The sequence below is a fragment of the Balaenoptera physalus genome, assembly GCF_965194825.1.
Source record: "Balaenoptera physalus genome assembly, chromosome: 12".
Lineage (NCBI taxonomy): Eukaryota > Metazoa > Chordata > Mammalia > Artiodactyla > Balaenopteridae > Balaenoptera > Balaenoptera physalus.
In genome coordinates this window covers 92,374,333-92,951,048 of record NC_138897.1, presented here as the reverse complement: position 1 = coordinate 92,951,048, position 576,716 = coordinate 92,374,333, and the positions used below count along the sequence as shown (strand labels likewise).

The following is a 576,716-nucleotide window of genomic DNA, read 5'->3' as shown; positions in this document are numbered from 1 at the left end:
CCCTTCTCCTTCTCCTGGGATAAAGAGGGGAGTGGGGAAGGAAGTCAGGGGCTGTGTTCAGGTTCTCAAAGAAAAAAAAAAAATAAGGCAGAGCTGGGAAAGGTAAACGATTAAGGAGGATAATAAGCGTTTGATGAGAATGTTGATTTAGTTCTTGACGAAATCTCTTAGCCTGGTAGAAAGCAGTGCAAACAAAGGCATTCTTGTACTCTACCAGAACTAGCCAGGAAACTCTGCTCAATATTATATAACAATCTAAATGGAAAAAGAATCTGAAAAAGAATAGATATGTGTATATGTATAACTGAATCACTTTGCTGTAAACCTGAAACTAACATGACATTGTTCATCAACTATACTCCACTATAAAATAAAAAGTTAAAAAAACAAACAAACAAACAAAAACTAGCAACAGGGAATTCCCTGGCAGTCCAGTGGTTAGGGCTCAGCGCTCTACTGCTGAGGGCCCGGGTTTGATCCCTGGTCAGGGAACTAAGATCCCACAAGCCGTGCAGTGCCGCCAAAAACAAAAACAAAAACCAAAACCAGCCACAAATAGCACACACAGTGACATCTATATGAATGAAAATGCCCCATAAAAGTAAGGAATGAGTCACCCCAAACCAACATCAGGTTACCTCTGAGTTAGGTGCTGAAATTGTTGAGGGGAGAAGGGATAAGATTAAGCCTAGACTCTTAAAGAGATTTAGTCACATAGTAAAAGTTTAACTTTACATTAAATCATGCAAGCAGTTCCAGCGTAATTAAGCATTAATTTAAACAGATTTTAACGTAATAGCAAAAGGGCTCTTTATGGCCAGGAGCAGTAAAATATTTAAGAAATATTTACAAAGTCCTTTGCACGTGTTCCAAATCATCTATATGTCTACAAGCCACACTGCAAGCCAACAACCATCATTTGTTATTTTTCAAAGTCCATAAAGCTCCATTAATTAGGATTCCATTATTGATGCAGAAACTGGGAACAATTAATTTAATTGGGGATCAACAAAACCTTTGTCTTGTCTAAGATGGAAAGGTTTGGTGAGCCAGGAAATAAAGAGGATTGTGGCTATTTAAATCAAGATGGAAGCACTGTTTTAAATGGCATCATATCTGCATATAAATGATAGTAACAATAATAATAACTACAAAAGCAAGTGGTTCTGCTCATCTGTCTCCCGAAAAGCATCATAAAGTCTTCACCTTGGACATCATCGTTAAATCGTCACGCAAGTTCAGAGCAGACATCTAAGATGCACCAGTCCCTGTACTTCTTTTAATTCATTCGAACAGGCCTTTTGATTCTAAGAGTCTGAATTTTATATTCAAAACCCAGTCTCCTAGAAGAGGCAGCTCAGGGCAGTGGCAAAGATCATGGGATCCGGACCCACACAAACTGAGTGAGGTGGGCCTTTCTTTTTTGCTGCTGTGTGACCTGAAGCCACGTGCTTGGAGTCTCTGGGCTTCACTTTGTTTATCTGTCAAGTGGGGGTGATGGTAATGCCTATTTCACATCTATTGTTGGGACTCTATGAGCCACTATAAACAAAGCACTGCGATGGTGCCTTGCTTCCTGGGAAGCACCGCGTGAAGACGAGCTTTATTGTCATTTATTACCTTGTTACATAAAAATGCTGTTCGTGGCTGTCCTTCTGGTCCTTCTGCCAATGCAATGCGTTAACACTGAATTCTGCTCTCTGGCGTTCAGGGGGCAAGGTGCTTAGGCTCTGCGTTGGTTTCCCCTTGCTTCTGTAACCAGTCCCCGTAAACTCAGCAGCTTAAGAAAACCCACACATTTATTATCTTATAGTTCTAGAGATCTGTAGCCCTAAAATCATGGCGCCGGCAGGGCTGTGTTCCTTGTGGACGCTCTAGGGTAGGACCCCTTTCCCTGCCTTTTCCAGCTTCTAGGGACCAGCATCCCTTGGCTTTTATTCTATCATCATCGTGACCTCTGCTTCCATTGTCACATCTTTGATTCTGACCTCCCACCTCCCTCTTATAAGGACCTTTGTGATTCTATTGGTTCTACCTGGATAAACCATGAATTATCCCAAGATAACTGTATATCATGATTCTTAGTTTAATCAACTTGCCAAGTCCCATTTCCCACATAAGGTAGCATGTTCACAGGTTCCGAGGATTAGGACTGGACCATCTTTAGGGGAAATCATTCTGCTTCTCACAGAGACACAGCTTTCTAAGCCCTTAATTTCATCCTTTTTCTCCTAAACATGTTCCTCTCTCCCACAATCTTTTTCCTCCTGGTAAACAGTGGCAGCTTTACTAAATGTATTTTTAATGACCAAAAAATGTCCATGACTCTGATAAATGTCTTAAAGTTATGGCACCCTTGCTTGACATTAAAAAAAAAAAGTGCCTATTAAGCAAATGAACATTTACAAAAAAAGAAAGAGAGAAAGAAAAAAAGAGAGAAAAAGAGAGAAAGAAAGAAAAAGAGAAAGAAAGAAAGGAAGAAAGAAGGAAGGAAAGAGGGAGGGAGAAAGAAAGAAAGAGAGAAAGAGAGAAAGAAAGAAGAAAGAAAGGAAGGAAGGAAGAAACAAAGAGGGAAAGAAAATAAACAAATGTCTCTCATTAGCCAAAAAGGGCTTTCAATCTTACCCAACTTAAATTTTCTTCTTTCACGCTCATCAATAAATATGATGAAATAAAAGTTTCAGTCAAATTATCAAATTTTGCAAGGAACTATGTAGAGATGAGACAAAGGCCACATCAGTTAGGCCAGACTTTGGGAAAAGAGATGGCTGCCATTTTTAAGTTGTTCTGGGATCATATGACCACCCAACATTTTATTTAAATAAAATGATTTTATTTAAATAAAATAAAGGAGACTTCATTGATTCATTTAGAGTTCGAAGGCAAGTCATAGCATTGACCTTGACCTGACCTGTGTCCTCCACCATATGTGGAGGTCACTGTGCTCAGGGAATTTGGAATGACAGCTACTGTCTTTACAAAAGAAAATGGGGAAATGTGTATTTTTACGTGATGTGGTCTTCCAATTATTTTTCCCCCAGAGGGCTGAGAGCATTTCTTTATTATAACTTTAAAAAAGAACCACAACTGTAACTGACTTTTGTGAACAATTTCTTTGAACATCTAAATTCTGTAGGATATTAAAGTATTTTCTCGACAAGGGACAGAAGAACCTGTAGTCGTCTGCATGGATATGAGAGCTTAGTGGTGCCAGCTGACCTTTCTAGTCAAGAAGACCAAGGTCAATGAAAAACTAAGACACAAGCAAAGTGACTTCCCTGGTGGCGCAGTGGTTAAGAATCCGCCTGCCAATGTAGGGGACATGGGTTCGAGCCCTGGTCCGGGAAGATCCCACATGCTGCGAAGCAACTAAGCCCATGTGCCACAACTACTGACTCCCGCGTGCCACAACTACTGAGCCCGCATGCCACAACTACTGAAGCCTGCATGCATAGAGCCCGTGCTCTGCAGCAAGAGAAGCCACCACAATGAGAAGTCCGTGCGCCGCAACAAACAGTAGCTCCCACTCGCCGCAACTGGAGAAAGCCTGCGCGCAACAAAGAAGACCTAACACAGCAAAAAAAAAAAAAAGACACAAGGAAAGTAGGCTTGGTGTTTGAGTCACAATTCAGGGTCCTCTATAGATGCATCCAATACACTTGCCGCTGCTGCATCATCTACATGACGGAAGACGGAGTTCGGAACCTTCAAAGTTTGGTGGATGCCTTCTACGAGGCTGCAGGACTGCCTGAAATATCACCGGCTGTCCATACCTGGGCACGGACCCACAGACACTCTCAAGGTTTTTATGTGCCTCCAGGCAGTCAAAGCTTCCCAGAAGTTGATCTGGAGTCTGTGCAGTTGGGGACCTTCCATCTGTGGCCCTGGAAGGTGCATGATCCTTTTTTTTAAGGGCAACACAGGAAGTTTGATACTGCTGCTTCTTATCACACAGCAGTCTGGGCACCTCTTCCCTTTCTTTCTTAATGTCTTTTTCATCATAGGAAAATTCACAGACGAGTTGTCTTCTTTGACTTTGGTTTTGGAATCATCGATCACTTTTCACAACAGGGTCACCGTGTAGACGCAGCCCTCATCCTGGACCATCAGTTTGGTTGATGGAGGGACCATCATATCCAAGAGGGACTCGTGGGCTTTTAGCCATCGTGTGTCACTTGGTTTGGGAACAGGGGCCAGAAGCACGATGAGATATTCAGAATCCAACACAAAGTCTTCTTTGCTCGCAATACTGATCAGTACCCAAGTGAAGACGTGGACTTCTAATCCAGGCTCTCCAGGTGCGTCCTCAGAGAGCTGTAGGCAGCACCTGGGGATGCCAGGTCACTCTCGATCCATGCTGGCTGCTCTGTTTCTGTGCCCATCATGCTCCCCGCTCCCCAGCGGCTGTCTTGCAGGATACTTGGCTTGTCCAATTCAAAGTGAGCACAAAGGATGTTGGGTCAACTCCGAAGGTGGGAAAGGTCTCCTGTACCTTCCCTTTTGCAACATCCCTAACTCCTACCATACTCTGGGCCATTATCATTTTTTAAAAAAATAAATAAATTTATTTATTTATTTATTTATTGGCTGTATTGGGTCTTCGTTGCTGTGCACAGGCTTTCTCTAGTTGTGGTGAGTGGGAGCTACTCTTCTTTGCGGTGCGCAGGCTTCTCATTGCGGTGGCTTCTCTTGTTGCGGAGCACGGGCTCTAGGCATGCAGGTTCAGTAGTCGTGGCACGCAGGCTCAGTAGTTGTGGCTCACGGGCTCAGTAGTTGTGGCACGCGGGCTCAGAAGTCGTGGCTCATGGGCTTTAGAGCGCAGGCTCAGTAGTTGTGGCGCACGGGCTTAGCTGCTCCACAGCATGTGGGATCTTCCCAGAGCAGGGCTCGAACCCATGTCCTCTGCATTGGCAGGCGGATTCTTAACCACTGCGCCACCAGGGAAGTCCTCTTTTTAAAAACAATTTATTTATTTTTTAATCTTCTGGCTGCGCTGTGCATGGCATGTGGGACCTCAGCTCCCCGAACAGGCATCGAATCCGTGCGCCCTGCAGTGGAAGCATGGAGTCTTAACCACTGAACTGCCAGGGAAGTCTCTGGGCCATTCTCTTTATGAGGCTTTCAGCAAAGGTACTGAGTTTCCCCAGCTCATCAGAGAGGCCAACACAGGAATCCAAGGCCCCCACTTTGAAGTCAAGAATAGTGAATTTGGTATCATCAGACAGGTTGGACTTCGCGGTTACTATCTTCTTGTAAATTTTCCTTATTGCCAAGGGCAGAAATTAAGCAAAACTCCCACATGCTTCCTGTCTTATTTTATGCAGTTCCCAGAGCTAGCAGGACACTGGCTACGCTTTGGGGGCTGCAGGTAGCGGTGGGCACGTGTGCACTGCCAAGCACACCGAGGGCTGCCAGGAGGCTGCGGCTTCTTGTCTTCAATTTTTATGTGTTGTCAAATATTTCAATTTTTCAAAACTTCCTGAATAGTTTGGAATCTCCCATGTATCCACGGGAAAGACCATTTTGTTAGTTTTAGTCTCTGGGAAGCAGATGCTGGGAGAATTAGGAGCACACACAGTTTGGGAGGCAATGCCCACATGCAAGATTAAAGAGGAATAAGCAGAATTGAGCAGAGAGGACTTGGGAAATGGATCTGATAAAGTTTCAGCCAACACAGTGGGGAGGTCCAGAGGCAGAGTTTCCCCACTGGAGGAGTCCTGAACTGGACAGAAGTAACGCAGACCCTGCATCCCTGCTGTGATTTGCTCAGTAATTGGCTGGCTGACTGGGAAAAGGGGAAACCAAGGCAGATCCAGAGAGCAACAGGTGGACCCTGTCCACTAAGGGGACCACTTGCAGCGAAGTGGCACCCCGTGGAGATCCAGGTGGCACACCTCCACGGCAGCTACAAAATATCTCTGTAAAGGGTCTACTTCCACTCCTTAGCAGGGCTTGCTTACTTGATGAGTCTTTTTCGGAGAAGCGGATTTCAGTCAGAGTCCCTCACTCATTTAACAGATATTTGCAGGGCTACGGTCTTCACCATCCCTGTGCCAAGGAGAGCATCACTGCCTTCCACGAGCTGGAACACTAGTGGGCAGTCAGGCCACCACCCAGGGTTCCACGGCGGGGAATCAGGCTGCTAATGCAGGCGTCACAGGGCGCTGTGGTGTGTCAAGGCCAGCTCTACGCCCAGTCTCCTGGACCAGGACTGACCTCCCAGTGGACGCACAAAACCAACCTGTCTATCTGATCTTCCTGGTGGTTAAAAGTCTGGATGGCTGGGGACTTCCCTGGTGGCGCAGTGGTTAAGAATCCGCCTGCCAATGCAGGGGACACGGGTTCGAGCCCTGGTCCAAGAAGATCCCACATGCTGCGGAGCAGCTAAGCCCGTGCACCACAACTACTGAGCCTGCGCTCTAGAGCCTGTGAGCCACAACTACTGAGCCCGCGAGCCACAACTACTGAAGCCTGGGCGCCTAGAGCCCATGCTCCACAACAAGAGAAGCCACCACAAAGAGAAGCCCACGCACTGTAACGAAGAGTGGCCCCGCTCACCGCAACTAGAGAAAGCCCGCGTGCAGCAACAAAGACCCAATGCAGCCAAAAATTAATTAATTAATTTTTTAAAAAAGTCTGGATGACTGTAAATAAATGGTGTTACAACTGCCATGCCTACATTTTCTCTAAAACATACATGGCTGATTACTAAGATGAATCCCATTTCAGTTTCAGCTGGGATGTAAGAGCGGATGAGCAGATTTCTTCTCCTTAGGAATCCCCACATCGGTCAGCTGTAGGGAGCTGAGGTCCAAAATCAGGTAGACGTGGGGTCCGAGATGATGCGTGAGACCTCAAAGCCACGGCAAGGAGAGATACCAGAGGAGATGAAGGAAAAGGCCAACAGAGAGGGAAGCTAGAAATAAATCATAAAGATAACAGCCTAGACTTAAGATACTTAACTCTAAGCCACACCCTAATCTAAGTGCGAGGCATTAAGACATTTAATAGGGATGCTGATAATAACAGATGCTGTTATCCTTGTTTTGCAAATGAGGAAACTGAGACTCTTTGGAAATGGAGCAGAAATGCAGAGAGAGACAGGACAAGTTGCATTCAGCTCCGGGGACAGGGTCTGAGAGACTAGCTACTGATAACCCCAAGGTGCAGTGAGATAAACTCCTGTGCAGGATAAGGTACATCTGGGCGCCCCAGGTGGTTCCCATGGGATTCCCCATTAGGAAGAGGAGTCAGGGTCCCTTTCCTCCACCCCCTGCCGCCCAGGCTTGTGACAGCATTGGCTGATTGGTGCACAGACGTCCCCAGTCCCCACCTGGGCATCAGGCACAACTTACATGTATCAGCCATGGCTGGGCTGTCACTCTCATCATATTTGTGGAGGCCCCTCACTTGAGTTTTTAGTGGGCACACAGTTTATTACTCTAGGATATTCGAATCACCCACTGGCTGTCCAGAAATTGCAGAAATGTCACTCCAGGCACACATTTCACAAGTTACCATTTGCATTGGCCATGATCTTGGAGTACCTAATGCAGAGAAATCCTGCTGCGGATGGGAATGTGGGTGAAATTTAAGACGAGCCGCCTCCAAATGCAGACACCATGATGAATAGGGGGTGATAAAATGGTCGTTTGGCAGATGGCTGGATGTAATAAAGGATGTACAATGCTTGGCCAGGGAGCCTTTTCGAGGAGGGAGGATGGATTTCTTAGGAGGAATAAGGCTCCATCAAAACCCACCTCCCCTCTCGGTGCTGCAGGATTGTCTGGCCTGAAGTTGAGAGCTACATTAATTAAGAAGACGATAACTCTTCGCTGAGCAGCTGCTGTGTGTCGAGGACTGCCTGGGGCTTGGGTATAAAACAGGAAAAAAAGGCAGATGGAAATCCCCTCTCTCATGGGACTCTCATTCCAGTGGGGAAGATAGAAAATAAACAGGCATATTTGTGAAATATACAGTACCTCTGAGGCTGCTGATAATAGTACAGTGGGGAAGAGGAAGAAAGAGTGTGATTGGTGGGCGGGGGTAAAATTTTAGGAAAGTAGTTAGGAATATCGCACTGAAAAAGGGATCCCGTTGGAACAATTCAGTGTAGCAACTGAAAGGCAGAATAATGAAATGATAACGATAATTTTAATGATTTTAAGTAGTGGAGCCAAGTCTGTTTGTCTGTGGGTTGACCTTTGATGTTTGAGTGGGTTACGGCTACCTCTACAAAATTACATATTCATAGCACGTTGTGTTAAATGAAGGTTACTCTCTGCTTTGTTACTTAAGCTGAAAATTATCCCCTTTAAATTCCTCATCCTATGATCAAATCTCAATATAACACGTAAAAGGGCACTCCCAAGAGGAGATTCCCCAACCCTACCTCGAACTGGGGTTTAAATAGGAGGGAGAAGTTGTGGAAATTGCTGTAGTTTGATCAAAGAAGAGTTTAAAAAGCTTCATTTTTAGAAATGCCGTCCAACTGAACTTTTTAAATTTTCCCAAGCTTATTCTAGGGTCCAGACGTGGGGAAAGCAGTCCAAGAAAGGAAAAAGATAATCTGAGGAATGAAAGAGAAAGGGTTAGAGTCTGATTAATAGTATTAATTTTCCATTTTACAAGAAGTATGAGGAAACAAGTCAGAGCAGCTATAAGAAAGGAAAAAAGTTGCAAATACAACAAGCTAGTGAGAAACAGACTCAAAAGAGAAGCAGACTCACAGATGTAGAGCACAAACTAGTGGTTACCAGTGGGGAGAGGGAAGGGGGAGGGGCCAGATGGGGGAGGGGAGCAAGAGGTATAAAGCAAGCTATAAGGATGTAGTGTACAACACAGGGAACGTAGCCAATATTTTATAATATCTATAAATGGAGTATAACCTTTAAAAATTTGAATCACTATATTGTACACCTGTAACTTACACAATATGATACATCAACTATACTTCAATAACAAAAATTAAAGAAGAAAAAAAACTGCTCAAGAGAAAAAAAAGGACAAAAGTTGCAAACGTGACTACACCTTCATCCCTCACCAGACACCTGGGGCCCTTGACAATGTCTTATAAGCCTCTGCAGCTCCCAGACATCGGGTTCCATATTTGATCAAGAGTTCTCATTTTAGGACAAAGTTTATGGGAAAATTAAATGTCAGAAAGAAACTTCGGGTAGCATCAAATGTGACCTTCATACCCTTACATTATTCAAAGGCAAGACTTTACGGCTTTGAAAAGGCCTTGTTAATTTCTGTTTTTCAGAAATAATGGTTTATGGTGGTGTTATGTGATGGTAGAAAATCCTTCTTGAACACATGAAATCGCCGCATTGGCCTTTTGTCGGAATATCCATCCTTAGATGAGAGAGGACCTCGGTTCCATCACTTTTTTTCCCCAGAAGTTAAGGGAACCCAAGTGCTATGCTCCTTAGAATGGGGCTCACACCACTGGCGGAAGGGAGAGGGTTTCAGCTGCTGTCACAGCCCAAGGCTTAAAAAAGAACCACATTGGGCTTCCCTGGTGGCGCAGTGGTTAAGAATCCGCCTGCCAATGCAGGGGACATGGATTCGAGCCCTGGTCCGGGAAGATCCCACATGCCGCGGGGCAACTAAGCCCGTGCACCACAGCTACTGAGCCTGTGCTCTACAGCCCGCGAGCCACAACTACTGAGCCCACGAGCCACAACTACTGAGCCCATGCGCCACAACTACTGAGCCCATGCGCCACAACTACTGAAGCCTGTGCGCCTAGAGCCCGCACTCTTCAACGAGAAGCTACCGCTATGAGAAGCCTGCGCACCGCAACAAAGAGCAGCCCCCACTCAACCACAACTAGAGAAAGCTTGTGCACAGCAACAAAGACCAAATGCAGCCAAAAATAAGTAAACAAATAAATAAATAAAAGTAAAGTTCCCTTTAAAAAAGAACCACATTGTTCATTTGCTTTCCAGTTATCTTTCCATTCCCTTCATTACATTAAAAGAAATTCTCAGTTTGGCAAGAGTTTATATTATGAATGGATGCTGATGTTTGTCAAATGCTTTTCCTGTATCCGTTGAGATGATCATGTGGTTTTTGTTAATGTGGTGTATCACGCTGATGGATTTGTGAATGTTGAACCTTCCTTGTGAACTTGGGATGAATCCCACTTGGTCGTGCTGTATGATCTTTTTTACGTGTTGTTGGATTCGGTTTGCTAATACTGTGTTGAGAAATTTTGCATCTATATTCATCAAAGATATTGGCCTGTGATTTTCTTTTTTGGTGGTGTCTTTGTCTGGTTTTGGTATCAGGGTGATGGTGGCTTCATAGAATGTCTTTGGGAGTGTTCCCTCCTCTTCAATCTTTTTGAAGAATCGGTATAAGTTCCTCTTTGTATGTTTGGTAGAATTCACCTGTGAAACCAACTGGTCCTGGACTTTTGTTTGTAGGGAGTTTTTTTATTACAGATTCTATTTGTTTGATGCTAATACATGCCAAACACCTCTCTAATACCAGCAGATCATCTTTTTTAATGAAGAGAAAGCTAACCTCAGATCAGAGCCTTTGTCAGTCAACTGAATCTAACTGGAATTTAGTAACATTATTTTGCATCCATTTCATATTTGGAGAAAGTGTTTTTTTTTTTTTTTTTGGTGATGAGTGATACATATTTCCATTTCTGGTAGAGACATAAAATTTCCTTTATAAATATATTCATTTAAATACAATCAAGGGAGTCAAAGGTAAAAATTTTTTTTAATTTTTAAAATTAATAGCAGAATTAAAAATTATAACTAAAAATTCTTAAAAAGCTTTTTTTTCTTAAAACATATCACTTGCAAAATGGGTTTGCCTATTCTCAGTCTTCCACAGCATGACATTTTGAAAAGTCATTGCCTTAGTCATTCCCATAAAATATTTTTAAACTTGATGAACAGCAAGGGGTCAGTCCTGACTTTATCAGTGTGTGTATTTCATGACACCCAGGTGTTTGGGAATAAAGACGTTTCTTCAGTGCAGACCTGTTTTTCACTTAACAGCTGCACATTAGTGCCTGGGAAAGGGAAAAGATAGATAAAGAGAGAGAGAGGGAGAGAGAGGGAGGGAGAGAGAGAGAGAAATAATAGATAGATAGATGATAGATAGGTAGATAGACATAATACATTGATAGGTAATAGATGACAGATAAATAGATAAATGATAGATAGATGATTGATAGAAAGATAGATAGATAGATAGATGATAGATACAAATAAATCTACATACAGTTGACCCTTGAACAACATGGGTTTGAATTTCATGGGTCTACTTATATGGGGATTTTTTTTAATAGTAAATAGTACACAGAATGTACAATACCAAGAGTGAACCCTAAAAGTATGGAATTTCATGTTTCTAATATGTCCATATAGGTTCATCCTTGGTAGAAAATACGCCGTTCTGGTGAGTGCTGTTGATAATGGGGGAGACTATGCACGTGTGAGGACAGGGGGTAGAAGGGAAATCTCAGTTTTGTTATAAACCTAAACCTGCTTAAAGATAAAGCTTAAAAAATAGTAAACAGTACAGTGCTACACCATGTGTAGTTGGTTGAAGCCATACGTGTGGAACTACAGATGCAGAAGAACTGTGTATAGGGAGGACTTCACTATAAATTATACAAGAATTTTCAACGGCACAGAGGGTGGGTGCCCCTAATGGCTGCACTGTTTGAGGTTCAACCGTAAATACATGCATTCATTCGCACATACATACACACATACAATCCTATATCATGTTTTCTTTGGAGCCCAACTCTCTTCATTCCATAAGATCATGTGATCCATCTATTATTGCATACGAAAGTCTCATCATTCTCAGTGCTGAGTAGTACTCCAGTGAGTGAATAGACCATGATTCAGCCATCCATTCTACTGTGGGTGTGCTTTTGGATACTTCTATACTTGGGGCTGTGACAAGCAGAGCTGCCACGGACATTCCAGGTGTGTCTCTTGGGGGATTGCACGTGCACTTCCAGGGTGTGTGCACACACAGGAGTCAGAAGGAATGCACGTGCACAGCTTTGGGATATAGCGCCTGAGAATTCATCAAAGGGCTGGTACCAATTCACTCTCCATCAGCAGAGAATATCAGGGTTCTGGTCACCCCCCATTCTTGCCAAGACTTTGCAAATTTCTTTTTCATCTGAGCCATCTTGGTGAGTGTATAGGGGTACTGCATTAGATTTCCCTTGGGAACCCTTCCTAGGTTTCTTGGCCACTTAGCCTCTTCAGTGAGGTGCCTGTTCAAGACATGGACTCATTTTTTTCTACTGAGTTTAGAGTGTTAGAAGTGAGGGTAGTTGTTACTCTTGGGGAACAGTAGGGACGGGAAGGGGACGTGAGTGGGTTTTCTGGAGACCTGGTGATGTTCTGGATTTTTATCTGGGTGTTTGGAGTTTGTAAAGTTCAAGCTCTGCACATATTCTGTATAAACTTACAAAAAGTTTAAAAGAAAAGTGAAAATTACAAAAAAAAATAGTAACAAGAAGATGTTCATATGTTCAAACCCTGGTGGGTTGTACACAAAGGATTGGAGAGTGGGAAGCATGGGCTGGTACAGTTGACGGGGGTCAGGACATAGATGAGATCCTGACCCCATGGTCACAGGGTCTACAGTTCTATGACCATGTGTCTTTGCTGCCCAGCCTGGGCTGGAGGGATGGCGGCACTGCTCTGTGTTCCCAGATGCTCCCTCATCCTCACTCCACAAGCCATAATGGATGTCTTTCCAATCATTAATGTATTTATCACTCATCTGCTTGAAAACCCTCTATAGCTCCCAGGATCCACTGAATAAAGAACAACAGTTTAGCAATAACTCAGAAGTCCCTTCACAGTCTGGCTCCCATCAACCAACCACATCACACGTGCTTGTTCCCTGTGCCTCTTCAGCTCCTGTCTTATAGGTGGGGTCATAAGTTACCTGGTTCTAAAGTGTAGGAGAATCTCCACTCTCTCCATTTTACATAGGGGATAATTTGGTACATGTGAGAAGGAAGTAGCCAGTCTAAAAGGAGGGAGAAAGCTAGAAACCTGTTACCTTTCTTTTTATCAATAAAAGATCATGAGAGCATTTATTACGTGACTCAAGAAAATATTCTTTCACTTTTCTATGTACTCTGAATATACTCGTATACTCTTCTCTTAGAAGCAACTGCTAGATAAACAAACAAACAATAAACGCCAAACCCATATAAGCACATGAGAGAAGATTAGATACAGGGAGGGGAGGGAGTGGGGTTGCCCTGCCGGTGGGGAGGAAGGGAACCCCCTGTGTCGTATGAATGCAGTCAGTATGGCCTGTTTTCCATTTTCCTTCAGTTTACAGGTCTCAAGCTCTACTCTTTGGGATACAGAATGCATTACTCGAGTCAATTACCTGTGTGCAGTTTCTTCTTCATCTCTCTCTTAGGCAAAATACTGATTGAAATTCGACCCGGAGTTACGCAGTCATGTCTGAAGGCCGTGGGCCCATAGCATTTGTGTGAATATTGTTTGACAGATGTGAGATGGTTCAATCCCAGATGCCTCCTCATGGTGCTATTCTAGATGCAGAGAGAAATATTATTGGAAGTATTTGTAATTCACAGCAAATGTCGTCAAAATGCCCCCCAGAAACACATATGGGCTCATGAGCTGGCTTTCCATCCATACAAAGGAAGTGACTGAAATTCTATCTTCAGTTATAAATTAACTTGGGGAATTTGGAAATATCCCACAATAGCTCTGTGCTGGAGATACTTGTGAATTTCAATCTGTCAATACCCACAAGTAATTCTGGGACATTTACAACACACAGACGCGGGAGCTTGGGACATCTGGTTTACCAGCCTCTCTCCCGCTAGTTGAGCTGGTCCATGTGCTCCTATTGGCTGTCAGGAGCCATGATGATTTCACGCAGGTGGATGCCTGAGTCAAACACATTTAACTCAATCGATGGGGTTATTGTTCTGAGGCCAAAATGTCTCCAACTCGTATCTTACTTTTGTTCCTCATATTATATGATGTGGTGTTAATTTCTGAGTGACAGCTTCCTCCCAGCTCTATGAAAACGATGGAGGAAATAAGAGAACGTCTGCTGAGAACTCCCCTGCCATACCTTCTCATTTCACGAGTCACACCACAGCAGCGAAACAAATATTACAGTCTTGTGTCAAGTTTTATAACTAATCCAATAAATGATAGGAGCCTCCTAGCCTCAGCAATTCTCACTTGGGATGTGCTTCTCCTCCAATATGTTTAATCCTCAATGATTGGTGTCGTGGTGCCACTAAGGTAAAAATCCTTAAAGAACCTGAAATTCATTAGGATATGGCCTTCATTACAGCACAGGAATGGTGGGCTGTAGTCATCTCCCTTCTATGGATTTAATCTGAACCCACATACAGGTATTTGCTGCAGGGGTCACTAATGTGAAAATGGAAAACCGTCAAAGGAAACTTGGAAACCCTGCTTGAAAATTGTGTTTGATTTCCTTCTCCTGTAGCACTGGAAGGAATGCCTGAGTCTCATTACTACCTTTCTTCTTGAAAAGACTGTGCACTTCGTCTTGGCTAATAACCAGTCAAGCCTGCATCCTGAGTTATCTCAACACGGCAAGCTCACTGTCAATGGAAATCCACCTGTAAAGAAGGAGAAAAATTCAGATTAGGTGATATCGCCGAAGTCCATCACTTAATCCATAAAGATTAAAGTTGTCACTCACTAACATGCACCTCTTACCATCCTGTTGAGGATTTCTTGAATTCAGGGAGAAACTGATGCCACAAAAATCTGATTTCTAGGAAAAAATAAGGAAGAAAAAATAAAAAGGGATATCTGCTGTTTTGTTTCTTTTATGTTATTTTCTTTTTAAAAAACTTATCTCACCCCTTCCAAGCCCCCACCTAACTAGGGATCAGAGTTCTACATTTAGATGGTCCAAAATCAGCTTTCTGAACAGGGGACACCTACAAAAGGATCATGCAGTTTATTCCCCAGGGAAATAAAAAAAAGTAGCTATAAACCTTTACCAGGTGCAATGACAGCAATGAGACACCATCATCATCACCATCATCATCATCATCATCATCATCTAACTGTAAAAACAATCATGAACAAGGATTGTGTCTCCTTTATTCACTGTTGTCTTACTTGGCTAGGACTGCCATCAAAAATGCCATAGAATGGGTGGCTTAAGGAACAGAGATGTATTTCTCACAGTTCTGTAGGCTAGCTGTCCAAGACCAAGGTTGTAGCCAATTCAGTTTTTGGTGGGACTTTTCTCGACTTGAAGACAGCTGACTTCTTTTTGTGTGCTCACATCGCAGGGAGAGAGAGACAGAGACAGAGACAAAGAGATGGCAGGACAGGTGGAGAGCGAGAGAGAGACAGCGAGAGAGAGAGAGAGGGAGCGCTCTGGCATCTCTTCTTATAGGGGCACTAAACCTATGACCTCATTTAAACCTAATTACCTCCCAAAGGTACCAACTCTAAATACCATCACATTTGGGGACCAGGGCTTCAGCATATGAATTTTGAGGGGACAAAACATTCAGTCCCTAGCACTGTCACCCCAAGTATAGGACAGTACTGGTGTGTAGTAGATGATTATCCAATATTCTGTGAAAGAAAAGAAAGAAAGAAAGAAAGAAAGAAAGAAAGAAAGAAAGAAAGAAAGAAAGAAAGAAAGAAAGAAAGAAAGAAAGAAAGAAAGAAAGAGAAAGAAAGAAAGGAGGAAAGAGGGTTCCAAATTTGTTTTTTCTCTTCCCTTGGTACATACAAATCTGTATAAGATTATTTTTTGCCAATTGAACCCCACCACTACTCCCTTCTAAGCCTGGGGACTACTTTCCAGAAATCTCTTCCACTGAGAGGAAATCAAATGAGATTGGGAAGGCAAAAATGAAGCAAAAGCCATTATCACCCCGAGCCCATGGTAGATAGATGTGACGGCTTCACAGCACTCAGGACAAGCTCAGAGCAGCTTATCAGACTTCCTCTGAGCGCCACTGCTTCAGGCTGAAATCACTGTGACTTCCCCTCTGATCCCCAGCTGCAGCCTCCAGACCTTCCCTCTCCCAGGTCTGCCCACAGTCTAATTCCAATAGTAAACCTATTAAACCCCCCATACTTGATACAGACAGATATACTATCCAGACTGAAACAAAACCCTAAAGGACTTTTTTGCTTTTGTTGTGTAATATTTTTATCTTCTTGGCATCTCCTCCCAAAATATTTTATCTCACAGAAGTCTTCCTAGCACCTGCTTTTTGAAGATAAAAAGATGATTGGGATTTGTATAGGTTAATGAGAGGAAGATTATACTAGCAGAGAGCACAGGACAAACAAGGTCAGACCCTGGGAATAACCATGGCATAAACAGGTATGAACAAAGGACATGTGTATACATTGTAAATGCGTTCAGGTGTGAGGCATACAAAACTCAGCCAACAAGAACAGGGGCCAATAGGAGCTTTCTCCTGTTATAATTGCTATCAAAGAGGAAAATGTTTCCCAGAAGGAACCAGAAGACATCTCCTAATGTCTGATTGGCCATAACATGGTCACATGCCCCATCTCTGGCCCAATCACTGACAGGGGAATGGGATTACCTGATTGGATTAGACCAATCATGAAACATCCCCTGGGATGGGGGTGGGGCTAATGTTGCCCATCACTGTGGGTTCCCAACCTGGTCAGTCACAAAGCAGAGGATCTCTACACCAGGGGGTCAGGCATGATTCTGTGTGATAGACGGGTGGAGCTGAAATTACCTTACAACTTAAGGTGACTAAGTGATTCCCTTTCTATAACCCTTTGGAACCTTCTGCCTGCGTCGTGAGGAATTTGTTCGTTTGATGCCTATATATCTCTGAATCCTTTCTGATACTCTGGAAGCTTCCTTTCTGACATAAAGGAAGCAGAACTCAGGCTCAAAGCCTAAGGCAAGTAGCAGCATCTAGGTCATGATGTTCTGTATTTGTTTTATTTCCATAATTACCTACTAGTTTTGACACATGATAATGGTTTTCCATTCATAGTATTTATGCAGTTTCCTGTTTTTAAAATTTCCTTTAAAAATACATGTATTTAAGTAAAATAAGAATTTTAAAGTAAATATTATGTAGATAATAGTACAAATATTATTGTAATGGTGGGAAAAGTTGTAAGAACAGTTCAACAAAAATCTGAAATTGGAAAATGCTGATTAAACAATAGTAGAAGAGAAGGTTTGGGAGAGAAATAGGCGTGAAAGGCAACAAGACCCCTAAGGAAAAAATGAAATCTGCCTCTAGATTAAGTTCTAAGGCAAAATATATATTTCTTCCTTCTGACAGCATCTCACCCCACCACAATAAATCTCCAAACACACAAATTGTCGTAGATTTAAACATCAAAATACGATGGCATTTTGCCACTAACAACAATAAAAAGTCTTATTATTTCTGAAAACAGCCTGATATGTTCCAGGTCATTACTAACCATCTACTGATTTCTTGTTATGAAATTTGGAACTAAAATGACAGAAGAATACATGAACTGATATATGTGCATGTATAACACACACATCTACACACACATACACAGTGTTTTAAATAGTGTTTCTTCATTCTGGTGCATGCAAACAAAAGCTATTTTAAAAATCATGGTGGGTAATATCAATATTTCTCACCCAGAAGAATCTGCTTCTTGCTATATATTTAAAATAGGCTCAGAGGCATAAATATATTGATTCTGGTTATTACATATTTTAACAATGTTTTCCAGCCAGTAGACAGTCCCATTGGTGATGTAAAAAATGACTTTAGGTGACGCTCAGAGAGCATTTCATTTAACAACATAGGGTCACATCATGAGACATTTTATTTCATTTTCGATTTTTATTTCAATTCTCTTTCAACCTTCCACATGATATTGAGGAGAAAGTCTCATTTTGAGGGTGGGATGTCTTTGACATCTCCAGCCCTTACTGGTTTTCCTTTTCATCAGAGACAGCAGTGACCATCACAGCCAGTAGCTTTGGCGAGAATCAGGTGGCATTTCTTTAGACCAGTTAGAATGTTTAGCTACGATTAACATCTGAAGGGGGCAGAGCAGATGATGAATTGGCTTGCACAACCAGCAGTCTGGAGGAATGCAGTTCCCAGAGATCTCAGTCTGTGCTTGTACACGTGTTTGTTTGTTTTTCTTACCTGGACACATATAGTTACCTGGGCTTCAAACATGAAATGCTTACACATTAGCTTCCCAAGCAGGAAAGAGACGAACAGCAGAGCAACAAAAGTCTTTGAAAGGCTCTATCTTTTTCTTCTTGGAAAGTTTTTTTTTCCCCCATATTTTGGTTTGTCTCTTTATTTTGTTTTCCCACAAGCTCTACTTTTGACTGCCCTTTCTGACTTTCTGGCCACTACTGGGTCACATGGTCACCCTTAGACCAATCGCAGGCAAGGGGGCTTGGTCTCCTTAGAATGAATCAGGCTTCATTCCTGGGACTGGGGGTGGCATATGGGACCACTCAATTGGGATCAGTTGGCAGGGAAAGAGGAGAAAGGGCTTTGGTTGGGCAATGAGGAGAGTGGGTCACATTTTTATCTGCATAATATTTTTCTATTTAATTTCTGTTAATAACAGTGATCTAAAACAGAAAAATGGTGAGATAATTAGAAGAAACACAACATTGACTCTATCTTATAAGGTAGCTAAAAATGTGGGCTTGTTTAGCCCTTAGAAGAGGTTGTGGTATTTCCATACTTTTGTCATTTTGAACTATTATTTTAGACACCTTTTCTTTGCTTACCAGATATTTTCTTAGTTTATAACTTTTCCTTGACCAAGTTGCCATGAATCTCAAATGAGGAGCATTTGAATTATAAGGTATATGGGTCATAAAGTGTTTTTTTCAGAGCAAAGGATGCCTTAATTATGTCTAGAGATACATGGAAAGCTCTCTGTTGCCTATCCCCAGCTATTCTACTTCTCCTCACTTTTGTTGATACAATTCACTCTCTTAGGGTCTTTCTGATCTCCTTTGTCAACAGCATGTGACCAAATCCTTGCCAAAGTTACCTGTGGGAAAATCTGATTGAGGGGTTCTATAAAGGTATTTTTTATTAATTAAAGAGACCCCGACTTTGTCCTGCTTTTAACTATGATCGGATGAGGGTGTGATGCTTGGAGCGCTGGCAGCTATTTTGGTGTCATGAGATGGTGAACATAAGGACCAAGCTAATAGACTGAAGAAACTGGAGCAGAAAGATGGAAAAATCCTGGGTGTTTAAAGATATCTACAAGCTTCTGAACCAACTATGTGGTCACTCAGCTTGTATGAAATAATAAAACCCTATTTTATAAATCCATCTACTTGAGTATTTGTTAGTGGGCACTGATACAAAGGTGCATTGGAGGATTCCCAATGAAACTGAGTTTCTAATGGTCAAATCCCCAAAACTATAATGCACAGGTGAAGAATATATTCTGGGCTCCCAGGCAGTTTTCCCAGAGGTTCTAAAAAATGCAGAATGTTTCCTATTGCTTTAGCATGAAACTGACCTTAGCACAACTACCCTTTCTTTGACAGCGCAAATTTCACTTTTTCATGTGAATGTTACTATTGGCTTAGTTCATGGCATGCATTCAGCAAAGCATCCTCTGTTCAACATTTCAGAGATCTGACCTGGATATGTGAGTTTCAATAAAGAAAGATTGCTAAATGCAGTCAAAACCATAGGGATGTGGAATTGAGTTATGGGGGTCAGGGAGTCTGGCTTATTTCTTTTTATTTCAGCAAAAAGCACTACTTTCTGATACCACAGTCTTTGGAAATATCTCATAAGATAAATATAAAAGTACATTTCTTTTTGTCAGCTTGATGAGTGACCCAGTAAAAATCACCAAACTCTCTTAGCAGACTGAACATATGAAAATTATTTTCCAGTTCAGATATATTTATTCTTCCTAAAAAAAAAAAAAGAAAAAAATTCCAGCTGAAGCTGAGCTCCCTCCAATAGTTTCCAGGATTTTACTGGGTTTATAAAAAGTAATGATTTTATTAAACTGTAAAACCATGACAGATGGAGAAACTATAATTTAGAGAGATTAAATGAGCTGAATTTTATATGCCTCTAGCATTTAAGGCATTGAAAAATATCAAAATAATTGGAAAACGATGCATTGTAGACACCAGGCTATTTCTCAGCTGAACAGCTAATAATCACTCCTTATAAGGCTCCAGATGTGTGTTTCCTCTAATAATGGGGAGTTAAAAATAACACTCCTAATTCTTCCTCCAAATGATGATCAGCTGTCCTGCTGCTGCCAGGCATTCCACAGGAGGGAAGGGTGTTGAGTGCCTCGGAGCCGCTCAACAATAAAGAAATAAGCATGTTCATTCCATTATTCAAATGCACTCTTAATTACTTCAGAACTTGCTCCAAACTTTTCCAAGTCGACTCATGATAATGAGCTCTTGGGCTTTTGTCTTCCAGCTCACAACTTCATGCTAAACGGACCACAACCAGACATGCTGCCAGATGAATATTTATTCGTACTGGTTTGTTGCTGGATTGCGAGTCTCGGGGCCTGCTAGCATAATTCAATTCCCTACTCACCTTCCCAACTCATCCATCTTTGAGGGGGTAAAAAGCATGATGCTGGCATAAGCTTCCGGTGCTGCACTGAACATTTCTCAGCTCAAGGGACTGACTGTACAATCTGCCTGACTTTACAGCCCTTCTTCCAGCCAGATCACAGCGTGGATGGTGCAGAGAGAGAGGCTGATGGTCTCTTGTGCTCAGTTTCAGAGTCGTAGCAGCCTCCCTCTGCGTGTCCTAAGGGCAGTGTTGGACTTTCAACTCAGGACCGTTAGAATGAGCCACAGATCGGGAGGAAGGCTTGGATCTTAGTTCCAATTCCTACACCAGCTCACTGCGCTGGTGGGCAAGGTCTAACTGCTGGGGCCAGTTCATCCATAAAACGAAATACTACTATTCTGACCTCCCTGCCTCCAAAGTTCTTGACCAGATAAAATAAAGAGACTGTGGGAAAGCTTTTCGCAAGGTAGGCAGCACCTGGAAGTTGACCACCTCTGCCTCTGACCATGTCCTCCTCTTTAGGGCTGTAGCCCCCAGGACCAGGATGTCACCCCGTGAAGACAGACGTCAAACCCCACCTGGTGATTGACCTCCCTGGGGTCACAAGGGAGGAGAGAAGAAAACACAGATCACGTGGTCATAGCTGTGACACAGTCTGCAACACAATCTCGACTCTAATCCCCCCAAGTCCATGTCTGCCTGACGAGAATGCACTGCAGGCGACGTGGGACGGGAACACAAGTTTTTCTGTCCCGCTGCCCCTTTCAGATTTGCTCAAGGGAGACAACATTTTCCTGCTCCAACGTGGTTTTCTGCTCATGTTTAAACAGTAGACCCTTGGCTACTAAAGACTCAACTTTATTCAAAGGGAGGTTTGTAATTTCCCAAGTGATTACCGTGTCTTTGTTATGGCTGCTCAGACCACTTCTGGGAGTTTATGCCACTGAAGTGACTCAGTGCCAGGGTTGACCAGGCCACAGTGACCAATTAGGTGCTTCAAGGTTTGGGGATCGGAGCCAGGTGATGCCAACCCAACCCCCAGTGAGGGGAGGGGGCTGGAAATTGAGGTCAACTATGTCAGCATGCGCAAAGGAACCTATCTACGAAACAGAAACAGACTCACGGACATAGAGAACAGACGTGGGGATGCCAAGGGGGGTTGGGGGAGACACGGATTGGGAATTTGGGATGAGCAGATGCAAACTGTTATTTATAGGATGGATAAACAACAAGGTCCTGCTGTAGAGCACAGGGAACTAGACCCAATATCCTGTGATAAACCATCATGGAAAAGAATATGAAAAAGAATATGTATATATGTATAACTGAGTCACTTTGCTGCACAGCAGAAATTAACACAACATTGTAAATCAACTATACTTCAATAAAATTAATTTTAAAAAAGCTATATTGGGGCTTCCCTGGTGGCGCAGTGTTTGAGAGTCTGCCTGCCAATGCAGGGGACACAGGTTCGAGCCCTGGTCTGGGAAGATCCCACATGCCGCGGAGCAACTAGGCCCGTGAGCCACAACTACTGAGCCTGCGCGTCTGGAGCCTGTGCTCCGCAACAAGAGAGGCCGCGATAGTGAGATGTCTGCGCACCGCGATGAAGAGTGGCCCCCGCTCGCTGCAACTAGAGAAAGCCCTCGCACAGAAACGAAGACCCAACACAGTCATAAATAAATAAATAAATAAATGGCGGTGATATGAACAACATATGTACATATCAAACTTTATCAAAAAAATTAAAAAAAAGAAAAGCTATATTGGCATGGTTCGATCACTCATACCTATGTGATGAAGCTCCAATAAAGAAGCTCAGATGAGCTTCCTAGAAGGCAATGCTTTGCGCATGTCACACATCACAGCTGGGAGGAGGCAATGCCGTCCAGGATTCCGCAGGGAAAGGTCAGTTGGATCCCTCCCCAGGCATCCCTTCTTCTGACTGGTCCCAAGTGTACCCTTTAGCTATGATAAAATTACAACCCTAAGTATCACACTTTCCTGAGTTCTGTGAACTTATTCTAGTGCATTATTAAAGCTGGGAGTGGTTTCCAGAGATCCCCAAACACAGCTGGTATCAGAAATGTCTCGTGGGGACTTTTCCCTCTTTGCTTCCTTCTGTACGACCATCCGTAGCCAGTTGAGGTAATGAACACAAACTCACTTCCTTCATTAAAATATCCCATCCACGGTACAGATCAAAACTATGTTCTTGATTTATCTGCCAACCTTCTCCCTTCCCGTAGCTTGGGTCTCCTTCTGCAGGAAGCTTATGGTGACATGTTTTTGCTTCCTGTCTTCTCCTTTGGCCAATTCTCAGCCTCTGAGTGATTTTGTGACCTCCCCAAGGGTCTGAGCAGGGGATCCCGAGAAGAGCTTAAGGGTCAGGAAGAGTCTTACTTGAACTGTTAATTGAGTGAAAGAGCTTCATGCTCTCTGGACCCAGTACACGTTGATGCCACATCTTTGGCCCCTTCGGAAATTCTCTGCAAGGCTCAACTTTCCTGCAGCTTCCATGACCAAGAAAAGCATGTCACCCGTCCATCAGGCCACTGGCTCTCCTTCGGTAGCTGTAGGAAGCTCTGCCTAACTCTCCTCCTGATGGTCGCTGCGTTCACACAGATCCCTCATCAGTCCCCTGGAGGACTTCACCCTGATTCTCCCTCAAACTCACCAGAGGAAGACAAATATCATACGATAGCACTTATATGTGGACTCTAAGAAAATGATACAAATGAATTTATTTACTAAACAGAAATAGACTCACAGACATAGAAAACAAACTTACGGTTACCAAAGGGGAAGGGGGGGGGGAGGGATAAATAAACAACAAGGACCTACTGTATAGCACAGGCAGCTACATTCCGTATTTTGTAATAACCTATATGGGAAAAGAATCTGAAAAAGAATATATATATATACACATACATACATATATATATGTCTCTATATATTATAACTGAATCACTTTGCTGTAACCTGAAACTAACACGACATTGTAAATCAACTGTACTTCAGTAAGATTAAATACATACATACATACATACCTACATACGTACGTACATAAGCCCATGTCTGGCCCCAGGAGCCCAGAATTAATCCATTGCTCTGAGACAGCAGTCTGGGGCTGGGGGCTAATGGCTGGCATACACATTTGTACGTGATGAGATAGCGTGTTGTTCAAACACATGTCATAGATAAGCAACGCTGCTGACATTAATTTGCCACTGGCTGCATAAACAACCTTTTCCTCCAAGAGCATGGATCACTGGTAAAATATTAAGTAACAGGTGGATGTGTGTCTTTCACGTTGATTTATAAGCCTTTCTTTTCCCCTGGGTTTGACCATTTCTTTGTGATTTGATTCTCCACTCCCAACGCCTGCCCTTCCTGGGTCTCGGAGTTTACCTAAACCTCGGATGGTGTGTGGAGGCTCGCTTAGAACAGCACCCAGCATGAGTGTTGATCTTTTCATCTGTTTTTATCATTCGAGATGCACTTTACAGTGATGACACTTCTAGAAGCTGTTGACTGAAATTAAAAATGCACAAGAGAGCTGTGAGTTTCAGTTTTATTTGACGACCTTACAGAGGACGATAGGCTGGGAGACAACCTCTCAAAGAGCTCTGAGGAACTGCTCCTAAGAGGTGGGATGGGGGAGGCCAGTGTCTACACCTGTCATTGTTTGTCATTTCAGTCATTGGGTCAGATTTTATCATAAACTTAACAGGTTGTTTAATTCTAAACCTGCAATAAGGGACTTCCCTGGTGGTCCAGTGGGTAAGACTCCACGCTCCCAATGCAGGGGTCCTGGGTTCGATCCCTGGTCGGGGAACAGGATCCCGCATGCATGCCGCAACTAAGAAGTCCGCATGCCGCAATTAAAAGGTCCCACATGTTGCAACTAAGACCTAGCACAGCCAAAATAAATAAATAAATGTTTAAAAAATAAATAAATAAACTTGTGATAAAATACCAAAGCTGTGAGCAACTCCGTTTGGTTTTTTTTTTTTTTTTTTTTTTTTACATAATCTCAGGCCAAAGAAATAAAGGGAACAGTGACAGGTCAAGAATAACCTTGGCCATTTAACCTGGTAAAATGTTTTTTAATGGGTAGAAAAGTCAGCCACACACAGACCCCAGATTTCAAAACAACCCCCATCTCACTGTAAAGTGCTTTTTCCCAGTGAGTAAAAAGGTGGCCTCTACTCTCTCAGCCTCTGCAGTATTTTGAGACCATCCTCAACCTAAAATAAAATAACCACAGTTCATCTAAGCAAGTGACCCAGACGAACAATTAAAGCCAGACTCATTTTCATAATTCTCCTAAAACACAAAGATTGGCTGGTTTTATCTATTGATAATATTCCAGCCTTCTTAGAGGAAGAGGAAAATTTCTCTAGTGGATTTTAATGCCCTTGGATGGTTACTTTCCATCTACAAAGTAATGGTGTTCCACGGGTCTCCAGCGAGGGAAGAGTTTATATTCACCTCTTCTCTGCACTTGCCGATATATTTTAAGTTTTCTAAAAACAAACAGCAACCCCACCATAACGCATATAAATTGTATAAATGCAGGAAGACATCTTCAGTAGGTGCTAAAGAACTTTGAGACAAAACCAAAACCAAAACCAAAAAAAAACAAGGGCAGTATTTGCACTTTGCACATAAACTTCTAAATACAAACTGTTTTTTCTTTTATGAACCTCATTTTAAACTTTCTCTGTTCCTTCTATTTTTGAATCCAATTAGACTAACAGTTATATAGACAAGCTGAGATCTTGGGAGGAAGGCCTGGTGGCCAGTGGCTCCGTCCTCCTGTCTTCCGTTAGAAAAAGAACTAGATGAAGCTATTAGTGAAAAATATATTTTTTCATATTTCTGAAATAATGCTGATGGGGAAGAATGGACTTGGAAACCAGAGAGAGCATTTCGATTCATATTCTGCCAACTCTTTTGAAGCAGGAAATCACACTGCTGCTTCACACACGCAGCTTCACAAAGACCTCTACCTCTCTGTCCATTTATTCACAGGCTCCTGTGGGGCTTGGAGAAAGACACGGCTCGGTTTAGGGGGGATTATTAAGACATAGCAAGCTATTCAAATCCTGGATTTCCAAGGAGAGTTTGCTTTTCATCCTGAAAGCAAAATGTGGTATTTGCCGAAACGGCCAAGGGGATGCTGGCAGTTTTGAAAGTGGGTGCACAGCAAAAAGAGTCTGGAGGGCACTTGGTAAAGGCACTCACCGGTCTGCAGAAACACCTACAGAAATCTTCAGATCCAGCTAGAATTTCCAGTGGTTTTAGGTTTTCTCATATCTCTAAAGGTCTGCCTGGCCTGCAGTATCAACACCCTGGCAATCTTGGACCTATATAAGCCCCTGCCCCTCCCACAAATGCGTATACATAGGAGCACACAGGTACATGCAGGCACGCATGCACACAGGTACATGCAAATTAAAAAAGCTTCTGCACAGCAGAGGGAACCATCAACCAAGCAAAAAGGGAATGGGAGAAAATATCTGCAAATAAGGTACCGATAAGGGGTTAATATCCAAATTATTAGAAGAATAATCCAAATGATTAAAGAAATCACACAACTCAGTATCAAAAAAACGGAGAATTCACTTAAGAAATGGGCAGAGGAACCGAGAGACGTTTCTCCAAAGAAGGTATCCAGATGGCCCACAGGTGCATGAAAAGATGCTCAACATTGCTAATCATCAGGGAAATGCAAATCAAACCCGCAATGTGACTGCATAGGGGTGATGGTATCTTGCTGATCTACTCTGTCCTCCCTCCTTACTACGCCTTCTTTAGGGAGATGCGGTACGTCTCACCGCCGATGGGAAGCTCTGCCATGTTTTCATTCCTAGTGTGCTTCTTGCACCAAGCCAAGCACGCATCCCGTGGGAACTGCTGTCATTTGCAAGCTGCTTTCAACAGGCTTCTCATCACTAACGGGGTATCCCTTGCTTCCCACCCCCAAGGCAAGCCCCCTTGACCCCCCCAAACTCTACAAAGTCTCCCTTTCCAGAGGGAGATGCCTGGCTGACTATGACTGATCCTGTAATTGAATTTAGATGCTTCTATTCAGAAATGAATTCCCATTATGCCTGGGCCAAATGTCAAGCATCCAAATGGAGAGAACATTGAAAGTACCTCTGAGAAGGGGCAGGCTTCATTTGAATAATGATGTTGCATTAGCACGTACTTCTCTCTACGTGACGCACGCAGGGCCACCTCCCCACTGGTCACTGTGGAGAGCCATGGAATTTTCCCCTGGCTAACACAAGAGCTCTTCCTACAAGCACTAGCCATCTTTTTAAATAACCTTTGCTGTTGTTGTTGTTAGTGGTGATTTCTGGCCATTTTCACTTATTTTTTATATGTGCATGCATTTTCTAGATATTTCACGAGAAATACCCATTTCCTTTATAATCATGAACACGATTGGTTAAGACAGATGGATATTGCAAAGGATCCAGGACTTTGGGATGAACCACAATTTGGGTCCAGGTCTGGATGGCCGAAGCAGCCTGTGAAATACCCACATTTGGACTTGCTCACGACGCATGTATATTACAGCTGTCATTTCCAGAGTGGCTTTGCACAATCACTGGTGATTTCTCCAGTAACACAAGACACTCCTTCCTATCTCATGGGGACCCATTAGGCCAAGTGCAGCATAGATGAGAGGTAGTGGCTTTTATTTATTTATTTTCTTAGCTTATTTTTTCATTAGTTATCTATTTTATACATATTAGTCTATATACGTGAGAGGTAGTGGCTTTTAAAAGATAACACAAATTTCCTTCTCCTTCTTAGCAGAAAAAATCAAGGGTAAACAAGGTTTTTTTCCCTCTAGGTCACCATGCTCACATTTTCAGGGTAATGTCTTAGAGGCTCTTATAGGAAGACTCGATTCTATATACCCACTGCGATGTCTTTTATTTTTACATCAAATGATTTGGGTCTGGTGGCTTCATTTTCCAGTTAATTTTTTTACAAATCAAGCTTTACCAGCCTCACTTTTCCACCCCAATTATAACACTCACAAGAGGTCACTTGTACCCTGTCCTCTCTCTCTCTCTCTCACACACACACACACACACACACACACACACACACACACACACACACGGACAAGAGATACAGGAAGAGTGTACTGGAAGCTGGCTTCAACATTCCCACGCATGAACAATGATTAGAAGAGGCTGATGGTGCCCTGTTGTGAATCCCTGGGTCATCAGCCATTGAGCCTTGGATGACTATTGTAGGACCTTCCTTCCAACCCCTGCTCCTTAAAATTCCATTTCTTAGATTGGGTCGTCAGATATGCAAGCTCTACCCTTGAGGTTATGTGAGCTAGCTGTGAGCACAGGCTGAACAAAAGGTTCCATAAACTGACTCACGTAGAATAAGACATCCCCCTAATAAGAGAGCCAAGGCAGGAGGGAGGACCATTGTTAAGATAAGAGGGTTGTCTCTTGTACTGTTGGTGGGAATGTACATTTGTGCAGCCACTGTGGAGAACAGTATGGAGATTCCTTAAAAACTAAAAATAGAACTACCATACGACATGCCACTCCTGGGCATATATCCGGAGAAAAGTCTAATTCAAAAAGTTACATGCACCCCAATGGTTATAGCAGTACTAGTCACAAGAGCCAAGACATGGAAGCAACCCAAGTGTCTATCAACAGATGAATGGATAAAGAAGCTGTGGTACATATATACAGTGGAATATTACTCAGCCATAAAAAGAATGAAATAGTGCCATTTGCAGCAACATGGATGGACCTAGAGATTATCATACTAAGTGAAGTAAGTCAGACAGAGAAAGACAAATACCATATGATATCACTCGTACGTGGAATCCAAAAAAAGTGATACGGATGAACTTATTTACAAAACAGAAATAGACCCACAGACATAGAAATCAAACTTACGGTTACCAAAGGGGTAAGGGTGTGGGAGGATAAATTAGGAGTTTGGGATTAACAGATACACACTACTATGTATAAAATAGATAACCAACAGGGACCTACTGTATAGCACAGGGAGCTATATTCAGTATCTGTAATAACCTATAAGGGAAAAGAATCTGAAAAATAATATATATATAACTGAATGACTTTGTTGTACACCTGAAACTAATACAACTTACTGAAAATCAACTATACTTCAATTTAAAAAAGAGGGTTGCATCTGAAAGGCAGTGTCAGAATAATAATAGCCACCATTTTTGGAGTAGTCATGGTATACTTGGCGCTCTCCTAAACTCTACCTTTCATATTAAAATTTGTATTATAAAATGATTTGATATTACAGAATAATAATAAGAGACCAATGTACAGAACACATAAATTTAAGATGTTAGTTTTGCGTTTTTGCTTAAGTTCTCTTTTCAATAAATAAAGCATTACTGATTCAGCTTAAAAATTAAAAAGCTTAAAAATCTTAATTCCTCTCTCCTGTCCCTTGATCACTGGTGTCATTCATATTACTTATATTTAAGCATACATAATCGAATACATTGTTGCTACTATTATTTTGAACAGACTGTTATCTGTTAGATCAATTAAGAATAAGAAAAATAAAAATTTTTATTATGCCTTCAAAAAGGTTTATTTCTTAGAGATGAAATGGCTCGACAGAGACCATGATGGGCCATTCTAGCCCAATATCCATCTCAGTAGATTCCATCTTTTTTTTTTTTAAGATTTATTTTTTAAAGTTTATTTACTTATTTTGGCTGTGCCGGGTCTTATGCAGCACGCGGGATCTTTGTCGCAGCATGCAGGATTTTTTAGTTGCGGCATGCAGACTCTTAGTTGCGGCATGTGGGATCTAGTTCCCTGACCAGGGATCGAACACGGGCCCCCTGCATTGGGAGTGCAGAGTAAGTGCATTGGGACCACCAGGGAAGTGCCCAGATGCCATCTTAATAAATAAAAATGGTTTCAAATCTGCCTACTCTCAAATTCTTGCTTTGCTTCACACCATTCCTGTAGTTCATCTAGTAGCATTTTATATTTTATAAGTTATCCAAGAATCCTGCAATATGCAATTTCTTTCTTCTTTGCCACTGATTTCCAGTCCCCGTGTTTTTCCTAAAAACGACTTCTTGGTCTTAGAGCAGCTGTTTCCTCTTATGATGTGTGTGTCTGTGCATGTGTACCTCTCTCTGTGCTCATCCTGTGAATCTTTTGTCTCTGCCAGAAAAACTGCTGTGAATATTTTACTGGTCATCATATAGATGAAACTGTACATACTGTTAGATGGAAATATTATTCTATTTCTTTCTTTTTACTTTTATTCAGGCATATGGCAAGCCTCCACTGAGGCTGTTTCCTAGGCAATTTCCTTTCTGTGCACACCAATACTTTTTTTAGATTTCGGATTGGATGTAAAAGAATGATGCCCACACAACGCTTGTATAAATAGAGCTAAAAGTAGTTTAACTGAGAGATTCGACCCTCAGAAATGAACCCCATTTGTTCCCCAGGAAGTTAGCGCTACCAGTGGGAAAAAATAAACATGTTTATGATTCTCTACATTTCCCCAAAATTCATGTTAAAAAAAGCTGCATGTAAAACTTATTTGTTGGGCTCCCCTGGTGGCGCAGTGGTTGAGAATCTGCCTGCCAATGCAGGGGACACGGGTTCGAGCCCTGGTCTGGGAAGATCCCACATGCCGCGGAGCAACTGGGCCCGTGCGCCACAACTACTGAGCCTGCGCGTCTGGAGCCTGTGCTCCGCAACAAGAGAGGCCGCGATAGTGAGAGGCCCGCGCACCGCGATGAAGAGTGGCCCCCGCTTGCCGCAACTAGAGAAAGCCCTCGCACAGAAACGAAGACCCAACACAGCCATAAATAAATAAATAAACAAATATTTTAAAAAAAAACTTATTTGTTAAATAGCCCTCTTTTATTGACACTCATTTATTAAATAAAACCTCTTGTCCATTTCAGATATGAGATATTTCAATAAGGGAAAGTAGGAAAGATAAAGTAGGGATAAGAGTAAAGGTACCACCCCTGAACAATGAAGTGAGGAAAATGGGGAAAACCAACATCCAGCATGGATTCCCAGTAAAAGACACAACATGCCAAATCCCAGAGAATTAAACTTACACGCCAATCAAACAGACCTTGAAGAAAAGACTGATCCCCCCACCCCCGCTCATGTTTCTAAAACAATCCAGAAGCCAAAGAAACTAGCTTTTGATGCACACACAGCACAGAGACTGGTGGGGTGGAATGAGGAGCCGAGGGCACAAAATTTAATGAGGGCCCCACTCTCAGTGTTGTGCAGTGCACGCCCCTGGCATCCAGCCGGACCTCAGTCCCAGCCCTTTGCATAAGTGCATCAAAGCAAGAGCAGAGTCACTACAGTGAGATCCCACCTCACACTGGTCAGAATGGCCATCATCAAAAAGTCTACAAATAATAAATGCTGGAGAGGGTGTGGAGAAAAGGGAACCATCCTACACTGTTGGTGGGAATGTAAATTGGTGCAGCCACTATGGAGAACAGTATGGAGGTTCCTTAAAAAACTAAAAATAGAACTACTATAGGACCCAGCAATCCCACTCCTGAGCCTATATCTGGAGAAAACCTTAATTCGAAAAGATACATGCACCCCTATGTTCACAGCAGCGCTATTTACAATAGCCAAGACATGGAAACAACCTAAATGTCCATCGACAGAGGAATGGGTAAGGAAGATGTGGTACATATACACAATGGAATATTACTCAGCCATAAAAAAGAATGAAATAATGCCATTTGCAGCAACATGGATGGACCTAGTGAAGTCAGACAGAGAAAGACAAATATCACATGATATCACTTATATGTGGAATCTAAAAAAAATGATACAAATGGATTTATTTACAAAACAGAAACAGACTCACAGACATAGAGAACAGACTTATGGTTACCAAAGGGGAAAGGGTGGGGAGGAATAAATTAGGAGTTTAGGATTAACAGATACACACTACTATATATAAAATAGATAACCAACAAAGACCTACTCTATAGCACAGGGAACTATATTCAATATCTTGTAATAAACTATAATGGAAAAGAATCTGACAAAGAATATATACAGATGTATAACTGAATCACTTTGCTGTACACCTGAAACTAACACAAGATTGTAAATCAACTATTCTCCAATAAAAATAAATATTTTTTTAAAAAAGAGCAGAGCTCCCTGTTAACAAAGGTGGCTACCTTCTGTTACCTTTTACACCTATCTGCTCTCAGGCCACAAACAAGGGCCGATCACTGAACTTTACAAAGGACTCAGAATTCAAAAATCAACTCGCAAATCCAAGGCTGTTCACCCAGAGATAATGAGTAACATCCATGAATTCTTGGTTCATTGGATTAGCCCTGAGCTGGTCCCAGGAAGTGTGCAAAAACATTGTCCTATGAGGTTCCCAGGACCCCCTTGTAGCTTATCTGGGGGCACATCCTGGCTTCAGACCCAGCTGCCTTTGCTCTCCCTGATGCCTGCTTCGAAAGGGATCCCGCCAGACCTCCACAAACGAAGCTTTGTTAACTCATCCCCTATTGCTGATCAGACACACGGCTCCACCACTCAAAAAGCAGAAGGCATAAAGGTGAATACAAACATGAGAAAGGAGTTTACATCTGGTCCTGCAGCCTCTCCACGTAGTCCCTAAAGCCCTGGGACGCCCCCAGCCCCATATCTGGGCAGACCCACTGGATGCTGTCATCACTGTCAAACAGGATGGAGTTGGTGTACGGGCCGCCGTCCTCCGGGAGGATGGTGGTGTAGGACGTAAACTTGACCCTCCTCCTCTTGGGGCCGGACGAACCCAGAGGTTCGTTTTTCACGTCTTTCTCATAGACATAGTCAGAAGGTCTGAGCAGCTGACTAGGGAAAGTCTTCTGGGAACCGCCGTTCAGAAGGAAGTTCCTCTCCTCGGGCTGCAGCCCCCTGTCGATCATGGTCGTGCACTCCTCCGACGGGAGGGTCACGTCCACCGGGTTCTCCAAAAGCTCCACGTCGTTCCCCAGCCAGACATTGTCGTGGCAATGGGGGATGTCGCCTTGCTCACTCACGGCGAATCTTCTGTGTCTGTATTTCCATTTCATAAATGTCATCCATTATCCTGGCATAAATAATGTGATATAACCCCTCGGGTATGAGGAACAAATTTGTATACTTTCCTGAATGCAGTCCTGTGTATATGAACTAACTGAATGTCATAAAGCAGAATTTCACTTTGAATCTTCCAGAAAGAGTTTAAAAGATCATGTGATGCCTCTGAATCACTTTTGGGCACAGGTCATCAGGCTCCTGCTCGAGATACTACCACTTCAGGCACCCTTTATTAGGAAGACAGGCTCGTTTGAAGCATCTGAGAAAAGATGTATCGTATTATGGGGACAGGTGTGCTTGAAAGACGCAAGGACCTTGGTATAATTGAAATGAATTTGCTACAGGCTTAACCGTGGAGCAGAGGTTTCAAGTTGTCTATAATTAATATCAGCCAACAGATATTTGGTGCCTGTTAGCCATACTTGTTTAAATAACAGAAATAGAGTTTTCAAGTATCAATGATTACTTATTTTAGAAAAAGGAAGACGTGTGAGCCTTTGGTTGTGGTCTGAGGCAGTTCCCCTCTCACAGATAACCTGCCATAACGTGGTATTTGGACACGTCGTCAGTTTGTAAAACCATATAAGGAGGAAATTTGTCCAACCCACTGAGTACTTTTCTCAGAGACAGGACAGACTAGATAAGAAGCAGGAAGAAGCTTCAAGAATCACCAGTCCCAGCTACAAGTGCTCTCTCTACGGATCTCCTTTGCAGGATGTGACAGAGAGAAAAGTGGTCTCAGTTGGCCGGGGACGAAAGGACTCTGGACTCTTACCTGCTGTGGGGCTTGAAGAACGCCCTGGGCAGCCGCTGTTGAGATGACGGCTCTTTTGTCCGACCTGTGAGGCTGCAGGGAAAGAGACAAGCAGGCCACCAACTGCACGCCCAGGTCCACGATGGTGACACGGTCATCCAGGACGGTCACCGTCTTCTCAGCCAGGATGGAGTCAGAGAGAGGCGACAGCACCAGCAGGGTCAGCGAGAAAGCTCAGGTCTCTGTCCCTCACAAGACTAATGAGGAAAAAAGGAACGAAAAAGGTAAAATGCCTACAGAAGTAAATGGAGGTTTAAAATCAGGGGCTACGTGCTCATGGTCATCAAGTAGTTAACTTCTTCCATTTGGTGGGGGTTTTAACATCTGTGAAACAACTCAGGAAATGTGCATCTGTTATCTAGGTACTTCAGGGAGGAACTAAAGATTCTGTGACTGCCAGATGGCCAATTTACTGCTTAAATTCTTCCCAGTTCTCCTGTCCCCAATGCGATTTTTGTCACTACATGTTCATATCCTTTCAATCATTAATTCCTGAGCCAGGCTTTTGTAACTCAAGGGAGGCCCGGGAGACTGCTGCTTTCCTGCAACAAGAGGCAGGCAAAGGATATGGGGGAGCGGTCTGTCCTGGGAAGGCCCCATAGCGTCCCGCTCGGTTACAGACACACGCCACGGCTCGCTGGTACTGCAGCGAGCACCGCCTCCCCTCCTCCTTCTCGTCCTCCTCCTCATCACTCTCCTGGTGGTCTTGGGAATCAAACAAAACCAGAGCGAGAGTAATCATCATTAAAGATGTCTTAAATATCTTCAATTTTCCAGTGACTGGGGGATGGTACAGAGTAAAATGACAGGACTGGGATCCTCTCCTGGTCAGACAGGCCCATCACTGATTCATTTACCAATCTCGTCAGCCATCAGGTACTAGGGTGGTGTTTATTTTGTGCCAGAATTGCTGCTTCCTGCCCGGAACCCTGAAGACAAAGACATTGTCTCTTCCCTTCAATTTGGTTTCGCTGAAGTGGAAGATACAGCCCCAGACAGCCCGTTATGGGATGAAGAGGATGAGTCCGTGGTCCCCAAACTTTGCCGAGGGAGCCTGCTAGCATCCCACTGCCCGGTTTCAGCCATCGGCACTTCACTCAGGACGTCTTGGGGTGAGAGCCAGGAATCCATTGATTTTTAAAGAGCACCTGGGGCGCTTCCCTGGTGGCACAGTGGTTAAGAATCTGCCTGCTAATGCAGGGGCCCTGGGTTTGAGCCCTGGTCCAGGAAGATCCCACATGCCGTGGAGCAACGAAGCCCGTGCGCCACAATTACTGAGCCTGCGCTCTAGAGCCCACGAGCCACAACTACTGAGCCCGCGCACCTAAAGCCCGTGCTCCACAACAAGAGAAGCCACCGCGATGAGAAGCCCGTGCACTGCCACAAAGAGTAGCTCCCGCTCGCTGCCACTAGAGAAAGCCCGCGTGCAGCAACGAAGACCCAACGCAGCCAAAAATAAATAAATAAAATAAATAAATTTAAAGAGCCCCTGGTGTTGCCAGTGTGTAATAAACCTTGGGAGCCACTGGTTTGAGCTCCAGAATGAAACAAACCCAGCTCCATGGTCGGATCCACCCTGACTCAGATAAAGGGCATGAGTACCCCATCTTCATGTGAAATCGGGAGGTGCCCACCTCTCACGTGGCTTTTGTAGCACTGAGGAAAATACAAACTAACATGTGCAGTGTGTCTGGCCTGAGGCCAGCACAGAGCCCTCAACAGTATTTCAGAGTGACGGTTATTAAGGACGCAAGGAGGGATTTCACGGGGTTCAGCACAGACTCTGCAGGACACAGAGAAAGGATGATTCACAGGACCTTAGGGAAACAGTTGAGGGGGAAGGGCTTGTTAGCAATGACAAAACCCCCGTGTCACCTCTATGGCTCTGAACTGAGGACAAAAGACCAAAGATTACAACAAAAGATACTCCCATGGCTCTTATGGCTTAAATTCTAAGTCTGGGGAGATGGGAGCCAGAACAATGGATGACAACTAAATTATCTATTTATTATAAATCACGATGTCACACGCAGCCTGTAACATGTCATCAGCTCTTGGGGGGAATAGTCCCTGCTACATCATTGTTATTATGTCCTACATAGACCCAATTTCTAATCTTGGGGCTATTTCCGGTTGCCCTCTGTCTCACAGAGGGCATCGGGACCCCCACTAGCGCCCACAGCCTTGACAACCCTCCGTCACCAAGCAGAACTCTGTTCTCTTCTATCTTTTTATTTATTTTTTTTAATTAATGTTTATTGGAGTATAATTGATTTACAATGTTGTGTTAGTTTCTGCTGTACAGCAAAGTGAATCAGTTATGCATACACATATATCCACTCTTTTTTAGATTCTATTCCCATATACGTCATTACAGAGTATTGGGTAGAAGAAGCCTATGAAAAGATGCTCAACATCACTAATTATTAGAGAAATGCAAATCAAAACCACAATGAAGTCCCTCCTTACACCAGTCAGAATGGCCATCATTAAAAAGTCTATAAATAATAATGCTGGAGAAGGTGTGGAGAAAAAGGAACCCTCTTGCACTGTTGGTGGGAATGTAAATTGATAACAGCCACTATGAAGAACAGTATGGAGGTTCCTTAAAAAACTAAAAATAGAATTACCATACGACCCAGCAATCCCACTCCTGGGCTTATATCTGCAGAAGACCATAACCCGAAAAGAGACATGCACCCCAGTGTTCACTGCAGCGCTATTCACACTAGCCAGGACGTGGAAGCATCCTTCCATCTTTCTAAATCTGTGCCTCTGCCCAGCAGCGAGGTGAGCACGGCGGCCCTTCCCCCGAAGCCTGTCTTCTCCAGTAACAGCGTCCACTTAAGAGGCTGTTAGACTCCATGAACATAAACGTCCTTCTCTTTAATTCACTTCCTGTTTATGCAACAGGATGGGCGCTTTATCTTCTCGTTTCAGCCTCTCTTCTGCCTCAAAATCAGATACTCAGCCACAGGCAGTTATCAGCACTCATGATGTTCCCATGCTGGGGAATTCATCGCCTCCAAACTGCTTGATTCTCGGAGCTGATAACTATTTTGAAAGTCAAAGCAAAACAATAACAACAAAAATCACTTATTTATGATGGTACTGGGGAAAGTTTCCTTCTTCTTTTTCTCCCCCTCAGGGTGTTTATACTATATGTCTCTTTATAGACTCTGCAACACCCATTGTAGAAAAGAAATATTATAAAAGCAAATTTATGTCGCTGTAATTTGTTTTGTGACAATGTTACGGAAAGGGCTCAGGGCAGGCTGTTCCAAAATGTGCCAAAGTGGCATATTGATTATTTTGAAATAAAGTTACTTGAGGAACAGCTGGTGCAAGAAGGATGCTCTGACCCTTTCTTCTGTCTCTCCCTGAAAGCAGGAACTAAATCTCCCACGTGAAAGGTACCTTCCCTTTACCAGGAGATAGAAAGACATCCTTATCACCAAAGAGGAGGAAATCAGGGCTGTATAAACAAACCTTGTTACTTCTTCACTAATTACTACCCCAAGCCCAAATTTCTTTGTCTTGTCAATTCTTCACAAATGTGTTTCTCTGTCTAAAAAGTGTGAAAGCTACCTGCTCTGGACACTTCTTTGAGCCTCATATTTCTATGAACTCCCATCCGCACAAAATTAAAATTTTATTTTCTCTGTCTCATGCCCATTTAATTTTTAGGGCAGCCAGAAGAACCCAAAAGGGTAGGGGGAAATTTTACCCCTGCCGACACAATCAAGCATTTGTAAGCACGCTGCTCTAACCTGGGCCACCTTGTTTCTTTATAATATGTCTTTCTTTCTTTTCTTTTCTTTTCTTTTCTTTCCTTTCCTTCCTTTCTTTCTTTCTTTCTTCCTTCCTTCCTTCCTTCCTTCCTTCCTTCCTTCCTTCCTTCCTTCCTTCCTTCCTTCCTTCCTTTCTCTCTCTCTCTCTCTCTCTCTTTCCTTCCTTCTTTCCTTCCTTCCTTCCTTCCTTCCTTCCTTCCTTCCTTCCTTTCTTTCTTTCTTTCTGGCTGTGTTGGGTCTTCGTTTCTGTGCGAGGGCTTTTCTCTAGTTGCGGCAAGCGGGGGCCACTCTTCATTGCGGTGCGCGGGCCTTTCACTGTCGTGACCTCTCTCGTTGCGGAGCACAGGCTCCAGACGCGCAGGCTCAGTAGTTGTGGCTCACGGGCCCAGTTGCTCCGCGGCATGTGGGATCTTCCCAGACCAGGGCTCGAACCCGTGTCCCCTGCATTGGCAGGCAGATTCTCAACCACTGCGTCACCAGGGAAGCCCCCACCTTGTTTCTTGATGAAGTTTTTGAATGAAGTAAACCCAGGAGAACATTTTCTAAAGAAAAAGCAGCCCGGTTATGAATAGTATTGACCACTCACTCCTATTTTACGGCAGTGATGACACATTATTCTAGAATTTGTGTTGTACCTTATTTTTCCCCAAAACTGGGAAATTCTTTACCACTGGTCCACACTGATACTTGGCTGCAAGGGACACTGCTGTGTTTCCTTGTGTCTGTGCCGGTGTGATTCGGTGTTTCTGGTTCTCTTTGTGGCATAAAGAATGATTGATTACGAAGACCATAGGGACTTCCCTGGTGGCACAGTGGTTTACAATCCTCCTGCCAATGCACGGGACACAGGTTCGAGCCCTGGTCCAGGAAGATGCCACATGCCGCGGAGCAACTAAGCCCGTGAGCCACAACTACTGAACCTGCATGCCACAACTACTGAATCTAGAGTAGTTAGAGCCCGTGCTCTGCAACAAGAGAATCCACCGCAATGAGAAGCCCGTGCACCGCAACGAAGAGTAGCCCCCGCCCGCCGCAACTAGAGAAAGCCCGCGTGCAGCAACGAAGACCCAACGCAGCCAAAAATAAATTAATTAATTAAAAAAAAAAAAAAAAGAAGACCATAGTCTGGACAGAAACAAAGGGCAGTGCTCAGAGGTGCTTGGGGAGTTCATAGCCCACATGTCCTTGGACATGACCTCAGGGAACTTTTTATCCCCTACTGATTCAATGCAAGCCAGCAAACTGGGGAAACAGAGCCCACAGAACTTTACAGTTTGCAATACTATTAGAAAAAATGCAGCAGAGACTGTAGGTTTCCCCACCATCCATAGACCCTGGTAACTGTGGACAAGCTCTCTAGTTGGGGGTCGCCTTTCGTAGACACCGTTCCATCCAGGCATGGCCAAGTGACTATTCTCACCAATAGAATTCGAGAAAAAAGAGAAGCCATTTCTAGGGCGAGGTTTAAAAAAAGTGTACATGCCTCTCCTACTCACTTTTCCCATCCAGCAGCCAACAGAGAGATTCTGGGTCCCTGAACTACTAAATGAACAAGAGTCAACTGTCAAACACAAGTACCCACCAGGGAGAGCCGTGTGAGTGAGAAATATACCTACTCTGTTGGAGCTGTTATGCATTCATTTCATCAGATTGTACTGAGCATTGTGTTATGTACTATATACACATATGCAGTTGAACCTTGACCAACGAGGGGGCTGGAGCACCTACCCCCGTGCAGCCCAAAATCCGCGTCGAACTTTTGACTTCTCCAAAACTTAACTACTAAAGAGCCTACTGTTGACTGGAAGCTTTACTGATAACAAACAGTTGATGAACACATATTTTGTATGTTATATGTATATATACAGTATTCTTCCAATAAAGTAAGCTAGAGAAACAAAATGTTATCAAGAAAATCATAAGGAAGAGAAAATACACTTGCAGTACTGTACTGTATTTAGCAGCATTGTAAGTTCATGTCCTCTGTTTAGAAGATGAAATATTTGTCAGTACCTACATAAATATTTTCTTATATGATACAAAACGCTATAGATGTTACACGTATTACTAACACTAGACATCAAAAATGAAAAGATAATGTGAAAAAGAAATCCATACTTATTTACATGTATAAGGATTCATACACCGATAGCAAAGAAGCAGTAATATGATTGCTTTATGGTCGGCTAGCCTCTACCCCAATAGATAAATCATTACAAAATTTTTACGGCATACATATTACAGTCATATTCATAATACAGTATTGGAAACTTTGTTACATTTTTTTAATAAACCACTTAACCTGTGATAATAGGCTGATTGGTAGTTTCTCCAATTATAAGAGAGAGAGGCATACTGTACGGTAATGTAATCCTTTGAAAGCAAAGTTACACAACAGTAAGAAAACCAACACATTATTAGTTCTATGTTAAATATCACTCCCTTTATGCCTACATAAGAACAGACTAGTATCTACATATGTTTTATCCATTCATGACATACCTTTTTCTTAATTTTCTCGATATTACTGGACTACATGTTTTGTCTGCAAGCTTTTCCAAATTGTCACAAATCTCCGAAAAATTTTCCAACATATTTATTGAAAAAAAATCCACGAATGAGTGGACCCTCGCAGTCCAAACCCATGTTGTTCAAGGGTCAGAAGTATATGTAGTATGTATGTGTAGTGTATATATATATATAGTAATGATATATAATATATAATAATATATATTGTAGATAGATAATATACTACATAGTAACATGTATAATTCTTATGTATGTTTAATGGATTATAGTGCAGTTCATGTATATTTTCTATGCATGTAATATATAAGTATTTCATATTTATAGGCATTATATAAGCATTTTATGTAAATATTTATGTTATATATATAATTTGTATGTACGTTTAATGGATTATTGTGTATTTCATGTATATTTCATTTATATACAATATAAATATTTTATATTTATATGCATATATGTGTCACATAAATGCACTCTATACGTAGCATATATATGTGTATATATATATACATTTAGTGCCTGGATTATTAGAACAACAACATGGAGCAGTATTATCATTCCCAGCTGCATACGGGGAAACTGAGGAATAGGAGGGTTAAGTACCTGTCTAGGGTCACTGAGCTCTAAGGGGCAGAACCAGGATAAGCACTCAGCAGGCCAACTCCAGCACCACCCTCTTCACAGTTACACCACCGTCAGTAAACGTGTGCTGACTTTTACAAGTAGTAAAAGGAAAACGATAGAAGAAAGGGCCAGTGGGGCCACGGGGAATGAATGTATGGAACTATGAAGCTGCCCCCAATGCCACACCTGCACTAATGCTTTACATGCGTTGCTTATTTAATGGTAGTAACCACCCTATGAGGCCAGTGCTATGGCAGCTCCTATCTTCAGATATTAAAACTTAACCCAGAGGAGTTAAATAACATTCTCAAGTCAAGTTGCTAGTGGTCGGCAGAGCCTGGCTCCTGGTCCAGGCCGTCACGACCGCATTCCGGCCTTCTCTCGCCACGAGTGGGTGGCACATCAGAGCCATCGGACCCCAAGCCCAGGCTGCTGTCACGCCCTGTGGATGCTGCTTCCCTGGGGCCTGGGTCCCACCTTCACAAAGCGTCCTGGGCCCACAGAGGACGGGTCCCACCATCCTCTCTCTGGTTCCTCACCTTCTGTCCGAGGCCCCCTGGGATCCTCCATCCTTTGATCTGACCCAGCTCCATGTCTGAGATCTCAACCTGCAGGGGGAGTCTAGGCGCCCACACGGTGACCTCTAACTGGCGGGTGAAGTTCACAGTCATGTCCACTCTGCTTTTCATCTCCTTCCCATGACAAGAATGGAATCACAGCCTTAGGAAAGGAGGGCATCTTGAGATGTCTCCGCAGAAACAAAACAAACAAAAAACACAAGCGAAAATCCACAACAATGATGGTTCGTGAAACTACGATGGCTCTGATTTACTGGACATCAAGACAGCTGGAGAAGCGGACTTGTGTCTAACATGTTCTCATGGACTAGTTAGTGACAAATGACGATAAATACATTCCAGAAAGAGCATGTTGTCCTAATCAATCATGACTCACAAAACTGTAGGCCTCACTTAATGGAAGTACTTAATCTCTTTAGCCTCTATGTGTGTGCATGTGTGTATGTGTGTATATATGTGTGTGTATGTGTGTGTATGCATGTGTGTGTATGTTTGTGTGTATGCCTGTGTGTATGTCTGTGTGTATGTGTTCCTTACCAGATGTACTCAGTCCTCCATAAATTAAATCTCAGGTGCATTCAGATTTTATGCTTGGGCCATTTCTGACAATTCCTAAGTGTTGACCACATGGAACTAAGAAATAGTTTTATGCCAACCACAAACAGGATCTTTTAACAAATTTAAACAGTAGAGTTTTGTGACAGATTGAAATTCTACTGGGTGAAGTGCTCAACAAAGGCTTTGAAAAAAAGAGTGTAGGTACTTTTAACTCCTTGAAACTGTAATTTTGCAGCATGAAAGTGATGGATAACATTTTCATTATGGCCTTGGTCTTCAGCCTTCTGACAGCCATCTAATTAGCAAGTTAAGAATGAAAGAAGTAAGGCCCTGTTTTACGTCACATCTTCTTGTTGAACAAACACCACTCTTTATGACTTTCTTTCCTAGGCCCTCAAGGATGGAGGAGAAGCATAAACAATTATAACTTCCTGTGAAAAAGATGCCAGATCCAAGAAAAGTTCTCCCCAGAATCACAAGCAAAAATGGGTCCCCCAACCTCATTTTTCAAAAACAGAAATGGAGGCCCAGCACATGACAAGGCTGGATCCAGATGCCCAACTACTTTTGGGGACAATGTCAGATTTGGGCTGTTCACAGGACTCCCCGTTGCCATGAACCTGCCATTATTCCAAATCTCTTTAAAGCTCGCAAAACCTTTAACGGACACGTAAGGTCCAGTATATTCCCTAGACTAGGCAGTTTGTCTGTTTTGGTCACTGGTGTATCCCAGGCACGTCAAAAAATGCCTAGCACCTAGTAGGCGCTTCACAAACGTTTACTGAATGATGAGTTTTAAGGAAAGATACAGAAGAAAATGATTGTCAGAAGATGGAATACAGCAGACACAAGAACACTGGTGAGAAAACAGAGTAGGTGGTCCATTCAAATGCTCTCTTTGTGTATCTTCCTCTCCTATTTCAGCGCTAATCCCAGGTATTCCAATGTTCCTACTTAACCAAGACCTGGAGATGGTCTGATGAAGGCATCTACCCACAGCACCCATCTGTGAGTCCTATACCTTTGTTTGCTCTGCCAGGATCAGAGACTGAGCTGCCCCAATCCCTTTACTTTCTGCTTCTTTACTCTGGTATCTCCTTTGAGACTCAGATTCACTAAAATAATATGAAGATTAAAGTTTTTAAGACAAAAACAGTCAAGGAACGTTTAGTAAAGAGAAAATACAAAACGTTTTCAATTGTACCGAAAGATACCTAATTTTATTTCTATTCAAAAACATGCCAATCAAACATGATGGAGAGACCATTTCCGAGATTTATAAACTGTGTGTTAATAATCCAGGTTAGTATAAGCGGTGGTGTGCTAATCCTGGCTCTTCTTGGTTCCTAAGAGGCAATAGTTAAATTCTCAGAAATAATATAACTTGCAGGATTCCCCTAAAGCAAAGGAATTCATGTCAGCTTCTGAAGTGTTAACTTGTTTATTTTGCAATGGAATATTCCACAAGCCATAACTAAATCCTTTAAAGTATTTGGTACTTAAATAGTAATCTCCAGACATTTAAAATAAAAAATATATATACTAGTTTGTTTTAATTTTATATATATTATATAAAATTATATATATATATAATTATATAAAGTATAGATATAAGTATAGATATATAGATCATATATATATTATATATTATATCTATCTAATATTATATATCTATATCTATATCTGATATAGATATATATATATATATATTATAGATATATATTATATCTATAATTATATAAATAAATAATTATATTCTTGAGAGCATTCAGCAGCTACTGAATATATTTATTTGTGATTTGTTTTAATTATGTATATTATAATTATATATAATTATAGGTATACTATATATTATATGTATACTAAAATTATATAAATAATTATAGGTTCTTAAGAACATTAACAAAGGCCACTGAGGAGACAATTTAGCCTCCTTCTTAGTAAAAGGACATCAATAAGGACAAAATGTTTGGGGAAGCACAGGCTGTATGCCATCCTGCTTTTGCGGTTGTCATTGTACTACAGCATCCCACAGCCAATGCATCCTGGTCCAGCCATTTAGCATCACAAGACTGTTAAGAGGGAGCAGAGAGAGGCCTTTTGATAGCTGTTCATACCTCCCGTGAGCTAGCCCTGCTCATCCGTGCCCGAGGCTATTTTCAAAATAACCAGCCACGTAAATTACACCACATTAAAAAGGTCACACTGACAGAGCCGTTAACTGGTTTTTACAGCAGTTTTGGGGGATTTAAAACCTCATTATCATGTCCAGGTTTGTACAAAGAATAATCATCCTAGCAGGACTTTCAATCAGCGCTAAAAATGGAATGAATGACCATCTTTTGTTTTCTTAAAAACCCGTGAGGGAGGCGCAAGAGGGAGGGGGTATATAGGGATATATGTATACATATAGCTGATTCACTTTGTTATGCAGCAGAAACTAACACAACATTGTAAAGCAATTATACTCCAATAAAGATGTTAAAAAAAATAAAAATAAATAAATTTTAAAAATAAACTAAAATAAAATAAAATCACATACCATTGAAATTTAAAACAAAAAAAAACAAAAAAAACCCTATGATGCTGACAAAGCTGAGCCTAACAGCCATTCCTCTAAGTTCTTTAAGGAGCCAGAGAAGCCCCATGTAGATGCCTCTCTGCAGAATATGTCTCTCCAGAACACAGGCTGGGAGAAACGGAGGGTGAGTACACCTGCACCAGCCCCTGGGACCCAGTGATTGCAGGCAAGCTCACCTACAAGAAAATAAAGCTCACCTATAATGAACAATTCCAAAAGAGATGCATAACAGGAGGACTGCCTCTCACCTTCTCCTGTGTTCAAAGTATTCATCATGCATTTCGAGAACTCTCCCCTTCTTACAACCCACAGTTGTATATTCAGTTTTACTTCATTTGGAGAAAAGTCTGATCATTGTTCAACCCCATGTGTTCTTTGTTCCTCTTCTTCCCATAATCCTGCTTCAAACTTACAAATAGCATCCTACCATCAGAAAAAGAATCAGCATTGGAAACCATGAGGAACTTTCTATTCATAAGAAATGAAATGCTGAAATTATACAAAAACCATTCAGAACAATTGTCCACCTTTCAGGACTGGCTGTGAGACGATCCATGTTAGGTGGGAAAGACTAGACTCTCTAACCATCACCTTGCTGGTCATTGGCTGACGCCATTCTAAGAGGGCTGTGGCCTTGGCTACCAACATCTTTCTCACCCATCGGCTACAAGCTGCCTCAAGAAGTGTGGGACCTTAGCATCACCTTGTTTCATCACTGAATGAAGACTGACCAAAAAGAGTGAAATCTTGGGGCAAAAGCTGAGGTTGATCTTGCAGGAGCTCAGAGTTGGAGAATTTTATCTAACCACACCTCTTGCAGATGTGTAGCAAGTCCTGTGTGGAAGGAAGATCACAGTGTCACCACTCTGTATCGGACCCAGTTCACCCTCAAGCCACACAGACACAATTCTCCATCCAACTGAGAGTAGATGGTTGAGAAGCTTTTCCAGACTTCTGGTCTACCTCCATTCCCGATGACAAACTTAGAAGAGAGATGCTTGTGGGATCAACAGTCCTAGTCACTACAGCAACTGTCCATCAAAACCTATCCTCATTGTGTCTTGTCTATTATCTTTTCTGGATTTCCATCACCCTAACCTACCTCCTGTTCAGTCAGTATGATATTATCAAAGTAACGAATCAATATGCTGTTTTGTCACCTACCCAGATGGCCCAAATCCCTTTGGAAGATATTCTGGAAAAGGACAGAAAATTGAATAGAGCCCTGGGTGAAAACTGTATGTGTATATTGTTGTCTGTCCTGCATGAATGCAAACTATCTCCAATCCTGTTTCCTGATTGGGACAGAAAATACATGAAACAAATTAATTTGCCATGATAGGCAATATACGTGAGGCCAAGTTTATATACTCTAGCAAATATATCACATCTGGCACTGTAGTTGTGATTGGAGCTACAACTTGGTTGAGACTGTGACCAAGCTCAAATGACCAGATGCCCACTGGTCATTTCCAAGGTCTATCTGGTTTCCTCTGGGAGCTGTCTGTGTTGGTGAATAAAATGCAGATACGAAAGGACTTTTGCAACTGTTTTTCTCTTTGCTTGGAATACTATTTTTTCCAGAACTTCCCCTGACTGGGACCTCCCTATCATTCATATCAGCCACAGATATTATTGGTGGCTTATGGCATGACTATGTTTATATGCTCCAACACACAGAAATACTTTATTATTTTCTAGAAGAACCACTTATCATAGGCTTCCAGTCATTTTACTCTCATTCTTCTTGCCATTGATGGGTTTAGGAATGGGGATACATGAGTCAGTACAATGACAATGAGAGAGGGTGCTTCTGGAAAAGGGTTATTTGATTTAAAAAGAGACACAATCATAGGCACCTCCTTCTCCTGTTGGATGGATTATATCATGCATGATTCCTGGAAGTGCCGCAACCCAACCACCAAGTTTGACTTGAGGAGGATGGAGTGAAGGAAGAAAAGAATCTGGAACTTTGATGATCTCATGCAATTGCAGAGTTAACCAATCCTGGAAGAGTCCAAAAAGTGCTCAAGAACTATAAACTGATGTATTAATACATCCTTGCTATTTTCTCTGGCCCTATTTCATTCTGTGCACTGGGAATAAATAGTGTAGAGGAAAGAAGAGAAAGTTCTCGTCTTCATCACTAAAGTAAATGAAGATCCTTTCCAATAGTGGGGAAGGGACAGAAAACCCAAACTTTACAAGGTTGACCAGGAAGCAGATAAAGATTGGACTTTGCATCCAAAGAGGCAAATATGGCCTTTTGACATGGAATTGAGTCTCATTTGTATCACATCAAACATTGGGTTTGGGGGGGATGGAGGCGGACAGAAGGGGGAGGAAGAGACACATAGAACAAATGTCATAGTCAGCAGCCTGTCATTGAGCTAAATGACACCCGCAGGGCTCTCTGAGTCCCAAGAAGGACAAGGAGAAACAAACGCAAGGCATCTAACGCTGAGAGAACTGAAGGCCACGAGGACTTGGATAGAGAAAGTGGATGGTTTATGCCGTTTTACTTTGTGAACACATGTGAGACGATCTGCAAATATTATCTAGAAAATATTGTCTTTGGATATTGCTTTCCTCCTAAATCTTGCCACTATATTACTCTAGAGCCATAGCAGCAGCAAGAGACTCTGGAGGAAAGTATCTTTCATCTGCGGATCTCATAAGAAATATCCATTGCTTTCTTCTTGTTTTAGAAGCAAAAATTTGATCTGTGTGATTCCCTCCATGGAGTTTGCCACTGTATTGATCTGTCTCAACTGAGGGACACCTGGTCTTGCATTATAATCCCTCTTCATGACCCTGCTCTCAATGTGAGAAATGTGAAACTATGTTTAAAAGAAGAAAAACTACAGAGTCAGATGATGTTTCTCACATATACACAAAAATGCAAACCACATAAAATCTATATGATCTATATGAAGACATGCAGACTACATAAAAACCCTTTAATAATCAATTTTCCTAAGACTCAAATATTGAACATTCTTTACAGAGTTTTGTAAAGTGATTGCTTAGTGTTTGACACTTAGGGAGAACCTACATCATTTTTTTTTTTTTTGGTCTCATAGTCAAGTAACCCCTGAAATAAGAGTAGGGGTAATAATCGCTACCTTATATGGAGTGCTTATTATGTACTGGGCATTATTCCTAGGGCTTAATATATACTGTGAATGAAAAATGTTGCCTGCCATATCAGTAAACAAAGGTTTTTGCAGCCATCAAGCCACTACAGCCGCCCCAGAGGGTGAGCCCCTAGGGAATTCAGAATGGAGACGAAGGGGCTGCCAGCTCCCAAGCCCTCAGCCACTGCAGCCACTCCCAAAAGTGACCCTGAGGGGGATTCAGGATGGAGAAAAGCAGGATACTGGCCCTGGATAGCTAAGGTGCACATCAGAGGAATGCTTTCAATGAGCCCAGACTCTTGCATCTTCCCGTTCATAGAAAAGCGTTAAATTCATTAACTTGAGATGTCTGGTTTTCTTTAATCAACAGTAATCCTTTGAGCGGTCCCTCAGAGCGATCTGAGAAGGCTGCGTCCCGGGCTTAAGATCTCAGTTTTGTCCACTGAATAAAACATAATTCTCAACTTTTAGGTTGTGCGTTGTTTTTTCAATTGACAATACAATAGCCACATAATCCTCACAATAATTTTGCAAGGCAAAGTATTCTTATTCTTATACCATAATGCAACAAACGAGGTTCAGAGAGACTAACTGGTCAAGGGTACAGAGCTAGTAAGAGACAGAGCCAGGATATGAACCCATGGCGGCTGAGTGCAAAACCAGTGTTCTTAACAAATTTGGGTTAATACCTTAGCACAAATGCCCAGGGAGGAGAGGCAGGATTGTCAGCTCTGGCAGTGACTAAACCAAGGAAACTTGAACCCTCTGGGCTCTTCCGCTGCCTGGCTGTGTCCCAGGTCTGACACTCCTAAAACCTACACGTGTACAAAATAAATAATTAATAAACTAACTGGGGTTCTATATGAGCAAATACATTTTTTAAAAAGAAAAATTAGCTTTGATTTTTCCTGGTGCAAAAAGAGTCTCTTTGTCTTGGAGAATTTACTTTAGACAACTTGTGAATTCTTCCTCTGCCTCCTTTCAATGTATATGAATCTTTTTGAAAGCTAAATAAGCACTTGCCACCTTTACATGTCAGGAGTGTTTTGTTGTTTTTTTCCTGCAATGTTAAGGAACAGGATAACACCTGAATCTCCCAGTTTCTGTGGGAGGGGGGAGCCTAACTTCTGCCGAGAGCTGCCCCCACGTTACAAACCCACCCCTCCTCTTAAAAATCTGAGAAGTTTATTTTTCTTTGCATAAGGACGACTAGCAAACACAAGTGACGACCCTAATTAACAGGAGAGTTTAGGATGGACCCCCCTGTGACAAACAGTGCTGTTGAATCCTTTTACTTACAGGACTGGATATTGTTTATCTTGAGAACATGTATGGAATGGGTTGTATCTGCTTGGTTCTGTATAATGGTGAGATGGCTTTCTGTCTCTGTGATCTCTTAGCAACTCGCCTGCGATGCGCACACACTTGGGGTTAATACTTACTCAATAATAATTTTTTTCCCTTCTACCTTTTTTTTGAGAGGTTTTCTGAGTTGGCAGAGATGGCATTTTTCATTATATTTCCCCAAAGTTCCCAAGGGGCCTGGGAGATGTACACACAGACTGGCTTTCATCTCAGAGCCGAAAGAGTCAGCTGCTCAACTTAAATTGGGGCACACAGAACATTCTCACAGCAGGGTCCCTGACACCCCTCTCCTACCTCTAAAACCTCCATTAGACGGTGGGGAATATTTTTTGATTCTGTTGGATGGGTCACCCTGATGGGAAAACAAAGACTTTTCCGTTATTTTCCCCTAAAGAAAAAAGTCTACCCAAAACAGTTTCAATAAGGTTTTACCCTTTTAAGACAGGTATCTTCCAAAAAGTATTCCTTATCCAAATTTCAGAGCATCCTGGGCCCCAGACAATGACTCTGTGCAAAGTTTAGCATGTGGATTATTTGGGGAATGTTTGCATTTTAGCATTTCATCCCTTGCACCAATGGAACCAAGCAGATCCCTGCCCTACCTCCCTCAGTACAAAGGTCCCTCCATGTCCCCTGCGTCTTGTTTATAGAAAAGTACTGAATCTACGGTTAGCACAATTCCAAGAACTGGCCTTAAGGGAATGTCCAGTCTCCTTAAGCAACACTGTTGCTCATAAAAATCTATTATCTTTGCGGGCATCGAAATAATTGTAGCTCATTCTGCCCATATATGTAAACGGGCAACTACAACTGTCAGCAAAGAGATGCTACAGACTCAGGTCGATGTCTTCCACTCTGAGAATAAGGCGCCTTATGTCAGCAGGAGAAGTTACAGAAGAGGGACCTTCACCCAGGATCCCATAGAAATGCCATGATGTTCTGACTAGTGGGGATCTGTCAGCGGCTTTTGGCAGGAAAGAGCTCTCTGCAGGAGGCCCCTTTGTCTTGACACTAACCTTCAACCAGGCTCCCCCAGGCTCTACTCATCTCCGGCCCTAGCACACCTTTCCAACCTTTTGATCACACGATACCTTGCCTAATGTATTGGTTCTTTCCATCGATCAAAGAAGTAGAAATGAAGAACAGGTAATTAACACATGCCCAGATCTCTTTCCTCACTTCCCCTTCAGTAATCTCATGAACAAACTGGGTGAACAAGAGCTCATCTAAAGAAAGATCACAGGAAGTCGACAAGCCTGCCCACTGTGGGGGATGGAGATGACTCTGACCCCCTCTCGATGATTAATGGAGATGACTTCCCTGTTTCCCTTTACAGACTTTCACGGCTGAGCAGAATCTTCAGAGATGGTTTCTGGGGACAGTGAGTCCACCATCTCCCCAGATGGCCGGCATTCTGATTAAAAGCATCTTTCCTTTCTGCCAACATTTGTCTCTCTCTCTCGAGGATTGATTTTTCAGTGGAGAGCTGCTGGACCTGAGTTTGGTAACACCAACACTTGTTAGTTAGTTTAGGAAAAGATCCAAGCACTTCCTAGTCATCAAACGGCGGCCCGGGAGGGATTAAGAGCTGTTTATCTGGTGAGAGCCCAGCATATCGCGCCGCCCAGCCTCCTGCACCAGCTCTGACTGCAGACACTGAACCTGGCGGAGAGAAGCGCTGGGAACGAGGCTCCATCGGCACAGGTGCTGGAGTCACAAGCTTAGGTGTTCGGGGGTTTGCGCATCAATTAGTCACATTAAAAAAAGGCATTATGGCAGGATCCATAGATTTTCAAGGGGGAAAGTAAGAGGGAAGTCTACAGAATTTTTCCAACTCCTACAAAAGCTACTTAGTAAAGTTTCTATTAGGAAAAAAGAAAACACTTGAGAAAAGAAAATTGTGTACTGTGCATTGTGAACCTAAGGTATGCGGACAAAGAATGTCACCTGCCATATCAGTAAACAAAGGATGTTATGACCATCAAGCCACTAGAGCCACGCCCAACGGTGCACCCTGAGGGGATTCAGGATGGAGAAAAGCAGGATACTGGCCCTAGATAGCTAAGGTGTATATCAAAGGAATTGAACCCGAAAGGTGTGGTTTTGGGGGGCTCCGAGGAGCCCAGTTCTTTATGTCTCAGCGCAGAGAGAATTCAGTGAGACGCAAAGTGATAGACAAGAAGTGAGTTATTAGAACAGGATGCTTGTGAAGCTTCCAAGTGGGCGAGTGAGAGGGTGCCATGCCCAGAGAACTTAGTGGGCTACAGTTTTATAATCAAAGGAGAAGTGGGGAGGGGGAAAAGACCACTTTCTTCCTCATTTTTGAGTAGACGTCATGCGTCCATCATCAGCTCCTCCTCCAGGCTGGGAGGGGAGTTTTTTCTCTCCCTACATAGTCAAGCTAGGTCCGTAAGTTACTGTTTTTAATGTGTGCAGAGAGCATGTCCTAGGGATCATTAACTTACTGAGCTCACTGGGTAGGATGTGGGTCTCACGCCCCCATTGTTTTATTGTTTCGGGGCCTGTCTCGTGCTTCTGTTCATGGTCTTGTTGCTAAGCAAGCCTGCTTGGTTTTGTGGTTAAGCAAACCTGCTTTCTTGAGTCATCATTAACTTATAGGGGTCTCCCATATTTTTTCTACTTACAATCCTCTAGTGGGATTAACTATTTAATCACCTACTTTGTCCCTTTACTCTGTCCCTATCAAAATCATTTCAATGAGCCCAGACTTTTGCATCTTCCCATACATAAAAAGCACTAAATTCATGGACTTGTTTGTTTTTTCCTTTAATGAACAGTAATCTTTTGATGTTCTGGTTTTGTTGCAAAAACCCCTGTATATCCTGGCTCCGCCCTTACCTCTTCGGAGCGGTCCCTCAGAGCTCTCGGAGAGGCTGCCTCCTGAACTTGAGTCCTCTGACAGCCCACCAAATAAAACATAATTCTCAACTTATAGGTTGTGCATTTTTTCCTCAGTAACTGACAGTTTACTTCTGTGATTCCAGGGAAAGGGAAATAAGGAAATACAAACGTTGCCTCTCAATCACCTATTCCACAAACAGAAAGTAAAAAAAGAGGGGCTCCGAACGACCCAAGCTGGCGGGACCTGGCCGACACAGACGTGGTCCTTTGCCGCCAACAGAAGGCTGGACTTTCAAACTCAAAGCCTCAGGGTAAGTGTTTCTCAGGAGACCCAGGAATTCAGAATCCAGCCAAACCCTAGTATCTTCATGAGGAAATTCTTGGTGCACAAGCAATGGGCTCCACATTATAAAACGTGTTACAGTGGGTGGAGTTTTTGTTCTTCCTACCATGAATAGAGGTAAATGAAATCCTTGCCTTTAAGAGACCTTTTCTGAGCTGCCTAGAAAATTCTGTCTGCAAGCGCTGAACTCACCAATAGAAAGAACTTTTTATTTTATTTTTATGGAAGTGGAGTTGATTTACGATGTGTTAATTTCTGCTGTACAGCAAAGTGATTCAAGATTCAATTAAACATTATATATATATATATATATATATATATATATATATATATATATATATACACATTCTTTTTTAATATCATTTTCCATTATGGTTTATCACAGGATATTCAATAGAGTTCCCTGTGCTCTATAGTAGGACCTTGTTGTTTATCCATCCTATATATAAAAGTTTACATCTGCTAACTCCAACCTTCCTCTCCATCCCTCCCCCAACCCCTTCCCCCTTGGCAACCACAAGTCTGTTCTCTATGTCTGTGAGTCTGTGTCTGTTTCATAGATACATTCATTTGTGTCATATTTTAGAACCGGTGGAAATGACTCAATCAGGCAGTGTGAGTCATAGCCTGTATCTACAATGCCTGCCCCTTGCCCCGCACCCGTACTGCCATGGTGAAATGATCCCAGTTTATTACTTCATGGAAAACCTAGATTGACACTAGTACAAACTTATCATCGTCTCATCTTGTACAACCATAATATAATTCAATTTACAGAAAGGTAATTTACCCATAAATTTTCAGTGCTCCTGGACACGAATGGTAGTTCAAGAGGTGCTATTCAGATGACGAAAGCAATGACAAAAACAAACAACCAAAAACACCCCACACGGCTCAGAGAGACAATACGGCATCAGGTCTGGTGTAATGTAATTGGGAACACTGAGGACCAAACTTGAATGAACATCTTTCACTCAAGAGGGGCAGCCACTGCAGCGAGAACTAGTTGTTTCATCGTGCAGAGGCTGGTGGTGTCTTTCTAGAGCATCTGATTTTTCAAGAGAAAAAGAAAAACTAGGTTTGGGGTGAAATCGATCACATTTCAACGTTGATCAACACCGGGGAACCAATAAAGCATGATGTTGGCCAAACAGAACAAGTCTTGGGACTGTATCTGCCTCAAGAGCTGCCGTTTTAGGCCCTTTGGGTATAATGCTTTCCTTGACAGTGTGATTTTGAGGGCTGGAGAGAAAAACTGAGGTGGGTTAATTAATGTATTTATTTTCCATGTATAAAACCATCTGGCACAAAAGTGCACCTCTTTGACATCATGCTCCAATCCTTATTAAATATTTTTCCTGCTCCCACAGACTTTAACATAAATATTAAAGGATTCATCACATTTGTGAATGTAAATTAACTCACACAGGCTCCTGGGGAGCCCTGTCCTGAGAAGGAATTGATTCTAGGAAGACACATTCGGGGGATCAATTAGTGATGTCTTCCTTGCACAGGTGCTAGGGAGCTGTGGCCTGCTTGTTTTGTCTCAGCCATTTTTACTACAAATTCAAGTTTAAATTCCTTGACAGGTTCTGAAGGTCTTCAAATCCAACTAACAACAAAGTAGTCAAGATGTTTTCTCAGTAGCCATGATTGGTGTCTTCATCTCTATTGCACGAGAGCCAAACATCACATAAGCAGTGTTGTTTAACAAATGATTTAGTATCCTTATTTCTCCCTAAATTCCACTATCTTTCTTTTTTTTTTTTTGACAATTTTAAGTTTTTTTTTTAATTAATTTTTTATTGGAGTATAGTTGATTTACAATGTTGTATTACTTTCTGCTCTACAGCCAAGTGAATCAGTATATATATATATATATATATATATATATATATATATATATATATACTCTTTCTTAGGATCTATCCCCATATAGGTGATTGCAGAGTATTGAGTAGAGTTCCCTGTGCTATACAGTAGGTTCTCCACTATCTTTCTTTTAAGGTAATAACCCTTTGTACTCTTGCCCCACATGGTTCTTTGCACAAACTGTCTTCCCCTGTGGACTCACGGGGTTCCTAGGGTTGAGAGTCCCTCTGAGTCCTTCTCCCATATAACCTGGTTACATGTCCCTGAGGACTGAGTTGTGATTTTTTAAGATTAAGATAAAAGTCACATATCATAAAATTCACCTTGTAAAGTGTACAGATTAGTGGCTTTTTAGGTTCACAGTTGTGTAATAGTCGCTACTAATTTTAGGATATTTTCATCACCCCCAGAGGAAACGTCCTACTCGTTAGCAGTCACTGCTCATTTCTTCTTCCCCGCCTACAGCCCCTGGCAACCACAAATCTACCTTCTGTTTCCACGGACTCTTCTATTCTGGACATTTCATATAAAAGGAATTATACAATATATGGCTTTTCACGACTGGCTTCTTGCACTGAGCACGTTTTCAAAGCTCATCCATGTGGTAGCATCTAACAGTGTGTAATTCCTCTAAGTGGCTGAATAATAGTCCATTGTATGGATAGACCATATGTGTTTATCCAATTATGCAGAAAATGGACATTTGGGGGTTTTTTTTTGACATTACGAATAACGTTGCTATGAAGATTCATGTACAAGTTTTTGGGTTGACATATATTTTTATTTCTCTTGGATGTATACCTAGGAGTGAGAATTCTGGGTGATATGAGAAATCTATGTTTAATATTTTGAGAAACTGCCAGACTGTCTCCCAAAGCAGCTGCTTCATTTTATGTTCCCACCAGTATGGGTATTCCAATTTCTAAATCCTTGACCGCCATGATTTTGAGAATAAACTCTCCACAGAAGCTATGAACTGTTACATTCCAGACTTCTCCACCCATCCATCAACAAACATTTTGGAAAGGTCTTTCCTTGGGTTGTCCATCAAGAGGAAAAATTATCCACTGGGGAGGATGCCCTATTTTACATAAGGAACCACTTGCAGAATCTAAACTGAGACACAGGGACTTCCCTGGAGGTCCAGTGGTTAAGAGTTCATCTTCCTATGCAAGGGGTGCGGGTTCGATCCCTGGTCAGGGAGCTAAGTTCCCACATGCCTTGGGGCCAAAAAACCAAAACATAAAACAGAAGCAATACTGTAACAAATTCACTAAAGACTTTAAAAATGGTCCACATAAAAAAAAAAATCTTTAAAAAATAAATAAATAAATAAATAAATAAATAAATAAATAAATAAATAAACGGAGACACAGAAGCACCAGTGGAAACATCTTTCAGTTTCTGTTTATCAAGCTGGATATTATTTTCTTCCAAATACCCCCATATTCACCAAGAATGCTCTTTTTTAATGAACCAACTGGAGTAGGTATTCATTAAGTGCTGCATTGAACAGATGACTGGATATATGCATGACTGAATAATGACTGCATAAATGAAAAATAGATGGATGAATGAACAAGCTCAGGGAATATTTACCGAACACCCTGTATATACCAGATGCTGTGCTGGATGGAGATACAAGTGAACCCCAGAGACTTGTGAGAACCCATAGCGATTATGTTCTACTGTGGGCAAAAGACAGAACAAAGCAAATAAACAAGTTAAAGAAAAATTCCAGCCAGGGGTAAATGCTATAAAGGAAACAAGGATTCCAGTAGAATGTTTGGATCTTTGGAACAGAACTTTAGAAATAACCTTTCCTCTATCCTATCCACATGCTACATTGTTGTCAATTTCATTATTTTCAAAGCTAATTTTCAAAAATTCTCACCCATTGACCATTGTCTAAAATGACCCTTCTCTGATCACAGAGTAAACCCCAAACTCCCTGGGTCAGCTGGCATGCTCTTCATGCTTCTATTACCAAATTGGTCGACCAGACATATACCGGGGTCCTAGCCTGGGTGGAGACCTCCTGTCTCGGCCAGAAAGGTTCTTTTTCCGATGTGATTCAAAACAACAAAACCGATGTTGAGACTGGAACAGCGCAGGCTTTATTCAATGGCCAAAGAATGGAGAAGCAGGAACCTAGCTCACAAATTAACTCCTCAACCCAATTCAGGCAGACACCACATATATAAGAGGGTCAAGGTAAAAGGGAGGGATTTGGAAAAGAGTGGGAAGAATATTCTTGAGTTATCCAAGAACAAGGGCATGGTTTGGACCTGGAATTGATGCAACTCTCCTTTTCAGTCCTTGTTTGAGCTTTCTGGCTGTTGTCATGGCAATTGTCAACTGTCATGGCACCTGTGGGTGTGTCATTTAGCTAATGTACTACAATAAGCCTATAATGAGGCTCAAGGTCCACTGGAAGTCAACTCTTCTGCCATCTTGGACATCATTGGTTCTAGCTGGTTCTTGTTTTTTCTCTTTGCAGCTTCCTCCTGACACTTAGATAAGAGAATTGGTTTCTATTCGAGGGAGGGGCAGGGGTATGATCCTGGGGGGACAGCCTTGGTAACACTTTCCTTCGACATCATCTCCAACACTTCCCCTACAATCGGAGCTTTGCGACAACTGATACCTCCCCTATTTTCCCAAGCATGCTGGGTATTTATAAAAAAAGAGCCAAGGCTTTGTCAACGATGAGAACGCCTTACTTCTCATTGTCTTCCTAATCAAATTCTGTCTGCTCCCTCACACCTCCTATATGTACTTCCAGACCCTTTTCAATCATTTCCCCAATCATGAAATAGAGTTTCTTATCACCACCTGCTGATATAACATAGCACTTTGTCCCAATTTAGCTGCATATCTAATAAACCACACTGAAAGCCTTTCAGAGGCAGGACACAGGTGAGCTTTCATCTTCATATCCTCAGTGCTCAAGACAGTGAGTAGTACAAAGTATATGACTGATTGACGGAGGGATGGATGAATGAATGAATGAGAAAAGCTTCTTCCTTTCTCCTTAGCAGGAAACACGCGCCCAACAGGAGATTGTATGAGCCATCTGGGGTCCTTCAGTTCCCTCCCAACACAGACAGGTCCAGAACTGACTTGCAGTAAGTTACGTTACCTAAGCTGGACTAGAGCCCTTCTTCAGAGCTTTTGGACCGAACTTGGTTGGAAAAGATTCTTTTCCATCCTGATTACAGAGTTGCATAGAGATGAGCTTCAATCTACTGGCGGTCATGGTCCCTATTTTGTGAAGAAGCTTATCTGGAGAAATAAAACGGATGCATAGAAACAAGAAACAAAAGCAAGTGTCCAGTCACAGTTTCATCTCTGGTTCCAATCATCCCGAAGCCCCCAACCTTCTAAAGATTAGTTGATGAGATTTTATGAGATCCAAGATAGTATCCTCCTTTCCACCTTTTTTTCTGCAAGTAGAATTCAGTTCTCACCCAGGGACAATTTTACCCTGAGGGTAAAAGATTTTCCACGGGACATTTAGCAAGGTCTGGAGACATTTTTGGTTGTTACAACTCAGGCAAGTGGTTGTCCCTGGCATCTAGTGGGTAGAGGCTAGGGATGCTGATATAAACACAGTGCAATGCACATGATGGACCCTCACAACAGAGGATTATCAGACCGCAAATGGCAGGGCTGAGAAACCCTGAATTAGTAAGAACTCAAGGCTTATAACAAGGATTCTAGTTGGTGCATTTACGCCTGGGACTTGGGAAGGCCACACCCTGAGGCAGCAGGCTACACCCCACCCTGTGAAGCCAACCTACCAGGTAACATCTGCAGGTCAACCTCCGAAACATGCATCCTACAAAGGGGGCATCTCCATGTTAAAGTCATTGATTTCTATTTGTTCGTGGCCTTCCCTGGCATGCAGGTGAAAAACACTTTTCTTCCCTTCTTAATTTTGCTCTCTTCAGGCAAGGTTACCCCATGATCTTGACCTTTGAAGTTAAACAAATAAAAACAGGGCTTATTAGCCTTGGTTTTTTAAACAACTCCATCAACGTTCCACGGTTTATGTAGGCTGGAGATGTGGGCCTATTGATTTGACTTGAAAGAACTCCTTCTTCCTGGAGAGTAGACGTCTACTTTTCTGCAATTTGCAGCCTCTGTGCTGTCAGACAGGCCTGTGTCTCCCCAGAGCTTTATCGATTGGTGAGGCCACTGATTTTTTAATGAACCCATGTACAATGCAGAATATGAGTAGCCTTGTATTGATTCGACCTCAAGGGATGCCTTCTTTATAGAGAAAGCCCCCCTCTAAACGTCTCCCATTTCATTTTGTCTTTGTGTTCCTTCATTTTGCTATTCATTTCATCCTCTGCACACAGTGAAATGACATGCTTAACATCCATCTGGCTCCCTGCGGAAGTGATTGCTTCCAAACGCTTCCCCAGAGGGTCAAAGCCTCTGATTGATCTTAGTACGCTCACTTTAACCTTTCCGCATTCATGAAGAAATGGGTGTTCAGTCATGATTCAGGGCGTCGTCCCACTAACGCAGCAGCCAATTAAAACATCCATGAAGTTCGTTACGTGTTTCTTTAATGCTTATCATCATGCTTTGTCATAGCTGACAAAGCACAGACCCTGGAGTTGGATGAATGGGACTCAAACCTCATTTTACTTGTTTAGTTCATGAATGATCTTGGCATGGAAACTTCCAGAGGCCTTGGTCTCTTACTGTGAAATGGAGAAAAAATCAGTTGTATCCTAGAGGATTGCTGTATCCATCACTTTAAAAACCGGTGCCTGAGAATCATTCAGCAAATTCAGTTCTCCACTCTCTACCTTCCTGGTTGTTGTAAAGAAAAGATGATCTGAAAAAACTTGGGAACTTTAGAAAAATCGCATATTGGCCCTAAAACAAACCAAAGGACCCTTCCATTGCATAGAATGAGTATTTTGAAAAGACTAAGAAACCAAGGCAAGGAGCTACTGCATAGCACAGGGCGATATATATATATACACACACACACACACATATGCACTCAATATTCTGTAATAATCTATATGGGAAAAGAATCTGAAAAAGAATTGATATATATGTATAACTGAATCACTTTGCTGTACACCTGAAACTAACACAACATTGTAAATCAACTATACTGCAATATAAAATAAAAATTAAAAAAAAGGAGAGAGGGCTTCCCTGGTGGCGCAGTGGTTAAGAATCCGCCTGCCAATGCAGGGGACACAGGTTCGAGCCCTGGTCTGGGAAGATCCCACATGCCAGGGACCAACTAAGCCCCTGGCGCCACAACTACTGAGCCTGCGTTCTAGAGCCCGCGAGCCACAACGACTGAACCCGTGTGCCACAACTACTGAAGCCCACGCACCTAGAGCCCATGCTCCACAACAAGAGAAGCCACTGCAATGAGAAGCCCACACACTGCAATAAAGAGTAGCCCCTGCTCGCCGCAACTAGAGAAAGCCCGTGCGCAGCAACAAAGACCCAGCACAGCCAAAAATTAAAAAAATAAATTAAAAATAAATAAATAAATAAATAAAAGAAAAAGAAACCAAGGCTTGGACAGATGAAACAACTAGCCCAAGGTCACGGAAAGTGTAGTAGAACCAGGATTTGAATCTATGTCATGTGGCTCCAGACTCTGCACTCTGCTGCATAGACATCTAGGCAGGGTATCTACCCACATATGACCACAGTTCTAAAGACTGTTGGAAATGCATTACCACCAATATAAAATAGAAAGGAATGGAGTATTTGATGGCGAGATTAAAATAGGGGCACAGAACTAAGGAAGAAACAGAAAGGCCGGGGTAGAGGTAGCGGATGGTCTATGGGGAATAGACTGAATGTTTACACAACCTGATTTAAGAATCAAAAAGAGGTTCCAAGGGCAGTAGGGAGTAAATATAAAAGTCTCCTGGACTCCCGGTAGCAAGCAGAGCGAGGGAGGGATCAGGTCCCTCCTGGAACGTAGCATGAGTACAAATGTGCCCCGTGGTCCTCAGGCCACCTGCCCGGGAGCTGCCCACTCATCTAGGCTACACCTGGCTACACCAGGCAAAGGGCCAGGCCACTGCTTTGTTCGATGCCCACTAGCGGGGATTCCTCAGGCAGGAAAACTTGAGTTGCCTGCACACATCCTTAGATGCACCCCACTCTCTCCTTTGCAAGCACTCCACTGCTGAAGTGTGTTACGGAAAGATCAGCTTTCTGAGATGGAGCCAAGTGGTAGAGCCAAGCTCCACGCGGAAGGTGCGGTCAAGGGCCGGCCAGCTTTACGTGCCACGGCTAAGGGGAGTCTGAGAGGTTGGAACCAAGTGACTGCAGGACAGTCTGCGGCCCTTTGTGTTAGAACAAGGGTTACAGAGGGAGCATTTGACAGCCTTAATGCTGTGACTATTAGCATCTTTTAAAGTTTAGTAAAACGAGTCCAATAAGGGCTGAATGTAGCTAAGATATGGCCCCTTCTGTCCTCAACACACCTGGACAATGGTCTCTAGTTTAGGTTTTTAACACCCCAGAGACATAACCAGGGAGCCCCCTGAGTTATTTTCAGGATCAGAAATGCTGCTGCTGCTGCTGTTGATAATAATAATAATAATAACGATGACGATAACGACACATCTGCTTCAGGATTTGCATTTTACAAATTGTCGATTACATGAAATGTCTCACTCGCTGCTTTGCCCATTATGCCTCAAGAAGCACCTGGAAGCATGGACGCTTGTTGATTGGCCGACTGATAAATAATGATATTATATCATATTCATAGAACAACGGGGCTTGGGAGATAGACCGAGCTGACCTTTTCTGTTCAAAGGAAAAGCTGAGATTCCTAGAGTTGAATTGACTTGCTGAGGGGTCATGGAGTCACTGGCCAAGAGAGGAGCCTCACTTTTCTGTATTAAAGGCAGAATAGAGTGCGGCTACGAGCATGAAGGGTAGGACACCCACGTGCCTGGGTTCAGACTCCAGCCCCACCACTCGCCTCTTGTGTAGACACTGCACGTGAACCCAGAATTGCAGCTGCCTTTTGGAAGCTGCCGACATTCCCCAGAGGTGACGTCAGGTTCTACTTAGTGATCAATTTCCTTTCCATTTCTGAGCAAGCAGCTGGTCACATTAGATTTCCTCTGAAGACACTCTGCCTCACCTTTACCCATCAGAGACCGCCTTTGAAACTAAGATGCTTCCCTGGGGCAGGGAAAGCTTTAAAATGTTAATGTAACTTCTTTGAGCACTTTAGCATCTCATTAGTATCTGGTCCAGCTGATACTGAAGCCTGAAAACTTAATTATTGCAGAGGAAGTTGGCAGGCGCTCTCTTCCAGGGCAGCAATAGTGTTTTATTTATTTCTCTCTGAGAAGGAAAAAAATCCGGTCCCAGGCTGATGATGCTTGACTGGTTTCTGGTGTTCCGGAAACCAAGGTTCCTTGGCAAGCAGTACAGTCCCTAACAACACAAAGACATGAGCCCATTCTTTAGGTCTGAAAGACAGACTCTCAAAGGTTACGATATAATCACACCCCGGAAATCGCAGTTTTCTTCCTTCCCCAAAAGACCTTCAAAGAACCTCAGTAAAAAGAAGAAAATGGGCCTTAGAGGGGATGTGGTTGGAAACACAGGCGTTTTGAAAATTCAGAAAAGCTAATTCCAACAAACTGATCCCTCTGATGGAAAAGCAGTAGCCGGGGGTACTTTTTCTAATAGCTTTAAGAATGCTCGGGGGCTTCCCTGGTGGCGCAGTGGTTGAGAATCTGCCTGCCAATGCAGGGGACACGGGTTCGAGCCCTGGTCTGGGAGGATCCCACGTGCCGCGGAGCAACTAAGCCCGTGAGCCACAATTACTGAGCCTGCGCGTCTGGAGCCTGTGCTCCGCAATAAGAGAGGCCGCAACAGTGAGAGGCCCGCGCACCGCGATGAAGAGTGGCCCCCGCTTGCCGCAACTGGAGAAAGCCCTCGCACAGAAACGAAGACCCAACACAGCCCAAAATAAAAATAAATAAATTAATTAATTAAAAAAAAAAAAAGAATGCTCTATATCTACACAGCACACTGAAATTCAGTCATGCACAGAGCTGATCAGGGGCAGCTCTGGAGCCAGCAAGCACCTATGGGTACCTAGGGGTCCACCACCTATTAGCTGGGTGATTTGAGGTGAGTTACGTAATGTCTCCACATCTGTAAAGTCACACAATAAATACTATTTTTTGTGTAATACCTACCTCAAAAAGATCTGTGATTTGAAGGAGTCAATATATCAAACATGCTTATAATAGTGCCTAGTGCCAGCTTAGAAATTATTAACCATTTCTTTTTTTTTTAATGTATTTTTGGCTGCGTTGGGTCTTTGTTGCTGTGCGTGGGCTTTTCTCTAGTTGCGGTGAGCGGGGGCTACTCTGTTGCTGTGTGCAGGCTTCTCATTGCGGTGGCTTCTCTTTGCGGTGGCTTCTCTTGTTGCCGAGCACGGGCTCTAGGCGCATGAGCTTCAGTAGTTGTGGCACGCGGGCTCAGTAGTTATGGCTCACAGGGTCTAGAGCACATGCTCAGTAGTTGTGGTGCACAGGTTTAGTTGCTCCGCAGCAGGTGGGATCTTCCCGGACCAGGGCTCGAACCTGTGTTCCCTGCACTGGCAGGTGGATTCCTATACACTGCGCCACCAGGGAAGCCCAATTATTAACCGTTTCTTTTCATTAGCCTGATTATAACCCTCTACGGGCAGGAGGCAAAGATAGCCCATCCTGGGGGCTCACAAAGCTCTCTGTACATCATTCTGCTCAAAGAAGGTCATCAATATCTATTCACTATAGTGGAATGAAAGCATTTTACTAAATCATAATCCTTCAGGTCTCAAGCCCAAGTCAAAGCATGAATGAAGAGTTTCCAAATACCAATCCACGCCTCTATGATGATTCTCAATGTCCGGACATTCACTGGAAATGTTCTAGCAAAGACTATGTGACCACTCAGGCGCTCACTGCATCTTTGGATAGTGTTATGGGCTGAATTGTGTCTCCCCAAAATTCTATTTTTTTTTCTGATATAATTTCTCCTGTTTATTTTATTTTTTTCATTTTTTTCTTGAGGTATAGTTGATTTACAATGTTGCTTTAATTTCTGTTGTACAGCAAAGTGAGTCAGTTATACATAGATATACATTCTTTTTTTAATATTCTTTTTCATTATGGTTTATCATAGGATATTGAATATAGTTCCCTGTGCTATACAGTAGGACCTTGTTGTTTATCCATTCTATATAGAATAGCTAACATCTGCTGACCCCAACTCCCCACTCCATCCCTCCCCCAGTCCCCCTCCCCCTTGGCAACCACAAGTCTGTTCTCTATGTCTGTGAGTCTGTTTCTGTTTCATAGATAAGTTCATTTGTGTCATATTTTAGATTCCACAAATAAGTGATATCGGCTGGTATTTATCTTTCTCTGTCTGACTTCCTTCACTTAGTGTGATAATCTCTAGTTGCATCCACATTGCTGCAAATCTCCCTGAAATTCTTATGGACTGAATTATTGAAGTCCTAAGACCTTTAGGGAAGTAATGAAGATGAAATGAGGTCATAAGGGTGGGCCCTAATCTAATAGGACTGGTGCCCTTATAAGAAGAGGCAGAGACACCAAAGACCTCTCTTCCTTCCTTGGATTAGGGCCCAAATTGGTTGCCTTTTAACTTCTACTTGAACTTTTAAGTAGAATTCATTAAAAAAAAAAAAAAAAAAAAAAAAGAGACTCCATTGACATGATGGCCCTTCCAATCCTTAAGAAGAGTTTCTATCCCTTCTTCATCCCAGCCATGAGCCTTTTTCTTTTCTCACCAGGTAAACACTGATGTTTTCTTTCATTGTTTCTCCTGTGGTTTCATGTCTGGGGCCCTCGGCACCACCATGAACACCTCTTAAAGAACACACTGCAATGCATCAGAGCTCATCACATTACCTGCAATGACAGAGGAGGCACATGGGACATGAAGTCTGATTCCTGCATTGGCCAAAGCAAGAGTATTCAGGGCTCACACACCCTAATCCAATGGGTCTTAGAGTGTACACTTTTGATAGAGCAAATGCTTATCTTGCAAATGAGTTATTTAGGGATACTCTTTATTTCCTCAACGACTCAGATCTTTCTTGAAATCCTGGTCCTGCCCATTCGATCTTTTCATGGCTCACTCTTGACAGAGACCGGGTTACAGAGTTCACATTCCTCTGAGCTATAGTTTTAGAAAACAAGCAGAATAAGTGTGAAGAGAAATGGCACGTGTAATTATAGTGCTAACTTAACCTTCTCAACAATGTACGTGGTAAGTACTCTTTTTCTTCTCTTTTATATAGATGATTTGCTTTACATTGATATTAAATTGGGAACTGATAGCGACTTGTCAACAGAACAGAAAATGTGTAGTGAAAATCTGAAAACATGATAATTGAGCTAGAGAAGGTGAAGCATTGCCATGTTTTACATGTATTTTTTGTTCCCTCTAAATAAAATTGTGTTATTTTTTGTTTTATTTTGTTTACTTTTATTTATTTATTTATTTTTTATACAGCAGGGTCTTATTAGTTATCTATTTTATACATATTAGTGTATATATGTCAATCCCAATCTCCCAATTTATCCCACCACCATCCCCCAATCCCGCTTTCCCCCCTTAGTGTCCATACATTTGTTCTCTATATCTGTGTCTCTATTTCTACCTTGCAAACTGGTTCTTCTGTACCATCTTTCTAGATTCTACATATATGCGGTAATATATGATATTTGTTTTTCTATTTCTGACTCACTTCACTCCGTATGACAGTCTCTAGGTCCATCCACATCTCTACAAATGACCCAATTTCATTCCTTTTTATGGCTGAGTAATATTCCATTGTATATATGTACCATATCTTCTTTATCCATTCATCTGTGGATGGGCATTTAGTTGCTTCCATGACCTGGTTATTGTAAATAGCACTGCAGTGAACATTGGGGTGCATTGTCTTTTTGAATTATGGTTTTCTCTGGGTGTATGCCCAGTAGTGGGATTGCTGGGTCATATGGTAGTTCAATTTCTAGTTTTTTAAGGAACCTCCATACTGTTCTCCATAGTGGCTGTATCAATTTACATTCCCACCAACAGTGCAAGAGGGTTCCGTTTTCTCCACACCCTCTCCAGCATTTGTTGTTTGTAGATTTTCTGATAAGGCCCATTCTAACCAGTGTGAGGTGATACCTCATTGTAGTTTTGATTTGCATTTCTCTAATAATTAGTAATGTTGAGCAGCTTTTCACGTGCCTCTTAGCCATCTGTATGTCTTCTTTGGAGAAAAGTCTATTTAGGCCTTCTGCCCCTTTTTTGACTGGGTTGTTTGGTTTTGTAATATTGAGCTGCATGAGCTGTTTATATATTTTGGAGATTAATCCTTTGTCCGTTGATTCATTTGCAAATATTTTCTCCCATTCTGAGAGTTGTCTTTTCGTTGCTTATAGTTTCCTTTGCTGTGCAAAAGCTTTTAAGTTTCATTAGGTCCCATTTGTTTATTTTTGTTTTTATTTCCATTACTCTAGGAAGTGGGTTAAAAAAGATCTTGCTGTGATTTATGTCAAAGAGTGCTCTTCCTATGTTTTTCTCTAAGAGTTTTAGAGTGTCTGGTCTTACATTTAGGTCTTTAATCTATTTTGAGTTTATTTTTGTGTATAGTGTTAGGGTGTGTTCTAATTTCATTCTTTTACATGTAACTGTCCAGTTTTCCCAGCATAACTTATTGAAGAGACTGTCTTTTCTCCATTGCATATTCTTGCCTCCTTTATCAAAGATAAGTTGACCATATGTGCGTGGGTTATCACTGGGCTTTCTATCCTGTTCCACTGATCTGTATTTCTGTTTTTGTGCCAGTACCATACTGTCTTGATTACCGTAGCTTTGTAGTATAATCTGAAGTCAGAGAGTCTGATTCTTCCAGCTCCATTTTTTTCCCTCAAGACTGCTTTGGCTATTTGGGGTCTTTTGTGTCTCCATACAAATTTTAAGATTTTTTGTTCTAGTTCTGTAAAAAATGCCATTGGTAATTTGATAGGGATTGCATTGAATCTGTAGATTGCTTTGGGTAGTGTACTTATGTTCACAATATTGATTCTTCCAATCCAAAACATGGTATATCTCCCCATCTGTTTGTGTCACCTTTGATTTCTTTCATCAGTGTCTTATAATTTTCTGAGTACAGGTATTTTACCTCCTCAGGTAGGTTTATTCCTAGATATTTTATTCTTTTTGTTGCAATTTTGAAAGGGATTGTTTCCTTAATTTCTCCTTCTGATCTTTAGTGTTAGTGTATAGGAATGCAAGAGATTTCTGTGCATTAAAATTGTAGTCATTCATTCATGCACCAAGTATTTTCTGAACATATACTCTTGTCAAATTTCTGTTCTGGGCATGAAGATGATAAATAAAGAAACAATCAAAAGGTACAGAGATCAAGCTTGGAAGAGTCCATTCTCACCAGGGAGATTAAACAATCACAAATAGATATTTCAGATATCCATTAAGGAAAGGAAGCCTTGAGGAACTGGGGGTGAAAAGAACTCATTAAAGTTGACACAGAAGTATAGGTGTGGGGCGCAGTGGTTAAGAATCCACTTGCCAATGCAGGGGATACAGGTTCGAGCCCTCGTCCAGGGAGATCCCACATACCGTAGAGCAGCTAAGCCCGTGTACCACAACTACTGAGCCCACATGCCACAACTACTGAAGCCTGCGCACCTAGAGCCCGTGCTCTGCAACAAGAGAAGCCAGCACAATGAGAAGCCCGTGCACCACAACAAAGAGTAGTCCCCGCTCACTGCATCTAGAGAGAGCCTGCGCGCAGCAATGAAGACCCAACGCAGCCAAAAATAAATAAATAAATAGTTTAGATGTGGAGAGAAGTTCTTAGGAGCAGAACTAAGGTTTCCATGAAAAAAGGAAGAACTTCAGCCCATGTTTTGCAAGGTCAGCTCCTGTCCGAGTTTCCAGGTGCCCTGTGGATTTCCGACTTGCCTCGCTACCACCTACGACTGCACAGACAAATTCCTTGAAATTTTTTTCTTAAGACATGCATGTACTACTGTTTCTGTTCTTACCACTGGGCGGGCAGAGTTAAAGCACTGGCTGCCCAGGGGCACAGCCAAGATTGGACCAAAAACACTTAGAAGTAAATGCTTACTGTTGTAGCTGCCATGGTATTGCGGCAGCCAACCATGTCTTGTGATAAATGAAGTTAAAATTTTATCTTAACTAACCCAAAAAACTAACCCTTTGCATGTAAAAAATCAAATTCCTAAAACTTTGATTCAAACAAACAAACAAGCAAAAATGCCCAACAAAACTGATTAAATGTGTTTTGCACAATGTGAAAATGTGTTTTGCACAATGTGTGTTGGTAGGAGAAATATACAAGGAGATCCAAAGCTCATAAAAACTGACCACAAGGCTTGTGGTTGATTATACACTGGATTCTCCTGTGTTCAGAAAGCCCCAGGAGTAATAACCAGCTCTGAAATCTGTTTGCTCATATTCTGTCTGCTGGCTTCCCCATGCCAGCCTTTGAAGGGGACTCTCATGACAACTTTATTTCATTTTTCTCTCTTTGCCCTCAGATGTTATGATTGAGTTACGACGGATAAAACTTCAAGAGAGCTGTAAACTTCAGCCCGAGAGAAACTAGGGTTTTGGCTACAACTTAAATCATGATTTTTAATTGTAGTGTTGAGCCTCAGATATCTCTGAAGTCTGCCTAGCCCACCATTTAAACTCTATTTTTGTGGTCTTTGATAACATGTTATCCTGTTATCCTGGCAATAGACGCTTTCGAAATCCAGCTACCTGCTGGTCCCTGAAGAAAATGAAGAGAGATGTTTCTAAAAAGACAGTACTTAAAGGAAAATTCAACAAAAATTCAGCTGCGCTCAAAGCACAGTTCTTGTGTCAAGGGGGTAATAGCTAATATGGGGAAAAGGGAAAAACAGGAAGAAACTCCCATTATCACTCTACGTGCGGACAGAGAACATCCATCAGTAGTGAAGATTAACTAGATAGTAACACCCACCTATCCGACCCCTCTAAAGGGTCACTGCAAAGAAGATGGTGGGCTGGTGGGCTTTATGTATTATTGTTCAGCAAGTTTTCTTGATCGAGTCTTTCTTCATAATTTGTACAACAGAATATAAAACAGATGAGTCTGCAACCCCTCCATGGAAAGCTTGAAGCTGGAGAAGTGACACTAAACACAAATGTTCCTCTTGGAAAGAGGGGGGAACTGAACCAAGAAAAATCCAAGAAATTGGAAAGCCCACGAAGGTAGAGACCAACTTTCATGACTGGCACATGGTATGTGGTCATCCCATGAGTGTTAAATGGATGTGAAGCCATCAAACAATGCTGTTCTAAATACTCGTTAGGAATTTCTCTTTTCCTGATAGCCATCCCCATGGTAACAGCAAGAGGGACCTTGGCCGCCATGTTGGGAAGAATGACCCTGCCCACCTTGGCCACCTTTGATTGGTCCATTGGTGAACACGTTGACCCAAACTGGGCCAATGAGACAACAGGCGTGCAATTAAGGGATGAAGTCTGTCTTAGCTCTATTTTTGAGAGGTAGAGACATAAACTTAGGAGCAGTTGGTGGCTCCACAAACTGAAAAGCAGGGAAAGTTGTTCTGTAGGAAGAGCAATAATGAGAGACAAATGCAGAGAGAAGCAGAAATAAGAGCTCCAAGGCTGGTTCCAGGTCATTCTTGAGTAAGGGATGGTTCATTTCCTGCCCTTGATGTCCAGGAGACACTCTGCCATCATAATAACAAAAATCAGTGCTCTTTCATCTTGAGTCCACAGGGAGGGTTGCTGACATGGAGTCTCTACATTTTTTATATAATCCTGAAGTATTTAAGACATTTTTCACTTATCAGTGAGAGACAAACACCAGAGCCTACACGACCAGCTCACATCCTTGGCCTCACTGCTAGGAAGGTCAGATGAGTCATTATAAGAGGCACTGAAGGGGGGAGGGGTAAATTGGGAGATTGGGATTGACATATACACACTACTATATTTAAAATAGATCAACAACAAGGACCTACTGCACAGCACAGGGAACTCTACTCAATACTCTGTAATGACCTATATGGGAAAAGAATCTAAAAAAAGTGGATGTATGTATATGTATAACTGATTCACTTTGCTGTACAGCAGAAACTAACACAACATTGTAAATCAACTAGACCTAATAAAAATTAATTTAAAATAAAAGAGGCTCTGAAATAAGAATCACAGGATGTGGGTTCATCTCTCAGCTATGCTGCAAGTTTCCTGGGTGATCCCAAGCCAGCAAGAATCTCGCTGGTCTCCAGTCCCTCATCTGTAAAATTGGGGATCATAATGGAGCCTGTTGGACTCCCAAAGGATGGAGAGTGATTTGACCATGATGAGAGGTGGAGGGAAGGTACAAGAGGGAGAGAGGGAGGGGAGTGGAGAGGATGGGAGAGAGAAGAAAGAATCATTATATTGACAAGTAGAGAAAAAAGACAGTTTTGAGCTCTGAAAGGAGCAAGAGTCAACAACAAAAATGTCCCCAAAGACCAAGCAGGTGATGGATAGAGGTGAAGACGGAAGAAACAAGAGCGCCCCCAGAGGGAGGTACTATTATTACACCCATTTTACAAAAGAGGAAGCTGAGGCTCAGTGAAAGAAGTGACTTAGCTAAGGTCACACCTGGTCAGATGCTGAGCTGGGACTTGCCAAACTCCAAAGCACACGCTCTTAACCGATGCCCCAGAGCCACAGTAATTGAGATTGGAGGTCAAGTGTGATTGTCTGTGCTGTGTTGGTACCTCAGTAGGACTGTACCACGTCCCAGTGAATAAAAAATATGAGAGGCTTCAGTCGATTCCATTCATGGCTGAGTCTCTCTCTCTATTGGATAGATAATAAAGAATAGGCAAAGTGAAGTCGAGATGTCTTCTGTCACTCAGTGCCAACCTCCATCAGCAGACTCTGAATTGGGAGACAGGCGTCTGTCAGGCTTCTGTGGGTGGGTAAAGGATGAGGAATCTCCCGGTTCTGTACCGAGGAGGACCAGCAGGGCACTCTGTGAACAGAACCCTCATCAGAGTGAGTGAGAGAGAAAGAAAACGGGAGATGGGCAGACACAGAGAGACAAAGAAACTGAGACAGAAAGAGAATCCGCCAGCTCAAATAAAGCCAAGGAACAAAGCAACAGCAGGCAGACGAAACACACGTTTACACACAACTAGAGAGACAGCTAGAGAGAGTGAAACACAGGCTGCAATGCAGAGAACATGGAAGCTGAGACACAAAGAAAGAGATAAAGACAGAGTCACAGAAACAACGGAGAGGGAGAAAGGGAGAGGGAAATACAGAGAAACTGTAAATGCACAGCAGCCCTCAAAGGAGGTGCCATTATCATGCCCATTTTACAGGACAGAAAACTGAGGCTCAGAGGTGGTTACCGGTGTGTCCAAGGCCAACATCTAATAAGCAGCGGGATGGGGATGGTCGAGTGCCCAGCTTCAAAGAACCAGCTCTCGGCTAATGCCCCACACAGCTTGATGAAGATCGTTTTGTGAGAGGAAGTGGTTTCTACAGTCCCAGAAGTGGGAGGTCAAATGTGATCATTTTGTTCCTGTTGGTAAAAGCCTCTTTCAGTCAAGGTCAAGGGAAGTCAGGGGTTCTCTTATGTTCACCTGCTCTGGTCTCCATCCACATGGCTCTGAGTAGGAGATGCAGCTCAAGACGGATGTTCCTGTCTGTCTCCTCTGTTAGAAAAGTCAGTTAATTTCTGGTTCTGGACCAGAGAGCAGCAGCTGAAGATTCCTCAGAAAGGCCCCTTCTCTGAGTGGTGAGAGGGAGAAGAAACGGGAGACAGAGCAGCGTTCGGAGTGATGGACTGAATACCGGCTCCACACCCTAATCCCTGGAATCTGCAAATGTCACCTTGATGGCTAAGAAGGGACTTTTACAGATGTAATTAAGTTCAGAGTCTTGAGATGGGGATAAGACTGTCCTGGAATATCCAGGCAAATCCTGAATACAGCTGCATGGATCCTTACAGGAGGAGGGCAGAGGACGATGTGGCACAGATAGAAGAAACCCGCTAGTTTCCTGGGGCCGCTGCGACAAATCACCATACAATGCGTGACTTAACAGAAACATATCTGCTCACAGTTCTGGGGCTCAAAAGTCCAAAATCTGTGTGACTTGGCGGAAAGCAAGGTCAGCAGGGGGGCGTTTTCTCCAGAAGCTCCAGGGGAGAATCTGGTCCTCTGGTCCCCTTGGTTTGTGGCCAAAGCACCCCAATCTCCACTTCCGTGTTCACCTGAGCTGTTCTGCTTGTATCCGTCACCTGCTTGGTCTTTGGGGACATTTTTAGTGGTGACTCTTGCTCCTTTCAGAGCTTGAAACTGTCATTTTCTCTACTTGTCTATATAATGATCCTCTCTTCTCTCCTCCCCCCTCCCTCCCAAATCCCCTCCCTCTCCTTCCTTTTCCATCCTCTCTCTCTCCCTCTTGCACTCTCCCCCCACCTCTCATCATGGTCAAATCACTCTCCATCCTTCGGAAGTCCAACAGGCTCCATTATGAATCAGCAGGACCCACCTGCATTAGGGAGGTACCTCCATCCATGTTCAACATCCATCCATGTTCAACATCCATCCATGTTCAACATCCATCTGTGCTGAAACTTTGGTGACCTGGGGAGTGGAGATTGGGGTGAGGCAGCCACAAGCTGAGGCAACCAGAGGACCAGATTCTCCCCTGGAGCCTCTGGAGGGAGCGCCATGCTGCTGACCTTGATTTTGGCCCAGTCAAGCTGAGTCTGGACCTTCTACCTCCATAACTGTGAAAGGATATGTGTCTGTGCCTTTGAATCATCCATTGTGTGGTGATTTGTTACAGCGGCCCCAGGAAACTAATACGCCGTCAGACCGAGAGAGAGAAGACAGCAAATACACAAGCTGAAAGACTGGTAAGAGGGAAGGACAGACAAATAGAGAAACAAGAATAAAAGAGAGACTGGGAGAAAATGTCAAGAACACCTAAGTTTAAACGTGGGTGGATTCTGCATTTTATGCTCAGGCTTCCATAATTCAGGTGGGTCCTGCTGATTCACATACCCCAGCATCAACACTGAATAATAAGTGTCTGAGTGTTTATCTCTAATTCCTTCCCGGTACCTGAATCTATTAGTGGTTCAGTCAAGCTCTGCCTAATTATATCTGTAACCTGCTAATACAAGCATCTTTGTTGACTGAAGGAATCTTCTTATCCAGCTTAGACCAAATTAAAATTTAATATGACACCAAGTTACCACCAAACTAGCATGCAAATATCAGTCATATAATTAACACCCAAACCTGATTAGACAGAGCTACTGAGAGAAATACTCCAGAAGACAGGCATACAACTCAAGTTCACAACAATGACCTCATTGAAGGGTGAGTGAGCCCTGTTTTAAGACTCCTGCAACTGGTTACTGGAAGGTCCAGTCACAGGGGAGAACGCAGCTGGGTCTTTGGCTGGTTCCCATCCCTTGGACAAGTCCAGTTTCTGGGTGTCTGGACCAAGAGATTGGAAAGGAGAGGGAGCCAGAGAGAGAGACAGTGACAGAAACAGACATAGAGGGAGAAGGAGCGAGAGAGAAATAGACTGAGAACCTAATGCCTAAATAGAGTCCAAGAAGCAGAAAGACAGACAGGAAGACATCAAGCAGGAAGAGAGAACATACAGAGGAAGATAGAGTCAACAGAGAGAGACAGAGAAAGAATGAGGAAGCCAGACTGATTTTAAAAAGAGAGAGAGTTAATCCAGGGGAGAAGATGACAGCTAAGGACACAGAAATAAATAAAAATCAACAGAACAGGGAGACGGCAAGACAGATCAAGAGATACAGAGAGATAGAGAGTCAAAGAGAAATACAGAAGGAGAGGTATCCCTCTGACCCAGGGATGCCTGCTGTCAACATCCTGCGGTGCCCCGGGCTCCCTGGAGGACCACTGGCCCATCCACACCTGGAACTAAGTGCTCTCTGACTGGCCAGCCAAGGCTGAGTCACCTGAGCCACAGCACTGGGGCCCATCCTTACCCAGCCCTGTTTAAGCTGCATTCCCAGGGCTTTTCCAGGTATCTGGCATGTAATAGATACTCAACAGACACGTGTTAGGAAGAAAGGGGGAGAGGGAGGGATAGAGAAAGAGAGGAACACAAAGAAAAGGGATTCTCACAAACTCCTGGGCGGGAGGCCACTTGCCCATCCCACTTTGTGAAGGAGCTGAGGTTCAGAGGGGCTTGATTTTCTGTCCCCAAGTCATGTGATGGGTGAGTCACACACATTCCAATCCTTGGGCAGATGAGATGCACACACTTTCTTCAACCATTCATGTTTCATTAGATTTCTCTCCTTTCCAGACACTTCTTCTCAGAACATCCAGCAGTGGGGTGTGATAGCTCAGAGCCCAGGTTTTAGGACAGTCTGCCTGCTCCAAAAGCTACCTATACTTGGGAGAGTCAATTTCCCCAGTTTTCTCATCTGTAAAATGGATATAAGAGTTTCTATAACTCCTACCATTGAATGATTAATAGTAATAAGGCATTTCAAATATGTAAAAGCACATGTGGCACATAATTGGTGCTCAGTTAAGAGTAGCTGATGGTTTTATTACTCACAGATCATTGTTCTTCCTGACAAACTCCTACCCATCCTTCAAAACCCCATTTCAATGTTGTCTTTACTTTAAAGCCTTCCCTGATGAAACACTTTCCTCTTGGGAGAATTAGTTCTTTGTCTAAATATGTAACCATATCACTTGTAAAATACCTCCTCTTACAGATAGGAACATGGCCAGCAGATATCTCTCAGCTTCATTGTAAAAATCTTGAAGGTAAGTGATGGGTATCATTTAATTTTGTATGCCTAGAATCAGAGTGGGTCTGAAGCACAGAGGGTACTTGAATAACTTAATAAATACAACGATAAAAAAGAACTCTACAACAAGGACCTACTGTAGAGCACGGGGAACTCTACTCAGTATTCTATAATAACCTATATAGGAAAAGAATCTGAAAAAGAATGGATATATGTATATGAATAACTGAGCCACTTTGCTGTACACCTGAAACTAACACAACATTGTAAATCAAGAATACCCCAGGATAAAATAAAAATTAAATTAAAAAAGAAAGAGAACTCGAGGAGGGTGAGCTGTGTGGGGTTGGTCGAATGCAGGTGAGCTGGGGAACTGCAGGAAAGTGGTGGCAGTTTCTTGGCCAGAGAAGGTCTGAAAGTACACCCCCCTCCCCTTTGATCCTGAGCCTCCCCCGCCCTCCCCCATGTCCCACCAAGAAGCAAACTCCTCTCAGGAGAGTTAGTCTGGCTAAGACATTTTTAAAAATCTCTCTGCATAATGAAAAGATGGTTGTGTGTCACTATGGGCAAATCTGATGGAAAGCTGCTTCTTTCCCCCAAATTCTTTCTGAATTATCTTTCAGAAAAGGCTAAACGAATGTGGCAATAAACCAAATTCTATAAAAATTCTATCCCTTGCTCTACTGATTGCCACCCACTGGAAGCAGATGCTTTCGGGTGGAGTGTGGGTTCTGGTACAGCCATCTCTCTATTTAGGCATTGGACACTTAAACAATGGACCCTGTGACTTTGTGCCTATGTTATCATTATTCACCACCTTTTTTTTTTTTTTTTTTTCTTTAGAGGAAGGCACAAGGGGATATGTCTATTGAGCCAGCTTAATATATAAATTAGATGATTTGCTAAATTATAATAATCCAAAGCAATCCTGGCATGCTACCCCAGCACCTTTGAGTCATACGTCAGGGCACAAACACATATGGATGGACCTGCTGGCGGCAGCAGTATTTCTGATTTCTAATGTTACAGCAAAGCCAACTCCATCATTTCTCTGCCAAAGTCTCAGAGTGTGCAAGTGGGCTCATTTCTCAAGGCTGTGTGAAATGGGACAAAAACTAATCAGTCCCTGGCATTTATCTTGGTAGAAAAACACAGTACCTATTGGCCTTCACCTTCATGGAGAGAAAATCTTTCTCATCCTCTGACAAATACTTCAGAAGTTTAGGGAAACTATTTGGCATCCCATTTTGTCCAATGTCTCTTAAATTGAAAAACAACCGCAAACTCCTAATTTAAATTAGGAGTTTGGGATTAACAGATATGCACTAGTATATACAAAATAGATAACCAGCAATGACCTACTGTATAGCACAGGGAACTCCAAAATTTTATAATAGCCTATAAGGGAAAAGAATCTGAAAAAGAATACATATATATATATATATATATATATATATATACATACATATATATATATATATATATAAATAATTGAATCACCGTGCTGTACACCTGAAACTAACACAACATTGTAAATCAACTATACTTCAATAAAAAAATAGCAACACACAGGGCTTCCCTGGTGGCGCAGTGGTTGAGAATCTGCCTGCCAATGCAGGGGACACGGGTTCGAGCCCTGGTCTGGGAAGATCCCACATGCCACGGAGCAGCTGGGCCCGTGAGCCACAACTACTGAGCCTGCGCGTCTGGAGCCTGTGCTCCGCAACAAGAGAGGCCGCAATAGTAAGAGGCCCGCGCACCGCGATGAAGAGTGGCCCCCACTTGCCACAACTAGAGAAAGCCCTCGCACAGAAACGAAGACCCAACACAGCCATAAAAAAAAAAAAAATAGCAACACACAAAAAAACCAACAATTTTCTGGGTCCCCCTTATTAATGGGAAGCATAATCATTAGCATATTATCATAAACATCATCATAAGGGTCTCATTTTTGCCTCCAAAAGTTCCACGCCAGAAAATGATCCTTGTTTATGTTCCTAAGAGAAAAGAAATGTAAACTTTACTCTCCCCTCTCCGATGTTGTCAACACACTGTTCTCTAAAATGTGCCCCTGGGTCTAAAGGGATCTCAGATCTGAGACTGGGCTTTTATGACCCCCTGCCCAGGCCACACAGGGGTCAGCGATTATCAGTGTTGATGATGGGGGAACGGTGCCACTGACCACCTCCTTCAGAGATGGAAAGGGAGACTATTTATGGCTGCATTGGAGCAGGAAACCGAAAGCAGCTTAGCCATTTCCTTCAGTTTGCTGATCCTGGAAGTAAACTCCTCTAAATCCAGTTTGGAAGAGGGATCCCTGGGGTAACGGTTTTGGATGTTTGATTTCAGCTGATCCTATTATGAGACAGGGAAAAAAAAAAAATCCATGCTTCTGACCTAAACGGGAAGGAAATCCAAAAAAGAGGGGATAGATGTATAGGTATAGCTGATTCACTTTGCTGTACAGTAGAATCTAACACAACATTGTAAAGCAACTATACTCCAATAAAATTTTAAAAAAAATAAATACTTAATAGATCAATTTAAGGAGCGGTTTTCTTTATCAGGAAAGAGGATGGAGCCTGACGGGGGATGGAGACAGTTCCTGAACCGGGGAATTTATACCGTTTAATGTTCAAGGGGCTCGCTGATACCCAGAGTTAATCTAATTTCTCTTTTTTTTTTTTTGGCCATGCTACGTGGCTTGCAGGATCTTAGTTCCCCAACCAGGGATTGAACCCAGGCCCCTTACAGTGGAAGCGCAAGTCCTAACCACTGGACTACCAGGGAATTCCTCTAATTTCCACACTCACATGCAGTGATGGAATTTGGAAATGACTTTCATCAGTGATGGTGAAACTCTCCTGTCAACCCCAGACAGCAGAAGAAGTCTTGTGGTCTCAGGAGGAGGGATGCTGGCTGCATCTAGAAACCGTCGAAGCGGATGACTGTCTTCACTTGACAGGGCAGAAGCTCTGAGAAGCTGGGTGTGTTCCTCAAGGATCCCAAGCTAGCAGGTGGGAGAACTTGGATTCACCTCCCAGCCCCCGGTTTCCTTCAATGGCTCCTCAGGAATCCAGCCACCAAATATCTCAGTCTTTTGTGCAATTTGCCAAGAGATCTGGGAAACGATATTCATAATCCCTGAGTCCTGTTCAGTTGCTGCTTCATTATTAAATGGAATCTCCGTTTGGAGAAATAACCTGATATCATGTGCGGGATGGTGGAGCCAGTCCGCCACATGCAACAGCTATGATTAATTGTTTGACCTAAGGAAGCCTGGCATGTGCCTATGACAGTAATTTGTACCTTCCTTTCCACACCATGTCCTGCCCCTGGGACCCCCTTCGCACCTGTAAGTCTCACAACCACCCTGGGAGGTGAGCAGGGGAGAGATAATTATTCCACATAAAGAGACAGGGAAACTGGGACACAGAGGTCAGCTGGCTTGGCCAAGGTCATGCCTGAAGTTTAACATAGTTCTGCCAGAAGGAGAATCTAAGTCCTATGACTTCTAGTGTAATATTTTTTTCCTCTGGGAGTTTCTCTCTGTCTCTCTCTCCCTCCTATAAACAGGGTATGTATATAAACTTCACCCGCACACCCCTCACCTGCAGTTCAATACTTAGCAGGGAGCAGATTTTGAGATCCACACCCTTGGCCTGGATCTTTCGCTAAGTGATTTCCTTAAAGTTTTCATTAATTTTACTATGGGGACTAACTCCAGTTCTTTTGTTATGTTACTGTGACTATTAAATATAAAATCTATAGAAATCATTTAAACACACAAAACATGGCCCTCCTCTGAGCAGTCGTGTTTGCTGTTCCCTTGCCTGGAACTGTCACCCCCTGACCTTTGCCAGCTTGGCCCCTTCTCCCATCGGAGTCACACACCCCTCCTGGCAGGGTCTCCCTGAGCAGCCATCCTCTCTAAAGTAGACTCACACCCCCTGGCCTCTGATCCCATTACTTGGTATTGTTTTCTTTCTGACACGTTTCACTGACTGTGGGTTGAAAACCTCAGGAGCTTTCCAAGTGGAATCTGAAACCGGCTTGGTACCCAGAGGGCAGGGAGAAACCAAAGGAAAAGGCAGCCACTCCAGATGGGTAGGTGGCAGTTTAACAAGCAGGGAACTTCTCACCTTCAACCAAAATGCTGCTGCATTGGCTTTTTAAAGTCACACATGCAGATGTCTGCGGTGGTTGATGATCAACGATGTTGATAGCAAAGAAAGGATGTGTGTTCTAAGCGGTGACACAGAGGAGTCCGGCTCCCTGATCAAGTCTGGAAATCCTAGGGGAGAAAGAACAGTGGCTGTAACTCCTCCTGTCCCCTCCCCTTACGAAAGGTGTGCACTTCTCAGGGGCCATGGGTGTCCCTGTGCAGTGTCACCCAGGGATTCGTCTCTGAGCCTCTGAGGATGGTTAATGCATACTCACTCACGCTGGAGGGATGCAGTGGGAGCAGGTGAGCCTGACCTCAGATCTGAAGAAGACACAAAGTCCTTGCTCACCATTGCCCAGATGCTGTCACCCGCGGACACACATTTTACTATATCCACGTCGTCTTCAAAATATGACTTGCTTGATACTTTTCTTTAACTCAGGCCTAACTTCCCAAACGAACTGAACTTGTTGTAAGTAATGGCATTGCAGGATCCTAAGTCTGGTGTGTTAGCTTCACTTTGCCTTCGTCTAATGCACTTTATTTACAGGAATATATACATATAAGGTACATACGCATGTATGTGTCTCTCTCTCTCTCTATATATATATAGACACACACATATAGATACATATTCACACACAAACACATATACACCCTCCCTGTGCACCACCTACATTATTTTATTATTTTGTTTGTTTGTGTGGGGTTTTTTTTGGCTGTGTAGCACGGCCTGTGGGATCTTAGTTCCCTGACCAGGGATGGAACCCGGGCCCACAGCACTGAAAGTGCAGAGTCCTAACCACTGGGCTGCCAGGGAACACCTACATTATTTTAAAACCTAGAATGGGGTGGGGAGGGATGGAAATGGGAGTTTGGGGTTAGCAGATGCAAACTATTATATAAAGAACAGGTAAATAACAAGATCCTACTGTAGAGCACAGGGAACTATATTCAATATCCTCTAATAAACCAAAATGGAAAAGAATATGAAAAAGAACATATATGCATAACTGAATCACTGTGCGGTACAGCAGAAATTAACACAACATTGTAAATCAACTATACTTCAATAAAACACATTTTTAAAAAACCCTAGAATGATTAAGGATGCCACACTTTGACAAACACGAATCTTATTGAAAAATGACTCATTTTACTCAAGAGAAGATGTGGGCCAGACAGGAGAAAGGACTTATCCAGGGTCATTTAACTAAAATAATGACAGAGCCAGAACGAGAAGCCAGAACTGCTGACTCCCAATCCAGACCTCTTTTCCCAAGGTCATAAATGCCTGGCCTGACACCCAAAGCCGCACCATCTAAGGTATGAACAGCATCCCCTTGGGATGCATTTGGGTAGAGCGCCACCTGCAGGGCCATACTGGCACACCTGTGGGTGTGTGCAGGTGTGCCCTAGCTGGGTGGCCACTTAGTGGGAGGGGATGCTCAAGCTGCAGCAGGTGGGTTGAAATCCAAGGCCTTAAGTTTCCTTCCCACTTAAGAACTGCCTACCCAAGACGACCCCAAGCTCCAGTCAACCCCCCATGTGTCCTTTCCTGACCCTTCTTGGAATGGAAACCCCGTCTTGACCTTTGCAACATCCAGATGTCAAAATGTCAGACTCTAGGACTCCAGAGAATTAAAAAAAAAAGTAGCAAAGAAAAAAATAAAGCTACTGAACTCTAAGGCCACCCACATCCTGTGAGTGTGTACAACACAGAACTTGCAAAGAAAAGGATCAGTGACTTTGTGGGCAAAGGGAGAGAGCCCTTCTGCAGGGCCTTCAGCACAGGTGAAGGAAACTCAGAAGATGATAGGGTGGTCACTGGTTAGGAGAATTTTAGTTTATTCCCCTCTAATTGGGTTACAACAGATCATAACTCTGCGGGACTCAGGGACACAGATTATTCCAGATCGGAGTTCTCAACCACAGGTAATTGTGTCACCCAGGGCATACTGGCAATGTCTGGAGATTTTCGGTCACAACCTGGGGGGGAGGGGACCGGCATTTGGTGGGTGGGATCCAAGGATGCTGCTACACATCCTACAATTCTCAGAATGGCCCCTCTCGGCAAAGAATTATCCAAAGAAAAACGTCGGGACTTCCCTGGAGGTCCAGTGGTTAGGACTCTGCGCTTCCACTGCAGGGGGCACAGGTTCCATCACTGGTTGGGGAACTAAGATCCCGCAAGCCGTGGGATGCGACCAAAAAAATAAAATTAAAAAAAAAAAAGAAAACGAAAAATGTCGATCGTGCTGGGGTTGAGCAACCCTGAGGTCAAGGGGACAGCTCTGAATTTTACTTGAAGTGACTGTGAGTGCAGCAAAGAAGGGTCCCCATCCCACATCCATCCACCAAAACGTCAGAGACAGGCTCCTGCTTTTTTCCCACTAACTCAAGGGGAAACCCACACCGTCCTTCCCACCAGCTGTATTCAACCTGCTCCAGGGGCTGATGGCCGCTACAAGACAGTGATAGGACCACTACTGTAACATTCATTTTCCTCATCTCTAGCTGCAGAGAAGATTACATTATTTTATCAGATGCTGTTTTAAGCGGGTTTGGGTGTTCATCTTTAAGGTAATGTGACAAGAACTATTACTGGGAGGAAACTGGGAGGAAAAAATGAGAGGTGATTTCTTCATGGAGAATAAAGGAGAACCAACAGGGACCTACTGTATAGCATAGGGAACTGTACTCAATATTTTGTCATAACCTATAAGGGAAAGAATCTAAAAAAGAATCTACATATGTATATATATACATATATATAAAACGGAATCACTGTGCTGTACACCTGAAACTAACACAACATTGTAAATCAACTATACTTCAATTAAAAAATGTAAAAATAAAATAAAATGAAAATAAATAAAGAGAATGGAGGGGACTGGGGAAAAGACTCCTCTTGGGAGGAATAGCCTTTCTCTCAGGGCAATATATAGATCCTGGCGTCCTGGGACCCACTGACCTAGGGCTGCCAAATAATGAAGCCATCTGCGCACAGGCTGGGTTTAAAAAGACCCCAGGAACTTCCCCGGTGGCGCAGTGGTTAAGAATCCGCTTGCCAATGCAGGGGACCCGCGTTCGAGCCCTGGTCCGGGAAGATCCCACATGCCGCGGAGCAGCTGAGCCCGTGCACCACAACTACTGAGCCCGCGAGCCACAACTACTGAGCCAGCGTGCCACAACTACTGAGCCCACAAGCCTAGAGCCCGTGCTCCACAACAAGAGAAGCCACCACAGTGAGAAGCCTGCACACCGCAACGAAGAGTAGCCCCCGCTCGCTGCAACTACAGAAAGCCCGCGCGCAGCAACGAAGACCCAACGCAGCCAAGAGAAAAAAAGGATCACCAGTCACAATAAATATAACTGACACGGAGCCTTTGGTCCAGTCCAGAATGCCCCCGATGCTTTGCTCAGATCAACTCAGCTCCCAGGGGGAAACTAACTCAGGGCTGCCCTTCAAGACAGACCTCAGCCTCTTCCTTGCCACCATCACCTCCCACCCGGATGACGACAGCAGCTTCCAAAGCAGAATCCCACCTTCTACTCTCTCAGTCCTCCAGTTGCCTCCCCACACCGCAGCCGCTTTTCCAGACTGAACTGTTTTAAGTAAACAGAAGTAAGATAAAGTCACTCTCCTGCTTAAAATCCCCCAGTCACTTCCTACTGTTCTCAGGGAAAAACAAACAAACCAACCGAAACCTTGTTCTAGGGTCCTGGGGGGCCCCGCATGATAGGGTATCTGCGTGCATCCCCAATCTCACACTGTTCCTCTCCAGCATTCACCGCGTACAAGCCGCAGGGTCTCGTCCTAATTCCTGAGATAACGGGCTTCCTCCTGTCTCCAAGCCTTGGCCCACACAGTGCCCACAGCAATGAGCTTTTCTCCCACATGCCCTTGTATTCAGCTTGTAGGACACTGCGTAAAGCCATATTCCCATAGACTGTTTCAAACTGTGGATTGCAATCTGCACGCAAGTATTTCCTCTCCATTCGCACGGGGGTCTCGTAAAAGAAGAGGTCTGCAGGGCAGAGCTGCAGTGAACGGCCCCAGAACCTCACTCCCCTCTTAGGAGCAAGACACCCAGAGCCCACAGCCATCCCCGACCGACGTCCCAGGGGGCCACATCCTCCCCAGTATTCAGTTCCTTGAGAACAGAAGAGGAGCAACAAAGGAAGGGGAATAAAATCGTTCTCCTTGCCACAAACGCGGTGCGATGCCCTCACTAGATGTACTTATTAAATATCTACCGTGTGTCAAATGCTTTTTTAAAGAATTTTACTGAGGTATACATGATGTAAGATAGAATGCATGTATTTTTAAAAATTATTTACTTTTTATTTATTTTGGCCGTGCCGGGTCTTAGTCGCGGCATGCGTGCAGGATCTAGTTCCCCCACCAGGGATCGAACCTGGGCCCCCTGCGTTGGGAGCTCAGAGTCTTACCCACTGGACCCCCAGGGAAGTCCCTGCATGTATTTTAAATATATAATATTTTTTCAGTTTTGATCTATGTATAAACCTGCGAAATAAGGACTAAAATTGAGATAAGGATAAAGAAGTTTACTGGTACCACTTTGTCATCCCTCCCTGGGACACTCACCCCCATCTGCACACAACTGCTGATCTGATTTCTGAAGTTACAGATTTGTTTTCACAGTCTATGATTTCATAAAAATTGAATCATACATCTTCTGCATGACTTCTTTCATTTAGCATAATTATTTTCAGATCCAGCCATGTCGTAGCATGTATCAGTATTTTTCACTGTTTAGTTGTATTTCCCTGTATGAATACACCACTGTCTGTTTATCCATTCACCTGTTGATGGGCATTTGTGTTATTTCCAGGTTTTGGCAAGTGCAAGTAAGGCTGCTATCGATATTCATGAACAACTCTTCGTATGGATAGCCCATTTCACTTCTCTTAGGTAAATATCTGTAAGTAGAATGGCAAGATTACAGGGAAGGTGTATATTCAACTCTTAAAAAAAAACCTGCCAAACTGTTTTCCGAAGTGGTTGTACCACTATTCACAATAGCCAAGACATGGAAACAACCTAAATGTCCATCAACAGATGAATGGATAAAGAAGATGTGGTACATATATACAATGGAATATTACTCAGCCATAAAAAAGAATGAAATATTACCATTTGCAGCAACATGGATGGACCTAGAGATGATCATACTAAGTGAAGTAAGTCAGACAAAGAATGACAAATATCATTATATCACTTATATGTGGAATCTAAACTATGACACAGATCGACATATCTGTGAAACACAGACTTAGAGAACAGACTTGTGGTTGCCAAGGCAAGGGGTGGAGAAGGGAATAACTGGGAGCTTGGGATTAGCAGATGCAAACTAGTATGTATAGGATGGATAAACAACAAGGTCCTACTGTATAGCACAGGGAACTATATTCAGTATCCTGTGATAGACCATAATGGAAAAGAATATATATATATAAAACGGAATCACTTTGCTGTACAGCAGAAACTAAACACAACATTGTAAATCAACTACAGTTCAATAAAATTTAAAAAAAAAACACACACACAAAGTGGCTGTACGTTTTGCCTTTCCCCAGCAGAAAGTTCCCACCCCTCCCCATCCTCTCCAAGACCTGGAATCGTCAATCTTTCCTTAAATTGTAGCCATTCTGATGGCTGTGCAGTGGTATCTCACTGTGCTTTTGTGTTTTCCTAATGGCTAATGATGTCCCGCATCTTTTACGTTCACACATCCACTGGCCATCCACCCATTGTGCTACATGAGATGTTTGCTATCCGCATCACAAACACTGCCCTGTGAACCGGGTCTCACGTGGCAACGACGGAGGGATCAGATCAGCCACAGCCTGGGAGAGGATGTTCAGCAGGTTGGGGGAGGGAGATGAGAGTGAGCCTTCTGGAGAGAAAGGCAATGGCTTCTGCCGAATGACTCCTAGTCGTGGGGCAGGTGAGCTGAATGGGCTGCCCTGACGACAGGGTGCATGTCCTACCCGTGATGAGGACAAGGGACAGCCCATGAGAGAAACGACAGCAAAGCCCTCCTCCTAGAGGTCATCCTCCGCCCCACTGGAAGGCAAATGGTACCCAGGAAAGAGCCAGGTGTCTGGAGATGCAAATTAGCCGGTTGTTCAGTTCTTGACTGTCTGAGTGAGGATCAGTAAGTTCTCTCTGAGCCTTGGGAACGGCAGGGTGAAGACCTGGAACTCGGAGGTTAAAACTGATTAGAGGATCTCCAAGGTCTCCATCCAAATCAGATACCGTCTGTGAACTCTCTGCCTTTGGATTCCACCTGTTAGAGGCAGGCATCAACGCTCTGCCTTCAAGGAGAGGCAGGTGGGTGAGCGGGTGAAGCAGGTCTGGATACGGTGTGGCGATGTGGTGTGATGATGGAAATGGGTATGCTGGTGCAGACTTCTGCTTACTGGATGTCTGACTTTGGCAAGTTCTTTAAACTGGGCTTCAGTGGCCGCCTCTATAAAATGGGTAAGGAACAGAGCCTGCTCCTGAGGTGTGATTGTCACCATGACCACTGGAGGGCACTGTCGTGTCTGCGGGGGGCTGCAGCTCCTGGGTTTCAGCTGCTTGCTCCCATAGGGGAAGGCAAATCCATTTCGGCAAGACCTTCATTTTTTTTTTTTCCCCAAGATAAGCCAGAAACCTTGACTTCAACTAACATTCCTAAATTCAAATCTTCAATGTACAAAAGCTGTAAAAAAATATTGTGTGGGCCCAAATGCTTTGTTTGTCCAGCCTACAGATTGCAATTATACGTTATATGAAATGAGACAAGCATCCAATTGTAATGCTCTTATGATAACTACAATTCCGGCCACTATTGCTCTGCGACTTCTCATGCATTTACTAAAAGGCAGGGCACTCTGCTCACCACACCCTCTTTATTCTCTCAACAGTATCACCTCACCTTGGCAGATGGGGAGAAAAAAGAGGCTCAGAGACGTTGGAGGTCACACATCCAGGAAGTGACAAAGCGGGGATTTGAACCTAGGTCTGAGCATCCCAGGAACAGTGGCTGGACGCACTCCGCTCTGGCAACTCTCCCCCCGCTCTTTCTCTGGTAAATCTACCTCTTCGACGTCCCCTGTCTGGGGACAGATGATAGCCAAACTAACTAACATGGGACCAGAGATCTCCACTGAGGACTGAACAATCTCGGGCAGGGTTTATGGACATCACCCCGGACAGAAGCATCTGCTTTGCACCCTCAAGTGTGTGGAAACAGCCAATGATGAAGTGGGTCTGAGTCTGAGGCATCTCATTCTGGCAGTGCTCCTGCTTTAGCATCATTAAATAGGGGCTGCTGTTTATCCCACAGATGGGGCTGCTTTGGTGTGGGTACAGCTATGTGCTGTATTTAGAAATCCCATTCAATTGAAATGTTGCAGTCTGGTTCACAATATTCCCAATGGCTGTAAGGATGCAATCTTCCATCTTTGTCAGCATCCTTGTTGCAAATTTCCAGGTAGACACTGACCACATCAGTTTGCTCATCAACTTTGTACATCTCTCTCTGTCTCTCTCCTAAATGGACGCAGGGTCATAGACAGGACCAGATGGGATGGAAATAGTGGTTGGTCTACAAACACCTTGGTCAACCACAGAGATGAGTCTCTTTGTCAATGATGATGCCCGATCCTGGGGGCCATTTCAATGGCAGGATGTGTGCCCTAGGATGTTTGGAGTACCACTGGCCAACAATAAAGCACTGGGGCTCATCTGAGATGCAAGAAGAGGCAATGGAGGCAAAGCTGACCTTGCTTTTGGAGTTGAAATCATGGTTCCATCATGGCATCCTCTTGGAAAAGTAATTTTTTGTGTTGTTGGGTTTGTTGATTTATTTTTGCTTCAAAGGATTTATCCTATTATAATGTGTCCCTTCTTGGGAAATTTTTTTTCAACTTCAAACCATTTAATAGATAATAGATGCAGATAACAAGCAATCGGAGTACTAAAGAGTACGGGTATCCTGAAACAAATCAGTCTCAACACTGGTAGTGCTTCATTTCTTGAGCTGTGTGAATGACTCACTTTATTGCTGTCCTTTTCACAACACGGGTTTGTTTATGAGAACGTATATATTTGGTGTATACATCTCACTCCTCTCTGCAGCCATCTGGCATCTCCATGCAGCAGAGATGTGCACAGATTTGCGGGACTCTGCTCTGGGCCCCCTGTGCCTTCATTCCGTGGCAGGTCGGGGGGTGGGGGGAAGCAGAGTCAGGCAAACCGACACCTAACAAGCAGATCGCAGGGGCGGTCTCACGCACCCAGAAGCAGCCCCCTCCCTCAATGCGGAAGTGAGCTTGGCTTTACAAAGCTGCCTCTTCAATGGGAATTTTGAACAGCCCACCAGGAAGCCCCAAACGGGAACTCTGATTGGCTGTCAAATCACAGGGTGGCTGGCTGGCTTTCCCAGAAAATTAGACGGTGTCCTGTCCCATTAGGTTCCCTATGGCCTGGGCAGCTCATGGCACTGAGTAACTGTCTCCATCTGCAAACCGCCCTCCCCTGGGGAGAGACTGGGGCCTCGCAGTCAACATCCGTGAATCAGCGGCCTCATCAGCCAAAGGTACATATTTTCCAGAAGCAAGATGATTCTGGAGAGATCAGGAAAGGCGCCCAAGTCTGCCTGGAGGTCCTCTGCAGCCCTTTTCTGGATCTTTCCCAAGCTTTCCTGTCCCTTTTCTCTGCTCTCAATTAAAAGCCTATAGCTTCGTCCATCTCATCTTGAATAGGGCACTTCTCTTAAGGGTATCAGAGTTTTATGCATGATTTTTAACTGTGGGGTAAAACCTACAACAGATTGACTGACCAAAAATGTCTGCAAGGATACAGTCACATTATCTCTTTATGTTTTTAAAACATTTTATTGAAGTGTAGTTGATTTACAATGTTGTGTTAATTTCTATTGTACAGCCAAGTGACGCAGGGATACATATATATATATATATATATATATATATATATATATATATATATATATATATATATATACACACACGTATATTCTTTTCCATGATGGTTTATCACAGGATATTGAATATAGTTCTTTGGGCTGTACAGTAGGACCTTGCTGTTTATCCATTCTGTACATAATAGTTTACATCTGCTGACCCCAAACTCCCAGGCCATCCCTTCCCCACCTCCCCTCCCCCTTGGCAACCACAAGTCTGTTCTCCATGTCTCATTCACATTATCTTAATGTGACACTGACACTCTTACTATCCCGAGGTGAGGTCCACAGACCCTCCCCTTGACCTTGGACAGACTTGTGGCCCCAGTAGAGGTCACACTAAGTGACCTTTGAGGCTTCATCACAAAAGACCCACTTCATCTTTCAAAGGAGCAAAGTTTTGAAGCTCAGCAATGTTATTTGGTTTCTTGTTCTCCTGCTAAATATGAATTAAAATAAATTTCCTGAACAGACTCACAGACATAGATGACACAGCCACGATATGACACCCCCAGAATCCACTCCACTCCTGCGCTCAAGGCAGACATTGCTCAGCACAGAGCTCCCGAGTGCAACCAATTAGCCTATGAGACAAAACCTGTCTTCCATCCTCAAACTGGACCAGACTTTAAAGACTGCAGTGGGGAGGAAAACTTGGAAATGTGGGTAAATATCCACAGTACGGAGTACTATTCAGCAGTTTTAAACATATGAGGAAGAACTATTCCATTGACTTGGAAAGTTATCCAAGACATGTTGGAGCATGCAAACCAACACACACAGTACACACAACACCCACAAGGAGCCTCATCCAAGTCTAAAGACAAACAAGTAGGCGCCAACCTCTCCCGTTTTATTTCAAGCCCTGGCCTGTGTCACAAGGTAGGAGGTAGGTTTGGGAAGAAGGATTCGTGCACGTGCAGCCAGACATCACATGCGTCTAATTAGCTGCCTAGGAGCCAGAAAGCAATATTTGGAGGATGCCGTGGGGAGCACGCTAATACACATTTAAACAGAAGCCTTTGGATGGGATGCTGGGAGACAGATGAAAGACTGAGCTGTCATCACTGGTCTTCTTTGGCAGATCAGAGCTCTGACAAATGTGCTGAAGATAACCGTTCAGTGCGCTGGTTCCGTCGGGGTGTGGGGAGGGTGATTTCATGAACTATGGATCCCAAGATTCTCTCGAAGATGGGCCACTTTCGACCGGAAGGATGATTGCTCGGTTACTGGCCTCCTTTTCTTGTAACTTTCTGCCACTCCATTTTTTTTTTTTTTTTTTTAACTTGGATGGATTTCCATCTTGACAGCTGTCTTTAGAGTTCTCTCTTTAGTCCGACCCTGTTTCGCAGAAAAAGATGTTTCTCTTTTCATTTCTACCCCTTTCATGTGATCTTCTTGAAGTATTGTGTTGTTTCATCCAAGGTGGGCTCAGAGAAAAAACCAACCCTCCACTTTGGGGCAATTGTGGAGCATTTTCAATTCTTCAACGATTCAGCCCCCATCTACACCAGAATAATAAAGTGTTACTTAGCCAAATTCCCCATAAATCCCTGAGAGCAAATTACTGTTATATTCACTTTCAACGCAAGCAAATTAAAAATCCAGAATGCCCAGATGATTACGTTTGAACTTCCACCCAATGCTCAGTAGTTGATCAATATTAACTCAAACTAATAAGAAAATTTAAGACACCTCCCCATCAAATAAATCTTGCCTCAAAAAGGAAAATATAAATTCAGGTGCTGTTAGAAAAAATACATGGATTTTACTGAGAAAGATAAAGCAAGTGGAGTAAAGAGTTACTTATCTTAGCTAAATACTTTTCCAGAATTCTCCCTCTCAGAAGGCAAGACAGCGGATTAAGAAAGACAGAATATGCACCATAAATCAGAATAATTGCATTATTTCACTACCTTGTTGGCTCAGTTTTCTCCTGACAAAATGTTTAAATTAGGAGGGGGATCCGCTTTTGCATTTAAACCTTTTTGAATACACTCAGCCAGTTCTGAATCATTGTAAAATATGTATCATTCTAAAAAGAAGGATAAGAATTCAGTCTTGATTCAAAGCTCAAGGGGCAGTCAGAAGTTCAGACCATTAGGACATAAATTATCATTTGCATGTGGTTGAAGAGGGACCAGTTCTGGCAGAGCTGGTAGTAAATCTGAATGAGAATAATGGCTTCTTGAGTCTGATTGTAAGCAGGTAGCCCCTTCTGAAATACACTCAGCTTTCCATACATGGTAAGTTCCCATCCACCAACGAGTATAAATTTGGGTGAAGAGGAAGATTAAACTTTATGACATTCCAGACAAATCATTTCCAAGTCCTAAAACGGTGCATGTAATTAGATTGAATTCTTAGATACTTTCTAATCAACTGGGGCTGTTTATGAGAAAATCAAGCTTTAAACAGCAGGGGTGCCTAGGAAGTAGGCTTCAACTGGCCTGTACATTAAGCTATCGAGTTTTATAACTATTTTCAAACATTATTCCTTTTTCTCTTTTACATTTTAAAAAGCTAAATAGGCTCATATTATCATATTTTTAAATTCCGTTTTTATTACCACTCTCTCCAAATCTTAACTCAAATGCATTGCGCTTGAAATATACGATAGGCAGATAGATGGCATTTTTAAGTTATCAGTCTAAAAAGAGTCTAAAAACTAGAGCTATGCCCATTTGCAGCTATTTTACTCAAGATTTATGAAAGCAATATTGGATAAAGTTTAATTAATGATGCAAATGACATCATAATACTTTGGAGATCTTTAATTCCAACCATCTGCTTGGCACTAAAAGAAAATTAATTTTCATCATCACAAAGGAAAGTATGGGCAGCATTAAGATATTTCTTCAGTCTTTCTTCTTGGTCCAACATCTCTTTTAAAAACATGGACTGTTGGCGATTGGAACTAATTAAGATAAAAAGAACTAACATTTAACAGACATAGAAAACAAACTTATGGTTACCAAAGGGGAAAGGGGGGGAGGGATAAATTAGGAGTTTCAGATTAACAGAGACACACTACTATATATAAAATAGATAAGCAACAAGGACCTACTGTATAGCACAGGGAACTATACTCAATATCTTGTAATAACCTATGATGGAAAAGAATCTGAAAAACGGGATATACATATGTATAACTGAATTACTTTGCCCTACGCCTGAAACTAACACAACATTGTAAATCAACTATACTTATATTAAAAATAAAGAACTAACATTTATTAATTGCTAGCTATGGATGTTCTACATACTTATTTAATGAACCTTTCCTCCATATATATTAGACACGTATGGAGGACATTTCTCAGCATCCCCATGCCCCCCCCATCCTTTTGCTTACAACAGGGGGACGGATTGCATCATTAACCTCAATCTTCATACCTGTTGCCATGGGATGACGTCAGTTCATCCCCCCGAAAGGTCCTTTTGACTTGGAGTTCAACCACGAGCCTTGCTTTGGCCAACAGAAGGAGACAGAAGTGTTAGTGTTCCACTTCTGAGCCTCGGATTTAAAAGCTAGTGGGTTTCAACTGCTCCCGGGGCCTCTGCTGTCTCCATGAAAAGAGCATGACGGGGCTAGCCTGCTGGTGCCAGAGGAACATGTGGGTCACAGCTGGAGGAGACACCTTTAGCAAGAGCACAGCCCGCACCAACGGGACCCAGCCAACGCACAGACGTTTGAGGGATAGTACATTAATAATTTAAATATTTTTTTTAGTTTGAAATATTCACAAAGTTATATAACAGCTTTTTTTAAGTTAAAATAAATAAATTTATTTATTTATTTATTTTTGGCTGTGTTGGGTCTTCATTGCTGCATGCAGCCTCTCTAGTTGTGGCGAGCAGGGGCTACTCTTCGTTGTGGTGTCCGGGCTTCTCATTGCGGTGGCTTCTCTTGTTGTGGAGCACGGGCTCTAGGTGCACGGGCTTCAGTAGTTGTGGCTCACAGGCTCAGCAGTTGTGGCTCACGGGCTCTAGAGCGCAGGCTCAGTAGTTGTGGCGCACGGGCTGCGTTGCTCCACGGCATGTGGGATCTTCTCGGACCAGGGCTCGAACCCGTGTCCCCTGCATTGGCAAGCGGATTCTTAACCACTGCGCCACCAGGGAAGCCCCCTATAACACTTTTAAGTATAGTAGAAGAAACTCTTTTCCCCCCTGAACCACCTGAGAGGAAATTGCCAATCTAATGCCTGATCACTTTGAATTACTGAAGTGCGTACATCCTACAACAAGAATAAAACCTACAAACCCTCAGAACAGACATAAAGTCAAGAAATTCACATTGATATATTACTAATATTTAACTATGAAACCTCACTCAACTTTCACCCCATGTCCCAAGACTGCTTTATTCAGCAAAGGGCCCAAGTCTGCATTATGTCTGTTGACAGGAGCCTTCGAAATGTCTCTTTCTATCAGAGTTGCTAAGCTGGAAGGGAAACCTATAGATGCTGATGGTCGTCTCTGTCAACACATGGGGAAAACCTGGAGAGGAAGAATCTGGCACAGACAGTAGCAGAGCTCAAAGATGGAAAGAAGGAGAATGGAGTCCTACTGCCCATTCCCTGAACATCCAGATCCAAAGACACCCACAGGCGCTGGAGCCAGTGGCCACCAGGTACCCTGCTCAAGACCAGCTTCTCACCATATGGTCCAGCAATCCCACTCCTGGGCAAATATCTGGAGAAAACCATAATTTAAAAAGACACATGCACCCCAGTGTTCACAGCAGCACTATTTACAATAGCCAAGACATGGAAGCAACCTAAGTGTCCATTAACAGGAATGGATAAAGAAGATGTGGTACATATATACAATGGAATATTACTCAGCCATAAAATAGAACAAAATAATGCCATTTGCAGCAACATGGATGGACCTAGAGATTGTCATGCTGAGTGAAGTACATCAGACAGAGAAAGACAAGTGTCTTATGATATCGCTTATATGTGGAACCTAAAAAAAGGGTACAGATGAACTTATCTATAAAACAGAAATAGAGTTACAGATGTAGAAAACAAACTTATGTTTATCAGGGGGTAAGGGGTGGGGAGGGAGGGATAAACTGGGAGATTGGGATTGACATATACACTCTACTATATAGAAGATAGATAACTAATAAGGACCTACTGTATAGCACAGGGAACTCTACTCAATACTTTGTAATGGCCTATATGGGAAACGAATCTAAAAAAGAGTGGATATATGTATATGTATAACTGATTCACTTTGCTGTACACCTGAAACTAACACAATGTGGTAAATCAGCCATATTCCAATAAAAATTTTTAAAATTAAAAAAAGAAAAAGACCAGCTTCTCCCTGGAATCCCAGAGCTGTTCCCTGGAGGATGGACCTGGGTAGAACAATGATCTTTTCTATTCTATTCAGGGAGTCTGAGTTTGCTGCTTGGGGTTTTATCCATTCTCTATCCTTACCAGGCCTATCTACTTATTTACCTATCAGGAAATGTTTACAAACTTAAAGTTACAGATTTAAACCCTAGCTCAGCCTATGAGGTGGTCACTTCACTTTTCAGTGCCTCTGTTTAGTCAACCATAAGATGGGTGCTGGAAGGACTGAATAGCCATATGAAGCCCTCAGCAGAGTTACAACCCACCATAAATGTTCTCTGATGTTGCATGTTATATGGACCATGATGTGTCCCATGTAATTACTGGTATTATTATCCCTACCCCTCGTCAGGTCATCCAAGAAAACCACAGGCCCATGCAGCCTTGCTGCGCAGCACAGGATAGAAAACAAACAAAAAGAGTAAAATTAGCTTCCAAATATGCGGATATTTACTGTAAACTAAAAATGATCAGGGAATTCCCTGGCGGTCCAGTGGTTAGGAATCCGAGCTGTCACTGCCAAGGACCTGGGTTTGAGGAACTAAGATCCCAAAAGCTGAGCGGCGCAGCAAAAAGAAGATCAAATCAGACATTTCTGAAAGAGAAGGGAAGGCTAAATCTGAACTTTAATCATCAAGAAGGGCAGTCTCCCATGACTTATTCATTCCATGTTGCTAGAGGGAATTGTTTTATGATTAACTCCGTTTTCCGTTGGTCTGCGGAAGGATATTGGTCGGCGGAAGGATATTGGTCGGCGGAAGGATCATTAAGCCAGTCATACTTTTGATGCACATAACAGAAATAAATAAGTGTGTTAGGTCCTATTCCCTTCAGTTACTCCATGAAAATATTACATTCGCTTAAGTTAATTAAGCTTATTTAATCTTTGTTGCATTTTAATAAGTTCATTTATAGGAAAATAAACAAGAGGACAGTATATTTCATGTATCAAAACAAGGAAAACAAAAGACTTCCAGGTTAGAATCCACAGTCAGGCAACATTCAGCAAATTCTTATTAAATTCGTCATCTTATTATTTTTAAATTGCTTGGTATTTCGACTAATTTCAAGGATTAGGATCCAGATTAGTGATTCACATGCCTGTCTTCCAAGGCCATGAAATGATGCTTCAATTCACCATTGCCTGATCTTCCTTTTCCACTTTCAATAATGATTTATCAGCCCTGGAGTGGGATAAGCTCTTCTAGCTGTTTCCTCACACCCTCCTTCTCATGGAAGACAGGAGGTTCATAATCCCACAAAACCTAGATCTCTCCTGCTGGTGTCTACTAGGTTTCTGTTTAAATCTGAGCTCAGCAGAGAAAAAGAAGGTGGTAGAATTCCCTGATGTCACATGATGGCATGTAATAATGTAATACGGTCTATCTGTAATGCTTAGCATATCAGAAGGGCTTGATTTTTACAAAGCTCAAGCTGGTCTTGGTCCATGAGATGGCAGCCTAAAATAGTGATCCAAATTCTTTTCCAGCTCATTCTCCAACTGTGAATAGGCCGAGAAGAGATAAAAATTGTCTCTGCCTCATCCGTCTAACTCAGCCACTGGTCAGTCCCTATAGCTCAACCTCAGCCTCGTGGCATAACAGACTGTGATAATGTTGATTTGTTTGACCCACAAGTATTTATTAAGCACCAGCTATATGCCACACACTTATCTAGACACAGATGATCCTGCAGGGAGGAAAGCTAGACTTTGATGATAAGGAAGTTGTTTTTTGTTTTTTTTCCCCCAGAGTGAAACAGACCACAATCAAATAAATATACAAAATGTCAAATGGTAATAAATGCAAAGAAGCCAAATAAAGCAGGATGAGGGAATGGAGAGTGAAGAGTTGTTTTTTTTCTTAAATTTGTTTTTCTGAAGTATAGTTGATTTACAATGTTGTATTAATTTCCACTGTACAACAAAGTGATTCAGTTATACATAGATAGATTTTCATATTCTTTTCCATTATGGTTTATCACAGGATACTGAATAGAGTTCCGTGTGCTATACAATAGGACCTTGTTGTTTATTCATTCTGTATATAATAGTTTGCATCTGCTAACCCCAAACTCCCAGTCTATCCCTCCCCCACCCCCCTCCCCCTTGGCAACCACAAGTCTGTTCTCTATGTCTGTGAGTCTGTTTCTGTTTCGTAGATATGTTCATTTGTGTCATACTTTAGATTCCACAGATAGGTGATATCATATGGTATTTGTCTCTCTCTTTCTGACTGACTTCGCTTAGTATGATAATCTCCAGGTCCATCCATGTTGCTGCAAATGGCTTTACTTCATTCTTTTTCATGGCTGAGAGTTGTTATTTTAAATTGGGTGTTCAAGGAAAGCTTTAACTGAAAAGGTGACAACCAAGGATGAGGATGATGAAGAAAACTGATAATAACCATAGGGGTCCTTCACTGGGATTATATTCACCTAAGCCTTAGGATTCCGCAAAGTAGATTGTTATTACCTCTTATTTTAAGGGGAATGCAAAAGTTGAGTTGTCTTTTTCACAAGGTCACCTCCACTAGTAACTAGCTATCATGCTGCTGAAGCATCTTCTTTCTGAATCATGGATTGAAAGGAAGAGCACATTTCCTGGCTCCAAGGTGTGGGGTGATAGCAACCAGACTCTGACTCTTTCTTGTTGACTGTTTTGGAGTGGGCTGAGTTGAACCAGCCATTGTTACTGATTGATGTATTTCTAGGTAACAGGTGGACCCATCATAGCATTATGCATCCCTTCGTAGAGTCAGTGACTTACCTGATCAACGTGTGAAATATGTATTAGCTGCCTTATTCTAATCATCTCTAGTCAGTGCCTTACCTGATCAACGTGTGAAATATGTATTAGCTGCCTTATTCTAATCATCTCTATCAATGTCGATTTTATCAGTGCTATCTAGAAGTGCTGGGACATCTCTTCATCATACCTTGCTGTATATACTAGATGAATGACAAATTTAAATTTGATATACTTTCTGGGCAATTGCTGGTAACCGGGAAGGAGTCGGGACACCAGGATCTACAAGGTTTGAGAAGCAGGATTTTCTTGTTCTTCTATGCTTTTGTATCAGCTGGCTAGTCACGCTAGGAAACTGGCAAGGAAGGCGGTATGTGCTAGATTGGGAATGGTGGAAACAAATTCCAGGAACCTGGGGAGGAGTCATAGGCACATTTAATTAATTAGATGCAGTCAATTCATAAGGAGATCATTTGAATGAAAGCTCAGTCAAGATAAGGCCAATTAAGTCGAACCCATGACAATGGAGAACCCAGGATGCTACAGGTGGGACACTGTTTTGAAATTTCTGCAAGAGGAGATATCACTGAAATTTATAATTGAAGATACTTTAAGAAATCAATAAATTCCCATCTCAAGGATCTTTGTACCATTCTGTCTGCCTGGAATGTTCTCACTCCAAATTTTCTCTTTTTTTAAATTAATTAATTAATTAATTTTTGGCTGCGTTGGGTCTTTGTTGCTGTGTGGGCATTTTTTAGTTGCAGAGAGTGGAGCCACCCTTCACCATGGTGCGTGGATTTCAGTAGATGTGGCTCGCAGGCTCAGGAGATGTGGCTCGCGGGCTCTAGAGCGCAGGCTCAGCAGCTGTGGTGCACAGGCTCAGTTGCTCCGTGGCAAGTGGGATCTTCCCAGACCAGGGCTCGAACCCGCGTCCACTGCCTTGGCAGGCAGATTCCCAACCACTGTGCCATCAGGGAAGCCCTCACTCCAAATTTTCTAGAGCTGACTCATTATTCAAATTGCCACTCCAATGTTACCATTCTCAGAGGCGCTTTCCTCCCAAAGCCACAAGCCCCACCTCAACTATATCATCTGATTGTATTTGCATCAAATTAACCTTTGCTTAATTATTCATTTATTCATTCATTTATGTGTGTTTTGTCTTTGCTACTAAAATATAGCTCCGAAAAATTAAGAATCTAGTCTACTCCCATGGGCTGCTCTTGTCCTAATGCCTAGAAAAGTGCTTGCACATAGGAGTTACCCAATAAATGAATGGCTCACTTATTTTATAAGTGAGCAAGTGGGAGAAAAGGAATGTTAAATAATTTCTCTAAGGTCATGTTGTAATAGGGAAGAACAAATCTGACTCCATATTAGATCAGTTTCCTTTACTTTAACCTTTGTATTCCATCATTTTGCTACAAGTTAAGAATGTTGCCTATAGCCCGAAATATACAGGATAGCCCATCCTCAAGGCTCTGACCTTAAAGGTATAACACGTTTCCATTCACACAGAGATAAATAGTTGCAGAACAGAGAATAACATCTGTCTTGTTGGAGGTTTACAGGAACGTCCTGCACAGCTGAGCTGACCTGACCTGCGTGCACAGCTGTGAGAACAAAGGATTCCTGCACCAAGAAGTCAGCAACGACCAACCACACCTCCCCCTCACCTGGCCTTTAAAAATGCTTTGCTAAAACCCTCTGGGGAGTTCAGGGGTTTTTTGGGCCCAAGTCACGTGTCTCCTTGCATGGCCCTGCAATAAGCCTTTCTCTGCTCCAAACTCCAATGTTTTGGTAGTGTTGGGCATTTGGTGACAATGCCTGATAGCCAGAGGCAGAGGTAGGACTCAAATGTAAGACCCTTGACTGTTGGTGGATTCAGCTTTCCAGACTCCTAATGAAAAAATTCCTCATACTTGAATGTTTAATGGCGGATATTAAACTGAATGCTCATGCTTTGGAGATGCACAAACATTGGAAAGACCATACTTGTTTTTTGTTTTCTTTTTTTGGGCAGTCAAGCCTTGTCACCCATGAAAGTTTAGTGTGGAGACTTTTCTGAAGCACATACATTTCACCTCCAGAAGGAAATTTGGAAATGCTTTTTTTTTTCCACAGACAACATGAGCAATTTAGAAAATAATTTGCTACATAAAGGCATTTCACAGTAATGCCAATAAGACTGAGCAAATCTCATTAATGTAAAATATACTCACTTGGAAATTACCCCAATGCTATTTCACAGTGAAACTATTGTAATTAAGTCACAGTGTGTCTCTGTTATTTAGGGAAATAAGCAATTACACTACGCGTCCTTGAGACCTATTGCTAATTGAGTGCATTGAGTTTATCCTCTTGCAGTCTTGTCTGGAACTAAATCTGATAATCCGATGCTGAGGGCCCTGCCCAGGGCAACGGACTGCCTCATACAAAAGCATTATTAGTGTCTCAGCAACACTGCCTGATCAACTGCAGGTCACGCAGCAAACTGACCGCTGACATAGACTCAAGTTGTCTTTGATTATGAAACACACAAGTGTACTCATTCAACAGAGAGGGACTGAGGAACTCCTACATGCTAGGCCTGTGAGGAACATGGGCCACACTGTGGAGCTTGCCACATAAGGGATTATAAAGAACCCCAAAAAATCAACTCAAAGGTGTAATAGTATCACAAAATAGGGTATCTGAGGGCTGAAAAAAGAATTTCACTCCGTTATTCAAGGCAGACATGGCACACAAAGGGCAAGCATGTTAAAGGTCTACAGAGCTAATGCCCAGCACGATGACTATACTTGATAATACTGGATTGAATAATGGAAATTTGCTAATAGAGAAGATTTCAGATGCTCTCATCACACACACATCAAAAAATGTTAGCTATGTGGGGAGATGATACATGAATTACCTTGATTATAGTAATCATTTTACTATATATCTGTATCTATCAATAGATAGATAATTATCAGGTTGTACACCTTACATATGTAAGCAGCTTTTGGCAGGGAAGAGCTCTCTGCAGGAGGCCCCTTTTGTCTTGACACTAACATTAAATCAGCCACCCCATGCTCCACTCATCTCCCGCCCAAGCACACTTTTCCAATATTTTGATCACACAATACCTTGCCTAACCTGTTGGTTCTTTCCGTAGATCAAAGTAGAAGTGAAGAATAAGTAAGTAACAGTTGACCAGATTTCTTCCCTCGCTTCCCTTTCAGTAATCTCGCGAATAAACTGTGTGAACAAGAGAGCATCTAAAGAAAGATCACAAGAAGTCAACAAGCCTGCCCACAGTGGGGGATGGAGATGACTCTGACCCCCCATCTCAATGATTAACTGAGATTACTTCCCTGTTTCCCTTTAAAAACTTTCATGGCCGAGCAGAATCTTCGGACATGGTTTTTGGGGGACACTGAGTCCACCGTCTCCCCAGATGGCCGGCATTCTGATTAAAAGCATCTTTCCTTTCTACCAACATTTGTCTCTCTCTCTTGAGTATTGATTTTTGAGCAGCAAGCAGCCGGACCTGAGTTCGGTAACACATATATAAAATTTTTATTTCTTAAAAAAAGAGGAAGGTGACCCGGCCAAGGATCTAAAAGACAGTCAACCTGTTGAACCAGTCAAAGAAAAGTTCAGACTCAAACCTAACACCACCAGCTCTGGTCTCACTTCTGTCCAAGGCTTTCTAAGGTCTTGTGTCCCAGAGGAGATGATCCCTGGGGGTAGAAGAAGTTCAGCTTGTTTCTGGTTGATATGATTCACCACTAACATTGGGACAACCTTTCAAGGAATGGGTATTAAGAGCTTTTGTCTGTGACCAAAGGGGAAAGAAGTAAACAGACTTGTATTCACCAGCCCTTCTAATTATACTCCTCCAGACGTTTTGGGCAGGTCATGGCTAGAAATCTTCTTTTTCAGCAAGGAAAAGATGAGATTTCAGTGTCTTTGCCTACATGGAGCCAGATCTTTCTCATATTAGTTTTCCTGTGAATTCACAGCCATGGAATGACTAGGCATCTCAATTACATACAGAGAAAATTGATTTCATAAATACGAAGAAAAATATCCTATGATATGAGGACAAATATCATATGAAAGACAAATATCATATGCTATCACTTATATGTGGAATCTAAAAGAACGGTTCAAAGGAACCTCTTTACAAAGCAGAAACAGAGTCACAGATGTACAAAACAAACTTACAGGGGATTGGGATTAACATATACACGCTACTATGTATAAAATAAGTAACTAATAAGGACCTACTGTATAGCACAGGGAACTCTACTCAATACTTTGTAATGACCTATATGGGAAAAGAGTATAAAAAAGAGTGGATATATGTAAAACTGATTCACTTTGCTGTACACCTGAAACTAATACAACATTGTAAATCAACTATACTCCAATAAGAATTAATTTAAAAAAAAGAAATATGAAAAGGGCTCAAATGGAAGAAACAGATATCTATATCTATAAACAATCAAGAGTCCTTATCTTAAAGAAATAAGAGGAAATGGCATTCTGAAATGCCCATAATAGTGTAAACATTATCATCTATCCCTACTATGATAATATTGATGAGGGGGTGTAGACTATAATGTGAGTTCTCTTGCTAACATCATGAATACTGGCAGATTACGAATATGCATTTAAAAAATATTCTTCCATCAACGAAAACCCACTTGTTACCCAAGTAAGATGTGAGTTAACTACTGTGGATCAGGATAGGATTGGAAGAGTTATCAAATGGAAGCTTTATTGAACTCATCATAATAACGCTCTTCCTTTTTGCCATTACTCAATATATAAGAGCTAAATTCTTACCTTGCTGTCTTTAAGGCAGGTGGAGAATGACACTCCTGAGACCAAGGTTTAAAATTTCAATCACCAGGATGAGCGGTGAGCTTTATAGAGGAAAACTTCAATCCTGAACCACAAATTCCACTCCTAACCTTGGCTAGTTAGTTCACTAACAAGGGACATTGGACCTTAGGCAAGAAGATGTAGACAGGCCCACAGAAGAATCACCACCATCCATGAGAGGCCCAGTTTGAAGTACACAAGCTGGTGATGGTGAGTTATTTAAGCTTTTCATGCAGAGAAAGAAAGCACAATTGTACTGGTGGTAACCATATTCAGGAGTTCTCTAGAGTCATGTAACTCCTTTATTTATATACTACATATATTAATGTGTTATGTTATTATAATATACATGTTAAATATATATGTAGATATATGTAACATTTGATACATAAAATGATCTTTTTGGATAGTTTCTTTTGCTATGCATTCAAGTTCAACATTCTGCCATTAACCCCATCCAGTGTATTTTTCATTTGTAGTTTTCATCTTTAGAAATTTGATTAGAGATCTTTTTTTATATCTTTCATGTCTTTAATTAACTTTTGAACATACGGAATACAGTTATAACTACTTCAATCTCCTTGTTTGCTAATTCTCACATCCATGCCAATTCTAGCTTGGAATTGATTGCTTTTTCTCATATTTGGTTGTATTGTCTTGCTTCATGGCATATCCGGTAATTTTTTTTTTTTTTAATCTGGTAATTTTTCACTGGATGCCAGACATCGTGCATTTTATCTTATTGGGTGCTGGGTATTTTTGTAATCCTATAAATATTCTTGAGGTTTGTTTTGGGACACGATTAAGTTACTTGGAAATAGTTTGGTCCTTTGAGGTCTCACTCTTGATAGTTTGCCAGGAGTGGAGCAGTGCTCAATCTAATTATTCACCGCTACTGGGACATGACTCTTCTGTGTGCATTATTCAATCTCCATGAGTCAGGAGGATTTCCAGACTGGCTGGTAGAAACAAGAACTATTCCCAGCCCTGTGTGTCACCACTGTTCTCATTAATCCATTGTGCTGGTTCTTTCTCCAGACTTAGGTAGCTTTCTCACACCTTGGTGCTGATACCTACTCTTAAGAATATGCAAAGGAACCTTCTGCAGATCTCTGGAATTTTATCTTAGTGCTTCTTTCTTCTCCCCCATACTCTGAAAAATGTAGTTGCCTTGTCTCCCTTGACTTCAAACTCTATTTCTTCAACTCAGGCAGTCCACCAGGCTGTGTGTGGCTTCTCCTCTCCCATGCTGTGGTCTTGGAATGCTCTCAAGTCAGCATCCCGGGGCAACTGAGGGTTTACCTCCTTTGTCTTTTCTCAGGGATGAACTTGCAAAAATGACTGGTACCCAGCGTCCTGAAAACTATTATTTCATATATATTTTGTTTTTGAGTGTTTCAGGTAGAGGGTAAATTCTTCTATTTATTCCACCCTAGCTTGAAGGAGAAGTCTCCTTATCATAATTGTAGTTAATTATTTATGTCTTTAAGAACTTCTTTTTCTACTAGAATTATCCTGAATACAGGAACCATACCTGGATTGTTCAGCAACCTACATCATAATTCAGTGGAGGGGCTGGCACACAGTAGGTACTCAAGTTTTAAAAAATGGAATAAATAATGAATAAGAGACTAAATGATTACATATCTGTTTGGGAATTTAAATGATTAGATTAAACATACCAGTTTATAGACTCTAACCTAGCATTACTAATTTAGGTGATGATTCAAGTGGACAAAGGTCTACAGTTTTAGCCCACCTGGCATCCCCTTTACTTTCTTCTGACAACAGCATATTAAACTTCCCGTGGCAAATGGCCCCTTCCCCATTCTCAGTCCAGGAAACTAAAATGGGAGTGATACCACTGCCAGCTTTGGGGTTAGGCTGGAAACCCCAGATAAGCCAATCAGTGGGTCCCATTCTATCATCACAGTTCAAAGAGAGACAAAGGGCTCACCTTGATCCATAAAATTAAACCTGATCCTTTAAGTAATTATTGAAAAAGAAAAGCTTTGCTTCATTCTGAGTATACTAACCCGGATGAATGAAAGCTTGGAGCTTCTGGGAGCTCACCTTCCCACAATAAGGAAAAATAATAAACCCCCAGAAAGCTGAGCAAAAGAAGATCCTAATAATATTATCTCAACACCTTGATCCACGTGAATTTCTTATCATGTGAGTTAATGAACTGCCCCTGTGCATTAAGCCAGTTTTAACTGGGTTTCTATCTTTTGCAGTCTTAAATAATATATTAGTGAAGCTAGAAAATAACATGAGTTAACATATAAACTGTTTCTAAAACATGCTGTATACATAGTGAAGGGTAAAATATTGAAGAGATAGTAGAGATCAATGTGGGTGTATCAGTTAGCTGTGGCTGAATAACAAATCACCCCCGACAAGTTGGCATAAATAATAAGCATCTATTATCATGATCACTGGTCTTCATAATAGCTAGAGCAGCTCTTCAGACTACAGATCTATGCATCTGTGGGTCAACTGAAGATGCACATATATTGATACTTTGTTACCCAGTAATTTCATTCCTGGGAATACTCAGGCGTATCCAAGGCAACAGGGACAACAATGTTCATGTAAGGAACAACCCCATTGCCAAGCTCTCTGGAGGTATCTAGTCCCCAGGCAAGAAGTCTGTTAGCTCGACTCCCATTTCCTTTGGCTTGGCATTAGCTGTTAGAACACTTTCAAATGTGCTCATTCTTCTAATCTCTTCTGTCTTCGTTTGTAATCAGGTGGTTTTCAAATTCATTTACTCACATGGTCTCACAATGAGTGTTCATTACAATACTATTTAAAAATCAAGATTTTTCTGCCTTTCTAACCCAATGCACTGGGTTTTTGCATTGAACAGCTTTTAGAATTCTTATCACAGTATTTCAGGCAGTTTCTATGTTATATTCTATTAAAATGATTCCACCCAAGGTTGTCACAATTCAGAGATTACAGCTTTTGCAGGATGTTTTGTTAGGAATATATTCATATACTCACTCTGTCAGACACATCCCATGAGCCTGCATTTAACATCTCATCTGATAGCATAATTCAACAAAAAGGATAAAATAAGCAATATTTATTAATATTACAGAATAGATTTTACAGGAATATTAGATAGGCACACACTGTCTTCCCAAAGCAAACGTTTCTGCATTTCTAGCAGCGCAAGCAAGGACAAAGAGGAAAAGAGAAGGAATAGAGGTAGGGAGGAAGAGGCATGAAATGTGAGGACTTCTCCTAATTATATAACTCTGGTTATATATTTACTTTTTCTCGTGCGATCTTTCTTATCTCTTTTAAAAAGAATGCAAAATTTATTCTCACAGAAGTAATAAACACCATCTGGGTTGTTCTCTGAGTTTGACAACATCACTACTTGATCAAATAGTGTAAGAAAATATATGCCCTACACAAAATCCACAGATATCACGATTTTGTACCCAGACAGTATTTTCTGAGGGTGTAGAGTTGGAAAATCACATTTAGACTTCTCAGCCCCAATACCTGGATCGGTAAGACCACAGTGACATCCTGGCCCCCTCTTGTTTCTGACCTCCCAGTATCTTCCCAACTAGAACCCCTCTGCTGATTTCTAAGCCCAGGCAGGGTCCATCTACTGACCGCCCACCTCCCTCCACTTCCAAGGCTGGCTACGGAGATTGGTTCTGGGTGCGCCCATAACCCAAGGTACTCCAAGCAGAGCAACTAACAAGCAGCCCCAGGACTTGCGCTGCATCTGATGGAGTAGAGCAGTGTTCTCCCTGAAGTGACCAGGCTGGTGGGATGGACGCTGCGAGCTGCTGGTGATCAACTTGCCACCAGGAGGGAAGAGCCTGCAGGAGATGATGCCAACCCAGAGAAAAGACAAGGAGACAGGTCGCTAAGGATACTGCATCCAGACACCCCTGGTACCAATCCAGCCCTGAACTTCTCCATAAGCACGAGGAGCCTAGGAGCCCTTTCTGCTTGGGTTTCATTCGTGCAGTACCTAAGGCGTCAGTCGGACAAAGCCCACAGGATAAACACCGCAGCAACCAAGAGGAAGTGGGGAAAACAAACACCCAGGGCCTTTGTGAAAAACAGAGAATCAAACAGATACAACCTTTGGAGAGAGAGGAGGATTATTGGCTACCTATCTAGCAGTCGATTCTTTCTTTGACAACAGGGCCTGCTCCCATCTACAAATCCTGCAAAGGTCCAATATTCACCTTACTAAACTCCTTTTAATCCATGACAGTGGGATCTGAAGACTAGTGGCAGGCTTTGTGGAGAGGTTTTCTTTCCTGATAAAGAGATATACATGAGGAGAAACATCCCTCTTCCTGCCTTTGGATACAGCTGGGTGAGTGTGTGATGTCCAGAAGAGCTGCAGCTATCTTGTGATCATAAGGAAACACACTGGAGAATGACAGCCAGTGCACTGGGTATCATGGAGTGGAAAAACAAAAACATTTGGATGATGCTGGTGGGCTACTGGATTAACAAACCACAGAACCAACCACCTCTGAACTTCTGGTTATGAAATATAATAAACTCCTATCATTTCAGACACTTTGGGGTGGTATTATACTAACTCCAGCTGACATCATGGTAAGTAATACACAGATCTCATGCCCTCTCCATGTATTTGCAACCGAGACTCGGGGAATGCTCATCAGATACATGCAGGTTTCCAAAAACCCCGTGGCATAACAAAGATGCGCAATGATCTTACTAGTTGAAAGAGATCTTCTAAAGCAGACAGAAAACTGTCCCAGACAAGATTCGGTGGAGTCAGCAAGGACATAGCCCTACTGTATAATTCCACCAGGAAAGGAAGCTCCAGCCAATCTCGCATGCTCTCATTCACTTACCATTCACAAATTCTTTCATAAGACAAGTACTTGCCAGTACTTCTTTGTGCTTTACCTCGTACACCTCAAATATTTTAAGGATGGAAGACGAAAAAGAGAATTTTAAGGCTCTGTCACAACTACACAGCTCTTGTTGGAGCAGGAAATCAGCCAGAGAGAATGAATAAATAGAAATGTGCAGCTGTATTCTAAAAGTTGATCTATAAAACAGATGATGGGCTGGATTTGGCCCCTAACTGTAGTCTTCTGACTCCTGATCTCAGAAAAAGGAGGTTTCTGCACTTCTTACATGAAGATTCCTGGACAGGTAAGGTTGTGATGAGGGAAGTCTGTATGTGGATGGTGACCCCTGGGTCCTCTGTCCCCAAAGTGGAAAGGAGGAAATAAAATTCTATTCAGAATTATGAATAGGAATCTTGGAAACTGAGTTAGGTCCACAAGTAGTTTACAAATGAGCACTATAAATTCTTAACTCCATTTGGTTTGAAATGCCATATTCCTTGTGGGAACTGCCAACAAGTGACTCTACAAGATCCAAGGGGCTATCAGAGGCTGGATGGGGCCATTCTTGCCCATCTTCCTGATCCCACCTCCCTGGACTCTTCTCCTTCCTCTGCTCCAGCCATTTGTTCTTGCAATTTCTCCAACGGAGCAAGCTTATTGCATCTCCACTTGCCCTGCTGTCCTGCCTGGACAGCTCCTGCCCAGTATTCACAGCTCTCTTCCCTCACCTCATTCATGCTTCCCTTCCAAAGTCTGCTTTCTCAAGGAAGCCTTCCAAACCACCAAATCTAAAATAGCCAGATCCGGGAATTCCCTGGCGGTCCAGTGTTTAGGACTCTGAGCGTTCACTGCCGGGGACCTGGGTTCAATCCCTGGTCGGGGAACTAAGATTCCACAAGCCTCGCAGTGCGGCCAAAAAAACCAAAACAAACAAAAATAAAATAAAATAGGGATTTCCCTGGTGGTCCATTGGTTAAGACTCTGCACGCCCAATGCAGGGGTCCCGGGTTCAATCCCTGGTCAGGGAACTAGATCCTGCACGCCGCAGTGAAGAGCCCAAGCCCACGTGCCACAACTAAGACCCAGTGCAGCCAAATAAATAAATGTTTTTAAAAATTAAAAATAAAATAAAACAAAACAAAATAAAATAGCCAGGTCCCTCGCTATTCATTCACCTTCCTTCCTCTGCACCCTGATCCTGGAGATCTGTTTGCCTTTCAAGTTAACCAAAAAAAATTGCCTTCTCCTCACCTCCCCGGCCCCCTACCCACTCCTGCATACCTGGAGTTCCAGGTATTTAAATTTTCAACTTAAAAACGGTAGTGAGGACATTTCCAAAAAGTGGGTCTAGTCACGATGTCTGGGAACCTGCAGCTTCAAAGAAGCTGGATTTCCAGGTTATTCCCGGCTGTGCCTAGTGACCTTGGGAAAGCAAAAGCAACTTTTTCATTTCACTTGGCAATGACCCTTCCAATGCGTTTATAGGCCAGCTTTAGGCAGAAAGGCTCCCGGGAGAGAGGCCGTGATTCTCACGATGTGCTCTTGGCTTGCAGCAATCAGCCCATCCTGGGACGGGGGCGGAACCTGCAGCTGCAGCGAAGAGGACGCAGGGCGCAGGTGGTAACCAGGTGGGTTGAGCCTCCAGGGCCCCCCGCGCACTCAGAGTCCGGACCTGCAGGCCCTTCACCTCGGCGTGGCCATTAGTCTCCCTTTTTCTGCACTTGGCCGGAACCCTGAGGCCCCTAACAGGCGCCTGCATCCTAGGGGAAGGGCGCCCTAGGCTGACTGCTCCCGGGGCTCAGAGGGTGAACCCCTCCCCGCATCGTCTTGCCGCCGGCCCTGGTGCCACCGAATCTACGCGGCCACCCCCGCCGCACGTGCCCATGATACAAACAGCAACAGTCACGCCACCGGCTGGCCTGCTCGTGGACGCTCCAGGCGCTGTGCTGCGTGCCCGACGTGCGCATCAAAATCTCTCTACTACACTTGGTCCATTTGCTCCGTGGAGTCCGGTTTCGGAGACTCACACCCACCTCCTCCCAGCACCAACCACCTGGGAGCCCCCCAGTCTCCACCCGTACCCCCAAACTGCTTTGATCTCAATCTCAGATGCCTCCGGGCGGTCCCAGATTTCTGGCAAGAGACTAGCGCTGTGAGCGTGCCTTCCTCCGTGGGCCAACATCGGCTCTTGGGACCCCAGAGTTGGGGAGAAGGGGGCGCAAAACATTGGATTTCCTGGGGGCGATGGAGTGAGACCCCACGGCTGTAGGAATGGAGGCGCCGAGATTCGCTCCATCTCCCGCGCTGGCAGGCTGACTGAGCTGGGAGCGGGGCAGGGACCCCTCGTCTGGGGTGAAGGTGAGCAAGAAGCCAGGACACTGCTACCCCAGGACCGCAGTTTGACTGAGCCAGCGGCAGGCAGCTGGGAGACGATCCACAAAACCTTCCCCTTGGCCGCACCCCCTCATCGACCCTGGGGCACCACTTAGAGATGCGGGAGCAGCCAAAGTGGCCCCCAAAAGCCGCAAGACTCCGGACGGGACCCGTCCATCCAGGGAGGAGGAACTGCCCCTGGGGACGATCAGCCGGCTTCGCCAGATTCCCGCGCACAGACTCCCGGTTCAGGTGCCCTCCGCCTGGAAGCACCCGGAGATGGAGGGAGCTTCCCGAGCCGAGAGCGCCACCGCGACGGCCGCCCGCGCTCGCCTTACCTCTGCCCGGGGGCGACCTCGGAGAGCGTCCTGCGTCCCCCGCCGCTTCCTCGGACTCCGGGGCGCCACCCGCAGCCGAGTCACCGGCCCGGCCGCGTCTCAGATGTGCGCGTCCGACCCCTCTCCCCTCGGAAGACCCCCTCCCCACAGGGCAGCTGCCCGCGCCCCTCCCGGCCCACTGCTTCTGGGCGGCTAGGCTTCGCGCGCTTTGGACCGGACCGCCCCCGGCCACGCCCCGGCCACGCGCCGGCCACGCGCCGGCCACGCCCCACCCGGGCTCCGCCCCCGCCGCCCCCGCCGCCCCCGCCTCTCCGGTCAGGCTTGTCTCAGTTCCACCCCACCTACGACTCCCCGTCCTCACCGCCTCGGACCCCACCCCCTCCCCACCTCCCGCCCCGCTCCGTCTCCGGAACCGTCCCTCCCCCCACCGCCCTCTGCCCAGTCCGTTACTTCCGGTCCAGCCCACCCGCCGGCCGCCTCGTCAGGAGGTGAGCGCCAGGGCGCCTGGGGTGAAGCACGCAGAAAGGAGCATCCTTCCAGAGTCCGAGGTAACGATGCCTACAGGGGAGGACGCGGTGCTCCAGAAGGGTGCGCTCCTCCGACAGAGGGACTTCATGCGGCCCCTGCCTTCCTTCCCGCTCTGGGTCGCGGCCCTAGAGAGTTCTACCCAGACACCCAGGGACTCAGACCTGGAGATGGCCCTTCCACCTTCCCGCGGCCCTGCAGGGCGAGTGAGCAGCACCCCCTAACCCCCAAATTTTGGGTGACACCCTGGGAGCGGGAAAAGTGTGGGATTAAAAGTCCCATGCAGGGACTTTCCTGGCGGTCCAGTGGTTAGGGCTCTGCCCTTCCAACGCAGGGGGCACAGGTTCCGTCCCTGGTCGGGAAACTGAGATCCCACAAGCTGGGCAGCATGGCCAAAAAAAAAGGTCCCATGGGGCTTAAAATGGAAAGAGTTATAATTGCATTTTTTCAGATTCTGCTTTTTTAAAAATTATCATTATTGGGCATAATTGCATACAACATTATGTTAGTTACAAGTGTACAACACAAAGATTTGGTATTTGTATACATTGTGAAATGATCACTGCAATGTCTGGTTGACATCTGTCACCATACACAGTTAGAATTATGTGTGTGTGTGTGTGTGTGTGATAAGAACTTTTAAGATTTACTCTCTTACAGTTGCATTTTTTAAATAAATTTATTATTTTATTTAATTAATTAATTTATTTATTTATTGGCTGCGTTGGGTCTTCGTTGCTGCTCGCGGGCTTTCTCTAGTTGCAGCGAGCGGGGGCTACTCTTCCTCGCAGTGTGCGGTCTTATTGCGGAGGCTTCTCTTGTGGAGCAGGGGCTCTCGGCACGTGGGCTTCAGTAGTTGTGGCACGTGGGCTCAGTAGTTATGGCTCACGGGCTTAGTTGCTCCACGGCATGTGGGATCTTCCCGGACCAGGGCTCGAACCCATGTCCTCTGCATTGGCAGGCGGATTCTTAACCACTGCGCCACCAGGGAAGCCCCTACAGTTGCATTTTTAAACAGGAAAAACAAGGTGCAAAAATAGGGACTCTACACATACGTATGTCACACCAGGAACTGTGAACAGTGGTATCCTCGAGAAGGGGACTGGGATGTAGGGACAGGAGAAAAAGTAGTTCGTTAATTCATGCTCTTTCTGTACTGTTTGATTTATGTTCTTAATATGCTTGTTTTGTCTATTCAGAAAAAAAATAAACAAACAGTGAAAAACATGAGCCACTGCCCCCTTGACCCTGCAGTAGTGGTTTCTGTGCAGTTAGACAACCCCCCCCCCCAGTGTCTTTTCTTTCTGGTTTTCCCTGAGCTGCCCCCTCTCAGGAGGTGATCCCAGCTGCCACCCAAGCGGGGTTCCCATGCTCACCCCCACAGACCCTGAGAGAAGCTGAGCCTTCTGGGACCAGGAGTCTGACCGCCTCCTGGATTGTTAGCGAATGCAGGTTCATGTGCTAGACCCACAGTGAGGCCAGACAACACTGAAATGTTGGCGTTTGGAGCAGAGAAAGTTTTATTGCAGGGCCCTGCAAGTGGATGGGCGGCTCACGCCTTAAAAAACCCGGAACTCCTCGAAGGGTTTCAGCAAAGCCCTTTTCTAGGAAAGACGAGGGAGGGGCGTGGTTGGTGGTTGCAGACTTCTTGGTGTCAGAATACTTTGCAGCTGTCCTGGTAGGTCAGGTCACGATGTTCCTGTAAACCTGCAACAAACAAATGTTATTCTTTGTTCTGCAGTGTTTTATCTCTATATGAATGGAAAAGTGTTACACCCTTGAAGGTCAGAGCCTTGAGAATGGGCTGTCCTGTACATTTCACACTACAGGCAACATTCTTTTTTTTTTTTTAATTTTATTTATTTATTTATTTATTTATTTATTTATTTATTTATTTATTTATTGGCTGTGTTGGGTCTTCGTTTCTGTGCGAGGGCTTTCTCTAGTTGCGGCGAGCGGGGGCCACTCTTCATCGCGGTGCGCGGGCGTCTCACTGTCGCGGCCTCTCTTGTTGCGGAGCACAGGCTCCAGACGTGCAGGCTCAGTAATTGTGGCTCACGGGCCTAGTTGCTCCGCGGCATGTGGGATCTTCCCAGACCAGGGCTCGAACCCCTGTCCTCTGCATTGGCAGGCAGATTCTCAACCACTGCGACACCAGGGAAGCCCCCTACAGGCAACATTCTTAACTGGGAGCAAAAGCAATAGAATACAAAGGTTAAAGTAAGCAACTCAGCCCGCGCGCCACAGCTACCGAGCCTGCGCTCTAGAGCCCGTGAGCCACAGCTACTGAGCCCACGTGCCACAACTACTGAAGCCTGTGCGCCTAGAGCCCATGGTCCACAACAAGAGAAGCCACCGCAATGAGAAGCCCGCGCACCGCATCAAGGACCCAATGCAGCCAAAAATAAATAAATAAATAAATTTATTTTAAAAAAAGATTTAAGTAAAAGCAACAAATCCAATATGGTGTCAGATTTGTTCTTCCCTATTACATTGTTATAGGTAGAAGGAGCAGATGGGAAGGCAGAAACCTGCCAAGAGAGGCTTAGACCCAAGTTGCTGCCACCTCCCCAAACCAGCAACACCTGGCCGTCCCCCCCAGGGTCCCTGCTTCTCACCCACAGGGCTTGGGCGGCCCGGCTCCCACTGAGCTGGCTCAGTGGAATATCAGAAAGGCAGAAAGGAAGCCGGATTTCTGCATGTGTCATCCGTCCTGGTTACTAGAGAACCCCCAGGCATCCTGATTTCAATTGCTTTAAAATCAAAACAAAACACAAAAAAAACAAAAAAACCCAAGAAGAAACAGTAACGAGATCCAGAACGCCTGCAGATCCATTTCTTTTCCCCCAGACAGGTCCTCCTAGAGCACCAGGGGCCAAGCCTGGGAGGAGGGATGGGTTTGAAGAGCTCTCTGCAGCATCAGTGGCCTCTCTCAGCTCCGTGGGGCTGGGATTCTAGACCCAGGCTGGGCGAGGAAGACTCAGGGCTGCTACTGTGCCCTTATCTCTTTAAACCTTGGCAGTTCAGACAGAATCCAGCCACTGGGGATTTCCAGACCCAGGGCCCCTGTTTCCTTGTGGCCAAGTGTTCAATCTCTAGGAGGGCCCAGTGAGAACTGCTTCTTTTTATTATTATTTTTTTAAATGTTATTGGAGTGTAGTTGATTTACAATATTGTGTTAGTTTCAGGTGTACCAAAGTGATTTAGTTATACGTATACATACATTCATTCTTTTTCAGATTCTTTACCCATATAAGGTTATTACAGAATACTGAGTAGAGTTCCCTGTGCTCTACAGAGAGCTGCTTCTTAAAATGTATACAGTATGCTGCTCTGGGTGGCGTGGTCTTGCTTTAGAATCCCAGAGCCTGTGTTGTGATTCTCCCACCGGGACTTCCATAAGCTTCATGCTGCATCTTACTCCCCCTGGTTACCTCTGGGACCATGGAGTCTGCCTGATGGTTCGTCCCAAACATCAGAACTGATTGCACCAAAGCCTGGACTGACCGCGGTGCCCTTTCCTGTTGTTGACTCCGCTCAGAGCTGGCAGCCTTGCATGTCACTTGGTCGATGAGCCAGAGCAGAACCCGTGAATGTGAAAGGTGTTTCCTCTAGAACCCAAGCAGAGACCAGCTAGACCCTGTGCTTTCCTCCTTGTGACGTTAGGTGCAGCCCTTTGCCTTTCACTTCAGAGAGGATGTCTGCCTGCCTGTGACCACTAAATGCGGTACAGCTTCCCTGAAATGCGGGTCCCCAAATCTTCTTGCCCTCTGCAGCACATGTGTCTTTCCAGGGCCTCCAGTAAAAGGTACTGGCCACCTTTTTTACTCATTCTGTCCAATCAGCACGATGTCATTGATGTACTAGACCAACATGATCTTCAGTGGTGATAAAAGAAATTTTCACATATTGAGGGATAGGGAAGTCATTCTGGCTTATAGATGAGTTAACTTGAATTTTATGCTAACTAAAATAGCCCGTTTGGGGCCTATGAAACAGACATTGTACATCTGTTTCAGTTATTAGACCAAAGGTAAAGAATGTTCATGTTAAAAATAAAGATTAAATGGGACTTCCCTGGCGGTTCAGTGGTTAAGATTCTGAGCTTCCATTGCAGGGGGCATGGGTTCGATCCTTGGTCGGGGAATTAAGGTCTCGCATGCTGCACAGTGAGGCCAAAAAAGAAAAAAAAAGATTAAACGCCTCCCTTCCTAGGACACCGATCTGGTCCTCCTTTGATGATGACTGCCTTCCAGGTGCCAAGGCCATGCTGACTCGTTGTGTATGTGCTGGTCTGTGTGTGTGTGTGTGTGTGTGTGTTTCCATTGAAATGTAACCCTGACTTCTTTAGTGTTCTTTGTTCTGACAAGATATAAAACTGTGCTGAAAAGCCTGCTTCTCTGGAGCAGCTTCTCAGAGTAATCTGGGAGGCAGGCTTCTGAGCTAGTCCTCAGTTTGTCTCAAATAAAACTCTTTTCTATTCTTATTATAGATTGTTTATTGATTATTTTCATTGACATTGCAGTGTCCAGGGAGTCCAGAGCTCTGTAGGCTGTATTTTGACAGCAAGAAGGAGTGTTAATCTAGTCCTGAGACGACACTCTCATTTCACATTTTTGTCCATCCACATGAATATAAAGATTTGCACGCGTGTGCGCGGGTGCATATGTGTGCATTCTGAGTTGCCATGCAAAATCTACTTAACACTGTGAGTTACAGTAAAAAAGGTGATGCCAAGACTTTAGGGTCCGTACATAGCAGTAGAACCCCTGCATCCTTAGGTATACATACATTTAACTTTCTGTGTTGCCAGATTGCTCCCCCAAATGGTTGTACCAGTAGGCAAGTTGTATCTGAAGTTAGAAGGTTCCTTTACTCTCTGAAATGAGAGAGTTTTCCAGAAGCAAGGGCTTGTGTATCTTATTTTGGGGTGATGCACATCTGGCTGGGTTTTCTAGTTCTGCGGTTGGTGTTTTATTTTCCAGAGTAACACTCATCTTTATGACTCACCACTTAATTTCCCTACTGTCAAGAGGCAGAATGCAGTTATTCCTCCTTTTAAAAGAATGATATAAGTAGGGAATAATGAACGCAAAATGCTGTAGTTAGACATCAGCAGATAAGCTGATGGATCGGCTATCACTTAGATGATGCTATAAACAGAAAGAAAGTAATATTTACTCGTTTGCAAAAAAACAAGAACGGGTGATGGATTTGGTGTTCTTTGACTCTGAGTGACTCATTACAGCAAGTTGTTATTTTCCAGTTAATAGAGGGAATAAAAAGTACAAAGCAGAGAAAAGACATTGCTTTCAAGAGCACGCCGGGTCTCTTGCACTGTTGAATCACGTGAACTATTGCAAAGTTAACTGTTATGGGCGGACCTGTGTTCTCTCCACATTCACCTGCTGAAGTCTTAACTCCCAGGACCCTCAGAATATGTCTGTTTTTGGAGATAGGGTCTTTAAAGAGGGAATTAAGGTAAAATGAGGCCATGTGAGTGGGCCCTGAGCCAATCTGACTGATGCTTTAAAAAGAGGAGGACATTAGGACACAGATACACACAGAGCGAAGACCATGTGAGGACACAGGGGAAAGCCAAGAGGGGAAAGTCCTGCCCACAGGAATCTTTCCTTACCTTTTCCAGTTTCTGGTGGCTCCTGGCATTCGGTGCTGTGGCAGCATCACTTCAGTCTCTGCCTCTATCTCTACGTGGTCCTGCCCTCTTCTCTGTTTTTTTTCTCCTCTTCTTATAAGGACACTTGCTATTGGATTGAGGGCCCACCTGGCTAATCCAGGGTGAGTGCATCTCAAGATCTGTCACTTAGTTACATCTGCAAAGACTCTTTTTCCAAATACGGTCACATTCATGGGTTCCAAGCGGTCATATCTTTTAAAAAGACCATCCAACCCACTACAGGACCCACCTGAATAATCCAGGGCCGTCTCCTCATGTCAAGATCCTTAACTTGATTGCATCTGCAAAGACCCTATTTCCAGAGAACGTCACATTCACAGGTTCTTGGGATCAGGAAATGCATGTGCCATTGGGAGCCATGCCCATCACATCACCCAGTAGATGCGCTGTGTGGATTAAACTATTTTATCCATGTAAAGTGCTTGCACCAGTGCCTGGCACTGAGTGAGGGACCTATATGTATTGACTAAATTCACATTTTTATTATCCACACTGTATCAAAAGTGGGGGAAGGCTAGACAGGAGAGCAATGCATTTCAAGATAAACGAGAAAGCACATTTCTTAGTCACAAAGAAGCATATCCCTATATGAGTAATATGCAAATGACGAATAAAATGTTGAAAGAATCCATTTACAAACCCGTTAGAAATAAACCTTCGCACCACTGTGATAAATACACAGAAAAGATAGTTGATGAAAAACGTAATGAACCAATAAAAAGGCTGGGATTTCAACGGGGCTGTTTTCTAAGTGCAAATAAGCTGAGTGCTGTTTTCGAGACCCACACTTGTGTGTTGTATCTTCAGGGGTCTGACCCTCTGAGGGTGTCTGCTGGCCCTTCCGGCCTTGAGACCCCCGCACACCACCCAGTATCGGGCTGTGACAGAAGCAACCCCCAGTGGGATCTGGAAAGAATCTCTCAGATCCAGGGAAACGGGGGCTTTTTAGAGGCAGGTGTAGCCTGGGGTTCGAAGGTAGAGAGCTGGGTTCGTTGGTGACACCTCTGTCTCTGGACAGCTGTGTGAATTTAAATGACAAACTCTCTGAACCCCTTCTGTGAAGTGGGAATTTCCTTGCAGGCTCACTGTGGGGATTAAATGAATTAAAATAAAAAGAGCAGCCCAGACTTCTAAACATTGTTCTTAAAGCTTTCTTCTTTCAGCAGAAATGCACCCTAAAGAATTGACTCCAAATGCAGTGTGTTTTTTGTTTGTTTGTCTGTTTGTTTAATTTCTTTTTCAACCATGAAGAAAGAAATTACCAAAAAGCTGATTTTGTAATGAAAACACATAATTAGGTAAATGAAAATAGAGCCTCAAAGATAATTGCATGCTGTATTTTGTTTTTCTTCCCAGAAACCCCTTTGGGTTCTTATTTTACCTGCTTCAAAGGCAACAAATAAAACAATTGCTTTGTCAGAGCCCAGACCACAATAGAGTCAGCCCTTTTTAAAAAATTTCATTGAAAAGGTAAAAGTAGTTTTGGTTAAGAGCAGAGACAGTGTCTGATGAGGGGCTTCACACCCCTGAGCTGAGACCCTTGGAGGGTGTTTCTCTGTGGCAGCTTTTGATCATCATGTGTAGATCATAGTCTGTCCTGTAATAGAGTGAAGTTTCTGACTAATAGAAATGCATAGCTTCATATGACATCTATAATTTTGACTTTGACAAATGGTAAGTAGGCTGAATGAAGAAGATCTGGGGGTCAGAGTTGGCCTCTGGTCTTCATTTGGCAATTCTTAGACACTGGCCAATTCCTATGTGTCCTTGTCAGGGAGGAACAGATTTTCCTCTACCCTTCTGGGTTCTTCTGGTTGGTCTAAGAATTAAACCGACATAAGACAGACTAACAGGAGAACATCAAAGTTTAAAAACGTGTATACATGGGAGAGACCCAGGAAAACTGAGCAACTTGCCAAAATGGCTGAAACCCTCACCTTAAATACCATCCGCAGCTAAAGGCAAAAGAGGATATTGAGGTAGGGGTTTGGGACCTCAAAGGGGAGGAAGGCAATTCACGTGGAGATGGGAAAGCAAATGTTTGGTAAACAAAGGTTTGCTGGGCCAGGCAGCAGTGACAAGGGGGCACAGAGTGGACTCTGAACTCTAGCCCCTGCTGAGTTTGTCACCCATGCTAAGCAGCCCGGGCCCCAGGCAAAGAAACTGCTTTTACATATACCAGCTAGTGGTGTTTTATCAACAGGATGCCCAGAAGGCCTGCGGCAAAACCAGACTGAAGCAGCTAGATCCCAGAGAGAGAGGGCAAAGTAAGCTAGAGATCACCGCTTTCCTTGCCTTGATTTACCTCTGCGTTTGTTTCAAAAGTACATGGTGTTTGGCAAAGACGCTTTGCAGCTGTCCTTAGAGAGATACAGTGGCTCGGGCTTGACCTCAGGAACACACCTGCGCAGATGCAACCTGGAGGTGTCCTAAAGTCACCTTTGCTTCATCACCATGCTGAGGTCTCTGCCCAAAGGGGGGTTTGAAGTCTGCACAATTTGTGCCATGTGGAAAGGAGTATGGAAGACTGCACATGTCCCAACTGCCTGCTGGAAATCTCCACCCCTTTCCTAGAGCCCTGATGACCTGACTGCCTTCTACCCCTTAAATTCCCTCACTCCCCTTCTGATACCGACCAGGGCTCTTGGCCTCCTTAATCAATAGAAATTGACCAGAGGCCAGACAAGAAGTTCAGGCCAGGCTTTACTGGGGCCCCTGCTGCAGCAGGGGGGAGTGAGCACAAACAACAGTTTCCCTTGCTCACCTCAGGGGGGTGAGCTTATTCCTTATACGGGGTGAGGGTAGGGGTATGTCCAGGGGTCAGGCCAGAGGGGTGGCTAAGGTGTTTCGCCCACCCCCTTGGTTGAGCTGAGTGCAGGGGGCATGTGCAGTGCCCTGCTTTGGTTCCCGACCCCCAGCTTTTGCTCCCCGGTTTTTCAGAAGTGGCAGCTGAGTTTTTTGGTCTTTCGTATCTTTTTGTCCATAATTTGCCCCAACTGCAAAGACACACAGTTATTTTTAGTCCCATATACTTTCTTTGTATTTTGTTGCTCAAGGAGAGGTTTGTCCATGTGCAAGCATTGCAGCAAAGGGTCCCAAGTCCCAGGTCCCAGCCTGCCTCATTCCCTTCCGGGAGATGGTGCCTTTAGAACATCAGTTCCCCTTCTTCATCCTCTGGCCATTGAGTAAAAACCTGTCTTGCTTGCGGCAAACTCAGTTTCCTTCTTGGCAGCATAAATCTGAGCAGGAAAGAATCCCTGACTGACCAGGGGGGATTCAGTTCAGCTGGGGCCCCGAGAGGTAAGCAGTTTCCCTCACCACACCAAGCCCATGTTCTTTGCAGGTATCTGTGGGGATAGCTCTATTCCAGAAATAGGTTCTTTATCTAAGTTCTTTAGCCAGCTAAGGGGGAGGTAAAAAGGAAGACTTCCTGAGTCTTCTCTTTCTTAAAAATAATCAGCCTAAAATAATCTTTATTCCAAATGTTGCAGGAAAAAAAAAAACGATGCGAGAGGATGGTCACGGCCCAGGTCTCAGGCGAGTCCCTGGGAAGGTCACCAAGTGTGGGTTCTTGGCTTTGTGCAGGAAAGAATTCAAGAGCCAACTATAGTAAGGTGAAGGCAGGTATATTCAGGGAGACACATACTCCATAGACAGAGTGCGGGCCACCTCGGAAAGCAAGAGGAGTGGTTAATTTTTCTAGGCTGGGTTATCAGTGGGAGGATTATTCCAGCTATTTTGGGGGAAGGGGCAGGGCTTTCCAGGAATTGGGCCACCACCCACTTTTTGCCCTTTTATGGTTGGCCTCAGAACTGTCATGGCGCCTGTGGGTGTGTCATTTATCTTTCTGATGTGTTACAATGAGTGTATAATGAGGCTCAAGGTCTAGTGGAAGTCAGTCGTCTGCCATCTTGAACCTAGTTTGTTCTAACCAGTTTATGTCGTGTCCTCAATGGCTATGTTATTCTTTTAAAGGTTGTGCCCTGCCCACTTCCTGTCTCACAAAGAGACAAAATTTGGTGGCAAATTTTGCTGCCTCTACAGGGCTGAGCTAGTACTTACACCCAGATTTCATCATTATCCAGACTTCATTCTCATTCCTTTGTGATGCACTAATGAACCTGTTTCCTCAAAATGAGGTTTTCCAGTTCTGCTAATGTGAGCTGAGCATCGGGGCTGGTGCACAAGCACTGGTGCCTGAACCCTTCTCTGGACCCTGCTTCCCTTTCCTGGAGCCTAGAGAAGTAACTGCTCTAATGATGAACATCGGGGTCTTCTCCTATCCTGAGCCATCTCATTTTGGCTTTCTCTCACTGGACTTGAGGAGGTTTTGCAAGACAAAAGAGAAACACACTTTTCTTTAATATGGTTTACCATTTCCTCCTGCATGATTCTAGCTGATACTTGATGAGCCAGACAAAACAATATCATAATCAACACGTTGTAGATAAGAGCACGTTTCCATCAAAAGAATGTCGGGAGCATTCGCATAGCTATAATTAGCAAAGAAGAAGTTAGAGAAATCAAATGCACGCAATCCTTTTAAGTATGGTTGACTTAAGACCTAATTACTTTGGAGTAATTGGCCTATAAGAAAGCTTTGGAGGCTGTTGCAGTGAATACAGTGGGCCAAGTAGGGGATGTGATGGAATCATTGAGCTTTAATTAATTGGATACCAGGGAATGCACACTTCCTGACGGAGAGCTCTTCACTTACTCAGATTTATACATTTGGGATTTCAGGAGCCTATAAAAGTTTCTTCCATTGAATTCCTGCCCAACTGAGAAGTATTGAAAACCAGCAGATGGGTTGAAAGTTACAAGAATAACTTCTGATTTCTTACTGATGACATTCAGCATGTAAATGTGCTCCTGAAGCTTCTGTTTCTCTCTCCCTTTGTGTCTCTCTCTCAATTTTTTTTTATTGTGGTAAAGTAAAAATGTGATAAACTTTTAACCATTTTAAGTGTCCATTTCACTGATATTAAATACATTTATAATTTTGTGCAACCGTCATCATGCTCCATCTTGATAACGCTTATCATTTTGTAAAACTGAAACTCTATACATATTAAATAATGTCACCTTCTCCACCCCATCACTCCAACCTTTGGCAATCACCATTCTAAGTATCTCATATGAGTGGAATCATATAGTATTTGTCTTTTTGTGACTGGCTTATTTCATTCTGCATTATGGCCTCGAGGTTCATACATGTTGTAGCAGATGCCAGAATTCCCTTCCTTTTTTTTTTAATTTAACATCTTTAATGGAGTATAATTGCTTTACAATGTTGTGTTAGTTGCTGCTATATAACAAAGCAAATCAGCTATACGTATACATATATCCCTATACCCCCTCCCTCTTGTGTCTCCCTTCCACCCTCCCTATCCCACCCCTCTAGGTGGTTACAAAGCACCGAGCTGATCTCCCTGTGCTATGCAGCTGCTTCCCACTAGCTATCTATTTTATATTTCTTAGTGTATATATGTCAATGCCACTCTCTCACTTCGTCCCAGCTTACCCTTCCCCGCTCCCCGTGTCCTCAAGTCCATTCTGTACATCTGCGTCTTTGTTCCTGCCCTGCCCCTAGGTTCTTCAGAACCTTTTTTTTTTTTTTTTTTGGATTCCATATATATGTGTTAGCATACGGTATTTGTTTTTCTCTTTTGGACTTATTTCACTCTGTATGACAGGCTCTAGGTCCATCCACCTCACTACAAATAACTCAATTTCGTTCCTTTTTATGGCTGAGTAATATTCCATTGTATATATGTGCCACATCCTCTTTATCCATTCATCTGTCGATGGACACTTAGGTTGCTTCCATGTCCTGACTATTGTAAATAGAGCTGCAATGAACATTGTGGTACATGACTCTTTTTGAATTATGGTTTTCTCAGGGTATATGCCCAGTAGTGGGATTGCTGGGTTGTATGATGGTTCTAGTTTTAGTTTTTTAAGGAATTTCCATACTGCTCTCCATAGTGGCTGTATCAATTTACATTCCCACCAGCAGTGCAAGAGGGTTCCCTTTCCTCCACACCCTCTCCAGCATTTATTGTTCATAGATTTTTTGATGATGGCCATTCTGAATGGTGTGAGGTGATACCTCATTGTAGTTTTGATTTGAATTTCTGTAATGATTAGTGATGTTGAGCATCCTTTCATGTGTTTGTTGGCCATCTGTATGTCTTCTTTGGAGAAATGTCTATTTAGGTCTTCTTTGGATTGGGTTGTTTGTTTTTTGGATATTGAGCTGCATGAGCTGCTTGTATATTTTAGAGATTAATCCTTTGTGAGTTGCTTCATTTGCAAGTATTTTCTCCCATTCTGAGGGTTGTCTTTTCGTCATGTTTATGGTTTCCTTTGCTGTGCAAAAGCTGTTAAGTTTCATTAGGTCCCATTTGTTTATTTTTGTTTTTATTTCCATTTCTCTAGGAGGTGGGTCAAAAAGGATCTTGCTGTGATTTATGTCATAGAGTGTTCTGCCTATGTTTTCCTCTAAGAGTTTTATAGTGTCTGGCCTTACATTGAGGTCTTTAATCCATTTTGAGTTTATTTTTGTGTATGATGTTAGGGAGTGTTCTAATTTCATTCTTTTACATGTAGCTGTCCAGTTTTCCCAGCACCACTTATTGAAGAGGCTGTCTTTTCTCCATTGTATATTCTTGCCTCCTTTATCAAAAATAAGGGGACCATATGTGTATGGGTTTATCTCTGGGTTTTCTATCCTGTTCCATTGATCTATATTTCTGTTTATGTGCCAGTACCATACTGTCTTGATTACTGTAGCTTTGTAGTATAGTCTGAAGTCAGGGAGCCTGATTCCTCCAGCTCCTTTTTTCTTTCTCAAGATTGCTTTGGCTATTCGGGGTCTTTTGTGTTTCCATGCAAACTGTGAAATTTTTTGTTCTAGTTCTGTGGAAAATGCCATTGGTAGTTTGATAGGGATTACATTGAATCTGTAGATTGCTTTGGGCAGTATAGTCATTTTCACAATGTTGATTCTTCCAATTCAAGAACATGGTTTATCTCTCCATCTGTTTGTATCATCTTTAATTTCTTTCATCAGTGTCTTATAGTTTTCTGCATGCAGGTCTTTTGTCTCCTTAGGTAGGTTTATTTCTAGGTATTTTATTCTTTTTGTTGCAATGGTAAATGGGAGTGTTTCCTTAATTTCTCTTTCAGATTTTTCATCATTAGTGTATAGGAATTCAAGAGATTTCTGTGCATTATTTTTGTATCCTGCTACTTTACCAAATTCATTGATTAGCTCTGGTAGTTTTCTGGTAGCATCTTTAGAATTCTCTATGTATAGGATCATGTCATCTGCAAACAATGACAGTTTTACTTCTTCTTTTCCAGTTTGGATTCCTTTTATTTCTTTTTCATCTCTGATTGCTGTGGCTAAAATTTCCAATACTATGTTGAATAATAGTGGTGAGAGTGGACAACCTTGTCTTGTTCCTGATCTTAGTGAAATGGTTTCAGTTTTTCACCATTGAGAACGATCTTGGCTGTGGGTTTGTCATATATGGCCTTTATTATGTTGAGGTAGGTTCCCTCTATGCCTACTTTCTGGAGAGTTTTTATCATAATGGGTGTTGAATTTTGTCAAGAGCTTTTCTTGCATCCATTGAGATGATCATATGGTTTTTCTCCTTCAATTTGTTAATATGGTATATCACATTGATTGATTGGCGTATACTGAAGAATCCTTGTATTCCTGGGATAAACCCCACTTGATCATGGTGTATGATCCTTTTAGTCTGCTGCTGGATTCTGTTTGCTAGCATTTTGTTGAGGATTTTTGCACCTATGTTCATCAGTGATATTGGCCTGTAGTTTTCTTTTTTTGTGACATCTTTGTCTGGTTTTGATACCAGGGTGATGGTGGCCTTGTAGAATGAGTTTGGCTTGTTCCTCCCTCTGCTATATTTTGGAAGATTTTGAGAAGGATAGGTGTTAAGTCTTCTCTAAATGTTTGATAGAATTTGCCCGGGAAGCCATCTGGTCCTGGGCTTTTGTTTGTTGGAAGATTTTTAATCACAGTTTCAATTTCAGCGCTTGTGATTGATCTGTTTATATTTTCTATTTCTTCCTGGTTTAGTCTTGGAAGGTTGTGCTTTTCTAAAAATTTGTCCATTTCTTCAAGCTTGTCCATTTTATTGGCATATAGTTGCTTGTAGTAATCTCTCATGATCCTTTGTATTTCTGCAGTGTCAGTTGTTACTTCTCCTTTTTCATTTCTAATTCTGTTGATTTGAGTCTTCTCCCTTTTTTTTTTGATGAGTCTGGCTAACGGTTTATCAATTTTGTTTATCTTCTCAAAGAACCAGCTTTTAATTTTATTGATCTTTGCTATTGTTTCCTTCTTATTTATTTCTGATCTGATCTTTATGATTTCTTTCCTTCTGCTAACTTCGGGCTTTTTTTATTCTTCGTTCTCTAATTGCTTTAGGTGTAAGGTTAGGTTGTTTATTTGAGACGTTTCTTGTCTCTTGAGGTAGGATTGTATTGCTCTAAACTTCCCTCTTAGAACTGCTTTTGCTGCATCCCATAGATTTTGGGTTGTCGTGTTTTCATTGTCATTTGTTTCTAGGTATTTTTTTATTTTCTCTTTGATCTCTTCAGTGAGCTCTTGGTTATTTAGTAGTGTATTGTTTAGCCTCCATGTATCTGTATTTTTTACAGATTTTTCCCTGTAATTGATATCTAGTCTCATAGCGTTGTTGATGGAAAAGAGTCTTGATACGATTTCAGTTTTCTTAAATTTACCAAGGCTTGATTTGTGACCCAGGATACGCTCTATCCTGGAGAATGTTCCTTGAGCACTTGAGAAGAAAGTGTATTCTGTTGTTTTTGGATGGAATGTCCTATAAATATCAGTTAAATCTATGTGGTCTATTGTGTCATTTAAAGCTTGTGTTTCCTTATTAATTTTCTGTTTGGATGATCTGTCTATTGGTGAAAGTGGGGTGTTAAAGTCCCCTACTATTATTGTGTTACTGTCAATTTCCCCTTTTACGGCTGTTAGCATTTGCCTTATGTATTGAGGTGCTCCTATGTTGGGTGCATAAATATTTACAATTGTTATATCTTCTTCTTGGATTGATCCTTTGATCATTGTGCATTGTCCTTCTTTGTCTCTTTTAATAGTCTTTATTTTAAAGTCTATTTTTTCTGATATGAGAATTGCTACTCCAGCTTTCTTTTGATTTCCATTTGCATGGAATATCTTTTTCCATCCTCCCACTTTCATCTGTATGTGTCCCTAGGTCTTAAGTGGGTCTCTTGTAGACAGCATATATATGGGTCTTGTTTTTGTTTCCATTCAGCCAGTGTATGTCTTTTGGTGGGAGCATTTAATCCATTTACATTTAAGGTAATTATCTATATGTATGTTCCTATTACCAGTTTCTTAATTTTTTGGGGTTTGTTTTTGTAGGTCTTTTCCTTCTCTTGTGTTTCCTGCCTAGAGAAGTTCCTTTAGCATTTGTTGTAAAGCTGGTTTGGTGATGCTGAATTCTCTTAGCTTTTGCTTGTCTGTAAAGATTTTAATTTCTCTGTCGAATCTGACGAGATCCTTGCTGGGTAGAGTAATCTTGGTTGTAGGTTCTTCCCTTTCATCACTTTAAATATGTCCTGCCAGTCCCTTCTGGCTTGCAGAGTTTCTGCTGAAAGATCAGCTGTTAACCTTATGGGGATTCCCTTGTATGTTATTTGTTGCTTTTCCCTTGCTGCTTTTAATATTTTTTCTTTGTATTTAATTTTTGATAGTTTGATTAATATGTGTCTTGTCATGTTGCTCCTTGGATTTATCCTGTATGCGACTCTCTGCGCTTCCTGGACTTGATTATTTCCTGTCCCATATTAGGGAAATTTTCAACTATAATCTCTTCAAATATTTTCTCAGTCCCTTTCTTTTTCTCTTCTTCTTCTGGGACCCCTATAATTCAAATACTGGTGCATTTAATGTTGTCCCAGAGGTCTCTGAGAGTGTCCTCAATTCTTTTCATTCTTTTTTCTTTATTCTGCTCTGAGGTAGTTATTTCCACTATTTTATCTTCCAGGTCTCTTATCCGTTCTTCTGCCTCAATTATTCTGCTATTGATTCCTTCTAGAGAATTTTAAATTTCAGTTATTGTGTTGTTCATCATTGTTTGTTTGCTCTTTAGTTCTTCTAGGTCCTTGTTAAATGTTTCTTGTATTTTCTCCATTCTATTTCCAAGATTTTGGATCATCTTTACTATCATTACTCTGAATTCTTTTTCAGGTAGACTGCCTATTTCCTCTTCATTTGTTTGGTCTGGTGGGTTTTTACCTTGCTTCTTCTTCTGCTTTGTATTTCTCTGTCTTGTCATTTTGCTTAACTTACTGTGTTTGGGCTCTCCTTTTCGTAGGCTGCAGGTTCGTAGTTCCTGTTGTTTTTGGTGTCTGCCCCCAGTAAGTAAAGTTGGTTCAGTGCATTGTGTAGGCTTCCTGGTGGAGGGGACTGGTGCCTGTGTTCTGGTGGATGAGGCTGGATCTTGTCTTTCTGGTGGGCAAGACTGCGTCTGGTGGTGTGTTTTGGGGTGTCTGTGGCCTTATTATGATTTTAGGCAGCTTCTCTGCTAATGGGTTGTGTTGTGTTCCTGTCTTGCTAGTTGTTTGGCATAGGGTGTCCAGCACTGTAGTTTGCTGGTTGTTGAGTGGAGCTGTGTCTTAGCATTGAGATGGAGATCTCTGGGAGAGCCTTCACCGTTTGATATTATGTGGGCCGGGAGGTCTCTTGTGGACCAATGTCCTGAACTTGGCTCTCTCACCTCAGAGGCTCAGGCCTGACACCCGGCCGGAGCACCAAGACCCTGTCAGCCACACGGTTGGTCAACAGAGGTCTGTTACTTCAGTACCCACCATTCCTCTCCCTGCTAGTGTTGCAGGGTCTCCTGCAGAGGTGAGGGGTGGATGTGACTCACCGCAGGGACAAGGACACTGGCAGCAGAAGTTCTGGGAAGTGCCCCTTGGCGTGAGCCCTCCCAGAGCCCGCCATTAACCCCACCAAAGAGCCCTCCCTCCTTTTTAAGGCTAATAATATTCCATTGTATTGACAGACCACATTTTGCTAATCCATTCATCGGTCTCCAGGACACTTGGGTTGCATCCATGTTTTATCTCTTGTGAATAATGCTGCTATTGTTCCTGGTGAATTTAAGTTTCTCACTTCATCGTGAAAGAATTGGGAGACTAAGTGATAGGTAAGAAATGGATTTACTTAGAGAGAAACACACTCCACAGACAGAGTGTGGGCCATTTCAGAAAGTGAGAGAGCCCAGAAATATGGTGTGGTTAGTTTTTATGGGCTGGGTAATTTCATCGGCTGAGTGGGAGGATTATTCCAATTATTTGGGGGAAGGGGTGGAGATTTCCAGGAATTGGGCCACCGCCCACTTTTTGGCCTTTCATGGTTGGCCTCAGAACTGTCATGGCACTGGTGGGCGTGTCATATAGTTGCTAATGTATTACAATGAGCATATAATGAGGCTCAAGGTCCACCGGAAGTAGGATCATCTGCCATCTTGGACCTAGTAGGTTCTCACCAGTTTTTGTCTTGTCCTATGGCTATATCATTCTTTTCAAGGTTGTGCCCCGCCCCCTTCCCTCCTGTTTCACTATGGATATGAGTGCACATGTATTTCTTTGAGACCTTGCTCTCAGTTCTTTTGGGTATCGAACCAGAAGTGGAATTTTGCTGGATCCGACGGTAATTCTAATTTTTTGAGGAATCACTATAATGTTTTCTATAGCGGCTGTACCATTTTACATTCTCACCAATAGTGCACAACAGTTCTAGAAGGGAACAGAATTTGCCACTCCAAAATATTTCTTTGGCATGCAAATTATTTTGAGCTGAAAACAATCAAGACCCATAAGACTCACACAAAGAAACTTTTATCTTCCCTGTAACTGCCTAAAAAATTTATAGACAGAGGGTCTAGTCCCAGAATAGAGCTATCACCGGAGATGTCTGCAAGGAATATGGACTAGGTGTGGTGGGGGGGAAACAGGACCTAGAGATCAGAGTCGACTCTGTGTCCCATTGTCTCTGTCTGGCCCAGCAAACATTTAGTTACTAAACATTTGCTCTTCCATCTCCATGTGAATTGCCTTCCTCCCCTTTAAAGTCCTAAACCTCTACCTGCAACTTTTGTCTTTAGCTGAAGACGGTATTTAAGGTGAGGGTTTTAGCCATTTTGGCAAGTTGCTCAGTTTTCCTGGATCCCCCTCATATATATAGGTTATTAAAGTTTGATTTTCTCCTGTTCATCTGTCTCATGTCAATTTAATTCTTAGACCAGCCAGAGAACCTATAGTGTAGAGGAAAATTTTTCCTCCCGGACAGTTCCTGCCTCAGCCAGGGCTGCCTTGTTCCCAAGTCCCAAGCGTGGCTCACCCCTTCCCCTCCGGACTCGCAAAAGGATGGTCCTTGCTGGAGCCCATGGTCAGATGGGGCCATGTGACTTGTTCTGGCCTCACTTCCAGACCAGAGCACTTCATTGCCAGGGAGAGAATGACCAGAGCTCTCCTTTCCCTTTGGGTGAGAGATCAAATATTCTAGAGGCAGAACAGAGTGTGCAATGTACACCATTTTTGTAAAAACAAGGCAAAAAGAATTACTCATGTTCAGGCTTGTAGGTGCCCAGACTATCTGTGGAGGACCAATGAGAAAACAAAAAAAAATTCTGTTTGGCTGATGGTTTGGAGTGTAGCAATGAAAGGGAGAATTTTCAGTTATCTTCTTTTAGGCTTTTGGATTTTGAATCCTGAGAGTGTATTATTTTTATTCAAAAAGTGATACTACAGTATACAATTAAAAATACAAATCCCCAGCTCTGCTCTAAGACAAACCCACAGACCCATGAATATTCACCCCCAGATTTTTACCCCAGAATCCTTAAGGAGAGTTAACAAGATCTGAAAGCCCTTCCCCTGTGCATGTTGCCAGCTTATGCTACATCATTGCTTAAGTCACCCAGGCTAGGATGTTTTTCTAACTTAGGGAGATTCATTCAGAAATGGATTCCATAAGTCTTTCTACATAATAAGTATTTTTTATCAAGAGCAATAACAGGAGGAAACAAAAAGAAAGACAACTTCCAAAAATTGTATTTAGGGAGTTCATTTTAAATAATTTTGAACCATCACTTTCTGGGAAGGTTTGGGATATTGTCAGAAAGATAGAGGCAAAGAAAAAAATAATTACAGCAGTTGTCTTAGCTGTGTCAGGACTTGGTCATGATGCTGCTGATAAAATCAGCTAAGCTGGAAGTGAGTGTGAGTTGTTATCATGAAAAATAGCTGTGGATCTGGCAGCCGAGAAAGCAGAGTCTTTGTTCATTGTCAAGATTTATTGTTTTCAGCTCTGGGAAGTGTTGGAAAAGCAAAAATAAAGTCACAAGGTAAATTTTACTTAAAAAAAAAAAAAAAAGAGCATGAGAGAGAAAGGAAAAAGATTAGTTTCCTGTGGTTGGAAAGTAGGGCAAGGGGATGGATTACTTGTTAGGAGATCATTAAAGAGTCAGATGGGAAATTTCGTAGAGTACACATGCTGGAAAACTGTATTTGAGATTAAAATAATAACAGCAGAATCCACCAAACAAGAGAGATTTGGTGATGCAAGCTTTCCCTGTAACTTCACATGGCGGAGGGGGCTCGGGAGCTCTCTGGGGTCTTTGTAAGGGCACTAATGCTACTCATGGGGGCTGCATCCTCATGACCTGATCACCTCCCAAAGACCCCACCTCCTAACACCATCACCTTGGGGGTTAGGATTCAACACTGGAATCTGTGAGAGACTCAAACATTCAGGCCATAGCACCTGGCAGCCATGAGTCTGTTCTTTACCTCTACAATGGTGTCATTTCCAGGGTGTTATATAAAGAGAACCACCCAGTATGTAACCTTTTAAGATTGGCTTTTAAATTTTCTTTTAGTCATCCTAATTCCCTTGAGATCCATCCAAGCTGTTGCTTGTATCAATGCTGCTCTTTTTTGTTTCTTGGTGTTCCCTGGTAATGAATGTACATACTACAGTTTTTATAACCATTGTATTTGAGCAACGTTCTAGTTTGGGGCTGTTTCAAATAAAGCTGCTATGAACCTTCATATGTAGGTTTATAAGTGATTCATTTTCTTTGAGTCCTTGACAGCATTTGGTTCTGTCTGTCTATCTATCTATCTGTCTATCTATCCATCCATCATATCTATCTATCTATCTATCTATCTATCTATCTATCTATCTTTAATTTTAACCATTCTGATAGGTGTGTTGTGGTATCTCCTTGTGGTTTTAATTTGCTATTTAACTTTTTAATACAAATTAAACTCCTCTGTTTGATTTTAGTGATAACAGTTACTGCTGTTTCTGATTAATTTACATGATGCTAAGGCAGGGGCTGCATCTCTTTTGCAGTTGCATCTGTATTTCCATTTTCTGGCACTTAGCAGGTGCTCAGTAAATATTACTGACCAGGGAATTCCCCGGAGGTCCAGTGGTTAGGACTCCACGCTTTCACTGCCGAGGACTTGGGTTCAATCCCTAGTCGGGGGACTAAGATCACACAAGCCGCGGTGCGGCCAAAAAAAAAAGAAAAATTACTGACCAAATAAATATACCAGTTACTAAGCTAAACCCTGGAGTGACGAAGGTGTTAATAACAGGCTCTGACCTTTGAAAAACTTACAGTTCAGTGTAGGGTTTCTCAGCCCTGGCACCATTAACATTTTGAGCCAGAAAATGATCACGGAGGGTGTGAGGCAGCTATCTTGTCCTTCATAAGATATTTAGCAGTGTCTCCGGTCTCTACCCACCAGTAGTGTTACTCAAACGGTGACTCCCAAACTCATCTCCACGCATGGCCAAATATTCCAAAAACTGCCTGCAGTTGACAACTAATGTTCTTTTTTTTTCCCCTTTATTGTAATTTCCGTAGTGCTTTTATTTTTTTTTAAACTTTTTATTTTATGTTGGAGTATAGTTGATTAACAATGTGTTAGTTTCAGGTGCACAGCAAAGTGATTCAGTTATACATATACATGTATCCATTCTTTTTCAAATTCTTCTCCATTTAGGTTGTTACATAATATTGAGCAGAGTTCCCTGTGCTATATAGTAAGTCCTTATTAGTTATCCATTTTAAATATAGCAGGGTGTACATGTCAGTCCTAAACTCCCTACTATCCCTTCCCCCACCAGAGAACTAATGTTCTAATAGGAGAGACAGAAGTCTCTCCTGAGAAGGAAAGTTTATCTAAATATACTTACCAACCAAGCACAAGAATATGGTTCAAGACTCAGTTGACTGGTAGTTCCTTGCCTCCCAGAATGTAAATGACATCCCCAGAATTTTACAGGATGTTCTGCCAGAACTTTGAGGATATTTAATTAATTAAACAAATACTGAGTGAATTCCTGCAATTGCCAGGCACCATGCCAGCCCTTGAAGATGGAACCGGGAACTATACAGACACACTTTCGTTCTCATAAAGTTACTCTCTACAGACAAAGTCAGAGGTTGAACAAGTTACCTTGAGAATGAAGATCATTTGGGACATGAAGTCAAGGATGCTTTGGGTTCTTTCGATATAAGTCATCATTCAGTATTTACCTTGCTTTTTGGTCAGCTCTTAAGTTTAATGCTCAGGGAAAAACACTAAAAAAAAAAGAAAAAAGAAAAAAAATAGTCCTAAATACCAGAAGCAACCTCTCTTGTCCCATTTCCAGGACTATGCAAAGTAGGAGAACCTTTGTCATCTGAGCCTCAGCACGTGCTGAAATCCATCAGAGTAAAATAATCTATTAGAAGACATAATCATTAGATCATTAGAGAGCAAGGAGAGTTTTTCTCTCTCTGTATCTCTCTCCCTTTTCTTTTACAAAGCAACCTTTATTGTCACTGTGAGTGATAAGCTGAGTAATGATGGCTGGAAGGGGTCCCTGAAGACAAGCTGGTGGGTTCGGCTGTGGTACCCACATCTTTTATTTTCTGTGTCTTGATGCTTTGACATCTGGGCCCTTGCTGACATGGAAGGGACTGCCCTTCCCAAGATCAGCCAATTTCTAAGATAGTAGGAAGCCCTCAAGGGTGCTTTGCAAATAAAACCCAGTCCCTCCGGAGCCTCTACCCCAACCGCTTCCCTTATTGAGCTCTCACACTCAGGGCCACTCGCCACCCGCCTTCATCACCCCAGGGCCAGGTGCCAGGCAACCTGGACAGTCTTTTTGTCCCAGGTCCGCTGAAATCGTTCGAATTAGTGGAACCTAAGGCTGCTTCCTCTGCCTCACCCACTCCTTCCCATGGAAACCAGAATAAAGATCCTCGCTGTCATATTCCTTGCATCTGGGTAAAGCTAGAAACACGGTGATGGACACAGACTTATGCTACAGAAGTCATTCACAAATCCTGTGCTGGGTGGCTTTTTGTTTGAACTCTCTGTTCAGTGCAAGAGTCAGCCTACAATTTACAAGTCCATGTCCATGATGAGAGGCTCTCCCTACGTAGAAAGGTGCTGAGAAGGACACTGGCCCTTTTCACGTACACGTGCCCCATCTGCCTTCTTCCCCCTCCTCCAAACACATGTACAGTGTTGTCACTCCATGAATGAAGGCAGGCGGGGGTTTCTTTTTATTTATTTATTATTAATTTATTTATTTTTATGAAGTATAGTTGATTTACAATGTTGTGTTAATTTCTGCTGTACAGCAAAGTCATTCAGATATACATATATATATATTTTAAAAAAATATTCTTTTCCATGATGGTTTATCACAGGATATTGAATATAATTCCCTGTGCTCTACAGTAGGACCTTGTTGTTTAATCCATCCTATATAGAACAGCTTACATCTGCTGACCCCAACTCCCCACTCCATCCCTCCCCCAACCCGCCCCCCCTTGGCAACCACCAGTCTGTTCTCTATGTCCGTGATTCTGTTTCTGTTTCATAGATAGGTTCGTTTGTGTCATTTTTTTAGATTCTACATTTAAGTGATATCATATTGTATTTGTCTTTCTCTTTCTGACTTACTTCATTTAATATGATAATCTCTAGGTCCATCCATGTTGCTGCAAATGGCATTATTTCATTCTTTTTTATGGCTGAGTAATATTCCATTGTATATATGTACCATATCTTCTTTATCCATTCATCTGTCGATGGACATTTAGGTTGTTTCCATGTCTTGGCTATTGTGAATAATGCTGCTATGAACATAGGGGTACATGTATCATTTTGAATTATTAGTTTTGTCCAGATATATGCCCAGGAGTGGGATTGCTGGATCATGTGGTAGCTCTATTTTTAGTTTTCTGAGGAACCTCCATACTGTTTTCCTCAGTGGCTGCACCAACTTACATTCCGGGTGGGGTTTTCTTACATTACATCCCCTCCCATTGCAGGCTGATGACGTGGAGAATGCAGCATAGCTCCTTATTAATGTAGCTCAGAGTTGATGTCACGGACTGTGCACCTTATGGGGTCCTTTCCCATCCTTGGTCTCACGATGCTTTCACAAGCCCACGTAGTCACCAGTATTCTTCCCAAATTCTAAAGCTCAGAGTTTGCGCCACGGGTCCCCAGCCACACAGGTGAGTAGAAGTAGAAACAGCCAGAATCCAGGCTGTGCCTCACGATTGGAGTAACGGTGGCCCTAGATGAAGGTGTAGGGCCACGTCCCGTGTGTGGTGCTTGGATCGTGGCGTCCACAGGCGTGGGGTTGGGGAGGACCGAGCTGTGACAGTGCCCAGAGATGCAGTGCTTTCTGAGCTGCTCATTCAGGGAAGGGCAGGGCCCTGAAGACGGATGGTCTGTCCACGCGGAGGTGTGGGCCGTCTGCGGGCAGCCTGTGAATCAGGCTCTATCGACACCGCCTGTGACCTGTTGAACTTGGCCAGCCTTCTTTGGGTTGACAAAGAGGAATGTGGCAATTTATCACGTTCTTGACATTCTGCTGAGTCTCAGGTTTTAAACTGCACTTTACCGTGTGTTTGTTTTGCAGAACAAATGGCTCCTTCTATGAGATCTTGCAAGTGGACTTTGGAATTGACAACAGCAGTGGCCTGGCCGGCGCCCAGCAGCTCACCTGGCAGGTGGAGTTCCCGGTGGAGGACGTACAGAACGCATCTCTGACAACAGCCCAAAGATGCACTAAGCTGTGAGCTGGTGCAGGTAACGGACTTGGGAGGTGACAGGAGAGCAGGCGCTGGGGGGAAGGGCGTGTAGCTCTGAGCAGCCTGAAGAAGGTCAAGTGGGAGAGGTGGGGTCCTGCTCGAGGCAAGTGAGTCTCATCCAGCTGGCCGGCGAGGGTTCTGCTTGTAGACAGACCATTCACTGAGCACCAGCTGTGTACGAGGCACCACACTAGGTGCTGGAGAAACACCTGCTGAGCAAACACGCCAAGTGCTTGTGAACCAATAGGGAAGCAGACAGGTAAGCATGAATTACAGACTGTGATGTGATCCATGAGAGGGGATTACAAGTGAGCGAGAAAAGGAGGAAATAATTTAGCCAGGTGGTCAGGACAGGCGTCTCTAAAAGCTGGCCTTTAAGGTGAAAAGAGACAAAAAATTCAGCCAAGCACAAAAAATTCTGGGCCAAGGGGCCCTTATATATTGGATTGGCCAAAAAGTTCGTTCGGGTTTTTCCTGTAACTTTTCTGAACTTTTTGTCCAACTCAATATAAAGAACTCACAAAACTCAGCAGAAAAACAACAACGACAACAAATCCTATTAGAGAATGGGTGAAAGATGTAGATATTTTCCCAAGGAGGAGATATGGATGAGAAATAAACACATGAAAAGATGTTCAACATCATTTGCCATTAGGGAAAAGCAAATTAAAACCACAATGAGATACCCCTACACACCTATTAGAACGGGCTAAACTAGAGAACACTGATACCACCAAATGCTGGCGAGGGTGCAGAGAAACTGCTTCTCTCTTACATCACCGGAGGGAATGTAAAATGGTATAGCTACTCTGGAAGACAATTTGAGAGTTTCTCACAAAACTAAACAGTCACTCACCAGACAACCCAGTAATCATCACACTCTTTGGCATTTAACACATAGAAATGAAAACCTATGTTCACATGAAAACCTGAACATAAATGTTTATATGTAGATTTATTTGTACTGGAAAAATACAGGAAAATAACCCAAGTGTCCTTTAGTGGTTGAATGGAACATAGGCTGGTACATCCATACAGTGGGGTACCAATTTGTGAGGCAAAGGCATAACTAGGGACACAGAAATGCTTCGATGGACATGCAGGAATCCTGCTTAGTGAAAAACAAATACCAATCTAAAGGGGTTACACACCCTAAGTTTCCTTTTATGTACCATTTTTTTAAGGGGGATTTAATATTATATTATATTGTATTTTATTTTAAATTATTTTTGTTTTATTTTATATTATTTTATTGACCATGCCACGCAGCATGTGGGATCATAGTTCCCCAACCAGGGATCAAACCCTTGCCCCCTGTGTTGGAAGCATGGAGTCTTACCCACTGGACCACCAGGGAAGTCTCTATGTACCATTCTTGAAATGAAAAAACAGCAGACATGGAGGAGGGATGAGTCGTAGCCAGGGGAAATGGGCAGAAGGTTGGGTGGTTGGTGGGTGTGCCTACAAATGGGCAACGTCACAGAGATCCTTTGTAATGATGACAGAGTTCTGCACCTAATTTACTGTTGGGTCCACAGATCTGTGTATGGGATCGAATTGCATAGAAATGCACACGTATACACACAAATGAATGCAGGTTAAAAAATGTTGGAAGTTGAATAAGGTCTGTAGTCAAGTTAACAGTCATGTTACCAATGTCAATTACCAAAAGGAAAGGGGTGAAAGAATAAATTAGGAGGGTGGGCTTAACATATACCATATACCACTGTCCAGCAGAGGGAACTATACTCAATATTTTGTAATAACCTATAAATGAAAAATTCTGAAAAAGAGTGGGTATATATCTATATCTATTTCTATATCTATCCATCTATCTATAAACTGAATCACTGTGCTGTACACCTGAAACTAACACAACTTTGTAAATCAACTATACTCCAAAACAAACAAACAAACAAACAGTAATGTTACTGAAGTCAGTTTTCTGGCTTTATGTATTGTACTTCGGCTACGTAAGATGTCACCGTTGGGGGCAGTGTACACAAGATTCTTTTTCCCATCTTTCAACTTTCCATGCGTCTATAGTTACTTCAACATAAGAAGATTAATTGTAAAAAGTAAAACAAGTGTACGGAAGTCACTTCACTCTAGCTACAGTAGGCAGAATCTTCCAGAAGGCTACCACTCAGCAGTTTATGGAATTTGGAGACAGCCAAAAGAGCTGATTAAAAATTAACCAAGTGAAGAAGCAACACTACCTACTTTGGTCTCACTTTATTGAATAGCTCCATTAACTTGCAGCCATGTCACAGCCAGTTTTCACAGTGAACCCAGCAATGCACCGTAACACACATCGCCACCCCAGCACTGGGTAATTCAAACTACATGCAAGCCCGTGCTCGCTCTAGAGAGCCTTCCTAAGTAAAACTCAGCCCTGAAATGCGACAGAAATGCAGTGTGCACAACACACATAAAACTGGCCTCCCCAGAGAAGCAAGAAACCCAGACAGCACTGAAGGAGGAGAAATCATGCTTGAAGGACAGAGGCAACCTGTGGCTAGGGCAGTGTGTAAATGATTCACTGTCAGGTCCTTTTTTAAAATTCTATTCTATTCTTTTTTTTTTTTTTGCCCCACTGGGCAGCATTCAGGATCTTAGTTCCCCAACCACCAGGGATCAAACCTGTGCCCCCTGCATTGGGAGCTCGGGGAGTCTTAAGCACTGGACCGCCAGGGAAGTCCCCACTATCATGTGGTTTTTAATCTACAAACTTATGTTAGGCATTCAGGCTGCTGGACCAGCAACTTGAGCCATCCCATTCGACATACTGAAAATTGTCTTCTATCAGCAGGTTTGTTTCTTCCCTCCCTGAGCCCAAGTCATCCAGTGAATACTCTGTGCAAATACCAGCATTAACCATCATTCCTGGATGATCTTGAAACCCTGCACTTTGTAAATGCTGCCGTAGAACCTCTGCACTTGGAAGTGTCCAGGGCGATTCAGCTACCCACAGCTAATAACCCAGCACGTGGACACCAGTGAACACTTTCAGCAAACCTGTTACTACAGTGTTCACTTAACGGGGGGTGGGGAGAGGGTGAGGTTATGCCATATACTAGCCCACAATCAAAAACTGAGCAATACAAGGGGCTGCAGAGCAGAATGCAGGCGAAAGTCAGCTAAATCAAAAAGAAAAAGGAAAAACCCATCGAGATGTTGAATTCAGGTGACCTGTGTCCACTCCGGAAAACCTTTGCGGATGGAGAGTTTGTGAAGGTGATGGGAAAAAAACAGACCCAGCTAAACAAGTTCAGGAAAGAAAGTGTTGGCTGTCAATCGGAGGAACAAAGTGACGGAATTCTGGGTGTTTCTGTTGCAGGAATGTGACACGACAAATTTCTAAGGCTCCGTCAATACCATTAATATTTATGACGTCTCTCACAAAAAAAGTCCGTCAGGCGGCACATACATCAAAGACTCCTACTCGGGAATTGTTCCGTTTTGTTGGGTGATGAGCCCTGAATGACAGAATTGAGAGCGATTATGTGAAGGGTTTTATGTGTCTGTTTGACTCGCCCTCAAAGGTGGTAAAATCATCAGGAGGCTGTATTCTGAGAAAATAATTTTCCTTTTGAAAAAAAAACCAATCACCTTGACTGTTGAGGGAGAAACTGTTATTTATCACAAGGTGGAGTCATAAATATGCAAATGTTTATGAGCGCTGAGAGACATCGACTCTCTCCCGAATCCACCTCGTTCTCCTTTAATTTAGGGATTCTGCTTAGAAATGCCAAACCTGGGCCCTGCCTACAAAGTTTCTCTGCCCGTCTGTGCTCATCGGTAGAGGAACAGTCCCTCCTTCTCCGCAGCTGGGAAAATGAGGCTGCCCGTGTGGCCACGTGAGGACATTTACCGACGCCATGGGATCTAGGACAGCTCCTTATCCTTCTGCTTTCCTTCTCTGTCAAGGGGGTAATAGGACAACCTCAACAGGTTACTTTGAGGATGAAATAAGGCAACGTTATATGTACAGTTCTTGTTACAATGTAACAATATCATAGATGTCATCAACTTTGTTTTTTATTAGTATGCCAGCACGATTAAACGGGAGACACTTACGAATAGTGGTGAAATTAAAAATATAACGGGGTGGCGTGGTCACGTGACCCATGGGACTAGATGCAGCTTGTAATTGTCGAAGCCCCTCCCCTCCCCCCAGGGCACACCAGCTGTACATCGGCGTCGCCTGAGAGAAACGACAAATAAATGTTGCAATGCTTTTTTTTTTTTTGCATAGCTTATCGCAGAGTCCAGCACATCTTTTTCTAAATAACTTTAATTTTGCAAACCGCCAAGATGGCGTTTTTGATTGGCTTGAACTCTTTTTCCGAGGAGAGGGGACCACAGGCGGCAGTCCCCGGGGTGCCCACTAGATGGCGCTCACAGACCGGCCAGCTCGTGGCCGCGCTGGGCCTGCGCTCCCCTCCCCCAGAAGGCTCCCGAACACACCTGCCCCCCCGGCCCAGTCTTCTCCCCAGTCAGCTGACTGCTTCCTCCAGCCCTGTGCTCACTTGGGAGTCCCGGTCGCCTCAAGTGTGAGAAATGAAGGCCCCTCCCGCAGCCCCACCCAGCGCTCAGCACAGCACCTGAGACACACCCGGAGGCCCGCGGCCTCCGGCCCCTTAGACAGGTGCTGCCTCTGCTCCGGCATCACTGCCCGCCCTGCGGCTGGATGGAGCCTGCGAGTGGCTGCTTTTCTCGAAAGGCTTTATCATTTTAATTTGAAATAATACATATTCATTATAAAAATGTTAAACATAATAAAAAAGCCCAAATCCCAACACCCCCCATGTGACATTAGTTATATTGGAGAATCATCATTCGGGGAGGTCTACATCCATGAATCCACAGCGAGAGGAGTGGCTGACTGGATAGGTAGACGGTGGTTGGACACCATATCTTATAGCAACGAAATCCTACTCTAAAGCTGTATTTTATTCGTGAAGGTGTTAAATTCCTTTTTATTTATAGATCAAAGAGGACAAAGAGTCCAAAGTAGAGTTGTATTTCATAAAAGAAATGAGCAAAAGAAGAAAAATTAGCTGACAAGAAGAGATTTTGATTTTTAAAATACCTTGGTAAATTTAAGAAAGAAAAGTTTGTAGAAAAAAACAAAACAAGGTTTGGAACGATTATTATTATTATTGTTACTATAGCTGCTATTGTCACCTCCACGTCCATCACCACACCAGCTCTACTTCTTCCATGACACAATTTTAGCCGGTGAGGTCAACTCCTTGATTTGAAAGTAGAAGAAATGGCACAGCTGAGATTTCTTGCTGTTTCCCCCATCCGGATATTTATTGGTTTTGCAAGTTTTACATTGTTAAAGCCTGGAACGCTGATACCCTCCGTGGAGCCTCGCTGCGACATGCCTTCACTGTTAACTCTCTGACTATGGGAAGCCGGTCTTGCTGCATCTGCTGCATCGGTCACCCCCCAGCCATCTGCTGCTTTCCATCCTCAGAGACGGTGCGTGTCTTTTATCTGCCGATGGCCCTTTTTTGTTGTTGTTGGGGGATTACATTTTAATTCCTTGATTCCCATTGTAATGTGATCTAGAGGATAAATGAGGTTAGTCCAGCGGTTCATCCACCATAATCCCAACCTTCTTTAGAAACCGTAGCGCGCGGTTCCGATTTAAGGGGTAGGTTGTTGGTCATTCTTTCACACACCTGCCTGTGTGCCAGACACGGGGGTGGGAACCAGGACGGATGGAGGAGACAGTTCTTGGCATCAGTGATGTCAACAAGGACTTTCCGCCCAGGAACAGAATTGTGTGTGTGTGTGAAATTGCTTTAAAGAAGGATGAAATATTCTATCCCACGAGTAAAGACCAAGCTAAAACACTGACATCCTTGGCTGGAGTAATTGTGCCTTTATTGATTTAGAGTCAGCTGGAGAAGCTGCTGGTTCTTTTCTGAGAAAAAGAGCAGGGCACTGAGAAAGGACCAAGGGAAGGGGCGCCGTAGGCCTCGGGCGCACCCGCTCCCTCTTCCATTTTCCCAGAACCGCCGTTGACCCTGGGAGACGCCCACCCTCGGCCGGTGAAGGTGACGAGGTCCTGCCTTCTCTGCAGGAGGGCAGCTCGCAGGGGAGGAATAAATCAGCAGGCGGAGCCGTCCTGCTGGAGGGACCGGGCGGACGGGAGGGCTGCGCTCCACCCGGGAGGCGCGTCCACCTCCGAGCTCCCTGTGGTCCCCAGGGCCGCCCAGAGTCCCCATCGGAGAGGCAGCTGCACCAGGCCAGGCTCCCACGCAGGGAGCTGGGGGGCGTCCGCGCAGGACGAGCTGCCCTGCTCTGTCCGCACGTGGCAGGCGGGCCCCGACCTGCTGCTCCTCTGACCCCCGAGGAGGGAGGTCACGGGCCCTCGAGGCGGGGCTGACCCTGCCACGTCCTCCTTGGGGGTGGGGGGGTGATGCGCTGCCGCTCGGGGGGGCCGCACGTCAGAGCCGAAGCGAAGCTGCTGGTGATGAGGAGGCGTCGTACCCAGGGAGGAGGCCCTCAGTCGGCATCTCCCAGGTGAAGAGGGGAAAGGGCCAGGGAAACAGCAGGGGGCGCAGCACGTGGCCGGGTCCCCCCGCCCGGCGGCTCCACAGCGTTCTTGTCTGTGGGATCCTAAGCCTCCCGAGGACAGGCACACAGTCACGCGTTTATAAAACGCCACGGTGCCTGCAGATACCACAGGTCACCGGGCTTAACATCAGCTTCTCCAGCACCCGGTTCCCACGTGGTTGGCTGGGCGGTGGGCGTGAGAGCGCAGAGCGCGGATGGGGACAGAAGAACAGGGCTCAGTCCCGCCGAAAGGGGGCGCCACCACTCAGCTCCACTCTTTTCACGTGAGAGTCGGAGCTCAGGTTGGCCCGACCTTCCTCATGTCCATGACCAGCCAGAAACTTGAAGATGAAAAACGTTTCCGATTTTTAATTGTTATCTAAAATTTTTAAAAGGAAGTAAAGTCCAGTGTGGCCGACTGGCAGCATTTCCAGGCAGTAGGTTGACAATGGATGGTGCCCTCACTGAGGGCAGGGACTGTCCAGTTTTTCATTCTGTATCCTTCCTTTTCCTTCATTGGGAGAGGAAGGAGGGAGCTAGACAGGGACTGATTGATTTCATCCCTGGCTGTTTCCATGAGATACAGGCAGAGAGAGGAACAGAGGTGGGAGGTCTGGTCCAGCTGCTGTCTTGGCCAGTTTGAGCAGAGGAGGTGAAAGACGGGATCTCTCAGAGAGACAGTAGATGGCAAAGCACTAAATTACAGCGATTAAGAGCATCGGGACCTGGGGTCAGACCAAAACACAGGTTCAAATCTTGCCTTGACACTTCCTGGCTGTCTGACCTGGGGCAAGACCCTGGACATCCCTGAGCCTCAATGTCCCCATCTGCCAAATGGAGATGATAAATCAATAAGGCACAATTACTCCAGCCAAGGATGTCCCCAGAGGCTGCTGGGAGAGTCCAAGGCAGCTTGGCTCCAGAATCCTTGCTCAACCCCTGCCCTCCCCCCAATTTTCTGGTTCTCTGCCCGGCCAACCCCACCCCATCCCAACCGGGCCTGCTTCACTCACTTGCACACTCAGCTCTTGTTGACAATGGAATTTATATCCGTGTCTCAATCAGATGTATTTCAATAGCTAAAGGTTGACAGATGGTATTTGATTTGGATGGCATCATTAGAGACCATCTAATAAGCTCAACCTCCCACAGAAACTGAGGCATGGGGGGTGACTTTTCCTGGTCATTTATTTGTTCTGCTCCAGATTCAGAGAGTATTTGTTTATGATACTCAGCTAGGCAGAAGTTGAATTGACCCCAAAATTCCTGTCTCCCAAGTCCCAGATCTTTCCTGTGATGAGGAATAACCACATGGAGTCATGTGTGAAGAGGACCATGGCTCTGTGGGGTGGTTGTTACTCCTCTTAGTGGTGCAGCTTCTGGATGTCACTGTCCCAGGCAAGGCACACAGACCTTCATCACATCAGACCAGCCAGTGCCTCCCAGGTCATTCACTGTTAGACAGTCATTTGGACAGAGGCGATTTGTGTTTCCGCCAAAGTGCATTCTCTTTCCATTGCCAATTGATTATGTGTTTTATTCTCGGTCCGTGAGTGATTACTCCATGACGCTGGTGTGAGTTCCAGTTCAAAGGGCTTCATTTGTAACTCAGAGAACAAGCCTCTAATAGAGTGAAATTCCTGTTAATCAACTCTTTCAGTAGCGCTGAGTTTTGGAAATCTAATTTGTAAAGAGTTTACTAAGCTTTTGGTCATTCCAATGTTCACAACGTTCTTCAAGCCCCATTCTTTGTGTTGACAGACAGAATTTTCCCACCAGATTTCCCTGTCTCAGCAAATGGCGCCTCCCATGTGCTTGGAATAAAATTGAGTCACAGATGTAGAAAACAAGCTTATGGTTACCAAGGGGGGCAGGGGGGATAAATTGGGAGATTGGAATTGACATATACACACGACTGTATATAAAAGATAACTAATAGGAACCTACTGTATAGCACAGGGAACTCTATTTTTTGTTCTGTAATGACCTATATGGGAATGGAGTCTAGAAGAGATTGGATATATGTATATGTGTAACTGATTCACTTTGCTGTACAGCAGAAACTAACACAGCATTGTAAATCAACTACACTCCAATTTTAAAAATAATAAAAAAAGAGAGGACTCAAAAATCAAGGAGACGTCCGTGACGGTTCTCCATTTTTAACCATCATGTGGAACCTCAAAGATCTATCCAGAATCCAGCCATTTCACTCCATCTCACCTGGCAACACCTGAGCCCAACGGCATCATCTCTTGCCAGGGTGACCACAGTGACCCCCTGGCCAGTCTCCTTGCCAGATCTATGGCGCCCATCCTTTTTATTTCCTTCATAGAACTTAGCACTCCAAAATCATCTCGTGACATTGTTGGCGAACTTCTCTCTCTCCTCATGGGAATTTTTAGTCCCTAAGGGAAGGTCACGTTTGTCTTTATATACTTCTGTCTCCTCACTACCTAGAAGACAACTTGACATCTGGTCGGTGTTCCGTAAATATTTGTTGAAAAAGAAGCACCAGAGAGAGGGACAGAAATAACTATTTGAGCCACTTTGGCTTCCTAAATGGATATGGTCTTCTGAGGAGTGTCCCCCTCCATCTGTCTCCTTTTCTCCATCTTCCCACTCCTTTTCTTCCCTTCTTTCTTTTGCTTTCCCCCCTTTCCCTCCTCTTTATGTTCTCTTCTCTCCCATCTTTTTTTTTTTTTTTTTTTTTTTTTTTTTATGACGGTGCATTTTGGGTTGTTCCGTGGGTGGTAAAAGGAGCAAAAAGAATGTTCTCCTACAAAGACGCACACGGGACTCGGACGCAGAGAGTGCGTGAAGGGGCATCATTATATCATCATCTCAGTAAACATACGATCATAAACAGACTTGATGCCCTGCAGATGGCTGTTGAATTAATAAATGGAAACAGGACAACTAGACAAAGGGGATGTGGGGCGAGCATTCAAGGCCAGTGAGGATAAAGGGGAAGGTAGGGAGAGAGACGGGGAAAGACTATGTCGGGGCTGGTAGGTCCTATGATGGGCTCTTGACTTTTTTACTTTTTTTTATCAGTATTTTAAAAAATTGAAGTATAGTTGATTTACAATGTTGTGTTAGTTTCTGCTGTACAACAAAGTGATTCAGATATATATACAGATTATATACATCTATATATACATACATTCTTTTCTTGGTTTTTGGTTTTTTGTATTTTTTTTTTTTTTGGCCGCACAGCGCCACATGTGGGATCTTAGTTCCCTGAACAGGGATTGAACCCGTGTCCCCTGCAGTGGAAGCACAGAGTCGTAACTGCTGGACCACCAGGGAAGTCCCTACATTCTTTTTAAAATATTCTTTTCCATGATGGTTTATCACAGGATATTGAATATAGTTCCCTGTGCGCTACAGTAGGACCTTGTTGTTTATCCATCCTATTTATACTAGTTTGCATCTGTTAATCCCAAACTCCGAATCCATCCCCCCAACGCCCCCTCCCCCTTGGCAACCACAAGTCTGTTCTCTATGTCCATGATTCTGTTTCTGTTCATAGATACATTCATTTATGTCATATTATAGATTCTACATATAAGGGGTATCATATGGTATTTGTCTTTCTCTTGACTTTTTATAAAGACCTTATCTTTGTGTGAGATGGGGTTTGAGGAGAGAAAGGTCTGACAGGTATTTTAATGGTCTTACTCTGACTGCCGTGTTGAGCAAAGACTGAAGGGGAATAAGGGCAAAAGCCAGATTCCCTAGGAGTGTGCTGCAGTAAATGGTAGCGTCGGCCAAGAATGTAGTTCTGGAGGTGGAGTTGGTGAGGATGGTCATATTCTGGATGTGCAAAGGGAGATCTGAGAAGATTCACTGAAGAATTTCATGTGGGGTGTGAAAGAATGATGGCAGCAAGATTTATAACTCAGAAAACAGAAAGGGTAGTCCATTGGTGGATGAATGGATAAAGAAGATGTGGTGTATATATATACAATGGAATATTACTCAGTCATAAAAAGAATGAAATAATGCCATTTGCAGCAACATGGATGAACTTAGAGATGATCACACTAAGTGAAGTAAGCCAGACAAAGAAAGATAAATATCATAAGATATCACTTATATGTGGAATCTAAAAAAAAAAAAAAGAAGAAAGAAGAAAAAAGATACAAATGAACTTATTTCCAAAACAGAAAGAGACTCACAGACATAGAAAACAAACTTATGGTTACCAAAGAGGGGGGTGGATAAATTAGGAGTTGGGATTAACATATACATACTACCATATATAAAATAGATAACAAATAAGGACCTATATATAGCACAGGGAACTCTACTCAATATTTTATAACAACCTATAAGGCAAGAGAATCTGAAAAAAAAAAAAAATATATATATATATATACATATACATATATATATAACTGAATCGCTGTGCTGTACACTTGAAATTAACATGATATAGTAAATCAACTGTACTTCAGTTTAAAAAAAACCAAAAAACCAAAAAAAAACCAGAAAAGGTAGAGTTACAGCTATTTGAGACTGAAAAGCTTTAAGGAGTAGCTTTGGTGAGCACAGAAGGATGATCATTGAGAACAGAGGTCAGAAAATTTTGACATTGGGCCAAATCTGGCCTGTTGCCTGGTTTTGTAAATAAAGTTTTATTGGAACACATCTATGCCTATTCAAGTATTATCAATGGTTCCTTTTGAGATACAACGCCAGAATGGAATAGTTGCCACAGTTGTGTGGCCTTAACTATTTACCATACATCGCAATAAGACCTGTGGTCTATAGCACTGAATTATAATTATTTACAAACTAAGTTGTTTTTTTTGTTTTTTTTTTTAAATTGAAACACCTGATCCTTGGGTCATTTGCATTCTTAATTTATTTATTTATTTATTTTTGGCTGTGTTGGGTCTTCATTTCTGTGCAAGGGCTTTCTCTAGTTGCGGCAAGCGGGGGCCACTCTTCATCGCGGTGCGCGGGCCTCTCACTATCGCGGCCTCTCTTGTTGCGGAGCACAGGCTCCAGACGCGCAGGCTCAGTAGTTGTGGCTCACGGGCCCAGTTGCTCCGCGGCATGTGGGATCTTCCCAGACCAGGGCTTGAACCCGTGTCCCCTGCATTGGCAGGCAGATTCTCAACCACTGCGCCACCAGGGAAGCCCGAACTAAGTGTTTTAAAATAAAAATTAATGTCTTTATAAAATTTTAAAAGTACGCTACATGAGAAAACTTAGAATAAATTTGGGAGTGGCATTTTGAAAACAAGACATTTTCTAGGCAAAATTCACATTCAAATCTTAAGTGTCTATATGTGACTTTTTAAATAGGTGACCAGAGTCTGGTTTTAACTGTAGGATCTACATTTTGAGATGAGAGAATGGCTTCAACAGAAGGACAAATGGATCCTTTTTGTCTTATTCACCCCCCCAAGTTTCCTCTGTGAGAAAAAGAAGGAAACTTTCAATTCTCCCTTCATTTCCTTGTAGTAACATTTCCTGACACTTTGTATTCTACATCAATATCCAAGCTCATTGAAAACTCTGTCTAATAAAATAACCTGTATAATTTTCTTCTCAGGTGAAATGAGAAAAAAAATAATGATTGCAATATTATTATAGATACTGGCACAATTATATTTGTAGCAGCTCTGACCTCCTGGTGAAAATGCAGATTAAAATAATAGCTCAGCTTGTGTTTGTCTCCTGAACAAATGCAGTTTACTGGGTCCCTGAAGGTTCACTGTTCACCCGGGGGTGATTGGATTTTTTTCTCAGCAGAGATGGAGAGAAGGGACCGCTGGTCTGAGATTTTGGCAAGGGTGCAGGTGAAGGAGCTGTTAGCCTGGATCCACTTTTTAATCACTTCCCAGTGGCAGCATGATTTGGAGCTATAGTCTAGACAAAACAGAGTTCTCGTAGGATGAAATCTCCTTAGATGTTAATGAATATTATTATTCAGGTAAGGAATTAAGAAAACAGGTTATCCATTATTTTGCAATTTGAGTTTGCTTGTATGAATGGAAAAAGATAATAATTTGTTCAACATAGTGAATTGATAGACAATAAAAAAAAAGATGGAACTTTTCTCTAAATTGAGGGGAGGTTCAAAGAGGTTTCTTTGTCTAGCAAGATAAAGGTCTGTCCTGAGAAATAAGCCCACTTAGATACTTAAGGATTCAGGCAAAGAAATTATAAAGTTGGATGTAATATCATACAGCTGTGGAGACAAAAATAAATTTATATCTAGCAGTTTCTTTCGTATGCATTTGATTCTCGAAATGCTATTCATAAATGCTGGAGCAGCACATTAGAATTATTTTAGATTATAATAGTTTAACAGAGCACTCACTTTATACATTAATCTCAATAGACTTATGCCCATTAAGGAAAAAGGTGGTAAATAATTTATCAGATGGAAAAAACTACACATGTTAAAATACATCCTGTTACTTATATTTTTTTAATCATGGAAGGTTGGATTTGATCTTAACATCACAATGTTCCTCTGGGCAAGTTAATATGGGAGACATGGAGTTTGGGGCGAATTTTTTTTTTTTTTTTTTTAGAAATTCATGTTCTGATTGATTGATTGATTGATTGATTGCTGTGTTGGGTCTTCGTTTCTGTGCAAGGGCTTTCTCTAGTTGCGGCAAGCGGGGGCCACTCTTCATCGCGGTGCGCGGGCCTCTCATTATCGTGGCCTCTCTGGTTGCGGAGCACAGGCTCCAGACGCGCAGGGTCAGTAGTTGTGGCTCACGGGCCTAGTTGCTCCGCGGCATGTGGGATCCTCCCAGACCAGGGCTCGAACCCGTGTCCCCTGCATTGGCAGGCAGATTCTCAACCACTGCACCACCAGGGAAACCCAGCAGTTTGATTTTCATGTATCTTATATGATTATTTTAAATGTTTAGACTACTTTGGGACTTTTGACCTTCCTGGAACTGTAGGGTTTCAGTTTTTGTTAAATTTGGATAATTTTTGACAATTATTTCTTGGAAATTGCTTGATTTGGACACACACACACACACACACACACACATATTTTATCTTTTCCTTCTTAGGCTCCAATTATATGTATGTTAAACAGTGTGATGTTGACTCCCAGGCCTCTGACTTTTTAATTGATTTGTTTCAGTCTCTTTTCTCTTTCTTCTTCATTTTGAATAGTTTTCAATATATTGTTATGTCTTCAACTTATTTTCTCTTGAAATGTGTGATCTGCTGCTAATCCCATCTTTGCGTTTTTGTTTTTTTTTTTAATTTTTATTTGTTTATTTATTTATGGCTGTGTTGGGTCTTCGTTTCTGTGCGAGGGCTTTCTCTAGTTGCGGCAAGCGGGGGCCACTCTTCATCGCGGTGCGCGGGCCTCTCACTATCGCGGCCTCTCTTGTTGCGGAGCACAGGCTCCAGACCCGCAGGCTCAGTAATTGTGGCTCACGGGCCTAGTTGCTCCGCGGCATGTGGGATCTTCCCAGACCAGGACTCGAACCTGTGTCCCCTGCATTGGCAGGCAGATTCTCAACCACTGCACCACCAGGGAAGCCCCATCTTTGCGTTTTTTAACTCAAGCACCGTATTTTTCATCTCCTGAATTTCCATTTGGGTCTTTTATTATACCTTTTCTTTGGCTGCCCTCCGGTAGCTGTCTCACCAGCTCTAGGACTTTCTGTTTACTTCTCATCATGCTTATCCTCATGCCTTTCCTCAGTTTGTCACACAGTCATTCTCTCTGCCTGTCTCTGACTCTTTCTGACTTCATTTAAGCGTACATGTTCTCTTGCTTGTTCTCTCTCTCTCTTCTCACTGTCTTTTTCCCTTTCTCTCCCAATCTCTTTGCCTCTCCCTGTATTTTTCTCTCCTTATCTTCCTCGCATTCCTGCTCTGCCCTCCCCTCATCTCTCCATCCATCCATGGATAAGCCCTGACTGAAAGATTGGGAATCAGCCCAAGGCTCCAGCCAAGGTCCTCACTGCTCAGTGAAGTCACAAAGGCACTGGCCAGCTCACAGTAAAAAATGCACAGAAGGGTTTATTCACATTCAAATAAAATTCTGACCGTGGACTTGAGTTTCCATAGTCCTTTGCTTTTCCTCTGGAGTATTTCTCTCAGTGGGGCCATCTAATCAGGTTTGGGTTTTAATTGACCAGCTGTCATTGGCTTGCTGGTTCTGTGGCAACAGAATTGAAGCTTCATTCAATTTTAACTTAGCCCAAGATGTATAAGGAGCTGTATTTCAGACAACAGAGGAACCATTGCAATGAAGCAGGTCTTTGGTGAAGGGATAATAGTAAGGTTCAAGATAGGAATTAAAGAAAATACTTATGTAATTATTATTTGCTGTCACAGCTGAGTTGTGTAAAGGAACAGAGCCCACTGCATGAACAGAAACAGAGGACACAAGAATGCAGAGAATACAGACCAAGATTCAACTCACAAATACTCTCTCTCTGACTTTTTTTGTCTTCACGACTGTCTTTAACTTCCTATGTCTCTATGCTTCATTGTTCTGTCTCTCTAACTCTGTCACTCTTTAGCTGTCTAACTTGTTTAAAAACACGTATAACAATTATACCTCCATAAAGCTGTTTTTAAGAAAAATTTTTTAACTGCAAAAAAAGTGTGTTTTCAAACTAATAATAGAACTACCATATGACCCAGCAATCCCACTACTGGGCATACACCCTGAGAAAACCATAATTCAAAAAGAGTCATGTACCACAATGTTCACTGTAGCTCTATTTACAATAGCCAGGACATGGAAGCAACTTAAGTGTCCATCGACAGATGAATGCATAAAGAAGATGTGGCACATATATACAATGGAATATTACTCAGCCATAAAAGGAAACGAAATTGAGTTATTTGTAGTGAGGTGGATGGACCTAGAGTCTGTCATACAGAGTGAAGTAAGTCAGAAAGAGAAAAATAAATACTGTATGCTAGCACATATATATGGAATCTAAAAAAAAAAAAACAATGGTTCTGAAGAACCTCGGGGCAGGACAGGAATAAAGACGCAGACGTAAAGAATGGACTTGAGGACATGGGGAGGGGGAAGGGTAAGCTGGGACAAAGTGAGAGAGTGACATGGACATATATACACTACCAAATGCAAAATAGATAGCTAGTGGGAAGCAACTGCATAGCACAGGGAGATCAGCTCGGTGCTTTGTGACCACCTAGAGGGGTGGGATAGGGAGGGTGGGAGGGAGACGCAAGAGGGAGGGGATATGGGGATATATGTATATGTATAGCTGATTCACTTTGTTATACAGCAGAAACTAACACACCATTGTAAAGCAATTATACTCCAATAAAGATGTTAAAAAATAAAAGTGTGCTTTCTCTACCTTCTCTCGGGCTCTCTCTCCCTGTTTGTCTTCTCCTGCCCTAATTAACCCAGGGTGTTCTGTCTTCCTCTGTCCAATCCCAATGCAATAGCACCAGGTCCATTCTAACTGCTTCCCTGGCCATCCTGTAACTCCTTCCTCCCTCAGTGAACAAAAGCCAGGTTCTCATGAGTCACCATATGTGTACTGATTTGCCCAATCCTACAACACACTAAATAATTTTGGAATTGCCAACTCACATTTCTGTGCAAAAAAAAAAACAAAACAAGCCTACTAAGTGGGTGTAAGACTTGTTCCCAGGTTTTGGTTTTGGTTTTTGTTTGGTTGTCTTTAAACTGAGATGACAGAGTCAAAAGTGATGTGTTCAGTGGTTACTCCTGATCCCTAAGTTTTAATCATGAAAAGAGCAGAGGTTGCTTCTTCCTCTCACTGCATGTGCAGGTCAGCTGGGCCCTCACTCTGCGTTGTCCTTATGCCGGGACCCGGGCTGACACCGTGGTCACCATCGCTGTGGCAGAGAAAGAGCCAGCGAGGGGTCTTGTGCTCTTGGAGCTTCTGTTTGGAATTGAGCACGTGGCTCCACTCCATTTATTGCCCAAGCACCAAAACTCAAAGGGGGCAGGAAATGCAATCAGACCACGTGCTCAGAAGAACAGGTGGACACACCTGCCTCATTTCTCAAAATCAATTTGAAATGTATTATTTTACAGGTGAAAAGACTGAGGCACAAGAGATGAAGTGACCATCCACCCACCTTCGTTCTACCCTCTGCCTCGTGTTCTCACACACACACACACACACACACACACACACACCAGTTCACTAGGCAGCTCCCTCACTGAAGGATATTTAGAGGCTGTTTCTGACATCTTCCTGTTAAAACTGATGCTCCAATGAACATCCTTGAACGGACTTCCCTCTGACTGCTTTTCTCTCGAGTTCCCAGAAGCTGAAGCCCTGGGTAGTTCATATTCTTTCCTATTTAGAGCCTCCACGTACCTTGAGTCCTGTGTAAAATGAAGATGAAAACAGAACCACTGATGTACCTTTGTTCATGGAGATTATATGGGATGATATCTCCCTGTAATAATCCTGGCACATACCAGCTGCTCACTGGTATCAGAGCTATTATTTTTTCTCTCTTGAGTGGTGGTGCTGGTGACAGCATCGCGGCGCTGAAGTCTAGGATCTAGTTTTCTCCGTTGCCTTTGTATTGGCTGTGGGTCGTTCAACGAACCCACTGGGGCTTCTGTTTCTACACATGGAAGAAGGAGTCATTGCTACCTTCCCTTCTTGAAGGCAGCTTTCTGAAGCCAACATAATCTTGCAGTTCTTTTCAGCCCAAAGATCTCTCTGAGAGTCAATGGTCTCTTAAGATGGAAACTCAACAGAAGTAGAGACATTTACACAGACATAGAGAACAGACTTGTGGTTTTCAAGGGGGAGGAGGGTGGAGAAGGGAAGGATTGGAAGTCTGGGGTTAGCAGATGCAAACTAGTATATAGAGAATGGATAGAAAACAAGGTCTGACTGTATAGCACAGGGAACTATATCCTGTGATAAACCGTCATGGAAAAGAATATGAAAAAGAATATATATATATATGTATAACTGAAATTTTGCTGTACATCAGAAATTAATACAACATTGTAAATCAACTGTACTTCAACTAAAAAACAAGTAGAGTTATTTAAAACACTGTGACCGTTGACCATCTAAGCAACGTAAAGAGAGATGGAGGGATTGTCATACTCCTGGGCTACAGGAGCCCTAAGGATGGAAGCATTCTTCTGACCTCATTGTACGAGGCTGTTCCTCCCTCTGGCAACATGTCAGCTGGACAGAGAAGCTGCTGAAGGTGTCCTGTGCTAGCTTCTGGTTCTGCCAGGTCCCTTCTCCTCGGCACAGAACTCCTGCAGCCCACTTTCTAACCCTGACACACCCGAACTCATAACTGACAGGGAGATCTCAGCCTTCCTACTACTCCCTGCATTCACGTCCCCAGTGCACGAAGGGGCAGGAAGTACATTGTCCCTCTACTCAGAATAACATGCAATCTTAATGGAAATCAGTCCCCATAAAAGGACATAAACATGCTTTCAAGGTGTAAAACCAGAGCTTGCGCACACACACAAAATATACTTGTCTTTTGATAGATGGTGAAATTGTGGAAGTCTCTGACACTATGGGATGATTTAAGTAAAATATTTAACATGGGGAAATTGTTTACTTAGTGTGCCAAAGACAGGTAGGCATTCTCTTTGGGATTCTTGAGAGGCTGCTGGTGGACATGGGGAAAAACAGTGTAAACATCTCAGCCACTTGTGAACAGGCTGAATTAGGTGAACGTGGATGCAGAGGAAATTGTAAGAAAAGCATAAGCTTATGATTTTTTGTGGGGGGGTTTGCAAGCTAGTCACTTTTCTTTGAAACTCAGTTTGGGATAATCATTGCAGGATCCCCTTTGAAGGCAGTGAGCTTCTAGTGAGAATAGATTGATGTTTAATCTTTTGTGTTTCCCTAGCGCTAGTGTAAGCCTGGATTCATACTGTATTAGTAAGAACTCTTTCAGGTTCGAATATCAAAACAGAACAAAACAAAACATGTAAAAAAACAAATAAAAAACCATGTATACTAAGTCAACTGTTTATGTAGCTAAGTTTCTAGGGATGATAGGCTTCAGGTAGAGCTGGAACTAGGAACTCAGTCATTATTGTCTGTCTCTGTGGTTCTTTGTTTGAGCATCAGTTGAAATAGTCACTCAGGTCAAGGGGTTGCAATGAACTGGCCAGCTTTGTGTCATGTGCCCGCTGGAGTAGAAGACATCACCGCCACCAAGGTACACGTGCAGATGGTCCCCGACTTATGATGGCTTGACTTACAGGGGTGAGAAAATGACACGCACTCAGTAGCAACCTTTGAATTTTGAATTTCAGTCTTTTCACAGGCTATCAACACATGGTACCTCCTCTCCTGTGTTGCTGGGTAGCGAGCCCCAGCCGTGCAATCTTGAGGGTCAATTACTGATCCATGGGACTTCCCTGGTGGTCCAGTGGTTAAGACTCTGCACTTCCACTGGAGGGGGTGTGGGTTCGACCTCTGGTCGGGGAACTTAAATCCCACATGCTGCGTGGTGCAGCCAAAAAATAAAAAAAATTTTTTTAATAAAAAATACATTTACAACCATTCTGGTTTTCATTTACATTACAGTATTTGATATATTACATGAGCTATTCAACAGTCTATTATAAAATAGGTGTTTGTTAGATGATTTTGCACAACTGCAGGCTCACATAAGTGTTCTGAGCATATATAAGCTCAGATAAGTTAAGCTCTGATGTTTAGCAGGTTAGGTGTATTAAGTGCGTTTCAACGTAATGCTAGTTTCAACTTACGATGGGCTTATTGGGACTTGAGCCTGATAAAAGAAAATTTCACTTAGTGAGATATGGGGAAGTCATTCTGGCTTATACATGAGTTCACCTGGATTTGATGCTAAAAATAGCCTGTTTGTGGCCTATCAAACAGACATTGTAGATAACTAATGAGAACCTGCTGTAGAGCACAGGGAACTCTACTCATTGCTCTGTGGTGACCTAAATGGGAAGGAAATCCAAAAAAGAGGGGATATATGTATATGCATAGCTGATTCACTTTGCTGTACAGCAGAAACTAACACAACATTGTAAAGCAACTATACGCCAATAAAAATTTTTGAAAAAAAGGACATTGTACACCTGCTTTAATTATTAAAGAAAAGGGCGTATTGACCAGAAGTAAAGAATGTCCATGTTAAAAATAAATATTAAATGCCTCCCTTCCTAGGACGCCAATGCTGGTCCTCCTTTGATGATAAGCCTCCCTTCCCAGGTGCCAAGGCCTTGCTGTATGTGCTGTGCCTGTACGTGCTGGTCTGTTTTTATTTTTATTTTTTTTGAAACCTTGAAGAAATGTATCCCTGACTTGTTTAACGTCCTTTGTTCTGACATGATATAAAACTGTGCTGAAAACGCTGCTTCTCTGGAGCAGCTTCTCAGAATCATCTGGGAAGCAGGCTTCCAGGCTAGTGCTCAGTTTGGCTCAGATAAAACTCTTTTCTATTCTTCTTGATTGTTTATTGATTATTTTCCTCCACAAACCCCATCGTAAGCCAAAGAAGATCTGTACTTCTGCCAGGAATGTGTGGTACCCAAATGAAAAATGTAAGGTTGTTATTAAAAGAAAGAGGTGGAGGGAATTCCCTGGCGGTCCAGTGGTTAGGACTCTTGCTGCTTTCACTCCAGGCGGCAGGGGTTTGACCCCTGGTCGGGGAACTAAGATCCCGAAAGCCGTGCAGCTTGGCCAAAAAAAAAAAAAAAAAGGACGAGAGATAGTGACTGGGCATGACGTAGCAGGGAGATAGATACATGCTGGGCGGGAAAAATGAATAGCTTTCCGATATACACACGAAACATACATTCAATTGAATGAGTTGTGTTGGAAGAGGTCACGGAAAGGACGTGAACTCCAGCTGACCAGCCGGCTTGAAGTAGCCAGCTGGTCACCCCTCCCGGGGCTCACGGGCGTGCCTGTGGCTGACACGCACCCTCTTTTCTCCCGCGCAGGACATGGAGATTCTGAACACGGTCATTCTCACCGGAAAGGTTGTTTCGGTTCCCGTCAAGGTCGTGGCCGTTCAAGAGGATGGTTCGGTGGTGGACGTGTCGGAGGCTGTGGAATGCAGGTCTGCAGACGAAGACGTCGTCAAGGTACCGCGGGCTTTACCTCCAGATTCCCAGGCGTTCGGTCCTTTCCCTCCCCTTCTGACCCGGGGCCGCTCTGAGCATCCCAGGCCCCGAAGGGCTTGACCGGGGTGAGGATGCCGAGGAGGGCGGGAGTGATGGCAGGGACCCGCCTGGGGTCAGAGGAGGCTGCACGCGCCCTGCTGCTTCCTTCCCCGGGTCTTAATCGTGAGCAGAAACAATTCTCTTCCCCTTCTTGTGCTCATAGGACAGTATTTCCTGAATTTTAGCCATCTACCTGCCATCTTCACAATTTTTGCCAACTTGCTGTGCCAAATAATATAATTTACTCATTATATTTTCTTTAAATGCCTCACTTTTCAACCTTAAATATCTTAAATGTCTCATTAGAAGACAATAAAATCCATGAGCTTGATGTACTAATTTTTTCTTAATATACATGAAAATAAACGACTATTAACTTTTTAAAAAGTCCATCCATGTGCCCCCTAACTTCCCTTGGGTACCAGTGGGACACAGCTCACAGTCTGGGGAAATCTGGCCATGGCACATTTCTGCTGCGTCCGCCATCCTAATTAGCTGGATTTAGGACTCCATATTCAGCCAGGAACCAGCCCATGATTTTTTTTTTCTTATCTTTGCTGGGGTCCGTTTGAATCACTGAATTTAGAGTTACTGCCCATTTTTTCTTGGCGCCCTGATTGGCAGTTTCCTCTTGCAGCAGAGACCCCAAGAGAAAGGACTTACATCTTTAGAATGATCCTTTCTCTTTAAGCTGCTAAGAGAGCTCCCAGGTCCTATGTCTTCATTCATTTTAGAAAAACACAGCACCTCTGAGTTCTGCCTTCTTTCTGTTCTGCTGGCTCCTGTTCAGAGGTGAAATGAAACTTGGTCCCTGTCTGAAGAACTTTGTGGTGGACAGAAAATCCTGCAGGGTTTTCCCTGTGGCAGAAAAGATCTGGGAGGGATTCCTTCCTTCTTACAGTGACCTGCAGGAGGCTGTGACTTAAGCCGGAGATGGTTTTGATGAGGAAGAATTGATGTGTCTGTGAGGCCTAATTAAAAAAAAAATTAATCCTTAGGAAACCCCAATTTGGCATCACCTGCTTCCTGGGTGGAATGCTAATTCTCCCCTCGAGACAGAAGGTGGACCGGCTTCAAAGTACACACAGCCTTGCCCTGGGGCTCCTGGCAGGCCTCGGGCTCTGTGGGCAGGTTTGATTAAACAAATCTAAAGCCTTCGATATTGTGAGTCGAGAAAGATCTGAGCCAAGTCATACAAACTCATCTGCACAGAATGAAAAATATTGATTCATTGCCCTTGGTTGCCTTTGAAAATGCATGTTATTTACCATCCCCCTGTCATTCCAGGAGGGAGACATTGGTGATGGCACACGGAGGTGGCATCTGTGTGATTATGCCACCCTGGGCTCAAACAGATGGCTCAGCTCTGTAGACCCCTCAGCCTTGTTCCCTCCCAAGAGCCTGGTGTGAAGCCCCCCAGGGTGGGGTCTCCGCTCTCCTGCCCTGGAGAGCTCTACCCTACAGAGGCAAGCCCAAGTTCATGGATCCCATCGTTGCCGTATACTTGGTTGTCTCCCCTTCGCAGAAATACACTAAAAATATCCTCCTCTGAGCCCGAGAGAGAAATTGCTTTGGAAGACAGTAGTTTCTGGCTCAGCGGTCGCTTTCGTGGCCTCATGAAGATGGGGCTCTCTTCTAGCGAACTGTGGCCTGATCTTAGCAAACGAGAGCGTGCAGATCCCCAAGCGCAGAGCTGCTGTAACACGTTTCTAGGGGAGCCCAGGCTCTGTTGCAAATCCCGGCGCCTGGGTCAATCGAGGGGGATTCACTAATGGCTGTGATGCATTTGTCACAGCCTTCGTGTCAATATTTGTCGTAAATTTTGTCACAACGCTAAGACGTACAGCGTCGTCCTCAGAGCCGTCCGCTGGCCTGGGCATCACCCAGGGGCACCTAAACACCTGGATGCTCATTAGCACCCCAGGGAGACACCCCCTTGGTCTGTGGATTTGTCACCCGGTCACTTCCTCACGGTGCAGGAAACGCTGTGTGATTCCCCAGGGAGAGTCTTGCAGGTTTCACCAAAGATCGTCATGCGATGGAAATTCTGAGCGTTGGGATTGTGACTTAGGTAACGGACAAAGTATCAATTCAGGACGGTGTAAATTGTAGTGATACACAAATTGGCTTCTTTGACTTGGGACCGTATGACATCAGGGGGAATAAATCTGAGGACATAAAGGATTTTGAAGGCCTGGAACCTTGGCAAGATTGGAAGCAATCTGTGTCGCATTTTAAGTGAACAACTACTTCTATGTTAAAAAAAAAACATACATAGAAGATGCATATTAATTGCATGTGTGTGTGTGCGAGAAACCTTGGCAGTTTTGTTCACAGTGAGATCTGATGAACCAGCTGTGTTTTTTAATTGAAGTATAGTGGATCTACAATATTGTATTAGTTTCAGGTGTACAGCATGGTGATTCCATACTTTTACAGCTTATACTCCATTAAAAGTTATTACAAGATCATGGCTCTAATTCCCTGTGGAACCACCTGTCTGAAGTGGCTGCCACAGGCTGATATGATTTTTGTTGGCAATAATGGGTGCGTGACGCCAGAACAGAGGTCACAGGTGGGCAGACTGCAGGCTGCATCTGGTTCAGAGGAGTGTGTGTGTGTATTTAATTTGCTGCCATCCTGTAAAACTTGGCACATCACATAGAAATCTGGATTTCCAGCCTCTTATGAAATTCACAAGGTCGAGTAGTAGCCCTGGGCCCACACTGCTTTCTGTGACCCTCAACCCGGAAGTGACCAGAGGACGCCCCTGTGCGTAAGGCCGGTGCATCCAGATCACCGCAGTCTCCACCCCTCCCTCTTGCCTCCCGCTTGGAGGTGGAGGGACATTTGTGATTTCTCGTCACACTTGTGCTGCTGGTTTTTTGATAGTAGGTTTCAGAGGAAAGGGAGCTATTTCTTGTCCCCTGGTCTCTATAAGTCACAGATGATAGATGTCACTGGTCCCTCTGATGGAGAATTCTGTGTCTTTCTAGGCATAAGAGGAAGGCTCTAAATTGGATCGTATTCTGTCAAAGAGTGTCTGAGGGGCTGAGGGCCCTTGAAATCAAATCACAGGAGAAATGATTGAAGGAAGTGTGAGTGTTGAGCCTGGTGATGAGAAGAAAAGGCCCAGGGACAGGTGAAGAGGGAAACAGGACAGCTCTTTTGAAGTCTTTCAAGGGCCATCCTTTGGAATGCGGAGTAGATTTGTGCTTTTTAGGTTCCAGCAGTGAACGTTAAAAAGGAACCACTTTTGGCTCCCTATAAAGAAAAAGAATGCAGGGGGAGTGAATTCCTTGGTTAAGCTTTCAGGCAAATGATGTTGGTTCCAATCCTGGTTCCATCTTCTTTTCTATTTGACCTGGGGAAAATGACTGAATCTCCTTGAGCCCAGTTTTCTTATCTATAAAATGGAATGATAATAGGACAGTGGAAAGATCTGCAGAGATTTGTTAGCGCACGTAAGGTAGAACTACCCATAATCAAAGTAATCCTTGAAAATTCTTTAAAGAACACCTGAGCTTTTAAAAGTTCAAAAGACATTTGGGGTTTGTTTGTTTGCTTGCTTTTGTTTTCAATTTCTTGCATTTGAGCCTTGCAAACTTCCTGTGGCAATGTATGGCAAGGTCTACTTTTACAGGTGGTGTTGAGGGGAATCTTAGATAAGATTTGGGAGAAGTTGAAGATAACTCAAATTTTTCCCTCTTTATTTTAGTCTTCTCTTCTTCATATCTTCTGATGGATGTGTTGTCAGGTGGAAATCTACACTTATTCTGAACACAAATAATTGAATTTTCATTAAATTGTTAAAATGGTGTGTGATACAATCTCAATGTGGAATTTTGGAGGAGGGTAAAATATGATACTGTTTTTTATAATTTTTAAAAAATTTTATTGAAGTATAGTTGACTTAAAATGTTATGTTAATTTCTGCTGTACAGCAAAGTGACTCAGGTATACACATATTCGTTTTCATATTCTTTTCCATTATGGTTTATCACAGGATATTAAACATAGTTCCCTGTGCTATACATTAGGACTTTGTTGTTTATCCATCCTATATATGCTAGTTTGCATCTGCTAATCCCAAACTCCCAATCCTTCCCTCCCTCACCCCCCTCCCCCTTGGCAACCACAAGTCTGTTTTCTATGTCTGTGAGTCAGTTTCTGTTTGATATGATAGATATGTTCATTTGTAGTATTTTAGATTAAACATATAAGTGATATCATAGGGGAAAATACCATTTTAGAGTGTGACTATATTGTAATTTTTTTAATATTTTATTTATTGATATTTATTTATTTATATTGAAGTATAGCTGATTTACAATGTTGTGTTAGTTTTAGGTATACAGCAAAGTGATTCAGTTATACAAATATATATATATATTTTTCTTTTTCAGATTCTTTACCCTTATAGGTTATTACAAAATATTGGGTATAGTTCCCTGGGCTATAGAGTAGGTCCTTGTTGGTTATCTATTTTATATTATATTGTAATTTTTGAGTGTCTTTCTTGTTAGCTCATGCTGGTGGGCTCTTGTTTTTCTGTGATTAATAACTGTATTGTTTGTCAATGAACTGTAGTTCCCAGAACCCCAGAAGCCAGTCATGCATCACTGATAGGGGATGAGCTCTTTACTCTTGGAGAGAAATAAAAATACAATCATGTGTACTGGTGGGGTGGGTGTGCCGTCTCAAGGATGCTGCCCTCCATCTTATCCCTGCAACAAATCAGTTTCTCAGCTTCCACTATCAACTGGGCTACCAGCAAAGAGACGCAAAAGGACTAACAAAAGGGCATTCACACACTAAAGCCTTCCCATCCCCTGGGAGGCATCGTATGTTCAAACTTGGCCAGCCAACGTTGAAGGCAGAATCTTCTGATGGATGGGCTGTCAGAGGGAAATCAAAATTTCCCTGCTGCTTCCACACACTGTGTGGTTACTAGAGTCCCGTGTCACCTCTGGAAGAAACATCAGCTTTGATAAATCAGCAGAATTTCCTGGGCTAATTTTCAGCAGCTGACAAAGGGCTGTGGGACTAAGTCTTCCTCAGATTTGAATCTTGAGAGTTATAATATTATAGGGAATATATTTCTTGGAATCGGTGCTCTAGAGAGACATGATTGAACTACACTCATTGCGCGAAACGTAACATTATCCAGTGGGTGGGATTGGACAGCTGTGATAGCCCATGGGGTCTGGCAGTTATAACTTGAATTCCCTCCCTAGTTATATCTGGGCATTTTGTTTGTTGATAAGGAACAGAAACCCAAATCTCACTTGCTTCAACCAGTAAAGAAAGTATATTGGCTCACGTAACTAAAAGTGGCCATAACGACCTCAAGCAAAATTGGATCTGAAGCTCATTAGGTTTTGGTTTCTCTCCATCCCTTAGTTCTGTTATCTTCTAGCTTGTATTTATTCTCAGAGGGACTCTTTCTATACATTTATTTTTTCTTGAAATATAGTTGATTTACAATGTTGTGTTCATTTCTGCTGTACAGCAAAGTGAGTCAGTTATATATATATATATATATATATATATATATATATATATATATATATACACACATATTCTTCTCATATTCTTTTCCACTCTAGTTTATCATAGGGTATTGAGTAGAGTTCCCTGTGCTGTACAGTACGACCTTGTTTTTTATCCATCCTTTATATACTAGTTTGCATCTGCTAATCCCAAACTCCCAATCCATCCCTCCCCCAATCCCCTCCCCCTTGGCAACCACAAGTCTGTTCTCCATATGTGTGAGTCTGTTTCTGTTTTGCAGACAGGTTCATTTGTGTTGTACTTTAGATTCCATACATAAGTGATATCATATGGTATTTGTCTTTCTCTTTCTGACTGACTTCACTTAGATGATCATCTCTAGTTGCATTCCCATTGCTGGAACTCTTTCTATTTATGGCCTCCAACACCCAGAGGTTTCTGTCATTTCATATTCAAATCCAGAAAAATGAAGCTTCTCTTCCCTAATGCTTCCAAGATCCCAGATGTGAATGGAACTGGCTCTTGTGTCCATTCTTGATCCTGTAGTTCTGTGGCCATAGAAGAGGATATACGCCTTGGTCTTGCTTGGGTCAAACGCCCACCTGTGGGGGCTAGAGGTGACACCGCTTTAGCTGGAAGCACCCGGTCTAGGCATGAGAGAGTGAGGGAGGGTTTATTCACCAAGGATATTTTCATCTCCCTGTATCCCAAGCACACTGGACCCTACCTAGGTCCCCAAACAGGTGGAGGCTTTGTGCATCTTTTTCCTGGGCCCGTGCTACTTCCTGGGCCCAGCATCCCTCCCCGGCTCCCTGCATCTGGACACGCCCCAGCTGTCCTCTGGACTCTGGCTCAGAGTCCTGTGCAGCCGCCTCCTTCCTGCCCTTCTGCATCCCGCCCCCGACACCGGGGTCCTCACCTCTGTGCTTCTGTGCCCTGCGTAGACGCATGTATTAGGGACTCAGCATGTCGTGGACCCCTGTACAGGTGGCAGGTTTGCCCCTTGAGGGCAGGTCCGTGTCTCACTTCTCTTCCTGCCCCGAAGGGTCTGTTAGAAGGAGCAGTGAGAACAGCCACAGCCCCCAGTGACACCGTGCCAGACTCTGGTCCACTGGTTCTTTACACATCGCAGCCTCCGACCCGCCCAGCACCTCCACAGAGTAGGTACCACTCTTGTGCCCATTTTACAGCCCAGGAAACTGAGGCCGGAGAGGTTTATGTGTCTGGGCTCAGTGGGTGGTGAGTAAGCATTAGTCCACTGCATGCCCAAATTCATGGTACCGAAAAGTGGACAAACAGTCCCTTCCTATTTCCTCTCTCCTGTAAAGACAGAATTAAAGACAGGTGTTTCTGAAAATCCACATTTTATGTAAAACTTTTGATTGTTGGCAAGTCATCCAGTTGAAAGAGATGTGCAGACGCGTTTTGCCCGGGGACTGTGGTTCTCACCTTCCACGTGTCCTGCCCTGTAGGAGGAGATAAACCTAATGGAAGGTGAGGCCCAGGCACCTGGGGGGTGGGATTGAGGACCTTGTGGGGACCCCGCAGTGTTGATGAAATAGGTTCAGAACAGTCTCTCTGCGCTGACTTATCTCCAAAGGGTCCTTGTCTGCTGTGGGCTCCAACGGGCTTCCAGAGAAACCCTCAGACGGATCCTAATGCTATTAGAAGGAGATGGAGAAAAATCCAAAAGTGGTTTAAGCCCATTTCTTTCTCTTTTGGCAAGGCTTGGCAAACATTCCTACAGAAAACACTGTTCTTCTGTCTCTCGGCATGAATTTCCTCCCCTTCACTCATCACCAGGAGCCAGGCAGCTAAGAATGAGTTGTCAGGCAGTTGGATATTATTATTGCCTAATTTTGTCCTTCTTGATGCTGGTAATTTGGACTTCCATTGTTCCATTCTAACGGGAGACGTGTCACATGTTTCCTGTTGGCGAGAGGATACATATTGCTCCATCCCCAACCTTTTGTTCCTGTCGACGTCATTCAGATTTCAATATTAATGAGATCTTTTGTTCCTTTCTGTCTTTAGCATCTCTAATGAAGAACTCACATTCTGGAATTGTTTGGGCATCATGTGGGGAGACCTTGGGACTAGCCAGTGTAGATCTGCAGCCGCCGGCTTCGCGCCCTCAGTTATCAGAGCTGCAAGTTCCCTCCTCCTCTCCTGGCTGCCTCTTCCCTGCTCTTCTCCATCAGGCCTGCTCAGGGCAAGGTCGGGGGCGGGCGGTTACTGGGGTCCTGGTCTGTGACTATATCTCAAATATCAGTCAGGGTCAACTACAGACAATACGCCTGTGTCCCCTGGAGACACATTTATCCTTTTTTAAAAAAATTGAAGTATAATTGATTAAAAATGTTGTGTTAGTTTCAGGTGTACAGCAAAGTGATTCAGTTATTATATAATATAGTATAATATAATATAATATAATATGAATCTATCGTTTTTCAGATTCTTTTCCATTATAGGTTATTACAAGATATTGAATATAGCTCCCTGTGCTATACAGTAGGACCTTGTTGTTTATCTATAGTAGTGTGTATCTGTTAATTCCAAATTCCTACTTTATCCCTGCCCCTCCTTTCCCCTTTGGTAACTATATGTTTGTTTTCTGTCTGTGAGTCTATTTCTATTTTGTAAATAAGTTCATCTGTATCCTTTTTTTTAGATTCCACATATAAGCAATATCATATGGTATTTGTCTTTCTCTGTCTGACTTACTTCAGTTAGTGTGATAATCTCTAGGTCCATGCAAGTCGCTGCAAATGGCATTGTTTCGTTCCTTTTTATGGCTGAGTAATATTCCACTGTATATATATATATATATATATGCCACATCTCCTTTATCCATTCTTCTATTGATGGACACTTAGATTGCTTCTCTGTCTTGGCTATTGTAAATAGTGCTGCTGTGAACATTGGGGTGCAGAGATACATTTATCCTTGATGCTTTGGAGCTTGGTTCACAATTTCAACTCGTGACCTTCAGCTTTGATGGTGGGTATCCGTTCTCCTGATTAGGGAGTAGAAGAAAGCAACCCCAGGACTGAAGCACCCGAACCCGGGCCCAGGGAGAGGGCGGGGCGTCGGAGCGCTCCATGGGTGATGTCTGTGCCATCAGTTTGGAGAATCAACACCTTCATTTTCCGGCGGAGGAAACTGAGGCTCAGAGGTTAGGCCATCACATCAACGTTGCACAGCTAGAGAGGGATGGACTTGGACATGAACCTAGTCTTAGGTTATCCAGAGTCCTTGCAGAGGGAGCTGTGACCTTGCTCAGCTGGAGAAGGGCTCCATAAAGGAAGGTGGACTTGCCTTTGACCAGAGCCTGAGATCAATCAGTGCCGGGCACTTTTCCCTTCATAACATGGTCCCTGGGGACCTTGGGCTCCAGCTGACGGACACCTCTGGCCACGTCCCTCTCTGCAGGGCTTCCGGCTGGGACTCCAGCTGAGAGTGAAGGTTGAAGGTCATGTGTCCTACCCTGAATGTCACCACATGCTGACCCTTGGGGGAGGAATAAGGAGTAACTTGCCAAGGTCATGTGTGGGCAGTGGCTGAACTTAAGTCCAACAGAGGACTTTGTGAATCCACGTCCCCCCGTTGAGGTTGGCAATGGCCGGTCTCTCCTTCCTCGGACCCATGCATCCGTGCAAACACCAGACTCTTCTAATAGGTAAGGGAGAACCAGGAGGCAGGTCATCACAGCTGCAGGAGCCAAAAGGATGCGAATCCACTGCCCTCCTCGTGTGCAGCTGAGCACACATTCAGAGACGTAGCACCCCGCTGAAGTCGCACAGGCAGGACCAGAATCGGAACCCAGGCCGCCTGCCTCCCAGCCTGGGGCCTTTGGGCCACATGGCCTTTGGGGTTATCCTTGAAGAGGCTGGCTTTTCTTTCTCTTTCCTGCAAGAAGCCAGCAGGAGTCTTTCAAGCCAGCAATCCTGAGTCTTCATCTGACCGCTCTGCCCACAGAGGTGTTCTAGCCAGATCGATTTAACTGCGGTGAAGTTCAATGGCATGGGAGTACATTGCACAAAAACAGAAACACTTTAGGCCCTTGGATAACTTTTAAGAATGGAAAAGATTAAAAAGTTTTAGAACTACGTGTTCTAACCAAAGGAACAGGTCTTTTGAGACAGATATCTAGAATGGCCAAACTGCAGCCCAATGTATAAATACAAAAATATAGTAATACAGTAATAGTAATCATATAGTAGTAATACTGTAGTAACAATGATAGGTAATAAGAGTAACACTAATAATAGTAAAATAGTAGTTTGAGGATTTACCATGTACCAGATGCCCTGCTACGTGGGCGCCTGCAGCCACAGGGTCTCATTTCATTCTCGCCCCGGCTGTACCATCTGGGCATGTCATTATCCCCATTTTAGGGGTGGAGAGGACTGAGGTTCAGAGAGGTGGATTCCTTGTCCAAGGTCACACAGCGAAAGGAGGAGTTGAGATTCTAATCCGGGGACACCTGCCTCCGAGACACCCCGAGACAATTTTGCAAAGGTCACTGGACTCAGTGCAAAGCTCCCACCAGCGACCCCAAAGCAAAAGGCGACCTCGGGATTTGGAAGAGGTGGGGTCTCTTCCCCTGGTGCGCGGGGAAAACCTCCCTCCGGCCCTGCCCACCAGCCCCAGGGCCGCGGAGCCTCCCTCCACCGGGAAGGTGGCCGGGCTCAGAGTCTCCGGGTTGGGCTCCGTCCGTCCTTATACAGCGCCCCCTGTCGCCCCCTTGGAGCATCTCCGGGGTCCGCGCGGGGCGGGCTTGCGCGGGCGCGCCCTCTAGCGTCGGCGGGCGGGAATGCACCGCGCGGCGTCAGGACCTGCAGGTGGGCGCGTACCTGGGGCCGCAGCATCCGGATGCAAATTGCCGCCTGACCTCACAGCGCTGCCTTCTCCCACCATGTATGCGCCTCTTTCCCTCCCCTCTTTCTTTCCTGTTCTGCCCTTTGCCGCCACTTCCCATAAACCAATTAAAGCAATGGAAGTTTCCCCAGGAAAAGGCACAAAAGCATATAGAATTCAGCCTGTAATTTCAGGATTTCATAGGCCCCTCTTTATCTCAGCCGTAAATGTCCTCACTCAGTATCTTAGCAGAGCTTCTTGGATGTAACAAAAGAACGAGGGCATTTTAAATACTGCTATTTCCCCCCCAAAGTCCAGTTTCAGTAAATTAATGGAGAACAGACAAAATCAGGTTTCAGAATATTGGTATAGCTTAACTGCTCACCATGAACAAGTGAATGCTCTTAAATGCAAACGTTACAATGAAAAGATGTGTTGGAGATACAGTTGACCCTTGAACAACACAGGTTTAACTGCGCGAGTCTACTTATACATGGATTTTTTTTCAATAGTAAATACTATAATACTACACCGTCTTCCCTTGGTTGAATCCAGGGGTGTAGATACAGATCAACCATTTATACCAGGGCCGACTATAAATTCTATGCAGATTTTCGACTTCGGGGAGGATCAGTGCCTCTAATCCCCCAATTGTTCAAGAGTCAACTGTCCCAGTTTCAAGGGGAAATTGGGTCTTGTGATGGGTGCGAGTTTTAAGTAGCACGATGAAAGGATTTTGCAGCAATCCACCCTGTGTGATCTGTCACTGGGCTTGCAGCCTCCTTTGGAGACAGATTCAAAAGTGTAATTCTGCCGTCTTTCATGAAGGTGAGGCACAAACCCACACTTCTTGATGTCTGCAGGCAATGTGATCAGTGGATGAAGGGAGTCTGGCTCTTGACTCCTGTTGCTGGCGGGGACCCAGCGCGGGCTTATGGGAAGCTCCCTAGAAACTATGAGTGACCTCAGCTGAACTTGGGGAGCCTTTGCTATGGGTCAGGTGAGCCCTCGAGTGTTTCACCTGTGTGACACCCTGTAACCGTCACAACAGGAGGTGTCATTGATGAGGAAGCCGAGGGGCTGAGAGACATAGAAAGGTGCATCACCCCCCGTCGCAGGGGCCACAGTGGGGTGAGAACTCGGACCCGCCTCTCTCTTACCCAAGGGTCACCCCGTGAGTCTTCAGGAGGAGGGGAGAGGGAAACACAGCACCCCACTGAGCTGCAATCTGAGCCACAGGAGGTGGGTAGGGGGCAGCTCCCCATCCTAGAGCCCAGGGGCAGACAGGTAATTAACAGAAGGACCCTGCTGGCTACTATATTGGCCTGAAGAATATGCCTCCACTTTCTCCCTGGGATGCAGGGTCGTGGGAGTAAACTACCAATTGCCCTGGGATGCAGGGTCGTGGGAATAAACTACCAATTGCCCTGGGATGCAGGGTCGTGGGAGTAAACTACCAATTGCCCTGGGATGCAGGGTCGTGGGAATAAACTACCAATTGCCCTGGGATGCAGGGTCCTGGGAATAAACTACCATTTGCCCTGGGATGCAGGGTCCTGGGAGTAAACTACCAATTGCCCTGGGATGCAGGGTCCTGGGAGTAAACTACCAATTGCCCTGGGATGCAGGGTCCTGGGAGTAAACTACCATTTGCCCTGGGATGCAGGGTCCTGGGAGTAAACTACCAATTGCCCTGGGATGCAGGGTCCTGGGAGTAAACTACCAATTGCCCTGGGATGCAGGGTCCTGGGAGTAAACTACCAATTGCCCTGGGATGCAGGGTCCTGGGAGTAAACTACCAATTGCCCTGGGATGCAGGACCTAAAACTGAGGCATAGGGAGTGGGGCTGGCTGATCTCACGGCAGACAGAGAATCGGCACCACCAGCAGCCATAGGCCCCTCGCTCGTGTGTGATTGGCGAGACGTCAGTCTTGTTAGCGCTCCCAATACAGTACTGATGACCAGGCGTTTTTTCCGTGTTGTTATTATTCTAACATAATCGCTATTGGAAACATCTGTTGTTGAACACGGCACTGTGTGCGTAGCCTTGCTTGATTGGTCTATTAATTTCATCCATAAATTATGCATTATAGTAGTTGCAGAAGCAAAGAGGAATGGGGCAGGAGCTGGGGGAAGGTAAGTCAGCCACGGCCCCGGTGAGGCGCGGGAACCATGCTTCTGTTGGCTGATGGCTTTCCCTTAATTTGCATTTTCCTCCCAGCTCAAGACTGATGAAAATCACAGACAGCTAACGATCCATTAGGAGTGCGGGAAAGACCAGGTCCCGGGAGGCTACTTCCCCAGCCTGCACCGTGCTCTGTGCAGATCCACACAAACGCTGCGTCCTGAACCCCATGGGGAGGGCCCCTCCCTGTTCTGAGCTCTGAGCCCCCTCCCAGCTGAGCTCTGAGCTGCGGACATCACACTCAGTATCTCAGTTCATCCTCATGATGGTGCTGGGAGGGACCACGCAACTCCATAGAATCGGCCACAGACACTTCCTTCCTATTGGTCAAGGCCAAGGGTTGGGCTCCCTGCCTGGGTGATGCCACCCTCTGCTGCATCCTGCAGCCTGCAGATCCAGCCTTGACTCAGGACGCAGACCCCCTCATTCAGGGAGTCTCCTTACTTGCACTTTCCAAGGCCTTACCCCGCTCACTCCTCCTCCACTGCCTGCTCTGACCCCTCCAGCCTCTGCAGTCTTGAGTTATCAGGCCCCCTCGGGGTTTTGCAGTTCATTTCTGGAAGAAATTCCGCACAGAGCAGAGCTGGGGGCCACGTGCAAAACCACAGCACCCATTAGACAGCACGTTATGGAAAACTAGGTTTATGGTATCGTCCTCAACTCTATATGGAGCTGCTTTATTTATTTATTCATTTATTTATGGTACCTTTGTACAGTTGATGAACATACATTGACACACCCTAATCTCCCAAAGTCTATAGGAGCTTCTTTAGACTGTGATGGCGTAGCAGCCGTGGGACATGAACCCCGCAGTGCCTTGGGTCTGACCGAGTGATGAACAGGGTCCCAGGATCTGCACATTTCATCTTAGTGCTGCCCTTGGCATGGGGCATTACTCTTGTTGATGTATCTTCATTTTTCGAATTGTGGGGTGACAGCCCAGGAGAGAATGAGGAGACAGGTGTCCAGCCTGAGAGTCCCATCATGGGAAAGGTTTTGTTGTCGGGAATGAAACCGTTAGCTGTGTTTCACTCATTATTAATGGAAACGTTAACTAGCACTAAACAGGGAAACTGGTGCTGTCTGGGAAGCAAACTGTCTTTACTGTTGTCAGAGCAGCAATTCTTTTTAGTTTACTGCAAAGGTATATATCTATATGCATATACATACACATACACTTATCTCTAGAGGAATAGACAAATAATCAGATAGATATAGTGTACAGGAATACGTATATATATATATGAATGTATATATAGGAGTATATATACATTTATGTAGACAGATAATAGGAATATATATTAGGTACATATTAGGAATATATATATGCATACATATGTACACATGTATGATACACACATATGTGTATGATACAGGTCTCCCAGACACTGTACATATGACATTATCCTGGAGAAGTTGTGACACGGCAGACAGGCACTCATGGAGATGAGTGATGGCTGGGTAGAGGGAACCTTGACCATCAGGCACCCTGGCCAAGGGACCACAATCTAAGGTCCCTAGGGAAGCCTTAATGAGGCTTAATGGAAATCCATCCTAATGATGATGGTGATTCCCTCTCTGTGAATGAGTGTGGGAGTTTCCCACCACATGTCAGTAGGCAGATAGCATTTAGGCAGCTGATATGTGATCAGCATTTACTGATCATCTAACACTTGGACCATCTTGCCCCCAGGACCCCCATCCCTGCTGCTCTTAAAAATGAATGATAGTGGGTGACCTGAGGTTTGACGTGGGCAGACGTGGGTGAGTGGCATGGCCTGCAATCTATCTGGTAAACAGTATGAGATCCTTTCACCATCCTGTGTAGAAAAGAACATTGTTTTCATTTAGAAAAAAAACGGCTTAAATGGATTTTTCCTTATTACAAGGAATGCCTCCACACAAATGGATACAAACATTAAAATTGAACATTTTCATTGAAAAAGAGTTTCAGTAGGAAAGTTCTAAAAACAATATAAAATATTAAAATTAAACCGGAATCTAATATAAATAATTCAACTTGATGTGTCTCTACCTTATCCTAGCGCCCAACTCAGAGATAACCATCGTTGGCATTTCTGTGTGGATCATTCCAAATCTTTATCTGGGCACTTCTGCACAGATATGGGCCTGTAGAAAATGCAGATCATCGCTGTGCACCTATGCTGGCCTTGTTTTTACATAACACACAGAGAACATCCGTCTGTGTTTCTCTCCACCTGGCTCTTCCACGTGGTGTCAGGAACAGAACTGGCGCCCTCATTCATGGCTGATTATTACTCTAGGTTCATTACTTTCCCCAGCTCTGCTGTTTCTATGAGCGCCTGACATCGGGAGGTGTGTCTTTCCTCCCTGAGTCTTATCCCAGGGCAGGGAACGACAGAGGGGTTTCTCTCTGGAGCAGGACGGTGGAATCACTGGGGAGGACGCAAAGTGCCCTCCAGGCCTGGCCTGACCCAGCCAATCATCGTCACTCCATCATCCATCTACTCCCTCCAGGGGAAGAGGCTGCCCCTGAACCAAATGCACTAAGGAAGGCTTGGGCTCAACATTCAAGATCAAAGCACCCTTCTCAGTCACCAAGCAGGTTGCAGAGGAAAGAAGAAAGTCCCAAAAAAATGCGCGCGCGCGCACACACACACACACACACACACATTATAGTTATATTTGCCTCTGGGGAGGATATAGGGGTCCAGGATTGAGAGTTCTAGTAAGAAGGACGTGTGGACCATCTGTCATGTTTCCTTTTCTGTGGTGTGGTTGTATAAATTGTCCTTGTGACGTCATTATCTTATTGCAATGAAAAATTAAAATGTGCTTTCGCAGTTGAATCCTGCCCAGTAAAGAACAGCATGACATCTCGGTTCCGTGTACCTGCAGACACCTCACCAGTAAAGCAAGAATGGTTTTACTGAAGACTCAGGCGAATCAGTTTTGAACTTTTTATTTTATATTACTTTATTTTAATTTTTTTGGCCTCGCCACACGGCATGTGGGATCTTAGTTCCCCGACCAGGGATGGAACCCATTCCCCCTGTGGTGGAAGGGCAGAGTCTTTTAACTACTGGACCCCAGGGAAGTCCCAATTTTGGACTTTGTAAAGTGAAAGGCAAACTATTTGGGGTAATGTATGGATTGAAAAATCACAAGGAACGTTTTGAGATTCTTGATCTTTTCTCCTGCCTGGGGAAGATTTCTGTGATGCCACAGGCCCCCTGACCTCAAGGTCCTATTCATCGTGTGATGTCACTGCCTGGTTCTGAAAGCCACTTGGGTTCCTGGCCTGGCCCTAGATGTGAGGGGACATGAGGGTGGCTTCCCTCAAAGTAAGGGGCTAAAAGTAACGGGGCTGTTCAGGTGCATTAGGGCCACAGAATCAGACCCGGGACAGGTCAGATTTCACGACCTTAGCCTTGAGGTCTCTCCGATTTCATTTCATTAATGTCTATATGAATTCATTCAATGGAGTGCGATTCATAATTGAAACAAACTTTGAGTGAGTGCTTGCTCTGTGCCAGGCCCCGTGTCCCCAGCACAGAGACGAATAAGGCTCCGTCTCTGCCGCTAAAGTGCGTCCGGTCCAGGGAAAGCAGTGGCCACACAGATGGAGAGCCTCTGAATTTGCAGATTCCACACCGTTTGCAGATCACCACTGGCTTTGCTAGTCTCTGGAATAAATGCATAACCTCCTCCTGAGCAGGGTGACCCACTGTCCTGGCTTTCCCTTGACGGCAGGGTTCCGCAGGTCTCAGGAATTTCAGCGCAAAAAAAAAAGAGGAAAGTCCCAGGCAAACAGGAATAAGTTTTGCTCTATTCCCGAGGCCGTATTATAGTTCTAGTAATTTTTCCAGTAGGGGCTGGTTTGTAAGACTTATGGCCTGATCAGTCAGCCTCATGAAATCATCCTTACTGTGAAACAGTTTCCTTGGTCACAGCAAACTGTCAACCATGGGGCCAGTGCCATTGGCTTTTCCTTGGTCATTTGTCCTTCTTCATGATTAATTTCTCTTTCCACCAAGGAATCTATTATAGAAACGAATAATAAGAGAGACCTATTATGTTGCTCTCTCTGTCCATTTGAGTGGGAATTTTCTTCCCCTCTGCTACCCCAATTCACATCCTCAGAGAGCCCACATCGTGGGCACTTTTGAGCAAAATCCTAATTATTGTTCCCAGGTTTGCAAGCCACTTTTTCCTCCTACGTTGTGCCACAAGGCTAATTTTCTGATTATTATGTATTATTCCAGCACACAAAGGAGACAATTAGGTGAACACGGGACGTGGCATGAGCAGCATTTAATTATTACTGGGATAAATTCCAGAGCCTCTTCGAAAACCATCACAGAAATGGTGCAAAAGCGGATACATATTGAAGAGAAGAAAGAGAAGCCCCCATTTGTGAATCTTAGCTCGAGAATATGGCTTTCTTACCCACACTGTTCTCTTTAGGTTGGGGTAAAAGCATGGGTGTACTCTTTCTACAAACACCGTGGTATGGAATCATAATAATTTAAATAATTGTCATAATAGGTGAGACCTGTGCAGCATCTTCCTTTGTGCTGGGAGTTTTTAAAATATTTTAAGGTGTAATAATCATACCTAATAAAAGTCATGGCCCATATGTGCCACCTGTTGTCCAGCCAAGAGGACTCAGGTGAGAAATGACCATGGCAGAAGAATCCTGGGACCCTGGATGGCCTCAGGGGGCAGTCACTGACCATATCAGACCCTGATATGAACGAGAAATGAACCTTTCTGGTGTTCAGCCGTTAGCTTGAAGGGTTGTTACAGCAATTCATCTAGGTTGTTTGACATCATTATTATAGTCAATTTCCAGATGAGAAAATTGAATATTGAATAGGGTGAAATTTATTGAACCAAGGATATTTATATAGTAAGTGGACGCGTTAGAATTTAAATTCAGGCTCACTTCAATCCAGAGTCCACACTCTACCAAAATTTGAATCTGGTTTCTGTGCCAATGAGTGGCCTGTTTCATTTAATCTTTCACCTTTGGGTTATGCTACGGTTGCAGATTTGGCCAGTAAAACTACTAGATGCTAAAGTAAATTTGAATTTTAGATAAACAATGCTTTTTAGTATAAGTATGTCCCATGTGATGTTTGGGACATATTTATACTGAAAATGCATTTGCCATTTATCTGAAATTGAAATTTTACTGTGTTATCCTATATTGTATCCAACGATCCTGGTACCATGTCCCATTAATTCTGGTTTCTATATCCCAGAAACTTGCTGAATCCAATATTTGCCAACATTCCTTCTCTGTGGGTGGACGTGTTGCCAGAAGCTGTGGAATGGAAACACGGGGCTTCAACAGTTGTGTACTTCTGTTTCCATCTCGAAACCTACTGCTGAGACCACACTGCCATGTGGCCTGTTTTGTTTTGTTTTGTTTCCTGCATTGCAAATCCTCCACATCTGCCTAGGGCAGGAAAGAGGGAAACTCCTTTGACTTACTGTATCCATATCCTAAGTACCGCCAAAAAATTCCTTTTTGAAAACTATGCCCGCTCTAAACACTCGGATGTTGTTCTTATTATTTTAGATAAACAGCATTCTTAGGCTGCCCATGAGTTCTGTGCCGTGAATAGGCTAGTGAAGGCACTTTATTTGATGTTCATTATAGAGGACGTCTGATGCAGATGGTGGCTCTTTGGTACTTAAGTCTTGATGCCCCTAATCGAGACGGAACTTGGGAACAATGTGGACTTTTCATGCAGTGTGGTCCAGGCTAAGATCGCAGCTGCTCTGGTTATTAATAGACAACAGTCACATGGGACAGACCCGGGGCACCTATTTGATCAGAAGAGAGTATGATCATCAAGTTGTCATTGGTCTTGTCTGTATAACATCTACACAAGCTCCACTAATGACAAGCATTTGAACTTGGATTTCAAGAAGTAAAAGATGAGCAGCAGATGGTGTTTAGTAGGATCCTGAAGGGGTCGGAGAGGCTGTTTCCTCTCTACCTAGTATCTTTTTCCCCAGCCTCAAACCACCCCCCCCACCAACTGCTGCTGAGTGGGTTTCCCATCCAAAGACAGTTTAGGAGGGTTTGAGTGTGGGAAGGGGCATCTCTGGGCAGAAGTGCAGTGGGAAGTTAGGGAAGCTGCCCACAGCTGAGACAGTATTTCCTTGTCATGCTGCTGTGACGCACCACCCAGACCCTCTCTCAGAGATGGAAGGAATTATCGTCCCAGATGCTGGGTGTGCATCTCTTCCTGGGAAGGCCTGCCTCAGAGCTCCCCGTGGGATTGACTGAGGCCAGCATTGATGCTACAAGGTAGCACATCTTCTGCCTCTTCCAAATAATGCCACCATCCTTCTGCAGGTGTTCATCCTGGGGGCACTTGCAGGTAGACTTCCTCTGTGCTAATCTCCACCTGAGAGTTAACTTCCCATGAAACACAACCTTAACAACTCGTTACTATTTTCTTCAAGCAAAGCTTTTATCCTGTTCTTATCTTTCACTTTTAGGTATTTTATTCTTCTTGATGCGACTGTAAATGGGATTGTTTTCTTAATTTTTCTTTCAGAAAGTTTGTGATTTGTGTATAGACATGCAACAAATATCTGCATATTAATTTTGTGTCCTGCAACTTAAAGAATTTGTTGATGAGTTCTAATAGTTTTTGATGCATCTTTAGGATTTCCTATATATTGTACCATGTCATCCTAAGCAGTGACAGTTTTACCTCTTCCATGCCAATTTGGATGCCTTTTATTTCTTTTTCTTGTCTTATTGCTGTGGCCAGGACTTCTAATACTATGTGGAATAAAAGTGATGAGAGTGGGCATCCTTGTCTTGTTCCTGATTTTAGAGAAAATGTTTTCAGTTTTTTACCATTGAGTATGATGTTGGCTATGGGTTTGTCATATGTGGTTTTTATTATGTTGAGGTCTAGTCCCTCTATACCCACTTTGTTGAGAGCTTTTACCATAAATGGATGTTGAATTTTGTCAAAAGTGTTTTCTGCATCTATTGAGATGATCATATGATTTCTATTTTTCATTTTGGAGAAATTTTGCTTCTAAGGATGAACATATTAGATGAAAAAAAATTAAGATTTGCAAATGTGTTGGGGTCATTCAGCTTGACACTTAGCACAGACACTTAAGAGGGGGAGTAATTAAATCACAGTGTTGTATATTTATATTGAACATCTCACACTTTCAAAATCATTTCATATCAATTATCTCATTCACTGGCACATCAAGGGCAGCCTCTTTATGTCTAATGGTGACTCCCTTTCAGTGCTCTCATAGCTGCTTTTATGCTGCCCTCCTGATTTCATTACCTGATTTTTACCTGGTTGAAGTAAACAGCAAAGGTATCATTACCTTCGTTTTAAGATGAGGAAAGTGAGACCCAGAGGCTGACTTACTTAGATCAGAGTCCAGCAAGGCTTGAACCTGTTTCCTGTTCCCTAGTCAACTGCTTGCCTTCCATCCTTTGCCATCTTCATGCAGATTCCTGACCCTCACACTACAAGGACTTGGCCAAGGATTGTCTTATTTTTTGTTCCCACCTCAGTCTTACGAGCTGAACAAGCATCTATTTGTGGTGGATGTTTCAGAGGAGAAGAGGCAGGAGGAAATCATATACTCTTCTGAAAAAGACTATGGGAGTCAGGGTTTTGGATTCACATCCTCACCTCTCCACACACAATGTTGGGTGAGACATTTAACCTCTCTGAGCATCTGTGTCTTCTCTTGTAGCTATAGGCTGTGATGACCACATCCAGTTCAAAGTGCTGTTGGTGAGGATCTGAATGCAATCAGAAAATGAACCCCACCGTTTAAAATACATCCCACAGTTTTTGAAGCAATGGAGTACAAATCACAAAGTATATTGTATAGGAAATCTCTGAAGCATGAACTACAAATGGTCAAAGGATGCATTATTTAAAGTTCACATTCAATAATCATTAATTAAATATAAATGAAAGCAATTACTAGATCTCAGTTTATGCTAACCAGATTGCCAATAACTTTACAAAAAGGTTAAAGTGCATTTCAAACCTTTTTGTTGGAAGTGCAAATTTCAGGAAAGAATTGTGACAGTCTTTGTACCTATAAGTGAGCATGCCTTTTAACCAAGTAATTTTGTTTCTTTGGAATTATGCTAAGAAAATAGAGATGTGTAAAGACATGGACGGAAAGCTTATTTGCAGTGCTTTCTTATAACCACGACAGTACAGAATTTTAAGCAACATAAATGTCTCAAAATAGAGGTTTAGTTAAATATTATATTATTGACATACATACATATCAATCAAGAAAAATAAAGATCTATCTAAATATATCTAGATAAATAGATAGGTGGATAAACTGATAAGTAGATAGATAGATGATAGATAATAGATTGATAGGTAGGTAAATAGATAATAAGTAGGTAGATAGATAATAGATAAGAACATAGATAGATGATAGATGGATGATAGGTAATAGACAGATGGATGATAGATAGATAATAGATAGATATGATGGATGGGTAGATAGATAGATAGATAGATAGATAGATAGATAGATAGATAGATAGATAGATAGATGATAGATAGATATGGAAAATGATACCACCACCACAAACAACAGCATGGACCATCAGGTTGTCTTCTAACCTGTGCCCCCATGGCATGACTGTCCCCCAGTGCATCCTCTGGCTGAGTCACCCAGTCTAAGACCCTTTCCAGAAGCTGCACCAAGTAAGTCCACTTATATTCCTGTGGCCAGCTCTCAGCCCCAAACCTAGCTGTAATGGAGACTGGGAAATGAAGTCTATTAGCTCAGCACATCTCCCTTCTCACCAGATAACTTTAATCTCAGTTACAAAGGTGGAAGAGGAGAAGGGAAATTGTGGGAGCAGCCAGCAGGCTATGGCCACTCCTCTTTTCTCTGTTCTCCTGGACAATCCACGTTTTCTCCACTACAGAGACCACCCTTTGTTGTGATGTTCTAGGCTTCTGAGGAGTTGCATTTAAATCAATCATTTTGTTAATCAAATTAGGCTTTACAGATACCCAAAAGGCCTTAAGGAATAAGGATATTTGGCCAAATATCTTTTAATTCAAATTCTCAAATTGAAATCCGCAAGTACATTCCCCATAGCCCATTGTTTCTATGATGATTTTTAGTCACACTGACGTTATTACTTTTTTCCAGTGATAAAAGCACATTTTGGATCACTTTGTTAACCTTTGTGGAAGATTCTTCTGGTGCCCTCTTCTGAGTACATAGCAGATTGATTTCTCCGTTTTCCCTACACTCACCAGAGCCCTATCATTAGTTCTCCCAGTGGGATGTGAGCAGAGGTCATGTGTGACACCTTTGGGCTCAAGCAATTAAGAGCAGGTCTGACCTTTCCATAGTCTCTCTCTCCCATCCATTGGCTGATTGTAAAAGAGGGTGAGTCCTAAGGACACAGCAGATGTACAAGATAAAAGGTGCCTGGGTCTGTGAAGGTTGCTATAGAGCAGGAAACCGCCCTGCCCTGCTCTGCACAGTGACGTGCTGAGAAACAGACCTGTACTGTGCTACGCCCCCCAAGGCAATACAACCCCATATAACTGAGTACCGATGTGTGATCTCAGCACCCAAACTGGTATTTTATTCTACTAAGCATCTGGCTAGACCCAAGCGGTGGACTCTTGGGCTAACAAAATGTTAAAAAAAACTTTTGCATAGCTGTCAATAATTAAAAATTCAGAATTTCACATAAAATGTAGATGCCCTTGGGTTTGGCAGAATTTTGGTTCCTATGACTTTCTCCCCCGATGCCTCACCTGGGAATATGTTACCTTACACGCAAGAAAGACTTTGCAGCTATAATTCAGGTTACTAATCAGTCGCTCTGAAAATAAGGCAAGCAGCCTGGAGGTGCCCGGTGGGCCCCGTGTAATCACTGAGCCCTTAAAAGCAGAGCTTGCTTGGGACTTCCCTGGCGGTCCGGTGGTTAGAACTCGGTGCTTTCACTGCCGAGGGCCCAGGTTCGATCCCTGGTTGGGGGACTAAGATCCCACAAGCCGTGTGGCTTGGCTGAATTAAAAAACAAAAAGCAGAGCTTTCTCTAGCCTGAAAGAGAAAGAAGTCGTAGGGCTCGGAAACACGAGAAGGATTTGATGTGTGTGTGGTTGCTGGCTTGGAGACACAGAGGTCACGTGGAAAAGCCCAAGAGGGAAATTAACTCAGCCAGCAGTCCAGATGAGCTGGTGAGCGGATTCTCCAGTGAGGAGAACCCCTCGGCCGACATCTTGACTTTTGCCTTGTAAGATGCGCAGCAGAAAACCCAGGTGACCTGCCGAGCTTCTGACCCAGGGAAGCCAGGAGATGATAAAGTGGGCATTTTAACCCAGGTTTGCAGTAGAAAACTAATACATTTGTGAAAACACCCGGCACATCTGGAAAATACTCACGGGTGCTAAGTAGTGGTCTGACTTACGGTGAGTCCTGAGATCCCCGGATTATCACTTTCCCTGGCCAACCTCATCACTCGTGCTACCTGCCTGCTCTTCTGACTTGCTGGTACCCACCCCAAAATAGCACAGAGCTACGATGCATTCAGTGTTTCCAAACTGTGCCTCTGAAAAGCGATCTTGGGTTCCATTTTTTCTCAGCTCATAGAAGAGGGTAAAAAATAGTTCCCAAATTTGTAAAACTGGTCTTCATTCTCCTCTTTTCCACGTCTGCCTTTCCCCACCTTGCCTCTTTCAAAAGCCAGGGTTACCCAGACATTTCTAATTTTCTAAAAGAAGTTTTGCTTGAATACAGACCCAGAATCCTTCATTTCATTTTGCTCTGTGTGGTCATACAGAACTGAAATTTTGGGATCAGTGAGTTACCAGTGAGTCGCCTGTGCTGCGGTTATAAATATCTCCCAGCTGGGTCCCCTATGAGACCTCCACCGAGGGTTCTCTTGATGCATGAAAAAAGCAATTCATTTTTAATTGTTCTTAGAAATGGTTTTTCTGGTGTATCAGTTTAGAACAAGCTTGTTTATCAAAACCCACTGATCCAAATAATTCACAATCCAACTAAAATTACTTTTTGAAATAATGAGATTTTAAAAGAAGAGGTTTAGTTGTAAAACACCCATGGGACTGTGATATAAAGCTTATAAACAGTGCCTTTTATTTCATGGGCAGCATCTCTTGGGGTAGAACAAGTGTTTTTGGAGATTCTCAGGCTGCCAGCTTATATCCTTTCTATTTCTTAGTTTGCCTGTTCAATTAAAATCTAAATATCAGTTTTGCTACGCCTTCCTTCCTTTTTTTCTCTTTTCTTCATCATTCCCTTCTTTCTTCAGTATTTTCTCATGTTTTAAAAGCCAGAGAGACCAAGATAAATATGTGGTCCTGACTTTATGGAATCATGTAACTATTTTGCAAGTGACACACAAAAATGGATATGGCTTTAACAAAGGAGGATTTTTAGCTCAGGTACTGCAACATCTGTTGGCAATGTGGATTGCAGGCACAGCTGTATCCAGGGGCTAATGAGACATGGTTTCTCTTGTTCCACCTCCCAGCTCTTCCTTCTTCTGTGTTGGCTCCATTGTCAGACAGACTCTTCCAACATGTGGTAATCTGGGCTGTATGCAGATCCAGAATGACCTCTCTCCAGGCTTATGTCCAGTGGAAAAGAAGCTATTTTTCTTCCCTTTCACTCGCACCCATCAAATTCTGGGTTTCTCTCTGATTGCAGTATGGGTCCGGTCTTCCCAGGCTTAGCCCTTCTTAGGTCTTGAGGTGGTGGTGTCTGTCCATAGACTGGGTATTGGAACGAGTTGCAAATCATCTGGGAAGATGTGCTATCAATTAATCAGTGTTTATTACATGTGGGCCATTTAGAAAGATGGTACAGGAAGGGTAGTAAGAAATGGAAACTGACCTTGAGTGTTAGGTTCTGACAAGCTGGATGACCAAGGTCAACTTTTGCAGATCTGCAACTCATCAGGTCAGAGTTTTAGGGCGATGGGGTTAGGGAAACGAAAAGCTTAGGGAGCCTCACTCAGGACTTCCGAAAAGCTATGAAGACCTCAGCTTGAACGGTCAGAACGTCCGCACTTGCAGTTCTAAATGGAACGGAAGAATCAAGAAGCCATTCATCAAATGACCCCCGGTCTGCTGTCTCCTGAGACACGTATGCTGTGTTCACCGCAGTAAATTGTAAATGCTTTCAGATTTATGCGTCGGAGGGCTCATTGCCCCCACGTCGCCCAAGCTGTCCTCTCTGGGGTTTCTAGGTCATGTGTTTATCTCTGACCCAATTATGGCGGTCACTAGGAACCTTCAAGGAGATTCTGGGCACTCGTTGTCTTCCCAAGGTTCACCCTAAAGCCTGAGTGGTGCCATGTTGGAGCATGAACGGGGAGGAGGGCTGGTCTCTCTAAACCTACTCACAAGCCACAATCTGCAAAAGAGGCAATGGATTCTGGGTGTCCAAAACAAGAAGGTATCAAATGATTGTAATAAAAACATTTTAGATGTTATGAGGCAGGCAGGTGTGGCCTTTAGGATCAGGATAAGAGGGAACCAAGTCACTTCGCCATAAAGTGTTAGAGGGGCCTCCCAGATGGGGTGGGTTGAGGTGGGCCTGGATGGATGACTCAGGATGATCAAGTAGAGAGAAGTGAAGACCATTTGCGAGAAAGGGACTTCTCTCTCTCTCTCTCTCTCTTTTCTTTTTTTTTTGGTCGCGCCGTGTGGCATGCGGTATCTTAGTTCCCTGACCAGGGATCGAACCCGTGCCCCCTCCAGTGGAAGCACAGAGTCTTAACCACTGGACCGCCAGGGAAGTTCCTCTCTCTTTTTTTAATGCTTATTTTCCCCCTCCATTCCTGCCGTCCTTGGAGTTCCGTGTTCAGTTTTTTTTTCCCCATTTTTTCCATTCACTTATAGGAAGTTTAACAATTTATTTCTGGACTTCCCTAGTGCCACAGTGGTTAAGAATCCGCCTGTCAATGCAGGGGACAAGGGTTCGAGCCCTGGTCTGGGAAGATCCCACATGCAGCGGAGCAACTAGCCCCTTGCGCCACAACTACTGTGCTCTAGAGCCTGTGAGCCACAACTACTGAGCCTGTGTGCTGCAACTACTGAAGCCCGCGCACCTAGAGCCCGTGCTCTGCAACGAGAGAAGCCACCGCAATGAGAAGCCTGCACACCGCAACGAAGACCCAACGCAGCCAAAAATAGATAAATAAATAGATTTATTAAAAGAAAAAAACCCAGTTTATTTCTATCCTTCAAATGGCAGTGATCTTACTTTGTTGTGTCTCGTTTTTTATACAGCTTATGAACGTAACTTAGCGTCCTTCCAATAAGAGTCATTTCCTTCTCACTGAGGATCTTTTTGCTGTTGTTGTCTTCCGTTTTGTTCAATGCTGGAGCCTTGTAGTTTGAAGAAATTTTCTGCTTGTTAATTCATTCGTGCCCGTTCTGCTTCTTGATCCCCACAGCTGTGCCCAGGCCAGGCTTTGCCGCAGGGCAGCACCGTCATTCAAGAAAGATTTCCGTGACACTACCACAAACTACTGGCTTCAGAAATACTTTCGAAAAGTCCTCTGTGTAGAAACTTCCTTTGAAACAAACAATTTCAGTTTATGACTTTAAATCAACTGTGGAAAACATCAAAACAAGCCGTAGAAATATTCCTTTTAACAGCTACATTTTCTTGCAGTGCAACAGAGAATAATTTCACTACTTTGCCTGTCTTTACATCTCATCATTCCTAGTAAAGAGATTTCTTTGAAGTTTTTGCTGCATTCATATGCAGAATCAAGAACAGTTTTCTCATTCCTAATATGGAATGATTCTTCATGACTGTATCATCAACTTTTTTGAGATCCGCATGACTGTTGGTCTTTGTGCAATTAATTGTATATCTTGATATGAAACCATATTTTTTTAAGATAGTTTTGAAGTTGATTTTGTTGAAAAGAGTCCAGGTTATGAGCTCACACCCATGGATTGATGACTCAGTTTTCTGATTCACTTTTTCATCTTTGAGTCAACTGTGTTCTGACAGACCTTTAATTACCCTAGTGGAGATTCCACCTGAGAAGGGAAAGAGATTAAGAGAGACAGATAAGTTCATCTGACCCATACAGGGCTTTTCTGGGAGACTGTTCACATTAAACCCTAATCAACACTAGGAAACATCTTTTATATGATCATGTACGTGAATAGAGCCTTCTTAGTTGCGCAGTGCACAACCTGTACAACTGTTTATGTACAGTTACAACACCTCAATTTCAGACCCTTCCTCATCATGCTCTTATTGTTTCCTCAATGATAAGGTGCTTGGGCATCAAATTCATAAGCGGTTACTGAGAGCCTGCCTTGCGGTCATCTCTGTGTTGGAACCTAGTGACACAGCCATGAATACAATATCGCCTCTGACTTTAAAGATTCCCAATCTGTTGGGAGAGGTGGACTAGTCAACAGAAATTTTCTGTGCATTATGGTAACAGAATGGTTTATTGGGAGCTTGGACTAAGGTACCCAGAAGGGGTAGATAACAGATCCCCCGGTGAATTTTGAGACAGGCCACCATGTGGACGTCTCAAAGTCACTTACTGATGACCAGTGAGATGACTGTCCCTTGTTGGAAGTGGTAATGGGCCAGGATGGGGTGATGGAGGAGAGATGGGGAGGGTTCATTTGGACAAAGCTGTACTGTAACCCTAACCCTAACCCCAACCCTAACCTGGCCTGGTGAGAGCGTCTTGACTAGGCCACTGGCAGAGCTGGAGGTGTATTCCCTGTGGGGAGGTGGGCATAGTGGACAGGGGTCCTACACACTGAGAAAGCTAAAGCAGCCTTTGGTGGCAGCACAGAGAGCTGTCCCTGGGGAAGCAGAGGAGAGAGGGTGCCTGTCTCTGATGGGGGCTAAAGTTGTGCAAGTCCTGGGACCCATAATAGATCCCACATAGGGGTAGGGATACCAGCCTGGGAATATTTCATACGAGACCCTGCCCAAGGGGGCAGCATGCCCAGGTGAGAGGAGCCCATTATTCTTCTTGGGACAGAGCTGAGCGGGGTTAGGTTGGAAGCGATCAGCAGAGAAAAGGCCTTATCTGGTCCAGGGGGTACACAGCCATCTCCCACTGGACCGATGGAGTAAGGGGCTGACTTACCTGCCTCACCTCTCTGAGTCATTCTGGTTAGCAAGCTGGGCTAGGAGGGGTTTGCTTAGTGGGTCTGTGTTTTGTAGAGCCCCGGAGGGACCTGGTTTGTTGTTTATTTCTTTTTAGGGTCTCCATGAAATAAACTGGGTTTCTTCTTGGATTGCCTCACATTTGGCATTTGCTTTAGTTTCCAAACTGTGTCCCTCTTAATCCCCTTCTGTCCCTTCTGTCCTTATATATTATATTTGGCCCTAAAAGAAAAATAAGATTAACGTATTTTCCCCTTAATCTTCATTTGGGGAGAAAGTGAAAATCCTGATTCCCTAAAGTCTTCACATTTTTGTTTGAATGATTTCAATTATGTACGTGATCTGAAAACAGCACCAAAAATGTGAATGTCTAAATGACAGTTTGATTCACTGGTAGTTTCAAGCCTCTTCTTTTAGCATGTCAAATTTCTTAGATTTTAATGCCTACTCATCAGTAAAAAGCAGAAACAAAAGAAAAATAAAAGAGGAACAGAAATAACAAAAATTCAAGCCATGGATAAAAAGGAAAAGAAGGAGGAAAAACAGAGCTAGCAAGGAAATAAACTCAGGTGCACTTATTAATTTTCTGCCTAGGCTTGCTAGAGGGTGGTCTCTATACACTCCAATCTGCTAAATGGACAGGCAAATCCGTGTCCAGCATGCTACTCACGTGACTTTGCTCCCTGGAGGCTGCAGAACAGAGGCAAGGGGTCACTGCCTATACAGACTGCATTTCCACCTAAAGCTCAGTTGGCTGGATGAACTTCTGTGTCAAATAACAATTAATCCCAAAGTCTTCAATTGCTAACACCGCACAATGATGAATGACCCCATGTTAAATAGCAAATATTTGCATGGTCTGTAGAGATTCATCTTAACAGGGAAATAAGATCACATTTGAATATGGTAACTGTCCAGGGAATAAACTGTTCATTTTACTTGAACAATTCAAATGATTAATTCTCTTGGCATCTTTTAAAGATTTTATTTCACTGTTATTACCATATTAGTATACTCAATCCATACAAATTTATACATCCCATATAAGATGGTGGATTGGGGTATATTTTACAAGTTTAATACTACATTATTTCAATTATTTACAGGATTATTGGCTTTTTATTGACAAGATTAAAAGCGAAACGTTAAAGGCGTTGTATATATTTCTCCCTTATTTCCTCCCACACTCCCCCACCGCCACCTTCTTACCAAACACTTAGGTATTCGGTCTTTTTCCATGAGAAAAGTAGAAGTAGATGAGAGAGGGTCTAAGGAACCCTGATTACCGTTTTTTCTGACTAGTTGACCTTGTGTACTATAAACCAGCTCTCACCTTTAATTTCTATTTGGGTATTTGAATTTTGGAAAGTCACACACTTTCTCACTCCATCTACTTTACCCTTTGAATACAGCCATGATCTGAAATTTATTTTCATAAGAGTCACCTTTTTTCCTCTACTTGACTTATTTTTGCAGTGATTGCTTTCTGCTTCCCTGGATAACAGAGAAGCTAATGCAACCTCACACAGTTATGACTAATTGGTACCAATCTGGAGGATGCGGGTGAATGTGAGATGAACCATCCCCCAGAATGCAGTTAGCCACGTGTCTGTGATGGCAAGCATCTGGGGTTTTAAACATCCTTATCCTGGGATTGGTAATACGTCAGCCAATCATCTGAATACTGTGCTGACATCTGTACATTTCATACGGATGTCTGGAGTATTACAGAGACAGATTTTAGTCCTGTTCACATTTCTGGATCAGGGTAGTAGCAATGAATGTTTCAGAAAATTCAACGATATTTTACACATTGCAACAGTGAGCTTCTGCCTACCTTATAGCTATGTGTAGTTTATCATTTTAGAACTCTTTTCTGGATAGCAATGTTGGCACTCAGCTTACCCCAGCCTGAACGTCTGTCCCCAAGTTGCCGTGCAGGAATGGTTCTGCTTTTAAAAATAAGTTTAGTGATTTTGATTCCTAAAGGGAATATGCCTGACTGCCACCTGTTTAATTAAGTTTCCAATTCTTCTTCAGTTATAAACCTATTCCTGGAAACAAGTCCTCAGTTCCTAGGATTTGTTTTCTATTTATACACTTTCTCTGAAATGCCATTATATCCTTTCAGTCATCTGCAGCATTGGGGCGGGGTGTGTGCGGGGTGCCTTCACATGCATGTTCCTCTGGTCTCAGCATGCAGGTTTGTGCTTACAGAACAAACATGGGGCTGTGGAAGGGTCTTCCAACCCTCATCTCAATCCTCCCGTCCTTGATGTGGTGAATCAGTGGATGCGATGGTATATCAGAGCCAGTGGCCAAGTTGGATGGGCAATAAAAAGTGTTCTAGGTAAAATAGCCATCGACCTGGCATGCCGTGATGACAAAAGGAACTAGACTGTTGTCAGATAATGACGAGAAATCTCCTGTTCCCAGCAATGTTAAAGCTGAGTGATTCTACCAATGAACTTATTTACGAAACAGAAACACTCACAGACATAGAGGACAAACTTATGGTTACCAAAGGGGAAAGGGGTGAGGGAGATAAATTAGGAGTCTGGGATTAGCAGATACACACTACAATATATAAAACAGATAAACAACAAGGTCCTACTGTATAGCACAGGGAACTATATTCCATATCCTGTAATAAACCATCATGGAAAAGAATATGAAAAAGAATCTGTATATATATGGATAACTGAATCACTTTGCTGTACACCAGAAACTAACACAACATTATAAATCAACTATACTTTAATAAAAAACTGAGTGATTCTATACATATTATAACAAAAGTGAATGCCTTTAAATATTAATCATGTTTCATGGAGAGTCAACCGACTTAAAAGCATTCCACTTCCTTGCCGTCTTAATGGAGGGAGGATTTAAGCTAAATTCAGGTGCAGGACTGAGGGTCACCCCGTGGGCACTGGTTACTGCTGTGACCCACGCAGAAAACACTGACTGTCACTGGAGCCATTGGTCTAAGCCAGCTTGTTGCCTTATAAATGACCCAAAGGACGAGCTCTTTGGAATTTCACCTTTGATGTTTATGGTGTTGCTGCCGTCCACTGTCTGCTGTCACTTCTCCCTACTCCTGTTTGTTTTTTCCCCGTATCAGGTCCTATACTGACCGTCTAATTTATAAACCACTTTTGCCTAGGAAACCACACGACCTCTATCTAGACTGTAAGCTCCCCAAGGAAGAATCTGTGTCCAACTTGTTCATCCAGCATTCAGTTAGTACAGCACCAGGGCATTTTTAATTAATCAATAAATGTTTGTTGAATGAATAGCCCAATGTGTCCCAACTGTGTGTGAAGTAAGAATACATGAGTCTCAAGAATTCAAAGGAATGCCCTTTGTTCAAAGTTCAAGGGTTTAAGACACAAATTTCTTTTAAGAGGTTTTAAAAATGCTTCTTGATTTTTAGCTCTTTCCGGGGAGCGGGGGATGTGATATTGCACATCATGGGTACCACAACTTTGCTGCACCCTTCTCCTTTCCACATCTCTTGGGAAATTATTTTTCCCTCTCCATCTATGCAATTCAATACACATCTTCGGCGTCAATATCCCCAGACAACAATTACACTTTCCTATGTGTGTTGTTTTGTATTCAGACTAGGGAGAAACCCTTACAGAAAAATAATCACCCAAGCTTCATGAGTTTTTTTCCTCCACAAAACATGACCTTCGTAACCATTCTCATATTTTAAAGTTTCAAGTATTTTAGTGTTTTGTTTGCTGCTAGTTACATCAATTCAAATTTCTCCAAATCAACGGAACCCTCTTGCTTTCTTGCCAGTAATTGTCTGAAAAATTTGAAACTGATAACAACATCAGAACCTGAGTTAAGACTTTCTTGTGTTCTCTTTCAGAATGTCCATTTTCAGCACAAACGTTTTCTGCTAAAAACAAGGCCCTAGAGATAATGGGAAAGTCGCAGACTTGAAAATTGGCATGACATCCGGCCAGTGTTGCTTTGACACATTGGGCTGAGAGTCTGCTGGGAAAAAAAGTGGACATTATTTTGCTGAATAGGTTCAGGTTCTGTAATAAAAGATATAAACCTGGAAAACGTTTATTTTTTCCAGAGCTGTTCTTTTAACCACAAATGGAGACGCTTTTCAGCAAGTCCTTTCTTGGGGGTGGGGCTGAGTAGCAAAATCCTGGAAGGGATAACGTTCAAAATTCAAGAAAGCCATAAATTAAGCCACTTAACATTACTGCCAGTGGTTTATGCCAAGCAAACGAAATCACACAAAAGGGTGGAAGAAAAATGGCCAGTCAAGATATTCAATTATCTTAAAATCATGTGCCATCATCAAACTAAAATATCTACCATATGTCCCTAATTCACATTTTCAAATGTCATGGTTATCTTGTGAAGAGCATATTTACAAAAAAAAATATCTCTATGTGTTGAAGATTCCTTCAATAGATTCCTATTTTGGGAAATGTATATATTTAAAATGTACCACGGTTTCTTAAACCATCGATTGCCATTTCTTCATTGAAACATTACAATATTTTCTGTCTTTAAATTATTGAAAATATTACTGCATCTTCAAAATGGGATTGTCCAGACCTCTCTAGACCCTGATATAGAACACAGCTGCTCACTGTGATATAATCTATGTGTGTAGATGATGTGGGTGTCATGCTAGGAGAAGGTCACCATGAGGATGGGTGAATCCAGTTGCCAGCAACAACTTGACCAATCAACAAGCAGGGTGGGCCCGTGTTCACAGCAGCACTATTTACAAAAGCCAAGATATGGAAACAACCTAAATGTCCACTGACAGATGAATGGATAAAGAAGATGTGGTACATATGTACAATGGAATATTACTCAGCCATATAAAAGAAGGAAATAATGCCATTTGCAGCCACATGGATGGACCTAGAGAGGATCATACTAAGTGAAGTAAGTCAGACAGAGAAAGACAAATACCATATGATATCACTTAAATGTGGAATCTAAAAAAAATGATATAAATGAACTTATCTACTAAACAGACTCACAGACATAGACAACAGACTTGTGGTTGCCAAGGGGGAGAGGGGTGGGGGAGGGGTGGATTGGAATTTTGGATTAGCAGATGCAAACTGTCATGTATAGCATGGATAAACAAGGTCCTACTGTAGAGCACAGGGAAGTATACTCAATATCCTGTGATAAACCACAATGGAAAAGAATATGAAAAAGACTATATATGTATAACTGAGTCACTTTGCTGTACAGAAGAAATTAACACAACATTGTAAATCAACTATATTTCAATAAAATTTTTAAAAAAAGAAGCAGCACAGTGGTCAGCGTTCTATTCTTCCCGCTCAGCAGTGAACTAAGGACACCTTCCCTGCAAGCACACCATGAAGCACAGCTGGGCAGTCCCTGTGGCCATCAGGCTCAGAGATGCCTGCTGGACCTCAATCCATGGACACAGGCAACCCTGGTCAGAGTCCGCTGGTCCCGGTACCACATTTACTTATTGATTCCTGAAATATCTCTCACGCAGAAATCAACATACGTTGTGAATTCCATTTGCATTAGGAAGAAGACTTTGCCTATCTTGGAAATGTGGACCATTTCCAATGAATAGAATATTGACCACAGAAGCTTTTCAGTGTAAACTTTTAGCCTGGTTGAGGCTGAACAGGTTGGAGAGTGACCAGTGAGTATTGGTAACACTCTTATTGTTTTTTAAAGAATATTATTTCCAAGGTCTGAAGAATTAATTGGGAGTTGATCCAATGGCTTCTGAACATGAAATGTCTAAAAGTGTAGAGTTGTTTGATCTAGATTTTGCCACTTTAAAGCATTTTCGGGCTGTTTCTATACAGCTCTCAAGTACTGAATAACAATGTCTCTAGAGAGAAACTATCCTAGCCATCACATCCCATCCTCCAAAGAGGAATATATTGGTTTTATGATCACATTTTTAATAAGGAAGAACTTGTTATGGTCTCTGAGGCTTAAATGAGTTGTTTCCTTTGAGTTCACAAAATAGTCAAATATTTTTAAAGGTATTTTTCACATATTTTCAAGGAGGTTAAGTGCTCCAAGGGGGATAACATACATATGTGGTCTCTCTCAACATTGAACAGGTCCCTGGATTGCTACTTCCCATGCCTAGGCTCAATAAATAATTTCTTGGGTTAGAAAGAAAGAATGAAGTCAATACAGCCCTATTTATTCCAAAGCCACAGCAGTAATTCATGGTGCTGAAAATTCCCAGAGCCTTCAATTTACCTATCTGAACACCTGAAATAAATTGCAATTTTTGACCAAAAAAGTTACTCTGGGTCACATACCACCAACAGTCATAAAGCTGACAGTCATAAAGCTGAAACTAACATCTTTTTGCTGAAATAAGCAATGGGAATTCTCCTTGTAGCTTCCTGTTACTCAGACATGTTTTAATTTTTTTCCTCTAAAAGTTGTTTTTATTTCCCCTGGAGTATTTTTATCTATTTATTTTTATAAATTTATTTATTTATTCATTTATTTAATTTTTGGCTGCGTTGGGTCTTCGTTGCTGCGCGCAGGCTTTCTCTAGTTGCGGCGAGCGGGGGCTACTTTTCGTTGCAGTGCGTGGGCTTCTCATTGCAGTGGCTACTCTTGTCGCGGAGCACGGGCTCTAGGCGTGCGGGCTTCAGTAGTTGTGGCTCGCAGGCTCAGTAGTTGTGGCTCACAGGCTTAGTTGCTCCGCGGCATGTGGGATCTTTCTGGAACAGGGATCGAACCCGTGTCCCCTGCATTGGCAGGCGGATCCTTAACCACTGCGCCACCAGGGAAGCCCCCTCCCCTACAGTATTTTTAAAAGAGTGGCCGGCAATGGCCTGTCCTTGGAGAATACCTACCCTCCCCCCTTTATTTTTGAAGGAAGTGTGTGTGTGTTTGCGTGTGTGAGTGGTCAGCAAACGTTGCCATTTCACAGAATCAAATACCTGTCACGTTTGAAGGAAACAGTAATTATGAATTATGGGTCATTTACAAGAAGCGATACAAAATTAGCTTCTGGGCCTGTTTCCAAAGTTGGAGTGAATTTATGACAAACTGGATATTGATGAACGGTTTCTAAAATCTGTTGAATTTGTCAGCCTAGCCTGTGAATGAGTATTTGTTAGGTCAAATAAATGAAATGGTAATGAAATAGATTGTTTCTTTATGAAAAATGAAATTGCATGAGAGCTGGCCATTGTTAATTCTAGATTTGAAATCTCAACTTTATGGGTACTTTTTTTTTTTCAAATTGTGAGAAATGTGTTTAAGCTCTCATGCCAAGAAGCCCACCAAACCCTGAAGTTAAAAGAGCTACGAAAAATGACAAACATCAAATTCAGGATGATGATGGACAAAGCATATTCAAGTGGCTGTATTTGTATTGTTTCATTTCTGAGTCACTATGGAAAGTCTCTACGTTACTCTGACACTTCTAATAGAACATTATAAAGGGATGCTTCAGGGTTCAACAAAGCAATGAGGACGTGAGAACCCGCACTTTCCAAAGCGAGATGCTAGAGCATCTTTGTAAAGATGGCGCCTACAAATCTTGAGGGTGTACAAAGTGTGACAGTCCAGGAAGCCAAACATGAGACGGGATTCCTCTGGAGAACATCGTCTGTTGTAATCCCTTCTCCTCCCTGCGCTACCAGCAGGGGGCACCTGCCTTTCACCTTAAACTGGGAGTCAGATGGAGTTTTGCCTCAATTTGCCCTCCCTCAAAATCAAACCTTGAAACAAGTATTCGAATACAAGTAATTTACGTGGGAGGTGTTCCCAGGAAACATCGGTGGAGAGAGGAGTGACTCAGGGAAGTTAAAGAAGACAAGCAGGGATGCTATAATAATTTCTTTTTTAAAAACTGAGATAAAATCACCATTTCATAGGATTCACCTTTTGAAGGGAACCATTCCATGTGTTTAGTATATACCTAAGGTTGCAACCATCACCACTATGTAATTCCAGAACATTTTCATCACCCCCCCCAAAAGGAACCTCACACCCATTAGCAGTCGTTCCCCTCTTCCTCACCCCGCTCTGGAATCCACTCATCGGTTTTCTGTGTCTCTGGATTTGCCAATTGTGGTCATTTCATATGCGTGGAATCACATAACATGTGGCCTTTTCTGACTGGCATCTTTCACGTAGCATCATGTTTGTAAGGTCCATTCATGTTATAATATGTATCACTAATTCATTCCTTTTTATGACTGTCTACAATTCCATTGCGGGGATACAAACCTTTGGTTTATTTTTCAGTTAATGGACATTTGGGTTGTTTCCACATTTTGACAATTATGAATAATTCTGCCATGAACATTTATGCACAAGTTTTAGTGGACATCCATTTTAAAATATCTTGGGTAATTACTTAGGGGTGGAATTTCTGGATAATAGAGTAACTATGTTTAACTTTTTAAAAATTTAAATATAGTTTAAAAAGCAAAAAATAAATATAGTTGATGTACAATATTGTGTGAGTCTCAGGTATACAGCAGTGATTCAGTTACATATATTTTTTTTCAGATTCCTTTCCATTATAATTTATTGCAAGATATTGAATATAGTGTCCTGTGCTACACAGTAGGTCCTTGTTGCTTATCTATTTTATATACAGTAGTTTGTATGTAAACCAAAATCTGTGCTGCATCTACCACCGAACACTCCTACTGATCTCTGCACCCCACGAGGCTTTAATCATGATGGGCTTATGACAAAAACCCTAATGAAAGCGACAGCTTGAAACATGTCTCAAATGTCAACAAAAATGACTCCTTCCTCTATAGGTTCAAGTAGATGACACATCACCTGGGAGCAAAGGTCTACTTTTCCCTTCCATATGGTACAGTTGAGGCACAAATCCCCAAACAGCTCACTGTTTTGGTGTCACTGTAAACACAAGGTTTCTGGAAGATTCAGCTTAGAGAAAAACCAACCTTCACTGAAAATAGAGAGACATCGATAAAATCGCAAGTGGCTGTTTTAATATTCTATATAGTCTAACATTTCTCTCTAATCCTTTATAAAAATGTGTTGGAGGAGGGGACACCCAAAAGATACAGGAAAAGCCTGGTGTCTATAGGCTATCTTTTTTTTTTTTTTTTTAATAAATTTATTTATTTTTGGCTGTGTTGGATCTTCGTTTCTGTGCGAGGGCTTTCTCTAGTTGTGGCAAGCGGGGGCCACCCTTCATCGCAGTGCGCGGGCCTCTCACTATCGCGGCCTCTCTTGTTGCGGAGCACAGGCTCCAGACGCGCAGGCTCAGTAGTTGTGGCTCACGGGCCCAGTTGCTCTGCGGCATGTGGGATCTTCCCAGACCAGGGCTCGAACCTGTGTTCCCTGCATTGGCAGGCAGGTTCTCAACCGCTGCGCCACCAGGGAAGCCCCTATAGGCTATCTTAAAACACACATTAACATCTGAAAATTCAACACTGGAGAATTTTTCCAGTGTCCTCAACCTGATACCTGCCTTTCCACAGAGAGTGTATTTTATGATGGAACTACCTACAACACACAGTAACAGAGTTATGGACCAAAGTGGACTCAATTTATTAAAAATGTATTTAGAATACTGTTCAAAATTGACTTGCTGTAATCTAATGAAGTCCCTTAGAATAAAATTTTATTTACTCCTTTGTATTCTAATTAAAGAACACCTGAATTCCCAGGGTCTTAGTCTTGGTCTTCACAAAGCTATTGATTTGAGAATGGATTCCATCAAAGTACTAAAGGTAGAATTCAGTACCATTATTGGAAATTTTACTGAAAAAGAGTATCATCAATCATGTATCTAATATTTTCTCAACTATTATAATATATATATGTATATATATACACATACATATCCAAATTAGGATATGTATGGTCAAATATATGTTATTACCAATTTGGATATGTATGGTCAATATTTTATATATATATACATATATCTGTATATATATAATATGTAATATATATTATAATAGTTAGTTGAGAAAACACTCTTTTTCACTTTAAGGTTAAGTGTTAAGGGCCAAATGTCAAGTCCAGACCTCTTTTCAGGAAAATTAGTGGTATTCTGGGTATTCCCTCTTGGTATTTAATTTAGCTGTTTACTTGACCCTATAGGCAGACATTCATTCCTGGGCTAGAATTGTTTGCTGACTTCATTCCATAAAAGGCCATCAGAAGCATCCTTTAAAATAAAAAGGACCAGGAAACTTTCAATGTGAGTAATCAAATCTTATCAGAAATCTCTGTATCAGTGTCTCACGCATGCCCCAGAAGGCCCAGTTGAACGTTCATGAACAGCTGTCCAAAAAGGTTTAGAGATTTATTTGCAGGCAACATGAGGGATTTTCTCCCACTAGGCTCTGTGTGTCTCCATACAAGACCAAACACCTGGGCAACTGCCAATCCCAGCCATTCTAGAAATCTTCCTCTTTTTCGCTTAAAAAAAATAGTAATGATCCAACCTATAGCAGACATACCGTCTAATTCAGAACCTGGGCTGCCAGGATGACACAGGGTATATATTAGTACAAAGAGGCAGTAGGTGTGTTTTTCAGCTTTATGTTTGCAGAAAGGAAACCCACTTTTATTCTCATTTATGAGAGTAAAGAAAGGGTGTGCCACACCCCAACTTGATTGGAACCAAATGTGTATGGAAAGTATAGTGCCTATTCATGAGCAAAACAAGGGCGTCACGGTAGGGAAAGTCGTCCGTGGACAGAGCAAAAATAAGTAACCTTGGTTCTCTCTACTTTTATTTTATCACATATGGCCCTTGGCCAAATTCTTCTGACATCTAAGTATCAATTCTCTAATTGCAAGGGGTGAGCAGTGATTCTGTCTGTCTGTGCAGGAGTCATTGTGGGGAGGAATGAGAGGAAAACGTTGTTTATTACCTGTAATACTGTTGGCTTCTGAGATCTTTACTTGCTACTCAGGAATTTAAAGCTCTTTTCAGCCCTGATGGATTATCTCACTACCCTCTACATTAAATCATTTGCTTGTTAGAATGATATAAGGGCTCTCACAGGAAATTTGCCTTTGTTAGCTTTTAAAACTCTTCTCTCTCCCTGTCACCACCTTATCAAAGGCCCTAGTTGGAAAATCTGACTTCCAGGTCTGATGTTTAACTCAACGGGTACCTTTTTTAAAAAAAAAAAAAAACATTAAAAAAAATCGAAGTATAGTTAATTTACAATGTTGTGTTAGTTTCAGATATACAGCAAAGTGATTCATTTATATATATCACTTTCATATTCTTTTCCATTATAGGTATTACTGTATAAGATATTGAACATAATTATCTGTGTTCTACAGTAGGTCCTTTTATCTCTCTTTTTTTTTCTTTTATCTCTTTTATATATAGTTGTGTGTATCTGTTAATCCCAAACTCCTAATTTATCTCCCCCTCCCCACTATTCCCTTTGGTAACCCTAAGTTTGATTTCTATGTCTGTGAGTGACTTTCTGTTTTGTAAATAAGTTCATTGGTATCATTTTTTTAGATTCCACATATAAGTGATATCGTATGATTATTTGTCTTTCTCTGTCTGACGTACTTCACTTAGTATGATAATCTCTAGGTCCATCCCTGTTGGTGCAAATGGCATTATCAACGTGTATCTTTCTGATTGCCAGATTCTACAGCTTTCAAACAGTGGTGATGATACTTTACCTCGTGTGTAGACTGGTGATCATTTCATACTTATCTGAGTCTCTGGAAACATTAAGCATTCTTTAAGAAATGTTCATGTGAGAGCACGTTCTCTTTTGCTTAATCCTTATCTCTTAAGGATTGTCATTAACTAAATGCTTCAGTAAGATGAACCTTCACATCCTATTACAGCTCGTGGAGGGAGAGGACATGATGGAAGTGGAAGATATGTCCTCTCCTTCTAAAGCTATGACCCAGAAGATGTGTGCATTGCTTTCCATATCCAGAGGACCAGAATTTCATCACATGACTACATATAGCTGCAAGGGAGGTGGGTGAATGCAGTGTTTGTTCTGCACAGCCAGCTAAACTTGGGGATGTTGTTAGTGAAAAAGAGAAGACCAAGGATGTGTGTATGATCGGGTGGCAACAAGCAGGCTACCACAACGATACATCCGCGCTGAGAGCCTAGGCGATTGCTGGGTAAATACACGCTGAACGAGATAAATTATTATTGTTGACATTATTTTATTACTATTATTATCTGATCCTGGCAGACAGTCTCTGGTGTTAAACAAACCAGGAACGTTTTTCAAGCCACCCATTAAGACTGCTTACATCTACTATAAATCTGTGGATTTCACTGCCCAAGAAGTTATTTTCTGCAAACTGAGAAAGCTACTATTTTCTGTTTTCCGATGGTTGGCAGAAATGAAAGATAGTTTTCCAGCTCATGATTAATAGAAAGTAGGAAAATTAAATGTGAGTTAATAAGATACAAATGTCAAAATAAGCCGTAGCCTCATTATTTTTTATACACTTTCAACGCCACTGCTCTGCCACGGAGGAAGTGATAGGATTTCGGGAATGAGCTGAGTTCTACTGACTCTCATGATTAGAAATGCTTTCCTCAAACTGCAAAACTGCAAGAACGCATAAAGCTAAGCATGGAACATGACGCAGAACAGAACAAATGGACCAGATGTGCGCTTCCTGGACTTGTGTTTAGAAATAAGACACTTGTATCAGTTCTCCCATCTTAAAAAGAGGCCCCTCTCCCCACCAAATACAAAATCCCGTGTTCTGTCATTGTTCGTATGCTCGTACACGCTAGTCCTTTTCTCCTTTGAGCGTAAGTGCAAAATTTAATCTGTGTGCCAAATTTAAATCTATTTCTATAAATTTAAGTAATATCACTGGAGTGAAAAAAAAGATATTTTAAAAGAGGACTTAACATCATTTAAATGCAGAAATAAATTATTATTTAGGAATTTTAGAATTTATTATCTTTTTAGTATATTACTTTATTATATTATTATAGATGTAATATACATTATATATAATTATTATATAATTAATTATATTAATTTAGGCATTATAGGAATTTTCTGACAAACATGTGACCCTATTTAAAATAAGAAAACAGAGTAACTGATGTGCTTAATCTAACTTACTTTGTAGTTTATCAGATTAATAGTTTCCATAGGCTACTTGTTTCCTTTCTTTAAAAAGTATTTATTTATTTATTTTTATTTTGGCTGCACTGGGTCTTAGTTGCTGCATGCAGGATCTTTTGTTGCAGGCTCTTAGCTGTGGCATGTGGGATCTAGTTCCCTGACCAGGGATCGAACGCTGGCCCCCTGCACTGGGAGCGCCCGGTCTTACCCACTGGGCCACCAGGGAAGTCACTACTTGTTTCTTAAAAGAAAGACAATCAAATAATTTTCAGCTTAGGGTTGGGTTGACAGGTTTACCTTTCCGATGAGTTATCTAGGAACATGATTTTCATCTATGAACAGCTATGCAATTACATTGATAATATTACAGCCAGGGTTATTAACTGGTGTAGAAACACATCATTAACTTCTCACAACATGCAGCCTTTGGCAAATATCAGTTAGAAGAGCAGTCTCTCAGCTCTATGAATGCCATCATAGTATTCCTTTTTTTTTTTTAGTATTTTATTTATTTTTTAAAAAATTTACTTTATTGAAGTATCGTTGATTTACAATGTTGTATTAATTTCTACTGTACCACCAAGTGATTCAGTTGTACATATATATACACATTCTTTTTTCATATTCTTTTTTCATTGTGGCTTATCACAGGATATTGAATATAGTTCCCTGTGCTATACAGTAGGACCTTGTTGTTTATCCATTTTATATAATATATAATAGTTTGCATCTGCTAATCCTAAACTCCCAATCCTTCCCTCCCTCATCCGCCTCCCCTTGGCAAGTACAGGTCTGTTCTCTACGTCTGTGAGTTTGTTTCTGTTTCATAGATAAGTTCCTTTGTGTCATATTTTAGATTCATAAAAGTGATATCACATGATAGTTGTCTTTCTCTGTCTGACTTCACTTAGTGTGATCATCTCTAGGTCCATCCACGTTGCTGCAAATGTGAATGCCATCATAGTATTCTAAACTGGAGTTGAGAAGTCGTAGGATGAAGGCTCTTGTTCAGCCCTCCCTTGGGCCCGAGAGTCACCACCAGTCAATCACAGCACTCTTTGAGATCAAACCTGCTCTCAGAACCCCTCTCATCGCCTAGCCTTAGGACGAGTCGACCAGAATGTGCCCAGCAACTTGTCCTGACTGCCCGTCCTAGATGATTCTGCTCAGGTTGCCTGCTCTGCCTGTATGCTTCTTGGTGTGAAAGATGTAACGTCTCCTAGATCGTTAGGACACTTAGTGAGAAAAGCATTGATGACAGAGTTCCTTTAACAGAAGTCCTTTCTTGAATACCACAGTCACATACATCATCTTTAGAGAAGAAAATATTCATTGCATTTAATCCCACCGCTAACCTGCTGTTGCCATCTTGGTGTCCTGGCTTCCAGTGGGACGCGGTGGTGAGGGATGATTGCCGTGCCTGTTTCGGTGAGGCTGGGCTGTGTTATGAATCTCACGTTTCCTTGAGAGAGGTCAACTGTGAGGAAGTGAGTAAAGAAATAAACCAGATGGTTTCAGAGAATAATACACATGGGAAAACAGTAACATAGGGTCATGTGATGGAAAGCGATGGGGCTGCTCTCATGTGGGGTTCCCAGTGAAGGCCTCTCTGAGGAGGGCATTGGAGCAGAGACCTGAAGGATGTGAAAGTCAGATATGCTAATAAATTCAGGGGAAGAGCATTTAGGCACCGGGAATAGCAAATGCAACAGCCCTGAGTCAGCCACAGCCTGATATGTTTTAGAAAGACGAAGTAGCCTGTTTTCCTGGCCCCGGAAGATGGTCAGGGTAGACAGGAGAGGTTGGCTAGAGTTGATACTTTAAAAGCGTATTGCAAAGCTGTTGATGGTTTCCCAGCAAGAGAGTGAAGTGAAGACACTTTGCCATTTACAAAGATCCCTGTGACCCCCGTGTGGAGAAGGGTTTGATGGGACCAGAGGGGACTGTGATAGAACGGTTGGGAGGCTACTGCACTAGTCCAGGCAGAAGAAGATGAGAGCAAAGAGGAGATGGAGAGAGGAGGACCTTTCACTGCTTCAAATGATAAAACTTGCTGCTGCATTGGATGTGAGGGATGCAGGACTCAAGAATGACCCACAGACAGACAGGAAAGTGGCACAACAAAACTAGAGGGACCTTAGGACATGCTGTGGGTGTATAGAGGAAGGAGCATGGAAGATTCCACGCCAGGGAATTCCAGCAGGGTTTCCCAAAACTTCATGCTGTGAATCAGACTGAAAAGATGACCAACAGAGACACTGATACACCGATATTCACATTTTAGCCACAGATGGTACTGGTCAGTGTAGGAAGCAAAACTGGGATTTGAAGTAGAATCCCTGAGTGAGAGAAAGGAAGAGCTCTGACCTCTTGGCCACAATGTCTTATCAGCTCCTTGTTGTAGGCTGCCCTGTCCATCTCTCTTCTCTTTGGGCTCCACAGTCTTTTTATCCTGCTAGGGCCTGGAGGAAAGCCTGTTGGCATGTACCAGCTGAGAGCCTGCTCTAGGGTCCTGGGAAAGATGGTGGGATGGCACTTTAGGATGTCATTCATCTCAGAGGAGGGACCCCAGAGCAGAAGAGTAGGGCAGGTTCCAAGTAAACACCTACAGCCCCCAAGGAGGAGACGAGCCAGGTGTGACAATAGGGAGGAGTGGGGACTGTGGCATCAGAAAAGCAAATCCCCATCTGACTGTGGCCGCTGCTCGCAGCTCAGGATTATCCTCGGAACTTGAGCCCAGAGTACCAGATTTTCCTTCTTTTTAAGAGAGGCCTGAAATGTAGATTTTTATGTTAAATAGTGTGGTTTTCCAAAGTTGGCTAATGTCTAAGTTAATACTCATAACGGAATGGAAAACACATGTCACTGGATGACTGAGGACCCCTGAACGGTCTTTTTTTTTCAGGTAATGTCATGATCACTCGGGGACCGTATGGCCTGGGGGGTGGAGGGCAGCCCCAGTGTACAGCCACCAAACTGCCGTGGTTACTCAGCGTGGCCCTTTCATTCTCACAAGTGTCCCAGTTTGGGTGATGAAGCATTTGGTCATCCTAATTATAAAGTTCTTTCCAAGTCTACCTTCCTCAGTGGGTTTAACATCATTTGACGTAAGAGGCTTTTCAGAAATGGGGTCTTAGTCTGTTTGGGCTGCTATAACAGAACACCATCGAGTGGGTGGCTTCTAGACAACACACATTTATTTCTCATAATTCTGGAGGCTGGAAGTCCGAGATCAAGATGCCCACAGGTTCCGTGTCTGGTGAGAGCCCGTTTACTGGTCCATAGATGCCATCTTCTCGCTGTGTCCTCAGTGGGGAAGGGGGCAAGGGAGCTCTCCGGGGTCTCTTCTATAAAGTCACTGAGTCCCATAAGGCATGGGCTGTGCTGTCGCTTGCTGGAGGTGGGATTGGAATCAAGGAAGTCTTGCAGGTGGGGTTGGAGACTCTAACAGTTGGGGAGAGCAGCGTTAGCGCTGGGGGCTGGTGTATTTGTGCTGGGGTTGGTGTTATCCCTAAAGATGCAATGGCTTGGCCAGGCCACTGGGCGCATGTGCTGAGAAAGCGGTGATGGTGGTGGTAGTAGTGTGGGTAGTAGCGTGGAGTCATGCTTCTGCCTTGAAAATAGAAGCTACGCCAATCCGTCACACTCGCATTGGGGAGGGGAAGATGCTCGTTCCTGCTGTCTACAGAAGTGTAGACGAAGCGGCTCCTTCTGTTCAACTTATGCCATGACTTTTACCAACAGCAATGCAGGCCCTTCAATATCTCTGCAAGACGATGAATAATAAAGTTGCCAGACAATGGAAGATCTCCTTACCTTTTGTAACCTTTTAGTCAGTGTCATCTACCCATCTAAAATTTCCAGGGAATTCCCTGGTGATCCAGTGGTTAGGACTCGGCACTTTCACTGCCCGGGGGCCCGGGTTCAATCCCTGGTGAGGAAACTGAAATCCCACAAGCTGCGCGGGGCGGCCAAAAAAAAATTTTTTTTTTCCATGAAATTTTGCGTTTCTTACTATCTGCCTCCATCCTGCACTCTTAAGAAATTTCGTCTTGGTTTTTGAAGAAGAAGAATTTCGATTATAAGAAAACTCAGGGCCTGGCAGAAGAAAGAATCACACAATTCCACAATGAAGAATCATAATCTGTCCTTGTTCATAATTTTCCACAAGTGATCTATTTATATATATGTATTTTTTTCTTTCAAAAAAGGACATACTTTTGTTATTTTGCTTGTTGAGGTTTCCAGTAGACTGTGCTTACATTTCTGATGAAAACTTTCCAGGATGGAGGCAAAGAAACACACGGACATGGAAAAAAACAAACAGCATAACTACTTGTGTATTAGCAGTTTGTTAAAAAGCTGTCAGCCAGGGAGAAAAAGGGATAAAACCAGGGAAAACTGAATGGATATAAATTGCAGCCACCTGCTTACTCATTTCCAAAGCATTTGTGAAATACAGATCAATTTCTTAGAAGCAATGTTGTTGAAGCTTTGCTGTTTAAGCCCCCATCGCTCACCTCTAACCTGACCCAGCCACGTCACTCTGTGAACGGCAAGTGGCCGCCTGTAAGTGGTCAGCTTTTAGGACCAAAAGGCGTCTGGCTGAGACCATTTAAAATAGCATCACATTGCCCAGATGCAGAGAAGGCAGACAATGCATTGTGTTAATGGGTTACTGATTTCAGTCCTGGGGACACATTTATAAGATGTTGATTTGGCCTGTGACTAATTACAGAATGGCTTATAAAGCTGAGTTAAAGATGGGTAAAGCTGCAGAGAGTCATGCCTTTTAAAGCTGCTTCCAGAGATGTAGTTGAGCTCACACAGAAAAGGCAGAGTCGGTCTGTAAAATATGCATTTGTCGCATCGACTCCAGCCCAGGACCCATCAGTAGGAAAAGTGAGAAACCACATCTGATTATTTTGTATTTGTGATATTATCCTTGAAATGCTATTTGTACACACCCTTATTTTAGTCACTGAAGGCACCCTGTGGTTAAAACACACATTTTATATATTTTATATCCATCCACATATCAGTGAAAAGATTACTGGCATATGAACATCTTTTTTCCCCTGGATGGTCGGAATTTAATGATTTTCATTATCTTTTCTAATCTGTGTTTAATGTTATTTTAAAAATAAATGTGTATTTATGTATTAAATATTTTTTAAGTAGAATAAAAATATTTTTCAAAGGAAGGATAGAGGTCACTAATTTGCAGAAGGGAAGTTGGAGGCCTGTCTCTGTGGATGTTCACATCTAATGTCTCCCTTGGAACTGAGGCTCGTGGGCAAACGATGCTTGCCATGACCGTGATTCATTCAAGTCAATTTCCACCACCCTCACCTGGGCTCATGCTTCCTGTGACCTCACTTTAAAAAAAAACTCCCTTATGGGCTTCCCTGGTGGCACAGTGGTTAAGAATCCACCTGCCAATGCAGGGGACACGGGTTCGAGTCCTGGTCCGGGAAGATCCCACATGCCACGGAGCAACCAAGCCCGTGCGCCACAACTACTGAGCCTGTGCTCTAGAGCTGGCGAGCCACAACTACTGAGTCTGCGTACCACAACTACAGAACCCCGCGTGCCTAGAGCCCATGCTCTGCAACAAGCGAAGCCACTGCAATGAGATGCCTGCGCACCACAACAAAGAGTAGCCCACACTCGCCGCAACTAGAGAAAGCCTGCGTGCAGCAACAAAGACCCAACACAGCCAAAAATGAATAAAAATAAAATAAATAAATTTATTTTTTAAAAAAACTCCCTTAAAAGTTGCGGATACATGAATCACTGACTTCACAACTGTCGCAGAAAGGTCTGAATGAGTGTGATGATTATTTCCTGATGTCTCTCATCAGTGATTTAGCTATCCCCGTAACCACAATAAACTCATCAAGGCTCGATTCCATGTGGGTGAATTCCACATCCCATCTGAGTCATCTAGGAAAAATGAATGTGGTCCTCCAAAATTAGGACCACCACAGTGCATGAATTTTGCATATTATTTGTCAGGATATATTTGACTTAATTGCCAAGTTTATCATCATGGTTGTGTTTCCACTTCACAATGAACCACCCCGAACTCCTTACATGACTATGCTATATGATTTGTCATGGAATGATCAGAATTAATCTGGAAAACTGAACCGATAATGTAATTACAAATCATATCTGTTTGTTTGAATATAAAATAAAATTTCCCCCTCTGCCTAAAAGTGCTTCATAGTTTCTTGGTTTGCTCAGAAAATTATGAAAGAATTCTATTTGTCCACACTTCAAAATCAAACTTTATTTTAAAAAAAATTTTATCATTTCACTCCCCAAAATCTCTCTGACTGCTGCTATAGACTGAATGTCCAAATTCACATGTTGAATTCCTCAAAATGATGGTTTTGGGAGGTGGGACCTTTGGAAGGTGATTAGGTCATGAGGGTGGAGCCCTCAGAAATGGGATTAATGCCCTTTTAAAAGAGACCCCAGAGAGCTCCCTCACGCCTTCCACCAAGTAAGGACACAGAGGGAAGGCAGCTTTCTATGAACCAGGAAGCAGGTTGTCACCAGACACCAAATCTGTGGGCATCTTCATCTCAGACTTAAGGCCCCCAGTAGTGTGAAAAATAAGGCACCCAGTCCGTGGTATTCTATTATAACAGCACAAGGGGACGAAGACAGATGCTAATGGATTGATGTAGCTTTGGGGATCACATTTAATTTGGACAGAGCTCAGTTTTTGTAGATGAGACAGGGCCAGAAAGGGAACTTCTAGGAAAATGCAGGCTTAAATTAAGAAAGCAGTTCATTACCACCTGTATTGTTTTTCTCCTTGAGGGTAAAGAATGACTACAGGCAATGTTTTATCTTAATTGGTGATCATGAAGAGCCCTTTTGATAGTTAACACTCCTAAACATCTTCATCACCTCCGCATCCATCTGCAAACTAAATTGTGTTTAAAATTATTCAAAGCTACTATCCACCTGTGGCCAACACCCAGAAGGCATTCTTACCTCCTCCCAGTTTACCAAACCCGATCAAATAAATTTTGATATGCTGCATTTCATTGTCATTCAGTTCAAAACACTAATGTCTGGTTTGAGTTCGTCTTTAAAATTGTGTTATTTAATTCCCAAATATCTGGGAATTTTTCATAGATCTGGTATTGATTTCTAATTTAGTTCCATTTTGGTCAGGGAATAGAAATCATATTATTTTAAAGCTTTAAAATTACTTGAATCTTTTATTAGGACCCAGAATATGATCTATATCCATAAATCCATGAATACTTGAGAATACGTTTTCTACTTGTGTCAATCATCGAAAGAGTTACTGAAGCATCTCTCTCTCTCTTTTTTAATCTCTCTCTCTCCTGAACCCAGTCGACAGATAGATCTAAATGAGGCCAAAGAGAGCACCGAGTTTAATAGTCTTCTTGTGCAACAGAGGTGACTCTTGGGACGAAGCCCAGACTCGCCAGACGCCAGGCCTCTAGATTCTCAGCTCCTTCTTAAACCCATTCTGATCTTCTGAGTCTCCGTCCCCCCTTTTATCTCATTTTCTTCCTAATTTACCATAATGGAGAGTCAAAATAAAAGATTAAATTATTTATCATTATATTATTGAGCAGATTTATGTTTCTTGCTCTTCATTATGAAGACTAATGAGTAGGACATTTTCTAATTCCCTAAGCGTATCAAACTAATTCGATTTTTACTTTTATGAGGTCTATAATTATTCTCTTCATGGTTAATTGTCCACGGTAGGAAAAAATAATGGTTTCTCACACCATTACTAAGTTGCAAAAGTCTCATTTATCAATAATCATTTACATTAATATTAATTCCTAGCTTAAATATGCCAGCTCTTACCAGTCTTATGCTAGACTTCAGTAAGCCCATTGCTTCCCAGGACCGGCGACAGGGTAGGGATTCATCAAATGAACTGAATCTAATTTCCTTTATGGATTCTGGTTCTTAGGAGACTTCTTTTCTACTCTGATGGGCACTGAAGCACATCTGTAAATATTAAGCGAAGATAAGAAGATGGCTATTCTTGGATCAGCTCTTTCCTTTACTTAGAAATGTCTCATCTATTGTCTTGGTGCACAGCTGAAACTTCCAGTTTTGGAATCCTGTATCATTTACACCATTATTTAGAAAGGTTCACTTTCCTGCTGCCAAAAGACCCATACATGTAGTTTCCTTGACTTACTGTGGCCACCTCTGCCCCTGATGGAAGGTGGAATTGAGTTCCCTATATGTCAATGTGTCAATGTCAAGGCTGTTACATCTCCCACCAGAGGTCAGCTTCTGAGTCAGGATTTCCGGGACAGTAAATTCTATGCAAGGCACGTAGTGTCTTCTCTGAATTCTCAGAGAAGGAGCCTTCCCAACAGCTCTACGAGGAGTGCAGGGATTGATGCCTTTGCTTTTATCTGTCTGTTCTTTCTGGAAGGATTTTCACGCACAACCCTCAGACCGGGGGGGAAAAAAGCCATTCTAGTAATCAGATATCAGCACACACGGATACATAGAGACAGAAAAAACGTACAATTTTCATAAAAGTTCCAGGGGATGGAGTGAAATTCCTTAATCAGGTAAATTTGCAGTGGCAAAGGTTGACAGAAGCTGAAAGGCGTTGTCAGTTTCACATGGTCTGTGGGTGTCTGCTCGTGGCCTGGGACTCCGTGTCCTATACGATCACCTCCCCAACAGCAGTGAACTTTCGCCTCATAAAAGGCATCACTTATCCTGGACAGGATATCAAGGCGACTTTCTTTTCTTTGCTTCCTTTCTTTCTTTCTCTCTCTCTTTCTTTTTTGCCGTGAGGTGCGGGATGTGGGATCCTAGTTCCCCAACCAGGGATGGAACCCGTGCCCCCTGCATCAGGAGGGTGGAGTCTCAACCACTGGACCACCAGGAAGTCCCCAGGGTGAATTTCTTAAGTGACCAAGTGAAGAGGGAAGTAACCTTTGTGAGCCTACTGACTATCATTACATTCGATTAAATTTAATAACACAGTTGCTTCCTTGAACGATTTAACACAAAGAGACACAAAACACATGGGTACTTAGAGATGAGGTTATTCACCCGCAAGCTGATCATGGCTTCATTGTCTCGGCCGTGCTATGATTTCCATGTTACTGCCCTGAAAGGTGATGATCACTCCTGACAGATAGCCAGTGCGTTCCCTGAAGATCGTGCACCTTGAATGTCTTGTCACTGAGAAAAAATGATCGCTGTGCCGATTTCACCGTGACAGGGTTAACACAGGCTTGCTGTAAAACCAGAGGCATGCCCACCTTTAGGTAATTAGCTAAACGCTGCTTCCAATGCTCTGTCCATTCATTCATCAGAATCAGCCCCTGTCCAGTGCCAGGTACCATGTGATTCCCAATTGATACCATATGTACGGGATAGGCATGGGACATGCTTAGACTAAAAACATATTCTCTGTTTATCTGAGATTCAAATTGAGCTGGATGTACGAAAGCCTGCAACCCTAGCCTTCCGTCAGTAGGCAGTCTATCGGGGACGGTCAAATACACAATGGAAGTGCCGTGTAATCACCAGTATGATGGCAGCTGCAGGTACAAACTGAAGCAGAAATGACAATGAGAACTGGTCCAGACAGAGGAAGTGAAGGTGGATCTTTAGGCAGAGGGAGAAGGTATAACAGACCCTGTAGGTCATCGATCCCTCTGCCCTTCACGTCACTCCTGGATCTTTCAGCCTGTACCATCCACTCTTGCCCTTGACTTTGCATATTCTGGTATGTGCCCCTCTGTGCCCAAGGGCTCTCCCTCCTACCCACAGCTGTGAAAAAGTTTGCCGTGTGACTGTGGGCTGGGCTGGGAGAGCTGGGCAGTAACTGCAGCCCCTCCCAGGAGCATCCCTTCGCCGGTGACTCTTAGGAGTGGAGTATAAATACCCCGGCTCCCTAACACCGCAGATTGGACCATTGTGAGGGGAGTGTGTGTGTGTGTGTGTGTGTGTGTGTGTGTGTGTGTGTGAGTGTGTCGCGGTTTTCCCCAAAATGTCACCACCCGATTAAGATCCAGTAATGCCCCGGGGCAGCTGGCTCGAGGGGGCACCCTTAGTGCCTGCCTTTCCTTCAAGCCATCGATTTCCCGCTTCTCATCTGCTGCCCCCTCAACTTCCCGGAGACGCCGTCTTCCCTTGAATCCACAGTGTTGGATTTTATAGCCTAGGTGGGGAGGGTGAGGGAGAGAGCGGCCCCATCAGTGAGTTCCTTCCGTCTGTTTACCATCCGTCTCTGGGCCAGGGAGCAGCACCGTGTCACCTGCGGAAGCAGACGCCCCGCTGCCCTGGTGTCTGGAGAAAAGACGACGCCAAGATGAAAGTCCTGGAGCGTCTTTCATCTCCCCGCGCTCGCTGCTTCATCAGCATCGCGGCCTCGCTGCCGAGACTGATGAAACGCTTAGAAGCGTCCCGGCTCCTGCGCTCTCAGTGCCGTGTGCGCTGGCAGCTGCCACCTCGTCCTACCTGTGACCCACGCGCATCTTCCCAGAACAGCCAAAAACAAACTTTCTCCACCCATTTGGCTTTTTACACAGAGTTGCTCAAGACAATCAGTCATGAATCTCTGGAGGCCTAGTGAGGTGTTTAGGCTTTCTCATATAAAAGCATCCGAAACCAAGATTCTCTTTCTGAGAAGGTCAATGTTGCTTTGCATCCAGGAATTAACACCAGGTAACTGTGGTCAGTGAGGAAGAGGGAGGCGACAGGAGATGGAGTGAGTGGGGTCGGGTCACTCAGAGCTTCAGTGACCACTTGGGATTTTTAAAAAGTCTAAGTGGAATGGTATGTCCTTGAAGGCTGGGAAGAGGGATCGTGGCATGCTGCCGTTTCACATTTAAAGTGATGTCTCCAATGAACCTATCTACAAAACAGAACTACGGACATTTAGAGCGGAAGGGTGGTTGCCAAGGTTGGGGGGAGGTGTTCGGGGGAGGGATGCATTGGGAGTTTGAGATCAGCAGATGCAAACTATTATCTACAGGATGGATAAACAACAAGGTCCTACTGTAGAGCACAGGGAACTCTATTCAACATCCTGTGATAAACCAGAATGGAGAAGAATGTGAAAAAGAATGTATATATATGTATAACTGAGTCACTTTGCTGTACAGCAGAAATTAACTCAACATTGTAAATGAACTATACTTCAATAAAAGGAGAACTTTTCAAAATTAAAGTGATGTCTCTGTCAAAGGGCAAAAAAGGAATCATGGAAACAGATTGGGGTTCTTGTAAATGTCCCAGAAGGGATGATAGCGGCGTGGGTCTGGATGGTGGCAATGCCCATGGTGACACGCAGTCTGATTTGCCAACTATTTTTGAGATGGAACTGATAGGATTTGGTATTTCATTATATATAAGGAAGGATTTAAAGTCTACTTAATGTTTATACATTTAAATAAAATCAACATATCGTCGCTGTTGTACGACGTGATATTATCAGGCTTCAGAATCTCAGCAGATGCTGACCGGTGACCTGAGGGGACTGTTAGTTGGGCGACCAGTGACACCTGCACACGGTTATTCCCTAACAACCACGATTTATGATTTTGTCTCATTAAGTCTGCTACTCAGAGGTCACCAGGAGGAGCCCCAGCTTTGTCCCTCCTGAAGATGGCTGCCATGCATCCAAGGTCCGTGGCAACAGTGCTCTTCTCTGCTGTTACCAAGACAGGGATCGCCAGGGTACATCACAGAGGCAGAGTCCTAAGCCCTTGCCCTTCTGGGCTCCGTCCCACACTTGGATATCTGAGGCCTGGGCAGTCAATCCCATGTCAGCTGCGTCATCTCTGTCCTTGCAGTTTTTCATTGAAAAACCTCAAACTCACGTTTCCTTGTTTGTATGGTTTAGTCTAAAATACATTATATAATGTTATTTTCAATATAAAAGTGTATTGAGGGGCTGGGGGAGGGAAGGATTGGGAGTTTGGGATTAGCAGATGCAAGCTATTATACATAGAATGGGTAAACAATGAAGTCCTATTGTACAGCATAAGGAACTCTATTCAATATCCTGTGATAAACCATCATGGAAAAGAATATGAAAATGAATATATATGTGTACAACTGAGTCACTTTGCTGTACAGCAGGAATTAACACAACATTGTAAATCAACAAAACTTCAATAAAATTTTAAAAAGTGTATTAAATTAACCATTTAAATGTTTTCAGTAATAACAAACAAACAATGTGGGAGATTGAAGAAGCAAAGCTTTCATTTTTCTGGGGGGGTAGTAGCCCCATTCTTCCTGCACCACATAAACACATCCGTAGGCCGAATTCTTTTCAAAATTCCTTTAAGGAATATTATATCTTGATTATCTTTGTTTCTCCATTGTTTTATTGTGGTAAATACACATAACATAAATTTTACCATCTTAACCATTTTAGGTGGACAGTTCAGTGGTATGAAATCCATTCATAATGTGTCTAGAACTCTTTTCATCTTATAAAACTGAAAGTCTGTTCCCATTAAACACTAACTCCCATTCCACCCTCCCCCAAGTTCCTGGCAACCACCATTCTACATTCTGCCTCTATGGTTTTGACAACTGTGGGGACCTCATGTAACTGGAATCATACAGTATTTGTCTTTTTGTGACGAGTTAATTTCACATAATGTCCTCAAGGTTCATCTGTGTTGTAGCCTGTGTCAGAATTTCCTCCCATTTTAAGGCTGAATATCATTCCACTGTATGGATAGACCACACTTTGCTTATCCACTCATCATCCATCGATGGACACTTGAGTCCTCCCAAACACCATCTAGACGATCATACTTCTCATTACCATTTTTGTGACTGTCGCTAAAATTCTCACCAGCACAGCCCCCCTTACATTCCCCAAATTTCCCATTAAAATGGAACTCTGTCTCCTGAATTCAATCAATCTGCTAACAATTACTGAATAGCCTTTTCCAAATAAATTGCCCTGTTACCAACCTGCCATCTTGGGAGTGGAAAAGGGATATTGAGATGATACAATGAATGGATGAGTTTTGATGTGGGAAGTCATTGGATAGAAAGTTGCAAATATCTCAACTCATTTCTTTTGAAGCTGTCAATATTTTGACTTCCCAGTAAAGTTTTGCTCTGGTTAACATGAAAGTGTGCATGTTCATAAGTGATATTTTGCAAATGAAGGGAATGTCAAAGTACTGGAGGAGCCCCATCCTGTGAGTTCTACTGCATGATGTGGTGAGTTCTAACCTACGACTGACCCTCAGAGTGTCTGTGTTTGATGGTGGGAGAATTTGCACTTGGGTTTCCTCATAAGACCAGATCTTGCACAGAATATGATAGCAAATAAGAGCCCTAGCTTGCAACTGTAAAGCTAAAATTGGACAGGAGGATTGATATTTTAGCTTTGCATATGGAGGGTCTCAGTGTGTGACTATGTCTTTAACTTTGAACATGAGATAAGAAATTCCTTACACTTGGTGTTGACTTTAGTTTCTTACATGGGCCTTGGGCAAAATTTTACTAACACATAATGCTCTTCATGAAGCAACAGCTGGAATATACTTGGCAACAGCTGTTCATATAAATAATTCACCACTAATTTGTTCGAGGGGCCCTCCTGAAATGAGATGCCAAATTGGATAATAGGTTGATGGTGCAATGGAAAGTGATAATATTATGATTATTCCCATCTGCCCTCATCGGTTACAACAAAGAGAAGGGTAACACTCCATTTCATAAGTCTGTGAACCTGGCATATTCACAGGTTCTGGGGTTTAGGAAGTGAAAATATTTGGGGGCCTTTGTTCAACTCAACTAAATGTCGCCATGTGGAAATGCAGGGTGGGTATTGATGAGACTTCTGATTTTTCAAGAGAAGCCAGGGATCTGGATTTTTGCAGAGAATATTCTGATGTTTCAAATGTTATCAAGTTTTCTTTTTTGGAAGTAAGACATGGCCCAACAACATGACACAAAACCAGACCTCATAGCACCATGTTGCTACCTCTAATTTATAATCTCAAATTATTCTCTGTTTTGTTCTGGGGAATGAATCTTATCTTCTTCAGCAGAAATTGGGTTCCCTGAAGGCTGGAACTGGCTGGGATGCCCTCTGTGTGTTTTCCTCTTATCCTGACTCTTAATGGGCTTTGCTTGGGGATTGGGGAGTGGTTATGGGGGGTCTAAAACATTGCTGAACTCCCTCCTGGAGGGGTCCCATGGTAGCCTTAGAGGGAAGAGAAGTCCATCCTGATTGACAGGCACCCCTGGAAAAATTGATAAGACAGATGATCTTGTTTTCAAAACTGAAATCAAACCACCCAGCAATATCCCGCACGACTCCTGTTTGCTTTGAAATATCATGAGGAAGAGGGAACTTTCGAAGATGCTCTCCCAAATTATTGTTTATTTTTATGACAATAGGTGAAAATGTGACTTTTGCAAATACCAGTTGTGGGATTTATAAATATCAGTGAGTCTCAATGTATGCATATACTGTGAAATGATGCTTACACAAAAAGCAGTCTTTTTTATAATTGCACAAATTCAAAGTGTGCAGGTAAAACTAGTTGTAGAATGTGGTTAAGCCATCACTGCAGGGCGGCACCCCTTGGGCTGAAAAACAGAAACATCAGCTATTCCTGCACAGAATTGAGAGGTTAGTCGTTCTCCCAGGTGATTTCAATGTGTACCCAAAGGTAAGAACCAGTGTCCTGGGATATTTCTAATCATCCCACCCCCTCGTAATTCATTCTTATACCTAATAATCACATTATATTTATATAGGGAGATTTTTTAAGAGCAGATCCTGTTTAAGATGGTCAATATAAAAGTAGTGGTTAAGAACAGGGACTCTGGAACAAGACTGCTTGGGTTCAAAGCCAGCATTTGCTCCTAACATATTAGCTAATAATAATATATGTGTTAGGAACAATATATTATGTAGCATATTATATAATATATTATTATTTATTCATTAGGATATATAATATAATTATATGCATAAGGATATATATTATATAAATATTAGGATATATGTGTCCTATATATATTAATATGTATCTGTTCTATATATTATATATAATCATATAATTTGTCGAGTGTAATCTTGACAAATTTACCTCTCAGGGTTTCTGATTCCTTCCTGTAAGACAATGATTCTACTAGTGCCTATTTGTTGAACTATTAAAAGAATTGTTTAAAGTAATGCTTTTAGGGCAGTGCTTGGCACCCTGATCTCTGACTTCCAGCCCCCAGAACTGTGGGAGATAAATGTCTCGAATCCCTCAAAACAGCAGACTGAATGGACACGGAGTGGCTGGCTGTGCTCCCCTCGTAATGGAGAGCTGAAAGAGAAAGAGAAAGGCACTCGGAAATCCTGGGAAACGTAGGAGAGGTTTCTCAGACAGCCGGGCACCTGGCAGAGATCAAACCATAAAGAACGTTACATGGTAGCTCCTCTCGCTCTCAGCATGTTATTTATTTTTTTTATTGGAGTAGAGTTGGTTTACAATGTTGTGTCAATCTCTGCTGTACAGCCAAGTGATTCCATTATACATATATATACATTCTTTTTCATATTCTTTCCATTATGGTTTATCACAAGATTTTGAATATAGTTTCCTGTGCTCTACAGTAGGACGTTGTTGTTTATCCACTTTATGTACAATAGTTTGCATCTGCTAACCCCAAACTCCCAGTCCTTCCCTCCCCTACCTCCCCTCCCCCTTGGCAACTGCAAGTCTGTTCTCTATGTCCCTGAGTCCGTTTCTGTTTTCATAGATAAGTTCATTTGTGTCATATTTTAGATTCCACATGTAAGTGATATCATATGGTATTTGTCTTTCTCTGTCTGACTTACTTTACTTAGTATGAAAATCTCTAGGTCCATCCATGTCGATGCAAATGGCATTATTTCATTCTTTTTGATGGCTGAGTAGTATTCCATTGTGTGTGTGTGTGTGTGTGTGTGTGTGTGTGTGTGTGTGTGTGTGTATTTATATATCACATCATCTCTATTCATTCATCTGTCGATGGACATTTAGGTTGTTTCCATGTCTTGGCTATTGTGAAGAGTCAGCATGTTACTGAGTTATTTCGTGGCCAGCCCTGTGCTGGAGGCTGCAGAAATTAAGGGGACACAGACACCCTCTCTATCTTCTGTCACTCATGGTCCACTGGGATAGATCAAAGGCTTACGAGCCATCAAGAGGGCCTGTCAGCCCATCATGTCAGCCCATCATAGATCAAAGGCTTACGAGCCATCAAGAGGGCCTGTCAGCCCATCATGGGAGAATAGGAGAAGAGGTGGCATTTACTTGAACCCCTGCTGCAACGTTTCCAGACTGAAAAAAGGAAAAAGCATCTTGGGGATCTTGGAAGTAGGAAGCAGTGCTTTCAAGCTACAGAAGCAGGAGAGAGCTTATTGAGGGCAATCAAGGCACAGGGTCTGCCCTGCGTGTATTTGTCAGGACTCTTCTATGCAAGTGACCAAGACCTAACTCAACCATGAGTAAGCAAAAATCAAAATTAAATAAATAAAAATGAAAATGCATTGCTTGCTGTTGCTGAAAAGTGCAGGAGAGAACCAAGCTCTCAAAAATTGTTTTCAGGTAATGGGACTCCCATCTTTTTGGCTCTGTTTTATGCTGGAATTCTCAGGTAGACCCTTCCCAAGTGAAAACAAGATAGGCCCATGCAATTCCAAACTATTTCACCTATCGGATGAGAAACTTGAGTGAATTAAGAACAACTTCCTCTCAATAGACCCATTTATATAGTCTCTATGGGGTGTGATGCACTGATTGGCCAGGTTTGGGTCAGGTGACCTCCTGCATCCTGAGGTTGAGGTCAGCCCCCCCACTCTGAACCAGATCCAGGGAGATGCAGTGGATGGGGAAGGTACATCCCCAAAAGAAATCAGGTGCTAATGCGAAAAGGAGGCTTGGCTATGGGAAGAGAGGAAAACAAGGAACACAAAACCAAACCAAATAAACAAAGCACAGATATCTTCTACAAGCAGGCAGACATTAAGTAATTTGATGCTCTCTTGTGTTTATGTGCAATGGAATTTTTCCAAATGTAAGGTATTGAGCCATACTGAAATCTGCAGAAGTGAAAGTCTTACAGGGAGAAAATAGGATAAGCAAGGAGCAGGTAAATAGTTCTACATTGTGTGTGTGTGTGTGTGTGTGTGTCTTTATTTTGGTTTTGTTTGGGGAGGTGTTGTTTTGGGTTTTTTTCTCTGTAATTAATGAAAATAAAATGTTGAAGCATTTACAGAAACAGCTATGCTTCCTTGGAGAACTTGTAGCTTGGCTGGGTAAACTTTCTTTTATTGCCCACCCATTGTTTACAACACTGCAAGTATAGAAGGGGTTCAGAGAAATATAAGGATGTTATTTAAATAGCATTTGAAATACTTTTTTAAGAAATCTACAAATTGGATGTAAAAATTTAAATGCAGGGGACTCAAACTCACAGTTTTAAAGGAAAAGAAAGAAAAAATGATATATGGTGTGTATTTGTGCCTGTTATTCTTTACTTTTTTTTAAAAAAAAAAAAAGCTGGTCTTTAGAGCAGTAATGACTAAAACTGTCCCCAGTCAGGGAATCCATCCTAGATGAGTCAGCTCTGGACTTAGTGATTTTTGTCAAACTCCAGGAACAGATGTTCAGGTTTATTTATTTAAGCACAGACCCAAAACAAAAGCTGGTGAGTCATTATGTTAAAATATATTAGCGGGTCCTTTGGACACGTCTCAGCTGTCTTACTCTGTCTAGGAAGGGGATGGGGATCCCCTGCTCTGATTAAGCTGTATCTTTCATGAGAGGGACCTGGAAAGAAGCCGGTTGCCCTCTGATGGGGACTGTGTGATGCTGTGTCTCATTCAAGCCTGGTCACTCCTTTTAGGGGATGCTGAAAGATCACTCCTTTTAGGGGAGGCTGAAAGATCACTCCTTTTAGGGGAGGCTGAAAGATCACTCCTTTTAGGGGATGCTGAAAGATCACTCCTTTTAGGGGATGCTGAAAGATCGCTCCTTTTAGGGGATGCTGAAAGATCGCTCCTTTTAGGGGATGCTGAAAGATCGCTCCTTTTAGGGGATGCTGAAAGATCGCTCCTTTTGGGGGATGCTGAAAGATCACTCCTTTTAGGGGATGCTGAAAGATCACTCCCTCATCAGACAACACCGCTCACTTAATTCTGGTCATTATCGTTAAAAGGGGGGACATACTTCATTTTTATTTGATCAGAAATTCAACTCCTTCATCCCTGCAAATCTTCGATATCCTGCCTAGTTCTTCCACGAGGCCAGATGGATGAGGAGTTTCTTCCATCTGATCGTTCCCCTGAGCTAACAAAACCACCTCCCGTGGTCCACAGCTCAGCTGCATGAGATCAGCTTCTGAAGAGGCTTATCCATCACTACATGCTCACTCTTACTGGGAGATTTTTCTTTCATTGGGGAAAATGGCTTGATGCACTATATCATTTATTGTTGGCATTGAAGACTATTATATCTAAAGGACACACCCACTTTAATTCACTGTAAGAGTGGTCTCAACTGGAAGTGACTTAGATGAAAGTATATATTTGTATTCAATCTGATGACATAACCTATTAGGGCAAAACAATCCTTTGGTATTGGGGAGATAGATAGATACATACATACATACACACATACATACATACAGACAGACAGACATAAGTATGGATATAGATATATAGATAGATGGATGTATGGATAGAGTAGATGGATAGATAGATACATAAATATGGATGGATATAGATATAGATATATATATACATGGATGATGGATAGATAGAGTAGATGATAGGTAGATAGATAGGTAGATATATAGATAATGCTTAGATAGATACATGCATACATACATAGATAAAGATGGATGGATATAGATATATAGAAAGATGGCTGGATAGATAGAGTAGATGGATAAATAGATAACTAGCTAGCTAGCTATAGGTATCATATAGATATGACATTTATATGTAAACATTCATCAGACTGTACACTTTAAATTTAATCTTTAAATATACACAGTCTTCTGTACTTCACCAAAGCTGTCCATGATTAAAATAAATAAAATGTGAAAGAACCAGGGAGCATTGTGCAGAACACACGGGCAATCTCCTGCTTGATCGGGCCTCTCCTCTCCCTTGACCTTCTCCCGGATCGACTCCCCAGATTGCCAGGGGCAGGTCTGGCTCCTAGGGGAGTGCTGGGAACATTCTGTGCGGTTTGCCATAGTCCTCAGGGAAGCGGCCACGGAGCACCTCAGTGGGGACTGTCAGAACCATGAAGGGCCTTGGGACGGCCTTGGCCTTGTGTGCCAGGCTTTTTGTAGAGAAGTTATATGGGATCGTGGTAGCTGAAACCATAGGACGAGGTCCTTGTAGCTGCAGATTTCCTTGAGGGATGAGGACATCGGCGCTCATCCTTGGATTTCAATCGTTCTCTTTTTTGGAACGAAAGTTTTCACTCATTTCAAAGAAAGTACAATATTGGTAGAAGGTACAGTAAAGCAACACATGGGACACAACTGCAAAGAACTGCACACACATGCACATACACAGATCAGTGAAAGTAAAACTGGTGACGTCTGACTAAAGTAGCTGGATGGTATCAATCATAATTGTTGGTTGTGATATTGACCAATGTGATGCAAAATATTACGCTGGGGAAAACTGGGTGAAAGTGCATATGGGGTCTTTGTGTATTATTTCTTACAATTCCGTGTGAATCTACAAATTATCTTTACAATTTTTTTTACAATGTCCTTGAGTCATCCATGAAAGAGGCCAGCCTTGATCGGAAGCCAGCAGGCCCAACAAGAGGGGAGACTTACCTGAGAACAAAGGGACCAACTCTGCACATTAGGGAAAAGAGATTTTAGAATAAAAGAGCTAAAGGAAGAGAAACCTAAACATGCAGAGCTAGGTAAATCGGTGTCTTTATTACCGGGGGGGACAATGTCACTGGGGTGAATAGCAGAGTCCATTAAGCCATCAGTGGCTTTTCCAGTTGGAGCCCAGGGCAGGAAGCACAGCTTGTATGTAGCCCCTCCCCAAAGGGCCAGCGAGCATCACATGGCCCTTCCCTCCCTCCCTCCTTCCCTCCCTCTCTCCTTCCCTCCCTCCCTCCTTCCCTCCCTCTTCCCCTCCCCCTCCCCCTCCCTCCCTGTCTCCCTCCCTCTTAGATTCTTAATGGCATCCAGACTGTGTCCCTTCACTTCTAACTCCAGTTCAAGTTCCTGGGTTGCCAGTGTATCCAAAGAGATGGTTCATGACCCCAGGGCCTTCCTTGACTTCCAGAAAAGCATGTAGGAGCCACCCTGAGCATTCTTTCTGTCGGGGAAGTTTCTGGCTTCCAACATCTCTCAGTCAAATTAAGCCATGTCTATCCACCAAATGGGCGTCTTTTGGAGCATTTCCTGTATTCCAGGCATTATACCAAGCACTTTACACTTGCCTTCCAATGTAACTGTCACACCAATCTTGGGAGTTAGGTACTAACCCTACCCAAGTTACAGATGAGGACACTGGGACACAAAGCAGTGAAGAAGATTGCTCCGTGACATGGAGTAGCTCAGAGAGGGCAGCACCGGTGCTCCACTCAGGCCTGTCTGACTTGTGCTCATCTCCGCTGCACTGAATTGCCTTCTTCAGACAGAGCCTTTCGTTCTGACACCAGTCAACGCCAAGCCCCGATCCTGTCTTCCTGGGTTCTAAGCAGGGACCGTCGACAGAGTTTATCATGGCTCCATCCCAGGGGCAGTTTGAATCCATTGGTAAAGAAAGCTGCAGTGGCTGGCGTTTGTCTTTGGAAGCAAGGTGAACAGCCACCTGGAGAGATGCTCTCCCAGGCAAGCTGACCCACCCTCACCTGCAGGCTGCGGAATTCCTATTTCCCCAGGTCAGTCCCTTTCCAGAAGAGGTGCTGCCCTCCACGCTGCCTTGAGAGACTTCTCCTGTTCCTGCCTCTGATCTCATCTCTGGCCTTGCTCTCTTGCTCCCTGTACAGCCGAGGCACTTGATGCCTGTCTAAGGAGCTCCTTCTGTGGCCTTGCAATCCCTCAGGGTCACCACCAGTGGAAGGACAAGACACAGAAGCTTCCTCTAGAAAAATACCATCAGCCTCTGCCTTTCTTCTTCCAGTAGCTCACATTTGACTCAATCTCCTTTAAAACTGAGGATTCTGTGGGTGTTTTATTGCATTTTCAGGGTTGTCTCATGATTTAATATATATTGCCTCATATTTAAGAAAAGCAAAAGACAAAACTACCCCAAGTCCCTGTGTCCTCCTCTTTCTTCCCCTTCTTCTTCTTCTCCTCCTCCCTTCCCCCACCTCTCCCCCTCCCCCTTCCCCTCCCCCTCCTCCTCCCCCTCCTCCTCCTTCTTCTTCTTCTTTCATTATCTTTCTCTATGGTACAGTGCCCAGAAAACCAATGGCCAATGATCACCACAGTTCCCATCACCATCTTCAGAAACCCTCTGCGTCATTTCCATTTTCTGAGAAACACCATGAACCTGTGTCTGTAATTCAGCTGCAGTCTGCCTGGGGCTGGTGATGTAATGTGCAGACACTTGGCTCAGTACAAGATTCAGTGTCCTAGGCAGATGTAAAGAACAAATGTATGGATACCAAGAGGGAAAGGGGTGGGAGTGGTGGTGGGATGAATTGGGAGATTGGGATTGACATGTATACACTGATGTGTATAAAATGGATAACTATTAAGAACGTGCTGTATAAAAAAATTAATAAAATAAAATTGAAAAAAAAAAAAAGAACCAACTGAGGGCCGTGGTTCAGCCACTGGCACAAAGCTGCAGAAGTTCGCTTTGCTCTGTCCCAGAGGATGGGCTAGCAGTGCAGGTGGGTGTGGGGGCTGCCATGCATGTGATTGCACTTTCTGCAACTGTGACCTTCCCAGGGGGGTTCAAGAGCAATAGAAACAGTGGACCTGGAGAAATGGAATGATGTGGTTGATTGAGATTTCCTGAGCTGGGACTAAAGCCCAGCACGGGAGTTCACAGGTTTTCTTTTCCTTTCTTATTTTTCTTTTCCTTCAAGGGATTTCCTTCTCTGTAGCAAAGTAATTGAAGTACAGTGGATGTTTGGGGATGCCAAAATATGAGAAGAGTTCAAAGTAGAGCAGTGGGGAGAACCTCAGTTAATCAAACATTCTAAACAGGATTTCTGATAAAAGAAAGCAGTGAAGGATGTGGTTTTTCTTTGCCTTGACCTTCCCAGGGCAGGCAGTACCCAAGGGAGTTTCTGAAGCTGATAAGTAAAGAATAATAGACAAGTATACAAGATCGGATCAAGTAGTAGAATGGTTTCTTCAGTTTGACGTTGGGAAGATGCTTTTGGTGAATACACACTTAGGTGGAGGATAGTACATGTTAAATTGAAATAAAATGACTCTGAGTGTCTAACAACGTGTAGTAATGCCATCTACTAAATCTAAACCAACACCTGTCTGATGACCCAGAGGTCCCCCTCCTAGGTACATCCCCGAGAGAAATGAGGGCCTGAGTTACTGAAATCCCACTCTGATGGTAACCACCCAAAGTTAACCTAGACTCTATGGATTAAGGGCAAAGTCTCCAAAAGGCCACCCTCACTTAAGACACCAATCACAAGTTCAGGGGTCCCCAGACCACTTGTACTTCGACCAACCGGCTACAAATTAGCTGTTTTCTCATGACTTCCTCTCTAGGACAACTCAGAAGACTCAGGAAAGCACGATATTACAATTACAGTTTTATTTAATGGATACAAGCCAAGACCAGCCAAATTAAGAGACACATAGGGAGACGGTCTAGGAGGGTCCCAAACACAGACCTTCTATGTCCTTTCCCCTTGGATTCAGGACACTCCACCATCCTGGTACATCTATATGTTCACCAACCAGGAGGCTACTCAAGCTGTCCAGAGGTTCTATTGGGGTTTCATTGCATCACTGCGATTGATTGAATCACTTGCCCCATGTTTGAACTCAATCTGCTGCCCCCCTCACCTCCTTAGAGGTCCAGCTGATAGCACGTGGCTCAAAGTTCCAACCCCCGATCATGTTTTATCTTTCTCTCAAGGCCAGCTCTCTTCCTGAGACTATCTAGGGTCCTACCATGGAGTCACCTCATTAGCATAAACTCAGGAGGGGCCACAAAGGATAATAATACTCCTATCACTGGGGAAATTCCAAGGATTTAGAAGGTCCATCCCAGGAAGCTGAACAAAGACAAGACACGTTTATTTTCTATACAACATCAGAGTTATCAGCTGTTTAATTCACTGTCTCTGAAACACAAATTGCATGATGATGGCATGAACAGTATCTCACCATATTTACTCATTTATTTTACCTTCTCCCATTCAAGAGAGCATATGGGCAGGCAAAGCATTGCTGCTGGAATAGGTTATAATAGGGTACTGCAGAGACCATAAGTTTTCTCCACAGCCATTCTCCCATTGCAATAACTCCAAGTAGAGTTGGGCATTTGACCATCCACAATAAAGATCGAATGTCCCAGGCTCCTTTGGAGTCAAGTGTGACCATGTGGTTCAGTTTTAGTCACAGAATGGAAATGGAAATGTCTGCAGCACCTTCCCTAAGAGGGTGCAGTGCTTGCTCATTTGGTGCTTCCTTTTCTTATTGGCCTGGACCGTCCCTGTGATTGCAGAAGCTCTAGTCACTATACTGAATCTTGATAAGGAAAGATGACTCAGGAATGGTGCGGTGATAAACCTTCAGTCACATAAGTGACCAAACCCCTGGGCTGCTTTCCCCTGGACTTTTATGTGTGAGAGAAATTAACATCTGTCTTCATACGATTATTTTATGACACCAATCATCATCAGTATCTTTACTGATGCTCTATTTTAAGAAATCACTGTGCTCTTCTATTATTTACGTACAGTCAGTCATGAATTACCTTCTACACACACTATTATCTGAAGATAACACACCTGCTCATTGCCAGTAGCTCTGCACTCAGATGCTCTAATGGACATTTCTTGGGTCTTAGTTACCAGGCACTCACCCACACCTCACTTCTTTGTGGTCCAAGCACCCAATTCCATTTGGGGAACACTTCTTTCCTATTCTTTGTCCACGTGTTTCAAAAGGTTTATACACCCGGATTCAGGTATTGGATCATGGAACCCAGATAGAGTTAAACAGATGGTTGCCCCAGGCATGGAAATTCTCCCTAAGTGAGCCCAGATTGGTCTAAGCAGAGTGAGTTCAGGTATTTGTTCTGGAGCCATTAGAGAGAGATGATTTATTTTCTGCTTATAATACTAAAATGGAGAGGGTAGCCTGAATCAATGGGGCCACATCATACAGCCCCACGGATGAGCCCAACCCAGCAAAAGGTGGAATGTGGAGATGGTGGAAAACCAAGCGGGATACTGTCATTTAAGCCCCAGGTTCTAGGCAAGCCTGGAGCCAGCTAGCTCACTCCCCATTATTTTAGTCACGAGTCAGCAAAATCCTTCAGATGTTTTTTTTTCAGTTAAACTGGGTCGACTTGGGATTTATGTCACTTGCATCTGTAGAAAGTTCAAACTGATGGGAAAGAGGCCACCAACTAACCCAGGACTATGCTGCTTTCCACCCCATCACTTCCTTACTAGAGGGACCACACCTACTTCTGTTCATTCAATCCTGCGCTTTCTGGCAATGGGCGCTCACGTCTACTTTTTTGTTTCTTCTTAAATGGACTATCGGCTTGCCTGACATCACTAAGATGGAAGCAACTCTGAGGGCAAGTTATTGCTGTAGCATTGCAGGAAAAGAGCAGCATCTGGAGTTCCTGAACCTCCAGAGACGCTGATTCCAGCCGCCTGTAAAGATTTGTGAAACGCACCGATACACAAGGCAACAACCATGGCCTGTGAAATGCAGCCAGGGCTTTCAGACAATAGTTTCAATCGGAGATGAGTTGCGAGAAATAAAGACTCCAGGGCCATGTCTTTATTTTAATGGAAGGGTGATTTAATACGGTCTTCAAAGATAGTATTAACACTTCAGGAAAGGACAGTGTGAATACAGTGAAACGTAATAGGCTACAAAATCCAGGACATTGGAGACGAAAATGGATACATAGGATTACTCATTGGAGGAGTCTTTCTCCTCCTTTCAACAGGGACTATCAAGTAAAAGAGGTTCTTATTGAGAAAAAAAAATGCATATTTATTGATCATAAAATATTTCATGAGCCTGGTCTGATCAGAAGGTTTAGGGGTAAGGAAAAAATAATAAAAAAGAAAGAAAAGCTTTAGTGATTAAAGTTCAAGGACTTTTCCTGATCACAGCAAAGAGGAGAATTTACACCTGTTACCTGTCCTGTTACCTGCTCCATCCTCAAATTCTCTCTCTCTGACTCAGGCAGGGCTGGGCTGTGCAGAGACCAAGGTGGTCACTAGCTTGATGTACCACCCTAGCTATGCACATGGGGACTGGCTCTCCCTGGTTGGCTTTGTAAATGTAGACTCAATGGACCTGGAGACTGGGGTTTTACCCCAGAAGAAAAAGGAAAAAAAAAAACCCTATGTTTTTCTCTTTCGATATTTTATTTGCTCTTGTATTCTGATTGGTTTCTGGGCTGAGAAAAGGGAAGTTGCTTTTAATTGCCTCTGTTCTTAAATGACTAAAATCATACTGTTACGCTTTAGATTGGGGGAATAAAAGCTTTTAAAAATGGTTAATAACAGAAAGGAAGCAGACTCACAGACACAGAGGACAAACTAGTGGTTACCAGTGGGGAGAGAGAGGGAGGGGGAAGATAGGGGTAGGGGGTGGGAGCTACAATCTACTGGGTGTAAGGTGAGCTCAAGGATATATGTACATCATGGGGAATAGAACCAATATTTTGTAATAACTGTCAATGGAAAGTAACCTTTAAAGTTGTACAAAAAATTTTAAAAATAAAGGGACCACGAAAATAGCCTTCAGTAATGTAAAAAAGAATGAATAATAAGTTTACTTATTTTAAGGGAAACATTATTTTAGTCCTATTACTCTACTTCCTTCTAAAAAATCATAAATATAGATTCAATTTTAATCAGAAAAATGGATCCAGAAACTATTTAGGCCAGCAGCAAATAGCTCTTTTTTGCTCTGGTGCTCTGGGTTAACACACGGTGGGTGACTAATTCACCATTCCAGACAGATCCATTCCCTACCTTAGTTTCAGGAGCAGAAATAGCCTTTATTTGTCTGTGTCGGGGGGCTTTTACATAAAGCTGCTGTTTATGCTAATTCTTGCTTACCTGCAAATATGCCTGTGGATGTTTTGTGCTTCACAAGGCTTTGGAAGAATAATTCCCATCCTTGTAAGTGAGCTTCTGTTTTAGCCCTATTGTGAGCCTTCAGGGCCTTGGGTGCACAGTGGGTTTATATGGGGAATCATTATGGGGGGGGCTGGTCTTACATTTTCTTTCCTTTCTCTATTTTCTCTCTTCCTTCCTTCCTTCCTTGCTTTCCTTCCCCTCCTTCCTCCCTTCCTTCCTTCCTCCCTCCCTCCCTTCCTTCCTCCCTCCTTCCCTCCTTCTTTCTTTCTTTCTTCCTTCCTTCCTCCCTCCTTCCCTCCTTTCTTCCTTCCTTCCTTCCTTCCTTCCTTCCTTCCTTCCTTCCTTCCTTCCTTTCTTTCTTTCTCTCTTTCTCTCTTTCTTTCTTTCTTCATTCATTCACATTTAGTTCTGACTCATTTGGAAGTTTTTCTCATGCTGTGTGAGGAATGGATTATATGGTCTCTGACTGAATACCTCTTCCCTTATTCTGACACCATTTATTTTTAAAGACTAGTTTTTGCCCCCATGTTTTGAAAGACAATGTTAACCATGGACTAGCTAATTACATGCAGTTAAGTCTATTCTGCACTTCCTTTTCCATTCCACTCACCTGGCTATCATGTGCCGATGCCAGCCCCTCACTGCTCTTATTTATTTATTTATTTTGATACCTGGTATGTCTAATTCTCCCTCAGACTTACTTTTCAGTAGTATTTTCCTGGCTATTCTTATGTGTTTACTTTCTATATAAAATTTAATGTCAGTTTGTGTCACTCCAAAAAATGTATTAAAATTCTGATGAATTAAAATAGTGATGATCTTGAGATGTCCTACTGAGAACGAGAGAGACCATATCTATTCAAGTCTACTTTTGTCTTGAGTGTTTTTTTTTTTCTTTTTTCATATTGGCTTTGCACATTTCTGCTGACGTTTATCCAGAAATATTTACCTACTTTGTTGCTATTACAAATGAGATTCACGGATTCATTTTATCTTCTAACTAGTTATTACAGATGCATATCAATGCTATTGATTTTTGTAAGTTAATTTTGTGTGTTGCTGTTTCGCTGGATTCTTATAGCCTTTGACTTAGTTTTGGCATTGACTCTCTCGGTATATGGTTAGGTCCTCTACAAATAAAGATGGCTTTGCTTTTTCTTCCCAATTTGTATACTCTTAACTGTTTCATTTGGTCTAATTGCCTTGACTAGTATCTCAAGGGTGTCATTAAATAATAGGGGAAATGGTGGACCCTCTTGCCTTGTTCATGATCTCAGTGGGAATCCTTCTAAGGTTCCCCCATTTTATAAATTATTGGCTATAATATCGAGGTCTACATCCACCATTTTTATTTTCTTGACATTTTATATTAGGAATGTGTGTTGAATTGGGTCAATGTTTTGTGAAGCATCTGTGAAGATAACCGCTCTCTATTTTTTCTCCTCTCCTTCTCCCCACTGCCCAGAAGGGATGAAGGGCAAGGGAATTCCCGGGAAAAGGAGCCTGTGTGTCTAGGTGGGATGGGAGTCTCTGGGTCTGAGAGCTCCAAAGGGCAGAAGTGACCTCTGGACTGTCTATGCTGAGGCACTTCCCAGAATGCAACTTGTCAAAGTGCCATCGAAATAAAGGTGTACTACTGCTACCTTGGGATCTCTGTTCCTTGATCAGCCCAGAAATCCTTCCAACTCACCACCTCCTCCCTCCTCCTGCATCTTTTGTGTTCCTGAAATGGTTGAAAGGCTTTAAGAACTATTGAACAAGTTCACAGTTGCACCTTTGAAAATCTGCATTCTGGTGTGTGGCCTTATTTTGGAAATGTTGATGTTTTGGTCGACACTTCCTGCTTCACAGACGTTGAGCATCTTCTATATAGACAGTGGTATAACATCATAAGGACACTTGTTTTACGGGATTAGTACCTGATACACAGGTGAGGTGTGACCCTAAATAATCTCACTGAATTTTCCCAACAAGGAAATCTACTAACATGTGCTGAGATTATAGAGGCTAAGTATTAAGATGGAAAGGAAGAAACCTCAAGGCAGGTTGGAATGCTTGGAAATTCTTCACCATCTCTCATTGACAGCTAAGGATTTGATAGTTATCCTAAAAGAACAATTATCTGGACCTTTAAATGTCTGCTTACAGTCTTTGGTTTTATTTCTTTCTTTGTTGTGTCTCAGTGATTTCCACCTTTTATGAGCTTCATTAGTACAAAGAACAATGTTATGTATACAACAAAACCTATGTACTGCATACTATAAGGATATTTAAAGAGATTTTCGAGAGCCGTTTTCTACAGGAGGTTTCCACTTGTGTTCTGAACTTACAAACCACGCACCAGTGTAAGATATGACCCGGTTGCACAAGTGTGTAGGAAACATCATGGAAGAAACAGAACTATGTCAAGTGCTGTTTCTGCACCCAAAGGACTTTTATGTTAACAGGGGAGCTGAGTTGTCATCTTAGAGGGTTTTATGCTGGTAACTTGTCTGAAGTGACCCAGTGGGGTTGATGCATATGAAGAAGTCGCTGTGGCTAAAGACGGTGAACAGAGGGTGAAGATGGAGATGCAGGTACAGGACGGGAGGCAAGAGTGAGGTCACCCCAGGCAGCCTGGTGGGTGGTGGCCAGGTCTTTGCATTTTACTGTAAGTGAAAATGAGAAATCCGTGGAGTTTTAATCATGGAAAGACAATACCTGACTTATGTTTCAAATAGATCACTTCAGCTGCTCCATGGAGAATGGATTGTGTGATATATATTAAGGAACAGGTTGGTATGTTGAAAGCCTTGGAAGACAGGTTACAGATCTGGCCTGAATTCAAGTCAAATGTGTGCTTCTTTCTAATCTCTGCCTTCCACTCCCCTTCTTGGGCTGTTGACAGTAGAAAACAGCTGCGAAGGATGTGACCTTTTTTTTGGCCACGTGGCACAGCTTGCAGATCTTAGTTCTCCAAGCAGGGACTGAACCCGTGCCCCCTGCAGTGGAAGCTTGGAGTCCTAACCACTGGACCACCAGGGAAGTCCCAGGATGTGACTTTTTAAAAAAAATTTTTATTGAGGTATAGTTGATTTACAATTTGTGTTAATTTCTGCTGTACAGCAAAGTGATTGTTATACATATATATATATATATTTCATATTCTTTTCCATTATGGTTTATCACAGGATATTGAATAGAGTTCCCTGTGCTTTACAGTAAGACCTTGTTGTTTATCCATTCTATATATACCAGTTTGCATCTGCTCATCCCAAACTCCTAATCCTTCACTCTCCCACACCCCTCCTCCTTGGCAACCACAAATCTATTCTCTATATCTGACTTTGTTTCTGTTTCATAGATATGTTCATTTGTGTCATATTTTAGATTCCACCTATAAGTGATATCATATGGTATTTGTCTTTGTCTGACTGACTTCACTTAGTATGATAATCTCTAGGTCCATCCATGTTGCTGCAAATGGCATTATTTTGTTCTTTTTTATGGCTGAGTAATATCAATTGTGTATACATACCCCATTTTCTTTTCTTTTTTTTTAAATAAATTTATTTATTTTTGGTTGCATTGGGTCTTCATGGCTGTGTGCAGGCTTTCTCTAGTTGCGGCGAGTGGGAGCTACTCTTCCTTGTGGTGCACGGGCTTCTCATTGCGGTGGCTTCCCATGGAAGTCTCTCTTGCATTATTCTTGAAGTACATTTGTACTTACTCATGCCATGTGCATCTGTGGATGGCTGGCAAATTTGCACATGGAAATGGATACTTAGAACAAAACATCTCGTAGCTAAGCAGTCTCCTAAATTCGTCCTTTGGAAATATCCACCAGGGACCTTGAGAATTTCTAAACTGAGAAAATGTGGCAACCTAATTGCACAGGAGCTTTGAATTAGGGGAACTTTAAGAAGATTCCAAAGGCAAAGGAAGTGTTGCCACAGTGATATGCAGGAGGATGAAACGGGTGATTTCTCCCTGAGCAAAAATCAAGTTATTGGTACCTCTGAAAAAAAAGAATTTGGAATCTAATATAGAAAAATGTCCATTTAGACATATAGCATTGATTTTAGTTCTGTCGGCTTAGTCTTGTGCCTGTATAGATATATAGAATTTTCTTTGCATGGGCTTTTCAACATCACTTAGTGATAAAGAGTTATCTGACGTTACACAATTTAAACTGTTTTCATATGTTTTCTCAGATTCTGCTCTAATTCAGTAGCACTTCAGTTTTCAAAGGTCTGAAATGCCAAGTTTTCCCAAGTCGGATTAAGAGTTTCCTGTTTTTTTGTTTTATTTTATTTTATTTATTTTTAAAATAAATTTATTTATTTTATTCATTCATTTTTGGCTGCACTGGACCTTCGTTGCTGCGCGTGGGCTTTCTCTAGTTGCAACGAGCGGGGGCCACCCTCCGCTGCGGTGCACAGGCCTCTCATTGCGGTGGCCTCTCTTGTTGCGGAGCACGGGCTCCAGGCACGTGGGCCTCCGTAGTTGTGGCACGTGGGCTCAGTAGTTGTGGCTCACGGGCTCTAGAGCGCAGGCTCGGTAGTTGTGGTGCATGGGCTTAGTTGCTCCGTGGCATGTGGGATCTTCCCGGACCAGGGCTCGAACCCACATCCCCTGCACTGGCAGGCGGATTCTCAACCACTGCACCACCAGGGAAGTCCTGTTTTATTCTTTTAATTCCTATTTCATTATAGATTTTACGTAGAGCCTGAAAAAAGTAAAATTGTTTTCTGACTCACACCCATTCCCTGCCTGCTCCCCGACACTTTCCCCACCACTACATTCTTCCTCCTTAGAGACCTGAACAAGAAAAAGACTTTCTAATATCATCCAACTCCTTCCACTACAAAGGACCACCCTTTCAGAATGATGCATTTTATATCTTGATCTCCTTTAGTTCTTGGAATAACCCAGTGATTGTTGCTGATTTCATTGTTTCTGTTTTACTGATGTGGAAGCTGAGGCTTAGAGAATCAGGTCTTGCTGATGGTTGTTTTTACGGGTTGAATTGTGTTCCCCCAAATATACGTTGAAGTCCTACCCCTTAGTACCTATGAACGTAACCTTCTTTGGAAACCTTGTCTTTGCAGATGTAATGGAGTTCAGAGGAGGTGATTAGGGTGGGCCTGGATCTAATCTGACTGCAGCCCTTAGAAGAAGGGGAGATTTGGACACTGGGACATAGATGCATGAATGGAAGAGAATCTGGAGCCTTTCGGAATCTTGAGCATTTGGTCCCTTCCAACCTTTAAATCCCATCACGCAGCCTTTTCTCCTATTCTCACCACGTTCTTGTCTTCATTTCTGTGCCTCAGAGAGCCTGGGTTTGTTTCCGACTCAGGGCCTTTGTCTAATTAACCTCTTCTTATGGAACGATCTGCCACTCCAACTTATGTTCCTGACCCCTGGTCTTTATCTGGATCTCAGCCCAAATACCGCCTATTTGGAGATCTCTGCAGTGACCACCCTAGAGAGTATTTCCTACTCATCACCTTGCATTATTGTCCGTGGAATACTTATCTTTCTCCAAACTTATTAGTCATGTATGTCTCCGATAATATGTGAGCTTTCTCTGCCCTTGGTCACCTTAATATTCTTAGAATATAGAATATGGCTGGCCCATAGCAGATTCTCAAAGCAGCACTTGTGAGAATGGTACAAAGAAAACTAGAATGACCTTCATACTCAGGAATACTCTACATCCACAAGAAGAAATTATCCATAACTCCATGTACCATAATTGTTACCGAATTAAGGTGTACGGACCCTGCTTGGGCTCTACCCTGGCGGAGGCTTTTTTTTCCATTCAGTTTCGAGCAGACAAATAATGAATCAGAAGCATAAGCTTTATTCAGTGGCCAAAGAATGGAGAAGGGGAACTAAGTGCACAGATCAACTTCTTGCCCACCTGGGAAGAGGGATTTAATTTTAAATAGTAAAGACAAAGGGAAGAGGAGTAAGACTTGATGGGGAGGCATATGCATTAGACTACCGGGGCAGGGACAGGGCTTTTCAAGGGAGAGGGGTGCCACCCCCCTTCTATGCTTTTTTGGTTCTTCATGTCTGGTCCTGGCTGCTGGTAAGATGTGTCACTTAGTATATTAATGTAGTCAAATCAGCGTATAATGACACAGGGTCTGTTGGAGGTCAGGTTCTTCACCATCTTGGTCCCAGCTGGTTCCATTTGGGTTTTTTGCTTGTTTGTTTGTTTGTAGCTTCCTTTCTTATCTTTGGAGCCTTGAACTTAAAGATTTATGTTAACTCCTGCTAAAGGTGGGGTGGACGGGTTTTGAGCAAAGATCTGGAGGAGCTTTGGCAACATAATGTTTTGCAAAAAAAGCCAGATACACCTATCTGGCTAACGGGCAGAATCAACCCCTGTTGCTGTTAGAAGTGAGGGTAGTGGGTGTCTTTAAATGGGTGGTAACAGGAAGGGAGCATGGGCCACCCGGGCTGACCACATGCGATTTCTTGAGCTGGAAGCTGGTCTCACAGGTGTAGTCATCTTGTGAGTTATTCATCATGCTCTAAGTACCTGTGATATAGTTTCATTGAACTGACCTTCGTTCAGTATTGAATTTGTTTCTTAAATGTTGTTCTGGTTTGTATGTTTTTTGCCTTTGATATCTGTGATGTCCAAATTTTATACAATGCGCACAGATACAGACACACAGCACTCTGAGCATTCTCCTGGCTGGGGAGAGACTGGGAAACTTTCTCCCTCCTAACCGTGTCCTGGGGGATGAGGTGTCCCGAGGTTCTCCCTGGATCTCGCAGGAGCCCTCAGTTCCTTGTCTGCAAACTCAAGAGACACGGCATTGAGCCAGTCTTGGGAAGAGAGTGGGTGGCCCCTTCATACAGAGGCTCTAGGCTTTATCTAGTTTGCTGCCACAAGCCTGTAGTTTTCCAGGGGATGTAATCCACAAACCCAGGGGACAATTACAGGAGGACAATTTCTGCCCAGGGTAAAATGAATAGATGTTGAGAAACACTCTTAACAGTACTTTTGGATGGGCAAATGTATCCAAATGTGGGAAAATCCCAGAAATTCCACTTCTAGAAATTATCCCAGGGTATAATTGGACACATGTTCAAAGATATTGTGAATAATGTAATTATCAAAGACATGCATATGGTTGTGAGAATAGGAGCTAGTCTAAAGTTTCAACATTATGAAACTATATACATAAAATATAATCTAGTTTCAGGTGAATTCAATGAAGGCATTAAAACAGATGCTGTAGAAAAAATAGTTAATACATTGTACAGATTCATGATTTATTGTTTTTTTATTTTTTATCATCTTTATTGGAGTATAATTGCTTTACAATCTTGTGTTAGTTTCTGCTGTATAACAAAGTGAATCAGCTATACATATACATATATCCCCATATCCCTCCCTCTTGCGTCTCCCTCCCACCCTCCCTACCTCACCCCTCTAGGTGGTCACAAAGCACCGAGCTGATCTCCTTGTGCTATGCGGCTGCTTCCCACTAGATATCAATTTTACATTTGGTAGTGTATATATGTCAGTGCTACTCTCTCACTTCCTCCCAGCTTACATTTCCCCCTCCCTATGTACTCAAGTCCATTCTCTAAGTCTGGGTCTTTATTCCTGTCCTGCCTTAGGTTCCTCAGAAGCATTGTTTTTTTTTTCTTAGATTCCATATATATGTGTTAGCATACGATATTTGTTTTTCTCTTTCTGACTTACTTCACTCTGTATGACAGACTCTAGGTCCATCCACCTCACTACAAATAACTCAATTTCATTTCTTTTTATGGCTGAGTAATATTCCATTGTATATATGTGCCACATCTTCTTTATCCATTCATCTGTCGATGGACACTTAGGTTGCTACCATGTCCTGGCTATTGTAAACAGAGCTGCAATGAACATTGTGGTACATGACTCTTTTGAGTTATGGTTTTCTCAGGGTATATGCCCAGTGGTGGGATTGGTGGGTTGTATGGTAGTTCTATTTTTAGTTTTTTAAGGAACCTCCATACTGCTCTCCCTGGTGGCTGTATCAATTTACATTCCCACCAACAGTGAAAGAGGGTTCCCTTTTCTCCACACCCTCTCCAGCATTTATTGTTTGTAGATTTTTTGATGATGGCCATTCTGACCAGTGTGAGGTGATACCTCGTTGCAGTTTTGATTTGTATTTCTCTAATGATTAGTGATGTTGAGCATCCTTTCATGTGTTTGTTGACAATCTGTATATCTTCTAGGGAGAAATGTCTATTTAGGTCTTCTGCCCAGTTTTGGATTGGGTTGTTTCTATCTTTGATATTGAGCTCCATGAGCTGCTTGTATATTTTGGAGATTAATCCTTTGTCCGTTGCTTCATTTGCAAATATTTTCTCCCATTCTGAGGGTTGTCTTTTCATCTTGTTTATGGCTTCCTTTGCTTTGCAAAAGCTTTTAAGTTTCATTAGGTCCCATTTGTTTATTTTTGTTTTTATTTCCATTTCTCTGGGAGGTGGGTCAAAAAGGATCTTGCTGTGATTTATGTCATAGAGTGTTCTGCCCATGTTTTCCTCTAAGAGTTTTATAGTGTCTGCCCTCACATTTAGGTCTCTAATCCATTTTGAGTTTATTTTTGTGTATGGTATTAGGGAGTGTTCTAATTTCATTCTTTTACATGTAGCTGTCCAATTTTCCCAGCACCACTTATTGAAGAGGCTGTCTTTTCTCCATTGTATGTTGTTGCCTCCTTTATCAAAGATAAGATGACCATATGTGCGTGGGTTTATCTCTGGGCTTTCTATCCTGTTCCATTGATCTATATTTCTGTTTTGTGCCAGTACAATACTGTCTTGATTACTGTAGCTTTGTAGTGTAGTCTGAAGTCAGGGAGCCTGATTCCTCCGGCTCCGTTTTTCTTTCTCAAGATTGCTTTGGCTATTCGGGGTCTTTTGTTTTTCCATAAAAATTGTGAAGTTTTTTGTTCTAGTTCTGTGAAAAATGCCATTGGTACTTTGATAGGGATTGCATTCAATATGTAGATTGCTTTGGGTAGTGCAGTCATTTTCACAACGTTGATTCTTCCAATCCAAGAACAGGATATATCTCTCCATCTGTTTGTATCATCTTTATTTTCTTTCATCAGTGTCTTATAGTTTTCTGCATACAGGTCTTTTGTTTCCTTAGGTAGGTTTATCCCTAGGTATTTTATTCTTTTTGTTGCAATGGTAAATGGGAGTGTTTCCTTAATTTCTCCTTAAGATTTTTTGTCGTTAGTGTATAGGAATGCAAGAGATTTCTATACATTAATTTTGTATCCTGCTACTTTACCAAATTCATTGATTAGCTCTAGTAGTTTTCTGGTTGCATCTTTAGAATTCTCTATGTATAGTATCATGTCATTTGCAAACAGTGACAGTTTTACTCCTTCTTTTCCAATTTAGATTCCTTTTATTCCTTTTTCTTCTCTGATTGCTGTGGCTAAAACTTCCAAAACTATGTTGAATAATAGTGGCGAGAGTGGACAACCTTGTCTTGTTCCTGATCTTAGAGGAAATGTTTTCAGTTTTTCACCATTGAGAACGATGTTGGCTGTGGGTTTGTCATATATGGCCTTTATTATGTTGAGGTAGGTTCCCTCTATGCCTACTTTCTGGAGAGTTTTTGTCATAAATTGGTGTTGAATTTTGTTGAAAGATTTTTCTGCATCTATTGAGGTTATCATATGGTTTTTCTTCTTCAATTTGTTAATATGGTGAATCATATTGATTGATTTGCATATATTGAAGAATCCTTGCATTCCTGGGATAAACCCCACTTGATCATGGTGTATGATCCTTTTAATGTGCTGTTGGATTCTGTTTGCAGGTATTTTGTTGAGGATTTTTGCATCTATGTTCATCAGTGATACTGGCCTGTAGTTTTCTTTTATTATGACATATTTGTCTGGTTTTGGTATCAGGGTGATGGTGGCCTCGTAGAATGAGTTTGGGAGTGTTCCTCCCTCTGCTATATTTTGGAAGATTTTGAGAAGGATAGGTATTAGCTCTTCTCTAAATGTTTGATAGAATTTGCCTGGGAAGCCATCTGGTCCTGGGCTTTTGTTTGTTGGAAGATTTTTAATCCCAGTTTCAATTTCAGTGCTTGTGATTGATCTGTTTATATTTTCTATTTCTTCCTGGTTCAGTCTCGGAAGGTCATGCCTTTCTAAGAATTTGTCCATTTCTTCCAGGTTGTTCATTTTATTGGCATATAGTTGTTTGTAGTAATCTCTCATGATCCTTTGTATTTCTGCAGTGGCAGTTGTTACTTCTCCTTTTTCATTTCTAATTCTGTTGATTTGAGTCTTCCCTCTTTTGTTCTTGATGTGTCTGGCTAATGGTTTATCAATTTTGTTTATCTTCTCAAAGAACCAGCTTTTAGTTTTATTGATCTTTGCTATTGTTTCCTTCATTTATTTCTGATCTGATCTTTATGATTTCTTTCCTTCTGCTAACTTTGGGGTTTTTTTGTTCTTCTTTCTCTAATTGCTTAGGTGTAAGGTTAGGTTGTTTATTTGAGATTTTTCTTGTTTCTTGAGGTGGATTTTATTGCTCTAAACTTCCCTCTTAGAACTGCTTTTGCTGCATCTCATAGGTTTTGGGTCATCGTGTTTTCATTGTCATTTGTTTCTAGGTATTGTTTGATTTCCTCTTTGATTTCTTCAGTGATCTCTTGGTTATTTAGTAGCATATTATTTAGCCTCCATGTGTTTGTATTTTTTACAGTTTTTTTCCTGTAATTGATATCTAGTCTCATAGCGTTGTGTTCGCAAAAGATACTTGATATGATTTCAACTTTCTTAAACTTACCAAGGCTTGATTTGTGACCCAAGATATGATCTATCCTGGAGAATGTTCCATGAGCGCTTGAGAAGAAAGTGTATTCTGTTGTTTTTGGATGGAATGTCCTATAAAGATCACTTAAGTCCATCTTGTCTAATGTGTCATTTAAAGCTTGTGTTTCCTTATTTATTTTCATTTTGGATGACCTGTCCATTGGTGAAAGTGGGGTGTTAAAAGTCCCCTACTATTATTGTGTTACTGTCAGTTTCCCCTTTTACAGCTGTTAGCGTTTGCCTTATGTATTGCGGTGCTCCTATGTTGGGTGCATAAATATTTACAATTGTATATCTTCTTCTTGGATTGATCCCTTTATCATTATGTAGTGTCCTTCTTTGTCTCTTGTAATAATCTTTATTTTAAAGTCTATTTTGTCTGATATGAGAATTGCCACTGCAGCTTTCTTTTGATTTCCATTTGCATGGAATATCTTTTTCGATCCCCTCACTTTCAGTCTGTATGTGTCCCTAGGTCTGAAGTCGGTCTCTTGTAGACAGCATATATATGGGTCTTGTTTTTGTATCCGTTTAGTCAGTCTATGTCTTTTGGTTGGAAAATTTAATCCATTTATATTTAAGGTAATTTTCGATATGTATGTTCCTATTACCATTCTCTTAATTGTTTTGGGTTTGTTTTTGTAGGTCTTTTTCTTCTCTTGTGTTTCCTGCCTACAGAAGTTCCTTTAGCATTTGTTGTAGAGCTGGTTTGGTGGTGCTGAATTCTCTTAGCTTTTGCTTGTCTGTAAAGGTTTTAATTTCTCTGTCGAATCTGATGAGATCCTTGCTGGGTAGAGTAATCTTGGTTGTAGGTTTTTCACTTTCATCACTTTAAATATGTCCTGCCACTCCCTTCTGGCTTGCAGAGTTTCTGCTGAAAGATCAGCTGTTAAACTTACGGGGATTCCCTTGTATGTTATTTGTTGCTTTTCCCTTGCTGCTTTTAATATTTTTTCTCTGTATTTAATTTTTGATAGTTTGATTAATATGTGTCTTGACATGTTCCACCTTGGATTTATCCTGTATGGGACTCTCTGCACTTCCTGGACTTGATTGACTATTTCCTTTCCCATATTAGGGAAGTTTTCAACTATAATCTCTTCATATATTTTCTCAGAGCCTTTCTTCTTCTCTTCTCTTCTTCTTCTGGGACCCCTATAATTTGAATGTTGGTGTGTTTAATGTTGTCCCAGAAGTCTCTGAGACTGTCCTGAATTCTTTTCATTCTTTTATCTTTTTTCTGCTCTGCAGTAGTTGTTTCCACTATTTTATCTTCCAGGTCACTTATCCGTTCTTCTCCCTCAGTTATTCTGTTATTGATTCCTTCTAGAGTATTTTTAATTTCATCTATTGTATTGTTCATCATTGTTTGTTTGGTCTTTAGTTCTTCTGTGTCCTTGTTAAACGTTTCTTGTATTTTCTCCATTCTATTTCCAAGATTTTGTATCATCTTTACTATCATTACTCTGAATTCTTTTTCAGGTAGACTGCCTATTTCCTCTTCATTTGTTTGGCCTGGTGGGTTTTTACCTTGCTCTTTCACCTGCTGCATATTTCTCCACCTTCTCATTTTGTTTAACTTACTATGTTTGGGGCCTCCTTTTTGCAGGCTGCAGATTCATAGTTCCTGTTGTTTTTGGTGTCTGCCTGCAGTGAGTGAGGTTGGTTCAGTGGCTTGTGTAGGCTTCCTGGTGAGGGGACTGGTGCCTGTGTTCCGGTGGGTGGGGCTGGATCTTGTCTTTCTGGTGGGCAGGGCCACGTCCAGTGGTGTGTATTGGGGTGTCTGTGACCTTAGTATGATTTTAGGCAGCCTCTCTGCTAATGGGTGGGGTTGTGTTCCTGTCTTGCTAGTTGTTTGTCATGGGGTGTCCAGCACTAGCTTGCTGGCTGTTTGGTGGAGCTGGGTCTTAGCATTGAGATGGAGGTCTCTGAGCAAGCTCTCACCGATTGATGTTACGTGGGGCAGGGAGGTCTCTGGTGGTCCAGTGTCCTGAACTTTCCCACCTCAGAGGCTCAGGCCTGACACCAGGCTGGAGCATCAAGACCCTGTCAGCCACAAAGCTTTTGGGAAGTCTGAGGTCTTCTGCCAGTGTTCAGTAGGTGTGCTCTAGGAGTTGTTCCACTTGTAGATGTATTTTTGATGTATTTGTGGGGAGAAAGGTGATCTCCACGTCTGCCTTCTTGAATGTCCTCCTCAAAGGTGAGTCACTGAATCACTGCAGAAACATTGTGGAAATGAAGCATGCTAATATCCTAAGCCCATTTAGAAATACCTTGGAGAAGAATCATGGAGTCCCCCCAGTCTGGTTTTCCTTTCTCCTTCTGTCTTACGGTGCTCTGGCCAGTTTGCCCATCTACCTCTCACTTGATTTATTGTTACGTGAAAAGAGTGGGCTATAATTTTACATATACAGCATGATAAAGAAATGTATGGATTTATACAAATACTATAAGCATACAAGAACATACAATCAATACAGTTATTCTTGGTGGGTGTATGATTGATATCACAAGTTATTTACATTTCCCAAATTTTCTGCAATGAATATATTTTTCTTTTGTAGCCATTAAAAAAGTGTATGAAGGTTATTATTTCTGTAACAAAGTTTTTGAGACTATTAATCTGAGGTTACAATTAAATTGTATCAGTGGTAGCAATTATAAAACCCCTTCTTAGCTTAAAATGTCCATGTTTGTTTATTTGCTGTTTGGCTTGTTTTGCTTTTAGGTGAGTGCCCTTTCCTATATGATCGATTTGAAAGAAACAGTATAGATTTCACGCCATATTAGTTATATCTCTATTTTATTTTTGCTGTGCATAAATCATTTTACACAGTTGGACTAAGATATACAGGTGGTTAGATTATTTTACCATGGTAGTGATAAATCACTTAAAAAATAAGAAGAACCATTCTTTTCTGGTTGCCATGTGCTGGTGGAACGCTGGATAAGAGTCTCTGAATGAATTTATGAAGCTGTTTTCCAAAATTCAGAAATCCTTCTGGGGCCATTGCCTCGTTCAGAACCCAGTTTGGTCCCGATGAGTCATATAGAAAGAGGGAGTCTTAATCTGACTCTTGCCGCCAAACCTCAACATTGTAATTTAGTTCTTCCATGAACAGAGAATACAAATCACATTTTCATCATGGTGCAAACATGATGTCATTTGAAACTAAAATACATTCTTTCCATTGCTAGAGTGAGGGTAAGGAATACAATGGCCAGATCGCGTTGATCAATGTCACTTTTCTGGAATCCCGGGGCCGCCTCTTGTGGCTGGTTCAAGTTTTATAAAATTCCGACTCAGACTATTCAATTGACTCACACTGTCTGGCCAGTGGGAAGGTCAAGCCTCATCTCTAGATTTTGGCTTTCCTTCCTGTTAATCTCCATCCCGGAGATCACTCTTTTTTTTTTTTTTCCTGAAAATTGAGACCTCTGCAAAAAGTCACCTGAATAAAGTTCTCCCAGGCTGGAGCCTCGCAGGAGAGCAGCCCTGCTAGCGAGCGTGGAGCACAGTGGATTGACATGTCACACCCAAAACTCTTGCCTTTTGCTGTCAGATGGCAAGTAAAGAGCTCTGAACACAATAACTGCTTTTTTTTCTGCCCAGAATTTCAATAGTGTTGTTTTTTTTTTTCTATTATAGAAAGTTAGTGGAAATTGACATGCTACTTTGAGATTTTTCTCTAAAGGGTCACCTGTCCAGAGCCAAGTGAACAGGGAAGGAGGAGTCCATAATTACCTTCAAACCCTGCAGCCTCCTGTGGTTGTATGAGGCCAACACATGCTTCACGCCCTTGAAATTCAAGGCACAGAGATAACATGGGGCTTCTGAATTCCTTAGCTTAATTTCTTGACCTACTTTTAAACCTGGGTAGGGGAAAGCGGGTACTTAGTCTTGTTAAATGTGGAATCTTTATCCTGGACACGGTGTCAGAAAAATGTTATTATTTTCCTCCAGCTGTGGTGCTCATTTGTTGAGTCAGCAAAGTGTTTTGGAGGGAATAATAGACACAAATCCCCAGGCATCTGCAGACAAAGAATTCAGGTGGCTCTTCTAAAGCAAAGTAGGTTAAATCTGAACATGGACAAGGTTTCCTGAAAAGTGACCTTGACTTCCTCTTGGCTCCTGATTCCAATCAAAATGATTTCTCATGCACGCTGCCTTCTACAAATTAGCAACTAATTTATAGAAGGCAGGACTTGAGGAATCTCCAATATTCTTTTTTTATTGAAGTATAGTTGATTTACAATGTTGTGTTAATTTCTGCTGTACAGCAGAGTGATTCAGTTATACATATACATATTCTTTTTCATGTTCTTTTCCTTGATGATGTATCACAGGATACTGAATATAGTTTCCTGTGCTCTACAGTAGGACCTGGTTTTTTATCCATTCTCTGTATCATATTTTGCTTCTGCTCATCCCAAACTCCCAAACCTTTCCTCTCCCCCCTCTCCCTCCCCCTTGGCAACCACAAGTCTGTTCTCTATGTCTGTGTGTCTGTTTCTGTTTCATAGATAGGTTCATTTGTGTCACATTTTAGATTCCACATATACGTGACATCATATGGTATTTGTCTTTGTCTGACTGACATCACAGTATGATCATCTCTAGTTGCATCCACGTTGCAGCAAATGGCATTATTTTGTTCCTTTTTTATGGCTGAGGAGTATGAGGAATCTTCAGTGTTGATGAGATACTGTGCAGGGAAGCTTGAGACCTGAGTGCTGCCTGGGTAAACTTAACATCTCTGGGCTTCATGTCTATCATCTGCACATACGGCATCACAGCTTTTGATAATCGTGTCATTAAAAAATAAGCTGGAGGGAAACACAGATCTATCTGGCTCACCTGCTTGATGTGTTAAGGACAGAATGAGGTGCACAAGGAGGTTATTGAAAGTAGACATCCCAAATTTATGACATTGCCCTACAGGCAAACTGCCCTCAGACACACTGGGCTGCTTCCTCTTCCTGCAACATGACAGGCTTTTCTGTGCCTTTGCTTATATTCTTAGCTCAGCCGGATTTCCCTGGGCCCTCCTTACCTGCTTGTAGAATTTCTGCTCCGTTTCTAAACTGAATTTTCAGATTCATTTCAGTAATGAATCTTCCTTGTCGGTCTTCATTCTGTCCTTCAGATTTAACTTATCTTTCCTTCCGCTAGCGCTTTGCCTTACGGTATTAAGAATTGTCTTTATATCCCCACCTCTGACTTAGTTGTGGGTGGTGTGATAGCAAAGAGTAGCTTAAATACTTCCATGAATCACCACCGCCCAGCACAAGACCTGGCACCCAGTAGGTGCTCAATAAGCGCATGCCGATGTAACAGGAAACCTTTCTCAGCAGGGATGAAAACATGTGCACAGCTTCTTGGCTCTACCCCAAACGACCTTTCAATAGAACTCTTCCTGCATAGGTTCTGGTACTTTCTAACCTTCACTGAATCTTTCTCTCTCAATCGATAGCCATTTTACACAAAGAAACCAGAGTTTACTTTAGAGCACTTAAAGTAAAATCATTTCTGGAGAATCCTTATCTGCTCAGCAGTCAGCAGAGAGAAGGGACGCAGTGAAAGGCAGTGGAAGAGAGTGGGGTCACGCTGGACCACTGCCAAGGGATTTATTCCTGTATTCAACGCCCGCAGCAGGAAACCCAAAAGTATGTCCTAGCAAAATCCCAAATTACTCTTTCTCACAGTTCTGTGGGGTGACTCAAGAGCAGTCTAACTGCAAATAAGTATATTTTATCTGTGAGTACGGAAGGACTAACACCCTGTTTAACTGCAGCTCACATTACTGAGAGCAGAGCTGAATTCACGGAAAGGTCTTAGAAATGCGTGATTGCTGTTTCATCTTGACAACAGCATTGTACTCCACAGAAACAAGCTGTCCATGTGATGCTGGTGGATTCACTTTTTATACTCATAGGTGTAAAGAAAAAATGCTTTTTCTCTTTCATTTATTTTTAAACAGCTTTATGGAGGTCTAATTGACATATCAACATTGCATATGTTTACAAATGCATAAATTCTTTGAACAGCCAAGAGCAATGAAAACAGTGCCCTAGGTGGTAGGCTAATTCCTACAGAGTGGAAGGCAATGACTGCTGTAGTTCCCATAAAATAGTGGGCTGCACACTGCAGGGAGGGGTGACAGAGAGATGCAGGCCAGAGCCTGTAAAACTGGGGTCTGCATCCTTAAAATGAACTCTGCATTCTCCTTATCAGCTTAAATAAAAAGTTGTCTTGTGACTTTCCAGAAACCTGGAAAGTTTTCTTATAAACTTATATTTAAGTTTCTTAAGTTTTCTTATAAACTTATATTGGTATATAATAAATATATAATCATGTATTTATTACATATAATAGAATCAAAACAAGATGATTAGCAATTTAAGGCATTTCTTTATTTTCACATTGAGAGGATAAGAAAAACCTTGAAGGCATCAACTTTAACCATATAGAAAAAAAGTCAAGTATCTATTTTTAACAATTACTTTAGCGAGCGAATCACATAGACGTATTGTAAATTAGTACATGTGGAAATATTGTCTTTTCTGCTGCCATCTTCCGTCCATGTTTTTGACATCATGTCAGTCTAGAGCACTTTAATGCAGTTTTGAGGAACACAATCATTTTCACGTTTCGCTAGATTGTTTGCAAGAGAGAACATTGGAAATCGGTATCTGAGTTGTCAAGGTGTCTCAAGCTATGCACGTCTGTTTGTGTATGTAGACACATTTTTCATGCCCAGGAGGCATGCACGTACGATTGTACTGCCATCACTTGCCTATTTCTTTCTCTCAATAATCTTTTTATTTTTAATTTTTGGCCTTACCGCGTGGCTTGTGGGATCTTATTTCCCCAACCAGGGATTGAACCCGTGCCCTCGGCAGTGAAAGCGTGGAGTCCTAACCACTGGACCACCAGGGAAGTCCCAATAATCTTTTTAAAGCTTGCGGATAGCAGTAGCGTTGAATACTTCACAATTGTGAAGTCATATCCCCAGAAAGTGCAAACTCTGTAAAATCGCAATCTCTCTCTCTCCTCCATCCTTCATCCCTTCCCCCTTCCTTTCTTTCCATCTTTCCTCGCTTTCCTCTCCTCCCTCTTCTCTCTCATCCCTCTCCTCTTCTTCTTTGGCCAATTATATTATACGATCTCTAAGCATCTAAACCCTGAATTTAGGTCATTTCAGGTTGAATGCTCTCTCTCCACACAGTATTTTTTATTGCTGTCAACCAAGATAAAGTGTCAGAGAACTCAGCCATGTAAGTAGCTTTACAAAGAACTCTAACGGTAGATGCCTCCCTCTTTCTGGAGAGAAATATGGTTTTAGGAAGTAAAATCCCTCAGCATGTATTTTGGCTTATGCTGTGGTTATCACATGTCAACAAGTTTTGAATCAATAAGGTGAGAAAGGCAGATGGAAGGCTGATGTGTCCATCCAGTGGGTCCCAAACCTGACTGATTTCAGTTACTTGGGAAGAGTGTGCAACCTACAGATTTATATGAACTAAATCAGAATCCCCTAGAAACTGATATTTCAGAAAATCCTCCGTAGATGATTTCAGTGTTTAGCCAGAGTGAGGGACCACTGGTCTGTGCTATAAAGGACTCAGTTTTCCCAGCAGAGGCTGCTATTTTCCCTGATTGATGCCCCTGGCTGTCTCTCACCTTGAAACTCTCCAAAAGGGTTTCCTACTGGTGTTCAAGTAAGTCAGTCCCTCCTTCAGATGAATTATACTTCCCTGGAAATAGATCCTAGAACAATTACTTCAAGCTGGTTGCTCACCATGTGAAAAAAAGATGGGGCTCCAAAGAATGAACCAAAGACAGCAAGGTATTTATGTCGAAAATACGCAATCAACAGCTCAAGGTAATTACAGCAATCAAAACTCAAATAAGCTTGAGAAAACTGAGGGTGCCTGTGAGAAACATTTTCTCTCATCCCTTTTATCTCAAGTTATTTCCCGATATATCTTTTTTTTTTTTTAATAAATTTATTTATTTATTCATTTTTGGCTGTGTTGGGTCTTCGTTTCTGTGCCAGAGCTTTCTCTAGTTGCAGCGAGCGGGGGCCACTCTTCATCGCGGTGCGCGGGCCTCTCACTATCGCGGCCTCTCCTGTTGCGGAGCACAGGCTCCAGACGCGCAGGCTCAGTAGTTGTGGCTCACGGGCCCAGTTGCTCGGCGGCACGTGGGATCTTCCCAGACCAGGGCTCGAACCCGTGTCCCCTGCATTGGCAGGCGGATTCTCAACCACTGTGCCACCAGGGAATTCCTAAAATGAAGTCTTGAATGACCGAACTGAGCATTGCTCTGTAAACATGATCATAAGATTTCACCATTTATAATTTTCTGGTTTTGGAAATGTTTTTGAGTGTCCATTGTCATCGTTAGCGCCCCCTGGTGGACATAGTTGCAAAGTGACTGGCGGGGGTTTAGGGGGTCCCGTTGTCTTCTTCACGTGGGGCTAAACCAAGGAGCTGGAGCCTGTGATCCACTCTCAGCCCAGCATCGAACAGACCACAGAGAGGAAAGGTCATGGCCAAACATCTGTGCTCACTTGCGCTGGGCCAGTGAAGTGTCCTTCCGTGGCGATTCTTTACTGAAGTTTGATTTCTGTTGATAATTAAAAGCATACAGAGAGAGCAAAAAACAAACGCCACACTTAGGATAGATTTTACCTCTGGAGGAGAAGCAGCAGAATGAAATTTGGGAAGAGTACACAGAAGGTTTAATCGCACATGTACTTTTTATTTTTATATTCTTTGAGGTCAGTGAAGAATAACTTTTCTGTTATATTATTCTCTTTAAAAATTTCATTGAGGTATAATTTATTTACAATGTTGTGTTAATTTCTGCTGTACAGCAAAGTGACTCAGTTATACATATATATACATTCTTTTTCATATTCTTTTCCATGATGGTTTGTCACAGGATACTGAATATAGTTCCCTGTGCTCTACAGTAGGACCTTGTTGTTTATCCATTCTATATATAATAGTTTGCATCTGCTAATCCCAAACTCCCAATTCATCCCCCCCCCCCATCTTCTGTTATTCTTTATGTCTTTTTGTGCACTGGACATTTTTCACAGTAACTTCTTAAAAAGGAATTTGGGGAACAAAGAGAGAAATTTGTTTGGCTAAGTAGTCAGTAAAACAATATTTTTAGATGGATGATCTTTGCAGTTTCCATTAAATGAATAAGGTGTTTCTGATGAACATAATTTTATTAGAGCAAAATCCTTCAGTCTCTGGAAACACATCCTTTACTCTACTCCCCACGTATTCAGGAGTTTTGAGTAGGGTTGGAACTTAATGGATGCTTCTGATTCTTCTCAGCGGTTTTCACTTGATCGGAAGCACAGCGCTGTCAGAGGAAATGTGTTCCCCTCACATCTCTTGAAAACATGAATAGGCAGGAAGTCAGAGACATCAATATACTTGATTGCTCTTCCCAACCACCTATGAGAGTGCCAGGGAGAGACATGACTCATCCCTGCCTGTGGAAATTGGATTCTAAGTGTTGCTGAAGCCAAAAGATAATTTTAAAAGCCAAGTCCATTCCTCCCTTTACAGCTGGATGACCTACAGAGGATTTGTAACCACATGTGCCACAGTTTTTAGAGATGGGGTTGTAATTCTAAGCTGGGCTACTGTGTTCTTACATTGCTGAGTTTTCAGTTGTTTCCATAATTACCTAAACTTTCATTTAAAAATACCTTAAGTCAACTATACTTCAACTAAAAAAATAAATTAAATTAAATACACCCCCAAAATACTTAACATCATCTTTCTCACAGGTACATCTCTTCAGCCTGAATGGAAACCCCTTGAAGAAGAAATTTGCATTAAATGAATGGAAAGATATATATTTGTCATCCGTTTGCAAAATGCAGAGTCCCCCTGGTTATATTTGGGTTTGCCTGGCCCCCAAAGGTCTTGGGGATCCCACCGCACTCTTGCTAAGGAATTAAGAGTAATGAGCTGGTAACAGTGAATAAAATGTGGAACAATATCTACATTCGCTTTGGAATAAAGTGATCAATAACAGTGGTCCAGGTGGCTGGGACATCCATCAGTGACACAGTCAGATCAATCCGAATTCAGTATCTAGTACCTTCACCCACTGGGAAGCAAAATCTATTCTACGCTGGGTGCCTTAGATATAGTAATCAACCTCCTGGTTGCCACTTGGAGACCTTGCACTTTGGTTGGGAAGACAAGACACAGCATATAGACAGTGTAGACAGAACTCAGAAACAAGACCAGTGTAGACGGTGTGTGCCGTTTGGAGTCACAAGGTTAATGGGGTCCTTTAAAAGTGGACAGTCCATAGATTCCTAGAGCGAACATTTCAGGCGGAAGAAGTGACAAGAGGGGAGGGATGGCGATGCATTGGTGCGGAGGGCAGCATGAGGAAGCAGCTCACCCAGGTGGGTCGTGTGTGCTGGGCACAGAGAGAGGGGCAGAGAGGCAGGGCGGCCCAGGTGGAGTCAGGCACACAGGGCCGCCCAGCCTGGCATGAGTAAGAGGGCTTACCCTCTAGTGCCCAGGCTATTACAACTTGACAACCTATATACTATCTCAATGGTATTCACAAGTTAAACAGCGTTATCTCATGATACATAAGGGTACTTTTAAGATTCAAGGTCACTTGGGAATTCCCTGGTGGTCCAGTGGTTAGGACTCTGCACTTTCACTGCCTGGGACACAGGTTTGATCCCTGGTTGAGGTACTAAGATCCCACAGGCTGCACGGCAAGGCCAAAAAAAACCAGATTGAAGGTCACCTGGGTGCTGGATAGCCCAGCAGGCCCCCAAGTCAGAGTGTGCACAGACTCCAGAGCCAGACTGCTGGGGTCTGATCCCAGGTCTTGCTCCTCCCGGCCCCGTGGACCCCCCTCAGCCTCTCTGCACCTCAGTGTTCTTGTCTGTAAAATGGGGGTGATAATAGCTCCACGTCGTCCCGTGACATCTGGGGTTGTGGGACTTTGCCCTGGAAATTCCATAGACCAAGACAAAATTATTGTCCATTTTCCCCCCTGTGGTTGTAATTCTTACCTTTGCTGGAGTAGCTGGAAACTTCGTGTTCAGTTCTATCATGATGACAGTTGATTTTACTTCTTCCAGTCGATACTTGAATTTTCCCTAAGGATGATGACAAAAAGCTTTTAGACAAAACCAAGCGTTGTTTTCTCTGTTGAGCGATTTAGATTAACTCCAGCTACAAAGTCAGCTCTGTCAGAACAAGCAGCCATGGGCAGTTTAGAGAAACATAATCTAATCCCAAGATTTGTTGAGTTTAAAGAAAACAAGCCTGACGTTAATTTGGGTGGGGGGCAAACCCATATTATCAACTTACGATATAACTAAATTTGGGGTATTTTTTATATTTACACGAAATTTGTAATACTAGGAAGTATTCATTTTCTTTTACTATTGAAGTACGATTGATTTACAATATTGTGTTAATAATTTCTGCTGTACAGCAAAGTGATTCAGTTATATATATATATATATTCTTTTTAAATATTCTTTTCCATGATGGTTTATCACAGGATATTGAATATAGTTCCCTTTGCTATACAGTAGGACCTTGTTGTTTATCCATTCTGTATAGAATAGTTTGCATCTGCTAATCCCAAGCTCCCAATCCATCCCTCTCCCAACCCCTTGGCAACCACAAGTCTGTTCTCTATGTCCGTGAGTCTGTTTCTGTTTCGTAGATAGGTTCATTTGTGTCACATTTTAGATTCCACATATCAGTGATATCACATGGTATCTGTCTTTCACTTTGAGAAGAATTCATTTTAAGCGAGATAGATAGTTATATTGTGGTTATTTTCAGGTGTCCTTAACTTGTAAGTCCTTGAAAGTATGCTTATGCGTATCCTTAGTCATAACCTGAGCCATATACTTATGATATATCAAATAACTATTCAGAAGATTTTCAAAGCTCGTAAGAACCCATGGTCTCAGCTTATCACAAGGTTTTACTTTCTCTGGGAAGACTTATGCTGACCTGACAACTATACTGGGAGTTTAACGCAATATTTCAATTCTGCTACCACCCAGACCACAACCTTTCAGTGTTGGGTCTAAAACTTTGAGCTTCTCTTCTCCAGAAACTGGTTCCTCCTTAAAGCCTCGAGCCACCATTTGGTTTCCGAATACACAGCAGCCTAACATTTACAGCAGGCTCAGACTCCCATGTCCAGCTTCCAAATGGGTTTTCGACCATCGTGAGACCCCTTACAGAAAAGTCCTCTGAATGAAATAACTGAATCGACACAATTCCAGGGCTCTGTGCCATGTGAAACTGTAAGTAGCACTGACAATGTAATTTGCGCTCATTTATGACACAGTAGCTCATAATGGTTTCACTTTTCATGCCCTTTATGAGGAAGCTCATCTGTTTCTGTGATAGAAGCCCGTTTTGTATGAGATGTGGCTCTTCGCTCATAGAGATCCTGGGGAATGTAGATTGATGAGAAGTGGGCACGTGTGGTGTGACGGTGGGATGCATGGCAGAAGGGTACCCCAAAAGTGTGTTTTCACCCCATCCAGGTAGAAGCAGATATTACAGGACATGGTGTGAATCTTGTACACTGATTCATATTCACTATGCTTGTTTCAGTTGCGGGGAACTCGTATAATAGATAAATGATTAAATTAGCCACTTCCCCCATCTGCGTGCGTCCTCTTGCAGAGGTAAAAGGGAGAGATTAGCCACTGTCCGGGCTTCTCACCAGACAGCAGGTGGGGAATGGCCAAGAAAGTCCATTACTGTGAAGAGATCCTCTTGGTCACTTTTACCTGGAGAAGGCAGGGAGATACACTGAGTCTCCTGCAATCACGTGGTGGGTGGAATTATACCAGCTTTACCCTCTGCCACACCGCATTCCAAACTATCTACAACTGATAAGCTGGATCAGATGGTCATGAGGGTGAAAATGGGCAAGGCGATGTGGGAAGTGCCAGCTCTCTGAGTAGCTCCACAGCACGGCACTCCAAGCCCCCAGAACCACATCTCTGCCCTGTTGCTTCCCACTTGCAAGCACATTTACTGGAATGGGGGAGGGGGGGAGATCAGGGACGGGATTTTTAAGACAGATTAGAGCTCACATTCCCTCCGCCTGGCAGTTCTAACCCATGCCTTGCAGCTCCAGGTATTTCATTAGAGTTCCGGAAACTTGGGCGGGATCTAGAGAAACAGAGGTATCTCAGGCATGCCTGCCGTCCTCTTTAGCAAACCCAAGGATGCACGGAGTATAAGCAAACGAGGTTTTATTCTGGCACTGGTTAATAATAAAATGCAAAGGGGATGCAGCAGACTCAGCTGACGCAGTTTGTTCCATGTTTTATTGGCACAGAAATCTCCCTTGTTTACTGCTGAGGAGCCGTATCTCAGCTGTTGAGGATCTGCTCCCTGGTGAAGGTATTTTGGATGAACCTGGAGATTCAGGATCCCCCGATTCCTGTTATTCTTCTTAGATTTTCTGGGCCAATGTCCCTACATGAAAATACATGGTTAGGTAAGGGATGTGTGTGTGTGTGTGTGTGTGTGTGTGTGTGTGTGTGTGTGTTATAGAGAGAGATTAAGGGGTAGGAAGACCAAGGCAGAGAGACAGACATAGAGAAATATTTAGGAAAATGAATTTCCCAAAATCTTTTCTATGATTTTGTTTTTCTCTTATTTACTTCTGTTTTTAAAAGTCCGGGGTTTAAATGCAGCACCAGGGGCTTAGAGCTTGAGTGGGTGGAGGTCGCTGCCGACCCCTCCTTATAGGATTTTCATATAAAGAAATGAGTAATTTAAAGTTCAACCAGTGCATTTTCGTGGTTATAATTACTCATCCCCTTGCAGTACCTGCATCCTAGGAGAGCGCACATAACCACTACAATTTCTGTCATTTTGTTTTTTTGTTTTTTCCCCACCGTGATCTTGATGTCAGTTTTGGCTTTGACTGTTCCAGGCCTGAGATTTTCATTCTGGAAAGAATGATTTCCGTACTATTTTATGAACAGAATTTGGGGCCAAAGCTCTCTTCACTGGGTCACGGGTATTGCATGTTTGTGGCACGCCAGCCTTACAAAGTAGTGTAGCATGTATTAGGTAGTATCCATAACCTGGTGCAGACTTCTCATACAAAGAAATAAGGTATTTGATGTCACTGTTAAACTGGATCAAAATCTCACTCCCCAATTTAGGAAAATATGTTTATTTCCAATGTGATTTAATCTTTACAGATTCTTAGATCACGCATCCTGTACTGGCTTTCTGGTGCTGTAGCAAACGGCCACAATCTTAGTGGCTTAAAATAACACAAGTTTATGATCTTATGGCTCTGTGGGTAACAGGTCCTACACAGGCCTCTCTGGGTTAAAAGCAAGGTGCCAGAAGCCTGCATCACTTCTGGAGGCTCTAGGGGAGAATCTGTTTTCTTGCCTCTTCCAGGTGTTAGAAGTTTCCCGCATTCCTGGGCTCATGGTTCCTTCTTCCATCTTTGAAGCCACGGCCAGTTGAAACTTTATCATATTGCCTCTCTTGTCCACATTACTTAAATTCCTTTATCCTTATGATTACACGGGACCCATCCAAATAATTCTGGACAAGCTCCCTATTTTAAGGTCAGCTAATTGACAACCTTAATTCCATCTACTCCCTTAATCCCCCCTCGTCGTGTAACATAACACGTTTATGCAGGTTCTGGGGATTTACACATGGACCTCTTTGGGGAGGGGTCATTATTTTGTCAACCACACTCTCCTTTTGCATCTCTAAAACAATACAATTTGTATTTCTCAGCCCAATTTCTCAGCTCCTCTGTTGAATATTAGCTCTTGCTACAAATAGTAAGAAGTTTCCCCAGACCCTATAATTGAAGTAGAGCAGAAATCATTGCCATAGTTAAAAGCAGTGGAGGATGGGACTTCCCTGGTGGCGCAGTGATTAAGAATCTGCCTGCCAATGCAGGGGACATGGGTTCGAGCCCTGATCCAGGAAGATCCCACATGCCGCGGAGCAACTAAGCCCGTGCACCACAACTACTGAGCCTGTGCTCTAGAGCTCGCAAGCCACAACTACTGAGCCTGTGCTCTAGAGCCCGCAAGCCACAACTACTGAGCCTGCATGCCACAACTACTGAAGCCTGCACACCACAGTGAGAAGCCCGCATACCGCAACTAGAGAAAGCCGGCGCGCAGCAATGAAGACCCAACGCAGCCAAAAAAAAAAAAAAAAAAGCAGTGGAGGTTTTTCTATGACTATTAAAAAATATGTTTTTGTGTTTGCACACTTTGTATTTGCAAAACAGCCCCTGACCTTTCCGACTAATCATGGAATCTTCACCATTGGAAATTAATGGTCAGAGTTTTACTGCTATAAAAATAATTCCTTTTAAAGCGCTCTAAACACAACGTCTTTTGTGAAGGTCTCATGAAGATGGTATAATCTCTGCTTTTTAGTTTTTCCTTTTTACATTTACATATAAGGATCCCTTTGGCTTTTGCAATACAAATTAATGAGTTATAGTAAGTTTGGTTGTAAAGTGAAATTCCTTATGTTGAATTCTGTTTCCCCATTGGGTGCCCCTTTATAAGGACAGAAGGGTTACAAAGGGCTCTTTTCTTCAGCCCCTACAACAATACAGGGATATAAACAAAGCCCCGGTGAAAGTTTATTCCTGGAACCCAGATTATGGTGCATATAACGAGTCCCTTTCAAGGCAATATGAAGAGTCTGTCTCTTTATTCATAAAGCCTTGCCCGCATCCTAAACTGTTGCTGATGCGGAGTAACTTCATTGACTAATATACTTCTAAAACAACTTAGTTATTTTGTGTTATAAAATAATGATAATAATTTGTGGAAAACGTCAGATAAAAGTGAGGTCTTATATAAAATAATTGAATCAATTTTATCAGACAAAAAATTTCGGAAAGCAGACGTTTTGTTTAACAACTCATTTTGTAAGCTACACAAAACAGTTCAAAACTTTTTGAGGTCCTCGATAAACAATTTTTGTGGTAACGAGTTATTTGGAAACCTCCAGTTTAAAAAAAATAATTGAACGATCCATACTTTTTTATTTTAAAAAATGGATTTATTGAGGTATAATTGACATAGACAGAACTGCACATATTTAATGTGTGCAATTTGATGAATGTAAACATATGCAAACACCTGTGATACCATCACCACAATCAAGGTAACAGACATAATCAACACCTTGATGAGTTTCCTTTGTCCCTTTGTGTTTGTTTGTTTGGAGCCGTAACTATTTTATTTGAATATCTTCTTTGTCTGAAGTACACTATGTTTCTCTACAACATAGGGGAGGAAATTCTATTAATCTCCGTAACAATATTACTTGGTAGCAGTGAGCACCTCTATTTTACACATAATGCATCTGACATATCAAAAAATTAAAAGAAGTGTCCAAAATCATTTGGCCAGTATCTGCTGAACAGGGACTCAAACAGAATCCTTTTAATTTGGTGGATTAGTTTGCACGTTCGTCTTGCTAATTTTTCATGCCTTCTGATACATTTCCCAAATCAGAAACAATATCCACAGCTGTGACTTTTGTCTAATTAAACCTGAGGATATTTGAGGCAAATTGTGCCTGAGTCAGTGTCTGATACATCTCCCTGGTGGGGAGTTCTAATTACCATTTGTTCTAGTTTTGAAGAAAATATATTATCCATGCCCAAGAATTGAAAATTTTCTGTAAACGTGTAAAAAAGACAATTTGAATATTAGAATATATCAGGAGGAATATGCACAGACCCAAGAACACAAGTTTTTTAAAAAGGAATATGCATTTTGCTATTAAAACTGCCTAGGTGAAACCTAAATTGTGTTTAAAATTTTAAGATTAACCACTAAGCTAATATAAATAAAACATAACTTGAAACCAGTGGGAAAAATAAAATTGAATACGGAAGATGTGATGAAGCCATTAGAAATCAGAGAATAAGGAAAAGTAAATATACAATAAGCTTTGTAGCTCTAAGAGCCCAGATCTTCTTCTAGGGTAGTGTCTTTCAAACCACAGTGCACAACACACTAGTGGTGTAAAATAAGTTAATGTATTGGGACCAACATTTATTTTTCAAATCAGAATATCCTAGGTTAGAATAGAATAGAACTGAATAGAATAGGATGTACTTGACAGCACTGCAACTCGTAAGGATAAAAATTGTTTTGCGAGATTTTGTTTTAGTATGTGTGTGTATACATTTTTGTGCACACATGTATTGCTCAAAGTATAAAATGTATTTCTTTAGAACCACCTCTTTAGAACTTATAATCAGGAATATTCATACTAAAAGCAAAGAAAAACTATGTGTTGAGTGATGGTGATAACACAGGTTCTTACTGAATGTTAAAATAATAATAATAACAACCTATAATGATAATAGCAAATACATAAAATTCTCATGTACCAGATTTCTAAGTGCTCTACATATATTAGCATTAAATTCTACAACTCAACTCTGAGGGGTAAGTCTATTACTATCCCAATTTTAGGGTCAAAAAAAATCAGTAAAAAGAAGGTAGCAAGTTGGGAAAAGAGAATTCAAAAACAGGTAGAGGGTCTGTTTTTCTTGTAAATGTGGCTGTTTGTGCTGTCTCCTTGGCAGTGTTTCCTTCTGACCCAATGGAGACTGAAGGTTCACTCACTTTTTTTAGGTCTCGTTTGTTTATTTTTTGAACTTTTATTGGAGTGTAGTTGATTTACAATGTTGTGTTAGTTTCAGGTATACAGCAAAGTGAATCAGTTATACATTAATCCACTCTTTTTCAGATTCTTTTCCCATATAGGTCATTACAGAGTATTGAGTAGAGTTTCCTGTGCTATACTGTAGGTCCTTATTAGTTATCTATTTTATATATAATAGTGTGTATATGTCATACCATAAAAAAGAATGAAATAATGCCATTTGCAGCAACATGGATGGACCTAGAGATTGTCATACTGAGTGAAGTAAGTCAGACAGAGAAAGACAAATATCATATGATATCGCTTATATGTGGAATGTAAAAAAAAAAGGGTACAAATGAACTTCTCTACAAAACAGAAATAGAGTTACAGATGCAGAAAACAAACTTATGGTTACCAGGGGGTAAGGGGAGGGAGGGGTAAATTGGGAGATTGAGATTGACATATACACATCATTTTTCACATTTGAAAGTAGTGACGAAGAAGAACTAGGAATGACTTTAACAATCATACTAGCATCTGATCCATTGGTGTTCTGCAGTTCTCAAAGCCACAGATATTAGACCTGAGACCAGCAAGGACAGTGTTTTCTAGTCATTAGCACTTCCAGTGCCTTCTTGGTGGCTTCTAGGAGCACTGGGTGGGGAAGAGTTTTCAAATGATAAGCAGACCTAATGGAAAAATGGAATCATGCAAGTGATTAGACATGTCTGCTCTGAGCACAGGTAGGAGAGAAGAGATACACATAGCATTCTTCCATTTTTCATTGGTTTAACAAACGTGTGTATCAAGGTCCCAGCCTGTGTCTGGAGTAGTGATGCTGTGATACACGGTGACCCAGAGGGACAAAGTCTCTGTCCTCATAAGGCTTATGTTCAAGTAGGAGAAGATGGTCAATAAAACAAATACACAGACAAATATGTAATAACCCCCAGAGGGTGATCGTGCTGTAAAGAAACATAAAGCAGAGGAAAGGTAGAGATGCCTGGAGAGGGAGTGGTCGCTATTCCAGTTAGGGTGGTCAGCAAAGTCTTTGTGAATGCGATATTGTTGTCGAGTCCAAGTATGTACTGCTCTCCACACGACAGGCCAATAAATCGAGAGATGATGTGTTGAGGCAAGGAATAGCGACTTTATTCAGAAAACCAGCAGACCGAGAAGATGGTGGACGCGTGACCCAATGGCCCATCTTCCCCGAGTTAGAATTCAGGCTTCTTTTATACTAAAAGCGGAGAGGGTGCGGCTGGTTGTTGAAGACTTATGGTGTCAGAATCCTTTGTTCTTGCAGCTCTCCAGGTAGGTCTGGTCACCATGTTCCTATAAACCTCCAACAAGACAAATGTTATTCTCTGTTCTGCAACTTTTTATCTCTATGTGAATGGGAAAGTGTTATACCTTTAAAGGTCAGAGCCTTGAGAATGGGCTCTCCTGTGTATTTCAGGCTATAGGCAACATTCTTAACTTATAGCAAAAGCATTAGAATACAAAGGTCAAAGTAAAAGAAATAGATCCAATATGGAGTCAGATTTGTTCTTTACTATTACAATATTTTAGCAAAGACTTGAATGAAAGCAGGCGTGGGAGAATAATATATTTCAGGCAGAGGGAAGATCGATCACAAATATCTTTAGAGTATCTGGCATAACACCATATAAATGAAACTTACCTAGCTCTGTTAATCATCTGCTTTTGTCTGAGTTAATTTGGGCTGCAAGGCTGGACACTGGAATGCCAGCAGTAGTTATTCTGGGGGGATCAGATGGTGCGGGAAAGAGGAACATCTTTTATTTTCTTTACTTACTGTGCATTTCAAAATTGTTAGAATCTTTTCCAAAAATCACATCAGACTCTATAATAAAAACATTAAATTACTTACTTTATTTATGCATCACATACACTCTACCTCAGACTTAATGCAATTGGTCTTGAGATTGGACGGACAGATATTTGCCTGACTAGTTTTCCTATGACCAATAGGAAAGCTTCCAGGCAATTTTTTTTTTTTTTTTTTTAAGGAAAGGAAGCTATTGATTGCTTGCCAACTCAAATACTTGTGTTCCCACATTTCAGTGACCTGTGTAAAATTATTACACCCTGAATTCCTTGCTCCCTGGCCCTGATCTTCTGATGCAGTTGCCATGGAAACACATGCAGATTCAGTAGACGTGCAAAAGCTCTAAGGGCTGAGATAAGAGAATAAGACAGATAGCAAATGGACTGGCACAAATGATGCTTGCAGACTGGGTCGTCAGGTGTAAGGATTTTGTCCATCACTTTGGAGGAGGTGCCAGGTGAAGCCTCATTTAAGCATCAGAAATTCTGAGTTAGCAGCTGCAAATCAGAGGATGAGAATCCATCCAGAAGAACCCATATTTTCTCCTTTGGACTCAAGTTCAAAGAAGACACAGTGCATGAGGGAGCTTAGTCCAGAGTCGACGTTAAGCGACCACAGTCCTCATAAACAGGGCTGTTAAAAAGCACAGATGACTCTGGGTGGAACTGTGTTTCCTGGGAAATCCATACAGACTGGAGACTTTGGTATTCTGATAACAAGACCTTTGAATCACATATCATTTTGGTAAATCTGCCATAGAGCCAATCTCTGTTGATTGTTCTGTCTGCTTCTAGGATCATTTTTCTATTTAAGTCTATGATTGCTTTTAAAAATTGATATTGATCTTTCCACCCGTAAAAGAGAGGAGTGTCATCATTTTCAGGGATAGTTAATAATGCTTCAGAACGCTAGAATGAGAGAGTGGAGCAGTCTGATTACGTAGCATCAAAGTGTTAAATCTACTCCAAAAAAGAGGAGCTAATGCACAGGTATAATTTTAGTGATGATTGAAATCTGAACTCATAGGCACTTGTAGGTTAATTCACATAATAAAAGGTCTTTAAGTATTAGGGACTCAAATCGATATTCATTATCTATTTTATATTTAAATTCCTTTTAAAATTATTTTTAGATCTTTTATCTTCTCCATTTTAAAAGAAATGATACAGGGGTAGAGGTAAAATAAATTTGCATTATTAAACCATTAAAATCTAGAATAAAGGAAGCTTAGTGTAGGGTATATATAGAATCGCTTACTCTCCTCTCAGTGTTCTTTAAATCTAAATTTAAACTGAACGCAAATCGAAACTAAAATTTTAAATTTGTTTTAATTGATAAGGTCCTTTTTTTTTTTTTTTTTTTTTTAATTTATGGCTGTGTTGGGCCTTCGTTTCTGTGCGAGGGCTTTCTCCAGTTGCGGCAAGCGGGGGCCACTCTTCATCGCGGTGCGCGGGCCTCTCACTGTCGCGGCCTCTCTTGTTGCAGAGCACAGGCTCCAGACGCGCAGGCTCAGTAGTTGTGGCTCACGGGCCCAGTTGCTCCGCGGCATGTGGGATCTTCCCAGACCGGGGCTCGAACCCGTGTCCCCTGCATTGGCAGGCAGATTCTCAACCACTGCGCCATCAGGGAAGCCAGATAAGGTCCATTTTTAAATATAAGGTAATTATCAACACGTATCAAAAGGTTTTCAAATTCCGTTTTCCAAAAATTTGCCGTACTGATATTTCCAGTTTCCCATTCTCTCCAGAACCTCATGACTCCTGCATCCAGAGGTGGACTCTCTTTTCCCTTCCCCTGAAACTGGGCTGAATTTGTGATTATCTCAAGGAAGAGAAAGCAGGGCACATGACTCTGTGTGACTTCCAAGGCTGGGTTGGGAAAGGAGACATGGCTTCCCCTCGGCTCTTGCTTAGCTTGCTTGCTCACCCTTGGGACACAGACCTCATGGTGCAAGGAAGCCAAGTAGCCTCCTGTCTGTGGTCCAGCCCCATCCCTGGTGATCCCCAACATCAACCACCAGCGTGTGAGGGAGCTGCCCTCAGCCTCAGCTGATCTGAGCCCCAGCTGGCACCAAGTGAGCAGATACAAAGCTTCTCTTCTGAGCCCTGCCCATATTGCAGGGGACTGCAGGAAATGGTTAGGTAGATATATATACCACATCTTTTTTTGAACATTGTTTTTTATTGTGGTAAAAGTCATATCATATAAAACATACTATTTTAACTATATTTAACTGTACAGTTCAGTGACACTAAGTACATTCACATTGTTGTGCAGCTCTCACCATCATCCATCTCCTGAATTTTTCACCTTCCTAAACTGAAACTCTGTCCCCATTAAACACTAACTCCCCATTACCCTTCCAACTAAAAATAGAACTACCATACAACCCAGCAATCCCACTCCTGGGCATATACCCGGAGAAAACCATAATTCCAAAAGATACATGCATCCCAATATTCATTGCAGCACTATTTACAATAGCCAGGACATGGAAGCAACCTAAATGCCCATCAACCGAGGAATGGATAAAGAAGATGTGGTACATATATACAATGGAATATTACTCAGCCATAAAAAGGAAAGAAATTGTGCCATATGCAGAGATGTGGATGGACCTAGAGACTGTCATACAGAGTGAAGTAAGCCAGAAAGAGAAAAACAAATATACCACATCTTGTTTATCCATTCATCTGTTGATAGACACTTAGATTGTTTCCATATCTTGGCAATTGTAAATAGTGCTGCTATGAATATTAGGGTGCATGTATCTTTTCGAATTAGTATTTTTGTTTTTGTTTTGTTTTGTTTGGATATATACCCAGGAGTGGAATTGCTGGGTCCTGTGGTGGTTCTATTTTTAGCATAAATTTTGGAATGTCAAGTCAACTAATATGGCAGGCCTGGGAACAACTACCTTACAACAGCTAAATAATCAAATACTGTAATGGCTTAGCATCTTAAAGTTGAAATATCAGGATTTACATCATTCTCAGCCACAGGCACATTGTTTCAACAGCTTTAAAACCCTTCAGAATAACTAGAACGGCCCTATCAGCCCTGGTGCACACAACTTCTGATGCATATCAGCTCATGGAAATAAATGTATTTAGACAGAATAATATGTACATCACCAAGCAAAGATGAATCCCAATTTAATGGGGCTTGAAATTCCTTCACTGTGTCAAACACAGTGGGAAGTTTCACCTGCCAGCTGTGTCCATTGTTTATGCCTTCAACCTGACTTTGTGGAATTACCAGGGGTTGAAACTGAGACCAGGTAAAGTCCATCTGTTATATAACATGCTGTGCAAACTCCCTGTTGTTTTTTGTTTTTGTTTTTGTTTCTCCCTTTGTAGCACGGATCATGGGTGCAAATAATACACTATTTGTGGAATTTTCTAAGGGTCCCCATCAGCCAAGAAGTGACTTCAGTGAATGAATGAAGCAGGTACACTGCAGTCAACTGGAAGATTGTGCAAACAATACAAGATGGCTTATAAACATCACTTGAAGATGTGACATGTGCCTGTTTTATAGATAAATAGAAGCTCCAGAAAGAATAACTCCTACTCTCAGAATATTAATACCATATTTCACATGTATGCTCTGTCAAGCAAATCTCTATCTTAAATCGTAGTTGGTAATTTCCTAAGGTAGAAAACATATTTTAAGGTATAAATACTCATGGCATGCCATACCTATACCCCATTAGACAGCTAAAGGAGCTTCAACATTCTCTACCTACTTAGCCACCTAATAAGCAAGGCTATCTATGAAATTCTGATACCATATATTCATACCCATTAAAATACATATTTGTTACTTATTTGTAATTATTCCTATATTTAAATAAGGTACCAGTAACTCAATATATCCTACCTTAGTAAACAATGGTACAAAGAAATGCCTATATTTTTCAGGAATTTACTACCTAGGAGAGGGGAAGTAGGTAATTCTACTACAAGGGAAAGAAGTTGCTATAAAAAGTCTTAATAAAATTATCCAGGAGCATAAATAATGGAAGACTCCCTGTTAAGTTGGAACCTTCAATGAAAGTGCCACGAAGTAGGAAAAAAAATGTACAGGGCTCTGAAAATCAAAGATAGGGAATGGCATCCCAGAGGTAAGGAACAGTCTATGCAAAGGTGCAGAGGTAAGAAAATCATGAGTATACTAATAGCCATGAAAAAAAAGAATATTTTTGAAAACATCTCTAATCCACTAAATACCAAGCCACAATAAACTCACATAAAATAATCATCTTTATTAAATATACTAAGCAAGACAATCAGTTCTTTCTAAAAATTGAATTATATTAATATTAACTACCATTTTGAGTATCCATCCTAGACCACAATCTCCTTCTGGCCAAAATTTACTTCCGATATTTAGAACACCTCAGCAAGATTTGTATTGTAATATCCTGTTCACAAATGGAAAACAAAACACAAACAATCAAAAAACAAAAATGAGATTCAGGTTAAGAAACTTGTTCAAAGCCACTCTTATTCTGGTACCTTTGAAATTCAAACCCAAGTCTCCTTAGTACCAAAGCATTTAACCATTTTTAATGCTTCATGTTATTTCATGGTATAAGGGGAAGGAGAAATGAATGACCTACTTAAGAAAAGAAACTTTCTGATGATGCTTTGAAGATATACTTGACATCAGATTGAAAGAACATTCTATTTGTATTGTTAATCTATGGATTTTAATTACCCTCCCTATGTCAATGGTCCAACCGTAGCAACAACTGAGAAATACCTGTTCTGCTGGGAATTAGCCAGTCCACTCTGGAAATAGGTAGCATCTGTAGGGACCCAGGAACAATATGTTTAAGACAGAGGGCTGGAAGATCTGATCATTATTCATAGAATTTCTAAAATGAGCTTGGCTTTAGATTTAACAATCATCACTTAACTGTCATGGCCAAAAGACAGCATCTTTATCTGTCCCAGTGGTGAGAATAGAGGTCGTTAGAAATACTTCTGGATTGATTAATTCCCATTGGTAGGATATTCAAAAATATAATTATCAGGAAATAGATAAAATGGCTACTAAGCCTATGGATAATTATCAATTTTATAAGAAATCAAGATACGCTAAATAAAAAAGCAGCATGTACTCTGTCTTTATGATTCTGGGAAGGCCAGTGATCTCAGTGAAGACAGTTAGAAATGGATGAACAAAAGTAAACAAAGGAATAATTGAAAAATTTCCGTGAATACAGTAGGGCACTAAGACATTAATAATGAACCCCAGGCCTGGCTCCAGGGAAATGCAGAGACCCTAGGAGGTAAGCACAGCTTCTCAGCTGTGGCTGGTGACTTTGCCTATCAAAGTGTCAGCCCCAGTATTTATTATACTCTTTCGTTTCATTAGTCACCATTAATTGTTTAGAGTGCTTTTCCAAAGTCGTTAGCTGAGATCCTCCAGCTCACTCAGTGATGCTTTCAATTAATGCACTAAAAGAGCTCTTTGTACCACAACAAATATGTGCTTGCTGATGGGCGATGATTAGTGGGTAGCGTCCAATTTTCTCTTTTCCAAACAGTACAACTAAGTAGGAACAGGGATGATTTATCCACAACCAGAGAGGATTTTGTGAACTCCTTTTCAAAGTAGTGGAAAGAATAAAAGATTTAACAGCTAGTTTTACATCTAAACCTTCCCGTGGTTTTTAGGGGGAAGAGAAGTCGGTATTGATACGGTACAGATATTAATTTTCAAAGCTCTCTGCAGTCTTCATGCATGAAGTTGAGGAGGACCATAGTAAAACATTGAACAGAAAAGCAGAAAGAGCCCTGTTTACCACCTTGCAATTTCCTTGCATAAATGTGAGGTGCATCTTCTAATGAATTCTGTGCCTGCCACTGATTCATTCTCAGTAGCAGGCCCTTGGCTATCCAAAGTTATTCTGGTAGAGATCAGAACTGGTAAATTTCCTTAGAGTGGCCAGACATAGAGCAAGACCGTCTGAAGTAGACAAGGGAAGGGCTGAGCTGACCATGTGCCAGTCAGATGGGGACACCAGCCTGGCAGCAAATCAGCAGGTAGCTAAATGGGAAGCAGATCTGTGTAGCTGAGTCACTAAGCTCCCGGATTCTGGAAGGAAAACTCACAAATCTACATTGAATTCCTGCTTCCTTTACTTGTTAACCTCCCTAAACTTCAATTTCTTTCTTTCTTTTTTTGTTTTTTTCAGTTAAGATTTTGTTTTAGAGTACTTTTAGGTTCACAGCAAAATTGAGGGGAAAGTGCAAAGATTCCCATATAGAAGAACCAGAGAAGAACATTTGTAACAAACGATAAACCTACATTGACACTTCATAATCACCAAGAGTCCACAGTCTGCATTAGGGTCAACTTGGTATTGTCCATTCTATAAATTTGGACAAATGTATAATGACTTTTTTTTTCATCATTATGGTATCATACAGAACATTTTCACCGCCCTAAGAAACCTCTGTGTTCTGCTTATCCAACCCTCTTACCTCCAAACCCTGACAAATCGCAGACCATGATTAGTTTTGCCTTTTCCAGGATATCATATAATTGGAATTGCACAGTATGTAGCCTGAAAAGTAGTCTTTTCGGATTGGCTTCTTTCACTTAGTAATCTGCATGTCAGTTTCCTCCGTGTATTTTCGTGCCTTGATAGCTCACTTCTTTTTAGCACCGAATAATATTCCATCATCGGGGTGTACCACAGTTTATTTATCCATTCATGTTGCTTCTGGGTCTGGAGCTTTCTGTTTTGGAAGGTTATGAATTTTGATTCAATTTCTTTAATAGCTATAAGCTTAGTCGGAGTGCCTATTTCTTCTTGTTGAGTTTTGGCAAATTGTGTCTTTCCAGGAATTGGCCCATTTCATCTAGGTTATAAAATTTGTCAGTATAGAATTGTTCATAGTAATTCTTTAATATCTTTTAATGTCCATGGAATCTGTAATGATGTCCCCTCATTCATTTCTGATATCAGTAATTTGTGTCCTTTCTCTTTCTTTCTTAGCCTGCCTAGAGGCGTATCAATTTTATGGACCTTTTCAAAGAACCAGATTTGCGTTTCAATGATTTTCTCTACCGATTTCCTGTTTTCAATTTCACTGACTTCTGCTCTAATTCTTAAGTATTTATTTTCTTCTTCTTACTTCAGATTTAGTTTGCTCTTCTCTTTCTAGTTTCCTAAGGTGAGAACTTAGAATCCTGATTTTCAGTATATTTTCTTTCTTACTATATGCATTCAGTGCTATAAATCTCCCTTTAGGCACTGCTTTTGCTGTATCCCACGAATTTTGATAAACTGTGTTTTCATTTTCATTTGGCTCCAAATCTTCAATAAGCCCAATTAAAGTCATGATATGTTTTGTACCAGTTAGCTGTTGCCATAATAATGCTGTGTACTAAGTAATCCCCAAATTCAGTAACTTTAAACAATAACCACTTATTATTATTCATAAGACTCTGGGTAAACTGAGCAGTTGTGCTGATCTTGACTGGTATTACCTTAGCGTTTTGTTTGTTTGTTTGTTTGTTTCCCCAGTTTTGCCTGACATTCATTTACATGCCTGGCTGTCAGCTGACTGTGGGCAAATTTAGGATAAAGTGGCTATGCTTTACCTGGTCTCTCACCCTGAGCAGGTGAGCCCAGGCTTATTCTCATGCTAGAGGCAGAGGTACAAGAAAAAAGCAGAAGCATGCAAGCCCTCTTGCAGCTAGACTCAGAAATGGCACATCGCCACACCTGACTGAAATAAGTCACGTGGCTACACAAGATTCAAGTTTGGAAAGGGTTGGAAAATATTTATAGATTGAGGGCTTCTAGGAAGGAGGAGTGTTCTTTCCTTTGTCCTGCTGTGCAGCTTTCAGCAGCTAGAGAGATGGGGGAGAGCCTTCAAGCACAGGAGATGCATAAAGGACCAGTTGGAAGGTGGCAGGAACGATGAGGCAGGTCTGTGGGTGTGGCCCTGGCGGCATCTGCTACACCTACAGTTTTGTCTGCCCAAAGACCTCCCTTTCTTCCTTAGCTGAGCCTACTTCCAATCAGCCTTGTTCTTCAACATGGACATACTTCTCTAAGAAAGCCTTTCCTCAGCCTTGACGTCCTGATTTGTGCCCCTCTGCAATGTCCCAGGATTGCTTGCACCTCCCATCATAGAATTCATCACCTCGTCATTTAATGGCTCATTGACTCTATTCCCTACTCAGGCACAAGCTGTTCGAAGGCTGGGATTTTGTCGACCATTGAGTTCCACAGTGCCTGCGACATAATACACATTCGATAAACACTTGGTGTATTTTAAAGAGCCTTTAACCATGTCTTTAAATTCAAATTTAAACCTCATTGTATAAACCTGAGTTTGATTTCCCATTGGATCCTGAACAAATAATCTACGTCTTCTCAGTGACATGGCATTCAACACACGTGAACTTGGGAAGAGCATCCCCTCTCTGTCAAGGGCAAAAATCACCTTTCAGGACCTCCAAATGGAAACTGTAGCACAGCCAAGACAATGAAGCTGTAATAGGGGTTTTCAGCTGAATAATTGGGTTTCCAAATATATGCATATTTTATGTCTCCTTGTATTAATCACTAGTGGAAAATAAGTTGCTGTTAAATAAAATAGTGTATGACAACAATCATTAGACACATAATGACTTTTCTCTTTCACACTTGGTTAGGTAAAAAGTTTTTGCCATAATGTGCTGTCAAACAGAGGTGACTGCTATTATTGGGAACAGCAACACAGGACTGTTTCATGAACGCTGCTGTTTGATGCAGGACCAGGGGTAGAGTAAACTGTTGGAGAGCAGCCTCAGACACTGAATCTAAACAAGGTGGTGACGGTTACCATTAGCTATTGTCCCAACTTAGTCAAAAGCTCTACTGAGGAATTCAGGAAGCTCTGGAGAAGGAAATGTCTCTCCTTCAGCAAGTTGGCCCAGCCTTCGGTCTGGTTTTCCCTGCACTGTGATACTTACACACACCTTCCCCATGCCCGAAAGAACTCCCCAGTGCGAAGTCATGCATGATGCTGGGCAGGCCATTAACCTCAAGGCTTTTGCTTCCTATGAGGAAAGGGTGCAGAGAGGGGCAGGTGTAGGGCTTCAGGCTTTTCCTGCAGCAGCAGGAAAGGTGTGCTCCATTTTCTGTTCTTTATTTCTTCCATTTTTACTAAGATATAATTGACATACAGCACTATATAAGTTTAAGGTGTACAGCATAATGATTTGACTTACATCATGAAATGATTATCGCAATATGTTTAACAAACGTCCATCATCTCCCATAGACCCAAAATTAAAGAAATAAAAAAAATTTTTCTGGCTTCCCTGGTGGCACAGTGGTTAAGAGTCCGCCTGCCAATGCAGGGGGCACCGGTTCGAGCCCTGGTCTGGGAAGATCCCACATGCCGCGAAGCAGCTAAGCCCGTGTGCCACAACTACTGAGCCTGCGCTCTAGAGCCCGCGAGCCACAACTACTGAGCCCACCTGCCACAAATACTGAAGCCCACGCGCCACAACTACTGAAGCCCGCACGCCTAGAGCCCGTGCTCCACAACAAGAGAAGCAACCGCAATGAGAAGCCAGCGCACCCCAACGTACAATAGCCCCCGCTCGCCGCAACTAGAGAAAGCCTGTGCGCAGCAACGAAGACCCAACACAGCCAAAAAAAAATTTGTTTTTAAATTTCCTTGTGATGAGATCTCTTAGGATTTACTCTCTTAACTTTCGTATCTAACTTACAGCAGCGCTAATTAGATCTCTCACATTGTACATCACATCCTCAGTACTTATTTATCTCAGAACTGGGAGGTGCAATCTCTGAGTTATAAGATAAATAAGTATTGGGGATGTACTTGACCACCTTCACCCAATTCCCCCTCCCCCATCCCTCCTTCTGGTAACCACAATTCCGATCTCTTTTTCTATGAGTGAGTTTGTTTGTTTTTGAAGTATAATTGACTTACGATACTATGTTAGTTCCTATTACACGTCCTAGTGATTCTATATTTCTGTACATTTCAAATGATCTCCATGATTAAGTCTAGTTACATTAAATATGTCACCCTACGAAGATATTACACAGTTATTGACTATATTCCCCACACAGTACATTTCATCACCGTAACTCATTTATTTTGCAACTGGAAGTTTGTATCTCCTACTCTCCCTCACCTATGTCCCTCCCCCCACCACACCTCTCCCCTCTTGAGCAACCACCTGCTTGTTCTCTGTATCTATTAACTCTGTTTCTGTTTGGTTATGTTTATTCATTTGCTTTGTTTTTTAGATTCCGCATGTAAGTGATATCATACAGTATTTGTCTTTCTCTCTCTGACTTATTTCACTTAGCATAATACCCTTTAGATCCATCCATGTTGCCACAAATGGCAAGATGTCATTCTTTTTTTATGGCTGAGTAATATTCCATTGTATGTATATATATATATATATATATATATATATATATATATATATATATACACCACATCTTCTTTATCCACTCATCTATTGATGGGCACTTAGGTTGTTCATCTTGGCAATTGTAAATAATGCTGCAATTAACATAGTGGTGTATATATCTTTTCTAATTAGTGTTTTTTTTAATCTTCAGATAAATACCCAGGAGTGGGTTTCCTAGATCATATGATAGTTCTATTTTTAATTTTTTGAGGAACCTCCATACTGTTTTCCACAGTGGCTGCGCCAATTTACATTCCCATCAACAGTGCACAAGGGTTGCCTTTTCTCCATACCCTCACCAACAGTTTTGTCATTTTTTAAAAAATATTTATTTATTTATTTATTTATTTATTTTTGGCTGTGTTGGGTCTTCATTTCTGTGCGAGGGCTTTCTCTAGTTGTGGCAAGCGGGGGCCACTCTTCATCACGGTGTGCGGGCCTCTCACTGTTGCAGCCTCTCTTGTTTCGGAGCACAAGCTCCAGACACGCAGGCTCAGTAGTTGTGGCTCACGGGCTTAGTTGCTCCGCGGCATGTGGGATCTTCCCAGACCAGGGCTCGAACCCGTGTCCCCTGCATTGGCAGGCAGATTCTCAACCACTGTGCCACCAGGGAAGCCCTGTCATCTTTTGATGATGACTATTCTGACAGGTGTGAGGTGATATCTCATTTTACTCTGGATTTGCATTTCTCTGATGATTAGTGACGTTGAGCATCTTTTCATTCACGCGTTGGCCATCTGTATGTCTTCTTTGGAAAAATGTCTGTTCTGATCCTCTGTCCATCTCTAAAATTCTTTTTTTTTTTTTGTGCTGTTGAGTTGTGTGAATTCTTTGTATGGGTTTGCTCTATTTTCACTCCTGCCTTCAACCTTTCTCATGAGCATGAAGACGAGGGTCTGTACAAAAGATTCTGCAGGTGTGTGCAAATTCCCCCGTATCCAGGGCAGTTAGAGGTTCCATAACTTCACAGTAGCCCACTCCCAGCTTTGAGCAGATTGTTAAAATTGCTGTTACCCAGTTCAGGTAGCCATCCCTCCCCCTCGTGCTCTGCTACAATAGAAACAGATCATGCCATCCAATTGTCCTTAGCTGAAGGGCTGACCCTGAGCGGACTTTAGGATGTATCTACCCAACAATATCAGTTCTCTGATAGGTTAGATAAAAGTCATGATTTTTGGTGTAGTTGACCTTTTTCATTGCTAAGTTGAAAGCAGTGCTCTTTCCCGTGAAGCAAAACCTCTTTCATGCTTTGAAAGGAATTAAACAGATGAGTGAAGTAAGAGCCCCAGCAAGGGTGAATATAAATTGTTGGAAACTAATTGTAGCCATGTAAACAGTCATTTTCGATTAGACTAAAATGCAACAGCAAGGAAGATACATAGTAAATATGTCATTGCTGTTTGACAAGCCTGCAGTTTTCTCCTTTCCAAATTAATGAAAAGCCTCTCTCCTTTAGAAAAAAAAATGCTTTGAAATATTTTTGAAATTTAAAGCATTTCAATTAGATAACAAATTTTAGAAAGAAATTGAAAATGAAAATTAGAAAATAAAAACAAAATTAAAATGATTAAAATCCTACCTCCCAAAGGGGAAAATCTATTAGTAATTGGCAAATCTTCCCGTTCAGTAGTAAATGGTTATCTAGGGTTTTATGAACATGAATGTTGGCTTCAGTTTCTAAATAATTTGGTTTCAAATAGCATTTCCAAAATAATGGCATGCATACAAAAAGGTACACTTTCAGGGAAAATAAGAAAGTCAGACATTTCTCGGACTTATTACTGATGAGTACTGGACCTGAGTTTACAGGATAGATGTCTATATATACATATATGTGTATGTGTATAACATGACTACAGCATGGTTTGCTATTCCTTATGTACCTGCATGAAATCACACCCAGATTTAAAACTTGTAGCTCTCTGAACCTGTATCCCTCTTAACCCAGCTCTATTATAAGTCATACTGTAGTTTTCACAAGCCAGTCTAAGACCTTTTGGGTTTGTTTTTTTTTATCATTCTTTATTTTTTATTGAAGTATAGTTGATTTACAATGTTTCAGATGGAGAGCAAAGTGAATACATATATATATTCACTTTGCTTTTTCAGATTCTTTTCCATTATAGGTTATTACAAGACACTGAATATACTTCCCTGTGCTATACAGTTGGTCCTTGTTGTTTATCTTGTTTATATATAGTAGTGTGTATCTGTTAAACCTACATTCCCAATTTATCTCTCCTCCCCCCCCCCCCCACTTTTTCCCTTTGGTAACTGTACGTTTGTTTTCAATCCAAGACCCTTTGAATCTGTCCTCCTATTTAAAGTCAATAACTAATTACCCAGTGGCTTCCCTAGCTCCTCATGTTCTGGGGAGTGGATTGCCATTTGAAATGGGATTGCTGTTTTGACTTCTAAGTCAGTCACAGATGCTCACGTGCTGGTCAGATGGGGCAGGAGCCAAGTGGGCTGGATTCAGGCGATTTAAATAAATGCCTAAGCGACAAAGATGGCCAAGCGACTTTTCTTCCTTACAAAGAAATTACTTCATTGCACACACAAAATCCTTTCCCTCGGAAATAAGATAAGCAGGTGGCTGCAATTTATATCAATTAAATAGTGACCTTGTTTCTGTAATTTGCATTTTTTCTTTCTTAATGATAGCTTTTTATCAAAACTGCTGATGGATAAGCACTTATGAGGTTTGATTTTTCTATGTCTGTCTTCTTTTTTGCACTACTTAGAAAAGTTTTAATAAGAAATATAACCACGCTCCAATTGAAACTTAATGAATGAAAGACTAATGCATTTTCTTTTGATTAAAAAAATTGCAAAGCCAAGTAGAGCACTTTTGGAAATGATGAATATGGAAATTATGACTCTGCATGTTGGTCTTGAAAAAGTTTTGTCTGAGTGATCATTACAAATCAATTTATTTTTCTTGAAAAAAATTTCAAAACTTGAAATAGAGCATAAGGCAAGTTAGAGAGCAGCTAATGCAAGGAGTTAACGCAAAATTGGGTGAGTTGATGAGGGACTAGTTACAAATAATGATGCAAGTTGTTTTTGTTAGGAACTAATTTTCCATGATTTTATTTTATTCTATTTTTCCTGCAGTAGTTATACTGATGTGTCCCAGTACCCTGGGCAACAACTTGGTTTGTGGAAGTCATTAAGGCCACAGGAGGGTGGAATGAAAAGCTTGACTTGCAGTTTTGTAGGCATCTGGGATTCATATCGCCCTCCCCTCAGCCATGCAACGCTCCATTTTGCATCTAACAGTTTCGCAGTTTTCATTTTCAGTCAACTCCACCATTAGCATCTTCGCCATCAACACGACTTCTTTTTCCTCAAGTCCTGCCTAAATCTTCAAAAACCACCAGACAAACAAAGGTAGCCTGACTCTATCGCTAATACAATTCCCGAAAGCATTTTAACAACTGTATATACATGTACACACGTATGTACTTACACACATATAACATGCACGTATATATACAAACATATACCTGTATGCACATGTAATATTCATATTTTAAGTATATAATACATGTTATAAATAGACATGCAATAATATGCATACACAACGTATCTTTGTACTTTCTTTGAAAGTTCTAAGACTTATGTTCATCCACTCAGACAACAAATATTTCCTGGGGACTCTCTATCTGCTGGACTCATTGTCACATGCTGTGAGGTGTTATAAAAAAGGCAAAAGCCCATCCCTTATGTCACTTGCAGTCACTGACGATTTAGTGCAATGGGATTTTGAGGGGCAAGTGAGGAGCGTGAAGCAGATAATGAGGGTGTTCAGATGGGAAGGAGGGATACTATTACTAATGAGAGCAGAAAATAATAGTGACAGACAGTGATAGAGATTGTGATAATAATGATGATGTCATTCATAAGGAAGACTGTCCAGCAGAGAGCTCTCCGTGCCTCCCCCAAACACATGGGATAGGTATGCTTTCTGCCCTAGTGATGTCCGGCTTGACCATAGATTTACTTTGGCCAGTGCAACGTGGACAGGAGTGGGAGGGTGCCAGTTAAAAGGTATGCCGAGTTTCCGACAGCCCTGCTTTTAAAAAACGTCATTGACAACAGAGCTTTTCATCATATTTTGATGGGCAGAAAACTGCTGACTTTAAGGCACGTCGAATGTATTTGCTTATTGTCAATGATGAACAGGAAAGACCCACAGTAGTGTATCGTTAAAAAAATGTTTGCACGTAAAGAAAATCGCTGGTCCACGTATTGATTCCACATTTTCAAAATAAAGCCATCCCCTGGTACTGAAATTTGCAAGGTTCAATGTAAAACAGTGAATAAATAGAGTTCATGTATAAGCAGATAGACTAAGAAGAGTTTCCCTCTATTTCAGTGTTTCACAGTTTTGTTCAGTGTTCATTCCCTGGTGCCCTGTGTACTATCTGGTACAGAGTAAATTGTTGATAAGTATTTCTCCGTAAGAGAATCAAGTTCAGAAACAGCACTCAGTATCTGATCCATTTATTCATTCAGCAAGTATATATTTGTTGAGTATATAAGCAAACCTTAGAACTATTCACAAGTACCATTTCCCGTGTCCTTCTAAGAACACAGCTGGTCATCTGATTGCCCTTTTTGCAGGGAGGTGGGACCATGTGAATTGTTTGAGCTGATGGAAAATGGAAAAGGAAAAATGGAAGCACTTACTTGCTTGGTCTTGACTTTCCACCTCACTTCTTTGCCTCCATGATTATGAAATCTTGGGGTTTTTTAAAATTTATTGAAGTATAGTTGATTTACAATGTTGTGTTAATTTCTACCGTGCAGCAAAGTGTCTCAGTTATACATATGTATACATTCTTTTTCATGTTCTTTTCCATTATGGTTCATCACAGGATACTGAATATAGTTCCCTGTGCTATACGGTAGGACCTTGTTTATCTGCTCTATACATAATAGTTTGCATCTGCTAATCCCAAACTCCTAATCAATCCCTCCCCCACCCCCTTCTCCCTTGGCAACTACCAGTCTGTTCTCTATGTCCCTGAGTCTGTTTCTGTTTCACAGATAAGTTCATTTGTGTCATATTTTAGATTTCACATATAGTGATATCATTTCCTCTTTCTTTTTTTAAAAACTTTTATTGGAGTGTAGTTGATTTACAATGTTGTGTTAGTTTCAGGTGTACAGCAAAGTGAATCAATTAAACATATGCATATAAGCACTCTTTTTTAGATTCTTTTCCCATATAGGTCATTACAGAGTATTGAGTAGAGTTCCCTGTGCTATACAGTAGGTCATTATTTGTTATCTGTTTTATATATAGTAGTGTGTAGATGTCAGTCCTAATCTCCCAATTTATCCCTGGCCCCCTTTCCACCCTGGTAAACATAAGTTTGTGTTCTGCATCTGTGACTCTATTTCTGTTTTGTAAATAAATTCATTTGTACCTTTTTTTTTTTTAGGTTCCACATATAAGCGATATCATATGGCATTTGTCTTTCTCTTTCGGACTTACTTCGCTCAGTATGACAATTTCTAGGTCCATCCATGTTGCTGCAAATGGCATTGTTTCATTCTTTTTTATGGCTGAGTAGTATTCCATTGTATATATGTACCACATCTTCTTTATCCATTCATCTGTCGATGGACACTTAGGTTGCTTCCATGTCTTGGCTATAAATAGTGCTGCTACGAACATAGGGGTGCATGTATCTTTTCAAATTATAGTTTTGTCCAGATATATGCCCAGGAGTGGGATTGCTGGATGATATGGCAACTCTATTTTTGTGAAATCTTGTTTTTTAATTGAGCCTTCACCATCCTGGGTCCATGAGCAACTACAGTGACAGAACCTCTCACCCCATTGATCCATGTTAGTCATTCAACACATTGGATAAGTATTCTTTGGTTGTTATAAGCTGGTGAGATTTTGATTTGGGGGGCACAATCTGGTTCACCCTGACTGATAGGAGCTCTGCTGTCTGCTAAACGTTATATTAGATGCCATAAACAAGACAGGCTCCACCTTAAAGGTGTTAACACCCAATTAAAATGCCTAGTAGAGACTAAGCAAGAGATACGGTACAGTTGGCAGATGGATGTAGTTGATATCAATCTACCTGTGTATGTATGTGTGTGTGTATATATATATATGTATATATATATACACACACACACATATATACATCTACTTTATATATGTATATAAAGTAAAGCTTTTATATATATGTATATATATATATATTTTATATTTATATACAGAGTTGAAGTTTACCGTTTTCTCTCCCCCAGCTGTGATCTTTGGCTGTAAGATGACCACTACCCTGAATTTGACGTTTGTCATTGTCAGAAGCTCTTTATTTAGCAGTTTAGGTGCTCCTGGTCATAAGAGCTTAAAGCACCATCTGCAGCTTGACCTAAGAGCATCCACGAAGGAGAGATGACAAATGTAGACTTACAATGGCCAGAGTTAATGAATATTAATATTTCATAAGGAGTCGATCTATTTCATTACATTCTACATTGGTTCCAATAAATCTTTTCCCACCAGCAGTCCTGACAAATTTAATAGACTTTATAAATAATTAGCCAATACCAAATGTGTCATAAATTCACCCCAACTTTGGAAAGAGTCCCAGTAACTACTTTTATGCTGTATTCTTGCAAGCAAGCCGTAATTCACAATTCACTCTGGTTTAAAATGTGACAGCTACTTGATGCTGTCAAACGACGAGCTTTGCTTAAGTGCAAAAAAACCAGTTAAATTCCCTATAATGTTAGGTCTGGAGAATGCTAATTTCAGTGTCCTCTAGCCCCCCGTGGCAGGACTTTGCTAAGAATGATTTTAATGAAAGATACTCTATGGGGGGGGAAAATCCAAGTTCAGAGAAACAACTGAAATGTAAATCAGAGTCACAGAAAGCTGCAGTTCTGTAATCGGTTGTACTACTTTTTCTTCCATCAGAAATTTGGTAATGTCAGCTCTGCAAAGTATTACATTCGTTTCACCTATTGTGTGCACCTCTTCAGTAAATGCAATATGGTGATTTATCCTTAAGATGCAGCCATGTCTTTTTTTCTTCTAATATGAAAAAAAGCACCAGTTAAGTTTTGACTTTTAATAAGCACACAGCATCTACATTAAAAAGGTTCAATTCCGTCTTCTTTACAGTCTGAAAGATGACTAAATCTGCCACCATATTATTATTTGAGATTTTCTAGGGAATAAGACAACAAATTAACTCTTATAAAGCTAAGGGAAAGATAGATTTTGTCATGTTTTGTTTCTCATTTAAAGGTCAAGCTAGATTTTTTTTTTTAGTAGATTTGTCCCTTTCATGAGGTAGAAGACTAGCTCCTAAGTCAGTTTCAAGTTTTTCAGCATTTTTATGCAGATTTTTTAAAGCTTTAGATTGAAAAAAACAAATCTTCAAATCTCCATTTCGAAATCCAACTATTCAACTTTAAATATATGAAAACTATATTGTAAATAATATTCTGACATGTTAAAAGAAAATATTATCGTATCATAAAATCACTTTTCAGAAAAGACTTTTTGGAAAGAATTAATACATTGTTTCAAAATAAGGCAGCAGTGCACTTCTCGTGTTTTCTTACAGGTTCCAGGAAAAGTTTGTGTTTTCACAATAATGTTTTATTGAATGAAAGGGAAGTTGCAAAGATTTAGCTGGTAGAGCTAAAGATACATAGTACAAGCCCAGTGGAAGTACTGAAAGTAAACTGAGTTGTTCTCTGGAAATGTGCATACCTTTGCTCCGAATTTTCTACTTTAGAACATTTTAGAAAGCACAGGAACACACAGAGACATCCCATTAGTCTTCACCGTGGTGATGTCATCACACATCATGTAGCCTCTAGAAAATTCCACTGTATTATTATAAACATGTTTCTGATCTCACTGTCTTCCTAAAGTGGTTTTCTGAGACCCTCAAGGGTTTCCCTAATCGCATTTGGAAAAGTACTGTCCCAGCACGTACAGTTTAGAGGGTTTGAATAATTAAAAATGCTTCCTTCCATTTATATGATTTCTGTCCATGTTTTGTCACATCCGATAACTTATTTGCTTCTCACGCTATTCCTGTATTCCTGTAAATATGTAAGGCAGAGATCATAAACCAGTTTCTAGGTGTGAAAAGTGAGGTCCCAAAACTTGCCCAAGTTTGCCTAGTAAGTCTCTCTTCCAAGACAAAGCTCCCAAGTTTCAGAGTTCTCTTTGCAACATTTATCACATCCACGATAGATGCCACATGTGTGTACATGATGTCAGAATCTCAAAATCAGAACCGAAGTATCACAGGAAGAGCCAGCTAAACATACTAAAGCACACATAAAAATGCAAACAGAAAAGTTAGATATGAGTTCTCTTTTTACCTGACTTGAATAAACCCCTCATTCCTTTTCTAACTTCTCTCAGAGCTAATTCACAGTCTCTCAAATTGTAAAATATTTCAAGCGGTAAAATATTATAAAATATTTCAAAATTTTCCTAGTCTGTCATTCCTACCCCTGTAGCCCAAAGCATCACCTACCCATGAAACACTTGCCCCTTCCTAGCACTTTTTCTAGCAAATATGCGAACAGGTCCTGCAAAATTATTTCCATCTTCGCTTATGCCTTTCTGGCGTCTTAGAAATGTCAGCCTACAGACAATGAGATGCCAAGGAAAGATAATTTAAATAACCTACTTCCATATCTGTTGTCTGCCAGCTTTATTCTCAAAGAATAAAAAAACCGAACAGAAAGCAAACATATAATCCATAACCCAAGGCAAATGCACTTCCTTTGACAAGAAATGGTTTAGAAAACTATAATTTATGAGACAATATTTTAAAAATGATAACACTGAATTATTTGACTTTTACCATTTTTGAAGTGAATTTCTCATGGGGTAAGACAAATATAACATATTTAGGGGAACTATCTTAGCAATAGCAATTGTTAGTAAAGCTCATTATCAAATAAAATATATTAAGATGCTTACTGTACATTTTTAAAGGGACAAATAACTTTATAGAAGGCATGGAGTTGGCATCATCTTCAGTCTAATAGAACTTTAAGAAGACTTCTGAAATTGAAAAATGAAATTGAACAAAGTAGATAATTATAATTGGATTGGACAAAACGATTGAAAGATAATCTTCCTTTTAACAATAAGAATCATCATCTCGTTACATCATTGCATTCAAGGTGAGAAATCTCCATTAGTAATATGAAGGGAGAATTCTCCAGTAAAATGGAAAGTGTTGGCAAAAGAACCTATCAACTGTCCCCCCATAATGTGAGCTCCCCATGTTTTCTGTAGAAGAATTGATGCACAGGGTAGACAAGAAAAAATGCCAGACCTTGGATTAACTTGCAAAAAATCTGCAAGCAGTAACATCTGGGCCAGTAAATTACCCAGACAAAATAAGCGGCTTTGTTGATGTGGAGAGATTTAAATGGAATTAAACAGCTGTAAATAAGCCAGGAGGGCACTCAAAGAGTTTGGAGAAGTGCAAGGGAATTAAAGTCAAGTGGAGTAGGAAACAGATGCAAGAGGGAATGAGTGTTCAGATCTCTTGGAGGATCGCTCCCCCAGTGAAGTCGCTGACTGGGGATCTCTCACAGGTCAATCATTACAGACTTTTCTAGAACCACTTGGATGGAGAGGAGGAAGGAGAATTCCCCAGAAGTGGGCAAGGATATTTGGATAAAAGTAAATACATAAAATAATAATAACAATGATGATAATGTTAGGAGAATTTGTGACAAGAAAACACACTTCCCAATGGCATAACCAAAAGCTGAGATTTTTCAAAAACCCCTTAGAAGCCAATATCGACCCACCAGGTTTGTGTTTAAAGTCCTAAACTGTGAGCAAAGTAAAGCCACTTGGACTCTCAGAACTATTTATTCTTACTTTGCACACAACTACAATGGAATTGGTTATCTGTGAAAGGAATATTAAAGGGCTCTCAGTATAGCCTAGCTATGTGTCAGGTCCTGGATGAGCAAGAGAAAAGAGATCCTTCTTTTTTGGAACTTGTAGAAAATAAATGTTCTCAGGCCAAAGTCGTTTACAAGAAGCAAATTTGCATGGGTCGAACTTTTAAGAAAGCATGCTAAAAGCAATGAAAAGTGACAGCACATGGTAGTAAGACTGGGAGGTGAAACTATAAAAATCAAAGAGAAGAATCTATAAGGCTTTTTTGTCCAAGACAATGGAGTAAAGGAACAGGCAGGATTAGAGAATTAGCTCCAGAGAGAATCGCTGCATCCAAGTGATTATCCAGACAGCCAGTGTGTATAGTGATGACAGTGACATGCACACACACAGTCACATACACGCACACACACTTGACCCTATAGTCATAACATTCTGCTTAAAGAGCATGAAAGCAGAACACATTTTGGAAGGATGCCCATGAAAGTGATTGAAATAAAGTTTGGTTGCTTAAAGAGTGTATGAATCGCTGAGGTTTAATGAATCATGTGTTTTTAATAATGATGGATGCATGGGTTGTCCTGCCTTTAATCTGACCGCAGTTTTGCTCTCTTGGCTGCTATGGCATTCCACATATGGCATTCCTATCTGACTCAGGTGTACAAAGGTATCGAATAGGACTCACCATGCAGGCTGGTTGGCATGTCAGAAATAAGATCCAGAGGGGAGTTTGGCAGGAGGGCTAACACATGAAATTAACTTCACTGTTAGGGTGGATTTAGGAAATAAAACTGCAAATCCCTGGGCAGGATACAGTGCCATCAATGCCAAGAAACCGTAATCCAGCCGTTGGTTCTTGGCTCCATCACACAAGGTCTGCCTTGATGTTCCCTAGGTTCTCCTAGGACCAGAGGAAATGCATTTGGCAGGATGGCATGAAAGGGCTAATGTCTTCTCAGAACATAGTTTTAGATGTAAAATGAATTCTGGTAACTGAAGGATGCGTTTACAGAAATAAACTTCCAAAAAAGAGTGAATTGGACATTTTATTATGAGTCTATGGTAGAGAGATGCCATTTGGAATCTGAAAATGCTAGTAAGCGTTCCCCTTCCCACCACTGCAAATTACAAAATACGTCTAATTCTCTATATCATTTATTGATGCTCCTAAAATCAAGAAAGGTGAGCTGAGTTAGCTACTCTCTTCATGAGACTCTTAAAAATCCATATGAAGAGAACATTTCCCCATCCCAATGCGAGGATAAACGCTCAGATGTTTAACAGCTCAGATGCTTCCTGCCCAGGTTCTCTCTGGCTCTGAGGATTGCTGTCCTTAGCCCAATGCCTTCAGGTAGATGAAATTAGTCTCCTATGTGTGGGATTTCATCAGCTTCTCTTAACTCCTTTTTAATTAGGGAGGTATATAGCAATCATTGTAAAATTAAAATAGAGATTTCACTTCCCAGTAAATTATAAAAGGTGACCCCTAAGACAGTAAAGGAAAGGAAGGCTTTAGGGAAAGGATAAAGTCGATGGAGGAAAACAAAGTGTGGCTAAGAATTTCAAATACTGGATACAAAATTAAAATCATGGCTGATTCATAAAACACAAGAATGAGTTAATTTGAGCGAATTGAGTAGTTTTTCCTTTGGTCATTTCTTTTTTCTCTCTCTTTGTTCATTAAAAAAAAAATACTAAGGTGTATGTGAAGAAAGAGAGAAAGAGAAAAGGGGGTGGGGGAGGGAGAGGAAGGAAAGAAGGAAGGAAGAAAGGAAGGGAGGAAGAAATGGAGGAAGGAAAGAAAGAAGGTTGGAAAGAAGGAAGGAAGAACCTTCCCTATGACATCACACTCATAGGGGATTTTGCCAATAAAAAGCGTGTAAGTCTTTAATCATTTAATATGAATCTTGCAAATCATAATAAAATGTCTCTATCCTGTAGAGAATGTATCGCTTTCTTTGAAGCTAGTGACAGCTAATAGGATGAAAATAGTAATAAAGAGAAAAATGTGAAAAGAGTCAAGTATACAGACATTATTTTAATTTACAAGCTACAGTGGTGCTTTCATTCACTGGGTGAGCTGAATATCAAAAGCATTCTCTTATTTCCCTGTTGGGTTGGTGGTATATAGAAAATGAAAACGTTACTTATTCTTTGCAAGCTCATTAATCATGGTGTAGCGTTAACATGATAAGACTTAGGGATTAGGTCTAGTTATATCATTACTTGGCATAAAATCCATTCAAGAAATATATCTTTAGAATGAAAATGTGCGTTATGAATACATTATGAATATATTTTGACCTTTTGCCTGTGCTCCACAGGACTTCAGGGAGTAAAGTTATGGAGGTACCTTGATTAAAATGGATTTTTTAGGGGTTCAGAGCATTGAGGGGCACAAGGAATTATGAATCAAGCAAGTGTAGGCAGGAAAAATACGTTAATATGTTTTTACATTCTTGTTCTTTTTCTCCCTCCCTCTCCATAAAAGCTTGTTTTACAAACAAATTGTACCTACTAGGAGAAAAAAATTGATTTTGTCATCATGAACCCTCAGTGCTTAATTTTTATGTTTTTTATTGGCAATTAAAAGCACTAAAAGCTGAGAATGCGCCATAATGGAATAATTAAGAAATTGATAGTAATCATAGGGGGCAGAAAATACATTAAAAGTTGCATTGTGCAACCCATTATAATGTGGTCTGCACAGTATTAAATCATTCAGATAAAAATGCTTAATACTCAGTGAATCAGCTTTCAGTAAAACGTGAAAGTTAACAGTTTTTTTTTCTCCCATGCCTTCCCCAACACCACTAAAATAAGAATATTGGTTTCACCTTTAAGGCATAAATCCAAGGGACAAATGGAAAGGGAGAAGATGTAATAGAAAAAACGGCAACAATTATTGAAAGTTGATGATAGTAAGAAAGCAGAATCCTATCCTAATGGGTAAAGAGAAGGGAGCCACACAGAAATCTGATTTATTCCACAGAGTTCTACCTCCTTCCAGGTCCCATGCATCTGGGTACTTGCCCCTCCCTGATGCTGGGATTTTCGCTGCAGACAGTCAAATAGAGTCTTGGGCACCGTGAGCATCCCATAGGGAACACAAGCTTGGGCATCTGCTTGTGAAGTCATCCGGGTGGAGTCACAAAAGGTGTACTTAATTCCTCCAGCAACATGTAACAACACAACTGAAATGTTGTCTACCAGGGAAGCTCGTTAGTGACTCATTGCCTAGGTGTTTTTATCGGGGAGCTGGTCATGTAGACATCCTCTGCTTGGCACATACCAAAATCCCAGACTCCCGTAAGGAAAGCAGGTTGTCAGCATAAATTGTATAGTCTACATAAATCATTTTGACAAAGTGAGCCATTCTTATCAGGGAATGGGGGGAACCCTCCTGAAATCCAACTTTCAACATACCAGCCAAGGGCTAACCTTGTAAACTGGCCTTTCAAAGGACAGCACTCTCAGGACGGCGATGTTATTTTTTACTTCACCCAAGATACGTTCAAGCTCAGGGAAGAAAAATAACTTTCATTTCCACTAGACATTATGGCTGGAGGAGTGTGAGCCTGGAACTTTAGGCAGCCCATATTGCCTTCACTAAAAAAGTGTATCTCTCCTTGAAATTGACACAACAGAAGAAAAAATTGAGAGATGGAAAAAGAGAAACCACATTCTGCTAAGCCACTAGATACAGCCATACCTGCACCTTAAAGCTTCCCTGGATGCTTGTTTTGCAAGCCTATATATTCCCTTGTTTTGTCTAGACCAAAGGAATTTTTTTTCACTTGCAATTGAGACATAATTTATTTATCCCATCGAGTCAGAACCTATTAGAATTAATCATGGGATACTGTTTTCTTAGAAAACAGGAGAAGACATTGAAGAAAGGTTTGAAGGAAAGGAGGGAGGAATAAGATGAGTGGTAGAGATGAGAGTGAGAACAAAGCTTAAGTTTTAGCTGAATAGCCAATCTGACAACCAGGAGGGTTTAAAGAGGAAGCCTGAAATTCTCCATAGAAATCTTATTCTTCTGCCCCAAAAGACGCCACCCATTAAATAAAATGTACAGTCAAATACATTAATATATCTGAAACTAAAACACCACCCTTAAAGCATCACTATTATGAAAAAGTAAATTTTAATTGGATTATGAATAATACAAAGCAGTAGGTTTTGGTAAAGAAGCTTGTTCTAGGCTGATACCCTAGGGAAATAATTTCTAAAAACAATAATGAATTAGATTTCATGCTTCAGGAGAACCCTTAATCAAAGTCTCATATTGAATCTGACATGGTGGATATTTATAACCTTAATACAAATGACCTATTCATTAGACATTGGTCCTGGATTTTTTTAAATTTATTTTAATTATTTTAGTTTTGGCTGCGTTGGGTCTTCGTTGTTATGTGCGGGCTTTCTCTAGGTGCAGCGAGCAGGAACTACTCTTCGTTGCGGTGCCCAGGCCTCTCATTGCAGTGGCTTCTCTTGTTGTGGAGCACGGGCTCTAGGCATGCGGGCTTCAGTATTTGTGGTGTGTGGGCTCAGCAGTTGTGGCTCACGGGGTCTAGAGTGCAGGCTCAGTAGTTGTGGTGCACGGGCTTAGTTGCTCCCCGGCATGTGGGATCTTCCCAGACCAGGGCTCGAACCCATGTCCCCTGCATTGGCAGACAGATTCTTAACCACTGTGCCACCAGGAAAGCCCCCCCCCCCCCGCCGCCTTTTTTTTGGTCTTGCCACACAAGAGAAAAAAGAGAGAAGAGTTATGGGTCTGGATTTCAACAAAACTTCTTTTAGGAAAGAAATCAAATGGTTAAGTCATCCCTTGCTTTTGAGTGAGCCAACTTTTAGAAGTGCAGACGTGGAAAAGAGATGAATGAAGCTTCTATGTCCTAAAGTTAAGAAGCATTTAAACTCCTTTTAAAGGGTAGAATAGAATTCTGATATCGCAGGAATAATTCTCTAATTACAAGTAGAGAAAAACCTGAATTACTAGTTATTCGCTGTCAGTCTGTGGCAGGTGTCACAAAGTCAGGAGAGAGAACAGGGAACGGAATTGCATGAGGGTGACCCTGAGTGGGTGAATGGGAAATTAAGTGTATTACAAGGCACTTGCTACTCACCTCCCATCATTATATGATCCTGATAGTGCCAAACTTTCCACAGAATACTAGAAATCCATATTATGTATAAAATCTCTGGACTTTAAAAAATTTGTAACTAATTCAACATTGTGCTGACTGAAGAGAACACCTCTGAGGTCCAACCTGCTTCTGAGAGGTTGCAAAATTTATTTTAGGGCATATTTGGTACTAATGTGACTCCAAATAAAATGCCAATTGGGACATTGAGGTCACATGGGATTATTCAGTTATTGGGGACTGTATGATCTCACTGGATTCAATCAATGAGGTTGGGTTTTTGCTTACACTATAGCTCAGTGTGGGATGGTGGGCATTTCTGCTCCATGCAGTCACTCAGGGACCCAGGTTCCTTCCCTCTTGTGGCTCTGTCGTATCTTGGGCTTCATCTTCCTTTTTAACCAACTGATGGAAAGAATAAAGGGAAAGGGAAAGAATATGGAATAGACTCAGCTCTATTACCCCAAAGGTGATATAATTTGTTATCACACTATTACTTTAATTTCCATTTCATCAATTACTAGTGAATTTAAATTTTTAAAATTAATTTTACTGGCCATGTGCCGTTCACCTTTCATGAGTTGCTTATGCAATGTACTTTATAATCTGTATTCAGTTTTTCAAATGTGGAATTCATTTATTTTTTCTTTTGAACAATTGGAGTAAACTAGCTTGATTGCCTTCAATCCTCACAAACTGCTTTATGAGTTAAACTTGATCATCACCATCTGTTTTCACAGACGAGGGAAGTGGGGCTCAGATAGGTGACTGTCTTACCCAGATCGTGTAGCTGAATGGGGAGGAGAGGGGACTGGAGCCCAGGACCCTAAATCCAGGCTTTTCCACAGAATTTGATGTGTCTTTCCTTTCCTTCTCCATCTGCAATGCCCACCACAGAAGAGGGTAGGAGGGGGAGAGGAAAAGGGTAAAACCAAGAACTCTTGATGGCCCTGTAGAGTGGGAACAGGGAATGTGTGTGAAGACAGCAAAATGCCTCCAGAGAATTTGAGGAATGTGTGATTTCAAACCTTGGTCCTATGGCATCATCATAGAAGTAGCCCTCCCCTCAGAAAAACTTAGTTCTTAAACCAGAGGTTCTTAACGAGAGAGTGCTTTTTCTCACAGGAGAATGTGGTAATGTCTGGAGAAATTTGGGTTGTTATAACTGAATGGAGAGTGTTTGTGGCATCTGGTGAGTAGAGGTTAGGGCTACTTGTAAGCCTCCTACAGCGCACAGGGCAGTCCCTACCGCAAGAATCCTTCCCGAAAGCCAATCTTCTCAAGATTGAGAAACCCTGCTTTATACCAGAAATGCGCAACCCAGAGCCCTCTGAACATTAATATTGTTGTGCTTTGTATTAAACACATTTACTTAGCCTCAGGAAATTCTCCTTCAACGCAGCCATAAAAAAGAGCAAAACAATGCCATTTGCAGCAACGTGGATGGACCTAGAAACTGTCATACTGAGTGAAGTACGTCAGACAGAAAGGTATATATCATATGATATCACTTATATGTGGAATCTAAAAAAAATAGTACAAATGAACTTATTTACAAAACAGAAATAGAGTCAAAGATGCAGAAAACAATTTTATGGTTACCAGGAGAGAAGTGGGGGGAGGGATAAATGGGAGATTGGGCTTGACATATACACACTACTATATGTAAAATAGATAACTAATAAGGACCTACTGTATATAGCACAGGGAACTCTAATCAATACTCTGTAATGACCTAAATGGGAAAATAATCTAAAAAAGAGTGAATATATGTATATGTATAACTGATTCACTTTGCTGTACAGCAGAAAGTAACACGACATTGTAAATCAACTATAAGCCAATAAAATTTTTTTAAAAATAAGAGCAAAATAAGGCTTGTGTCATCAAGAACTTTAATAACCAAGTACACCCCCCCCCTTCTACCTTCTCCAGTGATTAAGATCTTTGGGACCCCAATAATTCCCAAAGGACAAGAGCAATCCAATCACCATAAAGCCATTTCGTGGAGGTCCATACTTTGGTCCACTGAAAATGACCAGGAATGAAGCACAAATCTGACTGCTGCTGATTCAGTTTCAGGAAGGATAGCAACTCACGTGATTGTGGGAATGTGCACCTGTGCCTGCAAAACACATTCTCGCATTTTGAAATCTATCCGGGCAATAAGGATCAGGAATCCATTCACTGAGCTCCATCTTCATTAAAGAAAATGGAAATAGGTTCTTTGAGACATTATTGACTATCGCACAAGAGATAATACATACATCTGCATCAGATGACACAATTTGACCACAAGAAAATGACTTGAAATTTGATTTCTTTTGCCAACATTTGGTAAATTATAGGCATTAAATACATGATTAATGAATAAAAGAATGAAGTGTCCCCTATATTTATTCTCAAATATGGCAAATATTTCCATTTTTAAAAAGTGAAACCAGATACCAGGGTTTAGAGATGAAACTTTATTATTTAAAAATTATAATTAAATAAATTATTTAGAAATAATATATTGCGTGGCTTAAAAAAATCCCAAATTCTTCTGGTGGTCAAAGACAGAGGGACCCGCCAGTATTAAGGCATGTGTGTTTGCTATGTTTGTATTTATTTTCCTCAAAACAAAGGACTATTATACTTCAGCATCATTAGTTGCAGAGAAGAGTCACTTTACTTAATTTAATCAGGAAAGGACTTATTAAGGAATACTAGGAGGCTCAAGAATGGTTCCAAGCAAGGGTAAACAAGACGAGGTTCTTGTTTAAGCTTCCAGCAACAACTTTCAGAGACACTCCATAGAGCCAGAATGGCAAAGAAAGAACGAAGATGGGCCAAGCCATGAGATGGGAGGGACCATGGGATAGGGGGAGCCATCCTATTGGAGGGACCATGGGATAGGGGAGCCATCTTATTGGAGGAGCCATAAGATGGGAGAAACCATGGGATGGGCGGACCCTCCAAATAGGAGGGAACCATCACAGCTATGACACTTGGAAAGCCACCACCGCCATTGACCCAAGAAATGTGCTGCACATTCACCATGCCTGCATCACACCTGTCTACCCTAATGTACCTCTCATATCAGAATCTCACAGAAAAGTGTCTAATTAACAAAGCCCAGGTCACATGCCTACACATTCTGGACAGTGAGGCTGGAAAACAGGGTGTTTTGTTTTGTTTTGTTTTGTTTTTCTATTTTAGGAAGCTAGATTCACAATGAACGGGTCCATCAAAATGTACAATGAATGTGTATCCTACATGTCTACAATATCTGATTTTTTTCTTCCTGGGTACACAGGTAAACTACATTTCCCAGCCTCTATTGCAGTAAGTGGAGTTTGTGACCTGGTTCTAGTTAGCTAAATGTGAGCAGAATCCGTACGTGGCAGAATCCCTAGTAGCCTCCCAAATAATCATCTTACCACTCTCTTTCCTCATCCATTGGCCAAAGGCAAGGAAGGCAGCCAATGTCTTTGAGATCAGAGAAGGTGCTGTAGTCACAAGATGGCAGAAGCCTAGATCCCCAAGGGACCATGTGGCGCAGAGCCCCTCACACCCCAGCAGCTAATTAGAGTCGAAGTATGCTTCCTTGGGTTGACAATGAATTTATCTGTTACTGCTGCTAGATTGCTTTAATTAATACAGAGTACAATGATTTAACCTAGTAATACACAATTAAACCTCGAAAGAATTAGGATAAACTATGACAGCACTGAAAAGACAATCTCCATCATCCCTCAAGTTTAATCACTAAAGTTTCATGAAGTCGGTGGGGTTCGGTCTTTGTCTTAACACCCCATAACATTCATGATAATGTTCATACTGCAGTGGTGAGACTCATCAGAAACGCAGATTACAGAATATAATACAACAAAGTCTTAAGCATTCTCAGTAACCCAACTGCCTCTAAAAGCTTCGTACAATTTCCATTAACAAAATGCCATAAACTTCTTTTTTTTTTGCATGCTCTACTAGATATTATATCGTTTGCATATTTATAACATTTTATTGAAAAATAATATTTCTCTTTTTTTTCTGTATGGGTCATTTACTTTACTGTGTTAAACTAAGGAGTGAAACAAATGTCTAAGATGCCATTCACCCTAATATGTCACCTGATACAAATATGCAGGAGCTGCAGTGGTTTGGTGAAGTAGGCGTGAATTCCAAAATGTGTCTCTCCTTCAGATTCAGGAAAGGTTCTTGGGATATCATGATTATTGACCTTTTCATGTGATTGACATCCTAGTTCAATTGTTCTATTGTTCTCTAGATACTAATCACTCACCACCTTTTATTCATTAAAGAAATGTCACAGGAGGTTGCAAAACTGTAAAATGTCACCCATGCAGATGATAATGACTTTCCTGGAATATAAACCTCTACAACAAAACCATTAAATCTGAATGTCCCTAAACTTTGATTCCTTGATCTATTTGTATTTGTGGTAAGGTTGATGCAAGGTGGCAAGTTGGATTTACAGTATGTTAATGGATATCTATCTTTGACATAGCTGAGTAGTTAACAGTCAAGTTCTGGATTTAGAGGGCTTGGATGTGACTTGGGGTTCCAACACTTGCTTACTCTGTGACCTTTGTCAACTAATCATAGAACTGGTTCACACTCCAGAGGATGTAATATGGACCCACCCCCATCTGTGGGAAGAGTGGCAAAGATTATGTGACCGTCTTTAATCTAACACAGAGTGTGAGAGCTAAATACCATCATCACCCACTTACTTCTTCTCCGGGGTGCCTTTATTCAGTGATCAACCTGAACAACTGTACATTACAGCCCTGTCCATGAAAATCCCATGAGTGAACATCTCCTATGCTTCTCAGAATATTTATTCTTTGCAAGTGATTTCCCCCTGACTGATCAGGAAGGAGAGCTGAAAATCACAATATTCTAATCTCAAGTGTGGCAAGGTCAAGAGACATTTGCTATTATCTAAATAGATTTATACAGAGAACATCATTTGGCTTCCAGAAACTCATTTCGGGTAATGGCATCTAATGAACTTGATGGAATAATGAAGTCCCAGTTGCTGGCCATCCCAATCCACCTTCCCCCCTGGTGTAAGACCAATTTTTACTTTAAATCAGCTGAATGAAACTAATAAGAAACTTCCACATAGATAAAATTATACAATAGAAAATATGTTATGTCTGTGCTAAAAAGTTCAAGAATAGAAATCCAATACCAGTCAGATACAGAGCGTGTATGTCTGCTTCTCCTGGGTGGACCCTTGATGGTCTGGTCTCTGCTGGCTCACTCAGAATTTCTGGGGTTTTATAATTCTTGATATTCTCTCTTTACCTACAATGGAAGCCAATGTTTTTTCACCAGGCAGTGATCGACATGTTAGATTTCTGACATACAAGCATTGAGAAATTGCCTTAGAATTAATGCCTTTTGGTGACAACCACAGTGGAGATGGTCAGGGCCATGGATAGAGTCCTTTTAATTGTAGCTGATACATACAATTTGGTGGTCATATCTCTGAGTATAAACATCCATTTAGACATCACGTTCTCACCAAGATGAGTGAAACTTTCGGCTAAGCTTGGTCCCTATTGCTTCAGGGTACAGGGTGACTCTCTCAAGGGCTCTTTGTGACCTGAGAAACCAAAGGCATATCCCAATGGATTAGAGCCCCAGAGCAAACAGTACAGGAGCCATAATGCTTGAGTGGGTGGAGTGCAGCCCCAATATCAAGGTTGGAGTGTCAATCAACATGACTCCATTCTCGCCTGGTCTCCATGGCTGGTTGAGGCAGATAACCCAAGGTCATCATTGCATAGCACTGCCCCGGCCATGGGACTAGGGTAGGCAAGTGACCCAAACTGGGTCAGTCAGTGATGTCAATACTTTTCCTGTACTGAGGGAGGGACATTCAGGGCAATGTGGTTCAGTGATGCCTGGAATTGAAGGAGTAATGTGCACCAAGGCGGCAGAGCTAAGAGAATAACAGAGAAATTGAACCAAACCTCTGATCAAGGATCGCCTCTGGAAGCCTTTATTTTTCCTCATCTGGAAAATGGGCATCATAATTATGTCCGTCAAAATAGGATGACTGAGTCAACAAACAACCACAGACTCTCAATGGCTTTGTGCAAGAAAGATTCACTTCTTACTCATGGTCCAATGTGAATCGGCGAGGGGGTTCTATTCCAGGCCGTCATTCAGGGGCCCAGACTCCTTCCTTGTTTTGGCTCCTCTGTCTCTTACGGGCTTCTCAGAGTCCTCCACTGGGTCAGTTGCAGCTGGCCAATCAATAGGGGAAGAGAGAGAACAGGATGGACTGAGCAGGAGGTTTTATAAATCCAAAAGGGAGGTGACGTCACTTGCACCTGCATTTCATTGGTCAGAAATCAGTCCTATGGCTTCTGAGAAATATTCTCTGGGTGTGGCCCAGGAGGAAAAGGGAAATGGTTTGGTGACCTTGAAACCAGCCTGAGCCACAATAATATTAACTGCCCCATGGGAGTGGGGGTTGAGAAGATAAAAAGGAGAGAATGCAGGTCAAGGTTTCTTAACCACAGCACTATTGGCATTTGGGACCAGATAGTTCTTTATTGAGAGGAGATACGCTATGCATTGTACCATATTTAACAGCATCCCTGGACTCTACCCACTTGATGCCAGAAGCATCTCTCCGGTTGTAACGACCACAACTGTCTCCAGACTTTTGCAAACATCCCCTTGGGGGCAAACTTGACCTCAGTTGAGAACCACCTATGAAGGTGACGTGCTTAGCACTGTGGCCGGCATATAGCCTAATAGATACTGTTATAGTCCTTAAGTGTGAGAATTAGATTTGAAAATCTTCGTAGGAGGACTTTTAATAAAAGACGATGCTTATCAGTATTAATTATTATTATGTTGTTGTGGTTGCTATAGACCCACTGTTGCTGTATTTACACCATGTCTGATTCAGAAACTTTGTATATAAACCACTTCCTGCAGGGTCAGGAAACCATAAGTAGCAAGAATAAACCCCTTTCTCCCTTCCTTCCTCCCTTCCTTCCTTCCTTCCTTCTTTCCTTCCTTCCTTCCATCCATCCTTCCTTCCTTCCTTCTTCCCTCTCTCTCTCTATCCCTTGCTTTCTGAAATACTTTGATGCTAAGTAGTTTGATATTATTATTTTCTAGAGAGATTATTTAACACAGATAAAGAAATATTTCATTGCAATGAAGGCTCTTCCTTTATCGTAATGCCTGTTCTCTGATCATTTAACAGATCCCAGAGCCAAGATTTTCTATTTTCCTCAAAGGCCAAAATTCTTCACGTAGAGCTAATGTATATATAAATAGATAATAGACAGATAGAGAGAGAGGCTAATAGACATTTCTATATTCCAGGGTAACTAACAGACCCAACAGACTGAGACAGTAAAGAGGACTCGTTTCAATTACTGCATGATCTCACTTGTGTGTGGAATCTGAAATAGTCAAGCTCATAGAAGGAGAGAGTAAAGTCATGCTACCAGGGGCTGGGAGGAAATGGGGTGATGTTCCTCAAAGGGTATAAAATTTCAGTGATGCAAGTTGAATAAATTCCAGAGGTCTCATGTACAGCACCGTGACTATAGTTAACAGTACTGTATTGCGTACTTGAAACTTGCTAGGAGTGCAGATCTTAAGTGTTCTTACCATACGCACACACACACACGCACACACGCACGCACACTCAAACTACGAGAGCTGATGGATGTTAATTACCTTGATTGTCATGATTATTTCACAATGTATATATTTAAATGTATTCCAAAACGTCAAGTTGTACCTGCAATGAGACAATTTTTATTTGTCGATTATACATCAGTAAAGCTGCAAAATAATAAAAGTTTCCTTCTTCTCCAACAAAAGCATCTCATTTACAAGAAGATGCTGTTTCCTTCCCCAGGGGAGAATAACTACTATTAGAAATACAAAAACTGATCTAAAAGTGTCCCCCGCTGTCCTTCACACGTCATAGTTATGCATAACAAGGTGAAATGAATGTTGCTTAACTGGATTTGTTAGTGGTACTTTGGCACCTTAATTATTGTAAAATTGTATTCGGAGCCAACAGGGACTGAAATTGGATATCAAGTTTGATTGTGGCTTAAAAATGAAATGTCATGTCCTGGGAGGCACTGTGTCCTAGAAGAGGTACCTGAATGTCAAGCTCCTCACGTGGGCGGAGTTCTTCTGCAGGTCTGGGAAAACATGTTGCATGGTTGATGTCATTTACATATAAACAATGGAAAATTGGACCGCTCCCCAAAGATCTGACCTAGCCAGACCATAGCATTCACACTTGAGAATCGGAGAGGTCCTCTTCTGCCTGCCATGAAGAGACAGCACATCTACAGCCTCACAGGGCAGTGCCAAGAGGGAAGAGGCGGAGACAAAAACTCCTGGGGTTCCTGAGAGCTTCCCAGTTCCCTGCTTCTGGGGCCACGTTTCAGCTTCACCTGCGTATCCCATGGGACACCCTGTTTCTTATAACTCATTCTCCTTCTGAGCTTTGCTAACTTGTTATGGTCTCTTTTACATGCAAATACAGAACTTTAAGTGGCCAGTGGGTCTTGGATTGGTAATGGCTAAAACCAGATAGCCTGGTCAGTTAAAACCAGAGCCATAATAATTTGCCATAGATCAGTATAGTTTGCTTTTCCTTGAAAATTAGAGAGATTGTACACACTTCTCCCATAGATTCTAGCTTTAAATACTTTTTGCTTATAAACTTAGGAAGACATTTTGAAGATTATCTATTCTATAAAGTATCCAATTCAGAAGTCCTTTCCGTAATATCTCTCCCTTTCAGGGATGTTTGGCCAGTTTGGGAAGGAAGGCTGCCTTGCTTCTCATCAGACTTTCCTTGCAGGGTGAATCCCACCGCATGAGTTTTGATAAGGACAGGGATCTGCTTCTCTTTGAAGGGGTCAGAAGAGGCCAGCAATTCCCTTCCTGCTTTCTGCCAGCTCAGGAATAGAAAGGGGAATGAGACTTGACCTCTCAAAAGCACATATGCCTTTTTCTTGGGTAATTTTCTCAAAAGCACATTCTACTATCTGCCCTACCCATACATATTTACTTGAGAAGTTTTATGTGTTTTTTTCCTCTACAAGTATACAAGCTCCCGGAGACCAGACATCTTTTCTGTCTGTTCTGTTTACTTTATATCCCCGGCACCTAAGCAATGACAGTCACAGAGCAGGTGTTCAATAAGCATTTATCATCGGACACATAAATATCTACCTCAGAAACCCAACTCACCTGCAGTTTGGGAGATCTGCCCTCCCCTTCTCTCTCCTGCTTCCAAAAAGGTCCCAATTCGGTATTTATTTCTTCCTGTGAATTCTGTTACATTTTCCAGATGACTGGTGAAAAGCTTTGATGCAGACTAAAGAAATTGCAGCTTCCATGACGAAGAAGGTTTGAGGGGGCTGGCTTGAGAAAGCGGTTAGTGGGTGACCACAAACAAAAATATTCTACTAAGTCACAATGACTAAAGAGATAGCAGGTTGACTTTGGACGCAGAGCTGCATCTTTAAGAACCTCAAAGAACTCTAGCAAATCTCCAGGCTGACTTTCGAGGGTTGTTTTGATGAAAATATCACCATTGGTTCAAATCCCAACTCTGTCACTTACTGGTTACGTGATCATGGACAAGTCAATCATTGCCCTGTGTCTCAGTATTCCTATCTGTAAAATAGGAGTGAGAGTCTACTTCACAGTGTTAATATGAGATTATATACCTTCATATATTCTGCAAATATTTATTTAGAAACTGCCATGTTCCAAACACCGTTTCGGTAATCGGAGACACAGCTGTGAATAAGACAGTCCTTGCTCTTAAAGAGCACAGATAAATAAATGACAAGGGTTTTTCAGGTAGTAAGAAGATAACTGGGGATTTCTTCAAATTGATGGTGATTTCTCTTGGGAAAATACCTAGAAGTTAAATTGCTAAGTCATAGAATATGTGTATGTGGTATAATAAGAAATATGTTTGGTCTTTGTGCCCAGGTCCTGGCACAGAGCTCCCCAAACCCTAGAAATTTCCTGAGTGATAGAAGTATTTTTGGTAATTCATAAGGAGCTCCTTTTGAGCACATCTGAGACTTTGCTAATGATGTGACTTAGGATGGGGCACCTAGGTAACCTCAGGTTGGAGCTGATCACCAGAAAGACCAAGTGATTAGAGGGTTAGAGCTTTCAGCTCCATCCACTGACCTCTGGGAAGGGGAAGGTTAGAGAGCTGAAGATTTAACTCTATGAAAACTTTTGAACAATGAGGTTTGATGAGCTTCCTGGTTGGTGAACGTGTGGAGATGCTGGAAGGATGGTAAGTCGAGATAGGGCATGGACGTTCCATGCTCCTTCCCCCATACCTTACCCTCTGCATCTCTTCCATCTGAATACTCCTGAGGGGTATTCTTTTATAACAAATCAGTAAACATAAGGAAATGTTCCTTGAGTTCTGTGAGCCACTGTAGAAATTATCAAACCGGAGAAGGGGATTCTGAGATTTATAGTCAGTGGGTCAGAAGTACAGGTGACAACTTGAACTTGCAATGGAGTCTGAAAGTGGGGAGAGACCTTGACTTGTGGGATCTGATGCTGCCCCTAGGTAAATATTGTCAGAATTGAGTTAAATAGCAAGACACCCAGTTGGGCTCTAGAGCATCAGAGGATTGGTTGGTGGTGTTGGAAACACTCCAGAGTATATGATTAACTTAAAAAGAAACTGCCAACTAATTTTCACCAGCAATAAAAGAGAGCTTCCTTTGATCCACATTTTCACTAATATTTGTTGCCAGGCTTTTAAACTTCGGTTATTCTAGAAGATATGTCGGGGTATCTTTTTGTAGTTTTAATCTGAATTCCCTTGATGACTGATGTTAAACTCTTCTTTCTTGTGCTTTGTGGCCACTTACGTAACTTTCTTGATGAAAAATCTGTTCAAGTCTTTTGCTCATTTTTATATTGGCTTGTCTTTGATTATTGACCTGTAGGAATATTTAAGAGAATCTGTATGAAATTTGTCTGATAGATGTATTGCAAATATTTTCTCGCAGTTTGAGGTTTGCCTATTCATTGCTATGATTACATCTTTAATCAGCAGAAATTTTTAATTTTTTTAAAGGTCAACAATTCTATTCTTTTATCATTAGCAATTTTGAGTCCTGATTAGGAAACTTTTGCTAAACCCAAGGTAACAAAGATTTTCTCTTCTGTTTTCTCTTAGAAGCTTTATTCTTTTAATTTTAACATTTGGGTCTATGACATCTCTCAAATGAAGTAGTGGGTCATTTCAGTTCCAACTTTAACAATAAAAAGTAGAAAGCTGAAAATTACCTCTCTCCCTATATTTTCACATTATCTTTGTGCAAAGAAAGCAAAGGGAAATGTATCGTGTAAAAAGTGACTTAAACCATCTAATGAAGCAAAAAGTCATAATCACATGGACAACAAAATAAAAAGCGTTGTCCATTTTACTGTTTGCAAAGTGCTTTATTCCTATGGGTAATGTAAATGTATAAGAAGGTTTTTTTGTTTCCTCTCAGCCTTTGCAGGACCTAAAGAAACAGCCTCGTATTTTGAAAAAAAAATCTTTTTTAATATGTATGTACATATATAAATATTTATATATAAACACACATATATATATTTCATCTGAAAAACTGACCTAGTGTAGCAATGACATTTTGAAGGCATCTCATAGAACATGAAGATGGTCCAGTGTTATGAATTGAAAACGCTATTGCTTTCTCGGACCGGGAGGATAATTTCCCTAATGAACTACAAAGCCCTTGGATCTTTATTTTCCGCCTGGAAAATAGCAGTGACCTGACCATCTTGAGTCAGAGTACCCTATAAAAACACCGAAGCCCAGGTCATATTGTTCTGTGAACTTTCTCTTCTATTTAAAAAACCTAAGCTGTAAATATAGCAGAATAACTTAAATAAATTTTATAAATTCATAGAGATCATTGGTGGGTACTAACAATTCGTCCACAAGAAATCTAAAATGTAGTGTTTGCATTTTGTAAACAAGAAACCCTCAAAATAAAAGGTGTTCATTTTTTCCTGAATGCCATCTTCAAAATGCCCCTTTCCCTTCTCTTTTTGCATTCACATTTACTTACAAGCATAGAGACACCTGGTGAGAACACACCGGTGTCTGTGGCTCAGGCCTCCAGTATCCCAGGACCAAAAGGACGGGATAAAGCTGTTAGTAGGAGACAATTATGTAAAGCGCTGAGGGCTTCCCTGGTGGCGCAGTGGTTGAGAATCCGCCTGCCAATGCAGGGGACGCGGGTTCGAGCCCTGATCCAGGAAGATCTCACATGCCACGGAGCAACTAAGCCCCATGCGCCACAACTACTGAGTCTGCGCTCTAGAGCCCGTGAGCCACAACTACTGAGCCCGTGAGCCACAACTACTGAAGCCTGTGTGCCTAGAGCCCGTGCTCCGCAACAAGAGAAGCCGCCGCAATGAGAAGCCCGCGCACCGCAAGAAGACCCAACGTAGCCAAAAATAAATAAATAAATAAAGTGCTGAGCAAAAAGGTGGATGGGAGAGAGAGTGGATTTGCAAATTTGGGAGAGCAATTTGGTTCCTTTCCTGCCAGCTTTTTAGAAGCATGAAAGCATGCTGCTTCACAGATTAGTGTCACAAAGGCAATTTTTATGTTGTACGTCTCCATTATTATAGGATACTTGCAAGGTCTGGGGAAAGAGCCGAGCTTGGTAAGCAGCGATAATGAAGACGTATGAAGCTATCCAAACGCTGGATTGCCAGAGAGAGCTCCCTTTCCAGAATAACGACAAGGGACGGCACTGAGCACGTGGCAAAGACCATGCTGTGACGGTGCCAGGCCCGTGAAGCGCACACATGGACAAAAATAGCCCGAGAAGAATTTGCTCAGTAACGTACCATCATCTTTCAGTTGAAACGTCTGCAGCAATCTTCGGGGATCCAAGCAGAATCCCCAGTGGTCCTGAGCTTTTCTTATCCCTCCAGAGCTCTGCGTGTCTGAGCCACCAGCACCTTGTCACTCCCGGCCCCATACGAATTCCCCCGCCCTCCTCTTCCCACAAACGACAAAACCAAACCAGTAACTCAAAGCAAGAGGGAAGAGGGGGCCATGGCGTCATCCATCACTACACCTGAGTGGTAAGGTAGTTTGGTCCCCGGACTGGAAAGGGAGAAACATTGGGCCTCTTTCTCTTATCGCCACGTTGGAGCATCTGGAAACATTTTTTTTTTAGCTTTTGTTTTCAGGATTGCTTTTAATCTCTCCCTGTGTGCAATATAGATTATATTTGGAAAGAAAAGTTATACTGAATGTTATTAGTTCTCTCAAAGAGATAACACTTGTGTGTACCAGACACCATTATAAACACTTATATGTATTCATTTATTTTTCACTGTGATTCTGTGTGCTTTTAAAGACAAAGCTGGAGCAAGTACAAGCTTTGACTAAGAGTGTTCCTTCAAATAGGTGTTCTGACTTACCACTTCCTTTGAAGTGTCAAAATCTTAAAACATTCTCACTCAAATTTAATCGTGTTTATCTTCAAAAAGAACAGTATCTAAAACCTCTAGTTCTTTTTTTTTTTTAATCAGTCATCAATTTTATACACATCAGTGTATACATGTCAATCCCAATCGCCCAATTCAGCACACCACCATCCCCACCCCACCACGGTTTTCCCCGCTTGGTGTCCATACGTTTGTTCTCTACATCTGTGTCTCAACTTCTGCCCTGCAAACCGGTTCATCTGTACCATTTTTCTAGGTTCCACATACATGCGTTAATATACGATATTTGTTTTTCTCTTTCTGACTTACTTCACTCTGTATGACAGTCTCTAGATCCATCCACGTCTCAACAAATGACTCAATTTTGTTCCTTCTTATGGCTGAGTAATATTCCATTGTATATATGTACCACATCTTCTTTATCCATTCATCTGTCGATGGGCATTTAGGTTGCTTCCATGACCTGGCTATTGTAAATAGTGCTGCAATGAACATTGGGGTGCATGTGTCTTTTTGAATTACGGTTTTCTCTGGGTATATGCTGGAAACATTTTTACCCAGGCTGCTAGGGGAAAAAATGAAAGATCAATTTTTAGAAGTGACATTTCTTGGGGCCTTCTTTTTAAAATCTGCGTCTATTATCTCAAGTTCTGAAACACAGGCATTGAACTCTCTAGAAGGAAAGAAATGCATGCCTAGAAAACTAGTGTCCAATCATATGGAGATTTGCTTTTCCTCATTTCAGGCAGCTGGAAAACTAGGAGCAAAAGCCCAGCTTCGTGATCTCTGAGCGTCTGGATGAAGCAAAGGTCCCCTCCTGTTTCCCAAACCTTGAACGGAGCCGTGAGTATCCACGTGTTACGCGCATTTCAGTGACATCTGGAGGGATGTTCAATGTTGGATGTAGACCCCAGCACTCACCACAGCAGGGTCGGTTCCTTTTTGTCTGAACTTCTGAGCCTCTCCCCTGCGTCCCAAGCTTGTGTGTGCCTCAGGCGTTGGGAGATCAGAGGGGTTTCTCCCTGTCGTGATGTGCTTGTGAATGGCTGCATTTGAAAAGCAAAAATATATGTGGATGGAATTCAATAGAAGAATGTTGAAATGTTCACTTTCATGTTAAAAATGATGATTTACCCTGTGGTGCGAAGAAACATTTATCCTGGAAAATGAAGTCACTTTCCAGTTCCATCTACAATCCCGACACAGGCCACACCCTTTCCAGGTGAGAATCCCTGGAATCGGTGCATTTTGTGATGTCCTCGTCCAGTACATGTCTTTCCCCCATCAGTTGAAATACTGCAGAGTGGGATGTTGAAGGTTTAAAACACATAGCTTTATGGATACCAGGGGGAGAAGGGACGGGCAGTGGGATGAATTGGGATATTGGGACTGACATTATACACTACTATGTAGGAAACAGATAACTAATGAGAACCTACTGTATAGCACAGGGAACTCTACTCAACGCTCTGTGGTGACCTAAATGGGAAGGAAATCCAAAGAAGAGGGGATATATTTATACGTATAACTGATTCACTTTGCTGTACAGCAGAAACTAACACCGCACTGTAAAGCAAACATACTCTCATAAAAATTAATTAAAAATAAATAAAACGTATAGTTTTGCATGATATAATATAAAAATGTAATTATTCCAAGACATACACCTTTCAGTGTTTCAGTTTACTGCATACAAGCAATTCCATCATCCACATTTTGCCCTAACTTTTCCACCACCCATTTAATGCGCTGCTCTTCTGTACAAGGAATGACATGTATTTCATTCTGCAAGGTGATTTTCCCAGAGGAATCGTCACTTAGTTTAAAAATCTTTTACCCTGTCTCAACACAGAGATTGAAGGCGGGGATGTGATGAAATTATTGAAGTGGCTGAAATGAAGAAAAAAAATAACCTTACTGGTTCAAAACTGTGTGAGGTGTGTGTGCGTGTGTGTGTGTGTGTAGGTGCGTGTGTGTGTGTGTAGGTGTGTGTGTGTGTAGGTGCGTGTGTGTGTGTGTAGGTGTGTGTGTGTAGGTGCGTGTGTGTGTAGGTGTGTGTGTAGGTGCGTGTGTGTGTGTGTAGGTGCATGTGTGCGTGTGTAGGTGCATGTGTGCACACGTGCATGCAGAGTAGTTCTAACGGCTACAGCTTACCCTGGAATTCCCAAAATCTGCACATAAAACAGAACAACACCTTTATAAAGGGTTAAATAAGAATTATGATAAGAATCTGCAATAGCTGGTTTTCAAATAAAGGTTAAAAATTTTTTTAAATGTACATAGTCTAAAGATGTGGTAACAAGACAAAAAATACATCTTTCTCCCTGTGTTGATGTTCTCGATTTCCCAAATATTCTGCCTATATGGCATATGGACCTGTGATAAACATGTAAAAAGCATATAAGAGGAAGCATCACCACGTTCTGGAATGCTGCTCTCGAAGACGTGGAAAACTGGATGAGAAGTGGGAGGAGCTTCAAGAATTGCCAGTCTCAGCTGCGAGTCTGTGCTGACCCCCCGACCTTGTGGGATGTTAGAGTTGAAGGATTAGTTACCCATTATCCAAGGTCTCAGGATGTCTGGGAATCACACCTCTTTAGAAACTTGAAGATAATCCCAGGAAACCACTGTTGCCTTCTAGCCAAAACTCGGTCTCTGTACCCCGAATTGAATCTCAGAGACAGATTTTTGGGTGAAGTAGAAAAGAATGGCTTTATTGCTTTGCCAGGCAAAGGGGGCCATGGTGGGCTAATGCCCTCAGAACTGTGTGTTCCCCCCCGCCGGGGGTAGTGAGGAGTTTTATAGCAATGGTTCAAAGAGGAGGACGTGGTCAGCTCGTGGACATTCTTCTGATTGGTTGGTGGGGAGGTAATTGGGAGCTGGCATCATCAACCTTCTGGTTCGTATTGGTCTGGGGTCTACGTGCTTGTGGGCAGCATGCAGTTAACTTCTCCCACCTGATGGGGCTTTCAGTATCTGCAGAAGAGCTCAAAGATATTATTCTGTGTATCCCTTGAGGGGGAACCAGGACCCTGCCCCAAGGCTGCACTATTGTCTCTTGACTGCTCCTCCTTTGTTTCTGCATCCCCTCCCTCCCCTGATTAGCAACTGTTTGAACGTGCCCTTTGGAACTCAGGGAAGGTCTTGGAGGCTGAATGAAGCCTAGTTCCTGTAATCAGAGAATGTGGGACACAGAAAGACTTTTGTGCCAGGAGCCCCACGGGGTCCTGCTTGATTTCAGACGGCTTGGTGGAGATTCAAGGAGAGAGGTAAACCAGCTTCCAGCTACGCACCCAGGTCTGTGATGGTTACAGGTTTGCCAGGAAAATCACTGCATCTCAGCCACGATGGAGCTGGAGAGGGAGGGAGAACATTCAAGGTTGAGGAGGAAAGCTCAAGTGTCTGCTTCACATCGTCCTACAAACAGAAACTCCTGAAGCTGAAATTCAATGTGTAAGAAAATCAACCATTATAATCCCATGGATGTTTTATTTTTAATCACAGCTTTATTATAACCATTTCCAACTTTGTAATTGATGTTTATACCAAAACAGTTTCCTAACTGACTGCCAAAAGAACACATTTGCTGAACTGGTTTGTTAAAGCATTTCATAATTATCTGATTTCACCTGCCAAATAAAGGATTTCTAAAAAGAACAACCTACTTCATTTTTGGTCTTTGATTCAAACTATAATAATGGTGTCTTCTTTATAAAAGTTTTGGATTATTTTAGTGGCAGTAATTTAAAAATTCAAAAATAATACACATCTTGGCACAGGGTATTCAAAGTACATGAATCATTACATTAAAAAATGAATATGTATGCTCAGAGAATGATACAAGTGTAATAAATCTGCTTAAAGGATGGTGTTTAGCCATTGCCTTCTAATTCTGTTTGGCTTAGATATTTATGAAACAATGATGGGCAAGCCCTGATGACATTCTTGAGTGCCCCGGGAGATCACAGTGGGGACGAAATCTTAATCACCTAAAGACATCGGTCCTTTCAGTTAAACATCTATTTGCAAATTAATTCTGGAGAAGAAGGCATCACCACTAAACCAGCTTTGGGTAAAACAGACATTAGAAAACAGTTCAATTGTGGACTAATATTTTACAGTAACTTTTTACAGTTTTATTAAGAATATCTAATATTCAATCTCCAAACTATTATCCTATCAATATTAGCCAGAAAAGATTTTCAGTAGTGTAACAGGAAAGATAGAACATAAGACTCTGGTAATTTTTCAAAAATTTATTTTAATGACGTGTAGTTGATTTACAATGTTGTGTTAATTTCTGCTGTACAGCAAAGTGCTTCAGTTATACATATGTATTATTTTTCATACTCTTTTCCATGATGGTTTATCACAGGATACTGAATAGAGTTCCCTGCGCTCTACAGTAGGACCTTGTTGTTTATCCATTCTATATATACTAGTTTGCATCTGCTAATCCCAAACTCCCACCCCATCCCTCTGCCACACCCCTGCCCCTTGTCAACCACAAGTCTGTGCTCTGTGTCTGTGAAGACTCTGGTAATTTTATATTTTGTGCGAAAAATGGAATCTTAAACTTTCAAAAAGTGGGTTCCACTGCCCAAGTCCAAGTACAGCAAAATGGTTCAGCTTCAAGGTTAGACAGTAAAAACATTCAGAGGTTCCCTATCTTTATTCATAATACACAGAGAGTAGAGAGTCATATTGGTGGGAACGTGCTGGTTTCATCTGTGTTGTAACTTAGTTTTTCCTGCAAAATGAGGTCACATCACCAGTGTTAGTTTACTGTTTCTAACCGCAATCCAGTGGGATGGTACTGGCCCGTGTTATCACTCTCATTTCATTGTTGATGAAGGGCTCAGAGACGTTAAGGGTTTTGCCTAAACCACCCATCTGACCCATGACCTTGGAGCAACATAAACTCCCCAATTTTTTGAGCGCAAATCTTAAGTCTGCCTATGTCTCCACGTGGCCATATTATGAATCGGGTTCCTTAAAGCTGCCTATTTCATGAAAGTCAGTGGATTCCTTTGAGTCAATAACAAGCCTAAACTGTGAACCTGACTGAAGGGCACAATCCACATTTTCTGAGCAGCCAAGTGCAGCCCATGTCTTATACTGACAGCTGCATTCAAGATACCCTGTCTCTTTCTCAAATAAACGGTTTCCCTGACTAGAAAGGCTCAAGACCCCAGGACACAGAGTTGCTACTTTTGCTTCTCTGCTGCAAAGAGAAGCCTCTCTACTCAATCTTTAACTGTGCAGTAAGCCTACTTATATCACCAACGTAAAACGCACCCATGACAAGATAGGCGGTGAATCAGGTTTCTATTCCTGCTGTAACAAATTTCCAAAAAGTAGGTGGCATACATTAACCCCTAGAGTTCTGGAAATCACAAGTCTGTCATGGGTCTCACTGGGCTGAAATCAAGGGGTCGGCAGGCTGCGTTCCTTTATGATGTCTGTAGAGGACAATCTGTTTGTTTGCTGGTTCCGGTACCCAGAGGCCCCCGCATTCCTCCATGGAGACCACTTCCTCCACGTTTTAAAGCCAGCAATGTCTCATCTCTACAGCTGGACCCGCCATCACATCTCTTTCTCTGACTCTCCACTTCTGCCTCCCTGTTCTGATTTTAAGGGCCCTTGTGACTAGACTGGGCTCCCCTGGATAATCCAGGATACTCTCCTGACTTTAACATCAGTTTATTAGCAACCTTAATCCCATCTGCAGCCTTAATTCCCCTTTGCCATGTAAAGTAACATAGTCACCGGTTCTCCGAGTTGGGACATGGGCCTCTTTGGGGGCTATTATTCTGCCTACCAAGGAGGGAACTAAAACTTTGGATAAGTCATCTCACTTGGCTGAGACAGCAGTGGGTGCTGCTCATTTGACCTAGGGCCCCAGCCCCTCTTCTGTCATCCAGTAACAGGCTCTGCATACTGAGAGGAGTGGGCACAGGGCAGACCAATCTTCGTGTCCACCCCCCAAGCCACCGTGTTTGGTGGAAATGTTACCAAAAGTGGGGTACCACCGCTCAAAAGCCAATACTCGAGAGGCAAGCCTGGTGGAAAGGAAAGTTTGCTTTATCTTGGAGGCTGGCAACTGGAGGAGAGGATGGACCTGTGTCCAAAGGCTGACTTCCTCCTCTGACAATCAGTGGGCAAGAGCTCTTAAAGGGGAGTTTCAGGGGTGCACAGGCAGAGGGATGGGCCTACATGCAGAAACAGCACAGGCAGCTCCGACAGGCATCTTGAACTTGGTCATGTGGTGGTCTGATCAGTGTCGTCTTGATTGTTTTGAGTACAGTTAATCTTCAGTCCAGGGTCCATTTGAGGCCAGTTCTCGGAATTGTGGCAGCTTATGTCATGGCTACAGTCTGGTCATCGTGTAGTTAACTTCCCCACCTGATGGGGGTTTCAGCATGTATAAGACAGCTCACAGGACACGGCTCAGAATATGATCTCTAGCCCTTGAGGAGGAACTAAAGGACCTTGACTTTGCTTAATGACTAAACTATTATTACTTGGTCTTGTTTGACTGTTTACCTTGCCTTCTGCATTTTCTAACTTCTCTTATTAAACATATTCTTTGGCTAAAGTTTTTCTACAGACAAAAGGCAGGCAGAAGTCATGAGGGGGAAGGACCGTAGGGTCCTGCTCTGTTTCAGAAGGATGGGCAGGGGACCCATGCTGGCTCACTCACTGCCCTTCTCTAGGATTTTCTAACCTGAAGCTGATAGAAATGACCCCCTTGCCCCCTACCCCCCGAACCCTGAAGGTTCTGCTACTATTTGAACAAAGGGCTTCATGCAGTCACATTTTCTTTAGGTTGGAAAGGGCATGTTTGCAGCACAGAGAATGAAACCAGTTTGTAGAAACGAGGAAGGGAAGAAAGACAAGAGGGAGAGATGAGAAGAACAATTTCTAGCGGTGTTTAAGTCCCAGAATCCGAGGGAATGTTATCAAGGCCAGCTCACCTCCGCATAGAACAACTTTATGAGGCAAGAAATTACCCAATTTTGCTTAAGCTGACCTAGTCTAAGCTTTCCTCCTTTGCTACCAGAGTCCTGAGAAACCCAGACAGAATGCCAAGATTATTTCCTGAGGAACATCAGGGTTCCTAGAAAAAGTTGGAGAAATGCTGGCCTGAGGTGTGAAGGCAAAACAGGTCTCAGTAGGGGATTCTGTGATCTTCTAAGAGGGGGAGATAGATAGACATGAAATCCTTCCCACTCACAATCCTGAGGAGAAACTTAGGTAAAAGAAGGAAATATTATTTTCCATCTGGGTTTTGGAAATCAAGGTCAGAGGCAAAGCATTGGAAAGAAAGACATTTAAACCAGACCTAGAAGGGGTCACTAGTTAATCTCAATCCATGAACCCCCAAAGAAGCCTCTGCTCCCCTGGAAAGGAGAGTTACTAAGAGACTGATGAGTTGAGATGCTCAGAGTGTGAGATCTGGACCACAAGTTCACGGTTGCAAATCCCGGCCTTTCCTGTTGCCACCTGGGGACCTGGAATAGGGCAGCAGTGCACCTAGGCTTCCTGGGCCTCCGTTTCCACACCTGAGAAATGGTGATAATGCCAGAACCTCAACTGAGGAGATTATTGGGAAGATTAACTGAGCTAATTCATGCAAAATGCTGCTTAGAACAACCAAGTTAGAGCTGACATATCTTCAGAGCTCAGTAATGTATTCGTTTTATCATCGTTATCACCTAAACATCCCCAGTGACTGGACTGATCACAAAGCATGTGTCTGTTCTCTTCTATCCTTTTTTTTTTTTTTTAATTAATTAATTTTTGGCTGTGTTGGGTCTTCGTTTCTGTGCGAGGGCTTTCTCTAGTTGCGGCAAGCGGGGGCCACTCTTCATCACGGTGCGCGGGCCTCTCGCTGTCGCGGCCTCTCTTGTTGCGGAGCACGGGCTCCAGACGTGCAGGTTCAGTAGTTGTGGCTCACGGGCCCAGTTGCTCCGCGGCATGTGGGATCTTCCCAGACCAGGGCTCGAACCCATGTCCCCTCACTGGCAGGCAGATTCTCAACCACTGCGCCTCCAGGGAGGCCCTATCCTTTTTATTGCGATTACTATTTTTAATCTGACCAGCTGCTTGAAGGGAGATCAGCGGGCCAGCCATCAACAGCAAGCCAGGCATTCTTAGACCGCGTCACCCACATCAGGAGCTAAAGACCTTCTCTGACACAGGTTTCTTTTCCCCTCACCCACTCTCTGTTTCCCCAAAAGGTAGATACATTCATGCCTTCACTTAAGCTTTTCTCCTGCCTTAAAAGTAGATATTCAGCCCCAGCAATCATTGTCTCCATATCTCTCATCTCACTCACCTGCTGGGGAATCCATTGACACGAAACTGTTTGATTTCTTGAGCCAATGACTATTTCTAAAGCCAACGCAAGAAACGACAACAAAAAACCACTAATCACATATTTCTTTATGGGATTTGGGGAAGTTTTCTTTTCCTTTTCCTTTTTCCCCTCCAGTGTGTTGACATGAACCTACCTATCTTTAATAGGCTCCCTGAAATAATAGCTAAGGAAATACTATGAGCGAAGTGAATTGCTGTTACTGGAAAAAAAATGTTATGACAAAGCTAGGAAGCAAGAAGTCACAAGTGCACTTCAAAGCAATGAGCAAACTCTGCTTTATAAGCAGCTGGGCTGTATTGTAGTTTTATAGCCAAGGTGATCATGTACCACACCAGCCTTCAGGTCAAAGGAGCACTGGGGACCACGCTTGGGTGCATTTCTTTTTTTTTTTTTTTAATTTGTTTTTCAACTGAAGTATATTTGATGTACAATATTATATGTTCCAGGTGTACAATATAGTGATTCACAATTTTTAATGGTTATACTTCATTTATAGTCATTATAAAATATTGACTATATCTCCCATGTTGTACAATATATCCTTGTAATTTATTTTATACATAATGGTTTGTACCTCTTAAACCCCACTTCCCTCTCCCCACTGGTAACCCCTAGTTTGTTCTCTATATTTGTGAGTCTGTTTCTTCTTTTGTTATATTCACGAGTCTGTTGTCTTTTTTTAGATCCCACGTATAAGTGATATAGTATCTGTTTGTCTCTGTCTGACTTATTTCACTTAGCGTAATATCTTCCAAGTCCATCCATGTTTTTGCAAATGGCAAACTTTCATTCTTTTTTGTGGCTGAGTAATATTCCATTGTATGTATTACACGTGTGTGTGTGTTTGTGTGTGTGTGTGTATAAAACATCTTCTTTATCTGTTCATCTGTGGATGGACATTTAGGTTGCTTCCATGACTTGGCTATTGTAAATAGTGCTGCTGTGACCATTAGGGTGCATGTGTCTTTCTGAGTCAGAGTTTTGTTTTGTTTTTGTTTTTTCAGATATGAATGGGATTGCTGGGTTATATGGTAGTTTTATTTTTAGTTTTTTGAGAAATGTCCATACCGTTTTCCACATTGGCTGCACCAATTCACATTCCCATTGACAGTGTACGAGGGGTTTGGGTGTGTTTCTGGCCCTCGCCCAGTGGCAGATGGTTTTTGCTTTGTACTGGATAAGGACCCAAGGTGTGCGTGAGTTCTGTGCCTGTCGCCCAGCAGCATCTGTTCACCACCTGTCTCCACGGACATTCTGGAACGTGAGTCAGCTGCTCCAGGTGCTACTTCTCCATTCTTAAGCCTTGGTACCTGAACCACCACGCGGTCTCCCAGGCACCCTGCCTGGTCCCCAGTCTTTTTCATGAGCACCAGTTGGAGACCTGTGAGAAAGAGATGGTCAGTACACGCAAACTTCCCTTGTATCTGGGGCTCCAAGGACTTCTTAGGTATGATGTTATTCCACAGTTGGCCTTTAAGAATCAAGACTTCTCTTGTTGTCTACTTAGAAGCTTTCCCATCCACCTTTCCTCTGTGCTCTGACTGACTGTGGAGTCTACAGTGATGGCGTCCAATTATCTCATATGGCAGGAAGTGTGGAGATACGTGGTTCCGATGGGTTCAGCAGCTCTGTGATGTCACTTCCTGCCTTTGTATTCTGCCATTTTCAGAAAATGTCTTTGTGATATGGAGCTTGTTGCCTTGTGGTTGTAAGCTCCTGCTGCAGTCCCATGATACTGATCTCAGCAGATGGATAAAGGGCTCTTTCTGACCAAGATTCTTCCTATCCAGGAAGAAGATACTTCCCAGAAGCCTCCCAGAGCTTCCCCTTGTGTTTCATGGGCTAGAAATAGATTGCATGCCAATCTCCAGACCCATGGAGAAAGGAATGATTAGGACCAGTTAAATGTATAGATCCAAGAACCTCAGTGAACCAAACAAGATAAACTTAAAGAAAACCACACCCAGACATATCATAATGAAAATGCTGAACACCAGAGATAAACTTTTTAAATCTTGAAAGTAGCTAGGGAAAAATCACATTACATCCTGGAGGTGGGGGAAGGGTGAAGGGGGATTTTAATTATTGTAGCTTTCTTATCAGAAACTATGGAGTCCATATATGTATAACTGAATCACTTTGCTGTATAACTGAAACTAACACAACATTGTAAATCAACTATACTTCAATTAAAAAATTAGAAAAAAAAACCCCAGAAACTATGGAGTCTAGAAGACATTGGAATTATGTTTTTTGAAATACATTTTATTTTATTAAAAAAAAAAACATCTGATGATTGGACCAGGGAGGGATGTTTCCTTCCTAAGCAAAATCAGAATTTGGTGGGCAAGAGAGAAGTGGAGTAAAATAATATAAAAACTGGCACATGTATACCCTACAAAGGTCAAGAGACAGAACATTACAGATACGTGGAAAACTCCCGTGTGCCCTTTCTAACCTCGACTCCCACTCTCCTCTCCCAAGCAGTCAGTGATGACTGCCACAACACCGCTAAGATTTTATTAGGAATTTAAAACAGAATCATGTTAGAGGTAATAAAGAGCTATTTCCCAGGCTTCAGGTTCACCAAAGCTATTCTTGGTCCAGCTGCTGATTCTGAAGATCTCTCAGGTAAGATGCACCAAAAGAAAGTCCAGTCAGCTAAACCTGACCACTTTCTTGGGTGTAGGAATCTTCAGTCCCTCTTTGGAAATTTCCAGCATGGAGTAGATAGTGAGACTAAAGTTATAGGTTTTACACTCTGTTCTTTTTTCCCAGTCTTTTTTCTCTCTGTGTTTCATCTTGAATTACTTTTACTGCCACATCTTCAAGTTCACTGGTCTTTGCTATTCTGTATTATCTGTTCTGCTGTTAATCCCACCCAGTGTCATTTTCATTTCTGTTAATGTAGTATTCATCTCTGATAGTTCAACTTGATTCTTTTTTACATTTTTCATGCCTCTACTCAATCTTTACCTTAAACATATGGACTATATTAATAATGTTTTAATATCTTAGTCTACTAATCCTATCATCCATTGCATTCTTTTTTGACAGATACTGAAATTTACATACTTTAAAATAGATTTTTTTCTATAATTATTCTTGAGTTGTGTTATGAGACACACTTAAGCTTATTCAAAACAATGTGATCCTTTCAATGCTTGCTTTTTAGCTTTGTTAGTCAGGACCCAATTATCCGTTAGTCTACTCTTTTTCCCATAATGTGAGGTTTTTTCCTCACATTTATGCACTGTTCAGGACTTTGCTGAAAGTTTGAAGAGGACCCCCTACAGATCCCTGGGGAGTTCTCTCCTCCTGTACTCTGTTCTATGAGCTCTAGCTGCTTTCGCCTCCTCAGACCTCTATCTCTAACTCCTCATCTCTGGAAACTACCAGACTCTGCTTGGAGTTCCCTCTCTGCTCTGGAAACACAGCAACAAGGTAGGGCCATCACAGGACCCAATTAATTTGCATCCCTATATCAGAGATCAAAACCCTGTGTTGCCTTGTCACCAATGTCTGAAAACCATTGTTACCTGTATTTTTCCCACTTTTTCATAGTTTCAAGTAGGAGGTCTAATTCGGTTCCTGTTATTGCATCTTGGCCAGAAATGGACCTATCCCATTGCTCTTATAGTTATAGCATTTTATCCCTGGATTTGGACATTAAAACACCATCAACACGTGTTAGTTTAGGAAAGGATCCAAGCAGTTCTTACTCATCAGATGATATCCCCAAAAGGGATTAAGACCCGTTTGCCTGGTTAAAACCCAGCATATGGTACCATGAAGCTTCTTGCATCACTCATATCGCTGTAAACATTAAACCTGTTTATAGAAACACTTTTAATTACGTGCTGTTTGCACATGTGCTGAAACCACAAGCTTAGGGTTCAGAGTTTGCACATAAAATTTATCACAGGAAAAAGAGAGAAAGATCTGCAGGTTTCGTGTTTTCACACTTCTACCGAAGAGAGGCTTTTAAGGGAGCAGGTCAGAAACACTTGACAAAGAGGCATAGTAATGCTGACTGCAGCCAGGAAAAAGTTGGATGCCCAACTATTTTTCTCTGTGCACCCCAAGAATTATCCTCTCATAGCACCCAGGATTTCCCAGCATAGTATTTCCACAATTTGCAATTATAAACTTAGTTTTGTTTTTATAAATCAGTTCTTAGTGGCAATGATTATGTCTATGAAGACTCAATCCCATAGCTTTCAATACCAGCATTGTGGCAATCCCTCAGATGCCATCTTCTCCCATTATCTGTGCACATATCCTGGGTAAGACAGAGCCCAGGGCATCCACTCACGGATTTGAGTTTGGACACATAACTCAAGTCTAAAGAATCACGGTATTCTATTCCCTGATTGATGGGTTCAGGTGTGATCATGTGACCTGAGTCAGATTAACGACATTAAGTCCTATGATTTGGGCTGGAACTATTTTGGAGAAAAACAAATAAGCAGTTATCTTCCAATGAGGCTTTCTAAACTATAAGGGTACAGGTTGGGAGATGCTAGGAGCCTTTCCAAATGAAGGAAGTCATATTCAAGGGGTGGAGAGAGTCATATTCTTGGGAACAATGTCTGAGATGCTGGATCAAGCTGTGTCTGAAGTCCTTATCTCTGGAATGTCAGCTGTGTGAGCTGCCTTGCATAAGTCGGTCTGAATTAAATTTTCTGTCATTTGCTACCAAAAGTATCCAGCCTAATGAAAGCTATGTGAAAGTATCATGCTGGGTATCAGGAAACAGAAAAATATAAACATTGATTTTTTTTCCAAATAAAAGTCTCCATCCAAGAGAACCTATATTAATGATAATTAACTACGATTCAAGTTAATGACTGATTCATGGGGCATTTGATAGAAAACTCAGAAGTTTCTTGCCTCAATGGTGGGGAATAATTATCCCATGATCTGTGCTTCCTTATCTATACTAGGGATTATAATATTCAATGACCTAAAAACTCAGGGCAATCTTAAGTGTTTCAATTTCGCTTCCAAAGGGTATATCCCAGGTAATGATGCTTGTCTATTTGCATGAAAGGAGAGGACTCTTAACTTCTCTGTCTCCAAAGAATAGCGCTGTTCTCTCAAATGCTGTCAATTACACACACTTCCCTGAAAAAAAATCACACCGGGGATTCAGAGGTCAGAAAGAACTGCCAGTTGGAGAAACCTGTTTTATAACATCCTCTCAGTGCCATACAGAAGGAGACGATTAATAAACTGTATATAATAATAGGAATATTAACTCTGCTAAACTCCTGGGGAAAAGGAAGATGAAAATATTTATGGTTACACGAGGGCAGGTCACCAAATGCAGCTCAGCAATTCCCTGTCCATTAATTCTGCTTTAAATATAAATGAGGTACTTTTCTAAGGCAAGGTTTGAGGCTCACAGACATGAACGCCTCCAAATTCCATTTGGCAGGGGAGGGGCAGACAAGCAGATATAGATATCTGATCTAAGCTTATCTGGCTACCAGAAAGGAAGAAAAAAATCCATGCCCTCACTTAATACTTCAATTTAAGGAGTTGGTTTGTGCATTGAGAAGGCATATGGGCCGTGACCAAAGAAAAGAAATGAAGATACCGTGTCAAGTAATTTAGACCGTGTGATGTTCTGGAATCTCACAGACTCCCTTAGTGAATATAGTCTCTATTTTCATTTGTGAAGATGGAAATTGGAAATGGATTTCAACAGTGCTGCTAAAAGTGTTGTGTTGTAAACTCCACAGAGAGGAAGAAGGCAGGTGACATTATTTCAGGAGAAGGGGCAATGTCCACATTTAGATGAGTGTGGGCAGGTCAGAGAAGCACTGTCCCCCAATTTACCCTGATTTCCTTCAGCCTCAAGGACTTGGTCACCATGGACCCAGCTCCAAAAGTGGGGTTTGGGATCCAGATCCAAAATCAATCAGAGCCTGGAATTATTCTGGCCCTTTGTGATTGGTTCAAGAACAGCACGTGGCTCCATGTATCCAATCAGAATGGGTTTCTTATTGTAACAGAGAAGAGAAAACCTGATCCACATGGGATCTATTCCTTTAGCTCTAACCCTTGTGCTCTGTTGCCTGTGCTGAGTCAGGCTGGCTCTGCACCTTTTGTAAAAGAATGTTGCCTAGAGCCTGAAATATACAGGATAACCCACTCTCAAGGCTCTGCCTCCCAGGCTTGACTGGTAAAAGTATAGCACTTTCCATTCACATAGAGATAAAAAGTTGCAGAACAGAGAATACCACTTGTCTTGTTGGAGATTTACAAGAACATCTATCTTGACCTGACCTACATGGACAGCTGCAAGAACGAAGGATTATCACATCCCCTCCAGGTCTGGTCACACTGGGAAGTTAGCAACAACACGGCACACCCTTCCCCTTTTAGTATAAAAGAAGCCTGAATTCTAAGAAGTCATTGAAGACGGTTCTTTGGGACATTAGTCCACCATCTTCTCTGTCTGCAGGCTTTCCAAACAAAGTCACTATTCCTTGCCCCCAACACCTCATCTCTTGATTTATTGGCCTGTTGTGTGCTGAACAGTATGAGCTTGGAGTCGGTAATACCATCATTTGCCACCCAAACCTTTCTGCCCAAGGACAGGCCTTTAACAGACACTGCATCACCCCCCCCCGCCATGTCCCACCAGAGATCTCACTATCTGATTTCCTATGAGGGTGCTGAAGATAGATCTGCTGGGTGTGCTGCCCAAAGCCACAAAATCAGAGAGTGGCAGGGCTGGAATTCACCCTCCGAGCTTCTGACTGGCTCCAAAGTGTTGTCAATTGTTCCAAATATCAGCAGAACCAAATATGTCAGCCTCTGATCCAATTTGCCAGCAAACACAGGGAAACCCTCTTAACATGTACTGGCACCAATTCAGTCGCTGCCTAATTTAAAATGGAATCTTCATTTAGAAAGTCAGTTCCATTTAGAGGCAAGAGCACTCCTCTTGGTTTTCTGTGAGTTCACACCACTGGACCTGCGTGCACAAACAGCTACCACCCATTCCCTGGCCTATTTATACCTCCACTCAGCTCCCACCTTCTAATAAGAACCATGCCTTCATTTCCACATGTCACACCTGTTAAACCACCTTCACATCTATGGGTCCCACAACAACCCTGGGAGGCAGGTAGGGAAAGTGCTACTGTAATTACTAGGTGAGCACATTGAGGATCAGAGACGTTGTCTGGTTTATTCAAAGTCACACAGCTTGTTAAGTATAATCCTGCCAAGGCAAGAGCATCCCTATCTACATACAATCATACCTCTGCAACCACCTGGGACTCTTTATCCCATCGTTTGCTTCTGGAAAGACACTGTCACTTGCTCATCCTTGGATCTACCCTGGATAAGTCCACATGTCCTCTCCCACCATAGCTACTGTGGGCAGACATCCGTGTTAGCATCTGAAACATGGAATGCAGAGCCCTGAGGTCAAATTTGTCCTCATGTTTCCTCTGACTCAAGAAATGAGTTTCTGCAGCACCTTTCCCTTTGAAGATGGGCTTATCCAGGGCCCGTCATGATGATCACAACAGAGACCGCCTGTGCTCTGTGGTCCCAGCCAGGGCTAAGCTGATAGTATTTGAAAACATCATAGATTTTCATAAGAAGAACAGGTTTTATATTCAGGGTTGGAATGTGCACTCATTGAGTATTTTTGCTTGTACCCCTGCAAATTAGTACTGGCGTCACTGCCCTCGTTCTAGGCAACAACAGTATGCGCACATGTGTACACACTCTCATGCCACTATTTGTTCTGCTGGACAACGGTATCATGTAGAAAAGGGTGAAGGAATTTTTATGCTCTCCATAAGGCTGCTCCCCAGATGCTCCCTTTGCTTAGAATAAATCTAGATTCATGACCACAGCCCACAAGGTCTCTCTCATCTGCTCCCTGCCCACCACACGGTCCACAGTCATGCCCTCCCTCCCTCTGCTTCAGCCACCTTGGCTTTCCGTTGTCCTCATGTAATGGGAGTGTACATGAGGCAGGGTATTTGCCTTGGCTCTTTCCACTCTCTGCAAGATTCTCCCCCAGGTTATAGCATGACTGTCTTTATTATAGTCTTGATTCCAAGGCCACCTGCCAGAGAAGCTGTTCCTGACCACTCACCTGACTTCCCTTGGCAAACTATCATTTTCCTAGACATAATTCGTTTCTTTTTGCTTTTTCAGCGTATCTATCAGTATCTGATGTCTCCACTGGCCTCAGGTTTTAGGCACTAGTTTCAACTAAGGATCTAATTCTCTTTCAAAGTACAGCAAGAAAACCCCCCAATATCCTCAGCATCAAACCTTTTAATACAAAATGTGCAGCGCCTGGCATGTAAGACTGGTTTGATGCATGCATGTTCATTAAGAAGCTCTTATTTTCTTAATGAAAGTACTGCTGGTCTCCTCTTCACTTCTTATAAGCTTCTCACATTTTACATGCATGTTCCGTTGCCCCTTCTTCTTTCATTCAGATCAAATACTAAACGCTTCAAACTCTGTCCTTAGAGTTGAATGCACAAGGACTGTCTCCTGCTGTTATTTAAGGATCTAAGGCTGAATCTCTTTTTTTCAAAGGAAACAGTCCTTCTGTAATGCAAACAATGAATCCTAATTTGGAATTGTAAAGTCTAAATCTTTCATAGCAAGCCAACGAAAACTGGAGCTGCTAAGGGTCTAAGATTACAGTTGTTTTGTTTTTAAGCCATCAAATTAAAAAAAATTCAGATTGCAATATCAGGCAGTGTTGATGTTGATGTTATGTTACCAAACTTGGGTCTGCTTGCCCAAGTGCAGTAAAGCCAAACTGCTGACACCTGGTTGTCGTGAAGGAAGGGGCAGCGTTTACTGCAGGTATGAAATAAGGAGTTTAGGCAGCTAGTGCTCAAAAGACCCAAACTCCCTGATGGGTTTCAGGAAGCATTTTTAAAGGCTAGGTGATGGAGGGGGAGTTCCAGGGTACGTGATCGACTCATGCACAATTCTCTGATTGGGTGATGGCGAGGTAACAGGGGTTAACATTATCAATCTTTAGGCACCAGTAGGTCTGTGGGCTACTTCCTATTCTGCGGATTCTTACCCTATAATGGATAGAACTCTGCTCTGTGTGAGAGGATTTGCTAAATGGTTAGTTGATAAACTTGGTAGAAATTCAGTTTCTCACAGACGAAATGAAAACTGTGAGGTTGAGGGAAGTGCCCCCAATCATAGACCAATTCAGCCAAGGAGAGAAACATAAAATGTGTCTCCCAGTACAGTGCTTACCATCCTCCATCCTGTCTGCCTTTCCCATGATCCTTTAGATTAGGGTGATGAGTGATCAGTGACTCTGGAAGATTCAGAAGCTTTGTGCCGCTTTTCTCCGGAGCATGGAGTGTGGAGTATGGGGCAAGGAGGGGGCTGCTAGCATCCTTTCCCAACTTCTCTCTTCAATGGGGCAAAAAACCCTGACCCTCCCTCCTGAGCACTGTGAATAAGCAACTTGACCAAGAATCCTTAACTCACACAGCAGGGTCTGAAAGGAAGACTGATCTGAAGTTCAGGTGGGCGCAGGACACTGAACTTCCTCATCTCTAGTGCCATAGAGCCAGGGAGGCAGGCACTCAGAGATACATTCATCTTCATTAATAAAGGAGAGTAACCTGAACGTTTCCTGGCAGCTGTTCCAACAGACTGCTTGTTATCACAGCGAGCATTTTTTTAAAGACCCACAATGATACCCAATATGTCACAACAGCTGCCAAAGTGACTCTCATGTAGTGACTTTCTGTGCACGTCTCAGAAGGGTTTCTTCTTAGAATCTTCCACGGGGCTCTTCATTTCCTGTTGGTTGAAGGCAACTTTAAAGGGGATGCCCTGAACATAAACGTGACTGACCATTGGTGCTGTATTTCTACATAGTCCAGTCCGGAACACACAGGTGCTTGACTTTCGTGTCAACTCAGGTCACAGAGATACCTGAGCTAGTGGTCAGGGTCTCCCCTTGAGAAGGGGTCTTGTAATAGGGAAAAACAAATCTGACTCCATATTGGATTCATTTCTTTTACTTTAACCTTTGTATTCTATTGCTTTTGCTACAAGAATGTTGCCTAGAGTCTGAAATACTCAGGATAGCCCATTCTCAAGGCTCTGACCTTTAAAGGCATAACATTTTTCCATTCATATAGAGGTAAAAGTTGCAGAACAGAGAATAACATTTGTCTTGTTGGAGGTTTACAAGAACATGTATCTTGACCTGACCTACGTGCACAGCCGCAAGAACAGAGGATTCCGGCACCAAGAAGTTTGCAATAACCAGCCACAGCTCTGCTCCTCTAAGTAAAAAAGAAGCCTTTCTTCTCAACCTCCAAGAGCTGAATTCTGCAGCTACCTGAATGAAAGGGAAGCAGATGCTCCCCTAGAGCCTCCAGAAACACAACCTTGTCAACACCTTGGTTTTAGCCTAAGACCCATTTTCAAATCTTTGACCTGAAAAACAGCAAAATGATATAGTCATGTTGTTCTAAGCCACTAAGTTTCGGTAAATGTGGTAGAGTTTAACAACTAATGCACTAGAGGACCTAACTGTCTCATCCACCCTTGGCCTTTTGTTGTACATGATTTTATAAATAACTTAGCAGGGCGATGCAGCAATGGCCCAAGGGCTTTGCCAGAAAATCACAGTGATATCAACATGGTCCCTCACACCAAGTGTCATGATGGGTGATGTGCACGGTACAGAAATGGAAAAAACAACCACACTTAACAGTTTGCAGAACTGGCCACTCATGGATGTTTGGATTTGTTTGTTGGTTGAAGTCACATTTAATAATGGGAACGTTTCACGTTAAAAACAATAGCTCGGGACATCCCTGGTGGTCCAGTGGTAAAGAATCCGCCTTTTAATGCAGGGGACACGGGTTTGATACCTGGTCTAGGATTAAGATCCCATGTGCCGCGGGGCAACTAAGCCCACGTGCTGTAACTACTGAGCTCGCGGGCCTCAACAAGAGAGCCCACGTGCCTCAAACTACAGCACCCATGCCCTTTGGAGACCGCGTGCCACAACTAGAGAGAAGCCCGCATGCCACAACAAAGGGACAGCGTGCCGCAACTAAGACCCGATGCAGCCCCCAAAATAAATAAATAAATAAAATTAATAAATAAAATAAATAAATATTTTTAAAAAGAAAAAAAAGGATTATTAAAAAAATAAAAACAATAGCTCAATAATAGATTTCAGGTTTGTTTTGAAAACCCTTGGAGGAACCAACAATCTTGGGTCACACATGGAAACAAGTGGTTATGTTCTCCAGGTCTCTGTCTCCTTACTTCCTATTTCCTCTCACACCCATACTTGTCCTTCACTGAGATTACAAGCCTGGTTGCCTGGAGAAATGTTATTTTAAACCCTGACCTATGGCACTCTCAGCACGGAAGGCAAAATGGAAACGCCAGTGAACCAGAGGAGCTAGCCAGCCCACGTGCTTGCCTCTTTGAGTTTTCCTGTTCCTTTTTACTTTAAGAAATCAGACTGATGTCATCCTCCTTGGTAAATGACGCATTTGAACTTTGACATCTCGTTATGCAGTGCAGTCCACACCTTGTAGCAAAGGTGGATGCATTTCAGAACACCTTGAGGGACACTGTTCTGAGCACCTGCCCCTCATGTCCCCAGCAGAGACCAAGCTAACAGGAAACAGGAGTCTCTTCTAACCAGACCCAACTCACCTCCCTGCAGACGCCAGCCTGGTTTTACGTGACTGTCTCTCAACTGGGAATTTTGAGCAGCCCTAGAGGGGGCCCCACAGGGCAAGTCAAACGTAGCTGTAAAGTCCCAGAGTGGCTGCACAGATGTCCCAGGAATCAGACTGTGTTCTGTTCCATTAGGTTTCATTGTGCTGAGTTACTGCCTCTCTCTCCAAGCTCCCGTCCCCAAGAGACAAACGAGAACTTTACTTATGTGTTTTTATTGAAGTATAGCTGATTTACAATATCTTGTTAATTACTGCTGTACAGCAAAGTGATTCAGTTATACATATATATACATTAGTTTCTCTTTTTTATATTCTTTTCCATTATGGCTTATCACAAGATATTGAATATAGTTCCCTGTGCTCTACAGTAGGACCTTGTTGTTCATCCATTCTATATATAAAAGCTTACATCTGCTAACCCCAAACTCCCACACCATCCCTCTCCCAACCCCCTCCCCCTTGGCAACCACCAGTGAGAACAGAAGTTTATAATCATCATCTATAAATAGGCTGCCTCATCAGCCAAAGGTAGCTATTTTTCAGAAGAAGAGGTGTTTCTGGGGAGATTGAAAAGATTGGCAGATCAGCCCTGAGGTCCACAGCAATACTTGTTTCTTCTCCTCCTCCTCCCCCTCCCCTCTCCCCCTCCCCCTCCTCATCTCCTCCTCCTCTCTCTTCTTATTCTTTTTTCCTAAATATCCCTCATCCTTCCTTCTTCTGTACTCTGGAAAGAACCCAGCACTTCTCCACCAGATTCTGAATAAATGAAGGCACAGTTACTTCCCCTGGGGGGATCAGTGTTTTAGGCTCAGACTTTAATTATGGGATTATCCTTCATTTCTGATTAGAGAAATTTCCTCCAGATAGGAGGAGAAGTCTGTTATTGGGCAGGAAACACTTCTCAGTGCACTCATGGATGCTGACAACTGAGTAATAGACGTTGCCCTAGGCTCAGCCTGGTACACAGGCCACTAAGCAATGGTTATTGAACAGATGATTGAATGGAAATACCTTATCATTATATAGCATCTTACTTTTTAGACACCTTTTGAGATTTCCAATCCAAGACAGTGGATTGAACCCATGGTTTGATCTCCTTTTTGCCACATAAAAATGATGGTGAAGGGAAGAAATGATGAAATCCCCCTCTGCAAGTTATTTGAGGGGACTTGCTGAGGAGTCACAGTAGATAAAGAAAACACCTAAAACACCTCTGGCAGATGGAAAGCAGATGAAGCCAAGGTCAGTGATGGAAGAGGCAGGATAATCTTCATATAGGACTAAGATTTCAGGAATGGGGCGACTGGAAATACACTACGGTATATAAATGTTATAAACTTTAACAAGTAGCGCAGATCATAATGATTAGTAATAGAGGGAAGAAATAAGAGGCTGGTCATCCCTTCACCTTCTAAAAATGGGACTCAGTTTATTAGCTACAATGAGCTCAAGACGTTGAAGACAATAACAGAACCAACACTTTCAATGATGGCTCTAAACATTAATTTCACCATAAGCTTTCCCCACCTCAGTCTTACCAGAATGTTTTCAACACCAATATCTCTGGGGTCAACTAACATTTACTTGAAGTCCAGCAATTTCATTTTGGATACTTTGTCTTCTGTGAGATACAAGCAATGCTGAATTTAGCACATTTTATCAAACACACGCAGAATATAATTTTTAAAACATATATTATGTCCTTCCCTCTATGCAGTCATATCTATCTCCTTGTAGCCCTATGTAGTTAAATTATGGAAATGATAACTTGCTGATACTACTAATGGTTTTAGGGTGCTTTAATCTGAGAGAATTTTTGGTCTCACCTTGCGATGTTATTTAGAATTTTTTATAATAAAGCATTATTTTAATATAAGTGCTAACACGCCAGTGAAAAATGCGTAAGTCCCCATCTATCCACAAGCTAGAAATGGGATAAAGCAAGCACAGTTAAAACTGTCATCTGAACAGTTTGTAAAATTGTTAGGGAACAAAGCTAGGGTCCGCTCGCCCACGCACAGTAAAGCCAATCTACCGTCACAGGGTTGTGCTGAAGGAAAGCACAGCGATTATTTCAGGGTGTCCAACATGAGGCCAAGCAAGGAGCACAGGCAGCTCATGCTCAAAAGACCCAAACGCCCGATGGCTTTCAGGGAAGGTTTTTGTTTTTAAATTGCTTCTTTTTTTCTTTCTTAAATTGAAGTATAGTTGATTTACAATGTTTCAGATGTTCAGCAAAGTGATTCAGTTATACATATACATATATACATGCTTTTTCAGATTCTTTTCCATTATAGATTATTACAAGATATTGAATACAGTGCCCTGTGCTGTACAGTAGGTCCTTGTTGTTTATCTAGGGAAAGGTTTTTAAAGACAGTGTGAGGAAGAGGGTTGCCGGGTACCTGATCAGCTCATAGACACTCTTCTGATTGGTCAGTGGTGAGGTCATCAGGAGTCAACATCATCAACCTTCTGGCTCCACCCGGTCTGGGGTCTCCATGCTTGTGGGCAGCATGCAGTTAACTTCTTCCACCTGGTACGGGTTTCAGTACCTGCAAAACAACTCGAGGATACGACTCAGAATAGTATCTATAGCCCTTGAGGAGGAACTAAAGGTCCTTGACTTTGTTTTATGGCTAAACCATTATTATTTTGTCTTGCTTCACTGTTTTCCTTCATTTCTGCACTTTCTCATTTCTCAGATTAAATTTGTTCTTTGGAACTAGGGGAAGCCTAAAGGAGGCTAAAGGTTTTCTACAAGCAATAGGCAGACAGGAGGCACAGGGGGCTGTCCCGGGAAGGCCCCGTAGGGTACTGCTCAGTTTCAAAATTAAGACCATGAAAGAAGTTTACCAGGCTCTGGAGTGCCCTGTGATTGAAAGTGTTTTGCAGTCTTTCTCTGCATCTTTCCTGGGCAGGGCTGATGCACAAACCAGCAGCCGTGGTCACAGCTGTGCCACAGGCTGTGGGCTGGGGCCCTTTCTGATTGGTCCAAGCTCTGGTATCTTTGCTGATAAATATCTTGACAGGTCCCCCTCTTTTATGAGCACACAGAATTAATAATGAAAGTAATTTCATTATTAATTAGCCGTGTTCTCCCTGCATATTGGGCGTTTTGCCAAGAGCTATGCCTGAATTACCACGTTTAATCCCCCAAATACACCAGTGGGGATATTCTAGTAGGAATTATTTTACCCTGTTTAGAAACCAAGACTCCAGAGCTTGTGTAGATTCCCTAAGGTCATGGAGCTAGTAAATTGAGAGCTGGGATTGAATCTAGGCAGCTGAGTACAGTAAGTCCCCTACACACAAACAAGTTCCATTCTGAGAGGACATTCATAAGTCCAATTAGTTCATAAGTCCAACAAAGTTAGCCTAGGTACCCAACTAACACAACCGCTACATAGTACTATGCTGTAATAGGTTTATAATACTTTTCACACAAATAATACATAAAAAACAAACACAAGAAATAAAGAAAACATTTTTAATCTTACAGTACAGGACCTTGAAAAGTACAGTAGTACAAGCTACATTACCACTGCTTTTATACTTGCTTCTGGACATCCTGGGCTTGAAATAAAGGTACTGTACTACTGTACTCTATACAGCACTGCATCATAAAGTACACAAAAGCACAACCACTTGTAGAGGATGCACGTATGTGACAATGTACGCCAGACACGTGAACTAGCTTAAGTGATTGGACCTGCACACGCATGTACGCATTGTTGAAAGTTCACAACTTGAAGGTTCGGATGTAGGGACTTACTGTACAGAGTATCAGAGGTCAGCAAACTTTTCTCCGCAATGAGCCAGTTAGAAAATAATTTAGACTTGGGCCCCCCCCATCTCTCTCCCAACTACTCTGTGTTGTAGTGTAAAAGTAGCATAGAGAATAAATTGTCGTGGCTGTATGTCAATAAAACATTTACAAACACAAATGTTGAAAGGATGTGCCACCCAGTCTCGAATTTTTGAACATATAAATATTTTTTATTGGAATATAGTCAATTTACAGTGTTGTGTTAGTTTCTGCAGTCCAGCAAAGTGATTCAGTTATACATATACATACCTTGTTTTTTATATTCTTTTCCATGATTTTTTTTAAATTTTTCAGAGTTTTATATATTTATATATTTATATATTTATTTATTTATGGCTGTTGTTGGGTCTTCGTTTCTGTGCGAGGGCTTTCTCTAGTTGTGGCAAGCGGGGTCCACTCTTCATCGCGGTGCGCGGGCCTCTCACTATCACGGCCTCTCTTGTTGCGGAACACAGGCTCCAGACGCGCAGGCTCAGTAATTGTGGCTCACGGGCCCAGCTGCTCCGCGGCATGTGGGATCTTCCCAGACCGGGGCTCGAACCCGTGTCCCCTGCATTGGCAGGCAGATTCTCAACCACTGCGCCACCAGGGAAGCCCCCTTCCATGATGTTTTATCTCAGGATATTGAATAGAGTTCCCCATCAGTATTAATATATAGTATCAATAAAAGCTCTAAAAATGTGTCATGTCACATTCTTGCCATAGAAACACCCAGAATCTATCACTGACTAAGACAGACCAACAATGACCAATTTCTTTCCTCAACGTTTGAAACTGGCTTTGTTTTCCCTCTTGCACCTTGAAAAAATATGTGTTTCAAAGGTTTGTCTGAATACAGGCAGATCAATATGACCCACACCTTCATGGTTTTTGTCTGTCTTCTCCACTTTGCTGAATCCAGTTCATTCTCTGGGAAAAAATCCTTTTATGCTTATATATTTTGATGTGCGCTAGGAAATGACAAAACATCTAAACCTTATTATGTGCACATTGACATAATAAGTTTACTGAATACAATCATTAGGGCTCACATACTGAGGCAATACTTAGCTGTAGAGAGCTGGATACCATTGGAAGATTTGATGTGTGACCACCCACTCTTGAGCAGGCGCATAAAAGAACACTTAGAAAGTACACGATGTTTAATCTCGTCGGACAAAGGTGGTTATTTCTGGTCATGTGCTCGGTGTACCCAGCGGACATCCACCCTCCTTGACATTTTAAAATTGCTCCTTTCAGCTGTGAAATCATTTTTATATAACTGAGATAACCGCTGTTTGCAGAGCACCTCACTCCTTCTGGTTTATAGGAGAACATAAAAGCACCGACTGCTTCAAGTTTATTCTGGAAACCCTCCCCCAAACAGCTGATAGACCGCTAGATGCTAGACGGCCTCAAAAAAATCACTGACTAGCTCGCTTTGCAGCAAAGAGAGATGCAGGCAGTATCTCAGTGGTCTTATGGAGTGAGAGTTAAAGTAAAGTAAGTTCCAAATATATAAAAACCTATTTCTTGTTTGACACACAGAATTCAGCCACACCACTAAAGGTAAGACTTTCTTACGGTTGTTGATGATCATTGGCTGCCTTTGGAGTCATGGTTCTGAACGTTCTTTGAGGGACAGGGAAGTGGGTCGATCCCAGAAGCAGAGGCAGAAACAGCATGGCAGACACACGGTGCCAGAAGCATCATTGCTCACTTCCTGCGGGCGAGGTCAGGATTGCTTATCAATCCTAGAGTTCTTTCCGTTGAACCCAGAGTAGACCTCAGAATCCTTCCAGCCCAAGTGTCAAAGTGACGCCCTTCAGCCAATTTTCTGCCCCCATCAGATTGGGCTTAACAAGACTGCACTGTAGCAGCCAAAACACTGAAAACAGAAACAACCTAAATGATTATCAATAGGAGAAATCTGAATACATGTTGGTACAACTATACTCTAAAATAGTATGCAGCAGGTGAAAAACAAAAAGAGACAGATCTATTGAACTAGTAAGAAATTCACCAGAAACATATCATTGTACCAAGACAAAAAAAGACAAAAAAATGTTTTAAATTAAAAAGAGGAAATTAAAGCAAAAAAAATCATATCATTGTATGCAAAGAGTAACTCACATAGAGTGACTTATTTTTAAAATGTGCATTATTTTTAAATGTATATTTTAAATAATATACATAATATATTATTTCCAGCCTCTACACAACTCACTCCTCAGGGAGGGCTTTGCTGCCCCTTATTTACAGCAGTAAATCCTACCCCCTCCCTCTCAAGCCTCTCTCTCTCTGTGCTATTTGTTTCAGAGCGCTTCCCACTATGAGAACCACATTTTCTATCCATTCATCTGTTGATGGTTCACGCCCTAAAAGAAGACCCTCTCGGGCTTCCCTGGTGGCGCAGTGGTTGAGAATCTGCCTGCCAATGCAGGGGACACGGGTTCGAGCCCTGGTCTGGGAGGATCCCACATGCCGCGGAGCAACTGGGCCCGTGAGCCACAACTACTGAGCCTGCGCGTCTGGAGCCTGTGCTCCGCAACGAGAGGCCGCGATAGTGAGAGGCCCGCGCACCGCGATGAGGAGTGGCCCCCATTTGCCGCAACTAGAGAAAGCCCTCGCACGAAAATGAAGACCCAACATAACTAAAAATAAATAAATAAATAAATTTATAAAAAAAAAAAAAAAAAGAAGACCCTCTCCATGAGAGTAGGGACTTTGTTTTGTTCATCTTTAACTTCTTCGCACCTAGAATGCTTCCTGGTACATAGTAAGTGCTCAGTAAACATCGGTTGAGGGACTTCCCTAGTGGCACAGTGGTTAAGACTCTGCGCTCCCAATGCAGGGGGCCCGGGTTCGATCCCTGGTCAGGGAACTAGATCCCACATTCATGCTGCAACTAAGGAGCCTGCCTGATGCAACTAAGACCCCGCACAACCAAGTAAATAAGTAAATATTTTTTTAAAAATCCGTTGAAGGAATGTATACGCGAAAATGCACCCAGAGAAGGGAAGTCACAGGACAAGATCCCTCAGCTTGTCAATGGTCAAGGCACAATTAGAATTGGGTTGTGTTGAGAGCCCGAGGTCCTCCCTTAGGTCCTGGTCCCACGGCCCTGGCTGTAAGCTCTCATACTTCCCATTTCCTCTGGGGGCTCATAACTGCCAGTCGAGAGGCACAATGCTCTCCTTTAAAATTCCCCCTCAGCAATATTGGGGGCCTTCAGGGCCCACAGTGAGTGGAGGCTACAGGTGAAGCATGGGAAATTCTTCCATCTACTTAGGATTCATTCGTGGGAGTTTAGCTTAAGGAGATGACACGTGTCTCAGTCCTAACCACGTTCTTCCAGAGAATTTACAGAAGAGCTCCAAGGGGCAAAAACGCAGGACAGCATCATTCTGCCCTAAAATCCACAACCGTCCATCTCTGCCCTTTACCAAGTTCGTTTCCTGCCGTGCCATGAAGTCAACAAAATCAAAACACAGATCCTGCTAATGGGGACATCTTCCCTCAGTCCCCAAGAACTAGGTGTCCCTGGAAGCTTGAATTAAAGCATGAGGTCCTCTCATTCGTTCATTCATTCATTCAACGAATATTTACAGCATGCCTACCTGTGCCAGGTATTGTTGTAGGTGCTGAGACAATGGGGACAGCGCCCTTCTGTGGGTACAAAAACAGCCAAGTCCCTTCCCTAATTGATTTTACGTCTGGGATGAGGACACACCAGGAACAAATCTCTTAAAAGAGTCATAACCATGCAGAAAATGAAACAGTGTAATAAACTGAATAGAGCGATGAGTGAGGAGGGGCAGACGGAGCGATTTTAGCTGAGCAGGTTGGGGACGGCATCTCTAAGGAGAGGGCATTTCTGCTGGGAGCTTACTAAAGACAAGGAGTCAAGTCTGGGGAAATTTCGGGAAGCAAAGTCTCTGGAAGAGAAAAGAACCAAGTGCAACAGCCTGAGAATCGCCTTTGCAGAAGCAAGTCTTTTTTTTTTTTTTAATTAATTGATTAATTTATTTTTGGCCGCGTTGTATGGCTTGTGGGATCTTAGTTCCCCTGACCAGCGACTGAACCCGCGCCCTCGGCAGTGAAAGCACAGAGTCCTAACCCCTGGACAAGGGAATTCCCTGCAGAGGCAAGTCTTGAAACGTTACTTGATTGGTTTTGATTAGAACGCAAAATGGATCTCGATTCTGGCATCTGACACCTGAGTGATGGCGTATTAGTTTCCTAGAGCTGTCATAACAAGGTGCCACCAACTTGGTGGCTTAAAACAAACAAAATGTACTTTCTCACCACCTGGAGGCCAGGAGCTTCAAATCGAGGGGTCGGCAAGACCGTGCTTTCCAAGAAAGAATCCTTCCTGCCTCTTCCAGCTTCTGGTGGCCCCAGGCAGCCTCAGCTGTGGCAGTATCCCTCCAATCTCTGCCCTGGTGGTCACACGCCTTCTCCTCCCTGTCTCTAACTGTTCTCGCCTCTTCCTATAAAGACGTCAGTTATCTGATTTAGGTACCTCCTTAAATCCAGAACAATTTCATCTCCAGATCGTGAACGAATGATATCAGCAAAGATCCTATGTCCAAATAAAGTCACGTCGGAACTTCCAGATGGATGTGAATCTAGGGGGGACACTATTAACTCTGTCTGAGTAGTAAATATTCTTGCTGATTCCGTTATGATCATTTAGGTTTGTGACCTCATTCTTTGGTCTCAGCCAGGCAGGGCAAGGCAGGCTAGAATACCTTTGGACACTTTTTAAAAGTCACAAAAGGCATTGAGCATGGGGCATTCCCATGGGTTTATTATCTGTGTGACCCATCAGCCCCTTAGGTTTCAGGTTCTGGAACCTCATGCATCACTTTCTTCTCAGATGTGGCCTCTGAGCCTTGTTGTATATGGAGCTTCAACCATGCTTGGGAGACGAAATCTGGTCACATCCAGGCCAATGAAACAGAAACACAAGATGAACTCTGGGACCCTCTCCATACTCAGCTGGTCAGCTCTCCACAAGGCTCTTTAACTGCATTTGCATTTCAGACGTTTCCAGTCCCTGAGAGGCTAGGAGATTCTCATAGCAGAGCTGATCGCCAAGGGGCTGGTTTCTTGACTTACAAAACTGCTGTGTCCACCCTGTGTCCCGAATACCTTTCAATGAAACCATCTTCAGTAATTGTAGACCTTCGTCTTGATGTACACGAAGATGAAGGTCATAAACAATAGGTTCTCTACAGGAGCCAGTTCTGTAATATCTACAAATGAAAAAGGATTTAAACTGAAGAGCTGTATGGTTTCCAAAGAGTACTCATGGCGTAAGTGGTAAATGCAATGCTACTGGAATGTATTTTTCTCGTTTAGACAACTTGCGTCACCTACTTGGGAAATAGGAAATATAAAAGATTTCATGTTTCTTTTAATAATAAAAGAAGGCAAAAGAATTATTGTTGTGACACATGCTTTTCAAAGCAAGGATGCATGTCCACGAATGTTATTTGACGAAAAATGCGTAACAGTTGGTTCAATCATCAGACAATTCACCTGCCTCCTATCCCATGGGGTCCAGGCCAGGCCACTGCTGCTGTCAATTCCTAAGCCCACCATCTTGATCCTCTGGAAAGGGTCAGCTGTTCTGTGTCAGGAGATCAGGTGCTGTAGACATTCTGCCCCTATTCAAAAGGATTGTTATAACTGGTCTCCCCTTAATAAATGGAGAGAAAACAGAACTCATAACCCAAGACGCTAAATGACCTCAATTCCACCCTAAATATATGTGCCTTTGCTCGTACAGAACACAAGGAATCCAGTCCCCAAATAGCCAGAGGGTGCAGGTCATACATACCAGGGCTCTGTAAAGCCAACAGGAGCATCAGCTCTTCCCAGGACTTTGGGTACCACGTCAGCTGTACAATTCAGCATCCGTAGAGTCAGGTGTCAAAGCAAATACTTTCTCAGCACAGATGGACTCAATGATTTCAGAACTAAACTCTACAGTTAAGAGCCCCATGGGTCTTGAACAAATGTCTTCCAAGAACTCTCCCATCCCCAGCGTAATCATACTCTGAACCCTCGGTGGTAACTTCTGAATTCCTCTACCACAGAATTAGCCTGGTAAATTTTTAAAACTATAGTAACAAGACATTGCATAATTACCACCTAATTGCAGCCATTTCTTTGCCAGGAAGTCATATATTGTTTTCCTAAGACATTCTGATAAGCCTATTCACACAAGATTAAATACTTCTAGCGCCAAATGGCTATTATGCTTGACAGGCTGATTAGTAAGTGTAGGGAGCTGCAAAGTACAATCTGAGTAAATTGGATGCTTTAAATTTCACTAGAAGGATGCTTTTCATTACACTGGCATATCTAGAGTCTATATATATATATTTTTCTCAGCAAAATAGATTGTGGCACCATATGCGGTGCAATTTCTGACTAACAATGCTTAATGGAGGCATGTCAAGCCGGCAACTTGTAATATTCTCATTTATGTTAAATCATCCCTTACTGGTTTTCTAATTGTTCTCCCAGCTTTATGGCCGGGACACTCTCCTATACCACAACAGAACTTCTGTGTCCACATGAGCTGAAAATACATGGGTTCTTAAGAATTCAAAACCATGAGGTTAGGGGAACAAGAGAAGGGGTTTCTGATGGGGCCTGACTTCTGGCTTTTCCATTTTAATACCGACAAAGACTCCCTCCTTGATCCAACTTCAGCCAGACTACTTTGAAAAGGAGTCTTCTTCTCTACAAGTTCTGAACGTTGGCCTTCCACGTCCTGAGGCTGCTAAATCAGTTCGTCAAGGATCTTCACACCCCTGATTTCTGTCTTAGTCTGTTAGGGTTGCCATAATGAAAATACAGTAGACTGGGGGACTTAAACAACAGAAATATGCCTCTCACAGTTCTGGGGCTGGAAAGTCCAAGATCCAAGATCAAGGCTCTGGCAGATTTGGCACCTAGTGAGGGTCTGCTTTCTGGGTCACAGATGGCCATCTCCTCACTGTGTACTCACATGGAGGAAAGAGGTGAGGGGGCTTTTGAGGGTCTCTTTTTATAAGGGCACTAATCCCATTCACAAGGACTCCACCCCCATGACCTAATGACCTCCCACCAACACCACCTCCTACACCATCACATTGGGGGTTAGGATGTCAACATACGACTTTTTTTAGGTGGTGGGAGAGACAAACATTCAGTCATTTTCTGATCACGTTCCTCTTCCCCCGTCTTTGATATCTAGGCCTTTGGCTTATCTTTAGCAAGAATCTTGTTAAGACAGTTTAGCAAGAAGCCCCCTTCCCTTGACTTCCGATTTCCCACCCACTGATCCCCCTCAGCCTGCCCTTCGGCTATAAATCCCCACTTGCCCTTGGTGTGTTCAGTATTGATTTCAGTCTTTCTTCCCTATTGCCATAAGCTTTTTTTTTTTTTAATTTTTAAATATTTATTTATTTGTTTACTTATTTGTATTGAAGTATAGTTGATTTACAATGTTGTGTTAGTTTCAGGTGTACAGCAAAGTGATTCAGTCATATAGAGAGAGAGATATAGATTTTTTTCAGATTCTTTTCCATTATAGGTTATTACAAGATACTGAATATAATTGCCTGTACTATACAGTAGGTCCTTGTTGGTTATCTTTTTTATATATAGTAGTGTGTATCTTTCTGTCCGGGCTGGGGTAGAACCCTGGGCGCTGAAAGCAGACCTTGCGCCCCGCTGCGAATGAGTTTAACCTACAGGTCCCACCAAGATCAGAGCCAGGAACCTGCAGACCTTTCGCCCGGTGGCGAGGGAAGTGTTTTTCTCACCTCATGCCCGCGCCCAGGCGTCCCGGGACCCCTGAAGACCCACTGTGAGCGCAGCCTCAATCCGGATGGAGGGGAGCCTCTCTCCTCTCCAGCCCCACACTCACCCGAACCTGAGCCGGGGCGCGGAGGGCACACGTGGTCGGCTGCTCCTGGGCGTGGAAGCCGCCTCCTCCCCTACTGATCTGGGTCTGCTCGGCTCCACCCCGGTGCCACGTGTGCATCATAAAAACAGCAAAGGTAATAAGCTCGCCTCTGACCTGGAGATGCACCCACTGCTCCCAGACGCCGGCGCCACTGAGCCCCACCGCCCCGACGATCCCTCTCCCAACCGCCTTGGACCCGGGGAGTTGCCCGCGGGGAAGATCCCACCCCTCGGCCAAGAGGGGGCTCCCCGCGAGCTGCGCTGGGAGCGCGAGTCATCTCCGAGGGCCTAGGCCGGCTCTCGGGACCAGAAGGCTGGGGAAAGACGGGTGCAGAGACCGGCTCACCCCTTGGCTTCCCAGTCCCAGTTTGACATAATTGAGGTGAGAGACGGATGGGGCCCCGGGGTTTGGGGAAAGAGTGCAAAAAACTCGGCTCCGCATTCCGAGTCCCACAGCCCCTCAGAGTATTGGGGTGCGAGGCAAACCGTGTGCAGCGCCCCTTCCTTCGCTGCCTTGTACACCCTTGGATCGGGAACCGGTCTGCAGGTGGTCTCAGGTAGGGGAGACCGGGTACGCAGAGCCCAGTGGAGCCCGCTATTCCAGGGACGGGGCCCCCCGCCGAGGGGCTCCAAATGGGACCAACGCCCTTGCCAGAGCCCGGAGACTGAACTCAAGTTCAGGTTCTCTCCGGTGCCCCTGGAAGCCTGGAGGAAATTGCCCAGCGCCGGGTGGGGGGGGGGGGGGGGAGGGGAGAGACAGCCGCGCTCCTGCCTTGCCTTTCCCGGCGCGCCAGCATCCAGCTCAGCGGCCGGCACAGCCCCGGGGCGCACCCTCGGGGCGCATCCCGAGGTCCCGCCGTTCGCATCCCGCCGCTGCCCCGCAGTGGAGGACCCCGCGGCTGAGCCCCAAGCCCGGCAGCGTCTCGGAAGCCTGCGCCCCGGTCCCGCGGTGCCCTCGCCGCTGCCCGCGCTGCGCCACCAGCAACTTTTCTACTGCCGCCGCCCCCCGGTCCCACCCTCGTTTCTGTCCCCGCCCGGGGCCTCCAGGACTATCCCCGGCCCAGGGGCGGGGCCCAGCGCCCGCACCATCCCGCGCGGAGGCCGGGCTGGAGGTGAGCGGGGCGCAGGGGGAGGAGCGCGCGGGCGGGGATGCAGGGTGCCCGGTGCGCTGGGGAAGTGGCGCCGCCGCAGGCAGATGGACGTGCCGGGGCGGCTCCCACCGGTGACCCGCACAGCTCGTCCGCGCAAACCGGCTCCACCCGCGAGGAGACGGCGAGTTCGCAGACTCGGTCCTTCGCCCCTGCGGCGCCGGAATTCTGCGCCGGGTACCTGCTACTCTGACGCGGATCCTTTCCCCACCCGCCGGCCGTCCCTTGGGGCAGGCGGTGGGCGCCTCCCACTTGTAAACTGCTCTGTTGTCTTGGGAGCTCGCGATTTCAGGAATTAAAAATCCCATTCATCTGATGCGTAACCATCTTCGGCCCACTGAGAGAATACACAACAGTGAACAAGGGATCTATGCTCATATAGATGGACATTTCCCTGTAGTTTAGGTGCGCGTGTGTAAAGACTCAAAACATACGTGTAGAGATACACCGTTAACTGCTGGTGGAAGAAAGGTTAACCGTTCACTGGTGACCCTTATTTACTCATGGAGTTTTAACGCAATGTGCTTCAGTTAACTATTCAGGAGGGAAGAGCCCCCTCTCCTGAAGAACTGTTCCCGCAATAGCGTTTTCAGCCCAACTTCCCACCGCCCTTCATCCCCTCCTCTTTCCCCCAGATTTTCACCAGCGCCCCGAGCTTCTCCCCTCGCGGTTGCCTCAGGTGCCCCCCGATCAGGTTCTGCCTGTTCCTGTCGGTGTGGGGGGGAGTGGGAGCCAGAGCGACCCCTTTCCTGACAATACACCAGCGCACAGACAGCACTCAGACCCCTGCTGCCGCCCCTTCCCCGCGCCCCTGTCCCAGCGCCCGGGACAGCCACCTCCGTCTCCTCTTCTAGCACAGGGCTCAGGCCGCCCTCCTCTCTCCCGGGAGGCTCAGTCCAGCCTCAGAAAGGAAGCCAAGCTGACTGTGCCCTGTGTCACCATCTTTCTGCAGCCGAGGGCATCCTGAGCCTAGAAAGCTTTTCAAAAGAAAAGAAAACTTAAAATCCCGTGAGTGAATGAGAATTAGAGATAGAATGAGCTACTGAAAATCCATTTGTGTCCCCAGACGCAGGCACGCGGAGGTGCCAGGCCTCGGAGGAGCTGGGGGTGGGCTGGGGAAGGCACTCAGCGTGGAGCAGGTCCCCCAGGAGATCACTTTCGGAAATCTGGACCCAGGCTGGGGTGAAGGCAGCTCACTGGGTTTCCACGTTGATTCCACTTGTCTGCGGTGGGGAGAAGGCAGCCTGGAAAACAGGACACAGGCCAGAGGGGGTCAGAGTTAAATGCCAGCTCTAATAGGTCTGGGGAGCAGAGACTTGTGGCTTTTATTGTTTGCTTGTCTTTGTTTAAAGAAAAAAAGAAAGAAAACTCTTGCTGATAATTTCCCAAGATTCCTTCCATTTGGCTAGCCTAGATGTGACCTCAGAAGCAGATGCAGTTATAAAGCACATGTGGGCTGTCTGGTGCTCGTAAAACAGCCGGGCTACCTTCTTCTGTATCAGCTTCTGCTACTCCTTTCTCTCTCTCTCTCTCTCTCTCTCTCTCTCTCTCTCCCTCTCTCTCCCTCTCTCTCTCCCTCCATCCCAAACACACACACACGTTTCTCACCTTCCGAATTCATCCAGGAGTGCGTTATACCTGGCTGATGAATCAGGCTGTTCACCTTTCCCTCCTCCTATAAGATCATGTGAACAACAAAACCGTAAAAATAGCCCTAAAAATGTACCCAGCTTTCCCCCCTGCCTTTCCCTCTTCTTTGCAGGCTTACAATCTGCAGTTCCTGCTTCCGCATCATCTCTAACATTCCAGCGCTGAATATTACTCTCTCCAAGTTGTAGAATTAATGCAGGTCCCAGTCCAAAATACCACGGGGAAAATAACAAAACCCCTTTCTGACTGTCTGATGCCCACGTTTATCTTCCTCCTTCCATATCCTCACACCCTCTGTTTCTCTCTCTCTCTCTTTCTGGATAAAGATTTAGTCCATCCTATGCCCCATCCAGTTGTAACTACTATTTACTGAGCACTTGTTATGGGCCTTCCTTGCTTCATTATGTTGTTCATTGATTTGTTTACTTGCTTATTATCTGTCCCCAGGGCCACCCGTCCAGCCCTCAATGAAAGCTCCGTGGAGCATGGCTTGATTCAACCCTGCTTTCCCAGCTCCTGGAGCCGTGCCGGGCATAGTGTGTAACTCATGACCATTTGTTGGGGGAATTAATCTTGTAAAGCTCTGCATATTATCCATTTTACCACTGAAGAAAACTGGGATTCAGAAATATTAAATTAAAATGGCCTAGCTTGCAATGACAGTAGTATTTTGGAGCACATAAGTTAGATGCTGTTCTGAGAATAATGAGTGAGTTGACTCATTGAATCTTTTTTTTTTTTTTTAAAGAAGGATATTTATTTTACTTTTTTTTAAAAAAGGAATTCCTTTTTTATTATTTTTTATTTCTTTCTTTCTTTCTTTATTTATTTTTGGCTGTGTTGGGTCTTCGTTTCTGTGCAAGGGCTTTCTCTAATTGCGGCAAGCAGGGGCCACTCTTCATCGCGGTGCGCGGGTCTCTCACTGTCACGGCCTCTCTTGCTGCGGAGCACAGGCTCCAGACGCGCAGGCTCAGTAGTTGTGGCTCACGGGCTTAGCTGCTCCGCGGCATGTGGGATCTTCCCAGACCAGGGCTTGAACCCGTGTCCCCCGCATTGGCAGGCAGATTCCCAACCACTGCGCCACCAGGGAAGCCCCCGACTCATTGAATCTTTATGAAAACCCTACAAGTATATGCTCTCCTTAGAGTAATTTTACAGGCAAGGAAACAAACGCTTCAAGATGTTCAGTCATTTGTCCAGGGTCACACAGAGGGCGGGGGGTGGAGCTGAATCCATCCCAGGCAGTAGGCTTCTGAGTTCACATTCTCCAGGCAGCTTGGTGCCTGGGTGTTTCCAGAAGTTGTGTCCCACCCTTACTGCATGACACACCGATGGCTTTGTTACCGACCAGGGTCCCTGGACTCTTTAATAACTAGAAATTGATAAGAGGCCGGAAGAGAAATTCAGGCAAGGCTTTATTGGGCTCCTGCTGCAGCAGGAGGGAGTGAAAACAAGTAGCAGGCCCCCTTGCAGCGCTCCCTGAGAAGGGCGAGCTGGTCCCTTAAAATGCAGTGCGGGTGAGGGTGGGTCCAGGAGTCGGGCTGGGGGGCCGCTTAGGTGGTCTGTGCACCCCCTTGGTGAAGCTGTGTGCAGGGGGCATGCGCGGTATCCTGCTTTTGTTCCAGGCACCTCAGAAGTGGCAGCTGGGTTTTGGCCTTTTTGTATCTTGTTGTTCATAATTTGTCCCAACTGCGCCTGTGTGCAGTTACTTTTAGCCCCTTACAGTTTCTTTGTATCTGTTGCTTGCAGAGGCAGTTTGTCCAGGTGCAAGCCCTCCAGTAAAGGGTCCCAGGTCCCAGCCTGTCTCAGGTTCTGTTGGCTCCTATTTCCTTGCTCATCTCTGGCTCAGATCTTACTTGCTAGAACTTTCTACATCAAACAAAACTTTTTTTTGGTAACTTCTGCTTCTTTTCTCACTCCTAGAACCAGCCTCATCACAAGCTTAGAAGACACCAGCCCACCCTGGGCAGGGCCACCTCCTCGGAAGTCTGGGTCTCAGCCCCAGAGGGGGGTCCGTCTTGCACCCTCTGGAGGCAGCACCAGCTCCCCGGTTGTGGTCTTTCTTCTGAGGTTCACACTCGTAGGTACCAACATAACCTCAGGTGTTTGGGAAATTAAATAAAATATTTCATGCAAAGAGGCGTGTGTGTCCAGCAAACCCTGGTTCCATGTCACTCACTGAGGGCCCCTTTAAGAAGAAGTCGCAAGTACTTTATTTTCCACCATTTAAAGCATACCAGAGTGTAAAACATTCTGATTTAATGTGAAATATTTGTAGGAGGATCTGAGTGATTTTTACGGTGAATTCGCTGAACGAGATATTAAAGAATTTTGTAGAGAAAACATATTCTTCTGCCCATGTAAATACATCATAATCTATACTGGAATGTAGCAGGGAACTGATTGGAATATAAAATAACAGTCCATTAGCTCTGATTTAAAAAAGGTGTAAAATTACAAAAATAAAAGAAATATGTTGGCTTAAGTGGATATGGGTACAAATCAGGGGAAGAAATGGCACAAAAAAATGCTGGTAAATGGATTCTTATATTTTATTTGTGGTATTATAAAAGCAAACGGCAGCACTGTGATTCAGAAAATATGGGTGCCTGAAAAGCAAGTCACAATATAAAATTGGATGGAATAAAAATGAATGGCTCTGTTGGCAAGCGAAGAAATTAAGCAAAATGAAAACATACGTTGGACTGAATTCCCACACAGGGTTTGCTGGAGGAAATGTTGGCAAGCCAATATTTCTGATTAAATCAGTGCAAGACATACAGTAAAAAATCGAGTTGAAGAAAACCCAAGGTCATTCTTATGCATGCAGTAAAAGCCAATATTTGTTTGGCTATTATTCACACACTAACAAGTGGCAGGGGAGAAAAAAGAATTCTAATAGAAACTAGCTTGAAACCTAGCTTCAAGAACATCCTAGAAATTCCATTCCTCTTGGAGTCTTGACTTGTGGTAGTGAGAAATTTAAATTTAAATCTCGTAAGGAAATAACCCGAATTCTAGCTCTGATTCGTTGGGTGGGTAATGGGGTGTTACTTATGTAGAAAATCATGCTAGGTTGGGAATCTGCCTCCAGTCTTTTCTGTGATGTTTGTGTTTCCATTTTTTGCCACTAGAGGTAACGATGTTACCATAGTCTGTAGAGCCACTATTCCTGTCTCCTTCCCTGCTGGGTTTTCAACATGCTATCTTGGTTCACTAGGCATGCGGTAAAGATGTTGCTTTTGGATAAAGATGAAACTTGCTTGCTGGCAAGTAGAGTAGCTCTTTACAAAATGAGGGATGCATACACTCCATTCGAAAGGGTGATCAGAGACAGCGTAAGCAGGTAGTCAACAGATTGTTGTACCTCGCTAATTATTATGCAAATATGAAATGCAAATCAAAACTACAATGAAGTACCACCTCACACCAGTCAGAATGGGCATCATTGAAAAGTCTACAAATAACAAATGCTGGAGAGGGTGTGGAGAAAAGGGAACCCTCCTACCCTGTTGGTGGGAATGTAAGTTGGTGCAGCTACTATGGAAAACAGTATGGAGGTTCCTCAGAAAACTAAAAATAGAACTACCATATGATCCACCAATCCCACTCCTGGGCCTATACCCAGACAAAACTATAATTCAAAAAGATACATGCATACCTATGTTCATTGCAGCACTGTTCACAATAACCAAGACATGGAAACAACCTAAATGTCCATCGACAGATGAATGGATAAAGAAGATGTGGTACATATATACAATGGAATACTACGCAGCAATAAAAAAAGAATGAAATAATGCCATTTGCAGCAAAATGGATGCACCTAGAGATTATCAAACTAAGTGAAGTAAGTCTGACATAGAAAGACAAATATCATATGATATCATTTATATGTGGAATTTAAAATATGGCACAGATGAACCTATCTACAAAACAGAAACAGACTCACAGACATAGAGAGCAGACTTGTGGTTGCCAAGGGGGTGGAAGGTAGGGGAGGGTAGGACTGGGAGTTTGGGATTAGCAGAGGTAAACTATTATATATAGGATGGATAAATGACATGGTCCTACCGTATAGCACATGGAACTCTATTCAATATCCTGTGATAAACCATAATGGAAAAGAATATCAAAATGGATTAAAGACCTAAATTTAAGGCCAGACACTATCAAACTCTTAGAGGAAAACACAGGCAGAACACTCTATGACATAAATCACAGCAAGATCCTTTTTGACCCAGCTCCTAGAGAAATGGAAATAAAAACAAAAATAAACAAATGGGACCTAGTGAAAAAAGCTTTTGCACAGCAAAGGAAACCATAAACAAGACCAAAAGACAACCCTCAGAATGGGAGAAAATATTTGCAAATGAAGCAACTGACAAAGGATTAATCTCCAAAATTTACAAGCAGCTCATGCAGCTCAATAACAAAAAAACAAACAACCCAATCCAAAAATGGGCAGAAGACCTAAATAGACATTTCCCCAGAGAAGATATACAGATTGCCAACAAACACATGAAAGAATGCTCAACATCATTAATCATTAGAGAAATGCAAATCAAAACTACAATGAGATGTCATCTCACACTGGTCGGAATGGCCATCATCAAAAAATCTAGAAACAATAAATGCTGGAGAGGGTGTGGAGAAAAGGGAACCCTCTTGCACTGTTGGTGGGAATGTAAATTGATACAGCCACTATGGAGAACAGTATGGAGATTCCTTAAAAAACTAAAAATAGAACTACCATATGACCCAGCAATCCCACTCCTGGGCATATACCCTGAGAAAACCATAATTCAAAAAGAGTCATGTACCAAAATGTTCATTGCAGCTCTATTTACAATAGCCAGGTCATGGAAGCAACCTAAGTGTCCATCGACAGATGAATGGATAAAGAAGATGTGGCATATACAATGGAATATTACTCAGCCATAAAAAGAAACGAAATTGAGTTATTTGTAGTGAGGTGGATGGAGTTAGAGTCTGTCATACAGAGTGAAGTAAGTCAGAAAGAGAAAAACAAATACAGTATGCTAACACATATATATGGAATCTAAGGAAAAAAAAAAAGGTCATGAAGAACCTAGTGGCAAGATGGGAATAAAGACACAGACTTACTAAAGAATGGACTTGAGGATATGGGGAGGGGGAAGGGTAAGATGTGACAGGGTGAGAGAGCGGCATGGACATATATACACTACCAAACGTAAAATAGATAGCCAGTGGGAAGCAACCGCATAGCACAGGGAGATCAGCTCGGTGCTTTGTGACCACCTAGAGGGGTGGGATAGGGAGGGTGGGAGGGAGGGAGATGCAAGAGGGAAGAGATATGGGAACATACGTATATGTATAACTGATTCACTTTGTTATAAAGCAGAAACTAACACACCATTGTAAAGCAATTATACTCCAATAAAGATGTTAAAAAAAAAAGAATATGAAAAAAAAGAATGTCTACGTGTGTATAACTGAGTCACTTTGCTGTACAGCAGAGATTGGCATGACATTGTACATCAACCATACTTCAATTAAAAAACTAAATTAAAAAAATAAAAATAAATAGATTGTTGTAAACTCACCCAAATTTCTTTGATTCAGTCTGGGTTGAACATTAAATATAATACCAGCGGCTCAAACTTTTGTTTATTTTGTTTTGTTCTGGTGTTTCTTGAGTAGCAACCTTGGAGACAACTGCAAGAAGCTATTGCCACAATGTTTTCAAGCGTGCTATTCTTTGGGTTGATAATTAGCAAATTGAGGGATAGATAAAGCAACACCAGTCACAGGAGTTTAAAACGTTCAGGGCTCTTGATTCCTGATGAACAACTTTTTGTTTGAGCCTGGAGGATTTATAGGGAAACAGTGAGAAATTTTAAAGAGAGAATGGGTTTTGTAAGACGAAGTGTATTACAGTGATTTGCTGTGCCTTCTTGTGGCCTTTTTCTGAGCGGCCGCATCTCCACATGTAAAAAGCAAAGTGATCTTGACTTCAAGCCAGTTTCCTCTCACGCGTGGACTTGGGATGATTCCTCATTTAAGATGCTTCCACCCTTCACTGTCATCCTTTACCAACTTTCTTTAGGTGATTGTGATCCATCTGAGAGCTTATCCCTTCATGGATCAGGGATACAAAGAGCAGACACGGACACAGGCTACAGACGTGGAAACAGCCTCTGTCCCAGCCACATGCCTGAGACAGCTCAGAAGACGGCCAGCCCATCCCAATTTACTACCACCATCCTCGCTACTCAGAAAAGCACAGCTCAATATTTAGCATGCATGTGCCTTTCCTGGGAGTGTTAATAACATGTAGATTCTGATTTGGTAGGTCTGCGTTGGGACCCGAGAGGCTGCATTTCTCATTAATTTCCTGATGGAGCTGATACCTGCATCCCATGCGGTGACCTCTCTTAGCTCAAGGTGGGGAATGAAACATTCTATCCAGCTAGACATCAAGCACTGAAATGCTGGCATTTTCTGCTCATGATCTGTAACAGCTAGTACAACAATACTGATAACAGCCACCATTTGCAGACTGCATATTGTGTGGATATATAACATGAATGCTGTAAACCTCACCCCACCCCTGCATATGATGTTACAGATAATTAAGTACTAATACTTATTGACCTTTCCCATGAGCCAGGTATTTTTCGAAACATTTCATGTGCATGAGTCATTCTGACCTTCACAACAAGCCTATGAGGTGAAGGGTATTACTGTCACCGTTTCAATGGTGGTACTTTGAGACACAGATATTCACATGGCTAAATCTCTCCTTTTCTTCATGTTTTTGCTCAAATATATTCTAAAAAACTCTTAACTCACCTCCTGTTTCAAATCGTCACCCACTCCCATCGCTAGCAACCCCGATCGCCATTATTTGTTCCCTTTTCATTCCCCACTGTACTTAGGACCTTTCAGAATTTAACACAACTTAATTACTTCTGAGGTTTATATTTTGTTGTTTACCCTTTTATGAAATGTAAGATCTCTGAGCAAGTTGCCTCTATTTTTTTCCACTGATGTATCTTCAGCACCAAGGAGAGTGCTCGCGATACAGCGGACGATCCAAAAAACATATACTTGTGGGAGGTTGAATGCAGAGGTGGGGAATGTGAGGGAGGAGAGGATACATCCGGGAACGGCTGTCAGCCATGGCTGCTGTGGTGGGCATGAGGATGCGGGACTCGTTTGGGGAGCACTGCTTACTTGGGTGGAAGCTAGGCTTGGGAAAGATTGAGAGTCACTAGTCCCCCCTGAGTGCCACTGGCAATTCTCTCTACATCACATGCTAACATGAAGAAGGTTGATTCCACCAATCCCCTGCAAGGAAAGAGGAAATCATTTGATTGAGTGGTTTGGCAACATGTAGGTCAAAGAAATCAACCATAACATAAATTCCAACCCATTCAGATGGACAAATAACTGAACGCTCTCTGTTTTGGCCATTTGTTTTGTAGCTACTTGTAGGTCAAAGTGACTACAAAATATATGGTAAAACCTCCCCCCAAAATAGTTTAACAGTCAAAGGGAAGAGACTGTTGAGTGCCCCCACCCGTTGCCTAATGTACTGACTCTTGCAAAAATTCATGTTTGGGGGGAAATTTTCATCCTCTTCACTAATTAGGGGCTGAGGATCTAAGCTATTGAAGAAGTCTGCTTGGGTGGTGACACTGCGTTTGGATACCTGATTGGAACATCCAGGATCAAAGCACATGACTAGTGACTGAACATCACACAGTGGGAGCATCAGTAAACCCCGCACGTTATTTGTGCTGATAAAAATAAGAAGTGTCTGATCTGCGCATCAGCGGTGCTAATGGAGAAGGATCCCTGGGAGTGAATATCACAGAAGAGATACTGTATCCGTGAGACAGAGGTGGGATTATTATCAGGGTCAACGTGAGCACACCCAGAGGGATGTCAGCATCATTCTTGTAGCCCAGAAAGGGAGTATCTCTGCCAGCACATCCTAAATGCACAGCACAGTGACAGTGACAGCACCAGCAAATGTGTCCCCGTGGAGGGGATCCTTGACAGGCTTGATTTCAGACCTGGGCATGGTGTTTTTGCTTATGGAAATTTGAAATGCCAGAAGGTGAGCCAGTTGAGGTGAGGGGTTCAGACCAAGATGGAACTCAGACAGTATGAAGCCTCACGTGAGAAGGACAAGCCAACAAAGTCACGCTCAGTAAATATTTGGTGAATGAATGAATGGATGGATGGATGAATGGATGGATGGATGAAAATGGCTAAATACAACACTTATTCTACCTTTGAAGACACACCCAAGGTGGTCAGCATCCTGAGTACGAGAAGGGTGCCCCCCATGCTGCAAATTCTTCAGGCTACTTGCCTGACTATTTGAGCAACACAGAACATCTAATTCAAAATAGCATAGGTACAAAAGGGAGTTTATTGGTGTAACTGTCTGTGAGGAGCGTTGCATTTAGACAGGGCAGGGATTGGTGGCTCAAACAATGACACCAGCACTCATCTTCTCCTCCTGGCTCTTCTCTCCTCCATGTTGATGTAATTGTCAAGCTTCACACGGCAGCAAGATGCAACAGGGAAGGGCTCTGTTTTTCAGCTCAAGTCCTGTTAAAAGCATGTCTTCCTTCTCAAAAATAGCCAGTAAATAAATAAATAAAACAAAACAAAATAGATTGCTTGCTTCCTCATCTCATGGGGTCAAAGCCCCCTGGCCTTCTGGGGCCATGCCAGTAAGATGCTTTGACTGCCTTAATATAAGGCACATGTTTACTTCCAGAAAAGAACGAGGTTATTCTCTGTAATATAATTAGATATTTTTGGTTACTGAGTGATTTTTTTTAAATCTACTAAAATTAGTGAATGTAAAAAAAAAAAAAAAAAAAAAGCCTGAATCTAGAATAACAGAACAAACATGAGTGAAACCACATTTGGAAACTAATTATGCTTTGGCACTGGAATAACAAATAAGTAGTTCTTATTAAGCTGGGCCTCATTATTAGTCAATCTTGATACTTTTCCTTCAAACTCCAGATGCCCCTTCAGAAAAATCTCAGTACATCTCTGGGCAGTGAACCATGCTTTTGGATTTGATATATGAACTGAAGTGTCATTGTCATTCTTTGTGGAAAGGATTGGAACTTGAGAGTTCAGTGGTTCTGAGTTCAAATACCAGCTCCACCTGTCACCTGCTATCCAGGTGAATGTACACAGTACAACTCTTGTAAGTCTCAATTTTGTCCTTTGGAAAATAGGGAAAATAAATCTTTCAAGATTAAATGAATATAAACAGCCACGTTCATAACCCATGCAGTGCTAAAATGCAAGCTACTTTCCCTTCCCTCTCCCTAAGAGGTCCTATCTGCACTGAGTGGGACTCTCTTTTGGAAACTGTAGCCAAACAAACCCCAGCCTATGATCAAGTGGCTATAACTCTCCCTCTGCAATCCAAGTTTGAGGGTTTCAGCTCTTGCAAATCTGTTCATTCTGTGCAAACAGTCTTGGGACAAATGATGTACTTGGAGGAGACAATATGGTTTGGGATACTCAATCCATGATTGGAAAGATGCTGGCCAATTCAGTGCAAATAGTCATAAGACTTCAGTGGAAAACACCAGCAATGGCACTAATGATGCTGGTTTTCTGAATGCTTTAGAGGAGATGGCAGCCTGCAGAGTGCTGCCTGTCTTAGGGGCCAGCCTTGCCCCTGGGACACTTAGAGAAAATCAATACCTCCTTGGTAAGTTTCTCCTTTAGAGCCAATTTGTAACTTTTACCTCTGAAGACACACAATCAATCAAACATGATCAACTGCTGAAGTCTGAACTGGGCACCAGTTTCTTACACATCAAAAGTTTGGAGGGGGCTTCCCTGGTGGCGCAGTGGTTGAGAATCTGTCTGCCAATGCAGGGGACGCGGGTTCGAGCCCTGGTCTGGGAAGATCCCACATGCTGCGGAGCAACTCGGCCCGTGAGCCACAATTACTGAGCCTGCGCGTCTGCGCGTCTGGAGCCTGTGCTCGGCAACGAGAGGCCGCGATGGTGAGAGCCCCACGCACCGCGATGAACAGTGGCCCCCGCACCGCGATGAAGAGTGGCCCCCGCTTGCCACAACTAGACAAAGCCCTCGCACAGAAACGAAGACCCAACACAGCCATACATACATACATAAATAAAAAGAATGTAAGCAGACAAGAATAGCATTAAAAAAATAAAAAATTAAAAAAAAAAAAGTTTGGAGGAATAATTTCAATTCCAAGATGTACTTTCCGTAGCTTGTTCACTTGGAAGGTGCCCTGTACCTTTGAGTTGAAATGTAGCCTGCCCTGGAATTTGGTAACAATGTTCAATGTTTAATAGAAGTGTGAAATAACATTTCTTTGGCTCATCCAACTTTTATTTGACAGATATTTTTGAGTGTCAGCAATTTTATCAGGCCCTCCATTATGTGTCAGGGGATGAGCAAAACACTTGATTCCTGCCCCCTTGGTGAAATCTACTATCAAGTAAAAAGCCAGATATGAAACAATGAATTTCAAAATTAATCATTTAATTACATTTGAGATAAGACATCAACTAGAAGTGCATGAAGCTTTTTTCTTTAATTAATTAATTTATTTTTGGCTGCGTTGGGTCTTCGTGGCTGCACGCTGGCTTTCTCTAGTTGCGGCGAGCGGGGGCTTCTCTTTGTTGCGGTGCGCAGGCTTCTCGTTGCAGTGGCTTCTCTTTTGCGCAGCACGGGCTCTAGACGCGCTGGCTTCGATCGTTGTGGCACGCGGGCTCAGTAGTTGTGGTGCATGGGCTTAGTTGCTCCGTGGCATGTGGGATCTTCCCGGACCAGGGCTCAAACCCGTGTCCCCTGCATTGGCAGGTGGATTCTTAACCACTGCATCACCAGGGAAGTCCCACATGATGCTTTTTAAATGTGTAGCTGGGGGACTTTTTTTGCTTTTAGTGTGTACTTTTATTTTTTCTAAAATATGTATTTTCATTATAATGGAACAAAGCTGCAATTTGGGGTATATTTTGTGCTAAGATAACAAAACTGCCAAATAAAAATGACTGAAATTAACAAGTGTGGAGATGGGCAGTGCTATGATTGTTCAGTAGTGCTATAATATCAGAGCTATAATTGGTAATATTCCTTACTACCAATTCCCTTGGAATTCTCTTTTTTTCCATGATTGCAATGCCTATACAGTTCCAGGCATCCTGTCCTCACATGACAGCATTCTAAGCAGGATGAGATAGAGCAAGTGGAAACAGGCTCTTTCCCTCACGGTGTTCTCTTTTTCTCAGAGGTCTTTCCAAGAAGCCCCAGCAAATTTCAAATATATTTCATGAACCTGGATTGGCCAACAGGCTCATTCCAAGACCAAGTACACAGGACTAAAATGGCCACAGTTGGCTTAGACCAGTTAAAATTCACCTTTGCAACTTCACAGTGATCTACTCCCAAGGGCCTGTGACTGTTAAGTTGGTTTTTGTTTTCTTTTTTTAAAAATTTATTTATTTATTTATTTTTGGCTGCATTGGGTCTTCATTCCTGTGCATGGGCTTTCTGTAGCTGTGGTGAGCGAGGGCTACTCTTCGTGCCTCCGTGCGCAGGCTTCTCATTGCGGTGGCTTCTCTTGCTGCAGAGCACGGGCTCTAGGCATGCAGGCTCAGTAGTTGTGGCTTGCGGGCTCAGTAGTTGTGGCTCGTGGGCTCTAGAGCGCAGGCTCAGTAGTTGTGGCGCATGGGCTTAGTTGCTCCGCGGCATGTGGGATCTTCCCGGACCAGGGCTCGAACCCATGTCCCCTGCATTGGCAGGCGGATTCTTAACCACTGCACCACCAGGGAAGTCCCTCAGTTGGTTTTTGAATAAAGTTTGGACATTGCTAGGATGAAAGAAGCAAGCAGTCTGACTCTTCTCATGAAGATGAGAAACATAGGTTGCCATACCTCACCACTACCAGCACCAAGTAATTCCTCAAGAAATACAAGCTTCATTAGTAAAGATAACAATTCCCGTCTTGATTTCCTCCCATACTAAAGCCTTCAGTATCCATGGTTGCTTTTATAGTTCAGAAACAATCGTCTTCTTTAAAGTATCAAGCAGAAAAGGAACTGCTGTCATTACTGCACAGGGCCACAGGGGGCAGTGTTGAAGCGTGGTTCTGTGAGGATCTGCAAACTAATTAGCGGCTGCTCGGACACCAAGGTTCAGGCCACGGCTGGGTGCCACGGTACTGGTCTTCCTAGTTCATGTGCACTTTTAGCCATTCTTCTCTAGATCACCATTGTTGTTGAAACTCGGCCTCTGTTCACCGGTGCCAAACAGAAACGCAGAGACAGAGTTTTGGGTGAAGCAGAAAAGAGTAGCTTTTATGGTTTTGCCAGGCATAGGGGGCCACAGCAGGCGAATGCCCTCAAAACTGTGTGCCCCCCGCCCCTGGAGGGGGTAGTGAGGAGTTTTATAGCAATGGTTCAAAGAGGAGGGTGCGATCAGCTTGTGAACAGTCTTCTGATTGGTTGGTGGTGAGGTAATCGGGAGTCGGCATCATCAACCTTCCGGTTCCAACCTGTCTGGCGTCTACATGCTTGTGATCAGCATACAGGTAACTCCTCCCCCCTGGTGGGGCTTTCAGGTATCTGCAGAACAGCTCAAGGATATGGCTCAGAATATCATCTATAGCCCTTGAGGAGGAACTAAAGGTCCTTGACTTTGTTTAATAGCTAAAGTATTATTCTCTTGTCTTGCTTGACTATTTTCCTTTCTGCATGTTCTCACTTCTCTGATTAAATTTCTTCTTTGACTAAAGTTTTTCTATAGGCAAAAGGCAGGTGGAGGACATGGGTGGGAGTCTCTTCTGGGAAGGCCTCATAGGGTCCTGCTAGGTTATACTACCTCTGATGAATACTCCCAGAATCAGCTGTGTGTTATTTGGAAAACAACTCTCTGAATGGAACTGTATGACCTTTAGCTGAGCCGGGTCACTGGCTGAGACTTGCATTTTCCATGAGTTGATTTTATTTTGGGTAAATGTACCCCTCAGAGTAGAGGAATTAGGGTATTCACTTCTACCTGACCAGGAGGTCCTGGATTCCTTATGAAAACTGAGCCCTTTACTTTCCAGAATTAATTTCGTAAACCAAGAGAGTGATGCCATTTTTGCTCAGCCATTGGAATAGAAGCTTTGTGAGGGAATACACTCTGTCCTTTCATAACCCCATTTACTGATTCGAGTAGAAGCCCAACCTTTTGATGAAATAAATGGACGATGAATGAAGCGGCTTAGACATTTGTTATATGAGGATTTTAAGCAAATAGATTTTTACATAACTAAGAGGGATGGTTGAGTGACCCTTGTTGAGTCTTCATTTCCATGGCTGGATGAAGTAGGGCCAGTATCATTTTAAATACCCTGTCAGGAGAACCCCCGATAATCTGTCTTAAGAGACCTCCTGGTTTGTACTATAATAGTCTCCTAAAGATGCCACGTGCCCCTATTAAAAAAAGAAAGAAATTTTCTCATTTTAAAATACAAAACATAAAAACATCTCAGCCTGAAGCTTGTCATGTGGACTAGCTTACTATCGGCCCAGTAACAAGGCTTAAGTCTGCGCCTTACATATGTACGTGTAAAACATTCTTGACAACACTCCAGACTCCCTGGCCCTTCTGTTTACAACCTTGAATAAAAATTATGATCTAATTTCTCTGCCTGGATCTAAGTGGCCAAACTCCACTGGGTAAAGTCATGCGAGAGGGCACATCTTCATCATTTGCAATCAACGTCCTCAATGAGGTGCAGAAAGCCCGCCACGTTTTCTGCTCCCTCTCATGCTCAAAATACATTTCCACGTCCCCCTCTATTCCCTTCTGTCCCACATACCATCTTATTTTCAGCAGCGGAGTGTGTCTCTTATTTCACAGAGGTAATTAAGCACTTCAAAATGCTCTCCCAGCTTCCTTTTACTGAACTTAGAGTTCTACTTATAAATGCTCCCATCCATCCTTCCTCCTGTTAAAATGAAGGGACTATCTTCCTTTCTAGGGTCAATTCCTTCGCCTGTTGGCTGGTGCCCATTCCAGACATCCTCTCTAGGGCCTTACATGGTCATTCTTCTTTCTCATAATCAACCTGTCAGCTAGATTCTTCCCATCTCCTTACTAATGTGTGTCGTTTTCTCTGTTCAAATCAACTACAAGCAAAGCAGACTTTCTTCAACTCCATATCCCCCTCCATCACTTGCTTTTCAGCATAACACTTCTTGGCGTGATGAAACAATCTGTCTACATTTTTCTGACTCAGCAAATGGTTTTCGACCTCTTGCCATCTGACTCCCCTATTCCTTCATCGCTCACTCAAAATCTCTCTTCATAGTACTCCACACCTGTCGTTTTCCTAAATCTAATAGGTGTATTTCAAAGCATTTGTTCCCATCTACCTACTCCTTCTTGAAGCACTCTCTTCCACTGATTTTCTTGATTCCACACTTCCCTGAGTTTTCTACCTCCTTTTGGTTTATAACAGGTAAGTCTCTGTTGGAGGCTTTTGACTCCTGTACTCAGCAGTTAGATGTCAGAATTTTTCAGTGTTGGTTCCAACATGATCATGACGGCCAGGAGTCAGAATTCAGAGGCTCTTTGACTCCAAAGATTGGATTGATTAATCTAGAGCTTAATTATTAATTATTACTTAATTAGTAATTAATACTTGCTAGTTATTTGCCTAAATGTCTCTCAAAAGAAAGAATATAACACAACATTGTAAATCAACTATACATCACGGACTTCCCCGGTGGTCCAGTGGTTAAGACTCTGCCTTTCCAATGCAGGAGGCGTGGGTTCGATCCCCAGTTGGGGAACTGAGCTCCCATATGCCACATAGTGTGGCCAAAAATAAAATAAAATTAAATTAAAAAATAAATCAACTATACTTTAATAAAAAGAAAGCAAGAATACAATGTCCATAATGAAGCGGCTATGTCCCTGTGTTCTGTTGGCCACAGATCTTTTCCTATGTCACTCCCAACAGAAAAGTTTCTCTCTCCAGTGAACATTCACAATGGTGTCACTTGCCCCGTGAGTGTTGGGTGGGCTGGGGCCCGGTGAGAGAAAACCAAGGCTGGTGAAGGAAAAGTGAGGGGCACTGTGTCTTCCTTCTTTGGCACTTCCAGAGTAGTCTTGGGGAAAGCAGATTAAATTAAGAAGCAGGATACATTTTCCCCTACATTTAGACCAGCTGTCTAGGTAGAGGACATAGGGATTTACGCCAAAGTCCTGGCCAGGGATACAGATGTTGCATAGAAACATTAGGCCAAGTGACTTGAGAATATAAGTGAGACTTGGCAGGGCATGGGTCCAACAGGGAGCAGAATCCTGAATACATTTTTGGAGGTGAGAAGAGGCATACAATAATTGAACCCTTTTGTTATGGGCTGAATTGCGTTGCCCAGGCCTTGATATCCCTTCTCTATGTTCTGTAGCATCCTGTCCTTGTCTCTATTTGCTGTCATAATTTTTTAGGAACTAATTTGGAAAACATTCAGGAAATGCTCACCACCTTTTTTTCGCCTGAATTGCTTGTGTATGTCCCAGCCACAATCCTGGACCATAGCAAACCCTTGAAAATTAGGGCAGTGGCAGTAATCACAGTGAAAAACTTGAACTTCCTTTTTTTTTTGGCTAGATGGATCCACTCACAATTACCAGAACCTCTTTAACAGCTACGGTATCATCAGTAAAGAGTTAAAATTAATGACGTAGAAAGATATTGTAACAGAATGCTAGCCTGTGTCATTACTTCTGTACAAAAGCTTCCACAAGTTATACCCATAGAAGTCTCTGCAAACTCTGGCAGGTTGATGATCACAGACACAATATATCCTCCACCTGTTACTTTTTCGCCCCCTCCCACCTTCTCTCTCTCCCTCCCTCACTCTTATTTATTTATTTTGGCTTTGCCGTGAGGCACTTTTCCTGTCTTGATTACACTATATTAAAATGAGGGCTATAATGAATGCAGCGCAGATACAAAGATTTTTTTCAGGCAAGTCGTTACACACGCAAGCTGTGATATTGTTTACGCTGATGGGATTCTCCTCTCATTAATAATCTTATAGGAAGGATCCTTGTTAATGAGGAATGGGGCTGAAAAGGAGGCAATGAATGGAATAAAGACATAAACGAAAATGCACGTTGTACGTAACATCTTAAAAGCCAACTGGGTTGAACAGCTAGAGGGTCAGCAGAAATTTTGGCTGCAGTAACTGCATCTGGTCATACACTGAAGTCACATGAAGTCTCCAATTTTCCAGTCCTTTTGTGAATCTGAATGCTGGTGAGTAACCCAGGCAAAAGCTGACAGCCCTGTGTCCTCTGGTGCATTTCCATAGCGCTGAGCCCTGTAAACATGCTGGGACCACCTGGGCTTTAGTCTGCATCTTGGGGTTTAAAAACACAGAAAGCTTCCCCCAACTGCAACCTCTCTCTGGGCTCAGATCTCCCAGCGTGTGCCAAATTGTTTTATAATTTCTTATTAAGTAGCAGTGAAATAAAAACACGCAATTAGGACCAATTTTAATTATATGCTGCCCTCCCAAAGAGGGCTTAACATTACAGTTAAAAATTAGACAGTCAAGTAACACCCAGGGAAATAACAAGGAACAAAGAGAAATCTCCAAAGATCCTGACACGGAGAGCAGGTTTCAGATAATTAGAGATAAACTCGGAGATTTGACTGCTTGGCTTTACTTCTAAGAAGCTGATGTTCATTTTAAAACGTAAGTCTGATTTTTTTTAAAGAATCAATGAATCCTGGTAGTGATGGGAAGATATTAAAATAATTCAGTATATTTAAATATCAAAATGGAAATTATAGCTTCATGCTAGCAAAAGTAGCATATGATAGCAACATTTACATTCAGGTATGAATCTTTCAAACCTGCTATCAAAAGGTCTTACGATCCATAACAGAACTTTATTAATTTTAACTTAATGAAATAGGCAATATTACAGTATTGTAAAAAAAAAAAAAAAGTAGACAAAGGAATCCAACATTTGCATATAGATAGAAAAGAATTCAGCTTCAGATGACTAGTGTAAAATAATGATTTTCAATATTTCCAGCTAATTTTCAGTAAATTATCATTTAGGAATGTCACTGTCATGTTATTTAAATATGTAGATTGATTCTCTCTTAGCTTATCATGTAAAAAATAAAAATGAAATTGCTTTCTCCAGGAAACTGCTACACGATGTGGTTGAACCCCAGGAGAACATCTTTGGGTTTGCCATGTTTTAAACAAACCCAGACAAAATCTATAAAGTATGTATTTTCTCTTCACTTCATTTCACTACTTTTGACTCAAATTCATAGATTTCTTTTTTTAAGGTTTCACTGTATATTTTATTAGTACATAAGCACAATTAATAATAAGTATAACAGGTACTACGTGTCAAATGCCAAGAAATTCTGCTTATGGAGGCATTTGTCCTTCATCCAAAGTCATGGGGTTGCTGAGTAGTGGGGGACAGAATCCGAACCCGGCTGGAGCTGGTTTCAAAGCCGTAGCTCTTTTTTGTTTGTTTGTTCATTTCTTTATTTTTTATTGAAGTACAGTTGAATTACAATGTTGTGTTAATTACTGCTATACAGGAAAGTGACTCAGTTATACATACATATATATATATATTCTTTTTCATATTCTTTTCCATGATGGTCTATCACAGGATATTGAATATAGTTCCCTGTGCTATACAGTAGGACCTTGTTGTTTATCCATTCTATTTATAATAGTTTGCATCTGCCAAACTCAAACTCCCACTCCTACCCTCTAAATTAGTTTCTGCTGTACAACAAAGTGAATCTGTTATACATATACATATATCCACTCTTTTAGATTCTTTTCCCATATAGTCATTACAGAGTATTGAGTAGAGTTCCCTGTGCTATACAGTAGGTCCTTATTAGTTATCAATTTTATATATAGCAGTGTGTAAATGTTAATCCCAATCTCCCAATTTACCCCTCCCTTCCCCCACCCCCTAGTAACCATAAGTTTGTTTTCTACATCTGTAACTCTATTTGTTCTGTAGATAAGTTCGTTTGTACCCTTTTTTTAGATTCCACATATAAGCAATATCATATGATATTGAGAGACAACAGTTTTTGACAATGGGAATTCATATTTTCTAATCATAGGGCATATTTAACTATAAAAAGAGGGCATCACTGGTATCATTTATCGCACAGACATTTAAGGAGCCCCTGGTACCGGCGTTAGGCTTGTGACCTTAGAACCTGCTGAAAATGACATGTGCCTGAATACACACTGTTGGCTCCTTGCTTTGTTCTGTTCCAGATTTCCCTGTTCTTGACATTCTACTGAGATTCTATTAAATGATGGGGAAAAAGCACACAGACTGCCTGGTACTTTTTCCTCAAGAGAAAAGGTGTTAAATGCAACCTCTGGGTATTTCTCCAAGTATCATACGAGGGGCTGCGGAGGCCTCTGGGTGTGGCAGTCTAGACTTTCCACGGGATCCTTCTCGGGATCTTTGGAGCATGCCTCCCGGAGGTGGTGGGAAGTTTTCCACTTGGCGTCGTGTTTAATGTTTATGTGTCTGATTCTGGGCAGGCGGCTGGCTGGGACTGCTGTGCGGACAAGGAAGGGCTCCTGCAGGAACCCGACTCGGGTGGCTCTGAGGGTCCAATTCCCCGTCTGTCAGAGGCTCCAGCTCGTGGCGATCAGGTACAGGAGATAGTCAGCAGACCCGGAAACTGGCATCATCACTCTAAACATCTTGTGCCATGAGTAAGTAGCACAGACACCACAGCACATGTGGAATAAGCCCGGCTCCTCCTCTCTGACTCGTGGAAATGTCAATATCGGGTACTGTACTCGACCAAGCAATGCAGTGCAAAGCCATCAAACTAGGCCCCTCAATACAAGGAGAAAAAGATACATTTGAAAACCAACGAAACCACTGAAATGAAATATGTGACGGAGCGGGACTGCCCTGATATCTCACACCTGCTTCCCAGGCCCCCGGCTGCACGGGCTGTCCTGTGTATTAGAAGTAGCGCTAGGAGAGAATGAATTAAATATGTTTCCTCTGAGCTGATGACTTGTGTTCTACAATATGCACTACCTACAAAATCAACTGAATCTAAAAATAAAATGAATGAATACTCTAATTTGAAGCACAAAATGGATATAAACAATATGACTATCTTTTAGGCCAAAGAAGGCAAAAATCCCTCCCCCCTCCCCCTCCCCCCTCCCCTCCCTCTCCCCCTCCCCCTCCTCCTCCTCCTCCTTCCCTTTCCCCTTTCCCCTTCCCCTTCTCCTTCTTCTTCTCTCTCTCTCTCTGCCAATCCACTGGTAAGCCACGACTTATTCATAAAGGTAGCCTCATTTAATGTCTTAGAAAATGCAGTTTATTTGGCCTTGTTATTTCTAACTTGGAGAAAAGTTTGACAAATTACAAGTCCCTGTACTCATTTTCTGTAGAACAGGGAAATGAGTTTATTGCCTCCATGATCGAGCATCAGTAGATCTCAAACATAAGCAAATTGACCCCATATTTATACATAGAGGTTTTGGCAATTTTTGTGCTAGGAAGAGTGGAATACAAAACACATCCGTTTTGGAAGATGTGCATTGTATATTTTAATACCTGAAAATATTATTCCATGATCTTCCTAGTTTTGCCTAGAGAGTTTGACTAAATTGTGCTGCAGTACACTGGGAAGGAAATATTAATATTAAATACGTGCAACGTAATGCAGACTGACAGATCCTCTAATCTCAGGATTACTGACTGGAAGGGCCGGCCCGCCACCATCTCTGCCCAGAACTCATTTAGATTTAAATTATCAACATGTATTTATTTAAAAATTTACTGATTTCCCCAAACCCTTGCTTCGCAAGCAATGCTTTTCTTCTCTAACGGGTTTTCACAATTGGATTTGGCTTCATCAGCTCCAGGCAGCGCCGAGGATGGTGTACACTTAATCATAAATTAATGCATTTACAACTGCTTTAACGGGATTACCGGGACTCCATCTCAAATGCCTCACAGTTATTCGCACATTTTTATAATTACCTGGAAAGGTTTTTTAGACGTCTTGCGCTTTTTATGGGCCATAAGAACTTGATATAACCTAAACTTTATCTGCCACATTCCATTTATTTCTATGGGAAATGCAAAATATCAGAGTAATTTAAGTTCTTAAGCAACGCGTGAGGAAATGAGAAGACAAAAATGGGAACGGCCTGATTTCTGCCTTTTAAAATTCTAACGAAGTAAAATTCACATCTCAAGTGCACAATATAACACATGCAATGAGAATCAGCGCTACATGAGAAAAACATAACATATATTATTGAAAACCAAAGTAGGTAAGGAAGAATACGAACAAGGCTGTATTGATCTGGGTCTGATTACACTTGATCGGTCGTGAGACCAGGTCTGGAAGGAGAGGCGTCTTGGGGGAGCAAGTCTTTCTCAGTTAGAAAGACTTGGATGGAACTTTGTCTTTTGGACGAAGGTGTCTGGATCCTGGATGCTGGGTGAGAGAGTGGAGTAGCCCCAGCGCTGGAACCTTAGCCTGCCCTTCTCCTGCCTTCCCGTCCGCCTCCTATACAGAGGTGGGTAATTTGCAGATTCCTGGCCTTTGTCTACCCTCCAGTACTGCCAAAGAAAGAGAACCATCCTTATCACACACTGGCTTTCAACACTCAGAAGAACGCCATGAGACAGGTGGTCCCTCGGTTTACATAACAGGTGGTCCCTCGGTTTACGATTAACCCCTGCAGGGCTGTACCTATGGGAAACGACCCATAGTCACACAGCTGGCAAGACACCTTGTATTTTCATTTTGGGAGAAGCCAAAGGAAAGGAGGGCTTTGCCACAAGGGCCAACTGAAAGGCAATGGGAGGCTCTTACCCTGACTTTTCCATCAGGCTTCTTGGTGGGGCATGAAGAGGGGGGGGGTCTCATCAAGAGTGAGACCCCCTCCTTTGAATCCCATCTCCGCCTCCTGCTGGCTGTGTGATCTTGCTTACGGTGCTTGACTCCCCTGTGCCTTGTCAGTAAAATGGGAACAGTACCAGCTCCTAGTCTATAAGTGTGCGAGGATTACATTTAATGATATGGCACAGGGGAGGGGTCTCCTTCAAGGTGGGCTCTGAATACATGGTGTGCAGAGAAAAGTTATCATAGGGGGCCCGAGACTGTTAGCCTTGGAACAGGATAACCGCTTGCGAGGCTGGCTGGCATCAGAGAGCTAAGCTGACTCTCAGTGTCGAATGCCTCCCAGCCGATAGAGAATAAAAGGGGCTCACTGGACCTAGGCTATCTGCGCAAATGGTATGGTTCATGCTGAACACCTGCTTTCCTTGTCATTGTCTGGAATTTTGGTCCAAGCCAGGCAGACGGTGCCCTAAGTCACCAGCCCCCAGTAAAAGCCCTGAGCCTGAGTCTGGGCAGAAACCCAGCGTGCACGCTGCTGCGTTCTTACAGCAAGGAGCGAGTGTGTCTGTGTGGCCCTCACTGGAGGGACAGCACAAGGGGGCTGCACGTGGACACCCCCAGACCCGCCACTGTCCCTTACAACCCCCCGGGATATCATATCTGCGCCACTGAGATACACCTCAGCTGTGTGAACATCTCTCTGCCGATTCCTGTGAGTCTTTCTAGAGGATCTCTGAACATGGGGCTGGTCTTGGGAACCCCTGAAACACATGGGGACCAGCATTACTTCCTTATTTTATTCTTTTATGAATCTCTCACAATTTTCTAATGAAAAATAAAACGCTTTTGTAATTGAGCTGAATTTACTTTTTTAAAAAAAGATTAAAGTATAGTTGATTTACAGTGCTTCAGGTGTACAGCAAAGTGATTCAGTTATACATATATATATTCTTTTTCAGATTCATTTCCCTTATAGGTTATTGCAAGGTATTGAATATAGTCTCCTGTGCCATACAGTAGGTCCTTGCTGTTTATTTTATATATAGTAGTGTGTATCTGTTAATCCCTCCTAATTTATCCCCCCCCCCTTTTCCCTTTGGTAACCATAAGTTTGTTTTATATGTCTGTCAGTCTATTTCTGTTCTGTATATAGATTCATTTGTATTAGTTTTTAGATTCCACATATAAGTGATATTATATGGTATTTGTCTTTCTCTGTCTGACTTAACTTCACTTAGTATGATAATCTCTAGGTCCATCCATTTTGCTGCAAATGGCATTATTTCATTCATTTTTATGGCTGAGTAATATTCCATTGTATATATGTACCACATCTTCTTTATCCATTCATCTCTTGATGGACACTTAGGTTGCTTCCGTGTCTTGGCTATTGTCAATAGTGCTGCTATGAACACTGGGGTGCATGTATGTTTTCAAACTAGAGTTTTCATCTTTTCCAGATGTATACCCAGGAGAGGAATTCCTGGATCATAAGGTAGATCTAGTTTCAGTTTTTAAAGGACCTCCATACTGTTTTCCACAGTGGCTGCACCAATTTACATTCCCCTCAACAGTGTAGGAGCGTTCCGTAAAACCAGTATTTTTAATCCTTATTTTACAGACAAGGAAACCAAGGTACAGAGACATGAAATTCAACTCGAATCCCCCAGCTGGTGAGTGACACAGCCGGCACTCACTCCCAGGGCTAGGTCTGACCACACACTGCTTGCTCTTCTCTTCTATAGGGTCTTTTATCCAGTGATTTTAAAATACAAACATAGATTACAGATGGAATGATTACATTCTCTTGTTGGAGAAATAAAGCAGCAACACCGGGTTTCTCACGTGTGCAGACATATACAACACTATTAGGAGAATAGCTCTCATAACCAGAGGTAAATGTTCTAAAATACAAACCTTGGGAAGGCTGCCTCGTGTTATACGTAGAGGCTCTTGCAGTGATCTTTGAGGTGACCTGCTTTATTAGTCCAGCTTCTGCAAAATCTTCTTTGAGACAGAACTATGTCTTCTTGAGTTCAGAGCAAGGAATTGGAGAGAAATTATTTTTATCCTCACACATTGGCCATATCTTTGAAACTCAATATATAGGGTGGTGATATTTTTTTACAACTCTGTAAATACATTTAAGTCTGGTGAAACACCAGCTACATTTTAAAAAATTTCTATAGCTTTTTATGATAAGCATTTTTATTTTTAGCATTTTTCATATGATGTATTTCATTTATTTTTGAAAGGGCAAGAGGAGAAGCCAGTGTCACCAGAACTCAGGGCTGGAGCCTTGGAGGAGGGATAATCTTCTTCTAGGGGCTGTAATCTTGGAGTGGTGGGATTACTGTCAGAGTCTTGTCACCAAATCAGAGAAGAAGCAGGAAAGAAATACCCTGATATGTCTCTCCTCCTGCTGTCCGCGGTCTGGTTGGTGCTTCCCATTGGCCAAACCCAACTGGAAGGCAGAAGATAAAGGTCAACTCTCTAAGGTTCAGAAGGGCTGTACACTTCATCGTACAGCAGAACCTAGCACAACATTGAAAAGCAATTATACTCCAATAAAAAAAAAAAGTATGTCATAGTTGCAATGTAATAGAGTACATCTGGATTGGTAAATGCTAAATAATCAGGATTACAAATCTGACATACAAAAAAAAAAAAAGGCCAGAAAATAGATCTTGTTGAGAATGTTTAGGAAACGGAGACTGAGTTTTCCACGGGGCGTTTCCCACTTGGGGGCAGGGAGGCTGGTTCTGAAAAGCTTCTGAGTCACTTCTGTCTGCTTTCTGGTATTTGCTGGCTGAGAATCCCCACCGTTATTCAACTTCTCTGAGGTCCTGAATACTGGGGATGCTCACCCCAGCCTTGCTCAGTGATGGGTGTGAAATGCCTTATATACTAAAAAGGGCTGTCTGTTCTAAGAAGATCAGCACCCTCACACGGACTGTTTTCCCCTGGGTTCAAGTCAAACAGACTCAGAAATTAGCAAAGTCACTCCCAGGGCTGATTGTACATTGCTCTTCTCTTAAATGTGGTTTAATGAGTCGATTTAACTTTAACGGAAAATTCATTAGAATGTATTTGCTCTAAGTAAATATTTAAATGAATATAACACACACTAGGGAAGGAAGAGGCTTGTTTAATCCCGTCTTCTCTCTGGGAGTAATCTTGGTTTTCCCTTTATAGGCTGATTTTTCTATTAACCACAGTATCTCCTGCCCTGGGGGAGCCACAGTGAAATTAACCAGGCCCCACCCAGATAGAGAGCATCTGGGTTTGGGATACAGAACTTGGTTGGAACTGGCTGCCTTCCAAGCGTTTGTGGTCCTTCTGTCGTCACACAACTACATCTGTGTCTGGATGATATGAAATATTAAACCGGGTATGCATTTTCCCCACATTCCTTTGTACTTTTGTTTACAACCAGGCAGCTGGGGCATTTCTGGCTTATTGCCCAAATGACAACAGTTATGGAAGAGATGCAAATAAAAGGCAAACAAGTCTATGGCCAACTTTTGAGATTCATCACAGAAATTTTAAACTCAAGACAGAGCCAATGCTCTCCAGACAGCACAAAGTCAGAGGATGGGGAGAGGGGTGGGTGTTGAGTTAGAAGAATCTTGTTCTCTTGAATTTCAGATTTTAGGTTCTGATCTAAGCAGTAGGGAAAGAAGAAAATGTGATTTGTCAGAATGAGTTTCTCTTGTTCACCTGGAATAAACAATCCACATGCCTGGGGGACGGTGAGAGAGAGTCTGAGAGAAAAGCAAGCAAGATTAGGAGGTGTTCTAAGCGGATGGTGGTTGGGTGATGCATCCCCTAAATAGTTTGGGAGTCTGAAAACAGAAGCAGCCTGTTACCCATCCTGTTTGTTCTCCATTCCCATGTGGAGTCCCTCATGCCTCCTTGGTACTGAAGGGTAGTAATGGCCACATGTGGGTCTCTGGCAGAGGGGCCTGGTGTAACCCTCCAGCCCTCTTGTTTCCCACCCAAAAGAAGGCACTAAATACTCTCTTGTGTGGCTGAGATTTGCCCACATGCATTAGCAAGAGCTGGAAGAGAGGCCTGGGTCTCCTCGCTGGGACTTGTTCCAGCACCATGGGCGAGGGGTGGTTGTCCTTCCCAATTATCAGGCAAGGAATATTGAAAGTAGAAGATTCACACGGACATAGAGAACAGATTCATGGTTGCCAAGGGGGAGGGGGTTGGGGGAGGGATTGAGTGGGAGGTTGAGGTTAGCGGATGTGAGCTTTTATATAGAGAATGGATAAACAACAAGGTCCTATTATATAGCACAGAGAACTATATTCAATATCCTACAATACATAATAATGGAAAAGAATATAAAAAAAAGAATGGATATAACTGAATCACTTTGCTGTACAGTGGTAATTAACACAGCATTGTAAATCAACTATATTTCAGTTAAAAAAATTAAAATATTAAAAAAGTAGAGGATTCAATCCTCTTTGACATCTAATCAAAATGGAAATTCTCATTATAAGAGTTTGCCTGACTACGCAGCATGTACTAGGATAACACATCATATATTTTTTCTTCTTTTATGAAAATTGCACAAAATAAACTTTATCAGAAAATGCGAAGCCATACAGCAAATAGCAGACATGTCACATGTATCAGACATCATAAATATCAATGTTAAAAAATGTAGAGGAATGCTTGATTTGTATATCATTATACAAAAATTGTATTTCAAAATCATTGTCATGTAAAGAAGCTCTCAAGGAGTACTCAACAAAATATGTGTAAGAACAGTATTATAGAGGTGCGTCAGGCCATTACTTAACGATATTGCATTCATTTCCTGAAATTTTGTGATATTTGTGGCATTGATCAACTTTTAAAAATATTTAACCTGTTGTGATTTAGGTTCTCTTCCTAAGTAAATACGCACATCCGTTCCTGATTTTTATTTGTAATTTTAATTTTTTTTTCTTAGAGATGGTCCCTAAAATTGTATACTCTCAAGACTTAAATGAGAAAGTCAATGGGATTAAAGTAGATTCCATTTCTTTTTTTAAGATTCTATTTTCTATACATCTTGGTCTTTAGATTCATATTTGTACCCCTCCTTTCCCAAAGTGTGGTCCTCTCCATAATCAAAGGAGCCTTACAGTTTCACTTACAGAATTTGGAGATCACTTCAAATGAGACCACACTCTACAAAGTCTGGCTGCTGTATATGAATCTGTTTACTTCTTACCTCCTGGTAATCAGAGCCACAGAGTTGAGATTAGTTAGAGGGACATCCACAATATGTGAGAAATTGGCCTTCTCTGGTGTGTGTTAGGCTGCAGTGATTTGTGGGTTATTTGTTACTCTGTATATGCTTGCCTTTGCTAACTGCTACACTCCCTAAACTCACTTAACCACATAAAGTAAACATAACTAACCTTTGCAGCTACTTAGATTCAAGCAATCACTCAGCTATTATATAGAATAATAAGTTTGCTGTGAAATAATTAGGATGTGCAGAAATAAATGTTATTAATAGAGCCGTGTTACCTATAATAGTGTAATGAACTAATTGCAGAGTTTAGAAGACTCGTTTGTTTTGAAGTAGTTAAGGTGACGATTTTTAACGTTGTCACTGCCCTGGTATAGTCTAGAGATGAAGCAATTTCTACCTCTGGCGTGGGTGTATCCTGGCCAATGTGCTTCTCTCCATTCTAACTCTATTTTCTAAAATGCCTGTCAGGGCATTTTAAAAAATAAATAGCCTCCATCCTTATGGAGAACAGATTTACATACCTAAAAATTCAGCAAGGCACATACATAAGCATCACAAAACTCAACAAAAGTACCTTTCAAGCTTTTGTCAAGCACAGCCACATTTTTATAATAGCGCTTAAATCAAAGGTTTGCGTGGCTTATTTTAGCCTTGGGTTTCCAAGCAGTTGACATTAACAGTGGTCGTAGAATCAGCGTCTGTATTTTCGCATTCTAGATTATTTTTCTTTTTAAAGTCAAATATTCAAAACTGCATCAGTGAACACACGAACTTTCTGAAAAGGCCACTTAATTATCACCCTCATTTATTTGAGAGTCCTCCCTTATGGCACCAAGACTGTTTCCTTTGTGTGGCCAGTGAGGGTTCCTGAAAGAGCTGTGCCTTGTTCATCAATTGCTATTCAGAACCAAATCTTTAGTGTCTGGTGATTTTTGCCTTTCTGAAGAGCTGCCTGTCATTGTACAAGATTATCTCGCTGTTAAAATGGGATCACCTAAGCATGCTAATCTTCCAAAGTGACTTGCGCCTGAAAGAAGGTCAATGAGTGACTTTCTTTATGTGTCAATTAGCAAGTGCTAGCTTCTCAGCTGAGGAAGATGGGGAATCCAGTATGGTCCTTATTCATCCAGAGAACAGCTACCGGGTGACTTTTACGTGCCAGGAACTATGGGACAAGGGTCCTTGCAGAAGGCTACTCCGGAAAGAGGAATTTTAAAGCTAGCTTTTGCACTTATTTAATGTTTCCATTTTTCTCCTCTGAAATTTGAAGGATCAAGGGGAAGCCTGAGGGGAGAGACAGCACGATGATGTGTGTTTCTTGCTTTGATCCAGAGAAAGGGAATTTAGAGAGATGTGAATATCAGGCATACAGGCATGGGAAGCCTTATCATCTCGAGGCCATAGGTGATTGTTTTCCTTTCCTACTTTGTTGTTTTTCTTAAATTTTCAGGAATAAAGATGTTTTACCTCTGTCAACTACAAGTTGGCACTCACCATTGGCACTTGCCATCTACCTCTACAAGGATTAAATCAGGAGCTTCTGCAGCCGCTGACCTTCAACACCCCCTGAAAGGAGTTCAGGGTGGAGGTCAGGAAGGAGGCCCTCTGTGCTCTGGGAAAAACTGACAGAACAGGTGTTCAGATGTTAGATATTTCCAGGAGCCGATTTTATGAGCCCAATTCTTGTATCTCCTCATATCTAGAAAAGCACTAAAATCCTTCATGGTGACGACTGCTCCTCGTGACTAGGAGAAACCTTCTGCAAAAAATATATGCTCAGTTGCATGTACACCCCCTTCACCAAAATCACATATATTCTGACCTTCTCCCCGCCTCCTCGAAGCAGGTTCTCAGAGCTATCTGGAATGCCGTCTCCCGGGCTACAGTCCTCATTTTGCCCCAAATAAAACTTAACTCACAGCTCTCACGTTGTGCTTTTTTTTTTTAAGTCGACACATCCAAGGTTAAGAAAAAAAGAAAAACAAAATCCCATCTGTATCCTGTAGGATGTTTCACCTATAACAACAAAACAACTCAAGCAGTAGTGATAGACCAAGAAATGTTCCCTCTGCAGGGACTGCAGAGGGTGGTGGTTTTGTGACCGTTCAGCCTCTCCTTGATGTCACTTGGCCTGTTTCCTTCCTTTCTTGCTGTCATACTTTCCCAGTTGGCTTTTCATCCTCATGCTGTTGCCTCACGGAAACAAGATGCTGGAAGCAGGTCCAAACGTAACTTCCTGACACTTGTGTCTCCTGGAGAAGGAAACCTGAAGACAAAGCGTGGCCTCAGCTTTATCAGGTAGGGGCTGGGTCTCGGCCACTTCCTGCTATATCTTCTCAGGTCACCTGACCGCTGCAAGGAAGGGCAAGGAAATGTCCAGCAAAGCCATCTGGAGCGCCATGACTAACCACAGCCAATCAGAATCCACACCCTGAGGCTGGACACGTCGTTGCTCAGAGAGAGTTAAAAAGGGAGGTAACGGATGGGTTGACCACCCAGGGTCAGCTCCGTCTTCACCCTCCCTTCACCCAGAGACCTGAGAAGACCGCCACTCCCTGAGTCCAGCCCGTGGCTCTGTCTTACGTGTGTGCTGCATCCACATGGCACACGAAGCCTTTGGTCTTGAGTCCGTTGGCTCAGCTTTGCCGCTCCACACCAATGCTCCCGGTCCCCCTCACAGTGGCTTGCATAGACGGGCCACCAGCTGTGACTCCTGTGTCCCGCTGAACTCTCTGTTATGTCTCTGCCACCTGAATACCTGTGGGTGGACCTTGGAGGTTTAGACAAGTGCCACCCTCCCCGCCCCGTTATGGTCTTCGCATTCTTTAGTAAAAGAGAGCAATTCCTGGGCTTCCCTGGTGGCGCAGTGGTTGAGAGTCTGCCTGCCAATGCAGGGGACACGGGTTCGAGCCCTGATCTGGGAAGATCCCACATGCCGCGGAGCAACTGGGCCCGTGAGCCACAACTACTGAGCCTGCGCGTCTGGAGCCTGTGCTCCGCAACAAGAGAGGCCGCGATAGTGAGAGGCCTGCGCACCGCGATGAAGAGTGGCCCCTACTTGCCGCAACTAGAGAAAGCCCTCGCACAGAAACAAAGACCCAACACAGCAAAAATAAATAAATAAATAAATAAATTTATTTTAAAAAAAGAGAGCAATTCCCCCTGGGTAAGCATGGGGAGCCTTCCCAGGGGAAATGAGAAATGATGTCTCTTACCCACGACGTCCACCAGGAAATGTCCTGCTTTCCGAGAACTGGGGGAGAGAGAAATAGCATTCCCAGCCCCTTCCTAAAGATGAACCATTGCCTTTTCAAGTCTTCTCTTTTGAAAGCAAAAGCACTTCTTATTGGGATCTGGAAGAATAGATCACGCCGGAATACCCTAACATATTTCAGGGGTGGAGATGAAAGAGGTTTGATTCCTCCTGGAAGAAATGGACAGAAAGAGCGTTCTGGGTACAGTGAGAGGATGGGTAAAGCCGCATCCTGTGACAGGTCTGGGTTCTAAAGAGGAGAATAAGGTAAAAACCATGTCTAGTCAAAATAACTCCATAAGCCCAGCAGAACCAGGGTTACTGCTGAAGTGCAAATAGATCATTATTGTAATTGTTAAGGGATTATGTCGTATAAAAAATGCAGGTCTTTTCAACATCAAAAATGCACTCAGTGCAAAAAGTGCCTCCTTTCATGATACCCACTTCTGCTGCCTTTTAGTGGACACATCTACAGAAACTCATGGCCCAGGAAAAGTGGGTGCATGCAGAAATGCGGGGGCCCATCTATCCTGGCACCAAACGCTGTCTGTGTGTGTGCTAATCGGTTAGAAATAATATCCCCAAACTAGGGAAATTCACAAACCTTAGATCCCTCTGCAGTTCAGACTCCAAATTTATTTATTTTTTAAATAAAAAGAGCCACTTGTTCATGAAATGGATCGCATTTGGGAGAGTAGCTGTCTCGTGATGTGATAACTACAGCATAATAGCAATAATTATACTTCCTATTAACTGGCTTTCATTTGATTGTGGAACAGACCTATTAAATCCAAAAAAGGCATGTCATCATTTAATAACATACAAGAAAATCTGAACCGTTCTGTAATTAAGTTTTCAGGGCAAAGATGACTTCAGTAAGTGACCTAAATATTTCTTTTTGACAGAGAAGAATTTTTTTCTCAGCAAACAATTTGGGAAGAACTAGGAGAATTAAAAGACAGAGTAAATTTAATCACCCTGGCAGCAAACAGAGCAGTCGGATTTATTCAACCTGTTGAACATATGTGATCTTAAGTGGTGCTCACAGAATGCATCTTGGGATAAAAAAAAATAAAGCCTCTCCTTTAGCCCCATATGATTTAAAGAAATTCCTGCTATAAATTAAAGATTAGTCTATGTATTTGTTTTGACTCAAAATACAAGGTGACAGCCAATGGATTAACTTGCCAGATGTGCAAGGAAATTGTGTTAGGTTTCCCCAGGTAACATACAAGCGGTTATTAAGAAAAGTGATAACATTCTAGGCAGCGGTGTTCCCCCAAAAAGCATTGATCTGACAGAATACAACCAACAAGCACACAGAGCACAGTCATAAAATAGCCGCTTCCAAGAGAAGCTGTCTTTTTACCCCGCTGAAGCCCCGGCCATGCTCTGGGTCTGGGAAAAACCACATGGAATGAGAATTACAAGAGCCTCCAGAATCGGAAGGACCAAGTAAATGTAACAAGCCATTTTATACATCCCTTTTTCTCTGGGGACTCAAATGCCTGAAGGATCCAGACTCAACATATAAGTAAATGAGCCCCACTGAGTGATGAGTGTGAAACCAAGTCTCCCTAAAACTGAGTTCCTCCGCTGAGTTTATGATTAACCTCTCTACCCAAAATGTCATTCCCTTTCTCATCCAACACTGTTCCCCTCAAGACTGAGGAGTATCAGAGAAAAGAGGGGATGGAAACTGCACACAAGCCCCTGTGTCCCTGTGTTTAAAGTAAAGGCTTTTGCTTTAGTCTCCCAGGCCTCCCCTGAGTCTCAAAACACTGGCCCAAGAGTGAGTGATTAGGAAATGTGAAGATGGGAAAACAAAGAATGCCTGTTGTGCCAGGAAACTGGTAACAATTCAGACTGCAAACCAGCCCCATAGTAGAGTCACTGAGCTCCCAGTTTCCTAAAAGATGGAGATAAAGGTCTAACACACATTCCTAAGTTTGTTTTTTTTTTACCCTCACCAGCTGAAAACTTCTGACCGCAAGCATGTAGACCCCAGACCAGCTGAAACCAGAAAATTGGCGATGCTCGAAGCTTCACCTTGATGCCAGCCCATCCGAGAACTGAGCACGAGCTGATCATGCCGCCTGCAGCCCCCTCCCCCTCCCTCCCACTGCCTTTAAAACCTTTGTCTCCCAACCGGTAACTTGGAGATGGTCTTAGGACACTAGTCCAACATCTTCCCGGGTTGCTGGCCTCCTGGATAAAGCAACTTTCCCTTTTCTACCAAAACTTGCCTCTCAAGTATTGGCCTTTCAAGCAGCGAGCATCTAAACTTGGGTTCCTTACCGGCCTCACCAGGTTACAAGTTTATCAAGTAGGGACCATGCACCATCTAAAGGGGAGGGAGACTTGAGACCCAGTCCTGGGTCCCACTGTCATGCGAGAAGATGCACTCGGGGCACCAGATCCTATGATTTCAACAGAATCTAGAAACCTCGATTTTTATGTGACACCTCCCACCCTTATTTTTATTAACTAATTTAAAAATATTTTACCCTGCCCATTAGATCCAGACTACGGGTAACCTCTCTCCATCACCTTATGGCAGAAGACGTTTTCCATAAGAGTTGAAAAAGAGGACTTCCCTGGTGGTCCAGTGGTTAAGAATCCACCTGCCAGTGCAGGGGACACGGGTTTGAGCCCTGGTCCGGGAAGATCCCAAATGCCACAGAGCAACTAAGCCCATGCACCACAACTACTGAAGCCTGCACGCCTAGAGCCCGCGAGCCACAACTACTGAAGCCTGCACGCCTAGAGCCCGTGAGCCACAACTACTGAAGCCTGCATGCCTAGAGCCCGTGCTCTGCAACAAAAGAAGCCACTGCAATGAGAAGCCCGCGCACCGCAACAAAGGGTAGCCCCCGCTCGCCACAGCTAGAGAAAGCCCGCATGAGGCAATGAAGACCCAACGCAGCCATAAATAAATAAATGAGTAAATAAATTTATTAGAACAGGACAACCCGTTTAAAAAAAAAAAAAAAAAGAGTTGAGAAAGAAAGGCTGTGCTTGCAACTTCACAAGGATGTTGAGGATATCCTAATTCACCCTAATTCACCCCATTCTAGATAGCGCTGCTTTTTGACTCAGCTGGTGAGTATCAGGAGTGTTATTTTTGCCCCAAATTATCTATGGATTCTGTTCCACAGGAAGACAAAGGTTCCAGGTTGCCTTCCTTGTCCCCTGAAGCAGCCCTGCCTTCTAACTTCTGCCCTGTGTCCCCAGGAAGTGTGACCTTGGGTCGGCTGCCCAGCTACTGTGTCTCCTTGGATGTCCCTCGGAAAGAGAACAGACGTCTGTCCTCTGCAGATATTTGCCATGTTTGTCTGCCTGAGAAACATAGCAGATATTTGCTTAAGCCACTCAAAATAACTGGATTCCATTCCGCTTTGGAAAACCACATGAAATGAGTTTCTGTGAACACTTCCCATGGACGATGTGTAGAATTCACCATCCTTTGTTTGGTGGTACTGTTGATGGTTCAATGTATGCCGTTAGGGCTGAGGCTAAAACCACCCTGTACATTTAAGACAATGATGACCGAAAATTAGGAAAAAGCAAAAACCATTTCCCCTCTGCCACCTGCCACCTTCAAATTATATACACTCTCGCTTCACCTCCTGGCCCGAGAAGAGTCTGCCTCATCTATTTTAAGAATAGTGCATTTAAGAAAGTGCATTTTCCACTAAGCTCTGACCAGGGCTATCAGGGTAATCCTCTCAATTTCAGCAATTGCACAAGTTCTTTAAGTGCCTGCCTGTGTAAGAGGGTCCTGTAAGTACAGATGATATGGCAATCAGCTTTCAATTTTGAACACATGGGGGGAAAAAGTTCTCCACGGGGTCTAGTAGAAGTTTATCAGCTTGTTTATTTTGCTAATGCATTTCTTTCCCTAACCACCATAACTTGTCGGGGAGCTCACTCTTATTAAGGGAAAAGCTGGCTGGGCAGCGTTAGAAATATTGCTGCTTTGTTTTTTCTTTTTCTGGAAACAAGCTCACTTAGAGGATCATCAATGGAGGACGATATTCCCAGACCCCAGCTTCTTGGTACCTAAGAGAACAGAAAAAAAATATATCAGTTAAAAAGCCTTATGAAGTAAATTAACCTCCGGAAATTTTAGGAAAATAAACTATTCATGGAGGTCTCCTGGGAGGCCCCAATGGGGGTTGAGCGTGTCCCAAAACAGCAAACTTTCTGCAGTTGATAAGAAATGGAACAAATGAAGCCGGTGAATATTGGCACGAACCACACAAAATGTTACAAAACGCTTTCAGAGAAAAGGCTTCCCTCTCCAATGTAAATCTGCTTCTGTGTTAAGAGTCCATGGGGGTTTTATACTCTAGAAAGAATGGTTATAATATGGACAAAAATAGTAACAGTAGCCAGTGTTACTTGAGCGGCATGTGAAAAGCACATTTCTACTAATTTTCATGGACAATCTCATTTAATTTTCTCATCCCTGTGAGGAGATAACGATCATCTGGATCTTAGAGATTAGTAAGAGGTTACCCCGTGATGTCAAATCACTCAAGGTTTCAGCTAATGAGTTGATGTGAGGATTTGAATCCGGGTCTCCTGAACATCCCAAGATTCTTGTAGCTCACTGCCTCTCCAGAGTTCATGTAAATCCATGTCCCTTTCCCATGGGATCTGTAAGGATTTATGGATGAAGCAACCACCGGTCTTCCAGATCCACGTCCCATCAGGGTGGGTCTGGGTTATGGTTCCCAAGCAGTTGCTATTATAAATATGCTTTCAACTTCCATTCATTTGTGTGTGTGTGTGTGTGTGTGTGTGTGAGTGTGTGTGAGACATTTGTTAGCAGGTGCATTTACGCATCTAGCCTACTCAAGCCTGATTGCGTGGGTCCAAAATTAATCATGCACTTTGATTGCAAACAGAGAGATGATATTGAGTAATTATAATAGATTCTTTCCTTAGGTTCTTCATTTTCTGTAAACACCTCTTCATTCAAATTAGGAAGTTTACTCACCCTTCGATGTAACAAGCTCCCGAAATCTGTCTGGGCAAATAAATGTTAATATTAACGACTTGCACCAGATGACAATAAAAATAACTGCTATGACTTAGATGAGAATGAAGCCCTCACTGACCAGAAAGTCCTAGGATCTTGAGGTGATTGAGAAGATATCCACTTTGCAGAAATTAAAGCTAAAACCACAAATAACCAACATGCCTAATATGTCATTTCTACACTGGAGTTTTCTCAAGTACATTCAAGTACATTTATTTTCTGGGTTTTCTACCCTGTCATGTACTTGCAGTCATTTCTATAAGTGCCCTCAGGGAAGTTAAATTAGCATGGCTAATAAAGGCGTAATGAGCATTCTCAAGCCTGTTCTTAACCACAGAACCTCCACGACAGTACGTGCACATCCAGAAATGAAAACTATCTTTTGATACAAGCCAACTCCACTCCCCAGGACCCTACTCCAGGCAAAATGAAAGAGGAAGGGTCATAGTCTCGAAAGCTCATGCCTCCTGCCTTTCCCTTGCTTTAGATCTGCAGATAACTTCTCTTGTTGAGATGCTTGTAAGTTCCTCCCTGCTGCCTTGTAACAAGGACAGAAATGCTTGTTTCAAGGCCTTGTGGAGAAAGAAGTCTCCTTCCATCTTCAGCCTATGCCTCTCCATCCTATACGTCCTATACCTCCCAATCACACCAAGCCCCCAGACATCTCCCTACTCCCAGCTCCTAGTGCAACAAGAGTCTGAAAACATCGTATTGAATCCTTCTAAGTATCTGGGGTGTACTGGGAATGCAACGGCAGTTCCATGAACATTTGTGGAATTACCTTAAAAAAACCCAGTTGTTTGCTTATCTAGTTTGGATGCTAGCTCCTTTATCAGATAGATGGTTTGCAAATATATTTTCCCATCCTGTAGGTTGCCTTTTCATTCTGTTGATGGTTTCCTGGGTTGTGCGGAAGGCTTTTCATTTTATGGAGTCCCACTTCTCTATTTCTGCCTTTGTTGCCTGTGATTTTGGTGACAAGGTTTATTACGTGACACCACTTCCAAGCGTCAGGAACAAAGCACAGCAGGGGCTGAGGCGGATCCCCACCCAGCTGCCTGGGCTGAGTCAGGGCCTCGATTACACCCAGGCTCTTGAAATTCCTGAGAACGCTGGAATAGTTACCCCAGTCCCTGCTCCCCAGGACACAGACCCGGTCCCCCCATCGGTGACAAGGGGGCCACGCGGTCAGATTTGTGGGTACTCTTGCTTCCAAATGAGCACTTCCTGTGTGTCGTTGGATGCTAGGTCCTGCTGAAATTCACCTGCTCCAGAAAAACCACTAGGAAAGAACATCTAAATCTAAAAAATAAATAATTTTAACATTTTCTGAAGTGTAGTGCAAGTGCATAGAGCATTCATTTTAATTTTGAAGAGCTTCTGTTTATAGGATAATATTGCATCACGTGGAAAATTTGAGAAACTCAAAGCTTTGGTGAAATACCCTCTGTTTACGGTTCTTAGTTTTCTGAGACTCGGTTTCCCACACTGAGGTCATTCATGTGTCATACTCTGCTCTGGACAAGGACCACATGGTCTATTATTTACCTTGTTCTTATATTTTTTTTACTATAAATTGACTTTTTAAAACTTTAATACTTATTTTCCCTTTGTAATAGGCCAAAACATCTATACAATTATGCATCTGATGTCCCAATTATGCTTCTTTTTATATAGAACAAGAATGAACGTCACCATAACGATGAAATCAAATGTTTATCCATATATCTTAGTATCTCTCACACCTAGTGGTATAAATGTCACACTGGGCTAAATATTCTTTTAAGTTTATGCATGTCTGTAGAAGTCAGGGTTTTATCAGAGAAGAAGAGATAAAGCAAATGATACAAACAAAATATAAGATGGATTGTAGGGATGAGATCACATGAGCCCTGGGAACTGCCTAAGAATCCTATGTAAGGATTCAGCCCCTGCTGCTTGAGTTTGGCCAGAAGTTGGGAGAAGACACACGTGCAGCTGGGGAGACTCAGGACAGACTAGCACTTCTCCTGGCTTCCTCTGTTGATTCATCTTAATTCCTTCTTTACACAGTCTCCAGAGTGATGCTTCAAAGATGAATTCTGACCTTGACCATCTATTTTTTAAAAAATCTTTGAAGGCTCCTCATCGCTCTCGGCTAGAGTCCAAATGCCTTCATTGTTTATAGGTCCCTGAAAGATCCAGTCCCTCTTTCCCGACCTGTCTGGTGAAACACAACTGTTTCCTTTGGGGCCCAGCCTCAAGCCACATTGAAATCTCCACAGGTCCTGAGCTAAGCAACTCCCATCTTTGAAGAATGAACATGTCCTTTTCCTTCTGCCTGGTCCACGCTTCACAATTCAAATACATCCCCATCTGTTTCTCCTCCAACCTTAATTTTCTATTATTCAACCTAGAGGCATCTTCCTTAGAGGAATGGTCCCTTGACCCTTCCTAAATTTTTTTTTAAAGAGATGTCAAAGTTAAAAATGCTTCTGGGCTGAATAATTTCATTTGTTTGATCCCAAGGAGATGGAGACAGAATGTGGTCCAACGGGGTTACCTTCCACTCATTTGCTGTCACATGCAGGACCCAGACTGCTACGCTCTCCATGGAAGGAGAAACTTCCAGTTGTCAGTCCTGAGTCTCTGAACTGGCTTTTCTTACAGCTGTGGGTGGGAGACGGGGGGACACTGCAGCCCACTACCTAAGTGCCGTGGGAGACCCTCTGCCCTGTTGGAAATCAAAGGAACTTCGTACCCTTAATAACTTCCTCCAGGGAAGAAGCGGTACATCACTGATATTTGTCAACATCCCCCATCTAAGCCCAAATCCATTATTTCCTGCATCCATAAAATCCAGTTCCAACTTTCTTTTGCATCATTTGAGACACAAAGGGCTATGTCCCTCTCTGATTTATTCAGGGCCACCTTTCTGCCAAAAGTGCTGGAACACATCAAAGGAGATTTAAGAAATGAATCGCATCTTATCCATGTGCTCTGTGTGTTGCAATACAGATATTTTATAGGAATGAGTGTGATGAGTTTGACACCATCTATGACCCTCATCTCTTCCCTTGGAGGGGTAAAAAAACATAAATAAAAGGCAGATGGGAGTCCAATTTGGGAACTGAGATTTTCCTGAGAAGCCTCCAAATTACATTCCTAGGGATTCCTGAGATACCATGTTCAGGGTCCGGATAAAGTACTCATCGTGTAATAGAACCATCTCTTCACTAGTCTTTGCCCCCAGGAGCTTATGAATCAGGAAACCTAACCAGGGGGTAATATTAGACACCCAATAAATGCTTAGAGAATGAATGATTGCATGAGATTGTTTAAATTCTTTGTTCTGAGCAAAGACATAATTTTGTTTTAAAGATGGATGGTAGCTCTAGTTTTAGCTTTTTAAGGAACCTCCATACTGTTCTCTATAGTGGCTGTATCAATTTACATTCCCACCAACAGTGCAAGAGGGTTCCCTTTTCTCCACACCCTCTCCAGCATTTATCATTTGTAGATTTTTTGATGATGGCCATTCTGACCAGTGTGAGGTGATACTGTAATTTTGATTTGCATTTCTCTGATAATTAGTGATGTTGAGCATCTTTTCATGTGCTTTTTAGCCATAAAAGAATCTAAAAAAGAGTAGATATATGTATATGTATAACTGATTCACTTTGCTGTACACCTGGAACAAACACAACATTGTAAATCAACTCTACTCCGAAAAAAATTTTTAAAAAAAGAATGGATGATCTGTGAGTCTCTTTCCTACCCTTAGTTCAAGACCACAGTTAGGCAACGCTTGGGTGTATTGTTTTTCCAAGTAATACCCCAAACATTTTATTCTTCCATATATATATATTTTAATAGCAGAAAGATTTCAGTAGTGGCTTCTGTTTATGTGAGAGATGTGTGGGCAGGAGCTCAAAGCATAGGCATCAAAAACGACTAAAAAAAACAACAGACAAGTTTTCAAAGCCTATGAAGTCCCGTGGAATAAGGAACATTCCACCCATCCTGCTGGGTTGCCTGATAAACGTTGGAGTCTGATTTAAAAGACAGAGAATCTAAATAAGAGGTTCCTTTGAAAGGGATGTACAAACTCAGGAACCAATTTAAAACGCTTGAAAAATGTGCTTCTGAGCTGTACGGTAAGGGGGCAGGAGGGCACCAGGCCACCCCCGTTGCACCATTGAGTTGGAGGTATAGGAAGTAATTTCCATTCTTTTTGTCTTATAACAAGGTTCTTGATGAGTATGCGGATAAAATTGCAATATTTGGCAATCCCTTTCCTTCAAGAAGCCTGGATCCCTTAGCTGGATCTTAACTTGTTAGGAGCTAATGGGAAATCTGAGGGTGAATTTGACCTACGATGGACTAACTTTTGACACCTAATAAAATCCGAGTTCATAGAGTCTGTGGATGTGAGAAGTGATCATTTTCATCATCAAACACCCTTCCATTTACTCGATCGCATTCCCTAAATACAATTGCAAATGAATGGGATGCAACCAGCACGTCCATCACCTGGAAACTGGGAGCAGGTGCGGAAAGGCAGCATCTCCTTGCTACACGTGGACCAGAAGGAAATCCTCAGTCAGTTTCCGCCTAAAAGAGCTTCCATTTGGCTTTGCAGAAACAAGTCATAGCAAGCCTGTGATGGGGGTCTGGAAATGTTCAAAATTGTCCTGCAGAAGCAGTCGTTTGGGGAAAATCCTAATTCTCTGAAGTCATTTATGCCACTCAAAGCCCCCAACGTGCTTGTGGCTTCTTTGAAACACATAGATAATTTGCGTGATTTTAATTATAAAGGTACTTTTCAAATTTATTGCATTTTTAACTGATCTTTATTGTTTTTAATTGCAGAAGTCATACCCAGTTGATTCACAGATATATAAGGAGAAAGTCGCCCAAGGATCATTGGGCCCAGAGCTCATACTCTAGTTGGAAGTACTGTTAAGAATTTCTTACACGTTCTTCCAAATCTCACTCTTTCACTCACTCTGCAGCCCACCCGGCCATTTCTAATAAAGCTCCCTTTCCCTAAATATTTACATCAATGTAATTTGATTTCTCATATACAGCTCCATAGCTCACCCAAGTGGTACTTTTAAAGGGTGGATTAGGAAAAAAAAAAAAGACAGACAAATAGAAAAACGCCTTTCTCAAGAAAGTTTGCCATGGTCTGCCAGACAATCGTCCTGAGTATTCTGAAAATCTAAGATCACTGTGAATATGAACTATGACCCCCCAGAGTTGCTTGCAACCTGCACAACTGTACATGGTGACCCTCGGCCAGAACATGTGATACTCCCCTCCCTGCACCCACAAACACTCCTCCCCCACTCACACACCCCGTCTGCAAATACCTGAGGGCCTCACTTCCCCATGGTCACTTCTGTGCAATTCTTCTGTCCAGTGTTTCTTTCTCTTTTCCCTGTGTCAATCCAGACACCAGACTGAGCCTGTTTTTCTGGTTCAATAATGTCCCATCCCAACAAGGATTTCAGAGGTTTAGTTCAGTGGTTCCCAAACGGGGTAGATTCTGCACCCTTGTCCAGGGGATATCTGGCACTCTCTGGAGACATTTTTGGTTGTCGTGTCCTGGAAGGGGATGACGGTAGGTAGATAGAGGCCAGGGATGCTGTTAAACAGCCTACAATGCACAGGGCAGCCTTCCCACAACAAAGAGTTATCCGACCCCAGATGTCAATAGTGCCAAAGTGGACACACTCTTATTTAGTCCCTTTCCCACAGCATCCAGGGCTGTGGGAGAAAGGCCCGTCACTCTGCCTCCTGCCAACCCCCTGGTTCCCACCCCGCCTCTCTCCACCCTCACATCCCTCTGCCCTCAGAGCTCTCTATTCACCTTGACCTCAGGACACATGGGCTCTTTGCCAGAGCTCCCTCCCCACTGGGCATCACCTTGCCCTCCCTGAATCTTTATAGCCCGTCGCTTAGTAACTGGTCCCACAGAGACGTCCCCAGCCCAAGGGGACTTACCAAGACATTTCCCTGGAAAAGGTCTCATGTAAACCAGTAAGGGAGCAGAAAACTTCCAGCTTTGCAAATACATATGGAAGTTATATTTTATTCAAATTTGAAGCATAGTTTAACCAGTGTGTGATAGGAAATGCTAATTCAATAGGACTGTATTTGAATAATTGGAAATAATGGGTATCACCCAAATTAGTAATAAATCTTCAAGAACCAAGTTATTTCACAGCTGATTGGCTGAACAGGTTGTAAACTTAGCTAATGATACTGCTCCTTTATGGTACCAATTTCGCCAGGAAAATAAAAACACCAGCAATTTTCAACTAATTCTCTCTGACATCAGGGCTTGGGAACTGAACCAGAGAGGGGAGACATTATGTATGAGTCTTTTTAACAAATATGATCTCAGTTTATCTTTATGCTACTCGGTGGTGTGGGTGTTATGATGATCTTTATTTTACAGACCATTTAACCCAAACTCAGAGTAGTAAAATCAAAGTTTCTAAATCAGTTCATATGATCTCATCTATATAAAATTAAATAGTTAAAAATATATAAACATGTAAAAAGAAAATATTTCACCTGAGAGGATCATTCCTGAAAAAAAAACCAAAAACCTACAATTCAGAACGTGAGTAAATCCAAAGTCATCCAGGAATGACTGGCATTTTTTCCTTTTTACTGGCTAAATGGGCACCTCGCTGACACATTTAGCCTCCGGAGGGAGACAAGGAACCCCTTAGGCAAGATGCGGAGATGAACTGAGAACCTCACCCCAGCCTGGCCTGTCCCTGGGAAGCCTACAGAATCCTGCGGATTGCACGTCAGACTTAAGCCCTGTCCCACCCGCGCAGACCCCCACTGACATGCTGTAGCAGTGAACCCTCATCCCAAGTCACACCGCCTACAGGCAGCACCACTCTCGTGCCCTCCTTCATTATATCTGCCCTTAAACCTCACAAAGCCCCATTCTCTTTCAACCCTTCCCTGTTTTTCCTGTGCGTTACATCCCTTCTTGATGAACTTTCTGTCCTGTGTGGATCTCACAAGCAATCCTCTTAATTATCCTTGTACAAAGACCGTCCACGACCTGGTCCTCTCGTCTTTCCACTATGCTTACCCAGCCAATTAAAAACTCCTGAGGACTTCAAACATCTACCTAGGCCATACCCATGCCCAGGCCATCAGGGGCTAGAGGAGAATCTCTCAAGATATTCTTGATTTCTCTACTAGTTCCTGGTCTCCAGCCCTGAGCTGACCCCCAAGGCCACTCAATTCTCCTAGGACATGAATCCAGGCATCTTCCTCACCAAGTCCCTTTCCCAATCTCTGAATCATTTCCCACACTCCAGCTCTCAGGGAAACTCCTGCCTCTCAATTCTTTGAAGCAACAGAGACTATCAGGTGGGTTGGCCCTTCATCTCCTGACTCACTCCTTGTCCTTATCAGGAAATTATCACCTTGTTGGTTTCAATGGACCAGGTCTCACCTCAACATCCTGTCTTCTCATTTATTTCTCATTCTTCCCATTCTCATTCTCATGCTTCCCATCCAGACATTCTTCTGAAATTGCCCCTAGAAGATCACTGATGACCTTCTGGTGGCCAAAGCAATGTGCCCTTCTTTTCTCTCTTCTCACATATCTTGCTCCTGCTTTATTCTGATTCCTTTCTCTCTCCCCTCCAGACACGTCACTTTGAGACGTTGAGGGCTCAGACTCTGAGATCAGACTTCTTGGGTTCAAATCCCAGCTCTACTATTTTCTCACCTGGGGACTTTGGGCAAGTTATTTATTGTCTCAGTGCCCCAGTTAGCTCATCCTGGAAATAGTTGATAATAAGCAGTAACACAAGTCATGAGGTTGATGCGAATATTGAATTCTTGGCTTTGATGGTTCTAGCCAAGATTTCTTTATCGAACACTTAGCCCCTGGGAATACTGACGTGGGCAACTGGTTCCATAAGTCAAAAGAATTTCCTGTCATTAATTTGTTTAAAAACCCAATTAATTAAAAAAAATATCTTTACTCTTGCTCTCCATCAAACAGTCATTATGGCTCCTTTATAGATCTTCAAAAGTCAGTCCTTTTTCTTCTTCTGCACAAATACTGGGACTCCTTTTATTTTCAAAGGTATATTTGATCTCTTTAAAAAATATATATTGACCTCCTTTCAAATGCATATTAAATTTCATTTCAAAGCCAGCTTGCTGATGAATGAAAAGCTCTTTCTCCCCTGAAGATCACAAAGAATCTTTGGAATGAGCCAAGGAATGGGAGACATTTGGGGCAAATTCAGGTGGAAAAGAAAGTCTGCAATTTTGACGTCTTGGGATGTAGATTATGATGGACTCAACCTGTGGGTGGTGGGGACACGTCTCCTTCTTTCTTGCTGTTCAGTCTTTATGAATCAAAAGTATGGGTTTTAAATTCTGCCCTTTCGCCATCTATTCTCCCACAAGAATATAAATACAGTCGTTACATTTGATGTCTCTTAGTGTGTGACAGTCTTGAGGGCATCCTGTCTCTTGTCACATTTCTTTTTCACCTTGGTTCTCCTCCAACTTTCCCAAGCCCCCCCACTTTTTCCTTCCACCTGTATTTATTAAGGAGAAAGTTGAGAGGAGAGGAGAGAAGTATCGTGATCACAGACATTTAACGGTGCTTGCCAAGGCCAAGTCTGAATCAAATCTTCTCCATGCCAAAGATCATGCTTGTGTTCTGACTCTGAACAAGGGATCACGGGCAGTGGGGTCAGTGAGCAGCTCTATCGTCTAATTTCAAACTGAACTTCGACCCCAGGGCATGAAGGTACAGGACGCACATTCCATTCCAGCAAAGATCAGGGAAAGGAAATTCCATCCCATCTTCCAGCACAAATAGTTCAAGCCTGTGGGGTTCCCACTCTGCTGGCATGAGTGGGATGCCGGTGGGTCAGTGACAAAGGTGGTCCCTGCCTCCCCTCTGTCTCCTGTCCTCCACCCCGAGCTGTGTCTGCTGTAGGCAGCACTGGGGGGGACCCTGGAAACAGAACCCCCAAAGCATACAGCGACCTTTCAATCCAGCAACTGCGACTAGACTTTTCACGGTTACCAATCTAGATAAATTTGACTTTCTGGGTTTTTTTAATCCTATTATATTCTCCAATATTTTGTTAATTCTCTAAGCTCTTCTCTTATATTTCCCAGATCTGCCTTAATAGTCCAGGCCCTCAATCTGTAGACTTCTACAAATGTGTTTATCTACACACTCAAATGTTACTGATTTCATTCACAAAGGCCAATTATAGCCCAGAAGAGAACTGTTCCTAAGGACTTTGAAAACAGGGAAACAGCTAACGTGGATTTCACTGAGGTCTGATATGGCATGATTGAATTTATGCCAGTTGAATTTACTAGACGAAAAAAATATCAGATTTCTTTGAAGTAAAACACCTTTTATCTCTGGGGTTTAGTTGAAAGCTTAATAGAAAAGAAGGTGCCAAACGTAGGGCTGGTAAGTCTCATTAAATTGGAAACTGGAGAATTATTGACTGCGTTAAATAATTCACCTTCATTAAGAGGAGAGGGGAAAACATCAGAAAAAGCTGTGTATCTTTTCACCCTTGAAATGCATGTGTTTGTTTTTTCCAGGTTAATATTTGTACTAAGGCACTTCTCCATCACTTCTGCAAATCATTCCTGACAAGTCTTTTCCTTCTTTCCACTGTTCTGAAGTGAACAGATAAGGGCACGGCAATGGAAACATCTCCAGCCCTCTTAGAGGGTGACTGGGCCTCCAGGAGCTCCAGATTCTCCTTCCTCTGCAAATTGTTGGCCAACCTACAAGACTTACTCCCAAGAGCATCTTCGCTATGTAACCTTTCCTGTCTCCTTGTGGATATACACACACAGGCAGAGTTAATGTCTCCCATATTTGTGTGCCTATAGACTTTTTGACATACCAACATTTACAGATGTGTTATATTTCATAATTTATACTGGGGCCCACCAGCTGAATCCAGCTTACAGCCTTCAAGTTTAACCTGATAAAACAGCTTCTAAGGAACTCCTACAACTCAGTAACAGAAAAAATAAATAAATACACAATTAAACATGACAATTAAAAAATGGGCAAAGGACCTGAATAAATGTTTCTCCAAAGACGATATACAAATGGCCACCAGGTATATGAAAAGGTTCTCAACATCACTAAACACTAGGGAAAAGCAAATCAAAACCAAAATGAGATATCACCTCGCACCTGTTAGGCTGGCTATTATCAAAAAAACAAAGATAACAAGTGTTGGTGAGAAGGTGGAGAAATTGTAACCCTTGTGCTCTGTTGGTGGCAATGTCAAATGGTGTATCCACTACAGAAAACAGTGTGGAGGTTCCTCAAAAAATTAAAAATAGAGTTACTGTATGACCCAGCAATTCCACTTCTGGGTATATATTCAAAAGAACTGAAGGGGATCTCAAAGAGATATTTTACACCTATTTTCATTGCAGGATTATTCACAATAGTCAAGACATGGAAACGGCCCAAATGTCCATTGACAGATGAATGGGTAAAGAAAACATGATACATACATACAATGGAATATTATTCAGTATTTAAAAAGAAGGAAGTCCTGCCATATGTGACAACATGGGATGGACCTGGAGGACATTATTCTAAGTGAAATAAGCCAGACACAGAAGGACGAATACTGCATAATCCCATTTATATGATGTATCTAAAATAGACAAGCTCATAGATGGAGGTGGGGAGAGGGGAGGGAAAAATGGTGACTTATTGTCCAATGGGCATAAAGTCACAGTTATACAAGAGGAATAAATTCTAGAAAGCTGCTGTACAATGTAGGTTCTATGGTTAACAATACGATGTTGTATACTTAAAATATTTTTAAGGGGGTAGATCTCATGCTAACACAAAACCAAACCAAACCAAATAAAAGGGACAAGAGGAAACTTTTGGAGGTGATGGACATATTTAATACCTTGATGGTGGTGATAGTATCATGGGTATATACAGTAAGTCTCCTACATACGAACAAGTTCTGTTCCGAGAGTGCATGTGGAGGTCCAATTTGTTCGTAAGTCCAACAAAGTTAGCCTAGGTACCCAACTAACACAATCAGCTACATAGTACTGTACTATAATAGGTTTATAATACTTTTCACACAAATAATACACTGTACATAAAAACAAACACACAAAAATAAAGAAAACATTTTTCATCTTACATTACAGTCCCTTGAAGAGTACAGTAGTCCAGTACAGCAGCTGGCATGCAGGGGCTGGCATCGAGTGAACAGGCAGGAAGAGTTACTGACTGGAGGAGGGAGAGGAGGTGGGAGATGGTAGAGCTGAAGGACGGTCAGCAATAGGGGACGGAGGGCAAGCTGCAATTTCACTCACACCTGAACGCACGTTCGCATGTTTGAAAGTTCGCAACTTGAAGGTTCATATGTAGGGGGCTTACCGTACATATGTCCAAACTCATCAAATCATATGCGTGACTGATACACAGCTTCTTTTGTGCATCAATTACACTCAAGAGTTCTGCATGTAAAGAAGTTGCCCCTCCCTCCTAACAAGTAAAAACCTGAACAGACTGAAAAATCAACAACTCTCCTTGAATCCATAAGAAAGGGGAGGACACAGGGCAAACCGCTGTGGCCATCAGGACCACAATGAGGCCATTATCTTTCACCCTGACAAGTGTTCACCACATTCTTGTTAAACATTTCAGTAGTGTTTCATCAATTACTCCAAAAAAGGGGGGGAAAAGATAGAAATGACAATCCTTATTAAAATATAAAATAAAACTTTTAAAATTCAACCCAGGGCTTCCCTGGTAGCGCAGTGGTTGGGAATCCGCCTGCCAATGTAGGGGACACGGGTTCGAGCCCTGGTCCGGGAAGATCCCACATGCCGCAGAGCAACTGGGCCTGTGCACCACAACTACTGAGCCTGTGCTCTAGAGCCCACAAGCCACAACTACTGAGCCCACGTGCCACAACTACGGAAGCCCGGGCACCTAGAGCCTGTGCTCCGCAACAAGAGAAGCCACTGCAATGAGAAGCCCGCTCACCGCAACTAGAGAAAGCCCGCGCGCAGCAACGAAGACCCAACGCAGCCAAAAATAAATAAATAAATAAATAAAATTCAACACAAGGAAATTAAGATTTGTAAATAGAAAATAATAAGCTGAAAATGTAACATCCAAGCACTTTATTCCACCGTATTTTATAGCAGAAAGGATTTCACTCTCTGAACTATGTCCCTGCTTGTTTACTTCAACTCGTGATGCAACTCTAAGAAAATTAGGAATTATACCAGAAGCACAAGAGAGTTTCCACTGTGAAAAAAAAAATTCTAAAACCATGATTTACAACCTTGTTTGTGATAGTAGAGATTATTCAGCCATCCTTAATTCCGAATAATGTAATAAAAATGCCGGTGAGTTAACAATCAGTGAAGATGCCTACGTATAATTAAGTTCATTCGATTCAGATATGCATTGCAGCAACGCCTGTCTAGGGGAAGCAGGCCTATTTTCAAATTCTTATTCTTTAAGCCAGCTTCATGTAAGTACAAACTCTTAAAAAGCAGCGCACTAGTTGCAATATTAAAATTAAATATGCCAAATAAGTAATTTTATACACAGTTTTCCAGAAAGCCCTTCACCCCACATCTGATTGTAACCATGAATGCAAAATAGCATTTTACAATTTTATTGGCTGAATGAGCAGAACAGATTTAAATACATGCGTAATTCTTTTACATGGTACATACTGTAGCTCTGATTTCTCACACTGGATTTACTTAATTTTCTAACACAAAGTGTGGTTTCTGATAGAAATTGAATTTCCCCATATAACTACGTCTAGCCATATAAACATTTTTAAAAGTTGAGTACAAAGTACGTTGGAATCATTATATCGACTTCATGGGATGGAAGGGGAGCTTTAGTCTAATGATATCATAGTCTCTAAAAGAAACTTCCGCTTTTTGAAAGAGTGAAAATATGGAGGTCAGAGATTGAAAACTGGCAATTTTCAGATAAACTATAGGTGTTCTATAAAGCACCCTTTAGATGCACTGTGTTTAAATTTGATCTTAATTAGTTCCCAATTTTTTTTTAAGAGAGAGATTTCAGATACACAACCATATTTCAGCCCTCTCTCCTTCTGTTAGATTTCCTTAATCTTGGCCTGAATTCCTATGTGGCAACAATCAGCTGGATCTGGAAATAAGGACCCCCCAGTTCACCCCAGTCCCGATGGTTTCCCACGCCTCCCACCCCTTGCTTCTCACTCAGGTATAAGTGTTCACTGCCCCAATAAGATTTTAAATTGTTTGTGGCAGTCTAGGAGTTAGGTGCACTTAGAATCAAACCCAATACAAAATCTGCCTGTAAACTGATGCCTATATAAGCCTTAGAGAGTATCGGAAGGAGAAATTAAGAAAACAATCCTATTTACCGTCACATCAAAAAGAATGAAATACTAGGAAGAAACCTACCTAAGGAGGCAAAAGACCTGGACTGTGAAAACTGTACGACAGGGATGAAAGAAACTGAAGACGATCAAATGCATATTTTAAAATAATAAATGAGCATGGTTCGTGCTGTCAGTTCATTGGAAAACTAGTGGGAGAGACAAACGAAACAGATAAACGGGGACATTAACAAACTAAGAACAAACTGTGAAAACTTTAGGAAAGATATAAACGTGGTCGCTCGGGAATAGTGGTGTGCTAGGTGGGAGGGCTTCCCTGAGGAGGTGACATTTGGATGGAGACCCGAATGGTAAGAGGGAGACACTAGTTCAAGACTGAGAAGAACACTCCAGGAAAAAGATAGCACATTCAACTGGTTTTCAGTTTCCATCAAGAGCACCCATTCTTCCGCTCTTAACATGTCCTGGGGCTCCATTTTTCTTTCAATGCAAATGTCCTTCTCCTGTTGACCAGGGAAGATGAAGGCAACAGTGACAGAAGATTCAAAGGAACCTGATAGGTCAGCATGGGAACACACCACTTCAAGCTTCAGAAGACCTTGATTTACTGCCAATTTGAGTCAAACATCTTCTTTTAGAATACAGCTGGTGCTTTTCCAGAAACTCACAATTCTTTTGTTCCTGGTCCTCACCTCCTGTTAATTATCTTCCCTTTAAAGCCATTCTACTGAGCACAAAAATACCTCCGCAAAACAAAGATAGATTGTTGACCTTCAAAAGCAAAAGTGTAGAAGTTACCATCTGATTGCAAAATAAACAGAGTTCATTCCAAAGAAGCATCCCATCATGTTGGGGTGAATGACGGCCTCTCTCAGAAAGCAGATTTTATTTAAATGCTGTAACACACTCAGGTCTCCACTGGATGGCAAACCATCATACCACTCTTAGCTGTATTAGCTCTCCACACGTTATTCATTTATTTTTGAGTGGCGTTGAAGTGCTACATACCTAGTAATTAATGCCAGCAATTCTTTTTGCTATTTCTCTTTGGGCAGCGATTTCACATTTCGCAATCATTCTTCATTTCTATCTTCTGATTGTCTTCTCCCCCCACACACTCATTTTAATGGATGTGTGCCTCCCAAAACAATCAATTGCTTTTGGTTAATGGAATGTTTATAAAGGAAACTGTCAAAATCGAGTTCCATCGGTATTCATGATCATTTCTAAGATAAGATGAAATCAAATTCACTGAAAGTAGAGATTAAACTTTTCGTTCACTCTTTCACGGTCCTGGGAGCATTCCTTATGTTGCTGTAGGACTCAGTTCAGTGGTAAACACTTTGAGCTGGCCACCTTACAGCCATCCTGCTCCTTCCCTGCCGTTCTTTACCACAGAGACCGGAAAGCAAAAATATTTTCTGGATTCTCTTGTAACTAGGTGTCATGTGACCCAGTTTGAATCAAGGTCACATACTTGAAATTTTTTAGGGAAAACAAACCTATTCAAATAAAAAGCAAAGACTTGTGAGAAGAAGTCTGTTGGCACCACCCACTTTTCTCTCCCTGGAATATAGATGTAAAGGATGGAGATGTAGCAGTCATTTTGTGACCATGTGGCAGGAATCACCTGCTGAATTGGGGGGAAAATGTAGGAAGAATCTGGACTCTTGATGACAACATGAACGACTACTTCATCTATAAACTGCCCATATCCAGGCTTCTTATTACACGAAAACCTAAGTTCTTTATATATTTATACACTGTAACAGGTATTTATGTTACCCAGAGCTGAAAACATAATGTTACCATACCTCCCCCTCATTAAGAGCCTTGGACTTAATTCTCTATGTTCTCTCAATAAAGAATCTCCCCAAAGCATACCTTTTCTTATTATCCTTCTCCATGGTTACTAGAAAACTCCATTTCCTACCTATCAACACAGGTGCATGGGGTACAGTGGAAAGAGGACGATAAGCGAAGGTTGAAGTTTATCTGTGTCTCCCTTGCAGTATCTGCCAAGTTTGTGCGAATTGCTTTATTTCTCGGTTGTTCTGTGTCTGTGAAGTCTTACGCAGTGTACAGATCATGGATAATTAAAATATTCCAGTTCTCTAAGCATTCAGTGTTGCCCTTCTAATCTGCAGGCATTCAAGAAGGAGAAGCATTTTTTTAATGTGATTTAGCTCAGAAAACATGAGCTTTCATGTTGGGGGGGACATATCCCAGGAAGCCCTGTGGTCAGTTCCCCATGTCGTGGCTTTTTGTCCTCTTCCTACTCAGAGGATCCTAGTGGAAATTAAGGATTATTACGTGGGAGATAGTAACACACCATGACTGCATGTCAATTACTGGCTTGTGACAACTGCCTCACAGAGGGTCTATGCTTAAGAAATTAAGAAAACACCCATGTGAACTTGGCTTATCTAAGCTCCTGCAAAACGAGAGTTTTGGAAAACAGTATTAAATTGTCATGGGCCAATTGTTCCCACAATTTCATAAAATAATGGTTTCTATATTAGCCTGAGTTAATAAAAATAGTCTCCTGATGAAAAATGTATGTGATGAATAAAAGATGAGCATTTTTAAATCAGTTCTTGCTCTTCCCAGTCCTAATTACAATTATTTTTTGTATTCACACAAGGATTTTTATTTTCAGAAAAGTAATCATGGTTTAGTCAATTCAACAATGTTGACTAGTGATGCGGATCATTTTTTTTTCAGTTTCGGTTTGCAAGCATTTCATTAAAATGCCTTTTGCTCCAGGTTTCACCCAGTGAATGGAATCTGTGAAAACAGAATAAATGTGACACCTCCTCATCACCTATTTTAAAAAGTGTCCTTGCATAGCTTCTAGGTGATCATTAAACTACTTTCTGACTCTGTAGATTTACCTGTTCTAGACATTTCACACAAATGAAATCATACAATATGCGAACTTCTGTGAATAGCTTATTTCGCTTGGTATCACATTTTTAAGTTTCATCCATGGTGTAGCACGTACTTCTTTCCTTTTAATAGCTGAATATTATTCCATTGTATTTTCATTATCTATTCATCACTGCTGGACATTGAGTTGTTTCCATTTTTGGCTATTATTAATAATACTATTATAAGCATTAAGGCCCACGTCTTTGTGTGCATGTGTCTTCACTTCTCTTGGGCAAATACTAGGTCATATTGTAATGCTATACTTATTATTTTGAAGAATTGCCAAACTATTTTCCAAAGCAGCCGTACCACTTTGCATTCCTATCAACGGTGAACCAGTGTTGAAATTTTACCAATTGCTCATCAACACTTGCTGTTATTGGTCTTCTATTCCATTTATCTGTAAGTTCGTCTCTTGCTTCTGTCCTGTTGTTTTGTATTAAGTCTTGAAATTGAGAAATGTGAATCCTCCAACTTTGTTCTCCTATTTTCAAGATTGTTTGGCTATTCTGGGTCCTTTGTGTTTCTATCTGAAATTTGCAGTGAGCTTGTCAATTTCCACAAAGAAGTCAGCTAAAATTTTGGTTGTGTTTAATCTTTAGATCAATTTGGGAGTATTATCATCTTAACAGTATTAAGTCTTTTGATACAGAAACATGGGCTATCTTTCTATTTATTTAGATCATCCTTAATATCTTTCAACCATGTTTTTAGTTTTGAGTATATATTTGTACTTCTTGTTAAAATGTATTTGTATTTCATATTTTTCCTGCCATTATAAATAGGTTTTTTTCGAATTTTAGTCTCAGTTTGCTCATTGCTACTGTCTAGAAATACAACTGATTTGAAACCTTGCTGAACTCATTTACTATTTCTAAGAGTTTTTATATGGATTTCTTAGGATTTTCTATGTATAAGATTATGACATCTGCATGTAGGTATAGTTTTACTTTTTCTTTTCCAATTTTGATGTCTTGTGTTGTATTTTTTTGACTGTATGCCGGAGCTAGAAAATTAATTTCTTTCAACACTTTTTTTTTCAACGTCTTTATTGGCGTATAATTGCTCTACAGTGGTGCATTAGTTTCTGCTTTATAACAAAGTAAATCAGCCATACGTATACATATATCCCCATATCCCCTCCCTCTTGCGTCTCCCTCCCACCCTCCCTATCCCACCCCTCTAGGTGGTCACCAAGCACCGAGCTGATCTCCCTGTCCTATGTGGCTGCTTCCCACTAGCTATCTACTTTATATTTGGTAGTGTATATATGTCAGTACCACTCTCTCACTTCGTCCCAGCTTACCCTTCCCCCTCCCTGTGTCCTCAAGTCCATTCTCTACATCTGTGTCTTTATTCCTGTCCTGCCCCTAGGTTCTTCAGAACCTTTATTTTTTTTCTTAGATTCCATTTATATGTGTTAGCATACGGTATTTGTTTTTCTCTTTCTGACTTACTACACTCTGTATGACAGACTCTAGGTCCATCCACCTCACTACAAATAACTCAGTTTTGTTCCTTTTTATGGCTGAGTAATATTCCATTGTGTATATGTGCCACATCTTCTTTATCCATTCATCTGTCGATGGACACTTAGGTTGTTTCCACGTCCTGGCTATTGTAAACAGAGCTGCAGTGAACACTGTGGTACATGACTCTTTTTGAATTATGGTTTTCTCAGGGTATATGCCCAGTAGTGGGATTGCTGGGTCGTATGGTAGTTCTATTTTTAGTTTTTTAAGGAACCTCCATACTGTTCTCCATAGTGGCTGTATCAATTTACATTCCCACCAACAGTGCAAGAGGGTTCCTTTTTCTCCACACCCTCTCCAGCATTTATTGTTTCAACACTGTTTTATAGCTTTCAGAGTACAAGTTTCGTGATTCTTTTGTCCCATTTTCTTAAGCATTTTTTTTTCTTATGAAGCTGTTGCAAATTGAATTGTTTGCTTGATTTAATTTATATTATTCATTCCTAGTGTATAGAAATACAGTCGAATTTTTTGTATATGTATCTTATCTCCTGCAAGCTTGCTGCATTACTGAACTCTTTCATTAGTTCTAAAAGGTTTTTAAAAATGAATTTCTAAGCAGTTTCTAAATACAAAATCATGCCATCTGCAAATTGCACCATTTCACGCCTTCCTTTTTAATCTGGATACCTTACATTTTTATTTTCTTGCCTAATTGCCTTGGCTAAAACCTCCAGTACAGTGTTGAAAGGAACCTGCAGGAGGAAACATCTGTGTCTTTCATGATTAAGAAGAAACATTCAGAACCATCAAGTTTGATGTTAACTGTGGAATGTTTGTAGATGATATTTTCAGTTTCAAGGAAACTCTGTTACATTCTTATTTTGTTAAGCTTTTTATTATGATAGGGTACTGAATTTCACAGAATATTTTCTGAGTCTATTGAGATAATCATTGGGTCACTGACATTTATTCTATTGGTAGAGTGCACTACATTAATTGGTTTCCAGATGTTAAAATGACTTTCCATTGCTGAGATAAATCCCAATTGGCCATGGTACATATTATTTTCCATATGTCCCTGGATTAGTTTACTACTACTTTGTTGAGGATTTTTGCATCTATACTGAAGAGATATTGGTCTGTAGTTTTCTTTTCTGGTGAGGTGTTTGCAGGATTTGGTATCAGGTAATCTGGGCCTCAAGAATAAACAGAGAAGTGTTCCTTCCGCTTTAAATTTTGGGAAAGAGTTTGTGAAGAATTAGTATTAATTCTTCTGAAATATTTGGAATTCACCAGTGAAGCTCTGTGTCTGGGCCTGGGCTTTACTTTATGAGAAGGTTTTAAATGTATAATTCAATCTACGTAATCTATGCTCTTCCCTGATCTGCCCTCTCTGCTCAAGCTCTGTGTCCTGGTGACTCAGTGCCCTCTCTGGGCTCAGCCATTGCCTTTTCCCAGTGCAGAGTAGGAAAGAGATCATTCTAAAAGTTCCCTTTACCTCTGACAGCGTATGTTTTTATGACACCACCTTCGTTTTTAATCTGGATACCTTATATTTTTACTTTCTTGCATAATTGCCTTGTCTAAAACCTCCAGCCCCTGAACCAACCGGCCATGGAACCCTTTGCCTGTTGTACACTGGACTCATTATTATGTGAAAAGACAAATTTCCTTCTTGCTTCAGGCAGTTTGAATTCAAATCTCTGTTATTTTAATTTTTTTTATATGTGAAATAACCTAAACTTATAAAAGCCAGGATTCTTCCACATACATAGGAAACAAAACAAAACAAAAGTTATGTGTCTAGTACAACAGAGTAGATCTAGGAATTGAACTTAGTTCTGCAGGTGAAATCAGATCAGATGGAATACCCTTATATAAAATGGTTGACCGTATGGCGTCAAATGTGCATTATATGCTGGTAGAATGGTCAGAAAATGCAGTAATTTCAGGCTCATGTTTCTCCACGGCAACAATTGCCTAGAACTGGGCCCAGCTCCCTTTCAGAAAGGAGCAAATACCTTTAGTTCAACATGGTGTCCACGATTCCCTAGTTAGGGATAATGACCGCATTTCCCTTCCTTGCATTGCCTTCCCTGGAACCTACTGGCATTTGAGTTTCCACAAGTAGGAGCTATTTCAAGTCAGCACCCTAATCTCTTTCCCTGCTTGGTGGGATAACTAAATCCCCGATGTCCTGGATGGGCTCTTCCTCACTGTGAGCCTGGGGTGCCAGCACACCACACAAGGCAAGGCCGAGGTGAAGGCCAGACAGATTGCAGTGATAAAGACACAGAAGCTGCATTTCGATTCAGACGGTGTATCCCTCACATAGATGGAAAAGGACAAATAGATACAGTGAAACAAAGCAGGACCCTATGGTCTTTCCCCCCATGTCCTCTGCCTGCTTTTTGTCTGTGGAAAAATACTAGCCAAAGAATAAGTTTAATCAGAGAAGTAAGGAAATGTGGAAACAAAGGAAAACAGTCAAAGGAGACCAAATAATAATAGTTTGGTCATTAAGCATAGTCAAGGACCTTTAATTCCTCCTCAAGGGCTAGAGATCATAGCCTGAGCCGTGTCCTGTGAGCTGTCTTATAGATGCTGAAACCCCCATCAGGTGGAAGAAGTTAACTACACGATGACCAGACTGTAGCCATGACATAAGCTGCCACAATTCCAAGAACTGGCCTCAAAGGAATGGGAACAAACCGACCAACTGTGCCTAAAACAATCAAGATGACACTGGTCAGACCACCGATGCTCAAGCTCAAGAAGCCTGCCAGAGCTGCCTGTGCTGGTCCTGCATGAAGCCCCCTCCCTCCGTCTATAAAAGCTCTTGCCCCCGATTGTCAGTTGGGGGGGAGTCGGCCTTTGGACGGGCGTCCCCCTCCCCAGGTTGCCGGCATCCAAAATAAAGCAAACTTTCCTTTCCACCAACCTGGCCTCTTCAGTAGCTTTCGAGCAGCGAGCTGCTGGATCCCATTTCCGGTGACAGTAAGAGCTAGTTGCTCATAAGCTTTGTCCTACACCTCAAGGGGCCAGGTGACTGCCACCCTGTTCCTGAGGCCTCGTCTCCATTTTCACGGAGGTGGGACAAAATGCCACGGGGGGTGGTCTCAGAGCAGACCCTACAGGCGTCCCACCCCCTTATGTTCAGGGGGAATCATCGGGGGTCCTCCCAAGCGCCTCCTTATGTGGCCTCTGGGGATAAGTTCACGGATATTCACCACTATGGGGCTGTCCCCCTACCGTAGGCCTGTTTGGGAATATGGTCAAAATACCCATGAGGGTCAAATTAAACTATGATCGTGAGAAGAGTCAGAAATGTTCTTTCACTGTTTCACTCTCATAGAAAATTTAGGGAACTAAATTCAATAGTTGCCTGTCACTTCCGTGAACTGACATTTTTCACCAAACTGATGGTTGAAAAAAATATTAATATTTGGGCAGGAATATACAGATGTCCTTATAATGTTTAATCATCTTTAGCTTTTCGTTCTCTGAAAATATCTGGTATGCGTGATGCCAAGGTTTTGTTTCTTAAGAGTTGAATTAGGTTTTTGCAAAACTTTTCAAGGGTCATGTATGGATTTTTTTTTCCTCCTTAATACATACATTTATGGAAGCAAAGAACATTGATTTGCAATTGAGAGCCCTTAGGGAAAGCTGTCAATTATTGAACCTCCTTATTACCCAGACTAATCTTTAAAACCCAATCTCAACACTGTCTACACAGTAACTTGGAGCTTTTGATTACAAGTCCCTGTACAAGTCGGTCACCCACTGCTAATTCTTGCTGCCAAGAAGGTGCTGAGAATTTAAACTCTTTGCAGAGAGGAACACTTCACCTTTCTCTCTGGGAATGAACAGAAATTTGGTCGTTGTCTCCTGGGAGGACTTGGAGCAGCAATGACCACTGACAAGAACATGTTTTTAAAATAGTTTTCACCTCATGGAAAGAGAGTGGCTTCCTGATTCTCACATGGTCATATCTCCCTCAAGTGAAAAATCTCTAACATTTAGACCGTTTAGGGTTTCCCAACGTGAGCAATGGACCCTGGGCCAGATGGTTCTCTGTTGGGGCCCGTCCTGTACATTGTAGGATGTTGTCAGCGTCCCTGCGCTCTACCCTCTACTCCAAACCCCACATGGGCACGACCAAAAATGTCTTCAAGTTGCCAGATTTTCTCAAGGGGACCAACTTTCCAGCCCCCAGGTGAGAAGCAGTGGATTAGATGCTTAGTGGTATGTAAGGCCACTGATTTTTTTTCCCATTAAATAACAGTGTTGTTGAACCAAACTTGGGTCCACTCACCCATGCACAGGAAAGCCAATCTACTGACACCAGGTTGTGGTGAAGGAAACTGCAGCGTTTATTGCAGGTGCCAAGCAAGGAGTCCGGGGCCACTAGTGCTCAAAAGACCCGAACTCCCCGATGGGTTTCAGCAAAGCATTTTTAAGGCCGGGTGAAGGAGGGGGTCCCAGGGTGTGTGATCAGCTCATGCACAATTCTCTGATTGGCTGATGGTGTGGTAACAGGGTGGTGTCACAGGGGTTTGCGTTATCAATCCTCAGGCTCCAGTAGGTCTGGGGGCTACGTGCTCGTGGTCATCAAGTGGTTAATGTCTTCCATTTGGTGGGGGGTTTTAGCATCTGTAAGACAACTCAGGAATGTGCATCAGATACTATTATCTGGGTACTTCAAAGAGGAGTTAAAGCCCAGGATATGGGGGAGGGTCTGTCCCCGGAAGATCCCAGAGGGTCCTGCTCAGGTACAATAGCAGATACAGATTTGGGGTTCTGGTCGTTGTAAAGTTTAGAGACAGACAATGAGCAAGGTTCACCTTTTTCTCAGGCGGCAAGTCCGTCTGGTTTAGCAATTGGAATATCAAAGTGAAGCAGTCAGGGTTTTTCTGCAAATAAATAGTACTTCTCACCGAATTGTGAAAGAAAAAGGGAAAACAAAAGTTCTCAGTATTATTTACTGGAAACGGAGAGTTTAAAGGTAAAGCTGAAAGGTGGAGACGCAATAATGGTGAACAGTTTGTGCAGGCTTTAAATTAGGAAAGTGAGGGAGATTTATGAGCCACACACTTAGAACACAGTGAGTATGAGAGTTAGAGTTGCATATACTAATAACATAGAACAGGAGAGGCTTAAATTAAATAAGACAGACCTGTTTTTTCTTCCTCTTATCTAACATAGAGTCCTGCAGTGGGGAGTCCAGAGCTAGTGCAGAGGAACTTCATTGCCATTATTTTTTAGACTCATTCTATCTTTCCACTTTGCCATCTTATCACCTGCTTTTATCCTCACAGTTGTCTCATTGTGGCAACAGGCTTCTGTTGCACCAGCCATTGCATCAGCATCCTGAGGAATGGGAAAACTATAAAAGGCTAAGTGCCAAACGGAGTCAGCATTCTTTTATGGAGCTTTCCTAGAAGTCCTACTCAATAGCTTCCGTTTAAATCTCACTGTCCAAAAATAGTCACCTGGCTGTTTCTGTCTGTAAGCAAGACTGTGAATACTAGTCTTTATTTTTACCTTGGCCTATGGCTACCCCGACCTATCAGAGCACCTTAACTATGACACCCAGGATGAATGGGCATTGCTTAGGTAACATTGGAGCGTTGGCCTCAAAAAGACTGAACGTTAAGGTAAGACTGGGAGGAATATTAGAGTTAATTTTAATATTTCACAAGCATGTTAATTATGCACGACTTACAGATTTGTGACATTTTTTGAGTACCACGTCTATCTTCCTTTTCTTAGTGTTTGCCTTTGAATGTACTCATTTGTTTAACTTGATTTTGCTTGCAAAAAGAACTTTATATTACACAGTAAATGGAAAACCGCTTTGCCCCTAGGGCAGAGACACAGCCCTTTACAGGTGTTTCCACACTTTCCCGGCTACTCTCACAACTCTATCAGGCATAGTTTTCCTGACAGTACTATCGATATTTGGGAGCAGATAATCTTTGTTGTGGTGATCTGTCCTAGACAAGGTAGGACGTCTAGCAGCACCCCTGGTCTCCGCCATGAGATGCTAAATGCCAGTACCACAAGCAAACATGTCTCCTGGGGGAGGAGCCGACGTTTCCCTGATGGAAACACTGGTATCGACTCTTACTCCTATAATTGATTCTTATTCTACAATACTCATTTTAGCTATGCTTCTCTGATGGGATTCTGATGGATACAGAAGATAATTGTAAAATATACAATTATGCAACAATATAAAATTCTTGCGGGACTCTTACATAGAAAAGTTTCCAAGCCTGAAGTTGCGTCTCTCTTTGCTAAATAGGGAGATTAAAAAGTGTAAAAATCCTGCCAGGACCAAAGGGACTCTCCTCTTAATGGAACGAAAAGCAAAAGGTTATTGAAATGGAGATAATTTCTAAGTGATTTAATGTTATTTTATGCCATGCCTAGTGCCACCTAACACTAGCTTGTATGGTGACTGAGCCATGCTCCTCCGTGCTAGGCAACACTGATCTGATCTAACAAGTGGAAAGGAAGCCCAGGAAGGGAAGATTTATCCAAGATTTGGGTGGAGGCGTAACACATTTCCGTAATTTCTGTATTTTCTAAATCTCGGACATCTCTAAATTCACGAACATCCCAATATGTGTTTAAGAGTGTCAAGGTGTTCAGGTATGCGTGACTCTTGGACCCTAGAACACTAGCATTCTGCAAGGTGATCTGCATTAGACTTTGGTTTATCAAATGATTTTTGGTACCTGCCCTTGTGGAATGTAAAACCTAATGGTTGATTTGTTTAAAAAGTACAGTGAAACAAGATTAATAGTAACATAGCAACCACACAACACAAATTCTTATTCCACATCAAAGTAAAAGCACGTAGTTTACTTCAAATAAAGAGAAATTGCACTGACATTTTTTTTTTCTTTTTGTGGGTATTTATTGATGGATTTCAGTCCCTAAAAAAAAAGACCATGACCCTCGATTCGACTCAGTCTTTCACTGAGATACGGAATCATTTTTCTTCTTTGGACATTCAATTGGAACTGGCAGAGAACAGTACTTCTTTGAGTTAAAAAAAAAACACGAAATTACTTTCTTTCTTTCCACAGGAAAAAAAATCAATAGATTTTCAAGTCAAACTTGATTTTATTTTCAATGCTTTGCTAAAACATATGCCATGGTTCTATTTAGGATTACAAGAGAGCAGGTGAAAGGTTAAATGGGGACAAGCTGAGATCAGTGGCCTCATAGAAGGGCAGCATCAGACTTTTGGACCTCATTTGTTTATGGACCTCATTCGCTTATGGACCTCAGTGGCACTTGCAAATCTTACTCGTTTAACAGGAACTATGCCCACTCACAGGCAAGGAAGCTTGCCCTGAATCGAACCCAGGAGAAATTTGTGTACTTACTTAAACTTACTTTTCCCCTATCATTGGTATTCTTACTAAATTTTTAATTCAAAGCTGAGGTTTAAATTCCTCGCAGAGCTGAGACATTAGCAGAGGATCGAAAGACATCCATCCATCTTCAACTGATAATGCCCTTAATATGCTGGGAGGCTTTGTGCTCTGTGGCTAATGATCAATTATGCAAGTTCATTCTTCCACGCCTCTGGGCTCAGATGTGAAGTTCATGTCTTAAGCAGCTGGAGCCCTCTCTATGGCTTTGAGTCAAGAGGATGACCAAAAAAACTCAGAACCCACAGCCCCTGGGCCCATCCGGCTGCGCTCACAGCATACAGACCAGTCGTCTGAAACTCTTCCCTGCAGCTCACATCCCAAACCAGACACCGAATCTGGAGGTTTTAAACTGATCTCTGCAGGCCATAATTTCTCTAAGGGCTGCTTTCTCTTTCTCATAACCCCTTCAGTGTTAACCTGTGCCATGTTAAAAAGCAAAAGAGAGTTGGATAGTCTGAATTTGAAACTGGGAGATTTCACATTCAACTCTGCTTCTCTTGGAGAAACGATTTTATCTGGTAACCCTGGGACTTCATATCTGCAGAGCAACAAACCTGAGAAGTAAAGAGACAGTGTCTGTGTCTAGACGGCTGTGGAATGTGCATCCCCAGGGGCCTTACTGCTTTCTCTTTCGTCTGGTCAATTTATTTTTACTTGTCTTGTCCTAGCAAGCATGTGGGTTCAAAGTTCTTAATTCTCTATATACCACCCAGATGCAGAGTTTCATATTCACCTATCTTATTTGAGTCCTGTTGGAGAGGAAGAAATTTTCCTCTCCCCTTCTAGGTTCTTCTGGCTGATCTAAGAATTAAATTGACATGAGACAGATGAACAGAAGAAAAATCAAACACAAGTTTAACCCCATGTATACATGGGAGAGACCCAGGAAAACTGAGTAAGTTGCCAACATGGCCGAGACCCTCCCCTTAAATACCATCTTCAGCTAAAGACCAAAGAAGATGTTGAGGGTAGGGGTTTGGGACCTCCAAGGGGAGGAAGGCAATTCACATGGAGATAGAAGAGCAAATGTTTGGTAAATAGATGTTTGCTGAGCCAAGCAGGGACAGTGGGACACAGAGGAATTTTAGAAAACAGACTGCTGGGTTCCCCCCTGTCTCCACACCTAGTTCATACTGTGGTTACCTATGGTGACGCTCCCTTCCTGGAACAGGTCCTCAATCTATAGTCTTTTAAGAAGTTAGGGAAAAGGTCAAAGTTTCTTCCTGAGTCTTTTGGGCCTTGATTGTTTTCGGCTGGAAATCATCCACATGCCAAAACATTTCAGGGTGGCAAATTTTGTTCCCCTGCAGCCCGATCACATATTCAATGACGTGATGTACGACCCTCTATTTTAAAAAGCAACTGCTGTTCGTGGTTAAGAGCAGTTGCTTAACCTTAGCTCAGGATGGTATATAGGCCCCAATCACCTTACAGCCAGGCAGTTTCACATTTTTATGGGGCACCTATACATACAAAATTTGTTTTTCTCCTGTTACCGTCTTATGTCAATTTAACTATTAGACCAGCCATAGAACCTAGAAGAAGGGAATTTTTTTTCCACCCTACCTGGTTATTCTGGAGCCTCTGCACTTCTGTATGAATGTTAGACTTGGTATAGTGGTATCCATTGCTGCCTAGCACATTACCAGAGATGTGCAACTTAAAACAGTTCATCTATGGTCGGACAGGTTCTGTGGGTCAGGAATCTGGCACAGGTTCCTGGATCCTCAGCTTAGGGTCTCACCAGACCGCGATTGCAGGAGGCTGCCAGTGGCAGGTCCTCATCCGGAAGCTTGACTAGTAAAGGGTCCACGTCCCTGATCCCTCAGATTGTTCGCAGATTCATTTCCTTGCAGAAATTCACAGAAGCTTGCTTTTCCGAAGCCAGCAAATGAGAGAGAGATTGTAGAGCTAATCTAGGAACTACTACTAGCAAGTAGCAGTAATCTAGCAATGTCTACTAGCAAGATGGAGTCCTACCTAATACGCAATTCAGAGTGGCATCCATCACTTTTGTTAGAATCAAGTCACAGATTCGATCCACGCTCAAGGGGAGAAGATACACAGAGGCATGAATACGTGGAGGACACAGTCATGGGGGTGTCTTGAATCCTGACACCACAGTCAGCGTGCAAAAGCCTTCCAGGACTGTGATTGGATTTCATTGAATGTATACATCAATTTGGGGAAAAATGGCATCTTAACAATATTGAGTCTTCTGATCTCCATAGCACTATGTCTATCGTTTCTCTCAGGGATTATTGTAGCTTTCCTTTTGGATCATAAGCTATAAAGATGTCGGTAATGATGATCTGTAACCAACTGCATAGGACTTTTTGAACTTAAGATGATGGGTTTTTTAAAAAATTTTATTTATTTTATTTTATTTATGGCTGTGTTGGGTCTTCGTTTCTGTGCGAGGGCTTTCTCTAGTTGCGGCAAGCGGGGGCCACTCTTCATCGCGGTGCGCGGGCCTCTCACCATCGCGGCCTCTCTTGTTGCGGAGCACAGGCTCCAGACGCGCAGGCTCAGTAGTTGTGGCTCACGGGCCTAGTTGCTCCGCGGCATGTGGGATCTTCCCAGACCAGGGCTCGAACCCGTGTCCCCTGCATTGGCAGGCAGACTCTCAACCACTGTGCCACCAAGGAAGCCCAAGAGATGATTATTTTTTAAATACACTTTTTATCTCTTTTGGATCAGAAGCTATAAAGATGAAGGTTGGAATTCTCTGAAGACATCAGTGCCACTAATTTGAAGGAACTTCATAGATTTGATTACATGAGACAATTTGCAGTTACATGAGACAATTTGCAGTTACATGAGACAATTTGCCTTTTTTGATGTTAAAATTTAATAATATAGTTTCAGTACTAAATAGGATCTTAGAGACCTCTCACTTCATGTACAAGGAAACTGAGGTCCAGCAAGCTGAATTGGCTGGATTAGAAACTCACTCAGCTGGTCCCCTAACTTGCCGTCCCATAGTATTTCTGGTACCGCAGGATATTCTTGAACTATCCTGAGGGAGTAATTCAGGGGCAGTGAATTTAGCCCTCCCTGTTTCTGCAGTATTTGACACGCCACATGAGATGTACTTGAAATTCAGGGTCTCTGCCAGTGGCTGCTTCCTGTTACACCTGAGCTGTGTCAAGGAAGAGAGAGAAGAACTTTTACAAGTAGCTTCAGAGGCAAAATGCATGACTAACATTGTCCCATTCTGCCTCCCCCTTCCCAATGTGAATTCCCAAAGGCTCAGATTTCTCTCTGTTTTAACCTAGAGTCTTTCTGGAAGACAGAAACTATATGATGAACGTGAATTTCCATAGAGTTTGAAGAAGTGGGTAATGAGGCAAAAAGAACAGACAAGTCCCTTTAGCTAAGAGTGGAGATATATTATTTCAAGGACTGAGTCTCCAGATCCTTCCAGGGTGTTCACAGTTCATTTTTCCACAGTGGGAGAAATCACAAAAAGGAAGATAGTCCATTCGTAGTAAGGTCTGCCAAAAAAGACACAAACCGGTCAACTATTGTGGTCGCCTCCATTTATTTTGCTAAAATACTCATGCATATCCCATTGGCTTGTGTCCTGGGCTCTGCGAAGGCCGCCATATTGCCACCAGGGCTTGGACAGGCTGATTGGAAAATCAGTCATCCCAGTTTAAACACGATTTAACACGACCAGTTCAAGAGCTCTTCCTCACACCAGCCTACATCACCGCCCTGTTCAATGGTCCTTCTGCTACTTTCCAGCATTCTCTTTGATGCCGTATTCAAATGTACTCTGATCTCTATGATAGCTGTGTGCTTCTTGTAAAATCTCCAAAACTGAGGTGTCCTTTGTCCATTTAAACCCATGACTACATTTTCAGCATGAGTTCTGCCTTTGAACATGTAGTAAAAAAAAATCCTTCCATAGCTATCCATTTCCATTGTGTTTCTGCAGAATTTAAGTATTCTCTACACTCCAAGTGACAATACCCGTGTTTGTGTGTGTACATAGATACACGTGTGTGTATGCACACACATACATATACGCATATACATATGCACACACACATACAGAGGAAGCGTGGAGAGGCAGGAAGGCAGAGTAGGAGGGTTTAAGCCTGTTCACATTGGTTTTTCTTTCCTTATTTAGCCATGAATGGCATTGGCTGAAAGCGCATTAAAGAATATCCTCTCTCAATATCCTCCTAATCTCATTTATTTCCTTCAACAGAACTTGAGGTACAATGGAAGCCTCACCTATTGCTTAATTTTTCAAAAGAATTTCTATGGTAGCATGGTTAAATAGAAAAAAAAAAACCCACAGCCTTTTCATAAATATGCTACTACAAACACACAGTTTTGAGATTTAAAAACATATTATAAATCTGCCCAAAGTGAAACTCTATGGTTGATTGCTTCATTTTTTTAAAAAAAATTAAAACTAATGTGTTTTTAAAAGTTTTTCAAAGGTCACCGATCTGCATAGCAGTTGCCAAGCAGTAGCTGATATCCTACTCTCCCTAATTTTAAGAATAATGGAGATAAAGTAAATAAGTGATTAAAATGTGTTGAACGTTTATACCTATGTATACACACAAACGTGGAATTATTTCATTAAATCGTGAAAATAATCCTGAGAGATAGGTGCTTTATCCCTATTTTAAAATTAGAAGTTGTAAAACAACCATACTCTAATAAAAATTAATTAAAAAATAAATAAAATTAGAAGACTGAGGCAATCAAAGGCAGTAAATGCTGTCACATGTTACAAAATTCTGATATTGATTCAAATGACCTGAAATTGGCAAGTCTAATTGTCCCACTGGCACCTTCACTTGGCAACTTTCTACTACATTGACACTGATTTTATATAGCATGTTTTTAAAGAGTATATGATGTAAACATGGTAAGAACTAATGACCTGTGGTATAAAACCCCAGTAGGAGAGCAGATTAAATTTACGCAGGAAGTGAAAGTATACCTTGTTTATCCTACCTTTAATACGTATAGTTCTATTTTATGGTCATTGAAATATACACGTGTGCATCTCAGTCAAAAGACTGCAAACAAGAAGAGAGTGCTGATTTTTATCAGTTGCTTACCATGTAAGCAATTCACCGTTTTGTTCTGATGAAATAAAAATTCATCAAAGGCAAGAGAAGAAAAATTAAACAAAATTTTTCCTCTGCCCGATTTGGCCTCCTCCCTCCCCTCCAGTGTGCCTTGTGCATCTGCATTGTGCATTAACCAGATCTCCCCGACGGCAGAAATACCTGCTCAACCATAAAGATCAATTTTTCTCCTTCTGGCACCAGCCATGTAACTGGTTAGAAGAGAAGATTCCTCTTTCAATCCTATAAAGGCTCATGATGACCCACCATTCGCCTTGTACGTGCAGACATCTTTGGTGAGCTTTACGTACAAGGCCAATGTATCATTTCCTTTAAAGATAAAGATTGGTGCAAAGCAGGCTGGTCAGACGACCTGGGGAGATACTGGGCCACACCTAATGGAAGTTCTTAGCTTAAATACTTGCTTATGACATTATTAGTGTCACTAGCGATATTCCTTGTATTCTGCCTATTTTACAGGATTATTGTTTCTGGCATTTAGCCTCCAATAAAAATAATGATGACTATGCAGCTTGGAACAACTGACCAATTATATATTTCTATGAGATCAATGATTGTAACAGTGTAACTCTAAATATGGGAAGAAGCAACAAAAGGGAACCATTTCCTGGACCATAACAGACCAGTATGACAGGTGGCTCAGCGGCCTTTGATTACTGTTAACAGGGGCCTAGTACAGTAACAGCACACTGAACGGCCGATCAACGAAATCCTCACCTGAACTGGGAATGAGCATTCCTAGCACCGTGAGACAAATAGGTCCTGAAATGCCTCCCAAACCTTGGTTGAAATTAAGACCAAAAGGGAGGGGATTGTAAAATAAAGAATGTTGCCCACCATCCAGTTCGACAAGAATCAAGTCATTAGTCACTGTGTTTGCTGACGTACATACAATACACCCTGAAAGGAATGCAGGGTGAAGGTCAGGATGAGACATTTTGTGCTCTGGGAAAATGCAGAATTGGCCATAAGACAGTTAGATATTTCCAAGAGAAAATGTTATGAACCCAGTTTCTTGCATCTTCCCATACTTGGAAAAGCACTAAAACCATGAACTAAAATATCTGTTCCTCATGAACATAGTAACCTTTTACCAAGATGTGATTACACATACCCCTTGATTAGAGGTACCCCTTCGCCAAAATCACATCTATACTGATCTCCCCCCACCCCTTACCTCTTTGGAAATATCCTCAGAGCTTTCTAAAAGGCTGTCTCCAAGGTTATAATCTTCAGGTTGGCTCAAATAAAGTTTTCAATTTCTTTCTTAGATTGGCTCTTGATTAATTTTTTGGTCTACATTTTTCATGCCAGATGTTCACCAAATTCAGTCACTGTTTTTCCAGAGCACAGGAAGATTATATTCTATAGCTCCTGTGATTCTTTAAGGTCCGTATGACTAAATTCTAGTCAATGAAATATGGGCTTAAGTGATACATGTCACTTTCAGGCTTCAAAAATGCATGGCCTGCTGTCCTGTGCTGTCCTGTGTCTTCTGCTTGCAGGGTTGGACTAAAGGCTGGTGAGATGGTGGAGCCACACAATAGAAAGAGCCTTATCTCTGAGTCACCACTTGGAAGGGGGAGCATGGAACAGTCCCCAACAGTGTTACACCCAACCGTGTGCCTGGCATAGTTTCAAGGTGTCTGCCTCCTTTTGCAAAGGCCACAGCTCCCGACGGGCGTCTCATTGCGTTCTGGGAATAACGTTTTCCTCTTGCCCTTTAAGCTTTGGAGGAGTAACTGCTTCCCACTTTTGCTAGGTCTTGGGGGCTTCATCATACTTCATTGGTTACCTTAATCCTATCCACACCTGTTTAAGGGGTCCTGCGTATTAATATTTGATCACCCACTTGAGTGTGACATATGGTCTTTCTAGGGTCATGACTGGTACATTTCATGTACAGTTGCAATACGGAGGAACAAATCTGACTCCATAATGGATCTGTTTCTTTTACTTTAACCTTTGTGTTCTATTGCTTTCGTTACAAGTTAATCACTAAAGAGATGTTGCGTATTGCTTAAGGTATACATAATGGCCCATCTCCAGTCCCCTGCCTCCCATGCCTGAGTGCTAAGCTAAAATATCTTCGTTTAAGCTCACAGGAAACATCCTGACCAGACCCACCTGTGAATGGCTGCAGGAAAGAAGAAATTAATGCATCCCCTCCGGAGTCTGAGGAGAACCAGGCAATATTTGCAGCAACGTATTGCCTTTTTTACTTTACTTCCTTCCTCACTTCCACCTTTTTGTTCTATAAAAGAAACTAGCATCCAAACCTGGGCAAGATGGTTCTGTGGGACACGAGTCCACCATCTCCTAGGTCTGAGGGCTTTCTGAATAAAGTTGCTATTCCTTGCCCCAGCACCTCCTTTCTTGATTGATTGGCCTGTCATGCAGAGAGCAGGATGAGCTTGGACCCAGTAACACAATGATAATTACAGCTGGCACTTACATGTTGCTTACTTCATGCCATGCTGTCATAAATGCTTGGGAACTATTGATACTACACCCATTTTACAGATGAGGAGACTAAGGCAGATAGATTGTAATTTGCCTAAAGTCTAGCAAGTAAGTAAGTAGCATATCTGGGATTTGACCTGGGACAATTTGGCTTCAGGAAATTGCAGTTTTCTACTTCTAAAATCCGAAATGGGGACTTCTCAGGCTAGCGATTTTTCCAATTGCAATGCCAGTGGTGGAATTTATTACACAATTTACTTTTCATTGTCACCATTCACTGTGAGAAGTGCTTGTTCAAAGTCATTTGCTGAGTTCTCCAAGCACCCAATGATATTTCAATGAATCCATTAGAAAAGCTTTTGCTGTGCACCAACCAATCTGCTCTTATGAATGAATAATTAGTGTGCAGCGTCTAACTTTCTCTTATCCAGACAATGCAAAACCAGGCAGGAACAGGGATGATTTATATATAATGAAAGAGGATTATGTAAACCCCTTCACAAATTGATGGAGGTAATAAAAAAATTCACAGCCATTTTTACACCTAAGCCTTCCCATATTTCAAAATAAAGGCAACTTAGTTGGTAAGAGTGATGTGCTGAAAGCCAGGTCATGCCAGCTTGCAAGAGCTGATTCCCAAGCATTCTGTGAGCTTGTCGTAAATACAACCATTATCAACTAATTTAAAACCAAACAATGATCCAATCCCCCGCAACTATTCCAAAGGCAATAGAGATAGCACTACTGCAATGAGCAGTGCTGAAGCTGAAAGAGGTTTCAGTCTAATGAATCTAAATCATTTGAAGGTGAAAAATCATTTCGTGTAGATCACAGATCAGATACAGTGACAATATGCTTAATGGGAAGAACAGAGTGAGATGCTCCGCCATCAGTCAAGTCATGGTTAAGCTGCAACGAAGTTCTGTCTACTGAGACACGAGATCCACAAAAATCAACAAAAACATGAACTGAGTATCAATTAGCTCTATGGAATTTACAATAAATAACATCATATTTTTATTATTAATTGTAAATGGTGTTTTACACGTATTTTACATCAGAACAACTCATAATAAACTTATATAGGAATACACATATATATGTTTAACAATTATGTGTATTTTCTCACTACTCCATAAAAACCCAAAGCATGTTCACTTTATTTAAAAAAATGGCCATGTAGATAACAATATAAGAAAATTATAAAAGTCGTCATATCATCACCTGTTCTACTTTACTGTATCTCTGTAACAGTCCACCAAAACTTAGTGATCTGATTGTTTACTACAACTCACAGTGAAAAACACATACAGTCACTCCTCCATATCCATATCTACAGCTTCCATATCTGTGGATTCTACCAACCATGGATCAAAAATATTTGAGGAAAAATATCAGCAAGTTCCAAAAAGCAAAACTTGAATTTGCCGTCCCATTTACATTGTATTAGGTATTATAAGTAACCTGGAGGTGATTTAAAGTATAAGCAGAATTTGCATAGGTTATGTGCAAATACTATGCTATTTTATATAAGGAACTCCAGCATCCATTGTATTTGTTATCCGCGGAGGGGCATCCTGGAATCAATCCCCCAGATACACAGATCCACAGACAACCGTGGTAAGAAATATATTTCATGTCTCACTACCCATGCAAACACACACTCTTGTACAACGGAAGCAAAATTTTACAAATCTTTCATTTCTTTGCTACATGCAATGAGCTTCAATATTTTCTTTTTTCCTTTCTGTTCTATTTTGTTCTGTCCTGTTCTATAATACTTCATGTAAAATGTTGGTTTCAATAAATAAAGAAATACACATACACATACGTACATAAAATGTTGGTTTCAACTCTTATTGAATGGCAGCAAGCCATTATGACCTGTAAGAGATCCATGAAAGAGTGTTCCCCAACAAATAGGTGACAAGAAAAAGTCAGATTTTCATTTAAAATAATACATGTACTATTGCAATAATCATTTCACAGTATATGCAAATCAAACCATCACACTGTACGCCTTAAACTTAGCGATGTATGTCAATTATTTCTCAATAAAACTGGAAAAAATACTCATAGACTAGAATAGAGATTTAAAAAGAAATGTGCTACAGAGCTATGGCGAGACATGGAAGGACCTTAGACTGTTATGTGAAAGAAGCCAATCTGAAAGGCTACATACTGTATGATTCCAACTCCTGTCATTCTGGGAAAAGCAAAGCTATGGTGACAGTAAGAAGATCGGTAGTGGCCAGGAGTTGGGGGGAGAGTGAAGAAGAGGTAGAGCACAGAGGATTTTGGGGGCAGTGCAACTTACATGTGTGACACTGAAATGGTGGATACAGGGCATTTTGCATTTGTCAAAACCACAGAAATGTACAACACAAAAAGTGAACCCTAATGTAAGCTACGGACTACAGTTAATAATGACACGTTGATATGAGTTCATCCTTTGTGAGAAATGCATCACACTAGTAGCAGAAGAAGCTGTGTAGAGAAAAGGAGCATATGGAAACTTGCTGTATTTTCTGCACAATTTTTCTATAAACCAAAGGCTGTCTTAAAAAATAAAATTTATTTTAAATGTAGACTAAGATGGAGATTAAGTGTAGTATTTCCTACGGCATTTGTGGAAACCTTTTTTTTGCAGGACTGGCAAACTCCATCTTTACTAGTGGTGACACTTTAATATGCTCTCCCCGGTCCTAACTGTGCTGAAAGGCTTTATCTTGACAAGGATGTCTTTCTAGCCATACTTTTATGTGACACTTTTATATACTGCACAGAGAGATGAAAATTCATTAATGGCTTTCAAACCATCCTCCAGTTTTCTGTGCCTCTGTGCATTTCCTCCTGATCCTCTGTTTATGTTTTGATGGCTTGTTTGGGGAAAGTTCCAGAACATGAGAAGGCTTCATCTCAGATATCTATGAAAAGGAGATTGGATGACAGAAAACAATGGCACGGAGAAGGAAGTTGAGCCGAACCTTTAGTAAAAGCAAAAAAACCTGATTTTGGCTAATATAACAAAAAGTGGGGAGGGACTCTAGGAAAGACAGGGATTTTGTTGCCGTAGCAGAGTTAAAAACCCAGCGTCCAATGGCACCTAATTTAGCACAGAACACTAACTTGGCTATTTTCTGACAACATCATGGATCTTTCTTTCTTGTTCTGCAAAGAGTGCTGTGGTTTCTCGATGCTTTGCCACTTGAATAAGTTTCGCGATAGAGAAGGGGGGGTCAAATTTAGAAAAATGAACATCCAGAAAAATGAAAATTAGTGAACAGATGACTGTGCCTCGAACAAGATGGCACAAGGAAAACAAATTCTCCTTGGTTGTAAAAACACCATTATTTACTTGTACTTGAAAATGGGCTTTCCGAGTGTCGAATTTAAAACAAAGGAGCTCATTTTTACTGGTTTCTGTCCTAGACAGTTTGACATGAGGTGCGTGTAATGAATTCATCACAGAACAGCAACTACACTTGTAAACATTAGGCGGAGAGGCAGGGGACCCGGCAGCCAGGGTGTGGGAAGGTTAGGGTGGATATTGAAACAAAGGCTCTTAATTTTTCTCTCTAACCTCTAATCCCTCAGGACCCATCAGATTGTCTCTTTGATCAGGAGGACATGCCCTCCCATCATTTTCCCAAGAAGATTTGCAAGAGGAAGTGAAACGGTCTATTTATATTGTCTCCTTAAAACTGACTCTTATTTCATTCATTAAGAATGTCTTAACTAGGAGCAAACGGTTCATTCCAAGGCTTTTTTGTACCTGTGATTTTGAATAAGCCATGAGAGGATTCCCCATCGCATATACAAACACAAAGCTTTAAACTCAACATTGGCATGCAAGGGAAGGGACATTCAAATGTTCCAAGATTACACAAAACTGCTCCAGAATCCAACACTGGCAGATTGCTTGAGCTCCAAATATCAAAATGGTTAGCTCACCATTCTCATCTTAGGGATGGGATGGGAAATGTGAAGGCAAAATGTTAGCAGGCATTTGCTAGCATTTTTTTTTTTTGTCCGCGTAGCATGCGGGATCTTAGTTCCCCGACCAGGGATTGAACCCGTGCCCCCTGCAGTGGAACCGCGCGGTCTTAACTACTGGACTGCCAGGGAAATCCAGACGTTTGCTAGCTTTGACAGTCCCTTCTGATGTATTTTTTGTTGTCCATATCATCCACAAATATGTACTAGGCTACCATGTGTATTTCAGGCTCTAGGCAACATTCTTTTACAAAAGGCGCAGAGCCAGCGTGACTCAGCACAGGCAACAGAGCACAAGGGTTAGAGCTAAAGGAATAGATCCAACAAAGAGTCACGTTTGCTCTTCTCTGTTACACTTATAATTGAAAGACGAAATAGAAGAGGGGTCAATGTCACAGAGGGATTTGAAATGCTACAGTACTTGTTTTCGAGATGGAGGCGAGGCCATGAGCCAAGGAACGCGGGCAGCCTCTAGATGCTGGAAAAGGTGAGACACAGATTCTCCCCTGGAGCCTCTGGGAGAAACTAGCCTTGCCCGACACCTTGATTTTACCCACAAAATGCCCCTTTCATATTTCTGATTTCCAGAACTGTTAGACAATAAATTTGTTTTAAACCACTAAGTGTGTGATAATTTGTTATAGCACCAAGGGACATCTAATGAACTATGCGTACTGGGGAAAATCACAGGGACCTGAGTTAGTCTAACTGCTCTAATCAGCTGTGGGTAGTCTGCAGCAAGCCACATACATTGCCATGGTCAGGGTCGGTTCAGGCCTTAGAGACCATCGAAAACAGGGTCAGCAACTATGGCCTGTGGGCAGCCCCTAGTCCTGCAAAGCCCACATGCTAAAAATGTTTTTACCTTTTAAATGAATACAGAAATAATTATATAGTGTTCTCGATTTTGCCTTTTTTGGCCCGCCAATAGATTTCCTATTTGGCCCTTTATGGATAAAAAAATGTGCTGACCCTTGATCTAGAGCAAGCAAACAACAACAACAAAACAAAGCAAAAACAATGCATCCCTTTGGGCTCTTTGCATTGTTTAATCGGTGGCAAAAGCTACACTGAAAAATAGGTCTTCCCATATTTAACTCCAAACACTTCTCGGGAGTCCACCTGAAGACACTTATGTGTGGGGAAGATGATAGACTGTAATTTTCATAATTGATTTTTCGAAAGGAATAACAACCTAGAAACCACAGACCCGGGATCATCTTGGAATGTGCCGCGGATCTTGAAACTGTGGCGTATGCAATTAAAGATCCCTCAGCAGGCCGTTCGGCCATGAAGTTAACGGCACATTTTGCTCTCAAAATTTGCTTTCTGCTCCTGCAATATTTAGAATCCAATTTCCACCAGCACAGATGAATAATGACCCACCCCAACCTATATACTCTATGCGGAGAAGAATGATGATCAGACATATTGATTTTCCTTCCTCCTTCTTCTTGCTTCTAGAGATTGGAGGAAAGATAACCTTGTTTTCCTTGGGCCCTGCTGTGCTTCAGATGAAGTAAATAACGTGCAACTCCACGGAGCAGCCGTTAAGTTCCAAAATTAGTAAATATATTTGGGCAACAGTGTACAGCTCTAGGTTTGGGGAGAGAAACTTGGGAGTTTTCAACTAACAAAATGATGTTCAGGACAGCCCTCTTCTGCATTTACAGAAAATTGGAAAGAATGTTACCCAGCGTAGAAAAGATGTTTTGTATAAATTGGAGCTCATTTCATTTACTAGTTGCCAAGAATCTTGTGTTTTCTCCATTACCTGTTTTAAATCAACTTTGGGGAGTGTAATTAATAGACAATAAGATGCACCCATGTTAAGTACAGTCGGATGAGTTTTGACACCCTTGGGCCTGGGTCTTGGGGTGCAGAGCCCCCCTTGCCCCCTCCCCTCCCACTGTAGACTGTAAATGCCCACCTTTATGAGAAAACACAAGGATAACAGAGAGAAACCCCTAAAGCTATAGGTGGTACCTGAGTTCTCTACTGGCCAGACAGTGGGAGCCCCTGAGCCTTGGTTTAATAACTTGAGTTTGAATTTAATAAAGCTTCAACCAGTGACATGAAAGAGCACACAGTTTCTGGAGAGTGATGTTGATTAATGTGGATAAAGCCATTGTACTAATCAAACTTCTTCTAGCACTTAGAGTAATTAGTTTCAAATACCTTCCATTGAGGGGTACAGCACAACAGACACTTTAATATATATTTTCCTTTAAAGACCATAAATTAAAATGTTGACTTGTGTTTGCTTTGGCGGTCAACCTGCAGTGCAATCCAGTGGGATAAAATTGGCCGTTAGAAGCGCAGTGAATCCAGTCTGGATACCTGAACTCAATGACAAACAACCATAAATTATTTTAGAAAGTTCTTCAATATTCCATCATCTGATTTCTTTTTTTTTCTTTTTTCCCCTCTTTTTAGTCAGAAATATTAGTTTTCAGAGCATTTCTTTTTGCCGTGACATAGCTACAAAGTTGGATTGTTACATGTTTGTGCATATAATTTTATATATAACTAAAATATTATCAGTAGAGATGGTATACTTAATACGTTTTGTTACTGGAAAGGTCAAAGTTTATTTTTCAGTTCTTTTTCTTCTTGGTTATATTTTCTATCTATATCTTTGTTTTTTCCTTTTCCATTTGTTAGAGTTCTTTATCTATTAGACATCAACCAAGGGTTTATGGTCTGTACCATATTTGGAAACACATAAAATTCCATCTTAACACAGATTTTGTATTTAACAATATGGACATGATATTTCTTACAATGATTTTCTCCTCATTGTAAATGCTCCACAGTTTGAAATTTATGGCATTACATTCCAAAACACAAGGATACTATTTGAGAATCGGGCCATCTGCGTACGATCAGGGATGTTTTATTCACATATGATCTTGCTACTTGCACAGGGTGAATGTATCATGTCTCAGTGATAAGAAAAAGCTAGATGAGAAGCATAAAAACAAAGCACTAGGAAAGTACAAAATCAGATTACGGTCTTTTTTACGCCATGAAACGGCACAATAGTCTTTATCCTGAAATTAGCATGTGCATCCTGATGGCGGCACACACGCGTTCCTGGGCTGTGATGTTCTTCACAGAACAGCTGTTAGCAAGTTGTCTAAAGTCTGGGATACATTCTTCCATCAGGGCTTCTCCGTCTAAGGGAGGAGGTTCAGCTTTCTCTTCCTCTGCCTCCTTATCCTTTCGTGTCCTTGGTTAATAGCTCTGACTCCCCATGTGATTTGAGGAGACCTGGTGCGAGTGTTCTACCCTCACAGGCTCAGTTCAGCTCATGTGTTAACTACCCAGCCCATTCCCATAGGAATCCACTCTTTCTCTTTAGCTGAAATGCTTCCCAGACTCTACCCGAGTCCTTCTCCCAAAGGGGAGCCTGCAACATCATTGCAGCACTGATTTCTGTTTGTGTCACCGGCTTGGTTTTGGTGCATGACGTCATTAGCATGAGGAGGTGCTCTTTTATCTGGGGCCCCTCTAGAGAGATGCTTCCCTTCTAGCCAAGACGTCTGCATTCACCAGATCCAAGTCCAATTACCTATTCGAATCACTTACTTTTTGTCATTAGAAGAATTCAGCCTCTGCACAGTTGCCTCTTCACTCCCTTGCCTGAGAAAATGTGAATTTTCTTTCTGCACATTTTAATTGTAGTTTCTCTTTTGATTTTTCAGAAGGTGCCAAATTCCATTGAACTTTTTTACAAGTCTTTGTAACAATTTTAAATGCATAAGTGGAGGTTGGATGGGGCAACACAAAGAAGTTAATTTCAGAAAAAGAATAACTATACTTAGTTCTTTCTTCTCACCCCACCACTGCCCCCCCACCCGCTTGTTTTTCCTGCAAGCTTTTTATACATGTATTGTTATAGTTTGGCTTAGAAGCAAATTAAATTATCTTAATGTACAAACAAAATGGATAAGGGGTAAAATCTCCATTTAAATATACTATGTTCTGGATGAAAAAAGCAGGAGTAAAAATTGATGAGCAATTTTTTAAAAAAGTACTACAAACCAAGATACCGCCTTCTAAAAATACTGGTATAATTCAATCTATTTAAAATTATACAGTGTTTCCTGTAGTGTCACATACTAGTGCCCTTGAATCCCTTTAAACACATTTATTGTTTACTAATAACCTAGATTATAGCATCTTCACAGAAATAGATTTTCCTTCTGTTCAATACTTTCCAGCTTCACACACTGCCATTTCTCCACCTTATAGTCAAGCAACAGCCAATTAAATGTGGTGGCAGGCATGGGTACAAAGAACTCAGACCAAGCTCTGACCACATAAGTGTTTGAGAATTTTATTATCTCTTTCCCGACCGTGCTCTTTCACACTTTCATGCCTCTGCTTGCACAAATCTCTCATATTTTTTGCCAGACATTCTTATGACCCAATGGGGCATCACCCCTTCACAAAGCTTTCTCTCTACCCCAAGCTGCACTAATTACCCCTCCACCAAGCCCCACCATACCCTTTATATGTCTATTGTACGCATCTCATTATGTAGTTTCTGTATTCGGTTTTCACTTAAAACATAAACTCCTTGAGGAAAGGGAGTGGGTCCCACTTATTCCTGAATTCCCAGTTTCTACAGCCCATGGCACATAATAAAACGTTTGCAATAAACTGAAGGGATTCATTAAGATCATTTTTAAAAGCCCTTTCAGCTCTGATATTTTATTCTACCTATTGGGTAAATGGTCAAAGAAGGACCCATTATTCTCAATTTAAGACATGTGGAATGTCAGACTTGGGGCTCCAGCTGTATTCACAGTAGTTTCGGTAAAAATTTATGATTTATGGAATCTGCTTAGCTCACGTGAACATAATTCATCACTCCAAGCCCAGGGAGCTCCAACCCTCTGTCAGATTTGGGAATCATGCCCTTGTGACCAAAGGCTATTTTTGAGTCTGGTAACTAACATTTCTGTCACCTCTGCAGTCACTTCTGGCTGAAGCACAGAAATTTTATTCCTGGATGGTGTTGACTGAAAAACAGGCATTCCTGTATTTGCTGCAGTTGGCTTGGGAGGAGGCATTCTGGAAGAGTCAGGGTGTTTATCACCAGAATCACACAAACTCTGAAATCTCAGTGGCTTGAAATTGTAAAGGTTGACTCTTCACGTACGTGTGATGTGGCTCTGGCATCTCCTCCCCAGTCAGTAACTGCAAGTGGTCCACTAGGTCCTCGCAGCAGGGGAAAGAGTGATAGATAGAAGAAACACTGGCTTTTAGATACCTCTTCTCAGAAGCCATATATGTTACTCGCCCTTCCAGAGCAAGTCACCAGCCCCAGTGCAGCTGCAAGAGAAGCAAGGAAAGATGTATAGGGAGGTATATCGATATACGTGAGGCACTTCCCATCTCTGCCACACGTTCCCAGATATTTGAGATGTCATTCATCAAAGGCATCCTAACAGGCCATTTGGAATAAACCCCATGTCTGGAGAAAAATTCCCTTTTCAGTTTTGTGCATTCAAAATCCAGAGTCTGAGAACTTAATTTTCCCTTCCCTATACAGCAGCTTCCAGCTTCAAGCACAGAAATTCTTGGACTTGAAGCTGTTATATTATGTTAATGACTTTGAGAACATAAACACAACAGGATGCTTGTATGAGAAAACAAGATTCTGACAGAGCTGGTGGTGGACCAACTTTATGCTCTGGTCTGCTGCCTGGGTCTAGTGTCCTAATAAGCTTTTAATGATGTTCCCCCTGATACCTGGGGGTGAGTTGCTCTGCCCACTGCCGTCTTTTCCTAGAAGACAAATCAATTAAGCCCCAGGGCTTCCTGACCTTGTGTTTTCTTCTGCCTTATCCTAACAACACGTGTTTCATTAGCACACTTGGAAAGGCCTCACCCCAATTTGTTTCTCCAGATGTTTTGCTCATCGTATGTCAAATAAGATACATTCTGCCTTCAAACAGCCCAACGGTTTAATGCTAGAGGCTGGGAAGCCGTTTTTGGATATTAATGACTCCTTCTAGGGGAGCTTCATTGCTGAATTTCCCAGATGTCTATAGAGCCGTCGTGATCCTTAGTGACTCCATTGTTTCCCATGGGTAGCTCTTCGGGGTCTGGTGCATGTGTTATTTTAGCATCACTTGGTGGTACTTGCTCACAACATTTATTCCTGTAACGTTAGTCTAACGAGGATTTTCCACTTCACACATAGTTTTTGCTTTTTTCATTGGGATTCTACTCTCAGACACCCTGGCTCTTCTGTACCATTAATTGATTGATTGATATTATATCCGTTCCTGGATACTTATTTTATTCTATGCGTTACTATCCAACACTGTCATAGCTATTTTGTTGTACACATTGTTCTGGCTTTGAACATTCTGAGTTCCTTCAGGTTGGTTCTTGTAATCTTTCCATGTATTTCTGTCACATTTGAGTACTTCCTTGTACCTTCCTTGTACCACAAGATGCTCCAGGTTCATCCAGTAATTCTTCTGCCTCAGCCCTGGGGTCAGCATTTTTTTCCCAAGAGCCCTGATTCCTATTATTAAAGAATGGTATTAGAAACCAAGATCTGGGCACTAGGTGTTCTCTTGTTAACTGGGGTGTCACTGCTTCTAAGTCCTCTTAGAGGACAGAGCTAGGAAATGTTGGTATACATGTGTGTATACCAACTTGTGCACACACATATATCTATATTTGTGTGTGTGTGTGTGTGTGTGTGCAGTACTTTATACTAGTACCTGATTCCAATCTAATGCCACAGGATTTACTCCCATCCTCTCCATTTCCATATATGTAACTTTTTTCTCCAACATTAAGAAATCTGGCTCTGCAATATATTTATGTATTTTTTCAATCCTAGAAAACATAAAAAGTTTAAAAAGTTCTTTCATAATTGCTAACCTATACCTCTGTTAAAAAAACACTAAAGTTTCATTTCAAAACACATGTATTATATTTCACAGACACCAAGAATGCAGGGTCCTTGTAAACCATGGTGATATTTTCTAAATTCCCTTTTTCCTCGCTGGTCTCTTCTTCCACACACAGACGCTGCTGTGGTTCCTCTGTCACCCTAACTCCTTGAAAACTTTCTTGTCTGCTCTTGCCCGAATACTCCCTGTTTTTCTCACTTGCCTTCTTATTTCCTGCTACAAATCTCAAAGGAGCTGTCCGGCCAGGCTGATCCCTCTGTAGGGAGAGGGTCAGAAACTTAACAGGCCATGTCGGAATCTTCTTTATTTTGTGGGAGTGGGATGGGAAAGAGTGGATATTTTTATAGTAATAATTTTTCTTTTTTATTGAGGTATAGTTGATTTATAATATTGTGTTAGTTTCAGGTGTGCAGCAAAGTGATTCATATAGTAATTGTGTTTATATTATCACCGTGGATGATGGATGCAGTTGAACTTCACTAGGGAGGTGGTCAGTAGGTTCACCTGTTGGTGTGAGAGGTTCCCAGGCAAGAAAAGCGAATGATCCCATTGTCCCTGTTCCAGTGCTTTTCTGTGGGAGACGCTATAGGTGTTTGGGGTGCACCATTTTCATAGTGAGGTCCCATTCTGGTCATTTCGGGCTCTCACCGTCCCAGGCCCTAAATGCTAAAAGGGCTCCGTAGTCAATGTGACAACTCAGATCTCTCCATTTCCAAGTGTCCCGTTCTGGGGTGGGAGGGACAGAGCAGGGCATTATCTGGCCCCAGTAGAGTCTGAACCCAAACCTGCTGTGAATCATCTCCTATTCTCGTTTCCCTGCGTCTTGGGGGTACATGGGTCTTAAAAGCCACACTGTTTAAGCTGTCGACTGACTAGTTCTCTGAAGTGGAGAGGAATGACCTGCTGGGGGTGTTGACAGAACCAGACGGACGCTGTGTCTCTCGTCCTTCTTCAGCCACGCGTGGCCGACAAGCTTGAGTCCTCATCACGGCTCCTGTTTCCTGTCTGTATCTGCAGCTTCGGAGAACATCGGTTATTCTCCAGCAGACCTTGTAGACACGGAAGTACATTTTCTCTTCTTCCTTTTTTTTTTTTTTTTGATGATTATCTGGTTTTATTTGCAATTAGCAAATTTAACTTCAAAAAGCACTATTCCAGATTTTGTATATCATTCAAATATACAGCTCCTGTTTGGAAGCAAATCTTCTACTAATATATTTCATGCAAAGAGATGTTTAATTCTAAGGATTTTTATTTATTTATTTATTTTATTTTATTTTTATTTATTTATTTTTTATATTTATTTTTGGCTGTGTTGGGTCTCCGTTTCTGTGCGAGGGCTTTCTCTAGTTGCGGCGAGTGGGGGCCACTCTTCATCGCGGTGCGCGGGCCTCTCACTATCGCGAGCCTCTCTTGTTGCGGAGCACAGGCTACAGACGCGCAGGCTCAGTAGTTGTGGCTCACGGGCCCAGCTGCTCCGCGGCATGTGGGATCTTCCCAGACCAGGGCTCGAACCCATGTCCCCCGCATTGGCAGGCAGATTCCCAAACACTGCGCCACCAGGGAAGCCCTAAGGATTTTTAACTGTAGCTACATTGTATATATTCATTATGGATATTTTATGTAACAGTATTTAGTGATACGTTGTTTACAGTTGCGTTTATTTTAAATGAGACATTAACAGATCTCATTCCCATCAGGTAGGTTCTCCATAGTAAATAAGACAATATGGAAGCTACTTTTTTACCTACAGTGAATGAGCAATTAGACTGTTGCATAAAGATTACAACTTACCATGATAGTTTTTTTCCTTACATGTTCATGAGGTATTTACAAAATAAATACTTTTAAGGGAAAAATTCTACTATTTACATTTTCTCTTCTGGATGACCAGAGTCAAAGCAGAAGGTTTTACTTAATTATGTGTCTCTGGGAATAGGACTAGGATAATTGACTTTTAAGAAAGCCAGTACATAACCAACCAGACTTAAAAAGAAACCATAATAATATAATATGAAATAAATATAATGTGATATATAATTACATAAGAGTATAATATCATTATTAGTGTTGCTAACTGATAAATAAATTATATAATATAAACAATAAATAATTATGCACATACTTTTTTTTTAATTTAACTTAAATATAAAGTGGATATCTGCACACTGTATATTAAAAATAATAATCATATCAATTATATATTATTTTGTATCATTTACTTTTATGTTATGTAAATGGTATTATTTAAATAAAAGAAGATAAATTAAATAAATAAATAAATAAATAAATAAAAGTGGCAGAGTAATTAATATAGGACTAATTAAACAAATAACATGTGTAAGAACATGTAATGATATTTCGTAATGTCTCTGCTCTCCGAAACAATTTATTTTAACGGCTTTTTAACTCTTTATTGGCGATTTAAATTTTATAGGCTATGCCCTTGAATATTCTTAAGATCCCTAAGTGTCAGACATTCAGAAGTGTTAGACTTTCAGAAAGAAAAGGTAAATGCAATAGGACTCATTAAGCAGACATTAACTTATATTTAATAAAAAATAGCAATGGCATGTTTCTTTCTGTCCTGTGGAATGATAGGATATTTTTATTCTTTCTGCTTCCTTTTCTAATAAACGTTCTCCAGTCTGCCTGCAGCCTACAGGACACCTTCTTTCCCTTCATGTAGTGGTAAAACTGAATGCTGTCCCACATAAAGTTCCCTCTGACAAGCGGCTGTGTTCTTATCAAGTCTACATACCACTGATTCCTGGTGTTGGTCCAAGGCAATGTCACCAAGCTAAATGCACTCCCGACAAAACAGTCTGTGTGTGGAACTTAAGATTTTATTTACTAGAACAGCATGACATCCTCTATATACTAGTTTGCATCTGCTAATCCCAAACTCCCAATCCATCCCTCACCCAACCCTGTAACTATGTTTTGATAGGCACTCAGATAACTTGGAAGAGAATTTCTGGCACCTCTTTAACGTGAGTTAATTGTGTCACACAGTTTTCCAAAGTGGTGGGACTGCATCAGTTCCAGCTCACTTAATGAAACTGAGGGTGGTCATCAGACCCATTAAACTGTAACTTGCTTAATAAATAATGAGTTGTAACCTGCCTTCACTTATCAAGCTAATTTTAATTGTGTTTACAAAAATTTGCGTGTCCTCCAAACATCATGTAGCCTAAACAATAAGATGTTTGCCCAAGCTGATATTCAGGAACTTGGAGTCAGCTTGTTCCAGTTTGAGTTGAGCCGGCTAAGATTGGTGGAGACCACCTCAACATTGGAGGCCAAAACCCCGCCCTCAGAACATGATAATGCCTGCATTTTCTGAACATGCAGGCCTGTAGCTTAGCTGCACCTGCACAGGTGCCCTCACCTTTTCCTTATCTCCAATCACCTTTTCCCACACTCCTCATGCCTCAGACCACCCACACTGCTTCTTTTTTTTTTATATTGAAGCATAGTTAATTTACAATGTGTTAGTTTCAGGTGCACAGCAAAATGATTCAGTTATACATATATTCTTTTCCATATTCTTTTCCATTACAGTTTATTACAAGATACTGAATATAGTTCCCTGTGTTGTACAGTAGGACCTTGCTGTTTATCTATTTTATATATAGCCACCCTGCTTCTTTATCCCATAAATATCCTGAACCCCTCACCTTCGGGGAGGTGGATTTGAGATCTGTTTGAGATCCGTCTCTTTGCTTGGCTGCCTCGTGAATAAACCTTTTCTCTGCTGCAAAACCTTGGTGTCTCAGCATTTGGCTTCCTATGTATGGGGGTAAACGAACTTGGTTCGGTTACATTAGAAGTGTTACTGAAATCATTTTCCTTACGTTAAACTGCAGAGACCGTTACACCTGGTCCAGTATTGTATTGCTCAGCATTTCTCCTTTTCTTATTGACTGCTGAGTACCCCTGGATACTGTCCATCGATCGGGGTCAAAGGGAGAGACCGTCCCATCCATCCTTCACCACTTTCTCTTTACTGACATTCCCAGCCACCATGCTTCAGAAATCTATTCTTCCCCCATTGGTTTATGTTGAACCCCTCTTCTATTTTTGCATCTCCCTGACAGCCCTTTCCTCTTCCTCTGCCTCCTCAGAGAAGGAAACCCCTCAAACAAAAAATGAGTAAAGGAAAAGTAAACGAAAGCTACAGTCCCCTAGTTTCAAATATTCACCTTTTGCAGTTCTTCTACCTTGTGAATTTTTAAAAATTGATTAATTAATTAATTAATTTTTGACTTCATTGGGTCTTCGTTGCGGTGCGTGGGCTTCTCACTGTGGTGGCTTCTCTTGTTGCGGAGCACGGGCTCTAGGCACGTGGGCTTCAGTAGTTGTGGTGCGTGAGCTCAGTAGTTGTGGCTCACGGGCTCTAGAGCACAGGCTCAGTAGTTGTGGCACACGGGCTTAGTTGCTCCGTGGCATGTGGGATCTTCCTGGACCAGGGCTCAAACCCGTGTCCCCTGCATTGGCAGGCGGATTCTTAACCACTGCGCCACCAGGGAAGCCCTACCTTGTGAATTGTCTTAATCAGAACCCTAAATACCCTCTGTCAGATGGTCCTGAGTCTCCTGCATTTGGGTCACTCACCAGCGGGGAGGTTTACACTCCTGTGAGGGCAACTGTATGCATGGCAACCTCTGTGCTCTGGTGCTAAAGTAGCCCATCTGCTGGAGCAGAGCAAAGTGCACTGCTGGAAACTCGCCCACGCCACTGGTGCTGAGAACACTGCCTCCAATGGGCTCCAAGACATTCAGATTAAGGCCCTGCTGTGCCTTCCTCTCCAAGATCGATCTAGACACTTTTGCAGGAGCATGGCAACGCAACTGGGGAAGAGATCAATGGGAACCGAAAGTCAAAATCTCACACTCCAGTAACTCAAAATTGCCTGTGTTTCTCATGCTCCAAACAGGAAAATGACACTCTAATGTCACAGAGGCTGAAGGACGCTAACAAATGCCATTCATCTGAACTGGGGTAAAAAAGATGCTGTCATGTATATGCTCGGTTTTGTGCCCCAAGGGAAGCTGTGACATGAGACTGAGGCTGGGCTCCTGGGGGGGAGGGAGACCTGCTGTGTTTATATTTTATGTCGTTGACAGGTCACTTGCTGTCCCACACAGAACAAGTAGCAGCAGATTTCATAAAACAGCAGCGCAGGCTGCAGGGAATTACAGATGCACGCTCGCGGCCCTTCTCTGAGAACGGAAGCCATCTGGCCCTTCCTGGACAGGGAAGTATAGCCAGTCTGGTTACTGGCCATTCACTCGCTAAGGGTTCCATGTTGAAGAAGATTTTAAGACAAACAACAAAAACACCATTCCATTTTCTTGTAAATACTTTGAATTACATGAAATACCGTCGCTTTAGAATCATCACAACATGCAGATTATTTTTAAAAGGAAGAAGATTGAAAGTCACTAATAATCTGTCACCAAGAGGCAAAAACAGTTGATATTTTGGTGACTTTTCTCAAATATACACCTAAAATATAGTGTTATACAGGTTTGTTTGTTTTCAACAACAATTTTCAAGGAAATGCAATTTCACATAACTCTTCCAAGACGCAGAAACATGAAATTTCAACCCACATATGGAAAAGCAATGCGTCAGACGTTTCCCTGGTTGACGACTGAAGGAGTTCATGGGACGGACACGTGATCCACAGCCCGGCCTCTGCGACCACCTGTTTACATCTCTTGTGTCTGAGCTCAGCCACATGCCAGGGGAAGCCCTGTTAGGCTTGTAGCTCTTTGTGGCTCTGTTTCTCAGACACAATTTTACAATCCGCTGTAAAATCCTCCCGAGGCCAACCTATACCTTCTAAATATGTCTCCTCTATCGAGATCAATAATCCGTTGTCCACAGAATCGCCAGCTGCTTTATATCTGGACGATGCATTGTCACCGTAAGACTGGATGCCTTCTGACTCCTAGAAACGGCCAATTTAACATGACCCCATGCTGGTCATAGACAGAGCTGTGGACCAGGCAGGCAGGCGTTAGGGGACCTCAGTAAAATCTTGAACAACTAAGACTGCACAGCAATTTTCCTACCTCTTCCTGACCCCATACACACCAAAAAAAAAGAAATTATTTTGCAGAAATTTAAAAATCTCTCTCTCTCTTTGGGAGAGGGGATGTCGGGGGAATTGGGCCAGCAGTTGGCAACAATTTATATCAATTGAATTGTGAGCTTTTTTGTATAAGGTATTTATTCCTTTCTTCCTTCAAATTAATAGCATTTTTTATTTTTAATTTTTATATAATTTTAAAAGATTACTGCCCATTTACAATTTTTACAAAATCTTGGTTCTATTCCCCATGGTGTACGATACATACTTGAGCCTCTCTGACACCCAGAAATTAATAGTAGTTTTAAACAAACCTGATTACGTATGGGTATTTATAAATTTGACTTTTCTTTGGTCATCTTCTCTTTTGTCTTTATTATAAATTTTTAAATAAGAAATGCAAAACTGTATTATAAATATTTTAAATTCTTTCTGCACATTATGATATTTTGGCGCATTAAAAATCCTTTCTGGCTGAGAAAGGACCACCCCTCCAGGGACTAGACAATTCTTAGAGATAATAAAAGGCCCAGATGGGAGTATGCCTCTGATACACAAAATAACCAACCCACAGCCAGACCTACACACCAGGAGGCATTCTTCCCCAGCCTTAATCATCCCAGGGCCAGGTGCCCTAAGCAGGGGACCATTCCTGTAGCACAGAAGTTTTCCAATGAGTCAACCCTGAACTGTTTACCCTGCTGTCCTTGCCTTTCCCCAGCGAACACCCATAAAGGTCATGGGAGTTTCCTGGGGAAAACTTCCCCTCACCATCTGACGCCTCCTGACTGCCCTGGTGTCTTTCCCTGTGGTCCTGCATGTTATGTGTGTCTCCCAACTCTAGGACTTGTGAGTATAATAACCTTTGTTTTTCCTGAGTCTCCCCTGTGTCTCCTTTTGTGGCTGCATCTGACCATCACAATAAAATATACATATACATGCAAAATTTTGCCATTTGCAGCAACATGGATGGACTTGGAAGGCATTATGCTAAGTGAAATAAGACAGAGAAAGACAAATACTGTATGATGTCACCTGTATGTGGAATCTAAAAAATACAACAAAGTAGCGAATATAACAAAAAAAGAATCAGATGCACAGATCTAGAGAACAAACTAGTCGTTATCAGTGGTGAGGGGGAGGGGCAAGATAAAGGTCGGGGGCTGGTGAGAGGCACACACTACTGGGTGTAAGATAGGCTAAAGGATGTATTGTACAGCACAGAGAATATAGCCAATATTGTGTAACAAGTGTAAATGGAAAGTAATTTTTTAAATTGTATAAAAAATTGAAAAACACCCAAAACAACAAACAAACAAAATATATATACACATTATTTACCAGAAACCTAATAAGCCAGAAAAAAAGTATTTTTAATTAGCAAAATGCATATCTTAAGTCATGCACTAGTGGGAATTCTGCATATGGACAAATTATGATTTTATATTGTTTGCTTGTGGAATTTCCTTCTGAAATTACATGCATTATCAGAATTCTTTCTCCTGAACAAATGGAGACAAAATTCAGAACTCTAAAGAGAAAAAGATGGAGGCCAATGCAAGAGGTCAATAAAACATCAGATGAGTTGATAATACTAAATACATACCCCAAAGGCCGCTGTCTTTCAGTAAACATTTGTTTCTCTTTTTCTCACAGATTTTTCCTCTTGCAATGATACCGCTGCACCTACACCTTGTCAACAAGTGGCCGTTTGTAGAAGCTGCTAAGAAAACACAGGGATGGAATGAGCAGTTTTGCTTGCACTCCTACAGGGACCAGGGATGCATATTGCTCTTCTCTGAGTAACAGGACATTCTACACCGGAATCTTCCACAAGTTTCAAGGGAGGAGGACACACAGGCAAACACAGCATCCTACCCCTGACCACCGCCGTCATCTCCACCACACCTGCCCTTCTGATTCTTCAAGGCCTTCTAGCGTATCCCGAACTCAAGCCTGAGGGCGAGGGGTGCGGACTTTGCCTCCCTTGGAACTTGGGGAAGCCACACTGTCCCTATACACCTGACAGCCTCCAGACTGTGAGCTCTAGCCTCTGGATCTGAGACCTGCCCATTGCTGATGGCCCCATGACCTCAGGCCGGCCCCCAATCCTCCCTTGACCTCTCAATTTCTTCACCTCTAAATTCTGGATCCTGCAGTTGACAATATTCAGATAACAGCTGGAAATACCTATCCTAGTCATTTTTGGTAGGCAATAGCTATAGAGAAACAACTGGTAAAGTGAGTATTTTAACTGTGCAAGAGTTAATTGGATGTGTCAACATGACTGGGCCATGGCCGGGGTGGGGGACCAGATAAAACATTGTTTCTGGGTGTTTCTCTGAGGGTATTCACGGGTCAGATTAGCCATGGAATTAGTGTCTCTGTATATGGCCCTCCCCAGTGTGGTGGGCATCAGCCAATGTTGAGGGCCTGAATACAGCAAAGGGCCTCTTCCTGCCTGCCTAAGGTTCACCTGAGACACCCTTTTCCCCTGCCTTGGACTGGACTTACACTGTTGGTTCTTTTGCTTCTCAGGCCATCAAACTGTGACTTGAATCACTTTCCTGGGTGTCCAGCCTGCAGACCTAAAACTAACCCTAACCCTAACCCTAGCCCTAGCCCTAATCCTACCCTAACCCTAGCCCTAACCTTAACCCTGCAAATCTTGGGGCATCTTAGCCTCCATCATCACGTGAGCTAATTTCTCATAATAAATCTCCATACGTCTATGTATATCTCCCATTGGGACTGTTCCTCTGGAGAACCGTGATTAATACAAATAGGAATCCTGTACTTCCTCTGTGCATGCCAGAAGGGAATAAATATGTATAATATCCACCTTTCTTTATATGTACAAAAATGAATAAATATACATACACAGATGTCTTGTTTTTTGTAAGTTCTGAGACCATTATTCATTCGTTCCATAAATATTTATTGGGTATGCCAATGAGCTTTTCTTGCATGACAAACGATGAACAACCAAAGTAGCTTTAAATACAACTATTTGTTTACACATGATGCACCAGGCTGGAGATGTGGTCTGGCCTCAGCTGAGATGGGCTTAACCTGTGTTGACAGTCACCAGGGTCCAGTGGCCTCATCAGGTGCTTGGCAGCTGGTGCCGGCTCTCAGCAAAGGTGATGGAGGTCACAGGCCACGTGCTGTTCTCATTCACGGGCTCACCCAGGCTTACTGGGGGGTGGGGGGCAGTCAACAGGATTTCCAGAGCAAGAGAGGCCAAGCTTCAAAGGGCAAGTGCTCTTTAATCCTCTGTTTAAGCAATATTTACTAATTTACTAACAGCCAGAGCAATCCCCAAGGCCAAGTCCAGACACAAGATGTGAAGAAACAGTCCCACTTTCGATGGGAGCAGTGGAAAAGTCATTTGCAAAGGAGTGTGAATAAGTGGAGGTAAAATTTGTGGCCACCTACCTCAATGGGCACCTATTCTGTGCCCAGCATTCGGTGATTTGATGACAAATGACCCCCCCAAAAAAAAACAAAAGTGAAAAATAAGCAAAAAAGAAAAACGGACAAAGTAATCCCAGCCCTCATACCCTAGAGAGACAGAGCTTAAACAAACAGACACATAACACATAAATAAGGCTTCCCTGGTGCTGCAGTGGTTAAGAATCCGCCTGCCAATGCAGGGGACACGGGTTCGAGCCCTGGTCCGGGAGGATCCCACATGCCGCGGAGCAACTAAGCCCGTGCACCACAACTACTGAGCCTGCACTCTAGAGCCCACAAGCCGCAACTACTGAGCCCGTGTGCCACAACTACTGAAGCCCGTGCGCCTAGAGCCCATGCTCCGCAACAAGAGAAGCCACCGCAATGAGAAGCCCGCTCACCGCAACGAAGAGTAGTCCCCGCTCGCCGCAACTAGAGAAAGCCTGCATGCACCAACGAAGACCCAATGCAGCCAAAAATAAATAATAAATAAATTTAAAAACAAACAAACAAAAAAACCATATAAATAAATTTGTACAGAGTGTAAGAAGGAGTGCCAGGGGAGAACAGCCAGCTAGAACCCTAGATCGTGAGCCTCAGGGCCCTGTAAGGAAGTGAACCTGATGCCACCTGCCCGGGGGGGAGGTGCCAACCGCAGGGCACTTCTGGACCCTCAGATCAGGTAGCCAGGTTGTGACCAATCAGGACCCTATGGGGCTTTCCTGGCATAGGACCCCAACCCCCCATGCCCTCCGCCTGCCTCTTGTCTGTAGAAAAACTTTAGCCAAAGAATAAATTTAATCAGAGAAATGAGAAAAATGCAGACGCGATGGAAAATCAGTCAAACAAGACAAAATAATAATAGTTTAGTCACTAAGCATAGTCAGGGCCCTTTAGTTCCTCCTCAAGGGCTAGAGATCATATTCTGAGCCGTGTCCTGGGAGCTGTCTTGTAGACACTGAAACCCCCATCAGGTGGAGAAGTTAACTACATGATGACTGGACTGTAGCCATGACATGAGCTGCCCCAATTCTGAGAACTGGCCTCAAAGAAATGGGAACAAACCGACCCTGGAACTGAAGATTAACTGTACCTAAAACCATCACGATGACGCTGATCAAACCACCACATGACCAAGTTCAAGATGCCTGTCAGAGCTGCCTGTGCTGTTTCTACATATAGCCCCTCCCTCCGCCTGTGCACCCCTGAAACGTCCCTTTAAAAGTTCTTGCCCCCTGATGGGCAGTTGGGAGTTGGCTGTGGACACAAGTCCGCCTTCTCCCCAGGTTGCTGGCCTCCTGAATAAAGCAAGCTTTCCTTTCCTACCAACACTGTCTCTTGAGTATTGGCTTTCAAGCAGCGGGCAGCTGAACCTGAGTTTGGTAACAGGGTCAGTGAAACCAAGTTTCATCTGGGGTCTTTGAAGGAGTTTGTTCTCTCCGAGGACTGATGAAGGTGGGGGGCACTGGCCTTTCGGGGGGAAGCTTGACTGCTTTGAAATGGCCTTCAACTATAATGACCAAGAGCCTTCTTTCTCCCTGTGGCAAAACAGATAGGACACCATAAACACGGAATCCTCAAAGCTATTAATTACTTCGCAGGTGGGTGGAGTAAAGAATAAAAATATTAATTTTGTTGCAATTGTTGTTTGTTTTCTTTTTAAAAAAAGTTCCGCTGGTGAACGTTGGCCCTTACGTATCACTATATGTCACACGTTTCCAGGACCATAAGCCTGATAGCCTGGTTGGCTTGAAGCATCCCAGCCTTTAACCCCATGTGTGAACCTCACACCTAAATGTCGCTGCCCACACTGTGCCAGCATCCCAGCCTTCACCCTACTTCCTCCTACTCACAAAGCACAAAGTCATATACACAGGGTCAGAGAATGTACCTCTTATTCTCAGCCAAAAGGATTCCAAAACGCATCTTAAATCAAATGATATAGTAAAACCCCAAGAAAGCAAAGCCCTGAAAGAACCTTATAATTAGGATGGTGACATAACTTATTCCCTACACTTGGACATTTCTGAGTGTGAAAGGAGAGTGCTATAAATAATTAGCTAGGACGATAGGCATAAATAGGTCTGCATCACATGTAGTTGACAGATGAGCAATTCAGTTACCTAGTTACAGATATTTTTATGAGCGAGAATGATTCCATGCCCATTTAAATGGTGTTACATTACTCTAGAAATTATCTCTTATTTTAAAAAAATCATTTGTCTGAATTTAGGGAGCAACTATTAATAGTACGGAAAACAAATCAAATTTTGCATTAACAGTCAAAATAAAAAAGACTAGGAATCGTATAGGAGCATGGACTTATTTGAAGAAAATACATTTTTTCCCGCCATAAAGCAGCTTTTCAGGTCATTTAAGAAAGCAGAGTTGATGGGAAAGCCATATGGAAACAAAACAAAAAGTCCTTTTGCTTTGTGGTGCATCATCTTTCAGGTTTTAACTTCCTCCTCTCTTTTGAAGTTTGTAAAAAGCTTTCTTGATAATTGGGCTGAGTGGTACTTTGCTGGTTCCCTAAGTCGAATCCTTCTGGGGGTGAAGAATACGGCTCTGCAGTAGCCATGCTGATGGTGCGTGAAAATGACTGGATGATGAGAGGGACGAACCCGCTGGGTGTCAGGTGCCTCATGTCTCCATTGTCTTGGCAGCCTGGAGCTCTTGATTAGAATTTCTGTGGGCTGTGAGTCGCTTACCTTTTTTAAAAGGGCGAGCAAAAGAGGTCTCCGGGGGCTTCCCTGGTGGCTCAGTGGTTGAGAATCTGCCTGCCAGTGCAGGGGACACGGGTTCGAGCCCTGGTCTGGGAAGATCCCACATGCCGCGGAGCAACTGGGCCCGTGAGCCACAACTACTGAGCCTGCGCGTCTGGAGCCTGTGCTCCGCAACAGGAGAGGCCGCGATAGTGAGAGGCCCGCGCACCGCGATGAAGAGTGGCCCCCGCTTGCCGCAACTAGAGAAAGCCCTAGCACAGAAACTAAGACCCAACATAGCAATCAATCAATCACTCTTTAAAAAATAAAAAAAAATAAAATAAAAGAGGTCTCCGGAGTGACTAAGGTTGGCATCTTCCCAGGCCATGAGTTGCCCATGTGTCCAGCTCGTGAACAACGGGAGAAAGTCCACACATTGGCTGAAAAACAAGCCTGTGAAGCTATTTTGAGAGCTGTTGATACTCTTTAAAATAGGACATTCTGGGAATTTGACAAAATAACGATATAGCTGGGATTTCGAACAGGATTTGATTATTATTCAGAGTGACAGGAGTTCCCTCTACAAGCCCACACTTGGGGAAATATTTAGAGAAAGAGGTGAAGAGGGTCACTTAGAATGATGCCCTGGTGACTTCTGATGGTGAGTGAATCGGTACTTATTCCAGCTGGTGCTTCATTAAAAAAAAAAAGCCCCCAACCATTTCTATCTCAGTAATGGATGTCTGGCTACAGGGCCAAGAAAACAGCATGAATATAACAGTGAATACCCAAAGCACCATTTATTTTTAGGAAAAGAGGTGTCACATTTGAATACTTAGGCCTTGACCCTTGGCTCTTGAGTGAAAAAAAAAAAAAAGAAAAATTTCAACCAGCTATTGTTAACCTGAAATAGAAAAGATCACCAATATAAACCGTATCAAACCCAAACTTGGGATAATTCAAATAGTTTATAATATCATTTTAAATAAAAGCTCTATCTCTCTGGCTCTATAAGGATGGGGTGCAGGGTGAAACGGAATGACTGCTAATGGGAACACGGTTTCTCTTTGGGGCGAGGAAAATGTTCTAAAGTCAGGTTTGATGGGGTTGCTCAATTCTGTGAATATACTAATAAACTTTGACTTAAATTGTATATTTTATATATTTTAAAATAAATTTATTTATTTATTTATTTATGGCTGTGTTGGGTCTTTGTTGCTGTGCGCGGGCTTTCTCTAGTCGTGGTGAGCGGGGGCTACTCTTCGTTGCAGTGCGTGGGCTTCTCATTGCAGTGGCTTCTCTCGTTGTGGAGCACGGGCTCTAGGTGCGCGGGTTTCAGTAGTTGTGGCACATGGGCTCAGTAGTTGTGGCTCACAGGCTCTAGAGCGTGGACTCAGTAGTTGTGGCTCGCGGCCTCTAGAGCACGGGTTCAGTATTTGTGGCACACGGGCTTAGTTGCTCCGCGGCATGTGGGATCTTCCCAGACCAGGCTCGAACCCGTGCCCCCCGCATTGGCAGGCGGATTCTTAGCCACTGCACCACCAGGGAAGCCCAAATTGTATATTTTTAAAGGGTGAATTTAATGGTATGTGAATTATATCTCAATTAAAGACTGGACTTAGCCAATGGAAGGCATTGATGCTAGACTGGCAGGCAGGAGGAAGAAAGGGTCCAGGGTGTTCCTCCCCTTTGTTCTATTCCTCAGGCCAGGTTTGCAGCAGTGGCTGACTCCCCTCCAACCTCTGTCTCCCACTTGACATGCCTTTTGAGGGTCTAGCTCCACTGGGTGATGCTGGGATTTAGTAACATTGTAACTGAGCAGGACCCTCTGTAACCAGGACAGACGCCACCCACACCCATGTCCCCTGCCTGCCTCTTGTCAGTAGAAAAACTTTAGCCAAAGAATAAACTTAATCAGAGATGTAAGAAAATTCAGAAGCAAAGGAAAGCAGTCAAACGGGTCAAAATAGTAATATAGTTAATGGCTACATTAACAAAGTCAAGGACCTTGAGTTCCTCCTCAAGGACTACAGATAATATTCTGAGCTATGTCCTTTGAGCTGCTTTGCAGATATTGAAACCTCCACCAGATGGAAGAAGATAACTATATGATGCCCACAAGCATGTAGACCCCAGACCAGTTGGAACCAGAAGGTCGATGATGGTGACTCCCAGTTACCTCACCACCAACCACTCAGAAGAATGTCCACAAGCTGATGACACACCCCACAACCCTCTCCTCAGCATGTAGCCCCTTCCTCTTTTCCCTGTATTATCTCCAAGTAAAACCTGAGGAGTGGGGTTCTTTGGGACATGAGTCCACCTTCTCCCCAGGATTTCCAGCTTCCTCAATAAAGCTATCTTTCCTTTTACCCAACACTTGAATCTCAGTATTGGATTCTTGAGTGACCAGCAACCGAACCTGAGTTCAGTAACAACATCATTGCCTTCCTTTGCCCTTCAGTCCACAAAACGCGCAGGGAACTAGGAATACAACAGTGGAAATAGAGATATCACCTACCCATGTGGAGTTTACTGGCTAGTCGGTAAATGCCATTCCATTTAAAAGTAAAATCACAGTGGCTGTACAATTCAAATCATACCTGTGGTCATGCAGTCCTTGACATTGAAAAGTAATGATTTTTATTCTCCACAATCTCTGGGATGTCCAGTGCTCTCTTGAAGATATTTTCAAAATCTCAGTAAATTTCTGTTTGTGTGATTTCTTCTATAGTCACACTCTAGAAGCTGTGATCTCCACCATCTCACATATCTGAATCCCCAGGCTGTCTTCTTTTCTTCTGCTCTAGATCACAATCCAGCAACTTTTCCATCATTCCCCCAATCTTCCACCTAAAATTTCACTCAAGTCATCCCTAAGTTGAGCAAACTTGAGAAGAGCAATCAGAAGGTCTTGTTGCCCTTCAGAGCCAACTTCAACACACAGACAACTTTCTCCAAAGATGTGCCCTCTCTTTGGCCTGATTTTCAGAACTCTTCAACTTCAATCCTTTTATATTCTCAAGTTTACTTTATACACGGTAGTCAGCACCTCACTTCGGAAAGTGGGTGTACTTGTTTCCCATTGTTTTCTTGATCCAGAAAGAATTCCCACATAGAGATGTTACAAGAATCAAGAATAATATAACCGATGCCCATATACACGGGGCAGAATTTGGTTAAAATATTATGAATACTGTTGAAGCCTCCTGGGTGCCCTTCTCCAATTTTCTTCTCTCTTTTTTCCCTTGATGGAACTACTATCCTAAATCTGGTTTTAAGCATCCTCTTGGACTCCTTTAATTAGGAGTTTGCAATTCTCCTTGGCTTTGAACACATCACCTTCAATACCAGGTGAGATGATTCAAAAAGGGGAGATTTCACATTTAGGCTCAGGGTTATCAGATCTAATGGATACTAATATATCATAAAGAGACAATCTATTTCATTACCTTTTTAATTACTTGGTCTAATACATCATTTGCCACCAGGAACACTGACAAATTAAGAGACTTAAAAAATGGTCTATATCGTATCTGTCATGAATTCACGCTAACCCAGATAGAAACACAGAATCTACCTTTGTATTGCTTTCTTGCAAATAATTCGGTGTTCATAATTAATATTAACATGTGACAAAGTGCTTGTTTCTGTCAAATGAAAAGGTTTGTTTAAATATATAGTGGGAATTTTTTCACTAATTACAGGTTTTAGTGATTTCTCTGCCCTGTTTTCCAGTCCTACAGTATTGCTGGCAGCGCACCTGATATGGGAAAAGAATTTAAAATACTCTATGGGGGGCAGAGGAGAGCGTTGAAATGACTGATATGTGTGATAAAGTCACAGAAAGCTGCAGGGAGAATTCACACTGCTTAATTCAGCAAAAATATTAACTTGTGTTCTGTAGTGGTTGGTGGCAATAGAACTTATAAAAAATAATGTTTGGGTAAAATCTATACACCTATTTTGTATATACAGGCAGGTAAATTGGAAACTCTGGGAAACGTATAAGTAAATACGTGTTTTTGTGGGTGTCTTGAGTATAAATCGGGTGTATCAGCATTTACCCTTCATTTCTAACTTATCCAGAATCTGGGGTAAGGAGATGGGCAGCAACACCACGGGTGTATGGCATCGTGGAGGAGGGGCTCTCACATGCCATTCTTGGAAGGAACATTTAACATCCTTGAAGGGAAGTGGAAACATCCCCTTGTACCTGACTATCAAAGGCCAACATTTCTTTAAGCCTCGGAGCATGCAATAAACATTTCATTAGAAAATATTTGATCCTAGAATGAATATTCTTCTTTAGGAAACCGAATGTTGACTGCTTACATTTTGTATAGAGAAGCACTGTTTGCAGAAACTGAGATCTATAGAATCTCAGAAGAAAATGTTTTCACTCTGCAATAACTGCATCCGACACTTTCATCTTTAGAAGCTATTGTATACTCTGGCCAATTTTTTTCTTTGGACCTGGGAAAAAATATAATTTTAAAACACATGAAAGGGATATCGCCCCTCAAGAGTCTGTTTCCGAACAATCTGTGAAAGCTACTCTGGTCCATATTTTACATATTTTGAAGGAACATCGGAACGGGAGGCATCACCCCTCTCTAATTAAAATGGATTTCACTAAATATAGGAACTCTTGAAGTAAGAGATATTACAGTGCTCCGGAATACACGTGAGGCTGGGATCAGCGCTGTCCGCCACGGCTGTGGGTCATTGGCAGCTGTGTCTGTGCCAAGGTGCTGGAGGGCATCTCTGGGCATCATCTCTGTGCTGCTCTGTCTCCACTTGGTCCTCGGAGCTCAGAGTCCTGAGACCAGGGCTGCAGCCCTGGGGTGTGGAGGCCACGCCGCTCTCGAGTGACGACTGCCCTTCGTCCGCTGTGCTGTTCACTCATCTGCACAGACACAGCGGTGCTTTCTTCGTCATCAGCCTCTCTAGCCAGTGCAGAGGGAGGCTGTCATCCTCACCCCATGATGGAGAAGAAAGTTCTTGCTCAAGAGAAGATGAGGGTGCTGGGGGCTCCAGGCTTCTGCGTGCAGACTCTCCTGTGTTGTTGTGTGGATGTAAATTCAGGATTATGTGTGAACAGACACAGAACAGGAAAAGTTTCAGCCCACTTCCAGGCACTAGACTTCTTGCACCATCATTCCATCGAATTATCTGTGGATTTCTTTCTTTTTTAAATTTAATTTTTATTTTATATTAGGGTATAGTTGATTTACAATGTTGTGTTAGTTTCAGGTGTACAGCAAAGTGGTTCAATTATAGTATACATATGTCCATTATTTTTCAGGTTCTTTTCCATTATAGGTTACTATAGAGTATTGAGTAGAGTTCCCTGTGCTATACAGTAGGTCCTTGTTGATTATCTATTTTATATAGTGTATATATAAGTGGGTTTCTTAAGGAATCGGTCCCATCAAAGGTTGATGGAGGCCTAGGTGATTCCATTTTGACATAACAAACCAAATTTTTTAATAGTGAGATGCCAAAATCAGATTACAGAAACTGTGATGTATTTCAACTGTTTATATTCTCTGAATTCAAACTTTTAACACATGACAATATTTTTACATAGGTTCTTGTGCTAGCCGCATACCATTACACCACTTACCAGATACCGATTCATACCACACCGTGGATTTCGTTGTCTGGTACTGCGTGAATTTTAAAATATTGTTGAATGTATTGTATCATGCCTTGCTGCTATCAAAAACCAAAAAAATAAGAAGTCAAGCTGAAAGTTCTATCCAGCAGTCTTAAAAATCCACCTAAAAAAATGAAAAATGTAGCCGAACATCCAGATGGCTGTTCCCAATGTACCAGCCCAGAGTGAGGATATTTACAAATACCCAGGAGTCTGCACGTTGCAAACACGCGCTAACTCTAGTTTCCTCTGCACTCTGTGTGGCTGGATCATCACTTCACCCAAGTCTTCCAGAGTTGCAATTAATCTCTTTGTGTGAGATTCCATCAGCATGGTCATCTGGTTTTTCTCCTGACTCAATTTGGTTTTTTTGGAAACAAGATAGCAATCACTGTAAAATTAAGATAAAATCTGAGTTTCTCAGGAAGTTTTCAAGGGCAGCTTTGGAGAAAATAAAAGTAAGGTTATAGCTCTAGAGAAAGGGTAAGGTGGATGGAGTGAAACAATGCTGTGACTTGAGAAAATGCAAACCATGGATGTAAAGTGAAAGACGGCAGGTTTACCATTCACAAGAGGGAATTAACTGTAAAGTACAACGTTCCCTTTTTGTTTTCTTGCTCTCTTTCTCTTTTCTTCTTCTCTTTCTCATAAACCTAAGACTGAGAAAAAGAAGAGAAGAAGGGGAAGGAGGGAGGGAGGGGTAAAAATCTTCCCTCTAATGCTTCTTTTCCATTTTCCCAATAAATTATGAACTTTTTTAGTGTAAAAGGTGTAAAAACAAATCAACAATCCATCACTTTGTAGATGTATTCTCTTCCATGAGGTGAGTGATGGGGAGAGTGCTTAAAATAATTCTTAAAAGGCAGGGGAGTTAACAGACGTTCAGTAATAATCTGAATTGTTGAGAAAAAAGGATCCATTTATTCACCGGCCAAGGCTATTTCTGTTAGGTTGATTCCCTCCAGTAAAATGTAAATGTTACTTATTTGTCACTGGATAATTAATCAGCATGTGGTATTAGTGTGCTTAGATCCAAGGATTAATTATCATTATTTAGTATAAAAAATCCATTGAATGAAGTTGCCTTTTAGATGGAAAATGCACGTTATCAGTGGCCTTTTGCCTTGGTCCCCCTAGACTATACAGGTGCTGTGCTGTGTGTGTTCCTTGACTGAGATGAATTTTAATTTTTGCCAGAATGAAGGGCACAGGGAAACTTACAGACAGCAAGTCAGAGAAGAAAAACAATATGTCTTTACTTTTATGCTTGCTCTTTGCTTTATTTTTTTCCTCTTAGAAACCTTGGCTTGCATTCAAACTCTGACCAACTAATAAAAAAAAAGAAAATTAAACAAAGAAGCTATGGTATTAAATACTTATGTCTTTGTTCTTTTTTTTTCTGATTAAAAGGCAATAAAAGGTGAAACTAGGACATCGTGGAATAGGCGAGATTGACAATTAACTTAAGGGGCTAAAAAAGACTTTAAGTTGAATTAATTCATATGAAAAGTTTGAAATTAACACTGCTTTAGAATGCTGTTTACGCCAAGTTCATTCATGCAGACAAAATGTGTTAAAAATCAGGGGATCTGTGTTTGATCAAAGTGGAAGGTTGCCTCCGTGAATTATTTTCACTCCCTCTCAAACTGCTGCAACAATAACTGTGAATTGATTTTATTTTTAAGGAGGAAATCAACCAGGACTAAGAGAGACAAAGGAGACAACAGGAAGAAAAACTGCTGGACGCTAAGCTAAATCATATTCCAACAGGGAAAAGCTAAGCGTCAACCCAGTTTATTCCAAAGAACCCCTCAGAGGTTCAGGAATCCTGACACCAGAAGCTTCCAGAAGCAGCTAGACAGGCAGGGCTGGCAACAAGAGCATTTGCTTAAGAAGTTGGATCCCTTCTCCAGCTCCTTTCATCTTCCCAAATGTGGCAGAACACATGATTTCTTTCCTGTGATGACTAAAAAGGGAGGGGGCTCAGGTACACTTGAAGGTGAGCTATTATACTCGATACCAGCAGGGCATTCTGAACCCTGATGAGACGCACAGCCCTCCTCACCAGCTGGGCTCCAGCATGATGACTGCCAGACCACGCCTTGCACACCGTGTTCACAAGATCCGCCTCTGAGGAACTGCAGGAGCTAACGGGGAAAGACACCAAGGTACTGGCATCAACGGTTCAATGAAATAGCCCAGCCCAGCCTGCACTGAACATTCTCCACCATGTCCCTTACTCCTAAATGGGAGTCAGTGGGGTTCACATCCATGAGGAAATCTTCTAGCCCAAAGGTACACGCCGAAACAAGCAAGCACATAACGAAAAGCAACCTGAAGGAATTACAGCTTTGCAGAGAGAAGAAAATTTATAAAAGAAAAAAAAATAAAGATCAAGACATAGGGATGGGGGCTTCCCTGGTTGCGCAGTGGTTAAGAATCCGCCTGCCAATGCAGGGGACATTGGTTCGAGCCCTGGTCTGGGAAGATCCCACATGCCATGGAGCAACTAAGCCCGTGGGCCACAACTACTGAGCCTGCGCTCTAGAGCCCGTGAGCCACAACTACTGAGCCCACGTGCCACAACTACTGAAGCCCACGGGCCTAGAGCCGTGCTCTACAACAAGAGAAGCCACTGCAATGAGAAGCCCGTGCACTGCAACAAAGAGTAGCCCCTGCTCGCTGCAACTAGAGAAAGCCCGCACGTAGCAGCGAAGACCCAACGCAGCAGAAAAAAAAAAAAAAAAAAAAAGACATAGGGATGTAATCAGAATATACTGGATGTCGAAATTACTCTAAAAACAAATCACTTAGAAGTATTGAAAATGGTTGTCTCTGAGTAGAGGAATTAGTAAGAGTTTGGGGTAAAAAATATAAATAATAAGCCTTACTGAATTATTTGACTCTGTGAGGTTGTAAATGTCTAACTTCGGGTTTTTTTAAACACAATGATTCATGCCATTTCTTTCCAAGTTTTCTTCCAAAAGTTTAGATTTTCATTTAAAAATGGTTAAGGCGCCTTGTGACATGTTGAATCATTTGATAATGCCTTAAAGGAGTCTGACTTCTCATAGTTCAAATAATCTTATCCGTGAATTTACCCTGCTCTGTGGGATTATGGCCAAGGCGAGTCCAGATTCATCAGAATACAGTCAGCTCAAAGGTGAAAAAGTGAAATTATAAAACAGCTGCACACAGCCAGCTGGTTCAATCCCATTACCGGACAGAATCCATTTCAAAACTACTTCAAGGAGTACAATTTAAGTGTTTAACATCGAGATATCGAATTGATGATGCAAGGCTAAAGTATTACTGCTGAAACACAAAGACATCCTGCAGATAAAAAATATTCATGCAGAAAGGAAGCTGCTTTTGATAGAACATTCATTCTAGTACACAAGAATCTTTAAAAAATCGCTTAGTACTAGGAATTATGAAATATAAAGATGGTCAAAGTAGGTAGAGTTAGTCCCTGCTGTAGGGCCGCCATTAAAAAAGAGGATCTAGGCAAAGGGTTTCTGTTGGTGTTTCCCACAGTTTACTTACAGTCTTGGAAACCTGTGTTCCTTGTCGTGTCCCTCCTGTATTGTCAATCCCTTTTGCGTTAGAACACACATGGCTAGGTGTTTGGGCTGAATATCTTGGGAGTATAGGTATTAACACAAAAGCAACAAGCAAACCAAAGCAAAACAAAAAGCATTGTTCGACTGTTCCACATGAGAAAATAAGAATTGTGGCACTACGTCTAAGATTTAGAGTGGGAATAGAGCGTGTTAGGCAGGGAAGGGCAGGGGAGGCACCGAACACGGGCTAGCCCATCCCAGGATGTTGGTAAGCAGAGCGTGGGGTGAATTTCTGCCCCTGCCTAGCCTTTCTGCTGATGCCCTTACAACCTGCATATTCAAGGTTAGTGGACATGGCCAAGAGAGAAGAGTCCCATAGATAGCTGGAACAAGGGATTCTGAAGGCGTTTCCCTATGGGTGAGTAACCAGAGAATGTTTTAAGTGTAGGTTTATGAACAGAGATGCCTTACATTCAATTTGTGTGTTTCTGTAACGGAAACCCTTCCTTTGCCTCCTCTGCTCACCACCTCACTTCACCAGATTCTACACAACTCATAAATGCTTTGTGTAAGTAAAGATGATGTGAAAATGAAGGAAGGCACTGAGTTTTAAACCTGGGGTTTACAGCTTGCAAATGAGAGAAAAGCTTAGAAATAAAAGCCAAAGGGAGACGTGACTATAGGATGATAAGCTTCAGGAATCCTCATAACACTGGGGGAAGGCTTTAGACGTCCACAGAGAAAAAAGGGACTTTCAAACCATCTTATGCAAATGCCAAGGTCCAGCAGATCCCAGCCGAACCCTGGGCAACCTGTATAAGAAACAGGGCATAAAACTGCAAAAAAAAAAAAAGACAACCTGGATGAACTGAGTTGATCTTATTTGCCAAAACAAAACACAGGCCACGTGCCATCTGTATTCTACATTGCGAATGGACAACAAGGAAAAGATTTCCAATGATGGAGGCCCTGAATCACATTTAATTATATATTTATTTAATCATCTTCATTGAAAAGAATAGGATTCCACAAAATGAGGATAGTCCTAAAATGGAAGTCTGTTGAAGGGGAGGCCGTGTTGATTCACTTTCTTCTGCATTTGCCCTTTATTTGGGTGTGATATGTTAGAAAACTTGCATTACGTAACTTGATGTGCATGGTAACTTTCACCTCTAAGACAGAAGAAGGCCTCTTGGTCTTCAAATGAGGTCTAAGGGTGACTGACAAATTTTGATTAGTCTGGGGAACTTTAAAATGACCATGTGTTGGTCCAAATAGCCACTAATAAAAACTCATGTTCTGAAAAGTGCATTTCCCCCAATATTCAAAGCATGAGGCTTAGAACAGAAGATCCTGAGACCTAAATCTATATATTCCAATAGAAGCAATTGTGAGGCAGCTCAGTTGATTCACGGGGGTCTGTGCCTCTGCTATGACCACGGACTTTGGTTCAGCCAGAAGGTAAGTTTCAAAAAATGATAGTGAGTGATCTCAAGGTCAAGGTCAAAGTCACACACACATGCATGTATACACTCACACAGAAACACATGTGCACACAAACCTACATATATGTACATGCACACACGTCACACAAACACAACATATACCCATGCACAGGCACAGAGTACAGATGTGTTTCCCTGGCAATGTCCACAAGCGAAGTTCAGCAGCCAGAGTTGTGGAAATCTGTGCCCCTTACTGTCACCTCTATATTCTATATTCCCTAGACTATTACATACCTACCCACTTCTGAGACTGGATTCCAAGACTTTCTAAAGATGGCCCCAGCCTGCATTTCCTGCCCCACCTCTGAGTTCTCCCTCCTACTCCCTCTAAACTGGATTTGTCTTGGCTATTTACAATAGCCAAGACATGGAAGCAACCTAAATGTCCATTGACAGAAGAATGGATAAAGAAGATGTGGCATATACATATATGTATACACACACACACACACACACACACACAGGAATATTACTTAGCCATTAAAAAGAATGAAATAATGTCATTTGCTGCAAAATGGATGGACCTAGAGATTATCATACTAAGTGATGTAAGTTGGACAAACAGAAATATCTTATGATAACACTTATATGAGGAATCTAAAAAAAATGATACAAATGAAGTTATTTACAAAACAGAAACAGACTCAAAGACTTAGAGAAGGAACTTATGGTTACCAGGAGGGAAGGGTGGGGGGAGGGATAGTTAGGGAGTTTGGGATTGACATGTACACACTGCTGTATGTAAAATGGATAACCAACAAGGACCTACTGTAGAGCACAGGGAACTCTGCTCAATAATATGTAACAACCTAATTGGGATAAGAATTTGAAAAAGAATAGATACATGTATATGTATAACTGAATCACTTTGTTGTGCAGCTGAAACTAACACAACATTGTTAATCAACTATACTCCAATACAAAATAAAAAGTTAAAACAAAAACAAAACAAAAGGTAAATAAACTGGATTTGTCAACATTTGGTAAATAAGACAAGGCCTTCCCTCACCTCCAGGCTTTTCCTCACTCCTGCCTACGCCTGGAGCACTCTTCTTTCCATCTCCAACAGGCAGAATCTAGCCAACCAACCGTGAAGATGCTTCCAGAGCCCTGTCCTATATTCCGTCTTTCTCATAGAGGGCTGTGGGAGCCCCCATCCCATCCTATACCTACAGCAACACTTACAAAATCCCGTGTAAGCCTACCTCCGCTCGGCATTGAGAGCGGAGGTTGGCTGCTCTTCTCCATGTTTCCCATAAAGTCACTGACAAGGCCTGCACCACTGAACATGAGCTGTACTTATTTAAATTAACAAGGGAAACTTTTTATTCCTCTGTCGTTTTCCTCTGCCTTCCTAAATATGTTGAGAAGATCCAGAACAAAATCATAAAGTGAAAATCGCCACAAACATAAGATTGGCAGGCCTCATCTGGAGGCTTTTCATCACTTTTTCTACCTGAGGTGCTGTGGCCAACACTAGCCCTTGTAGGCTGAGCCCACCTCCTACAATTTTGGCTTAAAAATCACAGATACTCACATTTGTACCCTCCTTTGAAGGTGCAGGTGAGCGAGTGGCTCAATTCTGACCAGTGAGAGGCTGAGGAGCATTTTGGTGCTTCTGGGAAATTTTTTTCTGTCCAATAAAAACAGAAACGCACTCTGAAGTTTCCTCCCCTCCTCCTTCTCCCTCCTTTTGGTGTTATTATCATGGGAGAGAGTGTTGCCCTAGAGCAGCAATAGCCACTTTGAGACCATGAGGAAACCATCTGACTATAAGACTTATGAGCTAAAAAGATGAAATAATCTTATGTCTTGATGACATCATTGATCCACTGACCCATTCCTGGAAATATCCTTCTGGAATAGTTATGCGATAATAATTTTTAAAAATAAGTTGCATACTCTGGACATTTCATATAAAAGGAATCATACAGTATGTGGCTTTTGTGTCTAGCGTCTTTCACTTAGCATTCTGTTCTCAAGGTTTATCCGTACAACTCATGATGTTTTAAAACACTTAACTGGTGATATTAATGGACAGTTAGGTTTGAACACCCATGGGTATTAGGACAGAGGGCCAGTCTCCACAACACTGAGGACCATGTCTGGCGCTGAAACTGTTTAGGTTTCAATCCCAATTCTTCCCCTTACCAGCTGTGTGGATTAGAGAAGTTATCTAAATTCTCTGTGCCTCTCTTAATTAGTTGACTGAAAGGAAGTTATAACAATTATTTTATAAAGATTTTAAGAGATTCAAGATAATCAAGAGCTTGCAAGAATGTCTGTTAAGCGTCAGCCTCTAGTGAGCTATTATTACTATCCTGAGTAGATGAAATCCCCCATAGATGTCAATTTCAGGCCAGGAAAGGGAGCATCTTTGCATCTGCCCCCTGAGCCTTATTCACCTCTGTAGCCCAGGGCTGGGAAACACCCGGGCATCTGATACATGTTTTCTGGGAGAATAAATCAATTACTGAGTATGTGTTCCTCATAAAGTCCTTTTTGCCTTTTCTTAAATTTACTAAATCTTTTAGTTTTCAAAAAAAGGCAGACACCAAAATATTGTATGAACTCTCACAACCATTAAATATTAGTAAATAAATCAATGAAAATATTCAAATAAAACGTCTTGGCTGGTCAAAGGCTTCATGTTTCAAATTCTAAGATATATGTGTTTTGTTGCTTTTTTCCCCTCAAAAACAAATGGGTAAAAACACAACATTCATAAGCACAGGAAAGTAGATTCACTCTCATTGAAGCAGTAGAGATTTACTGACGGGCATAAAGAGTCTCACAGAATGACTGAAGGCGAGGGAGGGAGAGATTCTAGACGTAGCTTCCAGGAACATCCCCCAGAACCACTTAATAGGACTGGCTTGCGACGGGAATCCCAAAGACTCTGCCATCACGGAAGCCCCCATCACTATCCTTGACCCCAGAAATACGCTGCTTCCACCATCTATACCCACAAACAGATGCTCTGTGCTTCTGTCTGCTTGCTCAGCAATGCCTCCCACGGGGGTGCCTGAAGACTGGAACTGGGTTCACATGCCCACAGCGCTGCCCCCAGGAAACTAATAACATCATCTTCTGGATTCTGTGTTGGGGATATCAACTCACAACAGATGTTAGCCAGAGGTACAGTCTTAAACTGGAGTAAAGTGATAGATGGTTACAAGAATCTAATTCCATTTCCTCCTGGGCACGCAGCTGGCTGTGCGGCATGTCTCAGCATCCTTTGCAGTTAGGAGATGTCACGTGACCAGATTCTGTCCAATGGAAGTGGTGGAGTCACGTGAGCTGCTTTTGGGCTTGGCCCCGTAGACTCCTCCCACACAGTCCTCTTCCTGTTCTCTCTCCCCTTTAGCTGGCAGGACGCACAGACCCAGCAGAGGATCTCAGCTCTAGGGATGACAGGGCCAGAGCATGAAAGGGGCCTGGGTCCCTGAGTGACCGTGTGGAACAGAATACCCCATACCCCCTGAGCGCATTGGACTGTGTCTGGGTTAAGCCACTGAGATGCAAGAGTGTATCTGTGTCTACAGCCACCCTTATTTTAAACTAATACAGGGCAGACCTGAATAATAGATCAATGTCCCAGGGATAAGCACTTGCACCCTCAATTTTAAATTAAAGCTTCAATCCCTAAAATTGCCAGCCATCTTTAAAAGAATAATCCCCGTCACCCCAATTAGACTTATTATGGGTTCAGCAACCGATCATTATTCAGTCTGTATACCAACACACACCAAACATTTATAGAGCTGTCAATGCCTTGCCGTATATGTTGCCCAATAACCAGGTTTCAAAATGCAGTCGTATAAAATATTGAACACTGTGGAGCAACCAAAACCCTTGTAAAACCTTGTAAAACCTCTGTCAGGGAAACGCACCAAACTCACTTTATGACCTGCTCTATCAGGTACTGAAATGTTTGCATATTTAAAGGTTTCCATGGTAGAGAAAATCATTTCTTCTTCTTTATGGGTCATTTACTTTCCTGCATGTTAAGTTAACAGGAGAAAAAAAAAAAGCTGACATTTCCTCTAATACGTTACTTGATATAAATATGTATGAGTCTCAAATGCATTCCTCCAGGGAATGCAGGGTGTGTGAACTCAAGGTGTTGGTTCCCTTCAGGCCCCAGGAAAGGTTGCTGTAATGTCTCCATAATTGACCCTTCCCCAGAAGTTCACCCTGAAAGCTCCCTGAGCGTGAAATTTCTAGTTCAATTATTATCTTCCAGGTTATCTAAGTACTAATCTCTCACCACATTTTGGGAACCAAAGGGAATATCTTAAAAAGTTGAAAAAAAGTGAAAAAGTCATATGTGTAATTGTTACTGACAATTTTAAGACTGGGATCCTTTATGATCCAGAAAACCACTGACTGATTATCTTTCATCTTCTGCTCTCTGATTCTTTGTATTTGGCCTGGAAAGGGAAGTGGTGGCATTATGACCTTATTCTGTGTGATGTCGCCCTTAAGATTAAACCTTGTGGTTAAAGTCTTGGATTCTGGATTTGAGAAGCTTGGGTCTCAATCCCGACTTCACCACTAACTTGCTCTGTGACCCAAGGGAACTTTCGTTTCCCCTTTAAGCCTCAGTGGCCTCATCTATAAAATGATAAAACCGAAAACTCTCACTGGTGTGTGCGGGTTGTTAATGAGATAAAATACATAAGATGCCCAGGGCAGTGCCCATCACACAATTAAGATTGTTTTAATGAGGTAATGTTATTTGTTGGGTTTTTTTTAATTAAAAAAAAAAATTTTAGGGCCTCCCTGGTGGCGCAGTGGTTGAGAATCTGCCTGCCAATGCAGGGGACACGGGTTCGAGCCCTGGTCTGGGAAGATCCCACATGCCGCGGAGCAACTAGGCCCGTGAGCCACAATTACTGAGCCTGCACGTCTGGAGCCTGTGCTCTGCAACAAGAGAGGCCGCGACAGTGAGACGCCCGCGCACCGCGATGAAGAGTGGCCCCCGCTCGCCGCAACTAGAGAAAGCCCTCGCACAGAAACGAAGACCCAACACAGCCATAAACAAATAAAATAAATAAATAAATTTATTTTTAAAAAATTATACAGTTTTTAAAGGTTACTTTCCATTACAGTTATTACAAAACATTGGCTATATTCCTCGTGTTGTTACATACAGCCTTCAGCCTACCTTACACCCAGTAGCTTGTACCCTCCCCTCCCCTACCTCATAATGCCCTCCAAGTCCATCCATGTTGCTGCAAATGGCAAAATTTCATTCTTTTTTATGGCTGAGTAGTATTCCATTGTGTGTGTGTGTTTGTGTGTGTGTGTGCGTGTGTGTGTGTGTGTATGCCACATCTTTTTTATCCATTCATCTGTTGTTGGACACTCAGGTTGCTTCCATATCTTGCCTATTATAAATAATGCTGCTATGAACGCTGGGGTGCAGATATCTTTTTAAGTTAGTGGTTTTGGTTTTTTATGGATATATGCCCAGAAGTGGAATTGTTGGATCATATGGTAGTTCTATTTTTCGTTTTTTGAGAAACCTCCATATTGTTTTCCATAATGGCTGCACCAATCTACATTCCCACCAACAGTGTGTGAGGCTTCCCTTGTCTCCATATCCTTCCCAAAACTTATTATTATATTGTCTTTGTGATGATAGCCATTCTGACAAGTGTGAGGTGATACCTCATTGTGGTTTTGATTTGCATTTCCCCAATGACTAGGGATGTTGAGCGTCTTTCCTTGTGCCTATTGACCACCTGCATTTCCTCTTTGGAACACACAATTCATGTTTGGTACATCTCGGCTCATTTTATTTGGACATGGAAGTATTTTTCAATATCCATATGTGTTTGAATCCCAGAGCTGCATTAGCAACAAGTAGGTCCATTTGTCTCAGTCCCTAGAGAAAAGAACTCAACTTCACTTTAAGGGAAGTTTCATTCATTCTTCCCTTTGACTTGAGCATCCACAATGCGCCAAAGATTGGGTACAAAATAAAGATACCAAAAATATTGCCCTGGTCTGAACAAATACTTTGCAGGAGTTTGGGGGAGTTGTTCTCTGTCCCTTTTTCTTCCCATGGTTCACACTCTCCCCCAGTTGCCCTCAAGATGGCAACAGTAGTCTACGGACCCCAAATAAATCTATCCTCTTGAAACTCCATCCTCCCTAAAACAACACAAAATTATCCTCTTACAGTTCTGGAGGCAAGAAGTCTGACCTGGGTCTCAGTAGGTACAATCAAGATACAGCTAAGACTGGATCCTTCTGGACGCTCAAGGGGAAATCTGTCTTTCTGCCTTTTCCCATTTTTAGGATCCAGGGAGGGGGCTTTACATGGAGAGAGGTGGCTCCACGCTTTTCCTCTCTCCAACTTCAAGCCCCGTGATTCCACCTTTCTCCTCTGACAGCCCCCAACCATCCCAGTCCAGACCCTGGGATATGGAAGAGAAGCAAGATTAGGAGACGCAACCTATGACACGAGCCTCTCAGAGACAGGGCAGAGCTGGGAGAGGTACAAAATGATAGAAGTGATCAGCCATCGACGTCAGGCACGTCCCTAACACTCCTGGGACTTGGCCAGATGGAACACAGCGCCAACGGATGCAATCTGTGTCTAACGTGGAAACAAGGCAGAAAGGCAAACATAGCGATTCTATTTCTGGTAAGTCCTTATATATGTACGACAATCCCCAGATAGACACCAGGACAACAGCAGGGGGTCGGGGCTCTCCAGTTACCAGGTCCGTCCCCCCACCCCATGTGCCTTCATCTGAGGGGGGGAGGTGAGTTCCAATTCATCCTTAGGCTCTACTTTTGCTTTCACTTGAAATCGAGTTAAGGGGAAAGTGAGGTTTTTTTCCTCCTATGTTTCCTTTTCAAAGTGGATAAACAATATCTAGACCAATAGGGTCGATTTTTTACAGAAAAAGGGTAGAGCTCATATGTTTCTGGGAAAGTATAGAATTATTACCCTGAGTGTCTTGTATGCCCCCAAAATGTGCCCCTTTTAGAAATATCAGAACATTTTATATAGAGAGATGACCAAGCCCTTGTAAGTACTTGAGATGGACACCCCTGGCCCACATTTCAGTGTCTTCAGACAAGGGACCCAAGCCAGACTCCAGTCCAGTGAGATACAAGGTCTTTCCAATTTTTCTGGAACATAAGGTGCAGGGCACAGATATCGTGGTGGGCACACGTTGAGGTTGAGGTCAGTGTTAGAAGTTCCCCACTCTTTCCATTCTTCTAACCTCAGATGAATCAAATCAAGTGTTATTTGGGGATAACTATATTTGAATAAATTGTTGAAATATCATTTGGCCCCAGGACAAATGAAAAATAGCTGCAGTTAGCTTTCCAGAGGGTCTGGCCAAACTGGTGTTTACTCTCTCTCAACTCTGCGGAATTTCCAGTGCCTGGAAGGTAGGAAAATGTATTATCGGAGGCTGATGTCTGTATTTTACAGTATTTGTTGATAGGCATTAAAGAGGAAAGTATAATTAGAGTTGTATGAAAGGTGAAATCTATCTGGTGCTTGTGAGGACTGTCTGTTTATTCTGTTATTTGTCAATGTTCCTTTCCTCAACAGGCAAGTTTTTTTAAAAAAATTACAGATAAAAGTAAAAAGAGAAACACCAAACACGGTTGCGTTGGCTTTGGGAAATTGTCAGATCCATGGCCATATTTAGTTAAAAGGCTGTATTTAATCCACCTTTAATGCTGTTCACAGACAGCTTCTGATTAACATGTCAGCACTAACTTCCCGGTCAGGTGAGTGTCACTTTGGGAGTGGATTTTCCTACCTAGTAACTAACCCCAGTCAAACCTTCAGATGACTGAAGCCCCAGCCCAAACCTGATACCAACATCATGAGAGATGGAGAAGCAGAACAGCCTGATCAAGCAATTCCTGAATTCCTCACCCACAGACACCATAAGTGATTATCAAAGATCATTACATTAAACCTCTCATTTCTGGAGGTGAGTTTTATACAATAATGGATAACTAATACACTTACTGAGTTTCTTGCAAAAGAAAAACAAGTGCAGACTTTATTTGCATATATTCTCACATTCATTTATTCAACAGATATTTACTGGGCACCAGCTCTGCACTGGGTCCTGAGCCAGAGAGAACACGTCAGTCAGACCCACTACTTCCTGAGTCCCCCATTATTAAAAAGTCAGCCAAGCACAGGGGTCACCACATCACGTGGGGCAGGGGCTCCTAAGTCCAAGAACAGCACACTCAGGATGCAGAGGGGCTGGTCCTCAGTCCTGCGAGCCCAGGTGGGCTTTTCAGGGATGTCAACATCTCTCTGTTCAACAGAACTTCCTGGTGATTGTGGATGCATGGGAATTGGGGTTATTAATCCTGACTCCAAATACTTAGTAAAGATAAAGACTGACCAAAAGGTGCAGTTTTAGTTCAGTTTCAGGTTGAGGTGGTACATGGGAATCTGAGTGAAAACATGAAAAATTATTGGCTGTTGCCACAACTAAGGTCATGAGAGTCTGCAGTATAAGTCATGTGTGATATTTTTAGGAAAAGAGGGGGGAGATGGTGTAAAGAATTTTCAGCTGATAAGAGAGAATCTATAATTGTCTATTCATTTATTTAAGAATTATTTTTAGGGCATCTGTTACATGTCTGGCATTGTTCTGGGTTAAATGATGACAAACAATAGAAACAGGGTCCATCTCTTTATGGGGTTTACAGTCGAGGTAGGGGAGAAAGAGAACAAGTAAAAATTAAAGGGGTGAGATAATTACAGAGCATGGTGATTATTTTGAGATGCATGAGATAGGAGAGTGACTGAGTTCCAGGCCATTTTGGAAGGGACTCTCTGAGGAGTTGCCGTTCCAGAAAAGACCTAAGAAATCAGAAAAAGTCATCAATGTAAGAATCAGGAGTACAAGTATTTCAGGGGGAGAGAATAGCAAATAGCATGTGCTAAGGTCCTGAGGTAGGAATGAGCTTGGCTTGTTGATGAAAGAACTGGAAGGGCCACGGTGGCTTGAGAGCAGTGAGCAGAGAGGTGGATGGGGAGCAGGTCATGCAGAGACACGTGTGTCCATGAGGTCTAGAGTGCTAAGCACGTAATATATGCAAAGCCCTGGGCTGCTCAGGTGCTCGAGAACACGGGTGCATAGTTGTGACCTCTAAGGAGCTTGCACTCCAGATAGGGAAAAACTACGTAAAATTAAAGAACTGCTGAACAAGAAATGCCCATCATCTGTCCCCTCCATTACTCCATTTTAGAAAGCTAGCCCCATTCCGGGCCTGACGGAAACCTCCCTACTCTTATTACATTGTGACCTCATCTCCTGGTCCCAGATGACTGTTCCAGAAGTAAACACCTGACCTCAGCCAGGCCAATCAGATTCTGTCTCCTTGATATTCCATCCATCAGTGACATGGGCTTAGTTTGTACCCGGAAACCTCAAAGCCAAGGGGCAGCTGAGAAACCAGACGGAGAAAACGCAATGACAGCATGAAAAAAAAAGGATAATAATAACAGTAATAGCATAGACTCCTTAAGCACATACTGGGTCCCAGACTTTATTCTAAGTACTTTAAATATTAATATATTTAATCTTCACAACCACCTGTGAAGTTGGTATTGTTATAGCCATTTTGCAAACTAGAGGACTGAGGCACAGTTTGGGAATGAAAAACAAAGAGAGAGGATAAAAAGATACCGTTTGGTCCCAGAGACAGAGAACGAACGATTAGCTGCTAACAATCTAAGATCTCAGTGGGATAAAACTGACACAGCTGTGCTTGGCATGTGAACGGCGCTCGCTGCTCTGTTGTCTGGTTTTCCACGTAAGGCAGCACCTCACAGCCCACCCCAGCCTTTTGAAGAGGTTTGTTCAGGGGCTCCAAGCCCTAATCTGAAAGCCCACAGGCCAGGGGACTCTGTGAAATGACAGCTGAGGGCGGCCCCCGCCCTTCTCACTCCTCAGGGTCCTCAAGAAGATCATGTTGACTCCTTCCCCCAAGGGGCATGCCCTTCCTACTCTCCAGCTGGGCATAAGGCAAAGTTTATATTCAACATGCCTTCCTATACCGTCTAACCCGCGAATGCCAAGCCTCTGTGTATCTGTGAGGTCTCCTTTCATGCACACACTCTTCAGTTTGGTTGCTATAGCATTGTCACCTTGCTTCCTAGAAACCAATGTAATGCCATGCAGCCAGAATGTCATGACGTTGTCATTGAATTCATTCTGATCCTGGAGCTCTAAAGTTTGGAAAATCTTGCTGCTGAAGGCACTTTCCTCTAGCAGACAGCAAGATTCATACTACAGTTGGCTGGAAAATGGTCAATTTGCAAGTTGCGGGATGTAGCAAAATGGTGCCAGATGGTGCGAAGGATCTTTTGCCAAGAGGGAGGAGGGATTTCTTGAGGGCCAAGTGGCTCCCCCAGAGGCCATCTTGACGAAGCAGTGCCTTTTGGGAAAAGCCTAGCGAGGGCTTCTGAGGTTGGCAGTGAGCAACCCTGATTGGGCTCCCAGTGTTGGTTTAAATCTATCCACCAAATGTTGATTGAACGCCTTCATGGGGCACTGTTCTAGGCAGGCAGCGGTAGCGGGGAGAAAAGCAGACAACGGATTCTGCCTTCATGGCGCTTACGTTTGAGAAGAGGAAGGCAGAAAAGCCAATGAGATAAAGTATATTGTACGTCACAGGAACACAAATACAGATGAATAAAGCCGTAAGGGGGATTGGGATTTTTGTCGGTGGAGATTGCTATTTTAAATCAGGTAGCTTGGAAATGCTTCCCTGAGAAGGTGACATTGGAACAGCTTGGGAGTAGAAACACAGAAAAACCAAATAAACTGATGATTATGATGATAACAATAGTTACAATAATAATAAGCACCTATATAGCACTTAGTGGGTACCAGTACTGTCCTAACACTTTACCTCATTGAGTCTTCATTTACAGATAAATAAACTAAAGAGCAGAGAATTAAGAAGCTTGCCCAAGGTCACACAGGCAATAAGCTGCAAAGACAGGCAGGCATTGACCCAGCCAATCTGGCTCTAGCGTCCATGCTCTGAAGCACCCTCCGTCTTCCTTATAATACAGTAGAGAATGGATACATTTGTGTGTCCAGAAACATACAGACAGAACTCAGGAGTCCTGCCTTGGCTTCCCACTGTCCCCGTGACGTGGGAAGTCATTTACTTCATCCTGCTTCTTTTCAGAACATCTGTGATAATAACAGGACCCGCTTCCCAGGGTTGCTGTGAAGTTAAAATGAGCTATAGATATACAGCTCTTAAAAGAGTTCCTGGCCCATGGTAAGTGCTCCATAAAGAAGGTTAATATCATCACTATGATTGTTCCCTTTTAAATCATGGGTACGGTGTAGGGGAAAATAAAGTCATCCTTGGTGGAGAGAAGTTCAGGAAACACTGATCTGTCCTCTCTGGGAGCCTTCCACAAGGACCCACCTTTCCACATTTCTTACTTTTTCAGCCGATAAACAACGTGTCCAAAGAGATTGGTCCTTCTGGTCCTGACCATTGACAGAGGTAGATGGGATGTGCCAACAGGAGGAAAGTGGAGGAGAAGGAAGTCCTGTGATTGCCCCGCTGGGTCCCACAAGGAGAGGCATGTGTCCTTGTAACGCCAACCCATGGATTTGCATGCTTGATATTAACAACAGCATTAATATTCCATGATTCTCTCTGCTTAGGGAGGTGTCATGACTTCTCTGGTTTTAAAGTTTAGCAGGACCATCTATCCTGCAGCCTCTATGGGCAATAACTTGTTAAATGCCCACAGAAAGAGAATGCTAGCCTAAGATGGGGCCAGGAGCCCAAAAGAGGAAAACCTAGAGAGTCTTACCTTTATTTTGGACCTTCTAGGACCACGAGAGCATCTTTTATGATCCCCAGGGAAACACACTTTATTTCTCCTCTCTAGCTACACTCTGGAATAGTCCCTGCTTTTCTTAGCAGCAGCCTCTACAAAATTCAACAAACTTTACTGACTGAGAAACTCAGACTCCAACCACTGACGGGGCACATGAGAGGGAAGGAAAAGTGTCTGATGCATGGCAGGGAGTGAGTGAGGCTGTGCTGAAGGATGGGGAAGAAGCAGGGTCTCTCAGGTGTGTGAGCGGGGCTCCTGTGAGCTCTAACCACTGTTCTCCCATTTACACATTCCAATTTCCATTCCTCGTGACTGTCAAGAAACGTAATGTGTTACTTGAGCCAATTACCTATGTGCCTTTCGCTCTTCCTCTCCCTCTTGGGCAAAATTCTGATTTAATCTCAACCCACAGGCCAGTTGGGCCCATCACCTCTGAATGTGATTATACAGACGTGCAATGGCTCCATCCCAGATGCCCCCTGTATGTGCTACTGTGGATGTGGAGAGAAATGTTTTGTGTTGTGCTTTTAATGTTCCACACATGGTCTCAAAATGGCCCCCAGGCACCCAACTGGATTTGGTAGCTGGGGTTCCAACCTTAAAGCACTCAAGAAATTCTAACTGGGGGACTTTGGGACTGTCCTCCAGTATCTGTGGGATCTAGGTCAATCCATCAATATCCACACACAAGTCAAGAACAGAAATCCAGGCATTCGGACATCTGGTTTACCCGCCACACTCCCTCTAGCTCAGAGGTTGCACCTGCCTCTGTTGGCTGTTTGCAGTCACGATAATTTCACATAGACGGGACGTCTTGCTGTTGGAGTTAAACTCATTTGACCCCATCAATACAGTTATTGTTCTGAGGCCAAAATATCTCTGGCTCATAACCTGGCTGTTGTTTCCCATATTAAATGAGCGTGATATGCCTTTCTAGCCCTGCGTTGGTAGAATCCGCCCAGCCCTTTAAGAAGATGAAAGAAATAAGAACAACGCCCTCTGCGCACTCCCCTGACACACCTTTTCATTTCACCAGTTACACCATAGCAGCAGAACAAATATTACAGCCGGCTGTAAAGTTCTATAATGAATCCAAGAAATGGCAGGAGCCTCCTATCCTCAACTGTTCTCATTTAGGATGTGTTTTTCCTCTAATATGTTTCTCCCCCAATTCTTTGTGCCATGGATCCACTAAAGTAAACACTTTAAGAATCTGAAATTCACTGGGAGCCATCCTCCACTTACGGCACAGAAATTGCTGCCTCTGGCGCTCTCCGCTCTGTCAGTGTGATCTGAACATAAATGCAGGTATTTGCAGCAGCAGTAGCAGTCACTAACGTAAAACTGTCAAACTGTCAAAACAAACGTGGAAACCCTGCCTGAGAAATGTGTTCACTTTCCTCTCTTTTACTGTTCCTCCTCCCCTTCAGCTCAACCCAGAGGACTGCAGGAGTCCAGTTACTATCTTTCTTCTTGGAAAGAGTTGGGGCAACCACCTTCTACCGCAACCTTTTCTAGAATCAAAACCCAGATGCATAGGGTATTTGCTTGTAGCAAGAAATGATCACATCACGGGACCTACACTGTCTTAACGTGGCTGCTCATTGGCAGTGAAAACTGACTTTGAAATAAAGACAAAAATTCAAACGTGACAACCAGTCTCCAAATTTCAGATTATTCTCCATTACAGTTTATTACAGGATACTGAATCTAGGTCCCCGTACTATGCAACAGGATCTTGTTGTTTATTTATTTCATGTATAGTAGTTTGTATCTGCTAATCCCAAACTCCTAATTTATCCCTTCCCCACCCCCTCTCCCCCTTTGGTAACCACAAGTCTGTTCTGTATGTCTGTGAGTCTATTTCTGTTTTGTAAGTAAGTTCATTTGTATCACTTTTTGAGATTCCACATATAAGTGATCAAATATCATATGATATTTGTCTTTCTCTATCTGATTTACTTCACTTAGCATGATAATCTCTAGATCCATCCATGTTGCTGAAAGTGGCATTATTTCATTCTTTTTTTTTAAAATTTATTTAATTATTATATTTTAATTTTGGCTGTGTTGGGTCTTCATTTCTGTGCGAGGGCTTTCTCCAGCTGCGGCGAGCGGGGGCCACTCTTCATCGCGGTATGCGGGTTTCTCAGTGCCACGGCCTCTCCCGTTGCGGAGCACAGGCTCCAGACGCGCAGGCTTAGTAGTTGTGGCTCACGGGCCTAGTTGCTCCGCAGCATGTGGGATCCTCCCAGACCAGGGCTCGAACCCGTGTCCCCTGCACCGGCAGGCAGATTCTCAACCACTGTGCCACCAGGGAAGCCCTATTTCATTATTTTTTATGGCTGAGTAATATTCCATTATATTTATATTCCATTATATACACACACACACACATATATATATATCTCGCATCTTCTTTATCTACTCAACTGTTGATGGACATTTAGGTTGTTTCCATGTCTTGGCTATTGTAAATAGTGCTGCTATTAACATTGGGGTGCATGTATCTTTTCTAACTAGAGTTTTCTCCAGATATATGCCCAGGAGTGGGATTGCTCGATCATATGGTAGCTCTATTTTTAGTTTTTTTAGGAACCTCCATACTGTTTTCCATAGTGTCTGCACCAATTTACATTCCCGTCAACAGTGCAGGAGGGTTCCCTTTTCTCCACACCCTCTCCAGCATTTATTATTTGTAGACTGCCCAAGTTGTATTTAATTTATAATTGTCTTCTTCTTAGAGTGAGTGACAATGGTTTTCCATCTGTAGGGTAGATGCCATTTCTTAATTATCTGTATTTAAGTTAAATAAGTGTGTTTCAAGATAATTTTTTTTTTATGGTATTGTGGTATGTAGGAGAATGACTTTCTTTCTTTCTTTCTTTCTTTCTTTATTTTTGGCTGTGTTGGGTCTTCGTTTCTGTGCGAGGGCTTTCTCTAGTTGCGGCAAGCGGGGGCTACTCTTCATCGCGGTGCGCGGGCCTCTCACTATCGCAGCCTCTCTTGTTGCGGAGCACAGGCTCCAGACGCGCAGGCTCAGTAGTTGTGGCTCACGGGCCTAGTTGCTCCACGGCATGTGGGATTTTCCCAGACCAGGGCTTGAACCCGTGTCCCCTGCATTGGCAGACAGATTCTCAACCACTGTGCCACCAGGGAAGCCCCAAGATAATTTTAAGTAACATTAATACTATTATTTGTTGTATTGTGGTAAATAAGGCAAAAGTCAACAACGTGACCTAAAATGCTGAAAGTTAGGAAAAGCTGTAAGAAGAAGACAAAAAGATGTATATAACAAAAAAGAAACAAACTCACAGATACAGAGAAGAAACCAGTAGGGAGAGGGAAGCGGGGAGGGGCTAGATGGGGTATGGGATGAAGAGGTACAAACTATTATGTATAAAACAGATAAGCAACAAAGATATATTGTACAGCATAGGGAGATATAGCCAGTATTTTGTAATAACTTTAAATAGAGTAGAATCTATACAACTATTGAATCAAAAAAATAAAAATAAATAAAATAAATGAATCCACAGTCTCGTGTGCCTGTGTGCATTCCGTAATTACTAAAACCATCATTTACAAAAGGCGTGATGAGTAATGCAAGAGTTCATACCCTCTGAAACCTTCTGTTTTGACCTAAATATTTCGTTTTCCTTGGTATTGTAAAAAAAAAACGTTGATTCTACTCACTATATATTAAACAGCATTTCCTAAAGTGTTGGGACTCCCCTGGGTGGTGCCCAGTGTGATTTTAGGGGACCTCCCTCCCCCGCCCCAGACAGAACATTAGAACTGAGAATCACATAGTGAGAAATTGTATTCCCTCTTCAATTCTCTTTCCATTATAACAAGGGGAAAAAAATCATTTTGAAGGCAGAAATCTTGAACAGCTCTAACATTTGCTAATGCCGTTTTTAACCTAGAGAGACCTGGCCTTAAGCCCAGAGCCTTTGCAAGAAGCAGAAGAATCTAACTAGAAAAGTCTGTTAGTAGCAATTACATTTTGTGGCACTGAGGTGATCCGAGTCCCAAGGGACAGTACCATAATAACAGAGATTTTAAAAAATTCTTCCCATGAGCAGCAGCCTGTGGGGGGAGGTGGGGAGAGGGGGTCTCCAAGGTTTTTCAGCTCCTGGAAGGTATCAGAGATCTCGGGCCCTGTCTCTGCATTTCTGTTAGTCTTTCCAGAACGGCTGGAAATGGGTGACTTCAAACATCAAACCCGCAGGCATTAGCCTCCCAAACATGAAATGTGATGGGTAAGGTCACCCCTTCCCTCACGCCCGGAAAGGCTTTCTCCTGAGACGACTGGTTTATCTAGGAGCTTTCCTCCTACCTCTGAGCCCCTGTCTGTCTTGGGCTAGGACTGCATCACATGCCCAACCGTGGTCCAGGCACGGAGCAAAGGGGGTGGGGTCACCACGGCTTAGGGATTCTACTCCATTTAAAGTTATTACAAAATACTGGCTATATCTCCCTATGCTGTACAATGTATCTTTGTTGCTTATCTGTTTTATACATAATAGTTTGTACCTCTAGGGATCAGGGGAGGGGGAAGACCCCGTTCCAGCAGGACCCAGGCCTGTATGAAGTTTGCTCGGTGTTTATCTCACTGCCCACCGTCCTGTCTCAGGCACGAATGCTCTGAATCCATCCCTCCGAGAGCAGAGAACCTCTTCTGTCCTCAGAGGCCTCCTGGGCACCACACTGGATCTGAGGCTGTGTCTTTACTATGAAACTCGCAGCCAAGGTTAAGCCCTTCCCCAAGACAAAACACGGGCTCACCCCTGTATCAAGACAGGCTGCAGCACAGGTTACGACTCAAGGATGGACAACTTCCTGTTACCCCTTCACTGATCTTGAGCCTAAGATTTCATGTGAAAGAGGAGAAGACATTTTTCTGGAAGAACTGACGGGGCCAGGCAGGTGTGAGTGTGACTGAACGCAGGGTTCTCTTTTTCTGGAGTCTCGCGTCTCTTTTTCAAAGAAAACTCCGTTACGGACTCGGAAGTTCAGCTAAACCTCTTCAGTGTTAATAGAGGGGAATTTAAGATTGTGTTAAAGTTTGAATTATGAAATTTTGAAAAGAGATATGATTTTGCTGTCAAATACAGTAGCTAAGATAATTCAAATAAGGCTGTTCAACATTAGGAAACAATGAATAATGAATGATGATAACGAGTAATGACAATGAATTCTCATTATCCTTTTGGGTCAATAGCCCGTTTTCATCGTTCTTTCCATGATTATTTTCTCTTGGATGTTGTAATATTCCCACTCTTTACCCTTGTTTGTACAATTAATTTGGATTTGCTTACCAAATGTTTTGTTAATAAACTTATAACATGACCCTGTTCATTACCATGAGTTTTATATCAGAGATACTTTAATTGATAGGCTGATGGCATCCTGAGCAACAAATAGGTGACTGTATTTTAAGAAAAATGTAGCCAGCTTGCAGGCTGCCATTACTAAGCTCCAACAATGCCCCAAGCTTTATGCCAAGACCTTTGGTCATCACATCAATAATGTGGCCGGAAATACTAGAGGGCCTCGATGGGGGCTTCAGTAAAGCTTTTCCTTACTTAAAGAAAAAAAGAAAAAAAAAGGAAACAAAAGTTTGCCATCTTCCTGTCTTTGAATGTAAACAAGTGAGGATGTGATTGATGTGAGGATCTCTGGCAGCCATCTTGTGACCATAAGGAGTCAAGACTAATGACCAACCAATATGCAGTGGGTTCAGTAGAAAGACAGAGGGAACCTGGGTTCTTGGAGACCTGGGAGAACTGTTGGACCTAATCTGAAACTGCCCAGCTTTAAGCTTTTTGGTGTGTTAATAAGAACTTTTCGTTTGAAACATTCTGGTTGAATAGTTATTGTCACAAGCTAGCATCAGAGGATACACAAAGGAGCTGAGCTTCCAGTGTGAAATTCCAAAATCTTTGAGGTGAATGAATAAGATAGTCAAGGGTTGGATGTGACCTTTCCTGAGACCCTAAAAATGCAAAAGGTAGAACACTGCCTATGCATGTTAAGCATGAAATTGACCCTGACACAATAGTCCTGTCTTTCTCAGAGCAATTTCCAAATGCTATTCCCTGCCTGTGTGAGTGTGAAGGCTGCTGTGTGTCCTCATGAAACACATGAACGTGGACAGATACCTCGGATGCTCTTATTCATATTTCAGAACTCTGACGTGGAGGCATGAAGTGGATAGTTTCAATGAAGACTGCCAGATGCAGACAAAACCATGGGTGTGTGGAGCTGAATGGGTAAAGGAATCTGCCTGACTTCTTTTGATCCATGTGTTAGGTGTAATCATGCTATACCATCAATTGTCAGAAGTTCACATAGAAAATATACACATGAACACAAATAAATAGGAAGATATCCATGTTCAAGTTTTATGTGTTAACATTGTTAAAATGTCCATACTACCCAAAATCATTTATAGATTCAATGCAATTCCTACCCAAATTCCAATGATATTTTTCACAAAATTATAAAAAACATTCCTACAATTTGTATGGAACCACAAAAGACCCCAAACAGCCAAGTCAATATTGAGAAAAAAATATAGCCAGAGGCACCGCACTTCCTTACTTCAAGCTCTATCACCAAGCTATAATACTCAAAACAATATGGTACTGGCATAAAAGCAGACATATAGATCAATGGAACAGAATTGAGAGCCCAGAAAGAAATCCATACATATAAGGTCAACTAATATTTGACAGGGGAGCCAAGAATACTCAATGGGGAAAGGATAGTCTCTTCGATAAATGGTATTGGGAAAACTAGATATTCACATGCAAAAGAATGAAATTGGACCCCTCTCTTACACCGCTCACAAAAATTAACTCAAAATGGATTAAGGACTTAACTATAAGATCTGAAAGTGTAAGACTCCTAAAAGACAACATATGGAAAAACCTCCTTGACAATAGTCTTGGCAAGGATTTTTTTTGAGTCTGACACTAAAAGAAACAAAGGCAAAAATAAATAGTGGGACTACATCAAACTAAAAAGATTCTGCACGGAAAAGAATCAACAAAATGACAACGTAAGGAATGGGAGAAAATAGTTGCAAATCATATATCTGATAAGAGGTTAATATTCAAAATATATAAGGAAATCTTAGAACTCAATATAGCCAAAAAATCTGATTGAAAAACGGGTAAGGACCTGAACAGACATTTTTCCAAAGGTGACATGCAAATGGCCAAAAATTATATGAAAAGGAGCTCAAAATCACTAATCGTCAGGGAAATGCAAGTCAAAAGCACAATGACATATCACCTCATAGCTGTTAAAATGGCCATCATCAAAAAGACAAGAGATAAATGCTGGCGAGGACGTGGAGAAACGGGAACCCTCGTGCATTGTTGCTGGGAATGTAAACTGATGCAGCCGCCATGGAAAACAGTATGGAGTTTCCTCAGAAATTAAAAACAGAGCTACCAGAGGATCCAGTGATCCCACTTCTGGGTATTCACCCAGAGGAAATAAAATCACTATCTTGTAGAGATATTTACACCTCCATATTCATTACAGCATTAATCATAATAGCCAAGACATGGAAACAACCTGAGTGTCCATCAATAATAGCTGAATGGATAAAGAAAATGTGGTATGTGTATATACAATGGAACAACACGGATGGACCTAGAGTGTATTATGCTAAGTGAAATAAGAGAGATAGAAAAAACCAGATGCTGCGTGATCTGACTTATATGTGGAATCTAAAAAAGTTGAACTCATAGAAACAGAGTAGATTGGCTATTGCCAGGAGCTGGGGCTGGGTGGGTGGGAAGGAATGAGATGATGTTAGTCACAGAGTATAAACTTCTAGTTAAAGTGATGGGAATCGAATATATAGCAAGGTGATTATAATGAACAATACTGTATTGTATACTTGCAAGTTGCTGCAAGAGTAATTTTTAAATGTTATCACAGTAACGACAATAACAAAATGGTAATTATGTGACATAGAAGATGTGTTACCTTGATTGTGGTGATCATTTCACAATATACATGTGTATCAAATCATCACATTGTACACCTTAAACTTACACAATGTTATCTGAGAATTGTATCTCAATAAAGCTGGATGGGGCAGGGGGGTGGGTGGTGGGCAGGTGGAGGGGGAAGAAAATATACACATGAAGCTTCCTTTTGTCTGCCTGGTAAATAGACATGTAAAAAATCCAATCCCCCTTAACTATAAATACAAAAATATTTTTTGTTTACAGTTCAGAAATATCCATCCTTTCTCAGATCCCAGGCTGACATCAGTCCTGTCTAGACATGTTGTGTGATTGGCTGCCCTCCCCTCCAGCTGAGTCTCCTACTGCATCCACCGTGGGCTTATACACCTGTCAGAATGTCGTCCGTCTTAGTTTCACTGCCTGATGAAAGTAGAGATTTCATTTAAAAATTGCTGCATGACAGATTGAGAGGATATAATTTAGGGAGATTAAACAGTCTGGGTTTTAGATGCCTATAAGTGTGTACATCAGTGAGCGGTATCAGAATAGCTGGGAAGTAAGGCATGGCCGACCCCAGGCCATTTCTCAGCTGAACAGCTGATAGTCACCCACACGATGTTCCAAATGTGTGTTTCCGCCGATAATGAGGAATTAAAAATAACACTCTCACTTCTTCCTCTGGGTGATGATCAGCCAGCCAACTGTCACCAGGCAATCCACAGGAGAAAACCCCGATGGACATTATAGAAAGGCTTGAGAATAAAATATATGACCATGTGCATGTTATTCAAATAAAATTTTAATCAATTCAGAACTAGTTCCCAAACTTTCTGAGACCGCTCAGGATCACGGATTCTCGGGGCTTTTCTTCCTCCAGCTTGTCATGTCATGCTAAATAGACTGCATCTGACAATACTGATGGGAGGAAAATGTCTTACTGCTGGACTGTGGTTTGGGGGATCTGTTGAAATATCTTAATTCCCCTCTTCCAACTTCAGTATCTCCCTGCCTCTTTGTCGGGGGGTGGGGGGTGAAATTGATGGGTTTTGCATACACTTTCTGAGCTGCATGGGAAGTGTCTCAACTCAAGGGAGTTTGAGGTTTTCTTTGATTTGCATCCTTGAAGACAACCCCAGTCCTTCCCCCAACCAAGCATTTCACGCACGGCACAAGAGTGGTGCTGAACCATCGTTGTCCGTATCTCCACAGCTTGATAGCCTCATTCTCTATTTAGTACCACTCAGGGATTAGCGGAACGATCAATGACCCGAGAGCCTGAGGACTTGAGTTCTGACCAGGGATCTTCTATCTACTCATGGGAAATTTAGGCAAGCGACACCTGCTTGGTCTCCCCACTCATAAAGTAAATGTTAACTCCAGTCTGACCTTCCCAAGGGCCTTGAAGAAGTCGCATGAGATGAGTGCGTGAAGCGCTTCTCAAAGTGCTAAGTAGCTCTAAGGTTTGACCTCCATCAGGTCCTACTCTTCTGGCCCCAAAGCCGCAGCCAATCTCAGCCATGCTGTACCCTCGTCGGGATGGGGACTCCCAAGGACAGGCTGGACCAGAGAAGGGGATGCTGATGATGCTTTTGACATCACGATGCTGCTTGTAACACAGTGTCTCTTCATATTTCCTCCCAATTCCACGAGTATATGACACACTGAACATAAATAGACATCATGTGTCAAAACACAACTTTTTCTCCCCTGGACCTTTCACATGTATTAATAAGGGATAATTTTCCCCTGTCCCTGCATGAAAAGTCCAGCAGACCTCATGACTTCTATGCTTACTGTTAGGTAATAGACCAAACTTTGGTTAATTTGGGTCCTGACCGTTGTTTCCATTCGTAATTAACACTTCAGGGGAAGATGGAGTAAGTCCATCACAGCTTATTTTTCCCATAGATTACAAGTAAAACCTGGACAAAATACACACACAAAACGAAAACAAAAGCAAAACAACCTCAAAAAAATAACGAGAGAACTCTGGAGGGTGACTAATATCCTCCCAGTTTATTCCGTCACTGCCAGAGCCCCACCAGCCACGTGTCCTGGGAGTCCTGAGCCTTCTCCTGGACAGCTGAGAAACCCCTGTAGTTCCTGGGCTCTCCTGTCTCCTCCCTGGAGCACCTCCCTGCAGTGAGATGGGGCTGCTAGGGGTAGATGGTGAAACCAGAAGTACAAGGCAGTTCAGTCCTGATGGAGCAGAACTTGTCCGGAGGAGAACACTCGTGGCTTGTTTTCTCCTGGCAGCCCCTCCAGGGAGTCCTGCGTATTGAATGGAGCACAGCCAAGCAGCCCGTGTGCCTCTCACTGCTGTTGTGGTTATTATGATATAGGATCAGGGACGTCCCAGGCAGTCCAGTGGTTGGGACTCTGCACTTCCACTGCAGGGGGCGTGGGTTCAATCCCTGGTCGGGGAACTAAGATCCCACATGCTGTGAGGCATGGCCAAAAAAAAAAGGAAATCGGATTGGGCATGTAGCTCACACACACAGCCCTTGGTGCTCAGGCCAGGACCAGGGTGACGAGAGTGAGGCTAGTCTCAGGTGCAAATTTTAAGGGGGCACCAAAGAACTCAGTCATCTAGATACAGAACATTTTAATGAAATATTTTTTAAATCAAAATTCAGATAAAATATCTAGGATGGGCAAAGTGTCCACATGTTAAATAAGAGCAGACTCTGAACCCGCACTTGCACCATTCTATCCCCACTCACCTCACCCTGATCCAGGCTGTGTTTGTCCCACACACACCCCCAAACACCCAGTGCTCTGGCTGAGCTGAAGTCTGTAGGACAAACACACACACACGCACACACACACACACACACGCACACCCACAGACCTCTCCATGACTCAAATTGTGCTCAAGAAGAGAAATGTAAACTTTCCATTAGAGCAAATAACGATTTTCATAGCTAATCAACCTGAATATTATCCTATTATCAGTTCATAATTATACCTGGCTGTTGATCCCATGACCCAGGTCTAGAATGTCACAGGGAGCTTTGGAAAGCCATTCTCAACGTGCTTTTGCGACGGGCTGGGACCTGGGACCTGGGACCCTCTGCTGCAGGGCTTGCACCCGGACAAATGTCTCCTCCAGCAACAAAATACAAAGAAATTATAAGGGACTAAAAATATCTGCATGCATGCGCAGTTGGGGCAAATTATGGACAAGATACAAAAAGACCAAACCAAACCAACCAACCAACCAAACAAAAAAACCCAGCTGCCACTTCTGAAGAGCCACGAGCAAAAACAGGGTGTCAGGAGAAAAGCAGGGTACTGTGCATGCCCCCTGCATACAACACCACCAAAGGGGCGGGCAGACCACCTAAGCCATCCCTCTGGTCTGACCCCTGAACCCACCTCTACCCTCATCTGATTTAAGGAAACATCTCGCCACCCCCCTGCCCCACCCCGAGCCAGTGAGCAAGGGAAACTGTCACCTGTTTTCACTACCCCCCTGCTGCAGCAGGGGTCCCAGTAAAGCCTTGCCTGAGTTTCTTGTCTGGCCTCTAATCAATTTCCATTGATTGGGGAAGGCCAAGAGCCGTGGTCGGTATCACTTTGACATTCTACCTGGCAGTATCAAGAAAGCTGATAGAGCTGGAAGACTTCTGAGCTGGCCTAAGACATTCTACGTGCTAGAGCTACAGGTAACAAAGGAAATGTTACTTTCTATCAAATCCTCAGTAATTACAGTGTGTCATCCCATGATGAGTATTAGCCCAACAAAATGAAAGAGTATTGATTCCCTGAAAAAAGGAAAAGTTTGTCATTTAAATATAGAGAGTTATTTACAATATTAAATACATCATCTTTTGGTATAGTTGTAAATCTGATGTATCATTCAAAATATATTTGCATGTAAGATGAATGCATCAGCAGTGGTTTTGCGTGATGATATATGTTTGCTATATTTGCTTTAAACAATCGATCATATTTTGAAGTTATTTAAGTCATAAGACAAAATGTCTTTATATTTACTTGTAAAGTATTATTTCCAGTGCTCTTAATTTCTTTTTGGTAACTCCAGGTTTCATCTACTTGAAGAAATTTAATTTTTTTTTTTTTTGTAGTGTAATTCTGGTGAAGAAAATGTTCACCTTTGTTCTGAAAGACATTTTCATCGGGCAAAATTTCTAGGTTGACAATTGCTTTCAGTTTTTGTTTTATTCGGTGCTGTGAAGATGTTGTTCTCATTTCTAGTTTGCATTGTTTCCAATAAAAAAAATCTCCCGTCATCTCTCTCTGTTCCTGTATAGGAACTGTATCTTTTTATTCTGTCTGTTTTTAGGATTTCTGTTTATCAGAGAGCTCATGGCTTTCAAGCAATTGGATTATGATGTGTCTTGGCTGGTGTCCATTGACCTTTTTGATTCTCTAGGTTTATAGGTGGTTTTGTTCTTGGGTTTTTTGCTTTTATAAAATCAGATTTGGAAAATGACCTGCTATAAGTTCTTCAAACTTTTATTTATTTTTCTCTCTCCTTTGTTTCAGGAAATCCAAATACGTGTATATTTGGCCACTTGAAAATTTTGGACTGTTTACTAATGCTCTGTTTATATTTTTCCAAGTTTTTTATTCTTAGTGTTCCACTTTTGAATAGTTTCTACTGATATATCTTCAATTTCATTAATCTTTTATTCTCCCTCAATATCTACCATTCATCCTGCCTGATGTATTTTTCATCTCAGATATTGTTGTTTTCGTCCCTAGAATGTGATTTTTTAAAAGATACATGAAAGGGTAAGCTGGGACGAGGTGAGAGAGTAGCATTGACATATATACTCTACCAAATGTAAAATAGACAGCTAGTGGGAAGCAGCCGCATAGCACAGGGAGATCAGCTCGGTGCTTTGTGACCACCTAGAGGGGTGGAATAGGGAGGGTGGGAGGGAGATGCAAGAGGGAGGGGATATGGGGGTATATGTATACATATAGCTGACTCACTTTGTTATACAGCAGCAACTAACACACTATTGTAAAGCAATTATACTCCAATAAAGATTAAAAAAATAATAAAAATTAAAATATTAAAAGATACGTGATTTTATTTAATATGTTCAGTCTTTCCTATAGCTTCTTAATTGTGTATAATCAAGTCATAATATTTGTTTTAATATCCTTCTCTACTAATTCAGTTATTTGAGTCCGTTTTAAATTATTGATTTTTCTCTCTTCAAATTTAGGTTACATTATCCTGTTTTTGGACTAGACAGGAAATTCTTATGATGCATTTTTAATCATGGTGTTACTTGACATCAGTTTATCCAAAATCACTTCAGAAGGCCCCAAGTCTGCTCCAGTCACATCAAAAGGCCAGGTATTACTTGGTTGGTAATAATAATTATGTTTTGCTCAAATGCTATATTATTTCTCTTGGTAGTAGTCTCCAAAGATTTTTGCTTGCCCATTATCTAAGTGAAAAACAAAGTCTATGTAGAATTCCTAATATCATTGTTATGATGACTTTAGTCGAGTCCACCCTTTCCTGACAAGAATCATGGTGATAAGATTATAATTGCTGGCACCCTGTGTTTATGTGTCAGCATGGGGTTACTCCTGCCCTATTCATGCGAGCAGATCTTATGTATGCTGTAAGGTAGGGGTGGTGTATGTGGTGGCGAGATGTAATTTACAATTGTTTATATCACCGACATCACTACCATCATTATCGCCTCTACGGTGGGTTGGAAAACCCTACCCGCTCGGAACCATTTCCTCAGTTCATCTAACTTCCTCTCATACCCTTTCCCCTTGGGTACAGCACTGGATCTTTTATTGTTCCGTGAACACAGCTGCCATGCTCCCTGCGTAAGACCTTTGAAATTTTCTTCCCCCTCTCCTGAGCAAAGCTTTCCTCCAGCTATCACTTGGCTTATCAACTCATTTGCTGGAGGTCCGTGCCCAATTGTCAGCTTAACAGTGAACTTTTTTTTTTTTTTTTTCTATTTTTTGGCCGCCCCACGCAGCATGCGAGATCTTGGTTCGCAGACCAGGGATCGAACCTGTGCCCCCTGCAGTGGAAGCTCGGCGTCTTAACCACTGGACCGCCAGGGAAGTCCCTCAGTGAGGCTTTTCTAATCATTCCCTTTTCAATTATTGTCTCCACCACGGGGTGCTTTCAATGCACCTTTCCCTCCTTTATATTTCTTCATAGACCTTTACCCCACCTGACCTAATGCATTCACTTGTTACGTTTTTATTGTTTTCCTGCCCCTGACACACATGCACACCCATAGCTATACAAACGCCATGAGAGAAGTATCTTTAATTGTTTAACATCATGCCCTAGTTCCTGGAAAAATGACTGCCACGTGGTAGGTACTCAGTGCATATTTGCTGTAAGAAAGAAGAAAAAATGAATGAACAGCGAATATACAAACTCAACTCACATTCCAATGAATGCCCTGCCCTCTCTTTTTCTCCCTATGCTGCTTCCAGAGAAGACATGAACACAGCATTTTCTACTTTCCTTTGAATATCTGTAACCTTTCGTAAGAGCACTTTTCCTCTAAAAGCGGGATGAAACTGAAGCGATTGCAGCCTCCGTGAGAAGCTAGAAGTGTGGGATTGCCAAAGTAATTGAGTCCCTAAAAGCAATTTCCAAAGAGAAGTTTCTAGTCTGCCTTCCATCTTCTATCAGCGTGTAGCGCCTTGACCCACACTATACATATAAATACTGTCCTTGTGGATGTCAGTTCAGGGGCTCTTGCTCTGATGCTCAGACAAAGCAAGCTGTCTGTGAGATGTGCCCATGGCTGCCTTTTGGGCGGACACAGTGACATACTGTGGTAGTGATCTCACCCAATTGTGAATAGATTGGGGTTACCAATAAAACCACCTTAAATACATTTTGCTATTTTATTTTATTTCTTCTGCTTTTTGGATAGAAATCAGTATTTTAGAAGAGGAACAAATGTGTGTGTGTGTGTCTGTGTCTGTGTGTGTGTATAGTCTCTACCCATCAGTAAACAGATCTATAGATACAGATATACAGATACTGATATAGATACAGATGATATATATAGAGAGAGATAGATGATACAGATATAGATGATATACACATGTAGATGTAGATGTAGCTATCATTGGGTTATGATTAGGTCATTCTTTCAACAGCATTTGATTTGGTTAGATTATTCCGTAAAGAAGAACAACTTATTAATAAAGAATATTTGTTTCTTCACCAAAGCTTGCCATAAGTACCATACCCACATGAGCAGAAGCCCCCAAGTCTGACTATGTGTGCCCTCCCAATTTCTGCACCTCGTGAAACATTCTGGGCTCGGGTTGGCTCGAACGCATCCGCGTCCATCAGGACACATGGAGAAGCTCCTGACGGAAAAGAACCAGAAGGGCAGTGACCGTGGTCTACTTGCTACAGTAACAGAAAAGGCTCAGAACGCTTGTCACTGTTTATTTCTTCAGATTCCTGGGCCCCTCAGAAGGGCGAGTATGAGACGGAAGGACCCTTGAAGACCTGGCACTGACTCGGTTTCTTGCCAAGAGGCGGATGTGTAATCGAGTCCCCACCTACAGCCTTAAGGAGCAGCCCCTTTTCTTTTCACAGTTTATCACTCACTTTGCATCCCTATTCCAAGCAGTTGAGTCTTGCCTACTTTTTCAAAAATTGGATATCCTTTAAATCTCTTTTAACATAAGACATCATCCATTCCTTCCCTTTAATTCCTTTAAATTTACCTGGTGGCGCAGTGGTTAAGAATCCGCCTGCCAATGCAGGGGACACGGGTTCGTGCCCCGGTCGGGGAAGATCCCACATGCTGTGGAGCAACTGGGCCCGTGACCACGACTACTGAGCCTGCGTGTCTGGAGCCTGTGCTCCGCAACAAGAGAGGCCGCGATAGTGAGAGGCCCGCGCACCGCGATGAAGAGTGGCCCCCGCTTGCCGCAACTGGAGAAAGCCCTCGCACAGAAATGAAGACCCAACACAGCCATAAATAAATAAATTAAAAAAAAAATTTATCTAATGAAGACTCTGAACCCCTTGGCCTGTAAGGTTTCCCAGATCCCAGGTTTCTCTTTCTTTTATGTTCCCTGAATATGGGCAGCTGAATCCAGAGACTGGGTAAGACTCAGGTTCAAGGTATTTGGAAAAATTATAGTGTTTTTCAAAGTGCAGCTTTAATCTGTTATTTAATCTTAGCAACTAATGATGCTTACTATACAAACTTATTCACTCCTTGGGAGTTATGAGATGTAAATGCAATAGGTATGTATTAATATATAATAATAAATATAGTATAAGAACATATTTATACGTTTGTAAATATACTATAGGTTATATAAATGGCATATGCTGTTGAATATGTTGATATATGACCTACATTATATAACTATACTAACTGTTATATTTTATTTTAAAATTAAATGTAACAAGTTTATGTCAGCAAGTGTCACATAATGTGAAGAAAGTAAAGCCAGGACCTAGAATAATGTGACCAGTGGTGGTGGATGGTGGTACCTGGGAAGCCCTTATGATGAAACTTACAAAACTCAGGGCATTTGAGTTGAGAAATAAATACAATGTAGGCTCAACTAGGCAAAGATCAGGAAGTTTGCACTAGGCAAACAAAACAGCAAATAAAAAGATTCTTAGTTGGCAGTGATTTGGGTATGTTTTAAAGCACAAAGACAGAAACTGGAAAAAGGTCAATGTAGGTAAAACATAGTAAGACGGCAACAATATTAGGTGAGATTTTTGTCTTGCTGCAAGGTGATTGCCTTGCAGGTCACAGTTGCTATATTTCAGGCACTATAAATGCCTTAAGTTACAGAGTCAGCCTGAAGGCTGTTCTTCCAATGCAGGCTTTCATTTAGGGACACTCCTATTCCAATGCCTCTTTTAGTGTTTCAGTATATTCCCTACAACGCATACACGAAGCTCTATCATTTATATTTGTGTGTAACTTTCCGCCATCCATTTAAATAGCACTCTTTTGTGGAAAAGATGATATGCATTACATTATACAGGGCTGATTTTATAGAAGGTCTGCTTGGTTTAAGAGATATTTGTGCTGTATCCACAGAAAGAATGAAAAGTAGATTTATTATCTGAGTGGAGAAAAAAAAACTGTCTCAATTACATGCAAATTCCAGGTGGGCTGATCCACGTGTATTTGCTGCTCTTGGAACAAGCCGTTCTTCTCCCAAAGATACAGTCACCGCTGTGACCCTCACATTCGTCACATAAAACGTAAAGACATCTTTCACAGTTCTGTGGCTTGCTAAAGAAGCTGTTCATTCCTAGAAAAGACAAATGTCAAAATTTGCCTTTTCTCCAATTTCACGCAGCTCTGAGTTTAAACTCTGGTACTTTCCTAGGGCCACCGCTTCTCCATCCGTATATGTTTGGATAGATTTCTAAAGCAGCATCTCTGGGGCAGGGAATCTGGCCTCACCTATTCCCACGTTTTGGGTGTGGTCTTCTTCTAGGATCTGTACTGCCCATCTTGTGACCTCAGGAAGTAAGCGGTTTGTCCTCTCAAGAGGAATATTTGTACCTGCCTCAGCGTTAGTCTAAGCCATTCCAACGGGTAGAAAAGACAGGATACGTTCTGGGGAGAATCAAATCGATTTTTCCAAAAATAATTTGACATCTCAGACACTAAAAACCCAGATAAACTCAGCGAAAATGAGCTATGACTCCCCTAGAATCGCATTAAAGAACCATCTTAGATTCTTTTCCTCCCCTCCAGTTTAGATATCTCAGGATACGGTGCCTGTTTCTCTTAGATACACTTGTTGGGGGAAAAAAAAGGAAGGACAGCTACAACTTGGACGCCTAATTAAATTAGCCGGAAACAATTAAAGCCGATCAACATGTAATGACTTTCTGTCGGACCGATTATTATCCGTGCCGATACGGAGACGAGTTAAAAGTGACCCTTATCTCCCACTGATTTTTCATTTGCTCCTCAGACCTGCTGTTTGTTTCTTCACTTTGAACAGATCAAGTTCTAAGAGTAAAAATGGTGACTGCGCTGATACCCGCGTTGCTCCTGGTAACCCGCTCTTATCCATCTCCACACAGCGGTCTTCCCAGGCGATGCATCACCAGCCCTGCTGAGAATCGTTGCCACCTTTCAGTGCCCTGAGTTGGCTTCCTACAATACGTCATCCATGGGAACTGCTGTATTTTGCACGTGGTTTTAATCACAGCCCCCATCGCTACCTAATTCCCATTGGTCCTCCATCTACGATGTGCCCCGCCCCCCAACAAAGTCCACTTTCCAAGCAGAGGTGGCCGGCTGTGCCACTCAGCCCCTATTTTGCTTAGGCGATTTGGTTACAGAAATGGCGTCCTATAATGGCTTTTCCATTATTGAGGATCTGAATAGAGAAAAATTGAAAACATCTTTTGAAAAGAGCAAGTGGAGGGACTTCCCTGGCGGTCCAGTGCTTAAGACTTCCCCTTCCAATGCAGGGGGTGCAGGTTCCATCCTTGGTGAGGGAGTTAAGATCCCACATGCCTCACGGCCAAAGCACCAAAACATAAAACAGAAGCAATATCATAACAAATTCAATAAAGACTTTAAAAAAATACTTCAAAAATAATTAAAAAAAAAAAAAGAGCAAGTAGAATGACATCTTTGTGGCCGATCCCAGTGGGCTGAGGTCCTCCTCTCCGTTTTGGAAAAGTACATAGATCTCCTGGATTCATTCTCTAGACCAAGGTTTTTCAGCCTCACATGATTAGCATTTGGGGCCAGCAAATTATTTTTTTATGTTTTTAGTTTTTAAGAGGTGGCAAGCGGCGCCGTACGCTGTAGGATGGTTAGCAGTATTCCTGGTCTTTGCTGACTAGATGCCGGTGGCATCCATTCCAGCTCCCCTCCACCCCAATCCTGGCCGTCAAAGATGTTTCTAGATATTACCAACTGTCCCCTGGGGAACAAAATCACCCTGAGGTTAAGAAATGTTCTAATCAATTTTAAAGTACTTTGGCTTTATCTGTCTCAGTTTCCAACCGCAGTTATAATATTTTGGAAACAACTCATCCGGGGCTCAGGAAGAAGAGGTATTCTTATTTCAAAACAAAACAAGCAAACAAAGAAAATTGGATCTATATCTCACACCATACATAAAAATTAATTTCAAATGGAATAAGAACTTACATGTGAAAAAAAAGAAAGCTTTAAGAGTTAATCAATGAATTTGGTAAAGTAGCAGGATACAAAATTAATGCACAGAAATTTCTTGCATTCCTATACACTAATGATGAAAAATCTGAAAGAGGAATTAAGGAAACACTGACATTTACCATTGCAATAAATAGAATAAAATACCTAAGAATAAACCTACCTAAGGAGACAAAAGACCTGTATGTAGAAAACAATAAGACACTGATGAAAGAAATTAAAGATGATACAAACAGATGGAGAGATATATCATGTTCTTGGATTGGAAGAATCAACGTTGTGAAAATGACTATACTACCCAAAGCAATCTGCAGATTCAATGCAATCCCTATCAAACTACCAATGGCATTTTTCACAGAACTAGAACAAAAAATTTCACAATTTGTATGGAAACACAAAAGACCCCAAATAGCCAAAGCAATCTTGAGAAAGAAAAACAGAGCTGGAGGAAACCGGCTCCTGGACTTCAGACTATACTACAAAGCTACAGTAATCAAGACAGTATGATACTGGCACAAAAACAGAAATATAGATCAATGGAACAGGATAGAAAGCCCAGAGATAAACCCACGCACATATGGTCACCTTAGTTTTGATAAAGGAGGCAAGAATATACAATGGAGAAAAGACAGCCTCTTCAATAAGTGGTGCTGGGAAAACTGGACAGGTACATGTAAAAGAATGAAATTAGAACACTCCCTAACACCATACACAAAAATAAACTCAAAATGGATGAAAAACCTAAATATAAGGCCAGACACCATAAAACTCTTAGAGGAAAACATAGGCAGAACACTCTATGACATAAATCACAGCAAGATCCTTTTTGACCCATCTCCTAGAGAAATGGAAATAAAAACAAAAATAAACAAATGGGACCTAATGAAACTTAACAGCTTTTGCACAGCAAAGGAAAACATAAACAAGACGAAAAGGCAACCCTCAGAATGGGAGAAAATATTTGCAAATGAAGCAACTGACAAAGGATTAATCTCCAAAATTTACAAGCAGCTCATGCAGCTCAATATCAAGAAAACAAACAATCCAATCCAAAAATGGGCAGAAGACCTAAACAGACATTTCTCCAAAGAAGATATACAGATTGCCAACAAACACATGAAAGGATGCTCAACATCACTATCATTAGAGAAATGCAAATCAAAACTACAATGAGGTATCAGCTCACACTGGTGAGAATGGCCATCAGCAAAAAATCTACAAACAATAAATGCTGGAGAGGGTGTGGAGAAGAGGGAACCCTCTTGTACTGTTGGTGGGAATGTAAATTGATACAGCCACTATGGAGAACAGTATGGAGGTTCCTTAAAAAACTAAAAGTAGAACTACCATATGACCCAGCAATCCCACTACTGGGCATATACCCTGAGAAAACCATAATTCAAAAAGAGTCATGTACCACAATGTTCATTGCAGCTCTATTTACAATAGCCAGGACATGAAAGCAACCTAAGTGTCCATCAACAGATGAATGGATAAAGAAGACGTGGCACATATATACAATGTGTTACTCAGCCATAAAAAGAAACGAAATTGAGTTATTTGTAGTGAGGTGGATGGACCTAGAGACTGTCATACAGAGTGAAGTAAGTCAGAAAGAGAAAAACAAATACTGTATGCTAACACATACATATGGAATCTAAAAAAAAAAAAAAAAAAAAAATTGGTTCTGAAGAACCTAGGGGCAGGACAGGAATAAAGACGCAGACATAGAGAATGGACTTGAGGACACGGGGAGGGGGAAGGGTAAGCTGGGACGAAGTGAGACAGTAGCATGGACATATATACACTACCAAATGTAATACAGATAGCTAGTGAGAAGCAACTGCATAGCACAGGGAGATCAGCTCGGTGCTTTGTGACCACCTAGAGGGGTGGGATAGGGACGATGGGAGGGAGACGCAAGAGGGAAGAGATATGGTGATATATGTTTATGTATAGCTGATTCACTTTGTTATAAAGCAGAAACTAACACAACATTGTAAAGCAATTATACTCCAATCTGTATATATATATTTATTCCCATTAAAATAGATAAAAGTATTATCTTGTTCAAAGATAGGGACAATTTCTTAGTCCTGCTTCCAGGAGTATTGCTTTATGATTTGAAAGTTGTTTATCTATTTTCCTCAATAGTTAATTTGGATATATTAAGAATGGAATAAACTCTTACCGAAAGGATCTGTAAAGAACTTAAAAAAAAAAAAAAGAAAGAAAGCTTTAAAATACTTAGAAGACAGGAAAATATCTTCATGATCTCAGTTTACAGAGGATTTCTTAAACAAGAAATATAAACACATAATTTGTGGGGAAAAATAGTTAATAAATTCACCTACATTAAAATTAAGAACTTTTGTTCATCAAAAGAAAAACCAACAAGTGAAAAGGAAGCCACAATAAAATTATATGGCGACTGGGATTTGTACCTGGTTCATAAACACAAGGTAATGCCATCAACAGGAGAAAAAAGATCTTCTGGTCTGTCAGTGTCATGAGACTTGGGAAGAGGCTGGTTTGCGGGGCTGCCACCCATGAAAAGCTATTACAAGAGGAAGGCTGAGCTCCTCTGAATAGCTCAGTCATCAGTCACTTGGAGTCGTGGCGCCTACTCCGATGACATCCAGATGCTGGAAGGAACTCTGACTCCTTAACATTCTATTTCTCAGAGATGCCAATGGCCCAGCAGAGGCCACAATAAGCCACTGGAGGCCAGTGCTTGTTTTAGCAGCTAGCCCATCGTAAACAATGGACATCTTGTACCATTTTCCTAATCTGGAATCCTTATTTTGCTTAAGACCATTTATGTTATTCTTTCACGAATATTTTCTATTTAAAAATTTTGCATGGACATATATACACTACCAAACGTAAAATAGATAGCTAGTGGGAAGCAGCTGCATAGCACAGGGAGATCAGCTCGGTGCTATGTGACCACCTAGAGGGGTGGGAGGGAGGGAGACGCAAGAGGGAAGAGATATGGGAACATATGTATATGTATAGCTGATTCACTTTGTTATAAAGCAGAAACTAACACACCATTGTAAAGCAATTATACTACAATAAAGATGTTAAAAAAATTTTTTTGCACAGCTCTTTATATTTCTTTTTCCCTTGCGCTTTGATGTGCTATTCTCTGTGTTTTTCACAACAGCTGCTTCTTAAACTTTGGAAGCCATTTGTGTTTTACAACTTTTGAAAATATCCATTGCTTTTCCCCCTTATTGCACAACCTGTAAAGTTGTCTCTTCTCAGAGGCACAATTGCGATCATTTCACAGATGGGTTTGTAAATGCAGGAAAATAGAACCATCATTCTTTTCTTTCTTGTGTATTCACAGCTTTGATCTGAAGTTATTTCCTAGACAATTTCTCTTTCATGCTCATCAATGGTAACTTTTGTTTGGTTTGGGTAATACCATATATTAACTATAAAGTGATTTCATAAATTCAGCCAACTTAATTGAAGCTTTACTCTCCTCCTAGAGATGTGCTCCACTATTTCCCCATCATTTTCCAACTGTCAGAGGACAAAAAATAAGCCTGCTGGTGGTTCACAAGTGTCTCCTAAACTTCCCAAACTACATGCAAAAAAATAGTTGCTAAAAGGCAATCCTCACTAACAATTAGTGGTTAGATTAATTAGTGGTTTTAAAAATCCCCATTGAGATGTTAGAACCAGAGGCCCTAGCAAGCAGTCTTCTGTTTATATAGGGGAGTTCAACCAGACGGGCTTATCTCATGATTACTCTTGGGATGGCATGAAAACCATACCATGATGGTTTGGTTTAATGATAAGTAAAGATAATAAGAGTTGACAAGCAGTGACTGTTTCCAAGAGTTTGTACGTGTTTCTGAGTTTTCTTAGTAAATCTGTTTTATGTTAATTTTAGAGTTTCTACAAGAAATGTTTAAAATTGCACCCCTCTTGGACTTAAAGTTGCATAAAAGTGTTGAAAAAATTGCATGTGCTTCTGAGTTTGACACAGGGACAGATTTTAGACAGAATCTGCTTGTACATTGTGAAATCTGTGTATCTGGCCATGGGCAACTATGTCCTGCTTTCTCAGAACATTGATTATTACTGCAGTAATTATGTCCTGATGTGACTGCCAATTGTGTTTATCATACAACATAAGGATGACATAAAAAATCCCATTGTCCAATGATATAGAGGCTTTAAAGAAGAAAAGAAGGCAGGTCAGCTTGAAAGCAAGCTTCTTGGATACTGTCTCTAAACACCAACGTATAAAAAAATGGAGCAAACTAAATAAAAATGGACACCTTATATGGTAAGTTCCACCAAACAAACCACTTATGTAAATCAAACAGATCTCTAAGAAAAGCCTGAACATTTCCCCCTATATATTTACAAGAGAAAAAACAGAATAAAAAGTAAATAAATAAATAAAAAAGAATGTCAAAGGCCAGGAGAACCGGATGTTGGTACCTGAACAAACAACATACGTGCTGACCTGAAGTACCTGGGAAAGATACTTGTGGGAGATTGGTATGCTTGAAAGACACAGTGACCCAAGTATTTTTTTTTTATAACTATTTGCTTAAACCTTAAAGATGGAGGGACATTTGAGTGTTGACAATTATTACAGCAATTTGGAGGCCATTAGTTATGCTTGTTCAAGGAGGTGAAATTGAACTCCCCACTATCAAAGTGGTAGGCAGAAAAGTAGAAAACTGTAATTCTCCAGCCACGCTCTGGCAGCAGACGGGGCCTCGCACAGATAAGCCCACGGGAAAGCACACGGCACATGGGCCTGTGGTTGGCAGATAAAAGCACGTAAGAGTAAAAGTGATCCGTGCCCACTGCGTATGTCTTTCAGAGACAGGACAGACAGGATAAGAGGCAGGCAGAAGCTTCAAGAATCACTAGTCATAGCTATGAGTGCTCTAGCTCACCTTTGCAGGATGTGATAACCAAGAGAGAGAGGCGGTCTCATCTGACGGGGGACAGAGGACCTCTGGGAATCCCAGCTGTGTGGGGCTTGTGGAACGTCCTGGACAACCCCTGTTGAAATTACGGCTCTTTAGTCCACCCTGTGAGGCTCCAGGGAAAGAGAGAAATCGGCCCCCAGCTGCACGCCCAGGTCCACGACAGTGATACAGTGGTATCACTATGAGGTGGATATTCCCAACAACTCCATTCTGCAGATGAGGAAACTGAGGCTCAGAGAGATGCTGCATCTTAGCTGAAGACGCAGAGTTAGGTTTACACAGAGGCAGTCTGGTCCCCGCACTCATGATCTTAAACTCTATTCTAGACTCTCTTTCTAAAAGATAAGAGAACCTACCAGGCAGAGGGGTGGGAGGATATTCCAGGAAGGGCAACGACACGTGAAAGGACTCTGGAAAAGAGAGAAATCGTGGTCCATCTGGGGACCCAAAGAGAGTCAGTCTGGCTGAAGAGGCAGAGAGGGGGCCACGACGCCAGGTTCTATCAGTTGCCAGCTGAGTGACCTTGGGTAAGCCAATCCCGGCTCAGCTTGTGTCCTCATGTGTAAACGGAGATAATAGATAATCAGGGCATTTACTGCCCAACCTCATTGTGTTTACGCAAAGTGCTTAGCAGAACACTTGGCTTCTGGCCAGCCCAGCATCCATGCCAGCTGTCACCATGGTTATTGTTATTTGGGGTGGGGGGTGGGTACTGGAAATGGGGATGGAGAGGTTTGCACAGGCCCGTCTGTTTTGACTCTAGTGTGCTAGAAATGAAAAGCCACTGCAGGATGTTCAGCAAGGGAATGGCATTATCAGGATTATAACAGGGAGAGTTTACTCTGGAGAAAGTCAGAAAGAGATTCGGGGGCAGGCTGAACCTCAGGAAAGGGGACTAGCTTGGAGAGACATTTAGTGACCCTGCCATGCCTACCACGTGCCAGATCTAAAGGGCTGAACGTCGGCAGTGAACGATAAGACAGGGTCTCCCTTGAGTCTTAGACCAGTGGGCCTGTGAGCAGGTTTGGACCCTGCTTCTGAATGACGTGACTCCTGACAAGCAGTCAGAGGCCGCAGTGCTGAGGTCGGTGGCCACGTGTTTGGAATCATCCAGGCAAACTTTTTCCTGAAGGCCTAAGAGTAAATGCACTAGCCTTTGTGAGCCGTGTGGACACAGACACAACTATTCAACTCTGCTGTGGTAGCACAAAGGAGCAGGTCTGTTCCAGTAGAAGTTTATTTACAAACGCAGGCAGAGGAAGAGAAGACAAGATGGAGCCAAGTGATGTTCAGGAGACGGAATAACAGAATTTGCAGACCAACTGCATATGGTGACTTGAGTAAGGTCCTCAACTAGCTAATGTCCACATGAAGAGAAATAAGACATATTCTAGATTACCGTCCAATTCAGAGACCTTCCTAAAGACAAAGCAATGCAGTGTTTCTCAAACTAGCAATCACAAACCATTCGTGGGTCGTGAACTTGATTGAACTATCAAAAAGATAGCACAGAATAGCATGTTATAGTTCAATAGTAATAAAATCATATTTGATATTAAAGTTAAATCATTTTATTTTATTCTAATTAGTAAGTGGAATTATTTTCTATAAGATTTTTTAAAAATTGTGTCTGTGGTTTTGTGTGATATACGAAATTTTTTTTAACATCTTTATTGGGGTATAATTGCTTTACAATGTTGTGTTAGTTTCTGCTATATAACAAAGTGAATCAGCTATATGTATACATATATCCCCATATCTCCTCCCTCTTGCGTCTCCCTCCCTCCCACCCTCCCTATCCCACCCCTCTAGGTGGTCACAAAGCACCGAGCTGATCTCCCTGTGCTATGCAGCTGCTTCCCACTAGCTATCCATTTTACATTTGGTGGTGTATATACGTCCATGCCACTCTCACTTTGTCCCAGCTTACCCTTCCCCCTCCCCAAGTCCTTAAGTCCATTCTCTACGTCTGCGTCTTTATTCCTGTCCTGCCCCTAGGTTCTTCAGAACCATTTTTTTAGATTCCACATATATGTGTTAGCATACAGTATTTGTTTTTCTCTTTCTGCTTACTTCACTCTGTATTTCGTTCTAGGCCATGGCCAGAAAAGTTGAAAAAAATACTATATAATGGAAACACTGTAAAGTGAAAAGAGCACAGAGCTATGAAATGGAGAGACTAGGTAGGTTTTAATCCAAATTCTGCCATTTTTTAAATTTGCAGAAAGATTTAACATCTCTGGAACTCAAATTTCTTATTGGTAAAATTAAAGCATTCTTTTTTCTTTTTTTACATCTACTCATTGTTCTAGTCACTGGAAATACAAGGAAGGACAAGCTAGGTCCCACCCTCAGGAAGCTAACATCCTGCTGGAGGAGATACATACATAAACAAATACATGAAGGAGGATGAGAGTAATGGGCCGAGTGGTTATGGGAGTAACGGGTTATGGGAGTGGGTGCTGCTTCAAAGAGGAAGTTCAAGGAAGACCAGGCTGGAAAAGGCATGGCGATGTGAGAGTCCCGGTGAGGGGGAGTCGGGCCGTGAGAACAGCCCGGGGAGAACTGATGGTGAGGCTCAGAGACAGCGAGTCCCTGACCTAAATCAAAGTCATCCAATTAACAATGGCTTGGATAAACTCGAACACGGGTTTTTAGTCCAAATCTCAAACTCTGCATCATTACACTGCTTCAACATGGGTATGTTCCTCAAAATTGCCTTTCCTTATGTAAGCTGCTGGATGGTTTTAAATAAATGACAACAAGCTAACCTTTAACGTGGTCCACGTATTAGAGGTCACATTTTACCAGCCGCCAGACTCAACTGACACCTTTATGTACTGCAACCTCAGTTCTCGGATTCTCCTTCTCAAACGAGTGATTTCCTGATTGGAGAGGCGTAAACACACCCCAGTTCATAGATGCCATTTCTTCCCTGCTGCAAATAGGAGTCTCTACTCAATCTCTGCCTGTACAATAGTCTACAGATAATACCAATATAAAACACGCCTTTTCCTTATGCTGGTTTGGGCTGGATTTCCTTGAGTTGCAATCAGAGTCTTAACTACTTCAGATGAGTTTTCCTAAACTCTGTTAGGCTGAATGTGAATGGAGCCTCTTGGGGAAACCAAGTGTTCCCAGGCATAGTTTAAACATGAAATAAGTCTCAAGGTGTGAGGGCATCATCTTCAGAGAGCGGCTGCGTGCCCCGTGACTGCTCCCCTGTGAATATCCTGCGTAAAAGACAACTTCAGAAAAGGCTGAAGGAAACACCAGAGATATCTTCTATAACCAAGGCCAGAGGCAAATCTGCGGGCAGAGAAAATTAGAACAAGAAATAGGAGGGGAGACAAAAACCCACAGAGAATCAGGAGCTCACGAATAAGCCTCTGATCTCCCTGGAAAGGTCTGTTACCAAGAGACAGGACAATTTGATGCCAAACAGCTTGACTTCACACTCCATCTTTACACAGCTCAACTGAGGGTTTGGGGCAGGATATTTCAGCTATCTGCTCCAGACCCCCATCTGTAAAATGAGGCTAATAAAATATGAACTGCCTGAGGTTATCGTGACACATTCAATAAGTTAACACAAATAGAGGATGTAGAAAGACCCACATGGTCAGCTCTTGGGAAAATCTTAGCCTTTATCATAACTGCCCTTACTTCCTCGTCCCGGTCACACAACACCTGCGAGAGGCAGCAGAATCATCTAGTACAGAGGCAGGTAGCCCGTCACTCACAGCCTCAGGAATGGCCTGATCAGAAAGCATGACCCTTCTCTCTTTCCTTTTATAACCTGAGCAGTTGCCAAGCTGAGGGACGAGCAGAGAGAACATTAGCAGCAAACTTCGTCTTCTCAGAGACAGCACCATCCAAATAAGGAACTCGAAGACGTTATTCAGCACGAAGCGTTTCTCATTGAATACACTCTGTTCTTGCCCAATGGGAGAGCAGATTCTGCGTTTCATCCCCGTTTTTCTTCCTGCCTTGAAAATCAGCTATTGTTCCCGAGGTGAGCATCTTCTCTCATTACGCCCCCATGCTGGGGACTCCGCTGCCTCAAAACATTTGATTTCTTGAGCAGATAATGATTTCCAAAACTAAGTAAAAGAAAACACTTACATTGGATGGTGTTTGGGGAATTTTTTTTCTTTTATTCCTAATGCGTTTACAATGCATCTCCCTTTCATAGGCTCTCTGACACATTGGTTGGGGAACTGCTGCTATAAAAGCGAATTGCCGTGGCTTTAAATTGTTTTATGGCAAAATTAGAAATGAAACTTGAAACCACACTACCCCATCTGAGTCACTCCCCCCCCCACCCCGCCCCAGCTTCGAGCTCCAACCCTGAGGTGATGCCCTGCCATGAAAGGTAGGTTGTAGCCCAGGTGATCAGTCCTCTGGGTGAAGGGGATGCCCGAGTACAATAATCTGAGTGGCACAGCCTGGGAAACTGGCCTGAATCCTGTGTTCTACCCACACCTTATTCCTCCATCGCCCGACTCTGCAGCCTTTCTGGGCTCTGCTGTTCTATGGGACCAGGGCCCCCAGTACGTGGACTCTCCCATTTGTTAACCAGGGACATATATACATATATTGGTATATATAACTGTGCCCCGCCTTCCACTGCCCATGCAACCAGGTCTAAACTGGTCACTTTCCTGCTTTGGGGCACAACATTCACCTTCTGCAAAGTGGGGCTGTGACTCTGGGCTCACATCCATCCCATATGCCCTCCCGATGTGCAGCACTGACTAATCACAGAGGAGAGGAAGGGCACACACCCTGGGTCTTATCCCAAGTGCATCCCCTGCCTCGTCCTAAGAACTCCGCCTGGGTCCTGGGTATGCAAATGCAGCAGAAGTGCAGGGTGGATGAGATGTGGTCACCCAGCAAGAGGCCAAGGTTGGAAGAAGGATTCCTGAGTGCGCCCATCCGGACTCTATCCCTGCTGCTTTAAAAGGCAACACAACAGAAATCGACACCAAAAACGTTCTCTCTTAACATCCACACACATGACAAAAATGAAGTAATTATTTTCCAGGTAAGTCCTGCTCGACCCACTTCTCCACTCACTGAGAGGTTTGGATCCTAGAGAAGGATGACATTTCAGAGGATGCTGGGCCTGCAGGAAGGCATCTGCATCCTGAGACCCCAATCTCCCACCTCAAGCGGGGTCCATCTTCCCCCCCTCCCCCGCACAGAGCCCCATCTGGTCCTCCGGCCAGAGGCTGCAACTCCATGAAGGGGATGCTTGGAGGCTTGTAGCATCCACCACTGGCTGGTAGTCTGGAGGACACTTCTGTGTCTCCCAACAGCGTTCTCTTACCTGCCCCATCCCCTCCCCCAACAAAACCAACACACACTCATATGCATGCGTGTGTATTCCCAGTTGAGGCAACCATCCCTGCATTGGGCACTTTCATTATCACATTTGTTCTTTCAATATTTTTAACCTTAAAAAATTTTTTAAAACTTTCTACAAATTAAAAAAAAAAGATGTTTAGGTTTTCTATATCTCTTTGCTGCATCTTTATTTCCAGCTCATTCTTTTTTTCCCCCAGATAAAACCATCTGTTACTGCTAACCCACTGCAATTGACAGGGAATGTACAGAGAGCTGCAGTGTTTCACTCAGCTTGGGTGTCCTCTCTGTAGCCATGTCTACTTCTCCCTGGTTCCACATCCTTTCCTGACTCACACTCTCCCAGTCTGGTCACCCTAATTCCTTTGGATAAACTCTTCAGAGCCTTCTCAAATGCAAGGTAGGGCAGAGCCCTCAGCAAGTTCACTCCCAGAGTTTAAGGTGTATTGGAAAATAAGTCACTATTTTCTGACACTGGCAAGGACATTATTAATGGTATATTTCTTTTCTACATGATGCATGTAGGCTTTGAGTGAAGGAACCATGATTTATTCATTGGTTTATCCCTATTGTGGCATCCCACAGTGGTTTGCTCTTAGAAACAGCTAAAATATTTATTTCTGAATAAGTCAGTGAATATTATAAAACAAAAAGGAAAATAAAAACAAAGACTGTGCAACTCAGAGCACAAGAATGACAATCACACGAGAAAGGGCACAGTAGGAAATCACAAAAATATTACTCATTTCTTTTCTAAATGCTGGGAAGGAGAACGTTTGCCGTAAAAGCATCATCCTGGGGTTGAGTAGGGAAACATTTTCTCCACGAGAAGCTCAGCTCTGGGACAAATTGTGGGCGATCCAGTGATTTCCAAATCTTATCATTACCAGGGAGAATCTTCTGAAAAATCTCTCATTTCCAGGGCCCCAGCTCATACCAACTAAATTAGACTCTCTAAGGGATGAGGTCATGGAATTTCCATTAAAACAAAAAAGCCTTTTCAGGTGGTTGCAACGCAGAAACCCTGGTCTAGTTGGTGGGACATAAGATTCTAAGACAGAAGACCTGTTTGGACGCTTGCTTCCATCACTAACTAGCTGTGTGACCACGGCAAGATACTGCACCTCTCTGAAACTATTCCACTTCTATACCTTGTAAAGGAAAAGAAAACAATGACCATCCCTTGCCTATCTCGTGCCTGTCCTTAGGATCAAATAAGTCAATGTGTGACGTCTCTTTATGAACTGCAGAGACATGTAGAAGAAGGTCACTGCTGTGATTGACTTGGGGTCACTGCTGTGATTGACTGCTATGATTGACTCTTAACTAAGAGTTAGCTCAATCCTTCTTTATCTGGGGCCAGGGCCCCATCTTTGTGCTCTAGGAAGGAGGGGACCAGAGAAAGTGAAAGGAGAAGAAAACCAATATGCAAGGGGTGACTCCATTTAGGCAAGCATTTGCTTAACTGTTTAATTTCAATCAGCCCCTTTAATTGCATGGCTCTTGCCAATAAACGGTCATTTCCGGTTCAAACACATTCCGTTGGCATTTCTGCATCCTCTCTGCAGCCCCATCTCCATCTGTTCCTTCAACTCTTGTCACTTTCATCTGTCTCCTTGACTTCGAGCTGAAGAGGTTCGACTGGCTCTAGGCTCCTTCTGGAAAGTTCCCCATAATGTACCCTCGCACCCCTAAGGGCAGCATTTCTGCTGTGCCCACCTGCCCGGGCCCCTCCTTAGGCAGCCGGGAATCACCCGGGGATCACCACGCATGCTCTGGCGGCGGGAAGACGGGCGGCCTGGGGTGTCCGGCGGGGCCCCCCAAGCCCCACCAGGGCGCCCGTCCCCCGACCCGCCACCTGGTCCTCTGGCTTCTAGCTGTTCATCAGCTGACTGCTGTCCCATGTCCCTGAAGAATACTTGAATGTCAGGGGACCTCGTGAACTAGGGGGGCTTCAAGCCCACTCCGTTACAATGGACATTTGGGACTCAAAAGACCAAAATTGAGTTCATGAGAGTTGGAGATCTCAAAGGCAAGTAACAAATCAAGGTCCAAGAGCGTGCGGGGAGGGCTAAGATGCGGCCCCCGCAAGAGGGGCACAGGGCGCACAGACCAGAGGACAGAGGATGCAGGATGGCGGGGCGGGACCTGTGACGATATCACTTAGCAGCTGTGCAGCCTCAGTTACACCTGTGAAAGTGGGTGTTGATGCCTAGCTTTACAAAGCTCTTGGAACTCAGGGGAGTTTGGAAATGGTGACTTCCTAAATAAGTATCAGGTCACGCCCTGCTTGGAGCGGTGAAAACAAAACAAGCTTGATTGACACAAGGGGATTAACAAATCGAGAGCCAGGTCTGGGGCATCCCACGCTGCGACACCAGGCGCTGTAACAAGGGAACCAGGTCACTATCTATAGCCGTGGAAAGATCTTCAGGATAGATAGATATTGAATATAGTTCCCTGTGCTATACAGTAGGTGCTTCTTCATCTATTTTATATACAGTAGTGTGTATATGTTAATCCCAAACTCCCAATTTATCCCTCCCCTGTCCCATCTCCTCTTTGTTAGGATATATTATGAAGCGAAACAAAGTACAGTAACGTGTACAGGAGACTATACAGAGACTATATATGAATTAATAGATGTGTTTCCTTTCAGATGGGAGACCATAGGGCGGGGATAAATGGGATAAAAATAATATTTCTCAATGCATATATTCTTATTTTGAGCCAAAAATTTTAAATTGAGTCTCAAAAAAATCAAGAACCATATTTTCTTAAATCCTTCCCCTTTTCAGGCTATAGATCACATTTCCCCCCCCCCCCCCCCCATAGATCACATTCTTAAACATTGCAGTGTCAGGGCACAGAGAAAATATACCTGCCTAGACTCTTCAGGATCAAACCAAATTAAGATGATTCTCTTCTACTGCAGGTGGATTGTATTCATCTAATACCATTGTGAAAGGTTTCTCTTCAAGGAAAAAAATCTCAATTCAAGGAACAAAAATATTTTCTGAGCTGTGTTAGTAATATGCTTCTGAGGCCAAGTTGCTGAATATCTCCAAGTGCTGTGAAAACAGATCATCCTGTAATTTGTGTTTTATCTTTTTTTCCCCAGACCCTGAAGTGTTTTTTTGCCTGAAACACACACTGACACACCTTACCTCAGGGGAAACAGTTATTCTTTCTTTGGGCTGTGCAAGTTTGTTTTTGGCTTCCTATCCCTTCAGAAAAAAATTATGGCTTAAAGACACTCCAGCGATCTGAGACAGGCAAAAAAATAAGTTAAATAAATGAGGCAGTGACAAGGACTAGTGAAAAAATGTCAACCAAGGGTATAAAATCTATTTTGAATAACAGGTCATGCTTTTCATTTTAGGTTCTCACCAAACCTAATTAAACTGCGCAATCAGCATGTATTCTTGAGAACCAAATATGACCCCAATTCTATGTTAAACCAATATATGATCATATGTATTACATATACAAACAAATATGCATGTATATGCCTCTAACATCTACTTGAATATGTAGTCTTTGATATATGATTTCTGTATGTCACATAAATACAGATACATTATAAGCTAACAGAAGTAGCTGGAAATCTGTTCAAAATGAAATTCTGTGCACAGAATTTCCATGAGCACACATGCACAGATATTTAATGATACTAGTTTCAGGCATTTGTCTGCACCAGGAGTTGTCAATGTGTTGGGTTCACAGATGTATCTTGCCCAACAGTTCGTTTTGTTTATACTGAGCAGTTCAAAAGTATTTGAGAGAATATTTTTAAATTGGCATCTTTCACTTAAAAATTCAAAATGTTAGACTCTCTTGAAAAAGTAGAATAATTGGAAATGAAATCAGCAACCCCACATGGCACCACTTGGCTGGAACGGATAACTGTCTGTTTTAACATGAGGGCCCTGGGGTCCTGATGGGGCTTCACCACTGAGCTGTTGTTTATCATCATGTTAGTTCTGTGTCCACGCTTCCCTCAAGTGTGGGGAAATCACAGGTAACCACAGAGGGATGTGTTTTAGAAGAAAAACTGTAGAGTTGACGTAGTGCTTTATAAAGCGAATAATAGGTCTCTTTTTTATGCAAAAACAAAGCAAAGCAAATTGATCCTTTTCATCCAATGTGCTATCCCCACCCCAACTCCTATAGGCATCAGGGTTTGTGATCTTTGCACAATACTTGTTCACCTGGACCTGGGACAGGGGACCAGGCACCGAGGAAGGGTAACGTGTAGCCCTTCTCCTATAGGCATTTATGACGAAGATGTGAGGAAGAGTCGGAGAATAAGATAGACAGTAAATTAGTGGGATTACAGTTCAGGTACTCGAATCTATGGCCATCAAAATGGGCTGGGGTTTCTTGAGATTTTAAAAAGATCCAATTTCTATGACTACTAACCCTTGAACAACTTGGGGGTTAAGGGCACTGACCCTCTGTACAGTTAAAAATCAATGTGTAACTTGTAGTCAGCCCTCCTTATACACAGTCCTCTTCCTCTGTATTCGAGGTTCTGCTTCCAAGCATTCAAATCAACCTCAGGCCGTGTAGCACTGTAATATTTACTATTGAAAAGTTCGAGTATAAATGGGCCAGGCAGTTCCAACCTGTGTTGTTCAAGGGTCAATTGTATAAAGATAAACGACAACACTGAAGAAATTTCTCCCAAACAAAATAATTCACGTTAAGACAGGAAGAGCCTTCTTAAACTGATTATAGCACAGCTCCTGAGAGTAGCAATTATTAAAGCAGGAGACTCTAGAATTCCTTGAGTGTTTTCATCACAAAAAAAGGAATACAATGATAATAAAGAGGGTGGGAGGAGACTCTTGGAGGCGATGGACATGCTTATGGCATAGATTGTGGTGATGGTTTCAGGGGTGGATACTTAACTGCAAACTCATCTGGGTGTATACATTAAGTATGCATAGCATTTTGTATGTTAATCATACCTGAATAGACTGGCATTTTTTTTTTAAATCAATTACTTGAAGATTCAGCGTCTCCTAAGGCTATTATCAGAGTAAAGAAGATGTGGTACATATATCCAATAGAATACTACTCAGCCATAAAAAAGAATGAAATAATGCCATTTGCAGCAACACGGATGGACCTAGAGGTGATTACACTAAGTGAAGTCAGAAAGACAAATACCATATGATATCAGTTACAAGTGGAATCTAAAACATGACACAAATGAACTTATCTGTGATACAGAAACAGACTCACAGACATAGAGAACAGACATGGGATTAGCAGATGCAAACTATTATGTGGATAGTATATAATACTATCCATATATCCATCTTGATGGATAAACCACAAGGTCCTACCGTATAGCACAGGGAACTATAATCAATATCCTGTGATAAACCATAATGGAAAATAATATGAAAAAGAATGTGTATATATATATATATATAAACTGAATCACTTTGCTGTACAGTAGAAATTGACACAACATTGTAAATCAACTATATTTCAATAAAATAAAAATTTTTTAAAAGAATATTATCAGAGGCTATCCGAGAAAGAATTCAATTCCCTCCTAGAAAAAAAAAAAAAGAATAAATGGTGTCTGTCAAACACCAAGGCCAATGATGCAGCATAGGAACGTGGATGTCTATGTTTTCCTAGATTTGCAGTTACACAGGTTTCCTAGAAACAACCTACTGTCAAATAAAACCTGGTCGGGTCGTTTAAACACCAAAGGCTGTGATTGGGAGTGAGGCATTCATGAACCTTTCCTGTCCCCACTGAACACCCCTACTGACTCTCCCATCCCTCCCGTTGATGGCCATTATTTAAAAAGAAAGAAGACAAATGACCAACCATGTAAGTCATGTGGCGCTGAAAAGGTCATGCTAACAAAGCCTGTAGCTGCCTTTTAGAGTGTGTTTGAAGGATTTAAAACCTCATTACTGTGTCCAGGATTGTAAAGAGGAAATGATAACAGGGGTTTCAATGAGAATTCAAGGCAGAAGAGCTGACTATTTTCTTGTTACATTAAAAGCACGTGTTGCTGACACAACGAGGAGCCCAGGTGCCATTGCTTCAGGTACTGCGTGCATGTAACCAAGCAGGACCCTAGGGGACCTTCCCCAGACAGACCCGTCTCCCATATCCTCTGCTTTTGCTCCTTTCTGAAGTACCTTTATAATAGCATCTCATGCGTATTTCCTGAGTTTTTCAGATGCTAAAACCACCACCAAATGGAAGAAATTAACTACTTGATGACCATGAGCTCACAGCCCCCCCACCCCAGACCTACTGGAGCCTAAGGATTGATAGTGTTAACCCCTGTGACACCGCCCTGTTACCTCACCATCAACCAATCAGAGAATTTTGCATGAGCTGATCACATATCCTGGAAAGCCCCTCCTTCACCTGGCCTTTAAAAATGCTTTCCTGAAACCCTCTGGGGAGTTCAGAGTCTTTTGGGCATGAGCCACCCATTCTCCTTGCTGCGCCCTGCAATAAACCTTTCTCTACCCCAAACTCCGACGTTTTGGTTTGTTTGGTCTCACTGTGCATCAGGCACGTGAACTTGCATTTGGTAACAGGGAGACTGAGGACACCCCGTTAGGGCACCCCTCTCCCTCTCCGGAGCCTGGGCTGGGAGCAGCTGGGGTGATGACACCTGTTTCAGATGCCAGGACTCAGGGTTCCATCTTCCCATCATCTTCTGTCCTCACCTACCAGTGAGACAGGCTTTGTGTTGATGAAATAAAATGTATCCCAGGAGTTCTGTCCCTCGCCTTCCCCTCTTTTTCAGGTTTCATCGTCTATTTCTAGAACGTTCCCCTTCCTAGGAATACTGCCTATATTACTTCATTTGAAGGATTTCTCATTCTTATTTGCCCCTATATGTTCCATGTCTGTTTACTTCCCCCCACCCCGCAAATTCCTGATTCAAGACATTTCTTCCAGCTTTATTGGGGTGTAATTGACAAGTAAAAGTGTGTATGTGTACGGTGTGCAGTGTGATGAGTTGATATATGTATGCATCGTGAAATGATCACCACAATCAAGCTATGTGACACAGCCATCACCTCATAGTTCATGTGTGTGTGGTGAGAACACTTACGATCTTAGCAAATTTCAAATGCCCAAGACAGTATTATTAACATGCTGTAAACTAGATCACCGGGACCTAGTCATCTTATAACTGCAAGTTTGTACCTTTTGACCAGTATCTCAAGGCGTTTTCATTCCATCCCATTAACTATAGGATCAGAGCCAGCTTTGAAAATCTTTTTTTAAATTAATTTTTATTGGAGTATAGTTGATTTACAATGTTATGTTAGTTTCTGCAGTACAACAAAGTGAATCAGTTATACATATACCTATATCCTCTCTTTTTAGATTCTTTTCCCATAGAGGTCATTACAGAGTACTGAGTAGAGTTCCCGGTGCTATACAGTAGGTCCTTATTAGTCATCTATTTTATATATAGTAGTGTGTATATGTCAATCCCAATCTCCTTATTTATTCCTCCTCCCCCTCTTTCCCCCTTGGTAACTGTAAGTGTTTTTTCTACATCTGTGACTCTATTTCTGTCTTGTAAATAGGTTCATTTGTACCATTTTTTAGATTAAGCTTTGGAAATCTTAAGGCTCATTTTATACAAAGGAAATGAAAGCCTTGTTAGAAGATACCACGTTCAGTGGCATTTATTATTAGAAGGACTGGTTAAAATCTCTACCTGTAAACATTCTTGTTCAACAAAGCCGGAGAAATTAACCTCCCATAACAAAATGTAAGAGTTCCTTAATTTGAAAAGTTCTGATATGGGAAAACCTGAATTTGCATGAGAAGAAGAAAAAAGGCAAAACCAAACCAAAACAAAAACCCAAACATCACAATTTTATCTAATGTATCTGTAACAGAATTCATTTACAAATTGCCATTTATCCATAATTTTCTCAGAATCCGTATTCAGGAATATTTCATGAGATACTATTAAGATAAATAAGGAAGAACCAAAAAATAAAAGATAATAACAGGGAATGCCATCAACTGTGGCAAACAGGAGTGAACATACTGCCAAAGGCAAAGCCACTGATCAGATGAACTGGATTGCTGCCAGGCAGAAATGCTGACACAGTGTTTCTGAATTTTCGAATTTTTCAAGAAAAACAAGAGATTGATAATCTATTTTTTAAAATTATCAGTAGGTAATTAAATGTTTTTTAAAGCAAACAATGCAAATCTTGAGCCGTATTTGCCTCAACAGTCACTGCATTTTAACCTCTGGCCTAAGGTTACCCTGATTGTGTGATTCTGATTCCACTGGAAAGGCTCTGAGGTGGATATGTTGTTTTTCATCTGTTTGTTTGATTGTTTTAAATATATAAAACTTTGGGGTACAGATCTTGGTAGGCCTCTTTTGCATCATGCTCCAAACCTTATTAAAAGCTCTTTCCAGCTCCACAAACTCTGCCAGAAATAGGAAGTAGGTTTCATCTCACTTGCCATTTCAAATCAAGTAGTAGTGGCAGCTGGAGAGAGTTCTGTCTTGAGATGGAGTGGGCTCTAGCAGGAAGCAGTGCTGGGATCGATTAGTTATGTCTACCATGAGCACATGCTAGGTAGTGGTGACATGCAAGTCTTATCTCTACCATCTGGGCTCACAAATAAAATCCGAATTCCAACATATATTTCAAAGCTTTAGAAGACCCTACTTATATTTATAGCATACTACACTGCCGATCCCTTTCTTCCAATATGTATCTTACACAACCTCTCCTTCCCCACACACGTGTATAAGAAGAGGTTTCTCACTCCCCATGTTCCCACTCTTCCAAATTTTTGATAATGAGTACCACTGTCTAACATGCAATCCATTCTTTCTGCTGTTTGCCAGGTATTCAACATTCAGCTCAAATATGGTGATATTTGTATATCCTTTCTATATATGCATATATATATATATATCTCATTTTTTAACTTTTTATTTTATATTGGAGTATAGTTGATTAACAATGTTGTGTTAGTTTCAGGTTTACAACAAAGTGATTCAGTTATACATATATATACATGTATCTATTCATTTCCAAATACTTTCCCCAATTATGTTGTTACAGAATATTGAGCAGAATTCCCTGTGCTATACAGAGGGTCCTTGTTGGTTATCCATTTTAAATATAGCAGTGTGTACATGTCAATCCCAAACTCCCTATCCCTCCCCCCACCCTACCCCCATATATATATATATATACTTTGTATATCTGTCTTAGACATCTGATCTCAATTTCTCTATGCTCCCACTAAATTTTGTGCCCACGTTTACAGGAAAATTTTTCAAATTTTATTATGCCTCCCCTAATACATCGTGAGCCTTTCAAGGTCATAACTTATGTCTTCATTACCTGTGTATACCTAGCATCTAGACAAAACCAGATTCTGTGTTTGTTGAATGAATGAGCAGATGAATGAAGCAGTGACCTTGGATGACACACAAATTTGATTCAATGGCACCTCTTAGGTCAAACTTCCCCAGACTTCAGTTATTCATGTGGTACTTTCACAATTTCTGCTGTATCAGCATTCCAAAAGTGACTTACAATTTTTAAGTGTCACTGAAAAGAACACAGCATAGCGTGGTGCTTTAAATTTAGAAAGTGAGAAACTCTATTGTGATTTGTGTGATCAGATCTCTCCATCCTTCTGAGGCAGAAAGCAACGTACCGAAGTTTTACATCCCTGTGCACACCTGACTATACACCTATAATTCAAGCAACACCATCCATTAGCCATTGTTTTCATGTTATACTTACATTAATTTCCAATACATATTCAAATAAATATGAGTATTAAATCATTTTTTTTTAAAGTTTGTCCCTTTATCATTGAAAGCCATGTTATAAACCATCAGGGCACATGCACCATGCTTGAGGAAACAATGATTTAAGTGATTTGTTCTTGAAAGCACCCCATTTGACACATCACATGGATGACCTATCAATCACTGTGAAGATGCCATTGACTTGAGGATATCTGTTTTATGGGTGATTAAACTGAAGCCCCGCGTATACAGCATTTCCTTAGTGGGCGTCATGAAGGTAGCTCAAACAGATGGTGTGACACACAATTCTTATACCCTAAATACCAGCCGCTAATGCCCTGTGCAGAGCAGTTTTATTTTAACAAGATTGCAGCCTGCATGATCCCCTTTTATTCTTATACAAATGGAACTAGTTATTGATTCTCCCCTTTATCACAGAGAAGTACAATTTGAAATCACAGTAGTCATTTTTAATACATGGACACCCATGCCTAATAGCTGCTAGGTATCCTTGTCAGAATAAATCACCAGTCCTGCCTGCCATAATGAGGCCAGTTGCTCAATTAGATGCCACAGCAGGCAGAGAGGCTGGGCGTCTTCAGGGCCCAGAAGAGCCTGAAGAACACACACGATAGAGCTTTCTCAGGCAAATGGGTTCTGGTTCTTTGCCTGGATTTTGTTCACAGAGATTCTGCGCTCCAGTCCGTGTTCCACTCCCTTTACCCAACAAGAGTACAGTTAGTTGTTCCAAAAGGAGATGAAGGAAACTCACGTCACACAAATATCTCTAATGTGCCGCCTGCTACTAAAATCTCTGCTGCTTTGTTTCTTTTTCTCTCTCCCTCATCTTAATAATAATTAATCACATTTTAAGATGAGTTCATGTAATCACTGTGGTGATTCCATATGGTATTCAAGAATTTTCCATGCCCTTATACCACTTTTAATATTACTCACTCAATACTTCATAAGAATTTCCTTTAAGTTGACTTTATTGTTTTTAACCAAAGGCCAAAGCACTCATCAGTGACTGTATATAATGAAACAATTACCCAACTATTATTTTTAAAAAATTGGTCTCAGCATCCTCTAAAATCGTTTCACCTCGCTTTTGAGAACACTGAACTATGTCACTTGACTACCAGAGAGTCTTTGGAGCAGTGCGTTAGTTATTAATTTATTTTCTTTCATTGCCAAATTCACCCTTTATCACCTGCATTGCAAAAGTGGACATGGGCCCTTTGAATATTTCTCCATTGCTAGCCGGTACAACGTTAAGCTTTGTCTAGAGTGACTGAGAGAAACATTGCAAGAGGAATGAGTTTTGCTTCTCCATATAAACAGATGCCCTTCTGCACCACCCCTGTGGAAATCTGTGGGGGGCAAAGGAAACCGTGGTAAAGATGAAGTATGTTGTGAGTAGTAGAGTCTTTTGTCTCTGACCCTGGAGTCTCGTGTCTTCTGCTGGCATTCCTGAGACTGTGGAAGAGTAACTGGTATACTGTCAGTAGAGCAGAATCTCAGACTCTTCATGATTCTTGACAGTGGGATGGAGAGAGACTGACCAGGGGCTGTTCGCAGAGGTGGGTCTTGCAGGGCCTTGTTGGCCGTGGTATACATAAAGGAAGACATGAACTTGTAATGACCATGTGGTTCCCTTTCTGCTGGGTCTTTAACCTTCCAACCTAATTATCTCATAAATATTTTTTAGTTCCCCATTTAAGTGGTCCAGTGGATTTTTCTTTCCTAAGATACAAGGAAGAAACTTTTCAAGGATTCTTTCTCTTCTCCAATCCATATCCTGCCAAAATTTCATCTGCTTTCAGGGATTTTCTCAAAATTCTCTTCCGATTAAATATGCCAGTGCTTCTCCAGTGGTGACAAAATACACCAAAGTCCTTGCCTTGGCTGAAGTGACCATCACAGTTTAGCCCTATATGTCCTTCCAATCTCACCTCCTGATCCATCCCCTATAATCTATGCATCTCTGCCAGGGAGGTATGATTCTATTAAAGCTGGTCCTTCTGGAGGAGGAATTTTTTTTTTCACTAACTACTAGTTAAGTCTCCTATAACCATCGAGACCAAGTTCCACTTTTCCCCAAGTCATCAAAATAAAGTTCAGTAAACTCTGTTCTATGTTTACTTTTCTTCCCTGTCTAAATTTCCAGAGGAGGTCCAGGTAATTTAGCATAATGTCTGTATGTGGTGATTTCCCAAATCAAGGGCTAAATTTGGAAACAGCTTAAAGTCTTCATCTTGCTTCTCTGAACCAAAAACCTCAGAAGGGATCTCATCTTTTGTGACCGCATGGCAATTCTTCTACTTCCTTCCAGCCATAAACCACTGTACACATGACCCAAGAAGGACCAACCAGTCACCAGCCCCTCAGTACGCTCACCCCTCTCCCACCACAGCAACTGGCCAAGGGGCTAGGTTGTAACCCAAGCAGATGAGAGCTCTTCTTTAGGAGGCTTTGAACTGAAACTGGTATGAAAAAAAAATTTTTTTTGTTACAAGGTTGTACAAATGTGAGCCTAGGTCTGTATTTGGCCTCAATCCCTTCCTTGTGGAAAAGTTTCTCTGGGGAAATGAAGACCAGGCACAAAAACAACAGCAACAAAACAACAAAGAAGAAGAACCCAGAAAGTATCTTGACATGGCTCGTTTTCTTTTTTTTTTTTTTTTATAGCATTCATTTTTTAATTGAAGTATAGTTGATTTACAATATATTAGTTTCAGGTGTACAACATGGTGATTCAAAATTTTTAGAGATTATACTCCATTTATGGTTATTATAAAGTACTGGTTATATCCCTTGTGCTGTACTATATTGTTCCATATTGTAGCTTATTTAGTTTTTATACATCTTTATTGGAGTACAGTTGCTTCACAATGCTGTGTTAGTTTCTGTTGTACAACAAAGTGAATCAACCATTTGCACACATATATCCCCATATCTTCTCCCTCTTAAGCCTCCCTCCCATCCTCCCTATCCCACTCTCTAAGTCGTTGCAAAGCACCCAGCTGATCTCCCTGTGCTATGCGGCTGCTTCCCACTAGCTATCTATTTTACATTTGGGAGTCTATATATGTCAGGGCTACTCTCACTTTGCCTAGCTTCCCCTTCCCCCCTCCCTGTGTCCTCAAGTCCATTCTCTATGTCTGCGTCTTTATTCCTGCCCTGTCACTAGGTTCATCAGTACCATTTTTTTAGATTCCGTATATATGTGTTAGCATATGGTATTTGTTTTTCTCTTTCTGACTTACTTCACTCTGTATGACAGACTCTAGGTCCATCCACCTCACAACAAATAACTCAATTTCCTTTCTTTTCATGGTTGAGTAATATTCCATTTTATATATGTACCACATCTTCTTTATCCATTCATCTGTCGCTGGACACTTAGGTTGGATCATTTTCTTGTAACTCTCATTGTGAAGGCCATTTGATCTTCTACTTACTTTGAGAATGGATAAATTCCTCCTTGCCCATTTGTTTTGGGAGGTGAGTTACACTGACCTCCACTTATTACTAGGACACTGGATTAATTCACTTCTACTTCTAATTCTGAAGGTCATGCCCTGCGACTGAATACTCTGCTCTCCCTGGCGGAGAGAATAAACTTTGTCAGGAATAAATGGTGTCACCTCACGCATCTATACTACAAAGGGGGAATATTCTGCTTCACGTAAATTGGTTTTCATTTGCACATTGCTTACACTGGAGCAAATGTCAAATGCGTTTCTTTCATCCCCTTATTTCGTTCCTATTCTTGTAGTCATTACAGCCCTATCTTTAGAGTTAAATCTTTGAACTACAGGGACCGTTAGAATTGACTTTCTGAAATAACTCTATTAAAGATTAATGTTTTATTCAGCTTAGAAATGTGGGCCTATTGATTTAACGTTAAATATCACATTCTTCGTTTAGAGTGGATGTTTACTTTTCTACAATCTGCAGGGTCTGTGTTGTCTAAGAGGCGTCGGTCACTAAAGTTCTATAGATTGGTGCGAATCACCAGTTACTTGATCTTCCAGTGAACCAGTGAACAACGCAGAACACAAGTAGATCCCCATTATTTCAAATAAAAGGCATGTCTCCTTTAACAAGGAAACGTCTCTGTTTAGTTTTCTGTGTAATTAATTTCAGCAAAACAGTAAAATGCAATTGCTCTATGAAGAGAATAACTCTGTCCTGGGTGTGGTCCAATATATGTGTTTGTTCTTCCCCAGTCTTTTTGAGGGAATCAAATTCTCATTCTAGAGCTGTGATTAGTCACAGCACACATGGGTACCACAATCCAGCCTTCATTGTAAAGCTGTTGTTCAGCTAACCTTGCTGGGTCCCTCCCATCATCTCCACACCTCAAAGAGCTCCCCTGAACCCCAGTGAAAATTCCTTGAGCTCCATCAACTCTTTCATAAGTTTTTACTCTTTCATAAGTTTTTTAGAACATATTATGACCAGCATCACACACCCAACAGAACACATATCCTGGAATAAGGTAAACCCAAAATCACGATCCATTTCCATTAGACATTCAACTTCTCTAAGCCTTCGGCTCCTTGTCCGTAAGACAGAGATGATATGACTCATTATAAGGACTTTCCCATGAAACAGACTACCCAGAGGACATTCTAGAAGTGTCAAGCACCTGGAAGATATTCAACAAATTTGAGTCTCCATTCTCTCCTGTTCTGAATGAAGGAGGCTGAGGAAGAGTGATACGAAAAGGCGGAAAGTGGGACTTTTTCAACAAATAATTGTTAATAAGGAAATTGACAAATTTTCATTTGGATTTAATATATTATATGGACCTAGTACTTTACTACAGACAGTCAAAAAAGTGTTGGTCATGGCCCCTGCTCTCTGATCATAGGATAATGGTATGACGATGTACAACTGTAATGGTCTTTTTCTTGCAATTACATGATAGCACACATTTTGTATGGGGAGATGAAGCCTCCTCGACGTTCTGGAGGTGGTTAGGGGCCGTAGGAATGGATCAGATACTACCACCACTTTTTGGCAGAAGAGTAGACTGAAGCCAGAAATGCTAAGTGTCTTGCTGATGGCGGACAGCATCCAAGTGGCAAAAAAGGTGAAGCATCATCTCCTGACACCCTGATCTCTTGTCTTTTCCACCGTCCGTTTATAAACACATCCGTATGAAAACAATGTGGAACCATAATGATGAGGAGGAACAAATATTAATGGTTTACCACATGTCAGACCCTGTAATAGGTCTTTTTAATATACTTTTGCGATGGTTCATTTTATGTGTTGACTGGACTCGGCTAAGGGGTGCCCAGAGAGCTGGTAAACATTCTTTCTTGGTGTGTTTGTGTGGGTGTTTCTGGATGAGATTAACATTTGAACTGGTGAACTGAATAAAGATCTCCCTCACCAGCAGGGTTGGGCATCACCCAATCTGTTGAGGGCCTGAATAGGACCAAAAGGCAGAGGAAGGGTGAATTTGCTCTCTCTGCTTGAGCTGGGACATCTATCTCCCTTTGCCCTCAGACATCAGCACTCCCCGTTTGTGGGTGTTCAGACTGGACAGGACCTTACACCACTGGCTCCCCTAATCCTCACGCCTTTGGGTTTGGACTGGAATTACACCACCAGATTTCCTGGGACTCCAGTTTGCAGACGCAAGATCATGGGGCTTCTTAGCCTCTAAAATCGCGTTAAGTCAATCTCTCATAATAAATCTCTTTCTATATAACTACCGAACATATATCCTCTTGGTTCTGTTTCTCCGGAGAACCCTAATACAATTGCTTATTTTATCCATCTTGCTTATACTGTCAAACATTTCTGGTACAGACCCAGTATGCTAGACCACAGTTCCTTCTGCCCCAGTTGTAGCTATGGAGAAAGGAATGGTAACTATAGCTGGCAAATCTGCAGTTTTTCTTGGCATTATTATCACCAGCCCACAGGGCTGTCAATAAGGAGTATGGGAAATGCACAGTCCCCCAAAGTGGGTTTTCAGATACAGAGAAAACTCGGAAAATGGATGACTAGTGTGTTTTTGCACAACTGTACTCAAAAAAAAGTTAAGATAGTAGCCCAAATATTCATTGAATGATGCACTCAAGGGATGTTGGGTAGTATTTGATTTATTTGTTACACTGAGTTTGGTAACATATTTACTGGGAAATCATAAGATAGAAACCCTTAGTTAATAGGAATCGCTTTTGGCAGGAAAGACCATAGAAAGTTGTCTTTATTGGGCAGTGCCTGGGGTCACTGCTTTAATTTGGAAAAAAAAAATCATGCAGGGCTTGGAAAACTTGCTTCTAGAAGAGACCAATAACATAAAGACACTTTACTAGCCGACCTATTTATTTTTCTGGGAGAGGTGAATCCTTGTGAAGGTTAACCTGATCCTACAGGGAAGAAGGGAAGTTAAAAATAAAGAAGCACATTGGAATCTGTGTGAGTTTCTTGCCCATGTAGCTTAGCCCATATGTGGTAATGCGACTTCATCGGTAAATGAAATCTAAACAGCAGTTTAGAAGATGTGATTAGAAAAGAATGAATGAAGGATATGAACAGAAATGATCATTTGCTGCTAGCCCCACTTGACAATAAAACCAGAAGAGAGAATTTCTTCCTTGTTTAATGGATGAGTTGTGTAAATCTGAATTCTCCCCTTGCTTTATAATCTCATGGGGTTCTCAGCTCAGCCATGATTTCTGTTTCCTCGAGTTCCTAAAGCCAGGGATTCCTTTTGCGCACCCATATTATCCAAGTGAGAGAACATCAGTAAAAACACATTCAGTCACTAAATTCCCTGCAGATTTGGGGAGCAATATGATTTAATCAAAAGAATTCTCTCTCATCTCTGCCTCTACTGGTGCAAATACTTTCTGACTAGAAAAGAATTTCAGGTTCTTCTTTGTGGTATTTCTTTGTGTGTTCCTGAATTCCTAGTATAAGCCAGTATATATTCATTCATTTGCAATGGTTTAGGGAAAGGAGAACACATTTTCATCTCTGACAGACAATAACTCTCAACTCTCACATCTTACTTAAAACAAGTCATTTTGTGGACAATCCAAGAGCAAGAGAATAAAAGAACAGAAGTGTCCTCGAAATAGGCATCATCACTCTTCACCTCGGGCTGTGTTTGGTGGGAAATTGGAGTGCTCTCTTCACGTCACGGGTAAGATCACACACTCTGGAATTCAAACCCCTACTCTGCCCCTGGCCATTTGGGTTACCTGTGATAAATGACATCACTTCTCTGTGCATCAGTTTTCCCATCTATAAAATGGGATTCATAATAGTATTACCCCCATGGTGTTGTGGTGAGGATTAAGCGAGTTAAAACATAGGAAGCAGTGAGAATAGTGCCTGGTATACAGTTAGTGCCCAATCAGTGCAAACCATCATGGATATTGTTATATACAAAGGTGGTCTCTGCAGCTCACTGTGGACAGCGGATCACATAATATTCCTCAGAGCATGATGACAGAGCCAAGGTTAGAACTGAGGTCAACTTACCTCCACGGATCACATAATATTCCTCAGAGCATGATGACAGAGCCAAGGTTAGAACTGAGGTCAACTTACCTCCAAATCTTTGTCTTTTTCCCATAACTAGGGGTATAGTTTTCTGGGATAAATATGCTTCCCTAATGGATCACACTGAACTGCTTAGGATCAAGGACCTCATCTGTACCTGGACCTCGTGTTGATCCCAACGTCTTGGATTTTGTGTTGATGCTGTGAAAGGGTGAGCTTTTCAGGAGATCTTGGGAGGTGAGTATTTTGCACAGAGGAAGAATAGGAATAATCTATGGCCAGAGGGTAGACTGTGGTTCTTTGTAAATATGTTCACAAATTCTTCAACTCTCCTCCCCTCTAATAGGTGGAGACTAATTCCTCTGGCACTGAGCGTGGGTTGAGTTAATGACCCACTTGTCATGAACGCAACATGTGAGAAGGGACAGTCTGTGTCTCTGAAATTAGGACATGAAAATCACTGCGAATCCCTCCTTCCCTTCTCTCTTAAATCCCTCACGTTGGGGAAATCCAGCTGCCGTGTCATAAGAACACTTAAGTGGCTCCATGAAGAGGCCACGGGGTAAGGAACAGAGGCTCCTGATAACACCCAGCGTGAACCTGACAGCTCCGTGAGGGACTCATTCCGGAAGGGGATCCTCTAGCCCCAGACAAGACTTGAGTTGACTGCAGCCCCCATCACATCTTAACTGCGAGCCCACTGGAGACCCCGGGCCAGAGGCATGCATTGGAGCCACTCCCAGATTCCTGACCCACAGAAGGTTTCTTTAAATACATACTTATTTTTCTAAGTTGCTAAATTGTGGGTGACTTGTGATGCAGCAATATATAACGAACACAATTAGACACTCAGTAAGTATTTAGTGGCTAAAGTGCTTCTCCAATAGTTTTCGGATGTCTCTGAAGACTTGCCATGGTGCCTGCCACGTGGCAGACTTTCTATCAACCCTCTTGACTGCATTCTTCCTAAAAGAATGTAGGTAATATTCATAGGGAGTCTTCATGGGAAACTTAATGAATAATGGTCATTCTTTGCCTGTCCGGTCCGTATGCTCTTATTTGTTGTTTTCTCAATTTTACCCTGAGGATGAAGAGTTTGAACTCTCACTCCTGGCTCCACATTTGGATACACGACTTAAATATTCACAGTATGTCCAGGGTGCTACTCATTCAGGGATGAACACAAGAACCAAGTCTGTTCAACAAGGGATTCTTGGGAGTTCAGAATTTTTGAGGATGAGCCACCCATTCTCCTTGCTTGCCCTACAATAAACCTTTCACTGCTCCAAAAATAAAAGGGGGGGGGGGAATTCTTGTTGAAATGTCTGGGAATAAAATCTTTCCATCTGCTGGATTTGAAATTAGAAAGATATAAACCCTGAAACTGCTGGGGGCCACCCCACAGTAAGAGCCTGACTGGGTCTGAACACAGCACAGAGGAAATCAGTATTGAGAAATGGAAAGAAACCAAGTCCTAAGAAAGCCCTCAGTCCAACTTTGCAATATACCATAATGGCCCTTTTCAGGTGCACGATCCAACTAATTGCCTTATTTGGCTTAACAAATTTTGACTTGAGTTTTCATAATTTGTAACCAAAGAAGTCCAATGAATGTAGGGATGTGTGTGAGACCTGCCAGATCCTGCTGTCTGCCACACCTGCCCACGTTCTCCTAAACCTTCAATGATGCCTTTGACTCCATTATTGCAGTTCCAAGTGTCGCCTCTAGAGGCTCCCATTCAGAAACCATGCACCTGCCATCTTCCCCTCTCTGTAAACCCAACCCTTCCGGAAACCTTGGTCAGCGAGCTCTTTCTAGATGCTGTGCCTTAATCCAGGCAATGCAGATGCTATTTCAAAGCCAAAGTTTTTTTGTTTTGTTTTGTTTTCTATTTAGGAACCAGCTTGTTACACATTTCTAAGCAAGGAGCAGGACAATTTTAATTTTCCAATATGACAGCCCATCCATCAGAAGACACTGCCTTAAGCCAGATTCACAAAGTGCTTCCCTGGGGCAGGGGAGACTTAAACATATTAACGTATTTTTATTAGGTCATTAGCAGCTCGCTATTGTCTAGTCCAGCTGAAACCAGAACCCTGGACACAATGATTGCAGAGATAAGTTGGTGGGCACTATTTCTGTGCCAGCATGGATTTATTTCCATTTCTTTTTCAAGAATGAAAATAGCTAAGCACCTGCTAATGATGTGGGACAGGCTTCTGGGGTCCCGGAAGCCACAATTTATGGACAAACACTATAATTACCAGCCCATAAAAGCATAAACCCATCATTCTGTCAGAAAGAGAAACATGAAAAGATGACCACCCCGGAAATATATTTTTCATGCTTCCTGCGAAGACCTTCAAAGAAACTTGGCAATGAGAAGAAAACATGCTTTTTAGGTGAAGTGGTTGAAAACAGCAGTGTGTATAAAATTCAGAAAAGCTCATTATCCACCAACCAACCCTTCAGATGGAGAAGCAGTAGAACTATTACTTTGCTACGGCTCGTAAGACACCCCTCTCGCCATGCTGTTCACAGCCTCAAAAGCTGACAAAGCGATAATGCACAGGGGTTAAGAGGGCAGGCTCAGAGCCGGTTCATAGGTGGGAACCCTGTCTCCACCACCCACCAGCTGGGTGACCTTGGGGAAGTCATTTACCCTCTTACTGCTCTGATTCCTCATCCATACATTTTTTTAAATGTATTTATTTTTTATACAATTTTTAAAGGTTACACTCCAATGACAGTTATTACAGAATACTGACCGTATTCCCTGTGTCGTACAATAGATCCTTGTAGCCTGTCTTACACCCAAGAGTTTGCACCCCTACTCGCCCACCCGAATGTAAATAGTAATTACCTCTCTTAAAGTCTTGTTTGAGGCCTAAATAAGTCTATACTGATAACGTGCTTATAATAGTGTTTGGCCAATAATAAAATTTAGCTACTGATATCCATCATCTACATTGTAAGCTACTAAGGGCAGAAGCCAGAGGAGTCCACTTCTGTAGCTCTCTAAATTTTACAAGCATTACCCTGCACACAGATGTTCAGTGAGTATTTGTGGAATAAACGCATTCCATGAGAACCAAAGAAAACTGAGATAACTACTTAGATCTAAGTCTGCACCCAGTGGAAACCCATTGGACTAGACAGGTTCCATATTCCTTTTCTTACCTCCAGTGAAAACCCATTGGACGAGACAGGTTCCATATTCCTTCGCTTACCTCCAGTGAAAAGGAATTCACAGGAGTTGTTCCAGAAAACACACAGCATGCAAGCCACTCATTCCATCATTGGCTCCTTCCTCCCTTCCTCCCTTCCTCCTTCTCTTTCTTCCAACTATTTTCACTAAATCCCCACAGTATTCCAGGCGCTCTGCTACTCTAAGCCATGGAGAGTCCACTACTTAATGTAACACAGTCCAAGAGTCCATGAAGCTTCCAATCAAGCGGACATTACAACGTACGATGTACATACAAATACCCACATATTGAAGGTCAAACATTGTGAGGTCCTTTTACAAACACAGTCTTACTTTATTCTCCCCCAATGGCATTAAATGTGTGCATGATTCACACATGTAACATGTGACAATTCAATTACACATGCTGAGAATAACAGAAAGTGAGAAAAATAGAAAACCTATGTGTGACTCTTCCTACGCCCCCTTTTAAACCAGACTTTGACCTATAAGGACCTAGGGAATAAGCAACAGCCAAATGCAAGGACAGAAAAGAAAATTAGTTCTCTGGTTTTGAGTTTCAAAGTGCTCAAGTCCCCGTATTTTAAGTTTAACTGAAGGAATTTTGAAGGTTCATTATGATTAATGGTAGTTTAGGCCGTAAGCACTCTGATTTAGAACTAACCTCTGGATAAGGTACAAACCACTAGACCATTAACATCTCCACGTTACACATAAGAAATTAAGATCTCAGGAGTTAACATAACTTGCCAAAAGGTTAAATAGCTAGAAAGTGATGAAGTCACATTCGAACCGATGTCTAAAAAATTTAGCTATCATAAGACACTGCTTCTGAAATGTCTATTTCTTTACAATGAGCCAAAGTTGGTTTCCTTTGAGTTTCTACTTTAGAGACCCAGAAAGAAAGAATAATTCTCCTCCATCATCTACACAATGGCCCTTTCAATGCTTAAAAAAAGCTCCCACGCCTCCTCCATCACTCACCCCTGGGCCCTTTTGCTTTCCCCTCACTCAGCTGAGCACTTGTACTTCCTCAGATTGTTTTAAGGACCCTCAGCCCCCTGGACACTCTCTGAACGAGCACATTGCAATTTCCCAGTGTGACTTTTATAACCTGGAATGAAACAGAATTCTAGGACACAGTGGCGGAGCGAGGGCTATTCATTATTTGCCCATTTTTTATAGAGACCAGTGTGCATTGAGTTTCCATTTTTCTGTGAACTCTACTCTTAGAAAACAAGCAGTGCAAGTGGGAAGAGAAATGACGTGTGTCCCCCAGCCTTCATGCGGGAGAGACTGGAGGGCCTGGTGGGGACTGGGGTCAACTGGGCACTGTGTAACAGGCTCGGTGGTTAATCAATCCCAGGTGACGTCACCAAGCAGGAATGCAAGCCTAACTCAAGCTTCTTGAGAAAAGCAGAAATTGAGTTTTCTGTTTGAAAGGGCCCATTTGTATAGGTCGGCTATCAAAGTTGTCTCTGGTTCAAGGTGCAGCCTCCTTCAAACGCTTCATCCTGAAGAGTAGGCTGAAACAGGAGGAAAACATCTCCTCCCCAGATCTACTGTAGGAAGGGAGCTGAAATTAGGCTTTTATTTCTATCTTAAAGATTGATTTGGCTACGATTGAGCCAAATCTAAACTCAAGTGCTGTATTAAGAGCGGGTGGATCATTTATGGTAACAGAACTCAGAATTGTTCTGATTTTCCTAAAATGAATTAATAGATTGGAACTTAAGAGATTCTTTCAACAACTTAAAGGAGGACAGGTGATACTGAAAATTCAACATTTTTCCCAGATCTTTTAAGGGCAAAAGGAAAACTCCAACCAGTGTGTTCAAAACATTCAGAAATGTTTGGAGTTCAAGCAGACTCCTGCAAATAGCATGACAGAGCCAGGGATGGGATTCTGGCATATTTGTAGACATAGCCAAATAGAATTAGAGGAAAAATTAAGACTTTTAAAACTAGCCAACAAACAAAAAGCAGAAAGTGCTTTATAAGAAGTTTGCCAAACTATGTAATTTTTTTAAAAATTAATTTAATTTATTTACTTTTGGCTGTGTTGGGTCTTCGCTGCTGCGCGCGGCCTTTCTCTAGTTGCAGTGAGTGGGGGGGCTACTCTTTGTTGCGGTGCGCGGGCTTCTCATTGCGGTGGCTTCTCTTGTTGTGGAGCATGGGCTCTAGGCACACAGGCTTCAGTAGTTGTGGCACGTGGGCTCAGTAGTTGTGGCTTGTGGGCTCTAGAGCACAGGCTCAGTAGTTGTGGTTGCACGGGCTTAGCTGCTCCACAGCATGTGGGATCTTCCCAGACCAGGGCTCGAACCCATGTGCCCTGCATTGGCAGGTGGATTCTTAACCACTGCGCCACCAGGGAAGTCCCCAAACGATGGGATTTTTAACGCTGGTAATACTTAACATTATTTTAGGTGATGCATAGATGAATTTGGTTTTGGTTTTTATTTTATTTTTTTTTACTTTTAACATTTTAATGTGTATTAAGAAATGCAACGCACAAAACTCATGTCTTCATGGATTATAGATTTGGAGTGTGGCTAAATATAGGGTTTTTTTAAGTCTGAAAGGTGAATTAATTCACCATTTGCAACAGCACGGATGGACTTGAAGGGTATTACGCTTAGTGAAATAAGTTAGACAGAGAAAGACAAATACTGTATGTTATCACTTATATGTAGAATCTAAAAAATAAAACAAACTAGTGAATATAACAAAAAAGAACTCACAGATATAGAGAACAAACTAGTGGTTACCAGTGGGGAGAGGGAACGGGGTAGTGGCAATCTAGGGGAAGGGGAATAAGAGGTACAAACTACTATGTATAAACTAAATAAGCTACAAGGGTATATTATACAGCACACAGAATATAGTCAATATTTTATAATAACCATAAATGGAGTATATCCTTTAAAAATTGTGCATCACTATGTTGTACACCCAAAACTTACATAATATTGTACATCAACTATACTTCAATTAAAAAATAAAAGGTGAGTTAATTTAAAAAAATAATAAGTAGGGCTTCCCTGGTGGCACAGTGGTTGAGAATCTGCCTGCTAATGCAGGGGACACATGTTCGAGCCCTGGTCTGGGAAGATCCCACATGCCGCAGAGCAACTGGGCCCGTGAGCCACAACTGCTGAGCCTGCGCATCTGGAGCCTGTGCTCCGCAACGAGAGAGGCCGCGATAGTGAGAGGCCTGCGCACCGCGATGAAGAGTGGCCCCCGCTTGCCGCAACTAGAGAAAGCCCTCGCACAGAAACGAAGACCCAACACAGCCCAAAAAATAAATAAATAAATAAATAAATAATAATTAAAAAAAAATAATAAGTACACAAAGGCACAATGTTATGTGCAGCCCAGTTGGCAAAAACTGTGAGGGTGGTGAGAATGCACTTTAGAAAACATTATCCCCTGAGAGGGTTTTTTCTGCTCATGCACAAACTGTCCATTCCAGGGGGAGGGAAGCAGCGTCACCAGCTGCAGCCCCCTCCCGATCCCAGGCGAGTCCCTGCCATCACTCACTCCTCATCGTGGCCAGCTTGGCCTCCAGCCCTTTGGAGCCTGGGGTGCTCAGATCAGGACCCTGGACAGAAGAAGGGGGGGGTGGAGAAAACGAGTAAACCATTAGATCTGTAGATAAACAGAGACAAACAGCTACAGACTGACAGAGAGAGAAAGAGAGGCTGAAAGATGCTCAGAGGCAGAGACAGAGAGAAAGACAGAGACTTGGAGTAGAAGGAAATAAAGACAAAGGAAGGCAGAGAACATGTGAGTGTAAACTTGGATCTAGATCACCTGTGTTTCTCTGACCCGTGCTGCCACCAATTCAGTCTGGCCTTCACACACCCCGGCTCCAGCGCTTAACAGTGATTACTCAAGTGCTTACTTTTCATTCCTTCCCTGTACCTGAATCTCTTAGCACTTGAGCAAACTCTGCTTCATCTCAACTGTACCCTATTAATAGCATTCTTTTGTTGTCGGAAGAAATCTTCTTACCCAGTTTGGGCTAAATTAAAATTTCATAAAACATCAGGTTGTCACAGGACTAACAAGCAAATGACAGCTGTTTAATTAAAATTTAAACTTGATTAGTTGGCTCTACAGAGAGAAACACTCCAAAGGGAAAGCATAAAACTGTGAAACATCAAGCCTTGAAATAAAGACTCTATTTAAATAAGTAGTAGAAACTGTAAATTGGTCGGTGCCATGTGGGTTCCAGTGGCTAGTCTTGGGCTGAGATTTCTGTCCCTCACACAGGCCCCATCTCTGTCTGCCTCTTGGCTGTACTGGGAGCCCCTTCAAGGTAAAGAATGGGTATAAATTAATTTTGTAAGTCGGAGCACAGTAAAGGGCTTGAAAGTGAGAGGGAGCTTCAAAACATAACACAAAATATCACAGCAACCTCTCATTTCTAACAGATTCAACTGTCTGAGATTGAGGTACTAAGTGGGAGTAACTTGGCGGAAGGACAAACCCTGCTGTCCCCTCCTTTAAACCTGGACCTGCCACGGTGACCCAAGACCCGACATCTAAGATCCATCTTAGAAGATCGTGAATAATGAAAAATCATTTGTGGAATAAACTACTGCAGAAAAGCAAAGCAGAGCAAAGAAGACAAAACAAAACAATGTCCTTTAGGGAAAATTTGAGAGAGAACTCTGATCCCTCTCATTCCCCCAAAACAATTTAATTTCTTTCTTTTAAATAAGAAAATGGCAAAGACATACAGATGGCTGGCCAACAGGTACATGCAAATGTGCTCAACATCACTAATCACCAGGGAAATGCAAATCAAAACCACACTGAGATACCACCTCACATCTGTCAGAATGGCTATCATCAGACAACAAATATCAAGTGTTGGCCAGGGTGTGGAGACAAGGGAACCCTCGTGCACTGCTGGTAGGAATGTAGATTGGGGCAGCCACTATGGAAAACAGGATAACAGGAGGTTCCTCAGAAAATTTAACATAGAATTACCAGAGGATACAGAAATTCCACTTCTGGAAATATATCCAAAGGAAACCAACACACTAACTCAAAAAGATATATGCACCTTCATGTACATACCAGCATTATTTATAACAGCCAATATATGAAAACAACCTAAGTGTCCGTGGATGGATGAATGGATAAAGAAGATGTGTACACACACACACACACACGATGGAATATTACTCAGCTATAAAAAGAATATAATCTTGCCATTTGTGACAACATGGATGGAACTTGAGGGCATTATGAAATAAGCAAAATAAGTCAGACAGATAGACAAATACTGTATGATCTCACTTATATGTAGAACCAAAAAACCTCCAATACCTCAAGCTCATAGGTACAGAGAACAGATTGGTTGTTGCCAGCGATGGGGTGGTGAGGGGTGGGAGAAATGTGTGAAGGGGTTCAAAAGGTAATAAACAAACAAACATCTAGATAAATAAATGTAAGTGTTAGGCTTTGGGAAATGAAGTGTGTACATTTTCCGCTAACATGAACTCAGGCAATTATCAAATTCAATGGAAAACAGATAAACCATGTCCAACAGAGAAAATCAAAGTACATGTAATAAAAGAATGGGTGGGTCAAATGTCACCCTCAAATCTCAAAAGACTGCACATACTTCTGCAATAAATAGACACAAAATTGGATTTTTGGGGATGGGTGAATATTTGAATAGGATAAGGAGTTTACAAGATGTAGAATAACTAGGCCACTTACACTTTTTAATAAAGCTGTAAAAAAAGAAAGAAAATAATAAGGAATAGGATTCTTTGAAAATTATACTCTCAATAAATTATATATAATTCTATACTATAAATTATATAACTATTTCTTCCTCATTGAACTCACCAAAAGGAAACACGTGAAGTTAGGAGGAGCCGGACAGATCAGAGATACTATGAGAGAATTCTTCTAGTGCTTCATCTAAAAATAAAAATTACGATGACAATGATGACAAGTATTTTTTCTGTGTGATGAATTATTCACTACCTTTTCCTTCAGATAGAAAAGTAAAGCACTATTAATCAGGGTAGCCAGCTTAACATATAAATCACATGCTTTGCCAAATTATTATAATTCAAAGAAATTCTGATGTGCTTTTCATACATTTACACATAATATTTCAGGACATAGATACATATTAATGAAATTGCTTGCTGCAAAGCTTTTTTCATTTTCCCACATCACATCAAATCCAACCCTATCATTTCTTAAGTCTTAGAGCGGTGCTGCCTAATAGGACTTTCTGCAATGATGAAAATGTTCTAGAATCTGTTTATCAAAGCAGAGTTGTGGCTACTGAACACTTGACACGTGGCTAGAATGACTGAGAAACAAAATTTTTAAATGATTTAAATGTAAATAGCCACACGCGACCAGTGGATACTGTCCTGGATAGTACAGGGGGGAAAAAAAAAGCCCACTCTTTCTAATTCTTTAACAAAAGAGAAGGAAACCATTTTTTTGTTTGTTTGGTTGCTTGCTTTTCTTATTTCACAAAGGAGTCTTAAAATGCAGAAGGACGGATTGTCCAATGCAGGTGTCTTTTTTTCTTAAATGGGAATCATGGTATTCAGCAATTTACAAACCCTTAGTCATCTGGAAAGTTTTACTATCGCTTTCAAAGAATTTACCCTGGAATAGGATGCCTGTCTACTTTTAGAAGAGAAATGGACCATTAATTCAGCACTGCCCAAGAAGTAATTCTTTCCTCTTCAATACTAATAATCACATGCTCTTCTCTAAAAGGGGCCACCAGCTGGGATGCAGGGGTCAACATGAATTGAAGGTTTTAAATACCTTTGTTTTGGGGTGTGTACCAGCTGTGCTAGCCTCTGCTAGAGATGGAAATGAGAAGAAATATTAATTAAACGGGGGCAAGGTACCAAAAGCAGTTTGGCAATTTCTGTCAGGTGTGTAGCTCATGGACACGAACTCTTGTAAATTCCATTTGAAGGGGGGACCTCAGGCCAGCAATTTTAGTTACTTTATTCGAGTTGATCCTGCTACTGGACAGGACAAAAAAATCCATGCTCTCACTTGATACTTCAATTTATTTATTTATTTTTAAAATTATTTATTTATTTACTTAAGCTGTGCTGGGTCTTAGTTGTGGCATGCAGGATCTTCATTGCAGCATGCAGGCTTCTTAGTTGTGGCGTGCATGTGAGATCTAGTTCCCCGACCAGGGATCCCCTGCTTTGGGAGCGTGGAGTCTTACTCACTGGACCACCAAGGAAGTCCCTATACTTCAATTTAAAGACTTGTGTCAGACATTGGGAGGCAGTGGATGCATGACTGAAGGATAGAGGCAAAATTACCAAACATAGTGATTAGAGTGTGTAATGCATGCTCGCCTTGTGTTCAAACTGCTGACATTCACACAGAATCTAACTGTCTTCAAAAAACAAACAAACAAACAAAAACCCTATCCTGAGAAAGAAGAACAAAGCTGAAGAATTCACACTTCCTGACTTCAAAATATATTACAAAACTATAGTAATCAAATCAGCATGGTGCTGGCATAAGGACAGACACATGGAACAATGGAACAGGATAGAGTGCCCAGAAATAAACCCATGCGTCAGTCAAGTGATCTTTGACAGGGGAGCTGAGAACACACAATGGGGAAAGGATAGTCTCTACAACAAATGGTGTTGGGAAAATGATATCCACATGCAAAAGAAGGAAATGGGACCCCCATCTTCCACTATACACAAAAATCAATTCAAAATGAAATAAACATCTAAATATAAGACCTGAAACTCCTTAAAGAAAATATAGGGGACAAGGATGTGACCTCGGAAAGATGGAGGCCAGGAGGTCCCCGTGCTCATTTCCCTCATAAAAACAATAAATATGGTAGATTACCATAACCAACAAAAAATAGCTCTGGGAAAGCTCTGGGCTACAACAAAGAAGCAGTAGAAATGCTGCAGAATTCAAAACCCAGAATGGCTGTGTAGAAAAGCCAAGGAAGCATTTTACCTGTGTCACCCCACCGCCAGCCCAGAGCCACTCAATGCCAAGAGAGATCCCCTTGGAGGGATTTCACCCACAGGGAAAAGGGGGAAGGGGAACCCCACCAGTCTCAGCACCATGGACATTTGTGGCCTTTGCTACCGAGGACCCACCAAGGCCCCAGTCCTCACCAATGCTGAGCCCAGATGACAGAGCAGGTGAGTCCCTGCCTCTGGGTCTTCTCTCTGGGGCTGGAGCTGGGGTTGTGCTGGGACCTGCCCACAGAGCCCCAGAGGCTGCTCTGCCCCCCTCCCCAGGATTGGGATGCCATGGCGCACTGCCACCTGTGGGACCTGAGCTGTCACTGCTCTGCGCCCCCCTCCATCACCACCCCTGGAGCCCAAGTCTGATCTGCCCCTCAGGGGACCAGCTGCTTCTTCTCTGCACCATTTTTGTACAAAAATAAATAAAAAATAAATATCAGAAACAATGAAACCCTGTAAATGTGTATGTGTGTGGTGTGTATACACATATATATGCAGATGTCTGCATATATTTCTCTTTTTTTTGAATTTTATATTATTTATTTTTTTATACAGCAGGTTCTCATCAGTCATCAATTTTATACACATCACTGTATACATGTCCATCCCAATCGCCCAATTCATCCCACCACCACCCCGCCCCCCGCCGCTTTCCCTCCTTGGTGTCCATATGTTTGTTCTCTACATCTGTGTCTCTATTTCTGCCCTGCAAACCAGTTCATCTGTACCATTTTTCTAGGTTCCACATATATGCGTTAATATGTGATATTTGTTTTTCTCTTTCTGACTTGCTTCACTCTGTATGACAGTCTCTAGATCCATCCACGTCTCAACAAATGACTCAATTTCGTTCCTTTTTATGGCTGAGTAATATTCCATTGCATATATGTACCACATCTTCTTTATCCATTCGTCTGTCGATGGGCATTTAGGTTGCTCCCATGACCTGGCTATTGTAAATAGTGCTGCAATGAACATTGGGGTGCACGTGTCTTTTTGAAGTATGGTCTTCTCTGGGTATATGCCCAGTAGTGGGATTGCTGGGTCATATGGTAATTCTATTTTTAGTTTTTTAAGGAACCTCCATATTGTTCTCCATAGTGGCTGTATCAATTTACATTCCCACCAACAGAGCAAGAGGGTTCCCTTTTCTCCACACCCTCTCTAGCATTTGTTGTTTGTAGATCTTCTGATGATGCCCATTCTAACTGGTGTGAGGTGATACCTCATTGTAGTTTTGATTTGCATTTCTCTAATATTAGTGATGTTGAGCAGCTTTTCATGTGCTTCTTGGCCATCTGTATGTCTTCTTTGGAGAAATGTCTATTTAGGTCTTCTGCCTTTTTTTTGATTGGGTCGTTTGTTTTTTTAATATTGAGCTGCATGAGCTATTTATATACTTTGGAGATTAATCCTTTGTCCACTGATTTGTTTGCAATTATTTTCTCCCATTCTGAGGGTTGTCTTTTCGTCTTGTTTGTAGTTTCCTTTGCTGTGCAAAAGCGTTTAAGTTTCATTAGGCTCCATTTGTTTATTTTTATTTTTATTTCCATTACTCTAGGAGGTGGGTCAAAAAAGATCTTGCTGTGATTTACGTCAAAAAGTGTTCTTCCTGTGTTTTCCTCTAAGAGTTTTATAGTGTCCGGTCTTACATTTAGGTCTTTAATACATTTTGAGTTTATTTTTGTGTATGGTGTTAGGGAGTGTTCTAATTTCATTCTTTTACATGTAGCTGTCCAGTTTTCCCAGCACCACTTATTGAAGGGACTGTCTTTTCTCCATTGTATATCCTTGCCTCCTTTGGCATAGATTAGTTGACCATAGGTGCGTGGGTTTACCTCTGGGCTTTCTATCTTGTTCCACTGATCTATGTTTCTGTTTCTGTGCCAGTACTATATTGTCTTGATTACTGTAGCTTTGTAGTACAGTCTGAAGTCAGGGAGTCTGATTCCTCCAGCTCTGTTTTTTTCCCTCAAGATTGCTTTAGCTATTCGGAGTCTTTTGGGTCTCCATACAAATTTTAAGATTTTTTTCTTCTAGTTCTGTAAAAAATGCCATTGGTAATTTGATAAGGATTGCATTGAATCTGTAGATTTGGGTAGTACAGTCATTTTCACAATATTGATTCTTCCAATCCAAGAACATGGTATATCTCTCCACCTGTTTGTGTCATCTTTGATTTCTTTCATAAGTATCTTATAGTTTTCTGAGTACAGGTCTTTTACCTCCTTAGGTAGGTTTATTCCGAGGTATTTTATTCTTTTTGCTGCAATGGTGAATGGGATTGTTTCCTTAATTTCTCCTTCTTATCTTTCATTGTTAGTGTATAGGAATGCAACAGATTTCTGTGCATTAATTTCGTATCCTGCAACTTTACCAAATTCACTGATTAGCTCTAGTAGTTTTCTGGTACCATCTTTAGGATTCTTTATGTATAGTATCATGTGATCTGCAAACAGTGACAGTTTTACTTCTTCTTTTCCAATTTGTATTCCTTTTATTTCTTTTTCTTCTCTGATTGCCATGGCTAGGACTTCCAAAACTATGTTGAATAACAGTGGTGAGAGTGGACAACCTTGTCTTATTCCTGATCTTAGAGGAAATGCCTTCAGTTTTTCACCATTGAGAATGATGATTGCTGTGGGTTTTCGTATATGGCCTTTATTATGTTGAGGTAGATTCCCTCTATGCCCACTTTCTGGAGATTTTTTATTATAAATGGGTATTGAATTTTGTCAAAAGCTTTTCTGTATCTATTGAGATGACCATGTGGCTTTTATTCTTCAATTTGTTAACATGGTATATCACATTGATTGATTTGCATATATTGAAGAATCCTTGCATCCCTGGGATAAATCCCACTTGATCATGGTATATGATCCTTTTAATGTGTTGTTGGATTCTGTTTGCTAGTATTTTGTTGAGAATTTTTGCATCTATATTCATCAGTGGTATTGGTCTGTAATTTTCTTTTTTTGTAGTATCTTTGTCTGGTTTTGGTGTCAGGGTGATGGTGGCCTCCTTGAATGAGTTTGGGAGTGTTCCTTCCTCTGCAATTTTTTGGAAGAGTTTGAGAAAGATGGGTGTTAGCTCTTCTCTAAATGTTTGACAGAATTCACCTGTGAAGCCATCTGGTCCTGGACTTTTGTCTGTTGGAAAATTTTTAATCACACTTTCAATTTCATTGCTTGTGATTGGTCTGTTCGTATTTTCTTTCTTCCTGGTTCAGTCTTGGAAAATTATACCTTTCTAAGAATTTGTCCATTTCTTCAAGGTTATAACCTTCGGTATAGCCTTGGAAGGTTATACCTTTCTAAGAATTTGTCCATTTCTTCCATTTTATTGGCATAGAGTTGCCTGTAGTAGTCTCTTATGATGCTTTGTATTTCTGCAGTGTCCATTGTAACTTCTTCTTTTTCATTTCTAATTTTATTGATTTGAGTCCTCTCCCTCTTTTTCTTGATGAGTCTGGCTAAAGGTTTATAAATTTTGTTTATCTTCTCAAGGAACCAGCTTTTAGTTTTATTGATCTTTGCCACTGTTTTGTTTCTATTTCATTTATTTCTGCTCTGATCTTTATGATTTCTTTCCTTCTACTAACTTTGGGTTTTGTTTTTTCTTCTTTCTCTAGTTCCTTTAGATATAAGGTTAGATTGTTTATTTGAGATTTTTCTTGTTTCTTTAGGTAGACTTGTATTGCTATAAACTTCCCTCTTAGAACTGCTTTTGCTGCATCCCAGAGGTTTTGGATCGTCATGTTTTTGCTGTAGTTTTTCTCTAGGTATTTTTTTATTTCCTCTTTGATTTCTTCAGTGATCTCTTGGTTATTTAGCAACGTATTGTTTAGCCTCCATGAGTGTGTGTTTTTTATGTTTTTTTCCCTGTAACTGATTTCTAATCTCATAGCGCTGTGGTCGGAAATGATACCTGATATGATTTCAATTTTCTTAAATTTACTGAGGCTTGATTTGTGACCCAAGATTTGATCTATACTGGAGAATGTTCCGTGTGCACTTGAGAAGAAAGTGTAATCTGCTATTTTTGGATGGAATGTCCTATAAATATCAATTAAATCTATCTGGTCTATTGTGTCATTTGAAGCTTGTGTTTCCTTATTCATTTTCTGTCTGGATGATCTGTCCATTGGTGTAAGTGAGGTGTTAAAGTCCCCCACTATTATTGTGTTACTGTCAATTTCCTTTTTTATAGCTGTTAGCAGTTGCCTTATGTATTGAGGTGCTACTATGTTGGGTGCATATATATTTTTAATTGTTATATCTTCTTCTTGGATTGATCCCTCGATCATTATGTAGTGTCCTTCCTTGTCTCTTTTAACATTATTTTAAAGTCTATTTTATCTGATATGAGTATTGCTACTCCAGCTTTCTTGTGATTTCCATTTGCATGAAATATCTTTTTCCATTCCCTCACTTTTAGTCTGTATGTGTCCCTAGGTCTGAAGTGGGTCTCTTGTAGACAGCATATATATGGGTCTTGTTTTTGTATCCATTCAGCGAGCCTGTGTCTTTTGGTTGGAGCATTTAATCCATTCATGTTTAACGTAATTATCAATATGTATGTTCCTATTACCATTTTCTTAATTGTTTTGGGTTTGTTTTTGTAGGTCCTTTTCTTCTCTTGTGTTTCCCACTTAGAGAAGTTCCTTTAGCATGTGTTGTAGAGCTGGTTTGGTGGTGCTGAATTCTCTTAGCTTTTGCTTGTCTGTAAAGCTTTTGATTTCTCCATTGAATCTGAATGAGATCCTTGCCAAGTAGAGTAATCTTGATTGTAGGTTCTTCCCTTTCATCACTTTAAATATATCACGCCACTCCCTTCTGGCTTGTAGAGTTTCTGCTGAGAAATCAGATGTTACCCTTATGGGAGTTCCCTTGTATGTTATTTGTTGTTTTTCCCTTGTTGCTTTTAATAATTTTTCTTTGTCTTTAATTTTTGCCAATTTGATTACTATGTGCCTCAGCGTGTTTCTCCTTGGGTTTATTCTGTATGCAACTCTCTGCGTTTCCTGGACTTGGGTGGCTATTTCCTTTCCCATGTTAGGGAAGTTTTTGACTATTATCCCTTCAAATATTTTCTCGGGTCCTTTCTCTCTCTCTTCTCCTTCTGGGACCCGTATAATGTGAATGTTGGTGCATTTAATGTTGTCCCAGAGGTCTCTTAGCCTGTCTTTATTTCTTTTCATTCTTTTTTCTTTATTCTGTTCCATGGCAGTGAATTCCACCATTCTGTCTTCCAGGTCACTTATCCGTTCTTCTGCCTCAGTTATTCTGCTATTGATTCCTTCTAGTGTATTTTTCATTTCAGTTATTGTATTGTTCATCTCTGTTTGTTTGTTCTTTAATTCTTCTAGGTCTTTGTTAAACATTTCTTGCATCTTCTCGATCTTTGCCTCCATTCTTTTTCTGAGGTCCTGGATCATCTTCACTATCATTATTCTGAATTCGTTTTCTGGAAGGTTGCCTATCTCCACTTCACTTTTTTCTGGGGTTTTTCTGGGCTTTTATCTTGTTCCTTCATCTGGTACAAAGTCCTCTGCCTTTTCATTTTGTCTGTCTTTCTGTGAATGTGGTTTTTGTTCCACAGGCTGCAGGACTGTAGTTCTTCTTGCTTCTGCTGTCTGCCCTCTGGTGGATGAGACTATCTAAGAGGCTTGTGCAAGTTTCCTGATGGAAGCGACTGGTGATGGGTAGAGCTGGGTGTTGCTCTGGTGGGCAGAGCTCAGTAAAACTTTAATCCACTTGTCTGCTGATGGGTGGGGCTGGCTTCCCTCCCAGTTGGTTGTGTGGCCTGAGGCGACCCAACACTGGAGCCTACCTGGGCCCTCTGGTGGGGCTAATGGCGGACTCTGGAAGGGCTCACGCCAAGGAGTAATTCCCAGAACTTCTGCTGCCAGTGACCTTGTCCTCACGGTGAGCCACAGCCACCCCCCGCCTCAGCAGGAGACCCTCCAACACTAGCAGGTAGGTCTGGTTCAGTCTCCCCTGGGGTCACTGCTCCCTCCCCTGGGTCCCGATGCACACACTACTTTGTGTGTGCCCTCCAAGAGTGGAGTCTCTGTTTCCCACAGTCCTGTCAAAGTCCTGCAATCAAATCCCGCTAGCCTTCAACGTCTGATTCTCTAGAAATTCCTCCTCCCGTTGCCGGACCCCCAGGTTGGGAAGCCTGACGTGGGGCTCAGAACCTTCACTGCAGTGGGTGGACTTCTGTGGTATAAGTGTTCTCCGGTTTGTGAGTCACCCACCCAGCAGTTATGGGATTTGATTTTATTGTGATTGTGCCCCTCCTATCATCTCACTGTGGCTTCTCCTTTGTCTTTGGATGTGGGGTATCTTTTTTGGTGAGTTCCAGTGTCTTCCTGTCAATGGTTCTTCAGCAGTTAGTTGTGATTCCAGTGGTCTCGCAAGAGGGAGTGAGCGCACATCCTTCTACTCTGCTATCTTGAACTAATCTCTCTGAATACATTTCTATAGACATAAAGAAAATTGCAGAAGGATACACATAGGGTGGGATGCATTGCGTATGTGGGGAATATAGAAAAACTGGGAGAACAAAAACAACAACAAATGAAAGAAACAAACCATCTGATTCAAGCTCTCTTTTCCCAGAAAAGGAAATTGAGGCCCAGAGACAGGGAGTATTTCACCCAAGGTCACACAGCGAGGTAGACAGGAGTGCAGACCTAACAGAGGCGCTGGTGGAAGAGAAAAACACCCTCAGAGTGAATAGGGCACAGCCTCCCTTAGTCCTCACAACCTCCGAATTCCTGTGTTAAGCAGTGTGTTCCTTTCCAAGACAAGACCTCTCACCCCCACCCAGCGTCTACAACTGCAGCTGAGCAGGTGAATGTTTATCTTCTGTGACCCCCGACCCCGCACCCCAGGCCTGGATGGCTCACCTCCGGCTGGGACCAACCCTGTGGGAGGATGTCCGTGCTAAGAGCAGCAGTGCCCCCTACATGGGCTTCTTCATCAGAGCCGGGAGCCTGGAACGAAAGCTGCTGAACCGCCGCCGAGATTAGGGCCAGGCCATCCTCGAGGTGGCATCCGGGGGAGGAGCTTTGGGAAGAGGCTGGATTTTCTAAGCAGACACCACCTCGGAGAAGCAGCCACACCCGTGCTCAGCCCGCTGCACTGGCTCCGTACACCCACAGCAACCCTCCCCTCACCCCAGGCGTCCACGTACCGCTCACAGCTCTGCCATCACCGTGTGGCTACTATGACTCACATCGTATTTGCCTCTCAGTTGCCTTCTTTCTTTATTTTCACTTAAATAAACGTGTTCTTAAATAAAGTCTCCCTTCGCATCAATGGAAAACGTCAGTACCACTTGTCATCAATAAAAGAAACTTGAATTTCACGAAAGGAGAACAGGGCTATTAAGTGGAAAGTGGGTCCTGTCGGTTATCCAAGACACTTAAGTAAGCAGCTGTGACTCCTTGAGCTAACAACCAGAAATGACAGGAAGTGGAGTTGACAGTGGCGGCTAAATAACGTAGGCCCACAGACGGTGGCAAAAGCATCACTTTGCTGCGGGATGTCGAAGGTCGGGGAGACTGTGTGTGTGTGTGTGTGTGTCGGGGGTGTATTCAGGGACTCTCTGGACTTTCCATTCAATGTTGTCACGAACCTAAAACTGCTCTAACCATTAAAATCTGTTAGAGAGAAAGAGGGAACTGAAAGGGCACTTAACTCCTCTTACAGAGTCCTTGACACAGTTTAAAGCACTGTAGTCTGCGTGGTCCCACTTGGAATGCCATGCAGCACCGTGTCCCGGTGGTGTCAGCACCCATGGAAACCTCAAAGTCCATGGTCACTCAGCATATTTGGTTCCTCAACAGCACTTTGATGGGGGTACAAGCATCTGCATTTAGTAAGCCCATGCTGTATGCCTACCCCCATGTGGACGGTCTGATCACGCCCCCTTCTCCCCCTAGCTCACCCCACCCTGAACGCCGACACCTTTGCCGTTCTCCCAACACACCAAACATGACCCGCACCTCAGGGCCTTTGCACTTCCTGCTCCCTCCCTGGGAAAGGCTCCCTTCCAGATGAAAACATGGCTCACTCCTTCACTTCCTTCAGCTCTCTGCTCAGGTACCACCTTATCCGAGAAGCTTTCCAGGACCACTTTCATAAAGTACCACCGTCACCCCCATCACTGTATCCCCCTTCCTGCTTTATTTGTATTTATAATACTTACAAATCCTGCCATTGCATATATTTTTTAATCTATCTATTGTGTACCTCCTCACATTCTAAGGGTTATTAACCTGAAGACACTTGGGAGTCCAGGGATGGATTTCATAATCTTGCATGCAATAAAAATGAAAATTTTATGTCCATGGACTTCTACTGTAAATGTAATATTTCCCTCAAATATTCTATTATAAATATAGGCAACAAAACATTGTAGCATTAGCAGTGTCTGTGACTTTGTCACCAGGAGAAATTAAAGATATTTTCATATCATATTACAGTTATAACAGATGTTTCAAAATATCAGTTATACTCACCACTACTTCCAAATTATAGTAGCTATTAGACTTGCCACTAGAGCTTGTTACTAATATAGTAACATAGTAATAAAGAAGTGCATATTTTACTCTTACACAGATTTTGATAGCTACATCCTAGTATAATTCATTCCCTTTGTAATGCTATGTGCTTTATCTTATGCATTTAAAAGCATTAATGTGAGATGAGTCTACAGCTTCCATCAGACACCAAAAGGATCTGCAGAACAAAAAGGGAGGGTGGGAGGGAGATGCAAGAGGGAGGAGATATGGGCGTATATGTATATGTATAGCTGATTCACTTTGTCATAAAGCAGAAACTAACACACCATTGTAAAGAATTATATTCCAATACATATGTTAAAAAAAAGAAAAGATACCACAGCACTAAGCTATTAGTTCTGTGAGGTCAAGGACCACGTTTGTTTTGTTTCCTGCTCTATCCACTGTGCCTAGGACAGCGCTTGGATGGCATAAGGACCCAGAAAGAATTCACTGAATAACGTACTTAATGAATTCTGTCAATGAAGAAACTGATGCTTGAAGGATTTGGATAACTTCACAAGGACACCACCGCTGGGATGTAGAAGAGGCAGAATGCAAATGCCTGCCTGGCTGGTCCCACAGCGCATGCTCTCCCAGCCTGAATTCTGCCTGTCAGGGACCACGGTGGGTCCCCCTTTCATCAAACTAAAGCTTTCACAGAATTGCATGCAGACAGAGCAGCTGTTCTGGTATGAATAAGCATGTGTGTTTGAAAACTGCATTCTGGATGCACCTACGATCAGACCTCCCTACTTTAACCCCTTCCTATCACAGTGGTGGACGATAAAACTAGAGATATACAGGGTCTCCCCAGAGCACAGATTTAGCTAATGCTAGTGTTTGACCCGAGTTTCCCCATTCAGAGCTCCTTCCAGGGAATCGGAATGCAGACAGCATCTTCAGAGCATATACTGTGGATTAGGCTCGCTACCCTGCTCTGAATGTAGAGACTTTTCTTTAAGGAAGGAGAGTGCACCTCACTGTCACTCTTACTGTGTCCCATCCAGCTGTGACAGGCTGTGATCACCGTGCAGAGGGAAGACAGCCTTCCAGCAAACGGACCAGAATACTAACAGCCATTGTGATCTGAAGTGATCCCCACATGCTAAGCACTGTTCTGGCCCTCTGCCAGCATTAACTTTGTGAATACTGCTGAAGTCCTCTGAGATGGTAAATCAGACAGGTAGATAAGATACGCTGCTGGAAGAAAAAATCCCTACCATAGCGGTGGCTTGAAACAACAAAGGTTTCTTTCTCGCTTACGTATGTGTGGATCAGTTTAGCTGAAGGCTGTCTCTCACACAGACAGACAGACAGACACACACACACACACACACACGAGGGCACGTGAGGTCCATAAGTCAGGAACCAGGCTGATGGAACAGCCTCTATCCAGAAAGTTGACCTTCACGTGGAAACAACACTGTGGAGTTTCTGGCAATGGCAAAAAACGCATTCTAGCCCAGAAGTGATAATACGGTTGACGTCTGGTCACACTTCAATTGCCCTTCACGCTTCATGTGCCCCCAGCTGAGAAATATTTGTGAAGAGCACCGATGACTGTCACATGTAGACTCCATCATCAGCCCTGCTGGAGGATGGGGAAACTGAGGCTCACAGAGGCGACGCAACTCGCCCAGAATCACATACCCGGAAGTGCGGGAGCTGGGCTTTGAACCTGGGCAGCCTGGCTCAGGAGACTAGGCGCTCCGCCACTGCGCTGCTCTACCTCTTCCTGAATTCCAGGCTTTCCACTCAGGCCAAGGAGCTGGGCTTCCCTGAGCAGAACCTACTTGCGTGGCGGCTAAAGTCGAAAGAACCAATGGACCCAGGTCTCACCTTCCAAGCTCATGACCTTTAGGTTGGGTACTTTATCTCTGAATCAGGCTGTGCACACATAGCTACCAAGACAGCCTGGACAGAACCGAGACAAGGGCATGGTCAGCACACAGCTCATTGCTGGGGTCTTATCACCACATACAATCTGCACGTTTGGGGAGAGAACAATCTAAAATAGTCGGGCATAAACACACCAGTTCAGAGGAGCAAAACACCAGCCCTACACTTTGGGGAAATTCTATATTTTAATAAAACCCATAATCATTTTTAACAAGAACCATTGTTTTCTATGTGTGTTAAAAGTGTTACTTTGTTAAATGCAAACATTTAAATGATACCCCAATTCTAACTCTGTTTTCTTAATTTCTTAAAAAATATTCCTGAAAATTTGAAAAAAAAAAAAAGGAAACAGCCCAAGTGTCTCTACTTTACTCCAAGGCACTGGTCCCCATGGAGGTCACAGCTCCGGACAGGACCCCTCTGTCTGCCCCAGAGGCCCCACCAGCGGCCAGTATGCCCTGCCACGAACGCTCCTCTCCCTGGGCTGCCGGTGGCCGGAGGACTGGGCCCTTCAAAACACCCTCAGGTGGTTTAGCAAAGCCCGTTTCATTAGGACGGGTCAGAAAGAGAAACTCATTATTTCAAGACGGGACACAATAGCTTCTCTAGAGAAGCTGTCTTAGAGAAGATTGGGTTTTGCTTCTGAGACATATTACTGTAGGTTCTAATATATAAAAAAGAAACCGTGACCTCAGTTGTTTTCTTAAAACAATTTGTGAGATGACAAAGACAAATGCCACACGTCATTAACTGAAGTTGTGCAGGTTGGGAACTTAGGCTCTCTGCCTCTGCTCCTAAGAGGCCGCCGCGGGGTCTGAAACAAGTCTTCCCTCCTCTTTGGGTGTGTTTTTCACACTAACATAGGAGCAGCATAGCAGCTGTCTGTTAGGGTTGCCTACGCAGGTATTCAAGTCAGAAACCTGGGGGAACCGGGTCCCTGCAAGGAGCGGACAGCCTCCAGCGGGACCTCCCATGGAACGGAGGGGACAACCTGAGAGCCGCCCTCCCGAGGCCACGCCCCCGAGGCCACGCCCTCCCAGCCTGATGCTGGAAACTGACCAGCGGTCCCCACCTGGAACCCTGTCAATGGCCGAAGCTGTCGGTTCTGCAGCACAGAACAATACCTCCCTCTGACCAATCCTGCCTCAACTCCTTCCGTTCACAGATCTCGGTCCCTAATATTTCGCCCCCCAAACTCTTGCTGAGGTCAATTTGCAGCCGACTCTCACCCAATAACGGCTGAGACTCGGTGCGTTAAAACCCCAGCTTCTCACCGCTGGTGGGATAATGCAGAGCTGAGTTGTACACGGACTGTCAGAGCGCCCCCTGTGGAAGGCACCTGCATGGTGACCCGCTGGTTAGGACCACAGCCCTTGGCCCTTGGCCCTTGCCCTGTCTCACTCCCATTTCCTCACCAGGCTTGCGGGGATCATCTGCCTCAAAAATCGCTTGCACCTTGGGATGCTCAATGTGGGAGAAAGCCATTGTCTTCTGCCACTTAGTAGGGGACAAGCAGGTAGTCTCAAGGGGATATTGCAGTAGGAGGCAGGGGACTGATGCTGACGGGCCACACAGACTATGGAAAGGAATCTGCGCTGCCTTCTGAGGGTGATGGGACACAAGACAGCGTGTTAAGGAGGACAGTGTCTGAGAACTGTGGCCAGCGGAACCACTAACCACTCTCACCTTTAGGGATTACCACGTGCCTTTTGCTTATTAAAGGCTCTGAGTAGTTCACGAGTAATGAGACCCGTTTAAGTTCATGTGATAAACAGAAAAATGCCCCCGGCCCCAGTGTCCACATCCTAATCCTCAGAACCTGTGAACATGTTCCCCTCCAGGGTATAAGGACTTGGCAGATGTGATTAACTTCAGGACCCTGAGATGGAGAGATTATCCTGGATTGTGTGAACAGACCCAACGTCATCACAAGGGTCCTTATAACTGGAAGAGGGAGAAGGAGGGCCAGTGTCAGAGAGATGCTGCTTGAGAAGGACGCAGGTCCATTGCTGTCTTTCAGGATGGAAGGGCTCACCAGCCAAGGAATGCAGGCGCCTCTAGAGCTGGAAGAGGCAAGGAAAAGGGGTTCCCCCAGACCCTCCAGAAGGAGCGCCGCCCAGCTGACACCTTGATTTTAGCCCCCGTGAGACCCATGTTGGATGCCTAATGCACAGCACAGTGAGATAATTATTTGCTTTATTTAAGTCACCGAGTTTGTGGTAATTTGTTACAGCAGCAGGAGGAAACAAATATAGTTCATTTTTTTCAGGTGTCCTTCAGCTTTACTGGATCCCAGAATATTCTTTTTAATAAATTTATTCATTTCTTTATTTTTGGCTGCGTTGGGTCTTCGTTGCTGCGCGCGGACTTTCTCTAGATGTGGCGAGTGGGGGCTACTCTTCATTGTGGTGCGCGGGCTTCACATTGCAGTGGCTTCTCTTGTGGCGGAGCACAGGCTCTAGGTGCGCGGGCTTCAGTAGTTGTGGCACTTGGGCTCAGTAGTTGTGGCTCACGGGCTCTAGAGCTCAGGCTCAGTAGTTGTGGCGCACGGGCTTAGTTGCTCCGCGGCATGTGGGATCTTCCTGGACCAGGGCTCAAACCCGTCTCCCCTGCGTTGGCAGGTGGATTCTTAACCACTACGCCACCAGGGAGGTCGCCCCCCAGAATATTCTTAAAAAACTGAGAAAAAGAGGAATGTCCCAGATGGGAAGTGAACAGAATGTTTGAAGAAGGATCCAGTTATCAGTTCTACTTTGAGTAAAAGGATCATCACTTCTTCTCCACCCCCCTCACAAGGGAGAATCAAATATGAAGATGTGTAACCAAGCACTTTGGAAATTATAAATCAAGGTAATAATGCAAAGTGGCATTTGTAACTGGCCGCCTATACTGCCTCTACCTGAGATCAACAGCCTCCGGTAAGCTCTGCCCTTGGGATGAATATCACAGGCCAAAACCCAGAAACAGAAATCTCCAGGAGGCTTTAAACAGATGACAAATTAGAAAACCCCAAGTCAAATGTAAACAGTTGGCCGTTTCAGTTACAGAATGATGGTCAAAACAAATGTCCCTCCAAGAAAGTCAGTTGTTTATTGAGACGTCTGAATTTTCAGGGCACTTTGGAGAGAAAGACATCCTTCGAAGGACACACACCACACGGTGGCCACTGGCATCAAACTAGAATCTCGCGGCTCCATCTGCTAGAAGGCCAGCCGAGCCCCGCATGCACAGACCACGGTGACTTCATGTGACATGGACAGCAGGCTTTAAAAAGAATTTTGGCACAGATGTTTCCAAAATCGGGCCATGCTTCACTGCGTGGATTTTGAGAGGCAGTGGGACTGTAATGGCATTTTTGTTATTAAAAGTTGCATCAGTAAAAGTTTCCAATTGGTCCCTGACAAATGTGATGTGTCAACCTGACAAGGCCACTGGGTGCCCAGACTAAACATTAGTTCTGGGCGTGTATGTGAGATGAGATGAGCATTTGAAATGGTGGATTCCCCAGATTGGGTGGGCGGGTCTCATCCAATCTGCTGAGGGTCTGAATGGAACAAAAGATGGAGGAAGGAAGGCGTGATCCCCTTCCTGCCTGCCTGCTGGAGCTGGGACATCTGTCTTCTCCTGCCCTTGGACTGGAATTTACACCATCGACTCCCTTGGCTCTCATAATTTCTGACTTCTATTGAATTACAGCAGCAGCTTTCCTGGGTGTCCAGCTTGCAGATCATGTGAATTCTCAGCCCCCATAATCATGTGAGCCAATTTCACATAATTTATCTCTATCTATCTATCTATTTATCTATCTATCTATTTATCTGTTATCGCCTACCATCCATCTAACATCTTTATCTATCTATTATCTATCTCTCTATTATCTATCACCTACCATCCATCTAACATCTTTATCTATTATCTATTATTTATCACCTACCATCCATCTAACATCTCTATCTATCTATTACCTATCTATCTATCTCTCTATCTATTATCTATCACCTACCGTCCATCTAACATCTTTATCTATCTATGTACTATCTATCTATTATTTATCACCTACCATCCATCTAACATCTCTATCTATTACCTATCTATCTATCTCTCTATTATCTATCACCTACCATGCATCTAACATCTTTATCTATCTATGTACTATCTATCTATTATTTATCACCTACCATCCATCTAACATCTCTATCTATTATCTATCACCTACCATCCATCTAACATCTTTATCTATCTATTATTTATCACCTACCATCCATCTAACATCTTTATCTATCTATGTGTTATCTATTATTTATCACCTACCATCCACCTAACATCTCTATCTATTATCTATCTCTATTTCCCTGTCAACAACCTCATCTATAACATGGGGGTCCTGTTGGTCCCCACCCTGCGCGGTTGTTGTCGTCCATAGTAAATATTCCTGTGTGCTTGGCTGGCCTCCGTGTCACTGTGACCGGAGGGCACGTGCCCAGTCAGAAGGAGGCAGAGTCTTCTCAGCCCCAGCTGGCTGTTGACAGGGAGTCGATGAGCTCAGACTTACCAGACCTTGAAATAGCTCAAGTCAGAAATCTCAAATACAAGTGACATTCCTAACCTCCAATCTTGGAAATGAATGCACGAGATGTAAATATGCTGAGTGGGCCAAATAAAACACACCTGCAGGTCACACCTGCCCCAGAACCTGAAACGCACATCCCCTGCAGTGAGGCAGGCGCGTGCGCTTAGTGAAAGCGTGGCAACGACACGGCTCCTTCTACAGTTTATCCTGTTCACTAGGCACCAGGGGCTCTGACGTGCCCTCTGAGCCGGGCAGAATCACCCCCGGAACCGGCTGGGAATGTTCAGGCTCAGGGAGACGGAGATACATGCCCAGTGCTCGTAGCCTGTAAGGGGCAAAGCAGGCACCTGAAGCTAGGTTTTCCCGAATCCCCAAACCATCCTCTTAAGGAGGGGCTGCAAGCCTCTCATCTGCTCTTCAACCTGCCCTGCCCAGAGACAGACAACAGCCGAAGTGACAACCAGGCCAGATGTCTCCATCGGGCCTTACGCAGCCCCAGGCAGGAGTATCTGCTTCCTAACCTGCCTGCCTCTGCCTTTAGCACAGAGAAAACAGCCCGTAATGGAATGACCGAGCTTTCAGCAGCCTGTGCTGGCAATGTGCCTGCTAAGTATTAAGTAAAAGCTGTTGTTTCCCCTACAGACATCTCTGTTTGGATTTGTATACATCACGTGCTACATCCATATTTAATTAAACACAGTGAGCTGGCTCAGAGCCTACTGAATGACTGCAAGGTACCATTTCCCATCCTCACCTGCTTTCCTGCTGGAACGTCCCAGGAAGGTGCTGGCTGGGGCAGATCCTACTCACCCTGTCTGACGATGCTGTTAGGACCTGAGGATGCAAGGGCTTTCTCTCTCTTTCTCTCTGTTCTTCATCCCTTCTTCCTTAATAGAAAGAATTGAAAGTGGCAGAGGTATCACTGGCTTTTGCACTCACTCAATAAACCTCATCACTTATCACTTATTTTGAGTTCTGGCTTTTCTATGCTCCTTGAAAAAGACAAACACACTCTCTGGGCTTCATTTATAAGGGTCAGTGGTCATGAATGGGAATTGCCTGCCAACTGAAACTGTTATTTGTCCGTCTTCAGAGACGCTTGTAGAGAGTATGTGAATGAAAAACATTGCCTGCCCTATCGGTAAACAAAACATGCTGCAGGCATCAAGCCATCACATTACAGCTGCCCCAGTGGTGAGCCTTGAGGGAAGTCAGGATAGAAACAGGATGCCCTGGGGAGTTCCCTGGTGGCCTAGTGGTTAGGATTCCAGGCTTTCACTGGCATGGTCCAGGTTCAATCCCTGGTTGGGGAACCGAGATCCCACAAGTCACAAGGCACAGCCCAAAAAGAAAAAAAAAAGAAACAGGACGCCCCTCCAACAAGCCGTCGGCCACTGCAGTCTCCCCTCGACATGCACCCTGAGGAGACTCGGGATGAGAAAGCACAGGACGCTGGCCCCAGAGAGCTGAGGTGCACATCAAAGGAATGATTTCAGTGAGCCCAGACTCTTGCATCTTCCCACACATAGAAAAGTGCTAAATTCCTTAACATGAGATATCTGATTTTCTTTCATGAACAGTAATCTTTCGATGTTCCGATGACCTGGCCTTTATTGCAAAAACTCCTGCACATCCTGACTTCCCCCTTGCCTCTTCGGAGCGGTCCCTCAGAGCTCTCTGAGACGCTGTGTCCCGGCTTAAGTCCTCAGTGCTGTCTGCCAAGGAAAACATGAGTCTCAACTTTTAGGTTGTGCTTTCTTGTTTTCAGTCGACAAATATTAAAAAGAGACTGGAGCCTTCTCCTTAAAGCAGTGGGCTCAGGGTTGCCCTCTGAAACATCTCTGGAGAGACAAGGAGCCTTTCCAAGACTCATTCTCAGCAGGACACTTATTCATCACCAAAGCAGGGTTCAGTCCCAAAGAGGAAAGAACGCTAACGGATTTCTCCTTCTCTCAGCCCCAGCTTCTAATGATTCTCTGATTGTTATTTGCATGGCCTTGCTGCTGGCTCAGGAGGCCGCAGGCAGAGACTGCCCTGTCTCCTTTTTTATAATTTCCCTCCAGGCACATATTACAACCCTCCTTTAGGTCTAGAAAACTTCATTAGAGGATTATAATTAGCTGGCTTTTCAGAGCTATGTTTTTCAAAGAATTTTTTTTCTTAAAATTATGTCCCAAGTCCATACTTTTCAGAAGGTGGTAGAACTGGTAGAAAAAGGAAGAAGTATCCGCTTTCTTCCCCCCAAACCTAGCTTGTGTCCAGAGGGACATGGCCTTCCTTACAGGACTCTACAAAGTCGGTCCTTATCTGAGCTAAAGTAAGAGAGTAGTTCCCCCCCCCGCCCACCCCACCCCCACCCCCCACCCCCCGCCACCCCGCTCCTCGGGTACTTCACGCTGGAAGATGCCTGAGGGTCTGCCCAACAATGTTGAGAAATTCCACAAAATAGTAAGATTTTATCTTGTTGTTATTTTGATTATTCGCCAGCAATTCACCTGGTAAAGAACTTGCCTTTAGAAGATAATAGCGATGATGAAAGAGCATATACTGAGCGTTTTCCAGCACTGTTCTAGGCACTGAATTAACTGACGTCATCTTTGCAACCAACATGTGAACTGGGTATTAATACCGATCCCATTTTGCAGATGTGAAAACTAATACACAGGCATTTCGCAGCTTCTCCAATGGTAGAAGCCTAGTAAGTGGTAGCCAGTTGTCTGTGCACTGAACCTCTAGGCTAGAAAAGTGGTCCGGGCTCAGCTGGAGTGGCTGAAGGAAAAGTCAGTACAGTGTTGGCCGGATGGGAACTGGTACCACTACTGAGACCCAAACCAGGCCATCGATGTCCACGCTCCTAGAGAACAGGATTCATGTTGGAGCTCAATGGAAACCTCTTGACACTAAAGAGAAATTAGCTCAGCCCTTTGCGGAAGGAACAATGCAGAAAGCAGCTCATGCAAGCTGGAGGTCCACACACTGATTCCAGCCTGTGCAGATACAGAATGATCCAGAGAGTTTCTACAGCTCTCTCAGCAAAGGACTGAATTCATTGTCTTCACTGAGTTCTACTTAAAAACCTGAATAAACACTTATACGAGGTCCCTGTATGCAAATTAACCAGAGTGACCACAACATAACATGGTCTTGGGATGACTGGAGCAGGCTCTCTTCACCTGGGTGCTGTTGACCTCTGGGGCCAGACGCGATTCCCTGTCACGAAGGGCTGTCCTCTGCAGGGTCGGGTGCTTGCGTGGCCTCTACCCCATGAGTGCCAATAGCAACCTCCCCACCCTCAGGGAGAATGCCAAAGATGTCTGCAGACGTCGCTAAGCCCGATCTGGCGGCAGAATCACCCCAGTTGAGAACTACGATACAGGGATTTATCAGAATGCACGTTCACAGAGGGCTTTACAATTGGAAGACTCCATGAGGTCCAGAATCAGGGAGGTCCAGTCTCTACAATCTGTGAACCTATCTTGATACTGAGCAGGACCCTGTGGGGCTCCTGGGCACAAAAGCCTTCCTGTGTCCCCCATTTCTTAATTACAGGATGTAGGCTTCATTCAGCCTCCATGACCTTCCCTGAGTTCCAAAGGGCAGGTTCAAACAGTTGCTAATCAGGGAAGGGAGGGGATGCAGAGACAAGGGGGGAGCAGTCAGGAGACAAGAGTGCAGCCTTCGGGCAGGGTTCTGGTTCCCCCTCAAGGGATACACAGAACAATATCTCTGAGCTGTTTTGCAGATACTGAAACCCCCGTCAGGTGGGAGAAGTTAACTGCATGCTGCCCACAAGCACGTAGACCCCAGACCGGTTTGTAACGCACCCAGCTCAGCTCTTGGCCCACAACAGAGCATAGATAAATGTTTTCTCCTTCCTAACAATTTCAATTTGTTTTATAATTAATGTAGTCACGATAATACTTCACAATGTTCATTGGCAAATAATAAGTATTTAGATTCATCTGTTCCAGGCCATGAGAAAGGGCTTATAATTAACGGTACTGTTGTGGGAGAAATGTTTGAAGTAATATTAATCTAAACTCTTAAAAATCTGTATTAAACTGAAAAATATTTGGTTTTTTCTTTATAATGTATTAATCTTTAAATATTTTTCTTTACAGAAGTATTGCATGACTACATTTGTGTTGTAAAACGCAAGCATTACAGATGAAGTCAGTCGCTCCTGACCTTTCTCCTTCAGTCACTGTCACTTCCGGGTAAGCAGTGTTGTCAGTTTAATGTCTATCCTTTTAGATGTTTCTTTTCACTTATGCACAGAAGGTTGATGATGCCGACTCCCACTTACCTCCCGACCAACCAATCAGAAGAAGGTCCACGAGCTGACCACGCCCTCTTTGAGCCATTGCTATAAAACTCCTCACTACCCCACTCCAGGTTGGGACCCACAGTCTTGAGGGCATTAGCCCGCTGTGGCCCCCTTTGCCGGGCAAAGCAATGAAGCTATTCTGGTCTACTTTACCCAAAACCCTGTCTCTGAGATTTAATTCGGTGCTGGGGCGCAGAGGCTGGATTTGGCTTCAATCTCAGCATATTGCGTTCCTCTCATGATCTTCCTACAGCCATCCTCAACGCTGGGAGGACGCTGCGGGCAGTCACCCACCAGCATCGCCTGCAGTGACGCCCTGGGGCCAGTACACGTTTCCTTGGACCCAGAGACTACTTCACACCCTCCTTTCAGCTGTGGGGTGGCTCAAGTGCCCTGTTTCAATGTCTTGGTCAGTGAAGGTAACAGACCCTCAAGTCTCGGCCAGACCAGGTCCCACCTGTACAGGATTTTAAAGCAATATGGCAGGACCCTGAGGCACGTTTACAGATGCTGCAAGGACCCTGCCAACCACTCCCCGGGGACCCCCAAACCCAATCCTTGCGGTCCCTACACTTGGCATCGTTGTAGCAGCTCTGGAGGCTTCAGAGATGAACAAAACAAACAAAAATGCAGAGTCTGTACTGTCTAAGCGGGCTAGGATTGACGAATAACCACCCCCAAAGGTTGCAAATGTGCATTTTGTTTGTTTGCCTGCTTGTATGTTTGTTGGACTTTTTATAAGTGGCCAGTTGGTTTTTGCTTGTCTTCAAAAAAACAATTGGAGGGCCTGGCCATCCTGCACTCCCATCCCCACATGGAAACAATCAGTTGGAACCAGTCCTGGTGCCTCTTTTATTTAAATGGAAAAAGTGTTCTCTAGGTCATCTGTCTCTGTTATTCCTTAAAATCTCGCTTACACCCCACCCCATTCACTCACCCACCTTACACGCCTGATTCTCAGGAAATTTTATTGTAAGATTCTTGCACTGACGGTGTGTGAAGCCCTGTGCTGAGCACCACGAGAATTTTATGAACATTTGACCACGGTCATGCCCGCGGGAGCTGATGGTACAGGAGACCCAGTGAGCGCCTTAGAAATCTATAGACCAGTGTTCCTGCTTAGTTGAGTTTCACTGCCCTTTACAGTGCGGGGATTCAGAGTGGTGAGTCCTCCCTGGAGATCCTCTCTCTTCTAAGTTAATCGCAGTTTCCTCCTACCATAGACTCATCACTACGCCGAGCGGGGTCGGTCAGCACACCCTCCTAGAGGTGAAAGCTGATGCAGCCATACCTGGAGAGGCCAGAGCTCTGGGACCATTTCCACAAAACGTGGCAGGTCAGAGGAATAGAAAGGTGAGAGCCAGCTTGAAATTCAGCACCAAGGACAGCCTTCTCATACCCTGTCCCAACCCACTACCCAGAAAAAAATCTGGCTGTTTTGCATGGCTACATCTGCAATGTAAATATTGAATAGGCTCGTAAGGGAGATTCACAGGCAAACTCCGATGTGGACATAAAATCACAGTGTGGAGGCCCCTTCCATCCTAGGAGATTAGACTGTGTTCTGTCCCATTAGGTTCCCTTCTGCCAGAAAGGCAGATTAGTGTGCTAATTTACTGCTTCCATCTGCAAGCTCTCCTCTCCCCCTTGGAGAGAGAGCAGGACTTTATAATCATCACTTAGAATGATTTGGTTTATCAGCCAAGGGTGGAAATGTTCCAGAGCCAGAGATGGTTCATGGGAAATTGGGAAGGTCGACAAGTCGGCCTGGAATTCCACAGCAGCTTTTCTAAGCAGATTTCTTAGAAATGGCCCTACTCCTAGTACTATCCATAATAAAAGCTCTAAGAAAATAGGAATAGGATAGGATACCCCACCAAAAAAAATGGAAATGGGCAGTTATGTTACATCTTAATAAACATCAAACTCAACGATGAAAGACTGAGTTGTTTCCCCCCTGAGATCAGAAACAAGGCAAGGATACTTGCTCTCACTACAGTACTTTTATTCAACATTGTTCTGAAAATTTTAGCCACTGCAAAAAAAAAAAAAATTCTATTAATTCTAAAATAGAGTAGAATAGAATAACATAACATAATTTTAAAATACAAAAAATAGCATAAAATAAAATATCATAACATGAGGAAAATCGGTCTGGTGGTCAGCAAGACATGAAACTGTCCCTATTTACAGGTGATAGAAAATCCCAGGGAATCTACAAAATGGTTACTAAATTTTTTAAAAGATTTTTGCAAGGTTATGGATACAGGTTAAAAAATAATCAGTTGGATTTACTTGCAGCAGCCAATTGGAAAATGAAAATTTTTTAAAGTCATAGAAGATCCAAAATAATAAGTCTAACAGATACATTTGGGACTTGGATGCTACAAAACACTGCTGAGAAAAATTAAAGAAGACCTACATAGGGACTTCCCTGGTGGCACAGTGGTTAAGAATCTGCCTGCCATTGCAGGGTACATGGGTTCGATCCCTGGTCTGGGAAGATCCCACATGCCACAGAGCAACTAAGCCACAACTACTGAGCCTGCGCTCTAGAACCCATGAGCCACAACTACTGAGCCGACACGCCGCAACTACTGAAACCTGCATGCTCTAGGGGCCACGTGCCACAACTACTGAAGCCCTTGCACCTAGAGCCCATGCTCCGCAACAAGAGAAGCTACTGCAATGAGAAGTCCGTGCACCTCAACGAAGAGTGGTCCCTGCTCACCACAACTAGAGGGAAAGCCTGGGCCCAGCAATGAACACCCAACACAGGTAAAAATAAATTTTAAAAAAATGCTAAAAAAAAAAAAAGACCTACATATATAGAAATGTATACCATGTTCACTGAGGTGGAAAACTTCAGTATGATTAAGATGTTAATTCTCCCCATACTGATCTATAAATTCAGTGTAATCCACATACAAATTCCAGCAGGCTGTTGGTAGAAATTCACAAACTGATTCTACACTTCTCATGGAAATTCAAACAACCACAAAACAAAACAACCCAAACCAGAGCAAAGTTGGAGGACTTACTTGATTTCAAGACTTACTCTAAAGTTACAATACTCAGGGCAGATACATTTAAAAAAAACAGATATAATCATCAACATCACAGGATAGTAGTCAGAAATAGATCCATCTATGAATGGTCCTGATTTTTGACAAAGGTGCCAAGGGAATTCAATAGAGAGAAGAAAGTTTTTTCAGCAAATGGTGATGGATCAACTAGCTATCCATATTAGAAAAAAAAAAAACCCTTATTTCATACCACAGATAAAACATAAATGTATCATATAACTAAGTACAATCTTGTAAAGGTATAAAATTTATAGAAGAAAATATATGGCATTTTTGGGGCAAATGTGACTATGGAAATATTTCTTAGATAAAACACTAAATGTATGAATCACAAAAAAATGTATTAGACTTCATAAAAATGTTAAAGTTTTGATCTTTTTAAAATACCATTAAGAAAACAAAAAAGCAAGCAACCAACTTAGAGAAAATATTCACAACACTTGTATCAGATGAAGACAATCTATAAAGAGCTCTTAAAATCAACAACAGGAAAAGAAACAACCCAATAAGAAGGTGGACAAAGAATGTGAAAAGACACTTTATAAAAAAGAAACATGAGTTGTCAGTAAGTACAGATGTTCAAAATCTTTAGACAATAGAGAAATGCAAATTAGTATCAAAACGAGATAACACAGCAAACCTATTCTCATGGCTAAATTTTAAAACAAACAAACTGACCTTGCCAACTGTTGGCAAAGATGCCATACAAGTGGAACTCTGACAGACTGCTGGTGGAACTATTAAATGACCAACAACTTTGGAAAACAGTTTAGCATTTTTTAATGTTAAGTAAATATATAGCATATGACTGACATATTCCTCTTCTTTACCTAAGAGCAAAAAAATGCACATGCCCACAAAGACTTGTTTATGAATGTTCATAGCAGCTTTATTTTTGAAACCAAAAACTAGAGACAACTCAAATGTCTACTGACAGATGAACGGAAAAACACATTTTGGTATGTCCATATAATGGAGTATATAATTGGCAAGAAAAAGGAAAAAACATCGGTGAGTCTCAAAATCATTATACTGAGTGAAAGAAGCCATGCAAATTAGATTTCATAATGCCCATTGGTATAAAATTCTGGGAAAAGCAAACCAATCTAGCTTGGTATCTAGCTACTGATACCAATCTATCAGTAGCTGCCTGGGGATGCGGCTGGTTGAGTAAAAATAGGTATGAGGAACTTTTGGGGGCGATAGGTGATATTTCTTATCTTCATTGTGATGATGTAGCTTTGGGTGTTTACATATGTCAAAACAGCAAACTGCACACATTGTGCTTATTAGTTTACTTCAATGTTACTTCATTACGGTTTAAAAAATCATTAAGAAAAGATCATAACTCTCTCAGTTTTCATAGTGCAAATATAAACTAAGAGGTACCAAAAAAGCTCACCAAACTCTAGTTGGTAAAGAGATATAGCCACTTTAAAACATAATTTTTTAATTATGTTGCGTAATTAGTGTTAGTTGCATAACACTTAGAAAGCACAGAAAAGTCAAAAAGAAGAAATGCATTCACATTTTTGCAATTCCGAGAAAACCATATTTCCTATTGTGAAAATAAATAAAGGGAAACCTCACTAAGATGGAATCAGAAGACCGGAAAGGGGAGCTCTTACGCACATGCCACTAAATGTCAATACAGATCCCAAGAGGAAGAGACAAATTCTGCATCTCCATCAGGAAATGGCACTACTTTACCACCTGCAGCAAGAGGAAGAAAAATTTTCTCTACGCCTGGCAACAGCTCAGCCAATGAGAGACCATCACAACTCAGCCAATGAAAAGCCACTATACATCAGTCTCCCAGTTTCCTCCAATGGACTTGTTGTTTTGAACAGCCCCTCCCAACTTCCCCTGTCCCTCTGTAAAACAAAGCACTCAATGTCTGCTTCATTCCTTCTCCCAAAATTTCATAGGCTCCTTCCCTCCCAGTTCTCTCCTCTTGCCTCTCTGTGTTGGGGTGAATAACACTTCAATCAGCTCCCACACCATGAGGTCTGACCCAGCAAATGGGCGCCCGTGTTCTGTAAGTCGAGCCTTCAGGACGCATCACAAGAGAGGACGCCATTACTAGCAAAAATGGTTTGATCCTCTGTGCCAGAAATTTTATCAGGAGAGTCTTCTCCCTGGAACAGGAATAATCTCTCCAAAAGCCTGATGCCGAAGAGCTCTGACTGACTCAGCCCTGCCAGCCCTGCCAGGCCCTCTCCCAGGAACTTAATGTGTGTAACACGTCTGCCAAAACCTAGAAAGATGCTCACGAAAGAGGATTCAGCTGTGAACATGTGCCAAGATGAAAATGTCAGGCATTTTTGGAGACGATGTAGAGAAGAGGAACGCTCACACATTGCTGATGGGAGGGTAAATCGGCATCACCCTTTGGGGGTACAATTTAGAAATATGTAGTAAAGTTGAAGCTGCGCTTGTCCTGCAAATCAGAAATCCTACTCCTGATTGTATGTATGTGGTTATACATATGTGTGCACACATACAGATACATGTATATGTGTATCTATGCTTACATATATGTGTTTGTACACATGCATACACATAAAGCATAAGAATTTTAAAGAGAAAGCTAATTGCAAATGGATCTTCACAGTATAATAGTATAATATCAATACTATTACCTCCAAACCATAGAGAGTTGGGATGATAGCTTTCTATTTATAAATACAGCATTTTATATATATATATATATATATACACACATACACATACACATAACATTCCTCAGAATGACCAAGTTTGGAAGAATAGCTACCTCCTGGGAGGGAGATAAAAAAATAGTCAGAATTGGTATGTTAAGGCTTCAATTTTATCTGTCGTGTTTTCTTTCTTTTAAAGAAACTACAGGATATTTGACCAAGTATTAGGATTTGACAAACTGAATGATAGGTCCATGGGTGTTTGTTATGCTCTACCCTTTAGTGTTCTGTAAACTGGAAATACTGAATTTAAAAATAGAAAGCTATCATCATCCCAACTCTCTGTGGTTTGGTGGATTGCACTGGTGTTGTTTGAGTCTAAACAACATATTTTTATCAGAAATTCTCCAAGAAAACTGCTATCTGACTCCTAATTCATCTCATAATATTTTACAACCATAGGAAAATTATTGGGTGTTCTTTTTCTTTTTCTTCTCCTTTTTATTTCTTTCCATTAAAGAAGCACCTACCTTGCGGATTGGTTTGAGTGACCTTATTTTTGCTGAGCTGACACTTCTCCAGAATCCAAAACAATAAATCCCAATAACGAGCAAACGTCAGGGGCTTCAGTTTTCTCTGCCAGATCTACAACTGTTTCTCATACTAATAGCTCGTCTTAACTTCCAGCTCACGTGATTGTGTAGAAATCACCATGACACGTCTGGGGACATCTTAGACAAGTGACCCAATTATACAGTTTTTTCTGTCTCTCTTTGTCTTTGATGATATCCCCAACCCCTTCTAGGAAATGCAGGCACAGAAAGCATCTCGCGCTAATTCTCTAAATGCAGCCTATAGGAGCTGTTCTTCTCTCCATTCTCCACGTTAATGTCCAGAATGAAAGCTCTTATCGTGCATAATAATTTAAATTTCCTTTGTAAGCATATACTCCTTTTAAGTCTCCTAACATAAAAAATGAAACCCATGCTTATTGGCTTATGAAAGAATGTGACAGATCCTAACAATATCCATAATGGGTGGGTGTGACTTCAGTGGTTCTCCTCATTATCCCCGAGGTGGATGTTATGGGATTTGTCTGAGCCAGGATCTTGGGGATTTGCATTTTGATTTGTTTCATTTAATGATGTTTCAAATAAATAACATATTCTCACATGGTGAGAAGTTCAGAAATTACACAGTGAAAAGTTTGCCTCCCGTTCCTGTACCCTAGCTCCTCTACACCCCCCTCTTCATGTCAACAGTGTTATTATCAGTTTCTTTATGAATCTGACAGAGATAATCAGCGCGTCTAAAACAATGGTGTTGACTGTGCACATCTGTAAACACTTGGTCTGGCCCAAAGGTAGAAGGTGCCCTGGCAGTTCTCCACACAGACCAAGGAAAGCCCTGGCCTGGAAGTGATGCCCATTATTTCCACTACAGCCTCACTGGCCAGAGCAGCCACATGCCACCTTTGACCACAAGGGAGCTAGCAACTCAACCCTACCATCTGCCCAGGAGTTAAAAGAGCAGGGATGCTTGGTGAAAAGCATCATTAACATGAGGACATCAAGGCTTAGAGGAGCCAGACACCACACCCTTCTCCAAGGACCCAGAACCTGATCGTAACTCTCCCGTCACTGTTTCTTGGATTTCCCTTTTATTGAGAACCCGGCCCCATCTCAGTCATGGCAGCACATACAGTTAAGGAAGCAGAGCGCCCTCAACTTTTCCAAAAATGTCTGCTTCCACACGACGCGATCCTCTGCTGTGTTGAGCGAGGTTGCTCTGCCCGGGCATTAGGAAGAGCCTCACTAGCTCTGGTGCCTTCATCACCTAGAGGGCAGGCTGGCTTCTCCAGATAAGAACAGCTGTGAATGTGGCCGGAGTACCAACTCCACACCTTCGCATGCTGGTTAGCTAGCTTCTCCACAGAGACCTTGGAGGGTGACCAAAACTCCAGCCACCTGCAGGCTGTGCTGGTCACCAGGGGATGAAATAGCAGCTGCATCTGACATCAGTACCAATTTGTTCTCACTCTTCACTTGCCCTGGCATCTCAGCAGCAAGATCTTCACACACAAAGGATGACACTGTAGTTTCAAACTCGTTCTTACCAGACAGGGTTTCTCAACCTGGGCACTATTGATGCAATAGACTAGATCATTATTTTTTGCAAGGGGGACTGTCCTGTGCCTTGTAGGACGTTGAACAGTTTTCCTGGCTTCTACCGACTAGATGTCAGTAACATCCCAGTGTGACAACCAATGATGTAGCCACAGATTGTCCACTGCCCTCTTGGGGACAAAATGCCCCCCTCTGCAAACCACTGACCTAGGACAATTATTCTAAAGTAATTCAATCTAACCACACAGTTAGAAAGGACTATGGGGGTATAACTTTTCTTACTTGTTCTTTGCTGGTTACAGCCACTCAAACGCCCCTGAAATATCACCCGTGAGATTGTGCTCACACTTCCATCTGCAATAGTTTTATTCGGAGAAGTGCATTTGTTCTGAGTAATTATGAGTGAAATGCCTGTATGAGGTGATGGCAAGTAGTGATAAAAAGTAATACATTTCTCTTTTGTCCCTTAAGACTTGCTCATGGCTCCAGTTATGGGACATAAAAACAGAAAGAGGCTCAGGATAAGGAATGGCCTCCATGTTCATTACTTGAGGAGCTATTTTTCTGGACTCCAGGAGAGGGGAAAATGAATTCACTCAGTGCTCCGGAACACATAAGAGAGCTGATAAAGATGGATTTAGACATAGCATCGGTAGTGCATTTTCAGACGACAAGAATTCCAGGTAATAACAAAATCCGGATGGGAGTCAGTCCCAGGCCAGATTCTGGAGGATGAAGGTCCCAGAATGCAAGGTGATGTCCCTTTTCATGGCTGAGCTGGACTGACTTTGACCATGCTGCACTAATGAGGGGTCGTGGGCCATGTGATGGTCCTCGGAGAGACCGACCTTTGCCATGGTGAGCATGCCTCCACTTTCTGCCCAACTTGTTGCCACAGGGGAGGGTCAAGAGTGCACTGGAAACAAGCACAGCCTCCTGCGGCGTTGGGTCTCAGCCCCCAAATCTCAACAAAGAGCCAATTACTACTCCAGCTCTGAACATTCAAGGTCAGAGCCCTGAGAGGCCGTATTTTTGAAAACTGTTGTGTCCCAGAGCAAAAACGTGTCTTCTCTCTGATCTAGCGGGGGCTGACTCGCCTTAATGAGGGGGATTAGAGTCTGGAAACCACGCTCCTTGAATACAGAATCAGAACACGTGGTCTATTAGGTGGTACCTTATTAAAGGAGCATCATATTTGAAGTTAGGATAGTCCTAGAAAGGCCAGGCCAACATCCCTAAGATGAAACAGGACACTGAAGACACACAATTGCCAAGGCCAGTCTACACACGCATGTGCCTTGGGCAAACACACATCCAGCTGACACGCAGCCCATCTTGAACAGCTACTGCATGTCAGGCTCTGTCCTAGGCACTGAGTAGACAGCGGGGAACAAGGCAAGGGTGGCTGTGTGCATAGTTCCTTATATACTGGTGGGAGGAGACAAGTAACCATAGTGAATGGGATAGACATGAGTGAACTTCTCAGATACCTTCGGCTCACAGCCTGCTCAGCACACGGCAGGAGTGCACTTCCTGGCCCCTGTGGTTGGGTGGCCCTGGGACTGGTTCTCTGACCACTTTATGAGCAGAAGTGACGTGTCTCTGTTGCCGGCAGGAGCATTTCATTGCTCGTACAAGACCCTCTGAGGACCAGTGACGTTCAATATGGCGGCCGCTGCTTCAGCCTAGTTCCCTGGGCAACGACGGCCATCAGAGTCATCCAGCTGACCTGAGATGGCCCCGTGGCATAAGGGAGAAATAAGCCTGTGTTATTCAAAGATTTTAAGGTTGTTTGACATCTCAGCATAAACTAGTCTGTTTAACTGATGCAGAGAGAACGCAAAGACAAAGATGTGAAGGAGAGAAGGATAATTTAGATATAGTCGTGAAGGGAAGCTTCTCTGAGAGCCTGCTTCTGGAGCTGCAATCTCAGGGTTGGAGACATGGGAACATCAGGAGAAAAGGTCCTGGGGTAGGAACAGCATGTCATGCCCAAGCAATCTGTACACACACCCTTACACAAAGACTCGGATGGAAAGAGACAAGAAGGAGGCAGGAGATGAGGAAGGGCTGCCCCTGGCCCCCCTGCAGGCACATCCAGGAGAGCCAGTCCATCGGTGGTTAAGTCAATTTGGTAAAAGATTGCACCATCCAAGCACTGGCTGCATTTTCCAGGGAGCAGGCTGAACTTTGGTCCTCCTTTGGATGCAGAGATCTAACACCTTCTGACTGACCATTGGCACAGATTAATAGCAGGATACATCTCAACTACCAAAATAACTAGACAACCAAGAATTGTGCAGGTCTCCCCCATCAGGTGCTATTTACCACTCCAACGAGGGCCCTGAAACTTAGTGTTTTAAATTAAATCACATCCCTCTGTATCCCCCAAGTATCTGGGCAAGATGCCTTTTTCATTTACATCTCAAAAGAACCCTCAGGAAGCTACTATTACAATCAAATGGCACAAAATGAAACTGAATTGGAAAAGTTAAGTGGCAAGCCTAGGGTATCCCAGCCAATAAGTAGCTGAGCCAAGATTCAAAACAATTCTGACTTCAAAATTCATGTTCTTTCTACTGCACCACGTTACCTCTGAGCTAGAACTGCATCCACTCTGGGGGCTTACTTTCCTGGCACTCCCGAAAACAATACAGGATCTGCATACCTTCAGATGAATTCAACCAGTAGATTTCTCTCATCCCTCAAAAGTCGGCTGTTAACTCATAGCAGGCATCAGCTCCTTCCATCTGCAGTAATTCTGACCGTGCTATGTGACGTGTCACCCTTCCCTCTGATGGAGCCATTCTCCAGAGTTCCAGGAATCCAACTAACTCCAGAACGGATGAAAGTTGTTGCTGCACTCCTGCTCTAACATTTCAAAGTATCACTGTCCTTCTTCGGGAGGAGTGATCCCTTGGATATTTACAATTCTCAAGCCCAAACTAATCTAGGACTTCCCGGTTCAAAGTAAAAGCGAGAACGATAGTAAATCTCCCTGAAGCATTCCAGAATATCCTGACCTTGAATTCCTCCCTAGTTCACTCTGTTCATTTCTTATTTTGATCCGGGACACAGAGTTATGACTGAAGACGTTCCCCAAGTGCAGGACAAGATGACTTTGATTTCTTGTATCTGTGGGCGGCCAGCTCTTGGCTCCCATCCCAAACTCTTGTCATTGCAGTTCCCACGTGAGTGGAAAAATGAAAATAAGACACAGAACATCTAAATGATGGAAGCCCAACCTTAATATATATTTTTTTGCCTTTGGTCATGCAGAATACAAGAAATCTCAACCCAAAATAGTCAGGGAAGGGAGAGGTGCAGGTGAAAGTCTCCAGACGTTAGCAATACAGTTTGGGGAGTTTAAAGCCAAGGGAGTGTTCGTCTTCCCAGGAAATGTGCTAATGTTGCTATGAAGCCACCTATGGAGTTAATCCAGTCGGACGCCAATGCTAACGTCTCCTGAGCAAGAAAGAACTCAGAGCATCAGGACTGAAACTCAGAGTGAAGGAGCCTCGCCCCTTTGCAGTGATTAGTGCCTTCTACGGCTCCCCTTTCTCCTCCAGGGAATCAAGTCTTAGCAGCTAGAACGTGAACTCTGAATGCTGCCCTCTGAGCTCCTCTACCCAGGACCAGCCAGCCAGGCTGGTGTGTAAATCACAGGGTAAAAAAGATGACTGCATACAGATGGCCTAATCTCAGTCATTTGTCTGTCAGAAACTCATGCCATTTATTGCCGATACATGCTGATAATCGCCTTCAAAACGTGATTAAACACCACCAGCCAAGAATGGCTATTATGCTTAACAGACTTACTAGCAAGAGAGGGGAGCTGCAAATGACACGTGGAATAAATGGGATCTTTTAAATTACACTAGCCCGTCTATCGTCATTTTGTTTTTAGTGCAACGGATAGTTACACATATAACTAATAATGCTAAGTGGTAAATGTCAAGCTTCAACTCTTAATAGCCTCATTTGAATTAAATTTGTATTTATTGTCCTAATTATTTACCCAGCCATCTGACCAGGACACTTCCTTACACCATAGGGAAAGGGCTATCATCTCTCTACCATAGGGATAATTAAAATACACTGGTTCTTGAGGCAAAAAATTGCAGAATGGAACCAGGCGATAGACATTCTGCTAAAGCCTAACTTTTTATTTCTTTCCAAGGTCACGTTTTGCAAATAGTTTAGAAATTGCAAACTAGTCGCTTACTAGCTAAATGGTCATGAGATCATAATTTTAATGATAAGCACCACCTCCACATGAACAGGGTAACTGACAGGTCGTCCTTCCAAGGCATCTGCCCAGGTTCATATAAAAACTCACCGCTGCGATCTTCCTATGCAGCTCTCAAGGGTCTCTGTTTAGACTCGTCACAATAAGTAAACAGTTCCTGAGCATCTGGGGACGAATTCTCCCAGGCTGGAGGCAGTTGCCAGGAATGAAACTGCTCTACACTAGACGTATATCCATTTATAAATTGTGGGCCACATGTGTTACTGCAGGGTCCACTAGCTGGTTCCCGAATAGTTCTAATCCCAGCCCTGCTCTCTTCCGTGTAGTGTGGATGGAGCTGACCCCACTTCCTAACATAGGAAGGGGCACATGGTCTCAGCCAAGCCCATCAGAGTATCCCATCCACCTAGGCAGAGGAGCCCATGAGACCCTATGGGGACAAAGCATCACGTGTAGGACGTTAAAAGAACCCTTTAGGAGCTGTCGGTAAAGAGCAGCTCTCTGTTCCTTTGGGATTTAGAGATACATGGACCTGAGTCTGGAGCTGCCAGGTGTTGGTACATGAAGAAAGTCTGCCAGAGACACAGAGGAGGTATGGCCCAGAGATGGATAAAAAGTTGGTCATGATGTAAACGTTTGAGACCCTCGACCCATTATGCCTGGGTTTTAGTTTTTTAATAGACTTTGTTTTTTAGAGAAGTTTTAGACTCACAACAAAATTGAGCAGAAAGTACAGAGATTTCCCAGCTACCTCTGACCATACACGTGCACAGCCTCTCCCCATTAGCAACATCCTGCATTTGTTACAATCAATGAACTTACACTGACTCACCATCGTCACCCAAAGTCCACAGAGTTCGCTCTTATCGTATGTTCTATGAGTTTTGGCAAATATATAAAGATATGCATCTACCATTATGGTATCATACAGAGTAGTTTCACTGTCCTAAAAAGCCTCTGTGTTCTGACTCTCCATCCCTCCCTGCCAGCTCCTGGCAACCACTGATCTTATAATTGTCTCTGTAATTTTGCCTTTTCTAGAATGTCGTAACGTTGGAATCACACATTATGCAGCCTTTTCAGATTGGCTTCTTTCACTTAGCAACGAGGTTCCTCCATGTCTTTTCATGGCTTGAGAACTCATTTCTTTTTAGCTCTGAATACCATTCCGGTGTCTGCATGGACCATTTATTTATCCATTCACCTACTAAGGGACATCTCGATTGCTTCCAAGTTCTGGCAATTCTGAACAAAGCTGCTATAAGCATCCTTGTGCAGGTTTTTGTGAGGACATAAGTTTTCAACTCATTTGGGTGCCTGGGCTTTTTAGTTCCCTGAGTCTATAGTGATCTTTATTACTCAAGCCATTAAGAGTTGGGTTTTCTGTCATTTGTAATCATGGGAGTCCTGATGGCGCAGTTACTTCCCAGGTTATATGTGATTTGGTCAGAAACCACCCGTGTGACCTCGGATGAGTTACCAAACTTCACTCAGCCTTGTCTTATACTCTTTAAGGAGGGGTAAGAATATCCTTGTGCAGCATCACAGAATTGTCAACTTCAGAGACTAGGGCAGAACACAGCAACAGGCGATGTTCTTAGCAGGCGGCATCACAGAGGCTGTGGCTCTCGGGGTGTTCAACACGCCCCACACACCTGCATCCTAGCGCCAGCCCAGATTACACGTGGGCTGGGGTGCCCTCTCCATGGCTCCCAGACACCATCTGAAGGGTCTGGGGAATTGAACCCAGGCCTTTCATGCTGCTTGATGATAGTCACAAGACTTGACCGTAAAAAGGGGATCGGTATACCAGACCAGCCTGAAACAGGGGAACTGGGCCAGATGATTATGCGTTAAGTCCCTTCTTGCTAAAAGATAAGTAATAAGCTTCCATGGCCAGTGGCTACCATGTTCAACAGCATGGATATAGAACATTACCACCATCACAGAAAGTTTTATTGGTCAGGGACGCTCTGGAACATCATGGTACCGCTTGAAACATTGGTTAAGCTTCTCTTAGCGTTGCTACTGTTGCCACTCTACACCGGTGGGTATAAACATTGTTGTAAAATTCATGCTGGTTTTTAAGTTGGCATCAGGTGCTAATGTAATGTAACATCAACTCTGCACATGTAATTACATCACAATGTGTTTTAGTGACTATCTGGGGAAAGAAAATGATAAAAGGGGGTAAAAAAAATAAGAAAAAAATATGATGCGCAGCGTAAAAGAATGAAAGATAAGATTTTTTTAGTAGTAATAAAATAGTTGCTTAATTCAGAAAGATAATACAAGTTGGAACATCTGTCTCCTAGGAACCACTGCTATTTAAAGCTTGACTTTCTCACGCACGTAACTCTGTGGAAAGGAATCTAAAATTTTATTCTAATTTCATATATCATGTTGAGACAGGCAAAAAGGTGTGAAATAATTCGTGAGAAACATCATAAAACCAGTCTTCCTCACCACACCATTTTATATTTGGGGGTGGATGGGAACTTACTCGATGTGGAGTGTTGAGGGCGTTTTGGAAGAGGATACTTGGTCACTTTTTTTTAAAAAGTTTTTTATTGAAGTATAGTTGATTTGCAATGTTAATTTCTGCCGTACAGCAAAGTGATTCAGTTATACACACACACACACACACACACACACACACACACATATATACACATTCTTTTTTATATTCTTTTCCATTATGGTTTATCACAGGATATTGAACATAGTTCCCTGTGCTATACGGTAGGACCTTGTTGTTTATGCATTCTATGTATAAAAGCTTACATCTGCTGACCCCAAACTCCCACTCCATCCCTCCCCCAAACTCCTCCCCTTTGGCAACCATCAGTCTGTTCTCTATGTCCATGTCCGTGATTCTGTTTCTGTTTCGTAAATAAGTTCATTTGTGCCATATTTTAGATTCCACATATAAGTGATATCATATCATTTGTCTTTCTCTTTCTGACTTCACTTAGTATGATAATCTCTAGTTGTATCCATGTTGCCGCAAATGGTATTATTTCATTGTTTTTTATGGCTGAGTAGTATTCCATTGTGTATATGTACCACATCTTCTTTATCCATTCATATGCCGATGGACACTTAGGTTGTTTCCATATCTTGGCTATTGTGAATAGTGCTGCTATGAACATAGGCGTGTGTGTATCTTTTTGAATTAGAGTTTTGTCTGGATATATGCCCAGATGCCTGGGCACTTACAATCAGACTAATGAAACAATTCCAATTCTATGCCAGCTCTATTAGCACCAAGCTCTCATCTACCGCACGCAAATGATAACCTGTGTCTTCAGGGCCTGTACACATTTCCTCCCACTGTGTTTGAAATCAAACTCAAATTCATACCCCTTTTTTAAGAATACTATATATTTTACTTCCACTTAGAGGTGTGAGAATGAGTTACCAAAAGTTTCAAACTCAAAAGCAATCATGTCCTAATTTTCAAAGTTTATCAGAAAAAAGAAAATGAGCTGACCAAATAGCAAAGTGGTAGAACTATTAGGGTTTATTGGGCAGATTCTTTGTGTCTCACTTAGTGGATGCTCTGGCCTTATGAGAGAGAATTCAGCAGAAGTATTTCTCTAGGGGAGATCATTCTTTATTCACCTTCTTTTTCTTTCTCAGTAAAACAGATACATTTGTTTCTAGGACCTTTATTATGGTTCTTACTGAAATAAATTTTATTTAGCTTTGGGAAACTTACGTTCTTTCAGTTTTAGTTAATGTTGATCAGCTGTTGACATATTTGGTAAAATTCAAACATAATCAACTGGGTATTTGGGATTTTAATTTGCTTCTTTTTTATAGCAGATAGCATGGACTTTGCTTTTGTGCGCTACGCTGACTGGAGCTCAGGTCAGCTGAGCTGTAGAGGTAGAGCTTCGACTCTTATCTGGAAAGGGGCTGTTACCTTGAGAAGAACACAACACCATCATAACTAGACTAAGCAAAGCATAGGATTTGTTAACAGTATGCTGGGCTCACTTATGAAATCGGAAGTTGTAATAATAAGGCCAGAAGTACCCAGCTCCGGAACCCGAGAGGAAAGGATTCCTTGACCTCCCTCCAATGCTCTGCTTTTAATAATGACCTGGCATTTCCACTGCAGTCTGTCTGCCTCTAATCATAATCTTGAGAGGAGGCATCAGACCGACTCTCTCCCTGAGGCCATTACGGGTAAAATAAATACAATATTTAAAGCAGAACTATTGTAATTTGCTAAAAGGGGAACGTTTTCTCTCAGGCCAACAGTTCAGCTAAAAGGAAAACTCGAAGGGCAGCTCTCAGAAGGGCCGTGAAGTCAAGAAATACATCAGAGTGCCAGAAAAGTGTAAGAAAAGGGTGAAAATTGGCCAAAGAGGGGTAATCATCTTTTTAAAGAAAGTGGCCACTTGGTTGCTTATATTTGAGGTCTGTGGTCTTTCACCTCTGCTCCTCTCTCTCCTCCCCTGACCCCAGAACCGGGGACTGAAAGGTTTCCTTTGGCACATCTGTCAGAACTGCTTTTTGGCTCATTAAGATGTTGTGATGGCAGCTCCCTTTCATCTGTCTCACGACATCCCTTCCAATGGCTGCTTTTAAAATTTTTCTTCGTGTCTTGAAGTGTCCTCCAAATATTGTTTCATGCCTTCTCAACAGCTAATTAGAAGCATCTGATGTCTGGCGGAATAAGCGTGAATTCATCTCTTCAAACTTGTCTTCCACCTTTAGATGAAAGTCTGGGCTTGAGAGGAAAAGGAGGAGAGAGATTTTTGACAGTGGCTTGACTTGTTTTAGACTCTGGTGCGGCTCCTTAGTTACTGTCACGTGATGCCCTAATTATGTTTGGAAGGTTTTGCAAAGTTGGTACCGGTCATCATGACTGATTCACCTGTGAACCTCACGCACAGAGGTAGGGACCAACGGGCCAGAAACTACCCCGCATACAGGTTCACTTGTAGGAGTCCAACAGTCCTCTGACCTACTAGGGGAGCTTTTAATGGAAAACCATCAATACACCATATTGGTACATTCGTGCTGTCTTTCATGATGTTGTCTTCTCCCAAATAGGCCTTGACCCTTGACTGTCTCATTATTTGTAGAAACATTCTTGCATGAATTTCTGGTCTTCAGTTTTCCTCTTTGGTCTTGTAATGAAGGGTATGTTAAGATAAACAGGTTTTTTTTAAACCTTTTACATAGATCTTTTGTAAAGTAGTCTAATGTCCTTGACCTTATGGGATTTCATTAGGTTTAGCATTTTGAGAAACCACCAAACCACTTCATTTTTTTCCCAGTATTATTGAGATATAATTGACATACAATACTGTATAAATTTAAGGTGTGCAGCATAATGATTTGACTTACATACATCATGAGATGATTATCACAGTAAGTTTAGCGAACATCCATCACTGCCTATAGACACAGAAGAAAAGAAAAAAATATTTTGCCTTGCGATGAGAACTCAGGAGCTACTCTTTTAACAACTTTCACATATAATATACAGCAGTGTGAATCAATCATGTTGTACGTAGTTATTTACCAAGTGCTTGTGCCATTTCACATTCCCACCAGCAGCGTCTGAGCGTTCTCGCTCTTCTACATATTGGCCAATGCTTGATACGGTCAGCCTGTTAATTTTAGACGATCTAATGGATGTGTAGTGGTATCTTACTGTGGTTTTAGTTTACATTTTCCTAACAACTCATACTGTTTATTTTTCTCATTGTTTGTAGCAGGAGGGTAAGCTAGACCCAGTAGATAGATAGATAGATAGATAGATAGATAAAATATAGATAGGTATATAGATGTAGAAGCATACAGATGTAGTAAAAAGCATGACCTTTGCAGTCAGACTTGGATTTGACTCTTAACTCCCATGCCCTACCCATTCCCTGTGTGGCCTTAGAAAAGTTACTTCACTTTCTAAGTTTCCATTTCCACATCTTTAAAGTGGGAATAAGGTTAATGCCAACCTTAATAGGACGATGGAAGAGTCAATTGAATTATATACGTGATGCCCTGAGCAAAGTGTAGACCAGATAGCATGTGCTCTAAAAATCCCACAGGGTAGATTATGTTCCCCTTGTGGGTACATAATTTCAACATATGCGACCCGCTGCACATAAAATTATGAGACCGGCCAGGGACTCTTTCAGCCAGGCCAAATGATCTCTAACAGTTAAGCAGCCCAGAAGTCTAATGTATCATCTCTCCATGGTACAGACCCAGCAGTTAGTGCTGTGATAATTTCCACCCAAAGTAAGGCACAATGGTGTATGCCGTTATGACCTGGTTTGAGTGCAGAGTTGTATAACACAGGCCTACTCAAATGTAATGTAAGACATATTGTTCATCTGATGCCTTGTCTGCAGAACTCACCACACCCCAGAGTGTACGGGGAATGGAATGACTCAACTATAATTATGCTATGGAGTAGAAAATGCAGAGACAACTATGACTCTAGAATCATCTTCATGCTTTCTATCAAAGAGAAGTCCTCTGAACACTTACTACTGGAACGTACTGTACGTGGATTTAACTGGGGGCCCCTGCACTGGTGAACTGTATGATGTCATTTGGCTTGGCCTGAAGATTTCACAACAGCTCTTGCAACCAGGCTACGTGAAAGGCTAAGATCTGCTTCGGACAGTCACATTCAATCCTCCATAGAGGAAACCCTGTCCTCAGTGCGTGCTCCGGGGGCTTGGCAGCCGCGTTTACTCTCAGTATCAAAGGAAGATGCTACCTTTGCCTCTCAGGGACATCCCATTTCAAAATATTCCCCACCTTCAAAAGAAGCAGGGGAGGGGAAAGGAAAACTGACAAAGAACTTGCTGTCACCCTCAGACACTTTGATGTCATTCAACCTCACTTCCAAGTAGGGAAACCATCAAAATATTTAACAAGGCACAGCCGGGCATGAGTCTATTAGCTCAAAACTATAGCTTTTACCTTCCAGCCAGGACTGCAAAGAAAATACTCAGGTTGACAGCTGACTGCGGTAGGAGGAGGGCCTTCCATTCAATTTTACGTCTGTTGGACAAGAGTACGTCTTTCTCCTTTAATTCATTCTCCATGAAAAGGAGCATTTGGAGAAACTGTCATCGTAAGGGGTGACTGGCTTCCAAAAGCAAAAAAAAAGACTCCCAGAGGAAAGCGCAAACTTAAAAATTGTCAAAGGACACAAATCATTTTGTTTCTGTCTTACAAATAATTAGTAAATCTGGAAAAGGGGCTAATCCCCCAAATGAGACCTCCCCCATCATAATTCATTTTCAAAATGTCATTAACAAGCATCTCTTATTTACAATTTCTCTCTGCTATTTCTTGCTCTACAAATTTAACAATAATAAAAGACGATGCTTTTCAAACCTTTTTTTTTTTTTTTAATTTTTTTGGCTGCATTGGGTCTTCGTTGCTGCGCGCAGGCTTTCTCTAGTTGTGGTGAGCTGGGGCTACTCTTCGTTGCGGTGCGTGGGCTTCTCATTGCAGTGGCTTCTCCCAGGAGCACGGGCTCTAGGCGCTTGGGTTTCAGTAGTTGTGGCTCGCGGGCTCTAGATCGCAGGCTCAGTAGTTGTGGTGAACGGGCTTAGTTGCTCCGTGGCACGTGCGATCTTCCCAGACTAGGGATCAAACCCATGTCTCCTGCATTGGCAGGCAGATTCCCAACCACAGTGCCACCAGGGAAGCCCCCAAATCTACTTTTTATTGAAGTATAGTTGATTTACAATGTTGTGTTAGTTTCTGATGTACAGCAAAGTGATTCAGTTACACTATATACATATATACATATGTATAATATATTGATACTATATATATATTTTCTTTTTCATACTCTTTTCCATTATGGTTTATTACAGAATATTGAATAGAGTTCTCCGTGCTCTGCAGTAGGACCTGTTGTTTATCCATCCTATATATGCTAGTTTGCATTTGCTCATCCCAAACTCCCACCCCATCCCTCTCCCACCTCCCCCACTTGGCAACCACAAGTCTGTTCTCCATGTAAAGACGCTTTTAAGGTGCAGTTCATAAAGAGCCTTCATGCAGTAGCTCATATACAGAGATTAGAGGAGAAAAAAAGAAATTTGCTATTAGACCCATTTATACAATCCATTTCACAGGAATGTAACTCGGCCATGGGGTGTTCCCAGCTCTAACCAGCAAACTGGGACTTTTAACTTCTGCATGCCTTCCAGAAATGATGATTAAAAGAGAAAATAAATTGTATTTTAATGCTGCGGACTTATGAAGTCATCCCTGTCTTGGCTACTCACTACTGCTGGAAAATGTTTCCCTGAGCAAATCTGGCTGCACCGACTCCACAGAAGCTCTTATGGGAAACATGGATGAAAGCTCAGAGCTGTGAGGCACAGTAAATGCTGCTGAGTTCTTGATACCAACACACTAACACACAATTCCCGAGTGGAAATAAAAGAAAGGATAACGTCCCTTTCCCTTTTGCACAAACTCCTCAACATCCAGACAGCCATTTCATTAAACAGTTGCAGTTGGAATATTTCTACTAGCAAATGACGTGAAATGAAACAAACAAACAGAAATCTCACCATTTTGAAGGGAAGATAAAATAGGGAGAGCAACACCCATGAGATTCTGCCCCAGACTCATAAAGCCTTCTACAAGTCACTGTATGTTTTCCTGTGGCTTCTTATGTCAGGTTTCTGTCCCACTCTGGTAGGCAAAATAATGGCCCTTCTGGGCCATTATCATTATTATTATATTAACCCTACCCCCATCATAATCCCTGGGACTATGAAAAGGCTAGGTTACGTGGAAAAGAGGAATGAAGGCTGCAAACGGAATTAAGGTTACTAATCAGCTGACCCTGAGATGGGAAGATTGTCCTGGATTGTCCCAATGTAATCATAAGGTCCTTAAATGTGGAAGAGAGGGCAGAAGAGGAACCGGAGTGGGCATTGTGACAAGGACTAGACCCGCTATTGCCAGCTTCAAAGATAGAGGAAGATGAAGAATGGGAGCAGCTTGCAGAAGGTGGAAAGGGGAAGGAGATGGGCTCCCCCCCAGCCTCCAGAAGGAATATTGCCCTGCCAACACCTTGCTTTTAAGCCAATGAGACCCTTATTGAGTTCTAGCCTACAAAACTGTAAGATAATATATGTGTGCTGTTCTAAGCCACTAAGTTTATAGTAATTTTCTACAGTAGAAAAGGAAATTAACATATCCAAGTATCACAGGAGGCTCTAGGTGATGGCAGACAGTACACACTGAAGAGCAGAAAGCTTTAACAAGCTATAATATTGTCGTAAACTAATATCCGTTAGTGACTGACGCTTATTAGGCTATAAATAAATACCTGTTGACATGTAATGAGGGTAAGGTACTTTGTTAAAAAAAGAGAGCCTCTTGTGTAACTATGAACAATTACAAACAATTTTGCACTTGTCAGGGGGGGTCGATGATGGTACCGCAGGCTCCCTACACACGTCCGTATAGGAGGAGGCGTGGCCTAACCCTGACCAATCAACGTGAAGTGATATCCACTCTGGGCTATTTTCTAGAACTTTGTATATATTCTCTCTCCTGGATACTAAGCTGGTGGAAGATAATCTACAGATACTGGTGGCTGTCTTTCAACATATGAGGAAACTGCCTTAAAAGGCAGGTAACACAGAAGAAAGCAGAGCTCTGAGATGCACAGAGAGTCAGAATCTTAAAAACATTCCTTGGGCACCTGGGTCTACCTGTTCATGACACTGATGCAATCCCCTCTCACTGTCCCCTGAGGCACACACTGTCACACAGTCACCAGCACCCCTTCGGGGGTGAGCAAGATGAGGAAACATAGAAAAGTCTTCCTGAAAAAGAGCTTCAAGAAGGAGGCACCAAAGACAGTCAGAGGTGCTTGAGCCACTGGTCTCAATGGAATTTGTTCTTGGACTCCTAGAGTTGTGACCTGAGGAATTAGTCTGGAACGTCAAGGGTGACTCCATTCAGCCCCTTTCAAGGATTCTGGGTTTTTCTGCCTGAGGTTTAGTCCAATACCCGTTCTCTATTTTCCTACTTGCTTATGTATTTATTTAACAGGACAGTGTAGTGAGTAAGATAAGAACATGAATTCAAACCCCGGGGCTGTTAGTAAATGCAACTTCAGTGCATCAGTTTCCCTGCCTGTAAATGGGATAATAATACTACCTACCTCAAAACCCTATATAGCAGGAGGCTCGGGCTTAGCACATAGTAATCCCTGGATGCATGCTTTGGAGCTCCCAAAATTACAGGGAGGGAAAAAAAGCAGGAAACAGACCTCCAAATATTCACATTTATGTATTTCAGCTTAACACAATGATTAAATCAAATCGTTCTTAAACCAAAAAGCTAATTTGGAAATTTAATTATTTTGAAGGACAGGTTCCCTATGGCTTACTTATTCCATGATGTTGGAGTGGGAAAAAAAGTTAATAGCTTTCTAATTATATCAATTTTCCATTTTAAAAAGTCTGGTTCTCATTTATGAGTCTGTCAAGGGATTATCAAGCTACTTGCTTTACGCTCTTAACTCACAAGGCAGGAATAAATTAGTGCAAATGTATTAGATCCTGTTCCCTTAAATTTCCCCTCTTTAAGTTGCACCGGTTAAGCTCATTCATTTTTGTGGAAGTTGTTAATAAACCTATTTATCAGAAATTTGACTTTATTAAGTTTAGTCAGTAGTTTTCATGAAATAACCTAAGGAACATTGTACACTCGCTACCTCAGATCTGCACACCTGACTTCATCAGCAAAACAAATGACAAAAAGAGGAACAAAAGCAAAAAATAGAGTTCATCCAAGTTGTCACAAACAGCAGGGTTTCCTTCGTTCTCCTGGCTGAATAATTCCACTTATATATAGAATCTAAAAAAAACCAAACTCATAGAAACAGGGAACAGATTGGTGATTGCCAGAGGTGGGGAGGTGGAGAGAGGGGAAAGTAGGTGAAGGAGGCCAAAGTGTACAAACTTTTAGTTATAAGACGAATACGTGCTGGGGATGTACTGTACAGCATGAGGACTGTAGTTAACAATATTGTATTGCATATTTGAGAGTCGCTAAGAGAGTAGATTTTAAAAGTTCTCACCACACAAAAAAAGTGTAATCATGTCAGGTAATAGATGTGTTCAATAATTTTATTGTGGCAATTATTCTGCAATATATACACATATAAAATCACTGCACTGTATCACATATGATGTGTATCACATAGGATATCGCTTATATTTGGAATCTAAAAAAATGATACAAATGAACTTCTTTACAAAACAGAAATAGACCCACAGACATAGAAAACAAACTTACGGTTACCAAAGGGGAAAGGGAGGGGGAGAGATAAATTAGGAGTTTGGAATTAGCAAATACACACTACTATATATAAAAGAGATAACCAACAATGATCTACTGTATGGCACAGGGAACTCTGCTCAATGTTATGTGGCAGCCTGGATGGGAGGGGAGTCTGGAGGAGAATGGATACATGTATATGCATGGCTGAGTCACTTTGCTATGCACCTGAAACTATCACAACATTGTTAATCAGCTATACTCCAATATAAAATAAAATGTTAAAGTCACCGCGGGAAAAAAAAGTATCTGAAGATGAGATAGATATATAGATAGATAGATAGATGTATATGTATAACTAGAAAAGATTTTGTACACCTACAAAAAATGCAACATTTTAAATCAATTTTACTCCGATAAAAATAAAAATTAAATAAAAAAAGAATAGGTACATATATATCATGTATACCTGAATCACTCTGCTGTACACCTGAAACTAACACAACATTGTAAACCAACTATACTTCCATAAAAGAAAAAGAAAAAAAGAAAAAAATCACTGCATTGTATACCTTAAAATTACATAGTATGCTAATTATATCTCAATAAAGCCAGGGAAAAAAAGAAAAAAAAAGCTGAATGTGATAATTATCTGTGAGATAATTTCAAGTCATTATTGCTCTGAATTCCAGCCTTCCTATGTGGCCTTACCCAGCCACATCACAATAAAACGTCATTGGATCTGACGACGAGGCTCATTCATTCAATGAATGCTTACTGAGTGCTAACTCTGGCCCTAGAAATGTTCTAGACTCCAGAGGTAGGGGGTGGAGAAAACAGCCCCTGCTTTTATGGAGGTGGCTTTCTTGTGGAGTGAGAGGAAACCTAAACCCACCGCTCTCTACAGGGTCTGGAACCTAAAGGTGCCAACAGAGTTTCATGGAACATGGATTAACAAGCAGAAAGAACTCCATGGCTGGCAACAGGGTCTGAAATGACGAAGACCAGAATCTAAGTTTTGCTCTTTATATATTCAGAACTGACTAAAAATAATAGGTAAATGATATCCTTTCAATTCCATCCATTTTCTTGGCAATTCCAAGTTACTAGGAGGAAAGCAAGAAATGGTGATCTCTAAGAAGGTGTGATTGGAAGAATTTTTTTGTTCTGGTCACAGTGAGTAACTAAGAGGGATGGGTGTTGTCAAAGAATGATGTAAATGGAGTCCAGGAAGCTGGGCTTAAAATACCTGCACTCACACACACATTTATTTAAGAATGAAAAAGCTAAGCCCAGATAAGGACAATAAAATAAAACCCATGTAAAAGGATGACCTAGAATATCACTGACTAACCTGGGAAAAAGATGAGACACTATTTTGAAATGCCCCGTGTTGAAACCATTGAATTTGATTGCTTGATGTCACTTTAAGAGATCAAAGAACTCCTATCCCGGGTTCTGTCTTAGGTATTCCCTCATCCTGGAATGTTCTTCTTCTGAAACTTCTAAATCTGACTCCATTTTATTATTCAAATTTCTGCTAGGAGGCCAGTATCCTCAAGAAGCTTTCCCTGGCCACCCTCCTGTAGTAGGAATGCCCAAGTATTTCTCAGTGGAATTACCCAATTTAATTTGCCTAATAAAGTTATACCTAGCTTGAACTACCTCAGGTATACATTCAGGTAGAAGCTTACTGTCTTTCTTTTCTACTAGAAAATAAGCTCTTTGAAGTCAGGAGCCTGGTCTAGTCCCATTTGCTGCTGTATTCCTAGTGCCTAGAAGAATTTGGAACAATCTAGAAGTATTTGTTGAATCAGTGAACGAACCTAGTTATGCTATAGAAAAGTAAACTGGGGCCCAGAAATGTTAAGTATCTTGACGGGGGTCGCATAGATCAGGGGTCCCCAACCCCCAGGCCATGGACCAATACCGGTTAGGAGCCGGGCCGCACCGCAGGAGGTGAGCGGCGGGCAAGTGAGCTGAAGTTTCATCTGTGGCTCCCCATCGCTCACATTAATGCCTGAACCATCCCCCACCTCCACCCCCATCCGTGGAAAAACTGTCTTCCATGAAACCGGTCCCTGGTGCCAAAAATGTTGGGGACCGCTGGCATAGATCACTAGTGGCAGAGCTGGAACACAAGGCATGACCCATGACCTCCAGTGTGCTTGGGTTTGTGAACTCTTGGTGAAAGAAAACTCACACTTGGATTCTTTCTTTCATTTGGATCCTTGCTGCTTGTAATAACTTCAATGCTGATGATGTGCAGACACAGAGATGTCAAAAATGCCTTTTTTTTTTCATACCATAGAGTCCTGCCAACCAGGAAGAAATTAACATTAAGGAGTCTCTGAATCACTAACATTTCACCTCCATGAGAGGTTCTGGGAAATTTCCTCTCCCGCAAATGACATTAGCCATTTAAGAAACAATTTAAAACAAAAGGGCATTTCAGAATATTGCCAATAACAGTTAGCAAATCTCATTAATGAGATACTCTAATGTGGAAATCACCACAGTTCTTTTTCGCTGCAAAATACTGTAATTAAGCCGTTGTGTGTGTGTGTTATTTAGCAAATGAATAATTACACTATGCCCTTGAGGCTTCCTGCTACTTTGGAGCATAAGGCTAATACCCCTTGCCGTCTTGTCTGGAACTCAATTTAATGAGCAATATATTCTGAGCCATGCTCAGGACAATTGACTGCTTTATACAAGAAGATATTAGGGCAACAGCAAAATTACCCAGTGTGCTGCAGGCCATAAAACATGAAGGATGGCTGATATTTACTTAGACTGCGTTTAATTCTGAAAAACAGGCCGTTGTTAATTCTGCAATGGTCACTGAGAACCTCACATGTGACAGCCTGTGTTAGAAAGTAGGAATATAAGGACGACACAAGATGCTGAGAGGTTTGTTGTCTGTTTAAGGGCGTTTACAAAAAGTCACAACATCAACTTGGAAAAAATGGCAATATCATCCTCTAGGCCACCTCTAACTTCCGCTCTTCCCCCAAATCCAAAAGTTAATGCTGTACATTACTTCACCAAGAAGACATCTGACATTGTGAATCCAAGAAGACTTGAGTCAGACCCTCCATCACTTTTGCAGCTGCCCAAGCTTCACCCCATCTCTTCCCAGCCTAGAAGACCCTGAGGTCAGAAGGAGTTCAGCTGGTTTCACATTCACACCGTTCACCAGTTGCATTAGCACAGCCTTTTAAACAACTGGTAATGTTAAGTCCTTCTGAGAGAGATCTAGATTGGATTTTATTAAAATCATGGTCCAGACCTTTCTTGGTGAATAACTTGCAAGTGACACCAAGTAGCTTGACCCCAATGGAAGGGGTTTCCTTCAAATCCTGTGCCAATGAAAACACTGACTAATAGCACTGGCCCCCAAAGAAGCTCTGGAATCACCTTGCCACTGCTGCTTCCCTGCTGACTCGTGGCTACAAGCTGAAGGAAGTGGAAATGGAGACACGGTTCTGTCCAAGAATGAGGCGGATTGTACTGGAGGAGGGACCGTGTGTTTGATTCAGTGAGAAAAAACATGTTTTCAGTCAATCTTGCAGGTCGACTCTTGGCCAGGGAGACGCTGGAAGAACATGACGACAAGGAGAAAGCTACGGAGTTTGCACTCCTACGACCTCCAGAGTGAGCGAGCCAGGAAGAGCTCGGATGGTTTACTAAGTGCGGAAGGAGGCTCCGATCTACCTGAAGTGCAGGGTCTCCAGTGCCCGGTACCCAAGCTCTTATGTGCCCTCCTCCTTCTAATGCCACTACGTTACATGGTCATGTTTGAAGTAAGTAACTAGGCCTGGAGCCCCAGATGGTTAGTTAGTCTCACATGGGCACAAGATAACAGACGTGTTTGCGAGGAGGGTGTATAACAGACAAAAGATGAATTTATCAGAAGATCGACCTGAATTGTTCATAGAAGAGGCACAGTAACAAGCCTTGTACTCCGTAGCTCAGTACCCATCCATCTCTGTAGTGTGTTCTAGGGATTCGGGGGCCCATCAAGTGAAATACATAACCACGAGATGGCAGCAACACACAATGCGTTTATCTGGGCACTACTTGGACGCGATGGCAGGTAAGGGAAGTTCCTCTCAGTGTGGGACTTTCCTGCTGAAGAGCAGGGCCCACCAGCCAGAAGGAGAGGAAGGCTGGGGAAGAGGGCAATTGGAAAGGACCTCACATTTCTAGGCGATGTCTCAGCGCCTGGCGGGGAATCTCTGAATCAGAGAGCTCCTAAGGGCAGCAATGGCTTAGGGTCTTATCTATGGCTAGCAGATGCTGACTGCAGTTTTGTGAGTTATGTAAAGCAGGCAGGCACCAGGTGGCTAAAAATCTGTTTATTTGGTAACAACTGCTGGACAGGGTGTGGAGAGAAGGGAACCTTCCTACACTGTTGGTGGGAAGGTAAGTTGGTGCAGCCACTGTGGAAAACAGTATGGAGGTTCCTCAGAAAATTAAAATAGAGCTACCATATGATCCAGCAATCCCACTCCTTGGGCTCTAATCCAAAAAGACACATGCACCCCTATGTTCACAGCAGCACTATTCACAATAGCCAGGACATGGAAACAACCTAAATGTCCATCAACGGATGAATGGATAAAGAAGATGTGGTACATATATACAATGGAATACTACACAGCCATAAAAAGGAATGAAATAATGCCATTTGCAGCAACATGGATGCAACTACAGATTATCATACTAAGTGAAGTCAGTCAGAAAGAGAAAGACAAATATCATATGATATCACTTATATGTGGAATCTGAAATACGACACAAATGAACTTATCTATGAAACAGAAACAGAATCATGGACATGGAGAACAGACTGATGGTTGCCAAGGGGGAGGGGGATGGGGGAGGGATGGAGTGGAAGTTGGGATTAGCAGATGCAAACTGGTATATATAGAATGGATAAACAACAAGGTCCTACTGTAGAGCACAGGGAACTCTATTCAATATCCTGTGAGAAACCATCATGGAAAAGAATATGAAAAAGAGTGTCTACATGTGTATAACTGAGTCACTTCACTGTACAGCAGAGATTGACACAACACTGTAGATCAACTATACTTTAAAAAATTTTTTTAAATCTGTTTATGTGGGTTATATTTAAAACAATTGCATGTATAGAAATTTGATTTGGGTGCCAGCAGGCCTTATAGCTAATGAATTTAGCTGTGAAGAAGTAAGCAACAGAGGGCCAATAAACAGGGGCCCTCTTTGGCTTTTCTTATGTAACAAATCTCCTAAACCAAATGTTTGTGAATCTTCACTGTCTTGTCTGTCCTGCCTGATGTCAAAGTAGCATGGGAAATAAAATTAATACAGCCAGAATAAAGAGATAGCAGGGTTTATTCTCCTGGTGAGGTGGCCTTTGTGAATTGACTTGGGTTGCCAACAACAGTGGGAATGGACTTATTACCTCTTCCCAGGTCTTGGTGCTACAAGAGGGGGAAGCAAAATCAAATGAATCCAGAAACACTGAGTTACCCCCTCCCCAGCCTGTGTCCAGAATGGCCCTTCACACCGCAATATAAGGCTTAGTTCCTTACAGGAAGGGAGCTAACAGTCAACCGTATCTCTAATGTTTTCTGCAGCGTGCAGGATCTTATTTCCCCGACCAGGGATTGAACCTGCATCCCCTGCAGTAGAAACGCAGAGTCCTAACCACTGGACCGCCAGGGAAGTCCCGTTTTCTGCCTTTAAAAAAAAAAATTTTCTGAAGCCAGTATGGCAGAATGTTAATCTGCAACAAAGCTAGACTGCATATTTAAGTATGGTTAAAGTAATTCATAACTTTTTTAAAAGTTAAAAACACAATTTCTACTTAGTAGAAACCTTTGTTTCCAAGGCACACCTATGAACTCATAGCATGGTTGAAAGTAACTATCTTTTTTTTTTTTTTCTATTTGCTTCCAGTTTTGCTTTGTTTCTTAACAGTAGATGGTTTTGCTTAGCTTCCCTGGCTCTTTAAGTGTTGCACCTGTCTGAGACTTGACCGTGGCTTGTCTCCTGTCTGTACCAAACCCTGTTAAGTTTTCTATTAGACTAACGACCCCCATTGCAAACCTAAAGCTCCCACACCTATTAGCTTCTGTTAAAGAGTATGGCCTTCTTGATTTTTAAAAATAGGTCAAATTCTTAGAAAGTCTTGGAAAGGTAGGAGAATGGATTTGAATCTTATGTGAGAGTTTAACCCTTACGTGTGCATAAGGTAAAAAAAAAAGGGCCTATTATTTCCACTTCCTTTGAATATCCCTTAAACTGGACGTAATGCACCTAATTTGTAGCTTTTACAAGGACCACACTTTTTTTGGGGGGGAACTAGGTTTTAAGTAACTAGCTTATTTGTAGCCCCAGAAACACCAGAATCACACACGTGGGGAGAAGCGGGGGCCGTGAACTTGCGGGACAAACTGAGATTAAAGAGGGGAAGGACAGAGTCACTTCCTCACCCTACAGCAGACGCCTCTCGAGTGGAATGGTGGTGAGAACTGTCTGCATTGTATTTACCTTATTATTTTAGTTTCTCTCTTTTCCGCAAGTGTTTCAACTTAAACGTGTGAATCTTAAGTGTGTGTATAATATGAATCCTCCGTATACTTAACCTGCCTGAGAGTAGCAGAGCCCAACACGACAGAACTGGACGCATCCGAACTCCAGGGGTGAGAAAGCCCTCCAGAGGAAATGCCCCAGATGGCAGAAGGAGCGTGGTCCTTCCCTGGTGAGATCATCTCGAATATCCCAGAGGCCTGGAACCATGTCACAGACACAAACATCTCTATGTCAGGTGGGTGGGGAAAGAAGAAAGGGTGAAGAGAAGACACAGGAGAGAGTAAAACCAGTCTGTACTGAGTGCCTTCGATGTGCCAGAGACTGATTTCTCCGGATTAACTCTCTTGACCTCCATCAGAAATCTGAGTTTGTCGGCACGAGCGTTCTCAATTTGGATTCCCACCACGTGGGGTGTGTCACAGGGGATGTTACATCAAGCCCGTTCTCAGCACAGGGCTCTTACCGCCCGGAATCCATCCAAATGCTCCACATGGCCTCCGGAGTCTCATCCTTAATGTTTAACCCAGTGGTATCCGCATCTAACTGCTCCTGAAAATTACGCCCACCCTAGTAACGGACTGATTAACCTCCTCAAAGTAGCCCTCCCCTCCAGGCCCGCTCTCCCCAGAAGCTCCATCCCCGAAGGCTCCATTACCAGCCACTATCAACGCTTTCATTGCACAAAAAGCAGTGGGTCTCAAGTTAATCAGCAATGTGATCCTAACCCTCCGCTCAACTGCTTCAAATATTTTGCTGGATTAATACCCTTACCTATGCAAATAGAACCCCCTGAAAGATTGGTTTTGGATTTCCAAACAGGATAGCAGGGAGACTATGCCTTCGGTCTTAATCGTATCTTGAGTTGGGATTATGATAGAACAAAGTGGGTGGGAATCTTTTAAAGGGTTCTGCTATTCTTCTAGACCATAAAGAAGCACAAACTTTTCTTCCTGGGGTGGACCACTGAGCTTTTCAGTCAGTCTGTACTCCCGTTGTTAAGGTCAAGGCAGGCTCTGTAGGATGGTTTCTGGCCACATAACAAGATGCAGTTTACTTCCTTTGAGAACTGCTTCCCAATGACACACACAACAATCGCTCAGGGAACAATGCCCTGTGCGTGCTGGCTGGTGGCGCAGGGTCTCCACGGGACAAGTCCCCCGGGCGGCCTGCATCTCCTCTGGTCCCATGTCACCTGTCAGAACACTCTGAGCCTTGCCTGCTGTCTCTAATCTCTTCCACTTTGGCAACACTGCTCTTTGCTACATGGTTTATACTTTCCTCATTCACGTCTCTTCACAGTGAGTCCATAAAAGTATTTCAAATTCAGAGTTTTTTCTTTTTGTTTAAACAGAATCCACCAAGTCTTTCCTTATAACACTCTTTTCTAATTAGTAGATTTTATTGTTTTAGATAAATTTCAGGTTTACAGGCTAAAAAAGAAGAGCAGAAAATGTAGGAAATTCTCATCCATGACCACCCTTCACAACACTTGAAACATTCTTTCAGGCGCTTTGCACCTTATATTGTTGTAACTACACTGCGCCCAAGGTTGACAGAATGCAGAGACTGCAGCTTTTTGTGCTGTGCTCTCTTGGGAATATATTCATATCCACCCGGCTTGCGGCCCAGTGCGTTCATTCTGTGAGCGCGCACGTCACATCTCATTTGATAGCATCATCCAATGACGACCAACAAAAAGAGGCAATTATTCACATTTTAGATGGATTTTACAGGGATATTAGCCAGGCATAAAATATAATTCGAAAGGAAAAAAAAGCACTTCTTCTGGCCCAGGTGGGCTCAAATAGGTAACAGGAAGAAGGAGAAGAAAGGATATTGAAATGTTAAAAGGTCTCATATTTATGTTACTTTGCTTAAAGGTTTTTTTTTTTCCCCTCACATAACCTTTTATCCCAGCTAAAGAGAATAAGAATTCATGCTCACAAACCAAAATGATTTTGCATTACTCTTTCTTTTTAAAAATATTACAACTCCATCAGTCATATAGTCAAATAAAATACATATTTAAAAAAAATTTACAAGTATTCATTCTGTGCAGGAGTGCAGAGATGTCGATTACAACATTATTGCCCAGGCAACAAATTAGGAAATAACCAAATTATGGATTTCTTTTCAAAGGTAATTTTCATATTGTGGGAAGTATTTCCCTCCATGGTTAAATATGAGATGCGTGAAGACAAGGTCCCCTCTTGCTGAAAGAGCTGTGTGTGTTTGTGATGTCTGGAGGCTCTGCAGCCATCTTGAGATCATGAGGGAGCCAGCCTACTGATGTGGTTGAATGGAAAGACAGAGAAAGCCTCTGGGTGGCATGATTTGGCTGCAGAATCAACCAACCGTGGAACTACCTACCTCTGGACTTAATATGAGAGGTAACAATACCCTCTTGTTTCAGCCACTGTTAAGCAGGTGTTCTGTCTCATGCAGTTGAAAGCAAACTGCTGAAGTAAGGGCTCTTTCCCATGTATTTTTCACTCAAGGTTTGAAACTGTTCAGCAGCAAACAGAGATTTCCTGAAGTGCCACAGTTTAAATGAGGTGGCAGACGGGCAGTCTCTTTCAGTAGCTATAATGGATGCTGACCTGGATGTAGATCTTGAAATAGGAGGCATTGGATTACTGGGTCACTTTTTCCCTTTGAAATAAAACATGAAAAGGAGGCAGAAGACATCGCTGGATAATGTTTGCTTCAGTCTTCCAAGAATGTAGCATCCCTGTTTATCCCCACTGGAAAAGGTGAGTTCTATCCATCATGCATTTCCTCATTCATTCACTCATTCATTCATTCAGTCAGTGAGTCATTCACACAAAATAGCTTATTAAGCATCACTTTGTTTCCAACACTGTGAATTTAAAAGTGTTTATAGTCTAGGGACTTCCCTGGTGGCGCAGTGGTTAAGAATCCGCCTGCCAATGCAGGGGACACGGGTTCGAGCCCTGGTCCAGGAAGATCCCACATGCCGCGGAGCAACTAAGCCCGTGAGCCACAGCTACTGAGCCTGCGAGCCACAACTACTGAAGCCTGCGCGCCTAGAGCCCATGCTCTGCAACAAGAGAAGCCACCGCAATGAGAAGCCCTCGCACTGCAATGAAGAGTAGCCCCTACTCGCCGCAACTAGAGAAAAGCCCGCGCGCAGCAACAAAGACCCTACGCAGCCAAAAAATAAAATAAATAATAAAAAAAATTTTTTTAAAGGCATTTACGGCCTAGAGAAGAGGAACAGGTAACAAATTGTAACAAAATATATGGCGATAAGCACCAAACCCCAAACCGAATGGCCTGTGAGTTGATAGTGATTTGAAAGCAGGGGAGGGCCTAGCCCAGAGTGGCCCATTGGCCTGACCGCTTGAGCAGCCCCTAGGAGAGGCGCTCAGTGAATGGGAAACACAAGAGGATCGGGTAGATGCCTTTTGCAACAGGGACCACAACTTGTTTTGCCTATTGGATGCTTTGATGCGCAGCTACCATCATGACCTTTTTTCTGCTTCCAGGTGAGCCCCATCAACTCCAAGAATGACCTTCAAGACAGAGAAGAAAGGATGCCCACCAGAAACACAAAGCTCACCTGGGTTACTATTCTGAAATCGTGAGATATTTTCAGTTTCAGTAAAAAGCCAGGACGTACCCAGGTGTTCAAGATGCAGGGTGACAAGCGTAAGCCCAAGGGGCCGATGACCCCACAGGGGCGCCACCCCAGCTTTGCGCGTCAAGGTGTGCGCCTTTGCTCTCGGCTCTCTAGCCTTGTCTAAGTTTTCCGTTTCAGTCCTCAACTCTGTACTGCAAAACACGGTAAAAATAACAAGAACGACAGAGTGGCATGGACATATATACACTACCAAGTGTAAACTAGCTAGCTAGTGGGAAGCAGCCGCATAGCACAGGGAGATCAGCTCGGTGCTTTGTGACCACCTGGAGGGGTGGGATAGGGAGGGTGGGAGGGAGACGCAAGAGGGAGGGGATATGGGGATATGTGTATACATATAGCTGATTCACTTTGTTATACAGCAGAAACTAACACCATTGTAAAGCAATTATACTCCAATAAAGATGTTAAAAAAAAAAAAAAGAACGATACATTTTTACAATGTCATTACCAGAATCTCCCCTACGACGAACGTGAACCCAAGTAGCTCTTGCCACCTTAAATCAAATTAAGTCATCTGGGTATAAAAGGCCAAAGAATAAAAGCCTCACAGGCCTGCCACGGAGCCATTCAGAAGCTGTAGGACTCAGCTGTGCTGATTACACTGAGGAACGTCGTGCTACAGAAGTGCAACGATTCATCGTTTTGCTATCGGGTCTTGCGGGCACTTTCTGCTGCCTTGAGGGTTTCAGCTGTTCTCTGTGTCTGGACTGCGGCCACACAGGTAAGGGATGGCGGAAGACAGTTCTCTAAATGCAGCTCGTTTCTGTTTCCCAGGATCTCCCACTGGTCTTACTCGCTGACTTTTACAGCCACGTCTTTACTCCTGCACTTCAGTGTGGTCGTCGGAAAATGTATCCAAACAGCCCTTTGGCTCTAAATAGACGGTGAGGCAAGAGCTGGTCCCTAGGGAAAGACAATCTATGTCTCCCCTTTCCTCTGGAGATACGGGCAGGGTGACCAAAAATGGTTTTGTCTTTGAAAACATCCTTTTATTTACCAACACCCTGAAGTAGGAGCTCCAGCACTTTGCCATGCGTGTTCATTTTCTGTGTAATCGGAGTCTGAGAACCAAATCACTTTCTGCTTCAGAAAAGTGATGGAGATGAGATGGATGTGTCTGGCAGGTGTGGATGGAATCTGGGGGCCGGTTCTTCCCCTAGGGATGGGAAGGGCCCCCATGAGGTGGGAGGGTCTGAGAGGCCACAGGGGCCGTGCCAGCCCCGGCGATGGCACCATCCAGGGGACCGAGGGGGCGGCGGGCTGTGCTGACCACACTATGAGACAGACCGAGGTACCTGCTGGTGCTACTGGGACTGCTTTACTTCCCTGATAAGTAAGACAAATATCAGGGGTTGGCTCTTTCCATACTACTTCCTGCTTTAAATATGGCTGTGATGCTTGGAATTCCAGAAGCCATCCTGCAACCAGCAGGGAAAGTCAGAGCCCACCATATAGACTGCAGGCCTAATATATTTGAACCACTAAACCGACACCAGCAACTGCCTAGATCCAGACATCTTGCTAAGTGAGCAAAATCAAGCATGATCTCAAGTAGGTTAAGCCACTTGAGTTTTCTTTTACTTGGCAGTGAAAGCATTTCGAACAGACATTAGCAGTGTGCGCTGGGTTAAGATTATCTCAACACTCTGAGATCTTATCACCTGAAATTAAAAAGAAGATCAGATATCTCTTGTATCCAGTAGCACCAAAACTGATTCTAAGGCAATTCCCAGTGTGGTAACTTGAAGGAGGAAGAAGGGATTAAAACACACGGCTACAGAGAAGGTGCTTTAATTTCAAGGCCAGCCTTGCTAAAAGTCAGCCTATCACTTTCTCTCTCTCCACCGACATCACTATGAAATAGTTCAGCTACAGCAAGGAAACCCTACTAATGATGGAGTGTGGAGCGCGATCTATACTTCTTAAAAAGAGAAGGCAGCCGGTAGCTGCCCCTTCCTCTCCTGACGTTAATTATGTAACTAAATATATATAAATATATACATAATTTTGGAACTAATTAATTGTATAACTAAATGACACCCACATACTTGAACCCTCATCTTTGGAATTCCTCATGGCAGTCCATTTTCTTTAGAATAAAGAAAGCAAAGAACAATGTGTCTCTATTCTATGACTGGCTATAATTAACTCCAGAAATATCTGTCCTTCACTCGCATACAGCACTTTTTACAGCCATTGGAGGCATCGCTGATATACTACACATTGGCGCTGCATTCTAAGAGCTATTAATAAGACACGGCTTAGATGTTTCCTCGCCACTCAAAGTTCATTCCCCGCCTCCCAGCCTGTGAGTGGCTGCTGTATTTTTAACTGAGCTCAATCACGGTGATCAGAGATTTGAGATCGGAGACTGAGTTTCTTACAGAAATCAAGGATGAGCTGGGTTTTTCACATGCACATATACACACAGGCTGTCTCTTTTTGGGTCTTAGCTCAAATATTATAGTGCATTGTGTTCTAATTGCAATAACATTTCTGACACAATATCCATTATATGTGAAATTTACATACAAGTGGCGTACAATTGCTGCCACACCTTGGTCTGTGGATCAGCAAATCCTATTAGGGGCTTTATTAACGTTCTCAGTGATGGAAATGCTGTATCCGATCCTATGGATTTCAGCTGTGCAATCCAGCCCTGCTGCAAAATAGAATCTAACTCCTCAGGGCTTTTTTTTTTTTTTTTCCACAACAGGAAACCGCCAAAATTCAGTTATTGAATTTATGCTGGAAGAAGCATTGGAAATATCCACCCAGTCTCAATTTTCATCAAGCCACAGATGTTTTCCTTTCTTCCCTTCATTCCGGTACATAATGATCCCTGGCTAGGAGCACAGAAAGGTACAGGTTGATGAATTAAAACTTCAAAATACTGGCCAGCAGCAAGTCTAGGCCAGAAAAAAAAAACAGATAGGGGGAGGCGGACTGGAAATCTGCAGTAGAAGCTGCATTAGGGAGCCTTGGATGAAGAGCCCAGAAACTTCCATCGTGAGATAATCTTCCCTCCTCTCTCCTCCAAGTTTCAGGGTGAACCCTGGCAACCTAGACGAGGAGTCACAGAATTGATAAATGACTGGCACTGCCAAGTCACCGTCACCTTTAACACCAGCTGCCTTCAGTGGAACTCAAGTTTCAAAAGGTAGTTCAGATTTTTTGGAGAAATTTTATTTATTTTTTTTTTTAATAAATGTATTTATTTATTTATTTTTGGCTGCGTTGGGTCTTCGTTGTTGCACGCGGGCTTCCTCTAGTTGCGGCGAGCGAGGGCTAAGCGTGATTCTTAGTGGGGCCCAACCTGGACGAGCCTGCCTTCCTCTGAAAAGCTTCCAAATGCCTCCACAGAACCAGACCTGGAACAGAGGGTTTCTTCTGTTCTGGACTGAGCAGCACAAGGGTTCCGCAGAGTTCCACGACTAGCTTGAATTCCCATCAAACCAAGAATTCAAATCCAACACTTTTGCTCCCAGATGAAGAGAAAACATTTTATCTCGAAGATGTAAGGGACCAAACAAAACCCATTTGCCTACAACCTGGTTCTAACAACTAAATCTCTGATATCATTTGTGATAAGTGAAGGTCAGACACCTGTTCAGAAACCCAACATCACAACGACAGGTGCCCAGAGCTGGGAGCAAAAGCTCAGCTCGGGAACCCTCCTGAGGGTCCCAGAGAACCAGCAGGGACCCCTGGCCCCTATAACAACAGAAATGTTACAAGCAAAGCTTTTCACATCTGGACGTGATGAGACGCCACTCAGCCACAGCCTAAGCTGTAGTATTAACGCAGCAGGCCAGTGTGCTGGGCCCACAGGGAACAAGCCTGTTTGATTATGACAACGGCCTTCTGTCAGGGATCCGGGGATTTTGCCCGGCGTGCCACCTGCTAAGCTGAGAGACAGCTGCTGGACCAGGAGGAAACGTACTGGCTGGTGAGGATGGACGCATAGTATAGGAGGCGATGCTGGGCCGGAAGGCACACGGAGAGAGGGTCAGTGGTTTGTGGAGCTGGAAAGGAGGAAGGACGTAAGGTGCAGATCTGATGAGCTCCAGAACCCCTCTTGAATATCTGAACTATGTGCAACATTCCATGGTGTGTCGGGATCACTTAGACGCAGAGAATTGATTTCCCCAGGCAAAATGCCAAAGGATGTCCCCGGAGACCCTGTGTCCCCATGATGCACAGATTGCAGGACTCAGGGAAGAGCAGGACATGATGCCGCTTATAATCATACGCTGACGCTGTGCTGTGCTGTGCACACCCGTGTCTGGTCCAGAGTGGCCCTTCCCCTTAGCAGCACCACAATGGCCTCAAGGCTCTGCGACTGTTCTGTGTGAGAAAAAGGTAAAGCAAACTTTTCTCCAAAAGCACAGCCAGGGACAGTGAAACCTGGCGGGTGAAGCCATGCAACGGGCTGGCTCTTGTTTCTACGGCTCAGTATTGAGTCGGGCTGATGTTGCCTAAGCTTCCAGCCAAGGGACAGCAGGGGGGTGAGAGTGTGTGTGCACTGGGTCAGGTCCCACGAGCTTCCAGCCTCACAGGACCTGCCGCAGCAGATCACCCATCCCTGGCTCTAACCCTCTGAAGATTCTGCCCTGCTCTCCCATTTTTAAACTGCACCAAGACCATCGAGATGACGTTCTCCTGACTGCAAGTCCAAAATACTTAACTGTGCTTGATCAACACATTCTTCGGTCTGTCCTTCTGATGTTGATAAATGAGGAAATCCTTCTCTACTTAAAAGTCTTTAAATGCTAGAGATGACACAGATGCCAGCCCAGAGAGACTTTGAAAGGGCACAGATAACAGTCATCCTAAAGGAAGGAGGGGGCAGGTCGACTGGCATCTTTGATGTCTTGATTTCCATAACCATGAACGTGGAAGTCTGTGACTCCAGGTGAAAGGAGTCAAACCAAGTGATGAGAAATGATCATCATGCATGTTCTTTTCGTTTGGCTGAAATTTGGGGAAAAAAAGAAGAATCCCATTGGGTTCCACTGTGTCATGCAGTTGGAAATCCTTGTTTCATTTTTGTTTCAAAGGAAGTTCCAGAAATTAACCTCCATTTTTAAATAACAGGACAAGGACATTTGTTTATTTATTTACTTTTGGCTGCATTGGGTCCTCGTTGCTGCACGCGGGCTTTCTCTAGTTACAGGGTGGTGCATGGGCTTCTCATTGCAGTGGCTTCTCTTGTTGCAGAGCATGGGCTCTAGGCACACAGGCTTCAGTAGTTGTGGCACGCAGGCTCAGTAGTTGTGGCTCGCGGGCTTAGCTGCTCTGTGGCATGTGGGATCTTCCTGGACCAGGGTTGAACCCGTGTCCCCTGCACTGGCAGGCATATTCTCAAACACTGTGCCACCAGGGAGGTCGCTGGAGAAATTTTTAAAAATTTATTAACCCAATGTAAAATAGCAATAAACCATTAAGTGTTAATATAAATAACAATTTAATTAAAAATGACTACTTTTCAAAACAAAAAAATGTGAGAAGAGTGGCATAGCTTTGCATGTTTGCACATCTCTGGTGCCCGGCTTAATAGAGGACGGCTGGATTCTCATCTCAGTTTCTGCATTCAATCTGTTGCAATATCACATATCATGCAGCATCTGGAAAATTCACAGTACACACAGGAAAGAACGTGAAAAAGCAAATAACAACTTGCTGCTGCTGATGATCATGATGAAAGAGTCTTAGGTACTCCAGGGGTCCCTGGAGCCCACATTGAGAACCACTGCTTTATTTATTTATTTTTGTTGAAGTATAGTCGATGTACAATATTATATAGGTTACAGTTGTACAATATAGTGAGTCACAATTTTTAAAAGTTATACTCCATTTAGAGTTATTATAAAATATCGGCTCTATTCCCTGTGATGTACAATATATCCTTGTAGCTTATTTTATACACAATAGTTTGTACATCTTCTTCCCATACCCCTATATTGCCCCTCCTCACTTCCCTCTCCCCACTGGAACCCACTAGTTTGGAGAACCACTGCTTTAGATCGACATCATTCCACTGATGAGTACCATCCTCTGAGTATAAAAGGCCAGTTATCAGTGGTCTCACGTTGGTGATGTGGGAAAGTCTTTCCTAAGAGGCTCAGCTTGGCTCAGTTTCACTTCACACCCTCTGCCTTGTATCTTTCGTCCAACCCTCTGGCAACTTTGCCAAAAGAAGCAAATGGCCTATTTTTAGTGTCTCTAAACTGGCTCCACCAAACCTTGGTATAGGAAGGTGTAGAAACTGAGGCTCAAAGAAATTGCGTTACGTCCAAGATCTAACCACTGGTAAGTGGAACCAGAATACAGGCTATAAAGTCAAGTAAGATAATCACAGACAAGTCTCCACCCCTCAAGTGCCTTCCTGAGGGTGTGGCTGAACTGTGTGTGTCTATGGCTCACGCATTAACTCTCTTGATCTTCCCTAACAGAGGGAGAGATCCTGGTATTTCAGATTTTAAGGAAGAAGATATTCCAGGGAGATGAATTTCAGGAAGTGAGAGGATCATGAGAATACCTTTCTTTTCTTGCTAACAATTTCTTCCACACCCATCCTAAAGGAAGATCCCTAATTAGGAAATCCAAAGATCAGACCAGGATCCTATACATCATCCCTCCATCGCGCAGAGGCACCAACAAATCGATCCATCCCACAGATAACATCTGCCCTCCGGAAATCTTCAATCTGGTGAGGAATAATTATGAAAAATACGAGTCAGACGGACAGGACAAGGCCAGGGGGCTCTGATTTGGAGAACCTTGAACTTGATAGGCTTTATGAAATCGTTATTTTCTTCCTTTCTATCACAAGGTACCACAGCACATGACTTGATCATGGATTACTTATCCCACAAATATTTACCAAATATTTATATGTCAAGCAGTGTTCTTAGCCTTGGGGAAAATTTCAGTACTTCAGTCACCGTCCCTGCCTGCACAAAGATGACGTCGTGGTGAGCGCCAGGAACACTAAAGAAATCAATAGGATTATTTCAGGGAGTGATGAATGCTATGGAAAAAATAAAGCTGGGTAATGGGAGAGAGTGCCTGGGATGAATCTCTTTGGGACAGCACAGGAAAGCTCTTTAGAAAGACATGATTACACTCACTAATGAGAAGAAACCAGCCATGCGAAGATGCAAAAAAACAGCATTCTAGATAGAGGGCAGAAGAACAAAATGTCTTGAGATGGGAACCAGCTTGGTGACCCACGGAACCCACAGAAGGCCCACGTGGCTGGAGCACAGGAGCAACGAGGGGGGCTTATGGGAGCAAGTGACGGGGGTTAACGATGTCTGGAGAAGTATTCGAGTTTCTGAGCCCTGGGTTTGAATTTTCCTCGTGTTCCATCACAACTCATCTGTTCACAGCCAAATCTTTCTCAAATTGGCAGAGAAAAAAAATCGGCCTTTCTGTTTGACACCCAAGCCAGATTTCCAACATTCAAAACTTCCAGTATTCAAAAAAATGAAGTCAGATTCCAAGCAATTGAAAATGATCACTTTGCTGGCTCAGTAGAATTTCTCTTTCCTCCAGAGAAACAGCTCCTAACGTTGATCCCGATGTCCCGACCCCAAGGGCAGGTGGAAAGGATCTGTAGCCAAACCCAACAAAGTACAAGTACGGTATAAAAGTTTTGATTTCCATTTAGAGGGAAAGCTCCAGTATATTTATTAAGTCTGAAGTGCAAGCGCATTGCTATGGTGAGAACAAAATCACCACTAAGGAACCCTGGAGTTTCATGCAAGATTTTTAATACAGTATTTCAAATTTAATTCAATTCAGCAAATATTTAATGAGCTCTAACAAGCTGCCAGTCTTGGGCTGGGGATGTAGAAGCAAACAGTCAGCAACTGTCAGCAAGGAGCACATAATCAAAGGATGACACAAATTTAGATAGTAAGTTCTAGTGTTTTGAATAAAATATAAAAGGAACAAAGAAGGCAGTGTGAATAATTATTTGCAAAGAGCTTTGTGGATTTAGGCTACGTGGCTCAAAAACTGTGCCAATTACCATAATTAAAATATCTAATTTCATAATTAGGGATTATAAATTATAACAATATGGAATACATTATCTTCTTCTTTTTGCTCATTAAGTGGTCTTTGAAGTCCTGTCTAAATGACACTGAACGATAGTCAACCTAAAACACAACAGAAGTAGAGGGATTTTTTTTTAATGAAATTAATAGAGATAAAGGTATATTCCATTTATAGAAGAAATCCAATTCTCACCAAACAGTACCCCTCTAATTAGGATAAAAATCACAATATGTGCTTTATACCCCTGAATAGCGCTGTCCCTTTGAATTTTTTTAGATTGTTTACTGCACAAATCATTGTTAAGCAACCATGAAACTACAGAAAGTGGGCGAAACAAAGAGAACCAGCTATCTACACAGGAACCAAATGCAAAAATGTAATAGGTCGATTCAGCAGACCACTGGCTTTTGCTGTTGCTGTTTTTTTAAGTAAAAAACTCTCAAGTGAGCAAAAAGAAGGGTTTCCTGGAAATGCACATGGAAAACTGAGAAATCCTTCTGAGGCCCTCAGGAAACAACCTTGTCTTCACCTCCAGGACTCTGGAATTCAGAGCCTCACTTCTGCCTTTACACAGAGGCAGGTGTTTTCCTTCAGCAATTGTGAAACAAAAACCAAAATCCAAATTCGATATTTGGTCTCTCTCCACTTCTTCCCATGAGCGGGGGCGGGGCAGGGGAGCGGGGGGAGGGGCATTTGCCCCTTTTCTGTGCTCTGAGCCTCTCTCATCCCCCTCCTCACACGGATCTCTTGGGAAATGCTCCTGCCTCAGGGCCTTGACACTTGGTGGCTTCATCTGTAATCCTCTCCCTGGAACCCTCCGTGGCTGGCACCTTCCCACTGTTCAGTTCTCTCCTTCTTCTCTTAACAGAGCTTTCCTTCCTAGATGACGTTTTCTGATAAGCTCTCCTCCCCACCTAAGCTCTGCTCATCACTCCATTCACAATACACGGGCTTAGTCTTCAAACTGCTTTCTACCATTTGAAATCAGCCTGTGGATTTCTGTACAACTGTGTTTAGATGCTGACTTTCCCGCTACAGTAGAAACACCTTGAGAAGAGGACTTGATCAGCCTTGCTTAGCACCGTATCCATGTGGCCCAGAACTGAGCCTGAAACAGAGAAAGCCCCGGAGTCCCCCCACACTGCAGAAGAAACCAAGGCAGAGGAGTCAGGTGGCTTGTCCTGAGTTGCAGAGCTGGAGCGTATCGTGCTGGGATTCCTACCCAGAGAGTCCTAACCAGCAGGCTGCCCCGCCCCTTTGCTCACACCCAAGTGCCAAGGCCCTCACAGAGGAGTTAGGGTGCCAGCCTCGCCGGGCCAGGCTGGGCTCTTTCTGTGTCCCAGGGGAGAGGGCACAGAAATACACCTGCTCCGTCAGCAGCAGGTTCCCAGTACGTACGGGAGAGATCAGGAGGGCAGAAGCTCACATCAGTGGGGGGGCTCCATGACCTCAACCTTCCACCCCGACCCTGTCCATCCAAGATCCTTCAGCATTCTGAGGCTTTTGTGGTAGGCAATGTCCCCCTAAAGATGCCCCTGATCAAATCCCTGAAACCCATGAATATGTTACATCCTATGGCAAAAGGATCTTTGCAGATGGAATTGAGGATAGGGGCCTTAAAAAAGGGAGGTTATTCTGGATTATCCCTGCGGGCCCAATATAATCACGTGAACCATTAAAAGTGGAAGAGGAAGGCCAAAGAGTCAGACAGAGAGATGCAGTAGCAGAAGAAGAGGCAGAAGATATTGGAAGCATGGGAGGGACCAACCTGCCACGACTGGCTTTGAAGATGGAGCAAGGGGGCTCTGAGTGGAGGAATGAGGGCATCCTCTAGACGCTGAGGGCAGTGGACGGCCAGCCCAGAAACAGGGACCTCCACCCACAACCATAAGAAACAACCTGAATGAGCAGAAAACCGTACTCTCCCCGAGAGCCTCCAGAAGGAATGCAGCGCTGCCAACACCTGGATGAGACTCGCATTGGACTTCTGACCTACAGAACCGTGAGGCAGTAAACGTGTGTTGTTTTCAGGCACTAAGTCTGTGGTCATTTGTTACAGCAGGAGCAGAGGACGACTGCAGATTTAGAGAGAAAATACTGTTTTGCCTAGATGACAGGGCTGGTCAATCTTTCGGGAGACTCGTGAATCGCTCAGTGTGCATTTGTAAAGAGAGCAGCAGGGGTTGTTATCAGATGTCTTCATCAATGAGCTGCAACCTGATTGGCACGCCAGGAACATTAAAAATAGACAGTGCATTGGCTTCTCTGTCATCTGAGTGCACCGCGGCAGACGGGGCGTCCTGCCTCGGAGACGTCCCAGGCACAGGCATATGTATGAGTAACCACAACATCAAAAGAAACCACCCCAGGGAAGGGAGCCCTTTACGTCTCCGTGAGCCCAGGCTCCTGGCATGCTATTCCCGGAAACCACCCAGCCAGGAGCCCAAGACGGCAAGCACAAGTTGAGCAAGGAGTTCTGGTTCAGAATGTGTTTCTGAAATAACAGGGCAAAAGGAAAGGCTGCGGTGAACTTCAGAGAAAGAGCTTGGAGATCATTTCAGCGGCATCTCATCACTAACATCTAGTATCCTCCGCTGTTCACGGAAAAGTCTCCTACTTTCTTTCTGAGAAACCACCCTGACTTGGTTCAGTCCATGTGGTTTGACTTGAGCCCACATTTTCTAGGGGTGGACACGTGACCAGGCTTAGTGGACATGTGACCAGACTTAGCCAATCAGAGTATCCCATCTTTTGGGTTTACAGTCATTGGTTCAGAGATGAGCTTCTGCCTCAAATCAGGCCAATCAGAGGCAGCCGCAGCATCTTTGCTGCAACCTCAGTGTTTAGGACAGTGGCTAGCACAGAGTAGGTGCTCGACGAATATTTAATAAATGAAAAATAGATGTGTGTTATTTTATTACAAGCAAATCAGATTTGGCAAATATATGTATGTATTTTTGGCAATGGTTTAACTAATGTCTGTACTGATTATCTCTATAGGTTTGCTTACTTTGGAGAGAGGAGGTGCTTCCCTTGACAGCGTGTACGTTTCCACCAGGGCAAGGATCATATTGCTACTGTTTCCTGCTGTAGCCCCAATGCCTGGTAGAATTCCTGACACCCTGTCAGCACTCAGGAAACATTGATTGAATGAATGAATGACACTCCCATTCCCAGCCTCAGTACTGTTGTTCTTCCTGGATCTTATGTTTGGAGCTGAGTATTTAGCTTGGATTCTGGTTCTTTGATTTGGGAATAGTGAACACAGCTGTATACAACTTTCTCAGTCTAATTCCATCAGAAACAAGTGCCAAGAATAGACTCATTGTACTTTGCCTCTAAGAAAGCCTCAGCCGACTGGTGGGGGTCCTTGATGCAGGATTCAGCCCAGTGGATCAAATATTTGATGTGTATTACATGCAAAACTGAGCCAAAGCACATGTAAATTCATCTAGATGTCTCCAACCACTTCAAGGAAAGTTCCTCATCTCAAAGTCTACAGAAAATGTGCCAGTGTGACCACTATATGGCCATGGCTTGAAAATTGTTAGATACATCAGGCAGCTAAATAGTGCAAATACCAACCATTCTGTCCCACCACCTAGCTTAGGAAGTAAGTCTCTGAGAGGCCCTAAGGTTCCCTGGGGACACCCACCTCTTCCCACCCACCCCCTGCCCTCCCCAGAGACAACCTGATGTTTATATGTATTATTTCCATGCATATTTTTTATTTTCTACTTTTACCACATACACATGTACTCACAGAAATGCATGAAATTGCTTTGCATGTTTTAAGCTAGTGTGGTGACATCTTGGTCTAGGTACACTCTGACAACTCGCTTTTTCGTTTTTCTATTCAGTCTTACGTTTTAAAGCCTGGTCCAAATTGAAACACGCGGCGCTAATTACTCTCCATGGCTGGTGAATGCGTCCTTGGATAAACACAGGCGCACCTGCATCTCCATTCGCCTGCTGGTGTGCATTTCAGCTTAAACGCCCTGTGATGCTGCCTTTCTGAACAGAGCACAAGAGTGTGAAATCAGACTCCGGGGATGGAAAGAGCTGGGTTCAAACCAGCTTCCTTAACTTTGTTCTCTCGTGAAAGCCACTTCACTTTCCTGACCTTCCTTTTTCTCATCTGGAAAGTGGGGAGCATTCTCATGAGTACTTCTGAAAACCGTTGTGAGGAATTAAGATGGGTGGATGAAAAGTTTTTAGGAACTTTCAAGATGCTGAAATAGGCGGAGCTGAAATTCCAGGGAGTGGAACTTCCGATCCCATTTTACTAATGCCCCACGAAGAGCAGTGGACCTTCACCAGCTTGCATTCATCAAGCCAAGCCCCGCTCATCCTCCCAAGCCTCCTCCTCCAGGAAGCCTCCTCTGGTTTTCCACCTGGACTTTACTGTCCTCTCTCTTCTCTTTCTCAGGTCACTTCCTGTCCACATCACTTCCTCGGGGGCTTGAACAGCAGCTTGTATGGTCAGAGAACCCCCAGCTCAGAGGTTTCCGTCTCCCTTGAAGCTGCCACACAGGCCTCCATAGTAGGTACTCTGCTGACTCATGTTGATGGACAGTCTTCTTTGGTTCAGCAAGAAAATTCTGATGCCTTCTGTAGAAGCTCATCAGTATTTCTTCGCCTCATTCTATAATTCCTAAATGGAATGTTGAATTCTGCTATCATATCTATTTCTGGATTCATTTATTCAATAGCTACATTTTTGCCTAGGGAAGAATATTTGTTAATTTACACATTTGCCTTCTCTCTACCTCTAGAGAGTCTGTGAGTTCCATGAGGGTCAGGATTATTTATCAGAAAAAAAAAGAGAGAGAAAGAGAGAGAGGAAGGGAGGGAGGGAGGGAAGAAGGGAAGGAAGGAATGAACGAACGAACGAACGAATGAATGAAGAAACTAAGAGAGGTAGGGGGGAAATTAACCAGAATTTGCACATAAGAAATGGTCAGAAAATACCTGTAAAATGAAAACTGCATTCTAGCCATCTCTAGGAACTACACAGATAGGTGGACAAACCCTGAAGGAGTCAGCTAGATTTCTTGAGTCTGAATCAAGGATCTTGGACCACTGAGGCTGACCACCAAGGGGCTGACTTGGGTACATCTAAGCCTCATTTTGTCTAATTTCTGATGATGAAGAAATTGTGGGCCAGTTTTTCCAAGGCCTGACATTGCTCCTGGTTCTAGATATGGTTTGATGCACAGACCAGATCTTAAATACCTCAGAGTCACCAAGTAAGACAGCTATCTCCTTCAAGTTCTCCTGCAACCCTCTGTACTGAGACGTCAAGGAGAAGTCTCAGTTCAGTGCTAACCTTTCTGTAACACTGATGCTTCTCCTTTGAAATAGAGAGAGCAGGTCTCCAGCCCAGGCCCTGCTGTAAGTAATGGTACCTAGATGGAACTCAATATTGTTGCTTTGCATATGTGGTATTTATTTTTATGATAACCTTTTCTTTATCACAAGTCAGTTTTCTGTTTATGGTGGTGGATGTCAAGTTTCCTGTTTAGATGAATTTATATGTTTTTTAAAGTGAGTTGACTTAAGTTGTGAGTAAATGATTCTACATGGGGTGCATATCATAGTTAAACTCATGAAGATGACCGATCGTAATGGCTGGACGACAAGGTCCTACTGTAGAGCACAGGGAACTATATTCAATGTCCTGGGATAAACCATCATGGAAAAGAATATAAAAAAGAATGTATATATACGTATAACTGAGTCACTTCTTGTACAGCAGAAATTAACACAACATTGTAAACCAAATACACTCTAATTAAAAATAAGAAAACAGATCAGGCCCATCACTGATATGACAAAAAGTAAAGTCACCAAAATGGTAGGCGGTTGGCATTATGGAAACACAAGACAAAGCATATCAGTACACCTGAAATGATAAATCATCTCTAATGCCAGGCAGGAGGAGGAAACCTTTCCCAGAATTAGACAAACGTCCCTCAAGGTCCTAACCTTTCATACCCATTACACTTTTATTTCCTGTGTCACCCATTCTTCTGGCATTGACAATCCCACATACTTCATTTTCAGATCAGAGTCTTACACTACGTCTAAATTCAACTGTTCCCCCAACAAACATGCCCTGACCACCAAGAGGACACATGGCAAGCCCAAGGTTGCACAGGTAGCTGGGGGGTGACTGGCATTCACACCAGTGCAGCTGGCATTTAGGCTCCATTCTCAACCTCTCTGCCCCACTGTCCTATGAGCTTTCTCAGATCTGAAGGGTCCCTCTGTGATGGGAAGAAGCACTGATTAGAAATCAGGAATGGGGGGCTTCCCTGGTGGCGCAGTGGTTGAGAATCTGCCTGCCAATGCAGGGGACACGGGTTCGAGCCCTGGTCTGGGAAGATCCCACATGCCGCGGAGCAACTGGGCCCGTGAGCCACAACGTCTGCGCGTCTGGAGCCTGTGCTCCGCAACAAGAGAGGCCGCAATAGTGAGAGGCCCACGCACCGCGATGAAGAGTGGCCCCCGCTTGCCACAACTAGAGAAAGTCCTCGCACAGAAATGAAGACCCAACACAGCCATAAATAAAAATAAATTAATTAAAAAAAGAAAAAGAAATCAGGAATGAACCTCCCCAAGATCTCTTTCAAACTTTCTTGATACCAAGACCAGTCCAATCCCAATGCAATGCTGCCCAGCCCCCAGCAGCACACACCCTCCAAACCACATGTCACGGCCACTGCTAGAAGTTTCTCAGGGCACTGTCAGATTCAGGTACCAATACTTAACCTGAAACCAATTACATGTTTTTGAACAAGAAATTGAATTCCCACTGAAATCAGCACTTCTTAAATTGAAACAGCAATGTAACGAACATGTGAGCAGAAAATTCACAAGGTACAAAAATGGCTCGCAAACCTAAGAAAAAGGGTTCAGACTGACTTATAATTAGATGCAATCTGAAACAACACTGAGATACCATCTCTCACCTAACAGACTGGCAAAAGTTAAAAAGCACCCCAACACATTCTGCTGGCGAGGCTGAGGGGGAACGTTCTCATATGTGGACGGCGAGAGTCCAGACTGGCACCGCCCCTCTGGAGGGAAACTTGGCAACACTTAAGAAAACGTCAGATGCACTACATGTTTTGACCCAGAAATCCCATTTCTAGGAAGCCACCCTGAAGATATTCCTCCAAATACATAAAAAATCCATGCATACAAATTTACTCCTTGTAGCACTGTTTGTAGCTGCAAAATATTGGAAACAATAAAAAATATCCCCACATAGGGGAGGGTCTGAATAGCTGGTGGCACGTCTATAAATGAAGCATTACACAGGTATAAAAAAGAATGGGGTGTGGGATGTTAACGGTAGGGGAAGTTGAGACATGTCCGGGGGCGGTGGGTATACGGGAACTCCCTGTACTTTCTGCTCAGTTTTGCTGTGAACCTAAAACTTCTGGGGTTTTTTTGTTGTTGTTTTTGGGTTTTTTTGGCTGCACCTTGCATCATGTGGGATCTTAGTTCCCCGACCAGGGATTGAACCCTCACCCTCAGCAGTGAAAGTGCGGAGTCCTAACCACTGCACCACTAGGGAAGTCCCTAAAACTGCTTTAAAAAAACAAAATCTATTTAAAAGGGGGATGGAGAAAGAATGAGGAACTGAACTGGAGGAATTTCCATGCTATATTGTTAAGTATACAAAAGTGCATCCATAATACACTCTCGTTCATGTCAGAAAGAAGATCTAAGAAAATGCACATGTATCTACTTATTGGTGCAAAATCATTATAGGAAGGAAAACCAGAAACTAAAGAGATTGGTGTGGAAGGGGGGTAAGGGAACAGGGGAGTAGGGATGAAGGCGGAAGGCACACCTCTCTGAGCAGACAATTTGTATAGCTCTGACTCAGAACCACAGCAGTGTTTCAGATATTCTAAAAGTAAACACATGATTTTTTAAAAATCAGGATGTAGGACAACCCAAAATGGAATATAAATGGTAATAATGAGCCAAACTATAGTACAAATGAGCCACCTGCTACCCTAAAGGAAGTGAGAAAGAAAAGATCTAGTCTAAGTAACTTTAGACACTGTATTTTGACTGGATAGTGTAAGGCTATAAACAACTAGCAATTCTGAAACCACACACACTAGGATTGAAGAAATACGTAAATGTATAAGAGAACACGAAAACCAGGTTTCTCACCATCAGAAAAAGAAGTTAAAAATAAGGAAAGGGGGAAGTTTAGCGTGAACCCTGGTGATTTATTGGAATCAGTGTTATCAATATGAATCATGTTTTGGCGGGGGAGAGATGACGGACGGATGAATGGATGGATGATGGATGGGTGGATGGATAATGGATGAATGGATGGATGGATAAATGAATGGATGGATGATGGATTAATGAATGGATGGATGGATAAATGGATGGATGATGGATGGATGGATGATGGATGAATGGATGGATGGATGGATAGATGAATGGATGGATGATGGATGGATTATGGGTGAATGGATGGATGGATGTTGGATGGATGGATGGATGGACAGATAGATAGATGAATGTGTGTGTATGTGGATACAAGGGCTAGTATGCATATGTACATTTCGTAGCTCTCTTTACTAAGTTGGCTTAGGAACAATGATACCTCAGTAGCAACCAGCACACCTAGCACTGAGACCTTGAGATGGAAGTGTAGGGCTAGGCAACATTCCTTAAAATCCCTGCTGTAGCACAAGAATATTTTCCATTTGAAGGGAGCAGACACACAGCCAGACCGACTTGGGACTAAAACATTCAGATTGAACCTTCTAAGTAGATCTTTAAATTCTCCTTGTGTTTCAAATACAGAAAAGACAATTAAAGGAAATGCAAATCTTAAGTAAGCTTTAATTACGGATAGGTTTACGACATCTCCTAAAGATCGATTTACAAAAAATTTAAGGCTGTGTCCTCTCTCTCAATTCAGGTGGCAAATCCTTCTGGGAATTCTAGGAGGTTTAGGCTTCTGACCCACCACACCTCAAGCAAAATGGAAGACAAATTTTGTCTGAAAGCTGATACGGAAAGTCATAAACATCAGCTGGCAGATCCTCATTTGTCCCAGAGCCAGCTGACCACAAAATACTGTATCAGAATTTAGGAACATGTCATGAAGCCACAGGGACGTGTATTGATAAATACCTCGTGCTCGGACAAGCCATCCTCCCTCCGTTTAATCTCAAAATTCAGTGCAGTGGCATCAGTCTTTTTCCCCTCAGTGGGTGTTACAACCGATGTCCATGTACTGAATGAGAAATGAAGCTCTATTTGGTCCCATATTTCCTGAGATTGCTTTCCCACCCCACCCTTGTCACTGCCCTGACTGGGAGCCCAGGAGAGAACTAAGTGCAGAGTTTTGGAAAGACAGCCAGAGTCCATGGTGTGCACCGGGCAGAGAGAAACTTCTGGGCGAAGATCTCCTGACCTGGCAGTGCCAACAGACGCTGTCTCTGGGGGAGGCCCAGAGACAGCTTCAAGGGCAACACTCATGACCTTCTGGAATCCAGCAATTCACCACCACCCCGAATTCTTGGTGACCAATGATTTCCTCTCCAGCTCTATAAACCTGTCATATCAAAAACTGTTATATATGGGGACACATTGTACGCATGGCCTTTAGGGGGTGGTTTTTTTTCACTCAACCTAAAGCCCCTGAGATCAATTCAAGCTGTTGTATCAACAGTACATCCCGGGACTTCCCTGGCCGTCCAGTGGTTAGGACTCCGCACTTCCACTGCAGGCGGCTGGGGTTCAGACCCTGGTGGGGGAACTAAGATCCCTGCATGTCCCGAGGCTCGGCCAAATAAAACAATTTTTTTAAAACTCCTTTTATTGCCGAGTAGTGTCCCATGGTATGGATGTTCTACGTATTAACTATTCACCCATCAAAGGACCTGTGGATTGTTTCCAGTTTAAGGTTACTACAAATAAAGCTGCTACGAACATTCATGTACAGGTAAATAAGTAATAAAATAAGTGAATGCCCAGGAGTGCCATTGCTGGCTTGCATGGTAAATGTTCGAATTTCATGTTTGAATTTCGAAGAAACTGCCCAACTATTTTCCAGATTGGCTGTACCATTTTACATTCCCACCAGCATGCATGAGAAATCCATTTCTCCAAATTCACACAAACATTTGGCAGTGTGTGTGTGCGTGCGCATAAATATATATATACAATAAATGATTATATACATACACGTATAAATTTTAGCTATCTTAACAGGTGTGTAGTTATTTCTCATCTCATCTTGGTCTTAGTTTGCACTTCCCTAATTGCTAGTGATGTAAAACATCTTTTTCATATGCTTACTTGCCATTCATATTTTTCTTCAACGAAATGTCTTTTCTTGTTGTTTGTCCAGTCTTGCCAAAATACACCATATTTAAAATATTATTGAACTTTGATTTTTTTCCATCAGATATGTTGTTTGCAAATATTTTCTTTCAGTCTATAATTTCTTTTCATCTTCTTAACAGAGTCTTTTGCAGATTAAATACCTTTAATTTTGATGAGGTCCAATTTATCTTTTTTTTCTCTTTTATGCATCAAGCTCTCAGTGTCAAGTTTAAGAATTGCTCACCAAGTCTTAGGTCCTAAAGATGTTCTAGGTTTCCTGATAAAAGTTGTATTAGTTTACATTTTACATTTAAATCTGTGATCCATTCTGAGTTAATTTTTGTAAAAAGTGTGACATTTAGGTCAAGGTTCATTTATTTTGCCTTTGGTGTCCAATGACCCCAGCACCATACATTGAAAAATGACTGTTTGTTTTTTAATTAAGATATGATATACCTCTGCTGAGTAATTTTCTTGTGGACAGTCTTCTGTTAGTCTGCCACTGCCATGTCACCCTAATAATTGAGACTTTCCCAGGTTTTAATGTGCTAACACTCTATCTCAACAAGTAAAAAAAATAGGTGTTAGTCTCAGGGTTTTTTTAACCCAAAATGTGATGTCAAAATACTTATATCTTCTTCTTACACCCTCTTGTTGCATGCATTCGACCTTTCAGCTAGCATTCTCATTTGTACAAAAGAAAGCGACATCCTCTTCCCCTTTAATGAGAATACAAGGTCTAAGTGGCCATGTCTCTGTCCTCTCTTTATACTGGTATCCCTGCTGGCCCACTCCCTCCCTTTAGATTTAGACTGTATTTCTGTGCATGCACATGATTTGTCCTTCAGTCTCACGCCAAAGGCTTTCTGACATTAGAAACTATTTTTTCTCTTCTTGAATATACATCTCCCGAGCACTGGGCAAAATCTCACCTGCTTCATGCCTTCAACCACTGGCCGACCCCAGGGCAAGTACCTCACAGTGAACAAATCAGTGATGAACTAGTGATAGTCATGAGGGCACTGACCACCACGTCTTCTTGTTTGGCAATGCCCTGATGACAACTTTGTCTCCAACTACAGCCCGCTGAGCTCAGAATGTTCCTGGGCCCCATAAAGGCCAAGGGTGCCAACCTCTCTGCAAGTGGAACGTGATTTCATCCAGCCTCTCCTTCCCTAGCTGGATGACACTGCCCATCCTGCTATTATTGATGGCACAGTGGTCACCCAGTTGCATTTGGAAATGAGCCTTCAAGACTCCTTTCTGATGGGTCCACAGACATCTTAAAGCAAACCCTGTGAGAAAACTGGAACTTCTGGACAGGAGATGGTATCCTCATTTGAACAGGAGTTCCAATCCCATGACACAGTCTGACATCTCTGAAAAGCATAGCAATTTTCCCATGATGCTTGGTCTTCCTAATCTATTTCTTCAATGTAGAAAATAATCTGCACTTTGGATCAGCTCAGGCAAATTACATACCTCACATGAACTTTTGAGTTCCTATTAAAATGAAACTAACATGTTTGCCTTCAAAAGCTTAAATCTGGCATTCATCCCCCAAAAAAGAAAGTATTCTCCAAAAGAAAAATACTAGCCCATAAGGATAGCTTGCATGTAATGCTGGCAACCAATTAGCTTTGAATATAAATAATGACTTACCTCTGCACTGTGAACTTGAGTTCCTTAGAAAACACTGGTTCCTTCCAGGAAGGTGGTATCTGCTCTGAGGATGTGACCTGTCACAGGAAGAGAGTTCACAGTGAGAACAATCTTTGTATGATGTCAATGGCTTCCTTGGTCTTCTATGGCTAAGTAGGAAGACGAAGGAAAGAAAAAGAAAGATGCTGAGTTAGATCAAAAAGCAGTTTACAAATGAAGTAGAGAAATCTGAGCTGCATTTCGTTAGTGATGTCATATATATGTGAAAGGAATTTGTTCTGTAATTTGCAGGAAATGACTCTCCATGGTACATGAGTAATGTGGTAGCATCCTTGGAAAGAGCCTGCATGCTACGTATGAGTGTGAAGTGGAAGCTGCATGAGTGACCACTTGCATATGGCTAAAATGTATTCGAATGGTCTTTTATATCCTCTTCTCTCACTCAGAGTTCATTTTTGTTGAGCAGCCAGGACCCTGGGCCCAAACATCACTTCTTTTTAACTCTCATGCCCCTTCCTCCGTCCTTGGGTAAATCTGCCACAGAATCCGGGTCTCTGCCCACTTAGACTCTCAGCCTCCTGGCCTCAGAGCTGGGATCCATTGAAGTCCAAGTAGTACAAGGGTTTGGGCAAAGTCAGCCCGACGTGACCACAGAAATTAATTCAGGGATCCCCATGCAACCCACAGGGACAGGAAACTCTCTCTGAGGAGGAAACCTGTTGCTAATGCAAGAAGCTGGGAGACCAAGAACCCAGGGGCTGCCCGAGCTGTCTACGCAAGCCCGCACCAGAAAGGAGAGAAACCCACCGGGACCGTGCAGACTGCTCATAAGCCCTGGGGTTGACAGGCGGCCTCCCCAGGGCCAGCGTATCGTCTGTCCCATGCTCTTAGATCCGGGACGCTGGGCTTCCCCAGAAGCCCCGTCCCAGAACCGACACTTGCATCTCATTGGGCATATTCATGTCATGTGACTATTCCTTTCTGCAAGGGTGTCTGGGAAATGTAGTATTTTTTTTATCCTGAGATGGGCATGCTGGGTTGCAAACACAATCTGGATTCTGTAAGTGAAGAAGGGAGGAAAATGATTACAGATAAAGTAGCATTAGAGTTGGCCACATTAATAAACAGCCCTACTAGGAGGTAACTGCCAAAAGAAATAAAAAACAAAAACCGATAAAGAGTTTTAAATGGCTCCCCTTGGGAGCAAGGCTAGAAATAGGGAGAAATGGAGAAGGACAATTTTGCTTTTAAATATATGCCTTTTGGATGATCGATGTTTGATTCTAAATAAATCACATGTAGTCCCATGAGCTGAGAGAATTTAGCAATCCTTCCATTCAATGTGCCGTTTCCTCATCCCTGCTCCCATGTGATGCTTGCACTTGACATAGTTGCTCCAGGTACACAGCTATTTCCTCTGATCTGGATTACTGGTTGGCTTGAAATAGAATCAAAGGGTTTCTTTTTTTCTGTACAGTCTCCTTGAATAAGAATATTTATCTGCACTGGAAGTGGGAGGGGGTTTAGAATAGTGATGAAGACAGAACTTTCTCAACATGAGGACAGTTTTATACACTGAGTGTTGGCCCAGTTGTGGAGTGACTCTTTCAAATAGCAGATCTTAGAAGATTTATGTTTCACCTGATGTTGGCACCTTAAGTTTTTTTCATGGAAGGGCCTGCTTAGTTGAGCATAAATTACAGGGACACTACACGCTCCAGTTTGTTTAAACAGCTTGTTAAAATCTATCCTCCTCATATGAGGATGTCAATTTCTAAAGTCTGCAAGTATGCAGTCAAGATTATGCCTGAAAAGTACCTTAAATTGCCCATAAAGAACAGAACGATTCCACCTCTTAATAAATCCAGAACAGCCAGCTTTTTCTGGAGTGTTGTGTCAGACTATTGTTTCTTTGGCCCATCTCTAGATGAATTTGAGTTTAGGCACATTTAAAAAAAAAACAACAACAACAGGTATACATACACACGCACACAACTTGTGCATACACACACAGAGACTGAAAGCTGTCTCAAGACTAGACTGATAGAAGGAGAATTTCAAATTTCAAGGAAGGTGGATTTCTGAAGAGCAAATGCAACTTTTTAACATCAGTTGGTGGTGTGTCTCAGTACCTCTATCAAAGTGCATCAAGCCCAGCTTAAAGAGTCTCAGGAAGGAGAGAAAAAAAGATTCCCATCGAGTTGGATTTAGTTTTTGACCGTCAGCTCGTGCAGGGGCTGGAGTGGAACCTGGGCAGGGAAGCAAGATGCGGAGATGCCCTGGCCCCGCTGCCAGTGCCTTTAACCCATGCGGCCTGCAGACCCTTCGCTACTGCGCAGGCGACAACACAAACACATTTTCGCTTTCTGTCCTCCTGCATCCGCACCCCAGGACCCTGGCAGAAGCCGTGCGCCGCCAGCGTCCCTGCGGGGCTGAGGCCTGGCCCCTCGCAGGTCCCCAGGGCCACCAAAGCCAGTGCTGGGCGAGAAAGGGCGCTTGATGCCACCTGCGCCAGGAGCTTGGAGACCACTCTCCCGCCCCACCCCCCCGAGTCGGCGCGGTGACCCCCGCCCCAAGTGTGCACAGTGAAAATAACAATAGTCGTATCACCAGCTGGTCTGCTACTGAATGCTCCAGGCGCTGGGCTGTGTCCGACGTGTCCATGACATTCCCTCCACTCCAAGAGGCCACGCGTTCCCCTGGCAGACCGGGCACTGGGGTGAAAGGCTGCAGGTAGAGGATTCCTGGGAAGCCCGGTTCTGTTCCAGAGACTCGCACCCACCAGCGTCTCTGGGCCCGACAACCCCTACCTGCAACCCCCAAATCACATCGGACCGAATCTGGGGTGTCAGGGGGAGTCCCCGAATTCTGCCAAGCTCGGGTTTGCTGCAGCTGCGTTGTGAGCGCGCCTGCCTCGGTGCTCCACGAGCAGCTCTGGGACCTGGGGTTGGGCAGAAGGGGTGCGAAAAGGTGCACCCCTTCTGCACCAGTTTGACAAGGTGCAGATGGGGGGTTGGAGGTGATCCTATGCTTGGCGGAAAAGGGGGTTCACATAACCGGACCCCGCTTACTGGATCCCAGGTGTCATAATGTGTTCAGTGTGGGCTGGGGGTAGACCCCACGAAAGCCCGAGTGGAGGGCAGTAAACGCATGCCCTCAGCCACGCCCCCTCCTCACTTCCGGGATCAGAACGCAGTCCGAATCCAGGTGCTTCAGATGGCTTCAGGTAGGGGCTCTGAAGATCCTGGAACGGACACGTTTGCCCCAGCCCCCCACGAGGCTGCCCCAGGGTCTGCCCATTCAGGGAAGGGGCCCCGCAAAGGCGCTGCCGGTGGCAGCAGCGCCCTCTCCAGATTTCCCCAACAAACCTCAAGTTCAAGCGACCCCCGCCCAAGGGCCGGCGCGACAGACGCCCCCGCCCCTGCCTTACCTCTGCCCGGCAGGGTGCCCCGCACAGCCCCGGGGCCCTGTGTCTGGAGCGCATCATGCAGCCCCCGGGTTCACGCCTCCCGCCCGCGGCCCCCGCGGCTGCCCCCGACCCCGGGGCGACCCGGGCAGCCGAACTGGGCGGGTCCGAAGGTCGTGCCGGATCCCCGCTGGGTGGTCCTCGCCCCGGCGGCTCCGGCTCTGGCGGCGGCTGGGGCTCGGACCCCACAACTTTCCTCCAGCCTCTGTGGCCTCCCGGGCTCCGGACGCTCCGGACTCCCGGCACCGCCCCGCCCTGGCCCCGCCCCTCCCCAGGCCCGGCCCCGCCCACAGGTGCCCCGCGCCGGCCCCGCCCCGCCGGAGGTGGTGTAAGAAAGTGCGCCCACCCGCGGGAGAGCATCCCTCTAGGCCTGCAGAAGCTTCGGGAGAGAAAGAGGGAAGGCGAGAGGGGCGGTTCCCATAGGACCTTCAGAAATTCGCTTCTCTGCCGCTAAACACTACTTTGTGCACCTTCTTGCCTTACCTCTGCGCTGCGTAGCCCTGGTGAGTTCTGATATGGTTCACCAACTCACTGCGGGAGGGGAGGGTGGTCGACACTCTTTGAGATGTTCGGATGTCTGGAATTAGAATGGGGTAAAAACTCTGTGTGTGTGCGTGTGTGTGTGTAAAAGCACACAATTCTATGTGGCCACAGGCACTGGGAGATCGTGGTTGCCTCGGGAAGGAGACTGGACGGTTGAGATTGGGGAAAAAGTAACTCTACTTGCCGGCCAGGAGCAGAGCGCAACTGAGGAAACGCTTCCAACCAAAAAGGTTAACTGTAAATTACTGACTCTTATAGTTCTAGATGCGAGCAGAAAATTAATTTTTAAACGAAGTATGCTAATTCCCCAGTTCTCCACTTCATGTGGCTACAAGACCCAGGGGAGAAGACTCAGTGGACGTAGCCGCCCGTGGCCACACGTAGCAGCAGGGACGGCTCTTTCTTGCATGGTTTATCACAGGATATTGCATATAGTTCCCTGTGCTGTACAGTAGGACCTTGTTGTTTCTCCATTCTATATATACTAGTTTGCATTTGCTAATCCAAACTCCCTCTCCTCCCTCCCCTCCCGCTTGGCATCCACAGATCTGTTCTCTACGTCTGTGACCCTGTTTCTGTTTCGTAGATAGGTTCATTTGTGTGATATTTTAGATTCCATATGTAGGTGATATCATATGGTATTTGTCTTTCTCTGTCTGACTTGCTTCACTTAGTATGATCATCTCTAGATCCATCCAGGTTTGCTGTAGGGATTGGTGCCCTGAATTCAGATGTGCTGTAGAGGGTGGAGGATGGGACAAGAAGATGTCATTAATGTGAGCTGGAAGGAGCTGGGTGACGGAGCTGGGACCCCTGGCATGGCTGGGAAAGGGATCGTCGTTTTCATCTCCCCCCGGATGTGCCCTTGGATGCTGAGAACTCGGAAGCCTGGGAGAAACTGCCTCTCACCGCCTTCTCCATCTCTGATTAAGGAAGCAAGTGTGCCTTTGGAGTGGATTAGAACATTCACGGAGATCAGAAAGATACATAGGGCTAGGGTACGAGGTAGGATGGGGCAGAGTTAGCAGAACCGTTCATTAGAGTTACCGTAAACAAGTCAGCGTTTGTTTGACTCACATAACAAGGAGTGTGGAGGTAGGGAGCCCAGGATTCGGACAGTGGCTCAGTTCATAAGAACCCAGGACGGTTCCATTTTCTGCCCCCATCATTAGCAGGTTGGCTTGTCATGTCACCATGGTGAGATGGCTGTTGTACCTGCAGGTGTCTTGTCTGTTTTCCAGGCAGGTGGAGGGGAGCAGGGCACAAGGACAGCAAGGCTGCCTGTGGAGCTTGGGGGTTTATTTAGGAAGGGGTGTCCTCCCCAGCAGACGTCTAAAAGACCCTGGGTGGCAGGCCCACCAGTGCCTACATCCGGGGTGGGACCACCGTGATGTCTCAGCAGGCTGACGTTATTAGGCTGAGCAAACTGGGGCTGGGGCTGGGCAGGACCCAGGGGAAGCGGGGGAGGCGGGAGGGAGGAGGGGCTTTGCCAAGCTGGCCGCTGCCTGGCGTCCAGCAGGAATCATTGTTCCACCCGGGGCGCTGGCTCCTGAGAGGGGGCGGGAAGGAGGGGGGCTGAGGCGGTCCACGGTGAAGGAGGAAGGAAGTCGAATTCAGCCCCCACCACCTTCCGTCGGTCATAGTTTCACCCTGTGCGTGTGAACCCTTTGCACGCCCGGCGTGCACCTGGGTGCCGAGCGGTCCTCAGCCCTGCAGCGTCCTTCATCTCCGGCCAACAGGGGCGCCCGGGGCAGGGAACAGGGGCCACACCTGATGGCTGTTCCGAAAGGTGTGCCAGGTTGTGGCCATGAGGCAGGGCCTGGAGGAAGTCAGATGGGTTGCATCCTCGTGACGTCAGTCCAAGTGCTCCAGGGCCCAGGTGACATCCCTACACCCAGACTTCCCTCCGTCTCACCACTGACTCTCTGGCAGCAAACAAGCTCCAAAAGTAAAAATCCGATGACCTACTGTATAGCACAAGGAACTCTACTCAGTAATCTGTAATAACCTATATGGGAGAAGAGTCTGAGAAAGAATGGATACATGGGGACTTCCCTGGTGGTGCAGTGGTTAAGAATCCGCCTGCCAATGCAGGGGACACGGGTTCGAGCCCTGGTCCGGAAAGATCCCACATGCCACAGAGCAACTAAGCCCACGTGCCACAACTACTGAGCCCGCACGCCTAGAGCCTGTGCTCCGCAACAAGAGAAGCCACCGCAATGAGAAGCTCTCACATCACAGCAAAGAGTAGCCCCTGCTCGCCGCAACTAGAGAAAGCCCGCAAGCAGCAATGAAGACCCAACGCAGCCAAAAATAAATAAATAAATTTATTTAAAAAAAATAATAATGGATATATGTAGATGTATAACTGAATCACTTAGCTGTACACCTGAAACTAACACAACGTTGTAAATCAACTATAATATAAAATAAAAATTAAATTTAAAAAATCAAATGATTCCCAAAAGATCAGCCTTTGGTTCCCTCCCTATGTCAGATTATTTGACATATTTGGTTTTATTTAAAAACAACAACAACTGGGTTTTGAAATGGCCATTGTCTGCCTTTAAAAAATACACACAAATCCCATTTCCTCCCTCAGAACTGTCTTTACAGTGTATCTCAAGTGGAAATTTGAATACATTGACACAAGCCAAGCATTTGCATCAACTTTTTTTTTCTCTTTTACTTTGTACTTTCTTTTTTTTTTTAGACACCTTTATTGGAGTATAATTGCTTTACAATGGTGTGTTAGTTTCTGCTGTATAACAAAGTGAATCAGCTATACATATAGGTATATCCCCATACCTCTTCCTTCCTGCATCTCCCTCCCTCCCACCCTCCCTATCCCACCCCTCTAGGTGGTCACAAAGTTAACGATTTAAGAGGACATTTGAGATTAACATTTGAAAGATGTTCTCTTCACAGCTCAGTGACTGTTCCTGAAACTGGGCAGGAGTGACAGGAGTTAGATTTTTTTAATGGATTGAAATTTCTGTTCATATCCGCTCTAGAAGGACAAACCAATAACATGTCTGCTTCTTTATGGTGCGTATTGCTTTTTCACAGAACATCCTGGGGTTTTGAGTTTCATTTCAACAGACTAAAAGTCCTGGTTAAGGAGAAAAAAAAAAAGCATTTTTTTTTTTTTTTTCTATCCAGGGCTTTTCATAAAAGAGGAGACATTTGTAACAAGAACACTGATAATTGGGTCCATGTGTCCCTGGGGAATAGAGTCCTCCACTGAGATCAATAAGAAGAGATGCTTGTGATAAAAACATCAGCAGGAGATGTACTGAGAAATTAGTTTGAAAACTCCAAATGCTTTCACAAATGCAGGCATCAGACTCTGGGTGACCAACATTCTCCCTAGTTTTAATTTATTTCAAAAATCATTCCACCAATTCAGAAAGCCCTTAGGGCTCTGAATGTGTGCCTCCTGTATTCCATTGTGCACTCTTGCAAGCTACTTGGTGCCATGTCCAATTGTAACTATCCTTGAATTAGAGATTCAAGTTTTGTCTGGGGGGTGGAGATGTGTACTCAGATGAATCACTCCCCAGCTGGGCTCAACTTTGACAGCACTTTGAGTGTGAAAGCTGGCATTTGGAGAATTAATAAATACTGTGATGCTTATTCACATTCCAATAAAAGATTCCCTTTCTTTCTTTCAGTGTTAGCACCCCTGGTCCGCAGCATTATATTTGCTTACAGATCATGAGCTATAAAAGTCTAACCCTTTGTTGATTCTTCATTTGGAGCTGAACAGGATTTAAAAGCTGGCTTGTGTAAGCATGAGCAATGTAAAGCTGACATGTTAGGTTTGCATTGGAGATTCAAAGACACAGGTGATGTTTTCTGTTAATTTTAAAAAGAGGAATAAGATTTATCAAAACTATATCCCAGTGGCTGAAAGAGGTGTCTGTGACATGAAATGCCTTTTGGCTTCTCTTTGAAAGGAACATGGATATTAAAGAAAGCCCTGTCCCCAGGGACCTCCTTTTTTCCCTCCCCTGCAACGGGTAAATTCTAGCAAACTTTTTTTTCCTTTGCTCTGGACCTTTATTTATTTATTACCATTTTTTAAGTGAAGTTAATTTGCAATGTCATGTTAGTTTCAGGTGTAAAGCAAAGTGATTCAGATATACACACACACACACACATAGATACGTTCTTTTTCAGATTCTTTTCCATTATAGGTTATTACAAGATATTGAATATAGTTCCCTGTGTTCTACAGTAAG

The 576,716-nt window shown here is 42.5% G+C and overlaps 4 long non-coding RNA genes across 5 annotated transcripts; 3 read left to right on the top strand and 1 right to left on the bottom strand.

Annotated features, from left to right (window-relative positions):
* Window positions 1-107,768: 107,768 nt before the first annotated feature.
* On the top strand, window positions 107,769-333,877 carry LOC309640106. Of its 2 annotated transcripts, none has more exons than XR_014252030.1 (5): window positions 107,769-107,992; window positions 131,708-131,877; window positions 152,401-152,544; window positions 290,066-290,163; window positions 325,942-333,877. It is a non-coding gene; the product is annotated as an uncharacterized lncRNA (long non-coding RNA). The 2 variants fall into 2 exon arrangements; XR_014252031.1 differs by lacking the exon at window positions 325,942-333,877 and adding an exon at window positions 292,635-308,847.
* On the bottom strand, window positions 180,535-574,611 carry LOC309640109. Its single transcript, XR_014252034.1, has 2 exons — window positions 574,516-574,611; window positions 180,535-183,042 (listed from the first exon to the last, which is right to left on the bottom strand). It is a non-coding gene; the product is annotated as an uncharacterized lncRNA (long non-coding RNA).
* Window positions 184,817-205,555, top strand: LOC309640105. The gene is made up of 3 exons (XR_014252029.1): window positions 184,817-189,456; window positions 189,767-192,348; window positions 205,079-205,555. It is a non-coding gene; the product is annotated as an uncharacterized lncRNA (long non-coding RNA).
* On the top strand, window positions 335,644-343,134 carry LOC309640102. The gene is made up of 2 exons (XR_014252023.1): window positions 335,644-342,462; window positions 342,648-343,134. It is a non-coding gene; the product is annotated as an uncharacterized lncRNA (long non-coding RNA).
* Window positions 574,612-576,716: the final 2,105 nt, after the last annotated feature.